Source organism: Spermophilus citellus (assembly GCF_964194105.1).
Source record: "Spermophilus citellus genome assembly, chromosome: 4".
Taxonomy (NCBI): Eukaryota; Metazoa; Chordata; class Mammalia; order Rodentia; family Sciuridae; genus Spermophilus; species Spermophilus citellus.
In genome coordinates this window covers 45,085,976-45,544,433 of record NC_138185.1, presented here as the reverse complement: position 1 = coordinate 45,544,433, position 458,458 = coordinate 45,085,976, and the positions used below count along the sequence as shown (strand labels likewise).

General features: G+C 39.0%; 5 protein-coding genes and 1 long non-coding RNA gene across 7 annotated transcripts in view; 3 read left to right on the top strand and 3 right to left on the bottom strand.

Moving 5' to 3' along the window:
* The window catches only part of RALGAPA2 (Ral GTPase activating protein catalytic subunit alpha 2), a 322,071-nt gene extending 192,982 nt beyond the window's left edge, over positions 1 to 129,089 (top strand). Inside the window, exons 30-38 of the mRNA XM_081292835.1 lie at positions 4 to 33; positions 4,708 to 5,464; positions 6,250 to 6,321; positions 13,004 to 13,127; positions 15,605 to 15,760; positions 21,516 to 21,674; positions 41,607 to 41,734; positions 104,232 to 104,353; positions 125,258 to 129,089. Of these exons, the coding sequence (XP_081148961.1) occupies positions 4 to 33; positions 4,708 to 5,464; positions 6,250 to 6,321; positions 13,004 to 13,127; positions 15,605 to 15,760; positions 21,516 to 21,674; positions 41,607 to 41,734; positions 104,232 to 104,353; positions 125,258 to 125,445 (1,736 nt within the window). The 3' untranslated portion in view covers positions 125,446 to 129,089. The remainder of the gene's footprint in view (positions 1 to 3; positions 34 to 4,707; positions 5,465 to 6,249; positions 6,322 to 13,003; positions 13,128 to 15,604; positions 15,761 to 21,515; positions 21,675 to 41,606; positions 41,735 to 104,231; positions 104,354 to 125,257) is intronic.
* Positions 129,090 to 148,892: 19,803 nt separating this feature from the next.
* On the bottom strand, positions 148,893 to 150,434 carry INSM1 (INSM transcriptional repressor 1; the record flags this gene model as incomplete). The annotated part of the gene is made up of 1 exon (XM_081292746.1): positions 148,893 to 150,434. The coding sequence occupies one exon, from the start codon at positions 150,432 to 150,434 to the stop codon at positions 148,893 to 148,895; it is 1,542 nt and encodes a 513-aa protein (XP_081148872.1).
* Positions 150,435 to 158,019: 7,585 nt separating this feature from the next.
* On the bottom strand, positions 158,020 to 415,090 carry CFAP61 (cilia and flagella associated protein 61; the record flags this gene model as incomplete). The annotated part of the gene is made up of 27 exons (XM_081290916.1): positions 415,040 to 415,090; positions 409,124 to 409,275; positions 397,111 to 397,261; positions 392,581 to 392,657; positions 391,577 to 391,644; positions 390,803 to 390,929; positions 379,999 to 380,131; positions 371,797 to 371,956; positions 357,403 to 357,494; positions 349,418 to 349,489; positions 345,049 to 345,227; positions 343,258 to 343,297; positions 340,052 to 340,191; positions 329,408 to 329,534; positions 324,788 to 324,865; positions 318,594 to 318,800; positions 315,724 to 315,858; positions 277,445 to 277,572; positions 258,136 to 258,234; positions 252,773 to 252,941; positions 245,859 to 246,033; positions 226,629 to 226,921; positions 219,714 to 220,041; positions 218,285 to 218,376; positions 210,238 to 210,443; positions 169,381 to 169,471; positions 158,020 to 158,220 (listed from the first exon to the last, which is right to left on the bottom strand). The coding sequence occupies exons 2-27, from the start codon at positions 409,264 to 409,266 to the stop codon at positions 158,020 to 158,022; spliced, it is 3,711 nt and encodes a 1,236-aa protein (XP_081147042.1). The 5' UTR covers positions 409,267 to 409,275; positions 415,040 to 415,090.
* Positions 415,091 to 415,150: 60 nt separating this feature from the next.
* Positions 415,151 to 435,890, top strand: CRNKL1 (crooked neck pre-mRNA splicing factor 1). The gene is made up of 14 exons (XM_081290917.1): positions 415,151 to 415,335; positions 417,455 to 417,607; positions 418,515 to 418,606; positions 419,489 to 419,647; positions 420,095 to 420,261; positions 424,483 to 424,661; positions 425,789 to 425,959; positions 428,284 to 428,475; positions 429,672 to 429,731; positions 430,418 to 430,498; positions 431,175 to 431,414; positions 432,578 to 432,679; positions 433,312 to 433,560; positions 434,477 to 435,890. The coding sequence occupies exons 1-14, from the start codon at positions 415,285 to 415,287 to the stop codon at positions 434,642 to 434,644; spliced, it is 2,064 nt and encodes a 687-aa protein (XP_081147043.1). The 5' UTR covers positions 415,151 to 415,284; the 3' UTR covers positions 434,645 to 435,890.
* An 880-nt stretch (positions 435,891 to 436,770) lies between these two features.
* On the bottom strand, positions 436,771 to 450,850 carry NAA20 (N-alpha-acetyltransferase 20, NatB catalytic subunit). Of its 2 annotated transcripts, XM_081290918.1 has the most exons (6): positions 450,708 to 450,850; positions 446,279 to 446,303; positions 443,148 to 443,238; positions 442,386 to 442,521; positions 437,750 to 437,895; positions 436,771 to 437,298 (listed from the first exon to the last, which is right to left on the bottom strand). In XM_081290918.1, exons 1-6 carry the CDS (start codon positions 450,758 to 450,760, stop codon positions 437,213 to 437,215), a joined length of 537 nt encoding a protein of 178 aa, XP_081147044.1. In that variant the 5' UTR covers positions 450,761 to 450,850; the 3' UTR covers positions 436,771 to 437,212. The 2 variants fall into 2 exon arrangements, with proteins under 2 accessions (XP_081147044.1, XP_081147045.1); XM_081290919.1 differs by lacking the exon at positions 437,750 to 437,895 and having other exon boundaries at positions 450,708 to 450,848.
* LOC308647089 lies at positions 450,751 to 458,106 on the top strand. Its single transcript, XR_014021585.1, has 3 exons — positions 450,751 to 450,861; positions 457,087 to 457,348; positions 457,568 to 458,106. It is a non-coding gene; the product is annotated as an uncharacterized lncRNA (long non-coding RNA).
* Positions 458,107 to 458,458: the final 352 nt, after the last annotated feature.

Sequence of the window (458,458 nt, the reverse complement as noted above, 5' to 3'; positions counted from 1 at the left end):
CAGAACTGGGGAACCTGCTGACTGTTGAAGAGGGTGAGTATCGTTCCAAATATATCTTGTGAATAAGAGAAGGAAAGATTGAAGCCTTTTGTCCAGTGCTTGCTGTGTTATTATTACTATTTTTAACCTGGTTGTTGAAGTTAAAATCCTAGTTTTTAGAGACCTCTATGGATGGCAAATTCTGCTTTCCCTTTTTGTTTCTCTGGGGTTTTTTTTGCTGTTTGGGGGGGGGGGTTGTTGTTGCTGTTGTTGTTTATTTGTTTTTTCTCTCTGCTCCTTCCCCTTCTTAGTTATTCAAACAGCTTTGTGTTATTAAAGATCCATATGTCTCAGACCCATGGAATCCTCAAAAAAGTTTCATTTTGTGTCCTCAAAGAGTTTTGCATCTGATTGGAGAGACAAGAAAAATCCAGAAAGAATAATTTCAATTTTGGACTAGTGGCACCATGGGAGCTTCCCATTGAGAGGGACCTAAGCTAACCTTGGCAGGATGGGCAGGCTTTGAAAAGAGCTTATAGACTCTTCTAGAGTAGGAGACCCTCATGGAAGGAGATGGGAATTTACTTATCCCTGTTTGAGGATGTCTCTGCTTGTAGCAAAGTCCATTTTAGAGTCTATGAGGATTGTCAGGACTTTCCTCCTTAACCATCCCCCATCCCAAATGATAAGCACCCAGCTCTAGAATTTGGATTATTGAGTTGATTGTTGAGGTAAGTGTGGCATCTGTATGAGTGATCAAATTACATAGAATCAAACATACAAATGGGTGTATGTAAAACTGGCAAACATTGAATAATATGAGTGGATTAATATCAGTGTCAGTTTCCTGATTGTGATATTATGCTGTGATTATGTAAGATGTTGCCACTGAGATGAAGACTATTTGAGATCTCTCTGTATTATTTCTTATAATCATATGGATCATTAGTTGTTACAAAATTAAAAGTTAAAAAATGTGGGTGTGGAGTGCTAGATCATCCATGGAAGGACCAAGAAAGAAACATGTCTAGGAAGTCATGGGAAGAAAGCAGGTGTCACTGAGGAAAGTCAGCAGTGCAGATGCCTCAGAAACTCTTGGAGAAGGTAAGAGCAAAAAAAGGAGCTGATTTATTTCCCAGTGGTGTTTGGCCATGGGTTTTGCCAGAACACTTGGCAGAGTGGTTGGTCTAGCCAGATAGATCACTCAGAGACTTGAGACAGATCCCTCTTGTGGGGCCGGTGAGAGATGGAGTGCTGTAGGCCATACTTGAGGGCCCATGGTACAGGGATATGATTGTAGGACCATGGAGTCTGAAGTATGAGTCAGGTGAAGATAAAGGGAAAGGTGAGATGAGGATGAAAAAGAGCAGGGCCTTGAAATCTGACAGTTCTGATTTTAACTTCATTTGATAGACAAGCAAATGAAAGTTAAGGGATTTTTCTCAAGACTGTACAAGTCAGAAATAATGGAGGTGGGATTTGAGTCTAAGATTTAATGATCATTTTCCTGAAATAAATTTTTTACTGAGATTTTTGCCATAGGCTAAAGACTCTTGTTTTGAGTTGTTTTGAGTTGTTCTGGTTGTGGTAAACTTCTGTTATCCATCTTTTTTTTTTTTTTTTCTGTACTAGGGATTGAACCCAGGGCCTTTTACCACTAAGTCACATCCCTAGCCCTGTTTATGTTTTATTTAGACACAGGGTCTTGCTAAGTTGCTTAGGGCCTCACTAAGTTGCTGAGACTGGCTTTGAACTTGAAATCCTCCTGAGCTGCTGGAATTTACTGATGTGTGCCACTGTACTCAACTCACCTTCCATTTTCTTAATCATTTAATTGTCTTTTCCTGGAATTCCACTATCTGTTAACTGTAATATCTTCTTGAAATTTTCCCCACAATTATAAATACAAACCATATTTATATTAAGTAATCAGAATAACTCTTGATCCATTTCTTTTGCTGTTTCCTCTTTTGTAATCCATGTCTTACAAGAAATTAACTTACTTTTTCCTAAAGTTATTGACATTTATCCCACATGGCTGTCTCTAAAACAGGTTCACTACTCAATATGACTTGTTTCTTGAAAATAGCAAAAGATTAATAGGTTAGTGAAAAAGGAAAAACCTAAAAATGCACTCTGATTTTGATACCATTTTCCTTTCTATGCACAACACTCCTTGACTTGAATATTCATTCTCCAGAAGACTTCAGAATCTTATGCACCTGTTCCCAACATAGTTCTATGGTACTAAAACTAATTGCTCAAACTTCTATGACAAAAGAATTTTTAAAATTTACTAGCAATTTAACTAAGTAAAAAACAAGATGCTTAAAAACAATATTGGCATGCACAAGCACTCTTGCTAAGTGGGTACATCTTGTTAAGAGTGAAGAGGATAAATAAAGGTAATAGATTTTAGGTTAAATAAAATGTGCTTATTTATTTCACTCATTGTCACAATTTGTCATTCATTACAAAACTATTCGAATTAGATAATGTCTCTGATAAGCAATATTATATTTTTATCTGTTATTTTTTATGATTCTTTCTTAGACTATTATCTAATACTAGGTATATTTACTACTTTAAAAGAAAGATACAAGGAGACTTGGTAAAGCTATCAATAGTAGACTTGTTTGCTCAGATTGCTCATCACTTATACCTAATTACTTAGAAGGGATTGGAGGGGTTTCAAAAATGAAATTTAAAGGATAACTTAAAATACTACTCTTATATTTCATCCAAAGTTTAGGAAAATAAAATAAAGATATTTGAACTCTATTTTTTAATAATTTGTGAAAGTCATGAACTTGTTTTTTCATTAACTGTCCAACTTTTTTCTTTGTTTTTCAAAGGCAGTGCAGTTAGTCATTGTTATTTCATAAAATATTCCCTTTCTTCAGTTTTCAGTATCAGAGCTATTTTAGATTTTTATTGGATGTGTCATTGTGTCATGGTTTATAACCTGATCAGTGTGACTCCAGGTTAATTTCCCATTACAGAATTCAAATACATTCATAGAATACACATTTATATTTACCTTAAATTGAAAGCATAACCTATGTAAGTAAAGGTAGAAGAAAGGTGACTTTCTAATTGTTATTTTCTACCTTGGGCCTTCATCAAATTAGACCTTTATTGGTGAGAGTTTTATGCCCATTCTGCCATGCAAATATGTATGAAGTAATTTGCATTATGAACTCACCAACTCTTGGCTAGCTTTATGTTTGCTCTTTGGGGCATTAACATTTCGTAGCTTGAGTGTTAAATCTGGGCCTTAAATTTCTTAGTTGTGTGGAAATCATATTCACTTCTCCCGGGGTTTGGGAGAGAGAATTTAGTTTCAGAGAGAAATGTAGATGACTTCCTTTGCTTCTAAAAAAATGAGTGTTTTGATATGAAAATTTATTTTCCATTATTGAATACGTATTTCTTACTCATTATTAAAAAAAACAAACAAGAAAACTCAAGATGATCTTATTCTCCTCAGTCGTTACCCAGAATTTCTTAAATTTGGGGATTTGATTTTTTTACCTCCCTTATGTTTCATACATCATAAAACTGATGTATCATAAATAAGTCAATTAGATTTTTAATTTCTAAGGGGGATGGTATGCAGCATTAAAATATTTACATTTACTTAGGTTTGATTAATATTTGTTTTTTCATATTTCCTAAAACTTCAAGCTCAAGTTATAAACCTTATTTAAATATCTAGATTTTTTTTCTGTTAAAATTAGCAGTTTCATTTTCACTTGTTCTTAGATTAAAGCATAATGCTTTCATAAATTTGACAGATTGAAATTTCCATAATTACTTTTAAGTTTAAATCATCATTTCAATTCATGTAGATTTAGTTTATCTGCTTCTTCCTCCTTATGCTTTATTTTACAAGACCCCCTTACACTATTGTTGTCAAAGTCTTTGTATACTTTGTAAGTATTAAAAAATTTATAAATCAGTTGCTTTTGAGCATTTAATCATCAACTAAAAATTTAGTTAAAGTCTTCTAAGTTTCTCCATGATTCATTAGTATGTCAGATTCTCTTAAATATTTAAAATGCCCTAACAACTAAACATAAATTGTCACAATAATTATTAAGCCAACTGTTTTGAATATATTTAATTAGTCACAAATTTGATTAATTTCCTTACCAGGTCTACATCTACCCCATCAAGGGAAGCAAGGTACCTCCCTAAGCTACTCTCCAGCCCCTAGCTGCCCCTGACTGTGAATTTTGTCCTTACCAGAGCTCTTTGAACTATGAGCTCCTTGGGTTTTGTTTTGTTATTGTGGTGTTGAGAATCAAACCATGGGCCTCAGGTATGCTAGGCAAGTGTTCAACTACTGAACTATACCCCCAAAACTGATAACTTTTTAAGGAAAAAGACATTTTCCTTTTTCTAGTCCTATGTTTACAGAATTTTTAACATCCCTTTCAGAATGAGTTTCTCCTGTAAATTGTTTTTTTAGTAGTCCATTTGAATTATGCTTTTAAATTAAAATAGAATTATTTAAAATAAATAGTTGAGGGCTGGGGATGTGACTCGGTATCATATCAGTGCCTAGTATGCCCAAGACTCTGGGTTCAATGCCCATACCAAAAAATAATAAATAAAATAAAATTAAAAAGTTGAAGCAAAGTCCTAGGCTAAACCAACAAACGCCAAAACCTGGTGGCATTCAGTCCTAATCTTCACTGTCTGTTCATTCTTGGCTGTTCACAGAGAAAAGGCGAAGAAGTGTGGAACTGATCCCTCTGACTGCCCGAATGGTGATGGCCCACCTGGTGAACCACCTGGGTCACTACCCTCTGAGCGGAGGCCCAGCTGTGCTGCACAGCCTTGTCAGTGAGAACCACGACAATGCCCACGTGGAAGGCACTGAGCTGTCTTCTGAGGTGTTCAGGAGCCCCAACCTGCAGCTGTTTGTATTTAATGACAGTACCCTCATTTCCTACCTTCAGACACCTGCAGAAGGACCTGGGGGTGCCCTCTCAGATGTGAGAGTTATTGTGAGGGATATATCAGGGAAGTACTCTTGGGATGGAAAAGTTTTATATGGACCTCTGGAGGGATGCTTAGCACCCAATGGAAGAAATCCCTTATTTCTAATTTCGGGCCACCATCATCACACATTTGGACCTCAGAAAGATCATTCCCAAATCGAAGAAGGAGATGATGTCCTTGACAAACTACTTGAAAACATTGGCCATACTAGTCCCGAATGCCTTTTACCATCACAGCTAAATCTAAATGATCCCTCCCCACCCCCATATGGCATGAACCGTGAGCAAGAAAAGGAAATCATTGAGGTCATTTTGCGCCAGAGTGCACAGGAAGACGAATATGTTCAGAGGTGTAACTCTGATTCTTCAATGAAAGTTACCAGCCAAGGGCAACCCTCGCCAGTGGAGCCCCGAGGGCCTTTTTATTTCTGCAGGTTGTTACTCGATGATTTGGGAATGAATTCTTGGGATAGAAGGTAACGATACATGCTAGTCCTTAAGTTATCTTTTTCAAATGATTTTTCTTTTTTTAATCAATTTAGGGTCAGGGAAGAAGAAAATAAAAATGGAGATTTTTTCACTATTTCAACATTATTTTGATAATGATAATAATTAAAAGTTATTTTGGCTGCTAAATTAAAGCCAGAAATGGAACTAATTATGCTGTACTAATGCACACATTGAATTCTAAATACCTACTGAATGTTTTAGAGTTTGAAGTATTTCCTTTGTGTATATGTTTTATTTACTTACTTCTCTGGCCATTATCATTTCTACTTTAATGAAGATGTAAATGGCAAATACGCCTTAGATCTGATGAGGGAGGTGGGTGTGATGAAACTTTGATAAAGCATAGAGTGGCCCAGGAGTTCAAGAGGAATGATTTAGTCCAGTGGGAAGTATGGGACAGTGAAGAAGACCTCATGGAAGAGGATAGATTTGACTGGATCCCGATAGTGGAGTTCAGTTTTTAAAGAAATAAGTGTTATGCAGAAATTTGTAGCAGAGCTGACTGAAAATACAGAACAAGGCCACACTCAATTTATCAGAGTCATCCAGTGTCACTGGACAGTAATGGGATGCAGTGGGATTTTTATGCCTTGCACATATGAAGGCGAATGGACTTGATTCTATCACAGATATTTAGTGAAATGAGGAAGCAGATGAATGGATGATAGATAGGTTTGTTAACTAACTCAAATGCAGCAAAATTGACCATTGATCACATGATTTTTTTCTTCCATCGTTTTTTTCTTTATAGGAAGAATTTTCATCTTTTGAAGAAAAATTCAAAATTATTGAGAGAATTGAAAAACCTGGACTCTCGCCAGTGGTATGTGAAAGTATATCAGACCACCTTTTCCAGTTCACCTGTGTATGTGCTTAGAACCCATGGGTAGTTCTGTAACCTGGAATCTGCTGACATTTGCCCCTGTCAAACCTTTGATATTTATACCCTTTAGGAATAACTCACATTTGTTACTCTAAGAAGAGGTCGGGGCTCCCACTTAACCTCTGCTTTTGATTGAATACCTTTCTATGTGGCAGTCAGTGGACATCCATTCTCATTTATTCTCTGCAACTGTCTCTTTTTCTGATAAGGAAGTAGATATTTACCTAGATTAAACAAGTCATAATCACCTATACTATATTATTTGAAACCATATGAGACTGACTTCATAGTCCTTGCTGTGCAACCTGCACTGGCATTCTGTAGTCTTGGCTTTAAAACGTTGGAAAGGTTAGAACAAGCATGTTGAAATTAATAACTCTCTATTAATGTCTCATTTTCAAAGCTGGTTACATTCTCAGATCTACCTTTTTTTCTGTACAATATCAAAATCATTTCTAGAAAGGAGTTCATAATCATAAACAGTTTTTGATTTGGGGAAATATGTGCTTCCAAAACCACCTAAGTTAAGAATATAATCCTCAGCATTTGACAGATACTTGTAAGTCTTGAATAAATGGATTCCTTAATGTTTAGTTAAAAAAAAAAAAAAGCTCTTCAAAAATAACAACAACAACAACAAAACCCTTTGCTTATTCCCCTTTAGAAATATCTTAATGTTTCATCGGCACTCAAATTTAGGTTGTTTTCCCCGGGCTTGTTTTTCAACTCTTCCCACTATATTTTATTTTCCTACATTTTTCTTACTCCTTCTTAACTCATAGATTTGTAAATATATTTGAGCTTAATGTTTTCAAAGGATGCTTAAGAAGCAAGAAGGAAAATAAATGACAAAGGCCGGCTTTATCATTATGGGTTCTATCCTGGCATTTGGAAAAATAAGCAAAGCTTTTATTTTATTCACTTAATCATTCATTCACTCTCTATGGTGCTTCCACTTTAAGGCACTTGATTCTCTTGCCTGGTACTTACAGGGAGGAGTTATGACCTGCTAAACAAATATTTTCACCACCCTGTGTTTAGATGGCATTCTTATGATTTTTATAGTTTATTTTAGAGTTCTGTTCGAACTCAAAGTGACACATAATTTTCATACAAGTTCTTGGTTCGTGTCACTATGATTGGCCTGTTAGGTTCACAATTGTGATTCTTGTGGTTTGAATTTCTTTTTTCTTTTTTTTGGTATCAGGGATTAAATTCAGGGGCACTTGACCACTGAGCCATATCCCCAGACCTATTTTGTATTTTATTTAGAGACAGGGTCTCACTAAGTTATTTAGCATTTGCTTTTGCTGAAGCTGGTGATCCTCCTGCCTCAGCATCTTGAGCTGCTGGAATTACAGGCATGCACCACTGTGCCCTGCTTGAATTCTTAAACTAGGTATAAATGTAAGAAGTAGTGAATTCCAGTTTTAACTTTCTCTTAAATACTTGAATTAAAGTATTTTAATTGAATTAATTTTAAAAGGTCCATTTTTATGTCACTGAGGACCAAGAAGATCAAATCATATTAAGCTTACTTATAGCTATATGTCCTTTCTCTCCTTCAGAAACATCTAGAATTAAGATTCGCGTCTATATGGGAATTAGAGGGTATTGGTTTTCTTTTTCTTTTCTCCATTATTCTACCTTCCCACATTGCCTTCATTACTCAGGACTTCTTATAACCTACACATTGAGGAATGAACTGTTTCATGTATGTTTTCTGAGTCTCGGACATGCCAGGATAGCTGATCTGAGGCAATATGAGAGCCTTTTCTTCTAGGTGGCTTTACCACTCTCTGGAGAGTGATAAATATTTTAGTATTATGGAATATACAGAATTAAAAAGAAAAGAAATATATAGGATTAAATGATTCATTTATAGTTGTACCTGGGGAAAGGAACCTTACTCAGGCCTGAAGGCATTAGCTCATTGTCATTGTAAATGTCTTTATTTCCTGATTTATTAAGTGAAATCTATAGTGAAAAATTTGAGCTTAAAGAATTTTTAAAAACTCATTAGAGATGAAGAATCTGAAGCATTATTCTTCAGATGGCTCTTTATTGGATTCATTTTCCTGCTTCTTGTTGTTGTTTTCTCTCTAGAGGAACACAGATCAAGTTCTCTGGAAATTCCTTGAGAGGTTTCTTCTGAAGGACTCAGGGATTTACTTCCTTCTTCCTCTTGTGCTTCAGTATTAAATAATTAAATATTAAATACTGAAGTATCCCAATCTCAGCTTTTTAAGTATATGCTGAATTACTCCCTGCTCCTTAGTATTAAGTGAATACATTGGTATCTTGTAATTGTGGCCAATTTGTGGAGTGTTAATGCACTTTAGTTGCATGAGGTACAATTGAATTAGCTCCCTGGGGTGCTGTTGCAGTAAAATATGGCTTTGGATAGCTGATTGGCAATTCTCTGCCCCTTGATTAACCTTCACTTAAAACCCCAACTCCTGGATTTAGTGTCTTCTTGACATCTAAATGTGTATCAACTTATTTTAAGGTAAAGTGTATTTTCAAAGTTCTTTTTTAAAAAACTGGAACTAATTCTGAGATTCTGTAGCTATAAGAAATCTAGACTGTCCTGTAAGTTGGTCAGGTTGTAGGCAAGAACATACTCTGTCCCTCAACTTTCAGGAAATTTCTATTTCTGATATTAATGATTTCTATTTTCAAGGCTTAGATTCTTCTTAACATGTTTTTAGGAAAGGGAGAATCTGTCGTGCTACTGTGGTCTATAATACTATGAAGTTAACAATAAAGATAGTTACATCTAATAGTATGATGAACATACATACAAATCACAGTGGGCCTTCTTTTTAACTACGAATGTCTTCTTGCCACCATCTGGTGAGGTGGATGTTAAAATCATGTTTTTCTTTGTTTGGCTGTTTAACGTGACAGCACAAGGAAATAGCTATTCTGGTCTCTTCCTAATAAGAAAGAAAAATGCATTCTAATGAGGAAGGGGAAATTGTTGATTTTATGTTTGTGTGTTCCTGAATTACCTGTTCCTTCATGCATTGGTTGTGCAGCTTATGGATATGAAGTGCTGTTGATGTTGTAATTACCATTTCAAAAGCCTGGCTCTAATAAGGCCAGACACAGTGTCTGCATCCTAGCAGGCTCTCTGCGGTGCTAACATTTTGGAGGATGTGAAATTTGATGAATGTTTACAACTAAAGGTCACCTTTCCTCACACCCACATCAGTCAGACCATCATCCCAGCTTAGTTCTCTGTGCTCTACCGTTGAGTTAATTAGGACTCAAGGACCCAGAAGCAGCTATAATGGAAAAAGCCTGGACTTTAAGGAGAATAAGCAGAAACATTTCAGATAAACCTGAGGCTGTTTTATGTATGTAGCGTCTATAGAACAGGGAAAAACTAAATGTCAAAGACTTTTAAATATATAGAGAGAGCTATAGAAATAAATTGAGTAACTGTATTTTTTTATCCTTTTGTTGAGACAGTCCTTTAGGGTCAAAGGTTAGGATATCTATTATCATCGCCATCTGAGATAAGCCAGTAATATTCTAGGTGCTTTTTATTGGTGTCCCCTGTCACTCAGGGCAACAAATAGTATGGCAATTTCAGGGGCTCCTTACTCCATGAGGACAGGCTTCCTGTTTGGGAGCAGAAGGTCTGTACTAGAGCCTCAACCACTCTCCACCATAAAAATCCTCCCTTCTTGTAGCTACCTGTTTCCATCATAAGTCACACCCCACAGGGTGTGCTCATGCAATTTTTTGCTTTCCTGGTAGCAGCAGGACAGCATGTATCAAAAGCTTTAACAATGGATAGGCCCCAAGAAATTCTATTTCTATGAATTTATTTTAAGGACATAACAAAAATCTTGTGAAACTATCATCAAGATTAAAGAATAATTTCAAGAACATATTAAAAATAATGCAGAAATATCTTTTAAAATATAAATACCTTAGGGGCTGGGACTGCAGCTCACTGGCAGAGCACTTGCCTTGCACATGTGAGGGATTGGGCTCAATCCTCAGCACCACATATTTATATAAGTTAAAAAAAAAAAGGTTCATTGACAACTACAAAAATATTAAATAAAAAAATATAAATAAAAATAAAATATAAATAAAAAAATATAAATACCCTATATGAGGATTTGCGTTATGGTTTATTAATAGAATGTTGTATAGTCGTGAATAACTTTATTGTAGAATCCTATGATCTAAAATTGGCACACTTACAAATAACTAAAACAGTAAATTTTGTTATATATCTCTTACCACAATTTTTTAAGTGTCCATAAGTATTTTTTTTAAATTTTTTTTAGTTGTAAATGGATAGAATATCTTTATTTAATTTAATGTGGTACTCAATTCTGAACCCAGTGCCTCAGGCATACAAGGCAAGTGAGCTACCACTGAGCTACAACCCCAGTCCTGAAAGTGTCCATAAATATTTTAAGTGTAAAAATTAGTTACAAGACAGAATGTAGTAGTTTCTCGCATTTTATATTTTTGTGCAGAAATGCATTCTAAAATGGTAATAGCTATATTCCTTGCTTATATGTTCAAATTATAAGTCTTTTTTCCTTTTCTAGTTTTTTTCTAATTTTTCCTCTAAATGTTTATTACATGAAAACTATGGGACAAAATGAATAGTTATCTAAATGACTAGAAAGAAAAAACTCTCCTTGTCTAATTATTTATATAGCTTTTCAGTTGAGCTTCATTACTCATGCTTATGAAGTGGAAAAATAACCCATACAGAAGGAAATATTAGAAAATTTATTTTAAAATGGAGCACAATTCTAGCAATATGAATGTTTAATCAGATTAGATTTTTGAGATATTAAACAATTAGACAATAGAAACATTTCTGTATTGTTTAGGCACTTGATAGTTTTTCTTATAAGATTTTTCAGACTATTAGCAAAAGTGAGGAGAAGGGTAGAACTGCTCTGGAAGTGGTATTCTAATACTAAAAAAAAAAAGAAAAGAAACTATAGTAAAAGTCATGGATGGTACTGTTACCACTGTTGACCGGTGACGAGTCCTTGCTTCCCCAATGTTGAAGAATAACGCCAGAAAAGCACACAAAAGCACACTGAGGCAATTTTAGAGTGGAAAATATAAGTTTATTAAAGGACAGCAGAAAAGACTTGAAGGGGACCCAAGAGATGGAATCTGTGGAAGTGCGGTTGTTTCCCCTTTTTATAGTTTTCGGTGATGGAATGTAGGTGGGAAGGCCCAGGGGTGGGACACAGGTGGGCCAAAGAAGTAATCTGGGCAGGAAGGACTCCTGAGGCAGCATCTTCAAGTTTGCTGTTCATTAACATTTCTTTGGGATGGGCTATCTTCAAATCTGTTGGGGGCTGTTTCCTGGACTTCATTAACATTTCAAGAGTTGCTCAACTTTTCCGGGAATTCATTCTCATGGCCTCTATTTTAGATTTCACTGGATATTAGACCCGATTTACCTAACTACATTAACTACCTAACTTTAAATCTGGCTTCAGTACCTCTGTTTGAATATAAAGTGTTTCCATTTCTTCTTTATCACCAGATTCCTTGACAGTGGTCTACTTATTCTGGCACTTTATTCCACAGTATTCATAGAAAGTGGTTATTAAGACATCCAAATATACCATCATTTATCTGGTCAGTTTAGCAGAGATTTAGCTGAGCTCCTACTATGTTCAAATCCTAGGCTACACGTACAAAAGATGAAAAAGCAGGGATTGTTTCTTCAAAATGCATATCGTGTTCACTTGCTTTAATAGTAAACTTTCCAAAATCTATCATGGAGCAAAATGATAAAGGATTTATGTGACCAAAAAAGGTTTCCTTGGACAGCTCTTCCCCTTACCAGATACCCTCAGAATTCAGCAGACAGGGGTGGTACATTCTTTCACAAAGAAAATACCTAAGTATGTGCTGCTTGGAAGAAGTTTCTCCTTCTCCTAAAGTCATATCTTGGCATATCTTATAGAATCAAGGACCTACCAAGTGTAGAAAGTGACTCAAGGTGTAGAAAGTGACTACCTGTGGGTGTGCTGTGGGTATGCACATATATCTACTCATAATTGATATCTATTTGAAATGCTTTAAAAGATGACATTATTTAACAAAAATGAAAATAATTTACCAAATGGTATGTTCTAACATGCTGTGGTTCAGTATATTTAATGTCTGAGTGTATAGTCTAGGAACGACACTGCCTTGATCTAGTTCCCAATCCCATTGCCCTGCATGCTTTTTATTTAAATTCCTTTGTCTCCTTCCAACCACTTCTGCAAGGCAGGTGATATGATAATACACACACACACACACACACACACACACACACACCTCCCCTGGAAACATAAATCTAAAGGAAAATATTTCTCCAGAATATGAAGAGTTCAAGATAGATAAAATGGATGCTTTATTTACCAGTGAGCTATATCCCCAGCCCTTTTTGCAAAGAGTATCCCCAGTTGCAAAGAGTAAATGAGATCATGTGTCAAGCTATCTTAGTGACTGACCTCTAGGAAGTTCTCAATAGATGTGAGCTCAATAATGGGAGTTATGCTGATTTGGGCAACAAAATAAAACTTTACACAAGAGAAGTCTAACTCCTTTTAATTTAAAAATTTAACAGCCGTGAGACACACAAAATTGCAGTGTTTTACATTGCCGAAGGTCAAGAAGACAAGTGTTCAATCCTCTCCAATGAAAGAGGAAGCCAAGCATATGAAGATTTTGTGGCTGGTCTTGGATGGGAGGTAATTACTTTCATTCAATAGGTATTATTGACTAACTATATTTAAGAATGTATATAAGCTAGATATTAATTACATATGGTTTTGCATGTGTTTTTATAGTCAAATATAGCCTAACTACACTGACTATAAATCTGGCTTCAGTACCTCTATTTGAATAAAAAGTGTTCTCTAGTTCAGGAACTAGAGAACATTGAATTTGACATCTTCTATTAGTTGCTTTATACGTGAACTTTTAGTACTTTATACATGAACTTTTGTTTCCCCTTAACTTTCCACTTTGTATTTTTTCATTTGCTTTGTATCAGAACAGAATAGTCAGAGGGACTCACCCAGTTATAGGTGGTTTATAGTAAGAGAAAACAAATATGGGCAAGGAACCAATGGTTTGGGCCATGAAATGGAGCTTTTATTGAAATCAATAACTTGGCAAGTAAAAAGATGAAGGAAGAGTTGGATGAAGTCAAAAGTTGAAATGAAAATAAAATATAATAGCTATGGTGGCTTACCTATCAACTTTTTTCCCTAACATAGTTCCCCAGGATGATTGATAACTGAAAATTTTGTAGGCTTTTTTATTTTTCTTCTTAAAAAATTGGGGGGTGGGCGCCACTGGGGATTGAACGCAGGGATGCTTTATTTACCAGTGAGCTATATCCCCAGCCCTTTTTATTTTTTTAATTTTGAGACAGAGTCTTGCTAAGTTGCTTAGAGCTTCACTAAGTTGCTGCTGCTTTTCTCAAACTTGTGATCCTCCTGCTCAGGGATTACAGGCATGCACTACAGCATCCAGCTAAAAAAATATATTCTCTCTCTCTCTCTCTCTCTCTCTCTCTCTCTCTCTCACACACACACACACACACACACACATACACATATCTCTCTCCCCTAGAAACATAAGTCTAAAGGAAAATATTTCCCCAGAATATGAAGAGTTCAAGGTAGATAAAATGGAAATCAAAATATCTAAAATAATTTTCTTCCTTTTGTTTTGGTTTCCTAGTTATCTGTGGTAAGGAGAAACTCTGGGTACATAAGCACAGCTTATCTCTGAGAGTTCAGCGTTAGCAAGGGGACTCCTATAGAACTAGGGTCAGGGCAAGAGTGCACCAAGGTTAGGATCATATGCTTTCTGAAGAGCCAAGTAGGTTTTAGTCTAAAAGCTATTGCACTTCCAATAAATCTTTGTTGTTCTTGCTGATAAGGTTACTTCTTATTTATCATAGAATATATTTGTTGTTTAATTAATATAGTTTTTAAATCATACATTCTCAACTAAGAAAATAAAACATTAATCCACAATGTATGTAGATTTGGCACAGAAGAGATTTCTCTATTTCTTTCTTGTGTGTGTTTAGAAAAATTACTGAAAGAATGATAAAGAAGAATGATAAAGAAAGAATCATTGGTGACCCTGAGCCCCCGGGGCCCTCCACACAGGGTAAACGGCTGTGTGTTGAAAGAAAAATGGGACAAGATAAAAGATGGTGTGTTGTAAAACCACACACAAGACTATACCTCCTAGCTAAAAAACCATATCTTTCCCCCAGAGGTTTCCTCTTCCCCCAACAAGTTAAAAAATTAGATTTAGGTACAAAGTGAGCATTCACACCATAACTTTAAAATGAATTATGACTCATAAACTTTTGGCAATGGTATAAATTGTGATAACCCTTTGGAGAAACAGTTTAGTGATAGCTACTAAATTGTGTAATATCTGTACCCCTTGATACAACATCTTAGAAAAACACTCCTTTGAGTGTTCCATCTGGTTTGAAAAAACAAAAAGCCCCACAAATCCATCAGTGGAGAAACTGTGTGTGTTTGTGTGTATTTGTGTATTGGCCCCAGAGTGCAAGGTTCTTGGTGCTGGCATTCTGATATCCCAGAGAGAAGCCATAAAATGCTTCTTTAAGTGAAAAGGTGAAGGTGTAATAAGATATTTTGAAAAAGAGAAAGAGACACCAAAATCACATACCTTTAGTTATAATATATTGCTATGGTTATTCTGGTTTATTAGTTATTGTTAATCTCTACTGTGCCTAATTTACAAATGAAACTTTATCAAAGATATATAGGGGAAAATACTAGTGTATTGTAGGGTTTGGTACTGTTTGTACTTTTAGGTATCCACTAGGGGTCTTGGGACATAGCTCCCAAAGGTAAGTGGGGACTCCTGTGTATATTTGTATGCCTATATGGAAAAATTTAGAGAAATATATACCAAAAATAGGTACCCGAAAGTTAGAGAAATATATACCAGAACTTTGATAGTAGTTTTCTTTGGATAGTAGGAATATGGAGCAATTTTAATTTTAATGTTCTTTGTTTCTTTAATATTTTAGCATTGGCTAATTTTGTTTTATATTGTAAGTTTGTATTCAAAAATATATGAAGTGAAAATCATTTGTTTTTTAAAAATTCACATTCACAATTCATTTTTGACCCTCAGTCTTTTCTTTCTATGTTATCTTTATTAGGTGGATCTCTCCACCCACTGTGGGTTCATGGGTGGCCTCCAGCGCAATGGCAGCACTGGTCAGACGGCCCCTTATTATGCTACCTCTACTGTGGAAGTGATTTTCCATGTTTCCACTCGGATGCCATCAGACTCAGATGATTCACTTACCAAAAAGGTAAGGGCCCTCATTGGGGACCATCCTTAGCTGCTCTGGTATATAGGGGAGACCCTCTTAGGACGGGACAAAGACCAGGTCCTGAAGCTCTGAGACTGCTTTCCTTGGGACTCAACTTCAGTGTTGCTCTTCCCCAGGCTACACTTGTGGTGAATCTAAAATCCAATTTGGCACAAACTTAAGACCCAATATTAAGGATTGGGAAAAGGAAGGGTCTAAAATATTGCTATTTGGGGATCTTCTCTCATATTCATATCACCTGACAGAAAATAATATAGTTTACCTCAAAGATTGCAATGTGTAATGGCCTTTGTGACAAAAGTATTAATGGTGCTCTGGGAAAGAAGCCCGCCACCACCACAGGCTTGCTGGGAGTAAGTTGGTAGCATCTGCCAAAATGAGGAATACAGATGTGCTGCTACCTAGCCATCCATTTTTGCTGTTGGGTACCTTTCATTCTCCTTGAGCTTTGGCCCTATGGTCAGTTTTCCCTGTAATTCAGAGGAAACCTGGTGTCCCAAGTGAACTTACCCAGGGAAACATGGTCCTTTACCTTCCAACCACCAGGCTGTTCACCTCAGGTGACCCTGTGTTAGGAGTGAAGAGCACCTTAATAGAAAAAATACTTTAGTCTGATAAGGAAGCCACTCCTGTAAGTTTCCAGATGAGAGAAACATCCCAGAACAGCTGTGATTTGTACTCATCTGTTCTGATGCAAGGAACTGAGTATAGCACCTTAGGTGCTAAGACTGACAAATGGGGAGTCTAAGGATGGGGTTAGAGCCAGACTCTGCAGACAGGTGGACCTGAGCTCAAGTATGTGTTGAGTTATTTTATCCACCTGTGCCTGTTTTTCATCTATTAAATAAGATTAAAAGCAAAGCCTATGTTCCAGGGTAGTTGAGCAAAGTGAATGAGAGGATGCTCTGTAAAATTCGCATGGTATGTGGTAAGATCTCTATGACCATCAGCCCTTGGCTTTGCCCATTGGTTTAACTGATTGTTTTCCCCTCCCCCATTAGTCAGATGAGCAATAGCTGATAGGTCCTACTGTACCTTTTATATTTTATTTCTCATATATTTTTGAATACAAACTTACAATATAGACATCTGGACTATGTACCTGGTATGAAGCAGTGCATGTGGGGTATCAAAACTCAAGTCACGGCTCAATCACAGAAAACTTTCATAGTGATCAAGTATCTCAGATGTGTGTAAAGCCTGATTTGCATTGAGAAACTTATCAGTCTTTCATCCCTCAGTCCCACATGGTATAGTGTCTTTCAGAAAATGAGAGCCCTACAGCAAAAGGTGTGGGCCACATGCTGTTTCCCACAGGCATTGGAGGAACTACCTCCAAGTCTTAGGTTCTGATGGCTTCCCCTAGTGGAAGGGACTTCATCCCCTGGGACCTCTCTGGTATCTCAAAGTCTAGTGCAGCTTACTGAGTCCTGAAGGCATGACCATGTTTGTTTGTTTTTAAGTTGAGGTATTTTGTAAATTTATGCTACTCTGCAAATAAAAATGTCACCATATTCTATTAATTTTCTTATGGTAGAAAGCTATTTTGTTAAAAGATAACAAAATATTTTAAAGGTATTTCTTTAAGTAAAGAGGCATGGTTTTGTTTTGTTTTTATGAGAAAAGACATACTGTTTTCTTGACCAAAATGTCATGCTATAAATAATGTTCCAAGTCTTGGCCTGGTTGAAAGATTCCCTACTATAATAATCAAAATTCAGCTGATACCTTTTGCAGCTCTAAGGTTTAGCATCATTAGCAATAAACTCTCTATAACAGGATGTCTCACAGCTAGACTAAAAATCATAGTAACAAAGGCCCACAGTTCCTTGTCTTATTCTAACTAAATTGTTCCTAACAGCTTAAAAATGAGCTGCAAAATTCTAAAGTGATTCATGCTCTCTTCTGCCCCTGTCATGGGGGGACTTTTTCAATTCTGCAATCTGGTTGCAACCCCATACTGAACTCTTGATCCTTCACTGCAGATATTTGTTAGCTCTAGCTAGATTAGATTTTTCACAGCTAATCTAACTGCTGTAGGGGTTTGCAGAGTGGGGACAGAGCTGTGCTATTGGATTTGTCCAATTCATTTGACTCCAGGACTATAATTGCACTTATGTCTTACAAGGCTTTTATAGCCTCAGGCTGGCCAGCCGCATAAAAAACAAATTGGCAGTGATACAGTACGAGTGAAAAGGGATGAAAGGCCCACATTATCAGTCTCCAGGCAGTGCTGTTCTGGCAGGAAGTTTCTTGGTTAATTTACAAATAAAACTTAGATTTTAGGATGGGCACACTGTCAGCTGAACAATGGGGATGTCAGGCCTGACTGTTACTTAGTAAAAGTAGCAGCCAGGCCCACTGAGGAGCAGGAATTCTTCAATCAAACAGACGACTCCTTCTGGAGCCAGCTGGCGATGTAATGCAATTAGTAGGGAAAGGAGGTCAGCCTATTAGGTGTGGACCATGACCAGTGTCACCAGTGGCGTGCAGCCTGGCAGCAGCAGGCACAATGGCTCTGGTGGAGGGACTTTAGAACTCTATCAAGACAAGAAGTGGCAGCACATGGGCTTGATTTCTTGAGACTGAAGAAGTGGGCATTTGTTGTAAGCCCAATGAACATCAGGGCCTTCTGCAGTCTGTTGTGCAGTGGAAGCAAGGGCCAGTGTGAATGCCAGCTCCATGCCAGTGGGACACTCATCAGTCTCCCCCTGAATCACACACACATCAGATCAACTTGACTTGTGTGCCCTGAGCCGAATGGCAGGTGGGTTTCTAATTGGAGGGCCCCTAATCAAAACTCTGCAAAACTCACAAAGTAACTTACTAAAATCTCCTTTAAATAGAGTAAGACTTTAAGGTTTCTAGGGTTTTTGTTATGTTATGACATGGTGAACACTTTGTCCAGATTAATTTTATTTGTTTTACCTACTTGTGTTCTTGTCATAGGCAGAAGAGGGTATAATTTTGCTTTATGCTCTAGATTTATCAGCCAATTGGTCCCATGGCCTTAGCTTTTAGTTTTGTGATTTAGTTAATTAAATTGTAATGCTTCCAGAAGTCTGAGGTGCATGACATTGAAAGCAGCACTGAAATGATGAGTACAGCATTATTATCGCACAAAAACAGCTCCTCCTAAATTATAGAATCACCACACTAGAAGGAAGGGTCTATTAGTGGGATACTAATCCCCTGTGTTGTGGCTCTAGAATACAGTTGCAAATAAAATTAGGAGAGGCTTACTTGGGTTATGTGATTGAGTAACCAATTTATAAAGGAGAGAGTAACAGCAAAATTTCAGCAATCACTGTTATCACTTCAGTTACAGTGGATCAAAGAGCTACACAGGTATTAGATGCTGGCATCCAGAGTAACATCCCAAGTTTTTGGTAGGTGAGCTGTTCCCATTCAGATGTTTGTGCCATTGTTATACCAATGGGTCCCAATGTCACCGTCTTTTCAGGATGAGGGCTGCAGTTCTGAGCTCCAGAACAACCCCGTTTCTCAAGATTAACTTCTAATGCTCCAAATTCTTGTCAGAGTTTCAGTTAGATACTATGCACATTTCTCTTGAAATGTGGAAACCTGCCTATCTTGCTTGTGTTGTTGACAGTGTTGGCTGCTGTGTTTTTACTCTAAAAAGAATTAGTTGTAGGAGTCTGTTGTAAGGTCCTCACATAGTTTATTAAGAAGGAGAAAGAAGGCGAAGGTATAGTATCTAAGATGGAAGTAGAGCTTGGGTGTAGCTGAGGGGAACAGCACTTGCCTAGCAAATGTGAGGACCTGGGTTTGATCTCCATTCACTATAAAACAATGAAATGAAATAATGATGGGAATGAAGTGAGATGTCCAGGGTTACCAGGGCTATTATGAGAATCCAGTGTTGTCTTTTTGTTTGTTTGTTTTTTGTTTTTTAAACTATTTGTGTAATGGGCTGGATATGCCTTTTGCCTGCTCTTATTTTAGCTATAATATTTGTGAGGGGGCTGTGGGAGAGTGGGGAAAGAAGAAAAAGATGTACTGTAATTTTGAATTTAAAAAGTCATCAACTACATCAAGTGTTCAACTCCTGCAATTGCACTTGTCCTAGAGCCCATCCTCAGACACAATTGAATCGTGCACCCTCAGTGTAGGTATGAAGGGACAGATGCAGATATTTTTTAAGTAACTGACTTGTACAGTCATTCCCAGAAGTATGAGAGAGTGAAGAATAAGCAGACATTACAGCAAACAACTTCCCTTTGTAACATTATAAATAGAAGAGAAGCCATGTTAGAGTCACCTTGGATTTTCCCTTTGTGGTCAAATAGTCTGTAAAGAAAATAGTATTTATTCTAACATGTTTTAAATACATAGTATTCCAGAGTGTCCTTTTTTTTTTTTTTTTTTTTTTTTTGTCTGAGACAAGACTGAAACACAATATCTCTATTTGGTCACTTTTGATGTTCCACTATTAGATAAGAAAACAAACAAAAAAAATGCTTGTTCGTGTTGATAGGTAATGTCCTTCTGCTGCTGCAAGTCAGAAACAGAAACCTCACCGTCACAGTGGGTGTTAAAAGGACTTTCACCAGTCAGCCTTCGATTTTAGAATTCAGTTTGGTCCAACATTTTTATCTTTATAACCTAGGTTTTGTTTTTTTTTTTTTTTTAAGTCATGCTTTCAGGCTTCGCAAGTGATGTCATATGCAGTGTTCTCCAGCTTGGTAGAGTGTGATTATCACTCAGGAGATTTACCAAGAGTATTCTTGGATTTAACAAGAGTTGGACCCTGGAAAAACTCTCAGAGGGTCCTTTCCTGGACCTATCTGCTAAGGCCTCTTCAAAGTGACTAGGAGTCTGTGATTTGTTTGGGGACTTTACAGACCCTTTATGTATGAGATGATAAAACAAGAGGGCAAAACTGCTTGAGTGATGGCAACAAAGCAGCTTTTGGTGTAGACTTAGATATCCAGGGAACAGAACAAATACTCTGAACCAGAAGCTCCAGCCAACATTCCCAGGCCCATTCCACATGTATTGTTCACGAAACCTTGAGTAGGCACAACCTTTGACTTCTTGAGCATATGGTTCCTCCTGGTAAGAGGAGATAAAGATGGTGTAGTATACCTGAGAGAGTTAGTGGGAAGATTAAACACACTGTCTGTATGGTAAGGAGCTTTTTCAATGCTAGGTTCTAGTGTTCCTATGAAATTTAATTAACATTTATTAGTTTCCTAAACAAAGATAATTTTATATGTTCTTTTTCTTAAAGATTTGTCACAAGACTAGTTTCTTTTATGTTTTTTTAACAATTGTGTTATAATGCCTTATATTCTCTTATGTTTATATTCTTATTTTGTTAATAACCATTAAGAGGCTAATGTAATATGGATTAAAAAACTCGTATTAATTAATTGTTTTTGAAACATACTCAGCCATATAAAGCATATGGCTTCAATGCAGAGGTACAATTCCATTTAAAAAATCCTTGAAAAGGTCTTGGGCCCATCCAGTTCACAACACATCCTCAGTGCTTGGATGTGATTCTTAGTACCATATGTGTTTCATAGAAGGTAAGTGGTATTTTCACAGAATTGTGCTTTTTAAAATCCTCATAGAAGACTTCAGTGTTGTAGCCTTTTAGGTAGTAAAAGTTTTTGCCTCTGTGTTTTATAATTCAATTTGTAAACCATGACCCCTCATAAACTGCTGTTATCACCTTGATTAATAAAGAGCCAATTTGCTGTTGCAGCTCCGTCACTTGGGGAATGACGAGGTCCACATTGTCTGGTCTGAACACTCCAGGGACTACCGCAGGGGTATTATCCCAACCGCCTTTGGAGATGTTTCAATCATTATTTACCCAATGAAGAATCACATGTTCTTTATAGCCATAAGGAAGAAACCCGAGGTATGTTTTCTCCACGTTGTTGCCTAGACCATTTACCATATAATTCACTGTCTCAAAACATATGATAATGTTAAAGGGGACTTTTTTCCCAACTGCTAGATTTTTTACATATCTCCAAATTATATGTGCCATATAAGAATTTAATATGAATTGGGAGAGGTATCTTTCATTATAAGCACAAAATTCCATATTGTATTACTAGGCCTCGGAAAAATCAAAGAAATTTATGATTTTTTAAAAAAATGTTTTGAAAATTTTGTAATTTAAAAGATTATAATTTTAAATTTTGGACACATTGATTAATAATAAAAGTTGAAGAAAGCCCATTTTCACAACTAGCATTTTAGGGATAATTTGGGTATAGAATCCAACTTTGTCTGACCAACCTAGACTGTACTAAGAGAGGTCAGTCCTGAAGGATAGCAGCCATGTCTGCAAAGAGACTGAGCCTCTACAGCACAGCCCATGTGATGGGTATTAACAATCGAAGCACCTTATCACAGAATCAGTTCAGCCATGTCTGTTAGTATTGATCACCAGAATGGCTGGAACAATCCAATGGTCTGGATCCCATGTACTAAATTGGCTGCAGTTTTCATCCTTATCATGCCTTTAGTGGTATTTTAACAGTGCTTTATACAGTGATTTATTTTGGTTTTGTAATTATTAAGATGTTTTTAAAATTTTTTAGACTAAACATTTAGCATATTAAACCCACTCCTTAAGAAAAATGACCTCTATTTTTCAGTTTGATATTAAATATAATTTTTATTTTCATTCTAAATTGTTCTCCTAAAGGAGATCAAACTTACCATTCTAAAAGCTCTCTATTTTTAATATTCAAAATAATAAATCACTGAAATTTATTGTTCAAATTGATTTCAAATCTAAATTGTTACATTTGTAAGGGTTAAATAAGCTAATAAGGAAAAAGTGCTTCAAACTGTACCTGGTCCAGAGAAAAAGCTACTTTGTTAGCTGTTGTTGTAATTGTTATATCATTATCATTTCTATTGGTATTTTTTGTTACTCTCACAGGAATAAAATCAATAATGAATTCCAAGTTTAACACGTAGATTAATTCTCAAACTAGGTAAATGTGGGTCAGTTCCCACCAGGAAAGTCCCACTGTGGCTGATTCACCGCCTAATATAAGGAGAACTCTTTTTTTTTTTTTATTGGTTGTTCAAAACATTACATAGTTCTTGATATTTCACACTTTGATTCAAGTGGGTTATGAACTCCCATTTTTACCCCGTATACAGATTGCAGAGTCACATCAGTTACACTTACATTGATTTACCTATTGACGTACTCATGTCTGTTGTATTCAGCTGCCTTTCCTATCCTCTATCCCCCCTCCCCTCTTCTCTCTCTACCCCCTCTACTGTAATTCATTCATTTCTCCCCCTTGTATTATTTTTCCCTTTCCCCTCACTTCCTCTTGTATGTAATTTTGTATAACCCTAAGGGTCTCCTTCCACTTCCAAGTGAGAACTCTTTTTTATTCATGGAATAAAGATGCCAAAAATTTTACATTGAATATTTGTATTATCTTTACTTGAGAGATATGAAGTTTGTGTATGTTTTCAGTCATACTATAAGGAAATGGCATGGTACTCACATTTTTATTTGTTCACAAAGAGCACTACTTTAAGAATTAAAGTGAAAATTTTAATATTACAGAACCAATAAATTTAGTATTTTGTAGCTTTCCAAACTAGAAAATATGTTTCTTTAATATTTAGTTTGGATTAACTGGCTTTATTAATTCATTTTTCAATATGCCATCTAGAAATGTCATTTAATGTCCTTAAAATGTTGTCTTTATTTTTGAAATAAATAACACAAAAGGCATTTCAATTTTCTTAATAGTGTCAAGGGGATTTTTTAAAAAGTAGTATAAATGCATAAAAGCAATCTTTAACATACCTTTTAAAATTTCCTACAAAATGTGTGTAAATTTTATAAATTTGGTCATAAATTCTGACAAGGATGAATTGAGCAAATTGCTTTCTTAGTATTTTAATTCAAAAAGCCTAAAGGGAAGAAGAGAATAATGGGCAACTGGAAATTTAGTGTTATCCCTACATTTAAAGTACAAACCATTACAATGTAATAAAATTAATCCAGACATTTCCAGGGCAAGTGTGGCTGACCTTTTGTTCACCAACCACTGACCCCAGGGTGAATGCAAGAGGCTTTCGGAGGGAAAGTCTGTTTGTTTGGCTTCAGTCCCTGGTATTTAAATTGCATTCCCTAATCAAATGAAAAGGCTGTCCTCTCTATCAGGTTACAGAATCCATGGCAACATTTGGCCTTTTATATCCATAATGTTAGCCTTTTTGTTTGCATCTAAGTAGAGACACCTGGAGCAATGTTAACATTAACCGATTTAGCATTAATAGCTTCATTATATAAGAATTTCTGATCAGATAGCTGTTACTTTTGTTATATTGCTTCAGCTTGTATTGTTGTCATTTTTTATCTCCCTGCTTGGCAACCAGGCAATGATTTGCAAATTTTTTTTGTCTTGATTAATTAAGCAATATAATTATCAGTAACCGTGATGCAGTCTTTGCTCAACAAAGCTTCTAAGAGAAAACAATGGTAAGTCTGTTAGTATGAATGCATTCCACTCGTCCCAGATGCATGAGGATATTATGGACAATGAGGGGAAAGGCCGCCTGTGAGCGAGGACAAAGGGTGCCACGCAGACTCTACACACTGCACATACCGCCAGGGACATGCTGCGGGCTCCCTGGGACACAGCCGCCTCGTTAGATTACAGCTAGTCAGCAGAGATTAATTCTCAGCCATTTGGTGCAATAATTTACCCATTCCCCAGTCTTTTAACTAGTGCTCTGTACTATAGAAGTGAAGGCTTTGTACTCAAAAGGTTTATTTAACCTCGCCTACTTTTACATGTCTCCACCAAAATCATTATTTTTGTCTAGAGATTGTAATGATGCAGCTGGTTGAAGTTGAGGAATATTCCTTTTAGGAATACAGCCTATATGTAAGTTTCAGAAATAGTAGGCGGAGTCAAAGGCTTTCTCATAACACCTGTGTATTTCATCTGAAGACAGTATGATCCGGTGGTCTAAATATATTTATTTTACTGATCTCTGGTCAACCATACTTCTCTCAGAATGATTTTAATCCTTTTTTAGGAGAGGGGGGGAACCTCATCAGTACACAAAAGTCCTGCTTATTGGATAGAGTCATGCATATTCAAATTGTACTTTCATTCAGTCTCATTAATAGCGTATATAATAATGTAGGGCTATTTGTAATACAAGCTCACAGGCAGCATTGCTTCCAAGTCCTTTGAAATTCAACATATTTTGCTTTTTTCATTCCATACACCTCCCTTAAATATACAAATTATGTGCCTGGCAGAATTGGCCTCTTAATAATATACAGCATTTGTGAAATGTTATGTTGAATTGTGAGTGTGCTTGTGGGAGTACATAAACCCCTCACAGCTGAAGGGGCCTGCTTACTTTTTGAGCATTGTATTGAACTCCTTTTTTTAAATTTTTTTTTTTAAAGCAGCATGCTTTGAAGCATCATTTCATTGTTAAATCATTTTCAAAGTAAATCTGTCTCTATAAATATTGACACAGTTGTCCTTTGGTCAAAATCCATTATTGTCAGACTTAGGGTTTTTTTTCCCTACTTGTGTTACCAAGTCAGCTATCCAGGGAAGGCTGGCATGTGTGGCAGAAAGTAAGTGACTTTAAGGGGTTTGCGAAAATGTCCCATTCATTTTTTAGGAAAATAATTCACAAAGCCCCCTCACTACAGTGAGTACCCATATTGCTTTCCCTAGCGTTCAATGTCTAGAAGGCGATATTGGTGTTTATATAGTGTTTGCCTTTATGAATTTGTGAGAGTTGTGGTATTTGGGGTCATGTTCATCTCTGCGCACATTAGTGACTGACTGGTAACCATCTGACCAAAGGAAAGATATTCTCAAGTAGCCTTGGCTAGGAATAAGACAAAAGGAAATTTTGGAAAAGAGTCCTCCTTATCACCTCAACCAGAGTGTCACTTTTATAAATGAAAAATGAATTGATGTCCTCCACACTCTACTTACTCACCTTGGTAGATGTGGCATGGGAGAAAAAAATAATGATGATTCAATCATTTCTGAGAATATAAGAAGGAAAGGATAATAGGAGATGAGACCTCAACAATCCAATTCCAAGGCAGCTTCTAGGGGGTGGGTGTCTTGGGCAGGTCTCTGAATTTCTCTGGACCTTTGTTTTATCAACTGTAAAATTCAGGATGGGGATTAAGGCCTCTCTACAGTCCCTTCAGGGATTAAAAAGTTGATTGGGTTCTCTTGTCCAAGATGCCCAGAACTTTTCTTAAACTGCTGTGACTGTTAATAGGGTTCAATCCAAATGATATCTGACCCTCTTGCAGCTTTGGCAATATTTGTGTGTATACGCACATGTACAGATACATAGTGGCCCTGGACATGTATCGCTCTTTAGGATGACACAGTCCAGGACCTTTTTCTGGAGCACACACCCAGAGATGCTGGCAGAAGGCTAATGTGCCAGAAGTCTCAAGACTACTTGCATGTATGAGGTCAAGAGGAGCCTAGTGTTGGTACTTGTGTTTGAAAGGAACTATTTTTAGGTTACTCGTGTAGCCTCATTATATAGGGAGAGTATGTGACTTTGCAACACATGTAAGTTTCTTTTTTTTTTTTTTAATTTCAAATGTGTCATTTTCTTAAATATCTATCCCAATCCCAACCAAATAACTTTTTTAATTAAAAAGTGAACTTTAAAATACTCTGGGGAATTCTAAGGGAAGTCAGTCAGCTTTTGAGTATACAAAGAAACATGTATTTAGAAAAGATAATTGAAAATACTAGACAACTAGAATTTACTGAACAACTAAAATGAATTTTTGTGGTATGTTCTATTTTCATAATTTATTATTATTGTTATTTGCATTATTTTTAGTAAAGGAATGGCACTGGAAACTATGTGAAAATGCATCTGTCATTTGCAGATGTTATATTAAAATCAAATATCTCTATAATTTATCACCACTTCTAGTTAGAGGAATTCTCTGGTTGCCAGGGATTTTTATAATCCCTTTTGTCGAGTTTTTAAATGACTGAATCACCCAAAAGCAGTTGCCAAAGAGTAATAAGGAACACTTATTTATATGATAAGCCTCAATATAGATGGAAGAAAATCTATTGCTTGTTAGTAATTACCTCCTAGCTCCTGTTTTATCTTTCACAATAATTCAGCTTTTGAGAATTCCTTCTCAATTGGTTTTCCTCAAAAGTTGGTATCATTCTCCTGTTTCTTACGTGGATTTTGGCATCTACAAGTTCTTCAGACCCCTTCTCATGCAGTTCCCACCCACAGATGCACAGGCAGCAGGCTGTTCAACTGGAGTGTTAGGAGCATATAGAATTCCATTGTGAAAAGGAAGCTAGACCTGCTGCCCTGGAATTAGAGAATTCGTCCTCAAGGATGTACTTTCTGAAATTTACTGATTTGTTGTTGTTAAGTTTTTTACTGTTTTTTGTTCTTCGTGAACACTTTGATCAAAGCTCTCCCTCACCAATTACTGGACTGCTTTTATTGAAGCCATAGCAAAGGAGCACTTATTTAAGAACATAATTTAAATAAACTTTGTAAAGCATGATGTTACTACAGGTAGAAGGAGGAAAGTGTTCTCCTTTCTTATATTATTTATTTGTTTGTTTTTAGTTATCATTGTTAACTGGATTTGACAATACCAAGCAATTTTAGACCACACGTGGCTCCTTGACTTTCCTCTTTGGAATTAAGATGGCCCCTTTTCCCCCAGATTTGTTACAAGATGAGAGAACTCATTATTAGTCTTCCTTAGTAGAATGAACAGTATCATCCTTCTGTGCTCCCATTTGAGTTTCTTCTGGTCTGATTGCTTCCTCTGTGCTATAGGCAGTGATATCAAAATGGCCTTGCCCAGTCTTTGTAAAACTATTCTTATTGGACAGTTTCTGTTTCAACTACTTACTTAAGGGCCATTTCCCTTATTAAAGTTTGGATTCTTGTCCTTGACACAGAGTCTAGCATGAAGCAGCCACAATTGCTCTAGCTTGCCTGCTTCCCAAGAGTTTGACTACTGGATATTAACAAATCTGTTGTCTCTTCTCATGTTTATAGAATAAGATCTTTTGTGACTGTCTTTTGCTTCATGGAGATGACTGAAAGGCAGAGGTGAAAAGGTGATATAGGTACTGAGCAGGCTTCTGCTTCCATGGCTCTTCTTTTTGCTGGGTGTGAGGAAATAATTCCACATAAAACACAAAGATTTTTAAAAACTACAAAGACTGGGCAAAGCCATTTTGATGTCCACTTTTCCCCCAGATTTGTTACAAGATAAGGATGGGAAGGAAGAGGCTACTTTAGTTCAGATAGGGGCTTTCCAATTTCCAGTCCCACCTGAAAGTACCTTAGCAGGCATCACTCCCATCCTCAAAACAAGAAAACAACAAAATGAAAGTCAACAACTCTTGTTGGATTCACCCTAGAATTGAAGTTTAGGGAAAACCCTTGATCCCAAATTGGAATGACAGACATGTAGATACAGAGAATCACAGCTTTCTAGAACAGAAGTCTAGGAGCAGAAACCCCTGGGGAATCAATAGCAGGATAGGAAAAGTTCAACTATAATTGACCAATCGCTATAGGTTTTTGGTATGGACAAGTCAAGTGAGTGAGGGACACTCCCTCTAGGAGCCCTATAGATTGTCACAATAAAGGCTAGAGGGAGAAAAAAAAATTCCTCATGCTTTGACAGAGGAGGGGAGAAGAATAGCTGTTTTCCAAAGCATTTTTTTTTCTTCTTAATGAAGCCTGCTCTCAAGAGAAACTGTTTTCACAGAGCCTGTCTGACCTGGAGGAAGGGAAACACTCAACTCTAGCTCACACTAGACTTCCTATCTCACCTAAGTGAGGGCCACCAAAAAAAAAAAAAAAAATCAACTGAGAAGTACTTGTGATGGTCATGGCCAAGGGATACAGACTCACTAAAAGACCAAGATCTAATCCTAGATTCTAGAATGCACCTCTTCTTCCACGTCTTTCAGATGTGTATTATGCAAAAGTCCTGTTGATGTAGGGGTAAGACGGAAAAAAAAAAAGCAAGGATATTCAAAGAAATTTTAGCTTCTGACACCTATATCAACAACTATGGAAAACAGTAAGGACAGCCTAAGTGCTAGCCAGAGAAATGTAAAATCTATTAAAGCCCAGTTTACTTCAGGTCCTCTTACCTGATATATCATATCTAGCTTTCACCAAAAAACTACAAGGCATACTAAAAGACAAAAACCACAATTTGAAGAGAGAACAAGCATGAGAGCCAGACTCAGACATAGCAAAGATTTTAGAATTATCAGACCAAGAATTTAAAATAGTCATGATTAATATGCCGAGAACACTAATGAAAAAGTGACTAATGTAAGCATATGTGGAAACTAAGAAATAATTAAAAGGAATGCTTCAAAAGACTGTATGACAGGAATAAAGAAGGCATTTATCAGGCTTAGCTAATGTGGCTGAGGGAAGGAACTGTGAGTTTGAAGATGTATCGATAGAAACCTTGCAACTGAAATGCAGAGGAAAAATTTTGGGGAAAAAAGCATTGGAGACCTGTGAGATGTGGGACAATTGGGGGAAAAAAAGTATAATCTATACATATTGGGAATACAAGAAGGAGAAATAAGAAAACTTGAAGAAATGTTTGACATTATAATGTCAGAGAAATATTCAAAATTAATAGCAGAAACCAAAACGTAGATCCAAGAAAAACCTGGAGCAACAAGGAGGATAAATACCAAAATATCTACACCTGGGCATATCATTTACTAAGTAGCAGGGGGGACAAAGAAAAATCTTGAAAGAAGCCAAAGTAAAGAAAACTACTACAGAGGAGCAATGATAAGAATCACATAGGATTTCTCCTCAGAAGCCATGTAAACAAGGAGAAAAGTAGAATGATGTATATATAAAGTATCAGAAGAAAAGAAACCACTACTCTAGAATTCTGCATCTAGTGCAATTATCATTCAAAACTAAAAGAGACTTTTTCAAATAATCAAAATTTGAGGGAGTTTGTGTTCAATTGACCTTGCAATTAATGTTAAATTTATCAAAAAGAAGAAACACATTTGCATAAAAAAGGATGAGATTCAGAGAAGAAATAAATGAAGTTTATTATTTTTCTTATTCTTAATTAGTCTGATAGATAATAGTGTGTTCCAAGGGCAAAATCTCACTCAAGTGGATATGAGCCTTAAAAGTCTGAAGAAAGATATTACTGTGGCCAGTCATAGGAAACATGTCAAGTCAGCAAGTGTTCAATGATTAGAGTTAGGTAACGAATGACAGCAATATTACAAGGATGATAATGAGGAATTGGGAATGGTAATTCCACTGCCTTTGAGTAGTGTAGTAGTTTTTGAAAGTGGACTTGGGTTAGTTATAACAATATTTTCAAACTTACAACAGCCTTCAAAAATAGTTTTAAAATATGAATTATAATTGATATGCTATGAGAGAATTAAAAATGGAATTGTATAAAAATACTCAGTTAATACCAGAGAACACAGAAAAGGAGTAAAAGACAAAAAAAAAGAAACAAAAATTAAAATACCAAAACATACTATAGATTAATCTAACTACATCAATAATTTCTTTACCCATCAATGATTAAATACATTAATTAAAAGACAGAGGGCTGAAGATGTAGCTCAGTGTTAGAGCACATGTATAGCATGAGCATACCCTGAGTTCAATCTCTAGCACCTAAAAATACCAGAAAAAAAAAAATCAGGGTAGATTACCAATTACCTAAAACATAAAAAAGCCCAACTATATTGTCTACCAGAAACCCTCTTTAACTATATAGTTTAAAACAGTAAAGGGATAAAGAAAGATTTATCATGCTAACACTAATCAAAGAAAGCTGGAGTAACTATTTTGATATAAGACAGAGATGACTTCAGGCAAGGAAAATTATTAGAGATAGAATATTACATAATGTTTCTGGTGGATGGAGAGGCTCCCTAGGAAGGTGACAACCAAGATGATGCCTAATGGCAGACCAGCCCTCCCAGTAAGCATTAAGCAGAGAAGACAGAGAGGGCAACATCTCTAAGGTAGACATGAGCTTCAAGAGTCTGAAGAAAGACATCTGCTATGGCCAAAGTCTAAGGAGCAAAGAAAAAAGCTGGAGTAATCAAGGGTAGCAGGTTAGGTCATGTAGAGCCTCCTGAACCACAGTGGAGTTTCAATACTAGTTTTGACCTTGGTGAGCTTGAGAAAAGCAGTAAGACTTCATCAGTTTTTCTGTAAAACTAGGATAAAGTGTGACCTCATAAAATCATTACAAGAATTACATGCTATACATTGAGCACTGAGCTCAGCCACAGCCATTGAATTTATCCCCCCAAATCAAATGTTTCTGGGCTTTTAAACCCCTTCTCTACAATTCATTTGTTATTTTTCTTAATCTCATAACTAACTCAGAAACAGATCAGTTGTATATGTGGGCCTTTTTAAGTGATCACCCTACTTTATAGATGTTGTATTGTTCCCCATGGGGACTTTCTCACCCCTTGGAAATTATTTTCTATATCTAGCTCAGGCTCTTAAAAAATAGAGAGTAAATCTATTTTCTCCTACCTTTCAGGAAACTAACCCAGATTCATTGAGCCATTTCCAGAGTGGACCCCTCCTTAGCACCACCCTACTAGTGCCCATGTAGAGCTATGTGCTCCTAGAGGACAGTACCCTGCCTCCTGCTTCCCATATTCTCTTCTGAGCCATAGAGCACATGAGAAGTGCTTATGTTAGTTCATGGATCCCTCAATGTTTCTGGCAAATGATACAGGTAGTATTGTTTCCCCCAACAGGAAAATTATTGTCTTTCAAAACAATTTTTTAACAGCTTTATCTGTCACCCACTTTGATATCTCAGGCATAAATATACAAGTTCAAACACACTATCTCAATTCATAATTCCTATGGGATTGTGAACTTCCCAAAGGGGAAACCATGTCTAGCTCTCAAATCATAGCTCTCAGAGGTGGAGGGTCCCATACAGATGCTGTGTTCCCACCTTACCCAAGAAGCTCCTAACAGAGTCCCAACCTGGGCCTGTGTACTCACATCCCTGGAGCATAGGAGCAGCTCAAGGTCTGTGCAGGACTCTTGATTACCCGGAATCATTCCTTTCCCTTTTGACCTCTCATTTTGCTGCTTTATTCTTTCCAATCTACTCTTCGATTCTTTCATTGTTCATTGTTTGTTTTAACTCTGTGATTGTTTTAGGTTTCCTTAGGTAAGATATGAAGGAAGCCTTGTTGTCCATGGTTCTAATGAAGTACACACCAAGAAGTTCCATTTTCCTAATGATGAACACAAGACTCAGGAGTTGGTTATGGTTTCCCTGGTGTGTGGCGCTGCTTTCCAATCTTTCCGCAGTGTGTTGTTAGCAACCACAAAGATGTGTCCTTCAGTATGATGTTCCAGGACCTGATACTAATGGAGTCTTGATCTTTTATAGATGAGACAGTTCTCATTTGGAGCAACTGGAGTTGAGCTAGCCTGAGGTAATATCTTTGAGCAGGAATTTACATGGAAAGCAGCCTTGACCCGCTCAACCCACTCGCCACTCTTTGCATGCTCATTCTTCAGTGTGTGTAAAAGCTCCTCACAGTTTCTTTCCTTATTGACCTCTTAATCTATAATTATTTTCCAATTCACTGTTGCAATATTTCTTACCATTTACATTGATCATTTCTTAGAGATCATGGTCATTATTACAATTACTGTTGACCTCACAGACTCTTTCTGTACATCCATTATTCTGTGATATGCACCCAAATTTTCCTCCTAGCTTAAAAACATGTAGTCTTCCCTGCCTGGCTTGGCCATTTTGGTCTCTGGCCACCTAATTTGTAAGGAACACCTAAAAGTTAAATCTGCAGCCTCTATAGCTCTCAACACCCACCTATGCTTACAAGTGTACCTTCAGCTCAGTCTTTCCTTTAAATAAAGATTGGGAACTTACAGGTTCTTAGTATTGCTTTCATTTGTATTACCAGAGCATGAAGTGGAACAGCCAGGGGTGGACGCACAGCAGCACAGTCATGAAAGTGGAATGATGATTGCTGCTAACATTTGTCAGATCCCATGTTGGCTGTCTTCAGCCTTATTCATCTCTCAGTGGCACTTATGCTTCATGCATTTCCAAGATATCCATTGCAGAGGTTCCCATTCCTCTCAAATCCACAATCTAGGCCTATTCACTTTCCTCCCTTCTGTTAGTGGCCTACTTCTGACCTCCCACTTTGCTTTAGGGAGTTCCTCATGAGCTTTGTGCATACCTTTGTCCAGCTCTTTCCACAGTCTTCTCTTTATCTGTCATGCTGTAGTTGGTAACTCTAGGCAGAGCTTTCATATAATACCAGCTGGTATTCAGCTAAATGGCATGTGTTTTGGGGAACACTACCTTAGCAAAAATACCGTTTCATTTCTGTTATGCACCCTTTGCCAGGAGTGCACACCTCTTAACATAAATCTTGGCCAACACCTACTGATCATGACCACCTGTGACATGAAGCCTTCCCACTGCTTCCCTCAACTAGAACTCTCTGTGGCTTCGGAGTATTTTATTTGCACCCACCCTAAAACTTCTTTTTTCTTTTTTCTTCCTTCTTGACTAAATAGTTTTATCTTCCCTATGAGCTACTGATAGATAAGAACCTCAACTTATTCATCTCTATGTTCTTCCCCCATATCTCCTAACAGAATTTTGACTAAAAGAAGCAAATAAAAAACTAAAAAGATGACATGAAATTTTTGCCATTTTTGACCCAGAAAGATTCAATTTAGTCTTCAGAATTTTCAGGCAAAATGTTATAGTCCTCTGACAAACCATTTTTTCACCAAAATTATCTTCTGATAGTTTAGAAAATATATTTATACAATATAGATAAATATATATCAAAATAAATACTCTTTTTCTCAGAAACTTGCCTTACATTTCTCTTAAAGTTTTCACTTTATTTCAAAAATTGTATGATTTTCCACCTAGCCTCTCATTAGGACAGTACTGTTTGCAGTACATTTTGGGGATTAATATGGCATTTTAACTTCTCAGCTACACTGTATGGTGAGTAGAGAAGACCACACTATTCCTGTGCTTCAGATAAAACATGACTATAATTTATCTAAACACACTTTGTTCTGAGTGACCAAACTAAATCTAGAAGCTGAATTCCAGTGAACTGTATCCTGTTAAGAATAGAGAAATGTTCATTTCCATACCTGTATGTAGAGGCTTATTAATTAAGGGCTGTTCATATATGTATGGTCTGTGTGCCCATCCTGTGCTCACATTACAGGCATGTGTGTGAGATCAGGGAGAAAAACCTTTTTTATTATGTCATTCACCTTTTACATGATAATCAGTGCCAGTAAGCTGGGCATAAAAATCATGTATACAATACCTGTACTTTTTTAAATGGGATGAGTAACTGATAAAGCTGGTTAAATCAAGCCACTCATCCTTTGCATTTATAGCTTTCAATACAGACTGTATCTTCTTGGGCCAGTACATGGCAATATTCTGATTCTGGAAGCTGGAGTTCATGTGGGAGGGATTTGAACTGAGCTCAATTTGTTCATTGCTCTGCTTTGAAATATCAAGTTGTCTCAATTGAGTTCTTGAACAATTAATTCCTGTATATCAAATGGATGTGTCCAAAGACTCTCCTTTTCCCCTGCTCCAACATCTGGACATATCCTTGTGCTGGCATGCTGGACAATCTTGCAACATGAATGTCAGGGTCATCACTTCTCTGGGGTGGCAGGGGTTGGGTGCTTAGGAAATAACCATGAATTCCTCTTCTAAAAGAAATTTTTCTCTGTAAAGAGAGGTCTAAAAGGAAAGTAGACTAACTACCCTTGACATCAACTGAACTGAACTGAATCTGTGCTGTAATAAATCCCTAGGTCACCTGTTTGCACATTAAAATCTGAGAGGTTCAAGTCAGGAGCAGAGTGAAAAACCTCATCATTACAATTGAGAGTCATGTGGAAATGTATCTGAAATGAATTAATTTTGCAAAGACCATGGTAAATCACTTATAGAAAAATTCTGGACAATTGCCAGGAAAGAGTTTCCCCTGGAGCCTTTTCTAAAATCTTAGTCATTCTAAAATGACTAAGCTGACATTTTAGGATAGATGGAATGAACAGGTTTCATCTGGGGAGAACCACACATTGGCAAGAGATAGGTACATATCTGTGAAGCAGTGATTCTCAGTGTAGGAACCAGCATTAGCATCACTGCAAATTGTTGAAAATGCTGATTCTTGGGTTCACTCCAGATGTATGGAATTGGAAATTCTGGGAGTGGAACCTCTCAATCTGTGTTGTAAAAAGGATACATACTCAAGTTTGAATCTTGCATCTCAAAATATGATCCGTGAGCTAGCAGTATCAGCATCTCCTGAAAGCTTGTTAGAAATATACAATTTTATAACCTATGCCAAATCTATTGAATCTAAACATGTCCTGGAACAAGATGCCCAGGTGATCTGAATGCACAATAAAAATTGAGAAGTTTTACTGGTGGGGGGCGATTTCTTTGTAAGTACAATATATGACTAAGAGGAGAACCTGGGTATGAAAGTGTCATAGTTGGGACCCAAGTCTGATAAGGAGAAATTAATTTGGACTACACTTTTTAGACCTGTGCTTCTCCTCAGAAATGTGCTTTCTTTAGTCCAATAATACATGATAGGGGCTCCACACACATCCCCTAACTAGAAGCTGGTAAGGAAATCCAGTTTGGCAGCAGTCATGGAAGTCTTATGAATCCCTGGGCTTTGGTCATCACTTTTGAGTCTTTCAAAAACTTTAGGTGATTGTAAATATACTCGTTCAACAGGAATTCAAAGCTGAGTTCAGGTTCTGATTAGGACTATTTCATGTAGTCTTTCACTAAATTTACCATTGAATCGGGAAGTGGTATAAAGATTTGCTCACATGTTTTCTTCTAGCAGCTTTCATATTTCAGTCTCTAATCTATCTCAATTTTTGCATGTGCTATGAGGTAGAGGTCAAGATTCAGTTTTCCATATGGCTATCCAGTCGTTCCAGTGTCTTTATTGAAACAAACTTTTCTTTTCCCATCAAATTGAGTGGCTTTCTTTATTGCCACTCAGTTACCATGTATATGTGGTTCTATTCTTGGACTCTGTATTCTGTTCCCACTATGGGTACATCTATCCTCATGCCACTATTTTGATATCTTAATTATTGTAGTTTGACAGCATGCCTTGCAGTCAGGTAATATAAGTCATCTTATCATTGTCTTGGCTAATTTATGTCTTTTTATTTTATATTGAATTTAGAATCAACTGGTCCCTGATCTCTATCTATAAAAAGTTTGCCAGAAATTTGATTGTGTTTGTGTTGAATCTATAGATCCAACACAAAATTGTGTTTGGAAGAATTTACATCTTAACAGTGTTGAAATTTATAATCCATGAAGACTGTATATTTTTGAATTTATTTTGGTTATCTTAAATTTACATCAGCACAGTTTGGTCATTTTCTGTATCATGTCTTGCACATCTTTTATCAAATTTATCTTAAATTTTTGTGTTATTATAAATAGCATTTTTTTATTTTTTAGTTGTAGATGGACACAATACCTTTATTTTACTTATTTATTTTTATGTGGTGCAGAGGATTGGACCCAGGGCCTCACTTCGCATGCGCTAGGTGAGCACTCTACCGCTGAGCCACAATCCCAGCCTATAAGCAGCATTTTTAAATGGTATTTTTGAGTTGTTAGTTACTAATATTCAGAAATATAACAACATGATATAAATATGATAATGATGATACATAAAAATATAACTTTGGGGGGCTGGGTTTGTGACTCAGTAGTAGAGTGCTTGACTAGCACATGCAAGGCCATAGGTTTGATCCTCAGTACCACATAAAAATAAATAAATAAAAGTACTGTGTCCAATTACAACTAAAAAATAAATCTTTTAAAATTAATTTTTAAATTTATATATGACAGTGGAATGCATTATAATTCTTATTACACATATAGAGCACAATTTTTCATATCTCTGGTTTTATACAAAGTATATTCATACCAATTCATGTCTTCATACATGTCTATCACATTCCACCATCATTTCTAACCCCATGCCCCCTCCCTTTCCTTCCCACCCCTCTACCCTTTATAGAGTTCATCTATTCCTCCCATGCTCCCCCTTCTTACCCCACTATGAATCAGCCTCCTTATATCAGAGAAAACATTTGGCATTTGGTTTTTTGGAACTGGCTTACTTCACTTAGCATTATGTTCTCTAACTCCATCCATTTACCTGCAAATGCCATGATTTTATTCTCTTTTATTGCTGAGTAATATTCCATTGTGTGTGTGGGGGGGGGGGTAAAACATACCATATTTTTTTTTATCCATTCATCCACTGAAGGGCATCTAGGTTGGCTCCACAGTTTAGCTACTGTGAATTGTGCTGCTATAAACATTGATGTGGCTGTGTCCCTGTAGTATGCTGTTTTTAAGTCCTTTAGATTTAGACCCAGTAGTGAGATAGCTGGGTCAAATGGTGATTCCATTCCCAAATTTCCAAGAAATCTGTATACTGCTTTCCATATTAGCTGCACCAATTTGCAGTCCCATCAGCAATGTATGAGTGTACCTTTTTCCCCACATCCTCGCCAACACTTATTATTGTTTGTCTTCATAACAGCTGCCATTCTGACTGGAGTGACTTAGAGTAGTTTTGATTTGCATTTCTCTAATAGCTAGAGTTGATGAACATTTTTTCATATATTTGTTGATTGATTGTATATCATCCTCTGAGAAGTGTCTGTTCAGGTCCTTGGCCCACTTATTGACTGGGTTATTTGATTTTTTTGGTGCTTGGATTTTTGAGTTCTTTATATACCCTAGAGATTAATGCTGTATCTGATGTGTGAGGGGTAAAGATTTGCTCCCAAGATGTAGGTTGTCTGTTCTCCTCACAGATTGTTTCTTTTGCTGAGAAGAAACATTTTAGTTTGAGTCCATCCCACTTATTGATTCTTGATTTCAATTCTTGCGCCAAAGGAGTCTTATTAAGGAAGTTGGGGCCTAATCCCACATGATGAAGATTAGGGGGCCTACATTTTCTTCTATTAGATGCAGTGTCTCTAGTTTTATTCCTAGGTCCTTGATCCATTTTGAGTTAAGTTTTGTGCATGTAGAGGTTTAACTTCATTTTGTTGCATATGGATTTCCAGTTTTCCCAGCACCATTTGTTGACGAGGCTATCTTTTCTCCAATGTAAGTTTTTGGTGCCTTTGTGTAATATAAGATAATTGTAATTATGTGGGTTAGTCTGTGTGTCCTCTATTCTATACCATTAGTCTACCAGTCTGTTTTGGTGCCAATTCCATGCTGGTTTTGTTACTATTGCTCTGTAGTATAGTTTAAAGTCTGGTACAGTTATGAGATCTGCTTCACTCTTCCTGCTAAGGATTGCTTTAGCTATTCTGGGTCTCTTGTTTTTTCCAGATGAATTTCATAATTGCTTTTTCTATTTCTATGAGGAATGTCATTGGAATTTTGAACAGAATTGCATTAAATCTGTATAGTGCTTTTGGTAGTATGGTCATTTTGATAATATTAATTCTGCCTATCCAAGAGCAAGGGAGATCTTTCCATCTTCTAAGGTCATCTTTGACTTCTTTCTTTAGGGTTCTGTTTTGGGGAGTTCACTGTATCTTGTGACTTATGCTAATTCACTAATTAGTTCTAGTTAAATTCCTTTGGATTTTTCATTTATATAATCATGTTTTTCTGTGAATAAAAATAATTTTACTTCTTTCTCATGTATTTTTTTCTTTTTTCCTTCTTTTCTTTTTTCTACTTGTAATGATCAGAACATTAAAATTGTTGAATAGAAGAGGTAAGCATAAATATTCTTGACTTTTTAGATACTGTGTAGAAAGCATTCAATATTTTATCATTAATTATGATGCCATTTTTTTCCTCTTTCAGATCTTTTAAGCTGAAATAGTTCCCATATATATCCAGTTTTCTGAGAGTTGTTGTTCTGTTGTGCTTTTCTAAAATCACGAACAAGATTGAATTTTATCCAGTGTTTTATTCAGCATTCATTAAGAAAGTCTTCTAGTTTTCCTTCTTTATTCTGTTAATGAGGTAAATTGAATTAATGAATTAATTTATGAATGTTCAACCAAGTTTGAGTTCCTATGGACAATTCCACTTGATCAAGATGTATTATTTTTATATTATTGGATTTAATTTGCTAAAAATTAGTAAAGAACTTCTACATTTTTTTTAAAGAGAGAGAGAATTTTAATATTTATTTTTTAGTTTTTGCTGGACACAACATCTTTTGTTTGTATGTGGTGCTGAGGATTGAACTCAGGCCGCACGCATGCCAGGCGAACACGCTGCCGCTTGAGCCACATCCCCAGCCCCAGAACTTCTACATTTTTGTTGATATCAGTCCATAGTGTTTTACAATTGTGTTAGCTCCTTATAGGTGAAAATAGTCTTGTATTTCCTGTTGTGTATCCCAGGCCTCTCCTCCAATGCCAACCACAGAAAAGGTATTTTACTAATAAGCAGTTACTGGAAGATGTTAAAAAATCTAGGCTGAAGACTTGCATTCATTAAATTATTTAAAATATTAGTAAACTTCACTCATTCAGGAGGTACTGTATTGTAGCCACATGCCAGGTACAGAGCTACTGCAAAAATTGAGACAGATTAGAGACTGAAATATGAAAGTTTCTAGAAGAAAACATGTGAGCAAATCTTCATACCACTTCCTGATCCTATATTCAATGGTAAATTTAATGAAAGACTACATGTGATAGTCCTAATCAAAACCTGAACTCAGCTTTTCGTCCCTGTTGAGCAAGTATATTTACAACCACCTAAAGTTTCTGAATGACTCAAAGGAATTTGTCTCCTCCATCCCAAAGCCACTCCTTCTTAGTCTTCTTTTCTTGTTTCTCATGACTTCAACCTCTAACATCAGGGCCACAGGACATAGTCCTTCAAGCTCTTCCTATGCTCTTGTGCTTAGAAACACCATCCGCAGGTGAACAACTCTTAGGTTTATATCTCCAATTTAAGCCTGTCCTCTGCCTTCCTGCCTGGGACATCCACTGCCTCCTCAACATATTACCACCAGATATCCATTAGGCATCTCTAATTGAGAACATCTTAAAATGAACTTATGACCCTTTCTACAGCAGAAATCATGGCGTCATCCTTGACACCTCTCTTTCCCTTCCACTTCATCAGCCATCCTCCACAGATCCTATCAACTCTACCTTCAGAGCATATATCCAGAAAGCCACCTTCTTCTCCTGCCACCGCTTTGATCCATACTATCATTATCTCTTGTTGGATTATTCAGTAGTTTCCCAACTGGTCTCCATAATTTCCCTTTGCAGTTTTCCCATCACAGTGCCCAGAACAGTACTTTAAAAATGTAGGTTAGATCATATACCCCATTTCCCTAAAGCCTTCCACAAAACTTCTATTTTATTTAGACTAGAAATCGAAAATCCTTATAATTTCCCACAAGGTCCTTTTACTACCTGACTTTCATCTCTTTTAGGTCTTTCTTTCACTTACTTGGCTGTAGTCACTGTGACATCCTTGCTGTTGCTTAAACATTCAATTCCACACCCATCACCTTAGGCCTGTGCATTTGCTCTTCCTTTGCCTGGTCTGTTTTTCCATCAGATGGAATCTGAAGGACTCCTACCTGTGATTCCTTCTGCCACTTCCTTTAGACTTTTACTAAAATATCATCTTCTATTAAAACCCTTCCTGCCCATTTGACCTAATTGGAGATACCATACCTCAAAAAAAGTTTAATTGTTCTCTTCTGTTTTATTTTCATCTTAACACGTCTACTACCTCACACATGAGGCATTATATGTGTTTTTAATGTTTGTTATCTGAAATCTACAATAACCTATAAACTCAGTTGAATAAGAGAATTTTGTATTATTTACTGCTGTGTCCTCAGTGAATAAAACAGTGTCCATCACATAATAAATATTTTGTGAATAGATGACTAAGCAAGTGAAATAGTAAATTAATATGAGTTACAAGGCAGAGTCAGTCCCTAATCTCGTGGTGCTAACCATATCACTATTAGTGAATGAAATTCTAATGAAGCAAGTTGAAGAAATAAAAGAAACCCAAAAAAGTCAGGCATGAAAACTTTGTGGGTTACCTACCTGGTAGAAATTGGTCCAGCAAAGAAAAGCCATGTATGTATTCAAGAAGTAGAAAGAAATGAGGTCCTGCAGTATCTTGAAAGCAAAGAGAAAAGCTCAAGAAGAAGAAGAACTCTTAAGTAGGACCATGTAATTGTTGACTGCAATGGTGATCATCTCCTTTAAGAGCCAACATGTATCGAATCCATAACAGGAACATTACCAGTTCCAAAGTTGGGATCTGTGTACCACACATAATCTACATGATATAAGTCCTTAGAAAGAATAGTGGCATTTCTATAAATGACAGCGCGCGCGCACACACACACACACACACACACACACACATTAAAAAAAAAACTGGTGATAATTACCTATTAACAAGAAGTTTTGCTCAAGAGTTCCTAGAGCAGTCCTGCTTTCCTTGAGTTGAAAGCCCTCTCTACCCATGTCCTCCTGAGAAGGTAAGCACTTTCTCTGAAGATGACTGTCTATGTGTTCATTTCAGGTTTTAGACATTTGTTATCTGTTCTCGTACAGCTTTTATTGGTTTTTGAAAAGTAAGCATTTTTCTATTTCTGATCAACAGGTTCCATTTTTTGGTCCTCTGTTCGATGGAGCCATAGTGAGTGGGAAGCTGCTGCCAAGCCTTATATGTGCCACCTGCATCAATGCCAGCAGGGCTGTGAAGTGCCTCATCCCACTCTACCAGAGTTTGTATCTTTTTGCTTTGAAAATGTAACTTACTAATGCTCCCAGAATCAAGATTCCCAGCAGTTTTTCTTTAGGGGTAAGTATTAAAAAACTGAACTGAAAATTGAAGTGAGAATTTTTTCAGTCTATGTTGAAAATAAAATAGTATGATTTTTATAGTATTTGTTAATTTATATTAAATATAATTTATGCTACCTTGAACCTAGGAAGATTTTATTTTCATGATTTACTCACATCAGTTTGTGTCTGAGAAACTATGGCTATCATGAGATGCTCATGGCTCTGTCGGTATTTTTCTCCAAGTTCAATCTCTTCCTTTATCCTCCCTGGGTGTTGCAGTTTGTTGTGTATAAAGAGTAATGCTGAACAAAATATAATGGTCTCATTCAGAGCGCCTCCAAATAGCAAGTGAAATGCCTCTAATAAGTCAAAGAATGTGGCATTGGCCACCTGAGAAGTGCAAATAAAGTTCTGGAAGGTCAAAGAAAGAGAAATTGCATCTGGTTGAAAGGACAGGCCAAGTGAAGTTGCATTTGGACTCACCAGTAAGAATGGACAGAAATTCTTTTGTAATTTTCTCAAATCACTAATATTTCCTCCTCTAATTCCTGATCTTGTCTCTAAAAACTGGAAGAGCTTTTACTTTTCTAATTTTTCTCTCAAACATTATCTGGCATGCCATAATCCTTAGATCCAAGCATGATCTTTAATTATTTTAAAAAAAGAGCTTGATATGAATGACTTCATAAAATTGTTGCAAAAAGCATCTGACCTCCTAGAATATATTTGTTTCTAATTAGTATTGATAATGATTAAAAATGCATTGTGCTTGACTTGTCTCCATAAAGTTCTCCCAACATAACTGTATATGATGTGTTACAAATGGATGGAGGGAGGTAAGAAATAAAGTCTGAATAGATACAGTTCATGAAAAATACCTTTCATTAAAATCCTGGTCACTTCATTGCCTGATATTCTGCCTTAGATTAAAAAAAAATACGTATGCCATGTGGCAATTTAGAATTATCATAGAAATTAGTAGTAGAAAAGAGCTATAAGGTCCCATCTGGTCCCTCCCCTGGGGCCAGGGCAGCATTATTCCCTCCAGCACACTCTCTGGTGCTTTATCCAGGCTGGTGGTGGTGGTTTGGAGACGGCATTCTCTTCAATGATTTCCACGGCATTCTAGACACAATCTTATGGCTGGTGGTGTGGATTCAGCCGTCTGCATGGAGTATTTCTTTCACATTCTGTTAAAAAGAGCTTCTTGGCAGAAACAAGACATTGTTCAGCAATTGGCTTTTTAGCTTGCATATACTAGGATGAGCTGGACACCCATCAGTCAGTTATGTTGGGCCAAGGCAACAAAAAATAATTTGCAACTAGAAAATACCATTTTATATAAGTCCATTGTGATTTTTGTCACATCACTTTCTTTACTTCCAAACTTCTTATTATAAAATACATGATTTGTTATTTTGTCAAAAACTGCTTTTTCTCGAGTAAGAATTAATTTTGCACCATTGAATTAATCAGGTTTAGAGAAAACAATATTTTAAGTTTAAAGGAGCCTCGGGTGGTGGTGCACACCTGTGATCCTGGAGAATCAGAGACTGAGGCAGGAGTATCACAAGTTTGAGGCCAGCTTCAGCAATTTAGTGAGGCCCTAAGCAACTTAATAAGATTCTAGCTCAAAATAAAAATAAGAAGAGCTGGGGATGTACTTAGTGACAAAGCATACCTGGGTTTAGTCCAGAGTCCCAAAAAATATATGGGTATTTTTTTTCCAAAGGATATTATTTAGTATCACTTCAAAAACTTTTCAAATGATCATATCAAGAGTAATGATTCCATGCCAGGCACGGTGACACACACCATGATCCCAGTGGCTCCGGAAGCTGAGGCAGGAGTATAGTGAGGTCAAAGCCAGCCTCAGCAAAAGCAAGGTACTAAGCAACTCAGTGAGACCCTAATTCTAAATAAAATACAAAATAGGGCTAGATATGTGGCTCAGTGGTTGAGTACCCCTGAGTTCAATCCCCGGTACTCAAAAAGAAAAAGAATAATGATGCTACCTAGGGCTACTTAATGCCAGTGTGAGTTAGGAAATTTCTGTACTCTAAAATAATTCATAAAGAAGTAAATGACATATCAGAGGACAACATTGTATAGAAATGAGGAAAGAAAAAGTTTAAAAATGATCATTATATAAATATTTATCAATATAACTATAAATAATATAAATATATTTATAAATAAAAATGGTGCACATTTTTTGCCTTATACTTTGAGAAAGTTTAAAACAATAAATTAACTGTTACACATAATTTTCGTATGGAGATGTAGTCATGTGGGGAAAACTTTTCAATCATTTATTCTTTATTCTTTCTGCAGGGCTAATATTTAGGTAAGAAATGAGAAATATAATAAGAGAGGAAAATATTTTTAAAAAAGAAGAAAGGGAGTTTTTTGTTTTTTTTTTTTCTTGTTGTTTTGTTTTCTATTTTGTTTCTTTAAAAAAATATATTGACTTTTAAAACTATATGTGTCAGCCTATGCTGTCAATAATTAACTATTCCCTTAATGTTTCATTAAAACACACAGGTCTGCACATGCTTTAGCAAAAATCTAAACCTGTTTGATTATGTCATAGCTGATATCTGTATTTTGCTGCTTCATTGATACAAGTCTTAGATTTGAATTTTGAAAAACACTGAATAATCTAACAAATCCTAATTATGGGTGTCTAATTACATTTATTCATTTACCAAACAAACATTTCCTATGGTCTCTATGCCAAGTCCAGAGATGGGAGCCAGGCTACAGTGTGGAGCAAGGGAGACCAGGTTCTTGCCCGTGTACTTCACAGAGAAGACAAAATAAGAAATGTATAAGCTAATTGGGAAAAGTTCTGAAAAGAATTGTAAGAGAGCATTGTGGTAAATGAGGTCCTCTGAGGAGAAAGCATTTGGGCAAACATTGGAAGATGAGAGAGAAGCTGTCCTACAAGAGCAGGGGTAACATTCTAGGCAGAAGGCACAAGAACTCCGTGCTTTGGAGTGGTAAACTTGTGTTTTGTAGGGATTCTCTACATGCTCAAGTCCATCAGGATGCCTGTGACAAACCCAAGAGCCAGCTGTGGTACAGATGGTGTTCTGAGTGATCCCAGAGGAAACCTCCCTGGCTGTCTCCCCATAGGCACTCAAGAAGTTCTCATCTTAGTGCAGCATCCTGGGGTGAACAGCCAGGACTACTTGATGTAGGGGCAAAGGTGGGAAAGGAGTGTAGGGTCACTCCCCTGATCCCCAAGCCCATGCAGGTCCCATAATGACTGAGATCAGGTCACACTTAGATCCAGAACCAGCTACATAACCTGAAGGCCCTTGTGCAGAATGAGAATGTGGTGCTCTGTTTCAAAAAGCAGGAAGAAATGCCTTTAGAGATGTTAAAATATAAAGCTTTTTCCATTCTTTTGCAATCCCCCAACTTCTCATGGTAGTTTTATATTTGGTATTTAATGTCACTCTGTGTAAAGGACTTAACATTTTTAATTGTAAGCATTTTTTCATTTTTCTTTATATTGTGCAATGTCTGCTTAATGTGCAACTCTAAAAACTTTTAATATGAAATCGATGAAATTATGCAATTCATATTGAATAGCTCATCTATGCATATATATTTTGTTTTTACTGGAAGAATGCAAACACTGTATAAAACTAACTTATCTGTATATGTTTCACTTTTGATAAGCACATACTCTTTCTACCTAATTAGTTTATTGCTCGGTAAGGAAGAATTGACAGAGAGAGACTATTACGGTTTAGATATTAGGTGCTCCCCAAGAGCCTCCTGTATGAGATAGTTCAAGAATATTCAGAGAGGGATGGGGATGTGGCTCAAGCAGTAGCGCGCTCGCCTGGCATGCGTGCGGCCCGGGTTCGATTCTCAGCACCACATACCAACAAAGATGTTGTGTCCGCCGAGAACTAAAAAATAAATATTAAAAAATTCTCTCTCTCTATTAAAAAAAAAAGAATATTCAGAGGTGAAATGATTGGGTTATAAGAGCTTTAATCCAATCAGTGAATTAATCCCCTTGTAGGGAATAATTGAATGGTAACTGAAGGCAGGTAGGATATGGCTGGAGGAGGTTGGTCACTGAGCATCTGCCTTTGGAGTATACATTTTGTATCTGATGAGTAGAGTCTTCCCTTTCTGCTTCCTGATATGATTCCCCAGCTGTTTTCCTCCACCACTCTCTGCCACCATGATATTCAGCCTCACTTCAAGCCCCAAGGAATGGAGCCAGCTGTGTTATGGGGAGACACCTCAGAAAGCACTCTAAGTCCGAATTTCAAATCAAAAGAGAGCTTTATTTACCTGGCCAGGGACTGTCACCCACTGCAGAGACTCAAGCTCTGTGGGAGGACAGCAGCTTCCTGGTCCATCCAAAGAGAATATAAGCACAAAAAGCACAACTCAGTGACTTGCTTATCATCATGTAAGCTAGCCAATCATAGAAATTAAAAAATTAATAAGTGGGACCTGTGGGCTCTAGGCAGGACTGGAATTTTCCAGTCAGCAAGCAAGTGATAAACAGAAGCAAAAAAAAAGCATTAGCTTTGCAGTTCAGTGGACCACAGTCCTGGGTTCAAGCAGGTGCTAGACAGTTGAATCCTGAATTTGGGCGGGGGTCAGCAGGGTGAGAATCTACTTCAAGGTCATGTAGACCCACGAGGGCATTCAAACCCAGGAGGTAGCTCACCATGACCACCGCTGCATCCTGAGTAAGGTACAATTTGTGGGGTACAAAGTACAGAAAAACAATTTTTATAAGAAGATAAACAGCTTTCATTTCACTTTCTCAGAAACAGCTCTTGTAACAGTGTTTTAATAGAAGGCAGCTAGGGCTGGGGATGTGGCTCAAGCGGTAGCGTGCTCGTCTGGCATGCGTGCGGCCTGAGTTCGATCCTCAGCACCACATACAAACAACGATGTTGTGTCCGCCGAAAACTAAAAAATAAATATTAAAAAAAATTCTCTCTCTCCATCCATCACTTTCTCTTTAAAAAAAAAAAAAAAAAAAAAAAAGAAGGCAGCCAAATGGAGTCTTAGGCCTATCTATGACAGTTTTTGCTTTATAATTGTCTTATCTCACTTATCAAAATCTTCTATCTATGTTTTTTACTAATCTATAATTTACACTCTTATTGGTTGTATTTATCAGTTCACACCACAACAGCTGTTTTTGAAATAAGACCTCTAAAGGTCTTAGTGAGCCCCAAAATAAACATTTCCACCTCTAATTGTTCTTGTCCAGGTCTTTTAGTCACAGCAACAAAAAAAAAAAGCTGATTAAAACAGAGAACTTGGGTCTCCTGAAGTCCTCATTCCTTATGTGTCATCATTTTCAAAGTAAATAATTGGCTACTACAGGGAAGTAGCACAACTAAGAAAGAATTCCATGGAATCCTTTGGTTGTTCATGTTTCTCAGGACACTATTGCTTGCCTTCTGCATTCAAAGCCAGATTTGGCTTGGCAGGAGAATGTGACCTCTCAGGCAGTCAGCTTCTAAGAAAACACAATCAGAGGAAATACACTTTCCACGTGCAACCACTCAGGTCACAAACCCACAAAACCTGCCTATAACCTGTTTCAATACCACCAGCAGTAGTCGAGGAACTCTATTCCCAGGTGTGTAGAACTGACCCCCTTCCAAAAGCCTGGCAGTATATCCCTTAACACCATATTGACATTATGAACTAAGACCCATTAAGATAGGAAGCCCCAGGGTTGCAAGTTTAGCTTAGTGGCAGAGCACTTGCCTAGCACAAACAAGGCTCTGAGCTTGGTCCTTGACCCTGAAAAAAGAAAAAGATAGGAAGCAGTGTGCTCCTCCATATAAGAAAAATTCATTTAAGAGACCAGAAATCTGAGGAAGACTTGCCATTACCTGTTCCCTTGAGATACAAGATACTAGGTACATTGGTGATTGCTGACAAAGAGAGGAAAATTTCATTAGCAACACACGCCATTTTATATGAGCAGCCCTGTATCCCCATTTAATACCTAATATTTAGATTACAACTGTTAAGTAGAACATGGCCATACTGCTCATTTTATCGCAATGTCACTCGTTTCCCCGGTATGAGAATGACTGTTCAGTGAACAAAAGACATGTTCAGACCTTCTGTAAATCTCTTAGAGAGAGGGAACATTTGCTTTTTTAGTATTGAGCATGCATATCCAGACAAATGAAGAAAAGAGCCAATAGAGTTTTTTTGGAGCAGTCATTCTTATATCCCTTCCCTTCCCAGTGAATGATTGCTATTTAACTGCTTTAAAATAGGGTCAATTGGATTCATTTTTGTGTGAGATTTCACTAGAAGTAGAAACGCATTGTGCATTGATTTTTTTTCCAGTAAGGTTCAAGGAAATGCAACATTTCTGATTAAACTGAAGATTGGGTGCATTTCTGGAACAAATTTGCCTTTTGGGGGAATTTTCATGCAGTAAATTCAGTTTATAATCAATATCAAAGAAGTTCTTGTTTGGGGTTCTCTTGGCCAACTGATCAAACAGTTGGAACAGTGTAGCTAAAGCACATAGAAAAACTGAAAAATATCATTGTCTTAAATGAGAAAAAAAAATGTGAACACAGTAGGGCTGCCTGTATTTGGAAAGCACCCTCTGTAACATTTCAGCCTAGCCCCTTTGTCCTTCCTGGCTTTCCTGTAACTTTCTCAGTGGGCTAAATCAAATCTGTCAAGTAGAGCCTTCATCCTGTGACCACTGCCCTTCTGAGTGATGAGGGCCAACTCACCTACCATCTGCTTTTTCTATTCCTCATGGGCAATCAGAGGGCCTGTTCCTATGCCTAGAGTGTTGTAAATGGGAAGCTTGCCACATGTTATGTTTACAGTTCCCAAGCCAACTAAAGATTCCAAATGAAACCATGGTCAGCTGATAGAAGTTTCCAAAACTATTTGAGCCAGGGTTTTCTTTCTCCTTGTCAGATAACTTGTTTCGGGGAAAAGGTTGCCACACAATATGCAGTATGCCCATTAGGAGGAGTTCACCCTGAATCAAACAGATGGTGGCTTTTAAAAATAAACGTCCACTTCAATAGAACAATAGTGTCAATGGCATTCACCATCTCTGCTTTCTGGAACTATCAGCATTTGATGGAGAAAGCTGCACTGCCTAAGAAAAAGTAATTTTATTCTTCATTCTGACACAAGTGAGATTTATTTTCATTTTTAAAGTTAACTCATATACTTCATAATACCAGAGCTGTTCTCTCACACCATGACTTCATAGTTTCTTTGCTAAATTCTGCTCCTCGTTTATACATCTTCAAAATTACCCTGTTTCTTTTTCTCCAATGGGATTTTCCTGGGAAGACTTTCTTCCATTCATTTCCATACACTTCAGAAAGGAAGTCAAACTGTACCATGTATTGTATTTTGCCATACATAACCATTTATGCATTTTTCAGCATTTAAAAATGTCTCTGCTAAATACCAGGCACTGTCCTGACTACCAAAAAAAAAATAGAAATATGAATAACATATCCCAAGTAAGGGGATAATATTTGCTCATAAACAAACTTTGAAAGAGCATTACATTTGAGAATGTCAGAAACTTCTGTATGGCAGAGTATAGGATGTATACAAGTGCACAAGGCCTCACATACATGGAAGAAGGAGTGATAAAAGCATTTCAAGGGACCAGGGAAGGAGTTCTAAGAGAGAGCAGAGGCCTGACCTATGCCAGTGTTAGGGAGATGGATTGGATACATATGCAGAAGTTGGATTGATGCATTGTAATAACTGCTAGATTTACAGGGGTATAGGGAATAATAAGGGAAAAGAAGAATAAAGCTCTTTGGAACATTTAAAGACCATATTTGGAAGGATGGAGATGGAGGCCAAGAAAAGGGACAGAATGGTTTCACAGAAAAACAAGGAGAGAGATGAAGGGTTACCTTCAGCAGACTGGCCAAGCAAGACATATACTCTATTGGCTAATCTTATACATGACTGGGTCAAGCAGTCTTGAGTCTTCATTTGGAAAATTGGGTGTAAGAGGACCCAGAACTGAATTTCTGCAAGGGAATAGCACGAAAAAGAAAGAAATCACTCCAGGATGGGATTGAAGTACCTACAAATAGAAAATGTTCAGGAGAGGGACTGGATTTTAGAGTAGCAACCAGAATGGAGTCAGACCCTGAATGGGGGAGATGGACAGTGATTTTCTAATCCAAATTTCTAAAGAGGCCCAAAGCAAGATATAGTTGTAATAACTATTTCTACTACTTGATATTAACTCCACGGCACATTCTACTAAAAGCAATAAGCATTTAATGAGCTCTCAGCTGGCAAACAGTTTCATCTTGCCGAAGACAGGAAGCAAACAAGGAAAGCTGCTATTTTGGGTCTATTTCTTAGCTATTTGAAATAAGGATTTTGTAACTTCTGAGTGTTACAGAAAGTAATGAGTTCATTTGAGTACTAAAGTTTATATAAAAATGGAAGAAAAATGCAAGTAGTAACAGTTACTTGGGAAGTACAATGCAAAAAACAGTTCAGAGGAAGAAATGGCATATTCCCATGGGTAAGTTGAGACTGTGAGAGGTAATGAGAAATGAGAAATTTTTAACAATGGAATTTTTAAATTATAAAATTAAAAATATTTACCTGAGATAGAAAATGGGCAAATATGAAAAAAACAACCAACAAACTGCCATAAGAAGGTGGCACCTGATTAATTCACATTTAAAAATCTATGCACTAAGATTAAAAAAGAGCAGTCATTGCCCTGCTCTTAGCCAGTCAGCCCTGTTAATCAGTAGCCTATGATTCTCCCATCTTCTAGAACTGACATATCCTCTTCAAATGGAAAACAACAGGAAATTGTCTTAGTGAATGAAGTAAAATACAAACCACTGAGAAAACATTAAAGGGGAAAAGAACTCATGTAATTCATATATTCAGTGCAGGGGATCAAACCTGGGGTCTTGTGTACACTAAGCAAGTTCTATACCACAGCAACTACCCCAACCCAATAATGGAGGGGAGGGGGGAAAAAGAGGAAGTGGGGGGGAGGGAGAAAAAAAACTGGAATTTCAGAAAAGGTCCTGATTAAGGATCACACATATCTGAGAAGGAAAAGAAGAAAAGAAAGAAAACTGGACTTGCAAAATGGTCCTGATTCAGGATTACCCATATCTGATCATAGAACAGATAAATAGCAGTCATCTCAATACCATGAAGATTTATTTTCCTCTAGAAGTCATGTCAGATAATAGATACACCCAAAACCAGAAACAGAAATGTATTTTTTTCATTTTTAAGTGTGGTGAAAAGGATGACTTTTGGAATGTTACATGGATTTCTTATAAAATGGACTACATTATTTATTAGCTCATGAGCCTTTAGAAAAGAATGTGCTCACAAAGACTAAGGTATCCCAAACAAACTTTAGAGAGCTTAGGGGAAGCATATAAATGCAAATTTTAATTTAGATAAAGTGTAAGATAGTATTGGGACCATCTGGCAGATATGAGAGAAAACTGGGGGCTCCTGAGAGCTGGGTTGACTTCATTGTAGCCAAACTGGAAAAGTATTAATTTATGAACCACTAGAATGACTTGAGGGCCTGGTGTCTGGTATGGTTTCTGTGCCATGGCTTGTCCAACTTCTCTTATATTCTACAGTTTTATCAGTAACTTTCACAAGGGTCTAGAACATATTTATAAGACTATCTATCACTTGTAGTGTAGATGAGAGGGTTAACTAAGTTGGCCCTAGAGAAAATCAGAAATTAGGAATATCTTCACAGATGAGATTTCCAGGCCCACCCAACAAGAAGAGATTGAAATGGATAGACTATAATGTCATGTACTTGGGTTTTGATAACCAGCTGTAAAAGTGGAGAAGTGGTTTGATAGCAGTCATTGCAAACAACATCTGGGGTTTTGGAATGACCACAGATTGGGGATGAGGCAAGAATTCTGGTGACATACGCAGCCGGCACCAGCATCCTCTGGGATGCAGTGCACAAAACATGTGGTCCCCTCACAGGAAATAGGGCATCATCTCTGTGCTTCTGTAACCTTAAGAATCATCCAGAAGTCATGTGCTGCTCTAGGGGTCCCATTTGAAAGGGACTTTGACCAACCTGGATTCAGTCCAGAGAAACCCTAACAGTTGTGCCTTAGGTATCTGGGAACCATTAAAACCAAGAAAGAATTATTTCCAGAGCCTGGGAGGTTTTTAAATAGGAGAATAGTCTGCAGAACTGGGACCAGTAAGCAGCTTTAGTTCAATGTCAAGAGTTCATGAAAACCAGAATCAATCACTTATGAAGTGAGGTTTCAGAAAATATTAACTTTTTACCTATGTAGATGTTAAGATAAAGGCTAGGAGATTGTTCTTCCTTCAGCAATTAGTAGAAGGTCCTCCATGTGAAAGGTTGGCTCCCTGGGGTCAGAAATGCCCACAAAATGAGTCCTTTAAATAAACAATATGGTGGGGGGGGTCAGGTTCATGGAAAGGAGTAAATGATTTATCACTGTTAGATGATTCTAGTGATCTGTTGAGAAAGCAGATGATGCTGCACAGCCCCACCCTTCCTATTTTGCCGAAGTTTCAGCTCCATCCTTAGTGGGTCACCATATCTCGCTGCAGGCCTTCATGGAAGGCAGGGAGGATATAGCTTCCCACTGTGCTGGCCCTAAACTAACAGTCTCCTATGGATCACTCTCCTGCACTCCACTCTACATGTTGCCCTTCAGTCTCATGTAATAATGGGCTCCCATCCTTTCTAGTGGTTTCACCCTCAGATGTGAAGCACCTACTGCAACACCAGCTCCCAATTATGTTGTGAAGTTCCTAGTGCAGACATTGTTTCCACTCTGTTGATATTCTCTCACACAGACCTCCTAGCACATTATAAACAGTAAGTGAGGGCAGAGATGGAGGGAGGGAAGGAGCTTGAGAGATATTAATTTGGTAAAATCATTTTAGAAAACAAAAGCTAGTCATGTTTTATAAAACTGCATGTTTTCTTTTTGTTTCTTTTTTTAGATATTTTATTAGTTATTGATGGACCTTTATTTATTTGTGTACACATGGTGCTGAGAATCGAACCCAGTGCCTCACACATGCAAGGCAAGCGCTATACCACTGAGCCACAACCCCAACCCCTAAAAACTGCATTTTTTCAAAATTAAAAACCTTAATTGTCCAACGTGAAATATAGCTCTATATGTAGACTATTTATGCATGTATGTATGTATGTACACATTTTAAGCCATTTTTTGAAAGTTTAGTTTACAGCTATAATCCTGAACAATTAGAACAAGACCTGGCACATAGTAAGTGTTCAATAAAAATTCTTGGGTTGGTAAAAATACATAGATATAGTACTTAAAAGTAAAAAAAAAAAAAAAAAAAAAAAGTTAGAATTTTTACCGAAAAAAATAGGTTTTATATGAATTTTTCTTTTAACTGAGAGGAAACTTCACACATATTTCTTTTGATTGTGTTCTGAATAATTCTGGGACTGAGGATGTAAATCAGTAGTAGAGCCCTAGTCTAGCATGTAAAGGCCCTGAATTCAATCCCCAACATTGCAAAAGTTAAATAAAATTTTTTCCATCATCACCCCTCATTGAAGGGCATTAATGTGAGAATTTTGACAATTAGAATGTTGGCTTTATGTTTGATTTTGAAATTAATGGAAAGGAGAACAGAGAAAACAGGTCTACTCAGTAATCCCATTTATTTTAGAGCTGTAAGCATATACAATTTTGGGGAGAAATATTAGATTCAAACATTGTTAAAGTCCGAAGACTTAGAGATGAGATGTGGAAGGGGAATTGTCTTGTTGCCATCAAAGCCATGGATGGCCTCCAAGGAAAAGAGTGACCCAGGGTCAGAAAGAAGTGCCAGAAAAGGCCTAAATTTTAGTGTTCTAAATCCTAAGGACTAGTCAAAGGTTGTTGAGGGGAGGATTAATTTTTTTTTATCTTTTGACTCTTAATTGTATGTAAATTTTATACATATAAATAAAACGTCTGCAACGCCCAAAGGAAGCTCTCCACAGCTCTGAGAACTGGAGCCGGTTGGGCCTTGGTTGCACATGCAAATACTGACAGCTGAAGTCACTTGTTGGAAAGTCCACAAACTCTGGTTACAGCTGCATTTGTCAGTAGCTTTAAGGGAAGTGTAATCAGCCAGAGAGATTAATTTGCATCTCAATTAGAAAGGAGTCAGGAGGAAGCACTAGGGTCTGTTGCAGGAAGGTTGTGGAAGAAATCTCACGGAGCACAAAAGCCTCCCAGCGCTCGTCCTCCAGCTGAGTGGAGGACAATATCTGAGGTTTCGTTTCCATAGGGACCTGAAGCCTGCTGGGCCCCAGAAGAATCTTGGGTTTGCACCGTAATCATTTGGTCATGATGACACAAATTCCACTGTTGTTCCCAAATACATTTTGCTATTAGAAAGCTGTTAGAAAAGTGGAAACGGCCGTCATGTCAAAGGCATGCAAGAGGGAATTTGCTGACCCTACTTACCTTTTCCATAGAGCTGCTAGGATTTCTAGGTATTTAACATTTATTAATGTCTGAATATTCAAAGAACAAAAGGTCATTTCATACATGACAATATTTCCTTAGCATTTAGATGGTTATTTTAGGAATGACACAGCCTCAAAGGGAGCCATTATTCTTGATTCTTCCACACTCTTCAGCAGTAGGCAAACAAGATTATGAATTTTAAAACATCAGCAAGGAAGAAACACATAATCATCTGGCCCCAGAGCAGAACATGGAAGATAGTCTGGTTGTTACAGACCTTCTTAAAACTCTAAAGAAACTAAAAGCGGCATCCCTAGGGTTAACTTTTAAAAAGCACAGAATAGTATAAATTTTAAATCTTTCCTTCAAATATCTAGTGGTCATTTTCATAGACTTTAGTATTTGTATCAAGACAGATTCTTTTTTTTTCAGAGTAGTACTCTCAAAATTCTGTGCTAGAGAGCCTAATGAGAATAGAGACTGTCAGAACCCTTGATCCACACTAAACTTACAACAAAACATAGAAGATCTCACCCTTGGCATTTCTGGAGGAAGACTTGTATTTCTATATTATTCTGTTCTTTTATAAATAGTTAATTCATTTGATCCAGCCTCAGAGTGAGAAAACAAATTTTTTAAAAAGTGAGAAAAGACAAAAACCTGAATCCTACATTATAAACTTTGGATACAGACTGAATTCTTTTAAAAGTCAAGGTTTTAAACTCATCTTCCCATTCTGGGAAAGGAAAGGAACAAGTTTCCTAAAGAGATCCTTTTCCAGTACCCACAGACTGAAATAACACATTGCAGTGAGACATCAGAACCTCTTAATCCAACATTAATCAAATTTCAGTTGACTAATTATTGGTCCCATTTAAAAAGGAACAGAATGCCATAAATGGCATCCACAGAACATGGAGTAGACTCTGAGATTATAAGCAGTATTTTGAAAGTGAGATTTCTGTTATTCAAATCTCTAAAAAGGATAATACATGCCTTATTATAATAAGAGATTGTGCAAAGCCAAAGAAGGACAAAGCAAGCAAGTCCAACTGGTGATCCCTTCTGTGCAGTGTCTGCCTTCCCATTTGCAGCCGCTCCCAGCAGGTTTCCACACAGAGTAATTTGCAACACACTCCAGTAAATTTTGTAATCAAAGCAGAATACTTTTTTGGTAATGGTAATCTGTGAGTGAGTACAACCCAGATGCCATCATGTTAGCCTTGAAAGGGTGCCCTTTCTAGTTTACTTCTGAGGAATTTTGCCAAATTCTAAACCAGGTATGTTCAGTGTTGTGCTTCAGATGCATTTCTGCAGCCCTGTGCTTTAAAAGCTTTTGATAGAGACCACTGGGACCAGGGTGGGAGGAAGAGAATCAGAACTAGTGCCTGCTTCCTTTTCTCTTTCCCCACAAGACCAGGGGGCCTGTGAACCACTCACCAGGGAGTCAATATGCACTTTAATAAGTACATTGTATTTTGCATTTGCTTTGAAGACAGAAAACTTAAGGCTCCAGTTTCCAACAGAGTAGCATGCCACAGTATTTTAGGTAGATCACTCTCTGGACATTTCTCATTATTACAAATTATTATTACAAATGCACATCAGATATTCTATGTAGCTGAATGATCTTTTGGATAACTGTTTTATCAGAGTTACAAAAATGAAATGATACAGCGTTCAGTGCTTTATGATCTTGTTTCCATCTTCCTGTTTGTCCTAGGATATAAAAGAGTACAGAATTGTGTCCCTTTGCCACGTTCACGCCTTTAAACTCTTCAGTACAAAGCCTTGGTCTTTTATCACCCATGATCAATGAAGGCTGCCTCCTAAAAACCCTGAGCTTCTCTGGGGCGGGGGGTGCCGCAGCCAGCCCTTTAAGATGCCAGGTCCCTGTGGTTCTGCCTTCATTTGCCTATGAAGTGGGATGTAAGTATATCAGTGCATCCCAGCCTTGAGGCAGATGTATGCCTGGAAGTGCAAGTCTCATACCTCCACAAAGGGTAGGGCAGGCTTGCTGGCTGATGGGATTCTGAATTTATAAGCAGAGTTCCAGAATTCCCCCAGGGCCTACTTTTCAAAGGCAAATTAGTATGTTTGCAACTTGATCCCTGGGCAACTTTTGACAGTTGTTCTAAGAATAATAAAACAGATGGACAGAATAGATTTTGGGGTCTCCATCCAAACTGCCATCCTCAGTGGAATTTAAAGAAGGTGGAGAGCCGATGGGGAGAGCTGCTACTTACCATTATGTTCTGCCTTTCACACCCAAGAACCCTAACTTTCTCCCTGAAGAAGATGGAAACTGTCATCACATTATTTTTTCCTGCTGAGAATTTAGCTTGGCTTTGAGAAATTAAATACGATGTGTGTTTTATTTATACATTTAAAATGAATTGAACTTAGTTCAATTAAATTTGTACTCCAAAGAAACCCCTGTTAATATGAATATTGGAAAAATGTTCAATTAGTTTTAAATTTAAGGAGTATTTTCCTAGGATTTTAACCCTTTAAAGAAGAACCTCTTACAAATGTCTTAGAAATACTATCTACTCATTAATTTGGTAAAATAGAATTTATGCCTCTAACAAACATTTTTTCATTTATAATGACATGTACACACATCAGAAGACTTCATCAGAAAAGTGCATACAAATTATCTGAATAAAAGAAGCAGATTATTTCTGTACTTTTGCTCTGTAGTTTTATCAAATGCATATAATTTGTGCTAAGTCTTGATTTTAGCTTAGGTCAGGATGAGATGTGCTTTCCTTTTACTTGTTTTGATTTCCTCTTACATAAATTTCTGTATTCTTTAATTACTGAACAATAAATAAACAACATGAAAATCTATAATCCTTTCTCTGGATTAATTGCCCCAGTGGTCATACTTTAGGCCATAAATATGGTAGGTCAGCTGTGCTTTAGAGTTCCAGAGCCATTCTGTGACTGTCTAGGATGCCTTTACGTGGACATGAGCTGAACCCCCATGCTGACTGCTTAACTAAAAATGTCACTGACAATGACTCAGCAGGATAAGAAACTTTTATTTGGATATAAATAATGTAAAATCTTCTGCTACATCTTATGTTATACAGTATCATTGATGTCCTAACATTGGACCCTTGTGGGCAAGTCTTCACCTACCCCCAGTAGTGGGACTCAAACCCAAGCCTAAACCACAGTAGGCAAGCGTTCTACCATTGAGCTACTCCTCCCGGACCCTCTTGTGATCGGGTCTTGATTTCACTTATCAAGGGTTCTCAGAGAGTTTAAGGATATTATCTTCCCTCCATGGTAGCAATTTTCTTACAAGTACCAGATAAGTTTTAAGATGTGTCTTTTTGTTGCAATACCCAAATTAGCAGTCAGTGTGTGTTAGCTGGCCTCAGACAGACCTTGAGTTTCCATCTTATTTTAAATAATAACTAGTTCTTTGGCTTTGAATGAATATCTTTACATCTGTTAGTTTCCTTATCTGTAAAATGAGGAAGATAATTCTTCACAGATTATTGTAAGGATTTATAGAATGGATTATATATAATTAATTTATCTGTAAAATATAACTGGAATTCAGCTTTCTCTCATCCCCCCACCCCATTTGTCAACCCTGATTTCAACATCCTTGTCATGCCTAGACTGGTGTGTAGTCCCCTCCCTATGCCTCTGCTTCTCCCTGTTCTCCCTGCAAAACTGTCCAACAGACAGAGTTCTAAATAGAAACCAGAGCAGATCATAGCTCAAAACCCTCCAATTGTTCTTATTCTGACCCACAGAAAAATCCACAATCGTTATAATCACCATAAACATGTGCCAGTATCAGAAACTTCATGTTCTGCCTAGAATTCTGCATTTCTTCTCTTTTCCCCCTGTGTCTTCATAGCTCCTTCCCTTCTGTTAGATCTTTGTTTAAAGGTTGCTGTAGAAAGTTTTTCCAAAGTAAACAAGACTTCCCTCTGAGCAGTGTCACTCCATTTTTCCCTAAGCCTTTACTAGTTAGTCAGTGTTTCTTTGTCCCATGAATATGTACACTGCTGAGAGGGCAAAATTTGTTTTTGTCTACTGCTGTATACCTACCACCTAGAGGCCAGAATAAGACTTGATAAGACTTGGCAGAGGATGCACACCCTAAAAGTAGATTAAGGGTGTTAGGCACTATGGTGCACACCTGTAATCCCAGTGACTCAGGAGACTGAAGCAGGAGAATCACAAGTTTGAAGCCAACCTCAACAATTTAGTGAAAGCCGTCTCAAACAAAAAGGGATGGGGATGTAGATCAGTAGTGAAATAAATGCCTCTGGGATTAATCCCTAATATTAATATACAGTGGTATACTCTTGAGGCTCTGGATACTGAGGCAGGAGGATCACAAGTTCAAGGCCAATCTCAGAAACTTAGTGTGGCCCTAAAAAACTTAGCAAGATCCTGTCTCAAAATTAAAAAAAAAAAAAAGAAAAGAAAAAGAAAGAAAAAAGAAAAGGAGGGGAAGGTGTAGCTCAGTGATAAAGACCCCCTGGGTTCAATCTCCAGTACCAAAAATAAATAAAACTTGTACAGGTTCTACTATGCTAATTCATTTTTTTAATATATTTTTATTGGTTGTTCAAAACATTACAAAGTTCATGATATATCATCTTTCATACATTTGACTCAATTGGGTTATGAACTCCCATTTTTACCCCAAATACAAATTGCAGAATCACATCGGTTACACACTCACATTTTTACATAATGGCATACTAGTGACTGTTGTATTCTGCTACCTTTCCTATCCCCTACTATCCCCCCCCCTCTCCCCTCCCATCATCCCTCTCTACCTCATCTGCTGTTGTTCAATTCTCTCCCTTGTTCCCCCCCCCATTTCCATATGCTTTCCCTTCTCTCTCCCTTTCTCTCCCCCCCCACTCGTCTTTGTTTAATGTTAATCTTTTCTTCATGCTCTTCCTCCCTGTTCTGTTCTTAGTTGCTCTCTTTATATCAAAGAAGACATTTGGCATTTGTTTTTTAAGGATTGGCTAGCTTCACTTAGCATAATCTGCTCTAATGCCATCCATTTCCCTGCAAATTCTATGATTTTGTCATTTTTTATTGCTGCGTAGTACTCCATTGTGTATAGATGCCACATTTTTTTTATCCATTCATCTATTGAAGGGCATCTAGGTTGGTTCCACAGTCTAGCTATTGTGAATTGTGCCGCTATGATCATTGATGTGGCAGTATCCCTATAGTATGCTCTTTTAAGATCCTCAGGGAATAGTCCAAGGAGGGCGATAGCTGGGTCAAATGGTGGATCCATTCCCAGCTTTCCCAGGTATCTCCATACTGCTTTCCAAATTGGCCTTATCAATTTGCAGTCCCACCAGCAGTGTACAAGTGTACTCTTTTCCCCACATCCTCGCCAACACTTATTGTTGTTTGACTTCATAATGGCTGCCAATCTTACTGGAGTGAGATGGTATCTTAGGGTTATGCTAATTCATTTTGACAATATAAAATGTACTCAATAATAAGTATTTCAAAAGGATGAGATAATGAGGAAATGAATAATAATTGAAGTATTTTTATAATAGCATAAAATTGCTTTGCTTTTACTAAGATATTAACAGTATTTTAATGGTATTACATGTGCTGTATTATTTTTATAACTTTGGTTTAACAGTTCTGTGATTTAGTGATTCCAAAGGATCCTCTTAAGCTGGGCTTATTTTGATACTTGGTTTCACAGCTGTAAATAAAAGTTTCCAAAGCTGGGATGGGGCAGATAGTGTTCTTGGCCTACTAAAACATGACAGTGTTCATTCTTGGCCACCAATTCCACAAAGGTTCTTGTTGATATCTGGCTGGAAATTTCCAACTTCCTTGATGTTGGATCAGTTGTGTATATACACACAATCACACAGGCATGTGGGGAGGGGGCCTTGCACACATGAGGCAAGCGCTTTACCACTGAGCTACACCCTCAGCCCAATGTTGTTATATTTTTTAACAAACAGATCCAAAGTGCACTAAAATCTTTATTTAGGAAGTTAGAAATAGCTTTCATAGTTTTGGGATGATATAACTAGAACTTTCTGAAAGCGCACTCCACCTTCAATAGAAACTTGTATGCTAGGTGTGGAGGCACATACCTGTAACCCCAGCAGCTCCAGAGTTGAGGCAGGAGTATAACTCAGTGGGTAAGCGTCCCTGGATTCAATCCCCAGTACAAAAAGAAATAGCTTTCATAGTTTTGAGGTGATACATATAGGAGAACTTTCTGAACGCATCCATCTTCAACATTAAATTGCTATTGTGATGGCAACATTTTTCTGCATTTTCTACTCAAGGTCTTCTCACCATGGCATGTTTCTTTCTTATGGCAGTTACTCTCTCACTTAGAGTGAAAATGTCCCCTTTCCTTTAGGGAACAGTATGATAGTTTTTTCCTAGGGTCAAAGGCCTGTTGAAATGTGCATCAGCTATGACACTCCCCTGCTCTTGCTACCAGGGTCAAGGCCAGAGTCTTCCAGGGGAGCCCTGTGCATTCTGTGCCCTCTGTGTCCTCTACTCAAACCATTGTGCCTTAGATGTCCACATGGCTTATTCCCCAAACCTTGTAGGCTCTTTCTGACCTCCCCATGTAAACTGCATGCACACACACACACAGGCGCGTGCACACACACCCCTCTGGACACCTCCTATGGCTCACTCTGTGGTCTTTCAGTATAAACCCTACACCTTCTAGTTACTGTATCATTCACTTACTCAACTTTATTCATGTTGTGTCTGGTATGTGCCTTCTGTTCTCACTAATGCCTCTAAGGCTGAGAGGAGAAATGTTTAGCAAATGAATATGATGAAGGCACCAATTGGACACTGCTCAGGATGCCAGCCATGCTGGTGTTTTCCAGGTGACTGTAGTCCCCAGATGCAGCCTCAGCACCTGCCACAAAGTAAATATTTGTTCAATAAGTACTTGTTGAATAAGTGAATGAATTCAGCCCCTTGCCTTCACAGAAGAGGTCTCCAAATTCACAACACTGGTCTTTTCATAAGGAAAAAGAAAAAAGAGTAATTCATCTCTATGTTCGACCTCTTTTATAAGAACTCTCCTATGAGATAAGGGGTATAACAGATTTTCATGTCCATGCCTGGCCTCAAGATAATGGATTGTAAAGATGTTTCTATTTATAAGATAATCGAATTCAAAATTTCAATATGGAGAATTATGTAAACCTCAGCACATCACAGTATTAAGTAAGTGAATAAGGACTCTGCTGACAGTCCCTCCCTTCCTTCTTGTCCCTTCCTCAGGTCAGTTACATTGAACCTGATCCAGGACAGGCTAAGAGATGACAGCAAAAAGGTCACACTATTCATACCCTGAACCCTCCCTCAGTGTTCATACACTCAACCTGACCCAGGACAACAAGAAGGATACCAGTGTCAGGCCTCTTGTTAAATCTCAGTAAAGCTTAATTTATTTCCTGATATTAGATAAAAAGATAATTGTAAATAGAAGTCCTAGAATTCTCATTGTAGAGACTACAGACCTTCAGGATAGAGTCTAAAAATTCCGGCAGAGATTCTTGAAGGAAAGGAGAGAGGATCTTCCACTGTTCTGTGAGTTGCCTGGGCTAAGCAGGGTGGTTCTTCCCCAGGCAGCTCAAATGACTGGCACCTCTACTGGCACAGCTAGAGCAGCCAGACCTGGTCAGGCATCCCTCACCCAGCAGCCTCTCCACATGGTCAGCTTCAGTATGACTTGTTACCTGGCTATTTGGGGTAAGGCAGAAGACCCAAGTGGAAGGCATAAGAATTTTCAGTCTCAGTTTGGATGACCCAGAACTATTAACCAAGGCAAATCCAAGGCCACCCTAGATCCAAGGCAGGAGGGAACCCTGTTGAGAGCAGCAGCCTGCCTGTGAAGGGAGAGTGGAGACTAGTGATACCTTTGCTAGTCACCCACAGATGATATCATGGGACCACAATGGGTCAAGGCTTATTCCACTGGACAGTCTTACTTGTCTCCATTACTCAACATATTAAAACTTAGTATGTATTCATTGAATGAAAAATTAAAAATGCAAACATTTAAAGCATTTAAGCATCTAACTAGAGGAAAATAGACTCTAGAACCATTTATTTTATTTTATTTTTAAAGAGAGAGTGAGAGAGAAAAAGAATTTTTTAATATTTATTTTTTAGTTTTTGGAGGACACAACATCTTTGTTTGTATGTGGTGCTGAGGATCGAACCTGGACTATACGCATGCCAGGCGAGCGCGCTACCGCTTGAGCCACATCCCCAGCCCCTCTAGTACCATTTAATTACACAGAATGTCTTCATGAAATTCATAGGAGAAAATGATTTAAATTAGAAATCAAAAGAGATAAGTGATTTTATATAATGACTTCTTAAACCAAAGAATTTAATCCTAAAAGCAGTAGAGTTCAGTGTGCCTCAATGTTCACAGAAACACACATTTAAAAAGCACATGCTTTTTTTTATTCAGTTGATTTTTGGGGGGTTCCTTATTTTCTACTTTCATTACATTAAATCTGTTTAATTTTATATAGTATTCAAGAATCATAAGCTTTGACTTTTTAGATGAATTTATATTTTCATGCCCATGCAAGTTCTTTTAAAATTTCTTTTCCCATTTTTTTAATACCTTTATTTTATTTATTTATTTTTATGTGGTGCCAAGGATCTAACCCAGTGCTTCATACTCGTTTAGGCAAACGCTCTAACTCTGAGCCACAACCCCAGCGCATGCCCGTGCAAGCTGACACAAAAATCTTAAGCCGTGAAAGTTATATCATTGCAATTTCCTTAAAAAGAATATGGTTTGGGTTGGTTTTTTAAATGTTCAGCTTTAAGTGGAGAAACTGTCACCTGTTAGTGGGGAAAGGATTTTTGTCTTTTCTAATGAGAGCTAATTTTCTGGTTTTGGCAAACCTCTCAGACACTAGAGGGATATTCTTGAAGATGTATTCACATTGCTTTGACAGTTTTTAAAACACGGCCTCAGGCAGTTCTTTGTGGCCAAGGTCTGTTATTCCTACCTTGTAAGAATATAGAATGCCCATCCTAGGCTACTGTTGCCATGTGTTTAAAAAAAAAAAAAAAAAAACAGAGATTTCACAGTGCACCTTGGCTCCTCTGAGAGGTCTGTGGCCAGCTGACGGGAAAGGAGGTGGTGGCAAGACTCCAGCATTTGTCCTGATTCACCCATCTCTGCAGTGTCCTGATGCATGTTTCAGTGACCCTCGTAGGTGATGTGAAGGAGTGCTGACCCTCATTTGGAAGCACACTCCCCCAACCCCCCCCCCACCAACCCCCCTCCTCTGCTAGAGCAGATCAATACTTGAGCTGTCTGTCTCCTTCGTTTACCTTCCTTTTGCACAGCAAGACCCTTTTGCAGGGAGCAATCGATAGCTCTAATCTGCAGCAGCCTGCAGCAAGTCATGCGAGGCGGAGCACTTAGGTGGCATTACATGGACTGTGGAGGTGGCAGCTTTGTGGCTCAGATTCATAGTACCCTTCCCAGGGACACATTCCATTTGTAATGTGTAGTTTTGATCATCTGTGCCATAAATCACCATTCTTCTGAAACTTGATTCAAGGAGAGGGACTCTGCCTGAACTGTCTTGTATGCTCCAACTTATGTGTTTATCCAGGCATGCATGCATGTGTGTATGTATATAGGGGAATTCCAGATATACCAGCTCTCTCTGGTGCTACTCCTGATCATCACTGCATCCTGGGCAGTTATATGTACTCTTGGGCCTTGTGCTATAATTATTTCTATTTTTTTAATCTTTGAAAACTCAATAACTGAAGAGCTTTCTTGCTATTGCATCTATTCCATCAATCATTGGAATGAACATTGTTTGTCATTTCTGTCTTTGAATGGCTATGATCACTTGGGAGACTCAAGGATGCAGACCTGGCTCTCCCAGGTCCACAGATGGCTCAGGAGCCTCCACCTGAAAATGAGCTTTGGAACAACCCTATGGCATCCACTGGAAGTGTGGTGGGGAGTCATAAAAGGCCCTGTCTGGTTCTTTAGTAGGCTTCCTGTCCCCGTTTTCTTATCTGGTTTCCCTGAGTTTGTGGAATTCGGGAGACAAGAAGTTAAGGGCAGATCTGAAGAAGGCAAATATGAAGGACACAACAAATGTGAGCCAGGGTCAGCACTAGCTAATGTTATATGTCCATCCTCCAAGGAATAGTCAGCAGGGGCAAATGGAGCCCTAGTCTTATGCCTACTGCAGGTGAGATCCCAGCACTGCCTATCAGCCAGAAAGGACTATGACTTCTTCTGCAAAACTCTGTCTTCCAAATTAAAACATGCTTGATTCATCTAGAAATTACTCACTGTATTTTACATAGAGGTCCTTAGGATATTTATGATCATACTTTGTTATTTTCCTGAGACAGGGATCTTGCTATGTTGACCAGACTGGCCTCCAAGTCCTGGGCTCAAGCAAACCTCCTGCCTTAACCTCCTGAGTAGATGGGATTACAGACTCATTCAACCATACTAGGCTTTATCATACTTTTAAAATCTAAGTTTATTCCTCTGAAATGTTATCTTTATTTCAGTTTCCATGGCCTTTTAAAGCTCTGTGGAAAGATATCTCACCTTTAAGGCCACTTTTGCTGATTTGCACTCCCTGGGCATCTGTATCCTTTTTGGTTTTCAAAAAGTACAGATGTCACCTTCAGAGACCTCCTGAGTTGAGCTTAACTCACACAAAAACTCCCAAGGAGAAAAATTTACCCTCAAGAACCAGGCCATCTTCTCTCCTACCTGCACACACCCAGCGCTAGGAAGTATGGCCGCAAGGTGAATTTGTTGCTGGGGATGATGATCATTCAACAGAGTCAATGAGCTTTAAAAAAAAAAAATCTTGGCAAGGAAGTGATCAACCATTTCTGATCATGTCATGTCACACTCCCAGACAACAATTCTGAAAATGACAAATCCAAAAGCAGTTTTTCCTTAGTTTGCTCATTTATTTAACAAAATATCCATTGGCCATTTTCCTGTCTGCGAGGTACTTGCTGTTACTGAAGGTGCACAGATGAAAGGCAAGGTACTCATCCTTGAGGGGCCTTTTGTTGAAGACAGCATATTAAAGCAAAGAGCACTGCACACAGTTTCATACTGGCTGTGATGGGGATTTCAGCCTTCAGCCTCAAGGAAAGCATCCCAAAGAAGAACCATTTTCCTGGCATTTGGAAAGTGAGCAGAAGTTACAGGGACTTAATTTAAGGAAGGAGCGTTCAGGAAAAGTAAACACCTTTCAGCTGGTCAGAGCCTTCAGTAAACCTGGAAGCATCAAGGAACTGAGGGATCTGAGAGCCCCAAACCCACTCTTCACTAATGATCTCGCCTGGGGTCCCCAAGGCCCACCCCCCTTCCCTCATCCCTGCAATGCAGTCTCATTGTGTTTGTGAGACACCTTCCCCCACCCAACATTTAAACCCTTCATTCATGAGATGTGCAGCTGTCTTATGTTGTGGGAGAAAAACAAGTCCAGGGGTTAGGCTGCTTAGAGTTCTATGCTCCAGTCCTCTGGAGAGACATCAGTTTACTTAGTCTGCCTGCTCTGTCCCAGGCACTAAGAATTTCACCTGAATATTCAATCATTCAATTCAATACTGGTCCTTTCAGCAATCCTAGGAGGAAGGTACAGTTATTCTGAGTATATTGTGCAAATGCAATACAATGTCATATAATGCAATCTACTGTTATATATTTTATTACATTTGAATAAGAGAGTGGAGGGAACAGAAGCTCAGAGAGGTAAAATAACTTGCCTGAGGCCACACAGTTATGTAAGTGGTAGCCAGGACCTGAACCCAGCAACAGCTGCTCCGCCTGTGCTGTTAACCCAATACACCCCACTACCCTGCTGCCCATTAAATCCCTCCCCTGCAGGATGGAAAGATGCCTGTGAAGTTGAACATACAGTTCAGTGGAACTTTTTAAAGCATGTTGGATCTGCTGGGGAGATTTATAACTTGTGATTTACAACAGATTTTGATAAAGTGCAAATACCAGTATGGTGTTTTAATGAGACTGAAGGCATGAACGAGCAGATTCTACTCTCGGCTGTTGTGAGAACATGCAAACATCGCGCTGGCCCCTCTGAAGACTGGCATTGTCGCCAGGCTCATTAGCATCCGCACTCCTCGCTGGCCGTTGCTGCTCGCTAGCTTACCAGCTGTTCCTGCTGCTCCGTACAATGTCGGATGTGTTCAGCTCACTGGGTTCCTGTCCTTGCCGCCGGGAGGAGACAGCCCTTCCGCTGGGGATACCCACGTGGCTGCCTGTCAGCGGTGGCACCGAATAAAGTAATAGACCTTCGCATGGCATATGGTGTCTGGATTCGTACAAGATGCAAAACTCTTCTGCAGCTAATGCACGATGACTCATAGCATTGCTAATTTTTCAAACAAAAGCTGACTTCCACACCCACACTTTTAACCCCTCTGGCTAAAAAGTCTTCCGTTGCAAGGCCCCAGAAAGATGGTTTCTGGGATGATATATAAAATGTGTTACACTTATTGAAAGTATATAAAATGTCTTACTTGGCTTTGAGTTGAAGTTACTTTAATTTCCATTAATTTTTTTTTCTTCCAGCAAAGAGGAATTTTTAAGCTTTAACTTAATTCCTTTCTCACACTGGAAGAATCTATCAGTTTGGTAGATGGATTTTTTTTCTTCACACCTCTAGAAAATCAGCCTGAAGGCATTATGTTAGTAGAACAATTGAAAATATTAAGAAAAAGTTAACTTTCTCTTTTAAAAGTTCCAGAGAAACTACTGCCTAATAATATATCAATTCAATTGTGGAGCATTTCAAGCTCCTCACATTATAATGTTTTAAAGTTATAAGAGAATATTGATTGTTTTGTGGAATATGATATTGTATAGTCTCTCCTAGTTTGCTGATTGCATAGCCCATTAAAGTAACCAAATCATACCAAAACAAATATAGGTTATGAATTTACACTCAACCAACCAATTTTTAGACTATAAAATTAATACATAGGCTGTTCTAAAACAATTCCTACTAAATTTTGGATCACTTATGAAAGTAGATATGGAAATTTAATCTGAAATTGTATGCACTAAAATAAGCAATTATTTACATTTATGTGATCAGTCCTCCCTTTGGATTAGTGATAAAAATATTGGTTTGTTTTTTAAAAATAATCCATTTTGAATATTTTATTGAAACATTTAGGAGTCAGGAATTGCCAACATAAAATGATTAAACATTTTCTAATTATGGACCTAATTGCTAAGTGTTTCATAGACAGTCTGGCATATGAAAGCTTTTACAATCAGAATTTGGCAAATTAATTTTGAAAAGAACTTCAACCTGGAATAATACAGAATTTTAAAAAATAGATTACATTTCCCAACTCCAGAAAATTTCCGAGGGGGATAGCAACTCATATTCTCAATGATATTTCATTTTCAAGTATGATGATGTTGCTTTCTCATCTACAGATTCTAATTCAAATGTACATCTCATGGTAATCCACTTTCTGAAAATGTAATAAGAATATATAAAATTCCTAAATACATGGCATGCCTATATCCTAGTGTTAGATGCTGTTTTTTCCAGTGTGTGTTCGTTAATATCCTTGCCCACTGCCATAATAAACTGGTGTACATTTGGTGAACCTAAAAATTCACTAAGTCCTTAAAATCAACCTATTATAGGATACATGGGGATTTCCAGCTTGAGAGCTTTGTTTGTTGTTACTATGCTAGTATTTGCATTTTATCCTATTTCTACTTATTTTTATGAAGTGAGACAAAATGCAATGGTATAAGCAAATTATTATGGGAGGATAGAAGTGGAGACACTGCTAAGCCAGAACTATTGGTCACTAGTTAGTGGGGCTAATAAAATGCTCTCTCATCAGCTGATGGGCCAGTGGGCAAGCTTAGCTCCAAAAAGCAATTTGGAATATCAGTGGATAATGTGCAACAATGTAGTCTGACCAAAGGCACACAAGATGAGGGTCATTGGACCATTATGCCCTCTCTCAGAGACAACTTTGTAGAATGGGACATAACATATAATGATATGTTACACCTGCTCTACAGAGGAAGATAATGAATATCTAGAAAACAAGGCTTGATCTGGGGCCCATAGCCTGGGTGAGGCTGAGTAGGGTACCCAGGCCAACTTAGCTCTAAGGTCTTCTGCTGTTCTATACTTGTCCCCAGTTCTGACTAAAGTACAGGAAGTCATCAAGATGACATAGCTCTGAGAAAATGAAGCAATTCCACTTGATTTTAGCATGTTCTATCATTACTGTTACCAAAGGATCCTAGCCTTTAAACCCTTGTTGTATGGCCTAAAGACAAAAACAAAACTATGGTAAATTCTAATGGAAAATATTCCCTTTTTGGTACCTTTTCTGCATCCCTTATACCTAAAAACATGTAGTTTCCAAATTAAAAAGCAGTGAAAACATTAAACTTGCACATTCTCAGTGACATATCTATCACAGAATGTAGCCCAAAATAAGCACCTAATTGATATTACTCATTGTGTTTTGCCTTGATAATCAGTTGAGAACATAATTTCATCATAGTAACATTTCTGGGGTTTTGCAAGCAAGATGTTTATTTGTGTATGTTGAATCTTTTTATACTCTACCTCTTTCTAAAATAGATTTTTTGAAAGAGCTTACAGTAAAGGCCATGTGCAATGACAAGGAGAAAATCAAAGCCAAGGAAATGAGAATCAAAACAAGAATATCTTAGGACGTAACAGGGCATAGCAGGGGTTAATAGCCAAAGTGACAGAGGAGACTGCTGACTTCTAAAACTGCACTATGTGTGTAGCTACTATGTGTCCCTTAGCTATTCTTGTTCCAAAGTTTTCAATTACTATTAATGAAATTATATAATGTCTTAGTTGGAAAACATAGTAGATCATTTAAAAATGTATTATTAGTTTCAAAATGTTGTGCTCTAGGCAACAGCAGATATTTTTAGGAAATTTTTAATATCAAATTAATTTTGTTTTATCCCCTGTGAGTTTAAAATATATCTTAACACATAAGTTCATGCACAGCATAAACTAATTAGGACTGAAACATTTTAAAAGGTTAAGGGTTTGACATAGCAAAGAAAGTAAAGAATTAATTAATGATAGAGAAAATATAAATTAAAAATACTCTTTATGCTACATCTTCTGGTTGGCTGCTTTTGCTAAGCCTTTTACTTTAAAAGGCCCAAGTACCTGACATTTTGCATATCTTCTGTGAAGATAAAAGGAAACTTGAGTGTGTTATTCTCAAAATACACTTTCTGTGTGACAAAAGAGGTTTCCATAGCCAGGCATTTTCATACTAGTGTCCCACTGACTTTCATTTCATTTCTTAAACCTTTGTAGACTGGTACAGTTTTTCCCAGCCCTGAGGATGGTCTGGGATCTGTGGCCCAAGGCAGGTATCCTGCATATTAGATACTTCCACTTGCATTGGCTTTCTTGTTACCATGTTGCAGGACTTGTTGCCCTATAATCCAGCTCTTCTCCCAGGTTTGTTTACTTGTGATCACTATGTAATCATTCATTTTATGGAGCCTCATTAAGGACTGCAAACCTCTGTCCCAATTTAGCGTCATTCGAGGGTAGGTAGCATCCATCTGCTCCACCCTCACTGTTTAATTAATGAACTTCGTAATGTGCTCTTTGCCTGTAAAAAGCCCTGTATCTCCTCATGTTGTTGAATGAGACTTGCATTCCAGGTTTTTCATGTTGAGATTCTAGAAAGCCCTCCATGGTAGGTGCTAATTGTGAATTCACTGAACTTCTGTTAAGTCTTCACTTCAAGGCAGCTTTACTTTTTATTTTAATACATGTTTATAAATGTAAAGTCAGATTAATTTTTAAGGAAGTAAATCTTTTATTTATTTTCATGATCTTTCCCTTCTCTAACATTAAAGATATATTTTAAAAGCTGAATTTCTCACTGGGTTCCTTTTTCAGCACCACATATAAATAAACAAAGTAAAGGCCTATGGACAACTAAAATATATATAACTAGTCTATTTTTTAAAAGCTGCATTCCCTTTCAGTGCACTACAAATATACTTGTTGTTTTTAAATTTTTCCCTTTTAAGTTTCAATATTTATTTAATTTCTAGCATGTTATAAAATTCAGTCTGCAATTAGAGGTGTTTTGTTAGGATCTATTGGATAGAAGACCTGATAACATTTGATGTTATGACAAGGATAGCTATCAAACTAGCCATGTTCCTGTACTTAAAGCATCTAACGCAAACTTAGATCTTGATGCTTAATCTTTATTTTTATTTTTTGCATTTTCATTAGTGCATTGTACTTACATAATACTGAGCTTCATTTAATCTTAATTCTTGAAAATCCATACTTATGGGTTGTGTGCCTTTTTTTTGGGCGGGGGGGGCGGGCGGGATTGAACTCAGGGGCATTCAGTACTGAGCCACATCCTCAGCCCTATTTTGAATTTTATTTAGAGACAGGGTCTCACTAAGTTGCTTAGTGCCTTGCCATTGCTGAGGCTGGCTTTGAACTCTTGATCCTCCTGCCTCAGCCTCCCAAGCTGCTGGGATTACAGGCATGAGCCACTGCGCCCAGCTCATGTGCCTTTTTTTAAGGACTGTTTAATGTTGAGATTTAACTCTATTCTGCACTGTCAAGTACTCTTAAGTTCTAGAATTTTTTCTGTTCTAAAATATGATAGAGTCCCACATTCATATTGTATTCAGCTTTCTTTATCACATTGTCTTATTCCTATAATGAGAAAAAAAATATGTCTGAATATTCATTGTTCAAAACGTATGTTTTACCTAACTCCATCAGAACTGGTGGGGAAGAACTATTTGGTCTTTACATTTAACCATTATAAAGTTAATAAATTTGAAAATCAGTGTAAAAGTTGTTTTGAGCTAAGTACATTGTGTACAGTAAGCATAAAAGCAAAAGGAATGAAGAATTGCAAGAATAATTGGAGCCTGAGACAGGGAGAATGATGCTCTTTGTTCTCTTCTCTGAAAATTGTAGAACAGAATACAGTCAGGAATGAGACCAATCCTTGGAGATGTTATTGACATGGAGCAGGGATCATCAGGCATCTTGATGTGGCCCATTGTGGTAGTCAAAAGGCTGAAGGTGCTCAGAAAAATAAATTTATGATGACAACAGATTAGAGACAGATTGTAGGATGCACTCCACACCCTGTTTCATGTTGGGCTGAAGTACACAAAATTGCTGTTATTTGACTATTTTTGACTTAGGGAAAAAATGCTCACCCTAATATTCTGGATTGCAAAAGTGAGTGGTAAATATCAACATGGCTCCATTCTCTGCCCAGAGGAATCTGTGTGCATGGGGTGCTGCAAAGAAGTTTGACTGCTTTTACATAAGACATCTGCCAGAACCCTGGGGTTGTGTTTTATAGGCTTCTCTGGAATCCTTTGCTTTTGAGGTTACCACATCTTGAACATTTTGGTTCTTCTTTGGGACCATTAGCCTTCAGGCTTGTGTTTGAGCTGGTTTCTCTGGGCATTGTGCCCAATGAATGTTATTTTTGTTCATTATATGCACTGTCTCCAATCCTGTTTTTGTGATGAGGGCTTTAAAAGTCAATTAACAAATGAAATACATCTTTACCTGGGAAACTTTTGAATCTCCTGCCAGGTTAGCCAATTCTCAGACTGCCATCAATGCAGACAGCTAATCACATTCTGGTGCTGGGCAATGTATAGCTCGTCTGTTTACCAAAGCATGAAAAAGGGACTCAAAACTGCTTTTGTTTTATTGCAATGAAAAATACAAATGGGGAAAAATTATCTTTGTTTTATAAATGTAATTTTTGTTTAAAAAATTAATGTCTATGAGAGAGGTCATTAATATGCTGTCCCAGCCAGTAACCAAAGAGATGAATTTAAGTAGGTTATGAATCATAACAAGTAGGTGATCAAACTAAAACTTAGCTGAACTATGGTGGCCTGCTATTTCCAGAACAGAATTAGACCTTAAAGTGTTTTCCAAATGTGAATTTGGGCACAACCAACTAGAGCAGATTGGTCACTCATCACTCCAGAGAAGTTATCTGATGTTCCCATCCTGTCAGGGCCCCAGACACATTTTGAAGTTGCAGGAGCTAATTAAATTCAATAAGTCATTTTATCATCTAAATAGCACCATTGGAACAATGGAATGTTTGGCCCACATATTAAACCTGCAGCAGCCCAAGTCAGCTTTGTATCACCCATGGTTGGTGCTGAGCAGTGCAGTGTCATCTCTACAAAGGTGAACATACTAGTTTTACCCAGTATTTGTGCTATTTTCCTCTCCTCCCTTTCCCTCTATCTTTCTTTTTAATTAACATATAATAGTGCATATTTATAGGATACAGTATGATATTTCAATTCATGTATGTAATGTGTAGTGATCAAATCAGGGTAATTACTATATTCATCTCCTTTTCATTTTGTATGTTTCCTTCTTCTTCCTCACCCTCTTTCTTTCCTCTTCCCTTTCTCCTCCTCTTCCTCCATCCTTTTTCTTTTTTCTTTTCCTTCTTCCCCCATCACCTTCTTGTTTTTCCTCCTCATTTCTTCTCATTAATCCCAAAGCCTAGTTTGAAAATTTACTCTCTTACTAAAAGATGTGATGCTTTCCAAAAAAAAAAAAAAAAAAAAAAAAAGCCTACCACCTGTGTTCAACTAATTTATAATTTGTTTAGAATGGCTTTTCAGATAATTATCTTTCTTTAAGTGAAACCATCAAAATGAAGAAATGAAGGGGGGAAAAGCCATTCTCAATTTTTTTCTGTTGTATAACTGTCACTTTTTAACAGTACACACATCATAACTAGAAATATAGACATCTATTCAAAAAATTCAAAGTGTCATGGTTTTGATTTATGTAAAGAACATGTTGTCAAGGAAGAATGTAAAATTTTACTGACAAGTCCTGTTAAAGGGAATTTTTTGGGAAAAAAAAAAGCTGCTCAAATAGAATAGAGATTTTGGGCTCGAACAAGAAAATGGACTACATAAATTTGGTCATTTAGGAATATTGTTTTCAAAACAGATGTGCATTGTTTAATACTAGCAGAATGCAATACCTTTTTTTGGTACTGGGTATTTAACCCAGGGGCGCTTAACCATTGAGCCACATCCCCTACCCTTTTTATTTATTTTTAATTTTTGAGACAGTACCCTGCTAAGTTGCTGAGGCTTGCTTTGAATTTGTGATACTCTTGCCTTGGCCTCCTGAGCCACTGGGATTATAGGCATGAGCCACTGCACTAGGCCAGAATACATTATTTTTAGCTCTCTCACAAGTGTAGCTTTTTAGAAAATACAAGTTCAAATCTTGTTAAAGTTTCTTCCAAGGCATTTCAATTGCCAGATTATCATCAGTTTTCTTTTTTCTTTTTTTTTGTAAGAGGGTACTTCTTTACTTGCTGGTTCTTAGAATAGAAAAGGCATTAGACCAATTAAATATGTTCATAATTAAAAGCACACTGAAAAGTAAATCTTGAAAACCTATTTGACGGTTTAAGATCATCCTAAGTGTTCTGGTACTATGTGGAAGGAGGTGCTCTTTGGTGGCCACAATGTCAAGTTTCTTTTACCCATCCCTGACAAGTGGCCACAGTGATGATTGCCTAGTTTGGTGTGTGGCTCAATTGGTCTTTTTGCTTTTAAAACAAGAGTTTGAAAAAAAGCAGCCCTTTCTAGGTTATATGGAATAGTCAAGGCCACAAGTTGAGTTGGAAGTCAGGCTCAGGTTCCAGGGGAGATCTCCTGTGCTTCCAATTTCCAAAAACAGAGTAAATATCATTTTGTGTCCCTCATATTCAGAACCAGTGTGTGATTAATACCTTTGTCCTATTATCTACCCTTCTGCCATCCTAACTATAGCCCTTTGGATGTCATAGGTTCTTCTGTCTTCATGAATTTCCTTATAAAGTACAGGCATTTCTGGGATAGTCAGACATCAAATTAGAGCTTCTCAAATTGGGAAGCCAGGTGATAGGTGGGGTCTAGACAGGTCCCAGGAGAATCATAACATCTTTTCAGATCATTATCTGTACTCAGTATTTTTTATTAAAATCAGCCCAAGCCATGAATTTGCATCCCTTTTTGAGATAAAGAAGTCTGACATATTTGTTGCTTGCAGGCTTCTAGAAGCCCTGCTCTCCCATTTTGCACCCCTGTGCAGCAGAGAGGGCTTTAGGGGAAGTGTTTGTGTGTCATTGCCTGAACCACAGTTGTTAACCCTGCTGCACAGTAGCATTACATCCGGAAGTACCACAGTGACCTATACCTAGGATGCACTGCACAGACCCTGGTTCACCTAGCATAGAGTGGGGACCAGCGTCAATATTGATTTATCACTAGCTAACTCTCCTGTGCAGCCAGTTGTGCCCACAGCATTAAACAACGCCCTTAGCAAGGATTCATAGATGCTAAAGGAACATGAAGAAAAGATTGCTGCTGCTCTTTGGAAGATGGACAAGAACTCTCATGATTTCTTCCAGAGCTGGAAGTGATCTATAGTAACTGGTACCTAAGACTTAGCCTCTGCCAGGCATTATGCTAAGTACTTAGTGTATATATCACTGTTATTACTATCCAGCCTTGAAGAAACTCAGCAGAGAGGTGGCCTGACTTCCTCAGAAGCACTGTTAGACAAGTGGTATTGGGAGTCTTGGAGCATGGGCAGTCTGACCACAGAGCTTGACTCACCTTATAAAAATACCATAGTTAGACTAGTAGCCTGGCAGACAGAAGGAAATTGGTGGAACTGGGAGGTTGAGGTGGCTGAAACTATAACAAAGAGCAGTAGCTTCACAATAGTACACCCAATGCTCACAAGGGACCCAGAGATACAAGCGGAGGCAGGTGGAGCCCACAAACTATCTGGAGATACCATTTCATAGTTCCCACCCCCAAAAAAAATATAGTAAAAGTCACCACCAGGGTTATCTCATTTCTGAGGCACCCATTCCTACCCTGAAATATACCATATTTGTTCTTTATCGAAGGAACAAATATAGTCCCCTTCAAATGCCACCATCATTTTATAAACCCTTGAGGTATTGCAGCCTTACCTTTTTAAACCTTTGTTAACTGATCAAAGGGTTAAAGGTATAAAAACTATGCAGCTTTAAGGAAAATGTGGATATTAATGCATTTCTTTAATCTATAATAATGACTGGTTTTAGTGAGAATGCTTTAAATGCAGCTATTGTGAAATCTCTGCCCTTGTATCAGTGGTTAAGTATCACAGTCCATTGATACAGCTTTAAAAAGTTCAAAGGCTATGCTAGCATATCTTCGTCTCCTTGTCTTTTAACTGCAAAGAAAAAGATGTCCTTGTATCAAGCCTTAGCATTTATGTGAAAAATTAAATTGGGTTCAGTTCATGCATAGATTTTCGGAGAGATTAAAGTGGGCATCACACAATTTTTCTCTATAAAAGGCTGCCTTTGATGTGCCTTCTGCCTATTCATACAGAAGTGTCAGCCATTGTTTTTGATCCATAGAAGTGTGTCCGCTTGTCATAGGCACATTCTAATACCTTTGTGTGGGAGCCTTGTACAAGGTGGATCTTATAATTCAGAGATAATGTTTCTAGAACCGTACATTGTGACCAGACACCAGCCTGCTTGGGAAGATAAATGCCAAGGCAAAGCCAAAGCATTTATCAAAAATGATCAGGAAGCAAAACTAAAACATTTATTTCCAAACGTCCAGTTGTAATCCACTCTTACTATTTCATCAGCAATGTAGCAAACAGTTATTCTGTAATTCTTGCTTTGCTCTGGCACTAGGTTCTAATTTACTTTTACTATTTCACTGCAGAGGAAATCAATGAAGTGGTTATATTAAAGGACCAAGAGTAGCTGAATATGTGCTCCCAACTGGAATCAGGCTAAATGATACAGAGCAGAGTGAAGATGCCTTAAGGAAGAAGGTGGAGAATGTTCTAACAAAGTACCTCTTGGTCATCTTAAAAATCAGGATTTAATGAGCTCTTATAATGTGTGCCATGTACTTAAGTGTTTTACATGTACTTCCTCATCGCTAAAAAGCAGGGTTGTTTTCCCATCTTACAAGAGAGGAAACAGATACACAGAGAAGTTAAGTGACTTGCCCAGGATCTCTTGGCCAGCAGGCAGAAGTAGCACCTTCACATGGAGACTTTTCTCTTTCAGCCCCAGCTGTCTGATATCTTACACCTGCCCAGCTGCATTGCTCCTAAGTTGGAAAACTGCTGTCAAGGACTGCTTTGAATTTGCACATCAACTAAAGTTTACACCTTTCTCCCTAAATTTATTCACAAACTATTCTTTATTTCTGAAAAAAGGCAAGATTTTTCTTCATAAATGAAAGCAAATGCAATAGACTTCTTTTTTTCTTTGCTTGTCTTGTGCTCTTAACATGTACTTTAGGATAATTTAATTTTGCAGTGAGATTTTTGTTAGTGCTATCTCAAATTAAAAAAAAAAAAATCTCTTCTAAAATTCTCACCTCGCTGAGGGTGTAATTTGGTGGTAGAGCACTTTCCTAGATGTACAAGGGCCTGGATTTGATCCTCAGCAACATGAGAAAAATTAGTTAAGTAAGTAAATAAATGTAGATCATCTTCCAAACAGCAAAGGCTAAATACCTAAGACAACAGTATATAAATGACTTTATTATATCTCTAAACCTATGTTTTTCATAGATTTTCACTTGCAGCTTTTCTAGGACATTCAAATAGGCAGCCATGTATCTGAGGCTGGGGGGATCTGTGCTTCTAAACACAAGAAATCTAAAACCTTCAGCAGGAGGAGGGAGGGAGGGTTTCTCTAATAACTCTCTTCTCTGATACCTGAGAGAGAGAAGCAGAGGATGACTGAAGGAAGGCAGGTGATATTGAGCTTGCTGTCCTGTCTTGAGCTATCTCTGCCGTCATTATGGTTTATGCGGCAGAGGGCCACAGAAAGCAGCAGCTCTCTGGGGAAAGAGGTTATTGTGGGCAAGGAGACACTTCTAGCTCTCCATTAAATTCAACTACCAGGTCTCCACAGGTCTGTGCAAACTCACCTCTTCAGGGCCACCTTGTACCTAAGTAATGGCAACAGTTCCCCCACGTAATGACTATCACACTTGCTCCAGTTTCCTTCTCTTTTGTTTTCTGTTACGAAAAATAAAGGTGCTCATATGAAATAGCCCCCCAAAAGCATCTATATAAATTCACAGGAATATATCTGAAAGTTCTTTTGCAAAGAAAATTGGAAGGTGAAGTCTGAATCAAAATACAATTTCCTTTCCTCACCACTCCACTAAATTCTGCTTTTGTTTGTTTTTTATTTGCAAGTGAGTGTTAGCCCATATTAAAATGAAGGCAAAGCTACACTCCTCCATTCCGAAGAAGCATTTGGCCACTAAATGAAAAAAAGAGCCAGGATCCATGTATAAATTATTCAGAAATTTGGTAAATAAACATGCAAACTTCTAGCTGGGGCTATCGCTATTGCATTATTCAGTCCAATAAAGAGAATTTAATTTAATGGATATTCAGCAACATTGTTCAGCGATCAACAAAAGGCATACTGTCTTTTATGAATAACTGATTTTCCTGGGGCATTCTGAAGAAAGTGGGTCCTCGTTAACCCTAGAATGGCTAGCTAATGTAATTGAAGCGCGACCACCTGGCAGGGAGGTTGCCCGTCAGCTGCCAAGGAAGGCCCAGGCCGGGAGTACCAGGTGCTCAGCTCTCGCTGTCTGATTGTTACAGTGGAATAAACAGTGTGATTGCACAGTATGGCCAGGGGCGAGAATCCAAGACTGCTGCCAACCAGAGAGCGTGCTTTCTTCCCTGGTCTTTTACAAGGGGGGCCAAAAGTGCCTCTATTCAGAGCAGGTAGAGTTGACAAAGCTCCGATGCTGTCTGCTGCAATTAAGATGGAAAAAAATGAGACTGGCCCAAGAAGGAAACAGCAGTGAGCTTCAAGTACCTGTTTCTGTTATGCTATAAAACCTAGGCCTTTTTGATACAGGCTGGGAAGTTTAAGCATAAAAATTTTAAAGAAATTCAAGAAAAGAAACCTAAATGCTGAATGACCAATGTTTCTTAAACCACCTTGATTTTATTATGCTCCCTGTTTTGTAGCATAATGCCTAGTTGGCACCATATGATAAACTTTATTTAGGCCTGACTTCCATGGCAACCCAAATTCCCTGGTTCTTTGATTATACTTAAAATGCTAGGCCAGGTCATTTCTCTTTCTCTATCTCCCTTTATAAAGCCCTTACAAGCATCTATATTTAACTAACTGAAATAGTCCTTGATCCGTGGTGGTGTTTTTCTCAGTAATATTTTTAAAGCACTGCTACTCATGTGGAGATATAAAAGAAAATTAGCATTATTTGACTTTGAAAAACTTAATTAAGAAATAGGCATTATGACCTTTCTAAGGGGTTTTGAATATGAAATGGTTCATTAAATTCCTGTTAATAGAAAAGTAAAGAGCACTTCCCCCAAACAGCAAGAAAAAATGGCTCTCTCTTCACACATTGATTTATTTCATTTGCTAAGCACAGGAACCATGAAATGTTTCATCCCTGGCAGCACATTAAATATGTGCAGAAGTAAAATTACAGCTCAAGAGCGCCTTGTACTTTGTCCTTGTGGTGTGTACATTTCAATAGGCTGGGAGGAAAAAAACAAACTGTAGAAAGATCCTTTTATAAAATTAAATTACGTGTTTTGTGTTGCTTTGAAGCCGTGCATGTAGCTGTTGATTCAGAGGGACTTTAACTGCTGCCTGTAGCTTTTCCATTGGTTCATCCCATTACCCTCCCCACCCCAAGCCCAGGTCAGAATCTATCATTGGAATATAGAAATGAGAAAAATGTTTCTAATTGTGTATTTAGTCTCTCAGGTGGCACCTAATTGTAAAAAGTTACTAGAATTGCTTGGAAGGACCAATGTCAGGTCTTCGGCATTTCTCAGCATATTGTTAAATGGCAGCCAGGGCACATAATAATAAACTAGGAGAATGGCATGAGCCACTTATGTCTCCTAGGTCACATCTCCAAGCCTCAGTTTCCATGTCTGAGAAAAGGAATAGTAAATACAGTGCACAAAGAGCAGTAAGTACAGCGTCCTCTGCAGACAGTGACTTCATAAAATGCAACCTCTTCCCCTCCTACAACTCAGGCTTTCCCCAATGGAAAGTGACCATCAGCCTCTTAGGAGGGACAACAAGTCTGAAGACAAAGACAGTCTTATGCCTTTCTTTCCCAAAAGGATTTATGTCTCAGCTTTTATTCTACATGAACACTCTGCAAGCAAGGACAAAGTTATAAATTTGGTTGTTGAAAAAGGTGTGTGTGTGTGTGTGTGTGTGTGTGTGTGTGTTTATTCCACACTTCTACCCTTTAATCTCCTAGTTTGAAATTCCTTTTATTTTTTTCTTTTTATTCAAACTCAAGAGACTTATTGGCAACAACCACTTTGACACTGTCTCAGGATTCAGGATCTGTCTCAGGTTCTGTAGCTACATACCTGGATCAGAATCTTACTCACCAGTGTGGACCTCAGGCAATGCCCAGTCTCTCCATAGCAAAATGGGGCTGAGGTATAAGGAAGGTGGACAGATTCTACAGCTGGTGCCTGTGCAGCCCCATGACCAGTGCTCCAGTCCAGTGGGCAGACACTGGTGGCTGTATCACTCCTATCACCACTTCTGAGTGTCAACCTGGGGCATACCCTGGAAGCCAGGTGGGACACTTAGAGGAATAAAAGGAGGAGCCTGTTTTGTTCTATGGACCTCCTGCCCATCTCAGAATGTTTATAAATGCAGAAAATAAAGGATTACAAAGTCTTTCAGTAACAGTAACTTTAAAATCAAACATATGTGTAGTAATATATGAACATTCATGTATTAAATACCCAGCTCTAGTTGTGGATGCTATAAATGGGAAAATTAAGTAGAATACTGCGATTTTAAAGTGGTGTTGAGTAGAATCAATCTTTTGAGACATTGGCAACAACATCATGTGCTATGAAAGTATGTCTGATTTCTGAGGGAGATAGTCACAGTTAGTACCATTGTTGTCTATGCTTATAATGGAAAGAAATGCTTCATTTCAGTTAGTGGGTAATGAAATTTAAAATGTCCTTCTTATGGGGCTGAGGTTGTGGCTTAGAGGTAGAGCACTAGCCTACCATGCGTGAGGCACTGGGTTCAATCCTCAGCACCACATAAAAAATAAAACAAAGATATTGCATCCACCTATAACTAAAAAATAAATATTTTTTAAAAATGTCCTTCTTACCATTTGAGTTCAAGGACCTCTAGAATTCTGATTGTCAGCCATCCAAAAGAGATTGCTGGGCTCCAGTGACCTAAATTAAGAACCACTATGAAGGATTCACATGAACCACAGAGGCAGAGCTTGGAAGAGTATCTCAGTAGAGGGCCTAGGAGGGCAATGAGAATGTGTGGCATGTGGGAGGCACAGCTGAGGTCAGAGATGACAGCGAGCTGGCTTTCTTACCCACCACTCTAAGACTTTGGCTCCCACTGTGATGCAGAAGTTATTGAAGAGTTAAGGGGAGGAAGGGCATCTTGTCTCAAAGGTTCCTGCTGCTGAGTACAAAGGCTAACCGACCAGTAGGAAGGACAAGATAATGGTGTCTTGGCAGTGCTGACAGTGATTGGGTTCTGGATTGGTCTGGATTTTCCTCCAGACCAATGGGATGTGGCATGCAAAAAAGGAGGGGAGTCCTGTGTGTCCTAAGTTACCAGAGGCCTTCAGGACCTCCAGGATAGTTTGTGGTCACTAGTCTACTTAATTTCCCTATTTACAGAAGTAAAGCTTTTATTTAAATTAATAAAAGCCAGAATTCATTCAGCTAGCATTTATTAAGTTATGTTATACAAATATGAACAAATGGGTTGTGTTACTGTGCCCATTTTACAGAGGCAGCCACAGAATCAGGGAAGGAAGAGAAAAAACTGAGTCCCACCAGCAGCAATCTGAATGCTAAGTCTCCCATCAACAAGCCCAGGAGCACTAGCTATGCAGTGTGGAAGCCTCAGATGGAGGCTGCACACTGACCATCGGTTTGTTCCATGATCAGGCCAGGCATGGCCCTTGAGTGTGTCCAGCAGGACATGTTGAACAGTCAGAGTTGTAATTCACCTCTCTCCCTCCTAGGGCCTGACCCTTCTCCTTCCCTAGAATAGGCTAGGGCTCTATTCCTATTTCTGTTTAGATTACTCTCCTGCCTCCCACTCAAAGGTAGAAGAATCAAGAGTGTCAACAAATTGAAGCCTCTGAGAGCCACCCAGTGTTTACCTCCCTGGGGGAAGTTAGACAGCTGCTCTCGACTCTTCCTGTGCCTTAATATCCCTGCCATGGATGGGGCAGCAGTTTATTGCTAGAGCACTTAAATATACTTTCTCAGCCACTCTTAGTTTTTCCTTCATTTGAAGGACAGCATTGGAACAAGGAATAGATAAATAACACCTTCAAGCAAGGAAAGAGTTATGTTATTAAATTATTTTGCTTGGTATTGGTAGTATTTACAAAGACTGAGGTCCTTTCAGAAAACTCATAGAAACCCATCTGTAAATGTCACAAGCTATTTAGTTGGGACATGGAAGTGCCAAGGACTTCAGCTTTCGAGATCCTAGGTAGGATTTGTTTTGTTTGTTTTGTTTTGCAATGTGGACCTCCATATGGTAGAACTTCGTTTCATGACTCCAAAGGACTCATCTGTCCTTCCCATTGTCTCACATGCTGATTCCACTCATCCAGGGCTGAGTCAAGGGCCAGGAGACTCCCAATAGCTTTCAAGGGATCTATCACCAACACACAATATAAAGGTGGCTTTGTAGGGCCTTCTGTGAGAAAACTGGACTGTGGTGTTCACCACTTATGAAAAAGTCTGGAACTGTAGGGGAAGATTCCACATCAGAGCCATCTCTCAGATTTCATGTGTCTGCTTCAGGGCATAGAGTACAACAACTAGGTATAACTTAGTTGGTTCTCCTAAGTTCAATCTGTATGCCTCTCTGTAAAAAGAAATTCAATACAACCCTCTAGCCCCAAATAGATAAAAGATGATGGCAAACAGCTTTGAAACTACCACTTTCCATCAAGGACATGATCCTCTCTGCCTTTGGTCTTCACTTCTGGGCATTTAGCTACATGAGTGGCCTGTCCCTGCTTTAGTGTCAGTATGTTGGTGACTTATCCTTAGCCATTCATTAGGGTGCAACTGAAACAGTTCACTGAAGAACTCAGAAGAGGATGAGAGCATTTCCACTTAGATGTTTTTAAAACCTCTTCCATCTACTCCAGCTTTGAACTTAATACAAGTTGACTGTCCTTCATCTGAAATGCTTGGGACTAGAAGTGTTTCTGATTTCAGATTTGTTTTAGATTTTGGAATATTTACATATACATAATGAAATATCTTGGGAATGGGCCCCAAGTCCAAACACAAAATTTATTTCTGTTTCATATATATCAGTTTTGTTTGTTTATTTATTTACTTATATAGTGATGCTGGAGATCAAATCCAAAGCCATCCACACCTGGCAAACACTCTTAATACTGAGCTACATCCCCAGCTCTCTACAATATTTTTAATAATTTTGTGAATAAAACAAAGCATCAAAATGTGTAATTTTCTACTTGTGGCATTGTATTGACACTCAATTTCAAATTCTAGAGCATTTCAGATTTTAGGTTTTCAGATTAGGGATGCTTAACCTGTAATCTTAAAATCTCAGGCTTAGTTGCTAACTGTGGGTTTTAGCTCTGTATCTTCCCCAGGACCCTCACTGAGAGAAGCTGCTGGCACTTCTCATGGATCCCCCTGAGAGACCAGTGTGTGTGTGGCTGAGTCATTTGTTTGGTAGATGCTGTGTTTCTTAAAATTTGCCTTATTTTTGTTTTCATTTTTCTTGTGCATACTGTATTCTTAACAAACTGACCTGGCTCAATTAATTTGCTAGAGTTTGTGTTCTTCAATAGTTTTGTTCAGACCCCAAATGGACACCAAGTCATGGACATATGTAGACCATCACCATTCCTCTTCTTTCTTCCCTCTCCTCCTACTGTAGATACTTTGCAACTCTGTGTTATACCTAAAAAGCTATGATTAAAACCAAGTATGTTTTGGTACAAAAAAGCCAAAACAAAAATTTATCTCAACTTTTACTAAGTGTACTTTGTTTTACTATTTAAAATGTACATTATGGAATTTTTCTTCTTTATTTTATCTACCTTCTGTTGTGATAAATTCCAGAGTTTCATGGATACATAATGCATTTGAAAAATATTTTAGCATTTGCCTATTGTGTGGTAAAGCAGAAGTTCCAGTCCAAGGACTTCATGAATATTGTCTTAATTCTCAAAAACTACATTCAAAACATTTATCAGGTGACTTTGTCCCAGAAGTCCTCTAGGTTCGTGTTGCTGATTAGATGTAATAGAGAATGCATTAATTACAAAATTAAAGAACCTGCTTTAAGTGAGGGTTGTTCATGAATCTTTGCAGTTGTTATACTTCATATGAAAGTATTTGAACTTTGTGAGATAAGTCAAACTGTTAGTGCAGCTTTACAGAAAAGTACTGCATTTTAAAAATTGAGTTTGTATTTATTGCTTACATTGGAAGGCTTAGTTCTCATTTCTCAGAGACTCACAGCCTCTGGAGAGTCTCTCCTGTGCGTGACTCTAGTTTCTTCTCCAAGTCCTCCACCTTCCCCCATCTAGATTTAGATGTCCTTCCTCTCTAAGTATACAGGTTGAGCATCCCTATTCCAAAAGTACAAAATCCTAAATGCTCTGAAATTTGAAATGTCTTGAGTGATGCTCAAAATCTTATGCCTTTTAGATTTGGATTTTTGGATTAGGGATTAGGGATGTTTAACCAGTAAAAGGCTATGCACATATTACAAAATTTTGAAACCTCCAAACCCTGGGACATTTCTTGTCCTGGCATCTTGTGGAAATTAGATACCCCTTTCCAGTCCCTTTTTGGGACTCCAGAACCATATGAAATTGCCATTGTTGGTTTGCTTTTGAGGTAATCTTTAACTTCTCAGAGCCTCAGTTTTTTCAGTTGTAATGTAAGAAGTTTAATGCCTTCTTTGTCAGGTTTTCTGAAAATTATAAACGAAACTCTTTGTGCCCAATTGATTAGCATGTAGTAGGATTGGTAAATATGTCTATGGACAGATGGCTAGAAATGTTATAGATGTTTGTTTTCATGGCATGAAATGAAATGGCAGAATGGATTATCTCTCAGTTTGCATGATTTCTTAAAATTGAGACTTTTTAGAGTGGTCAAAATTCACTTAGGAGGTTCTGGGACACATCAACAAACCAGAGAAGTACCTCCAGTCAGCTGGAGCAGAGGTTGTACCTTTGGCCTAGGGGAGACAAGCTGCACAGAGCAGATCTGCTCTCACATGGTCAGTTCAAAGATGGACAATTGTAGGAACTCAGGCATTAACATTCTCTGTGACTCCCTAGCAAAAAGAAGAGGCCAGCAAGTTAAAAATAAAAGTAACATAAAAATTCAGAGAAAAGGCTTTTTGGAGAGAGAATAGAATTTGTTCTTTCAAAATAAATAATTTCAAATATATATATTTTTTAATTCTTGGCTTTCCCATGTATGTGTTATTTGGCAGAATCTGCTTTTCCAGTGTTGAACTAGTTGATGCCTTCTCTTTTTTAAATGGTCAGTGTTACCTAACTGTTTTGTAAGGAAAATGCTGTGGCTTTGTTTGTTTGTTTGTTTTTAAATCTCTCCTACTCAGGGGAATTAGATGGTATTAAGTGATTTTTTTTAATCCAGGTAGAAATCTTTTATTTATCCTCCAAAACATTTAAGTTAAATCTCATTGGGTGACTACTGAAATGACCATGTATGTGCTCACCTTTAGTAAGGTTAGCATTGTCACCAAGCTGAGGTGCTAGTGCCTGGTAACTTGACCTTTCTCCCAGTTACTTAACCCATTGGTGCTCACCTGGCTTGTAACAGCCAGCTAATTATAATCACTAAATGAGAGTCCTAGCAGTTGCTCATCGACAGACTCAATAAGACAATCACATCCTAGGACCCATCTCTGTAGAAAATTGACCTAGGTATTATATTCTGTAGTGGTTCGATCATCACAGAAAAAGTGGCTTGCTCTCCTGCTGAATTCTCACAGTGAAAGCAGTCACTAACCCTCCAGCTCAGTAGTTCCTTTTTCACAGCCCCTAGGATTTCTCTCACCAACTGCTTTAAAAATAAAAAAGATTGGGACTGGGGTTGTGGCACAGTGGTAGAGCGCTTGCCTGGCATGTGTGAGACCCTGGGTTCTATCCTTAGCACCACATATAAATAAAGAAATAAAATAAATAATGCACTGGCAACTAAAAAATATTTTTTAAAAAAAGATTTATGATTTCCCTATAATTCACAAGGACCTTAGTTTGATCCCCAGCACCAAAAAAAAAAAAAAAAAAAAAACCAGATTTAGTATTTCAATGATTTAAATACAATTTATCATTAGCTACAAGTTGACGGATGTGAACCTCACTTATTATTGCTCTTATTAAATCTATGCAAGTCATATTAGCAGATACTTCTCATTAAACATGTAACCTTTACTTGAACTTCATGTAGATGTAACACATAGGACACAGGTCTATTCTAGAAAGCACTGCTGCGTCCAGAGGTGCACACATTCTCTCTCCATGACGTTCGTGATATGGCAACATGTGCTCACTTTGAGAATCAGAATAAAACAATACTTACTTCATTTTTAATTTTTCTTTTACTTGGCAAATAACAATTGCATATATTTATGGGGTATAATGTGATGTTATACATGTATACATCAGAATGAGTAAATCAGGCTAATTAGCATATCCACCAACTTATATACCTGTTGTTTCTTTGTGGCAAGAAAGTTTAGAATCTACTGTTTCAGCAGTTTTGCATTATATGGTATATTAGTATTATCTGTATTCATAATGCTTAAATTTGTTTTGCATGTTTCCATCCCTCAGTCTCAAGGATAATTTTATAGTAACTTACAACCAGTTTACAAATTATACCTAAAATTTTAGAAATTATAAAGTATGATGCATGATTAAATTTTCATTTTCTCTGCACTGTCTGATCTTTGAAATGTCCTCTGCCTATCTGGACTCCTCCTCCTCCCAGAGGTATCACCCAAGATGGTTTCTGGGGCTTTCTATGAAGACACCTGAACCAAGTCACACCTCCCTTTTTTTCTTGCCTGTCAGTCAAGTGTTTTTTCTCAGGGTCCTCAATGCTAACTCCCAGTACCAGTGTTGGTCCTGACTCTTGTGCCTCTCACTCCTACTTATGAGGGTATCTTATGTTCCCCTATTTCTTGGGGCATGGCTTCTTGGGAAATGCCTCATTATTCCTGTGTAGATTTCACTCAGTCTGATTTATTTATTTATTTATTTACTTACTTCACAAAACCCTCCAACTACACCAAATGTTAGAGCCAGCTCCCTTCCCTCAATGCCTAGTTTATTTATAAGCACAACCCAGAAGCCTACTTCAGATAGGGGCCATGACTTATATGTCTTTTATGTCCTTCATGAACTCAAAAAATAATTACCACTGATTAAGAATATGTAAAAATATTTTTTTTTAATTTATAAATGGACACAATACTTAAGTTGTGCCAGGGATCAAACCCAGCACCTCATGCATATTAGGCAAGCACTCTACCACTGAGCCACATCCCCAGCCCCTCTAAAAGTATTTTTAAAAATGTTCTCTCATAGCCAGGTCAGTGGTGAACGCCTGTAATCCCAGTGTATTGGGAGGCTGAGATAGAAGGATCACAAGTTCAAAGCCAGCCTCAGCAATGGCAAGGCACTAAGCAACACGCTGAGACCCTGTCTTGAAATAAAACACAAAATAGTACTGGGCATGTGGCTCAGTGACCAAGTGACCCTGAGTTCAATCCCCAGGACCAAAAAAAAAAAAAAAGTTCTCTAATTCATGTAGTCTTTTTGACCATTGGGGTCTACGGAAAATGTGTACTGGTGGCCCCAGAGACATACATGCAAGATGTTTCAGAAAAGAGTGAGACTCCATCTGTGCTGTCTCACATGGATGTGGGAAGTCAGGAAGGTAAAAGCAGTATAGGAATAGAAAGAGGTTTCCAAAATGATAGTTCTACACAGTCATTGGGGGTGGGTGAAAGCAGTCAGAAACATCAATTACAATGTAAATCACCAATATACTTGATCAGTTTTAGAATATACTCTAGGGGGGACTCACATTTTTTGAACTCAGATGACATTGTCCTAGTGCCTAGTCCCCATATTTCAGTTTTTAATCAAGAAAAACACATCCCCTGAAATATTTCTCAAATGTTAGATGAAGCATTCAGGCCTTGGGACAAGGAGGTGATAAAACCTTTTACCCATAAAGGGGAAGATCATCCTGCCTTACTCTTGCTGGCAAGGCCCATAACTCTAAGCCAGATGCCTGACCACAGAGTCAGAATGCATGAGTGCACAGGCCGAAGCCCGTCTTCATGTGCTTTTGCTCTGTGATGCCAGGGCTCCAAACACTTTGTTTCTCTTTTTCCAGCTGCTTCATGAAACCTAGAGTACTACAAGTACCAATAGCTGCTGCTATGATAAAACAGGTATATATATGTCATCATTTGCCTCACTGCAACATGGTCCTGTAGGTCACCTCAGAACCCCCTTGCACAGATGAGGAGATGGGAGTTCTCAGGGCAAATGACTTGCCTACAGCCATATAGCAATCCATGTAGCCATCCCATTAGCCCACTCATTTATCCATCCATTCATCACATCAATCCACATATCCCATCCATTCATCCATCCATCCATCCATCCATCCACCCATTCATTCATCCCATCCTATAATTTTTACCAAATGCCTCCTACATCACTATTCTTCAGTCTTAAGTCTTGACTCCTGTGATACTCAACCATTTACTGAATGTTATAGTACTGGGGGAAGTCTAAAACATATCAGGGCAAGGTTGCATTATCATTAGCCTGAGTTCTGCTGGGATGATATCTTGGTTAGAGTAAGGTAAACACTTGCATCTATAATCAGTGTTTTATTTTAACCAGGCTTTCTGCGATGGCATATGAAACATCAGGCCTGAATTTCTAGTCCCTCTTTCATGCAGAGTCATTGCACAAATGATTTTACCCTCTTCAGTGTTTTTTTTTTTAATGACACCAAGTGGTACATAATTAAAAGTAAGGATTTTCCAGAAGCTTTATTACTCTTGGAAGATGGCAGCTGAAGAAATCTTGCTGCTTCTCAGTGTTTGATTGTGGAGCAAAAGCCACATGGATCTTTATTGAAAAGCTCTGTTGTTCTCTTTAACATAGCATGTTAAAGCATGTTATGATTTAATAATCCATATCTGATGGTGCTAAATCGTTCTCTCATTGAAAATGTTCATTCAAAATAGTCAATTAATAAGACTTTGAAATTCTGCATTAGTTTTCTTCAAAATGTGGTCAGAAATAAGCCCAGTAAGTTTTACTTAAATGAGCTCATTTAAATTTCCCAAACCTTGATGCATAAAGGAAAGGATTGAATTAATATAGCTTATTACTTCAAATTCTGGATTCTTCCATCAGTAATACAGATAATAATTTAGCTAGGAAGTCACCATTTATGCCAGATTTAGCTATAAAAATTGCCAATTTATTTTGTGCTTCTTTGCTTCTGGAAGGAAACAGAAGGATCTGTTTGTCTATTCTCATTCTTCTGTCAGAACGAAGCAATAGTATTTGTAAATTAACTTAACATTGAACATTTCAAACTTCCTAACTTAAAAAGAAATTTGAAATATGAAGCTGAATGTGTAAGGGAGGAGAAAGAGGGCCAGCATTTGAAGGTATATACATTTTTTGGAATAAGTTTTTTGCCTGTGGCCTCAGGGAAATTCACCTATCCATGCATCACAACTCAGTCTGGACTCAGGGTTGAGCCCTTCTTATTATTAGCTGGGTGAGCTCCAGATCATCTCTACCTCTGCTTTCTTATCTGTGGTTTGAGGTTTCCCAAAGGGTCTGATGAGTTCATGGCTATAAAAGGGCTTTATAAGGGGAGAGCATCATGCCAACACTGGATAAATTGGTTTTATTTCATAACGATTGCATATTTTTTATTCTGAGATATAGTTCAAACAGAACTCAGGCTAATTATAAAGTAACCTTACCATGATGTGTTTGAGAATCCTCCAAAATACTCTTAGAAACAAGGATTTAGAAGAGGGTCTAATAGCAAGGAAGTGCTTTTCTTTTATTTGAAGGAAAAATTATGTCTATCTGGGATATTTACTAAGAGTAAATATCCAAAGGATGGATGATGGATGGGTGGGTGACAGACACAATTATGGAAAGAAATAAGGAATAAGGAGGGAAGATGAAGCTGGGCTTTCTGGTGTGGTGGACTGCCACAATGGGATCAGACCTGATCTTCTGGCCTAGGGACGTGCAATACAACTCTGCTTCCTTTATAAACTGAGAAACATCTCCATCTCTCTTTAAATAAAATACAGAATGGCTCCCAAAGACATTTTCCTCATCTGGACCATGTCTCATGCCATTAATATAAAAACTGCTGACTTAATGGAGCTGCTTTTGATCTATCAAGAAAAGACACACCTAATTCAATTTGGCTATTTTTCCAAGAGTTAGTGTCTTAATTTGCAAGAGATTTATTTGATTATAATTTTAAGTAATACTGCAGTTATATTTTTAGTCATGAAGATAATATCAAGTGACTCTATAAAGCTTAAATGTGGAAAGTCCCAGACAATTGTATGAGTTGGGAATTTTATGTTTAACAGCATTCAGCGTTGTTTCTGTTTTTTGTACATTCTAAGGGTATATTTTAGTCAGATTGCAAAGTAGTACAATCCCACAATATGACATAGAAAATCAAAATATAAACATTCATCCTTTTTTATTTGACATTTTCTTTTGAAAGCATGCATTATCATGAGAGATTTCTAATTCTGATCTTTGTTCCCAGTGGGACAGTCTTGTTTCCTTATTTCCTTCTGTATTAACTCTTTTCTTTTAATTTTCAAATTTATTTTAATTAGTTTTACATGACAGTAGTATGCATTTATGCACTTTGATATATCATACATAGATGAGATATAATTTCTCATTTTTCTGAGTACACATTTTGCAGAATCATGTTGGTCATGCAGTCACATATATACATACAGTAATAATGTCTGTTTCATTCTATCATTATTTCTATCCCCACATCCCCTCCCCTCTCCTCCCATCACTTCCCTCTACCTAATCTAAGGTAACCTATCCTTCCCTAGTGCCCCTCGCCTTATTGTGTCCTTCTGTATTACTCTTTATTATTATTATTTTTTTTAGTATTACTCTTAAAAGTTGAAAATGTTTAGGTATCAGAAGGACCTACTAAAATGTTGAGGAAATATTGAATGTGTGGTCCAAATGTCAGAAGAAACTTAATGTCTGCTCCGCACCTGATGACATGTCCTCCAAGTACAAAAGAAGATGGAACACAATCCCTTTTCTTACTTCCCACTTTCCATCCTGAGCCAGATCTAGTCACAGCTCACATAGAAAATTGCTTCCCTATAACCAACCACTTGAGGGTCACTAGTGCTATCCATGTGAAGTGAAAGCCAAGGGGCTACTATAGCACATGCATAATGATGACACCCAGAGGTACTGGAGGACAAGACGCCCACACATAGCATCCCCCACTAGCCCTCACCAGATACAGGGTGCAGGAGGACACCAGCACACAGACCAGTCAGTCATGGAGAATTCTAAGAAAGAAATGAGTACAGGGACAGAAGCCTCTGCATTAATATGTGCAGGATAAAAGGGCCTGGTGTGCCACCATACTGCAAAGAGCCTCACCTTACAGCCACAATGATGTAATTTAGTGAAACTGTCACTCTTGTCCTTACTCTGACCCACAGAGGTTTCTCTCACTGGCGTGGTAAGATCAAAGACACTTACTTGAGATGCAAGCATTGAGGTTTGTTTAATTTTTAGGCAGAGAAAATCTTTCTAAACATCATAAACTTTCTTTCCTCTGAATTTGTTGAATGATAGTATCTTGATTAGAGTTGGTGGGAAAGGCTTTCATTTCCTCCTTCAATTTCCACTAAAACCTGAGTGGGTAGAACTTGGCTTCTGTTAGTGGTGCTGTCACTGGTCTCTTCTTTTGCAGGAAACTCTTGATGTCAAGAGGGAGAGCTGTCAATGGGAGCCAGGACTTACAAGTCAGGTTACTGGTACCATCTGAGGGGCCTAGAATAAAACACCCCACTTCAGTTTTGTCACATTTAATGTGCCCTTCAATTTCATCCTCTATAAAAAGACCATGAGAGACCTCAACATGTATTTTTCTTTGTCTTCCTCCGGTATCATGATAGACAATTTACCTTATTCACCACCAATTAGGAGTATCACAGGAATGCATGGTCACCTTATGAGATATTCAACCCAGTGTGCTTCTGCTGGGGACTCCTCAGGAGGTAGATGGTTTCTCTACTCTTTTCATTGGAAAGCACTTCAGTGATATCCCCAATCACACAGCTAGTCTTTCATCAAAGCAAATTAATGTACTATATGTGTATATATTTTTTCTTTTCATAGAATAGAATCAAAATGAGCAGAAGGTATAGAATAGCACAGTTGAACGTGCTAGGAAATCAAAGTCATTTCAGCAGCCCCTGGGAATTTTTGTGACCACCCTTGATAGCAAAACATCAAGGGGGTGAGGATACCGCTCAATGGTAGAGCAGTTGCCCAGCATGTGCATGCCCTGGGTTCCATCTGCAGCATTGAAAAAGAATTCCCACTACAATATTTAAGTAATTAATGTATACTTCCTGGTTGTTGCTTTTGCTTTGTTTCTTTTTTCCCAAATGTTGAAGCAAATGTTGAGACAGATGTAAAGAAGTAAAAGAGGTATTTTTGCCCTCCAGCTGCTCAAAATCACTTTCCCAATCATGATGCTAATGAGACCAATGTCCCCATTCTCATCTGACCCTTTGGAGTTTGCACAGAGCTAATGTGTGTTGACAGGCTGACTGTGCCTATAGTCCAAGCAGCCCTGAAGATATCTCTCAGTGCCATCCCAAGTGGTGGCTCAACCTCCGTGTCCACACTGTGTGGCTTCTGCCTAAGCAAGTAAATGCATCAGGTACTATTTTTTTAAACTGTTTATTTATTTATTTATTTTAATATTTATTTTTTAGTTTTCGGTGGACACAACACCTTTATTTTATTTTTATGTGGTGCCAAGGATCGAACCCAGCGCCCCGCACATGCCAGGTGAGCACGCTACCACTTGAGCCACATCCCCAGCCCAAGGTACTATTTCTAATAGTCAAAAATCAGTGGCTTTAATATGAAGTGGCAAGCATAGTTTTGCTACTTTGGATCATGGAAGAGCTTTGTGTTATTATAATTCCCCCAAATTTCCAGTTAAGTTTCCATATTTGTGGCATTACTTTTTAGCTCTGATAAGTCTATGGTGTGTATTGAGTTTCAGGTGCAGGTCAGCAGTGATATTTATCCTTCAGGTATACAGGAACACCCAGTACATCCACTCCAACAGTCTGAATAGGCCGGGAAGTTCATTTAGCAAGCTTCACATGAGCCTTTTTCCTCATTTTGTAGGTCACTGTCATTCGGTAAACCCCTAACTTTTCTTTCAGTTTTTCTTGTCATCTGATAATTTGGTATTAAGTGAATATCTTCCTGGAAAACTCAGATGCCTTTAAGCCATTTATAATTATTTTATGGATATATAATTTTCTCCTTCTAAATATATGTATTTTATTATTTTTAAAGCACAGAAGAAAAAACTTAAAATGGCTCAAAGTTTATAAACATCATGAAAATGAACTATTTCTTCAAAAATTACTTTCAGATATGAAAAATCAAGAAAATCTGTTCAGATCCTGGGGCAAATTCTTTGGACCACAAAATTTACTTCTGCCAAGCCTGGGCCTAGTCAGGTTGTCCATGGGCAGCAGTTGAGAATATTGTGATGCCACCATAAGCAGAATACCTGCCATAGATGATTTTTTTTTTTTGGTTTTTGTCAGTTTTCTGATGATCTAACATATATCATCATGACTATATTTTATTCTTAGAATCAACCTAGATACAAACTGATCTGTAGACCAAAGGGAAGTGGCTTTTTCCTTCAAGAACAGAGTAGTTAAAGAGTAAATATTAGGTAACTCCGTTCAAATTATATTGCATTAATAATACCTGTAATGTGATTTATTTAATAATTTTTTTCCACTTATAGCCAGTGATGATAAAGTTAGTTTAAAATCCACATATATTGCTATTTAATTGTATGCTTTTTTAATGCTTTGCCACAAACAGGATTCAAGGCATTTCGAGATGGTTCTGCATTTCTAATTGTTTTCCAATTTAGTTGTTACTGTGTGGATATTAAATGCCAACAAAATGTCAGCAATGGTCATCTCTATAATTAAGATCAAGATCATATCTTTAGGACAAGTGAAAAACCTTTGAAAGAGAAACAGTTCAAGTGACATTGACTCCCTTCCTCCCAGAAATCAAGTTATTGGCATAAACGTGGCAGAACTCTCAGGTTTTCTATTGTTCATATTGATTCCTCACTTCTTCAGTCGTTTTCATCAGCGAAGTAGACTGTTGAATCTTTTCTCACCCAATTTGACAGCACTTTCACTAGTCTTGAAATAGGCCGAATGACTAATTTTCTTGTCACTTATATTTTTACTGATGTGAGATTTTGAGCGACAGTATCACAGGGCATTTTCTCGCTTGGTGATTTACAGAAGGTGAGGTGCACTGGGAGAATTGGACAGGATGGAAATGGAAAATGCTATAATTAAGGATGTGCTCCTTCACAAATCAATCCCCTGGGAAGAACTGGTTTGAACATTTCCAGTAAAAATATAGACCAAGTCTACTGCACCCTTGGAGTATCTCAGATTCGAAGAAGGAGAGTGTTAGTTCTCCATTCTGGAACGACATGATGACACAAGAGTAGACCTCCAAAAGCCTGTAATTTAATAGCCTAAAGAAAATCTATTTTTTCCCATTTCCATTTGCTCTTATCATTTCCTCAGAATTATTCTTAAACTTAGTTACATGGGTATTTTCTTCTTTTTGAGCAGTGGTGAACTCTTCCTCTCTAGTAGGGAGGGTATCATTAGGGCTTGAAACCTAATATCTTATACCTTTCCATGTTTAATTTTCTTTACCAAAACATCAATTTTATGTGGTTACATTGTTCAGTAAAGTCATTCTCTAAATCTGTCACCATTTATTTGGGCCTAAACAGTCTTTACATTTAAATTTGCATTACACTGAAAAACAAACAAAACTTTTATGGAAATAATGTATGGCTTTAGGATATAACTGGTCTCTCTCTGTTCCTGTCTTGTTCATATGGAATTTCATCCATTTATCTCTAGCAAGAAAATGCAAACCAAACCCACCTGTGGAGCATCTCACCAGGTGGCAGGTGCCAGGGGAAGTGTTAAGGATACAAAAGGGCATCAAAGAAGAGGCTCAGCTACTTTTCCCAGAAATGTTTCTCCTGTGGCTTCTTGCCAAGCTGCTCTCTTTCCATCCCTCCCTCTCCCTTTCCTGTTGTTTTACCTCTGCCCACCCTCTAGCTTGGGAGCAGGGCTTCCCAGCATTGCAGTCTCCCCGCCACCATCCTCCAAGATCATCTCCTAACCCCTAATAACCCTGCCTTCCCTCCCCAGGCCCTTTTCATCAGCATCTACACCATTCTCATACTCACCTGAGTAATGATTCCTGAGTTGTACCCTGACTTTTTTTGCCTCCCATTCACCAATGGCGGGCACCCCATGCCCAGAGGGGTCTGCCCCACACAGCACCTCTGCCCCATGCAGCTTCTCTTCCTTCTCTCCACCATTGCCTTTCTGAAGCCCCCACCACCTCTTCCTCCTCACTGACTTCTTTTCCACCTATCTATCTCCCTTCTAGGCCTTTCTGTGCATACACACAAACCACCTTCCTCTAACTCTTTCTCTACTCCACAGTGAGCACAGTATGTGTGTATATGTGTGTGTGTGTGTATATATAATATATATATTATATCACCCTACATGACCCTCTCTGTGCCAATTCTTCCTAATTATGCTGAAGCCCATTTTCAGATGTCCTGGTCATTTCAAATCTGTAAGTAACCTTTATCTTTCTAGAGCCCAAGTGTGTGTGTGTGTGTGTGTGTGTGTGTGTGTGTGTGTGTATTATATGCCTAAAACATATATATTATATATCTATTTTCTGAAATGCAAAGGGTAAGTGTGGAATATGGAGGTGCTTATACAATTAGTGGAACATAGTGGTACCAGTCAGCATTGACCCCTTCAGACCTTCAAGCTACTCTAGATTCTCCTTCATGGTGCACATCTTCCAAGTGCCATCTAAATACTAAAGTGAGATCACATATCACATTGCTTTCTGGACTGAAACCATTCAGACCCAGACCCAGACCCTGCCCATGGTTGACCTGCGCCTCCTGCCACCTCTCTCCACTCCACAGCTCCAGTCTTCCTTCTCCTCCTTACAACACTCCAGCCCCTTCCAACTCATGTCATTCTCTGTGCCTACAGTGCTTTTGCCACCTTACCCAACCTCACTCTTGGGTAACTGCTCCTCTGCCACCTCTTCAGAGAGGTCTCTGACCTGCTGTGTCCCTCTTCCTTCCTGGCACCAGTATAAGGACAATTTGCCTTGTTCTTCAACCTTGTCTTTTAAATAGTGTCATAGGAGTATGCTGAACGTGGGGTGGCCTCCTCTTATCTTAAATTACATGCCTACTACCAACCAGCACAGAGGGACAGACTGGACATTCAGCACACTTTCCTTTTTTTTTTTTTTTTTAATTCACTGAATGGCAGGGTATTGAACCCAGAACCTTGTGCATGATAGGATAAGCACTCTACCACTGAGCCACACTCCCACCCCAGTACATATTTCTTTAATGAATGAACATTTGAGTGAAGATAGTTTTGTTTTTTAAAAATGACAAAGTTACTTTAGATCAAGTTTTCTGAGCAGACTAGGACCATGTAGAGAAATCATACATGTAGGCCTATTATAGTTTGGGCATGGAATGTCCCCTACAACTTATATATTATAAGCATGGCCCCCAATGTGTCAAGATACAGAGATGGGGCTTTTTAGTCAATTATTGGATCTTGAAAGCTGTAACCTCATCAGTGTATTAATCCATTTGATAGATCAATAATATAAATGGACTACTGAGTGGTAACTGTAGATAGGTGGGGCATGGCTGGAGGAAGTAGGTCACGGGAGCATTACCTTGGGAACTTTATCTTGTCCCTAACCTTCTCCCTGTTCCCACCTTTCTTTCTCTCTCCCCCTCCCAATTTCCACTCTTTCCTCCCTCCTTTCTGACTATCATGAGCTGAGAAGCTTCTCCCTGCCATGCCCTTCTACCATGATGTTTCTGCCTTGGAGCCAGCCAACCATAGACTGAGACCTCTGACACCATGGAGCAAATATTTTAGTCACAGCAATGAAAATCTGACCAACACAAGATATATAGATAGATAGATATAGATAGGTAGATAGATATAGATAGATATATATGTAATATTTCTGCCATTCCCAGATTCTTCCCAGCCCATTTTGTTGGTGTTAGTGCCTGGCAGCTCTATCTTGAAAAAGAATTTATATAGAAAAGTGTATTTTTCTGGTATAGTACCTCCACCCCCATGGGTGGCATTTGTGTCTGTGTTTGACTTGAGCTCTTTGAATTCCATCTGACAGAGTTCCTCTGACTTTTTGAAAATGTTGAGCTCTGCCATTCTGGTCTATTTCTGAAACAAAGGCCCTAAAAATAGCACATCTTATATACTTGTATACTTTCTCTAAATCTAATGGACTTTTTAAATCATTGTTCTCCCTAACAAACATAAGGAAGTTCATTTCATCTTTCTAATGGATGAGAAAAGATCCATTTGATTAGTTCTATATCCCATTCCCACCATATCACTTATTTTTATTATGAAATATGCATACATGCTAGAAAACATAACATTTACATAAGTACTAAAGAATGCTAAAACATGTCTCTGAATTAATTCCCCATTTGTACCAATGTATTTGAAACCTCTTGCGTACTGCCTCCTTCGCATCCCAGAGATGGTTATCATTTCCTTGCTCTTCTTTGTTGTTGTTCTACATATGGAGGTAGCCCTGGGCAATATTCTTCACTATCACTTGCTTTTAACATTTATATGAATAGAATTGCATTAAATGTGTTCTTGAGTGACTTGCTTTTTTTTTTTCTCAAGAAAGTTAAAAACAGCTTATTTCCCCTTGTTCTTTTGCTGGTATCTGCAGCAAAAACTTTCTATCTATAGTTATAAACTTTTTTAAACAAGCACACATGTGCAAGAGTTCACAACCAAAGAGTGGTTTATTGACCCCTAGAACTTTAATCTCTTCCCTTGCCTGAATAATGCCAAATTGCCTCCCAGAGAAGTTGAGACAGTTGCTTCCCACTGGTAGGTTCTGTGAGTTCCTGTACTCCATATCCTCTTTGACATTACATGTTTTATGTTTTGCCAATCTGGTATATATAAAATTGCATATCATTATTGTTCTAATAGCCCCGTTTACTAATCATATGGTGTATCTTTTTGACCATTCATAGTTTAGCTCTGAGAATGCCTAGGTCTTTTGCCAGTTTTTCCAGTGGATTGTCTTTTTCTTCAGGATTTGTAAGAGTTCTTTACATATTCTAGCTACTAACCCTTTGTCAGCTGTTTTCAAGATGCTTTCTTCCTCCTTAGTACCTTGAGACTCTATGTCTTTACTTCTTCTCCCTTATGGTTCAAGTTTTTGTTTTATTTCATACATTTTCTACACCTCAAGGTCATAAAGGATTTGCCCATACATTCTTATAAAAGTTTTATATCACTTATTTTGTCATCTACACATAATTTTACTTCAAATTATAACTTATCCTTCCAATTTGCTTTACCTGAACTATAATATAATACCACTATACTAGTAATATTGTAACCTGAAACAGTAGACACAAATTCTAGGCATTCCTTTATCCACTTAAGGAGAGTGTTTATAAGCTCAGAAGTATGAGTGATATAGGGATGAACCTGCCTGAACTTGCCTCATTCAGTGCCCTCAAGAAGTAGAGTGGGCTAAATGGTAACCTCCCCCCAAATATGTCCAAATATTAGTCCCTAGAACTTGTGCATAGATTAAGAATCTTGATAAAAATCATTCTGGGTTGTCCAGATGGGTGCTAAACTGAATGACAAGTGTCCTTATAAAAGATATACAGAACACAGGTGCAGTGGCACATGCCTGTAATCCCAGCATCTTGGGAGGCTGAAACAGGAGGATTGCAAGTTCAAAGCTAGCCTCAGTAATGACAAGGCACTAAGCAACTCAATGAGACCCTATCTTGAAATCAAATACAAAATAGGGCTGGGGATGTGGCTTGGTGGTCAAATGCTCCTGAGTTTGATCCTCAGTACAAAAAAAAAAAAAAAAGAACAGGAAAAGCAAGAACAGAATCTCCCCTGGAGCTTCTGATATAAAGTGAGCATGGCTCTGCAGATTTGTAGCTTCTGGTTTTCCAGAACTAGTGAAAGAATTCATTTCTAAGCCACTCAGTTTATGGTCATTTACAGAAACTAACATGGAATAACTGACTCTAGAAAATCACTTGAACTCAGCTTCCATGTCCATGTCCTTCACATACTTGGGGGACTAGGACAATGGCAGAAAAGGCTAAGTTGCAGAACATTTCAGACGGGTATGTGGTTGTCTGATATCTCCCAGTTGATTCCAAAACATGGCTTCCCCTCCTTTGCAGAAGACTGCTGTAGAGTTAGAGGTTAGGCAATGTTATAAAGGTGGCCAGCTCTGGACTTGGCTTGTGTTGGTATTAAAGAACTACAAGAGTTAGGAATAAAAATTAAGGATAAGTACAAAACATAACACATTGATGTCATAAAGCAAACTTCCCTTGAGGCCATTTTACCAAACTGAGTTATCATGTCTACTCTTGGAAAATTAAGAGAAGGTCCAGGCAGGAGGAATTAGAACTGTTAAAAAGAAAATGCAGTTTGCAGCACAGCATCTTATAAACCATTCTCTTTTTTCTTTGCCATAAGACAGTTATTCCAAAATATGGAAGGTTAAAATGCTAAGTAGCAGTCAACCAACACAGAGTTTGAATAAGCAAAGAGAAAATAAAATGCAGTAATAGTTGATTTTTCTGTATTTTATGAAATCAGCATGGTCTGTGGGTAGAGATGCCCCTTAAATGTTATGTAGTTATGTACTGAAGTATAAATTGCAAGTTGACTTTTATAGCCCACATTGTCCTATTTAAAAGTTTAGCTCCCAACTTTGCAACCTTGAACTTAACCCTGTGTGTGCTAGGATTCACAACTTTGCAGAGAGCAGTGGAAGTTAGGAGACCTGGGTTCTGGACTTGATTCCACCGTAGAGTAACTGTGACTCTAAAAATCACTTTAACTCTTTGACCTTCCACTTCCTGCTGTCAAATTGATGCCATAGGACTTTTGCAGTTCATGAGGATCTAACATGAGGAGGTTTGCTTGCAACAAAACCCTACTGGAAATTTCCCCTATTTTATCCACTACATTCTTTCTGGAATGTCATCCATAAATCCATATTCAGTGGGTCAGGGAGCAGACAATCAAGATTCACCATACTTCTTTCTTCTTCAGGAACCTGGGAAGAAGCTTTAAGGATTCTCTTTAGTTCTCCAGGCAGCCTGGATTGCACATCAGTATTCCCATTTTGCACGTAAGACCACCAAGGCTAAGAGTTGGAACAGTTTACCCCAGGCACTCCGTCTTAAGGAGAAAAGGACCAGAATTCAAACCTAATCTCTTCTTCCATCAAAATGCAAGCTCCTTCCTTATAGTCATGCTGTTGCTATCATTTCTAAAAAATTAAAACAAATAATTAAAATAAAATTGGAGGGATGGGTTTGGATTCTCAGGCTCTTGCAACACAGATTTAGCAGTGTGTGTCTGTTTCTCTTGGAAATTTTTTATAAAGTACAACCAGTGAAGACATGTAAGTAGAGGACTATTACTAATTGAGAAGATCCCTACATGGGAATATGGATAGAGTGGGTCACTAAAGAAATTCAAAACTACCCAGAAACCAAGAAGAATTTCTGCTTAGTAATTTGAATGTTTTCTAAGTTGAGTAGTCAAGGAGACAAATTTCTCTTTAAAAAAGTACTTACTATATGTGACCTTTAATGAAATTCAGTACAGAACTACTAAGTTTCATGTGTTACTGGACTTTTTACAGAACAAAAGGGCAGTGACTAGCATTGAAACACATACCAGATTTGTGACTAGGTGCTTCTTAAGCCACCCGCTTTCAGTCCCAGTTCTCTGACTTTCGATCAGTGGGCATTATTTCAATGTTCAGTATACATTTTAACATATCTTCCACATGAGGAGGACTTTAAAAGTATTTTGAGATTTAAGTTACGATGCTATTTCTTATAGAAAGCAACTAACACTGAAGCCCTAGAGTTGTTAGATAAGAAAATATCAGATAGTATGGCTCCAAATCACCCTTACTGTTAGTTCTATTAATAAATTCAGTTAAGATCCAAGGGTGACATTATTTTAAGGCTACTAAAAGAAGTGATTTTTGGCATCAGTGAGTCTCTTGGCTGTTTCTAAATGCTGCCAGAGCTATGATGATATTTGTTTTCTCTTTGTCATGGTGTTTTCATGCCCTGGCTTAGGCCACGAGTGAAATGCATTTCATGATGTCTTGGTCTCACCCAAGCCCTAATGGATGTTTGTCTAAATGACAACACCCAGTTTAGCACTGTTAACACTGCAGTTAGGAGGTTGGGGAAGCATGTGCTGCATGTGACAGTCCAGGACATAAATGGTAAGATTGGGGATCTTCTACTAAATGAACACTTCTTCCTCTAATATCCAGTTCTGGAAGGACCTTTTTGTTCTGTCTTCCATAGTGCCTTAGTTTAAGAGTCAGACCAGGGCTGGGGATGTGGCTCAAGCGGTAGCGTGCTCGCCTGGCATGCGTGCGGCCCGGGTTCGATCCTCAGCACCACATACCAACAAAGATGTTGTGTCCGCCGAGAACTAAAAATGAATATTAAAAATTCTCTCTCTCTCTCTCTTCTCTCACTCTCTCTTTAAAAAAAAAAAGAGTCAGACCATAAATATTCACTGAGTCAGAAAATCTCAAAACTTGATTATTGCCCCCTATAAATGTAGTTCTGGACTTTCTCTTGGAAGCCCAGATTTCTCAGCCTTGACAAGGACAAGCTTATGACAGTTGAATAGTGTCATCCAGGATGAGAATGATGGGCTGCTGTCTGGGGTCAATTTCTGTGGCATCATGCACAGCATCCCTTTTGTAGGTTTGATTGTGAGTTTGATTAACATAGCAAGCCACTTTCCAGATATGCCTTCCATGGAGTATTTAGCAAAATGCACACGCATTTCTATTTTGTTCACCATTGTCCTGAGCACTGTATGTGGATGTGTTGGACTCAGTGGGACCTTTCAGGAAACAGCAGGAAGATACTAGGCAGAGCATGACAGGTCTTTAGAGGGATGTGCCTGCTCTAACCCAGGCCCACAAGCAGACTGTGGATTGAAAGGGGGAGCCATGAATTGAGCGTTGACAGCGGGCCACAGCGGTCCGAAGGCTCAGGTGGTTGTCAGCCATAAGTTTAGCTCAGCTCTTTGAGTAATTTGTCACGCCTCGCTCAGCCCCTGCTGGGCCAGCACGTGCCAGCTTAGTGTCAGAGTGCCTGTTCGCCAGACGGCCACTCAGGCCTAACGCCCTGCTGTTCCTCAGACCAGCGGCTTGCTGGGGCCATACACGGAGGGCCGAGCCTTGGCGACAGCCAAGTGCTGTGCAGAATAAGCGTGTTCATAATGAGACGTGAATGGCATTAGTAGGTCCCTCTAGAATTGGGTCTGAGCAGGCGCCTCTTGCTGAGGAAGTTTGGCAGTCTGTTCATTAAGGCAAGTCACCAGGAGTTCAGCCCACAGCCGTGGAGCTAGTTCTGGCTCATGCTGCCCAGGCCTGGGGCTGTTGTGACCATCTATAGGACAGATTATAAATCATCAGAGGGTCTACTTTTGAACTCTTCAAACTCATTTCTTCTTCTTTTTTTTATTTTAAAGTTGCATAAAACAAGCTTAAAGAGAAATTCTAGTATTGCTTTTCATGAAGAGCATGCCCTATCTCTGGGAAACCCCAAACAGTAACCCCTAGTCTCATATGTCTTTTGAATACTTGAAATAGAATGGACAGAGGAACTGTTGTTATTTTTTAATTAATTAAAATTTAAATCTAGATAGCCACATGTGATACATGGCTACCATATCAGACAGCACAGATCTAGATTGTCTCTGGTCACCTCTTGGTGTGAAATCATCCTTGAATATAACAGAGTAGGAAGAGGAAGAATCTGCATTTAGAAATCAATGTGCATACTTTACCAAAAGAAAATAGAAAAGTGCATGCCTATTTTAAAACACAGACTCTACTGGAAGCTAATTGGAAAGGCATAATTATTACCAACTTACATTTTTCAAGAGGCCATCTTGAAAAGGTAGTCTTAAAATAAAGTGAGAAATGCTAAAATTACTTTTTCCTCTCTTGGAGCTACAAATTACAAACTGATGTTGATCCACATTCCCTATTTCCTGAAGAATTAGCACAATTTTCAAAATGACCAAAACACATCTTTTAACTTTTGCATTGATAATAAAGAAGGGGAAAATGAGACATCATGCTGACTTCCCCAAGTGTTAATTCATAAAGTCCTACGTGTGGTGCCTTCATCCATTGTCAGATTGTTCTGACGTTATCCTGTTATTGGAAGTGCATGATTCACCTTCTGAGGAAACAGAAGCCACACACAAAAGGGGAAGATTTGCTTTCTGCCCTGTGAAAGACTGCCACACGCAGGGGTCCTATTAAGACAGCTGGAAAGTTGCTTCAGCGTGTTACGCCTATAAGTTTTATTGGTGACTGGTTTTTGATTACACATTTGAATGCTGTGTGTTCCAGACTGCAATTTTAATTAAAAGGCAATAGTCTTTTTTTTCTCTCAATTGCATTGTGCACTGTTTGCTAGATTCTCCTACATATTAATTCTGATTTTCTAATATTTAGAGTTTATTTTGGTTAGTGGCTCTGATGTCCCTTCAGACTATACCTTCTGGCCTTTTCTCTTCCCAGTAACTTGCATTTTCTTATTTTTTTAAAAATGTGTTCACCCTCATATTGCCAGTTCTTGCTTGAAGTATCTGTTCATTATGTCCGTAATCTCACAAGAATGTTTTATCCACCCAAATAGAAAATGAAGATTCAGGGTTGTCTCACAATGGTCAACAGAAGGAAATGCCATTGCAATCAATGTTTCTTGTTTTTGTTTGCTTAAGTGGATCTTACTGATGCCTTGATGTTATTCTGTAACCATTAGTTTTTGTATTTTTTAGTGGAGCTAGTTTTGAATGTATTTAAAATTTAAGAGAAACTTAAGTGTTAAAATCCATATCTTACTAATTATGATGAATATTTAATTTTCTGACAAAATGCTAAAGAGATTGCAAAATACTGTTCTTTACACACAAACAGCAAAGTTGCATAAGTGTATTTAAAACAAAGTAGACTGTCACTGCTATGCATGCTGTTTTGCAAATGCATTTGTCTCCTTAACCGATTACTTCAGCTATGAAGAGAGAGCGCTGTATCTCGAAGCAATAATTCAGAACCACCGAGAAGTCATGACATTTGAGGATTTCGCAGCTCAAGTCTTTTCTCCCTCTCCCAGCTACTCCCTCAGTGGAACGGGTGAGTGTCTACATTATTCTCCTCTCACACGCTTAAGATGCATTCGAGTAGCAGATGTACACCTGTTTTTCACAGATAAATGCTTGCAAATTTAAGAAGAGCATTCTCCCTCTGAATCAACTAATGAATATCAAAAGGAATGATGACATTCATTTTAATTTGTTTTGTATCCGAGCTGTTCACTCCATTCCTTTTTTCAGCTATCCTGTTAACCCCCGAATCTAGCAAGGTTAATGAACTTTTTCTCAGTAATGTGCTCTGGTTCATTCAGGAGTGTGGGTTTCTTGCTGAGCTGGGAACATGTTGTTTAAAAGCGATGCCCGAATCAGTGCTTACTTATCAAAAAAGAGTTCCTCACAGTCGAAGCCGTTGCTACTAATGCTAAATGGGGATTATGCTGCCGAGATACTAGGGTCAGGGATTAATGCAGGAGACATGGAAGGACAGTGTCCCCAGGCCCATCATTACAGAGTGCGGCAAGCACACTTCTCTCTGGAGTGGTCGGTGTCATGTGGACAAGCCGCTGACTAGAGCAGCACCTGGTGTGGAAACCATTTAGAAACTGGCTTACAATCATTTTCATGTATTAGGCCACTGGCAAATTGCAAACATTGCCATAGATTTCCTTATTTCTAGGCACTTAACTCTTTTTACATTTCCAATTTGAAAAAAATATTTACACTGCCACTTAACAAGATGATATGATTACTATAAGTTCTTTTTTCAAAGACTAGTATTATTACTTGTAAATTTTTGCATGTAGTTATAGATTAATTGCCTTTCAGACAGTAAATAGGATATGTAGTGATCACATGTTGAAACCCTCAATGCAGGGCTTCCAGTCATCTTCCGCGGATTTCAACACAACCCGTGAGAGTGCTTAATAGATTTCTAACCTGTGTCAATTGTCTCTGAACACTGCCTCACTTCTCCTATTCTGACTTGTTAACAAATATCTTACACACAAAGTGAAAAAAATTAAATTCGGTGAAATAAATCACTTACAAATAAAATCAGCCATGCATCATTGTTTAACATCGCTGGCTTCAATCCTTGCCTCTCGGAGCTTTGTTGGGAGATAAGAGGGAGAGGCATGCGCTTGCACGGGGAGCCAGGAGCAGCAGGCAGAAGGCTTGGGAAGATAAGCAAGCTGGCAGAGGTGCGGGAGCAGCGATTTACATAATCACGCCTCTGCTTCCTGGTGAGGCGTCAAGAAACACTGGGATGGCCTCTATTGATCTTTGTTGAACTGGAATACTAAACAACATGAGAAAAGCTTATAACTTAAAGCTTTGATTAATGTTTCTTACATTTAAAAAGTAGAACAGCTGTGAATTGAATTCTTTTATACACTCTGCCAACATTCTATGACCAAAAAAAAAAAAAAAATCTGTTTCAATGGAAATGAAGATTTCATACCCAGACTGGCTAGAGGTTTAAAATTTTTTTCTGATTTTTTTTTTTTTTTTTTTTTTGCTTAAAGAACATGAAGGATCTGTAGCAAGCTGATTTTTTAAGATCTCCTTCAGCTTTTTCCCATCCTCATGAGATATTGGGACTTGATTTTTCAGTGCAGGATTTTTTTTCAAAAAAAAAAAAACAACTCTTGAAAAAGCATTTCATTTCTAAAAATTAAAGGAAAAATTTAAATAATTACATTTTTTACATTCCTTGACTGTTATATTCTTAAGGTTGCAGATTAAGATGTTATCAAAACAAATACTGATGGGCTTTATTTTCTATGAATATTTTAGCCTCTATATAAATTAATTTGATCTTTTCCCCAAATTTCATAATTATTTAAACCAATTCAAATGAGTCAGTGTGTAGGTAACACCTTAAGTGAGACCCTAGGAATAATTTAATATTTTATGACGTCTACTTAGAGAGGATTGTTAATGGGCTTGAAAAGGTCATATTCTTTATAGAGTTACCTACCAGAATAGATTCCAACAGAATGCTAGTATGGGGATTGGAACTTTTACAAAAGGAACGTGAAATCCAATGCCGGATATCAAAAACAGATGCTACTTCTTCATCTTGTCAGATTAACATCAGTATTATGTTTCATAATGTTCATGGTTTAGGGAATTCAGTGTTAAGTGATAAAATCTTTTATACTTATATCACATCTATCCTTCAGTATGATTTTAAGTCTGTGCATAATGTTCTCTTTTAACGCTTTGTGTATCTAACCTTAAATGATTAAGAAGAAAGGGAAAATGATTTGAACTGGAATTGTGGGGGTGGTATAATGAGGATGTAACATGTCAGCACCACATACAGTCAGGTTCTCAGAACCCCATCCTCTTCTTATTTACACATCAGCTTTGCTTTTGAGGAATCCTTATCCCCATCTCTTAGTACTTTTACAGATGAAAATGTTTTTTATTTATTCATAGCATTTGTTTTTGTTTTTTGTTTTCCATGGGACAAGTACAGTCAAACCCAGATGAGCCAGGCAGCTTAAAGTAAGAAATTGAGGTGAAGCCTGCCCTTCCAAGCAATAAGGCAACTGGAAAAATCGACCCTGAGCAGCTTAAGCTCCCACAGTGCACTTAGGACCCAATCAGACCATCTCTGGCCATCATTGTCATCAAAGCAGGCCTTGGGCTTCTGCTCACATGCATATGCACAATCTGAGGAATTAGGCGCTCCTAGGTTTTGTTTTGTTTTGTTTTTTGGTATATGCATAACAAAAAGCTTTATCCTTAAGAAAGAGGGAGAGTCACCTGAGTAGTGTATTTATTCCACACTATATTTGTTATACATGGCATGCAGCCCCCACTGCTAAAAGAAAGGCCTCCCTATCAGCCTTTGAAAAGAGATGTGTTGTGCCCAGAGATGCCACTGTTGGGAAATGCCCTGTTCCCAGAGCTTCCCTGCCCAGGTGCTATCACTCATCTACCCAAGGAGCCCTGGGGAGTGGGTGGCCAAAGGAAGTGCTTCTATCCATGATGTCCTGTCAACTGCAGCTAGGGTGGAAAGCTGATACATAAGTGCTTAGCTTTTGTCAAAGGGCTTTAAGAAAAAAATATATATATATTCATTTTCCAAATAAGAAAATGTTGTTTTAAAACTACCTTGCTTCTTTCTGTCAATAACCCATTTCACAGTTGTTATTTGAACAACTTTTTACCTAACTTGTGGTTTGCCTTCCCTATTGACCAGTAATAAACCAATGTTACAATATTAACTGTTTTATTACTATAGTTAATATAATATAATTAATAAAATGGTTAATATTTTAACCATTATTTAAATATTTGTTGCAATTAACACGTATATGTTCTATGCATACATGTTTATATGCATGTAACCCACATGCCTATGTGGTATCATGTTTTCAAGCATGTTACCAAGGAAGGGGGCCAGCAGAAAGGCCTATAAAGGGTTAACTGAAATGGGCACCCTTGAGTGCTGGGGAGGGACTGATGTAATCACTGCAGCTCACAGCCAAGTGCATCTGTTCACCATGAGGTCATTCTTCTGCATGCTAATGAGTTGGAGAATCTAGTCTAATGTTTGACATTATCAAAAAGGACATAAATAGTGTAAATCTTTAGTTTTTGGAAGCTCCTCCTAAAAATCAAAAGAGAAAAGAAACTTTTGCTTGGACTTGAGATATTTTTTCCTGAACCACTCTAGAGATTGTACCTGAACTTTAAAATCTGGGAGGAATCCACTTGTCTCTGTTGATAATCCCCAAATCGCTATTATAGTCATAGCTAGCAATTTTGTAGTCAAAGACTATAGGTATGTCTAATTTTAATGTCTAGTTTTAAGCAGTTCCAAGTACCTTGATCAGAAGTTTATAAAGATGGATTTTTACCAAAGAATGTCCAAAACTAAATTAAATGAGAGTTGTTCCCATTGTACCCCGATTGACTTGCATTTGTTGAAGATGCCAATGCTGGTTATGGTTCCTTTCTACTTCAATATTGCTATAGAGGGCCAGCAGAGGGAGCACAGGTCTTTGTTTATTTGTTAGCCCTCATAAACACAGCATTTGATTTTGCTAAGACATGGTCAGTAATACTTTCTCCTTCATGATAAGCTGAATTGGAAAGGATCCAGGACTTAAACAAGTGGGAAGAATTGCTTCACTCTGCTCCATCCAGTTCTGCCACTTTCATGAAGGTCCTATTTGGAGTTTAAAACAGATAAATCACTGTCAGTATTAGGATGCTACTGCCACGCCTACCATATCCCCAAACTGCAAACTTTCATCTTTCTCACAAGGGTATGGAAAGCCCCCTTGAAAGAAATTATTATGTTCATATACCTCATAGAACATAATTTTATAATACTTTTCCACAACAAAATCATTACAGGAAGTTAACAGAAACTTTACTAGAAAACAGCTGGTGCCATTGTGTCTTGCTTGGTAGCCAATAAAATTTACTCACAAAGCTGGAGACAGAGCACTCCTGTCACACATTGGCACCAGAGTGAATCTGGGATGGAGATGATGCATGAACTAGTTGTGTGACTCACTGGCCTCTGCCCCTAAGGGTAAAGCTATACCATCTTTCTCTTGCTGAGTCCTTCATACCATACCCTGTGGTTACATGTGCAAGGTGTTGCAGGCTTGTCAATCTGAGTGCAGATCCTAATAGGAAGATTTTGTTGACTCTTTCACTGGTAAGTTAATAATCAAAGTAGCTTCCAGGAGCTGGGGGTGTGGTAGAGTGCTTGCTTAGCACCTGTAAGGCACTGGGTTTGATCCTCAGCACCACATAAAAATAAATATATTGTATCTACCTAAAACTAAAAAATAAATATTTAAAAATATTAAAAAATGTAGCTTCCAGAAACAGACAAAGTAAATCCTAACCCTAATCCCAAAAAATATTTTCTCCATTCCTTGAAAGGTGGTCCTATTACAGATTCTTTCAGTATTCTCCTCCTCTCCATCTCCCTCATGCCTCCTACTAAAATGGTCCTAATAAAGTTTTGATTGATAGCACATATCATGCCTCTTATGTGTTTAGCTCTATCGTAACTTTGCTGACTCCTTCAAAGAACATCATAGAATATGGAGTTAGAAGGACTTCAAGAAACTTCAGGTTTAACCCCTGCATGTTAATTTTGTACTAAGCTGGATAACAAGCCATGAAGGAACAACCAAAGGTCTTGGGCATGTTGGAAGCAGGGACAACCTCACCCTCACCTCCCTATTCTATGCATGAGAATGCTAGTCCAGTACCCACCCTGTGGTGACAGTCCCATAATCAGATCCATGTCTGCTAGCTTTTTATTAATAATAAAGGGCAGGATTAATTTTAAAATTCACTCAGATGACCCAGACATTTTTTTTAAATGCAAGTTGTCTTACTTCACTTCTATTCAAGAACTCACACCTGTCTCCACACCTCAGTAAGCTAGCCAGTGTTGCCACCCATCCTACAGACAACTAATTGCTCCCCCCAGACATTTCCTCTACCCTAACAATCCCTTCTGACCCCATCCCAAATCTTCCTTTCTGCGTAGAAAGTTCAATTCTTACCCATTTTTTTCTGACCCATCTACTCTTTTCTTAATTTTTTCTTTATTTTAATATTTTTTATATCTTTATTTTGTTTTATTTCTTTTTATGTGGTGCTGAGGATCAATCCTAGTGCCTTACATGTGCAAGACAAGCGCTCTCCCACTGAGCCACGACCCCAGCCCTTAATTTTTTCTTTTCAATTTATAGACGTATTCTTGAAAAAAATGACAAAGCACTGATAGAAAATTTAACCACCCTTAATGCCATTATCCAAACCCAGTGCTGCTCAGCTCTAGCTATACATTGAAATTATTGTCCTTTCAAATTTAATATTTTCAATGACAGGTATATGTAACCCCATCATAAGAAGTATCTGTACCTCTGTCTTGTTTTTTCTGAGCATATGTAAGTGTTTATCCCATGTATGTGTCTTCTATCCTTCTGTACTATGAATTCTTTAGAGAATGATACATGGAATTTATTTTATCATCCAACGGGAATTAAATAGAAAGGAGGCAGGCTGTTGCTTTAAGTGGCACAGGTGTGTCTCTAGACCACAGATGTGTTGGGCCTGATGCAAGATGCAGAACAAACACCTGTAATTATGTTTCATCTGTCCCCTCCCTTCCCAGTCTCCTAGAGAGAGTGGGCCAGTGATAAGCAATATGGTCAAAACTGGGTGTGGAGAAATCAGAAGAAACCAGGAGCCTAGTTAATCCACAGACTAGATAATGCAGTTTTGAATAACTGAAACTTGATTAGAGATGGTGTTGAAGTTGTTTTAAAAAGAATTCTTGATGACCCTGCTTAGTACCACATTTTGCTTCATGCTTATTCATTCCTTTGTCTTTTTAAAACTCTTTTACTGTCTTCAGTGTCATTTCTGGGAGACAGAGATGAAGCAAACATATCTTTCCATTTTATCTGCTAGAAAATGGTGCTGCTGCCTGTCATATTACTATCTGTGAATTGGCCTTCCCTTCCCTTGGCTGCTGCCACAGAGCAGGACTGTGTAGGGTACTTGAGGGGACACAGAAGGCTCTAGAGACCTTAGGCAGGCCTGCACCTTCCCTTCCCTTATGGAGAAAAAAAGTCTTATTATAGAAAAGCTGATACTTTTGATAATAGCAGATAGCTATTTATTAATAAACAAAGTTAGTTAGCTACAGACTATAACTGCAAGTAAAAAAGATATCATCAGCCAATGGCCTGAGTCGTTTGGATTGAGAGTCCTCTGAAATGGGCCATGCCACCTACCTTGTGACCCTGGAAGAGAATGAAAACTTGCTCCTGTATAGTATATTATCTACTAAGCATCCTCCCAGTGAGTTTTTAACTTGTCAATGTGAGTTTTCACATTGGCTGTGAACCAAGGTGACTAAGAATGAGAAGACCCATGTAAAAGAAGATTAAGACAGAGGATAGCAAGTGTGGGAAGAGCAGAGAGAAAGATCTGGAGGGTGTGCTCAGATTTGGAGTGCTCATAGATTCCCAGAATCAGAAGGGAGTAGACATTATCATTCTGAAGTACTGACATTGCACTTACTCTGTCCTTCTGGAAGAACCTTGAAGGTGCTGCTTTTCTGTGAAATATCACCGTGGGTTAGTTCCGGTTTCCCAGGCCTTACAGGGTTTTAAGGGCAGGCAACTTCTCCCTCCCGCTTGACAGCTAATTACGGCTCAGGGGATGCTGCAGCAGTTGCCAGGAGATGGCCAGCAGGTACCAAGAATTTTTCTAAGAGACAGTTTTTGGAAATGAGTCTTAATTAAAGCTTACTGGAAATAACCTTGAGAATTTGAGAAGCACCCAGAGTTTCTGACACCCTAGGTTCACATTCTTTGTGAACCCCAGCAGCAGCCCTTGAGTCAATTTGGCCTTGCAGGTGCTACTTGTGCAACCTCAGCACTGGAGGTTCCTGGAAGACTCAATGATTTTGCTTTGAATTTCTATTTAGCAGTGAACAAACGAAAGCACAGGCCAAATGGTAGCACTCTTACTGGCATTTAAGTGTGCTGGCAGAAAGAAAAAAGAATATTTTATACTAGACTCTTCCAGAGAGATAAAGGATGATAATCACAAAATAAACCTGTAAAGAGCATGAGAGAAAAGCTGGTTCTTTTTTACTCATTAGCCTTTGAAGTACCACAAAAACCTATAGGAAAAAAAATCTCTTAAAATGAGAAATATGATAGTTTTACGAGAGAGAGAGAGAGAGAGAGAGAGAGAGAGAGAGAGAGAGAGAGAAGAAGAAGAAGGAGGAGGAGGAGGAGGAGGAGGAGGAAGTAAGAGAATATATAGCCTTGACAAGGCCAAAATTTACTTCTTGGCTGATAAGAAGCTTAGTAACATTAGCTAGTACCAAGAATAAATAGACAAAACCTTATTTTCCAACCAGTTCAAGAATATGAGATGATAAAATCCTAGATGCAGAAAGCACACATTCCACCTAACTATGTTCCCCACACCAAGGCTGCCCTTGCCCTTACCAGAGCTCAGCTGTTACCTGTAATAGGAAACAGTGAGACCACATTGTTTCCAGCATCTGTCTTCTGATGATCAAAGTAGTGTGATCCCTGAGGTTGCCTGAGGGTCTTCAAGAGCTCACTCAGGAAAGTTCCACTCCCCCAGAGCCCTAATCTCAGGGAAAACACGATGTTGAGTGCCTGGCGTTGCAGCTAGAGAGTGTTTAGACAAACCCTGCTGCGCATGCTCATATGGAATCCTGCTCCCTAGCTGTGTCCCTAGGGCATGGAAAAATGGCAAGAGAAACAGCCTGCCTCCAGTTAGCACCACAGCCTTCCAGTCAACATCTGATCATGCAGCTGTCTGAGACCAGGCACTTCTGGCCAGGTTAATGTTAACTGATCCAATAGCATCAGAAGCAGGTGTCCCAGAAGAAAGGGATCACCACAGGAAAGAAGCCAGAAGAAGAAATCTGCAGACACCAGACTGACTGTGGACTTTGTCCCACTTACCCAAATCTGGTGGCCTACTGGAGGCTATAGTTAGATATTAAAATCCAGGGTCAGCTGGGGTACTAGGGACACATGTACCTCCGCTACAGTTAAAGTAGATGAGAACGGCAGCTTCAGTACTCAGAGAATTTACAAATCCCATAAGTGTAACGCCTTCACGTGCTCACTCCGTAAATGTTCCTGAATACTTCATATGAAGGGCACAGAAGTGGCCAAAGGAGGTGGTAGCCCCACCTTCCTTGAGGGTGCCTTCCACACAGGGAAGAAAGGTGATGAAGTGAGCCATCAGGAGCTGATGAGTGCCAAGAAGGAAAAGACATCAAGAAAGAAGGCTCAGGAAGATACTGAGAAAAACCACCCCAGAGTTGGGACAGCTTCAGAACAAGGAGTCAAGGAAGACCTCACTGAGTAGGTGAGATTTGAGGAAAGACTGAAGGAGGTAGCCAAATATGGAAGGAGGCAGGGAAGAGCACATGCAAAGACCCTGAGTTAGGAGCTTTCCTGGCATGTTTGGAGATCAGTGAGGATCCTGTTATGGCTAGAGCACAACAAGCAAGAAATGAGGAGGAGGGGGGAAAAGGAAGGTTGGAGCCACCCTGCAGCTGGAGGGAAAATTGGGGGATGGTATTCTAGTGAGATGGCGAGCTTTTGGAGAAGTGGGGCAATGTGATGTCTCTCATTTAAAAGGATCTTTCTGCTCCTTGATCCATTTTGAGTTAACTTTTGTGCATGGCGAGAGAAAGGGATTCAGTTTCATTTTGTTGCATATGGATTTCCAGTTTTCCCAGCACCATTTGTTGAAGATGCTATCCTTCCTCCATTGCATGCTTTTAGCCCCTTTATCAAATATAAGATAGTTGTAGTTTTGCGGATTGGTTACTGTGTCTTCTATTCTGTACCATTGGTCCACTCGCCTGTTTTGGTACCAGTACCATGCTGTTTTTGTTACTATTGCTCTGTAGTATAGTTTGAAGTCTGGTATCGCTATACCGCCTGATTCACACTTCCTGCTTAGCATTGTTTTTGCTATTCTGGGTCTTTTATTATTCCATATGAATTTCCTGATTGTTTTATCTATTTCTACAAGAAATGCTATTGGGATTTTGATTGGGATAGCATTGAACTTATAGAGAACTTTTGGTAATATCACCATTTTGATGATGTTAGTTCTGCCTATCCATGAGCAGGGTATATTTTTCCATCTTCTGAGGTCTTCTTCTATGTCTCTTTTTAGGGTTCTGTAGTTTTCATTGTATAGGTCTTTCACCTCTTTTGTTAGGTTGATTCCCAGGTATTTTATTTTTTGGGGGGGATATTGTGAATGGAGTAGTTGTCCTCATCGATATTAAATCAGAGACACGGCGTCTGATAGAAGAAAAAGTCGGCTATGATCTACATACTGTGGGGTCAGGCCCCAAATTCCTCAATAGGACACCCATAGCGCAAGAGTTAACAACCAGAATCAACAAATGGGACTTACTCAAACTAAAAAGTTTTCTCTCAACAAAAGAAACAATAAGAGAGATAAACAGGGAGCCTACATCCTGGGAACAAATCTTTACCCCACACACTTCAGATAGAGCCCTAATATCCAGAGTATACAAAGAACTCAAAAAATTAGATAATAAGATAACAAATAACCCAATCAACAAATGGGCCAAGGACCTGAACAGACACTTCTCAGAGGAGGACATACAATCAATCAACAAGTACATGAAAAAATGCTCAACATCGCTAGCAGTCAGAGAAATGCAAATCAAAACCACCCTAAGATACCATCTCACTCCAGTAAGATTGGCAGCCATTAAGAAGTCCAACAACAACAAGTGCTGGCGAGGATGCGGGGAAATGGGTACACTTGTTCATTGTTGGTGGGACTGCAAAATGGTGCAGCCAATTTGGAAAGCAGTATGGAGATTTCTTGGAAAGCTGGGAATGGAACCACCATTTGACCCAGCTATTCCCCTTCTCTGTCTATTCCCTAAAGACCTAACAAGAGCTTGCTACAGGGACACTGCTATATCGATGTTCATAGCAGCACAATTCACAATAGCAAGATTGTGGAACCAACCTAGAAGCCCTTCAATAGATGAATGGATTAAAAAAATGTGGCATTTATACACAATGGAGTATTACTCTGCAATAAGAAATGACAAAATCATAGAATTTGGAGGGAAATGGATGGCATTAGAGCAGATTATGCTAAGTGAAGCTAGCCAATCCTTAAAAAACAAATGTCAAATGTCTTCTTTGATATAAGGGGAGTAACCAAGGACAGGGTAGAGACGAAGAGCTGGAGAAGAAGAATAACATTAAACAGGGATGATAGGCGGGAGGGAAAGTGAGAGTTAAGGGAAATTGCATGGAATTGGAAGGTGAGCCTCAGGGTTATACACAATTACATATAAGAGGAAAGGAGGAGTAGGAGAAAAATTATATAAGTGGAAGAAACGATTTATAGTAGAGGGGATGGAGAGAGAGAAGGGGAGGGGAGGGGAGGGGAGGGGTGAGGGGACAGTGGAGAACGGGATAGACAGCAGAATACATCAGTCACTAGAAAGGCAATTTGTAAATCAATGGAAATGTAACTGATGTGACATAGCAATCTGTATACGGGGTAAAAATGGGAGTTCATAACCCACTTGAATCAATCTGTGAAATATGGTATATTAAGAACTATGTAATGTTTTGAACAACCAACAATAAAATAAAAATAAATAAATAAATAAATAAATAAAAATAAAAGGATCTTTCTGGCTTCCGTGGGGAGAATATAGTATGGAGGCAGGGACCAGTTAGATGATATTTCATTCGTGGTATCTTCCCACCATATGCACACAGAAGGCATATGATACATATTTGAGTAATGAACGAATGTTATGGCAATAGAAGAGGTATTCTCCTTGGACACTATCTGAGGGGACACTAGGAGAGCACTCAGAAATATCCCCTTAATCCCAGTACCACAAAATGCAGTCCCTGACCTGGGCTATCAGGTGAAAGGAACTTGGTGATACCTTCTCTTTGTAGGGGAAAGTTTGCATGGTGGAGGAAGTGTGAAGGAAACAGGAAAAATTTTACCTGCAGTCGCATGCCCTGCCCTGGCCTTCCAATCCATAGCTCACATGGGACCCAATGGTTGTAATACATTGTGCCAACCCGAAGAACTGTGTAGACAACTATGCCTGGCACACAATTATTTCAAGTGACTTCAAATGGCCTAGTGACCCAGAAGAGTGAGAATGTCGGGGTGAGATTCCACAGAATTGTTTCAGTCTTTAAAAAAAAATGGTTTCCAGAATAATCTGTGAGTTATAGTGGCTTTTTATGTATGTGTAAATATTTTCCATTTCTACACAATTCCCCCTCCCTCTCCTCAGTCAGACAAGGTTTATCTCTTTGGCAAGTAAGCAGTGGAGGACAATGGAGGATCATTGGGGTTTTTTGTTGTTTTTTATCATCAGTTAATGATTGCCGCAGTCCGGCTGTGGCAAAATAACCCCGGGGGTGACGAGCAACTTGTGTAGATTGATACAGCAGGAGAGGGAGCCGTTTATTGTAGGACAGGAGCGGTATTTATACATTCCACACAGCTTATCTTAATTAGCATAAACCCTATACAGCAGTCAACCAATAAGGAATCTCCACACTTAATGGCTTGCTGGCGTTACTTCACAAAACCACTCCCTCTGGCATTTTGCCAGGCGCCATCCAGACTGTTTACGGACTCTAATATTTCTCTGGCAAAATGCCAGGCGCCATCCTGACTTGTTTACAGACTCTAACACATGATAACACCAGGGCTCGGTGTTTAGGTCTTTCTGTGCCTTACTGAACCCATTGCCTCCACCCTGCAGGCCCCCCTGCCTTCTGATGCCTACTATGGGAACAAACCCATAGAAGCAAACAGAAGAGTGACAGGGAGGAATTCTTTTGTAGAGAAAGAAAAATGTTCTCACCAAAGGAGAGAAAAGACTATTTTATAGGCCTGGACAGTTTGTACAGCACAGATAACTAAGAAATGTAATGAACAGTTGGCTGAAGTACTGACTACTCTAGAATTCAAATGGAGCCATGCAGAAAGAACTCATAGAAAATATCTTAATTATGGTCCCAAACAGGATGAGTTTGGTGTTCACGATTGAATCCAGGGCCTCCTACATACTAAGTGCACTTTCTATCACTGAGCCACAACCCCAGTGCCAAGAGGACTGTTTTGGGGGTTTTTTGGTTTATTTTTTTTTTCCTGCATCTTTTTTTTAAATTTATGTATGACAGCAGAATTCATAAGAGGACTGTTTTTAATCAGTAAAATTCCAAGACAACGTACTAGAACTCACTGTCCTCCAAGTCTCCATAGACTTGCTGCTATATTTTCTCCAGCTGCTGATTTAAAAAGTAATTCTGAGCAGGATACATAATCTAGTCACTTCCTGGGGCAAGACGTACTATCTCTCCACCCCACAACCCCAGCCTCCTCTGAGTGCTTTTAAGATAGATGAATTCAAATTAGAGGCCACCTTAGGGACAGCCTGATAGGGGCAATAAGTCACCAAAGAAGAGTGTGGCACCTGCAGAGAGGCCCCTTTGCTTTGTGGGTGGGGGAAGTTTGCAGAGGGCCTAGCCAGAGAGGTAGTGGTGGCATGTATTAAGCTGCATCACAACCCTTGTTCCCCTGCTTCCCAGAATCTCACTGGACATTTTTCCCCCTAAATCTTACAGCCACTTCTGATTTACTTTTGTAAATGGAGGAGCAGTAATACTGATCAGACCTCCTTATCTTATTTTTGCCATTTTTTAATATAGTTGTTGGTTGGAGATGTAGCTCAGTAGTACTGTGTTTGCATACGCAAGGCTCTGAATTCTACCCCCAGCACAGGAAATAAGGAAAAGTCTTATTGAGATATAATTCACATACCATGAAATTCATCCATTTAATTATATACTTCAATATTTTTAGTATTCACAAGGTATATTTTAGTGTACTCACAACTATTACTACCATATAATTCTAGAACATTTTTACCTCCCATAAAAATTAGTAAAATCCACTTATAGGCAATTCCTTTTACTCTCGCCTGCTCTCCAGCCATATGCAATCCACTTTCTGTTTCCATGGATCTGCATATTCTAGGCATTTCACATGTATGGAATCATATAATATCCTGTCTTCAGTGACTAGCTTCTTTTACCTAGCATATTTTCTTTTCTTTTCTTTTTTTTCAGAGAGAGAGAGAGAGAATTTTTTTTTAATATTTATTTTTTAGTTTTCGGCGGGCACAACATCTTTGTTTGTATGTGGTGCTGAGAATCGAACCCGGGCCGCACGCTTGCCAGGCGAGCGCGCTACCGCTTGAGCCACATCCCCAGCCCAACCTAGCATATTTTCAAAGTTCATCCATGTTTCAGCATGTATCAGTTCTTTGTTTTTCTTGCCTAAGGGTATTCCATTGTCCATTCATCGGTTGACGGACATATGGGCAGTTTTCACTTTGGGACTGTTAGGAATATTGCTGCCCTTGGATACACGTGTACTGTTTTTCAGCTCTCTGATGTGGCTTCAGTCTGGTAAGATGAACAGTCTCCCCATGGCGAAGATGCAACTGAAATCTGAGTACTCATGTTCTGTGAAATATCAAGAGCACCCTGAAACTTTTCTCCATAATGGCCTAACAAGAAAGATGACACCAAAATATTAATTTTAAATGTATAATTTAACTTAGCCATGGCTCCTAAAAGTACACTATGGTTGGAGAAAGGAAAGAGAAAAATGCAAGGAAACTCTTTTCATGAAATCTCACCTGCTTGTTGAGTCCCTGCACAGGTGCTTATATACAAGCAGGTGCACAATATGTGTGCTCTCTTCCTCCCTCCCTTCCTGTTGGTCCAGCTGTCCTAGCTTTCTGCTTCAGAATCAAAGTTGATGGGCAAGACCAACGACCAAACAGAGGAAGCCAAGCCCAGAGCCAGGTTCAGGGCCAGGACACAGCCACTGCTGTTGGATTGAAAATACTGGAAGCCATCCTTGGGCCATTTGGAGATGTTAATTAGGCTGGCTAATTCCCACTGGTCTTGGGTTGCCAGTGTTGAGTTGCGTGTGTAGGCTTACCCCATCCACTGGCTGCACCTGTTCCCTTCCTCAGAGCCATTCCAGGGGCTCTGTCTGAATAACCCAGACAGCTCTCTGATCTCCCGCTCTGTCTGCCTTCCCGCTGGTAGGATATTTAGCACTTGCTGAAAGCTGGAACCCTAGTCCACTATTTCTCTCCTCATTCATGCCAGCTCTCAAAATTGTTCTCTTTCCTAATTATCTTTAGCCAGTTAATCATTTTCCACACTGACTGCTCAGTAACAAGGATCCGGGAGAGGCAGCCACTTTTCTTGTCTGACCCTGCCCAGTGTTATCCCAGGTGGCAGTTCTGGATGGCAGGCTTTCCTCAGAGATAAGAAGCTTGCTTCAAACCCTTCTCTTTTGCTATCCCAGTGAGTCCAGCTGGAGCAAACATGCCATGAAAAGACCCAATGATACTCTAAAAGCCTCTGCTAGGCTGAGCTGTCGAAAACACAACAAATCTCCAACCAGGCCTGTCCTGTCCTGTATTTTTTAAATTCTTGCTGATATCCAGAGCATCAAAGTCACTAGAGGCCAAAGAACACAGCTTTCTTTGAAACTGACTTCTAGTTATCCAGGCTCAAACTCTATGTCTAAGCCATTGATTGGCCACAACAGGGCCAATCTGAGTTAAGGGTTCTCCCCCAGAGTCTTACTCAACTGCTCCTACATATGAGTGGGACTGACTTCTGATTCTCAGTTCCACGAATTTCTAAGAATAACCTCATATTCAAGATGTAAATTAACCCTATAATCCAAAGTCTCTCAATTTTTTTTCCTTTATGACCCACTACAGAGCCTTCTGATAAGTTTTTATCTCCAAATTTGTCTCCACTCCTAGAATACAACAGCAACACTGTATCTATTAAGGTGCTTACATTTGTGCTTTGTGTAGAGTAAGGTTTTTTTTTACCCACAAGGGGCGCTGTTGCCCAGTTAGAATGATGTACCTTCTTCACCATCTTTGTCTACTTTGTTAACTGCTATATTCCTAAAACCTAGAATGATAGGTGACACATGCATGGTACCCAGTTGATGAAAGGATTAAATGATTTTGCTGTGTGTCTCTGTCCCATCTTCCCAGGCATCACATGCCTCCCAGTCTCTTCCTTACCAAGCTCAGTGTCTCTCCTGGTGCTATTCAGTCATGTGCAGGGTAGCTGATGCCATATATTGACTTCCAAGGATATACCAGGAATCTGACAGCTTACTCCCCTATGCTAGCGACTAGTACCTCACCTTGAGGAGTACTGCCTGCATGTCAAGCCCAGGTGACAGTTGAGCCCCATGGAATAATCAAGACAGCCCACAACTGCTTCTGTCTTTGCATCTCCTTAACTCAACCATGGATTGGCAGTTACTGAGACATTCTTTGTGGTCAGGCACACCACACCAGGCTGCGTCTGGGGACACTCAGGAGAGGAGCAAACCAGTCCTCATCAGCAATTACAAACAAGTCCTCCATTGTTAGCATGCCATCTGCTTTCTTGGTTTCCACCAATCAGGGATCCATATGCATGGCATAACCAGGGCCAAGGGGGCTGCAGGGGAGTTAGATCAAGGAGCCCCTTCATAAAGACAGCCTTTGCTCGCATGGGAGAGAGTCAGTAGCATGGTGCTCTGAAAAGCTGAACCTCCTTAACTCAAGGAAGAGCCATGCAGAGACGCTCTGTGCTCTGCCATTCTCTGTGAGAGAAAATGGGAGTCCATGCACAGTAAACTGGAGGAAATGGGAAATCCAGATAATTACATTATCCAGAGGATAGTAGTCTGTTATGAACAATCAACACAAGCCCAGAACGTCTCATGCCCACATGTCAAGAAAGAGCAGCATTAAGGGCGATCGGAATCAAATGGGTAGAACAGAAAATGCTACTAGGTCATTCAGGATCAGACATTAATCTAAAAATTGATAATCACATATAATTGACTTTTTGTAGGTGACTGTGAATATTCATAAATAGATTGGAAAATGTGTCTTTGTTGACATGCACATTTTCTTTAGAAAGACTCAGCTAAGACAGTGTCAGTGGTCCTTCTTCCAATGTTGCTCTGAACTCCCTTAGAACTGGCCCTAGTCACTGTGCTAACCTTTGCAGATGGGGCAGCAAAAAAAAAAAATCCCTGTTTTTCATCTGTGGCCATGCAGACAGTGGTCCATGTTACTGATAAATGTCCTTTGTCCAGATTCCATGGTGGTCTAGTGACACCAAATTCAGGAGACTTGTGAGGGATTGGGGTGAGAAGTTACTGTCTGATGCAGAAAGAAAGAGGGTGTATTTGCTAGGGAAAGCCCACATTGGAATTGGGCTGGTATACAATGAGTGGGTGATGGGGAATGTGTCACAGGTATGGAAAGGCTAAGATCCTCCCTCCTTTCATCATGGCTGCTGAGAACATGCTTCTCTTTGGGTGAGAGTGACCTTTGGTCCAGTTTCACTATTGCAGGGTCTCCTTCCAGTGCCTTCCTCTGCACAGCATGCTGCATGTTTACTCCCTGGGGACTGTCACTTTACAGGTGACATCAGGACTGAGTTAATACACTGTACAGCTCAGAAACCTGTAAAATGAAACTTGGAGTCATGGAAACTTGCACACCTGGGGGGTTTCAATTTTTTTTTTTCAGGGCATCCATTGAATTCAGTGCTTGTCTTAAAAACTTGATCGAATTTCAAACCCAATCAGTCAGGAAAGGTTGTGCATCAGGAAAAGGAAAGAGCTCCTACCAAGGTCTGCTTCATACATTGTAGGAGTTCTAATGTCTCTTTCATTTCCTACTTGTAAGTGTAATAACAGCTAGTATTTTGTCCCATCAAGTAGAATTTTCAGGTCTTAATGATCTGCAAGTCTTCGAGAATACTCAGGCAGCTCGGGAGTATGTGTATTATTAGCACTGTGTTAATTATCAAGTTAGAACCATGGGGGTGCCATGCTTGTATTCATTTGACTTTATGCTCTTTCCCTTCAGATTAAAATATCTAAAGGTCTCATTACAATATTTGAGCAAGGTAAGACTGACACTTCAGTGGGTTTTCCCATTTACCCTGCTTTTGGGGGGGGGTGTAAATTTACTAACATGCTCCCCTCCATCCCTAACACTGCTGCATGCCCACTTACTTTCCTGAGCCTTGGCTTTGGTGCCTCCTGCCATCCTCCCAAGGGACCCTGCCTGCTCTCCTGCCCCTGCATGTTTGTGCTGCCCGGGGAAGCCCAGCCTTGCCTGCCTTTCTTCTGCCTGTGCACTCTGGGTGGAATCTGACACCAACACCTGCCATCCTGGAAAATGTCTTTGTCACCCACCCTTTTGTGTGTGTGTGGGGGGGGGGGGCTGCAGGAAACCAATGGGTGCAGGGGCCTCCCCCTTGCCTGATCCTAGAGGAGCAGGATCTTGAGATGGGCAGATAAGATGTGGCTCATGCTGGGTGGCCTTTGACTGCTTGCCTTAATGGAGGCCTCCAGGCAGGGAGGGCTGGTTGTGGAAGAGGCTACTGAATGGAACAGCTGTGGGAGGTGAAACAGACAAAAGCTGTTGGAGCACAGAGGGTAGAGAACCCCATCTACAGTCTAGGATCTAGAGGGCAAGTCTGCTGAAGCAGGTGTGACCTCTCAGCCTTTCTGTTCTGGGTCTGGGGTCCAGGCCCTTCTTAGGACATTCTAATGGACTGAACAGAAGCTGCTTGACAGAGCCAGCTAAAAACCCTCTGTGGTGTGGCCTGGGCTGTAATGGCTCACAGGCAGAAGAGGAGCTGATAGTGACCATGGCAATGCCACTCAAAGGAGAAAGCATATGAGTGAACTTCCCTTGATTAGCAACATCACCCATGTGGAATGCATGGCACAGAAGCCAGCCAGTTTGTCTCAATACCTATGGAAGTGCAAAGTTAGAGCCTGGATTCTTTGGTTTATCCAAAATTCAAATCCCATCTACTAGGCAGGACCTTTATACCTGCAGGCCAGATGTACAGCAGCACCACAGAGAGCTGACCTCCAGCCCAGCTGCCTTTTCTCTTCTTCTCAGTCATGGGTTTGGCCTACTTCCAATATTGTCCCAAATCAGGCTCACTTATGTCAGCTCCCAGAAGCATTAGGAGCCTCAGAGCCCAGGTATTAAGTAGGGAGGGGACATAGGAGGTCATACAATCTCCTCCCAACAGGGGGATTTGTGCAAAGGTTTCTACTCTTGAGGCCCTTCATTTCCTTGGGTGTCTTTCCACATCTGCCACAATAGAGGTAAGTGGGGTTCGAATGGTCTTTGTATAGGCCCCCAGCCTCCATCACCAGGAAGAGGCCAAGTCAGGGCAGCCTCTGCCAGCAGCTTGCAAGTAGAATTATCCTATCAGGAAAGAAGCCTTCTCTTTTGTGGCCTACCTGCTTATCTGCAGCTGCCACCTCCCCATCCATCAGGGAGTGCAGCTGGCACATAGGTGCCATGGCAGACTGAGGATGCACCATCAAAAAGTTGAGGACTGGAAGAATGCATGGGGCACAGTGGCACTGGGTCTGGCCCAACTCCAGATGTGGCTTTGCCCTCCCCCCTGGATGATAGGGTCTCTTCTATTAGATGCATGGGGCCCTTGCTGCGGAGCCTCATGCTGCTCACTCAGGCTCACTCAGTGGGACAGATGATTGGTATGTTGGTTACTCTGTTCATCTTCATAGCAGCAGGAATTCCAGGGACACCCTTCTTACTCCTCTCCTTTTCCCTGGATGGGGGAGTGGGAAGGAGGGGCTACAATGTTTGCCTTCTAATCCAGAATTAGCCAAAATGCACTCCTTTGCTTAATGTCTTTGAACATCACTTTGTATCTTTCATTTATTCGGTTGGTTTTTCATTTTAATTTTGCCTTTTGCTTCCTTATCCCAACTGAATATAGTAGTAGGTGGGGTAGTCTTTCAAGATGGTAGATTATCTGGGATTAAATCAGGTTTGTTTCCCTCTGCTTCCCCCTCACCCCTGAATTAAATGTTCCTGCCCACCACCAGCAACAAGAGGTAGAGAGATGCCTTTGTCAATCCTGTCTCTGTCATGGATGAATGTCTAGTTGTGCTGATTTTGTCCAAAGCAACCTATTTTGCATTGTTTTAGCAGTGCTGGAGATGGGCCCAGGACCTCATGCATGCTAGGCAAGTGCTCTACCACTGGACTATACTCCCAGCTCCAGCCCCAGCCCAGCCTATTTTTAAAGAAGAAAATAGTAGGCAGGAGACCCAGGCCTCCTCTGTCTGCCTGACCTCACTAGGCTTAAAAGGAAGGTGACAGTAAAGCACCCTGCCATTGGAGAGTCTGAAAGTCCAGAATTTCAGAATGCTTGGGGGCAGATTGCCTCCACAGGTCTGAGCATGTTTATAAGTATTGATTCGAGAAGCTCTTCCCTAGAAACAATAAGGCAAGGTCAGAAGATGAAAAAAGATCCTGTCTGTGAATAAAATAAACTACTTAAATGAATTTCAAATGCCAATAATAATAATAATAATTTTAAAGGCCAGAGGAAGTGAAGCATGTAGGGAAGATGTAAGAAGCCCTGCTTTTTGAAGCTTGTTCCAAACAGAGGTCACTCAGGGAAACTTGGGGTGTAGTACAACAGGGTTTAAAAATACATTACAAGGGTAAGGGTGATGAAATGATCTTCTCATTCGCAGAACAGTCCTAGGGGAGACCAAACTCCACTGGCAACAGTGGCTGGGTATTGCAGCAAGCATTCTTGAATTCCTCTGAGTTCACCTAGAGCGACCCCAGGGAGTGGAGGGATGCATTCACAAATTTTAATTTTATTCTTTTTCCCTCCAGTGCTAAATAGCTGTATGCTCATCTGGGCTCATTCAGATAAGCAATTTAGTCCTGACCTCTAGACTTATACCCTTTGGGGGAATAATTGGGTAGTAACCCATTGTGTAAAATATTAATATGTAAGAGATTCCAACAGCATCAATGGGATCCACAAGGCACTCCACAAAGTTTCACTGGTTTTTCTCAATGGCTCTGGGTAATGTTCTTCATGGCTCTTTCTCTCTTTTTCTATAATCAGATGCCATTTCTCTTCATTCTTTATTTCTGGGTTGGCCAGAAAGGCTGTGAGTTATTTTCAAAAAGATTCATAGCTTCTTTCATGCTGTAGAAAATGCCAGGCAAAGACTAGGAAGAAAGACATTCATTTGTTGATTTGTTCAACAAACATCTTTGCAAGCATACCACCAGGTTGGGGAGGACATCCAACCCTCTTCCTGAGACCAAGTTTCCTTTCTTTTGAGTGCCACCAATGCCCTCTTAAATTCTGTGGCCCTTGGGTCAACTCCATGACTTGACCATTCTCTGCTTCCTTTGCAGGGGCCTTGGCCTCCATCCTGAGTGCTGACCTCAAAGAGTCCCTTGGTGTGGAGGAGACAGACCAGACTCCCCTGCCCTTTTCCCTTGGCTCCAAACCCAGAGACTTCAGGAAACTCCATGACTGTGCCAGCGCTCTCAGCAAGCTTTCGTATCACTGGATCCTCGAAGTCAAAGGTGGATCCCACTGAACTATTTCATGTGGATCTTTCAAGTGGGGCTATGTCATCTCATCCTAAAACTTCTCAAACCTCCAGCTTCCAAAAAAGAGAAAGTCACCAACAACCAGAAACAAACCTGCTGTCTCTGATTTACTCTGGTGTCTGCTCACTTTCAGGGAGGGGGCAGAGGGAAGTTGGCTTCTGAACCCCAAGCTGGTTACCCTCATTTATAAACCCAAGCAGGATTCCCAGAGGGCAGAAAAACAATCGTGGAATTGTGGAATTTTCTCTATCAATTTTGTTAGTTCACCTTATGTTATGATTTATGGTTTACTCAAAAATTTCATCATCATTGAAATTGGCTTTCCCAGGGGTCTTTAGCCCAGGAGTTTTCTCTCAGTTGTGAAGTCTTTTGCCATCTTATACCTAAGGTCCACTCACTGAGGTGATTTTTCTGACCAATCAGAGGACTCCCAAGTCATAATTCTGATCCTATCCCAGAACACTCAGAAGTCTCTAGAAATTCAAGGTCCTATCCTGTGAGATGGACGTCCTATCTTGTAAGACAAGAAGAAACCCCAGGGTTAGTCCCACATCCTTACAAAAGGCAAGTGCCAGTGTCTGGTGCCACAGTGAGGTAGATGGACACTCTAGAAAGTCCAGATGCCTCCAAAGCTTCACCTTCATTTTCCCTCCTGGCTATTACTCAAAGAGGGCCAAGACAGGCCTTGGAAATGCTTCTTGTCATGCAGATTGCAAGCAAGAGATTTATTTGATCCATATATTTTTACCCATTTGGACCTGTTAAAAAAGATAATAAAGGGAAGAGAAAGAAAATAAGGAAGGAGAGAAGGAAAGGAAGAAAATAAAAAATCCTGCCTTCTGTCTGGGCTTGCCCTGCTCCCTTGCTGGGCATCTCTGGGTGAATCCTGCCATGTAGCAACAGGGAAATCAATCCATAGGGAAGACAGTCTTCTTCCTGTGTCCTGCCCCTGGGAGCAGTCTCAGAGCTAGAAGTTTGCCCCTCTACCTCCAAGAAATCTAAGAAACTCATCAGAGACCATCACACACTGCACAGTTCTTGATCTTGTGAGACCATTTCATAGTGCACAATGCCCCTTGGTTTGGAGTGGGAAAGCAGTAGGCAATATGCAGCCATGATTGGCTCTGGATATGAAAAGGTGTGTACACACCTTCCCACCTTCCTGCATGCTGCCTTCTGCTCTTCACACACACTCGTATGTTATACTTTCCCTGAGGAACCAATTTTTTTCATGAGCCATTGAGTTGATTTGGCTGATACCTAACAGGGGCAGACCCAGGTGTCAGACTCACTCTTGGACAAGTGAGAAAGACTAAGAACATCATTCCCATCAGAAAAGTGGAACTTCCAGTGTTAGGAAGAGTCTGTCTACTTTATGTAGGATTTCAGGCAGAGATTGAATCCCAGGACCATTGGACAGAGCTGTTTGAATGTAAGAGAATGGGGGACATTCCTAAGTAGAAGTAAGCTTTAATCACTTTGGGATGTTTTCTTTTGGGGTGTGAGCAGTGCTGGGGACTAAACCCCAATGCCTTGAACCTCCTAGACAAGAGCTCTACCACTGAACTACATCTCCAGCACTTTGGGGCTATTTTCTAATGGCCCAGTGCATTCACTTCTTTGGGGATTAGTGACAAAAGAAAGGGTGACTAGAAATCATGGTGTTTCCTATCCTGTTAGCAAATGCCTTGCTTCTTATTCTCACCCACTCCCCCTCCCATCCTTTCCTTTTCTTTAAGTGATTTGGGCTTCCTGGTCAGCAGAGTTTGGCCAGTGTTGCTCAGGCTTTTGACTGTGATTGATACACTTGGTTTCATGTTTACAAAGTACCCAGACTTTTTTCCTATAGAGAAGCACATCACCTGTTCCTGGGGTCCTGAGTCCCCCATAGCACTCTGGCAGCAAATAACTTCCCACAGAACATTTTATCTCCAGGCTCTAGAAATTTGTGTTGCAGAATTCCTGGCTGAAGTAGAAGAATTTGGAAGTCTTTTTTTTTTTTTTTTTTTTTTAATGGTGTTGGGGACAGAACCAAGGACCTTGTGCATGCTAGGCAAGCATCTGCCACTAGGGAACATCCTGGAAGTCATATTTAACTCCCCTGGACCTCTGCTCCATGATTCATTTTGCCTCCATGAACCAGAGCTTCTGACCTTGGTGTGGGAAATTCAATTGTAGGTAGCAAATAACTTGACTTTCATATAATCCCTAATGATTTTAATAACCCCGTGACCCCAGATGACAGCCAGCAGTTTTGTGACTAGAGTTTTTTTGTTTTTGTTTTTGTTTTTTCTTTTAGTCCACTGTTCTCAGTAACAGCTTTGGTTTGGAGATGGAGTGGGGAAGCAGGGACTCTGGCAACCATGTTTGCTTGCAATCACATGAACTTGGTCGTTTTTGTTATTTGGGGTGGAAAATTGAAATGAGGAATTTTTTTTCAGTTAGAAAAGTAAATATTGTGTTTTTGTAATAAATGCCTCTTAGCAAAATTGCTGAGGGTCACTCATCCAGTAGAGACCCTCCTGAGTCACAGCGCTGACTCATCACATTAGTATTAGTAGTTCAGCCATCTGTAAACACAAGTGTTCCTAATTGGCCCAGAATGTGATAAGATTTGCTGGCCTCACACTGGGCCTGGGCAATTCCCTCATTTCTTTGCATGACGATTTCTGGATTTCCATCTAGAGTTAACTTATTTTTATCATATCATTGATCACGATTTTATACTTAAAAATAGTAGTTCCACAAAATAACTTTTTAAAAGTAGTTAATCCTTGAGCAGACACAAGGAAAGAAACTTAGCCTGGGTAAGTGACTGTCACAGTGTCTTCAACTGCCACACTTGCAGCTTTTAAGAGCCATGGGGTGGAGGGGACCCTTGACTTTGTGATGTGGGTTGATTAATCAGGACCCTTAGCCTTACAAACAAGAGATCATGGAAGATTCAGAGAGCCATGCAAATCCAGTCTTCCTGAGCTTTCTCAGGTGTCACCACCTGGGTGCAACTGACCTGTTATCCTTGCATCAAGTGGAGATTTGGTGAATCCTTTAAAATTTACTGTGATATCTTACATGTAGCTGTGTTAGTTTTTATCTACAGAAGGCAGATGTCCACATCCGAAGGGAAATTCAACGAGAAACAACCATCGTTGTAGTTGCACTCAATATCTCTGTATGACATACACATTAAGTGAATGTTTTCTTATATTTTTAGGTCTACAATGTGTAAATAGGGAGAAAATTTGATAAATATGGTAAATTAAGTTATAGCTGTCATTTGATCCTTATTTTGCTGTCTCTTTTTATTTAATTTTCCTGATGCTGCACATCTAGGTTCATTCTTAGGTGATAGAAACCTTCACATCTAGCCTACTTTCCCAGGTGTGTGTGTGTGTGTGTGTGCGCGCGCGCGCGCGCACACGTGCACATGCATGTATGCACATGCGAGGACACACTTTACAGAGGCAGTCATGCCCAGGAAAGCACACAGCTCCACTGATGATGTCTCTTGACTCTCTACCCTCTTCCCCTTGAATTCTGATTTACTGTGATGATTTAATAAAGTGGAGAAACAGCACTGAGGTGCTATATGTTTAGGTCATTCTATGGTTTGTAGGAAAATAAAGTTTATCCTGGCATCTAATAAAAAGGTGGTTTGCATTTTTATTGGACAAGGTTGTTCAAAAACATTTTTTTAAACCAGCCCAGGCAAGTTTATTCATGTGTAGTAAAACTGACCTTGTGGTTTATAATGTAGAATGCTAAGATCCAGTCACCAGAGGATCTATGTCCAAGTATCATTCCCGTCTATACAGCCTGTCCCTCTCTTTGTGGTGAAATGACTGGGTCAGTATTGCCTGCTATTGCAATTGGTATCAAGGCCCACAGTAAGCTTCATCCTTGCTGACTCTCTAGAGCAGAACTTGCACTAGCCCCACCCTTCTGGTCCTACCAGGTGGGTTGTCTTTGTAAGTGATAGACAAAATGTAATATGGCCTTCTGCTGGTGTGGCAAAGGTTGATAGCCCTGCCTCAGGACTCCAACTGCCTCCTTGCCTACATCTGCGACCACTCTGGGCTCTGAAAAGCAGTGAATTCTCAGGATGTTAAGACAACCAAGTTTGTAAGATACCCCCATTTTACTTGTCCATTTTTCAAATCCTTATTGAGGACTTATTATTTGCGAAACATGTCAGTGATCTTTAAAAGGGTCATCCAGGTAAGTTCCCAGGAGTTAAGTGGGTTCTGAATCAATTTGGCTTCCTTTTAGCTCTTGTCTGATACCAAGAGCTTGCTTACTGATATGTCCTGCTTTTAATCCTTGGTTCCTCATAGAATGAAGCTTGATATGAAGCTTTAGAGTGCTCTGTCCTAAAAATAGTGGTTCCCAGCCTCATGAATTAGCTTCATTTAGGAAGCTTCCTAAGATTCAGATTCCTGCTTCATCATTCCCCACCTAGATTCTTACCTTCAATATCTGTGGTAGAACCTCGGCTTCTATGTTTGTTTGTTTTTTTTTTTTTTTTTTTTTAAAGAGAGAGAGGAGGAGAGGGAGAGGGAGGGATGGAGGGAGAGAGAGAGAGAGAGAGAATTTTTAATATTTATTTTTTAGTTCTCGGCGGACACAACATCTTTGTATGTGGTGCTGAGGATCGAACCCGGGCCGCACGCATGCCAGGCAAGCGCACTACCGCTTGAGCCACATCCCCAGCCCCGGCTTCTATGTTTCTTAAAGCTTCTCAGAGGATGCTGGCTGCAGATACAGTTGAGTTCAGGAGCTTGAGTCAGTTCCATTGATTGGTGTTCTGGGAAGCAAGTACCCCTGTAGCTCTATAACCACTTCATGGAGCTATGTTTCTGCTCCTCGCTCACAATTCAGTTTAAAATGATTGTCCAGGATTCCCTGCAAGTTTCATCCTCGGATAATTTTGGCATACTTTTCAGATCTAAAAATGGTCATTTGAAATTCAAAGGATATTTTATCAAAGTCTCATTCAAAAGGTTACTTTATTATTTATAGTGAAAAAATGGGGCAGGGAACATTCCAGTCCATCATGCTTCCTGTAAGTGACCAGGCCATCCTAAAAAACACTTGTCAAGGGCTGGGGATGTTGTTCAGTGGTTAAGCACCCTGGGTTAAATCCCCAGTACCAAAAAAGAAAAAAGAAACTTGCCAAGTCTCAGGCTACATCATTTAACACCATCATCAAAATTCCAAAGCAAATCCCACTTTCAGTGGTCTCAAAAGGGACCATTGCTGACATAAATTTTATTTGGTTTTTGTCAGGTTCCAGAATTTAAAGAAAGAATATTCCTAAGGTATATCCTGGTCTTAATATAATTTTCTAGGGATCCCAGGAAAAATTTTGGAGTTATTTGTATTGCTCGAAGAAAAATCTCCCATCAAAAAGATGCAGACATTTATATTTGTTCACTTCTATACACACTTGTGCTAGTGTTATGATGTTATATAGGTGTATAAACTAAATTGAGGCCACTTTGATTTATTAAACCATTCATGTCAAGGAGCACTATTATAATTTACTTTCCCTTCTATAAATGGGCATGGTTTTAATTGCATTTCATTTTTTAAACCAAAAAATGAAAGTTGTAGAAATGAAACATAAAGTAAACTTCATCCCTTTGTATTTAATTTATTCAAGGCACAGGTTTACAGCTGGAAAGGGCATCCTCCATAACTCACCCACTTCCTTCCATAGCTATAAGAACTGAGGCCTGAAGATATTGGCTCACTGGGTTTCACACAGCTAAAAAAGTGGGACTTGAGACAGGAGCTGAGTCTCCTGGTTTCTGCTTCATGATGACACCTTCATTTAGCAGCTTAAACAGAGTTCTTAACCAGTGCATGGACTATTTGTTGAAAATGTAATTTCTGCCAGGCACGATGGCACACCTGGAATCCTGGTGGCTCAGGAGGCTAAAGCAGGAGGATCACAAATTCAAGGCCAGTTTCAGTAACTTAATGAGACCCTATCTCAGAATTAAAAAGGGGGCTGGAGATATGGCTCAGAGGTAGAGCACCCCTGAATTCCATCCTGAGTACCAATAAAGAAAACAGAAAAGAAAATGTAATTTCCATGTGCCTTTTGGCCACTGTGAAGGTATCTCTATAGTCAAATCCAAGGCCACTTTGACCCTACTGTTATATGGACCAAGCACAAAACAGACTAGGTTGATCACCAGTGCAAGGAACTGGCTCTACCAGGAGACTGTCACCCACTCTCCTTCTAGTCCAAAATGAAAACACTTGGAATTAATCTCACTCTGGAACTCCAAGAAACCACTAGATAGAACATTTTTCAAAAACAAATTGCTGATATCTTTACTGAAAAATACTTTTGAAGCGAAGAACCTGCCACATAGGCAGACTTCCCACACCTCCTTGTGTGAGGCCTGGGCAGGTCAGCCATATTCTGGAAAGTCATTCTCACTCTCTGCATTCAGAGAGTCACATGCTTTTTGAGCACTCATTACAGACAGCTTGATTAAAATTGTATATTGCCTCTTGAAAAAAATTTTATGGGTCTGGAGTTTCAGAGAAAGAAGGTGAAGACAGATTGGTTCTCTTAAATACCACAAGAAGCATCTTTGAGTGAATACAGAAACACTTGCTTCCAAAACCAATGTCTTCATGGTCCACCCTCAACCTCAGAGAGCATGAGGAGACCAGCTGACTGCCCAGGAGTCAGGGGCCTTTCAAACCTTAGGCACCTTCTCTCTGCCCCAAAGTTGCTCTCAAATGTGACACACTGGCATCAAAACCAGAAGAACTCTCTGAAATCCTTCTGAAGAGGAAAAGAAGAATTTGCTTGGAGATTGCTTCTTTGTTATTGTTATTTTTAGAATTTTAAATTAAAGACATTTTTAATACCTAAGTGTCTCCTAACCTGAGTTGCCTATCACATTAAGAAATATTTGTCTTAGAACTTGTCCAGCATGTGCAAAGCCCTGGGCTGATCCTTAGCACTGTAAGCAGAAACAAAAATCAGATGTCTGGGAAAATTCTGCCTTTTATAGAATCAAAGTCAGAGAAACTGGGAAGTCCAAGTTAGTGTCTTCCCTTCTGCACCATTTCAGACATGAAAATCACTGATCAGATAGACTTTTTTATATTCACATCAAGAAATGCTGCCTTAGACATCAGAATACATTATGTATGTGATTGGAGACTCTATTTAAAGCATTATTTTAAGAAAGAATAAATGTATAAATCCTCTCAAGAACAAAAGCACACCATCCTATGTATCCAAGTGTAATTTTTAGCCTTACATTTATGTGATACCCCTTTCCAAAAATGCTTGCTGAGTCTGACATAGAATATTTTATATGAATAGGTCCAACTCCTCAGCTTTCTCCTTGGTGTGGGGTTCCAGGGGTCTGAAAATTGGAGTGTGCTTTTCACTGAGGGTGTGAAGTGGGAAGGGCTTGCTATTATAGATCCTGAAAGGATCTTTTTGACTTCAGAAAATAGCCCAGCCAAGAAAAGCTTTTTTCCATGAATACTCACAGACTGCATTATGCTCCTCGGATGATAGAGGTGAGTACTTTTGATCAATATTCCCTAAGAAACAGCCACTGGGCTAAGTGCAAGCGGGGGCCTCAATAACACATCTCCCTTGCTCAGAATCTGCAGAGAATCTGCAGCAAACCTCTCACCAGTAGTTAGAACCGATGAAAGCTGCACATTCATGACATCCTCATCACCCCATTTTGTCCTCCATGCAGATGGCTGATAATGGGCCCTCCTTGGGGGAAATTTTGGCATCTTCATTTCAGGCACTGGAAGAACAAACCTCTGGAACTGTTGACCCAACGAGGAGAACAGAATGCCAGTAAGAAAACTCGAATACAAGAGTTTCTTTTAATCAAGGAAGATTTATTAACTAATCATTGAGAGTTTAATGAAATACACAAAGTATAGATTTGTATGATAGGTCAGAAGTCTATACTTTTTTCCTCCAAATATATAATGATTTGCCCCCATTCCAAATCCCCTCTTCCTGAGATCGACAAGCACATCATTCAAGAGAATATTCTCTCCAGGAGAAAGCCTTTTCTCCAGATTCATACACACACCCATAGATATAGGGATTGCTTTTGCACAGAAACAGTATCATACAATACACATTATTTTACAATGTGCTTTTTAAATATATCAAGGGCACCAGTTTCTCTAATTATCATGTTTAGTAGTTGCATATTTTATTCCTTATTGTTATAATTTAGAGATGAGGTGTCCCCCAAAAGCTCATGTGAGAGACAATGCAAGAAAGTTTAGAGGTAAAATGATCAGTTCATTAGAGCCTTAACCTAATCAGTGCATTAATTCACTTGCCTGGATTACCTGGGTGAGAACTATAGACTGGTAGGGTGTGGCCAAAGGAGCCAGAGTCACTGGGGACATGCCTTTGGGTTAGATATTCTGCCTCTAGTGAGCTGAGCTTAGTCTTTCTCTGCTTTCTGATTGTCATGTTCTGAGCTACTTTCCTCTATCACGCCCTCCACCATGATGTTCTGACTCACCTCCAGCACAGAGCAACAGAGTTCGCTATCTACAGACTGAGACCTCTGAAACCATGAGCACCGAATAAACTTTTCTTCCTCTAAAATTGTTCTTGACAGGTTTTTTGGTCTCAGCGAAGAAAAAGCTAACTAAAACACTATATAATTGATGTACCTTACTTAAGATGGTTTCCAATATCTGTTATAACAACACCTGTAGTGAATGCCATCCACTATGTTCTAACCTACTGCTACTTTTGTTAAACTAAATTTCCCATAATGAAATTACTGAGTACTACAGTTTAGATCTGAAATGTCCCTCAGAGGCTTATTTCCCAGCTTGGCACTATTGAGAGATGGTGGGAACTTGGGGCTTAGGGAGGTTTGAGGTAATGGGGCAGAGGCAGGGGTTGACCCTCATAGGAGACTGTGGGACCCTGATCTCTTTCATACCCGCTTCTTTCACTTCCCTACCATAAGATGAGAGGCTTTTTGCTTCACCATGCATACTCCCCACCATGGTAAGCTGCCTTATCACAGACCCCAAAGTAATACAACCAACTAAAACCTCTTTTATAAATTTATTTTCTCAGGTATTTTGTTACAGTAATAAAAAACTGACTAACACATTGAATCAGAGAGTATATGTAATTAATGTGGACTTAAAATTTGTGTGACCCCAAATTCATATGTCAAAGCTCTAACCCCCAATGTTATAGAGGTGGGACCTTTGGAAGGTAGTTATGTTTGGATGAAGTCATGAGGGTGGGTCCCCCATGATGGGATTTCTGCACTCACAAGAAGTGCTGTGTTGAGACACAGTGAGAAGTTGCTGCCGCAACTAGGAAGCAGGCTTTTACTGGAGATTAAATCCATCTGCCCCTTGCTCTTAGACTTTCCCAACCTTGAAAACTGAAAAATAAATTCTTGTTGGTTAAGCCACCCAATCTATTACATTTTGCTATGGCAGCTCAAGCTAAGACTAGTTTTAGCCCTAAATTGATTGACTATATCAACATTTTAGAATTTTATAAACTCAAGTTGAGGAGTTATATTTTTAAAACATAAAATTAAGACTCATGTCTTCTGACACTGGTATAAGAGAACTGATTAAATTCCTCATCAGCTTAAGGAAAAAAAAATTAAAGGGGTAGGGGGCAATCAGGCAAGAGGCATAATTTCAGCCATGATAAAATGAAGTATTTATTGACCAAAGAAAGTCAGGATTCCAATTCAGTTTGTCCACTTCTGTGACCCATGTTTTTTTTCTATGATAATATCCAAAGAACTTTTTGGTTTTCAAGAAATTTCTGAAAATGTTAACATAAATGCATCAAAATATACCATAAAGTCATCTTTTTCTGTAGCTCAAATCTACAGAATCAGATATACTGACCTCAAATGCCAGCTGCACACTCAATGTTGCCTTGATACTTGAGTCTCAAATATTCTGACTTTTGTTTCCTCACCGGTAAGTTAAGACAATAATAATGACTACATTAGCCTCAAAGATAGCTCCCAGTGATCATCACCACTTTTGGAGCCAGTAAAACAGACAGCAAAACTGATGTGTCTTCCAAGATTAGGTCATAAATGTATTATAGTTTCCACCTTGGTATCTTTGGATGGCTTGCTATGAGGACAGATGCCATGCTGTGAGACACTCTACCTGTCCTGTGCAGACCAGTGGCTATATGAGGGAGTGGTCTTGGAAGTGTATCCTCTAGCCCCATCAGCCCCTCCAGAGCCTCATTTGATTGCAACCCTTGCTGACAACTAACTGTAACTTCCTGAGGGATCCCAAAGTACAGCCACTCAGCCAAGCTGCTGCTGAATTCCTGACCCACATGAATAATGAAATACAATATATGTCTATTGTTGTTACTAAGTTTTGGAGTGATTTGTTGTTAATGTTTAGTAATGAGGACATTGACCTTATGATTATTTTGAAAATGAGCTGAAGACAATATGCAGGAAGTACTTACAAAGATACATTCCGATGGTAGTTTAAATTTTATGATGGGTGAAATAATTACAAACCCTATTCCTCTGGATCCAGATCACATGACTTCAGGAAAGAATGCTATAACAGGGGTGCAGAGACCTGAGTTACAGACTATGTCTCAAAGAAGAGCCTTGTGTTATAGAGTAAGGCACTCAACATTTATAGAAATTATTTTTATAGACAAATTGATGAATCATAATTTCCATACAGGGTTGATGTAAAAACCAAGTAGAAAAATTCATCTTAAAGCACTCTGAAAGCCAGAGAGTACTCTAAAATTATCAACTGATCAGCTGATTCTGGTTATCTATTGCTACATAATAAATCATCCCCCAAACTTAGTGACGACAACAATCATGTTATTACTATCTTATGTGGTTCTCGGAGCAAACAATCCCAGCAGGGCTGTTCTCACGTGGGCTAGGAGATGGTAGAGGGGGCTGCTGTCATTTCAGGGGCTCATCTGCTCCCCAACATGAGGGCCCTTCTGACCATTGACTGAGAGCTCAGCTCAACCATCAAGGGATCACCTACATGTGGCCTCTGTGTGTAGCTAGGATTTTCCCACAGTATGGACACTGAGATCCCCAAGACAGGCCCAGGCAGAAAGCACATGACCTTTTCTAAACTATTCTCGGAAGTCACATAGTGTCATTTCTGCTGCATTTTAATCAAGGAAACAATCACAAAGTCTCACACAATTTTGGAGAGGAGGACCCAGGGGGTACAGACTTCACAATGGGAGGCATGTCAAAGAATTTGCACAAATGTTTTAAAACTGGCAACAGGTGTTATTAATATTATATAAAATTTAAAATAAAAAATCTCTCACTTCTGGGCCTGAATCTGATTAGTATTTTTTAAAACTCAAAACAACAATAATAATGAATGAGTTCTTACTAGCACTTGACGTGAATAACTCAATCTCAACAACAACCCTGGGAGGTACTTAGTTATAGATAGTCAATCCTCTTTAGCTAGCTGAAGTAAATGTCATTTATTAAAGGCTCTTCACTACCTCACTTTGGGTCTAGGAAGGCCACAGTCAGACTTTGGGGCTAAAAGATTTAGGAAAAATACTCCAATTGTCTTGCCAGACAAGTCCAAATGCAGCTAATATCATGATATCAGGCCTTCACCACGGCCTCCTCTGAGAGACAAATTCTTTTCCGTCCCCATCGCCAGCATTGACTGCATTTGACACATTCTTCATGTTTCTCTTCTGAGTCCACACCTCATGGGCACATTTGATTAGAATTCAGGCATCTCTAATCTGAGATGGGAGGGTCACTTGTCTCCTTATAGTTGAATATTGATCTTAAGGTTCAACCCATTTTCCATTCCCTTGAGGCAGCCAAAAGGGAGGCTGGAAAAGCAAGTTTGTGGATTCTACCTTGGGAAGGCAGGACTCACTGGATGGAAGATTATGTGAGCACAGGAAGCTATTCAAAACTGTGGGGAAAGCAGAAAATATAATTAATGTTTGCTATAGGTGAGTAGTCCCATGCCCCCATTTTATAAAAAAAAAAAAAAAAAAAAAAAAAAACAGGCAGAGAGAAAAAGCCATACAACTTTTAAATGGTAGCAATCTGCATTTGGGGTAAAACTGGGGGTTCATAACCCACTTCAATCTAATGTATGAAATATGATATGTCAAGAGCTTTGTAATGTTGTGAACAACCAATAAAAAAAATGATGAAAGAAGTTTTTGTGCTCCAGTCCCCCTGGCACCTAAAAACTACAACATGCTGGGGAAGGAACTTCACATATGAGCTTGCAAAGTCCACATAGTGGAAGGGAAACGGAGTGACCTGCTAGTAGCACCAAAATCCATTCCTTTGAAACCACAGTGTTCTCATGCTCTTTGAGACATAAAATTGATTACTTTATTAAAATGTTTTCTTAAAAGTTAGTAGGCTCTGAATCTCAAAAGTTTGGATTTGCATTTGGTAAATTTGGCAAAGGAATACTTTTGCATCCCTCTGCTGGCCTTTGACCTTATTGTGCTAAGGGATTTTTCAATTCTCTTCACTCATGCTGGTTGCTATGGTTCTGGGATGCCCTGTTAACATGTTTGCAGGTGCATAATGGTAAGTGCTTTCCAAAACCCTTCTTAATTTCATCTAATATGCCCAATTACAGCCACTTCCCCATCCTCATCTTTACACTTCCTCATCTGTTACACAGGAATAATGATCAAAACAACTGTGTAGAGTAATTGTGAGAATGCAGCACATAATTCATTTGAAGGCCTTAGACTAGGCAAATAAACTAATATTAGCTGTTCATATTGTTACAAATCCACCATTAGTTAAGATTAATGCCGCCCCCAGCCCCTAGTTAAGACTCCCAAGTCATCAACCATCCCAGGCCAAATTTATTGTTGGTGGCAACAACTGAAATAACTCAAGCTTTGACCAAGATCTCACACTCTAGACCTAGTGCTTATTAAACATCAGTGTGCACACAGACTCCCTGGGGATCTTGTTCAAATGCACATTCTGATTTAGCAGGTCCAAGGTGGGGCCTGCAATTCTGCATTTCTAACCAGCTCCTACATAAATGCCAATGATGCAGGTCTATGGTCTGTACTTTGCATATCAGAGCTCTGAAAAAAATAGATGCTGAGAAAGTACAACACAGGTTGCCTATCTGTTTTTTTGTGGCTATCAAAGAATACTTCAGACTGGGTAATTTATAATGAACAGAAATGTGTTGGCTCATAATTCTGGAGGATGGGAAATCCAAGATTTAGGGGCTGGTCTCTGGTGATGATCTTGTTGCACCATTCCATGACAGAAGGCATGTTAGAGGGCAAGTTAGAGAGCAAGAGGGGTCAAGTTCCTTTTTTATAATACACCCACTGCCTAAAATAACAATACTAATGCATTCAAGAGGGCTCTGCTCATGAATGACCCAAACACCTCCCATTAGGCCCATCCTCCCAACACTCACATTGGGTATTACATTTCTGACACATTAATTTTTTTTGGGGGGGGTGCATTTAAAACACAGCCCTGCCATCACTGATGCACTGATGTATCAGAAACCTGTTGTAGAAAAAAGTTTCAAGTAATGATAGGAACTTCTAATCAGAGCTGATATCTCACTGTTGGACATTGCTCTAAGTGCCCAAATGCTCAAATATTTGCACAATTAACAGAGGTCAGCAATTGCCAGGAAATGTATTTGTTGCTATTGAATTAACACTATTTTGAAATGAGTCAATGCTGAATTAAAGTCATCTTCTGTCTTTAACTCAATTTTTAAACTAATGGTTACCAAAATTCCTTGAAATGTTAGACTGAACCATATAAACTGTTGACATGAAACTTATTTTTAACTTCTAAAAACAGCAATCTCCTATGGTTCCATCTGGAAGTTGTGATTTCCCTTGATAAGTTAACCATTATGTTGGGAAGAAATCTTTCTAACCAAGGACAAATTTCCTCTAGATTTCTTTCTTTCTTTCCCCCGCACCCCCAAACACCAGTGGTACTAGGGACTGAACCCATGGCCTTGTACTTGTGAGTCAAGCACTCTACCAACTGAGCTATATCCCCACTCTCTTCCTCTAGATTTCTATGGCCAACTTAACAGGTCAGGATTTGTATGTACTGCCTGAAAGTCACCATGATGGACGTGACAAACATGAGCAATATTAAACTAATTTGGAAACAGTGTTCTGCTTTCAGAAAAAACTGATCAACTCTTTAAGTGATCTGATTTAAAAAAAAAAAAACACCATCTGATGCTCTGACACCTGTAAAAGTAGTCAAACTCAATTTTGCCATTTTCAAGAATTAAGTATAGTAGATGGTGGAGTTTAATCAAGACACCACTGAGCATAACACAGTTTTCATAAGGACCAAGTTTCCATTAACCAAAGGCAGAAATGTAGGAGATCTATAATAATGATTTTTTATTGCCTCCTGCATGATGCTGTTGTCAGCAAACATATTCTATAAAGTTTAGCCAAATAGTAAGTTCTTTAGGTTTTGTGGGCTACTCGGTCTCTATCACAGTTATGAACTTTGCAGTTGTTTTAAGAACATTGCTGTAGAAACTAAGGCTACTTTCCAATTAAACTTTATTTGCAAAAACAGACTCATGGCCAGGTTTTTTCCAGAGGCCCAAGTTTGTCGACCTCTGGCCTGGCTTTCCTGTTATAATGATAGCAATGGTGAAACAGTGCAAAGAAGCAATAATTCTTGAATCCCAGGATGATCTTTGAATGTATGAAAGCACAGTTATAAATAAGTCAAGGAAGGAATCATGAGCATATAAGTTTTTTGAGTCGTCTCCAATCTGAATTATCATATTTTTTAAAATACAAAGAGAAAACCAGTCAGAATGGTAGTTATCAAGAATACAAGCAACAATAAGTTTGGCGAGGATGTGGGAGAAAAGGTACACTTGTACATTGCTGGTGAAACTGCAAAGTGGTGCAACCAATCTGTAAAACAGTATAGAGATTCCTTAGAAAACTTGGAATTGAACCACTATTTGACCCAGCTACCTCTCTTCTCGGTCTATACCAAAAGACTTAAAAGAGCATACTACAGGGACACAGCCACTTCAATGTTTATAGCAGCATAATTCATAATTGCTAAACTGTGGAGCCAACCTAGATGCCCTTCAGTAGATGAATGGATAAAGAAAATGTGGTATATATACACAATGGAATATTACTTAGCAATAAAAGAGAATAAAATCATGGCATTTGCAAGTAAATGGATGGAGTTAGAGAAGGTAATGCCAAGTGAAGTTAGCCAATCCCAAAAAACCAAATGCCGAATATAAGGAGGTTGATTCATAGTGGGATAGGGAGAGGGAGCATGGGAGGAATAGATGAACTCTAGATAGGGCAGAGGGGTGGGGGAGGAAGGGAGGAGGCATGGGGTAATTAAGGATAGTTGAATGTGATGATCATTATTATCTAAAGTACACGAATGAAGACACAAATTGGTGTGAATGTACTATGTATACAACCAGAGGTATGAAAAATTGTGCTCCATTATGTAATAAGAATTGTAATTCATTCCGCTGTTACATATAAATAAAAAAAATTAAAAATAGCTATCCATTACCCACCCCTCCAAAAAAAAGAAAGAAAGAAAGAAAAGAAAATTATGGCATTTTCAGGTAAATGGTGGAGTTGGAGAATATTATGCTAAATGGAATAAGCCAATTCCCCCAAAAAACAGGGGTAAAATGTTTTCTCTGATAAGTGGATGTTAATCCATAATGGGGAAGGGAGTGAGGGATGAATGGAGGAACTTTGGATGGGGCAAAGCCGGGGGATGGTTAAGGGGGTAGGAAAGATAGTGGAATGCGACAGACATCCTTACCCTAGGTATATGTTATGATTGCAAGAATGGTGTGACTCTATTTCATGTACAACCACAGAAGTGAAAAATTCAGCTCCATTTGTGTACAATGAATTGAAAACGTTTCTACTGTCGTGTATGACTGATTAGAACTACTAAAATTTTAAAAAATGTATAAAAAGATGAGATAGAAATAAGAACCTATTTTACTTGTCATGAGAATGAAATGAGATTATATTTGGTTCTCACACATAACTGACAATCAATAAACATAAATTTCCTATTCCTTTGTCATTTCCATAAGGACCTTAAAGCTACTGGCTGCAGAAAAAAAATATAGATATAATTTGAGAAGTTTTAGAACCATATTCATATTTTGGCTTTTGTTTTACTCCATGAAAGTTGATGCAGAAAGAAATATTCTAGTTATGGCTTCACTCAAAGCATTAATTAATAGAGAGAGAGAGAGAGAGAAAGAGAGAGAGAGAGAGAGAGAGAGAGAGAGAGAGAGAGAGAGAGAGAGAGAGAGATGGTTTTCTGTGATTAACAGAGCAAAAATTTTCTGGTACAAATCCAAAATATTAATTGTTTAACTGTTTCATTAAAATGATTTAAAATTATAAATTCTGCTTGGTAATTTATCAAGACAGTTATGTGAAAACCCTCATGAACATATCAAGGATGATAATAATTCTGTTTCAAAAGAAGCAATAAATATTTCTATTCAAAGACACAAGGGGTGGGGAGAATGCATTCATTTGTGGGATAAAATATTTGAATGGATCTAACACAATTCTGTTTGAATTTAGACACCCATAGATTGTGACTTGGCTCATCTCCCTTTGTCCCTGATAGTTAGGAATTTGATCATTTTCATGTATACTATGCTTATCAGTTTCTGCCCATCTCTGAATAACAACCTCTTTGTAGCTGTATTCTAGAATAGCAAAGGCCCATTTTACATAATACAGTAGATAGACAGCAGTAGAAAAGAGCTACAATCAATTGATGAGATAAGCTTTTAAATGGCAATACTAGACACGTGCATTTTAGCCTAAGTCTCCTATTCTTTTCTGTTGTTTGTGCTGGAAGGAAATTGTAGCCTAATTTTTTTTCTCTCACTGATAGAAAGAGCCCTTCTCTGAAATCCGCCCTTCCATGTACTAACACCTTCTAGGTGTCCTATCAGATTCAACACACAATGGCCTCTTGGCTCACTCTGTCCTTCCTATCCCTGTCAGGTGTGACTGTCACCTGGCAGTAGAGTTTGAGAAGGAGGCATTGCATCCGGGCTCTGGTTCTGCACAACAGAGATGAAGCAGATGTTGCATTCAAATAAAGAGCCTTCTTTGATGAGTGAAAGAAGAGAATACTGAATTAAGGTTGAAGTTTCCCACGTAATTGTTTGGCTTCTAGGCTATGCTCAGTCTACCAGTTCAAACCAAATGGAAGCAGCAGTGAATGCCGGGGTTCCTAGGAAGGGGTCACATACTGGGAAACTAAATGCAAATAGTGTCAACAAGCTTCAAGGTTTGAATATGACATTCTTGAAACACAGGCTCTCAACAATCATGCCTTTGAGTGACTCCTACTGACAGTAAATTTTCTATAGGTTTTATTTCAATTTGATGAATGTTCCAGGAATGGTCTGCCCCAGTAGTGTGGGCTTATTTCAATGAACTAAAGAAGAAAAAATCAGTACCATGGAAATGCCACCAGGAAGAAGACCACACTGTACTGAAATCTTCAAAAGAGACAAATACGAATGTATTCAGCCTATAACCCATCTGCTCACCATATAGAAGCAGGTGGGCATATCTGGAATATTTCCACTTCCCAGATGCAGCACAACAAGCCACTAGAAAAATAGATGGTAGATAAATTACGACAGTTGAGGCTTAAGACATGAAGGGCTGTGTGTTTGGGTAAGTGAAAAATACATTAACTGACTTAAAATCATATGCTCAAATATGTTCTAGGATTCTGAGAAGCATATCAGACCTTAATAAAGAAAAAAAAAGCTGTGAATTATAAATCTGTAAGCTAATTTTTTTCTTTCATCCAGCTATAAGAAATCAATTTCCTTCATTCCAAAAGTTCATCACAGGTTCCTTACTGGTGACACCTTTCACCAGGCTCTGTTGCTTTCAAGACCTAATCTGACCTGTAGTAATTTTCTTCCGCATTTCTTCATAGGGAATGTGTCCAAAGAAACAAGCCTCATTTGTCTTCAGAAAATCCTCTTGCCTAGAAGATTCCCTGGATGACACCAAAAGTTGTAGGTAGTTGTTTACACAAGATTGGGGGGAGTGGTGAAAAATTATTAATCAGTTTCCTGAGTAACCTCAGAAGGAGGGAGGAGTTCTCAAGCTCTCTGATGAGAAACAGAGACTCTCCTATTTATGGAAATCATTGGGCAGGTAAGATCTTCTCTAACCCCTTCTTCCTTGGGATTTGATGTACCTGGTCTTGCTGGGAGACTTTGGCTGATGAAGTGCCAGGGTGACAGAATAAACTCTAGGATGCAGGAGTCTCAGGAATTAAAAGCAGCCCTTTAGAGCATGGTATTCCCACTCTGTGTGCTCAGGAATAGTTTCTTATCCTAGGATCAGTAGGTGGGGACACCCTTGTTGACTCTATGACCAAGTCACTTTATGTTACAGAACCAGCTCCCACTCTTGGCCTTTTCTTTGTGTGACTCATGTTAGAGACAACAGTGACATCACAACTCCAGAGAAAAGAGCATTCCTGTTTCCCTGGGAGTATTGTCATTAAATGCTGCAGTTTGGTAATAAAGAAACAACTTTCCCCCAAACATAAGATGTTATGTGACTTGAAGATGCATTTGGCTGCTGCCTTTGTCTTTCACCTGTGTAGGACTTGCAGACTATTGCTTTTGGGTTATGTTGCCTATCCGATGTTTCCAAAATTTAAGATTAGAATTCTGAGTGTCTCCTTGTGTTCCATGCTTTGGCATCACCTTGTCAATCAAATGGAATCAAGATCCTTACATGTTACCAATTCAGGAGTTCTCTCACTGGTGCTTTTGGCCACTAGAAGCAATTGGGCATGTCCATAATATTCTTAATAACTCTTAATGACTCAGTTTCCTTCTTATTGCTCTTTAAATTTCATAGCTTTTACCTTTACCCAACATCAGGGGTTTCTTTAGTCTGGTCATTCAAAAAATTGTAACTTATTTTGACCCAGTAGCAACTTAACTGGGTGATACATCACACCATGTACAGGGTCTATTTGCCAGAAAACTTCTCTACAAAACCCAATGTCCCTTTTGCAAAATGATAGTAAGTTTTGCTCAAAGTAAGACTTCCTCTGGCCAGTGGATTTATAATAATCAATTCTAAGTGCCACATGGAATATTCCTGACAAAGGGTACTTCCCTGTCTATGTAAAGAACAACAGATCAGAGGATCTGATCTTTCCACCTTTCACTTCAGTCTGGGGAATCTTCCTCAGATGTCTCTCAACAGCTCACAGATCCCCTCAGGGCATCTACCAGGGGATTAACTCTGATTTACAGATGAAAAGCTTTGAACCCCTATAGGAAGCCAAGTGACTTGACTCAATAATGCCATCCAACCATTATTTGAGACACTTTTCTATTTTGCAAGACAGTTGATACAAAAAGAATTCCTATAAGGTATCTATTCACTAGGATTATTAAGACACTTCTGCTTTGGAACATGAATGGCTGTGGAACTAAGTCCAAGGAGATGGAATAGGTCAACTGGTGGTTTGAGAAGGATACTTGGCTCCCACACTGGCAGCAGAGCTGTGCCCACATCAGCAGCATCCACCTGTGGCTAGTGTTGCCCTGCCCAAATGTGTGTACCCAGGTCTCTGCAGGGCACCCTGACAGCCCACATGTGCCACCCCATGTGCACTGCTGGAGTCCAGACATTTTCCTCCCATATTGAGCCCAGGAGGAGCCCAATCATCTGAAAGGCATAATAACCCTGTCCATGGTGCTACACAGAAGGGCATGCCTGCTTGTTCTGGGCAAGCTCACCCAGGTCAAACATTTCCAGTTCAGCGTTCCTGCTCCTGAAGGAGCTCCAACTTCTCCAGACCTCCAGGGAAGAAAAAGCCAGTAATAGGCAGGAAAAATGCCTCAAGAGGACATTATCAACCCTGAAGAAAGAGACGAGATGTTCAGTGTGTCTCACAGCTGCTTCAGTCACAGGCTCACTTCAGAACCAAAGGAGTGCAGAACATTCTTTTGCTTTTTATCGTACATCTGCATGGAAATAGAGAAGTGGAATGGCATTGGCAAAAATCAACTCCCTTCCTTTATTTGTTCCTTTTTTTGGCTCCGCCTTAACTGTGTTGCTTTTCCTGATCCTAACCCAGACACCACCAAGCCCATACTGTGGTATGGGGTGGGAGTCTTGGACCGGATTCCATGGATGACCTTCCAATCTTGGAGCAACCCCACATACACATGTCCTCCCAGTTTTTGCATATTTATAAAGAAGGTGCACGTCTTTTGACTTGGTGTTCTGTAATAGAAATTAGGAATTTATTATCCTGAAAGGCATTTAAAAAAAGAGATAATCTGATTTTCTTCCTGTGGATATTATAACACATATCAGATTACTTTGAAATAAATTGAGCACATTCTTCTTCTACGCTGTTTTGTCAACCTCAATGTACTCCATGGAATATGTACTGTTTCACTTGATATCTCACAAAACTGAAATTTTGGCTTTTATTTTAGAAAAGATTTAATTTGTTCAACTGAAAAAAATTTTCCACAAGGATTAAAGGAGCACGTTTGTGGACATCTTAATCATATTTAACTTCATAAAGATGGATCCAGGATGGAGTTGTGGCTCAGTGGTAGAGCGCTTGCCTAGCACGTGTGAAGCACTGGTTCGATTCTCAGCACTGCATATAAATAAATGAATAAAATAAAGGTCCATCAACAACTTAAAAAAGAAAGATGGATCCTAGGTGAATTCATGCTTTTTGACTATGGGCAAGAAAAACACTGAGTCTCGTATATATGAGAAGACACCATTCCTGCTCACGGGTCTGGTTCCTTGTTGTGTAACCAAACCTCATGTTTTTAGGAACACTATTTATTGCCATAGCACATATACGCTGACCCCAAGTTTGGGGGATATTTTAAAATATACTATATTTCAGGGAGAATATTTTCAAAACTTCCATATTTTTATTGCTGGGGGAGAAGAAATGGCTATCAGCCCAGAGATTTGAGATTGTTTCATTCCAAGTTTTCAGGATACTGTAAATGTTGTGCTTTTATATTGTGCCTGCTCTAAGTCTTTGTCTTTCCTATTTTCCAAACTGGTAAAACATGTAGTATTCATCGATGAAAGGTGAATGAATGGCAGTTTCTTTTGAAGGTAGCTTACCTGTAGGCTTCTCCTTCATTTGTTGTTATTCAAGTCTGTATGCAGATCTTCACAAAGGGAGGAATATTCAGTGTTCCCCAAAGCCAAACCTCTTACTACACCCTCTCCCCTACAAAACTTTAGGCTCAGAATCTGAAAAAAAAAAAAATCCCTTTCCTCACTTTTCCTTTTAACTTCCTCACGGACTTCCCACTCTCCTCCCAGCTACTCTTGGGAATCCCTTTACCAGACAGATTTCTAAAAATCTTAAGATTTAGTGGGAAAAAGTAGTAAAAACACACAAAAGGGAAAGTACAGTTGTGATGCTTAGCATAAGTTCTTAATCAAATGTTTCAAAGAGAGGAAAACTCAAAATACTGGTGAGCATCAAAATTGTTCTTCTGAGAGCTGAGTAACACATAACGGAGAACACTATAATTACCTGTTATTAAATTTAATACCCCAAACAGATGGTGTTCCACTTTTCCCTCAAAATAGACTGCTTACCTGATTGGAAAATTATTTCAGTGCCTTACTCCAAACCCCGTTGCTTAACTTCTGTTACACCCACATATGAAATTGGTTTGCTTCTCTTACTTTGGGAATCTAACCATAAAATTGTTTCTTCTTTCTTTTAATTGATCTTTAAAGAACAAAAACTTTTATTTGAGGAATTGCTACTACCTTGAGCCCCCAATTACAGGGGAGTGAAAGATTTGCTAAATGAAAGTGGTGCTCCTTGGTAAAAAGGGTAGATTTTTATGGTGATTTACCTAGATTTCTCTGGAAGGACGCTGATGACCTTCATTCTAACTCAGTTTCCAGCACATATCTAAGCACACCCTACCAGCCTTCAGTTCCATGGTGTTTCTGAGACTATCCTCCCCTTCCCCAGCCGCCAGAAAGACAGAATCCAGAAGTTTAGGCTTGACTCTAAAACCACAACTCTGGTGATAGTGGTTTTATTCTTCTGAATAATAAATGAAGACAGCTTTTAAGAAATCATCTCTTTTAAATCCTCGTTGAAACTATGCGATTCAGAAATAAGTCCACCATACTTTGACTTTGAAAATATTTTATTTGAATAGTAAATATTTATACAGTTGAAACAGTTCTATTGAAGCTTTCTATAAATAGCTAACAATTAAGAAAATAATGTATGTAGAAAAGAGATTGCATTTAAAAGTAAGAGCTGTCAGTTGTACAAGGGCCTCAGGGGCCCTCCAAGCAGAATAAAGTGGTAGGTTGTCTGTAACTCCCTCAGATAGGTATAAAAGTTAAAACTTTTAGCAGATCCCTTTAGAAAAGAGGCTCTCTTCTAAAATGCACAGTGAAATGTCAAGAGTGGCAGGGGGGAGCACACCCCCCAAAAAGAATCTGCAAATAATATCATAATCTTCATAATATAAATAAATAAAGAATAAATAACAATTACTCATAAATCAACATACACATTTAGAGGGAACTCATAGCCCTACCTCAACAAAGATGATCAAACCAAAAAGTCTCACATGAAATATTGAGGCAGTTACTACAGCGTCTTGTGAAAATTCCCTTCCCTCCCCCCCAAAACAATCCCAAACAGACAACGAACGGTTCAAGGCATTTGTGGCTATACTAAAGAAAACTCTTTTTTAAGCAATTTGATTTGTTCACATACAAAAAGGTAAAGCCAGACTCCAGCAGTTCACAAGCCATAATAAAGCTAATCGTGTGGGAAATTCAATTTACAGCCTGTGAAATATAAAGGCATTTTATTCCTCAAGATTCACCCAAAACAACCCGTACGCTACATACATAGAGAGCAGAGATTGGTAAGCGAGAGCAAACCGCATTTCTAGACCATGAACACAGAGAATACTAGCAAGAAGAACAGCTTCGCCCCCTCCAAGGGGAGGCTTCCAACCACAAGACAAACGTGTACAGCTTTTCTCCCTTGTACAGAAAGAGATTGACTCCTGTTGCGCCATGGGGGTTAGGGGTGGGACACAACGCAAAGTCGGGGGTGGGGGTCCAAAAGGAGTCACAACGAGAGGACCGGGGTTACCGTCACGCCACATTGAGAAGCGAAGACGACACTTTCACCCGGGGGTGAGGGCGCCCCAGTGCAGACACTGGGTCTGGGTGTGCAGGGCGCGCTCTCTTTTGTGGGTCTCCAAGCGAAGGCACAGTCCTGGGGGCCAGGATGGAGGACGCGCTCTAGCAGGCTGGACGCACCGGCACCTGCAGGAGGATCACCTGTCTGTTCTCGGAAGGGTGACACTTGTTGATGTGCCGCGTAAGGCCCGGCGAACTGTAGAAGGTGGCCGGGCAGTACTTGCAGGGGAACACCTGGGCGGCGTGCAGCAGGCGCAGGTGGCGCTCCTGGGCGCCTTTGCTGGGGAACGTCTCCCCGCACACTGGGCACAGGTGGCACTCGGCGGACGCACTCAGGCCCAGCACGCCGGCCGCCTCGCCGTCGCCTGCTGCCTCCTGGGGAGCCTTCTCGTCGGGCCCCGGGTACAAGGCCAGAAGGTCCTCAGCCGGGGGCGCTGGCGGCGCGCTCTTGGCCTGCAGCGCCTGGTGGTGAGCCAGCAGGTGCTTGCGTAGATAGGCCTGCCGGCGGAACTTCTTGGAACAGTGGTGGCACTCGTAGAGCCCGTCCTCGGAGCCTGATTCGGAAACGCCGCCCGGGCTAGGCGTGTCCCGATCGCTGCCGCCGCCGTTAGCTTCCCGCGCTTCAGCCCTGGTGGTTGCTTCGGGTTCTGGCGCTCGGGTCGTGGCGGGCGCTGGCCGCGGTTTGTGCCAGCGGCGGTGCGAGGCCAGGTTGGCCGGGCAGCTGAAGACCTTGGCACACTCGGGGCAGCGGTACTCCACGCGCACGATGCGCGAGCACTTGTGTTGCGCCAGGGCGAACGGGTCGGCGTACTCCTCTTTGCAGAGCTGGCAGATGAACTCGCCCAGGGGTCGTGCCGAGCCCCCCGCACGACCCCGCGGCGCCTCCACTGGACCCTCCTTGATCTTGAGCCCCAGCACCGGCGACGTGGTCACCTCGTCCTCGAAGTGCAGCTTGCGAATGGCCTTGGGCTTCTTGGCGCCTGGGGCCTTGGCTGCCTTGGCTGGCGGTTCAGTGGCGACGGCGGCGGGGGGCGCTGGTCGTTTGCCCGGAGGTCGTAAGGCAGCGGCGGGGGGCAACGGAGGACCCGGGCCCGGGCCCCTAGCCGCCTCAGCACCCGCCGAGAAAGCTGTGCCCATCTTGAGCTCGGCAGGCGCGAAGAGGAGTGCATCGCCGCCGCAGGTGCCGCCACCGCCCGCGCCATTCGCGCCGCCACCGCCTCCCCCTCCGAGCAGCGCGGCGGGCGTGGGGAATGATTCCGCCGAGACCGGCGAGCCAAGGTTGAAGCTCCGCTCGAAGTACTTGTGCTTCTCGTGCTCGCGGCTCACTGGCCGCGTGGGGCTGTAGAGTGGCGCGGGGTGCGCGGCCTCGGGGTTTCCGAAGTGCGCGGCCCGCGGGCCCTGCGGGGGTGGCGGCGGGCCCGGCGCGCAGGCGAGCGCGGCGGCGAGCGCCGCATGGGCGCGCTCGGTGGGCGGCGGTGGCGGCGGTAGCGGGCCGGGTCCGGGGCTTGGCACCGGGGGCTCCGCACGGGCGCCCCCACAGCTTGGCGAGAGCAGCAACGCGCGATCGCCGTCCTCGCCGCCGCGGACCCGGTAGGACACGGGCGTGGACTTCTTGCTGCGCTTCACCAGGAAGCCGCGGGGCATGTTGGCGCGGTATGAGGGCAAGGCACTGACTGGGTCCCACCTCTACGCTCGGCCCCAGCGGCCCTCAGTGTCCCCGGCCCATTGCCCAGGAGCAGTGGCTGCAGGACTTGCGTGGCGTCAGCGGCGGCTCAGCCCGGCTCTGCGCCTTGCACGCGCGTCCCTGTCCCCGGGTCCGGGAGCCGCTCCCTTTTAACGGGGGGAGGGGGCCATTGTTCTCGCCTCCCGCTTCTCCCAGAGCCAATCAGCGCGTTCGCAGTTCCTCCGCCTGCTAGGGTGGGAGGGCGACGGAGCGGCAAAAAGGGGGCCGGGACTCGGGGGTCGCCCGGTAGGTGCGGCAGATGTACCTGAGGGCGCGGGGCCCCAGTGTGCGCCCCTCTGCCGCCCCGCCCGGCGCCGCAGCCCCGCCCGGCCCAGGCACACGCCCGGCCCCGCCTCCCTTCACGGTCTGCTGCTCCTCTATGGGGAGGCGCACGTGCCTGGGCTTTGTGTCTCTCCTCTGGGGGGCGCGGAGCCGCCAAATGGGCCCGTCCATCAGCACGACAATGCATGCCCCCCTCCCGCGCGGGGATTACCCGCGGGTCGCGAGCAAAATAGCAACAAAGGAGAAGAATAGCCCCAAATATGTCAGGAGGGTTCAATCAGCGAGCCGGAGCCGAGGGGGAAGTTGTGCGCGCTGATTGGGTGGGGGCGGGGGTGAGCAAAAGCTGGAGCAGGGAGATCTAAGTAAGGGCTGCGGGGGCGGGAGAGGGGCCAGGATCCCCGCGTGGTAGTTGGGAAATTATCGAGAAGGGAAGATAGCTGTAAAGTCCCCCGGGCCCCAGCACCCACCCTTGCCTTGGACTGATGGGCCGCGGGACCGGGGTTCGGATTGAGGGTAGAAGATTTGACCTCCTGGCTGCAGCTGAGGGTGATATTTATGCTTGCAGCTTCCACGCGGCTTCGGGCCTTGGAAAGATTTCTTTTTTGAGTTTGAGAAACTGTTGGCACAGTGCTTCTTCAATCGTCAGCATACCCGGGACTGGAGCGGGGGACGAGCTGGGTTGGGTTAAAAAAAAAAACCCACTTGAATTTCTTAACTTTTTTTTTGTAAGTTCTTGGAGGCTCTGGGATTTACAACCTTGCAGGTGCCGGGCTCGGGCTGCTCTCAGCCTCCGCGCCTTCCAGGGCTGGGTTAATCCATGTTGAGATGGCCAAAGCCTGAAACGGGCGGTCCACGTCGTGTACCCCAGTGAAGTTGGTTTCTGCCCTCCCCGCGCGTTCTCATGCATTTTCATTCTGAGCGGGCATTTTGTCTGCGGGTTGACATCAGATGCTAAATCAAGGGCTCTAATCAAGGCGCTGCGGAATAAAGGGGCCGCCTGTCTGGGCGCGGGCCCCCCCGGAGCCGTGCCCCCTTCACCTTTGTGAAGGAAATTAACCTCCCGCTATTGAGCGCCGGTCGCGGCCAATCTGGACGCAAAAGAGACGCGTGCTGCCGGCCTGGGGGAGGGGGGCAATCTGTCCTCTGAGGCAGGCTGTGGCCTCAGAGAGGACAAGCCGCTTCTTCGGTGCCACCAGGAAAAGACAACAGCAAGGAACCCCCCCGCCTCACAGCGCCGCCCCGTTTGGACCCAGACCGAGCCCCCTGTCCCCCCTTCCTCTTCCCAGCCTGGCGCCGAGGAAACAAAAGATAAAATCTACGGGGGACTAGGGCAGAACCCCACGAGTGTGTAGTAGCCCCGATCGTCCATCGAGGGGGAACAAATAGCAAAGCCACATAAATGTCTAGTTGTAAAGAAAATGTCACTTTCTTAAAAGAAAAGGAAACAAAAATTTCAGCAAAGCTCTGTACACCCAGATTTTGCTGAGTTTTGCTTATGCTTCATTCCACTGAAGGTATTTAATTGCTTTGGGTTTTCCCTCTGAAAATACCCTGGCATGGAAATTAAACTTATTTTTTCAATAAAAGTCATGTGAGTAATAAGTTGTGATGGGGATAGATTCTTAGGGTCAGTTAATTAGGATCTTGCCAAGGGGAGAAAGATGCTTGATGATTTTATGTTTATGATTTCTTTTAACCTACACGCTGAAAACAGAAAACATAAAATGGATATGTTTTGAAAGGTCATACCCTCGTTTTAAAAAATGCTGTGATGAGTCCTAGTCCTAAAAAAAAGTTAGAAATCATAAAATGAACTTAAAATTTATGAATGTTTCGGTCTAAAAGTAACTGATGTTATTTCCTTGCTCTTTTGAACGCTGATTAATACCGCTGATGAAATTAGAAGTGGGAAAGGGATTCCGAGACAGCTTTGGCCAATTTTATTTTCTAATCACGAATCCCATCTGGGTTGTGGAATAATAGGGCGGGGCGGTGGGGGCCATCTCCACCGGCCATCTCCAACTTAACTGCGGGATATTTGGTTTTGCATATGTAACACTCCTTTTATTCAACAGATAACAGGGAGAGTTAGTCACCTAGTGAATCCTTAAAAAATAACAACACCCATAATTGTAAAGAGGGCGTGAGGGAGGGGGCACTACCACCACAAAAGAAAATCAAAACAAAATCCCTGCCTGAGGGAATCCAAACTGGGCTCTGAATTTAGTCGAGAAAATCTATTGAATGCTATTGAGATACTGAGATTCAATGGATTCGTTTCTTTCTCTTTATTCGTGGCTTCTAGTCATGCCAGCGGAAATGAAATCTGCTTTCAGACGGTACAGCCAAAATAAATGGAAACTTGAAAGGTACAACCGTACAAAACTAATTTCATACAGCAGGGCTGAGAAAGAATTAGGCTGTGCGCGCGCACGCACACACCAGCAACCTTCAAGCAGGTGCAGCAGTGCACCGAGTCGTGAATCTCCGCCGCCTTCTGCGTGATTTTCTTAGAATCTTCGTGCCCGCAGGGATGGGGACAACGGGTCAAGATATTTGTCTTCCTCTAGGAAGAGCAAAGCGCCAACACACTGCGCCCCTGCGGCCTGCCTTTGCGCACTGCGAATAGGGTCGCACCGAGTTCAGTTGGGGAAAACCCTGAGCGTTGATTTGCCCGCCTCCAGGGGGATTCCTGGGAGTCGGTGAGTAGAAGGTTCCAACGCAGGGCACCTAAGTGTTCTTTCAAGGTGACTCCTCTTTTTTGCGGGGTCCTGATCAGGGCTTGGGAAGAATCCTGGGGCCTCTTGGCTTATTCCTGGCAGACCCCAATGTGGGTTCTTCCTCCGACCGCTGAGGAACTAGAGGCCGCTGGCCCTCCAAGTTCTCCTGTCCAGAGGTTCAGATTGCCGTCGGGGCGCACGCCAGGGTTCACTGTGATCCACAGCTCTGCTCCGAATCAAAGTTGAGGCTCCAGGGAGTTTTTAGAAAGCGCTCATCTTGGAAATGAGCGCGGATACCGGAAATTTCGCCGGAGGAATTGTTTCCTTGGGATGTCGAGGAGTTTAGGCAGCCCTTGAACTCCTAGGAGAAGACCGCCCCCACAGCAGGGAGCGCGTTTGAAGCCGCTGGGGCGCGGGGGAGTTGTTAGGGTGTCTCCCGCCATTCTCTGATGACCCATCTCCTGGCTTCACAGAAACCCGGCCCCCGCCCCATGCACAGCCTTCCCTCTCCACGAGCCAGGACCCTGCTGGAACAGTGCGTTACCGCCCCCAGTGCCCGCCGCCCGGACCCAGAGGGTCTGGCGCCCCTGTGCTCTGGGGAGCGCCGGACCGGAGACCTGGAAAGGCTTTGTGTTTGCAGGAATGAGGAGTTGTTGTGTCAGTCCCGGGGGCACGCGAGAGACACGCGCAGCCCGCCCGCCGGCCGCCCCACCCGGCCGGGTCCGGCCTCCAGGCACCTTCCGGGGGCCCCCGCCCGCAGGCCGTTGCCTTTGTTTGGTACATTAGCATAAAGCTGCCGTGGAACCTCCCGTTCAAATAATTCCACACAAAAGGAGAGTGCATGAAAGAGAGCGAACAAGGGAGAATCCGTGAGGCTGCGCCGTCGGCCTGGCGCGGGGAGGGACCGCGCTCAAGTATTTCCCTCCCCTCGAGTTTCAAGTGCCCCCTGGCAATCTGCTGCGCGCCCATTATTCCACCCGGGCCCGACGGGGTGGCTGGCCGCCTCTTTTATCCTCCTGAGTGTGCCGTCGGGGCCACTGCACGCTCCCTGAAGTGCCCTTAGGGCTGTTTGTTTTTGCCTGGGTTGGGACAGTCCGGGACGCAGAGGGAGGAGGTCCGGATAGTAGGGGCGCCGGCTCGGCGACGGAAGGGTAGTGCAAAAGCAGGCAAAGGCAAAGTCAGAGAACGTAGGACAGTCACAACCGGAGAGTCTTGTCAAGAGCAGCCCAAGACAGCACTGACCCCATCGGGATGACATTGAACGTGGGACTCAAAAGTGGTCTGAGTCCACCTGTAAGGCCACTCACTAACTTTGCGCGTCTCCGATGGTGAGCCTAGAGGTGTGAAAGGCCGCGACGGGCCCAATCACACGTCCACCTTCTGGAGGGTCAGTCAGGGGCAATTTTTGACTCAGTCTGGGGTCCTGTCCTTGAGTTTAGGGTGTATTCCTTCCTCCTCCATCACCGTTTCATTTATCTTCTCTTCTCGTCCCTCTTTCCTTTTCTCATTTCTGTCCTATCCCATCCTGTTTCTTTTTTCACTTCCTCTTGTCCGTCATCCCCCCACTTCCCTTCTCTTCCCTTCTTTCTTTCCGCACCTGTTTCTCTCCATCCTGTTCCACCCCTCCCACCTTCCTTCTCTTTCTTCCATCTTTCCCACTCTTGACTGTTTGTTTTCTCCCTCACTTCCAGTCTTTCCTACTCTGACTGTCCCCCTTTCTACCAAGTCTCTCCCTCTTTCCCAGTGTTTCTTCTCAGCCCCTCTGTTTCTGTCTTCTCTTTCTCTCCCCCTCCATCCTCTCTCTCCTCCCCAGTCTTCTCCTCCCCCCCTTAACCCCCTCACTTTCTCCCTTTTACTCTCCCCACCTCTTCCCTCCTCCCCACAGGCCAATGTGTGTTATTTTATTTGTCTAGAGAGAGCCTATTTGTTCAGTGATGTGTGGCCTCCTGGTCGCCTGCTTTAATGGGGGACGCGGAGGCTTGGTTTCTGGAAGCATTAGCATACAGCTGCCGGGCTCCATGCCCCATTCCAGGCTTGTACTTTATCCCAGCCTTATCATCACTTCTTCTCTCAACCAGAAAACAATCAACAGCTCCTCTCCCTGTTTCTTGGCTAAGACTCACTCACTCCAGTGCGTTCTAACACACACACACACACACACACACACACACACACACACACACTCTTCTAAGGGTAAATATTGATTAGAGAGGTTTTTAATCCCCCAGGCAATGTTTCCTTTTCCCTCTCACTTCATCTTTTATTTTTCTTTGCCTCCTTGTGTTATTTTAATCCAATAAAACCACAAGGACCCATTTTTGCAAAGGAGGTAGCTATACTATTAAAAACTGATAGGGCATCAGATAGGGTGTTGTATGTGATGTGAGAGGATATCACTTTGGAAAATTAACTTTGGTATTTACTTGCCAATATTCTTTGCTTAAAATGCAAAATTCCAAGCTCAGGTGGAAAGCCCAAGATATTCCCAGCTCAACAGCACTGAAATACACAGGGACTTCAAGTGTTTACCGGCCTCTACAAAATTTATGTCCTATGCACACCCAGAGAAATCCAAATATTGGTCTTTTGGAAGCCCTTTCTTTTGCCAGGCTTTATCGTCTCTTTATTCTGCCCTTAAAATAGCCAATTTCAAGCTTTGGCCAATGGCTCTTGAATTCTTCTCTTAGGAAATTTTTCTTCATTGGTAAAGTTCTTAGGTCTACACATCAGATTCAGGAAATTATTTCACAAATATGCTAAATTTCCTACATTCAGGAAATTACTTTCTAAGAAAGGGGCAAGGATTCAAATAACGTCCTTTGGAATACTTAGTAAGCTTAAGTGTGTTTTAGATATTTTCAAATGTGTCCTGATGCTTATGAAGATCCTTACCAAAAGGCAGCAGAGGAAAACTATTATCAAATTTATGCATGATTTGGTACTAAGGTTGACATTGTCATTTGGGGTCATTTATATGTAACTAGAGGAGGCTTTATCATGGTAATAGTTGGTCACAGAAGTTATAACTGTTGATCCTCTAACTGAAGTTGTTCTGTTAATCTTCATTTCAACATCCTAGGGCTTGTCACAGAAACTTGCTCCATTTGCTGATGAGTTTGACCCAAGTCCTCTCAGGGGAAAGAAACTAGGGAGAGAGTTGCCTGAGCTGACTCATTCTCCAGTCCCTGAAATATGGTTCCACGTGTGTTGGTTCTCAATTCTGAAGAGTGAACCAGGAGCAATTGTTTCCCATTCAAGTTACACAGTTTGTACCATATGGCCAGTGCTGGGCCCTCCCCCAAAATGACCCAGGCGTTTGTGTAAAATTTACATGTGAAGGAATTAATGGCATTTATGGCTTGATTTTGCCTGCCTTGAAAAAATCAGAGTCCAGTGTTCAATTTTGAAGCAATTTTGTTTTTGAGAAGTATCAATTTGGTAGTTCAAAATAATTAAGTGGTTTTCAGTAGAGAGTTGCATAATGTGTGCATAATTCTGTAATGCCAATTCTAACTTTTCCTAATAAAAATGGATAATCATTGTAAATGTGCCAACTTTTGCTAAATGTTAACAGAAATACAAAAGATGAACAAAAACTGGAATTGTGTTCCTGGAAACCAATTTTAAGCCCTGATGTTGGTCAAAAAATCATGTCACATTATACTAAAATAGTTTCAAATAAATGAAAACAATCATATGTGTTGCTTCCCAGTTCCAGAATCCATGTGTTTTCTGGTAGGCAATTCATTTGCTTTATTTTATAAGAGAGAGGTTTTCTGATCCACCTTCTAGGTGACAGGTAACAGGGGAGCCCCTGCCTGTACTCCCAGCAAAGCAGCAGTGCTTAAGGTGAAAGAAAATACACTAGATTAATTTCCCACTTCCATTTTACAATCTAAAACCTGTGTGTGAATCCCTGAATCTTCCAGTTTTCCTGTGTCTTTATGCTCATAATCTGCAACATGAATTTAAAAACATAGGGAATATGATAGTAACCTCCTTGTTTCAAAGGTCATGGAAGCTTTTCTACCCAATCAGTCTTTCTGATGTTGGGCTATAGATTTAATTTCTCATCATCTGGTCACTAATTTTTCATTTGGGGCACATGCTTTTCTTTTGTAATCACCTGTAAGTATTACTGGATAAATATAACTAAGAACTAAATTGACCCTAGAACATTATAGGAAATAAAACAGAATCACACCCAAGGTAAGAACCAGTTTTACACAGTATGATCTCATTTCATTGCTAAAATGGATTACTCTCACAGGAACATGTCTGGTATTTATTGGTAAAGCGTCCCTGCCCCAGAATAGAGACGCACAGCCGTGCGCCACCTTCTGGAAGAAAATAAAACTACAGGCATAAGTGAGGCGGAAAACAATCCAGGAAACCATGATGGCGTTTAGCTGTCAAGCCAGGCTTCTGGGAGCTTTTCTATTTCTACAGAGCACTTGCGATAACTAAATGTATGGATATAATACGATGGAGACCCTGGCCACAATTAAATGATGCCGGGCCACGCGTACATGGGCAGGTGGTAATGGTTATAGTGTAGATAGTCGAGGATGCTCCTTTCCACCAGGTTTTTGTAGATGGTTTCCTGGAAAACTCTCTTGAGGTATTTCCTGGGGCTCTCCTTCAGGTTTATTTCCTCGTCTTCTATCTGATGGGCTAACTGTTCTATCGAAGGAAGGTTTTCCTCCTGTGAAATGCAGTACAAGGTTAGATAAAGAAGTTTGACTCTGCACCTCAATAATCAGGCAATTTTATAAAAGCAAAACAAGATATAGTCAATTCCTAATAACTTTTTCTTGCTTTTCAGAAATTGTTTATAATCATGGCAAATATACATAACATAAACTTTATTATTTTAATCATTTTTAAGTGTACAGTTCAGTGGTATTCGGTACATTCACATTGTTGTACAATTATTGCTACCAGAACTTGTTCATCATCCCAAACTGAAACTCTCTATCCATTAAATAATAACTCTGTTCTACTCTCCTCTCAGCCTCTGGCAACCATAGTTGTACTTTCTTTCTCTGTGACTACTCTAGGGACCTCAGGTGAGTGGAGACATTCAGTGTCTTTTTGTGACTGGTTTTTATCATTTAGCATAATGTCTTCAGGGTTCACCAAGGATGGTCATTTTATCCTCTTCCTTTTCAGATAAGAATTATCTGTAGGTCATACTTGCTTTAAGGTTAAGAAAGGAGCAACTGAACATTTGTGCTTGAAAACTCCTAGATAATTTTGTTGTTTAAGAGAATCTAACAACCTTAGAATAAAGTAAAGTCAACTTTCATTGATATTTCTAAATATAGGGTTCAAAAGGAATACATTTATTTGAAGTTGAGGATCAGATGCTATGTAATCTACAAAATCAATATAAAAAGGATACACATAAAGACAATTGATAGACTTGTACAGTGAACACCTGCACACATGTACACTACCTGAATTCTACAGGTAACATTTTACTGTGTTTGCTTCATTTCCATTATCTGCCTTTCTATAGAAGGATTTTTATAAAAATCATTTCACTCAGGTTTGAGGTGTGTGTGTGTTTTTTTAACACTGTGATTTTAAACATTACCCTAAATATAAAGTCATATGGACTTTGATGATATATTTATCCCCACTTCCAAGAATTCTTTTTTTTCCCCCTAACAAAAATGGATTACTTGCAGGTTTCTACTGGATCAGTAATTGATTTTATTTATTTATTTATTTATTTATTTATTTTAGTTGTATATGGGCTCAGTGCCTTTATTTGTTTTTATGTGGTGCTAGGATCAAACTCAGTGCCCTCACACTGATGAGGCAAGTGCTCTACCACTGAGCTGCACTCTAGTCCATGGACCACTAATTTATTAATGGTAAAGAATGAATAGAAAAGAAGATTCACGCTTTATGGAAGCATGTCATCACTGGGTTATTTAAGCAAATGTGGAAAATTATACACAACATCTGGAAGAACAGTCTGGGAAGATCACAGGAATTCAGGTTTAAACCAGCTCCACAAGGCAGGGAGAGGGGAAGAAGAAAACTGATACCATTATCTTAAAATTGGAGGTGCTTGAAACACTGAGCACCACCAATACATATCCCTGGAAAATATTCCACAAATACATATGGGGTTGATTCTTACTTAAATTCACTGAAGAGTTGTGTCAAACCAACACAAAAACAATGAGCTTATTTACAGTTCCATGTTCAATATGTGGCTTTTTGTGTGTGTGTCTGTCTTATTTCACTTAGCATAGTATTATCTTCTTAAAAATCTTCTGAAAGTGTCTTTTCAAATTGTATTTTTAATCAACAAGTAATCATATGTTTATGTGGTACAATGTGCTGTTATGACACCTGTCTACATCTTGGAATAAGTAAATCAGTCTAATTAGCATATGCATCACCTCATATGCTTATCATTTCTTTTTTTATTTATTATATTTTATTTATTTATTTTTATTGTTGGTCGTTCAAAACATTACATAGTTCTTAATATATCATATTTCACAGTTTGATTCAAGTGAGTTATGAACTCCCATTTTTACCCCGTATACCGATTGCTGTATTGCTTATCATTTCTTCATGGTGAGAATACTTATTCGCTTGTTTTTGTGTTTCTGGGGATTGAACCCAGTATGAGAACATTTAAAATCTACTCTCAGCAACTTCAAGATATACTATGTATTATTTTTATTATTATATTATTATTAACTATGGTCAACACATTGTACAATAAATTGCTAAAACATTTTCTTCTGTCTGAAACTTTGCACCCTGTACTTTGAAACCAGGTAATATAATGCCTCTAACTTTGTTCTTCTTTCTCAAGATTGTGTTGACTATTCCTTGTCTTTTGTGGTTCCATATACATTTTAGGATTTTTTTTATTTCTATGAAAAATGCCAATGGGATTTTGATAGATTTACATTCAATTTGAGGATTGCTTTGGATAATATGGACATTTTAACAATATTTATTCTTCCAATCCATGAACATAGGATGTCTTTCTCTTTACTTGCATTATCTTCAATTTCTTTCATCAACTTTTTGTATGTTTTATTTTTTTCTGCAAAACTGTATTTTCACTGGGTTCAAGTATTGGAGAGGGCTACAGAGTAGTTTAAAAAGCCAGAAGGAGAGGCTTAGGTGGAAGCCCTGATACTAGAAGATGCAGAAGGGGCCCTCAAAGGTCACTGGGCTCTGGAGCTCCTCGTTGTGCTTGAGGATGAACTTTCAAGGAGATACCTCACCAGGTCTGGGAGCCACAGGCTGAGGATATCAGTCAGGTGGCTGTCCATCTTCTTGATGAGTTTCATATCTTCATTTGGGAATCCATTCTCCAGCAAGTCACAAAAATAGGGATCCATGTGAGCAGAATCCAGGGCTTGCAGATCCACTTGGCTTAGGCTCTTCTCCAGGGCCATGGCAGCTTCCATGGTGTCCAGGGTTTTGCTCCATCCACCTTGAGAAGGCTTTTTGCACATCTTAGAAGAGGGCATGGTCACTGCATTGGTTTTGTGCCTTTCAAGAGATGATCAGAGCTCTCACGCTTCTCCTCAGCCAACTTGTCAAAGAAGTGGCCCATACTCTCCAGAATCACATAGTCACAGTTGAAATAGTAGCCTAGAGGGACTGGGTTGTAACTCAATGGTGAAGCGCTTGCCTCAAGCGTGTGAGACCCTGGGTTTGATCCTTAGCACCATATAAAAATAAATAAGTGAAATAAAAGTATTGTGTCCAACTACAACTAAAAAAAAAAAAAAAAAAGGAGGAGGAGGAGGAGGAGGAAGGAAGGAAGGAAATAGTAGCCTAGAGAGAAATAGGTGTAGGAGGCCCAAATATGTAAATTGAATAGTTGATGGTGGTCTCCACCTCTGAATCTGGGAGGCCATGGTTGGTTGGTGATAAGGAACTAACAACAAAAAAATGTTGGCCTGTTTTGCAGGCAAGATGTGAGTGAGAAGATGGTCCTAAAGCTTGCAACTGGAGAGGAGATTAGAAGGTGACTGGAAGCTGGAAGAGAGGGACCCCCCCCCCCCCCGGGGTCTGTTCCATCCAAACATCACTAAAGCAAGAGACAGACCTGTGGGACTTCTGGGCAGGCTACTCTCATCATTGTCTCATAGTTTTCAGTATACAGATCATTCACCTCCTTGGTTAAATTTACTCCTAAGTATTTTTTATTCTGTTGTAAATGGGATTGTTTTCTTAATTTGTTTTTCATGTAGATATTGTCAGTATATAGAAATGCTATTGATTTTTGTATATGCTGATTTTGTGTCTGTAATTTTACTGAATCTGTCAGCAAAGTTTAGAGTTCTTTTTGTGTGTATCGTGTGTGGATTCTTTTCTCCTCCTTGTCATTCCCTTCATCCTCCTTCTTTTTGGTGGATTTTTTTAGAGCTTTCTGTGTATAAAATCACGTCATCAGCACACAGAGACAAATTTACATCTTCTGATCTTATTTGTGTGGCTTTTGTTTCTTTTTCTTGCCTAATTGCTCTGGATATGATTTCCAGTACTATATTAAGTGGAAGTAGCAAGAGTGGGCATACTGATCTTGGTCCTGATGTTAGAGTAAAAGACTTTTCATCATTGAGTTTGATATTAATTTTGGGCTTGTCCTATATGGAGAAATGTTCCTTAAATATCTTTATTTTTTGAGAGTTTTATTTTTTAATCATTGATTAAGGCATTTATCAAATGCTTTTTCAGTATCTATTTAGATAATTATATGATTCTGTCCTTCTGGAATAAGGTTTTGAGGTTCATCCACTTTGTAAAATGTATCAACACTTCATTTATTTTCATGGCTAAATGCTTTTCCATGGTATGGATAGAGCATATTTGTTTATCCATCGACCTGTTGTTGGACATTTGTGTTGTTTCTTCTTTCTAGCTATTATGAATAGTGCTTTGAATATTTATTTATTTATTTTTGGTACTAGGGATTGAACCCAAGGGTGCTTGACCACTGAGCCACACCCCAGCCCTTTAAAAATGCATCTATCTATCTATCTATCTATCTATCTATCTATCTATCTATATTTTGAGACAGGGTCTCATTAAGTTGCTGAGGCTGGGTTTTGAACTTGGGATTCTCCTGCTTCAGCTTCCTGAGTTCTGGGATTACAGGCATATGCCACTGTACCTGGCTTCTTTGAACATTTATATACAAGTATTTGTTCAGATATCTTTTTCAGTTCTTTTGGATATGCTTATAGTAATGTAATTGCTGGGTCATGTGGTAATTTTGTGTGTATTTTTTGATGAACTATCAAATAATTTTCCATAGCAGCTGTATAATTTTGTATTACCACCAGCAATGTCTCCATTTTTTCACATTCTCACCAACACTTATTTTCTCTTTCTTTCTCTCTCTCTCTCTTTCCTACAGCCATTCTAGTGGGTGTGCAGTGGTATCTCATTGTGGTTCTGATCTTTATTTCCCCAATGATTAATGATATTGAGTATGTTTTCATGTAAATGAGCTTACATATTCCATCTGGAATCTTAATTTTGTTCCATTGATCTATATATCTATCTTTATGCAAGTACCACAATGTCGTGTTACTAAATTGTTGTTGTTGTTCTGGAGATTGAACCCAGGGATGCTTTACCATTTATTTTGAAACAAGTTCACCCTAAGTTGCTGAGGCTGTCTTCAAATTTGTAATCCTCCTGACTTAACTTCCAGTGTCACTGAGCATGTACCACCATGCCCTGGCCTTGTTTCTAAATCTTGAAATTGGAAGTATGAGTCCATCAACTTTGCTCTGTTTTTTCCCCCAAAATAATTTTTGGCTATTTGGAGTCCTTTGTGTTTCCATATGAACTTTTCTATTTCTGTTAAAAAAGTCACCTTTGAATTTGATAGGATTATGTTGAATATGTAAGTAGGGGCTGGGGATGTGGCTCAAGCGGTAGCGCGCTCGCCTGGCATGCGTGCAGCCCGGGTTCGATCCTCAGCACCACATACCAACAAAGATGCTGTGTCCGCCGAGAACTAAAAAATAAATATTAAAAATTCTCTCTCTCTCTCTCTCCCTTCTCTTACTCTCTCTTTAAAAAAATAAAAGACAAAAAAAAAAGAAAGTACTTTCTCTAAAAAAAAAAAAGAATATGTAAGTAGTTTTAGGTATATTACCATTTTAATAATACAAAGTCTTTAGATCCACGAATACAGATGTTTTTCTATTTATTTAGGTCTTCTTTAATTTTTTTTCAGAAATATTTTGTAGTTTTCAATGAGAATTCTGTGTTACTTTGATAAATTTACTCCCCATTATTTTGTTCTGTTTGATGCTATTTATATGTGGAATTTTTTTCTTAATTTCATTTTCAGATTATTTACTGCTAATGTAAGTGTTGTGTGTTGATCTTGTATCCTGCAATTTTGCTGAATGCATGTATTAGCTTAATTGTTATTTTGTGGAATATTTAGGATAATATCATCCTATGATAGTGATAGTTTTATTGCTTCCTTTCCAATATGGATAACATTCCTTTCTTTCTTTTCTCTCTCCCTCTCTCTCTCTCTCTCTTTGCATAATTGCTCTGGCTAAAATTTCTAGTATCATGTTGCATCCTTATTCTAGGTCTCAAGATAAGATTTTAGCTTTCAAACTGAGTGTAATATATTTTTTTAAATATTTATTTTTAGTTGTAGTTGGACACAATACCTTTCTATTTATTTATTTATTTATTTATTTATTTATTTATTTATTTATATGTGATGCTGAGGATGGAACCCAGGGCCTCATATGAGCGAGGCGAGCACTCTACCACTGAGCCACAATAAGATAATTTTTCAGAATTATCTTATCAGATAGGGGAAGTTACCTTATATTGCTGTGGGTTTGTATGTGTGTGTTTTTTTTTTTTTTAGAGAGAGAGAGAGAGAATTTTTTTAATATTTATTTTTTAGTTATTGGCAGACACAACGTCTTTGTTTTGTATGTGGTGCTGAGGATCGAACCCAGGCCACACGCATGCCAGGCGAGCGGGCAACCACTTGAGCCACATCCCCAGCCCTGTATGTGTGTTTTAATTATGAAAATGTGTTTGATTTTTTTCAAATGCTTTTTCTGCATCAACTGAGAACATACTATTCCCCCCTTCATTTTATTAAAGTAGTATATCACTTTGATTCATTTTCTTCTTCTTTTTTTTTTTTTTTTTTTTTTGTGGTGCTGGGGGTTGAACCCAGGGCCTTGTGCATGCAAGGCAAGCACTCTACCAACTGAGCTATATCCCCAGTCCCCACTGTGATTCATTTTCATATGTTGAGCTACTTTTACAGTCCTGGGGCAAATCTCATATGGTCATGGTGTATAGTCCTTTTAACATACTGTTGGATTTGATTTGCTAATATTCTGTTGAAGATTTTTATATATAAATCATAAGGGATATTGGCCTGTAATTTCCTTTTTTGTGTGATGTCTTTTTCTGACTTTGGGTAATGGTCTCAGAGTATGGTTCCTTCCTTCTGTATTATTTGGAAGAGTTCAAGAAGGATTGACGTTAATTCTTCTTTAGATGTTTGGTAGAATTCACTAATGAAGACATCTAGTCGTGGGTTATTCTTTGTTGGGGGGTTTTTGATTATTGATTCAATTTCTTGACTTTTTATAGGTCTTGTGATTTCCTATTTCTTTTTCAGTCAGTTTCTAGGAATTTTTCAGTTTCATCTAGGTATTTACTAATTAGTTGGCATGATTATAATATTTTCTTATAATCTTTTTTATGTTTTTTAAAGGTTTTATTTTTTTAAAGTAATGTCATCACTTTCATTTCTGATTTGGTAATTTAAGTCTTTTTTTCTAAGTCTAGCCAAATGTTTATCAATTTTCTTGATTTTTTTTCAAAGTACCAAATTTGGTTTTAATTTATTTTCACTATTATTTTTTATTCTTTGTTTCATTTGTCTGTGCTCCAATCTTTAAAAAATTTTTTAGTTGTAGATAGACACAATACATCTATTTTATTTTTTATGTGGTGCTGAGGATCGAACCCAGTGCCTCCTGAATGCAAGGCAAGCACTCTACCACTGAACTACAACCCAGCCCTCTGCTGTAATCTTTATTATACTTACATTAAGTTTAATTCTTATTCTTGTTTTATAAGCTTTAAAATTAGGTTATTGATCTGTAATCTTTCTTTTTAAAAAAATGTAAACATTTATAACTATAAATTTCCTTCTGCAAATTGCTTTTGCTGAACTTCATACATTTTTATACACATTGTATTTTTTCATTCATATCTATTACTAATATTTCTTTTGGTTTGCTTAAAAGTGCATTACTTAATTTCCACAAATTGGTGAATTTTCCAGTTTTCCTTCTGTCGTTCCAGTTTCTAGTTTCATTCCACTGTGGTTGGAGAATACACTTTGTATAATTTATGTATTTTAAAATTTATTGACAGACGTTTTGTGGCCACACATATGGCCTGTTCTGGAAAACGTCCTGCATGCACTTGAGAAGAATGTGCATTCTGCTCTTTCTGCATGGGATATTCTGTACACATCTGCTATGTCCAGTTGGTTTATAGTCCTCTTTTCCTTACTGATCTAGCTGGTCATTCTGTCCATTGTTAAATGGGATATTGAAATCTCCAGTTCTCATTTCTAACAGCCTCTTTCTTCCTTCAAGTCTGTTGACTTTTGCTTCTATGTTTTGGGGTTCTATCATTTAGTGTGTGTATGTTTATAATTATTATAACTTTCTTAAAGGACTTTCAAGGATGATTTTGACTATGCAAAAATTTCACCTTGGTCAGTGACAACAGGGTTCATGTGCAGCAAAAATGTAGTGTCACTGAATTTATAATCTGTTTCTCTCTCTTGACCTTCACAGCAGGATTTTGGATATCATAATAAATTTTAAAAATATGTAGATTTGAGATGATTTCTTATAGTCATAGATAACCATCTTTCTTTTATCCTTTTTCTACATGTGGAGGGAGAGGAAAATTGAAATGCCAACCTCTGGGATGTTATTGCTGAGTGTCCATACTTCTCTGAAATTGTTATCATCTTGATATTTGAGAAAAGGGATTCTTCTTCTTCTTTAGGGCATAGATGATAGATGCCATTAGATTTTAATTTTCCATCAGCAGAATCTTAAATGAAATTTCTGCAGCTGTCTCCACTGTCACCATCACTACCACTGGTGCTGGTGACAGCTAGGATTTGCTGAGTGAGTCTCTGTGCCACGTGCTTGTGCACATCCCTTCTGTAACTCCTTCCTTAGCTCTTGGGGAGGTGGGAACAGCCAGCCTTTATTCCACAGGAATCTGACAGAGCCACCCTACTTGGTCCAACCAGGCAAGCAGCAGACACTACACCATGTGCCACCTCTTCACGTGGGCCTTCCCACTGGACAAATGGAAATGCTGAAAGCAAAATAGTCCCCCAGTGGAGGTTTTTCTTCCAAAGGTTTCACTTTCTAGGAATCTAGAAAATCCACAAAAATGGTTGTGGGGTCCTCAGTGTGTCTTTGGCAGATGTCTGTAGCCATTCCTCTACTGACTGGGCCTGCAGTCCACACTGAGTTCATTCATAGCAAACTGGCCCACACCCAATGGTAGCTCATGGATAAAAGTTTCAGGGTGGCTCAGGAAGACCCATAAAAAATGATAGATGCCACTGGATTTGATAGTTTACTTGGGATGGTGAAAAGAAATCTTTTTTTGAAAAAAAAAATTGATGACCCCATACTGATGCATGATTATTAACTAAAGTCCATAGTTTACATTAGGGTGCATTCTTTGTGTTGTACATCCTATGGGTTTTGAGAAAAGTCTAATTGGCACATGTCCATCCTATGATATCATAGAGTTTCACTGCCCTAAGAAGTCCTCAGTGTTCCTAATTTCACCCCATGCCCTTCCTCTTTTCTCTAAATCCATGGCAAATTAACATTTTAGGAAATTGAATTTTATTTAGAAAGAGAGGGCTGTGTAACAATTCTGATAAGATATTTTAAGAATCCTGTGGTTTTCAGTAATTACTTAGGAAATTAGTGTTCTCCTAACAATAAAACACTCTGCTTATTCTAAAACCCCTTGCCTCTGTGCAAAATATTAATTGAGGAACTCGGATCTAGAGGTCATAAAGATTTAGGCACAGAGTTTTGATGCAATCACTAGCAAATGAATGCGTCTTTATGATAGAGGCCGGAGCAAACTGCATATCACATTTTGAGAGGAAGGGAGGTGTCTGAGGAGTTGAGCAAAGTTCAGTAAGCACTAGGCTTACATTTGGGATTAAGATTTCAACCTGAGCTGACCTCCTTGCAGCCCCAGGGTGACATGCAGGGGATTGTCCTGTAGCATCTTTAACTTCTACAGTTGGCCCGTCATATCTACAGGTTCCACACCTGTGGATTCAACCAACCATAGTAAAAAATATTTGGGAAAAACATTTTGCCTCTACTAAATGTATGGGCTTTTTTTCTTGTCATAATTCCCTAAATAGTACAGGAACTATTTACATTGTATTAGGCACTAAAAGTAATCTAGAGATGATTTAGAGCATGTGGGAGGATGTGTGTAGGTTCTAGGCAATTGTCACACAATTTTATATATGGAATTTGAGCAGGAAGGATTTTCATAATTGCTGGGGACCTGGAACCAGTCCCCAAGGATCTGAGGGATGTCTGTTTATACATTTCAATCTGAATAACTTATGCAGCATCTGACTTTTGCATTTAGCCACAGTATCCTCCACTTCCCTCATTTCCATTTACCTACTGGGTTTTTACCTGTGTGGACCCTAAAGCATGTCAGTGTGGTTGAAACTTCAGAATTAATATGAATCTACTTCAGATTAGTAAATTGTTTACGCTTCCCAGTTTGGGTCCAAGGAGTCACACTGAAAAGGGGGCTGTTGAAGAGAAGGCGGTAAGACACACAGTTTGGCCCTGTATGGCTCAGTGCCCATGTTCCCAGAGAATTTCGAATTTGATAATTGTTGTGACTAGCTGTGGAACCCGCAGTGGGTCATTTAAAATCTCTAAACTCTTGGTTAACAGTTTGGTTCTGTTGTGTTATGAGAGGCAGTGCATGCTTGGCTGGAATGCAGTAGGGACCCTCGGTCCATGATATCTCTCTGTGTTGTCCACTGTGGTAACCTCCATGGGAAACTTCAAGGCTATGGATGCTCCCAAGTGGACGTGACAATAGAGCCATAGAAGGTGCCCACTTAGATGTTAAATCAAGGTGGAAATTAACCAGAGCCCCAGCCCTTGTCTGTGTGAATTAAGATAGAGTCTAGGATAGATATTCGACAGCTCTCTGTATTAACATTTTACAGCAATGCCAAGGACTCTCGTATTGAAAGAAACAATCCAAAGTTTCACAGATACCTTCTTTTTTTCTTTGGAGAGTCACATTTCTTACTAAGCCTGGAAACTTTGTGGTATGTGGCCTAACTTCCAGTTAATTCTGTATCACTTTGGGAAAGATGTCTCGGTTTATACCTGATGACTTCTCTTTATATCTTTAAAACAGCACAGAGACAAATGTTCAGCCAAGGGCAGACAGAAACTGAAGGAATTTCATTCTCACTCTTGAGGACAGATAAATTACAACTCATATCCAATTTTCAGCCAACACGATAGTTAAGCATGAAAATACAGCTACTTGTAAAACGGAAAAAGAACTCACTCTCCCGAGAACACACCACTGTCTACATTTCCATGCTCCATAGTATGTTCACATGAACTGCAGTTTGACTTAAAAAGTAAAGCCATACAATGGGAATGTAGGGGAAAATCCAAATGATCAACAACTATCAACTGCTTGTAATTTGTAAAGAATAATCCACATGTCCATTAATCACTCCTACCTCCTTGGAGGCTAAGATTTGGCGTAACTCTTTCCTGAGATCAATAAAACGATCGTGGAAGAGGGCCATGCACCACGGCTCCGTGAAGTAGCTGGTGAGGGAAGAAGAGATTCAGTTAGCTGGCAACTCTCTCATTACCACTAATAAAGTATTTACCTGCTTTTTTGCCTTGATAAATTACAGCTCTGGCCCCATTGCAATCGTTTGCTCATAAAATGCCTCGTGGAAAAGTCTGGCCAATCAATTTTTTAAATGGATGTTCCTGATGTAAGGCCAGGTTTTATAATTACATTTAAAGTGGTTTAATTCAGAGCTGGGGCAAGACCCAGTGAAGAATCCTGATTTTATCAGAATTTAAAAGCCTGAAGACTTGTAAAGAACGGTGTCTCCATTATCTGCCCTCGTTTGAGAAAAACAGATTGCAGGATTAACTGAACTGCTGCATAAACAAATTAAATTTGGGTAGACAATAACACAAATGTTGTTCATCATTAAGGTTTCTGGATTAATAATGACCAGAAAAACAGGCCACCTCGGTGTTGCGACATGGCCTTTGCAGTTGTTCTGATGCTTAATTGAATCTCTTTTGGTGTTTGGATCTGCTACCTTTTCACTGAAAACTGAATAAATGCTGTCTTACCTGGAGAACAATATCCATAGTAACAATCGCCCAAAACTTGATGCAGTCTTCCAATAACCAAGAACATTGGTATTTTCACTCTTACTTTATTTGCATGCTAATTGTCTTGGAACAGGAAACTTCTTTGGGGTCTGAGCCACTTTGATTATACAGGCTTCAGTCTCCTCTGGATGTGAGTTTGCTGTTTTTTGTATTACTAATGGATGTCATTTGTGTACACAGGGGAGGAAAAAGGGGTGTTCCCTGCAGGTGTGCACCTTCCATGACTTGTAGATAAAGACAGAGGTAAAGCCCTAAGGGCCACTGAAGTATTGGAAGATGAATATAATGGTGAGAGACTATGTTAGGATCAACATGGCACTCAGCTGTATCATTACTGTCTATCACCTGAACAGAATGTGGCCTAATTTCTTGCTTAACTGCTTACCTTGTTCTTCATTCAACTATTAATTCCACTGATATTTGTTCTGTACCCACTATGGCCCCAGCACTCTCCTGGGTCCTGGGAAAATAGCAGTGATTGAAATAAACAAACATCCCTACTACCGTGGAGTTGCGTTCTTGAGATGATTAGGGAATACAGCACATGATGATTGCTTAGCCAAAAATGTAAATGAAGCAGGGATAGTGGGAAGAGTGTTGGGGAAAGAGTGGACAATGAAGGGCTCAGTCCTGAGGCAGTGACTTAGTGAGCCTTCAAGGGAAGGGAGGGAGAGAGCCATGTGGATATTTTGGGGGAGAGGGGAAGCATTCCAGAGAGAGAATAGCAAGTGCAAGAAATGCAACAGAGTATGCCTGGACCACTTAGGGAGGTGGGATGAAGATCCCCAAAAGAAGGATAGTTGGGATGAGTTCAGGAAGGTGATGGATGAATGGATTCCTCTTACTCGATCTGTTCACATCTGTTGTGGGATCGCTCCATGGGCAGCCAGCTTAACAACTGCATACAGCGGGCATCTTGCAAACATTCACTGAATGAGTGCTTATTGCAATGGATACATTCTATACTATCTGGCTCTGAATGGTCTTTTATAAATATAAGAATGTAATTCTGCTAAACAAATAGGTGGCAAAACTCTGCAAAAAAATGTCCCAAATGTCCTAAGAAAGGGAGGATGCCATTATGAATAATAAGAAAGGCTTGCATGATAGTAGAGTTTCAAGAGTCTTGCTGAGCTCCTGCAGCATGGACTCAGTGCTGGAAGGCATATCATGGCAGTCTGTCCAAGTACTGCTGGCCTCTGTAGTTACTCAAGGACATGGAATCCTGAATGGATGCAGTGGCATTGATGGAATCCTAGAGTTCTGGGAGGGTCGAACTCAGGATGTTGACATCTGGACAACTCCTCAGGTGTCACCCTACTGAGATGTTCCTGAACAGAAACATCAACAACAGCCTCAGTCCAGATGAGTCCAAACACAGCTGGGCCTGGATGGTCTCTTCTTCTCAGATCTAAAAGTTTCAGGGAATTATGGACTTACATATCTTGAGACATTCGTTTAGTTAGAAACCAGTGGGCCCTCTTTAATCTGTCACCACCTTTCCTCCATTGTTGAAACGCCCCATGTTTCTATGGCACCTTCAGAAGTTCCCACCTTCTTGGTTTGGGGCATCTACAGCCACATCCTCCCCCCACTTTCTCTCTGCTTTCCTCACAGGATAGTACGATTGTATTTCTACTACCCAGGTGCTATTCCCACGTTCTTTCCTGCTCAGTGCCTATATGCCTCTGCCTTGTGTTGCCCATTGGATACTCTTTATTGTCTGTATCCAAGAAGGAGGTCTAGGGAAATACACTTCCCTCAAGAATATGAGCTCCTTGCCCTGGGCTACAGCCCACCATCTAAATGCCCATTTACCCAGAGCCCTTGCCCATTAAGCCCAACACAAGTCATTAGAGAATCAAGTGGCCCTTAATTTTCTGAAATACTTCTAGGGATGCACAGTGTCTGGGGGAAGTCAAAGACTAAGTTTGATGCTTTTGAAAATTATTTCTTTCGCTGGCTTTGGAACTCTCCACGGCTTTCACCCCAGTACCTAGCAAAAATGACACCTTAATATTTGATGACCCCTTTTCTCATCACATTAAACAGTTTGCAAGGCAGTGACCTACGAGACCTGCAGTTTTATTTCTTTTACGCTCCCCACTACTGCCACTGGAAATGGAAAAACATGTGGGGCTCCTTGTCCAGAAGGGGACAGTCTCTGTAGCAAACTGTTGTTGCCAATATTCCCAGAATTTGTTGGGGGCAGCCATTTTTATGTACAAAAGAAAGAGGCTTCTGGATCTGTATTTGGCCTACCCAAGCCCCGCCCCTCAAGAAAGAACTCTTGGGCTCTGTCATCATAAGAAAGCTAGCCTTCACGAATTGGTGTGAATATACAACCAGAGATATGAAAAATTGTGCTCTGTATGTGTAATATGAATTGTAATGCATTCCGCTATCATATATAAATAAAAAAATTAATTAAAAAAAAAGAAAGCTAGCCTTGAAACCAAATCAAAGTGTTGACCACTAAGGACTCCTTCTCAATCTTAATTGCTGCTTCAGTGGTAGTTCATAGTGACAACTTGAAAAGGGCGCTAATTGCCAGGTGCAGTGGTGTGTGCCTGTGATTCCAGTGACTGGGGAGGCTGAGGCAGGAGGATCACAAGTTCAAAGTCAGTCTCAGCAACCTAGTAAGACACTCTGAAATTCAGTGAGACTCTGTCTCTAAAAAAAAAAAAAAAAAATACATAAAAGGGCTGGGGATGTGGCTCAGTGGTTAAGTGCCCCTGAGTTCAATCCCCAGAACCAAAAAATAAACAGGCAGGGGGAGGGGAAGGCTCATTAAATGATGCTCCCCCTACCTGGGATTGCTGGGACAGTACCATGAGGAGCAGCAGAGTCCTCCCCATTTTAAGAACAGCTTCTCTTGTGTCTGTCTGCAACAGCAGACTGCTCTCAGCTTGCCAAATAAATGAATATACATAAAGCTGCACGCTTAGCCAGGGGTTAAACAGGGTTCCCAGACTCAGAAGCAGGAGGTCTCCTATTCCAACTCTGACTCTGATCAGAGGGCAGTTAAACCAAACAAAAGTTAGAAAGAAGTTGACCAGCAGTTTCCAAAATGTCCTTGGTCTGCTCTGTTGATAGACCTTCAGCTCAGCCTCTGAAGCAGGTATGGGTAATTAATAGGAAGTGGCTGCTATTTGGTAAAGCTGGTGTTAGATACCCTGCATTTTAGAGGGCTGTGAGAAGGAATATTTTCCTCTAAGAAAAAAAAAATTGACTCACAAAATCTACCCAGTGAAAAATCTTACTTGCAAGGTTCTTCCTCAATCCTTGCTTATTTTGGTAGTGATTTTTTTAAAGCACTCACTGGACGCCCCTGGGGTAACCACTGGAATGCTGACACCCATTTCCTTTGTGTTCTGCTTCATGCTGGGTGCTCAGCCATTTACCACTCACAGCCCCCAAGTAGTTCAGCTTCTGTTCACACTTTACTCAATGGTCCCTGAGATCTTGTTTGTTTCTGGCAAATTAACATTTTGACTTTTTAAGTTCAAAGGCTTTCTTTTTAATTTTATTTTAGTGCACTGTAATTATACATAATGGTGGAGGTCACTGTGACATATTCATATATGCACATAATTTGCTCCAATTCATTTCCTGGTACACTCCTTTTTCTTCACCTCTTCTCTTCCCCAGTTCCCCTTCCTTTTCTCTTCTGGTTTTCCTTCTATTTATTTACATGTATATTTTTTTCACTGGTGCATCACATAAAAGTGGGATTCATCGGGGTATATTCACACATGCATCCAGCATAATTTTGTTGATTTTATTCCCCGGCTCTTCCCTGTTTCCTCACTTCCTCTATCCTCCTTGACACCTTACCTGTCCTCCACTGGTCTCCCTTCTATTTTCATGAGATCTCCCTACTTTTTTCTCTCTAGCTATTGCAAATGAGGGAAAACATTTGATCCTTGGCTTTCTGAGTTTGGCTTATTTCACTCAGCATGATGTTCTCGGTTCCATCTATTTTCATGCAAATGACATAACTTCATTCTCCATTATGGCTGTTGTTGATAGACACATAGGCTGGTTCTGTAGCCTGGCTATTGTGAATTATGTTGTTAAAAACATTGGAAGGCAATAAAAAATAAGATACCTGGGAATAAATATAATCAAGGAGGTGAAAGACCTCTGCAATGAACATTACAGAACACTGAAGAAATGGAAGATGATATTAGAAGATGAAAATACCTACCATGTACCAAGCAGAATTAATATTGCCAAAATGGTCATGTTACCAAAAGTGATCTGTAGAGTTGATGTAATCTCCATAAAAATTTTAGTGAAATTCTTCATAAAACAAGAAGGAATAATCTGAAAATTCATGTGGGAAAATGAAAGACCCAGAATAGACAAAGCAATTCTGAGCGATAAGAACAAAGCTGGAAGTATCACTATACCCAACTTCAAATTATACTACAGAGCTACAGCAATAAAACAGCATGGTGCAGGCATAACAACACACATTTAGATCAGTGGGACAGAAGAGAAGACATCCAGACAAACCCACACAGATGTAGTCATCTCATCTTTGACAAAGGTGCCAAAAACACAAAGTGAAGAAAACATATCCTTTTTAACACATGGTGCTGGGGAAACTGGATAGCCATTTGTATAAGAATGAAACTAAATCCCTATCTATCACCCTGCACAAAAGCCAACTCAAAGTGGATGAAAGACCTAGGAATCAGGCCAGAAATTGCAACTATAGAAAAAAATAGAGTCAACATTCCAGCATATAGGTATAGGCACAGAATTTCTTCATAAAACCCCTCAAGCATAAGAAATAAAACCAAGAATCAGTAACAGGAATGTTATTAAATTAAAAATCTTCTGCACAGCAAAGAAAATGCGTAAGAGATGAAGAGTGAGCCTACAGAATGGGAGAAAATCGTTGCTAGTTACTTGTCTGAGGAGTAACATCCAAAACATATAAAGAACTAAAACACACACACACACACACACACACACACACACACACACACACAGCAGTCGGGGGTGGAGCCCAAACCAAATAATGTAACTGACAATTGGGCAAATGAACCGAACAAACATTTCTCAAAAGAAAAAAAAATTGCAAATGGCTTATAAACATAGGAAAAAAGTGTTTAACATCACCAGCAACCAGGGAAATCAAACCCATCAAGAACATAAATAGTAATAAGTGTTAGCAAGGATGTGGGAAGAAAGGAACACTTACAATTTCTGTTTAGAACAGTTTTAATTTCTTTTCTGATTCACATTCAAAAAAAGGAAGCTATGGAGTCACTAGGTACCTACATAGCTGGGTTACCTAGACATTTTCAGGAAAGCTGGTCAGATAAAGAACATAGTAACAATGGATAGCCTCAGTTTAACTAGTTATTGCTCTCATGATTTGCAGGGTATATCAAGAACTAACTAACTTGATAAAAAGACTATAATAACTCATAAAATCCAAAATGAGCAAAAGCAAAAGACTAGCTTCCCCTTAAGAAAATCTTCAGACCTATGGACAGTACAATACTAATTTTAAAAATATCATATTTACTTAGAAGCACTCAGAGTGCTTGCAAAACAGCTGCAGACTTGTTTTTGTTTTTTGTTGTTGCAATTATAGAGTGGTATTCCGTGAACAGAACAATTTTTTCATATGTTCCACCAGAGACGGGCAAAGATGAAAAAATGAAACACAACCATCCTCATATATAAACAATTTGTCTTGTACAACAGCAAAAACCTGCTGTAGATTTCCCTGCCGGCAAGGTCAGTGCCTGTTGGAAATCCCTTCAGGTCAAGATGCACATTTGGTAGTGGGTTAAGTTTACAAAAAAAGAAAAAAAAAGATACTGCCCAGTTGAAAATTAAATCTTAAACAATCTTACATTTCAGTATTTTTCTTTACAAGGAGTGAAATATGTGCAGGAGGCTGAATGCTTTATAGACAGAAAAACACAAACAACACAAATCAACTTATGTGTCACCGTCATTTTCATCTTCCCTTCCTTCTCATCTTCCTGAGATTCCTCCTTTTCCTTTTTCTTGCTTTTTTCCAGCCTTGCAGATTCCCTTTTATGCGGCATCAGGCTTTCCTCTAGCTCTGTAGGCAGCAATATCCCTGTTGGAGATTTCTGGCAGCTCAGCAGCCTTCTTTCCAGTCAGCAGAAGTGCTATTCTTCGTCTCTGAGAGAGACATCACCAGTGGACAGGCTGGGATGTCCTCCTTTGGTTTTGGGGCAACACTCAGGACAGAACAAGAGAAAGGCCCGAGGAGGCCTCTTGGGTACACTGGGATTCTTGAATTTACTTTTGTTGCTTCCTTCCAGGAGGGACTCAGGTTTTCATTTGTGTTTCACAGTGGGTCTTGTCCACTTTTGCCAAGTCTTCTGGTCTTTCTCCCTCCTCAGCAGTCATGCTTCCACCTCTCTGAGCACTTAGAAAATTCCAGAAAGTCAACCAAAGTATCTGGATGCTTCTTGTGCTTCTTCTTGGTGAGTTTACACAAAGAATGCATGTGAGGCCATTTTGCCTCTTGGCTTCTTAGGAGCTCCTGTGTCAATGTTTATTTTTTCCTCAGTGAGGTACAGAGTCACCTACTGCCCTTCTGGCTCTCAATTGCCCCAATATTCTGCAAGGCTGTGAATCCGGGAGTCAGACACAGCCTCCTTCCCTCTGTTCTGTGACTGAAGATGTGAATTGTAAGTGACTTTGTGGATTTGGGTGTTAGCACACAATCATCTCTACACAGTTAGGAGAAAAAAAGTTTACATAAAATCTCCAGTACCTCAGCAGAAGACATTATGGTCCCTGTTCATTATGACAATGACAGACAGACCTGGTTTATTTGGGTTTACACTCTCCATCACTTTTGTCGAACATCAAACATTTTTCTAAGAAGCTCTGGGAAATATCAACTTGTGGAACTGAATTAACAATTTCTGGTCGATACGGCCCAATCATTAAACAATTGATTGGACGACTCCAGAGCTCATCCTCATCTGGCTGTTCAGGCTGTTTTATCGACAGATGCGTATAAACTGGGATGGGGATCTGATAACTAGCCCGGCCATTGGCCATGCTGGAGGCTGAGACAAGCAATCGACACAGTACACGGGAAGAAGTTCCACTCACTGGCCTCAGGAAAAAGTACAACATGTCTCTGGGGAAAGAGAAGAGAGTCAAGGGTGTTCTTTAAAGGCCTGGGTTTCACTCCAAGGCCAAGACCTTTCTGCAGTTACATAGGGAGGGAGAGCTGCAGAGGAGCAAAGCTGCATTTCATGGCATCTAAACAGCTCACCTGGAAATAGCTAAGTACACAAAGGTGAGTGGAAAGAGGAAAAAAAAAAAACATTTCTTTTTCCAAAAAATTGGTTTTTTTTTAATGAAAATCATTCAAATATTTTTCTCTTGGTGTGATAATAGCTTTTGCTTTTAGAGCCCTTGAGAGGATCCCAACTGCACTAACATCTGTGGCCTTTTTTCCCGGTGGGGACCTGCAGCTAGGATGGCCTACAGGTCTCTACAGAGGAGGATGCTCTTGCTTGAACATGTCTTTCTGGAACACGCACCATCTTAGATCCCTGGGGGAGGACCTACAGTTCTCCTCCTACAATGCATACCCATTGGTCGTGCTCAATGATGAGCCTGCACATTAGAGTAGCCTGGGATAGAGCATGGCTGGTAGGACCTGTCTCTCCTCTAAGCAACCTGCCATTTGTCTGTGCTGCCCTTACATTGCTACACAGAAGGCAGAAATGATAAACATCATGGTAGCCCACAGACTCCTGAGGCTCAGGGATGTGCTACAAAAGTCTTTGTTTGGGCCTGCATAACTTTGGAATTCTGATTTAAGGCCTTTCTTTAAGAAATCAGATTTGGGAATGTTGGTCCTCATCTTTATGTGGCAGTGAGCAGCTCAGCTACTTGGGATGCCTCGGTGGCTCATCCTTGTTATTCCACCAACGTGACTGACATGGCTCATCCACATGAGCCACAGTAGGCATCTGCATGTGCCAAGACTAAGGTTTGGGTGGGATGGAAGCAGGTTTGTAAACACGTTTTTCTGAAACCACTTTGCCCCATGTCCTCTTTCCCATACTGGTATATGTGCTATGAACACCAAAATGATGTCATGTCTTCCTTTCTTCATTCATCCATCTGCCCATCAATCCACCCACCCACTCATCTTAACAGGTCCAACAAGGTCTTCTCTAATCCTGTTTCCTTATTTCCAACACCTGTTTTCCTCCCGTCCTAATCTCTCCACTCGGTCCGAAGTGTTCTCCACAGCTTCTCACTTCAATGGCTGCCAAGTGACAAGGAAGGGGAGGACCTAGAGAGCCATTCATTGTCAATCAATCAATTATGGCCATTTATGTAGTGTCATACACCATGCCAGGCATTGAAGGTATCCCCACCCCCAAAAGTCCACACAGGGAGGGTGGAGGGGAGGTGTGAGGAGCAGCTGATGACAGCAGTGTGTGAGGGGCTGCCTGGGAAGCCAAAGGCTAGAGTATCGCTCAGCTAGGAACAACATTGCCGCCGTCTTGACCTCAGTTCTCTGTCCTTTGTGCAGCTGTATTTCTAAGTCTCGCTTTTCTTAGGCTAGTGTTTGCCAAACTTCAGTCATTCGGAAACCCATGGGCTTTTGTGATTATATTCCAGATTGCTTCTTCCAACATTTTCCTTAGATTGATTTGCCTTTTTTTAAAAATCAAAATAATTACTTACGCCTTGACTGAAGCAATAAATTATATGAAATCACAGGTTTGATGTGCTTGTTTTATTTTAAAAATTCCTATTAAAATGAATCCATAGTTAGTAAGAAATGTGGCTGTGCTAAGTTATTTTGTAACACCCAATGAATGCAATTAAGGTTTATTGTAAATGCGAAAATATTCAAAGTAACCACGGCTTTAAAAAAAGACAGTGGGGCCAGGAGGGGGCCTGTGTATTTCAGTGGTACAGCACTTGCTTAGCAAGGGTGAGGCACTGGGTTCCAACAGCAATACTGCAAAAATGTAATTAATTAATTTAAAGGAAGAGGTATACATTTTTCATGTAAAAAAAAAAAAAGTCTAGATAGGATGTTCAGGGCTTGCATTTTGGTTCTATGCGTCAGATCCCAGTGCTACCCACAGGGGGCCTTGGCCTCATGATGCAAAATGACTGCTAAGCTTCAGTCATCATAGAAATGTTCTAGGAAGGGAGAAAGGGAAAATAAGACCCTTTCTCTCTCTTCTAGGGAGAATTCCTAGAAACCTCACTAAGGTTTTGTTTTGTTTACTTGTGAGCAGTTAGCCATATGATTTTCTTGGTTGGGAATCACTATAATTTAGGGTGGACCATCCCCAAATCCAAATTTTGTTTCTGAAGAAAAAAAAAGAATGGTTGTTGTTCTGCTCTGATACCTGATAGACTCCATAGCATCTCCTTTTAACAAAAATCTTTTCTTGAAGTGAAGCTTGTGAAAATTGGGAGAATGTTTTTAGTTGGAATTCCCACAGTTAGAACACTTGATTTAAATCCAGAGAACAGGAAGCAATTTGTATTCACACTATAGGGTTGTGTTATGGTCATTTCATTCGGCCTATGAAAGGAAATGAATTGTGCATTTAAACGTAGTTTTCAAAATGGGAATGGAAACCAATAAGTATTCCCAGTTCACCCTATATTTGATTGGATGCTAAAGCCTGTATTTTGGAGGCAGCACATTTTCCCCAGGGATGCCACATATTACACAAACAGATATAGCCCTGATGCTCTGTGACAGAAAAAAAAAATTCCTAAAGACTGAAATAGAAGTTTGACTATTTCCTCGAGTCCAACTTCAGTTTGCCAGAATCTGCATCTAGTTCACCTTTTTATTGCTTTGAGGTAGAACTAGAAAAGTAAGATTAACACTTCTGAAAACAAAACCAACTAATTGTTCAAAAACCAGTTGTAGTTGTCCCCTGCTGTGATCTAGATAATAGAAAATAAGTATCCTCTGTATTTCATATGGCTGTGGTTTCAAGCCACAATCTAGAACTGACCTCAACAAACGAATATTTACTTCTCTATGGAAAAATGGCTTATGATGTATTGGCACTAAGACCTAAATTCTGATCTCTGGCAGGAATCAGTTGCTGTGGTTTATTCCCACCAAGACTCATACTGAGGCTTGGTCTCCAATGTAACAGCACCTGGAGGTGTTGGGGTCGTTAAGAGTAATTAGTGTTTTCCTTGCAGAGGCTGAGTCCTTGCTCGTTGGAGGTTATATTGGTTACTGCAAGAGAAGGTTGTAATAAAATGAGTACAGCCCTGTCCTGGGTCTCTCCTGCACATGTGCTGTTCTGCTTGCCACTCAGACATGCCTGTGCCATTTGATACTATCTACTTTACTATTCGATGCTATCTACTTTGTAATGCTACTTTCCTCTCCTGATTTGAAAAGCCCAAGGCAAAGGCTGACTTGATAATCCAGTCTCATGAAGTGCATTTGATACATAAGGACTGGTGTTTGGGCACTGGTCTCTCCCCCTCACCTCAATTCCTGGTGGCTGTTCCACCCTTAGTTTCCCACTTTTTTTTTTTTTTTTTTTTTTTAGTGGTCTGGGGATTGAACCCAGGACCTTGCACTCTACCAACTGAGCTATATCCCCAGCCCACTTTCCCACTTCTTGACAGCTCTTTTCTTTTTCTCCTTGCCATGCCATTTGCCAGCTATGTAACCTTGAGCTAGTTAGCTTTAAACTCTTCCAGCTGCCAAATGGGGAATAGTGATTGTCCTTACTCCAGAGCTACTGTCAGAATTCCAGGTAAGAGTTGGATTTATGCCAAGCACAGGGGAGGGGCACTAGATAAACCTTTATTATTGTTTTAAATTATGCTATATTTGTGTAAGATGTTTTTGAATCCTTTCTGGTATGAGTTAAAAAACTACATAAATTATCAAAATACTTTGCTGCTTAAATGACAGTATTTCTTTGGCATACTTGTGGTTTTTCTCCTTACTGCCTGCTTTTCCTCCATTGAGGGTTATCTGAATAAATCAATTTACCTGCAGTCTTATAGAACAGTAAAAGCAAGAGGAACATCAGGAAAAGGCTTCATGAAATTTTGCCCATGTTTTTAAATCCTTTATGTGGAATAAATAAAAATTACGTGGAAATCTTTAAATTGAGGCCTAGTTGTTTTTTTTTTGTTTTTTTGTTTTTTTTTTTGTTTTTTTTTTTTTTTTTTGGTCTGGGTTGCTGAACATATAATACAAATTGTTGAAATGGAGTTCTTTCTGTGACATTTGCCTGCTTACCTTGCTGGGTGAGCCAGTTAAATAAAAATGGCTGAACCAATTTTTCACAGCATGTACTAGGCTGTCCGGGAAGATGGGCCGGGGTTAATGTCCAGGAATGCCAAAGCTCAGATGGTCTAGATTTCGTCCTGACCTGCCTGACTTCTTTGCTTGACTTGCTAGAACAACCCATTTTTCTCCTAGAATTGGCCTAATGTGTACATACTTGAGGATTTTGCTTCTGTTGGAGTTCTCCACCTGCCCATATATTTCACCATGGTGGGGAACTGGGTTTGGCAGTGTGTTGCTGATGGTGGCATCTGTGGTCGGGGAATGAGACTGAGATTTAGCTCTAAGTATCTCCCCTTTTATTCCATCTGTGGTATTTCTTTGCACATCTCTGGTTTATTAGGGGCTGCATTAATAGAATTTGTACAATAAATCGAGGGCCCTGGAAGTTGTCCAGCTATTTACATTGATTTGCCGTATGAGTTCATAACTAATAGTCTGAAGACAGCTTGGCATTTAGTTCCATAGGAAAAGGGAAGCTCTTAATGCTCCGGCTTCCCTCCCTGTGTTTCTCTCCTCTTATTCTGCTTCTTTCTTCATAGAAAGCAGAACCATTTTACTTTAATTAGGCTACCGAGAGCCCAGGCTAGCATTAGGCCATGCAGCCACTCAGCCTTGCTCACAGTCGTGCCCATTTGCTATCTATTTTCTGTAGGGAAAGAAAAAAATGTGTATATATGTACAGATAACCCCCCACAGGTACTGCGGGGACAAAAGAGTCAGGTGAATCACCTTTTTTGTGAGACTGAGGCTGCATGAGCTAGCAATTCTGTCAAGCAAGATATTTGCTGCCCTGTTATTCCTTTGGTTAAATCAATTGCTCTTTAAAAAAATTTAAAAAGTGCATAATAGCAATATCATTTACCAAGGCAGAATCTGCATACCATATTTAAGACATACTTAAAAAAATTAAAAAAATAGTGAATACATGTTTAAAATAATTCCCCTTCATAGTAAGCTTTTAAAATCAATGTGTTTGTATTTTTCACTCAAGTTTTGTAGATATAATGAAAAAACAACAAACAAGTTCCTTCACCTTCTCAGTTACCCTTATGATTTCAAGTTGGTAGTTTCTAAAATTCAGAAGCAGGAAAATTTAACTGGTTTTTACGTTCCCCCAAACAATAACAAGGGTAATGGGTCATAACCCATGGAGTAGGACACATCCACCCTGATATAAATAAATAAATAAAGAGAGAAGAAGAGACAACTCTTGTTAAATTACAGTAGGATGCTAGGTAATAGATATAGAATCAATAATAGAATTGGGAAAAAAAAATCACCATTTGGCAAATAGCATAGTCATAATTGAATTGGGTAAGAATTGTCAAGAATTGCCATTAGTGGGAAAACATGATGATGAGAAAGGGTATTTTTTACAGTCTCAGGGGTATCACTAATTAATTACAAGGGTGAAAATAGCCCGTTTCCAGGGGATCAGTCTGCAGCCTGACTCCAACGGAGTCCTCACAGTCATTTCTCCTTTCACAGTAGAGGTGAAAGGACGGCTCAGTGTCGGGGGCCTCCTGATGCGATGCACCGAGGAGGGCACAATGTCCTTCCTGTGGCCCCAGCCCAAATGTACAACCTGAAAAGCCTGAGGAAACGGCAGACAAACGCAAATCGGCAGAGGTTCCACAAAGTTACAGGCTTATACTTTTCAAAGGTGGTGGCCTGAAAAGAAAAGGTTGAGGAACTGTCCCAGATTGGAGAGGTTTGAGGAGATCGACAACTAGTTGCAAGGTGGGCACCTGGATTGAATCTTGGACCAGACCTAGGACGCTGGTGTGACAGTGTGCAGAATTTGGATGATGGGAGAGTCAAATCTATATTGCAGTAATGTTATTTGAAAATTCTGACGATTCTATGAGGGTTATGTAAGAATGTCATTAATCTTAGACAACAGTGAAGTATTTAGAGACAAGGGGGTAGTGTGTATCGCAACTCACTTTCAAACCTCAGGAGGAAAAAAAAAATCACATCTTTTTGTCCTTAAAGTAAGTGGTGCATGTGAATGTGTGTTGGGGTGGGGGAAGGGAGGAGTGGCAGGGACATAAAATAAAATGAGTATGATAAAATGCTTAATCTAGGTGAAGGGCAGACAGCTATTCCTTGTTCTATTTTTTGTAACCTCTTGGAAGTCTGAAATTATTTTGACATAAAAAGTTAAAAGAAATAACTAAGTGTTTAGTTTCTTCATTATTCTTAGTAAGGAAGTGGCTACTGAGTCTTCAAGTCTGCCTACAGGATTTTTGTGGCTGGATCATGTGTATGAGGGCTTCATACCTGTGTGCACATGGGGCAGGCAAATGGAAGGAATTGGCTGGGGTGGCTGGCCAGCTGCTGGAGGGACACTCTTCCCTCATTAGCAAATTCTCAGATTCATGTCGAAATACCAGAGCCCTTGCTTTAGAACTGGAGGGGATATGAGATTACAGATTTTGGAGACCTTTTTGTTTTATAAAGTAAGAAAATGGGGCTCCTAAGCAACTGCTGCCAAGACCCACATGGTCTAATCTGAAAGCCACAAGCCACTTGCAGCTACTTGAAATGGGGATGCTCTCAGTTGAGATGTTCTGTGAGTACAAAACACTCTCCAAACTCTGAAGACTTGTATTAAGTAAAATAGAAATAAATGGGTTTTTTTTGTACCATTGAAAAGACAATAGTTTGAGATATACTGGGTTAAATAAAATATTCTATTAAACTAATTTCATGTTTCTTTTAATGCTTTTAATATGCCCACTAACATTTTAATGTTAAAATTTTATGTGCCTCATGTTATATTTCCTCTGGTTAGCAGTGATCTAGATAAAAACTTGGGGGTTAAGTATTTGTTGAAAACCTATGGAGAGCAGCATTTCAAATTCAAGTATGAACATGCAGTGGGTCCATACATCCAGCGGTTCTTCATCAAGGAGAGACAAATGACACACAACAAACCACAATACTGTGTGACGAGAGCCATACTAGAGCATGCATAAGTGCCACTGATAACCCACAGGAAGCTGACGACAGAGGCACCGAGGCAGCACTGTTGAAGCATGGGAGAAGGAGTCAGGGTCTTCCAAGGGTCTTCCAGTCAAAAAGAGAAGCAATGGGGAAAGTGTGGAGGTGCAAGGTGGCATGGAGTATGCTGGGAGGGCAAATGGCTTGGCTGCTCTTGCATCCAGCTGGATGCAGGATGGGGGGCGTTAGATGGGGCTAGACCCTAGGTGCCTGTTGATGGGGCTTGGGATTTATCTTCTAAGTGATGGGAGAGTCATGGAAGGGTTTTCAACAAGCAAGTGCTGTGAATTTTCTCCTTATGTTCTAGAAGAGATGCTCTGGAAGCAGTGTGGAGTTTAAGCTGCAATGGGATAAAGCAAAGGGACCTGCTAAGTGGGAAGAAGGTTGAGGAGGTGGAGTAGAACACCCTCAGTGAGTTGCTGGAGGGAGAGGATCAGGGAAGGAAGTGTGTAGATGATATGCTCAGACCTGGTTTAGGAGATGAGAGGGCAGCAGGAATACAGGATGGAGAGATGGACAGGGGAAAAAGGAAAGAGAATGAGTCCACTGATTTTTTAAAGATGAGGTAGAGACAGGGGACCTGCAGAAGACTAAAGTGGGAATGTCCAGTTGGCCAGATAATGGTAGTACAGTTGGAGCTGGATGAGGGCCCCAAGAGAGGATGCAGTCCAAAAAAAAAAAAAAAAAAGATGACAAGAAGACTGAAGACAAAACCAAGGGAACATAAATACTTTATGGAAGCTGAACAGAGAAAAATGTTGATTTCCTCTTAACATCAAAAAAAAAAATAACCCAATCATAAATGGGCCAAGGAACTGAACAGACACTTCTCAGGAGAAGATATACAATCAATCAACAAATATAAGAAAAAAATGCTCAACATCTCTAGCAATTAGAGAAATGCAAATCAAAACTATAATATTTCATCTCACTCTACTAAGAAGACAAACAACAATAAATGTTGGTGAGGATGTGGGGGAAAGGCACACTCATACACTGATGGTGGGACTGAAAATTGGTGCAACCAATATGAAAAGCAGTATGGAGAATCCTTGAAAACTTGGAATGGAACCACCATTTGACCCACCTATCCCACTCCTTGGTTTATACAGCATACTACAGGGACACAGCCACATCAATGTCTATAGCAGCACAATTCACAATAGCTAAATTGTGAAACCAACCTACATGCCCTTCAGTAGATGAATGGATAAAAAAACTGTGGTATATATACACAATGGAATATTACCCAGCCATAAAAGAAAATAAATGGATGGAATTGGAGAATATTATGCTAAGTGAAGTACGCCAATCCCAAAAAACCAAATGCAGAATGTTTTCTCTGATATAAGGATGCTGATCCATAATGGGGATGGAGGGGGAGCATGGGAGGAATGGAGGAACTTTAGATAGGTAAAGGGGAAGGAGGTGAAGGGAGGGGGCAGAGGGGTAGGAAAGACGGAGAAATGAGACGGACATCATTACCCCGAGTACATGTATGAAGACATGAATGGTGTGACTCTACTTTGTGCATAACCAGAGACATGAAAAATTTTGCTCTATATGTGTACTATGAATTGAAATGCATTTTCTGTCATATATAACAAATTAGAATAAATAAATAGAAAATTAAAAAATGTTGATTTCCGAAATAAAAGGCTGCTGGAATTTAGTGTGATTTTAAAAAGACATTTATTTAGTTTACTCCCAACAGGGAGAGAAAGGAACCAAGAGGCGTCTTGATAAGAGAGTATGGGAAAGGTTTATGCTTGTTCCCAACCTCCACACCCTCAATATCTTCTTAGTTTTTGTCTTTTCGATGACAGTCATTCTAGTAGGTATGAGTTGATAGTTTATTGTGGTTTTGATTTCCATTTCCCTGATGATTAGTGATTCTGAGCATTTTATTTTAAAAAAATTTATTAATTTTTAAATTGATATTTTAAAAAATAAATGACAGCAGGATGCATTACAACTCTCATTACACATATAAGCACATTTTTTCATATCTCTGGTTGTATATAAAGTATGTTGACACCAATTCGTGTCTCTGATTCTGAGCATTCTAAATATATCTGCTGGCCATTTATATGACTTTTTTGTTGTTGTTAAAATTGCCTGTTCGGGTCCTTGGCTTACTTGCTTATTTATTTATTTATTGTTGGTGATTCGTGTGAGTTCCTTATACAGTATATTAACCCTTTATCAGGTGTATTTTGCAAATATTTTTCTCCCATTCTGTAGGTTGCTATGGTTAACATGGGCTATTTAGTAAGAATCATTAGGAAATCACTTGGAAAAAGAAAACTTAGATTCTTAGATTCTAATCTTACACTACACACACACAAATACACACAATTCCAGACAACTTATAGATGTCAACGTAAAACAAAGATACAAAATGACAGAAGAAAATATGAGAATATTTTCAGGAGGAGGAGATTTTTTTCTAAGTCGGAGACAAAACTCAGAGCAGCTCTGAGAGAAGGTTTGATCAGGTAAAAATTAAAGAACTTATGTGAAAAAAAATTCTTAAAAATAGTAAAAGAGAATGGAGAGATGTGCCATACACCCAGAAAAAAAATTCGTAAAATTCATAACTGATATAAGACTGGTATCAAGATACACAAAGAACTCTTAAAAATCAACAATAAAAGCAACTAAAAAATGAACTTCACTAGAAAAGATCTGCAGATGCCAGGTAAGCATTTGAAATTTGCAGATACCCAAATCCTCATGTCGTATGTCACTTTGGAATTACAAATTACGAACAACAATGAGGTATCGGTTAGAATGGCCAAAGTTCAAAACACTGACAACACCAAATGCTGGTGAGGATGTGGAGCAACAGGAACTCTCATTCATTGCTGATGGGAGTGTAAAATGGGACAGTCCCTTTGGAAGATGTTTTGGCAGTTTCTTGCAAAACTAAACACACTCTTGCCATCCATACAATCCAAAATTGTAGTCCTAGGTATGTACCCAAATGAGTTGAAAACTTCTGACCACACAAAAACTTGCACATAAATGATTACAGCAGCTTTTATTCATAATTGTCCTAACTTGGGAGCAACCACCATAGCCTTCAGTCGGTGAATGGATAAACAAAATGTGGAATATCCAGGTAATGAAATATTATTAGGTTCAATGGATTGGTCCTAGATGCTAAAAAGAAACAAGCTATCAAACTGTGAAAAAACATGGAGGAATCTTAAAAGTATATTGCTAAGTGAAAGAAGCTAGTCTGAAAGGATTACATACTGCATGATTCAGACTATATGACATTCTGAAAAAAAATCAAAATTATGGGGACAGTCACAATATTAGTGGTTGTCGGGGTTTTTTTGGGGGGAAGGGAAGAGAGAAGAATGAATAGTCAGAACATAGAGAATATTTAGGCCAGTGAAAGTATTCTGTTTGCTATTGTAATGGTGGATATGGGTCATCATACATTTGTCAAGACTCATAGAATAGACACCAGCAAGATTTAACCACAGACTTTAATAATAATAATATATTAATATTGGATCATCAATTATATAAAATATACCACATTAATTCATGATGTAATTAATAGGAAAAAACTGTAAGAGGGGAGTGGAGTGGGTTAGGGAGAGTAAATAGGAGTTCCCTGTGTTTTGGGATTAATTCTTCCGTAAACCTAGTAATGCCCTTGAAACACTGATTAATTAGGAAAAAAAGATGGAATGGAAAATATTTGCAATGTATGTAAGGATTACTAATCTTCCTTATTTCATCATAAACTCTCACAAATCTGAAAGAAACAGGCAACCCAGTTAAAAAATGGGCAAAATAAGGGCAAGTAACTCACAAAAGAATAAATATAAAAGAACCTATGAAAAGATTCATTCAATACTGAAGAAATGCAAGTTGAAAGTACAACAAAATGGGGATGTGGCTCAAGCGGTAGCGCGCTCGCTTCGCATGCGTGCGGCCCGGGTTCGATCCTCAGCACCACATACCAACAAAGATGTTGTGTCCGCCGAGAACTAAAAAATAAATATTAAAAATTCTCTCTCTCTCCCCTCTCTCTCCTCTCTCACTCTCTCTTTAAAAAAAAAATACTCTTTTTACTCTTTCTTGTTCCTTTAGGTTAATAATAACTAAATAAATAAATGCAACATGAAATGAATCCAGTACTGATGAAGCTGGTGTAAAAGCAAGTCCTCTTATGTACTGATGGTGGGAATGTAAAGTGGAGTAATCTTTTTTTGATGATAACTGAAGCTAATATCTTGATTGAAATTTAAATGTGCATATTCATTGATCCAGAAATTCCACTCATGCATACAAAGCTACATGTTCAATGGAAATGTTACTTACAATAACAGAAAAAAAATGACCTAAATGTTCATTAATAGGAAAATAATCTGGTAAACTAGGATTTTGTAATTCTATAACATATAAAGAAGCCATTAAAAAGAGTGAGATCTATGTGTACTGACTTGGACAGATTTCCGGTATTGGTTATCAAGGGGAAGGAGAACATATATATGGTATGGTCCTACTAATTTAAGAAACCCATTCACATACTGAAAATGGTGCTCAGTGCTAGGCAGAAGTGGGGGCAAAGCTCATGTAGATGTGATAAGACTTTTTTTAAAGCTATAATGTGAGATTTTTCTCTCTTTCCTATTTAATTTTAAGCTCTATGAAGGAAAGGAAGTATGTTCCAAGTATCCATCACACTGGTATTCAACAAACATACACTGAATGAGTAAGAATTAGCCACATTAAAAAAATTGCAATGGTAATAACCACAAATAGGTCAAAAAGATGTATTATTAAAGACTGTTCATTTTAGGGCTAATTATCAAAATAAAAAGTTAGAAGCAAACTGGTTAGTTAAGAAAGGAACACTGGTAGAATTCTGTTGTCATTAAAAAATCATGCCATGAGGCTGGGGATGTGGCTCAAGTGGTAGCGCGCTTGCCTGGCATGCGTGTGGCCCGGGTTTGATCCTCAGTACCACATACAAACAAAGATGTTGTGTGTTTGCTGAAAACTAAAATAAATAAATAAATAAATATTTAAAAAAAATTCTCCCTCTCTCTCTTTAAAATATTAAAAAAAAAATTAAAAAATCATGCCATTAATATAACAGCTGCAGAAAAGGGAATACATTTAGAATACTCTGATATGTCACAATAGAAAACTATAAATAATTATGTAAAATATTGTTTTTATATAATATTTCATATTTAGATAAATAGCATCAGAAGGGCACATACCAAGAAATTAACAATGATCCTCTATGGGTGATTGCTTAACAGTAACTTTTGGTTTCTTCTTTAGGATTCCCTGTTTTATACCCCATATCTTTGGGTTCTGCAATGATTATGTATTCATTTTGCAAAGAGAAAACAAAAATTTAAAAAAAATCTCTAGAAATACAGCTCTGCTGTTTAGATTTCTGTAATGTTTCTTTCTGGATGGCTTTAGAAATAGCCCTTGACTTTTTGACAATGGCTCTACTTGATTCTAATATAATTTGTCTGTTATATCTTAGCCATTGATACTCCTAAATTCCTTTCTTTATACTGGATTTAGACTTTCATGTGCTAAAGATACTAGAGAACATTTCGAGCAATCACATTTTACCTCTGGGAAGGGGATGTCCCCTTTTAGATATTGGTCTGTTATTTGGCTTTTGCTCTGTTGAATTGCACACTTGTTTTCAGGAACAAATCATGTTTGAGAGTAGGGACTGTTAGTTTCTCTTACTCCCTTTTGGTGCTTGATGCATTTAAGGTCATTTGTTGCCCTATTTTGAGGAAGAAGAGGAACGGTGAATAACTTTTGGTAGTTCCTTTCATGCGTATGATGATTTGAGACCCCTTTATTCATTGGATCTTTCTTTAGGCTAGGGGTGTTTCTTTGGATTTCTGTTCTGGAGCTCTGAAGACAGATTGAGCTACTCTGGAAACTAATGAGACTCCAACCAGAATCTTCTCTTAGCTGAGATTTGACAGTGAGAAGTTGAGTGGCAGGTGTTGTCAACGGGTATGGGGTGAGTCCTTGGAAGAGCGGCACCTTGTCGAAGGATAAAGATCACAGAGTTATAGCTTCATAATCACATCATTAAGGGCCATCTGATATTATTGAAAACAAAGTCATTATTCTGATACTTTAACAGTCTTGAGCCTGCAAACCACTCACGGTCTAATTCAATAAATAAGCTACTTAAGTATAGAAAGTCACAGGAAGAACAGATTTTGTGTCATATTAGCAAATTTGATTTTCATTAATGCAAGATGAATGTCTTCTATGAAACACTTTCATATCATATTAATGACATGACAGCAAACAGCATTCACAGGTTGCTAGGCAACATGAGGACCCTCTAATGATCTCCTCTGTACTCAAGAGGCCACCGAGGGAAGATACCGGAGCTCTGAGGATGGTTTCCATTTCTTGGTAACTGTTTCTGCTGGAAGACCACCAGAGAGCTGGTGGGGAAGGGAATTAATGATACCATTTACCACGGCAAATAAATACCTCCTCACTCTTCCCTCCTTTTCATTGCCTTCATGTGTCAGAGTACGAGAATTGAGAAGTGGGCTTAAATATGAGAGGTGAAGAATTCTGCATCCTTATGTCCTTTCTTCTGCTGAGCTGGGCAATGGGCTACTGTGAACCCAGGATAGGAAATGGGGTGGACTCCTTGAGGGTTGTATATCAGGTCTTGGTTTGTTGGGCTGTGCTTCACTCCCTGTTGTCCCTGCTTTCTTGGAGGTTAGGTCCCCAACAGTCACAAAGGGATTTCATGATTCCATGATGTGGGGATAGCTACTTGATCCAAACATTGTATTAATGTGTAAAACCCCACCGTAATTTAGCAGCATAGAGCAACAGCCACTGTGCAGTGCTCATGGTGGCTTGGCTCTGCCCCATGATGATTGGGGTTTCAGATGAAAAGACGAATGGCTGGGACCCCTCAGATGACTGAGCTTTAATCACCTGGAAGTTTCTTCATTCATATGTCTGGTCCCTGAGCTGGGTAACTTGAAAGCTTAGCTCAGTTGGGTCACTTCTACAGTGCCTATGTGCTCATTCCACGTAACTTGGGCTTCCTCACAGCATGGCAGACCTGGTATGGTTGGACTTCTTAGTTGATAGACCAAAAAAAAAAAAAAAAATTAAGAGCAAATGTTCTAACAAACAAGATGAAAACTGCATGGTCTTCTATGAGCCAGCCACAGACCTTTCATGGCTTCACTTATGCCAAACTATATTGGTAAAAGTTGTCACAGGCTTGCCCATATTTAAGGACAAAAGAAATGGATCCCACCCTTTCTCTGGGAGGAATGCCAAATAATTTCCAGATTTAGTTTAAAACTGCCCGCCCCCCTGTGACTGCAAATTGGTGCAACCACTCTAGAAAGCAGTATGGAGATTCCTCAAAAAAAAAAAAAATAGGAATGGAACCAACATTTGACCCAGTTATACCATTCCTTGGTATATATCCAAAGAAGTTAAAAATTAGCATACTACAGTGATGCAGCCACATCAATGTTTATAGCAGCTCAATTCACAATAGATAAGCTATGGAAACAACCTAGGTGCCCTTCAACAGATGATGGTATATATAAATAATGGAATATTACTGAGCCATAAAGAATGACTTTATGACATCTACCAGTAAATGGAAAGGTATGGAGCCTATCCTGCTAAGTGAAATAAACCAATTCCATAAAAACCAAGGATTGAATGTTCTCTCTGACATGTGGATGGAAACCCACAACAAGGGACAGGGAGAAGTTCAGTGGATTAGAAAAAGGGGAATGAGGGAAGGAGGGGATGGGAATTGGAAAGACAGTGGAATGAATCTGACATAACTTTCATATGTTTATATATGAATACACCACAGTGAATCTCAACTTTGTGTACATACACAAGACTGGGATCCTAATTAGAATAAGATTTACTCCATGTTGGTATAAGTATGTCAAAATAGACTCTACTGCCATGTATAACTAGAAAGAACAAATTAGAAAAAACTGCCCCACTAAACCATGCCAGTCATTCATTCTCTGGTCAAACTAAGATACATCTCGATAATTCTGTGGGTTTGGGATTTGCTTTACTCTTTGTTTACCATTTTGGTTGGTTCTTAATAATTATTATGAAGAATATATTTAAACTAGAGGTACATTGTAATTAACTCCATCAGATCTTCTCCCTCCCAGGTTATTTTGAAACAAATTCCCAGACACTTCAGTAGTATCTCTGAAAGATTGTGTGAGTGCATATGTGTGTCTGTGTGTGTGATATTTATGTATAGGTTATATATAAATATATTTGAAATATCATATTTACAGCTAAAATATGAATTACCTAATATCAGTCAACTGTCTGGTGTTCAAGTTTCTGATAACCTCATAAATGGTATGACTTTTTAAAGCTTATTTGAACCTGGGTCAAAATAAGTTGCTATGTTTTTAAAATCCATTTGAATTCATTGGCTCCCCTTCCATGTCTGTTTTATTTCTTGCACTCTTTTTTGAAGAAGGAATCAAGCCGTTTGGCTTGGATGGTTTCCAACCCTCATAATTCAGCGTACTGCAACTCCATGGTATTGTTGGACATGCTCTGTCCTTTCCATATCCTGGAAATTGGTGGTAGATCAATAGTCCTGTTAGATTTAGGTTCGACTTGGCTTGTTTTGTTGTTGTTGTTTGTTTGTTGGAGGTGATGTGTTTTCCTACCAGAACACTGTCTGTCCCTTTTTCTGTATCAGCAGCCACTGATGCTAATAGCTATGTCCATGAAGTCCCTAGGGGGTTGCAATAAAGGCATTCTGGTTCTCAACAGATGGATATTCATAGAGTTATTGTTTGGACTCATTTCTTTTCAGAATTTTGAAGACAGTTGAACCCTTATCTCATAGGTTCTGGGGATGCTATTGAAACATCCAATGTTCTTTGATTCTGGTTCCTTTTTAAATGACCTACATTACTCACTGGAAGCTTTTAGGAGCTCTTCATTATCGTCGGTGGTCTGGAATATCATGATAGAAAGCCTTGGGCTGCTGTCTTTTATCATATGGGGCCTTGATGGATTTTTCTCATCTAGAAATTGATGTTTTCAGTTCTGGGAATTTTTTTTTTCTTTTATCGTGCTTTTAGTAGACCCCCTCCAGTCCATTTTTATTCCTGAAATTCCTATTAGTCAGATAGCCTTGTACTCTTTGTTTTATATGTATATATGTATACATATATGTATATATATAAAAATATATTTTATTAAAAAATTAAAAATATATATTATATGTATATATACATATATTAATATATATGTACTCAGTATATTAAAATATATTATATATTTATTTTAAATTTTTATTAATGTATATGTATATATTTTATTTTTTAATTTTTTAAACTTTATCTTCTCATACTTCTACTCTCAGTTGCTGCCATTTTGGAGACAGGACAGGGGAGGGGACTAAGAGAACTACCAGTCAATATTTGGACTTTCACCTGATTCCGTTTCTTTTCTCCTCCACACCTTACACTATTCCTCTGCTGCATCCGGTGTCCTCCCATCTCAATTCTCCCAGTTCAAAATTTCCAGAGAACAAGACTCCAGTCTCCTATGGGGAGGTGAGGAGGAGCAGCACTGGTTTGGGAGTGACAGAACAGAAGAGGAAATCAGTCCCCTGACTTCCACCGGGTGCCTCATTCCAGCCTTCCATGATGATTTATGTTTCCCAGTGTCCCCTCTACAGACACTCACATGACAGCTCTCTGCTAAGCCAGCAACCTAAATACATCCCTCCGTTTTGCTTATTACTCTCCCCTCTCCAGTGACCTGCCTCCTTATGGGAAAGTTTATTCATGTTTTTTTGTTCATTGAATATAATTTTATGACACACCCAGGAGGGAGAGGAGGTAAACTTGTATGTTTAATCTGCCATATTTAATCAAAAGCCTGTAAGTTATTTTTAGTACTACCTAATAAGTAATAAATCTTTCATAAAACTTTGATTCTAAATTTAGTCGTGTGGATTCCTAAAGATGGGGCAGAAATTTATTAGAAAACTCCCTGTGGGTCAGCCGGAGATCTTTGTTCCCAAGGATGAGAGGATCTATGATAAAATTAAAAAGCTGTATTTGTGATCTTCATCATCATCACTCCTCCTCCTCCTCCTTCTCATCATCATCATTTTGATTGTCTTTGTAGTGGGTTTCCCCTGCTCATCTCAGGAAACAGCCTGAGGCAAAGAGTAAGTATTAGTGTTTTATTTGGGATGCCCAATTACAGGGCAGCTAGAGTGAAAGGAAAAGGAACTGATGTGGTAAAAAACTAGGAATAATGCAAAATTGTGCATTACATGCTGGCCACTGTTTCACACTAAGCAGAGCTCCTCAGCCATGCAAGCTGTCTCTAGGCAGGGTATATGGAGGAAACGGGACTTGAGACAGGTCTGGAAGGCAGAAAAACAGGTGTATCTTTTTGGCTCCTTTCTCATATAGAGAATTAGGCCCCTACATTTCTTTTTTTTTTTAAATATTTTTTAGTTGTAGAGGGACATGCTATCTTTGATTATTAATTTATTTTTTACGTGGTGCAGAGGATCGAACCAGGGCCTCACACATGTTAGGCAAGCCGTCTGCCACTGAGCCCCAGCCCCAGCCCCAGCCCCAGCCCCTAGGCCCCTACATTTCTGCATTGCATCATGCATCCTCTTTGGCAGCTGCTTGGGATCCAGATTCTCTAACCTGTGGCATAGGGTTTTATTCTGTCCAGAGTGGGAGGAGCAGCCACAAACCCTCAGGGAAACCCGCAAGGCCGAGACAGCCTGTGGACACGCACAGTGTTTCTGGTGGACAGGGAAAGGCTTTTGCCTTCCAGGTATCTTTACCACACCTCAAGAAATCCTGTCCCCAGTCTCAGGCCTGGGACATGGCCAGCCTGATGGTCTAAATAGGTGGGTAAACGATGGAAGCCAGATAGCTAATACAACAAATAGAGAGAATACCCTGCATTCTGTCAGATCAGAATAGATGCAGTTAGAAATCAACGATAAGATAAAAAATAGAAGCTACTCTAACATCTGTAGTTACATAATACGTTATTGAGTGATTAATGGATAGCAGAAGAAATCAGGGATGAAATAAAAAGACATTTAGAGGTAAATGAGAATAGCCATACAACATCCTGATTTCTTCCCCAGGATTTTTTTTTTTTCAAAGTGACAGTAGGGAAAAGAGGTCTCTTTTTTTTTTTTCTCTTAAACTGAGTTATGAGATGCATGAGTTTGGGGCTTCTCATGACTTCCACCTTGGGGTCAATTCCAGAGAAGGAAGCCCATACAGGGAAGAAGGGCCAATAGGCTTTCAAACGAATCCTGGCTCCGGAAGCCTGGCTTCCGTGCCACCCTGCTTCTCCCTTGATTGACTTCTGTATGACAAGTCTCCTCTGGCGTGTCCATTAGTTTGAGCTGGGCTTCTGTCACTTGCAGACAGAGGTTCCTGACTAATACTATGACCAGGAAGATTATCAACAAAGTATTATTTTTAAACCTTTTATCAAATAACATCTTAAAATGAATGAATTCTTTTAAAAAACCTAAACTTAGTGGGGCACAGTGGTGCACACCTATAATCCCAGCAGCTTGGGAGGCTGAGGCAGGAGGATCACAAGTTCAAGGCCAGATTCAGCAACTCAGTGAGACCCTGTCTCAAAATAAAAATCAAGAAGTGCTGGGGATGTGGCTCAGCAGAGAAGTGCCCCTGGGTTTAGTCCCTGGTATAAACCACACCCACCTAGAAAAAAAAAACCCTCAACCAACCAAACAAAACCACCCCAAACTTAAAAATGCATCTCCACTTCAGAGTTCTTCCTCTTAAAATGTTATAGGCTGAGCTGTTGTAATAAAGGCTGAAGTGAACACTTCAGTCCAGCACATGATAGGAAAATTCATATTAGTTCAGATATTAAATCCCTGCCAGGACTCCAGCTGCTTTGGACCCCCACAAAAGATCCACTTGCAGATCTGTCCTGAGGACAGTGGCTTTGATCAAAAGACATCCTTCAGAGTGCACTGGAGATGGACTGAGTCAGGAGCCTGAAAACCCCAGCAGATCCCTGGTAGTGAGTCCGTGTTAATATCTTGAACAAGTTCTAGCATTGCTCAGTTATCACATGCAGAAAGCCTCCAGCTTGCAGGCGCTGCCGTTTGTCAGCTGGGGCTGCTAGTGGCTGAGAACTAATCATTAAGCCTGCCAAGGAGCAGAGGAGCCTCACGGCATCCAGCGTGGTGTATCTTTTCCTATTTTACTTGGATTTGCTCCTAATGATTGAACTATAGATTATTAATGCTGTGAACCTCCGGGATACCAGCATGACTGTGCTGGGCTCTATTCTGCCCTTGGAGCCTTCAGCACGTATCCTGGTCTGGCAGACAGAGCTCCGGCAGCTGTCAGAGCTGCTGGGGCCAAGAGGGTACCGTGGGCTCCAAACAGTGGCTCCTATTAGCAGCTGCAGGGGCATTGTTGGTGGCTTTTGGTGTTCTCTTCTCCCCAAATTATCAGATAGAGTGAATAATAAGTCACAAAACACAGCTTAGGGTTTTCTGGGAGAGTGACAAAAAAGTGTATTTTAAGAGAGAAGGAAAAGTAGTTGGGATCATGCTGGGGTTTTGCCATCTGTCACTTTGCAAAGTTATCTTGGGCGTGTGCAGGGAATAAAGCTGAGCAGCATGCACATGGCTAGGATCTGGGATGCACAGGACCCACAGCAGTGTGATCCCAGGGCTGTGGAGAAGGTGGAAAGCACAGTGATCATGAGTGGAATAGTTCTCCAGGCCTGGCTCTAAGCTGAAATTTTCCTGCACATTCACTCATGTAGTCTTCACAGAAATCCCAGGAAGTAGCCCTAAGTCCTCTTTTATACATAAGGGAAACAAGGCTTAAAGGAATTGAGGGACTTGCTAAGACAGCACCACTAGAGAAGCCTGAAGGAGTCCCACATCTGCTCTCTCCTTGACACATGTTAACACCATCAGATGAGAACCAGAGATAGCCAGATAAGAAACTCTGGTAAAATGTCAGAACTAGGACTAGCTGACATGGATGGAGGCCCCATTATTGCATGTGCCTTGGCTAGCATGGCCATCAGAAGTTGGAAGCAGCAAAACACTCAGTGTCTGCCTCCCTGGCAGTGAAATGCCTAGTGAACTGAGAGGGACAAAGTAGCATCAGACTTGGGTGTGAATCTTTCTGAGCCAGTTCAAACTCAAATAACAAAATCTGTAGCCTGGGTGGCTTATATCACAGAAATCTATTTATCACAATTCTGGAGGCTGGAAGTCCAAGATCAATGTGTGAGTGGGTCAGTTTCTGGTGAGGATTTTCTTTTTGGTTTGCGGAAGGTCGTCTTCTGCCTTCTTGCTTTGTCCTCACATGGCGGAGAGAAAGAGAGATGCATTCCTCTTCTTATAATGTTATAAACCTTAAAGGCCTCATTTATCCTTAATTGTGACCAAGGGACCCTCTCTCCAGATATAGTAATTTTGGGGATTAGGGCTTCAACAGAGTCTTCAAACAAGAATTTGGTGGGACACAATTCAGTCCACAGCACTGGGGATTTCCAGATGGAAGAGAGTAAACCAACAGAGAAATTAATGGGCTAATGGGACAGAGAATGACTTAAGAGATGCTGGTTGAGGACAGATAGGATGATCTATATAGTATGGGAGGGGTTATGCCATGTATTAGCCTGGGGATATTTTATAATATGTGATAAATGTTCTTAAATTTGGAAAAAAAAATGTTACTTTAAAAACATCGCTCCATTGTCTACTTGCTTACATTATTTCTGATAGGGAATCTGTTGTCATTCTTATATTTATTCTGCTATAAATAATGTACCCATTTTCTATTATTACTTTTAAGGTTTTCTCTTTATCACAGGTTTTGAGCAGTGTAATTGTGATATACCTTGGTGTCGATATTTTTAAAATTTTTATTGCTTGATATTCATTGAGCATCTCAGATTTCTGGGTTTATAGTTGACATCAAATTTGGAAGAACTTTTGGTTACATTTTTCATGCCACTTGTAGTCATTCCACAGCTTACTGATCACCCACCAGTGTTGTTTTAAGTTCTTTTCTTTTCTGTGTGTTTCACTTTGGGCTGTTTCAATGGTTATGTCTTCAAGTTCACTAATCTTTTCTTTAGTGAGGTTTAATCAGCTGATAATTCCATCTACTGTGTTTTTCACCTCAGACATCACCATTTTCATCTCGAGAAGTTTGATTTGGGTCTTATATACCTTCTATATCTTAACTTTTTGATCAATGAAATATAGTTATAATTGTTTTAACATGTTTGACTTTAAATTCTAACATCTGTATCAGTTCTGAGTTAATTTTGATGTTCTGACTCTTATCCCATACTGATGGGTTGCATTTTTCCTATTTCTTTGTGTGTTTAGTAAGTTTTTTGATTGGATATCAGAAATCATGAGTTTTACTTTGTTAGGTGCTAGAATTTTCAGTATTCTTACAAACATTCTTTAGGGTATTTGGGGGATGTGGTTAAGTGATATCCAGTAACATTAAAAATCATTTGGTATTCTAAAAACTATTCCTTATATTTTGTGAAGACTTTTATGTGTTTTAGGTGAAACAGTACATATGGTTCACCGAAATTTGGGAAAAAAAATACTGAATTCCATAAATTTGTTCCCAGGATTTTAGATAATGTTTTGTTGATTTGTATATAATAGAGACAAAGTTTATCCTAATTGATAGTGAATATAAATCCAAATTTCAAATGGCTTTCTTCATAGTTTTGCATTTGGGAGGAGCTAACTTCTAATTTGACAAGGTAATTATGGGGAACATTATAGAATGGCTTGGCCAGCTGCATTTTAGACTCTTTGCAGCATGCTTTGGCTAAAATTCTCATGCTCGTATGCAGTGTGGTATCTATATAGGACTGAGTTTCCTCCAAAGAGACACTCCCATCTAGGACTTGAATGACGGACATGAACACCATGAGGTAGAGCCTCTGCTTGATTTTGTATTGCTTTTGTATTTAAGTGAAACCATAAATATGGAAAGACTGGTCATGGTCAGTTTTCTGGTATGAATCATGGTAGAAGGGAGTGGTTGTGGAACTGGTGTGTGTTGTAGCAGTTCTTTAGTTCCACAAATTCCTTACTGTAGCAGAGATTAGCCAGATGTGAAGAGTCATTTTCTGAATTTTTCCTGGAAGCCAAACTAAAGCCTGTTGTTCTTTTGGTCCATACAAGGAATATTACAAACCACTCAAAGCTGTTTAAACTAGCCACAGTAGATTCTGTTGTCTGAAACTGGAGCCTAGTTGGTAGATTAATCATTGTATTTACTCATAATGTGGCTGACAAAGAGCTTATTTGAGGAATAGGAGACAGTTTGGCTCTGTAATTTCTGGTTCACTTGTGCATGTACTTAACAAGGATTTTCAATCTTTAGTTCCTTTGGGAGAGTCCTTTACCTGCTCTTATTAATTTTGTAGAGGTTAAAAACGGAGAGTACCTATAAATCCACACACAAATTGCAGGAGGATCCCAACTGAACAAAGATGACTTTAAACTATAACATCCCCAAGTCCTCTGGATGTGGTGAATCCATATAGACACACATCTATATTTCATCTGGCCCAAGAGGAAACCAATATGATTGTGCTTCTACTGACAATAAAGCTTGATTCCCTTCTATTTTTAAAGATAAAATACAAATTGAATTTTAATATCTTCTTCCTCTACACATAAATTAACCTAGCATCCCCTTGTAGAGAAGCAAAATTATCCTTATGTCACAAGCATAGGTTTTGTTTTTTGTTGATCTTCTTGTAACAGGTAATTGAAAAGTCAAACATCAGCACTTTTTTCCCCTAAAGGAAGCTCATTATATCATGACCACTTATTCCTCTTATCCTATATAGAGGGAGTTAGACAAAGAGTTGGGGAAGTCTGGTTCTAGTCCTCTTGATGCCACTGTCTTGGTTGTGACCCATTGCAAGCCCTGCCATTCTGTTTTTCTCATGTATAAAATTAATATGCTGGACCAAAATTAAGGTCATCCTAGCACCTAGAATCCAAGACAGGTAAGTTGTACTGTCCAGGAGCTTGCTTCAGGTCCTAGGACCAAACAGCAGGTACCCTCCAACTCTTCTCATCCCATATAGCACAATCATCTAAAAATAGGTTTTGGGTATTAGGATTGGGTATGGGTTTTATATTCAAATTAGCTCTTAAAATATTTTTCTATAAAAACACACATTGCAGGCTGTGGTTGTGGCTCAGTGGTTCAGAACTTGCTTAGCATGTGTGAGGCACTGGGTTTGATACTCAGCACCACATAAAAGTAAATAAGTAAAGATATTATGTCCATTTATAACTAAAAAAATAAAAAAAAACCCAAACACACATTGCTTTTGTAATGGGAAATAATGAACATTAAGCAAATATTTATAAAATAATCCTCAAATAGAAACCTAAAAAGATCCAGGCTTAGAAGGAAAGGAATGAGAAGTAGCATGTGATGATACCATACTGCACAGTTGGCTTCAAAGCGTCTTTTGCCAACAATTGTTCATTTTCCATAAAACATATAGGCAGGTAGATCAGTTCCTTCTCATGATTCAGAAGACTAAGACTGTGATTTCTGAAATGAACTGATTTTAGCAACTCCAATCACAATAGAAAAACTCAGTCGTTTCTTTGAGTTTGGAAAAGAGATATTTATATTAAAGCACTTTATTAGCCTTGGAGGTAACCATCAGCTATTATTTTAAGCTCTTAAATAATAACCTTCAACCACGTGCTGCCAGATGGGCATGCAATGAGGAAGAAAATCTATAAAGGACTTTAACTCCCACTGAACATGTTTGGAAAGAAATGTGACATCACAAAGATGCTCAGAGGGACAAAAATCAGCTTAGAACGTACCAGTTGGCTCTCTTGAATCCCAAATCAAGACTTGAGATCTTCTAACAAGAGGATCATATAATCACCATCAAGACTTTCTTGGATAACTCTTGTTGTCAGAAAGGAGCAGGGTGCATGGGGTTTGACCAGTTGGGTAGTAAACAAGCATGGAAAGATGAGGTCAGATAGAATCTTTATTTCATTCATCAAGGCCAAGTGCTCCCTGTATCAACTGTAGAATGACCGAATGCTCCCACACCATCCACTTCATCTTCTAATTTGGGCATGTGATCTAGAGAGAAATTTCTTCCTAGTGCGTATATAATGTGATTTTAAAACATTTGTCATTTTAATTATTAAAGGAAGCACTACATTTTCCTAAAATTCTATCAGTTTGGGAGGGATGCTGTATAAAGGAATACTGTATAAAGGGCCAGAGTGTTTTTATTTCTCTTCAAAGGCTAATATGGGTCTGGAGGAACATGAACAGTAACACAAAATTTTGCACTTATGTAGTACTTTATATGCTTTAAAAAGAAATGCATCTGCACAATACTTTAACCCTTTGACATCATCATTTATTTTTATCTTTGATGTGGAAAGGTTTATTATAGACTATCTTCATTATATAGATGAGATGATGCTCAGTGAGGTTAGATGACTTGTCCATGAACAATGCAGAATTTGAACCCTCTGTCTGACAGTCTCATTCATTTCTACTCTAAGGAAAGGGAGCAATGATTTGCTTCTACATATTACAGGGGTTTCAAGCCCAATTCTCTCAGAATGTACAGTTGTCTCTTGGTATCTATGGAGAGCTGTTTCCAGGACACCCCCCATACACACCCAGGATGTTCATCTTATATGAAATGAAACAGTATTTTCATATAACATACACCATTGTCCTGAATACTTTAGATCATCTCTAGATTACTTACAGTATACAATACAATACAAATGCTATGTAAATAGTCATTATACTGCATGGTTTAGGGGGAAAAATGTGGATGTTCAGTGCAGATGCAATTTTTTTTCCCCTGAATGTTAGATCCACAGTGGGTTGAATCTGCAGATGCAGAGCCCACAGATAGAGGGTCAACTGCACACCAAGAAGCTGCAGAACCACAAAGGTGGGCATGATGGCAGCAATGGCAAGGGAGTCACGGATAACTTAAAGGTGGCAGTGGTAGTCTATCATAAGGCATTTCTTTGTTTTTATAAAGCTTGGTGAAAAGTTTGAACTTGTTTTTATAATGTGGCAGATGTGATCCAACAACCTTGTGTGTGAATCATGTCTCACACTTGGTGATGCGTATAGCTCACACTCCAACCCTTTCCCTCCCATCTCATGTCTCTGTTTAATGTTAATCTTTTCTTCCTGCTCTTCCTCCCTGCTCTGTTCATAGTTGCTCTCATTATATCAAAGAAGACATTTGGTATTTGTTTTTTAGGGATTGGCTAGCTTCACTAAGCATAATCTGCTCTAGTGCCATCCATTTCCCTGCAAATTCTATGATTTTGTCATTTTTTATTGCTGCATAGTACTCCATTGTGTATAGATGCCACATTTTTTTTTATCCATTCATCTATTGAAGGGCATCTGGGTTGGTTCCACAGTCTAGCTATTGTGAATTGTGCTGCTATGAACATCGATGTGGCAGTATCCCTGTAGCATGCTCTTTTAAGGTCTTCAGGGAATAGTCCGAGAAGGGCAATAGCTGGGTCAAATGGTGGTTCCATTCCCAGCTTTCCCAGGAATCTCCAAACTGCTTTCCAAATTGGCCGCACCAATTTGCAGTCCCACCAGCAATGTACAAGTGTACCCTTTTCTCCACATCCTCGCCAGCACTTGTTGTTGTTTGACTTCATAGTGGCTGCCAATCTTACTGGAGTGAGATGGTATCTTAGGGTGGTTTTGATTTGCATTTCTCTGACTGCTAGAGATGGTGAGCATTTTTTCATGTACTTGTTGATTGATTGTATGTCCTCCTCTGAGAAGTGTCTGTTTAGGTCCTTGGCCCATTTGTTGATTGGGTTATTTGTTATCTTATTGTCTAATTTTTTGAGTTCTTTGTATACTCTGGATATTAGGGCTCTATCTGAAGTGTGAGGAGTAAAAATTTGTTCCCAGGATGTAGGCTCCCTATTTACCTCTCTTATTGTTTCTCTTGCTGAGAAAAAACTTTTTAGTTTAAGTAAGTCCCATTTGTTGATTCTTGTTATTAACTCTTGTGCTATGGGTGTCCTATTAAGGAATTTGGAGCCCGACCCCACAATATGTAGATCGGAGCCAACTTTTTCTTCTATCAGACGCAGAGTCTCTGATTTGATATCAAGCTCCTTGATCCATTTTGAGTTAACTTTTGTGCATGGCGAGAGAAAGGGATTCAGTTTCATTTTGTTGCATATGGATTTCCAGCAGACCCACTTTTTTAAAGGTTCCACTACCTCCCAGACTGGGGACCAAGCCTTTAACACCTAGGCCTTTGGGGGACATTCAAGATTCAAACTATAGCAGAGGCATAGGAGTATATTAGGGTGTATTATCACCCAATATCTTTTATATGCATACAAAGAAATCGGGATGGTAGGGTGGGCAGTCACATTTCAAGATCTGGCAAAGTCTGGGAAAAGGGGCACCTGGAACTTTGTGTGCAGTTTGCTGCTGGACACAGCACGAGGCTAATGAGTCCAGCCGAACAGAAAGCCTTTTTCAAGTCATGATTAAATGATTCCAACTGCAGTGTAATAAATAATTAGGGGACCATGTAGGTCACAGTATCCTGCTTTGTAGCTTGGAAGACAGAGGCAGCACAAGGTGGCTTTCCTAAGGGAACAGCTTCTGGAGCCTCACAGTTCAAAAAGGTAATGGCAGCCTTTTAAAGGACTTGCTCGGATCCCATTTAGAATATTGTGCACAGCAGCACTTACCCACTAAAAATAGGCTGTTGAGTGTTTGGGAGTGTGGAGGAGGTGGCCTGCTGGCAGGAGGAGAGGGCCGTCAGAGGGCAGGCTTTGAGAGCTGAGCATGTTAAGATGTGAAAAGAGGTGATTTAATCAAGGTATATGAGTATCTGATGGGTTCATACAATGAAGCTAGGGCAAGACCTATTCATGCTGTGAGGACAAAGGATGCTACCGACTGTTAATTAAGGCTAAGGGGGGGCACAGTCAGAAGGGAAGACCTTTTTTATGCAGGGTCATCGATAAGTAGGGGGTAAAAGAAGATGAAGCCAGAGTTAAGAAAGCAGAGAAAATGTGGAACATGCCTAGTTAAAATCTCTGACAGACAGTAGCTCAGGAAGCCACCTCAGCCCCCCCTCCCTCCACCCAGCGCTCCCAGTCTCTGACTACTTGCACCTCCTTAAAAGCTCCTTTCACTTCCAGTGCCCTAAAGTGGGAAGCAGTGTTAGCAGGTCACTGCTGAACATGTCAAATGACTTAGCAGACAGGAGGTCTGCCAGGGTTGGATGGGGAGGGGTGTGTGTGCATAAGTAAGCATGTGTGTGCACGCATGCATACCTCTGTGAAAGTACATGTGCACATGCAGGACCTGTGAGACACAAAGGCTTTAAGGGGGAGACCACGAAAAGATGAATTTTAGTAGCATATTTGTTGTGTGATTTTAAGTGCTGGTTGGCTCAGAAAAGAATAAATTATTTTTTTTTAAAAGCTCTATTCTTTTTCCCAAGTGGTAAATCAATCAATCTACCAATTCTCCCCATCCCCTGCCACATGTACACAAACAACAGTGATGAATTAGCTCTCTTCCTCTGCAGTGCCAATGGTTTGTACTGGCACTCCAAGGTGAAAACAAAGAATAAAATATAGGCGGACTCTGAGCCAGCCTGGGCTGCGGCCCTCAGCTGCACTGCAGTCCTGTGGCAGCTGTCTGCCCTGTGCATCTTGGTGGCTGACTGCTCGCCTGTCACCCTGCATCCCCATATGGCTCCAAGTGAGTCATTGCTCCTGAGGCTTCTACTGCCACAGCAACATCTGACCCAAGTGGCTGCCACCATTCCCATTGGCACAGCGAGAGCCTGCACTGCGCTGGTCCTTGAGGGGGTGAGAATAGATTGAGGGAAACAGAGATGAAAGATCCAGAGGGTTTCTTTGAATCAGTAGAGAACAGATACTGCACTAGTGCCTGACTTGTGGAACAACAGAGTGGTTGGTTAACCATCAGCCCTTCCAGCATCGGGGAAGGTGCCCCCAGACATGGTGGATGAAAGTGCACAAAGAAAATGTGCCCAGATTTGAATGAGAGCTGTTGTTTGCACTGCCAAGGTCAGGAAAAAAAAATGGTGATTACTGTGGCCAAAATCAGCTAAGCCATTCACCCTGCTTGGAAAGAGCCTTGCCAGTCTGTCTGACAACAGACAGGGTGGGCGGTGCTGGGCCAAGAATCAGCGCTGGGACCTGGCAGTATTTTGTGGCACTTGAGAATGTGGCCACAGCTGTGTGTGCACATGAACACACGTAATGGAAGTGCCTGCCAACACATGGCAGGGTCTGCAGCACCTCCCTTACAAATGATCAGTGACCATCTTCCTGCCCCCTGCTTCTTTCCGACAGATGTCAATCAGCATATCCAGTGCCATCCTATCTTGTTTTGCCATCCTAAATATTCAATCTTAACAAATCAAATTAACCTTTAAAATTATTACTATCATCAGTTAACAGCTGCACCCCGACTAGTGATCTCAGTCTTACTAACGCTTGACCCCGAGCAGTAGTCTCAAAATCACCTTTTCAGGGAGAAATAAACCAATCATGACTTTTAATTTGTTCAAATGTGAAAACATTTCTTTTTGTCCAAAGGAGAGTATTAGCATATCATTCACCACTAAGTAGAATTTCTCTTTAACAGACAACGGATTCCCTTGAACTCAAACGTTTCCAGTAAGGTTGAAAGCAATAATAAAATCCCTTGCACTAGCTTAGCAGAATACTTGTTCTTTTCTTTATTTAAGGTTTATATTAAAGTCTACAAGGATTTGAAAAGGGAAAGCCTGTGATTAAAGAATTTGATACTTTTTCAAAATATGGTTTATGTATAAAAGCATTATGAAAATATCTTTATGCTTTAAAAGGTTCAGAAATACTCTTTCCTGGTGGGGTGGGGGGAACCCACAAAACTCATTCATAATAAACATGCTGGGCTGGGAATGTAGCTAAATGATAGAGCACATGGTATGCATTCACAAGGCCCTGGGTTTAATACTCAGCACAGGTGAATGTATGGATGTACTGCACATACATGCACACAGAGCTTAGCAAACCAGTAACCAAAAGGAATTTTCTTAGCCTAATGAAGGGCATCTATAACAATATAAGTTGCAAATGTTACATATTTGATACTGAGCACATTCCCTTTAAGATTAAGAATGAGGACAAGGTTGCCATCCCTCGCTATTAAATATTGGCCAGTGTAGTAGGAGAAGAAAAAGAAATGAAAAACACAAAGATTGAAAAAGAGAAAGGAGAACTATCATTATTTGCAGATGATATAATTTCTCTATGTGGAAAAATCTGAAAGAATCTATAGGTAAATTATTTGAATGACTGAAGAAGTTAAGCAAATTTGCAAGATTAGAGCCACACAAAAATTAGGGCTTTTCTAATATAGCTGCATCAATCAATAAAAAGGATATTCATAATAATAATAAAATATAAAGCACCTTGGATCATATCAAACAAAAATCATACAAAGTTTTTATGGATAAAGTGATAAACCTTTATTGAAAGACATGAAAGAAGACCTAAGTAAATTAGACTTATGCTATGTTATGATATTGGAATCAATATAAAAGAGGTCAGTTCTCAGCTAGCTGAGCTAGCATCTAATGCAGGTCCCACGAAATTCAATGGAGCTTTTCATGGAACTTGACAAGTTTATTATAAAACTTTTGGAAGAGCAAAGGGACAAAATTTTTTGAGAACTGGGTACAGAGGTACACACCTGTAATCTCAGTGTCTCAAGAGACTGAGGCAAGAGGATTATAAATTCGAGGCCAGCTATTCCTATTCTACTTTATACTATAAATATAAATATACTACTTTATACTAGTGAGACCCTCAGCATCTTAGTGAAACCCTGCTTCAAAAATTAAAAGGCAAAAACAAAGACTGGGGATGTAGCTCAGTAGTAAAGTACTTTTGGGTTCAATCCTCAGTACCAAAAAAATTCCAAGCCACCCTTAAAGAAGACAGATTACATTAAGAATATCTGTTAATTGACACCATATAGAAAGATAAATGACAAATCTCAAAATGTGAGAAGAATGTTTAAAATATATGAACAACACAAGTTTGTATATAAACAACTCCTGCTAATTAAGAAGATGACAACCAAACGAAAAATGGACAAATGTTATAAATAGGCATTTCATAAAAACTGTCACAAATGGCCCATGAAAAAGCAAAAAAATATTATTAATCTTCTTTGATATAAGGAGAGTAACTAAGAACAGAGTAGGGAAGAAGAGCATGAGAAGATGACTAACATTAAACAGGGATGAGAGGTGGGAGGGAAAGGGAGAGAGAAGGGAAATTGCTTGGAAATGGAAGGAGACCCTCAGGGTTATACAAAATTACATACAAGAGGAAGTGAGGGGAAAGGGAAAAATAATACAAGGGGGAGAAATGAATTACAGTAGAGGGGGTAGAGAGAGAAGAGGGGAGGGGAGGGGAGGGGAGAGGGGATAGTAGAGGATAGGAAAGGCAGCAGAATACAACAGACATGAGTATGTCAATATGTAAATCAATGGAAGTGTAACTGATGTGATTCTACAATCTGTATATGGGGTAAAAATGGGAGTTCATAACCCACTTGAATCAAAGTGTGAAATATGATATATCAAGAACTATGTAATGTTTTGAACAACCAATAAAAAAAAGAAATGGGCACATACTTGATAACCAAAAAATAAAAAATAAATACCTGACATATATTTTAAGAAAAAAAATTAGTGAAGGACAAATTAAGGTCATGGTAAGATACTTTTGCATACCACCAGACTGGCCAGTTTTTAGTCTGAATAGTACCAAATTGATAGCACTACATAGCAAAAGGAACTTTCACTCACTATAGCGGGTGGGAGAGTTTAGATAGGTCTGACTATTTGTGGGGAAACATTTGAGCATCAATTATTAAAGCCAAAGATGTGTATGTCCCAGGACCCAGCAGTTACAGAGCTGGGACGCCCTTAGAGAAATTCTGCACATGAAATAGATCCACAATGGCCACAACATTATTTGTAATAGCACCAAACTGGAGACAACTGACATCCATCAACAGGAAAATCCATGAGTGAACTATGACAGTCACACAATGGAAGAATACACAAAAGGAGAACAAATGAGCTAAGCTAACATGGATGGTTTCCCCCAAACAGTGCTAAGCAGAATGTTGACCTTATTTAGCAAGTTATAGATTTTATTCAAAATAAACAAGTTAATGTATTATTTAGGAAATCATATATGTGCACATTGTTAAAACAGAGGTTGGTGAACTATGACCCTTGGATCAAATACAGCCAGTAGCTATTTTAATAAATGAATTTATTGGGACAGGTCATGTCCATTTGTTTATGTGCTATTGATAGCTGCTTTCTTACTACAAGGGCAGAATTAAGTTCTTGTGACAGAGTTTGCTGATCCTGTTTTTAAAAGAAATAGAATGACCAATTCAAACTTCAGGATAGTGATTGCCTCTCAAGAAATAGGAATATCAGCACAGAGGGCCTTCTAATATCTCAAGGTAAGGAATTTTTTCTTAACATTGATAGTAGGCACATAGATTTACAGTACTATTTTCCCTTAAGGGGTACATGCACAATTCACATATGTGAACATGCTTTTTGCAATATGTGGATATGTTTTATATATTCTACAATTTAAAAAAAATAAGAAGGAAGAAAGATTGATTTTGATACTGGAAGTTACTCCTATGAGTACTAAGGACACCGGAAACTTATGACTTATATCCTTCCTCTATATCTGGCACTGACTTTGTCATCTTGTTTTGTAGACAGATGAAAACTTTCCTAGCCTTGCTAAGTGGCAGGTTGCATCCAGAAGTAGCTTTCCGTTCTAGAATGCCATGCTTTCCATGAGGTATAGCATGAAAGCGTGTCTTAGACTTTGAAAAGACAAAGGTTTAGATCGCCTACTGTGGGAATTTTCTTACCAGCATCTTGGACAAATAGCCACCCATCTCTGCTTGAGCATGTGCTGGGAGGAAGAAGGCTGGGATCACAAATGGTTTGGTGACTGTGGAGTTCCCACCAGGACCAGATTCTTCCACATCCTACTCCAAGTCTTAGGTTTTTGACCACTGCTCTTAGAAGTCCCTTATGGAAAGGGACTCGAATGTCATCTCATCTGAGCCTTCTGTAGTGTGAAGGCTGTGCATGGTTGCATCTGGGATCTGGGCCCAGGTGCAAACACATCCAAATCCATGCACTTCCTTATGTGACCTTTGATCTCCAGCCAATGCTAATTGTCACATAGTCTTTTTTTTTTTTTTTTTTTTTAAAGAGAGTGAGACAGGGAGAGAGAGAGAGAGAGAGAGAGAGAGAGAGAGAGAGAGAGAGAGAATTTTAATATTTATTTATTTATTTTTTAGTTCTCGGCGGACACAACATCTTTGTTGGTATGTGGTGCTGAGGATCGAACCCTGGCCGCACGCATGCCAGGCGAGCGCGCTACCGCTTGAGCCACATCCCCAGCCCGTCACATAGTCTTTATTAGAACAAAATCTCCACTACTTTTGCTTCTCCACTATTTCCTGTTTTGTTCTCTGGCACATCACAATACTCATCTCTCATTTATGAACCATCATATATATTATATTCCTACCATCAGAGGCAATGTCCAACCTACCTGTAGAGATCTGTGATCAGCTTGTCTTCATAACGAGCACAGAGGTTGTTGAGGACTTGCTCATGCTGGCCAAGCAAGCGGATATAGTTGGAAGCAGGGAAAGGCTCCTTAGAAAGGCACGTGATGGTCTCCACTATCTTATACTTGTTAACATGAATTCGGAAGTATGTCCCATTTTTCACATTACCTGTTATTATTTCTGACCCCTGGTAGGGAGGGGATGGATCAGAAAAACATTAGAAACACTTCTGGACCTTGGGAACTTTACCACAGCAAATTAATTTTTTTATATATAACAGGTTATATCTTGTCATTTGTTGCAAATAATAGAAATAGCTATTGACCAAACTCAGCAGAAGATAATGGTACTCCATATGCGTAGGAGTAAAAAGTTCCATCAAATTATGTTATGTGCATATACAAATATGCCATCATGAAATTCACTATTCTCTATAATTAATATGCATCAATAAAAATATTCTAAAACATTAAAAATAAACATAGGATCCTGCCTATATTTCCTGTGACTAACATTTTATATTGGTCTGGTATATTTATTATGATTAATAAACTCACACTGATACATTAGTATAAAAAAAGAAACCACAAACTTGGACTTTGTGACTAAATGTTCTTCAGGATATTTATAAACTGTGATTGCATTGTCCGGTGTTTATAAATTAGTTGCTAGGTTACAACCAATTCTCTGTTACTCAATACCTCATGTAGCTAGTAAGTGGAACTGGCTTTATTCTTTTCTATGAGGTGTTTCTTCTTCATTTTCATTTAAAATTTTAGTGCTCAATCATTTATTTTTAGGAAACCCTCCAGTAGCAGTATAAATCCATTGGTGCACAAAAATGCCAACATCCAGCACAGGAGCTACAGGAGCCGTGTACCTGAACCAGTCATTTTATTAGGAAAGACTTCCTGGGAGAGATGAGCTTTCAGGAAGTTGAGAAACAAAAGTGGGAGGATCAGAGCTGGCAAAATTGTAAAAGGCTGCTGTGGAAATCCATTTACCCTGCCTGAAAGAAAGGTGTTCATGCAGAAGAAATGGAGACCTTGATGATAGGGTGCACCCTGGGGTGTGAGGGGTGGCACACAGGCTCTGGGTTTGCTTTATTAGGTAACTCTACATCTTACTTTATTCTCTGGCACCACAGGGTACCAAGTAGAATAGCGTTATTACTTACTTCCTCCTCCCTCCCTCTCTCCTTTTTTTTCTCTTTTCATCAGTGCATTTTAATTGAATGGAACCATGGGTTTCATCGCGGGGAACTCATATATACATGTAACATACTTTGATCATGTCCTCCCCCCCATCCCTTTCCTCTTCTCTTCTTCGAGGTATTTAACATTGCCAAATTTCTTAGTTTTTCACAGCACCATTTTGAGAAAAACGTCCTAGTCAAAGTGATCACAAGGAATTTCAGTCCTTTTAAAAGATGAATCCCTAATAGCTGTGTTGGGGGGAGTTTGATAAAGTTCCTTCCCAGTAAGAAGTTTAGAGATTCTGGCAAATATAGGCTTACATGACCTTTTAGATTGTAAATTGTTCAGGGTATGGATTTGTGGCATTTTGCCCTTAAGAAACCAACTAAAACTGCCTTATGACAAGAAAAGATGCCACTCGCTAATTCCACGTTGTCATGACTTCTTTTTCTATCTCGGCTCCTGAGAGCTACTGACCTACCAACTGGACACACACACTCCCCAAAGGCCCAGGGAGCGGAAAGCCTCAGTAGGCAAACATGAGTTTTATTTGGCTGGACTCCACTTTACCTTCTGACTCCAGGTTTAGCACACAGTAACACTAAATAAATCAGATTTTCGGAGTGCATATAGATTTAAGCTTTCACTCTGAGCTTGAAGGTGGCATTTAGAAACCCAAGGCAAGTTGAACTGCTCTGATTCCAAACATTTACTTAGTCCTGGACACCACCTAGGGATTTTATCAAAACAAGAACACATTTAGATAAACTGAGGCAACTGGTGGGTGTCTGGGTATCCCATGGCAAAGCCCTGAGGTTAGACTTCAGCCAACTGTGAAAGCATGAAGTGAGAAACTTAAGGAGGCACATCAGGTAAAGAAATTATGGACCAACCCCAAGCATGGATGAGAAACTGAGTATTTGGGAGAAGGGGAGGGAACAAATACAACTTAGAAAAGAGGTTGGGGGATGATGCTTCAAGGGAGATGCAAAATGGTCCAATACAAATATATTTCATAACAGGGACATAGGTTCACAGTAAATTTTATTTTACAAAAAGAGTTCACTACAATGAACAGTATCATTCCATTTGGGGGGGCATCAACATTTTTTAAAATGCTAATGCTCATTTCCTATGGTGGGGAGTCTGGGTAACTTTGGTTGTGTCTCTTTCTGTTCAGTGGACTATGTGTAGTTTCTAATTTTAAGCAATAACTACCACTTGTAAAATGATATTTAAAAAGGCATTTTAAAGTCTTCTGGATATGCTATGGCAAGGAACGAGACTTTTGAGGAACAAATTAAAAGAGAAGTGAAACAGAAAGCAGAGGGAGTAAGGAAGGAGAGAGGACCGGAAGGAGGGAGGAGAGGGATCCATGAGGAGTTAGTGTGGAAGAGTGGGACTTTTCCAAAGAAAAGCAAAAGCCCAGGTCCCAGGTTTCTGGTCTTCCCTGACCACCTGCCACTTTCTGCACTTGCCCATGTATTTCTGTGGTTCTGGATGCTCTTAGACTTTTTAATTCAGGTATATTTCCTCAAGTCTTGACTTGTCAGATTGAGCAAAGAATCCCACCACCACCCAGATTGGGGGCACAGGACATGACAGAATAATTGCCGGTGGTGCCGTGTTTACTTGGGTGGCCCAGGATAACAGACATTATTTCAGAATTAGAAGGCACATAGTGAAGAATGTGACACCTGTGTGCATTTCTAGGGTGAAATACAAGGTTTAAGAGAATACTGGAGTTTGGTACCAACTGTGGGTGACTATCCAAGGAGGGGGCCACTCCCTCACCATGGTAGCAAGCCTGCTGGGAGTCCAGGAGAGCAAGCCCCCACAACCACTCTGGCATCGTTTTAGCTGCCAGGTTTCCCCAAGGATCAGTGGAGAGCAGAGAAACCAATTTCACAAGGTCTTGGTCTCCTCCTCTTGCTCTTCCCCTTCCTCAATGTTTATTTATGCTGAGCAATTAAGAAAAGGGAACTCAGACATCAAAAAGGCCCTCCTTGAGATCCACCCATGTAGGCAACAAAAAATTTGACTTTTCAAGGAATTTCATTAAATACCTGCCCTGCAACTTGCAGGGCTTTGTCTATAATGAGGAGAGCTGATTTGGACTTGAAACAACCTTAGTTGAGGCTCAGCACCTCAAGACAGGGGCCACAGTTTCTTAGTGGTAGTAATGTGACAAATTTCTGAAGGTCCTTGGTGGGCCACTGCCTGGGATCTGGGAGAGTCTGAGCATGAAATGTCCTCCATGTCAGCCTATTCCAGGACAGTGGAATTCTCAACATTGTCTTCAACAATTTGTTATTATGGATAGATTGCCCTTTTTACTTTTGGTATGTTTTCTGTATGTTTTGTCAGTATAATCCTAACTATAACTACAGGGGTTTAAACAAGTCTATCCAGTCTATTCAGTCTATAATGAAAGTAATGAGGAGATTTTGCAGAATACTGATCTTAACTACAAAAGGCAAATTGTGTCCATTTTAATAAGATTTGGCACTATGTTGGCATAGTGGAGGGGGGGAGGTCATCCTGGCAACTTAAAATGCATCAAAAATATTTTGCAGTGGTATTAAAGACAATTCATGCATAGATGGACTTCTCAGACACAAATTATTCTTGTAGTGTGGGTCATTCCTAATGACAGTTGTTGACAGATCAGGAAAACCCAGTGAAGTCCAGAACTCTCTGTCCCTTCTCACAAAAAGTACCTCCTCTAAATGATGACTTAAAAAAAAAACTCCCAGCCCTGTCATCCCATGAAGGATTCTGGGGTAATTATGATTATTTTGCAAACTTTCCAATTTGCTGGGGTGTGTCTAGCTTCTTCCTTTAAGTATATAAGTAAATTGCTAGAAGATTTGGATCTTAAATTTAAGGTGTTGGTGGAGGGACTGGTTCTGGTTTGGTTCTTTTCTTTCTCTTCTTCTTTTTCCCTGAGTACAATTATCCTTTCAAGTTCCTTTATGATTTTGACAAAGGTTGGAAAATGGCTCTGAAGTTCACGCCAAATGGAAGACACAGGATTAATCAGACTTGGTGTTCATGAAATCCGGTTCCCAGATCTCATGACAAACATACAATTTAAAATTTAATAGTATCCAAGGCAGAATTTGTTGTGACAAATTTCTTTATTTTTGTGGTGGATAAGCCAACAAAGCATGTGGACTGGAATCTGCAAATTAGTTTATTATGTAGACGATTTGGGGGTATCCTTTCTTCCATTTGTCAAGTTACTGCTCAAAGAGCTCATGAATTACTGAACAATCTCCTTACTTAAATATTCCAGTTATTGAGAACTATAAAAGTCTGATAAGATTAATCTTTACTGCCCTTATTGTCAGAACAGTAATTTCTCTAGTGAAATACTGTTGAATGGGCTCTATTCTTGATCAATTGGATCTATTTAGGTGACTGCCTGACCATTTTGGCAACAATTTTACTTAATCAAATTACTTCCTACCCCAAAAGATTGCCATGTAGCCATCCTACATTTTTTTTCTTGGATAATAAAATGGGGGGAAAAATCTGTTTAGATCTTCTGTACTAATTAAAAAGGAGGCCCACCTGGCAAAATGGTTAATTAAAGTCAGGGGTCCTGTTCAAATACTGTCATTGCACCAGCCAAAGAAATCTATTTAAGTTGCACTGTTATTAAAACTCTCATTATCTAAAAACCCCTTTTGGCTTTTCCTCTGACTTTATTCAGAGAGAGAGAGAGAGCAAGTGGTTCATAAATAAATGGCACTATATGTAGGAAATCAAGAATCTAATTCTGTCTGAAACCAAGTCCAGTATTTTCTAGCTCTTGTACATGTCAGGCTCAAGTTATTTACCTATGATGACCAAAGTGCTCAGCCTCTGACACACTGGTATTTACCTTGTCTATCTGAATGCCCCTGTCTGTGGCTGATTGCACTTTCCAAAGATGGCCAATTACTTTTTGCAATATGACCTTAAAAATCTTTCCATTGATAGATGGATTCTGTCCCATATACCTTAAATACCCACAGGCTGTGACTGCTCCAGCAGAGCATGAGGTGTGGGGGAATTGATGCTGTGTGGCTTGCTCATTTGGGCCATACAGGCAGTGCAGTTGCCAACTTGCTAGAGAGAATGCTTGCCCTTGGAGCCCTGACCAGTCTGATTACTCAGAGGCCTCCATGCTGTGAGGAAGCCCAGGCTGCATGGATAGGCCAGGCAGGAAGGCTCTGCTCAGCACTCCCTATCTTCCAGTCATCCCAGCTCAGGAAAGCAATGAGCTTTTAGCTATGAGTAGATAAGACCTCATATAACCCTAATCATTGATCTAGGCTTCTAGTCTTCCCACCCAAGGCATGTTGTATTTTATTGTGCCCTTTTGGAATTCCTGAAAGCACAGACTTTGAGCAGAATCAAATGGCTGTTTTATACCCTAAGTGTTCATACAGTAATAGAAACTGGAACAGCATTTGCTATGATTCTGTGGTTTTCTTTGTTGTAAGGAAATTTTTGCATCAGATCACGTCTCCAGGACACCTAAGCAGATCTGGGAAAAGCCTAAATAAAGCAAAGAAGTTTTAAAGATAACCATCTGTCCTCTCCCTGGAAGAATCAGGCTCATTACTGATGTGGAGCCACGATCAACAACATCCACTATTGATTGGTTACCATTTTTGCTCCAGGCAGTACTATTTTATATATGATCTCTAACAAACCCAGAAATTCAAAGAAGTTGAATAACTTGTTCAAGACACATGGGAAGCAAATGGAAGAGATGGGATTCAGGTTTCCTGAAGGGATAAGGTAGGGGACCAACAGCCTGTGACATTTTGAGTCTTCCTCTTTTCCAATAGCTTCCAAATATATTCCATTTGCCAGAACATGCCACATGGTCATTCCTATCCTAAAGGAAATCTAGGAAATGGATTTATGTTATGCTGGTCATATAATCAACTCTCAAAAATATTCAGGAGAAGACAATGGAAACAGTTAAGTAGGCAACTTCAGTGTCTGCCTCATTGACTAAAAGCAAATGTGACTCTTCATAAAGGAAGTTCCCAGTTGACAAAATAATCCTAGACTTGGTCCTTCTATTAGATTTGTGCAGCTGTCCAACTGTGTCCTTTATGATCTCCTTTAACACAGGAGGTCCTGTGCCACAGCTTCTCCTTTTCCTGGATATCCTTTTGCTATAATTCAGAAAAGGGAGGATAAAAGTGTGTTCTAAATGTCCATTTCAGATTCTAAGCAATTTCCTTGCTTCATTGTCACGAGGGTAAATATTCTAATAATCTATTTACGATCTGATCAAAACCTAATGACTTGCTGGGCCCAGTGGCACATGCCTGTAGCCTGGTGGTTCGGGAGGTGGAGACAGGAGGATTGTGAGTTCAAAGGCAGCCTCAGCAATTTAGTGAGGCACTAAGCAATTCAGTGAGACCCTGTCTGGGGACGTGGCTCAGTGGTTTATTGCCTCTCAGTTCAATCCTCGGTACCCACCACCATCCAAAAAAACAACAACAAAAAAACAAAGCAAAAAAAAAAAACCCTCTAATGACTTAATGTCTTTCTGGAGGTGAATGGATAAGTAAATGGTGATACTTCTAGATAATGGAAAATTATTCAGTGATTAAAAGAAACCAGCTATCAAGTTATGAAACACAAGAAACAGGGTTCTGTGACATGCACCCATAACCTAAGCTACTTGGGATGCTAAGGTGAGAGAAACACTAGTTAGAACTCAGCCTAGATAATATAATGAGATCTCTGCTTCAGAAAAAAAAGAGACATGGAGGAGACTTAAATGCATCTTACTAAGTGAAAGAAGCCAATCTGAAAAAGCTACATGCTATGTAATTCAAAGTATATGACATTCTGGAAAAGGAAAATCTATGGTGATATTAAAAAGACTAGCAATTTCCAGAACTTAGTATGGAGGGATGGATGAAGAGCAGAGCACAGAGGATTTTTAGGGCAGTGAAATTACCCTGTGGGATGCTACTGGTAGACACATTTGGCCAGATTTGTGCAGCTGTCCAACTGACCAACACCTAGAGTGAACCCTAATGTGAACTTTGGTTAATAATGATGGCTTTGATTGTTAAGGATGTGTCAATGTATAGTCATTAGTATGAACAGATATATCACTCTGATGGGAAGTGCTGATAGTGAGGGAGGCCATAAGTGTGTTGAGGGAGGGTGAGGAAGGTGTATATGAGAAATCTTTGTACATTCTGCTCAATTTTACTGTAAACCTAAAGCTGCTCTAAAAATAAAGTAGTAAAGAAACTTATTGGCTTAAAACAACAGAATGCTTTAATTATCTCACAGTCTCTGGGAGTTAGAAATTGGGAGTAGCTTAGTTAGGAGGTTCTAGTTCATGGTCTCTCATAAGTTTTCAGTCAAGAAAAGTTGGCTAGGACTGCAGTCATGTGAAGATACATGTCCAAGGTATGTGGATGGCAAATTAACAAGCGCTGGTGCAGGCATACTTAGGTCCTTACCACATAGACCTCAAAGGGCTGCCTGTGTGATCTTGTAACATGGCATCAGGTGATCCAGAAGGAGGCAATTAGGAAGCTATAGTATTTTCTATGACTTAGCACACTGTCACCACCATACTATCCTGCTGAATACACAGTTCACCCTACTCAGTGTGCGAGGGAACCACAAAAGTGTATGAGGACCAAAGATTCTTGGGGGCATTTGGGGGCTGACAATCATAGTGGGTTTTTGATGTGTGAACCCATATATTACATCAAAGACCGAGTAAAGAATTTCACTCTCCCATAAACAAAGTGTTATATTTGAATGTAAAATGAAATCCAGGAATAATACTTACAAAATTTGTCTGTGACATTTGTACCGCCAAGGGAGTTGGAATATTAGGCTTGGAAACATGCAGATAATGGTAAGACCCAGGAAGAATTCCTCCTAGAGGAAACGGCAGGTTTTCCATATTTGAAATGAATTGTTAATGAGGTGGGGAACAAAGTTTACATTTTTAACCACTGAACAGAGTTGCCCACCATGTATATGCTCCTCAAACTCTTCTACTAAGGTACTGCTAATAGTTAGGAACACCCTGGGTGGTTGAGCTTTATTTAATCAAATCAACGTGAAGGTTACATTATATCTCGTCTTGGCACCACCAGTGCTCCAAGCATTGTCAAGCTGACCCCATGTACATTGTGTTTCCCCACAGCTCCCAACACCCTAACCCATACCTACCCAAACCAGATTTGACTTTTAGAAGCCTATAATGTTGGAATGGCATTCTCACTCCATATCACTCCTCCAATATATAGCAAAAATATTCAAAACTTACACTGTATAAAGAAAATCAATGAAGTTCTTTGCTCAATGCTTTAGAAACCTATCAGTAGAAAATCCTTCATATTTCGGGTTTGTTCCTAAAGTCTGAGCCCGATCCAACTCTGGTCTCTGATACTGTTCCTTTTTCTTGCTCACCTATGGCTACTACCTTCCCCAAGGTCTCATCCAGTGTGAGAAGCAGAGCAGGAGCTCTCTGAATCTGTCTTATTAGGTAGAAAAAGACAAGGATTGGAATGTGGGACTTTTGCTCTTAAGCGTGATGTTTTGTATACTGGATTAGAGTCCTTGGATGTCCTAGGAGTCTACGAACAGCTTTGGGATTTGGTTCATGAATGTTCTGAATATGAAAATACAATTTGGTAAATATGTGGGTCTTTCTGACCAGAATGCCCACAACATTCAAAGACACCATTTTTAACGGTATCTTTCACCCCCCAAACATATAGGAACCATATGGTTCCCCATGAAATCATTACCTTAGTGGTCAACAAGGCTTAGGGGGTGAAAGTGGACCGTTTTATAGCTGCAAGTAGTTGAGCTTATTCATCCGGATAGCAAGCTAGGAATAAGCTGTCTGAAAGGATGGGTCTCCTTATCTCAATTTAAGAATGGAAGTTTAGGGCAAACCACCATTCACCAGCTATGAGATCTCTATGCAAGTTACTGATCATTACCTATTTTCTTATCTATAAAATGGGTACCAGTAAGATGTGGCCCACAATTAATGCTCAAAATGCAAAGGATGATGATGATGATGATGCCAAGTTCAGAATAAATGCTTAAGAAATGAAATAGATCCTTCCTCTACCTCTGTGGCAACCCATTCCAGGACCCTCCTCACCAGGCCCAAGAGAAGCACAGAGGCCTAGTCTGAATGCGGGCTCACATTCAATTTGTGGCTTCATCAAGGGAAATAAAGTGGCCCACTGACGTACCTTGGATCTTAGCTCCCTTATACATGGGGATGAGTCGGTCAAGATCGGCAGGTGGCTCAGTCACAGGCTCAAGAGTTGGATCAAAGAGATTGAGCATAGCTGCTGCCAGCTGAAAGCCAATTTCTTTGGAACTGAAGTTGCTGTGAGTCCACTCATTTGAGTAATATCTATTAGAGAACTTGGTGAGGGAGCCAGCAGCCCGGATGGCTACGTCATTTGTGTGGAAGTTGGTATCAATCACAAGTCGGCCATCATAGACAAGACATGCATCATTGAGTGCTTTAAATGTTTCATAATCCACTTTCTTCTCACAGAAGCTGAAGAACATCTACAAAGTGAACAATTATACCCTTACTCAGTTATCACTCTTCATTACACCTTCCCAAGAGTAGGAATAGCCTCCTGGGCATTTTATTATTTGGGGCACAAAAATATTTACTAAAAGTTTGTCATAATGTTTTGTGTTTATGGGTGTGTGTGTGTGTGTGTGTGTTTGTGTGTGTGTGAGGGAGGGAGGAAGAGGGAGGGAGAGAGAGATTATCTTTGGTATGAAGAACAAATTAAAATTACCCAGTGACTTTTTTTTTTTTTAACAATCCAGACATCCTATGGAGATAAGAAGCCAAGTAATGAATAGCTACCACAAAGTATTTTTTCTCCTGTAAGAAAATTTACACTTGTAGAGATCCTATTTTCCCCTTTCTTCTTCTAAATTTCAAATAGCTCTAGCTCAGCACTTTCCCCCATCTTCCTTTTCTTGTGTCTGACACTTAGGTCTTTCTAGATTCCTTCTTCTGAGTTACTTCAGTCAGTTTTGAGTCTTCAAAGTACTCCTTTCCTAGATTTTTAAACCCAGCAAGCTGGTCCCTTCAGGATAATTCAGAGAGAATAAACTACCAGCCTCCACCTCCACCAGGTCTGAGCTCCTCCTTCTTACTCCTTCTTGCTCTGGTATAGAAGGCAGTGGCTTACCCAGTAATCATAGGAAAATAGATTTCTTTGACTAAATCTTATCATCTCCCTATAGACTTTTCTACTCTCTTTTTTTCTTTCCCATGTATATAAAAATAGACTTTCCACTTAACATGAAACATAGAAATTCACTTGACTTGAATTCAAATTATACATAAAAAAGTGTCATCAATCTCTCGATTCCGTGAAATTGTTCAGAAGTTCCCTTTAGCCTCCTCACAAAGTTCTTCTACCTTACATTTTTCTTTTTCTAATTAAATCTATTTTTTTGTTCAATAACATACAAATATGCTAGTTTTGTTTCCTCAAGCTTAGTAGTATTACAGTAGTATTTATTTACACTGTTTTGATGTCAGCATTCACAATTTTTGCTACATTTGGAGTTTCATAGGAGCTTGTGTACTAGACTGAGAACTGAATAAGCAAATCTAACGGTGATTTGACAAACCTCATTCCTGGCGCATTCAGACAAATACTTCTTTGCCAAGCAAAATGAGAAGCCCCAAGAAAGAATATCTTGGTATAAATAATAAACATGGAACTTACTATGCAATTGGAGAAATGGATGCTAACAAAAAGGGAGAAACTGTTTCCAGACCAGTTTAACTGGGATTCTAAACTGGCTGGAGGCTGGTCCATCTGTGGGGAGCCCAAAAGGCATGATTACCAGGCAGGGGAGGCAAGGCCTTGAAATAAGTTCAAAACAACAATTGCAGGAGAGCTCTTCTTCTGGTATGGTAGTACAAACCCCTGAGACTAAACCTCTCACCAATATTAGATATAAACTCTGGTCAAAATAGGAGAACTGCCTCCTGAAGATTCTGGTATTTAAAAATCAAGTAGCTTGTGTAGGAGCAAAAACAAACATGGATGTAACTTCCCTTATTTCGGAAGCTTTTAAAAGAGGGTGGCTTATAGGCACTATGTCCAGGATGTAGGGAAAACGACCTGTATGGTTGTAAAAATATTTTAAAAATATATTTCATGTGGGATGGTGCAATATTAACTCTATTGATGTGAAAGGTTACTGATGTATATTATAATTCATAAAAACCACTAAAAATAAAGATATAGCTAAAAAGCTATTTGAAATAGAATACTAAAAAGTACTCTAATAATCCAAAATAAAATAGGCAAGATAGAGCAGAAGAACAGAAATCAGAAGGGATAAGCAGAAAACAAATAATTAAATGGTAGGCCTAAATCCATCATTAATTGCATTAAATATTAATGGTCTAATTAACTAGAATGCAGAGATAGTTAGAAAGGATACAAAAGTATATAGTAAGTATAATTCTAATATAATTCCCAAGATTGCCACTCTTCCTTTGAGTACTGGTGTGAACTGTGAATATGATTGATGGATGTTGTATAGCTCAATTGACTTTAAGAAGGGGAGACCATGCTTGGTAAGTCTGAACTAGTCAAATAAGCCCTTGAAAAGGATCAGGCTTTTCCTGAAAAGGGGGATTCTAAGTGTGGGGAATTTGACACAAGGGAGAGTCTAGTTTGCTGGCTTGAAAATGGGAGGAGTCATAGGGGAAGGAAATGGATGGTCTCCAGGAGCTGAGAGTGGATTAGGAGCTAACAAATGGATGTTGTTTCAGGATGCTAAATTTGCTATGCAAATACGATCTACTTTATGATACCTACAAAAGACACAGTTTAGACATAAAAGCCATAGACAAGTAGAAAGTGCACACATAAAAATATATTATGCAAATTGAATGGCTATGTTAATATCAGACAAAAGGGACCTAAAGATAAGGGGTATTATCAGAGCTATAGAGGGACGTTCATGTGATAAATGCAAAACCGGACAGAATAAAAGGGAAAATTAGAAACTCCCACAACAATAAAAAAATTGTAATACCTCTTCTCAGAAATTGATAGAATTAGGTGAAAAGAATCAGTAAAGACACAGAAGAGTAAGACATCACTATCAACTACATTGAACTAATTGTTATTTAGAAAAACACTATACCCAACAACCACAAAGTACATATTCTTTACAGGTTCATGAAAATAGTTCATATGCTTGGACACAAAAATGGTAGGCCTAAGATTTGTCTCAACAAATCTTAAATAAATAAATAATAATAATATTGAATAATAGTAAAGAATATGTTCTCTGACCAAAATATCATTAAATTAGAAATCAACAAAAATATGGTTACTAGGAAACCATCAAATATTTGGAAATTGAATGCACAATCTCAGGATAAAAAAAGAATCACAAGGGAGATTAGAATTTTTTTGACCTAAATGATAAAGAAAATTCTGTTTGTTAAAACTTGTGGGGGCAGCCAAAATATAGAAGAAAACTTATAGATTAAATGCTTGTAAAAATCTATGATCTAAAACTCTACCTTTAGAAACTAGAAAAGGGCAAAGTAAATCCAAAGCAAACAGAAGGGAAATAAAAAACACACTGTTAGTGCAGAAATTGATAGAAGAGAAAACTAAACAGATAATACAGCAAAGGAGCCAAGTTTACTGGAAAGTGAAGTTGGTTCTTTGAAAACAAAATTAATAAAATTGACAAATCTCTATTTAAACTGAGAGAGCGGGGCTGGGGCTGTAGCTCAGTGGCAAAGTGCTTGCCTCCCATGTGTGAGGCATTAGGTTCGATCCTCAGCACTACATAAAAATAAATAAAGATACTGTGTGTTCATCTACAACTAAATAAATATTAAAAAATAAACTGAGAGAATGAAGAGACAGAGACAGAAAGAGAGACATTGAGAGACTAATAGAATTTACCAACATCAGAAATAAATGGTAGGTTATTATTATAGATCCAAAATATTAAAGAGATAATAAAATAATACATGAATAACTTAAAGCCAACAATTCTGACCAACTTCAAAGAGATTGATACATTTGTTGCAAAATACAATTTACCAAAATTGACACAAGAAGTAGAAAATCCAAATAGTCTTATGTCTGATAAAGAAAGTAAATTTGTTATTAAATATCTTCCCATAAATAAACTCCAGGCCCAGAATGTTTCACTGGTTAACTCTATGAAACATTCAAGAAGAAGTAATACCAATCTTACACAAACTTTTTCAGAAAATAAAGAAGGAGGCAACATTGCCTAAATTATTTTAAAAGACCAACATAGCCCAGATACCCAAACCTTACAAGGGTATTATTACAAAAACATAAAATTATAGATCAATATCCCTCATAAATATAGTTGAAAAAAATTCTTAAAACATATTAGTAAATAAAATTGAACAGTACTTAGAAGGACACCATGACTAATAAGTGTTTATTCAAGGAATGTAGATTTGCTGAATGTTTTGAAAAATTGATCAGCCTAATTCACTGTATTAATAGAGTTGAGGAGAAAAGAATACAACTTTTTTAAAAAAAGCTATGAAAAATTCATTTGACAAAATTCAACAATCATTCATGATAAAACTTCTAAGTAGCTAGGAAATGAAAGGTTACTCCTTAGTCCATAAAAGATATAAAAGAAGAACCCACAGCCAACCTCACATTTAATGGTTTCCACAATGAGATCTGGAACAAGGCAGGGATGTCTATTTTTCACACTTTTATTCAAAATTACATTGGAAGTCTTACTGAAGTAAAACAAGTAACTGAAATGAAATACCTAAATATCAGAAAAGATATAAAACTACCCATACTTGCATAATAAGCATGTGTATCTAGGAAGCAACTATCAGAACTGAGAAGTGAATTTAGCGGTTTCAGGTTAAAATGTTTATATACTAAATCAATACTATAGATTGGAAAACAAAACAATTATTTTATAATAGTTCTGACACTTCACAAAGGAAGACAAACCAATGACCAATAAGTACATGAGAAGATGCCTGACATCATTAATTATAAGGAAGGCAAGATTCAAAACACAATGATACACTGTGTAACACTCATGAGAATGGCTAAAATGAGAAAGACTGACAATACTAAGTGTTGACAAGAATGAGGAGTATCCAGAACACTCATACACTGCTGGTGAAAATGTAAGAGATAGTACAGATACTTTGGAGAGCAGTAAGGTAGCAACTTAAAAAGGTACATTCTTTAGGTATTTAACTAAAAGAAATAAAATTATATGTCTACCTAAAGATGTATACAAGAATATGCATAGCAGACAAATGAATAAGCAAAATGTGCATATTTATACAATGGAATTCTATTCAGCAAAGAAAGGAATGAATGATTGATACATGGGACTATATGGAATTTCAAAATCACTATGCTGAGTGAAAGAAGCCAAATGGGAAAATTGTACATAAAAACTGTAATTTCAACTGCACATAAATCATTTGTTGTGGTTTCCTAAGGCCACTGTACCAAAATACCACAAACTGGGTAGCTCAAAACAACAGAAATTTATTCCTCTACTGTTCTGGAGACCACAATCTGAAATAAAGGTGTCCTCAGGATCATGCCTCTTCCAAAGGCTCTAGGGAAGAATCTTTCCTTTCTTCTTACTAGCGTTGGCAGACACTGGCAATCCTTGCCATTCGGTGACTGGCACCTATCACAACACTAACCTCTGCCTTTGGTTCTTTGTGTCTCTCTACAGTGTCATCAAATCTCTCTCTCTATGTAAGGACACTAACCATTGAGTTCAGGGCCCACCCTGACCCAGGATGACCTTTTCTTTAGTTGATTACGTAGGCAAAGACCTTACTTCCAAAAGTTACATTCACTGGTATTGAGGATTGGCACTCTAATATATGTATATTTCTGGGGGACATAATCTCGGGAACTCACAACAAGGCAGCGGCAGACAAGGCAAAAGGATCTGAGAGCAGACACACCAACATCCGACACATACTGCTTTGGGGGGAAGTGTTAGCAGGGAGGTGTATAGGACCAAGGCAATTAAGAATATCCATGATTCTGATTTTTATCTGAATAGCAAGTAAAGGTCAGAGGGGGTCCTAGAGAACCAACAGTCATTGGGATATCTGGGGAAGTTTTCTTAGGCCTTTGCTTCCTATAAAGGGTACATGCTCACCTTCAGAGATTCCCCAGGATAAACTTAGCCATCTTCCAGGATCACAGTATTTTGGGAAAATTTTGAGTAAACACATCTTGATTGTTCCTATCTTAAATAGGTATCATGACAAACATGTGCAGACAGTGTCACTTTTAAAGTAAAATGGTCCTTTTCATTGGCTTGTCCTAAACACTTAGGACAGAGCAGGGGACCGTCTTGGTGTTCAACCAATGTCATGGGATGAATGGATAAATGGATTTTCTAAGAACAGAATACAGAGTGTCCATGCATTTTAGGCAGCATCATGCCTGGGACATGCGGAGTTTTCGTGCATGGCAGCACTCTAGTTTGACACCCCTTCATGAAGAAGCAGGTTCTCATTCCCTCTCCTTGGCTATGGGATGGATGTGAATGACTTGTCTCTAGCAAAAGAGAATGTGGCATAGATGCTGCTGTTTGACTTCTGAGGCTGGGACGTAGGAGGGGCCACAGTCTTCCCCCCTCTCTCTAATTGCCCTTAGAACCAAGCCACCATGGCTTGAGGAAGCCCAGCTCCACAAAGGGGCCGTTTATGAGTGTTTTGGCTAAAATATCAATTGCAGTTGATCTAGCACTAGCAGACAGACATAAGTGAGTGCACATGCCTTCTAGATGAATCTAGCCCCATCATCCGGAATTTAACTGCATAAAAGACCTGCAGTGAAAACTGCCTGGTTGGGCCCAAACCCCCAGGACAAGGAAAAATGATGATAATAAGTGATTGTTGTTGCTTTGAGCCACTAAATGTGCAGTGGCTTCTTGTTATGCAGGAAGAGATAACCTGAGCAGTCAGAAAAACAACACTCCAAATCTATGACTTTAAAGTCACTGCTCACAATCTTCCAGACTCCTGAGCCCCTGACAGGTGACTACTCTCCCTAGCTGGTGAGTGAAGTTCGCAGGGATCTACTTACAGAGCACGTAAGTCTGAAGGGCTTGGTGGGTGTGGTGAAGCTGGCACTGTGAATGGGATCTGGGTACTGGCCGTCATTCCACTGAGCTAAGACCGCATCCTGGTAAATGGTCACTCCGGCGGTATTGAGCGCATCCTCCACTGCGCTTTCCACTGTGTAGTTGTTGATGCAGGTGATGATAGACTCAGGAGGGGGATGTACCAGGTAGATGCAGGTGCCCTTCACACCGATGTGTAAGAGCGTTTCCACAGTGGTGTAAGCATCAATTGTATTCCCATAGACAATGACATTCCCTAGAAAAGGAGGGAAAATGCTAAGATATACAGTTAACGACACGACTTATTAATCAAATGCTAATAATGCCGAATTGTTCTCTGTAACCCTCTCCTTTTTCAGCTGCAGGAAGCCAGCGGTGTTACCTAGCAACGGCACCAAGATAATTTAGTAAAGAATTGGCACAAAACATCCCACAAAGTAGTCAAGTACTTGTAACGCAGAAGTAGGACATTCATTTATGTCCCTATAATTTGAAAGTTGAAATTATGCTGAATGAAATGGTCTAGAATAAAACCTTTTATCTTGTTTTTGTTCCCTATTTGCTACACTTATTAAGGAAACAAAATTACTAAAGTTTGCAATTCATACTGTGTTCTTCCCTAGAAACTTGAAAGGCCAATGGTAAAAAATATTCATTACATAATGTTACTGATATTTTAATATTTAAATGTTGAACTAGGTTGATTTCAAGGAAAATTTTTTTTCCTTTTTTTAAAAAGAACTAAAGACTAGAAGATTCTGCTTTACAAAAGATAACTTTATGAAGATTCAAATTCTGAATCTTAAAATGTAATGTGTCAAGACTTAGCCAGAGGGACTGAAGGGTATTATTTTGGTCAGCAAACATAAAATCATAAAATAATCTTAAAGGATTTCATTTATGCAAGAGAATTTTAGTAGTAACAGTCTATTATTTATTTACCTTTCTCAAAAATATTACTGTAGTAATTGCAAATGCTATTCTAATATTATTTCACCAGTTTTAAGATCAATGACACTACAGGGTGAAACACAGTATGACACTGAATTAACGTTTTTTTACCTTTGCACAAAGAAAGAAAGAGGTGTAGACTCACTTTTCAGGTATGTTGTTAACAATCTTACCACGAAATGCATGCTCCCTGGATCTTTCTATTTTGCACTGGTCGTTTAAAGGGTATGAAGAGGAATTTTACAAGTCAAAATAAATGGCAAGAATCTTTATTCAATTTGGTTGAATAAATTATGTAAAACTCAATTTTCATCCAAAATTAATAGGAGGAGTGATGGCTTGTCTCATCTGCTTAGGGAAAATGAGCTAGACTAGCTTTCAGAGGGCGTCTCTGAGGGTGATCACATCTAGAGCTGTCTCCCATTCTCCAGGTCCTTCCCTGTGGAACGTCAGGTGAGCACTGAAGTGAGGGAGTCGAGGTCTTCCTTTCTGTCTTCATGGGTCGGCTCTGATTTTGTGGCTGTGATTTCCTCCCTCTTCAGATGCTGTACGTCAACATTTCCCAGGGAGATTCATTTTTCTTGGCTGAAAGAGCCAACATTTTGCTTAAATTACTGAGGCTCCCACCTGCTACAAAACATGAATCTTGGCTGTCTGGCACAACAAAGTGTCAGCCTGCCAGGAGAGCCAAAATTTGAACCTAAAACTGTCAAAGGTTTGAGGTCTTCTGCCCTGTTAAAATATGCATGCCAAGACAGTATTCATTTTCAGTTGAACACATTTGAGTGTGTAGGTCTCACACAATTCCGAGTTTGGTATTTTTCCAGTGTCTTCCATATTAGCTGCTAGCAACTGTACTGTGAATAGGGCATATCCACTACAGACTTATGGAAGACTGGAGAGTGCAATGTTGCTGGGGTCTGGTAAACTAACACATAGCAGGGGTTCCCCACAGATTGTAGGCAGCCCAAGAGGATGATGTTTTTTCCAATTTTAAAAGTAATATTTTTTTTAAAGAGAGAGAGAGACAGAGAGAGAATTTTTTAATATTTATTTTTTTAGTTGTTGGTGGACACAACATCTTTATTTTTATGTGGTACTGAGGATCAAACCCAGAGCCCCGCGCATGCCAGGCAAGCACGCTACTGCTTGAGCCACATCCCCAGCCCCCAAAGTAATATATTTTATAAAACCTTTAATTTTAAGATGAAAGATTTTTGATGCATAGACTAACTTCTAAACAATTTGGGTTATTGTTGAGTAGTCAACTTTCTGTAGCTGTGACAAAATGCTAGAGAAAATCAACTTAAAAGGAGTTAAGTTTTATTTTGGCTTGCAGTTTCAGGGTTTCACTTGGCCCCATGGTCATTTGGTCCCTTCCATGGTCACTTGGCTCCATTGCTTTTGGTCCTGTGGTGAGGCAGCACACAAAGGTGGGGTGTGTGGTGGTGGAGCAAAGTTGCTTGCTTCGTGGTGGCCAGGAAACAAAGACAGAGATTGGAAGGGGCCAGGGTTCCAATGTCCCCTTCAAAGGCATACCCCACAGTGACCTAACTTTCTTCCACTAGACACTACTCTAAAGGTTCCACCACCTCCAATAGCATCATAGGCTGGTGACCAAGCATTTAGCATATGGACCTTTGGGTGGACATTTAATTTCCAATCCACAGCAACTCTTTTCAATTTGAAATAAGATTCCCTAACAAAAAATATGAGACGTTGGTTATCATAACAATCAGCTATTGCCATAATAATTCTGTGTAACAAATCACCCCCCCCCCAATTCAATGTCCAACAACAATAAGCATGTCATTTGTTGGCACACGTATCTGAGACAGGCTGATGTCAGCCACTCTGGCTCCAAGGTGTGGTTGGTTGGACTCTACAACAATGCGGGTTTCATCCTCCTTGGACTGACAGCTATTCAAGGCATATTCTATTTATGGCAATGTGCAACTGTAAGCACAATTATTCTGGCATATTTTGAGCCTCTGCTTACACCACCTCTACCAGCATTCCATGGACCATGGCTGCACCCATGGCCAAGGGAGCCAGAAAGTACACTCTATCCCCACAGTGGGGGAGGGGGATGAATATTTGTTGAACAAAAGTCCAAACCATCATATTCTTATATTAAATAACTGCCTATATGATTTCACCAACACTCTTCATTTAAACATGCTTCATGAGATTATTTATATTTATCTCGTTACTCATGTAGTAGAATCTCACTACGATAACAAACTCAAGTAATAAAATTGGCCCATTCCTCTTTACCTGCTCAATATTCTGCTTTTTAAATGTCTCCTCTTTATGGGAGATTATTCTTTCCATTATTTTCCTGCAATTGTGAGTGCTTTTTACATCATTTCTCACTTTTACTGCCGTAGTCCAGCTGGGCAAAATAACCGAGAGGTGACAAGCAACTTGAAAGTTGAAGCGGGAACTGATTTATTGCAGAGAAACTCAGTGGGAACTGAGCGGGCACTCAAGGTAGCGAGAGCCGCTTCTCTGCGGGATAGCAGAGGTACATATACCCAACTAATTACACACAGCTTAACTTAATTAACATCATCTAGATACAGCAGTCAGCCAATAAGGAATCCTCATCATCTTAATGGCTCACTGGCGTTACTTCACAAACCACTCCTCCTGGCAAACTACCAGGCGCCATCTTGACTTGATTTGCATCCCCAACATTTTACTTTGCAAAGAATTTCTAGACTCAATTCAAATTTAGTTTGTAACTGTAATATGCCAGGCACAAAGATAGCACTTTTATATATAATTCTTCTTCATCATCATCATCATTCAATAACATTTGAGAACCATGAACCATAACATTAGCTTTACTCAAATATCTATTAATAGGGCTGGGGCTGGGGCTCAGTGGTAGAGCCAGAGTGGTAGTGACACACATGAGGCACTGGGTTTGGTCCTCAGCACCACCTAAAATTGAAATAAAGGTATTGTATCCACCTACAAAAAATACATTAAAAAATTTTAAAAAATCCATTAATAACTTTTTCTTGTAAAAATGAAGCACCCACTTAAAAATAATGACTTTTCTTCCCATAAACTGATAGTAAAATACAAGCATGGCAATAATTCATGGACTAACCATAGCTTTATTTTTATGTGCCCAACCCCTTACAAAAATTAGTAGGCAAAGGTTTTTTTTGTTTTTTTTTTTTTTTTGCACTGGGGATTGAGCCCAAGGATGCTTTGCCACTGAGCTATATCCCTAGTTCTTTTTTATATTTCTTTTGAGACAGGGTCTTGCTAAGTTGCTAAGCCTGGACGTGAACTAGTGATCCTCCTGCCTCAGTCTCCCGAGTCACTGGGATTATAGGCATGTGCCTTGGTGCCTGGCTTAGACATTGACTTTGATGACTCACTTGGGGGAAAAAAATCAACCTAGGCATAACAGTATGGTTACTTATATTCATCAGAGTAACTTTCCTAGCTTGGATGAGTTGTGTTTTCAAATCCCCATATCAAGACCCCACCACAGCCTGCTCATAGGCACAATTGGGCCCCCAGCAAATAGTCCGGCCTCCAGCCAGATTAGGCTCTAGTAGGTGCCTGGGTGGTGTCTATCTTTCCTTCTGCTGTGGTTTAATTATGGTTTGTCCCCACAGAACTCATGGCTAGGTTTGATCAATGTGGCAACAATGGGAGATGGGCCCAGTGGGAGGTGCTTGGATCACAGGGGCAGACAATGCCTTTCTTGGGAATGAGTTAACCATGTGGAAGTCCATCTCCTTTGTCTTTCACACTTGCCCACTTGTGCTTTCACTTTCTGTCATGAGTTGAAGGAACACAAGGCCTTCACCAGATGTAGTCATCCAATTTTGGTTTTAGAACTATGAGTCCAAATAAACCTCTCTATTCTTTATAGATTACCCAGTTTCAGGTGTTCTGTTATAGCAACAGAAAATGGACAAAGATATCTTTCTAGTACACACCATGGTCTATGTACATATATAGGCTTCTCTGTGAGATGACTTCTTTGGACTATAAGGTCCACATTCAACTTTCCAGTTATCCCTGGAGCCTTTCACGGGGCGTGGTCTACAGAAGATACGGCAGAATGCTTCCTGATTGGATATATGGATGAATGTCTGAGATTTTTCAGGCTGCTGACCCAAGACTTTCCCCTTGCTAACTGGACCATGTTTGTGCCCTCAGAATGACCTCAGAGTGGCTAGATGATTCCACTACATATTTTTACTTCACATGATACATAAAGGACATATTCACCATTAAGTCAGCATTATCAGAAATATCTAATCACCAGATTGGTCATATACTTTGGTTGTAAGATAGAAATATGTACCACTTAGCCTTAGGTTTGGTTTTTAGGTTTGCAGTATAGCTCATAATCCTACATGATCCCAAATGTAACAAAAGTCATGTGTGTGCCTACAACAGATTGTAGGTATAAAATAGGACTCCTGCCATATTGGTGGCATTTAAACTCAGGGAAGTAATAAATCATATCTTTAATGTGCTATTTAAGGAAAGGCAGATTTGAATAGTTACAAGGACAGTTTTGTAAAAGCTCAAAAGGGAACTTCCGGGAGTTTTTAGAATGTTGAGAGGTTCATGGCTCTGGCTTCCTTTTAGATGAACATTTGATTTCAGATGATAGGGCATTCTTACGTTTCATATGGAGGTTAGCAGTCATGCAACTATTATTCACAGTGATCGATTTTGAGCTGTTGGAAGGAAATGGAGAGAGAAAGAAAGGGGGGTACACACAGAGAGAGGAACAGTGAGAGCCTCAGAGAAAGAGACTTTCCTCAATTCCTGAGTAAAAATTAAAAGGAAGAATTTAAAGTCAGGTGAAGTAAAGTGGCTGCTGAAAGTGGAGGTGGGATGTCCTCAGGGTTTTGGTGGACAAAGACAGGAAGAGGGGCCAGCACCTAGGCTTTGCCTAAGAGAGATGTGGGTGCTGACTCTTGTGTGCTAGCCAGTGTGTGCAGGGGGCAGATGGGGTTCCACTGCCACAAGGCACCCTGGAGGCCATATAGAGGGGGTGAAAAAGCTGGGGGGGAGGTGTGGCCCAAGACAGGTCCTCTTTGATAGCAGGCTTTTAACAAGCCAGAGAAGTTCCATTAGTTAAAGATGAATGAATCAGTGTATTTGCACCACTCCAGTGCTTCATGGAGTCCTTACAAATGGTTAGGAGGAGGGGACACACGGCAGGGGGTTCCTTTACATAATCAGGGTATCATACACGCTGTTCTGAAGTCTGTATGTGAACGTGGTAGAAAGAGAGTAGGACTTGCCCTGAATATCACTTTTATGCTAAAAGATCTGGGCACTGTCTCCTTCCTGGCACAGCTGATTCGACAGATAAGCAACGACTGGTTTTTTGCACTTGATCCAATAGGTGACAGAGATAAAGGGTGAGCTGCCCTACTTTCAAATGGCAAATGATAACAGATGATTAGAGCGCTCTGGGTGAATTCATAATAAAGGATAATGGAGTACAACCATAGCAGTTTTCATGGAAGGCCAACTTTTGTTGCTTCTTTTAGGGAATAAATTATGCATTACTGGGATTACAGATCTGAAAGGGGACACAGGGTCCAAGGAGGGCGCTGGTAAAGACATTGCCATAAAAGCTCCCACAATGAACTGGCAGGAGGGAACAGCCAAGTCCTTCTCTCATTGCTGAGCTGCAGCCGCCTTTCAAAAGAAACCTGGAAGGGCACCTCCAACAGGAGGGAGGGGCTTCAGGGTCCACCGCCCAGCTGGGGAGAAAGCAGGAAGAGATGGTGCAATCCTGTCAATTCCCCACCTCAGAAGACGGGGCCATCTTAAAATGCCTGTATCCGTGGAAAGGTGATCTTTTTGCTTTCTGATAACGTTTGAAGGTGGAAATGAACATGCTAGCGACTTTGATAGTCACCAGCTAAACCAGGTGATCACACTTTAAAATTTCAGCTGTGGCCAGGTTCAGAGTCCTCTTGCATTTATGTTCCTGGGGGTGGGAGGTGTCAGATTCATCATCCTGGTTCCTGAATACAGCCAATCACTGTTTCAGGTGGAGTTTCAGTTTAAAGGTAAAATGACGGTAGAACTGGAAAGCTGAGTAGATCACTATTACATTCGAAAAACAAAATACAGTGTTTTTTTTTTTTTTTTTTTTTTTTTTTTTTTTTTTTTTGTGTCTGTGTGTGTGTGTAGGAGTGCTGGGGATTGAACTTCAGGGCGCTGTACTCCTGAGCTACATCCCCTGTCCCTTTTACTTTTTTCAGACCGGCTTGCCAAGTTGCCCAGGCGGGCCTCCAACATGGGATCCTCCTGCCTCAGCCTGCTGAGTTGCTGGAATAATAGACGTGCTCCACAGCGACTGGTTAATGTTTTTAAAGTAATAGATTTATCCTAAAAGTAATAGCACAGCCTTCTTAAAACATTATATATTAGATGCCAGAAAGGCACTTTATTTTTTTGAGCTCAGTGCTTTCACTTTTAACCACTAGGAAAATGTGCTTTGCTGCCATTTCATGATGATGTGCAGGACTTTAAAGATGAAGGATTCTTCAAGAAGAAAACCGCAACTTAGAAAAAAGGGAGGAACTTTCTGATCTGGTGATTTGGCCATGAAATTAGATCCCAAGGATATAAGAAGTAAAGTTAAGGATTTAATGCACACAGATATTAATATGAACTTTTTACTTCAGAGTTATTATATTTTAAGACCAGAGAAAACAGGAATTATATGCTACATCTTATAGTTGTATTTTTTATTGTGTCTGTGAATATTTACCTAGTTCATTGTATTTTAACAATTACTTAAGAGTTCCCTTTTCTATTTCAAAAGAAATATACAGTGGTTATGTATGACCTCATTCATCCTCAGATCAGACCCATAAAATAGATTTTATTATTTTCTCCAGAAAATTGGGCACAGAGAGGTTAAGTGATGAGCTAAAGTTCACACAGCAAATGTACGTCAGCAGCATTAGAAACCAGTGAGCCTGGTTTCAGAACCAGCACTCACCCACTGCCTACACTTGCAGATGGATACATAATATGAGACTAAAAAGTACTCCAATTTTATCTGGATAAGTATCTTTAGTAAATTACCAGATAATGAAAATACATCCTAGGATATTAATAAATCATAAGATGGACACTCACTTTAAAAGCAGATCATGCTCACAAATAGTTTTATAAGTCAAAGCATTAGATTTCTGTGACCCAGTCCTGACCTAAACCATTTCACTCCACCAAATAAAAAAGGGAAGAATAGTTACAACCTAACAAAGGCTTTGTTGGTGACTCATGCACTGGAATTTTAATGTTATACTTTTCCTACAAACATGCTTTTAATAAGGCAGTAAACTGTATTTAGCTAAAGATGAAAATAATTGATCCATTTTGAGCCATTAAAGCGGCTTTATTTATTTATTTTTTTACTTCACTTTCACCCTACTCTTCATTTTCATGGAAAGTACAGAGGTAATAGCAGATGAATTTCAATTAGTTTCAATTAATGCCATAAACTGTGCTAATGTATCAGGTTGCTGGGTTATATCAGAATCTGCCCCCCTCCCACACTCCCCCAGAAGAACACTCCAGGTTTTGTTTGTAGTTGAAAGCAGCATTTGAGCCTGTGACGTCAACCATTCTCCAGGACACTGGAGCAGTTCTAATAGTTTAGGGTAATTACATCCATAAACCCATTGGTCTCCAGAGCCCAGAAAACAGTATCCTTTAGCCTGGACTAATTCCATCACAGTGCAACTGCGGTCTCCTTCGGAAGCAGAGGGCTATGAGATAAAATAGTAATCAGGGGGAAAGGTCCCACTTTGGGTAGTGTCTGCGTATTTACAATGGGTAGAAATTCAGAAGAGAGTCAGCTCTCTCATAGGAGCATTCAACGCGCCTGCTACCTGGTATCCACCATCCTTCTAGAACAATCTCTCTGTGGTTGTCAGGGAACCTCATCTTGTCCCTGTACTTCAGTGAAATCAAGACTGGCATCTCCCAGGATTCAGGGCGTGGTTCCCAGATGGGAAGGACACCCAGTCACAGCCAGTTCTTTCAAAAAGGGTACTGTCTTTGGTTACCTCTTCCTCTCCCTCAAGAAACTGTGTAGAAAGCGGGGAAATAGCAGTGACTGAGTAAAGGTAAAAATATTATGAAAAATACTCACATTCCTTCTGGCATTTTTAGGGTGACACGGAGAGAAAACAAGGACTGATGGGCTGGGGATGTGGCTCAAGCGGTAGCGCGCTCGCCTGGCATGCGTGCGGCCCGGGTTCGATCCTCAGCACCACATACCAACAAAGATGTTGTGTCCGCCGAGAACTAAAAACTAAATATTAAAAATTCTCTCTCTCTTTCTCTCTCTCTCTCTCTTCTGTCACTCTCTCTTTAAAAAAAAAAAAGAAAGAAAAGAAAACAAGGACTGAAATGTCCAACAGCAGTAATAGCTTCTCCAGTCTTTCAAATGAGCAGGATTGCGCCCCATTTGTTATTTTGCATGACATGCCAGACTTCCAGTTTCTGGTTTCTAATACCACTGTCCCCTAACTGACTTGGAAATAAGCTAGAAGCAGCTGTGCCGTCAGGACCACCAAATGGAGCAAAGGTGGCCACGTCCAACCATCAAGGTGTCCACAGCTGCCCACGCCCAATGGGCAGTAGCCTGGAACTCACTCTTTTCAGATCCCCTTCTCTCTGCTGGCATGGGTGCTACAGAGGGAAGGTCGCCTTCTTGAAGGCTGTTTCATGCCCAGGGTCAGCCCCCTGGCTTTCTCCCTTCACTGGGTCCTCATTTTCTAAAAAGGAACCAGATCAACTTAGACTTGGCCGGCCACTTGAGGGCCTCCAGAGTCTGTCTCTCGTCGGCTCCTCTGCCTCTCTCCCCCACTGCTGCCCTACACAGATGTGTTGTCCAGTCCAACTGCTGGCCCACTGTCTTTTGGAAACAGATCAAACTCCTCCAGTCTCCTTCTCGGTTTGCTTCTCTTGCCCTCCTTTAAAGCTAAGCTCAAATCCTTCTGGGGGAGCCTTCTTCAACCTTCCCAGCCTCTAGGGCTCTCATGAAGGCCATGAGATATCCTCAACTTCTCTTCCACCATGTTGATGGGGAGTTGAGACTGACACTCTGGGGAAGCTTCAGTGTGTAGCAGGAATTTCATCACATGTAGTAGTGATGGTAGTGTAGGCCCCCCTTATCCACTGGATCATGTTCTAGGACCCCCAGTGGATGCCTGAAACCACAGAGTACCATATACTGTTTTTTTTTTTACAAAGCACACATACCTATGGCATCCTTTTACCATTAAAGAATTCACTTTGTGGCTTTCTTTTTTTAAAGTCAGTTTACTTTTTTTTTAGTTGTTGTTGGACACACATGCCTTTGTTTTATTTATTTTTATGTGGTGCTGAGGATGGAACCCAGTGCCTCACACGTGCTAGGGCAAGTGCTCTACCACTGAGCCACAACCCCAGCCCCACTTTGTGGCTTTTCTTTGGAAAAACTTAGTTATAAACATCACTACTCTTGCACTTTAGGGTCATTATTAAGTAAAACAAGGGTTACTTAAATGGAAATACTGTGATACTACAATAGGGGACCTAATAACTGAGAAAGCTAAGTAGCTAACAGGTGGGTAGTCTATATAGTGTGGATACACTGGACAAAAGGATGATTCACATCCCAGGTGGGATAGCTCAAGATTTCATTAGGCTACTCAGAACAGCATATAGGTTATAACTTATAGATTTGATTTTTTTTCTGGAATTTTTCATTCAATATTCTCAGACCATTTAACTATTTGCATATAATAATTCTACTTGGTTATGAGTAACTGCAATCTTGGAAAGTGAAATGGTGGAAAAGGGGAGAGGGGAGGGACTATTGTAATGCTAATAACAACTTCTATATCTGAGACACTGTCCTGAATATAGTATACATGTCATATCTCATTGATCTCATTTGATCCTCCCAGCAAACTACTTGAGGAAGATATTGTCCAGAATCTGGAACCTGAACTACAAAGCCTTATGTCATTCATAACGAAGATCTTAGTTCATTCTTCTCAGTCAGTATGTTAAAAGAAAGCCATCAGGGCTGGGGCTGGGGCTCAGTGGTGGCACACTTGCCTGCCATGTGTGAGGCACTGGGTTCGATTCTCAGAACCATATATAAATAAATAAATAAAATACAAGTCTACCAATAACTAAGAAAATATTAAAGAAAGAAAGAAAGAAAGAAAGAAAGAAAGAAAGAAAGAAAGAAAGAAAGAAAGAAAGAAAGATATCAACCTCACTCCAGGGCTCTCCTGTCTTCATCTTGATGGGTTATCAATTTCCAGGTCAGGTTGAGGGTAAGAAGTTTTTATAGGACAAAACTTGGGGGGGGGGAAGGAAAAGAGTTGCATTCTAAGTTATTTCCACTCACATTCAACAAAATAGTTATTGAGCATCACCTACTAACAGGCACAGTGCTAGACACAGTTGAGATAAATTAGAACTGTAATTGTCAAAGAAATGGCTTGGAGTTTCAGCAAAGTATGGCACTCTAGACATCTTAGAAATAACGCTGCTGTGACAATTATTTTCCTTAGAAAATGTGGTTCTGGAAAGACCACTAGGTCTTCCACAGTGTTAGAGGGATCTGAAAGTCCACTGTGAAACTTGAGTATTACACTCAGAAGTCTCAGTTAGCACTTGAGATCGTCCCAGTGATGTGGCATGGATGTGGATTTCCATGTTCATCTCCCCCAGATGTTAACCAGATTTTTTCCACTTGCCAGGAAAGCCCAGGTGTGTTTAGGAGGCTCCACTTGGCGACCTGCTCTCTAGCGGGGTTCTGCTCAGTGCCGTATTTCCTGGAAACCCTCATGGGTACAGTTCTGTTGTTCGTTCTTGGCTCTCAAGTGTGGATGGGCTTTCTGTAGTATTTGAGTGACTCACCCAGGCTCACTTTTTTCTGGGATTTGTACTGGGCTCCAATGATGCTGTATTGTAGGGTCTGGGGAGGGAAGTGATGGAGGGGGGATGTAGGGCATGTGGGGGCACAAGAAAACAACAGGAAAATAACTACAAGAGTAAGATCTGATGGGACTAATTAAAGTCATGTCTGAATATGACTCAAATTATAGAAAAGCTACAAAGAGAGTTTCCTTAAGTCTGGAGGTAATATTTTTCTTCCTAACTTTTCTCACATAAGAAGTCATTTGAAAAGGCTTTTACACAGAGTTAACTTAACTTGACTGGATCAGGTTTCTCAGATGGCTCCCAGAGTCTGGTCTCAGTGTCTAAGTGTTAAGTACACCTACTTGGGAGGCACTCTGGGGAATCATCAAGCACCAGACATGGGGAAAACTGCCTACACTTAAGACAAGAAACTAATTTTCACATACTTCTTTTATTCTCTCTGTTCAGTGGTCAAAACCAGGCACTCAGATGGTGGCTGATGAGAGACATTCTTAAGTCTTGAAAAAGCACCACAGCACCACCATCTTTAACAACTAGTCCAATCCACAAAATCGCACTGATGCTCTTTCCCCACCCAAGAACCAAGAAAACAAATGAGAAAACACCTCAAGGGGACCATAGTGTGTCTAGTTTTGGGATTTCTAAGTTCTCTGCTATCAACATCCAACCTTAAGAGCTTGCATTGCCACTTTTGAAGGCTCTTCTCTCGATCAAAATGCTCCTCAGTCCTAACACCCTAAAACATTCAAAGTTCAGGGATTCAAAGTGCACTGGATTGGGCACTGTCCTAAGACGTATTGTGCATTTTGTACTGAACTTTCGTGCTTTTAGGAAGTTCAAACTGCATTTTGAGTCTGGACTTGATGCAAGGGTAATGCCTTGCTCCAAATTCTATGGATAAAAGCAGGGTTCTGCAAACATGGCTTGTCACCTATTCTTGCAAATTTTGTAAAGTTTTATTGGCACACGGCCATGCCCACTCATTTCTGTGGTTGCTTTCCTACTGTGATGGCATAGATAAATGGCTATGGCAGGGATTGTACGGCCTTCAAAGTCTAAAATATTTGCTGTCTGGCACTTTATAATGAAAGTTTTCTGACCTCCTGGATTTGGTAATCTCCTGGATTACAGAATTTTTAAAGTGTGTATAGGCCATGGACAGTTGCCAAAGAAAGAAGTTAAAGAATGAATAAAATGTTGAAACAGATTTGAACATATATAGATAGAAAACTGAAAATAATATCAAGACCTGATACAAATACAAAAATATTTCACTACAAAGTTTAAATCTGGGTTGCTGGTATATATATTCCCATATATCCCACCTCTACCCGAAGGTTCCAAATCCTATTGGTTTTATGTCTGATTCCTGTTCAACCTTTAAGTTATTTTGCATTTCAGACATCCTTCTGTCCTCACAAATATGGGAAGCTTCCAAAAAATGTGTTGTGAACTAGTATACTCTTGAATTTAAAAATATAACAAGGAAAGCATTAAAGAAAAAATTACAGATCAACCTTATTTATAAATTAAGAGGGAAACAGCCTATATAGTATTAGCAAATGGAATCCAGCAATGTATTAAATGCTATTTAATGCCCTTTAAAAATTTTTAAATGTAGTCAACTAGAAACTTTTTTGGGGGTAGTGGGTACAGGGGGTTGAACTCAGGGGCACTCAACCACTGAGCCACATCTCCAGTCGTATTTTATATTTTATTTAAAGACAGGTTCTCATTGAGTTGCTTAGCATGTCACTATTGCCAAGGCTGGCTTTGAACTCGTGGTCCTCCTGTCTCAGCCTTCTGAGGCATTGGGATTACAGGCATGTGCCACCATGTGCCTGGAAACTAGTAACTTTTTAAAAATTTTAATTTAATTTTTAAAATTTTAATTTGTTATATATGAAAACAGAATGCATTACAATTCATATTACACAGAGAGCACAATTTTTCAGTCTCTGGTTGTACACAAAGTAGAGTCACATCCTTTGTGTCTTCATACATGTACTTAGGGTAATGATGACCATTGCATTCCACCATCTTTCTTACCCTTATATCACTCCCTGTCACTCCCTCCCCTTTTCCACTTTGTCCTATCTAGAGTTCATCTAATCCTCCCATCCCTGCCTGCCACAGCATATTATGAATCAGCATCCTTACATCAGGGAAATCATTCGGCATTTGTTTTTTTTTTTGGGGGGGGGGAATGGCTAATTTCACTTAGCATTATATTTTCCAGCTCCATCCATTTACTTGCAAATGCCATGATTTTATTCTCTTTTACTGCTGAATAATATTGTGTATATACACCACAGTTTCTTTATCCATTCATCTACTGAAGGGCATCTAGGTTGGTTCCAAAGTTTACCTATTGTGAATTGTGCTGCTATAAACATTGATGTGGCTGTGTCCCTGTAGTATGCTGTTTTTAAGTCCTTTGGGTATAGACTGAGGAGAGGGATAGCTGGGTCAAATGGTGGTTCCATTCCCAGTTTTCCAAGAAATCTTCATACCGCTTTCCAGATTGGCTGCACCAATTTGCAGTGCCACCAGCAATGTATGAGTGTGCCTTTTCCCCACATCCTCACCAGCACTTATTGTTGTTTGTATTCTTAATTGCTGCCATTCTGACTGGAGTTAGATGAAATCTTAGAGTAGTTTTGATTTGCATTTCTCTAATTGCTAGAGATGTTGAACATTTTTTCATATATTTGTTGATTTCATATATTTGTTGATCTTCTTCTGAGAAGTGTCTGTTCAGTTCCTTGGCTCATTTATTGATTGGGTTATTTGTTTCTTTGGTGTTATGATTTTGAGTTCTTTATATGTCCTAGAGATTAGTGCTCTATCTGACGTGCGTGTGGTAAGAATTTGTGATAAGAGCTGCATAGTAGGCTCTCTATTTACCTTACTGATTATTTCTTTTGCTGAGAAGAAGCTTTATAGTTTGAATCCATCCCATTTACTGATTCTTGATATTAATTCTTGTGCTACAGGAATCTTATTAAGGAAGTTGGGGCCTAATCTGACATGATGGAAATTTGGGCCTGCTTTTTCTTCTAATTGACTCAGCATTTCTGGTTTAATTCCTAGGTCCTTGATCCACTTTGAGTTGAGTTTTGTGTATGGTGAGAGATAGGGGTTTCATTTCATTTTGTTGCATATGGATTTCCAATTTTCCCAGCACCATTTATTGAAGAGGTCATTTTTTTCTCCAATGTACATTTTTGGCACCTTTGTCAAATATAGGATAACCGTAATTATGAGGGTTAGTCTCTGTGTCCTTTATTCTGTACCATTGGTCTACCAGTCTGTTTTGGTGCCAATACCATGCTGTTTTTCTTACTATTGTTCTGTAGTATAGTTTAAGATCTGGTATAGTGATACCACCTGCTTCACTCCTTCTTGCTAAAGATTGCTTTAGCTATTCTGGGTCTCTTATTTTTTCCAGATGAATTTCATGATTGCTTTTTCTATTTCTGTGAGGAATGCCAGTGGGATTTTTGATTGGAATTGCATAAAATCTGTATAGTGCTTTTGGTAGTATGATCATTTTGACAATATTAATTCTGCTTATCTAACAACAAGGGAGATCTTTCCATCTTCTAAGTTCTTTAATTTCTTACTTTAGCATTAAAGTAGAGGTATTTCACTTCTTTCCTTGATTTCCAAGTATTTAATTTTTTTATGTTATTTTAAAGGGCGTAGTTTTCCTCATTTCCTTTTCAGAGGATTTGTCACTGATGTACAGAAATGCTTTTGATTTATGGGTGTTGAATTTGTATGCTGCTACTTTGCTGAATTCATTCATTAGTTCTAGAAGTTTTCTGGTGGAATTTTTTGGGTCTTCTAGGTATAGAATCATATCGTCAGCAAATAGTGCTAATTTGAGTTCTTCTTCACCTATCCATATCCCTTTAATTTCTTTCATCTGTATAATTGCTCTGGCCAGTGTTTCAAGAACTCTGTTAAATAGAAGTGGTGAAAGAGGGCATCCCTGTCTTGTTCCAGTTTTTAAAGGAAATGCTTTCAATTTTTCTCCATTTTGAATGATGTTGCCCTGGGGCTTAGCATAGATAGCTTTTATGATGTTGAGATACGTTCCTGTTATCCATAGTTTTTCTAGTGTTTTGAACATGAAGGGGTGCTGTCAGGTGCATTTTGTCAGATGCTTTTTCTGCATCTATTGAAATGATCATATGGTTCTCATCTTTAAGTCTATTGATGTGATGAATTACATTTATTGATTTCCATATGTTGACCCATCCCTGGAATGAACCCCACTTGATTGTGGTGTACTGTCTTTTTGATATGTTTTTGTATTGAATTTGCCCGAATTTTATTGAGAATTTTTGCATCTATGTTCATTAGAGATATTGGTTTGAAGTTTTCTTTCTTTGATTTTCATTATTGTTTTTCATTTCATCTTTGTGGAATATTTTGCTGAAGATGTTCTGTAGTGCAGGTTTTCTAGTTGTAAATTCTTTTAACTTTTGTTTATCATGGAAGGTTTTTATTTCATCATCAAATCTAAAGCTTCATTTTGCCAACCAAGACTAATGGTTGGCATCCATTTTCTTTCAGAGCTTGGTATATTTGTTCCATGATCTCCAGGCTTTGAGGGTCTGGGTTAAAAATTCTTCTGAGATATGAATTGGTCTCCCCCTATATGTGATATGATTCCACTCTCCTGCTACTTTTTAGATTCTATCCTTATTCTGTATTCTAGGCTTTTTCATTTTAATGTGCCTTGCTGTAGATCTATTGTAACTTTGTACATTTGGTGTCCTGTAAGCCTCTTGGATTTGGTTTTCCAATTCATCCTTCATGCTTGGGAAATTTTTTTTTATATATTATCTCATTGAAGAGATTGTACATTCCTTTGATTTGAAATTCTGTGCCTTCCTCTATCCCAATAACTCTTAGATTTGGTCTTTTGATGCTGTCCCATAATTCTTGGATGTTCTGTTCATAGTTTCTTACTATCTTCATTGTGTAATCAACTTTATTTTCCAGATTGTATATTTTGTCTTTATTATCTAATTGTTCTTTCTTCCAAGTGACCTAGTCTGATAGTTATGCTTTCTATGAGTTTTTTATTTATTTTATTGTTTCCTTCATTTCAAGGATTTCTGACTGATTTTTTTCTGAGTCTCTATCTCTTTCTTGAAGTAATCTTTGCTACCTTTATTTGCTGTCTTATCTCTTTGTTGAAGTGGTCAATTTTTGTCCATATTTGCTCATTTAGGTCATTCTTTATTTCACAGATCATTTTAATTATGAACCTTCTGAACTCCTTCTCTGACATTTCACCAACTTCTCTGTCCATGGGTTCTGTTATTATAGCGTCCTGGTTTGTTTGGGGCACTTTCCTCCCTTGTTTTTTCATGTTGTCTATGTGTCTTCCTTTCTTGCTGTGTGTATCTGAGATATTACAGTTTCTATCCTGCTGGCTCAGATTCCCCCTGGCCCCCGGGGCTTGGGCCCAGCCCTGGTTTCTTGTGTGCACGCCAAAGAGGCCAGCTCCCAAGGCCTTGAAAGATTTGTGGTGTCTGTTTCCATATTATTCAGCCTATAACGGTTATGTGGGAACGTCCTGACCTGCTTGGGTCTGATAAGGTTCCTGGTTGAAGGCTTAGTATGAGTCGACAAGGACCACCTGCCCCCCTCCGTCCTTGCTTCCACCTACCAGTAACTTTCCATTCTGTCTGAAAGAAATATATAAGTATGAGCTGAGGAAAAAAAAAAAAAGACAGACTCTCCCTGGATGAAGGACCTTGGTGTCCTGTGAATTCTTTTAACCCCGACGTCTCCCGCCGGACTCGGTCCATTTCTGCCGGACGCGGCACTATCCTATATTCTTGTAGTACCTGTGCAGATTGTCTGCACCTCACCTTGATGTTGGGCTTCCAAACCCTGCTGGTGTCCCTCAATGTATGCTACTGCGGCTCAAGGTGGTGGCGGCAATACCCAAGGTAACCTGTGATAATAGTGGAGATGCCCCAAGATGGATGTAATGTCTTACAGAGATGGGGCTGAAAGGGTGGGCCTTACACTATATTTGGGATGCCTGCTCTGACATGCAGCTTCTTCTAGGCCCTGTCTGTTAAAAAGGTAGGGGTTACTGCATGGGGAAGGCTCTGACGATGTTTGCAGTGTCCTAAGATGGAAGTGGGTTAGGCTTGGGCTCCCAGGTTGGGGGTGGGTGGCAAATTCGGACCTACCCTAGGCCTGGATCCTGCGCAAATTGGTGTGGGCCTAGTAACTTTTTTTAATGTGGTCAATATTCTAATTTGGCAAAAAGTTTTGGTGGATTTAAACCATCCACAAAAATCAGGAGAAACTATATTGTAATGTATTAATTATAATAATGAAGGTAATTAAATTTTATTTACATAAATGTATTTTAAAGGTGCACATTTAATCTTACACATTGATGCCCACTTCCAGGGCAATTACTGGTCCTTATATCCTGGCCTGAACTGAAGGTCAGGATTAGAATTTCAGCTATCACCATAGGAGGTTGCCACATTCTACGAGATCATTAATTCTCCCTGGCCTTAGGTAAAACAAAGGGGCTGAATGCACAAAATCATCTCCAAACTTGGACTTCCAGGTTTCAACTAGAGACACATGGGTAGCTGAGCCCTGTTCTGGTGGTTTTATGAGTCAAACAATTTCAATGAAATTCAAGCAATGGAGAGAAGGATGCTTGAGAAAATGCTTTTGAGTGGCGAAGGCATTTGTACAAATGTTTTACTTTCTCACTTCGATTCAAAAAGTGGTATGCAACTCGAATATGTGGATTTGTGGCAAGAACAGCACGGGCAACAGCAAGAAAGAGAACAATGGCTTGTGAAAAGAAGAAAAGAGCCCTTCCAATGTGAGTCTTTCTTTTTCTTCTTTGGTCTTTTCAGCTTCACAAAAGGAGACATATTTTCCATATAATTGCTAAACATGTTTGCTTATTAAATTATTCTTTAATTAGTTAATGATTTTAGCCATGCTTTGCTCTTCGGATATTCATTTTGTGTAATAAAATAATTATAGATAATTAAACTATCTCAAGCCTTTTTCTTTCCCCCAGCAAACAGGCTGGGTCTCCAAAAATGACAACAAGTTGTAAATTAATCTGGAAAACAAAGCATGACAGATGAATGATTTGCTTGGAATTAATTAGGCACTAATTATATACTGGAACTAGATGAAGAATGAGACTCATTATAAAAATAAAACGCTGTTCTGAAAAGATGCATGGCTACTGATATCTTTACCTTCGGTAGGGAAGTATTGCTTCCTTATCCAGACCAGGGCACTTAAGCAGTCTTCCTCCTCGTTGAGAATGAAATGGTTGCTGGGAACTTTCCCAGCGTATTGCAGTTGACTGCTGTCTGGAACCTCTCTGTTTGTCAGGTGTTGCCCAGGGTCGGCCCCGGTAGGGCATGGGACCTGAGGTAGAAGGAGAAATGCTTATTTTAGTGGTACGACGTGAAGATCTGACACAGTTTTACAATAATAATGATAAAGTGCACTTGGCAATGTCTGATATAGATATGTCCTTTTATGTTCCCAGATATAATTAATTAGCTTTTAATTGAAAGTGGAGAAAACAAATAAATAATAGACAAATGACCATTTAGAGACAATGCTCAGAAGGAATCACTCTGGCTATCTGTTTTATTTGGGTGTTTTGCTGCTGCGACTGAAAGACAAGGCAAGAACAATTGTAGAGGAGGAAAATTTATTTGGGGGCTCACAGTTTCAGAGGTCTCAGTCCACGGGCAGCAAGCTCCATTCCTCAGGGCTTGAGGTGAAGCAGAATATGACGGCAGAAGAGTGTGGTAGAGGGAAGCAGCTCACATAATGATGAGACAGCAGAGAGAGGGACTCTACTTACCAGATACAAAATATATAACTTAAAGGCATATTCTCAATGACCCACCTCCTCCAGCCACACCTAACCCACATTTAGCTACCACTCTGTTAATCCCATCAGGGAATCAATCCACCGATTGGGTTAAGGCCTCATAATCCAACCATTTCTCCTCTAAACCTTCTTGTGATGTCTCACATTTGAGCTTTTGGAGAACACTTCACATCCAAACCATAACACTGTCTAATGTAAAATAAATTATTCCAAAACTTATTGGTAGAAACAATTGTTTATTAGGCTCAAGGATTCTTAGGCTAATAATTAAGATAGGGCAAGTTAGGGGACAGTTTAACTGTTCCACAACATTTAGAACCTCAGATGGGCAGACTCAAGGGCTGAGGGTGACTTGATGGCTAGAAGGTGGAGTCATTTGAAGGTATAATATCTCAGTTCTTTTTCTTTTCCCACAAAATATATGAGGACTCAAAACTACCTATAAGTGGTCATTATCCACTCAGAAGTTGATGGTGTCTAAGACCTGGAACACTCACATGTGGAGAGATCCTGTAGCTTGAGCTTCCTCCTAATATGGTGGAAGTGTCCTGAGAGAGAAAAGCCATACAGAGAGCCCCTTATTCTTCTCTAACCAGTCCTGGAAGTTGGCTACCGTCATATGCATGGAAGTAGTCAGAGGTAGAGCTTTTGGGAAGTGCTTGGATCATGACCAGAGGTAGGACTCAGTGGATTAATCCATTGATGCTGAATGGATTAGAGTGAAGAGGTAGAACTATAGGCAGGTAAGGCATGGTTGGAAGGAATAGGTCACTGGGGGTGTACCCTTGAGGGACTACATCTTGATCGGGGCCCCTTCTTTCTCTCCCTCTGCTTCCTGGCTGCTATGGGCTGAGCAGTTTTCCTCTACCACCTTCTTCTACCATGTTGTTCAGACCCACAGCAATGGAATTAGTCCACCATGGACAGAATGAGACCTCCGAAACTGTGAGCCCAAATTAAACTTTTCTTCCCTTAAATTGTTCTACAGGTATTTTGTTCACTGTGACGAAAAGCTAACACATCAGGATCAAGACGATAAAACCAAGGCTCCACTTCTTCAAGCAGGAGTGGCAAGGCTCTAGAAGACAACGTCGAACTGAATTTGACTTGGTCTATCTGCCACAGAAGCAATTTTAATAGGTACTAAGATTCAAGTGTACAGAGGGGCTAGGCAGAAAAATACAAAAAGGGAAGTGGATTTTTATTTACTCATGAAAAAAATTACAGGATTTTTTCCCAGGAAAATTGTCTCTCTTACTCTCTCCATCTTTCTTCTCTCTATTTATACAGAATCATCCCTGCATAACTTCTGTTCTCTCGCTTTTGACACTGACATGAGTGGAAACAGAAACTTTCCTCTACTGTAAAAAAAGCAATAGTGAGACCCCAATAAAGGATGGTGGCTGACACATGTCCCCCATGTCAGGGATACAAACTAGAGAGCCTGTGTCCTGGCCAGAGTTCAGCTATAACTCAGCTCCATCCAGTTGTTGCCAGGGAAGAGCATGGATCCAGTAGGGCCAGATCTGATTGTTCAAGAAATGTCAAATACTGAGGTTTTTACATGGACTCTTGACTTTTTATTACTTTAGTTCAAATTAAAATCAAACAGTATCCTGAAAGCCCAATGAATCAGCACAATGGCCTGAATTTGCCCGATGGGCCACTATTTTGCCCCTTCAATTTGGCTGCCAGGTGCAAATTATACAGAGGAGTAAAAGAGAAGGCACAGGATGCAAAACTTAACCGCAACTTGAGGTCTTTGTTGGAGGATCTATACCAGCTGTCTTGCATATTCATGTGGCGAGGTCTCAGGATTGTTAGGCAGGAATACTACTGCACCTATGATGGGCAGAAAGTTCACCTGCAGTGGAGAGGCCCCAGGCAAATTGCTAAATTACAGGTGGTCCCCTAATCTGAAGTGTGAGAATGAAGATGACACTCACTCCAAGGTGATTTTTCTTGGAATCATCTTAGAGTCACCATGAAGGTTACATCAGCTAACATATGATCATTTCATAGAAAACACTCGACTGCCATCCGGGACTCTCATTGCTCTGATGAAGGCTCTCAGCACAGCATGCTCCTGTCTCCTGGGGCTGGCCACTCCCTTGTGGAAGAGACTTCCAGACCATTAGAAGGCTGTTTCTTTGCGTGAATAAGCATCATATTCCCATTGCTTTCCTGGACCTGTCCTAAATCAGCTTCCTGGGGTTATGATGTACAAGACTAGTTCTGACTAGCTGGTCATCCTAGCCACCCCAATTTTCATCTGTGTGACTCAACGTCTGGGGTGAATTTGAGTTTCTGGATATGCCTTAGCTTGTCCTTTTCTTAAATGAGTAAGCCAGGTGTACACCCTTGTTTTTGTGGCCTGTCCTTTGACACAATCATGTTCAGCCCATAATAGGTTTGTGACCTCTATATTGTCACCATGAATTTTGACCTTTGTCAGTGTTAATTGCTTTTGTGTCTCCAATTTTACTTTGTTGTGTATTAATATCGCTGCTCTAAGAGCTGAGTGGATTTGCCTGACATAGTCTTTTATGGTTCTTTTTTTTTTTTTTCGGGGGCTAGGTACTGGGGATTGAGCTCAGGGGCACTCGACCACTGAGTCACATCCTCAGCCCTATTTTGTATTTTATTTAGAGATAGGGTCTCACTGAGTTGCTTAGTGCCTCACAATTGCTGAGGCTGGCTTTGAACTTGCAAACATCCTGTCTCAGCCTCCGGAGAGCCTCTGGGATTACAGGCGTGTGTCACCGAATTCCTCTAAATAATAATGGATCAACCCTGAAATATTACCTTTGGACTGCCTACTTAAGATGACTCATATTACTCCCTTTACACTTTTTTTCCATATTTTCAGGAAGTTCTTGGTCTCTATTAGACTAACTTAGGTTGAGAGTCATAATTTCCTATTTCATAGTTATTTTCAGATTTACAAAAATTATTTAAATTACATTTGTGGTGCTTGCTACCTATCCTTATACTATTATAAAGTTCTAAACTTTCTTTTTTAATCTCAGTTTTTTGGAGTATTTTGTATTTTATTTAGAGACAGGGTCTAATTGAGTTGCTTAGTGCCTCACTATTGCTGAGGCTGGCTTTGAACTCATGATCCTCCTGCCTCAGCCTCCCAAGCTGCTGGGATTACAGGCATGTGCCACCATGCCTGGCTCACAATTTCTTAATCCATTCATCTATTGATGGGCACGTGGGTTGATTCCATAATTTAGCTATCATGAATTGTGCTGCTATAAACATTGAGGTGGCCATATTGCTATAGTATATCGATATTACTTGTTTTTGGAAAACACCAAGGAGAGGAATAGCTAGGTCATATGGTGGTTTCATCCCTACTTGTTTTAGGAATCTCCATACTGCTTGCCAGAGTGGTTGTAATAGTCTGTGGTCTCACAGTGTACACGTACACATTTCCCCCCACATCTTCGTCAGCATTCATATTGTCTGTATTCTTAATCATTGTCACTGTGACTGGAGTAAGGGGAAATCCTAGTATAGTTTTGATGTGCATTTCCCTGATTGCTAGAGATTTGAAGCATTTTTTTTTCATATATTTGTTGGTCATTTGTGTTTCTTCTCTTGAGAAGTTTCTGTTCAGTTATTTTGCCCATTTATTGATTGGGTTATTCGTTGTTGTTTGGTTGGTTTTTGGTGTTAAGTTTGAGTTAAATTTGTGTTCTTCTTCCTTATGAGATTACCCAAGTCCAGGCACAGAGCAGGTATTATCCATCTCTCAGTAACCATTTGCGAGTCATGTGATCTCATTTGGAAGTGATCTCAAAGAGTGGTTTTCAAAGGTGGCATGTATTCATTCGAAAACCAGTGAAAACTGATGAAGTGGGTGGGTAAGGAAGTTAGAGGGTACTGAAAATGAGATAGCTAAATGCCCAATCATCTTTCAAAACAGAGAGGCCTTGAATAATGGCAACTTTGCAGTTGGCAGATCAAGGACAAAACTTCTATAAACATGGTACCTGGAAATATGGTAGTAAACACTTTATTCTAAAGCACTTCTAAAGCACTTTATTCTAGCAGAAATGCTTCAGACTGTATAGCTCAAAAAAGAGGACTTGGAAGTAAGAGAACAGCCCTCCTTACTCTCAGCCATGCCATACAATTAAAGATTTTATCTTGAGCACAGATTTTCTGATAAAAAGATTATGTGATATGCATTTGCATATCAAAAATATTGCAGAATATTTTACAGTGAAGCATGCAATTTCAAAGGTCTAATTAGAGGTGAAAGATCATAATTATATTTTATAACAGATTGTCTTCTTGCTTTGGGTTTAGGTTTTATTTTCATCATTTTGTTTGACAAAATTGGGACAAAAACCATGTGAGAATCAAAGAGAAGGAGATAGAAAAAGAAATAAAACTAGAAGGTCCCCAGTGAATTCAGCTGCCCTTTCTGTATTGCTCTATGTACCTTTGATTTTTATGTCCTTCTGGAAAAATTAAATTGGAACTCCCTTTATCACTTCTTCATTTCATTTTTCCCACTGTAAAAAGGGCAAGAGCTTAATGTGCTGCAAACTAAAGCTGTAGGGGCAGCTGGACACACATGGGCAGATGCCCGAGTCACTGGACAGCTGGCCCAGTCCTCTGCTCAGTTTCCAAAGTACGCAGTCGCCAGCAGCAGCTGGAACCCGTGGGGCAGGTGAGGGGGGACAGGCGAAAGGGGTGCCTGGTGTTTTCTTTTGGTTTATTATTTTTTTAAGTATGAGGAATTCTTAAATATCAAAATGAGGTATCTCTCCAGTTCATTTTTATCCTTCAACCAAAAAAAAAAAAAAAAGCATTCTTTTTTATCCTTTGAGAAAGAGACTTCTTAAAAAGAAAGAAAAAAGAAAAGTAAATTATTTAGAGATTCACCCAAGCTCCTCAAAGTGCAGTCCATTCACTAGCAGCAACAGCCTCACCAGGGAGCTTGTTAGAAACTACTATCTCAGGTTCTGCCACCCCACCACAGGGCTCAGCATCTTGGTTTTAACAGGATGCTCTGAGGCTTTGTGTGTGCACCATGCAGTTTGACAAGTGCTGTTCTAAGATAAAGATGAAGGAATTCAACCTTGAGAAAATTCCAGCTGGTGATTCTCTGCCTTAGTTTATGATCATCTGGGAAGCTTAAAAAAATACTGAAGGAGATGGGCACAGTGACACACACATGTATTCACAGTGATTTGGGAGGCTGAAGCAGGAGGATCACAAGTTCAAGACCAACCTTGGCAATTTAGCAAAATGGGATCTCAAACAAAACTCAAAAAGTCCTAGGGATGTATCTCCATGGTAAAGCACCCCTGGGTATTACAACAACAACAAAAACAGGCCCACCAAAATAACTAAAACAATTTCCAGAGGCAGCACCTAGGGATAGGTGTTTTCAAAGCACCCCAGGGGATCTCAATGTGCAGACAAAGGAGGGAACATTGCTAAAGTGACTGCTCACTACATGCAGTAACAGCGCAAGTACTGAGACCCTGCCTGCTTCTTCTCCTGGCTTGGGAAAAGTAAAGAAAGCATACACACATTGAATCCACCACCATGCATGAAATGGTTTAACTGAGACCCCATCCTTGAGTTATAAAACAATGTATTTTCATGGGAGAGAGACTGTATTGTGGGCCACAGAAAATGCTAATGTGTACCAGGAAGTGGGAATATTAAAATCTGCTGCCTGAGACATGAACAGCTTCGGATGAATCCAGCAATGCCGTATTCAAATGTGGCTTGAGAGATTAATCAAACGGGAAGCATGGTCACTGGGAAAGCAGTCAATCTGATTTCCTAGTTTTATAACTGAGAGACAAAATAAAATAAGGGTTGACAGAAGGTGCGCATGTTTGAAATACTTTTGCGTGAGTGCATTGCCACAGCCAAATGTTAGCCTCTTGAGGCATAAATTAATTTACCACAAATGCGTGCCTGGTTGTGTCTGGATTCTGCTATGGTGAGCCGTTAAGTGTTAGACTTTGGGACAACAGCTTAAGAATGACATTTCTCCAACTTGCTGTGATTTTTATCCTAGAGCAGAATGTTTTTCTTGGAATGGGTTTCTGGGAGGGTTTGCGGACACAATTCTGGTCATGTGCACAGGCCTTGAAGAGCGCTTTTATGAATATAGAGTGGCAGCTGTCCGGGCAAGAAAGGATGCTCTTTACCCAGAGAGCATGTGCCCCAGTAAACACATTAACCGTGGAGATCTCCAAACACATCCCATGTGCACAGCCTCACCTGGTACTGCTGCCCGGTACAGAGGATGAGGTGGTCGTACAGCACGATTTGGTCCTTGGAAACTATTACGTGCTTGGCTGCTCGGTCTATGCCAGTCATTCTACCAACCACAACATTAACCCAGGAGCACAGTGACATCAATGCATAATCTTTATCATTAAAACAGTGGCTGCAAAGAGAGAAGCTCCATAAGTGACATTTGAGCAGCTGACAGCGGGCATTAATTAGACATCTGGTGAGCTGGTTCGAGTCCCCTAGTGAGCCAAGTCTGTGCTCTTGCTGTGAGTTTACCAGGATGGATGCTAGGAAATTTTTCGTTTTGAAACACTTAGGCACAAATTGACATCTTCCCATTAAAACTAAATTGTTCCACCTGGCTTAGGCCAGTCCACAAGGAAAGAGGTGTGTGTGTGTGTGTGTGTGTGTGTGTGTGTGTGTGTGAGAGAGAGAGAGAGAGAGAGAGAGAGAGAGAGAGATCACTTGTACACTTTCTTCTGCAAAGGGAATGAGGAAGAAGAAAGGAACATCATTGAGTGTTATTTTTGCTATTTTCCTATTTTGCTAATATTTTTCAGTCAGTGACTTGTTCTTAGAATTAATGTTTGGTTTCATGTCAAAAAACAAAGCGCATTTTATTTAAAGAAATTTTCAATGAGGGAATGAATTACATTCACAGCAAGAACAATCACTGGAGACTTTTGGGATTCACTCTTCAGGGCAGTGGTGGTTTATATTGGGCGCACTTGTCAGTACACCAGGTCCAGGGTGACTGTTAATGCTGGGGCAGCGTACTGGTGGCACTGTGGACTTTCATTTTCTGGGCACTCTCCTCTAATGTGACAAGAGTGGGTTTCTTACAGCTTTGGGTTTATTTAAAGACTTTTATGAGGGGTGTTTCTGGAACTTTCTGAAAGGTTTCACCTTGTGTAAATGACCTTTGTAATAATCCTGTTCTGAAGATGGACAGTCTCAGGTGACAGGATAGTGTTTCATTTAAAATTAGGCTAGATGATCTTTTCCAGAAAGAACTATGCCAGGTCTGAGTCCCTGCTCTTCAGCCAACGAGCCTGGACTTTGGGAACCCTGTGTCCCCAGTTTCTTCACCTCTCAACATGGGGCACTTAGCCCACCCTCCATGCACAGTAAGGAATGAACATGAGCATGTAGGAGATGATATTTTGTCAAGTGGGATGCATATGTGAAGGGTACTATTTGAAATAATATTAATGGCACATAATCCTGTTTACTCTATTTGGAAGAAAACAGGGTTCTGAAGTGCTAATGGGAGAACATTTTTTCTTTTTGATCCATACATGAGTCTGGTTTCACCACACAAAGAGAATTCTAGTAATGGATGCACATTAGACCCTGTTACACAGCCCTAGAAAGAGATGGGAGCTCTGGGCTTTGTATCTGTCTGTGAAACAACACTTAAAAACAAGAAAATTTCTCCTTAATAAAAAAAAATCATAATAATAATAATAAAAAGAAAATCAGGGGCTGGCCTGTCACAGGAAAATAATGGATAGGGAGTTGAAATTCTTTTAAAAAGCCATTTTGATAGCTTTACAGAAATACAGGAAACTTCACTGGTTTTGTACATTCATGAGAGACCCACAAAGGATTGTTCTAGTTATACAATCTCTACTGTAAGCTGTCCAAGATGAGGAAAAATTAAACATAGTTAGTGTCCAGGGATTAGTCTTATGAGGATTTACTCAAAGATAAAAGCTCTCAGGGGAAATTTGTGAAAGGCTAAGACAATACTATTTTTAATGATGGTAGGAGAGCAGTGTTGATAATGTCAGAATGCATATTTCAGACTTAAAATTCGAAGCTCTGTCCAGTGGGAACTGGTACTCGAACACTGATTTTCAGGAACCTTTACTCAGATGCAAAAAGAAGCATTGAAGGTTGTGGGCTGCTTGCTTTTGCAGTCTGTTACTACTTGAATGACATTTCTTATGTTAAAATCTCACAGTGTAAGGGATTGCTGTCTATTGTGGATATTACTATCCATCTGGACCTTCTTTAATTTCCCCACAAGGGAAACTATAAGCAAAAAAATTTTCCAAAATTATTTCCTATGCAAAGTAAATAAGCCTTAGGATTCTAACACAGGAGGGTTATGATTGGTGATGAGAGACATACTCCTGCCAGCGTTCTCTGGAAAAGAAAGAACCAAAAAAGGCGCATCAGTGAAACTTCATGTTGTCTCAAGTGAGCTTGACCCTGACTTGAAAGTAATATGAAAGGGGGTTGAGAATGTAGCTCAGTGGTAGAGCACTTGCCTAGCATGTACAAGGCCCTGGGTTCAGTCTCCAGCACCACAGGGGCAGAAATGTGAAAGGTTGTCTTTATAGAAAACTCTGGAGCCAGATAATGAGAAGGGGGAGCAGGAAGCAGAAATGCAGGAAGGGGAAATTTCTGGAAGAAGGCATAAATGAGGAGTGGCCTGCTTGTTCAATGTTGCAGTGCCCCCAGACCTGGTGGGCAGGAGACTTAGCCAAAGCTCCAGGTGCACAATTAGAAGCCAACTCCAGGGGAGCCAATAGAAGTCAGTGGAGACCTGCACCTCATGGAATCAGAACATTCAGCAATGGAAAAAACCTTAGAGGTTTTCAGAGAGTATTAATTGTGACATTCTTAGAAGAAGGACTGTTACAATTAACTTTCAATTATGCGCGGTTGATTGTCCAATTAGTGGCTTCTCCTCCTTCCTGTTTCTCCTGCTTTCCTGCTGCTTCCCTTCAGCTGTGCTCTGGGCATGTCATTTGCACCTCCATCAGTGGTGGACAGAGTGGGGCAGGGGGCTTGGGGTGGACAAAAATGCTATGCAAAAAAATAATAACCATTATAATGGAGCAAAACACTGGCTAAGAACAAGTTCAAAAGTAGTATTCGGAATGAGGAATTTAAATGATTAAATTTATGGATGTTGTTTGTCCTTGTTGTTTTTAAACTCCATAATCAGAAGATAATTTCCTTTATTCTGGTATGAGGACCATTTGAAGGGAACATCCTGTTAACTGGCTTCCAAGAGTTAGGATATTATGTAGTGGCTCATATGGAGGGATGGAGCTCTTTGGTGCCTGTCTTATTATGATTGAGGGAATGCCTGCAGTTCTTTGGAGGCAACATTGGTGTATTCCACATCATGTATTGAGCACCTGCTATATGTGAGGCACTGTCCCAGATACAGGGGATATATTAGTGAACAAAAAGGCAAAAATTCCTGCCCTTGTGGAATTTACATTATAGTTGAACGATTTGGAATATAAAGAAAAAAAACATAGTTTTAAAATGCAAATTATATAACATTCAGAAGGATTTCAGTAGCACTAAAAATAAAACAAAATAAAATAGTGCAGAGTAAGGGGAACTAGAGTAAGTTGAAGTGTTGGTTGCAAACGAATGGGGTTGTCAGGGTAGACCTCATGGAAGAGGTAAAATTTCAGAGAAAAAAAGCAAAGACCCCAAGGTGGACTAGCTTCTTGTGTTTGAGGGACATTAAAGTTGTTGATAGGGCTAGTGTGGAGAGAAAAGAGTAAAAAGTAAAAGATGATGTCAGAGAAGTAGATAGGAACAACAGACTTTAGTTTCAGAACATTCTAGAACTTTCTGAGATAAAGAAAATGTTCTGTAGCTAAGCTAGTATGGTAGCCACTGCCATATGTGGCTATTTTGAGCTCTTGAAACGTGGTTAATGTGATTGAGGAGCTGAATTTTTTCATCTCATTTAATTTTAACTAATTTAAATTTAAATAGCCCCATGTGGCTAATAGCTGCTCTCTTGGACAGTGCAGTTCTGGGCCGTAAGGACTTGACATGATCTGAGTCACATTTTTGAAGTGTTGCTGTGGTGACTGTGTTGAGAATGCAAAGAGGCAAGGACAGAAGCTAGGACATCTGGGGTATGGGTCTTAGACCCATCCTGCAGGGATCAGACAGGGATCTTCAAAATGAGCAACTTCTACCTAGGTACTCAGGTGTGCCTATGCAGACTGCACCAAACCTTCCCTTGCACTCTGTGGGTAGCAGTGATGGAGAGGGTCTTTCAAAGAGACTTTGAACTCGAGCTCTGTGTAAAAGCCTGAGTTAGGAAGTGTAGTGCTGAAGCTAGTTCATAATGGTGCCTAAGACCCAATTGCTCAGTTTTCAGGGATTTTGTTAAATATTTGTTAAATGTAGACATTATTGAAACTTAAATTATGTAATCATACAATTAATTATATTTTGTTAAAAATAAAACAAATAAGCCAGGTGAAAAAAAAAAGAAAATATCAGGAAAAAAAACCTCTTCTTAAGACATCAATAACACTAGCATTTTCTGGGAGTCATGTAGTTTAGAAAGAGGGAAGGTGTGATGGAGGAAAAGAGGATGTCCATTGTATCGATTCTCTATTCTTGGCCAGAATTTTTTAACAAAAATCCCAGGCAGCACATCTTAATCATATACTTTTCACAATTAAAAGAACCTAAGCTCAAAGAAGTGAAATCCTTCACTCAGACCCTTAGTAGTAAGGGCAGGATCTGAATCCACATCCTCCTGGCTCAAATCCTGTGTCCTTTACTGCTCTGTAATGGCAATCATCCAAGAAAGAAAAAAAAATATCAAAGTTTAGAGTCCGGTAAAGGTATTAGTTCAAAATGAGCCTTATTCTTCTGGCCAAGAATCTATGGTTTTTCTTCACTGTTTGAAGGCAAAGCAAGTTTTGAGGAAAGAGGAAAGAGGGTCCTTTCATCATAGATTCTGAAATGAACTGGTCCCCTGAGAGGAACAATTTCCTTAACTCTTCACTAAAAAAAATTGGGAGATTGTTTCTAGAGGCAGGAATCCTAATATTTTTGTACTAATGTTTTGCTATAGAAAATTAAAATTAGTGGAAGCTGTGTGATAATGGAACAGTATTTTCTAGAACAGATGTTGTCAAATAATGATCCTATTGGGATGAAAACAATAGAGCTTGCCTAGACCAGCATTGAAGGTGCCCAGTCAGCACCTAATTACAAATGGTGGAGTAGGCATGAGACCCAAGCCCTACTGAGGTGCCCTGTCAGATGCAAGCATAGTCATCAAGCTCCGTTGACCCTGTAGGGGTGGCTGGGTCCATGGACTCCACCCCTATTGTTGGAATAGGGCAACTGGCTTCTCACAGATACAAAATGGTGGCCCAAAACTGCCACTCTGGACCATTCTCTCGGTAATAGGTTTGAATTTGTATTTCTTAAGTAATGCTGAACACTAGGAGAAAAGTCTTTCACTTTTCCCTTTCCAATCTGAAATCTATTAGATACCATAGAAAAGACTAAGCACGGATTACAGTTAGGCCTTAGAATGAAAAATCAAATAGGATTCATACTTGGTTGCCAGAAACTTTCTTTGTTCATTGCCCAGAAGTTTTTTCCCTGGGAGTCCATGAGTTGAAATCAGGGTGAGATTATTAAACTTCAGGTGAGAACTAAGGAGGAAAAAAAAAAAAAGGAAAAGAACAAAGAGAGGTTAAGCAATATTCAGTGGATGTTTATTATAATTCAATTTAACTTTATTTCATGTGTCATTCAACTGTTGGATTTTCCTTTGAGGATAGCAACTCTTTTTTTTTTTTTTTTTACACAAACCTTAAAATAGAACGATTTCAATGAAAAAAGGAAGATGGCATTGGAGCTAATTGCACAAATTCCAAGAGCTACAAATGGTATAATGGCAGACACTGTTTAATTTTTTTTTTTTAAGTTTGCTTCCCAAAGTGAAACAGAATAAAATCCACAAATTGAGAGGAGGGAGATCAATTTGTATAAATTGATGCAAAGCTTGATTTCAAACTACCACTAAGAAACTGCTTAAAATCCTGCTGAGTACTTAAAATCATTCATGTTGCATGTATTATTTCCTCCATTTAATCCTCACAGCAATACTATGAGGTCAATAATATTTTATTCCTATTTTATCAAGTGCAACTGAGGCACAATGACTTGACAAAGCCATACTGGGCACTGTCTGGCTCGATGTCCTTTCACTTAACTTTTGTCCATACAGTGGCCCCTTCAGAATACAAAAGAGATTAGTTCCAGGAGTCCCCAGCAGATAGCAAAATCTGCAGATGCTCAAGTCCCTTATATAAAATGGTGTAATGTTTGCCTACAAAATAACCTGAATTTCTTCCTGTGTACTTTAAATCATCTCTGGATTACTTATAATACTCAGTACGATGTAAATGCTCTGAAAATAGTTTTTATACTGTACTTTCAGGAAACAATGACAAGGTAAAAATCTGTGCATGCTCAGGATAGTAAAAAAAAATTTCTCGGGGCTGGGGATGTGGCTCAAGTGGTAGCGCGCTCGCCTGGCATGCGTGAGGCCCGGGTTCGATCCTCAGCACCACATACAAACAAAGATGTTGTGCCCGCCGAAAACTAAAAAATAAAGATTAAAAAAAAAATCCTCTCTCTCTCTCTCTCTCTCTCTCTCTCTCTCTCTCTCTCTGTCTCTCACTCTCTCTTTAAAAAAAAAAAAAAAAAAAAAATTTCTCCCTAAGTGTTTTCTGCCTGAGGTTATTTGAATGTGTGGATGCAGAACCAGAGGATGCTGGCTCATCCAGAGGATGTACTGCCCTGGAGACCCTCAAATTGTTGAGAGGAATCCATAGATCATCTCATTCCCACAGGTCAATGTTAGATTTATTACTTCAAGATGCATATAGTTATTCAAATAAAAATACCAAAGTATCATCTAGGAGAAAATTCTAGGGGCCTCCTTCTAAGAGTGAAACTGCCTTAAATACATCAAGCTTTCTAGAGTCCAAGGCGCATTCCTAGACATTATCATAGAAATTAATCTTCAAGACCATTTATGCTGGAGGAGTGGGGGCGTGGCGGGTAGTTCATGTGTAAGAAAATCAAGGTTGGAAATGGTTATGTAATTTGCTGAAGGTCAGAAACTCATAAGCAGCAAGGGCCAGTAATGAAATTCATGCCTTCCAACTCGAAGCAGCACCCTCTCCACGCACCCAAACCACCCTCTCTAACCAGTCCTACAGGTTACAGGTAGTTTTAAGCAGTGTGTCCAACACATGTAAGTGGTAGCTTCTAAAAATTCACATGCGTAAATCTGGTGCTGTGGTGCACACCTTGTAATCTCAGCAACCCAAAAGGCTAAGACCAGCTAAGTTTGAGACTAGCCTCAGGAACTTCATGAGGCTCTGTCTCAAAATAAAATATAAAAAGGGCTGAGGATGTAGCTCAGTGGCATATAGCTCCTGGGTTCAATCCCTAGTACCAAAACAAAACAAAAAAACAACAACAAAAGCAACATCAAAACTCACATGCTTAAGACTTAAGACTTATTCCATATATACCCTTCAATGTCTAAAATATTCCTACTGGGAGATGCGGTTGTGGCTCAGCAGTGGAGTGCTTGCCTCACATGTGTGGGGGCACTGGGTTCAATCCACAGCACCACATAAAAATAAATAAACAAAATAAAAGTATTGTGTTCATCTACAACTAAAAAGAAACTATTAAAAAATATTCCTGCTGTAGATTTGCCCTCTGCTAAGACTCAGCAAGATTTTATGGGTGAGCTGATCTTTTCATAGGATCCTAGTTGATGAGAAAAAAAAAAAAAATATATATATATATATATTCCCGCCCTCCCCAATATCTCTTCTTAGTTCACCCATCTCCTTTCAATCAACCAAATGCTGAAAAAGAAACCTTCACCAAGTCAGAGGAAAACACCTGCCCTCCTTTGCCATGAGGAAATTGGAAATTTTCCAAATGTGGAAATGCTATCAATTTACTGACAATCTGTTAAGTAGCACTAAAAACCGGAGACTTTTGCTGATGGCCCAGGCTGGCAATGCAATAAACTCAACTGCACCTGACATTTAAAAATAGCTAAATATTATGAAAGGTTTTGCTCTAAAGTCTCTAAGGATGGGTGTCATTTAAGAATGAATATTCTTATTTGATATGAGGTAAACCAAGCACATCTTATCCTCTAATAATAAGAATAAAAATTTTGAATATCTTCAAATAACATAAAGGTCACAATTAACCCCAGCTACTTATAGCTGCCAGTCTGAAAGTGCACAACAATGACAAGCCTTGGACTTACTACCTTCTAATGGAAAACACAAATAAGAAGAAGAATGTGTCTACACTCAAAGGCAGTTAAAATTTATCCTGGTTTTGGATTCCATGTGACCAAAATGGGGTTTGTGTTATAGTAATAGTAGTTGTTTACAGACCCCTTTTATAGCTCTATGTGAATAAAAGGCTTAGTGATTATGTAGCTACATCTTTTACTACAAAAACAATCCCTTTGGTACTGAATAATTTGAATTATCTAACAACATGGATCAAATTACTTATAGATTGCCACATTACCACATTGTATCATCCTGAATTATGCTACTGTACAATTAGAAAATTTCCCAAAAAAGTAGGGCTTTTGAAACAATCATATGTAGTGATATAATAAAAAGATTTTTTTTTAGGGGAGAGGAGTATTTTCTGACGTTTTCTATATAAAAGAACCAGCTCGGCACTTCTTTTCTTTAGCCCTAGTCAAATTCCTTTTGTGTTTTTCATTGTCTATCTTCAAGTTCCTCATTACAATCTTTCTTGTTTCTGCAGCTAGTTCTCCTTCCTCCTTCTCAACTGAGCACATCTCCTACACAAACCAGTCCTCAGTTCCCCTACACTTCCTTTCTTGCACTTACAAGAACATTCTTCCTTTCCCAGCTTCAGAAGGGAGGTGTCTCCCCATTAACTCTGTCTCCTCTTCAAATTTCTCACCTCTCTCTCTCCAAATCCCTATACCAGCCCATTTCTGTTGCAGAGAGACTTAATAAACCAGTCTAGTGCTGATACAGTGGATCTGTGAAGCCAACAGTGATGATGGCCCCGTTTCTCTACATCTCCATGTGTGGTTTCCATTCCCAAGGCCACCCCAGGTGACTGGAGCTCCCCTCCTGAAAGTTCCACATGTCCAATTTGTTTATATTACAAGAACTCAGTGACATGGCCACATGCCGAAGCAAAGGAGGCTGAAAAATGCAGTTTCTTAAACACCGTTGTTTTTTTTCCCACAAAACCACATGGCCCACAGTTCTGTCACTGAGGACAAAGATCAGAATGAATACTGAGAGGCAACTGGAAGAATGAGGTGGGGATGAGAGAAGATCCTCATTAATCAGGATCCAGGCCAAAAAAAAAAAAAAAATAGATGGTAAACTCCACAAAGTCAGACTGAATGAAAGCAGGAGGCATTGACAGGGTTACAGGAACCAAAAGGACAGAGAGTTATCCATGGAATAGTAACAATGGGATGCCATTACTGATCCTAAATCTAAAGGAGGATTGGACAGAGAAATGGTGAAGGCTGGGGTCATGCAGGCTTCCCACCAAGGAACTGTGTCCAACAGAATATGTTATCTGAGACAACACTGTCCTAAGGGTCTCTGATGAGTTTTTTTTTTCTTTTGATAGAGTGTTATGGTTTGGGTTATGAGGTGTCTCCCCAAAGCTCATGTGTGAGACAAAGCAAAAATATTCAGAGGAGAAAGGATTAGATTATGAAAGCTGTAATCCAATCAGTGGAGTGTTCCACTTGAATGGATTAACTGGGTAGTAACTGGGCAAGTAGGATGTGGCTAGAGGAAGTAGGTCACTTGGGGTTTATACGTTGCTGCTGATGAGTGGAGCTCTCTCTCTGCTTCCATCACCAAGCCTTTCTGCCATGATGTTCTGCCTTACCTTGGACCTAGAGCCATAGAGTTGACCAACCATAGACTGAATCTTTGGGACTATGAGCCAAAATAACTTTTTACTTTTGTAAATTGTTCTTGTTGGGTCACAGTGATGCAAAAGCTATCTAGACCCAGCTCCTCCTCATTGTCCTATCCCTAACCAAGCTCCCTATAGGTTTTGTGCACATTTCCCAGGGTGATGCCATCTACCACCATTCCTTCATCTTGCACATTTTCTATAATGTACTCTTGGATACTATAATAATGTTTATTCTGAGATACAAACCTGATTTCCAAATACTCCAATGTCATCCCAAATTTAATGTGTTCAAAATTAGGGTGCTCCAGGGACATCATAAATACAAAGCTCTTTGCAGCCCCAATCCAACTCTTTTTAAAGCTTTATCAAAGCCATAGCTAACTAACCACTTCTCAAGCTATGAATCTGGAGGCCTGCACTCAGATTCCTATAATCCTTCCACCTTTCCATATTGGTCATCATGCCCAATCACTTTTACCTTGTCCATATCTCTTAAATGCCGCCCCACCCCCGCAATCATTCCTGTGACACATTGCTGTAGCTCACCATCTGGCTTAGAGAAATAGTATCTGGGTTAGTTTCTCTGGCACAAGTCTCTCTATTCTTCCCCTCTCCCACACAGCTACAGCTACTGGAAACCTCTTTTTCAGTTAAATCAAATCTCAACGGTTTTGGCTTTGAAATTCCCGTCTTTGCTTACTATCTTGGTAGCAGCAGAGCCTAGCGATTAAGATCATGGATTTGAGAGTCAGACTTCCTCAGCTGGGCTCCCAGCTCTAGTACTTTCTAGCTTTTCTTTTGTTTGTTTGTTTACCTTGGGCAAGTTATTTAACCTTACTATAGCTCATTTTCTTCACCTATAAAAGGAGAAAAAAATACAACCCAATGCTTCATAGGGGTGCTGAGAAAATTAAATGAAATCATATCTGGAAAACATTTAGAATATTGCCTGCTTCATAGTAATTTTTGATGGATGTTAACTATTTTTATCACCAAAATATGAAGTTCAAGTTCATTAGCATGGTGCATGAGGTTCTTACAGTCAGGACCTCATTGACCTCCCCAACCTTATTTGTAACCTTCTTGTCACTCATTGAAGGTTCCTACTTTTCATATAAAAGGCCATTCTTTTATATGAAAATGACATCAGTATTTTCTTTTTTCCTCCAACCTTGTATATGTGTGTGTGTGTGTGTGTGTGTGTGTGTGAGAGAGAGAGAGAGAGAGAGAGAGAGAGAGAGAGAGAGAGGCAGACAGAAGATAGACAATCGGGATTGAATCCAGAGGTACTCTCTCACTGAGCTCCATTTTCAGTCCTTTTTCATTTTGACACAGCATCTTTCTAAATTGCCCAGACAGGCCTTAAACTTGCTATCTTCCTGTCTTAGTCTCCAAAGAAGATGGGATTACAGGTGTATGCCATGTGCCCAACTTTCCAATCTCATATTTTGGCTAAGACAGTACTTACTGTAATCTGATTTAGCAATATCCAAAGATTTAATTTCCTAAATCTATCACTATTGGTCCCAAATCATGAAGCTTATAATCTATAATACTAATAGATTCTAGCTCTTCTGAGGAGGAAATGTTTAAGATTTTACATTTGATTACCTACAAATATTCAAAAAGTTCACACAGAACAGTGATCACAGGGTACAGCATGGCTTTGAGCAAGCATTATATAAAATGGCCAAACAGCACAATCACAGAAAAAGCATAACTCTCAGATGTGATGGCGTTGGCTTAATGTATATAAACAATATTTAACATCATTGTGAGCACTGTGCTCCAAAATCAAAGGTCACCATATTATGGGGGAAAAGAAGTTCAAGTTAAGAGCTCAAGCCAATGAAACATTAAGCAAGTGCACCTGCATTTTTGCAGTAAATAATTCCAGTGGGGATTTCATGTTGCTGTGGATACAAAGGGAGGAACAGCTCAAAGATACTTGTAAAGCAGGGAGGGATTAGGGTATCCAGGGAAATAAGTAAAAGGTATTACATTTCATTCCACGTTTCAGGAGGGCAGCTACAAAATCAGGTCTAAACATCCTTATCCTTCAAATAAAGAGGGTCACTTTGCCAATTTATTGGGAACATGAAGAAAGAAACATAGAACTTTTCATGTTGTTTGTCCTTCTGGGCAGTAGAGACCCATCAATCTGCTAGGCAATCTTCTCAGCATTTTTTATTTTTTTGCCGATACATATACATACATATATCTTACTATCTACATCTATATGTAATGAATCTATATTTTATGGTGTAGCAAAGGCAGCCAAAGCTACTGATTTAATTAACTTGTTTAATTAATGTTTCCATTTGAACAAGTAGATGGTGTAGAGAAAAAATAATTACTATGCATTAATCTCAACACCTTAATTTGATTTATTAAAACTTCTGCTTTCTGAACTGACCAAAAGAGTGACAAAATATTTGCTAAATGATGATAAGTCCTAGCTCAAGATTTGACTGGATATTTTACTAGTCAAAGAATAGCTCAGATTTAGTTCACCCTTCAAGAGGTAAGATAATGGGACACAATTAATAATAAAATGCTATGGATGGGGGTGAAAAGTTGGGAGTTATAAGAACTTGTACTGTTAGAAGAAAAACTACAGCAAAACAAATCAGAAGAAAATATTTAATAGAGCAGATTAAGAGAATAGAAAATAAAGCAGATTAAAAGAATCTCATTTTTTCCCTTAAAAAAAAATAACTTTTTTTTCAGTATTTTTTTTCTGTCCAGATCACAAAAGAGACTTTTTGACATGTCTTAGGGCACTTAGTTCATTTTGTTTTGCTAGCTAAAATGACCTAGTGGCTGCATTTATGGTCACAAAGCTGTCAGTAATGGCCCACTCTGAATTTTGGGAGACATCAAAGAGAGAGATCCAAAGAGAAGGAGAGGATTCCGAGAACATCTAGAAGAAGGTGGAGGGTTTGCAGGGTGAGACACAGGTTAGCCACTCTCTCCCTGACCCTACTTCTCTCTTCTCTTGGGTGCCATCTTGTATGGTGGGTCAGAGCTCCCTGTTCTCATCAGTCCCTGTACGAACCAAATGGGACCTGGAGAAAGGGGACAAGAAAAAGATCTCCTAGGCCTTCCTTGAGCCAAAGCTTGTGACGTAGGTCAAGGGAACTGGAATCAACACTGGACCAACATAATGAATAAGTGTCTTCTTGGAGTGACCTAGGTGCTCTGAAGAGTCCCCATGTACCAGGTAGGGGAGGGGCATGGCAGCCAGGGCAAGTGTCTGTGGCAAATATTTGGGGATTCAGAATATCAGACGAAAAGCTTATGTGTCTTTGCACAAAAGCAACGCATAAATCCTTACTGAAAAAAAAAATAGGTAAGTGCTATGTTTGAAATGTCAATTGAAAAATGGGAATGAGATTTGAGAGTTTTGGCAAACGAGAATCAAATGAATTTGAGCATTTATAATTTAGGGGAATTGATTAATGATGTTTTTATATATATTTGCAGGAGAACATTGGACATTTATATATACTAAGCATATACAAGATAGAAATACCAGCACGGCAGCTGTAAAAGACAAGTCAGAAGAAATGGCAAAACACAAGCTACTAATCAATCGGTTTCAAAAGACCAAATAACAACGCATCGTGGGAATTAAAAAATGAGTGACATTAGTTCTGGTGGGGAAGGATGAGGAAGGGCTTTATGTTTTGTGTAAATGATGGGCTATTTATAAGGCTTTATTAGCACCATATGGGAAGGCTTCCCCATGCCTTGCAGATATTCCTTCTTGGGCCTCCATTCTTACCAGTGATAGTTTAAGCTAGGGCTTTGTGAAATGCTCTCTACTAGGTCCAATTGAGTATGTAATGACTTCAGCTATATAAAACTAATGATAACTTAATAATTAGGCCTGGTAAACCCTAAAGTAATGATGTGACAGAACTTATATGATTTGTAGATAATTAGAAAATGTGGTTTGGAAAACAAGCCCATAAAAACAATTTAGCCTCAATGAACAATTATAGAAGGAAATAATTTCCTTCTAGATAAGACTGCCAATTTTGAGAAAATGTTTACAGAAATGGTTTCCTCAACCCAGGTGCATTTCAGAATTATCTGGGGAGTAGTCAAACATATATATTTCTTGATCCCACCCTAGTCCCACTGAATTGCAACCCCAAGAATAGGAGTCCTGGAAATTGTACTGCTGCAACCCTCTCCAACCCCACCTGAGTGGGGAACAAGAGGAACTTGCATATAATCTATTGCTTATGGAAAGATTACTCATTAGCCCTAATATCTAGGAAGTTGGTTTCACAGCATCTTTCTCCACTACACATTCTTTTAAAAAAGGGAAAATTTCAAAGCATTTTTTTTCATTTTTGAAACCCAAATGCTTTATTATGTTAGTAGTATTGTATTATTTCTTTGCAATCTTAAAGGAATATAGTTAGAAACAAGCACATGGTCAGTAAATGGCCTGGCCTGGTCTAGATCACACAGTGGTTCACAGAACTCTTGCTCTACAGAGAGGATGGCCACATGTTATGGTTGGATCTTTAATGTCCCCCAAAAGTCCTTATGCTAAAGGCTGCATTGTGTGGTGCTACTGGGATGAGGTGGAACCTTTAGGAGGTGGGTAAGGACGGGAGGAAGTTACTGAGGATAACCTTGAAGGGGATATTGGGATTCCATCACCATTCTCTCTCTTTCTTTTTGCTTCCTGGCAGCCATGAGGTGAGCAGCTTTGCTTTATTTTGGGATCCTCATGATGATGTTTTACCTCCCCACAGGCCCAAAGCAATGGGGCCAAAAGATCATGCACTGAAATCTCTGAAAACCATGAGCTAAAACAAACCCTCATCCTCCTTTTAAGTTGATTTACTTGGGTGTTTTGTCATAGCAACAGAAATCTGACCAATACACAAAAATAGACATGTAGACAAATAGTACAGAATAGAAGACACAGTTATCTTGTACTAGACAAAGACACCAAAAACATACATGGGTGAAAAAGTGGCTTTCAACAAATGATGCTGGGAAAACTGGAAATCCATATGTGGCAAAATGAAATTAAACTACTATCTCTTATCATGCACAAAACTCAACTCAAAGTGGATCAAGGACCTAGGAATTAGATCAGAGACCCTGTACCTATTAAAAGAAAAAGTAGGCACAGATCTTCATCATGTCAGATTAGGTCCTGACTTCCTTAACCAGACTCCTAAAGTGCAAGAAATAAAATCAAGAACTAATAAATGTGATAGATTCAAACTAAAAACCTTCTTTTCAGAAAATGAAACAATCAATAATATGAAGAGAGAGCCCACAGAGTGGGAGAACAAATTTACTACATGCACATTAGATAGAGCACTAATTTCCAGGGTATATAAAGAACTTAAAAAACTTAACACCAAAAAAAAAAAATTCAATCAATAAATGGGCTAAGGAAATGAATAGAACAAGATATACAATCAATCAACAAATATATGAAAATATGTTCAGCTTCTCTAGAACTTACAGAAATGCACATTAAAACTACACCGAGATTCCTTATCAATCCAGTCAGAATGGCAATTATAAAGAATACAAGTAACAATAAATGTTTGCAAGGATGTGGGGAGAAAGTTACACTCATACATTGCTGGTGGCACTGCAAATTGGTGCAACCACTATGGCAAGCAGGATGGAGATTCCTTAGAAAACTTGGGATGGAACCACCATTTGACCCAGCTATCCCACTCCTTGGTCTTTACCCAAAGGACTTAAATCAGCATACAATAGTGATGCAGCCACAACAATGTTTATAGCAGCACAATTCACAATAACTAAACTGTGGAAGCATCCTAGATGCCCTTCAATAGATGGATGGATAAAGAAACTGTGGTATTTATACACAATGGAATATTACTCAGCCTTAAAAGAGAATAAAATGATGGCATTTGCAGGTAAATGGATGGAGTTGGAGAATATCATGCTAAGTGAAGTAAGCCAATCCCTAAAAAGCAAAGTCCGAATGTCCTCTCTGATAAGTGGATGCTGATCCAAAATGGGAGGCGGGGACATAGGAAGAATGGAGGAACTTTGGGCAAAGGGAAGGGAGAAGAGGGTAGGAGGAATGGGGGCAGGAAAGATGGTAGAATGTGATGGACATCATTATCCTAGGTACATGTATGACTGCACATATGGTGCAACTCTACATTGTGTACATCCAGAGAAATGAAAAAGTATGCTTCATTTGTGTACAATGAATTGAAATGCATTCTGCTGTCATATATACCTAACTAGAACAAACAAATAAATGAATAAATTTTTAAAAAAGAAATCTGACCAATAGACCACCTGTCACCTCTATTGAAGGTCCCCCATTCCTGCATATTCAGGACAGGCTCTTTCTGCATTTTCTCTCCAAATTGCCACTCAACATCAAATGGTATGTGTGGAGGGGGGCAGTTTGACATCTCCTAATTGCCTCAGAAGGTAATGTGCCGCAGTCTGGCTGGGCACAATCATCAGCCGGCAGCTGGAAGTTTGCTGGCAGCTGGAACTTTGCTGGGGCCCCTTTGGCTGTGGCTCTCAACATCAATGGATGAGTGTTATATGCTTAATCCCTCCTCTGCAGGTAAGAGAGAAAATGGTTGGTGGGTTCAGAGCTGAGGAGGGGAAGTGAGGGTGCACAGTCGAGGGTTTATGATCTCCTTTGTCTTTTGGGGAGTGAGACTGCACATGAGAAAGGTGGGGATGATGGGATGGAGCTGGCACAGCCAAGATCACATCGGCATGACACATTGAAGATGGAGGGGATCCTTGGAAGGATTATGAAAACACAGATAACTGGGCCCATTCCCAGTTCCTGATGCAGCAGGTCTGGGGCGGAACCTGAGAATTCGTATTTCTAACAGGTTCTGAAATGATGTTGATGTCAGTGGTCCAGAGATGGCACTTTGAGAACCACTAATGTAGAGGTAGAAGTCTGAGAGGCTCCAGGGGTTTGAGGAGCTCAAGAAAGAAGAGCAGAGTTTAATATGTTTCTATGAAGGATGGAATATGATCTAATTAAATATTTGAGAGACACAAATGAAGATGTAAATTTTTGTTGTCTTGATCTTTTATTTTTCTTTTATGGCAGCAGAACTTTTGGTCTTGGGATAGGAGGTATAGTCACAGCCTCCTAAAACTTACATGATAAACTTGAAATCACTGGCAGAACAGTGAAGCCCAAGCATGTCAAGATCAAAGTTTGCAATGTCTTCAGATATCAGGAAAAGGCCTGAGAAACATGCATGGGTGGCCTGTTAGGCAACAATGATCAGCTGGAACCTCTGAAAAGACCAGGATATGGTCTCTATAAATGTTAACAAGCATGGTTCACAGGGCTCTGGGCATTCCTTAGTTTGGGTCAACAGTTAACAGGGAAGTGGTCCATCTAATTTTCTCTAAAGTCAAGAAGTTTTGCAAAACAGAACTACCACAGAATGTTGGGTTATTTGCTTGGTCCTCTAGATGTTAAAACAGAAATGGTAGCTATTTTAATAAAACTTCAGGGAAATGTCTCACAAAGGGTCAGATGCAATCCTTGTCTGGAAACACCTCTGACTCACCTCCAATCTTTAGAGGAAAGCATCTTCCACACTGAGAAAACTCTATCACCTCAGTCATTTCCCTTCTTTTGAAAGTCAATGCTCAGCTACCACCAGGGATCTATTCATGCAAATCAGTGGTTGGTGCCAAGTATTAAGTGGTAGGCATTTTGATAGATACTTTGCATCTGTTACTTAATTTAACCTTCATACTAGTGTAGAAGAGGAATTCTGGGGTGTTTTCCCCATTGCACGGGCTCATAGGTATTGAATAATTCTCCAGGGCTCCATTAGCCATGGAGAGTACTGATTGTCTCCCCTACACCCCAGCACAATGATTCTCAGACTTAAGTGACCTTTAAGGTGTGAAAGCACAGACCCCTGGGCTCCATCCTCAGGTTTCTGATTCAGTCTTTACTAGGGTAAGACTTGTTGAGTATATGTACTTCAAATAGGTCCCAGATAATGCTGAAGGTGCTGGTCTGAAGATTATATTTTGAAAACTACTCATCTAACCATACCTCTTCTCTCCCAAAGTAGAAAGAGTACTGTTGTTTGCCAAGACAAAGTCCCCAAATGCCATCTTTTACTAGCAAAGGTTTCTGGTAGTGTAGTATACCTGGGGTTCTCTTTACAAATGTAAGAATGCCACAAAATGCCGCAGTCTTGGCTGGGCACAGAATCACGAGCCACCACACAGCTTTGTAGATTCAAACAGCAATTCTTTATTCCCGAACTCACACCGGCCTCCACACACGTTCTGGGGCAATCCCAGTTCTGCTGCCACCCAATTCACCTACTCCACGAGGCTTATTTCCCAAAATGCTCTCTGAATCTCACGAGAGTTCAACAGGAGCTTAGGCAGCAGGAACGCCCTAATTCCAGCAGCAATAATCCTCAACATCGAACTTCCCTAAAATCCAAGGTCTTAAACTGGGAACGCCTTAAACTTGTCTTAAACCGGGAACGCCCTAAACCCAAGGATTGGGATACTTCCTCAAACTGCAGGATACACCCTAATCCTGGATCCACCCTCGTCCTTGGGCAGGGTCACCTAACATGCAATGTCAACAGCGAAATTAACACAACCTTTTTCTATAACCTTCATTTTCTTTTAACCACTTCTGTCTATGCCCACATGCTTTGGTAAAGGCTAACTGTGAGACTATTGATGAGAGAGAAGAAATAAACCAGGGAAACTAAGGGATAGTAAAGGTGTTCAAGCAGATGCTGTTGGGTCCACCTGCATTACCTTGGTTCATCTGCTCACCTGCAAATGATACCACCAATGCTTTCCTGCCTCTCTCTGCACAGGACATTTTCTGACCATGGAAGCTGGAAGAACATGCCAGAAGAATATCCCAGGCTGACTATTTAACCACCAGGGCAAGAACTGGTGGCTAAAGAACACCCCAGCTTCCTTACCCCTCAGATGGACCATTCTCAGGATGGAGCCTCTGCCCATATTGGTGACCCACTGATAAATGCTTTATTATTATTATTATTATTACTACTACTACTACTACTACTACTACTACTACTACTTACTTTTTGGCTATCCTTCCTTCCTTGTCTCACTATCCTGTTCTCTCAGTTCCTTAGGAGTACTCCCAACTGAACTACTTGCACCCAAATTCTTTGTTTTCAGCTTGGTTTGAAGGAATGCAGACCAAGACAGGTAGTAATGTTATCATTGAATATTATCCAATAGCAAATGATGAACACTAAGTAGGAGATTATGCTGCTTAATTTTGGGCACCTGGTTTGCAAATTGTGCCCACAAAGATTATTACCTAACATTCTTAATTATAAAGAATCACTGCTTATGCTTATGCTGCTTAATTTGGGGCACCTGGTTTGCATCTTGTGCCCACAAAGATGCCTACCTAACATTCTTAATTCTAAAGAATCACGAAAAACCACCCCCCCACACATGTGCAAAAAAAAAAAAATAAAGACAATAAGCCAACCCCCTCTTTGCAAAGAAGGCTTAACATCGTCCCCAAAGAATTGCTTTTCTTTTGTTCTGGGAGTTCTAATTTAGATATTATGAGTGAAGTTACTCTGAAAGAAATAGAAGCAGATAATTTCATTAAGTGAATATACTTTTATTTAACACTAATTACATTTAAATATTGAAATCAGATTAGGAAATCCAGTTGTGATTAGCAACACTGGGGAATATTCCTGGTCATTATTTTCTGATGGCAGAATGTCAAGTCATTCTATTGGGGGTGTGGGAGTTGTAGGGTGAGGCTGAGCCTCAGTGCTTGACATACTCCTCCCACCTCTGGTCCCCCTCCTCAACCACCTGACAGGCCTCTGCATCAGTCCCCGAGGATCTCACAACACCGTGGCAAGATGCAGCCTGCCCCTAGATCTCTGCCTCAGGTTGCTGCCTGCTCCCCGGGCTCCATGGAAAGTGGGCATGTGTGTGCCACCATCCTTGCCACCAAGCTGCTTTTACCCTGGTGTAAACAGGGCAGTCAATGGGAACACGAGCCCTTCAATTCATGTGGCAGAGACCCACAGGACAGGACAGTCACATTCACCAACCTGTTCTGGGGGTTTAGTTCTGAGATCAGCAAGGAAGCTCTGACTATTTAATTAGTCACCTAATTAGCGACAGGCCGCGCTGAAGGTTTCAAATGTCCTCAGACAAATGTAAAGATAAAAAGCTTAATTAAGCCGCCAGCACTAGGCTGGCTGCTGCCAGTGCCCACAGCTGTGCCGGATATTGTGCAGAACCGTGCAGCCAGATAACAGGAGTTTCGGTCTTTGGGCTACAATCCGGGCTTTGAAAACATGCCTGGCCAGTTAGGAGCTATTCTTATGCACCTCAGTACACTCAACCAGATGAGGGACCACAGTTTAGGTTGGGAAAATTCGTGATTTCAACCTTTGGTGAGATTATCTGGTCATTTTTTTGAGCAAAATTTCCTCAGTATGGAAGTGGAAAGCAATGTGGGCTTGGGTTTACAACGCCCACCGGCACTTCCTGTGAATCAAATTATATATTTCTCTAGTCACACAAAGGGTCGTGGGGGCACCACCCAGGGCTGCTTTCAGACACGGTCTTCCCATGATTCATTTGTGCATTTTTCTAGTGCCATTTCAGGCTCTGCAAGAGATTCTTTACATAAGAATTGAATTAGGAAGGATTTTTAAATAAAGGATTAAAAGGAATTGCTCTAGAGTTAGAAGTAAATGCTGTAAGAACCATAGAGACACATGTGTTAGAAGAGAATAGAATAAAAGCTGCTTCAGCCCAGTGAGTTTGTGCCTAAGAGATGATAAAGAAGCTATTCTTTTGTATAGTTATGGGGGGAAAATACATGTTTGGGACTAAGGTTCTGAATGTCTAATGAGCTTCCAGGTGATGCCAATGCACCTGGTCCACATACCACAGAGTGAGGAAGGAGAGTGTAGAAACAAAAGAGAAGTTCACAGACCTGGATCCTGTAGTTTGGTTTTTTCTTTCTTTCTTTATTATTATTATTATTATTATTATTGTTATTATTATTATTATTATTATTTTGTTGTTGTTGTTGTTTTGCTTTGGTACCAGGGATTGAACCTAGGGGCGCTTCACCACTGAGCCACATCCCCAGCCCTTATTTATATTGTATTTAGAGACAGGGTCTTGCTAAGTTGCTGAGGCTGGATTTGAACTCATGATCCTCCTGCCTCAGTCTCCCAAGGCACTGTGATTTCAGGCATGTGCCACTTTGCCCAGCCTGGAAAAAGACCTCTTATTGCCTCGGAAAGGCTTTAAAAAGCTCTCCTTCCAGAACCAGTGCTGCCTCTGCAGATGACAAAGCTCACTTGGGGATGTGGCTGTTGATCAAAGAATAGGGAGTTCACTCTTGACCTCTGCTAGGTTTGGTCAAGTTCCTAAGGTGGCAGCACCTTTAGGTTGGCACGACCTAAGGATCCCATGATGCAAACCTTCCTCAGCACAGATGGGGACAAGGCCACCCTTAGAGCCATATGCTTTCACACTGGTTGATGGCAGAGCTGGGCTTATAGCCAAGGCTAAGTTCTGTTTTATTTATTTTAAAATTTTTTTTCCCAGTGGTGTGGTTTTTAAAGAAGTCTTAGTAAAAGAAGTGCTGAGAAGAATAATGTATATGTAACACCCAGACTGCCTAAGCAAAAACTTTCTGTCTCTGAGATCCAGGACAGCCAATGGGTACCATTCATCAATCACAAGAACTGCAATTTTAAATAAGTCAGGTCCATCACTTGAATGTCTCAGGCATCATGAAGTACACCCATAATTCACAGTAAAGATCTGTCTTTTCCTGTCCGATTCACTGGCTTCTACACGACAGGGGGAGGTAGTGTTTTCTTCCTCTGTGTTCCCCACTTCAAGAGAACTGTCCTTCCCCAACTCAGCTCCTGACTCATTGAAAGGCCCATGACCTGGTAGGGCAAGTGATGGGAAAGAAGGCTGGGACACCTGGGCAGGTGGAGCCCACAGCAGCCCCTCCTTAGCTCTCTGCCAAGTTGCTTCTGCACAGCGCCCTCAGAAGACAGATGTGTGAGACAAAGGGGAGGGAACAAACCAGCTGAGCCTCACCCACACCATGAATGACTCTCTATCCACTTTCTTTCTTCAAGCACCAGAAGTCAGGGGCCTCCCTGGGGGTGATGGAGATTGCATAATGATCTGAGAGCAAGACCCCTGGCCACTGGGCCCAGTGTTAGAGGAGTCGGCAGAGCCAGGGCTAGGCCCCGAGAGGAAACAGAAGATAGGGACTCTGGTATGTGTCTCTGGACAAATAAGTGCCATACATGTCACCTGGCCAGAAAGGCCCAGTTCTAGTAGGGACAAGATGCAGGGTGACTCGGAGGCGTGACAAAGACAAGAAGGTGTATCTAAGCAGATGTAACTGTGGATGAGTGACACCTGAGGACTAGATAGAATGTTGTACTTTAAAATTAAAGTCCTAATCCTCATCCTTCATATTCCCCTGCCATCCTCCCAGCATGGAGTTTGCTTCCTTGTGTATTGGGTGCTGAGACTTGGAGCAAATCATTTCCACTCTCTCAGAAGCACCTTAACACTGAGGATGGATGGATTTATGCAAGGACTACTACATTTGGTGTTCTTTGAAAAGAAGACCAAATGTACTTCATAATTTCTTGCATGAAAATAATATAAGAAAAATGAATGTGCCTGTTGTGTCACCAGATGACAGAAATGCCAGTTTCTGGAAAAAGAGGTCACTGCACTGTGTCTCAAATGGATTTTCCAGAAACTACGATCTACTTGCTGAGTCTAATAATGCAGCTCAAAAGTACAAGGAGAGTGATTTTTTAAAATCTTGCTTCCAAAATGTGGATTTAGTCCTCACTGGGATTCATTTCACCTAACGTTTGATGAAAACTATTTCTTCAATTTCATTCCAATTAAAATCACGTATAAAATTTAGCTTAAGTGGCAACTAAACTGGTGAAGTAAAATATGCAGTAGGTTACTATGGTGATTGCTAATTTAAAATAATTAGAGAAAATAATGAGAAACTATTTCCTCTCTTAAGGATTACAGATCCGTAAACTGATACCAGTCTATTTTTAGTGTACATAATCTCTGTAATGATGATAAAGAATTATGAGTACTTTAGAATGCTTTAAAAAAGTCTTTCTGATTGGGGAATTCAATCAACCCGGTACTTATATCAAAATTTATATCTGTCTTTATTAAATTTAAGTCAATTCCATGAAAAGAGAATTGCATGTATATCTTAATGTAATCATTTAAAATAAAATTTTATGACTGAATATAAAGCCAAATTAAGATTTAAGACCTGTTTATAATCATTTCTTGACTCTCATAATTTCACAACTCCACCCTGATAATTCATCATTCAACAGTGGTTGCATAAGACTTGCTGTTCAGAAATCTTAGATGAAGGTACCCAACAGAACAAGCAAGCCTTGGTACAATATGGTACACACAGGAAAATAAATATGCCACATTACTTCTCATTATTTCATTCTTATAATGAAATATTGCTACAAACTGGCCACAATATTTAAGCATATGAACTCTACTGCTAACTTCAATAACAATATGTACTTTATTTCTGTTTAACAAAGGATATGTTCCAGAGAATTGAACAAATTGGCTAGAAACTGGGGAAAAAAAAAAAAACCAAAAAAACAACCAACTCAGTTCTTTGTTTATCTGGTTAATATGATGTCAAATGAGGAAAATCACCTGAAGAAAATCATCATTTGGGGTTAGCTCATCTCCAGGTTATCCAGACATAGGGCTACTGAGAGGTCATTTTCTCATTCCTTTTCTTATCCAACCTCCCATAGGCCCCACCCATCATTCTTGGACTCCTAACTTTGTTGACTTGGTGGGCTGCATCTCTCAATTAACTCTGAGCTCCTGTAGTTTTGAATAGTAGATAAAGTTTCTCATGTGATTTTGAGTAAATGATTTGGGGGAAAATTGGCTTTGTGTGGGTGTATGTGCATGTGCAGTGATGGGGATTGAAACCAGGGCCTGGTACATGCTTGGTCAGGGTTCCTACCCCTGAGGTACTCTGCCAGCCCCCAAACTGGGCTTTTTACATTCAGAGTTCTGTGGTCTCTCAAAGTCTGAGTCTTTTAAAGCATCTATGAGAATCTGAAAGAGTAAATGAGGAATAGTTAATATGTACAGGGGTGCAGCTGAATAGAAGGAACAACTTCTAATGTTCTATAGCAGGGTTCAGTAACTATGGTTGACAACAATTAATTGTGTATGTCCAAATAGTAGAGAGGATATTGAATACTCTCATTAGATATGCCAATTACCCAGATCTGATTATTATATAAGTGTATAATATACCACATAAATATGTACAACTACTGTGTCAATTATAACTAAATTATACTTTAAAATAGAGTAAAAGAGGAAATTGAGTCTGAGAGAGGTTAGGCCACACACCAGGTTTCCATGTCAGGTCCTAGCAATGTCAGGGCATGATCCCAAGTTCTTGGAATTGAACCCAGGGTTCTTCCTTATAAAGAGGTGCTGAAATCCAATGAGCAGATGGAGAGAGTGGCAGTACCTATTTTAGGCATTGTAAGATATATGGTCTTGTTGTAGCTACTCAAATCTACCAGTCAGATTTGGCCTGGGGGCTATAGTTTGCTACCCACCCACCCCCAAGTTAGGATATTCCCCTGATTCATTAATCCACCTTGGCAAAGTTGTGTGGTGACAGACAGACTCAAGTCTGTCCTGTCAAGGGACTCTCTTAAGGTGTAGGAAGAGAATTGTTATAAATAAGTAAATACAACAAAAACAACTCACCAAAATATCAATGTCTCTAGGAAGGAAATTCCCACAGTGGATGCACCAACCACAACAATCCTGGCATTGACAGTTATTTTAGGTTCCAACGTTAGTTTTCTGTTTGTGTGGTTCAAGGCATAACTCAACTAGAAGAAAAGAGTACAGAGACATTGAGAAAAATGTAGCTGAGTCAGCACCCCCAGATTGTAATTATGTGGAATCATTTAATGAGAATATCACTGATAAATCAAACCTAAAAATGCCCATGTGGCAGCCAAGGCAAAATATAGGGAAAGTATTTTTAAGAAATTAATGGGAGAATATATTAATGCCTAACACACACACACACACACACACACACACACACAATATTGTGCTTGATTTGGATATTGTTTCATTTCGGAGACGTTTCCTGCAGAACTGAAATGCTTAATGATTAGAGATAACAAGGCAAATAATCCTACAATTACACAACCAAGCCACTTTCTAATATTCTGCAGTTCCTTGAAATGTCTCACCGTTTTCCTGACCAAGGTTTCCTGATCAAGGTTTTCTGACACTGTTGAGTGATAATTATTTTAGTTGGGTACTTTAAGACAAGTATTAACTTTTATTCATTTTTGTATCCCTCACACTACTTAACATGGTACCTTGTAGACAGTTGGCCCTCAATACTACTTCTTGAATGACAAACATTTGTTGAATGAGAAGGATTGTTCAGTGTTTTAGGGTATCTGAAATTACAGAAGACTCTCAGAAGTACAGAAAGTAACTAGTGATCCCTTTAACATCCATGTTTGCAAAAATTACCTGGATTAGTTGTTCAATTTTCTTTCCTAAAGAGGCTGCATTAAAATGTACAAAGAAAGATTTTACAGAAGCCAGAAGCCTCTAAATTCTGGTATGTCAAACCAACTTTTTTTGTTTTCTTAAAATCCTGAGATTCCAAAAGTTAGGATGCCCATAAGTTGATTTTGCAAAGTACTATTTTAAGTGGGGCTCCCACCTACCTTCAGGTAGCATGGGTGTGGGCTAATGCTTTGCCACTTACCAAGTAGCATTTAAGTTTGAGAGGATAAATCCCCTCTCTCTAGCCACATGGAGATAGGAAAATATCTTGAGCCAAATTACTTTTTTTTTAAGAGAGAGAGAGAGAGGAGGAGAGAGAGAGAGAGAGAGAGAGAGAGAGAGAGAGAGAGAGAGAGAGAGAGAGAGAGAGAGGGAATTTTTTTAATATTTGTTTTTCAGTTTTTGGTGGACATCTTTATAAATTAATTTTATGTGGTGCTGAGGATGGAACCCAGTGCCCCGCACATGCCAGGCGAGCATGTTACCGCTTGAGCCACATCCCCAGCCCCAAATTACTTTTTAATAGGAATATAAAACAAGGTTCCTGGTGCCTCTCAGAATCTGACTCAATCCCTACTCCCACCTTTGAAACACCATGAATCTGGGAAGAGATTGGATTCACTCCCATCTTCAAGAAGGGGCCCAAGTCGAGAATCCCACCTCTTTGCTCAATAATTGGTCTAGGATGGACATGTGATTTAGGTTGGCCTAAGCAGAGTGAAGCCCAGGATTTTTGTATGATGATTGCAGAAAACTCTCTTGCTCACTAGATGGTATGGGGTTGCAGATGTGAAGCCTGAAATGGCTACAGTCATCATGCCACAAAGATAAAAACCATCTGGGCTCAAGAGAATCAGAGAAATAGAGCAAGAATTCCTTTCAAACCCTACCCGAAGTCCATGCACTCTTCAGTTATATGAACAATACATTATCAGCAGACATTGCCACCATAGTGCTGCACAGCAAACCCTCCAGAATGCAAATAAGTGTCACTTATTCTCATTCATAAAACTCTGGGTCAGCTGGAAGTAGTAGGCTGGGCCTGGTGGCCATGAAACTTCCAGATCCACCTCACCTTTCTCTTTTTGGATGAGAGAGAACCATGGCAAAGGGAGAAATTTAAGAGGGTAATTGAAAATAAGCAATGCTTCTAATGCCTGTTGAAGAAGTCGTGTGGTAGAGTGAAGTGGGTAATATTCTCACTTCTAGCAAAAGGCACAGCTGAGGGAGGGATGGAAGGTGAGAATGAGGAAGCCTAGATTTCCTCTAGTGTTTAGGCCAGTTTATTTCTTTTAACATGCAACAGAAAACTTCCTAGATTGAGATACTTTCTAAATGAAAATAATGAATATCCTTTGGGATGACAAATGGCAGGTTTTTCAAATAACCGTCAGCTCTGATCAGCTCTAAGAGGATTTCCCAGGTCAGTGAGGAATTGTGCAAAGATTCTAGCTTATACTGGTTTATGTGGGTGTCCCAGTGTTTCCAAGACAAGAAGTCTGACAGAAAATTCACCCTAGCTAGCCTTGGGCTTGGTGGTTTAGAGTGAGGAAGGTAGGAAGTGTGTGAGCTGTTAGGATGGCATCTAATCGCACGTCTAATTCACAGATTTTAAATGCAAGCATCTTAACAGAGGTCAGAAATCAAGATTCTTTCCATAAGGAGGTGCGTTCAGACATTCTCCTCTGCTGTCAAAGCTAACGTTGAAACATGGGCAGTAATGAAATTCCCTGGTAAAGAATTATACCTCATTTGTGAAACAGCTCCAGTATCAAGGATACAAAGGCGGCTGGGGAACAGAACAGAATGGCTTTTGTTTCCTACACAATAGCTTTAACACCAACAGCTGCCAGGCCTCAGAAATCACCTTTCTAACTGCTAAATACACAAAGTGGCCCTGGGTGTCAAGAGTTAGAGATCTGTACCAATGATGGTGGGTGTCTCAGGAGAGTGATCGGGCATCACAACGATGCACAGTACACCCAATTTTACAACGGATTTTAATTAAAAACATATCTATCATCAGGTATGATAAAATAGTCTGACCTAAAATGATAACATTTTTTGGTCCTAGATATCATTTCTATATGCCTTAAAAAAAAAGAATAAAGAAAGAAAAAAAGAAATCTTCCCACCTCAGAAACCTTTTAATGACAAATGGTAAATGAAGATGGCTTTTGCTGCTGGTTAATTTTGTCCATAAGCAGGAAATACACATTATTTTTAATAAAAGCAAAATGTTTCCTTCCTTTATATTTCTTCAAACTACAGGTTTTCATGGCAAAGAAAAACATTTACCAAAAAAAAAAAAAAAGTTCCATGCATGGGGAGATCTTGTTTGGGATCTGAGTTTCTTAGTGGTGAAAAAAAAAGAAAAATCCTGTCTATTGACTTATATTTTGTAGACAGAAATTGAATGTGCCTTGTAATAGTGGATTGTTTCAAAGATTGAAGAGAGGGGACTATAAGCTATTTATCTACATACCATAGCAATGATAACATGGATGAGCAATCAGCCTCTTCCATATTCTTTTCAGACATTTCTGATTCTATTTTCTAATGACATCAAGTTAGCATTTTAGACAAAGGGATGATCTTCAATGCAGAGATCAACATGTACCCCAGTAAGAAGGAATAAGCCGTGCATTGCGATGTATAAGCTAACCTTTTAAGGTTAAAAGAAAAATGTTCCTTAAAATTGATGTGGATGCTTATAATGAGTTTAAAATACCTGCAAACCTTACATTCTATCCCTCAGATAGGAAAGGAAAGTGATAATATGGGACACTCTCTATTCCTGGATTTCCCAGGAATAGAGACAGTAAAGGTCGGTTGGGAGAGGAGAGGGGTTGAGATGAGAAAATTGGGAACAGAAGTGAACAGGCATTTAAGGTTTTTTAAAATATTCTTTTAGTTGTTGATGGACTTTATTTTATTTATTTGTATGTGGTGCCGAGAATCCAACCCAGTGTCTCACACATGCTAGGTAAGTGCTCTACCACTCAGCCACAACCCCAGCCCAAGTTTTAACCTCTTTATTTGTAATTTCCATTGGGTTTTTGAGAACAGAAGACTGTACATGTGCATGATGAGCCATCTGTGGTAGTGTTTGGTCGCTTATATCTATTTATTTTGTCAGCCACACTTCAGTGGACTTGCTTGTTCCTGGAGGTCAGGAGTTACATCTTTGTTTTGTTTTTTTTTTTTTTGGTGTTTGTTTTATTGTATCTGAACACAGCCTGGCATACATTTGGGGCATTCAATAAATGGTAAAAGATTAGATATGTTAGCTTTGCATTTCTTGAGTCCGTTTTAAAGGGTGTGATGTAATTTATAATATCCATGATTATTTTAGTTGATTCTTTTTCAGAAGTATTTGAGGTTAAGTTTGGCATTATTAGCAAAAATGATGCTGATATGCATACTTGGTTGAGTTGATGCTATAACTCACCTACATTTATTAAGAGACCTCAAGGTACATAATTTTGAATTGTATACATGTTTGTTACCTGTTCTATGTCTATAGAAATTGACCATATATAACTTTACCTGACATATATAGACCTGAATTCCACATCTCCACATCTGATTTGGTTTCTTCACTGTACTTAGAATAAGTTACAATGATCACAATAGCATTATTGAAAGTCAATTTCAATAATATGTCCCAATCAGAAGCTACTAAAATACAAAGAGGCCAGTAAACTATAAATGTGTCAAAATAAATACAAATGATCCCACATAATAAATGCAAGGTTCATATGAAAATGGAACATGACAATATCTGTGGTGCATTTCTTCTAATGACAGTATTTCTTCTGGAGGTACCAATCAAACGGTGGGATCATCAGACTGGGTGTCATTAGTCTGGTGGTAAGGTTTGGGCTTGTTTCCTTAACTCTGCTACTGGTTGAGATTCGGAGCCTCTTTTCCTTAAACATCGGTTTCCTCGGTTGTAAAATGGAAGTAAATTATACCAACCTCTGCCTTCCTCAGCAGGCAAACATGGGAACTATTCATTTAAAAATGTCTACAAATACTTTGAGCTTTTCAGGCAAAGATGTTACACAAGGTAAAATTGCACATCCTCTCTCCCATCTGCAATATGAAAGGCAAATCTTTGAAAAATACGTTTTAAAAGGGCAAAACAATGAGCTCAATTTTCAGCTCACACCCATGTGTATACATATTTTTTTCTTACAGAAAGCTTCCAAAGACTTCAAAGGGAGCTCTGTCCATGCAAGAAAATGGAAGATGGAGAGATTCAAACCCATTAGGAATAAAATTTCTGAAATCCTTAATAAGCCTACTTTTGCTTTATAAATGTAATGTTTTTTTCCCCTATGCTTCTCCATTCTCTTTTCTCTTTGGAGAAGCCCTTTGTTTTCCCAATTTGAGCAAAACAAATGATGACAGATTCACAGTGCTACAAATGTCAGAGAAGATTCCAAAGTTCATAGTTCAGAAATGGACCTCATTTATTGAAATATTTGCCAGATAAATAAAGGGTAGCATGGTATACATGCTTAAATTGAACCAATCAATTGGAAATCTCTTCCACAGATAGGAGATGCAATTTCAAAAAGACTTTCTAGTAAAAATATTATAAAGGATCAAAGGTAGATATGAACACCACACCTTTGTCTGGTAGAGCATGGGAAGTCTATTGAGATGTTATGGGTTTGAACCTTGTGCTATAGAGAATTCTTACTTTTTTTGCGGCGAGGGGTGGTTGGGAAGGTGGAAGCTCCCAACAATTTTCTAGCTCCATCACTTCAGAAACTGCAAATTGTTCTGTCTGTGGCATTTGCTGAAAGTAATGATGACTCAAAGACACTGTTTGACTTCTTTCTTAATATCCAGAAAGAACATATACAAAATCATGCAATATGGCAGCCAAGAATGGGCCATGGTAATTGCAAGACCTCATGACTGTATCTCCACCACTGTACTGTGCACACTCAAGGCACTCATTAAATGTTCGTGAAGTGAACAGAACATTCATTTTGCCTTTGAGAAATTATTCGTAACATTACACATGGACAATTAAAAGAAATTTTAAGGAACTATCATGCCTTTAATTCCTTTTAATTACCTCATTATGTATCGAGTGGGGACTTAACAGATTCTTGTGGCATTCTTGCATATAGATGGAATCCTAACTGAAGCAAGAAGTTTCCTGTTTATCGTTGGGCTATGCTGCATATAATGGGAAGCCCCAAATACTAGTAGCTTATTAAAAATGATGGAAGATAATTTCTTATGCAAAAGCTGGCAATATGATGCCCAGGGATGTTGAGGCAGTGCCATGAGCTGATCAGAGACCCAGGGTCCTTCTACCTGCACAATTCACCATCCTACTGCATGGCTTCTATCTGCAAAGATGATCTTGGTGGCTGCTTGAGATCCAGACATCATATCCTCATTCCAGGCAACAGGTAGAAGGAGGAAGGAAAGAAAACAAGGGCTTTCCAAAGGGAATGAATTCCTTTGAGCAGCTTTCCCAGAGTTCCTAGTCCAACAACTTCGATCTCAGTGGCCAACACTTAGTACCATGGTCATGCCAGATGTGAGGAAAGCTAGAAAATGTATTCTCTTAGTTAGGCACTTTGCTGCCTTAAAAAAACTGAGGTCCTGTAACTAAGGTTAAAGGAAGGAATGGATATTGGGGGCAAAGAGTGGTCTCTACCATAGTTCTTAAGCCAATATAACGAGTTAATTACCTTATCTTGCATTTTTCTTAACAATTCCATTGTTCTGATCCTTCCTATACCTATATTACCCACCTGGCCATTATCATTATTTTGCACACATTGTAGAAAATTAAAATTGTCAACAAAACTATTGGTCAATCTATTCTATTTAACATTTATAGTAGAAAAAAGTGTTCTGGAAATTGAATTGAGTGACTTTAGTGGATTTCATCAATTCTAGCTTGCATGCTTTTTCCACATTAGCATTCCTGAGATCAGACTTACAGTCAGTGGCATCCTAACAATTGCATTCAGCCAGGCAGCAGAAGAAACACAGTTGTCTCTACTTGTGCATGGGTGACTTGGCTGTGGCTGTTCACTGTCATCACTTCAAGAGAGTCATGTGTGCTATATGTACATTATGCATTGACTTTATCTGCTCTTGACAATGTCTTCAAAAAGATTACAACGTGATTTGGCATTGAAATACACACTTATTGTGTTCCCAGACAGGCTCAGAAACTGAGTAGCAGGGTACAAGTTTGATATTAGTGAAACAAATACTAGTCACTGGAGGAATGACGGTAATTCTGTATTTTCTTCCAATGCAAGTATTGAGTGCTTTTCCGGAGCAAATAAAGGATGATACATGCCCACAAGTAGATGAAGCCATGTTATAGTTTGTTACTGAGGAACATGCAAAACATTTTCTCTATCACCCAGCAAAAATTGCAATGGGAGAGAACACAAATTGCCTCTTCTCTCTGAATAGATGAAAGAAACTTCAAAGCAATGATTTATATGACTGATTCATATGTTGTTCAGAACTTTTATTAAGATATTGTATCACAGTGTAATTGGCCACATTATTTTCTTAATGGCACATAAAATAAAGATGCATCTTACATTTGATAATGTCTTAGATTTGATATAGTTAAGTGGTTAACTCACTTGCTTTTAATTAAATAATGGCTCTGAAAAAGTAGTGCATAGAATCATTTAAATATGATTGATGATGCATACACAAACACTGGCAAGGGACATCCACTGTTGGCTTTTCAAAGACACTGAAGTTAATAATTAATTCCCAATATCAGGCCCAAGGTGACTTTAAATGGCTCTGTTTCTCTCACAACTTGAGTAGCATCAAGTGAAATGTTCTCTGAGCTTCTAGAACATTCTGATGGGATCCTGTCTGTTGTGTGTCAGCTTCTGTAATGATTTTCAAAACACCTACTAAAGAAATGACTTCTTCAGGGTGAACAACAGGGAAAGTAGGAATGAGAAATCTATGGCAAGAAAATGGTTAACAGAACCAGTTACCTGACTTGCATCACTATTTTTTTTAACTTTGTAGTTGTAATTGGACACAATACTTTTATTTTATTTATTTATTTTATGTGGTGTTGAGGCTTGAACCCAGCGCCTCACATGTGCTAGGTGAACCGTCTGCCGCTGAGCTACAACCACAGCCCCCGACTTGCACCATTGAAAAAGCAGAAAATACTACCATATTACATAGGTATCTCTTTAAAAAAAAATCTCATTGACTTTACATCTATTACTTAATCATTCTCAATTCTATTTTCCCATTAAATAACCACTACTACAGGAATCAAATGAAGGGGTAGCCTTAAAGATTTTGGAAAAAGGTGGAAGATGGCGGCGAAGGGAGTGCATCACCCCAGTGCGCCGCGTCACTGTGCGGGAGAAAGACGAGGTGAAACAGCTGAAGGCTATCTTGTTGGGAATTTCCAGTGAAATTGAGGTGCTCCAGAATCTAGTGGACGGATTTCCATCGCGCGAGGTTCAGCTGCGGGGGCTCGGACGCGGGCGATTTCTCCGCACGGAGGGTCGCGCCCCACAGCTGGAGTCTGCGGCGCGCGCTGGGAAGCGGTGAGGTGCCGGAGCGGGGGTGCAGCGATGCGGATTCTGGGGGCTCCTGCCAGTGGTGCAATGGCCGTACTTAGTGCTGAGTTCCGGCTTTGAGACAGAGGAGAGAAGCGGTCCAGTTCGGTTCTCGACACCGGTCGGACCACGGAGGAGGACAGCAGCCGCCATCTTGGAGAGCTGATGTAATCATCCCTGTTTTCTACTGATCTCAGCTCATTCAGCTACGGAACAGGTGATTTCAGGCTGGTATTTGCCTGCGTCTCACAGACAGATCGCTCAGGCTCGGGGCTGGAGAACCTGAGGAGAATACTCCTTGGGGCTCGCTCCTGGCAAGGCGTGCGCCGGGCTCTGAGCAGCCGGAATCTGGTTCCCGGGGCTGCTTTGGCCCAGGGCTGGGGAACCTGCGGAGACTGCGTGTTGAGGCCAGCTCCAAGTGGAGCGTGCACTGAGCTCGGGGCGGCTGGGTCTGACTCCCGGAACAGTTTTGGCCCGGGGCTGGGGAGCCTGCGGGGACTGCGTCTTTGAGCCTGCTCCCAGCGGAGCATGCACCGAGCTCGGAGAGCTTGGAGCGGCCGGGCTCTGGCTCCCGGAGTTGCTTTGGCCTGGGGCAGGGGAACCCGCGGGGGGTCGCTCCTTGGAGCCTGCTCCTAGAGGAGCGTGAGCCGGGATCAGAGAGGCCAGGTTCTGGCTCCCGAAGCTGCTTTGGCCCAGGGTTGGGGAACCTGCGGTGACTGCTTCTTGGTCCGGGTCCTGCTGGATGCTGTGGGGGCCAGGGGGGCAGAGTGGAGCTGCCGCCTGCGCCCAGAACAGGCCAAGTGACCCGCTGGCGTGGTATCACAACACCCCAACTGCAGCTGGGGCCGAAGAGAGTAGCCGCCCACGCCTAGAACAGGACCTGTGACCCGATGGCGTGGTAGCCAAGTCACCCCATTTGGAGTAGGGGCTGTGCAGAGCCGCCGTCTGAGCCTGCAAGGTAGGCAGACCTGCGTCCCACTGGCAGGACAGGCCCGGTAGCCTGCCAGCATGGTGGACACGTAGCACCGAGGCAGTCACGTCACACTGGTTGGAGCAGGGGTGGAGCAGAGCCACCGCCCGTGTCCGGAAAAGGCCCAGCGCCCAGCGACCCATTGGAGAGGCAGTCAGGTACCCCCATTGGGAGTGGGGGCTGAGCAGAACTGCCGCCTGAGCCCGCAAGGTAGGCAGACCTGCGACCCACCGGCGGAACAGGCCTAGAGGCCTGCCAGCGTGGTAGACACGTCACACCAATTGGAGTAGGGGCCGAGCAGAGCCGCCGCCCACATCTGGATCAGGACCAATGACCCGAGGGTGTGGTAGTTACGTCACCACAATTGGAGTGCGGGCAGAGCAGAGCTGCCACCCGCGCCCGCAGGGTGGGCAGACCTGCGACCCACCAGAGTGGTAGACAGATCACCCTAATTAGAGGAGGAGCACAGCCACTACCCGCCCTGCAAGGGAGATTTTCCAACTATACAAGAGCAATATAAATAAATAGGGGGAAAATTTCAAAAACACAACAGTTTCACCAAGCAGAAAGAAACGCGAGCAGTATGAAAAGACAAGGAAAGAAAGGACCACAAGCAATGCAGGTCAACTCAACTCTAGAAGAGGTAATAGCTGCAACAGATGGAATGTCAGAAAAAGAGTTCAGGATATACATGCTTCAGATGATCTGGAGTCTCAAGGAAGACATGAGACAGCAAAATCAGACAATGAAAGATCACTTTGACAAGGAACTACATAAACAAATCCAGGAAGTAAAAGATCAATTACACAGGGAGATAGAGGTAATAAAAAACAAACAAAGAGAAATCCTAGGAATGCAGGAAGCAATAAACCAACTTAAAAACTCAATTGAGAATACTACCAGCAGAGTAGATCACTTAGAAGATAGAACATCAGACAATGAAGACAAAGTATTTCAACTTGAAAAGAACATAGACAGCTCAGCAAGACTGCTAAGAAACCATGAGCAGAACATCCAAGAGATATGGGATAACATTAAAAGACCAAACTTAAGAGTCATTGGGATACAGGAAGGCACAGAGCTCCAAACCAAAGGAATAAACAATCTATTCAATGAAATAATACGAGAAAACTTCCCAGACTTGAAGAATGAGACAGAATCCCAAATCCTAGAAGCCTACAGGACGCCGAATGTGCAAAATCATAAGAGATCCACACCTAGACACATTACAATGAAGATGCCCGACATACAGAATAAGGAGAGAATTTTAAAAGCTACAAGAGAAAGGAAGCAGATTACATTTAGGGGTAAACCAATCAGGATAACAGCTGATCTCTCAACACAGACTCTGAAAGCTAGAAGATCCTGGAATAACATATTTCAAACACTGAAAGAAAATGGGTTCCAACCAAGAATCGTGTATCCGGCGAAATTAAGCTTCAGGATGGAAGATGAAATTAAAACCTTCCACAATAAACAAAAGTTAAAAGAATTCACAGCTAGAAAACCATCTCTTCAAAAAATCCTTGGCAAAACATTACAGGAAGAGGAAATGGAAAATAACAGTGAAAACCAACAGTGGGAGGTAGGACAGTAAAGGGGGGAAAGTAATCAAAGAGGAAAACAAATCAGGTTTAGTAACATTAATAAACAAATATGGCTGGAAGAACAAACCATATCTCAATAATAACCCTAAATGTTAATGGCTTAAACTCACCAATTAAGAGACACAGGCTAGTTGAATGGATCACAAAACAAGACCCAACAATATGCTGCCTACAGGAGACGCATTTGATAGGAAAAGATATACATAGACTGAAGGTGAAAGGTTGGGAAAAATCATACCACTCATATGGACTGCGGAAACAAGCAGGAGTGTCCATACTCATATCTACTAAAATAGATTTCAAGCCAAAGTTAATCAAAAGGGATAAAGAGGGACACTGCATACTGCTCAAGGGAACCATACACCAACAAGACATAACAATCATAAATATATATGCCCCAAACAATGGTGCAGCTATGTTCATCAAGTAAACTCTTCTCAAGTTCAAGAGTCTAATAGACCACCATACAATAATCATGGGAGATTTCAACACACCTCTCTCACCACTGGACAGATCTTCCAAACAAAAGTTAAATAAGGAAACTATAGAACTCAATAACACAATTAACAACCTAGACTTAATTGACATATATAGAATATACCACCCAACATCAAGCAGTTACACTTTTTTCTCAGCAGCACATGGATCCTTCTCAAAAATAGATCATATATTATGTCACAGGGCAACTCTTAGACAATATAAAGGAGTAGAGATAATACCATGCATCCTATCTGATCATAATGGAATGAAACTGAAAATCAACGATAAAAGAAGTAAGGAAAAATCATGCATCACTTGGAGAATGAACAATAGGTTACTGAATGATCAATGGGTTTTAGAAGACATCAAGGAGGAAATTAAAAACTTCTTAGAGTTAAATGAAAACACAGACACAACATATCGGAATCTATGGGACACATTGAAAGCAGTTCTAAGAGGAAAATTCATTGCTTGGAGTTCATTCCTTAAAAAAAGAAAAAACCAACAAATAAATGATCTCATACTTCATCTCAAAATCCTAGAAAAGGAAGAGCAAAACAACAGCAAAAGAAGTAGAAGGCAAGAAATAATTAAAATCAGAGCTGAAATTAATGAAATCGAAACAAAAGAAACAATTGAAAAAATTGACAAAACTAAAAGTTGGTTCTTTGAAAAAGTAAATAAAATCGACAGACCCTTAGCCATGCTAACGAAGAGAAGAAGAGAGAGAACTCAAATTACTAGCATATGGGATGAAAAAGGCAATATCACAACAGACACTTCAGAAATACAGAAGATAATCAGAAATTATTTTGAATCCTTATACTCCAATAAAAAAGAAGATAGTGAAGGCATAGATAAATTTCTTAAGTCATATGATCTGCCCAGATTGAGTCAGGAGGATATAGACAACCTAAACAGACCAATAACAATAGAGGAAATAGAAGAAACCATCAAAAGACTACCAACTAAGAAAAGCCCAGGACCGGATGGGTATACAGCAGAGTTTTACAAAACCTTTAAAGAGGAACTAACACCAATACTTTTCAAGCTATTTCAGGAAATAGAAAAAGAGGGAGAACTTCCAAATACATTCTACGAGGCCAACATCACCCTGATGCCTAAACCAGACAAAGACACTTCAAAGAAAGAAAACTACAGACCAATATCTCTAATGAACCTAGATGCAAAAATCCTCAATAAAATTCTGGTGAATCGGATTCAAAAACATATCAAAAAAATTATACACCATGATCAAGTAGGATTCATCCCTGGGATGCAAGGCTGGTTCAATATACGGAAATCAATAAATGTTATTCACCACATCAATAGACTTAAAAATAAGAACCATATGATCATCTCGATAGATGCAGAAAAAGCATTCGACAAAGTACAGCATCCCTTTATGTTCAAAACTCTAGAAAAATTAGGGATAACAGGATCATACCTCAACATTGTAAAAGCAATCTATGATAAGCCACAGGCCAGCATCATTCTGAATGGAGAAAAATTGAAGGCATTCCCTCTAAGATCTGGTACAAGACAGGGATGCCCTCTCTCACCACTTCTGTTCAACATAGTCCTCGAAACACTGGCCAGAGCAATTAGACAGACGAAAGAAATTAAAGGCATAAAAATAGGAAAAGAAGAACTTAAATTATCACTATTTGCAGATGACATGATTCTATACCTAGCAGACCCAAAAGGGTCTACAAAGAAACTATTAGAGCTAATAAATGAATTCAGCAAAGTGGCAGGATATAAAATCAACATGCATAAATCAAATGCATTCCTGTATATCAGCAACAAATCCTCTGAAACGGAAATGAGGACAACTACTCCATTCACAATATCCCCCCAAAAAATAAAATACTTGGGAATCAACCTAACAAATGAGGTGAAAGACTTATACAATGAAAACTACAGAACCCTAAAGAGAGATATAGAAGAAGACCTTAGAAGATGGAAAAATATACCCTGTTCATGGATAGGCAGAACTAACATCATCAAAATGGCAATATTACCAAAAGTTCTCTATAAGTTCAATGCAATGCCAATCAAAAGCCCAACAGCATTTCTTGTAGAAATAGATAAAACAATCATGAAATTCATATGGAATAATAAAAGACCCAGAATAGCAAGAACAATGCTAAGCAGGAAGTGTGAATCAGGCGGTATAGCGATACCAGACTTCAAACTATACTACAGATCAATAGTAACAAAAACAGCATGGTACTGGTATCAAAACAGGTGGGTAGACCAATGGTACAGAATAGAGGACACAGTAACCAATCCACAAAACTACAACTATCTTATATTTGATAAAGGGGCTAAAAGCATGCAATGGAGGAAGGATAGCATCTTCAACAAATGGTGCTGGGAAAACTGGAAATCCATTTGCATCAAAATGAAACTGAATCCCTTTCTCTTGCCATGCACAAAAGTTAACTCAAAATGGATCAAGGAGCTGAAATCAGAGACACGGCGTCTGATAGAAGAAAAAGTTGGCTATGATCTACATACTGTGGGGTCAGGCTCCAAATTCCTCAATAGGACACCCATAGCACAAGAGTTAACAACTAGAATCAACAAATGGGACTTACTCAAACTAAAAAGTTTTTTCTCAGCAAAAGAAACAATAAGAGAGGTAAACAGGGAGCCTACATCCTGGGAACAAATCTTTACTCCACACACTTCAGATAGAGCCCTAATATCCAGAGTATACAAAGAACTCAAAAAATTAGACAATAAGATAACAAATAACCCAATCAACAAATGGGCCAAGGACCTGAACAGACACTTCTCAGAGGAGGACATACAATCAATTGATAAGTACATGAGAAAATGCTCACCATCGCTAGCAGTCAGAGAAGTGCAAATCAAAACCACCCTAAGATACCATCTCACTCCAGTAAGATTGGCAGCCATTATGAAGTCCAACAACAACAAGTGCTGGAGAGGATGCGGGGAAAAGGGTACTTGTTCATTGTTGGTGGGACTGCAAATTGGTGCAGCCAATTTGGAAAGCAGTATGGAGATTTCTTGGAAAGCTGGGAATGGAACCACCATTTGACCCAGCTATTCCCCTTCTTGGTCTATTCCCTAAAGACGTAATAAGAGCATGCTACAGGGACACTGCTACATCGATGTTCATAGCAGCACAATTCACGATAGCAAGATTGTGGAACCAACCTAGATGCCCTTCAATAGATGAATGGATAAAAAAAATGTGGCATTTATACACAATGGAGTATTACTCTGCATTAAAAAATGACAAAATCATAGAATTTGGAGGGAAATGGATGGCATTAGAGCAGATTATGCTAAGTGAAGCTAGCCAATCCTTAAAAAACAAATGCCAAATGACTGCTTTGATATAAGGGGAGTAACCAAGGACAGGGTAGGGACGAAGAGCTTGAGAAGAAGATTAACCTTAAACAGGGATGAGAGGTGGGAGGGAAAGGGAGTGAGAAGGGAAATCGCATGGAAATGGAAGGTGATCCTCAGGGTTTTACAAAATTACATATAAGAGGAAATGAGGGGTAAGAGAAGAATAATACAAGTGGAAGAAATGATTTACAGTAGAGGGGGTAGAGAGAGAAATGGGGAGGGGAGGGGGGAGGGGGGATAGTAGAGAATAGGATAGACAGAAGAATACATCAGACACTAGAATGGCAATATGTAAATCAATGGAAGTGTAACTGATGTGATACAGCAATCTGTATACGGGGTAAAAATGGGAGTTCATAACCCACTTGAATCAAACTGTGGAATATGATATATTAAGAACTATGTAATGTTTTGAACGACCAACAATAAAAAAAAGATTTTGGAAACACTTTTAAAAGTGACGGAAGGCATTCTTCCATCCTATTAAACAGTACCCTTCTGAAATGATGGCATTTTCTTATAGGTATCCAATAACAAAAATTGTCTTCCAATATAAAGTACATTGAAGGGAAACAAAGCTAAAACAAACACTGTTGTTTGTTTCTCCATTCTCTCACACAAAATATTCTGACACCAGATGTGTGGGGTTTCTTCCCAGTCAATCAATTCTCCATCATCAGATATGTGTCCCACAGTTAATTCTGATACTATGTCCTTGGGGTCAACCCCACAACTCTGCTCCCCACCCACCTCCATTTCAGATACTAATTGCAAGTCCAGGTTGTCACCTGTACTTCTGACCAACTGGCTATCAATGGAGGTTCCCACAGGCCCTCCTACTGTTGGATAATTTGCTAGAAATGCTGGCTTGCAGAACTCATTAAATTTACTTGCTAGATTACCAGTTTATTAAACAAGGCTAGAATGTAGAAATAGCTAGATGTATAGGACATGGTATGGAGAAGGGAGACGGAGCTTCCAGTGCTTTCCAGGTTAGCCACCCTCCCAGCACCTGCCACCAACATGGAATTTCCCTAAACCCTTTGCATTAGGCATTTTACAAATTTCTCACCACATTGGCATGATGGATTAAATCATTGGCTGTCAGTAATGAGGTCAATTTCTAGCCCTTATCCCCTCTCCAGGGCTTGAGGGATGGACTGAAATGTTCCAACTCCTCTAATCACATGGTTGGTTCCCCTAGCAAGCAGCCCCCATTCTTAGGGGATTTCAGAAAATATAAACTCAAGTGTGGTGAAAATGGCTTGTTATTAATAATTAAAGATACTCCTTTCAGCTTTATTACACCAGAGCTGCTTCAGGAACAAAGGACAAAAAACAAATATTATATAAAAAATGTCCCAGTTGCTTTTATAATTTAGGAAGTTACAAATGTTTCAGGGGCTTTGGCCAGGAGCTGTGAGGAAGGACCAGCTATATATTTCTTACATCATATTATCACATCATATCTACATATGAATGTCTTAGTGATAAGGTAAGAAATCAGAGACTATACAAGGTAGTCTATGCGAAATGTATTCTAAGGTTTTTGTTAAGTTAAGAAAAAGTTGTATTGCTAGTTGTTTGCCCTTCTAAAAATAAAAGGGTGGTTTATGGAGAGATGCACAGATAGGGGCTGAGGTTGTAGCTCATTGGCAGAGCAATTGCCTAGCATTCATGAAGTCCTGTGTTCAATCCTCAGTACTGCCAAAGAGAGAAAGGGAGACAGAGAGAGAGAGGTCCACAAAATTCTTATAAGTATCCAAGTTGCTGCTTTAAAATATTTTGCACTTAATACCCTGAAAGTAGGCTGGAATCTGTCAACCCTTAGGGCACCAGAAGTGGCACACAAATAAATAGCCAAAAGTTATTATGCCACAGAGTGAGTTCCCCAACTAGAGTTGCAACTCTGAAAAAAAAAAAAAGTTTGGATGAAATCAATATTCTAGTGTCAACAAAATTTCAATAAATTGAGTTTCAAAGATATGATTGGTTTTTATTAGCAGTTCTTGAAATGCTGGCATCCAATCTACAAAATGGTAAGGAGCTCCAACAGAGTTGGTAAATTTTATAGGCAGAAAAAAAAAGGAGGAAAGTAAGAATGATGAACAAATAACCCACTGGTGATTTCAAGGTTACTTTTCTTACAGGGGTGTAAGGAAAATATTGTTCAAATAATTGGGATTTGCCTACCATCTCATTTCTCAGAAGATCAGATCTTGTAAATAAACAACATAGATTTCACTTTGGTAAGGCGGGATTTGAGCATGAGTGATTCCATTTTGAGCCTGCTATCTTTTCTTTAATACTAGCAACAAGACCCGTCTAACTAGTTGGTGAAAAGGGTAAGTGCATGTGAAAAGTCATTCTGGGGCTTTGGGATAACCTCCCACTATCCCCAAGTTTTACCATCAAAATTTGAACAGAGAGTTCAAGTCAACAAATGCATATAGAGCACATACTATGCTTCCTGTCTTTAAGGAGTTCTCATTAGATGGGGAGACAGACAAGTCAACAAACAAAATGGAAACTACTGCTGCGTAACAAATCAGTCTAGAAGGCAGAGAATTTAAAGAGTAAGCATTCATTTCCTTCATGGTTCTTTGAGTCGGTGGGGTGGGCTATGCTCAGCTAGGGGCTTCCTCTGGACCTAGCTGGGAAGACATGGGTCTACTGAAGTTGGCCTAGGATGGCAAGGAAAGTTAGGGAAGGCCTCCAGGAGAACGGGACAGCTGAGTTGGATCTGGAAGGATCAATGGGATATTTCTAGGTGGACAAGGCAGAGAACAACTTTCTGGAAGAGAGGGAAGAGCCAGGGCAAGGGTTTGGAAGAACAACACATATCCTGAAGTACCCAATTAACCTTTATGAATGAGTTTGCAGATGATGTCCTGGGTAGGAGGCCTTGGAAAGGTGAAATGGGCATTTGTGGATACAGGAAGCAGCCAAAGAAAGGACCTAAGGGGTCAGGACAGAAGGCAGGGAGGGAAGACTGATGACCCAATTGTGTCCATGCTGCCACCTCCCATTTGCCAATATTACTTAGTAAATCTCTAAACGGAGAATAACATGAGAACTTCTATTCCCCCAGGGGACAAGCTGTGGCTCAGGTCAGGGTAAGTGGTTATATTTGCACTGTTGGTTTAGGCCTCTGGTTTTTTTTTTTTTCCTGGGAAAATGACAGCAGTACAAGAAAATTCATTTTTCTGAGAACTTCTGTCCAAGCATGTGCTGTTACACAGGTACAACTTTCCCATCTTGCTCTCTTCCCACCGTTTCTTTATTTTTGCCCCTGGATATTTTCAATACACCCTTACATGTCCAGTGAGCAAGCTAACGTGTGTGACTCTAATGTCTAATGTGTGCCTCCCTGCACACTATTCATCTTTCAAGTAGCCTCACTACTTCTGTTTACATCCAATTGTATCTCCGATTTAGTCTGAAGAAATTAAGCATACCTCTTTCATCTCAATGCAAACAATGGTTTGTATTCTCTTTCACATGACTTTCAAATTCTGCACACCAAAAGGCTCACCCAGCTTTTGTAAAAGCAATGCACAATGAATGTTTTGAAAGAATAAGCCTTTCTGAAAATTCCTACAGAGTATGCTAAGGCTACAAACAAAGTTCAAAGGAATGTGGTCAGCATCAATGGGATCGCCTCTTGGTTCCAGTGAAGGACTTGGAGGGAGGAATAAAATAAATCCACCTCCTTTTAAAATTAAAATGAAGAGAGAACTTGGCAGACAGCTAAGCAGAAACCTCAACAGGAAGAAGGCTGAAATACAATAAATGGGAGTGGCCCCTCCCAACAAAAGTTAGAGATACATTTTAATAGAAAATTCAGAGGCTGATTTCAGTCATTCAGATATTTCACATTAGGGCAGGGAAAAATAAAGGTCTTAGTCCTGCTGCTAATTCTTGTGAAATGAGCCGCTCACAGAAGAAGAAAAATGGGTCCAGAAAATTTTCACCGTTTCCTTCTCATTCTCTGAATCGGTTCCTGGTGGTTTTTTATAGCACTTTAAAAGAAAACAAAAAACAAATAAACCAAAACCCCAACAATCCTATGTTTTTCAATGGATACTCATCCAAAATAGTATTTAAAATATTTGAAGTTACAAAAACAAAAACAAATATAAATGAACAAAACAAACTGCTATAACAATAGTGCTTTAATTAATTAACACAAAAGGCTTCACCTTGCCTAGAAGTCTTGGCGGGATCTGGGGTTGCTGCCCGTGAGTGCAACCCTCATGTGATGCTGGCAGCTGTGACTTTCAGGGAACATGAGACTACAAATGCAAAATCAAACAAGAGTCCTAAGGAAAATTTCCCCTTTTGCTCACTCCGTTTACATTCAAACACAAACCATTTCCCCCAAAATCCCCTAAAACCCCTCTGAGTGGGTTTGGGAGTCAGCAAGCATATTGCTCCATAATTAACACCCGTTCACCACTGACATCACGCTTCAGTGTAAAGATAGGTCACGTACTTTTAATTTCTCACATGCACGTCAGTGGTAAACAGTCCCAGCGTTCTTGTTAATGACACCATCTGGCGCTTCCCATAACTGTGTAGTGTTCAGCTTCCAAACAAGATGTAATGGCAGCAACACATGAAACCCACTGACATTTACAGTAAGGAAATTTATTATCAGTCATCGGTTTGGTATAAATGTGTTTGCATGACTGCTGGGGCTATAAAATCATCACCTTTGCCAGGCAAGCAAAGGTGCAATAAATAATGGATTTTAAGCCATGCATGTACTACCAAATCATTAAACATTTATCACACAGACACAATAGCATCTTAAGCAACAGTTACTACTTGAAAAATTAATGCCACTTTTGAGGGTTAAATGAAAACTGTTTAGTCTAAGCTTTAATGATTTTTAATATGGTTCAGTATAGAACACAAGGATTTTTTTCCATTTCTTTTTTTTCAGTTGAATATGACTATATATATGTAAATACTCTTTTATAATAATTTTCTCTTGAGAAACAATCACTTTAAGCTCTTTTGTTAAAGAAATGCTAAAAAGTATAACTGAAATGTTTCTTGAAAAAAATCATTATTAAAACCTTTTCAGAACTAGAAATGGCAAAAGAAAGGTTCTTAGGAATCAAATGCTACTCTTCCCTTTAAGATCCTTAATGGATTAGTCTGTTGTGGCTACAATTAAATAATTTTAATTTTGGATTCAGGAAACAAATATAAAGTTAAAACCAACAAAATCCCTCGAGTAATCTTGCCACAATTGTCCCCAATCCTATTCCTTTAAAATACTCTGCCATAGCCAGTAATTTTCTTCTGTATGCTTGTTCTATGGGTATCCATTGCTTTAAGAAATTCAAGGAAGTAATTAAAAGCACAGATAGACTGGAAGATGGTTACTGGCTTCATGGAGGACTTAGCAAAGAATACTGCTTGGTTCAAATGAACAAAGAGAAACTTTGGTGGGAACTCCTCATATACTTGTTTGCTGAACATGGAACAATGAGGGTGGAGATTCCAGTGGCTGCCCTTATATAGAGTTTTTCGCTTGGGAAGATACTCAGAAGCAAAGCTGAGACAGATTCTGTGCCATCAAGAGGCTGTCCCAAGATACCATGATGATCTATAAAACAATACAGTCTCAATATGTAAAATTGTCACCTCACAAGATGACCCAGACTAAGCCTTAGCAAAAAAGAGCGGCACTGTTTGGGGTGGGGGGTTATATTTATAGTTCTGGGTAGAATTTAAGAAGTGACTGAACAACATCCATCCCAGTCTGTAAGTGAGTTTTAATTTCTTGGTGAGAGTTATGGCTTAAAAAGCCTTTGGAGTTTTATGAATCTGCAGCTCTACCTGCCATGAACATGCCTGAAAGAGGAAGCAGGTGCGAGCACTCTAGAAGGCAGGATTCCTGTTGGAGGAGAGGGCAAGATGTTTAGCAATATATAGTGGGAGGTTAGGATGTGGTGTCTGCTCCTAAATTTTGAATCAGTGGAAGGAAGTGCCAAGATTTTCTACCTTCATAGTGACTAGCATCTAAATGGGTCCAGAGCCTGGCCCCCTCTTCTTTGCTTATCTTGGGACTAAAATCCAAGATTTGGTTAAGACCTTGCATTTGCAATGATGGCTTCCTCTGTTGCTGAACAGAGGCTTTATGGGAACATCCATCCTTCGGAGAACTGAGTTTAGGGATTAAAAACAGGGCATGAGGCAGGGGTGGGGTGGCCAAGGAGTGGAAAGATCACTGTGATGCCCTTCCACAAATACAGACCCATTACTGGTTCCAAGTTACGATGGAGAACTTCAGAGTAGGGCCTGGTCAAATGAGTGCCCACTGTCCCTTCATTGCTGTTCCTCCAATGCTGTCCCTAAACACCAGGAGAAGCTCCATGGGAGCAAGTAACCTGAGTTTCATCTGCTTGCCCATAAGCCTCCATCACACAAAGGAACTACTTCAAGGACTAACTTTAATGGGATTATGTGGAAGTGAACCCACTGGGATTTGCATCTTATTTTGAAATAACATATATGGCTTGAGCCTTGATGTTAAAAACAAAAGCATTAAGTATGGGAATTTTCCTAAAGCAGTACAAATGCTGTATGGAAGGGCCACACACTTACCCTATCCTTCCATCTGTCACTAATTAATTTAACATTTTCCTTGAGTTCTAGCTGTTTATGTTATATCCTCTGGAAATGACTATGAGGGCTCTCCCAGAGGGAGAGAATCAATGCATAATGCTAAAAAGGCTTTGCTCATTTCTTTCAAAGTTCTGTTGGCTCCCATAATACTTTTAAAATCCTGTTTCTGCACGAGAGATACAGAGTGTGCATGTGTGCTCGTGTGTGTGTGTGTGTGTGTGTGTGTGTGTGTGTGTGTGTGAAGGAGAGAGAGTCAGAGAGTATGTCAGAGATAGAAAGAGACAGAGGGAAGGATCACATACTGTGGCAAAAGCAGCTCTCCAGAAAGAGTGTGAAAATAACAATTAACAATGAAGGGTGAGAAACAAAAAGCCATTCAACGGATGCATGTCATTTTTACTCTTCAGTGTGGATCAGTTGATTTTTTTTGTTGTTGTTGTTAATTATATCACCTATTCTTTCCTTATATTGATAATTACATAATTACATGAAACAGATGGGTGACAGAATGTACCCAGATGGTGAGAATGTAAACAGGCTTACAAATTGCTTGTTCTTGAGCATATTAAAAAGAATTATTCAATAATACATAGATTTCTATACTCTAAACATCTGTCAAGTAGAGCCATCAAAATGGCAGTTACTTTGTCATTTTTTTTCCCTTCAACAGATACAATGTGCTCATTAGGAATTTTCAGGAAGCCAACTGCCATGAAAGTAAAATATTTAACCTTTTCCAAACATCTGGACACCTGAAATTCTAAACTCTTGTCTGAGTCCACTGGCTTGATCCACACATCCTTTTTATTAAAATAGAAATGAGCCAAGCATGGTGGTTCATGCCTATAATCCCAGAGGCTCAAGAGGCTGAGGCAGGAGGATCACAAGTTCAAAGCCAGCCTCAGCAATTTAGCGAGGCCCTAAGCAACTCAGTGAGACCCTGTCTCTAAATAAAATATTAAAAAGGCTGGGGATGCGGCTCAGTGGTTAAGTGTTCCTGGGTTCAATCCCTGGTACAAAAAAAAAAAAAAAGAAAAGAAAACAAAACAAAAGAAAAGAAAGAAAAAAAAGCATCTAGTTTCAAGGACAGTTACAATCATACAGCTCTAATTATACTTTGTGAAGCTGTGGAGGGTTAAAAAGAATGGGAGGATTTGTTTGAAGAACATAATTGAATTGCATCTGATGGGCTTCTTGCATTAAATTCTTTAAAAATAACTATGAAATAAAAACCAGAAGCATCAAAGCTGTGTTTGTTGGTTGTGTGTGGAACCGTGCCCACGTGAGTCAGACTCACAGGCGGTGCAGATTCTGAGGGGTCTGCTAGAAGAAGTGGCATCTGCTCCTTCTCCCGGCCCCACACACCCTTCCCCAGGGAGACAGACTCTCCTTCAATGACACACAGCAGAGGGGTTTTGCCTGCCCACACTTATCTTGCTTCTCTAGGCTTTTCTTGATGACACCTACTGCCCCCTGACACCATGGAGCCCTGTCTGTTGACTGCCTGCCTTTCCCCTACCCCAGAATATGAACACTTAGGTGACAGGGATTTATGCACCTTCATAGGACTGTGCACCAGTGCCCACAGTGCCCACGGTGTCCACCACCAGGTGATTAGCACACAATGAATACAGACTGAACAAGTGACATCAAAGTCTCCACCTCCAACCTTCTTGATCAGCGATGCAGAACAAACCCTGGGACAGAGTTTAGGCAAAAGAGCATGTCCAGGCAGGAACAGGGGGGTGACCAGTATGTGAGACGTCCCATGGCAGTGGGGATGGAGGATGCCTGAGGTTCCCCTCTTAATTAGAAGGCAGATATAAACCAGGGTGTGTATCAGAGTTGTGGGCAAAAAGCATAGTACCTAGAAGATGTGCCTGGTGGGACAGAGAAGAAGGACTAGGGAGAGACAGTCCAGCCTGGCTTCTGATGGAGCAACCTGGCTCTTGGGGAGAACCAACATCACTGGGGCAGAGGTAGATCACAGAACCAGGTTGTTGTCCCACACCCCACTCTGGGAAGAGATGATTTGTAGATGTGCTTGAAATGAGGTATGTGATCACTTCTCTAGAGACATATTTGTGTGGCACATTGTGGCAATGGTGTGTACTTTTGAAAGAGAGAGACAAAGACATAAAGAGAGGCAGGGTCAGGGGAGAGAAAGAGAGATGAAGAGAGGTCATAAGAAGCATCTGACTACCCAAGGGGCCTGGAGATCCTTTTGCGCTCCGTGTATCCCCAAACTGCTCTCTAATAGGATGGGTCCCAAGAGGGTAGGCCAACTGGGAAAAAGAAACCAGGCCACTTTTCATGCATTTGAATATGTCTCTCTTCATGATCTAGGGAATGGGGGTCTCAGCAGGTTGCTCTGAGTAGGACCCAGGGTTCCTGGGCACCAGGCAGCAACCTTCTGAGAAGGCTCTGCCACAGAACAGAACTCAGTAGGGAGAGAGAATCTGAGATGTTGGTAAGAGCCCCCAAGGAGAGTCAAACCAGGTGCCTTCACTGGAGAAGACAATGGGACAAAGAGCCAGGGCCATGAACAGGGCACTGATGTGGAGTTGAGCCCAGCCACCCAAACTCTTTCAGCCTCCGACATTTGCTCTTTCTTTTGGGACGAACTGGATGACCCTGGCATGTCTCCACCTGTGTCTGTCTTCCTTATGTAATAATGGAAGTGCTGAACTCTTAGAAGTCACACAGTGGGGCAGGGAGCACAAACTTTGGTTCTACCAACACAGGGTGACCAAAGACCCTGTGTGTGTGGATTGATCCTATCTAGTAAACAGACTGAAATACTTCCCTATGGGATATAATTCTGTGGGATACTTTCAGATCATGTTTGAGAACCTCCTTAATGGTGTTTTTGTGGAAGATAATACCCAGTTATATTTTTTAAATTTTTTTATTTTTGTAGTTGTAGATGGAAAGAATGCCTTTATTTTATTTATTTATTTTTATGTGGCACTGAGAATCAAACCAAGTGCTTCATGCATGCTAGGCAAGTGCTCTGCTGCTGAGCTACAGCTCCAGCCCTACCCAGTTCCATTTTAAAATTAACCATTAACTCTGGTTTCATGGAAGCACCATCCTGAGGATTCATGGATAGTGAGGGGAAATGAGGTGGTTTTGGAGAGTGGAGCTTCACTATGGTGACCAGAAGGATCTGCCTGAGACTTGCTCCCTGGAAACACAGCTTCTTTTGGTTAAATCCATAAACTATCATAAAAACCTCGATTACAATGACTACCATGGTGATAATTTCAATTCACTAAAAAAAAAAAAAACACCCTACACAAACCAAACAAATCCAGGGACACAAGGACATGATTAAACAGCAAAAGTAGGAGGAGCAGTGGTATAGTTTGTAATTTAGGTTTTTACTACCTTGGGTTTCAACCAACTGGATGGTTCGTGCTTGCCTACACTAAGTCATGTTGAGTCATGTTTGATATTAAAAAAGCCTTTATGGCTCCCATGCTATTTCCATCCCTTATTTATTCTATTCCCCACTTAAGTCATCCGTTTTTATTTTCTCCTTGCTTACTAAGCTGGTTACTATGGAGATCATAACATCAGGAAGCTTAATGGTCTTGAGGCAATACTGAGGGTAAAGGTCTTGATTCTTAAGTGGTTCAGTCCTGGAGAACGTAGCAGCCTGAGGACTGAGGACTGAGGGCTTCAAGCTGTGTCTCTAATGAGGATGACACCCAGGTGGAAGGCCTTTGCCAAGTCCCCGTGGGCAACCCTGAGTGGGAATGCCATGTCCCCAGATAAGTGGGCACTTTACTTTCCAAGACCCATTTAATTCTTTGCCTCCAATGAACTCAGATGCCATTTTTTGCTCAAGATTTGATGAGTGTGTAAATAACGATGGTATGTAAACTCAGACTGCATCATGAAAATTACAAAATTGTCGAAGTCTTTTAGTCCACCTGAGTTCAATTTGATTATAAAACCTGTCTGGGTACTGAATCTTTTCTAATTTTTAAAAACCAGAATGAAAAATTTTTAATGGAAATATCTAAAAATAAAAATTCTGATGCTTTACAATATGTATCTCTATGGATGCAAAATCACTTCATAATGAGAGGATTCATCTTTTGATAATTCTTCCACAGTCAAGCAAGTGTTAGTCCGCCTTATAGGGCCTTCTCATTCTGTAGTTCTTGTGCATACTGCTGCTACCATTGTAGTTGAGTATTATTTTTGTATTAATAGATGTGTTTCATGTCTGCAAAGTCCCTGTTGACATATGACATTGCCTGACTCTTCTGGCAGAAACCAGGGGACACTGGGCCTTTGGACAGACATATGGTAGCAGAGAAATTGGGTCAGTTATGTACTCTTTTATTCCAAGGCAGACAGTAGGTTGAGAAGAGGTTTTTGAGTCTCAAAAAATGTGACTGTGTGTATTAGAAGTCAGTCTCAAAGGACAGGTTTTATAACAAACAGTGATAGTAGACACCATTGTCTAAAGATTGGGAAAAGGAAGAAGTTCAGAGGGAAAGAGAGAAATCCAGTAAAGACCTCTCCTTCCCTTTGGTTAATGCCATAAAAGTGGAAGAAATGAGGCAGGGTTCCCTCAAGGTTTGGGAGAACATGGGAATAGAGGAGGCTGTACCTTGTGGAGACTTCCTGCTTTTATCCTTGTTTTGAGGAAAGTAGTGGGGAGATGGCTAAAAGAGGTGGAGGGTCAGAAAGTCCACGAGGCAGGTCATGAGCTTCCCTAAGTCCAGAGCAGCGGGGAGTGAAGGAGAGAGAGCACGTCTGCACCCAAGCTCCAGAAAGAGCATCTGAGCTCTGCCAACACACCTGCAGGTTTCAAGCCTGTGAAGAGGGATTCCCACTGTTGAAGGCAGTGAGGGCTGGCTGGAGGATGAGGCCAGGATGAGAGCCAACAGTGCTGGAGGACAAAAGTTCAAAACTTTATACTCAACGTGTGCCTGTGAGAATCGGCAGTGCCCAAGAACAGGCAACTCCATCCCAACACTCTCTGCCTTCCACAAGGCCACAATATTCCAGGATCTCCTGAGAACCAAGATGTAATGTTTTCCCTGTTCCCCTGTGTACGTGTGTGTGTGTGTGTGTGTGTGTGTGTGTGTGTGTGTGTGTGAGAGAGAGAGAGAGAGAGAGAGAGAGACAGACAGACAGACAGACGGGGGGGGGGGAGATAAATTTCTAGAATGGACTCAATGTAAACATTAAACAGTTAAATTAAAAAAAAATAAAGCTTAAATCCACAAAAATAAAAAAATAAACAGTTAAATTTAGCTAGAATTACCTAGAATTCATGGAGGCTTCTTTTTTCCTATCAGCCAGAATGAAGGCTTAATGCAGTGACACAATCTAGTTAGTGGAAGATAGAACACTTAAACCATTTTGCACATCTGATTACCTATCCTAAAAGTCTTTTTCTGACAATAAAAGAGGGTTCTCTGTGTGTTGATGGTTTCCTTAGATAAAGCACCATATTGCCAACATAAATCATCTTTTTTAAAGTCAGGAATCACAAGTTTTCATTTTCAAATTGTAAAACTTGGTACAAGTTACAATTTGGAAAGAGATGGTAGCTTTACCTTTGACCCTTTCTAGGTATTTATTTCAAAGGAAATGGTCACAAATGTGCCCCAAAGTAATAAGCTTGGACATGGTAGCACCAGTTATAAAAATCTGAATAAGAACTTAGGTGACCAGTGTGAGGTAATTGGATATAAACCATGGCAAACCTTGGGCTCTGGAGTCAAACTATTCATTTCAGAGCCATGATTTAGTAACTGCATAGCCACAGGCAAGTTAATGTCAATGGGACCTCTGAGGCATGAAGACAATAGGCACTACATTCCATAGGAGCCCCTCTTAGGAAAATGTTGAAGTTGGTGGGCAAGCCCTGTTAGCTGACTTCTAAACCCTAAGGGATAATGAAGGCATAAAGGATTAGAATACTGATATAAAACAATATTTTCTGGAAATTTATTCACTAACAACTATTGATGTTCTCTTGAGTCCCGAGCCTCTCCCCCATCCAACTTTGAAGAGAGGTGGAATTTGCCTTGTTCTTAGGCTCAAATCACAAAAAGATTTTTGTGGCCCTCTGAGAGTTTCACCTGAATTCCCTACTTACTGGGCACAGTGGGGTGAGTGTGTGATTCCTCCTGAGAAATCTAATGGCCATGGAGAATAGGCTATTGGCTGCTGAAGGACCCAAAAGGAAGGTGGCCTGCATTGTCTGATCTGTTGAACCCCCGGCACATAAACTTCTATCTAGGTCCTTCCTGTAAGGCCATGTTATCGTTTAGATATGTGATATCCTCCAAAATGTGAGCAGGTTCAGACAAAATTAGTTTTTGAGAGGTGTAACCTAATCAATGGCTGAATCTACTGGAATAGATGAACTGGGCGGTAACTGTAGGCAGTAGGGCATGCCTTTGGGATATATATTCTGTCCCTGGTGAGAAGATGCTCTGTCTGCTTCCTCGTTGCCAGGTCCTGAGCTGCTTTACTCCACCATGCCTTTCTGTCCTGATGTTCACTTTGGGCCCAGAGCTATGAAGTTGGTCTGTGCTCCCTGATGAGCAGAAGCACAGCCCCTGAGACAGGAGTCCCTGATGCTTCCCCTTTGCTGGTAAAACAATAAACCTTCTTATTCATTTTTTCTCAAAACCTATGCCCTCATTATTGAATTGGGGACAAGGACAGAGCTTACAGTTGCCATTCCTTTCCTCCTTGAAGGCAGATTCTGGAGCAGCCACTGAGCTTTAAAGGCCAGTTCCTGCCCAAACTGGCCAGGAGCTCAGGTCCATCCTGGAGGGGAGCCCTGCTCTGCTACGGGCCTTTCGGAGCTCCTCAGTAGGCAGTTGATGTGTTCCCAGGCATGGACCAAGACCTCTAAATCACATGCCCCAAATAAACTTCCTCTCTTCTACGTTGTTCTTGTCCAGTCCTTTGGTGACCTGGGAGTCAATGGTCTCAGGTGTCGAAGCTGGAGGACTGCATTGCCTGGACGACAGAAAAGCTGGAGAGTGACTGGGAATCTCTAAAGACATTTCCCACTCATGCTATGATGAGAAGAGTCTGCTGACCTACCAAGCAGGGTTTGTCCTAGGACAGGAGAGGCCGAGAATAGACTTTCCTAGCCCTGTTTCTCCCTGCCCTGACCTCAACTTCAGAAGGCCCAAAATACAACAAAACAAGAGGAAGAAACTAATGGGTATAAAAAATAAAATAAGACCACTAACTAAATGGAAGAGGCATGGTGAGAAAGAGAGGAGAACCTCCTAGTTCCCCTCAAGCTGTTCCTATACACCCTTAGTTGTCTTCTACCACAGGATGGAGAATTTTGACCTTTGGATGAAAACTGAGTTTCCATCATTACAGAAAATGGACATTTGATGAAATTAAGATCATATGTTGTGATTTGAAGTGACCCACACAACTTTAATTACCTAAAATTGACCAGAAAAATCACAGGACTTGCCCACTTCCCATCTAGGTGCAGAAGAAATCCCGGCCCCACTGCATGTATTCATAGGACAGAAATCAAGTGACTTTGTGATTATTTCAACAAGTCCTGATGGCTTACTATTCACTTGCAGTCCCAAACCTCCCCTTATCTCAATTTTCCCCCACTGCAAACTGGAAAAACTGATACACAAACTTATACGAGATTGAAACAAGATGGTCCGTGAATGTATATAATGCAGACTTCTCAAAATAACAAATGTTCTTTCAATGAATATTGGCATTGCTATTCAATGGAAAACTGCTGTCACTTTAGAATCCTTAGTAATATGTATATTCATATTGTAATTCAGGGAAAAGGCATCTTTCAAAGAACATTATAACCCCATATTTAATTATATACACATGGGTGGTTTTTTTTTCAGTGAAGATGATCTATAGGTAAAACTACCAAAATATTAACAAAAGTAGTCCACACATAGAAGGACTACAGGTTTTACTGATTTCCTTTATTGTTTTTTCCCTAAAATTTCTACCTCAAATAAACACTTTTTTGGTCATGACATATTTATTTTTAATCAAAGGGCAAAAGATGTGACTCCCTAGTAAGCATCTGCAGCTCTAATTGGCTCCTTTGTTATTTTACATCCTCAGCTACTTTAAAATACACAAAGCAAAGCCTTACACTGGCGCTGCTGTTCCTTTCCTCCCTGAAGGCAGATTCTGGAGCAGCCACTAAGCTTTGAAGGCCAATTCCTGCCCAAACTGGCCAGGAGCTCAGGTCCAACCTGGAGGGGAGCCTTGCTCTGCTGCAGGCCTTTCAGAGCTCTTCAGTAGGCAGTTGATGTGTCCCCGGGCATTTCTGGACCTCCATGGCATTCATCATCCTGACTCTGCAGGAAACAGAATGCATTTTTCCCCCTCCTACTGGGTTGTGGCAAGAACCCTATCAGCATCCAGGAAAGCCTTAGGATTTTTTTCTTTTTCTGTTGGGAGACTTGGCACCTCTTTTAAGAACAATCACATCACTAAAGGTGAACTGAAACAAAGGCTTAAAAAAAGAAAGTCCTTCAATTTACTCCTGTGTTTGATGAACATTTTCTTTGTTGCCTGGTCTCTCCTAAATAAATGTCCGCACAGGACCACAAGAGGCTGATGGGGAAGGAGAAAGCAGGAAAGAGTGAGTAGGGGACAGTTATTGTAGAAAATCCTCTGCATTCAAAAACTGAAGCTATTATTGGTGGTGTGGTCTCAAATGTGTGTATGAGGTTCTCTTGGAGTGGTGGAAAATCCTACTGTTGAAACTAAAGAGTCAAGGACCTTGTTTTAAGTTGACTAGGTGGCCTTAAGTTGACTAGCATTTTATCATTTACTAGCCAGAACGCTAGAATTGATCTAAGAATGACAGAATGTAAAATGGTGCATCCCCCTTGGAAAATAGTTTGGCAGTTTCTCAAAATATTAAACAGAGAGTTACCATTTGGTGCAGCAATTCCACTCTAAGGTATATACACTCAAGAGAAATGAGGCCATACTTTCACACAAAAACATGAATATGAATTTTCATAACAACATTATTCATAACAACCAAACACTGGAAACAATTCAAATGTCCATCAACTGGTAAATGGATAAATAAAATGTGGTATCATCCACACAATAGAATATTTAACAATAAAAAGGATACATACTACAACATGGATGAACTTGGAGAACATGCTAAGTGAAAGAAGCCAGTCACAAACTACCTCAGAATTGTATGAAGTGTCAGAATAGGTAAATGCAGAGACGGAAAGTAGATGAGTGGTTGCCTAAGGCTGAGGATAGGAAGCTGGGGACATAGTATGACTGCTAATGGGCACAGGTTTCTTTTTTGGGTGATTAAAATGTTCTGAAATTAGATAGTGGTGATGCTTGTGAAATTCTGAGAGTATACTAAAACCCATTAAATTGTGCAACTTAAGGCTGTGGATATAGCTCAGTTGGTAGAGTGCCTGCCTCTCATGCACAAGGCCCTGGGTTCAGTCCCCAGCACCATACACACACACACACACACACACACAAACACACACACACACACATACACACACACACAATTATACAACTTAAATGGGTAAATATGACTTTCAGCTTAATAAAGTCATTTTTTATCTTAATAAATAAAGTTTATTTATATCTTAATAAAGGGGATTGCTGCAATAACCTATAGAAAATGAGGATAAAGATGTAGGATTGATTTGTGATAACACTGAGATCAAAGCTCCTTTTTACAATTTCGTCTCTTATCACACCCTGAAGGCCTCATTTTTCACCATTCTGTCATGGTCCAACATCCAGGGCTTGGTGATTATGACCTAGCTCTTATTCTGTTACTCATGTGACAGACATTGCTTTGACACTTTATAAGAATACTGGAAAGCCACATACAAAATGGAACTGAATCTTGGAAAGTTTTTAATGTAACCTCCACATGGGATCATAACTTCTTTCCTTCTTTTTGAGCAGCTACCACCATAACTTTGAAAGGTTTGTAACAACTGGCTGATAACAGCAAAGAAAGAATTATAAACAGCCTGAATCACTAGTGACCGAAAAGCTGATCCTAGCACACCCACCTGGACCCAGATGTCTTCTCCTTCCCAGCCCAGCCCAGCCAGGGTCAGGCTGGTCCCAGATCAAACCCTAGTGGATGACTCTGCCAGAAGGAGGATCCAAACTGCACTGGGTGTAAACCCCGGGCCACCTTTTGATTAAGTAGCTGGTGCCAAAGATCTGGGAGATTCAAAAAGGTCAATGCCAAGCCATCACCCTTTTTTGTGGTTTGCTTTTCCTATAATAGTTGTGATATCAGTACCGCAGCTTTTTAGATAAGAAATATGTAGTGGTTAATGGTTTGAGTTTGGTCAACCAAGTGCTGGGTCTGAATATCTGTCAACATATTAACCTTTGAACTAGTCATTTACTTGCCCTCCCTGTAAGCCTGTTTTCTTTCTTTTTTTTTTTTTTAAATTTAAGCAATTTTAGTTTTTGTACAAGAAGTTGAGCACAGTATTTTTCCAGTTTTTTTATTGGTTGTTCACAACATTACAAAGCTCTTGACATATCATATTTCATAAGCCTGTTTTCTTTAGGTGTGCTGAGGATGATAGTCAGCAGTAACTATTTACAAGTGCTGATACGAGAATTATACAAGACAACATGGGAACTTTTGGCAAGAGCTCAATACACAGTAATAACAGTATTAGCTGTTGTTGTTGTTATTGCTAGATAAGCTTTCTAAGAGGGAGGAATTAAGACACCAATAAGAAGAAACCACTGGCTTACAAAAGTCATTTTGATATACACATATATGCTACATTTTATATTAAACTAGATAGTGTTCAGAGAATAGGAAGAAATGCCTATACAATCTGTATTGCTTGGAGGAAAAGAAGGAGCTCATGAAGGAATTTACGCAAATTGTAATAAGAATCTCAGAGAAAAAGGTTCACTATAAATAGAAAAAAATGCATTTCCCACAGTAGCATATACATGTAGGAAATGACTGAGACGTGGCTTTAAAAAACAAACTGGACTCATGGTGGTGACTTAAAGTGGGTTAATTTCATTTCAAAAAACATTGCCATGGTCACATTAATAATGATCAGTGCATATTTGATATGAAAAATATGAGTTTGCATGTTTAGAAACCTCTCCTAAGGAGATGCTGAAGAGCTGAATTTTAAAAACACACCACACACACACACACACACACACACACACAAATCATGTACACAAACCAAGGGAAATCTAACCACAGCAGTGAAAGTTACCAAGTTTAAGGAAGGGGTTGGGAAACAAGCTGAGGAAAATTTAGCAGGTGCTGGAAGAATAATGCAATTTCCTAGGGCAGCAGATGCACAAGTGAAACAGTATCCAGTAATAGTCCATCAGATGGTAATTATAGCTGGACTAGGGAAGAACAGCCCAGATGAAAAGGGGCAATTCAAAGGGTAACTGAATGCCAGTGAGTGACATCTTTCTGAGAGATCACATACCAGGAAAGGGAGGGCCAGTATTTAGCTCTGAAAGGGGGTGGGGTTAAATAAACTGTCATTTTTCTTTATAGAAGGACAAAGGAGAAATGTGGAAAAACCAAATGGAGACCGCCAAAGAATTCACGAGTGGGGATCACAACAGACCACCACTAATAACTGACCAGAAAGAAATAACAGTGTTGATCGCTCTAAAAACTTTGGAAGTATGATTTTTCTTAGGAGAGTGAGTGAGAACGAGAGAAAGAGAGAACAGTTCAAATCGTAGTTCTATGAGCACTTTTATAAGCCCATATGGAAAACTAAAGTGATTACAGTGGATGATGAGGAACTTCTGTTGATAATGAAGCACGGGTAGCCTCTGTTTAAGTTCAAAGCAAAATTTTTTGGAGTTTAATATAACAAATCAGAGCTATTAAATAACCACTAGAAGGGAAGTAGACCCAGGGACAAAAGTCACAAAGGCATTCCCTTCTGGGTAACTCTACTTACTCGAATTTAATCACAATGCGATTATTTCTCCTGACTCCAGGATCTTGTTCCCCGGAGGTCAGTGCAAACCCTCTTCCCTCCCCCATTAATTCTGACAGTCGACTGGAAGCTTCTCAAGGGCAGGGATGGTGTCTCAGTCAGCTCTGAATCCCTGCAGGAGGCAAGCAGGAAATAATATGCTTACACCCAGTTGCCCGCCAAAGTAAGAATGGGGCAACTTGCTCTGCAGTCTTTAATCAGTAATGGCACACAATTAATATAGCCATATTTTGAGTTGTTCTCTGATAGTACTTATTCAGGTGAGCCACAATTAATTTCATAAAAAAATGTTCATGATAACAGTGGAATTTTACTCAGCCATAAAGAAGAAAGAAATTATGGCATTTGCTGATAAATGGATGGAAATGGAGAAGATCATGCTAAGTGAAATAAGCCTGACTCAGAAAAGTCAAGGGCCGAATGTTTTCTCTCATATGCAGAAGCTAGCCCAAAAAAAGGAGAAATAGAAGGGATATCAGTGGAATAGAAGAAAGGGATAGAAGAGGAGGTAGAAGAGATGTGGCAAAGGAGGAACTGCAGAATGAAATTGACCAAATTATGCTATGTGCATGTATGAATATACCACCTTTAAGTATATCTATAAATTAACATTATTAATTATTAATAAAACAATAAACATAAGGAAGACCCGTAGAGTAGAGGAAGGGCAATAGGGAAAGTGAGGAGAGCTAGAGAAACTGCTGGGGGCTGAAGTGCAGCAAATTATATTCCATCCATGTATAATTATGTTAAAAGGAACCCCACTATTATCTAAACTAAAATGTACTACCAATAAAAATAGTCAAAATAGGAAATTCAACTACAATTTTTTTTCATGATAATAACTTTCAGAATGTAAATACACAAACCAAGATAGCTCATTCAAGATAAGAGGAGGATCTTTTTCAGGGCCATAATGTGAACGATGATCTTAATTAGAAAAAAGTCCTCTCTCCTAGCCATGAATCCATACTCGTGGACCATGAAGATATTACTATGAATCCTAGGGGCCGACTTCCTCAATGCATGTTGAGTAGCATTTGCATTTTTGGGGTTCTTACTTATGACCTGCTAGAGGGTCATAAAAATAGGTCATAAAAATAGAAACAATAGGGAAGGTGGTGCGGCAGGGACACCTATCATCCAAACAAGGCAGAAACTATGAGGGCCTCGGGGTGGGGAGGAAGGGCATGCTGCCCTGCCATGCAGTGATGAATTTCAATCACCGCTGCCTTATGCCAGATTCAAATTGGCAACCCACTGAGATGAAACACTTTCTATCCCATTACTCATGCCTGGAGTGATCTGTTCCCTTGAAGATTGGCTTCCTAGGTGAAAGCAAGGGAATGGATGGTCACTCTGGGATGCCTTAAATAGGATAAAAGGTATGAAAGGCGAGTGGCCAGAGAGAAATGATAGGGATATGGAAAAGGAGCTGATGGTCCCATATAAATCTCAATGCATGGGATGGGAAAGGGTGGGACACTTAAAGGAAAAGGGAACTCAGTTAGTAATGGCAACCTCACCCACTTCAACTCCTACAATACTTTTGCTCTGCTAACAAAACAACATATTTAGGACTATATAGTAATCCTTCCTAAAAATTTGTATTTGGTTCAACTTATCTCATGAAATCACTCCAAATCATTAAAGTCATTTAAAATGTTAAAAAGAAACAAATCAAACAAGACAACTCAATTTAACTTTTGAACATTCAGATCCATCCCACATGGATTCTGGTACTAATAATCCTCTGAATAGAGCTTTTAAGATTTCTAAAGGGGCTGGGGATGTGGCTCAAGTGGTAGCGCGCTCGCCTGGCATGCGTGCGGCCCGGGTTCGATCCTCAGCACCACATACAAACAAAGATGTTGTGTCCACCAAAAACAAAAAAATAAATATTAAAAAAATTCTCTCTCTCTCTCTCTCTCTCTCTCTCTCTCTCTCTCTCTCCCCCCCCTCTCTCTAAAAAAAAAAGATTTCTAAAATTATTACTAAATCCTTTTTTTGAGTTTTGGGTTTTTTTTAGGGTCTTGTGCATCTGGGAGATAAGTGGTCTAACTCTAAGCTACATGCTAGCCCTAATACTATCATTTTATTTTGTAAGGCTTTTTGTTTGTTTTGTTTTTGCAGAGTAGGGCATCATACCCAAGGTCTCATGCATGCTAAGCATGCACTCTACCACCAAGCAAAAACTCCCTTGCTAAATCTTAATCTTTACTAAAACCTTATCTCAAGATTGAATATAACAAGTAACAGCAAAAAGTTAGAATTTACCAATAAATAAAATCAACAGCACAATTCAGTAAGTAATTCAGTAAGTGTTCTCATTTTCCTACCCATCCCTTAGATAGCTGTCTTCCTGGATCCCAGGTTCAATAATGCATCTCTTAAGATAAGCCAGGGCTCTGAGAAGAACAGCATACTGAGATGACCAAGGAAAAGGTTATTCAAGATAAGCAATCCTTTCAAATCTTAACAATATGAGAAGCAATGACAGGATCATTTTTAATAAAACAAATGTTTTCTCTGCTCTTGTCCTTACCTGGAGCTCCAGCTCCACTCAAAGTGGCCCAACTCTGGAAATTCCTAGGGGCAGTGGGAAGGAGCAGGAAGGAGCTCCGGCATGTTCAGAAAAGCATACTCTTGCTCCATGCCACCACTCTGTACATCTCTCCTCCAGCTCCAGGACCAACCCCCCCATGCTTCCAGAGGGCTGGCTTGATGGCACAGGGGCTGTGGCCACTACTAATGCACGGCCCATTCCTCTGGTCTTCCATGCTTGAAGGTATCTCAGCAATGGCTGCAAAAGGACAGCATCTCTCATCTTTACCTTGATATGATACCGAAGTTGCAAAGCAGTGTGCTTGGTGAATCTATGTACTTTTTATTCCCAGCCCCTTCTCCTGGGATTGGCATGACTCCATAGAAGCTGTATTTTAGTGAGAGATACAGCATGTGGATACCCTCTCTGATCCCAAGGCATAGTCTGTGCATTAAACTTGTGGGTGGTTTCCCAAGGAGTCCATTCCCAGGATGTTCACATGTAACCAGATCACCTGGTCCTCCAGGTGGACTGGTGCATATCTCATCTCTATAGTGCAGTGGACCTTACTACAAAGAATATGTATGACCTATGGATGAAATGATAGATATCTATCTAGGGTTTGCTCCAAAATGATATAGGAGGAAGGGCTAGTGGGTGAGGAGAAAGAAGATCCAAAATTGACCAAGAATGTAAAATCATTGCTGCTGGGTGTTGAGTTTTGTGCTACTCAAGGTGTGGTCTGGGACATATGTGCCTATGTGCTGTGACTGGTCTCTGAAGATATATGTATAGAGATTGAAAGGAGCATTCAGAAGCCTTTATAGCCAGTTGAAAGAATAATTCTGCGTCTGTAAAATCTAATATAAAATAATTGGACTTGAATTTTTGTCTGTCTTTGCTTTTTAAACTCATTTTTCCAAGAATTTACTTTTTACAAAACTGTCAATCTATGAGGATTGTACACTTAAAGAGAAAGAAAGAAAGAAAAGTAAGGAAAGAAAGAAGATGCCTTATTATGAAAAGATTGAGAAGCCTTGCTTTATATGATTCTCTTTCTCTCTGTGTCTGCTTGTCTTTTTCCATAATAAAATGTTAGAAAAAAAAAAAGACTTGCTATTTGTTTTCAGTCTCAAATTAAAATTTTACAATTCATCAGAATATAAATGAACTGATTTTATTTTACAAATACAAAGATAAATACAGACTTGACAACCTCAGTTACCCAAAAGGGCCTCCTCCTGGCGGCCCCCTCCCTCAGGGTAGTCACACAGGGTGGGGTGGGGGGTAGGAAAGATAGTGGAACCATGAGCTTACTGCAGCACGGGGCACCACAGCCCTGATGAGCAACTTGTGGCTTAACATTTGGAATATTTAAACTTTCACTTTTACTTTTTCCTCTCTGACAAAAGACACATCTTAGCCCACAAAGGGCTGTGTGTGTGTGTGTGTGTGTGTGTGTGTGTGTGTAGATATGTATGAAAATTACAAGCCCACGTGTCTGTCAACTTGATACAATTATGCTTTCTAGTGAAGTAACTGAAAATGGCTGTATGTAGGTGTACATGTACATTTCCATTTAAAAATGGCATCCACTCTCTTTTTCTATTCTGGTCATAACACCATCATCCCAGGGCCATTCATTTTAAGGTCAAAAACTCCTGTGACCCCAGGGCAGCTAATATGTTCCTGTTAATCATCCTGACTCCCCACAGAGGAGTTTAGGGGGAAAAAAATAATAGCTTAAGACTCAAACGTCTTGAATGCAGCCAGCTCTGTTTCCTCCATCAGATTTGTTCTAACAGTAAAAGACCCACTTAATGCCTTGAAAGCAAAACATCGATTGGAAAGAGGAATCCGCTTTTGAGGAAGGGGAAAGAAAATGGAAATATGCTGGGAGGGTGACGGGAGGCCATTTGTCCTGGGACATGGCAGCACGTGGGGTGTCCCTGCTGTGTCCCCCCTGTGGGATCGTGTGGCTACTGTTTCAGGCTTACCATGAAATAACCACTTGAGGGGAAAGGCTGCAGGGAGCCTTTGCAGGGCGCAGCCTGTAAGGGTATGAGCGCCAGGTTCCCTGTAATTAAGAAGCAGCCTGCTCCCGCGAAGACAGTGCTGCCACCCCATCTGCCAAGCCCGCGGGAGCTGGCACCGAGCCTCCCTGCCTGCCGCCCTGCTACCCACCGGATCCTTGGAGACCGCCTTTGATGGAGCGTTTATGCCAAGCTTTTCCAGAGGATAGACAATCTGTCGTCGTGGTCGCACGGGAACCAAGTAATGAAGGGCAGATGTCAGGGAGTGGGCGTAGGGGTTCTGGAACTGAAAGACAGCAATCTATATTTTAGGGGAGAGAATGTCAGAGAGGCGCAGCACAGATGTCTGCGTGCAGCTTTACAAATACAAAACTCTTAACTCGGCCAAGTCAGAGAGGGGGAAAAAAATCAGCAAATAAACAAACATACTCTTCGAGCAGAGGAATGAATTGTAGATAATGCCTGACACTAATGAAGATAATTACGAGAGTAATTACATTACTATCTCTGTGGGAATGACAGATAAACAAGTGGTTTGGTTTATGGGATTTTTCAGTACAAGTATTTTCCCCAGGAGGATGCTCTTCTCCATAGTGATCATGAATCAGCTTGATTTGACCCCATTAAGTTGTGTTATCTGCGTCCTGTTAACCTTTGTGTGTTTGGCACAAGCTGCTTTAAGAAGACACATAGATAAAAATGCCATTGCAGAGTGACTGAACAAAAAAAATGTGAAAATCCTCCTGTTATGGAACTGAGAGACAGTCCCAGACACTTTAGCTAGACCCTTGTGGATAAAACGAGTGTTAGAACAAAAAGATAAAACCGCAAAGTGGGGTAGAGTGGGGGAGGTAGATCATATTATGCTTAAGATTTATGTTTGTTGGAATGGACTATGATAAATCATGTTTTAGGACAATGCTTTAAATATTAATTTTCTCTAGTTTTTAAAAAATTGGCAGAGAAAGCTGAATATGGTGATTTCTATTTTTCTTACATGTATAAATTCTCAGAAATTTGGTAAAACTAACACAGGATATAGTAACCATTTAAACCTCAAGAGTCAAACTATGAAGCCAAAACTTTAAATGTTACACGTACTGAATTTAAATGAGAAAGACAAAAAAAAAAGTAAAACTGAACTGTTGCTAGATCTTAATAAATAAGATGATTTATGAATCACTTATTTACAATTCTAACATAACCCTGGTATTTTTAAGAGCTTCCACAGGGAATTCTAAAATCCTCCACCAACGAACCTCATACCTTGACTTTACAAACTGAAAAACAGAACCCAGGAATCTCTAGCCAGAACTCTACTTTTTATGCCAATGAATGTCTCTCAATGCATGCCCACGCAGGGAGTACAAAGAAATATAATTCAAGCCAAAAAAATTCATATTTGCTACAGTCAACCAGAGATTTACAGCAAATTTCCAAATTTGTTTGGAATTGCTGCTTACACTTGTTTCAAATGTATATGCATAACTGGAAATGCAAACTGAGAGGAAATCTGTTTCCAAATGTGTTTCCATAGCCTATATGATAGTGCCTAACATATCCCCAACTCTACACCATTGTGGTAAATAAACATTCAATGAAATGCCCAAGACATTATTTTTATTATGGATGCAAATGGGCTTTCTCCAACCCAGCATATCTGGGCAATATTATGAACAAAAACCAAGAATTTAATATCACATCCTGAAGGTCACACAATTGGCTTTTGGCCAAGTGTAAAGTGAAAGGAAATTGTGCGGGACTAGAATTTTCCAGTAAAACTGTTACCTTCCCATTTCATTAAGTTCAAATCTAGGGTGATCATATTGCTATCTGCTGCACTTTGATAGAAAAAAAAAAATCTCTGGAGCAGGGTCTACATCTCCCTAAAAATATTTTCCATGTTTCTTCTTCTTTCTTTCCCATTCTCTTTACACTTCTCCAACAAGCTTTTGTTCAGTAAGGTACACTGGCATAATTACTGTGTGCATGCCCCAATACACCCTAGATTGTTTAATAAAATGTTTGATAAATAAGATCAATCTTAAAAACCATTGAGTCTTCTGTGGGACAATGTCAAGGATTCCAGGCAGAACACAAGAAAGGTTGAGGTCATGAATGGAATCTGATGGAATGGCTTCTAACCAGTCTAGTATTGAAGCCTATCGCATCTCGAGTTCTCATCGAGGAGACAAATGCTGCCAGTGATTGAGGGACTGGCTTTCAGGGCAACAACCCCTTGGGAATCCAGATTGAATGGGCACTTGCCTGTGGAACAATCAGGACACCTAACATGAGGGAGGGAAGGAGGGAGGAGAGAAGAAGTGTGTGTGTGTGTGTATGTGTGTGTGTGTGTGTGTGTGTGTGTGGCTTTAAGGCACTGGAGATACAACTTTGAAGAAAGCAAACACTCCTACCTTTATGGTAAGATGTACTGAAATGTGCAGGATTCGGAAATAGAATAGGTTTATTTTTAGTGCACACACATCCATTATTATTCTACATAATTTTACATGGAGTTATACGGGTGTTTACTACATAATGTTTACGATAGGATCATACATCTCCACTTTTTATCCATTACTTTTATGGAGTGGATATAGAATCTACTTGGAATGCTGGTATAAGCACACCAATCTTATAGAATAGAATTAATTTATTCTATTTATTTACTTGAAGAAACACAATAGGATTATTTTGGCATTGCACTAATGCGCCATAAGACATAATTTGATTTTCACGTTTCAGATATTTTTGCATAGTTTTTAGTCTCTGCTTTGTCAATATAGAAAAGCTAACAAATTGCTCTACTAATAACATTGGTTGCTGTTGTCTCAGAACTTGAAAGCTTTCTGGATATTCACTGTAGTGTAAGAAAAGGGCCAAACTCAATGTGGTCACTGGAAATTCATATCCATGTCAAAACCCATCAAGAGAGGAATGAATGAGATAAGGGCACACAATAGGAATGACACTGTGAATGCTGATCTGCTGGTATAGGGAATAACAAAAACTCCTTACCTTGCCTTTCCTGGGTTGTGGGTAAATAGGATAGTAGAGACAGGACTTATAGCTTAAGCGAAGGATCTCCTTCAGAAAAAACTTGGTGTAGTGCCGGAAAATAGGGTTCAGTGCAAAGTGATACAAGTGACCATGTTCTTCCCGCTGATGGTGGCTGAAGTAGATGAAATCTTCAATATTGTAATGGGACCGTATGTACTCTACATCCTAAAGAAGAGGCAGAGAAAGTGTGTTTTAAACAAATAGCATACATGTTATGATAAATATCCATTAAAAATTATTCTAGGGTGGCAGGGGTGAGGTTCAGCGGTAAAGTGCTTGCCTCCCATGTGTGAGGCACTGGGTTCGATCCTCAGCACCACATAAAAGTAAATAAACAAAATAAAAATACTGAGTCCATGTAAAACTAAAAAATATTTTTTTAAAAAAAATTACTGTAGTGTCTTTTTCTCCCATTTTTTAAACCACCTTGTCTTCATGAAGTATTTTTTTTTTTTTTTACATTAAAAGCATATGAAGGGCTGGGGCTGGGGCTGGGACTCAGTGGTAGAGTGCTTGCCTAGCACATGCGAGGCGCTGGGTTGGATCCTCAGCACCACATAAAAATAAAGATATTGTAAAAGTAAAGATATTGTGTCCAACTACAACTAAAAAATATTTTTAAAAAAGCATTATGCTATTGTGCATGTATCACAATGCATTCCAGTTTTATAAATAACTATAATTCACCAATCATAAATAAATAAATAGATAGACAACAGAGTAGAGGAAGGTAATTAGAGAAGCAAGAAGGGAAGAGAGAGAGAGGAAGTAGGGATTGAAATGGAGAAAACTACATTATATGTGTTTATGGATATGTTAAAACAAACCCCACTATTATGTATAACTATAATGCACTAAAAAGTTTTTTAAAAATATAAAGTAATGATTCCTGAAAGTTGCTTGTTTTGATGACTTGTTTGGGGGGTACACAGCTTTGGAGTTCGTTCATTATACCCACGGTTGACATTAACTGGAGAGCGCTGAGCCTGCGTCTGGCAGGACAGCAGCCCTTAACCCTGCTGAACACCACGAGTGCAAGCTGGTCAGCACAAGAGACTGAGCATGTGAGTAATTCTGGACTTAGACAAACAGACCCACTGGCATTCCTGGATGTCACTATTCACCTGTTATGGTGGAAACATGCCATCTCAAAGTCACATACTTTAACTGGCACAAGTAGCTGGGCTGAGTGTGTGGGCTTTCCTAACTTTCTATGTCTCATGTATAATAGTTTTATATAACAGAAGGTAATTTAAAGGATTCATGAGTGTTCATATGGAAAATGAAATATTGGGCATGTTGCTTCTGTTTCTAGGAGATGGGTTCTGGGGCACACACTGCATCTCCCTATATTGCATTGGGAACTAGGGGCTTATCTGTGCTAGTTGTGTACTGGGTCAACCCATTTTGCTTTACCTCCCAGATGTGTACTGTTGGGAGCATGGAGTGAAGGGGAGCAATCCAAAGCAAATATGACTCTCTCTGATGACAGGAGACTTAATTCTTGACAAATAAGTCCTACAAAACCTACTGAATGCAAAATCAAACATATTCAATACACCTGAAATGTAGGAAAGAAACAAATTAAATGCAGGTTGAAAAACTTCGAGTTAGATTTTCTCATTTTCCCTAGGAAAATTGTTTTAAGAAGCATATTTTCAAGAAGAGAAATTGGAGAATGCAACAAACTCGATTTATTCTGTGATCATCAAGGTTGGTATTAGCAATTTCATGAAAACTGTTAATACTGTAGCAAAAGCTTCTTCAAGGTCCCTTGCCTTTCAGCTCCTGCCACAAAGCACAGAAGAAACGGGGCTTGGGGTAACCAGACCAGTGGTGGACCTGAGGGCAATTCTGGCAACCTTTCAATCTGCATTGACTCTGTATCAGCCTTTATACCATAATAACTTTCTTTAATTACCAAAGAGACATCCCTCATTATAAAATAAAAAAGAGTAATAAGTGTAAGGCTGAGAACTCATTGAAAAGTAAAAAAGCAAAGAGCCAACAAAAAAAGTTATTAGCTCAAAACAGCAGATGGGCAATGTGTAATTTTACTTCCATCCCAAATCCCTTAAAAATAACAAGATTTATTTTTAAAATAATTGGAGTTTAGTGGAGGGGGGCAAAAATGTAAAAATGGGAGGAAACTCTACTACTAGGTTAAACCTTCCTCTCTTGGGCACTTTGGGGTCCCTGCCTGCCTGCTGGTATTATCTTCAAGCACACAAGAGGAGGCTAGACAATGGTCATCTCCCTCCCAGTTAGACAAAGGGGGAGAGGAGACAAGCAATAGAGAAACACATAAACACAACTGCCAACCATGCACATGCCAGCCAACCACCCATACTGACAATTTAATTTGTCATTCATGACACAGACTGACTTTTGAGGAAAAATGACTGAAACAAAACCAGAATGGAGAAGCATATGACCTGCTACAGAGGAAACAGATTGATCAGAGAACAGAGGAGGTTTTTTTTTTTTTTAATTCTACATAATGTCTTCAGAGATACCCAAAAGGATCTTGCATGTAACAAAACAAACAAGTTGATACCAAAAAGAAACCATTAGAAAACAAGGAAGAGACATGAAAGTTAAATATATGAATTCTGGAATACAAATTCCATCAGAAGACCTGGATAACAGAATAAACATGACTGAAGACTCAATTAGGAATTAAGAAGACAAAAATCAAAGAAAATTCTTAATGAGTAAGAAATACAAGATTATCTGTCATATGTATTATCTATATAACATGTATGTTAAAAGACATTGAAGAATCAATTCAAAAGATATCTACCTAAAGAGCAACTTAAGAAGAGGAGAATAGAGACAATGGAGGAGTAGGAATAACTAATGAAATAACAACAAAAAATTTTCCTGAAAGAGGCATAGACACTTCTTGATAAAATTTCAGAATTTCTGGTATAAGAAGAAAATCTAATTCTCAAAGAGAGAGATTAAACACATTATTTACAAAGGATCAAGAATTCAGTCACCATTAGGCTATATTTTATCAATGATCCTGGATACTGAAAAATAATGAGAGTATAATGATGACCAATAACTTGAATAATAACTTTATATAGCCAAATGAGTATTTCAGCATGAAGAAAAAAATGAAAACTTCTTGCATATGTATAGAGTAGGAGACCTTACTACCTTTTTAAGAGAATAACTCAAAGATACATTTAATCAAAAAGAGAAATGAATGCAAGAAAAGGGATACTATATAGTACATATTACAGTTTGGATCTGGACAGTTCCCCAAAGGCTCATGTGTTAAAGGCTTGGTTCCTAGCTGGTGGCACAATTGGGGCGGGGGATTTTAGGAGGTGGGATCTAATTAAAGGAAGAGGTCACTTGGGGTGTCCCTTAAGGTTATATTATGTCCCCAGCCACTCCCTTGTGTCTTCTCTTTCTCTTTCTCTCATTCTTTCTCTCCTCCACCCATCTTCTTCTTGACTGCCATTAGGTGAGAAGCTCTGCTCCACTACACGTTCCCCTCCGTGATGTTCTGTCTTACCACAGGCCCAGAAATGATGGAGCCAAGTGACCATGAACTGAAATCTCCTTTAAACTGACTTGCTCAGGTATTTTGTCACAGCAATGGGAAACTGACCAAGCCACATATATATCTAGGGATGGGGATGTAGTCTGGTAGTAGAGTTCTTGCCTAGCACATGCTAGGTCCTGGGTTTGATTCCCAGAACCACAGGGGGCGGGGGAGTCAAAGCCATAAGAATATCTCAAAAAATACCAAACACCCATTTGATAAAATTCAATATATGTTTATAATAAAAACCTTTAACACACTGAAGATATAAGAAAGCTTATTTAATTTGATATCTCCAAGACATCTATAGCAAATGTTCTAAATGGAGGAAAATATGAAATAATCCCATTACAATAAAAAACAACACAAAAATAGCTACTATTTTTAAGGTTGGCTGAGTCATATGCTAAAATTGCAAAAAGAAATATGATACACATTAGAAGGAAAGTCAAAGATGGCCAATGTGATAGTATCTCCTATCCTATATGTGTTTTCTACAAAGTGCCATTGCCACACCCCCATCAAGGGGTGGAATCCACTCCAGCCTTGAATCTGAGCATGCTCTCTAACTCCTTGAACCAATGAAATAATTTGAAGGTGATGCTATGCCTGGAAAGAGAATCAATTGCAAAACTTTGAGAACTAGAAAGAGATTCAGAAAGGTGGTTAGGTATGAGACGAAAATTAAAAAAATTAGTAGTTTTACCGTATATTAAAATAAGTAATTGGAAAATGCAAGAAAAAGTGCTTATTTATAATACCAAGAAAAAAATCATGAAATACATATAAGTAAATCATAAATGTCCAAGACTGTACGAGGGCAGGGTCTCAGCTGGAAACAGATGGCACATTCAAATTAGGATAATTAAAGTGGTTTTAACAAAGGAAATATTTATGAGGATGGGGCTGGGTGTAGGGAAATTAGTAGGAATGGTGCCGCAGCAACCGCAAGCTTTTAATAGCCTAAGTGAGTGGCAGAGTAGGAGGACATGTTACAGGAATCCACAAAGAGAACATCCTGGAGAAGAGGCCATCTTGATAAGGCCAGGAGATTAAGTGGACATATCAACCAGTTGTCAGCATCCCAAGCTCACTGTCCTTACCTCCTCTGGTCAAGGCCTCCCACTGGCCAAATGCATATGGAAGCCAAAGAGCATAGGCATTATGATGCTGCCCATTCAGTTTGGCCTCCAGGGAAGGAACAGGGTGGGAAAAGGTGGGGAGGTGGCCTGCACAGTAAACAAAATATCTGGATGTATTGGTTCATTTTCCATTGTTATAACAAAACACCTGACTATGGGTGCTTTATTCATTCATTCATTCATTTATTGGTACTGGGGATTGAACTGGGGCCACTTTAGAGCTGAACTACATCAAATTGGGATACTTCACAGTACTGTTTATTTAGCTCACAGTTTTGGAGACTTAAAGTCCAAGACCAGATGGCTCCATTGGTTCAGATGATAGTAAGGGCTTCAGGGCTAATGATATAGTGGCATGAGTGTGTGCAAGAAGAAGGGAGGCATTCACATTAAATAAGCAAAAATAAAACAAGAACTGAAAGAAAACAAGGGGAGAGAAAAGGCCAGTCTCAGTGCTTTTTTTTTTTTTTTTTTAATCAACTCTCTCTTAAGAAAACTGATGTCACCTCAAAACTACTTAATCCCTTCTGAGGGCAGCTTCCTCAATGACCTATCAATTTCCCACTAGCCCCGCCTCTTAGAGGTCTTAACCACATCTTAACATTGTCATGCTGGGACAAGCTTCCAATACATGAACCATATCAAAACCATAACACTGGCACAAAACCATGCACACAGAAAGTAATAAAACTTTTATGAAGAACCCAGAGTCAAACAGAAAGACATGTTCTCAGGTAAGTCTAGTATTTTAACAATGTTGATTCTTCCTAAATTGTTCTATAAAATCCAAATAGGCACAGAAAAAAATAATAATAGGTACTAGAAGGTTTATCTGGGAGAGTATGAAATATCCAAGAAAAATCAAGAACATTTAGAGAAAGAAGGCAAATAAAAGAAGACTCTTCTACCAGAACTCAAAGTGCATGATAATGTAATTAGGCACCAACTAACAAATCCATCGTTAGAATGGAGCTTAAAAATTGACACAAGTACATAGAAATTTAATAAATGTAAAGGTAGCATTTAAAATCAGTATGGAAAGAATGAAATACTTATTAATGATATTTTGGAGTAACTGTCCATTGGGGAAAATATAAAGTACATGTAATTAAATATAAAGAAGAATGCTGGAAAGGACAAATGAATAACTAGTACACTAGCAATCTTTTGGAGATTTTTTTGGATTTTTTCATGTGTGTGGGAGGTTATTTGAGTTTTTAGAATTAGAATGTTTTCATGTATTTTTTGTAATACTCAAAAAATCTTGAATTAAAAAAAGGAGAATTAAAAAACTACCAAGTAGAATATAAATTGATGATGATTAGATACTTTAGGAAAGAGAAGCAGTCACATTAAATAAGTAAAGATAAAACTTAAACTGTAGCATTGTGTGCTAATTCATGAAATAAAGAATCATGATTAAGGAAATCAATAGCCATCTCACAGGTTACCATTTCATTTCTGATCACTGCAATACCAACTATTTGTTCAGCAACTTCAGCAACAAATGCCTGCATTGGTGTTCCATCCTGAAAAGATAAATATGCATTTGAAGACCATTAAAAGTATTAGTGTCAAAGTTTCTGTGAGCATTAAATTGTGAGTCCATGATCATGAACCCACAAGCCATGAGTACATAATAATGATAGACAGATCCAATACCTAACAACATTTACTTTGGGATGGTATGAAGGTAAATGCCCTCCCTGTGTTCATTTCATCCTCACCTCAATTCTTTGTATTATTATTAATCTATTTATTTATGAGAAAATGGGCTTGTCAGGCTGTTACAAGATCTCCATCTCACAAGGAATAAATCTATGATTCAAACTCCATTCCTTTCTACTCACAATTTACTCTACATCAATGGATCCCAAGTGTTATGATCCTAGAACCCCTACAAACCAAGGACTCTTGAAGAGCTTTGGTTTAAATGTATAATATATATCACCATTTTATGTATTAGAATACTGAGAAAATCCAGGTGTGGTGGCACACATCTGTAATCTCAGTGGCTCAAGAGGCTGAGACAGGAGGATCGAGAGTTCAAAGCCAGCTTCAGCAAAAGCAAGGTGCTAAGCAACTCAGTGAGACAAGGTCTCTAAATAAAATACAAAGTAGGGCTGGAAATGTGGTTGCATGCCCCTAAGTTCAATCCCTGCTATCCCCCCAAAAAAGAACAATTTGAATTTATTAATTTTTTTTCAATTTAATGATAAAACAAAATTTAAACTTTATTTTTAATTGAAAATTGACAGCATATTGCATATTTAATTGAATGTATTTTTAATTTAAAAAATTATACATTCCAAAACAAAAATACTCAAAAGAATTGAACCATTTTCTATTTTTGCAAATTTCTTTAATGTTTGGCTTAATAAAAGACAGCTAGATTGTCATGTTTGCTCCTGCAGTCAATCAGTTGCAATATGTTGTTTTAGTTGAAATATAGAACATAACTTTGCCTTCACCAAGATATGTAGTTGGAAAAGAAAGAAGTATTTAGATAATTTTTCAGATAATTATGGATATTCTTTGATACTCCACCAAAACTCAACAAGTGTAGTGTTTTAGAGATTAGTTCCAATGTAGTATCTGAAACCATATCAATGAACATTGTATACACTTCTATGTTAAAATTCATTGGTCTTTTGCACTTTGAATAACTCTTACTCATGCATGCTTCTGCAACATCATTCATTGTTTATCTGGAAACTATTGGTTCACCAAGCTATGAAGATTTTCCAAATCTTGAGTCATTGAATTAAAAACAAATATCAAAACATCAATTCATTAACATCATCATTAGTTTCATCAGAAAAAGTGTTATAAGTATTGTTAAACTGTCAAACTCATAAATGACAGATACTGGTTTCCCTAAATTGTATAGTCTTTTTTCTTAATTGTATTCTATCACAGGGTTCAAATGCTGTCAGTTGTTGTCTTGGTGTAACAATCTTATCTCATTCATTTTTAAGAAAATGTCTGACAACTACTTGCATCCCAAATCCTGTATTTTGTCTGCCAGTTTTCCTTTCATGTAAAAATGGTGTTCCATGAAAATGGCAATTGGCAGGGGGGGGGTGCGGCTAGGGTTGTGGCTCAGCAGTAGAGTGCTGGCTTAGCACCTGTGAGGCACTGGGTTTGATCCTCAGCACCACATTAAATAAATAAATAAATAAATAAATAAATAAATAAATAAATAAATAAATGAAATATAGGTATTGTATCCAACTGAAACTAAAAAAGAAATTTAAAAAATGGCAGTTGGTTCAACATGCAGTTCAAACAACTGCAGAAGTGCTTTTTCTTGAAACAACCTACATGCTTCAGGATACAATAGACACACTTCATGCATATTTCTCATTTTGTCACAAAGAATACCAAAAACACATGGACTCAAAGGCTGAGATTCTATACAATTAGTAATGTTACTGCCTAATCAAGAATATTCTTTAGTGAAACTGGATCCTTCTTTTTTTAAATTGAAATTGCAATTGAGATAATTATAGATTTACATACAGTTTTAAGACATAATATAGAAATTCCTTGTATACATTGTCCTGTATCCCCTAATGATAACATTTTGCAAAACTACAATAAGACAAGCAGGAGATGACATTGATTCAAGTGTGTATTCGTATGTGTATTGAGTTCCACATAATTTCATTACCTACATAGGTTTGTGTATTTATCACAACCATGGTATTGAATAGTCCCAATACCACAAAAATCCCTTAGGTTTCCCTTTCATAGCTATACTTAACTCCCCCTACCTTTCCCCTGCCCTTAATTCTGGCAACAAATAATCTGTCCTCCATTTCTAAAATTTTATCATTTCAAATGTCACACAAATGGAATCATACAGTACATAACCTTTAGGCATTGGTGCTTTATTTCTCCACTCAGAAAAATACTCTGGAGATATACCAAAGCTATAACATGGATTAGCAGTTCATTCCTTTTGTTACTGTGTAGTGTCCCATGGTGTGAATGTGATATAGTTTTTTTTAACCATGCATCTGTTGAAGAACATCTGGGGTAATTCCAGCTGCTGTGGACATTTATGTACAAGTCCTCATTCCTCTGGAACAAATGCCCAGGAGTGCAATTGCTAGGTCATATAATAATTGCATTTGTTTGTTTTTAAGAAAACACAACATGTTTCACAAAGTGGCTCCACCACTTAGCAATTCCACATGAGTGGTCCAATTTCTCTACATCCTCATCAACGTTTAATGGTGTCACTATATTTTGCTTTAGCCATTTTGACAGGCATGCAGTAATATTCCTTAGTGGGTTTCCTTTTCTGTTGAAAGCAGGTCAGGGACATGAAGAGTTCCATGACTAATAGGACATTTGGTGTCACTGCCTTGATTCCTGGTAAGGTGCCAACTGTTTTATCCACTATCACTTTTGAATAGTCAGTGCAAATGTCAATAAAGTGGAAAAGGAACATAATTTTATTCGATTTATCTCATAGAACCACTGAACTTTTATGACTTGGAAATCACCACTCCTCCCAAAACAAGGTTCCCTGGACCATATTTTGGGAACAAGGACACAAAATCATACTCTTGACAGGGGCTAAGAAGGAAGGAGCAACAAATGAAACAAAAAGACCAAGGCAAACCAAAGCAAAAAAAAAAAAATGCTGGTGGGAAGTTTTATTTCATTTTGATGCCTTTATAAATATTAAACATTTGTGTATTTGTCATTATATTTAGATGCTTGATGTCTCCCTCCTGGTGACTTAATAATTAACTAAAAAGATTTTTCCCCTCAAAAAGAACAAATAACTGTGAACTCCACAGATGGCCTCAGCAGTAGAATTAAGAAATAAATTGTGATGTATCCATGCAATGGGATTCTTCATGATATAATATGGGGGCATCTCAGAAACATGTTGCTGAGTAGAAGAAACCCAATGTCAGAAAATAAACTGCATGATTCCATTTACATAAAGCTCAAAATAGGCACAATTAATCTCTGATCTTAGAAGACAAGGAGTTAACCTTAGGAAAGTGCCTGAATGGAAGTAGGAGGGGGTCTTCTGGCTGGCTGGGGACAGTCTGTTTTTAGAAACAGGTGCTGGTTATGTGTGGTATTCAAATTGTGAAATACATCAAACTGCTTAGTGGTTATACTTCAATAAAATTATTTCAAAACTAGGGCTGGGTTTTGGCTCAGAAGTAGAGTGCTTGCCTACCATGCATGAGGCACTGGGTTCGATCCTCATAAAAATAAAATATTGTGTCCACCTATAACTAAAAAATAAATATTTAAAAAAATATTTCAAAATTAAATGTAAGTAACTGGATGCTTCTCCCAATCCAAGCCTAGTTCCATGGCCCTTAGCTGGCATGGCCCTTAAGATAATGGTGTTAACATGAGGACCACTGCCAGCCTGCCTTTGCCTTGGCATACACATGCCTTCCTGTACTCGAAAGAGGACCCAACATTTTCCACACAGGATCCTTCCTAGCCTATCCAGTCTTGAGAACTCAGCCAGCTCAACAAAAGGGTCTGTCCAGGCTCATCATCCAGTAGGGTCAAAATGAGGACCCACTAAGTCTGATAGGCACAATTAATCTCTGATCTTAGAAGACAAGGAGTTAACCTTGGGAAAGTGCCTGAATGGATGTAGGAGGGGGTCTTCTGTTTTATCCACTACCAGTTGGGTGCCATATCTTCATGAAGTCCCTGACCACAAGGAGATCCATCTTAGTCTAGGGACCATGATTTATTTATATAGTTTTGTGATGTAATTGTGCCTCAAGTTCAAATTTTTTAATTCTTGTGATAAAGATTTGGGGTATATTATCAGCCGCCTTGAGCAATACCAGTGAGGAAAATAGCTTCTCCTCCTTAAACTTCAATCTCCTTGTTTTGTTTTGTTTTGGTTTGGTTTTGGTTTTCTTGTCCCCGTCTTTGAATCCCACCTGGGCTGCTCTCCACCATATGATTCTCCAAATGAAGTTCAAGGAAACTTCAGAGATGAATGTACATGGGTCACAATGGTCTTATATCATGAGGAGAAGGAGGCTACTCTGGTCACTGCAGGTACTTACAGGGTCTCTGCGAGCTTCATTGTATTGGCTTAAATCTGTCAATATGCTTTCACTGAGCATGAGGCTTCTCACAAGCTTTTCAATGCCAGGAGTGTCCATTAAAGTGGCTAATCTTATCTTAATGGACCTGGATAAGGAGAGAAATATTATTTTTTTAGGTTAAAGTACCAAAATATGTATTTCTCCCAGAAGTGGAGAAAGAATTGCAATATATCATATAAAATAATATTTGGAGGAGTATATACGTATTCACATTGGAATTTGATTAATTAAAAGTAATTCATTTCCTTCTGGAAAACCTGGAAAGTACACAAAAGAGTACAAAGAATAAGATAATGCCATTAGCCAAAATAACAAGATTATACTTTAAAGGGATACAATTTAAAATGCTCAGCACTCTATTTCTCAGGTAGACCTAGGCTCAACCATTTTTTCATGATATGAAGAAGTTAAGAAATTGCACTGTACCAGGACTGCCTTCACAAGCATGTTCCCCAGAGAGCAGCCCAGGGCAGCATGCTCTGAAGGACCTACCTCACACTTTGAGTTTAATGCTTCACCATCTTAGAAATTCTTAAAAATTGTATCTTTGATTTTGTGTTTTAAGTGAAATGAGACAGTGCAGCACGTCCAGGGGATAGGGGTCTCTACTCATGCACGCCCCCCCCCCCACCCATCACTTCTCCATAGTGGGTTATCTCCTACCTGTTCCCTGTCCCTGGCACCTTGGTACTCTCCACCCCTGCCTCACAACTGCTGCCTCCCTCTGCCATGGGTAACAGCTGGGCTGTGTTGGTTTGGGGAGGTCCACATCTACCATCACCCTCAATTCCCAGTGAGAGCCTGGACACGGATTGAAGAGGGTCAAGGTCAGATACATAACCTGTGGAGTCTCTGGCCACACAAGGGAGCTACTGTCCACACTCTGGTGGCAGGCAGAGCCATGAAGTGTTGACTGGTGACTCCAGTGTAAAATTCTTGCCCATTCATATTATGTAGCTGGCCTTTCATTGAATTCTCTATAGTCATCAGGGTATTATGATTAAATAAGACCAGGCTATTCCTCCTAATGTTAATAGACTATGCTAGTCTATTTTAACTCTTAGGTAGTAAATATCTGTGCGTATTGGCAAAGGAAATCTACACCTATAATTAACTGGTTAAAAATGATCGATTAATATTACCATGATAATTTTTATGTGAAAGAACTTGATTCTGATATGACCACCTCACATCAAAATTTAGCTCTGATGGGTTAAATATGTGATTGTAAAACAGAGAACACAAAACTACTGGAAAAATACTTAAGAGTATTAACAACATACGTGTTATGGTTTATAAGTGAGGTGTCCTGCAAAAGCTCACATATGAGACAATGCAAGAAGGTTCAGAGAAGAAATGATTGGGTTACAAAAGCCTCAACTCAATAAGTGAATTAATCACCTGATGGGATTGAAGAAGTGGGGCATTGGGGGTGTGCTTTGGGGTATATATTTGTATCTGGTGAATAGAGTCACTCTCTGTGCTTTCTAATCATCATGTGAGCTGCTTCCCTCCACCACTCTCTTCCACTATGAGCCCAAGAAAGGGAGTCTGCTGTCTGTGGATTGAGACCTCTGAAACTGTGAGCCCCCAAATAAACTTTTCCTTTTCCACAGTTGTTCTTGTCAGGTGCTTTCATCACAGCAGCAAAAAAAAAAAAAAAAAGGTGAATAAAACAATATGATCTCACAAACCCTTGCACACTAATGCTGATAGCAGCATTAATCATAAGAGCTCACTAGTCATAACAAGCCAAGTGTCCATAAACTGATGGATGCACAAAATGTGATACACACACACACACACACACACACACACACACAATGGAATATTATTCAGCCATACAAAGAAATGAAGTACCAACACATATTCCAACATAGCTGAACCTTAAAAACATTATGCTAAGTGAAATAAGCCTTATTCAAAAGGTCACATATTATATAATTTCATTTATATGGAATGTCCTGCAGAAGCCAATTTAGATTCAGAAAGTAGATTAGAAGTTATCAGGGGCTGGGAAAGAAAGTAATGGATGTGACTGTTTAATAGCCATGGGGTAGCCTTTGGGGTGATGAAAATGTCAGATAGAGGAATAACATAAATGTACTGAAAACCATTGACTTGTACATCTTGTACACTTTTAAATGGATAAATTATATGCTATGTGAATTATATCTCTATAAATCTGAAAAGGCAATGGAAATACAACTCACAGCCAAAAAATAAGTGGGTACAGCTATAAATATTAGATAAACTAGACCTTAGGGCAAAAATCAGTATGTGAACAAAAGTCTTTACTTGATAAGAAAAGTAGAAATTCACTAGGAAGATGCAACAGGCTCAAAACTGCAACTTAATAGCATAGCTTAGAACACTGAAGGAAAAACTGACAGTCACAAGAAGAATTTGACTAGACCAATCATCCTACTGGTAGGATTTAGAAACTGGTATCAGACAAAAAAGCTTCACACACTGTGGAAGATTTGGATAAGCTTACCCTAAAGGACACTGCATCCGCAAAATGAAACAAACCCGGTCGTCGAATAGTCTATTTAGTGTTGTCCTTCTAAAGCCCTCCACTGTCTTTCCCGTCTGACTTAATGGTAAATCTGTCCTTCCAGGGGTTCAAGCCCCAACCTTCGGCTACCTCTTGGCTATCTCAAATGCCTCTCTTTGGCTGGGCTGCACTTCAGATTGTCTCTTCCTTCAAAATGCATCTAAATCCACCCACTTCTCCCAAGCTTCAATATTCGCCCCGACCACCCTCACCTCCTGCCTGGGGTGGTACAATGGTATCCTCACGTGTCTCCACGTTTTTCACCTTTGCCCCACAAATCCACCCTCAGCCAAGCCACCAGAGTGACATTTGTAAAGCGTTAATTTTGATATATTATGATCCATCTATTCAAATCCCAGGAAGAGAGGTATTTCCAGCCTCTTTTATGCCTCCTCTCAGAATAAATAGTGTTTTCAAATGCACAAGATGAGACACAGGATTACAATACATGAAAGAAACATGACTCAGCAGTGGTCTCATAACTAGCATTTTTTTGCTGCACTGATGGTTATAAGTAATAACTGGCAGATGTAGATGTCAACAAATCTGTGACGTGATGGGATACCTGTGGTTGCAATGTGAGAGAAAGGGGCAGCTACTGCTGACACTGTGGTGGTTTGTTGTCTACTTTTACAACGGAAGGAAATGCCAAATTCCAGTGAAATCTTTGTGAAAAAAAATAGAGATATCTTTTTTTTTTTTTTTTTTTGCCTGAATTTTACCCATGGACCCAAGTTAAGAATCCCAGCTCTTTCCCATTGTATTCTCCCAGTGAGAACCAAAGTCATCCAGTGACTGAAAGCTCCCTGACCACAGCCGCCTCCCTTATTTCTTTGCTCTGGGGTCTCTCTGAGACCTTTTCTCTCTCTGATTCATCCCTGAATCCTTGGCTTCTTGCTTTCTCTGCTCTGCATCACACATCACCAAAGTTTTCCTTAAACACAACTGTCATGCTCCCTCCTCGGTTATCACCTGACTTCCCGCTCCTCACCCCAACAAATCTACTAGCCTTGTGTCCACTTCAACATCAAGTGTTTTGCTTTCAATGATATCATCCCTGACCTTGATCCCCTGATTTAAAATCTGGAAACCCTAACTCTCCCATCACCATTATTCATTCTATTTTTTTTTTTCTGTGAACTTCCTTTTTTCCCCACCCACTAGAATAAACCTTCATGAAGATAGGAATATTGATCCATTTGCCCCCTGCTGCAACCCTGTGGCTAGAACAATGCCTGGCATATAGTAAGTGCTCAATAAATCACTGCTAAGTGAATGAATTATGCAGCTTATATAGAGATAGTCAGAGAGCTTATTACTTGTTTGAGCTTAGTGCTGCAACTGAGTTACAATGTGTACTGAGAGCCAGGTAATTGAATGAGCACGTGAATGTCTTCCCCCAGCAAGGCTCAAAGCTCAGACCACATCATGGTCCATTTGGAAAGCCAGGCTTTTCCTTAGCATACTGTAGTGATGAATAGATGTTGAGTAGGACACGGGGCTGTTTCCCTGTCAAGCGCCAGAAAAACACAAACATCATTTCCCTTATCTGTCCATAAAAATCTACTATTGATTAGGGGATGCACCCATTTTGCATTACATTGTGCAGCTCTCATGTTTGTTATTTCTATTTGCCAAGGAGGAACACTTGAGAATTTTCACTGGTTCCTGGAATGTCAGGAGGAAGAATGGGCTTGGTAATAGGTTTGTGCCCTATTGTAAAGCTACACTGTCTGGTACAGAGCCCCTAACCACAGGTGGCTACTGAGCCCTTGAAATGTGGCTGCTCAGAATTCAGATTGCTGTAAGTACAAACTAACAACTGAGTTTTGATAACTTGGTACAAGAAAAGAATGTAAAAAAACATCATTAATCCTATCACATATTGATTACATGTTGAAACAATATATTAGATATAGTAGGTTAAATAATAAATACTATAATTGATTTCACCTTTTTTAAAAATTAATGTGGCTATGAGAAAATTTTAAATTGTATGTGTGATCACAAGGCATTTTTTACTGGACAGGGTTCTTTAAATGCCTGCATTTGCTCATGAGAGCTATTTTTCACATTTTTAAATCAGTTCAGAAGGCAGAATGCAGGTTTAGTCCATGGGTGACCTTTTTTCTACAGCTCTGAGGGAAGGTAACTGGTTCTGCATCTTGTGCTAGGAACAGCAGCTGGAATGAGAACTGGAATGAGAAGGACCTGTAGCTAGAGAGAAGGAAATGGAAATGTGTCAACAGGTATGTGCCCTAATTGCTCACGTACAGCAACTGACAGGAGCATCTAGAAAAAGGGAAAAATGAATGTGCATCAGTGATAAATTCTCTATAAAAATGTACTCCTTTAAAAATCAGTTATTAAAATCAGTTATTAACCATTGTTAAGAATGGTTCATTCATTCAGTCAGTTGCAACTGATTATTACATATCTGCAGTACACTCTGTGTGCTACAGATTTATCAGGAAACAGGACCTGCCACAATTCCTACCCTGTGGGGCTGGCCTTCTGTTGATTCTAGAGGCGTATTCTGAGAAACAATTCTTAAATCCCCTAAAATTTACAGTAATATATATGAGTTAAAAATGGGCCAGGAGTTATAGAGACCTTTATCCATGCTTTAGCTATAGAAAGCCCCTTGGAAAATAACTTTGCTGAGTGCAGTGGCACATGCCTGTAATCCCAGCAACCTGGGAGGCCAAGGCAGGAGGATTGCAAGTTTGAGGTCACCCTCAGAAACTTAGCGAGACTCTGTATCAAAATAAAAAATAAAAAGGGCTGGGGATATTGCTTAGTTGTTAAGCACCCCTGGGTTCAATCCCCAGTACCCCTCAAATTAAATAAATAGAATAAAATAAAATGACTTCAAAACAAATCTATAAGGATGCTTAATATTTTATTATCACCCTCTGCAATTCTTAGAATGCAAGTGATTTTAAAATATAGATGATGTCATGTACACACCAAAAGGACACAATTTATTGTTAAATCAAGTAGCTATCTTTATTTCTTACCATTCTCAGATAAATCCTAACGATTCAGAATATTCATTGAAGGTCCATAAAATGGTACTAATACTTTCTAAAAGATGAACTTTGAATCTGATAAATAAAAATCCAAAAACACAAGTCCACTTTGCTGTCTACACTTTGACTTAGGCCTGGAAAGACTGACAAAGATGGTGTCTCATTGGATATATTTAAATGTGACCCTAATTTCATCTCTTTACAGGCTTCAGATAAATTTTTTTTTTTAAATCTCCCTTCTTCTGCTATACCCATGATGGTGGGCCCTTTTTTTCTGTCTCACTGCATGAGACCTGGAAGGAGAACACTCTCACTTCCCTCTGCTCTGTGTATCACCTTACCTGACCCTTCCAGAAGCAAGTGTGCATTCAGTAAGCAGGATGGTTTAGCCATTCTTTCCTCAAGGGTTCAGGCATTGTTCTAAATCATCTTGTTTCAGCAAGGGACATTAGCTGTGGTTTTCTTTGTCTACCTATCTGACTTTCTCCCACCACCAGATGCAGCAAGGAGTCTTGTTTTCTAACCTGTCACCTCCCCTGGTCACTTTCATCTCTCCAGATCAACTTCATTTCCCAGGTTACTTCATCTCCCAGGTCACCTTGCCCTACCCTGATCACCTTCACCTCCTAGGTCACTCTCACCTTCCCTAATCACTTTCACCTCCAAGTCACTTTCACTTTCCCCAATCAACTTAACCTCCCCAGGTCGCCTTCACCTCCCCTGATCAACTTCACCTACTAGGTCACTTTCACCTTTCCAGGTCATCTTCACCTCCTATGTCACTTTCACTTTCCCTGATCACCTTCACCTCCCCAGGTCACCTTCATCTCCCCTAATCACCTTCAATTCCATTAATCACCTTCACCTCCCCAGGTCACCTCTTTCTTTCTCTGATGTACTCAAATACCCAAAGTTGTCAGAAGTGTCCCCTCTCCATGAAGAAATGATGACACCTTTGACCGCTGGTTTCTTAGATTTTAATAGTTTTGCAGCCTTCATCACCTGCTTCACAGCAAGATGTTTTCATCTTTTCCTGTTTTATGCCCTAGCCTGGCCTCAAAAGTCAGAATTTATGGTAATTACTCAGACTGCATACTGAATGAAATAGAAAATCATATGTGAAAGTAGAAGGAAAAAAAAATCGCCACTTAACTTTTAACCCCAAATTGAATGAGTAAAATTTTTTATACAACTACAAGTTGCTTATGTGTGTGTGTAGTCACACATATTGCAGAAAAATGGGCCAATTTTTTGATGCTGGTAAATGAATACATAATAATGGAAATGTGATCTGATTCTTTTTGAACTCCAACAGCGTGAACTATGTAATAGAATCATTAAATGATTCTACAGTTATTAGCATTTCATTTTAAATCAAAACCAAAATTCCCAGAAATACTCCTCACAAAAACAAAAACCAAACAACAACCACCACAAAACAAAAAGTAAAGTTTCTACTGGGTGCTGTTCAAAAAGACTCCTCAGGAACAGAAGGAGCAGAAGATTAATATCACTAAAACATGCCCCATGATAATCGGAACCAGGTATGATGGTGGCTTTGTAGAAAGAACAGCAACCAAGCATGAGTGAGCTACTCACAGAGGAGTAAATAAAACAAACCCATTAAAGGGAGGAATCATTTAAACAAAGGCCTACCACATAAGGGCATTTTTATTTACTGAGCAGAGTTGACAATTGGTTCCATGATCTAACTCAGTGTATTTATGTATTAGAAAATGATTTCTAGCACAATAAATATTGGTTAGATAAATAAGTCTGAAACATATTCTCCCAAATAAAAAATTTCAAATTTCAGAAAAGCATATTTTGGAAGGGCAGCAAGATGAGATGAGCAGCCAATTTATCCAAATGCATCCTCCACTAAGGACAGAAGAAGGAAAAGCAAGTGGGAAGGTGGAGACTGGGCAAACAGCAAAAATGGAATAATCAATCTTTGAAGCCATACACAAACCCTATATTAAGTCTGGAAACATTCTAGAGATTACTATATAAAGTAAAAGTGCTAAAAAAGAAAACATTTAATTTATCCATATTTAATTTCAAAGTTAGCATAACATTAGGAAGTATTCTCATATTAAAGACCAAGAGTCACTACATAAAACGAGAGGAAACCTGGGTGCAGGATTTGTTGACAGAAGAGGTAGCCATCACTAGCAATTGAATGAATTATTTGTCCCGGTGTTCACCAGCATGGCCAGAGGGCAGGTGACAGACACAAATATAATTTCCCAAGGGATGGAGGAGGAAATTAGGTAGGAGACCAGAACATGAGGTCATGAAATTTAAAGTAACCAAACTTAAGAGCAGGAACAATTCATCCCAAATGTCAAGAGAAGTGAAGCAAAAAATGGAATAACACGATATATTTTTTAAACTATGGCATAAAAAGAGTGGGGGCATAAAAAGAGGACCTGTGCCCTCACCCTGACCTTGTGGCTCCTTCTGTATCTCCCCCAGGCCTTTGCTCAAGTGCACCACTTCCTGTGCTCATCACTTACATATTATTTCATGTCTTTATTCATGTCTTTCTCCTCTTGCTAGATAGAATACAGACCCCATGAGGACAAGGATTTCTGTCCGTTTTGGGGTCACTTCTCTTTCATCAGAACCTGGAATACAGCTGGAACACATAAGCAGTCAATGTTGGCTGTTTTACTGGACAAATAAGGAGGTTTTCTGGGGGCTTCTGGGAAAGAAAGCACATAGCATCAGCCAGCATCTCTTCCCTACCATGCCGCAGGGATGTCAGCCCAGAATACAGCAGCCATTTTGCCAATGTGATAAGAGCCAATTCCAGAACGGAGCTGACAAAGGAGAGGGCAGAGTGGAAGAAAGGAAAGAATCAAGGCTCTTGCGATACAAACTGTAAACCTTGCCTATCTCCAGACCTCTCACCTATGTGAGCTGATAAATGCCCTGGGCTGGGAGCCATTTTGAGTTGGATTTTCTTAATGCCAGCTGAAAGCATTCTCCCCGTTAGTCTGAATTTTGAAATTTCAAAAGATGGTTTTAGAAAAATATGAGAAAAGGGAAAAACAGAGAACAAGAAGCAGGTAAGGGAAATGAGAAGCATTACTTGATAGGCACAAAACTATATAATATATAATTAATATATGATATATAATATAATTATATATAACATAATAAAACTATTATAGCCCACATATTCTTATAAAATTTAGCTCAAGGATTATTTATATAGTATGCAAGTGACCAAGTAACTTGACAGTGCCAAAAAATTACCAGATAATAAGTTTAAAGTAAGTGTGGCTTACATGGTTCTAGAACATCTGCATCTGGAAGAGAGGCAGAATCATAATTCTTTACTACTGAATAAGACATTCATAAAAGCAAAAGCATCTGCAGTGCTTCTCAATCTGTAATGTGCATAAAAGTCAAGCTGAATGCTTATTAGCAATACAGATTCCTGGGCAAACCAAGAGGGAACTGAAATGCATATTACTACTCGAAAGAAGCCAATACGACAAGGCTACATACTTACTGCATGATTCCAACTACAAGACATTCTGGAAAAGGCAAAGCTATGGAGACAGTAAAAAGATCAGTGGTTTCCGGAGGGAAAGAATGGATGATCAGCAAAGAACAGATTTTTTAGGGAAGTAAAACTATTCTGTATGATATTATAATGCAGTCATTATACATGTCATTATACATTTGTCCAAATCCATAGAATGGTCAATACCAAGAGGGAACTCTACATGGACATGAGTTGATAATGACCTGCAAGGTTGGTTCTCCAATTATAACAAGTATACCATTCTGGTGCTGGATGTTAATGGTATCAAAAAGTCCATGTGTGGAGTTGGGAGAGGGTTATGTGGAAATTGAATTTTATGCTCAATTTCGCTGTGACCCTAAAAAATTCTCTAAAAAAATTAAGGTTTATTAATTGAAGTAAAAAACCCAAACAGAACAGATATACATACAGCAAATAAGTCATCATCTTCACCACATCCCCCTAGTCCTGCTTCCCAGAGGCACAGAAGGTAAATGGAATCCTGGGAACCTTTCTAGAACTTTGGTACTTATGCAAGATAGAAAGGAGATGTAATGGCCCCATATAATCCTTTACTCTTTCTCCTTTTAGTAACAAATCAAAGAATTTTTTATTGTATACACCCAACTGACTAGCAACATATCTCCCAGCCAGAAGGTAGAGCCATTTGACCAAGTTCCTGACCTCAGAATATGAACAGAAGGCTTGGGCTTTCCATCCATTTCTTTACATACCCTTTTCCATGGGCTGAAATGTGGCCAGAGTTCTCTTTGCCAGCTTAAAAATATATCTTTGTTAGTCAACTGCATTTTAGTTAAATTAGGATGATTCACAAAACTTGATATAGTAAACAAACAAACAAACTTCATTGAGTTATGCCCCTCACAGCTGTAGCTTATATAAGTCTTGAAAAGGCAGGAACCACATCTAGGTATTTTTCACCATTATATTTCAAGATCCTGGCATAGATCTTAGCCCTGAGGAAAAATTTTCTAATTTTTTAATGTTTTCATTATTTGCTTAACTCTTCAGTTACTGAAGAAATCTATTTTACCTTAGAATATTAAAAAAAATATTTCCATCTTAATTTTGTCCAAACATCTGCAGACTAATCTTTCATTTTCCCACTGTTGGTACAGATACTTTATCACACATTTATACACTAAATTCTTACTGTGTGTTGGGTCCATGGTTGGATTTGTTCTTGTGCATTTTGTCCCAACTATAGAATCCATCTATGTGGCATTGTTTTTATTATTGTAGACCTATACTATGTTTTAACATCTGACAGGACAAGTCTCTTCTCAGTAATTACTCTTTCCTTAAAAGTATTAATTACCATCATTTTATTAGTCCTCTGATAATAAAAGATAATCTTTAAAATAAGTCATTAAATTTACACAGCAGGGAGTTCCTGCTTCCTTTCTCATTTTAATTTTTTGGATTGTCCTTTGGCCAAATATGTGTCCACTTACTTCAGCAATCCAGCCCGATGGAAGACATAGAGATCATGTTCAAGGGTGCAGTTGTTGTAGGGGACGATCTTCACAAAGTTCTGGATGAGGACAAACTCAGGGGTGAGATGGGGCAGAGAAATGAGGCAGAAGTTCTTGTCCTAACATGATCAAAAACCAGGACACATGGAAAGAGTCAAATGTCATCATTAAACAGATTCCTACTCTACACTAAGGAAAATAGAAGCAAAATGCATTTAGGAGAAGATAGTCATTTTCCTATAATTTGGAAAGTAATCATGGAGATAAGCAACTACAAGAATATGAAGAAAATATTCACAAGTCTAAATGAAACCTGAATAAATGGATATTATGAACAATGACATGTGTTGGCAAAGCTCTTTTATAGAAGTAGACTTTTAAACCAAGACCATTTGCTCTTGAGGATTCACTTGCATCACTGAGTAAATAAGACAGCTTGATGTCCTAGCAAAGTCTTGGCCCTTACTAAGTGACCTCACAGCAGTCTTATCCACTCCTCTGAGATAACAGGGTGATATAGTGTGCCTTTTCAGGCTCTGAAATCCTATGATTACCCATAAACAGATGTGTGTGTGTCTTAATCATGAAATGATCCCTTTAGTGAAGATCCAAGGTCAGGGGTTTAGTAAGCTGTCACAGAAGGATCTACATGTCCTAACAGATGCCACAGACTTTCTACACCTATGCTGTCCTGTGTGGTAGCCAATGACCACATCCAGCCAATGGGCATCTGCAATGTGGCCAGTGTGACTGAGAAACAGAATCTTTAAAATTTAATTTTATTTAACTTTATTTAAGTTTTAAAATGGGTGCTCAGTTTTGATTATTAAAATAGTTTTGTGTGTGTTTGGGTTATGTGAATCTAGTCATCCTAACTTGAGGATGTGAATCTCCTCATCTATTTTGGTTGGGATTTGAGGTGGCCCCTAAAGGCTTCTGTTAGTGCAGGAATATTCAGCTATTAAATGATTGGATTTTGACAACTGTAACCCAATCAGCCCATGTTAGTTTGAATGGACTGGGTGGTGACTGTACGAAGATGGGGTATAGGTAGAGAAGGTGGGTCACCAGGGTTGTACCCTAGAATTGTTCTTCCTGAAGTGCCCTCTTCTCTTCCTCCCTCCTCCTCCCTAATTTCTTTTTGTCATGTGCACTGAATAGCTTTCCTCTGCTGGGCCCTTCTCCCAGAATATTACGCCTTATCTTGGGCCCAGAGCCAAAGAATCTGCCATCTATGGACTGAACCTCTGAAACTGTGAGCCAAAATAAACCTCTCCTCCTCTAAGTTGTTCTTGTCAGGAATTTTGGTCACAGTGACACAAAGCTGACTAAAACATCATCCATCTATAAGCCTTATGAGATCTAAATACAGATCAAGTATTTCTGATGAAATATATTACCTGTATTGAGATGTGCTGTAATATAAAATACACAGTGGATTTCAAAGACTTATTATGAGAAAAGGAATGTAAAATAGCTTACTAATAAACTTTCATATTGATTACATGCTGAAATGATTAAGTATGGATCATACTGAATTAGATGAAAAGTGTTATTAACATGGGTTTCGTCTATTCCTTTTCACTTTTTGTTCAAGTGGCCACTGGAACATTCAGAATCACTGATATGATTCACACTCAGTGTCTATGAATGGTGCTGCTTGAGGCTGCCTGTGTTTCTGGCAGCCACTTGATCCTCTGCCAGGTCCCTGCAGAAGCAACCTGCTCTTCCCAGAGCTAATTTGTCCCTTTGGGATCTCGCCTCCCCTTGAACCCTGTGAAGGCATTACTTGTGCTAATCCAAAACCCTCTGGACATTTGTTGCAACCCAAAGGACTGAATCATTATTTGACCTTATCTTTCTTCTTTCTAGCAAAATAACACAACTCCTTTTGGGAAACTTCAGAGTTGAGTTGCTGAAATACTCAGTTTGAAAATAGGGACTGGGTGCCAAGCCTCAGTGGATTTACTAGGAGTGGGAGACTGATTCTAATGAGTTGCTTTGACTTGGATTTGTAAGATTATGGATGAAGTAATGGTCCTGTTCCTCATAATCCATAATTTGTAAGATTATGGATGAAGTAATGGTCCTGTTCCTCATATTCCAAAATCAAATAGCATTTAAAAATAAACAGATATCCCTACCTTTTTAAAACGCAGCATTACTTGTCTAATGCTGAAGATTTGCCTTCATGTAAACTTTAAAATGGGGATTAAACTTAGTGAGATTTCCTTGAGGCATCTTTGAAGGAAACTGGTTTTGTAAATTTTATTTTTGGAATAATCTACATGTTTTTATGAGCTTTAAAAATGCCTTAAAAATAATTCAAAGAAATTACAGTGGAAGATATATTGCCTTATTATAAAGTTTCATCATATTTAAGAAATGAGAAAATAAAACCTAAGATCATATGGTGTGTAGGCAACATAAATAAACCATGTTTATTTTTGCTTCCGTATAAAGAATAGCAAGGAAAAATAAAACAATAGATATTTTGCTTGAAATTAGCCAATTGAAGAATATACTCGTTGACTTTCCGGTTGGGCCAGCTATGGGAAAAGTCTGTATAAAAACCCATCTTTTCCCTCAATTGTCTTCCTTCTTCACTTTCTTCCCTTCAATAAAATGTTGCTTGAACAACAATGAAACAAGAATGGAGGAAGCGGCTCCCGAATGTTGGCCATGAGATACATTCACCAATGTGGGTTGAGCCCCTTCTACATGTCAGGCTCTGGCTCAGGACAAGGAACCCGTAGGGAAAGGAATGCCAATCTGAAAATCAATCACAAGTTTCCACTTTCCTATCCACTGAAAAGGAATATGATGATTTTAGAATACTTTATGCCAATGTCAGCTATAAAGTGATACAACAGTGAAATTTTTGACATTTTCATGTGCTACTATGAATGATTTGACTCTAATAAAGCACTGGTAAAGCTATCTTTTAAAGAAATTATACATTGGAAGAAGACTGTTAAAATGGCATGACCAAAGAACAAATTGAAAAGGACAATATTTTCTATTCTTAGGAGTGCCGTTGACCTTATTCTCAGGATACAGATGCAGTTTATACCTCAACATTCATAGCATTTTAGATGCCTGCACAATAAATATAAGTTTTATTTTTCTATAACTGCTTAAACTACAAAACCAATTATATTACTCAAAATTCATCATGTACTTACAGGAAAAAGACTGAAAACAAAATTCATAAAATCCAACGACCTGTAAACAAGAAAATATGCATTGTCACTGGACTGCAAGCAAATGTAAAATCACAGGCTGTTTAAAGAGATTTATGGCTCTTTCCTCCTCAGATAGCAATTAGTTGGCTGAACATTAGTCAGTCACCAAAGTCATGAGCTTCATATGTCAGTAACCAAGTATTTTTTTAAATCTGAAGACCTGAAGATTAATAGCAATTAATAATCTCTGCTCATCTGAAAAACCAGTATGAAGATAATTATTCTATGAACATGATCCTTCACTTTCTTTTTGGAAGAGCTGGGGAGAGAGATTAGTATGTTATAGATTATTCTGATTTTTTTATCTTATATATAAAATATTTTCTGACCAGCTGAATATGTATATTCACAGGCAACCCATAATGAGTTTAAAATCCATTAAAAATGGATTTACAATGTTTAAAAATCCAAAAATTACAACTAGGCATAATCATAACTAATTGCACAGGGGAAAAACAAACATAAAACAACAAATCTCAAAGGACTTTATAGGCTTTTTAGAGTATCTACAACATAATTAGAATAAAAAGATTTCCTTTTGCACATTATTCGACCTCCATGAAAGCTGAAAATTTAAGTGGAAAAAAAAAAGTAAAATATGGTTCTGGAGGAAGCCGGAAAATTGGGAAAACATTTAAATACACCCTTTAAAAAGAAATGGCTAGCATTGTTCTTGGTCATCCAAAAGATACTCCAGAACCCTCTGCTCTATCAAAGTGGGCCTCTTCAAGATTGTTCTGTGGATACATGGTAAAATAGGCAATGTGCTAAAGGAGATGTGGAATTTGGGCATTGAGGGCAATGGTTCATATCCAAATGACCGGGTATAGCAAGCACTGAGGATGTAGGGCTCCGAAGGGGCAAGAATTGAGGGGACCACATGGGGGATGACACCTGGGCTCCATCTGCCTGGTACCATGCTCTCCTTTCAGTACCTTCCTTGAATTACTGGCTGCTCTGCTTATCCCACTCCCAGATCTCAGGTTTGGGTGAGTCTCTAACCCCAGATTGAGCATGAGGCAAGCCCAATTTGAGGCATGGTCTGGTCACAGTTATAGGTTCAGGAATTAGCACACAGTGCAATTGGTTCCCATGGAACTTTGGCTAGAGAACTGAGCCCAAGCCAGAATGCCTCCAGCTCACTGGATATTTATGTAGACCCAAGACTATCAGCTCTCTTGACCCTAGATTGGAAATACTCTTCTGGAGCCAACAACAGGCAACCAGGGAAAAGAGGTAGAGAGAGAAAGTTAGCCCAAGCCCTAGTTAAAAATGGTTCTACCTACCATTTATCCTTAGTTATGTGAGGCAATTCTTCCATTATTTTCCCCCAAACCCAGTTTGAATTGGATTTTCTGTTACTTGCAACCAAAAGACTCCAGACAAGCAGCAGTTAAAATCCATAATCTCCCAGAAATGCAAACTTTAAAGAATGGGAGGAGCATGTGGTTACAAGGTGGTGATAACTTTCCTGGTCCCCTACTATAATATAGGGAGGCCAGACCTGACCAATTTTCTTGCCCAGATCTGTCAGCCTTAACACAAATTTTATGAACAACAGTCTTTGGAAGGGGTCCAGGAATCAGTTTTTTGTTTTGTTTTGTTTTTGTTTTTTGCTTTTAATTCCCCAGGAGATCGGGATGTGGGGCCAGCTTTGGAAATCACTAGCTCCAAAAGATGAAAATGTCATAAGTTCTTACTGTAACAAACAACCGGAAGTTCAGTACTTACCTTGCTTCATATTTCTCATCAATACAAAATAGCTGAATACAAAAAGCATCTGACTCTCCCTTGTAGACAGGGCGGAAGTAACTGGGCTCCTCGTGCAGTGAGATGGATGTGGAGCTCTCACTGCTGATATATTGCTCCTCTTCATCAACAATGGAACTCCTGCTGAGTTTTTCTACCTCCTAGACCAAGGAGAAAGGAAGAACCAATAATAATCCTGTTTACTTCCTGCAACTTATTCTCTATCTTATCTACTGTTCCTAAGGCAGACAGGAAGGTCCAGCACTATAGCCACCTAGAAAGTTAGCACTTAGTATGTCCAGTCTGATTTTAGAAGCAGCTGAGGTGTTGCAACCCAGAGGAAACAATTCATTCTGAGGTCCTTCTGAAGTTCTTTTAAATCAAAGAAATCCATGCATGTAGTCAAAATTAAAATCAAATTAACACTAAAATTTTGTAATTAAAAATCATTAGTCTTTTATCCCCATAATTCACCTTCCCCATTAACTAGCACTTTCAACGTTTTCATATTTATTTATTTATTTCTAAATAAAATGCTTATATACTATTTCTTAATTCATCAGATTTTGAAATTTTCTATTGGATATTAATGTAGTAAATTGATCTAACCTTTCTGTGTAACCCTCTACCCTAAACTCTATCTTCCCAGTATAATTACATCACAATTCACAGTTAACCCAATAAGTCTTTGCATTATTACGAATATGCAAGCTTTGTTGCTAACCCTGAACAGAGAAGTATAATTCGACTACATTCTCATTTGTGTCCTTTGTTTTTAGTTGCTTGGTTTTCTGATTTTTTTTTCATATGCATTACCAGATTTGTCAAGTATTGGTAAATATGAGTTTCCAAGCAATCAGGAAGTTGAAGTTGAAATATTCTATGAACTTTTTTTTTTCTTCCCCTCCTCTAATCTGGACCTGTTGCTCTACTGGCCTACAATGCCACTTGCATCTTTTCTTTCCTTTTTGCTTTGTTTTTGTTTTTGTTCGTGTTTTACAGTTGCTGTTTTCTTTTTGCCTCCATGTAGAGCTGCCTTTTATTAATTGAAACTTTATAATTTATTTCTTAGTGATCATACCTATACTATATCATATTTACTAAATTTCTTTCTTTCAACCCTTCCAAAAAATGCTCTCATTGGAGGAGCCACTAAATCATCTTTTTATTTATTATTTATTTATTTGTTCTAAGGCAGTTGCTGTTTTTTAAGCTCCATCTCTTTTCCTCATCTTCTTTGTTCATGGTTTAGCCCCTTTATCACTGAAGCACCATTCTAGCTTTATAAAAACAACAATGCTTGGGAGGCAAATATTTGGCAGGTCTGTGGGGAGGCACCTCCGTGACATTATCTGGAAGCCTTTTATTTTCTTTGGGCCTGTCCGTTTTTGCAGGGAATTAAGTTCTCTAATCTCCTGCCTAAGGGACTGTGGAAGGGAGAACAGTGGCCCTCAAAGGTGTGTATGTCCTAATCTCCAGAACCCATGAGTATGTTATCTTACAGGGCAAAGGGACTGCAGATGCCATTTAACTAAGGATTTAAAATGAGGAGATCATCCTGGATTACCCTTATAATAGGGAGGTAGGAGAGTCAGAGTCAGAGAAAGGACAAGAGATTCTCTGCTGATAGCTCTGGAGATGGGGGAAGAGGTCACAGGAATGCAAGTTCCTTTTAGAAATTATCAAAGGCCAGAGGACAGATTCTTTCCTGGATCTTCCAGAACGAATATGCCCCATATGCACTTAGATTTTAGTACAGTAGATCCATTTTGGACCTCTGACTTCCTGTACTATAAGATAATAGATTGGTGTTATTTTATGCTACTGAGGTTATGATAATTTGTTACAGCAGCAACAGAAAACTCATACCAACAATTGGCTTCTTGCATTCAAAGAATTTGCCTGGAGGAGGGACTGGGGGTTCCTGTATTTGAAATGGAGAATTTCACTTATTCCTCTATTTTCTGTCCTCCACCATTACCCAGCCTCATACAGTATAGGCTGGACCTGAATATAGAGCTGTGTCTATTCAGTTTTTCCAGAGAATTCTCACTTTGTTTCCCTTGGGGTCTTGTTGATGAGCTAAGTGGAGGATGCAGAGAACCTGGGGTTTAAGTTACTCCTTATCAGTCTGCCAAACAGAACCCTCATATTCAGCCTCATTCTTCACTCCACCTGCAGCAGAACCTCCAAGTCCTTAGCCCCACTTTTCACCAAATTCTCCTCTCAGAAGGACTAAAGTTTTACCTTCCTCAGAAGGGCTAAGCCAAGATCAGCTCCGTCAATTTTATTAATTCTAAGTATTTTAAAGTGCCTATTTTTCAATAACTCCTCTCTGACTTGTTGCTTTGTGGATATATGCTTTCTATCCTTTTTCTGGTTGGTTTAGGTGAGAGTTTTTTCCCCACAGAAGAGGCAGTAGCTAAATATGGGAGGTCAATCCACCTGGTTACAGATGCCCTCTGTGTTTGATGCAGAGAGAGGGGACCAGCCCAACCCTCCCTCTCTATCCTTGTTTGGGTCCACAAAATAATGGCCTCCCTCTTAGGAATCTTGGAGATAAAACTGCCATTCTCCACTGCACCTCCTCTCTTTCCTCTCCAGGGTATAAGGAGTGACTTACTGGTCCATGAGTCTCTCACTGTGGGTTCCTCCAAAGAGAAACTCTGAACTAAGAGTCTTCTCTTCTTGCCTCATTTCCCCATTCTCCTTGTATAATTTCATGGCATGGCTTCCTAAGCAAGCTGCTGAACCTTGGCTCTTAGCTCAAGGTTCACCACTGGAGGAACCTACTTGAGGAGACCCACTGGCGAGTAGGTCATTCCTTGTGCCCTCGGGAGGGGAAAATGGGGATGCAGCAGAGATGGCAATTTTCTCTCCAAGATCCCAGGGATTTAAGGAATGGTTTCCATTGTTAACTCGGTCTCACAGAGATCTCTGGGAGACTATGGAGAACACAATTGACAACTGTTGCATCTCAGAGACAAAGGAGTTGGGGTGTTGATTCTCCAACTCCTTTGATTATTGACTGATGGCTAACCCCCAAAGTAATTGAACTGCTGCAAGCACAGTACCAACAAAGCACCAGGTATTTTCAGTTTTCCTCAGAGTGCTGAGGAGTGATTAGTACCGAGGGCTATGGGTGGGGCCAGGTGGTATACATTATACTGAGCTGCAGAAAACAGGCCCCTGCACAGCCCAATCTCTTTCTGGCAGCATATCCTGCTCTCAGACTTCATGTGCTCTCCTCTCCTCCCTCAGATATCCTGGGAGGGGACAGACACCTGTCCTAAGAAGAAATGGGAATCCCATTTGTGTTCCAGATCCAAGCTTTGTTCTCCAGTTTGGTGGTAGCCAAAAGATATGGTACTTCTACCCCTAGATGACTTGTGTGTGGACTCCTTAATTGATCAGAATCTGGAGAGGAGACTGTATGTGCCAGGCCCTCTGACAGAGTACTGATGTGTGGGATCAATGTTCAGTGCATGATCAATGTCCCAGTGCTACCATGGATCTGATGAACCCCCCTACCCAGCTTTCTTCTTCTCTGGCTGACCCATGCAGAGTTCGTCCGCCTATCAATGGGGTGTCCTGAGAAACTGTTGAAAATTGCACTGTGCTCAACACTGGAAAGTGAAATGTTCAGGCATGTCGAGCTCCTACTCAAAAACCTACAACACCCTCCTCAGCTCCCTAGGAGAAGGTCAAAATCCTGAGCTGGGTCCACAGAACCCTGCCAATCTCCTGAATCCTCAGTTTCCTGGCAGAAAACAGACAGCACATGGAATAGCTAGAGGACCACGTGCAAAAATGTGTATAGGGTGAAGGGAAGTTAAGGAAGGATGGTGAAATACCCCAGGGATAGCCACTGGAGGAAGATGCTACCACCCTTTGGCCTAAACCTGTAATAGGAAGGGGCAGTTACTGGAACCTGGGATTCTTGTGAATGATACATAAAACATTACAAGTATGTTCTAAAGTGTGTGCATGCTCAGATCATATATATAGTCTTAGAAAACTTTTACAATTCTTTTGTTCTTCAAAATGTTTTCTCTTTTGGCAATGAGAGGGAGAAAGTTATCTGCATTGACTGAAATGGTTGCAAATGATGAATAAAAATGTTACTTATGGTCTGAATTATGCAGGGGATACAAGACAAGGGATTAATCACTGCAGGGTCAGAGTTAACCAGGGGAGGCTTTGTAGAACAGGAGCAAGACCATGGTAGATATGAACTAGGAGACAGAGGTGGGAGGTCTGGGAGAGTAACCAGCACATAAAGACTGGTGGGAGAGGTGGTGCTTCATGCAAGTCAGTTATTATGCACACAAAGGCCCTGCTCAAAGCCCACCTGAGTTTCACTAATTCCACTTTGGATTGATAATACAGGTTCCCCAGATGCAGCTTCTTCAAGGACTTTTTCCTGCAAATGACAATGATAAAACACAAGGGTTAATTACATCCTATAGTGGTTCAGAGCTGCAGCTCTTGAGCAAGCTGCCAATGTTCAGACCCTGGCTTCATTGCTTATTGGCTAGGAGGCACTGGGAAAGTTATGGACCCTCAGTTTCCTCATATGTAAAAGGGGGGCAAAACAGCATTTTTATAAGGTTATTAGGAGGATAAAATAAAAAGAGAGCGAGAGGGAAAGAGGGACTTATAGAGATAAAAATATTGAATGCTTGATAGAAAAATGATAGATGGTAGATGGATGGACAGACAATGAGAGTACCTCCTAATTCTCTGTACATGTTAATTATAACTCCATTATTCTTATTTTTACGTATAACTTGAAAACTGCACTAAGTTCTTTTCTTTTAAAACCAATTTTATGTATAAATGTATAAATGACATAAAATAAACTGCACATATTTAAAGTGATAAGTTTTGCATTTTGTATGCACCTGTAAAAATATCACCCCAATCAAAATACCAAATGCATAATACAACACTGTCCAGTCTTTGATGTTTCTTTTTCTTTCTTTCTTTTTTTTTCTTTTTTAGTACTGGGAATTAAATCCAAGGGCACTTTACCACTGAGCTATATCCCCAATCCTTTTTATTTTAAGACAGGGTCTCACTAAGTTGCTTAGGCCTTTCTAAGTTGCTGAAGCTAGCTTTGAACTTACAATCCTCCTGTCTCAGCGTCCCAAGTCACTGGAATAGGCTACAATATTTCTCTGTGCCTCTTGCTACCATCTCTTGTGACCTTGATGACAACAGGCCAACATGGATCTCCTTTGTCCTATAGATTAGTTTGTATTTCCTGAAATTTTATGGTATCTTTTAATTTTTTTTTTGACAGGAGGTCTGACTACTACTTCTTTCAGAATATTTATTTTGAAATTTGTCAATATTTTTAAGTATCCATAGTGTGTTCCTTCTTGTTGCTGAGTACTATTTCATGGATGCAGATGTACTACACTTCCTCCACTTCCCACCACTCTTGGAATGCTTAATCTTTTTTATTTTGGTCATTCGAACAGATGTCCAGTTATGTCTGATTGTGGTGTTCACTTGTATTTCCTAATGACTAATGTCATTTCACATCATATGTCTTCGTCTGGAAAGTGTTTGTTCCAATTTCTTGCCCATTTTTAAATAAAAAGGGCGTTTATTTTATATTATTGTGTTTTGAGAGCTTAAAAAAATAACTTATAGAAACATACCTTGGTGAAATACATGATTTGTAAATATTTCCTCCCAGTCTGAGGCTTGTATTTTTCATTCTCTTAAAATCTCTTTCAATAAGTTTTACATTTTGATGACATCTAATTTATTGATTTGTTCTTATATGCATTGTGCTTCTGATATTGTATCTAAGGTAACTTTACCTAACCCAAGGTCACAAAGGTTTTCTCCCATGTTATATTTTCTTCTGTAGGTTTGGGTTTTATATTAAGATCCATGGTCCATTTGTAGTTACTTTTGGTATATGGTGTGAAACATGAATTAAATTTTTAAATTGTTGTATATAGATATTGAATTGTTTCAGCTCCATTTATTGAAAAGACTCTCTTTACTATACTGCCATGTACCTTTATCAAAAAATTAGTTGTACCTAAATGTTACATATATTTATATATATTTATGAGTGTTTTTTTCCTATTCTATTAATCTGTTTGTTGACTTTGACACCAGTATTAAACTATTTTCATTACTAGAAGTTCATAGTAAGTCTTGAAATCAGTTAGTATTAGTCCTACAATTCTGTTAATCTTCTAAGTTGTTTGGTTATTACGGATCTTTTCTATTTACATATGAATTCTGCAGTTAAATTTTTAATTTAAAAAAGAAATTCCTGCTGAAATTTTGTTGGGCTTTTACTGAGTCTATAAATCAAATTTAGGAACTGACATCTTTACAATATTAAGTCTTTCAACCCATGTGCATAGGATATATCCTTGCTTATTTTATTTCTTCTTTAATTTCTCTCAGAAATATTTTGTAGTTTTCAGTGTGCAGGTCTTGAACATCTTTCAACAAATTTATACCTAAGTATATTCCATATTTGTACTATTGCAAATGGTATTTATTTCTATTTCTATTTGTTCATTGCTATGATATAGAGACACGATTGAATCTTGCGTATTGATTTTACATATATTTAGTAAACTTGCTAAATACATGTTAGTGCTAGTAGCTGTTTTGTAGATTTTCTAGATGTTTATGTTATCTGTGAAATAAAAGTTTTAATTCTCTCTGTCCAAGCTGAATGCCTTTTATTTCTTCTCACGTCTTTTTGCAATGGCTCAAATCACCATACAATTGCAAGTAGTGAGAGTAGATATTCTTGTCTTGTTCTGGATGTTAGGATAAAAGTCATACCATCAAGTATGAAGTTAGCACTAGGCTTTTATAAAAACAAATTTCATCAAATTAAGTTCTCTTCTATTCCTAATTTTCTAAGAGTTTTTTTTAAGGAATGGATGTAGAACTTTCAAATGCTTTTTCTGAGAAAAAAATGTGTGTTTCTTTTTTAGCTTTATTAATATGTTTAATTTCATTGATTTTCTTATGTGTAGCCAACCTTCCATTCCTTTTTATATATTGATTAAGTTGGCTAATATTTTTACTAGAATTTTTCGATCAATGTTCATGAGAAATACTGATCTGTAGTTTTATTTTTTGTAATGTCTTTCTTGCAAGGTAATATACTTTAGATGACTCGAATCCTTTCGAATTTGAGACTTGTTTTATAGACCAGAATACTGTCTACCTTAAAAGTTATATATGCACTTGAGAAGAATAAAATGTATTCTGCCACTGCTGAGGGAAATATACAATTAAATGTCAATTTGGTCAAGTTTGGTCAACAGTGTTCTTAAAATAAAATCTTCTATATCCTAAATGATTGTCTTAGTTGTTCTATCAATCATTAAGAGAAGAATACTACAATCTCTGTCTATTATTATTTATGCGTTTGTCTTTGCAGTCCTACCACTTTTTCCTTCAGGGGCTTTGAAGTTCTCTTGTTAGAAGTATTCATACACAGGAGTGTTTTGTCCTCTTGGCTTTGTCATTTCTCTGGCAATTAGTCTCTATTCTGAAAAACACTCTATTTGAGATTAATAAAACCACTCCAGCTTTCTTTTGGTGAGTTGTTAGCTTGGTACATCATTTTATCCTTTTAATTATAACCTATTATGTCTTTATGCTTAAAGACATTTTGGTAGTCAACAACATATAAAGGAGTCTTACCTTTTATCTGATCTATATCTGCTTTCTGTGTTCTTTGTGGGGATATTTAGACCACGTACATGTAATGTGATTGTTGATATGGTGGGGGAGTTAAGTCTGTCATCTTGCCTTTTGTTTTCTATATGTCCCATCTGTTCTTTTTTTTCCCCTTTACTTTGTGCTTTATTTTGGATTAATTTTACATCTTTATGATACCATTTTATCTTTTCTAGGCTTATTAAGTATGACTCTCTGAATTTGATAGATAACATCAGTGAGTTTTTGTTATGGTTTACAGTATACATTTTTAACCTATCCCAGACTATCTAAGGTAACATTATACCACTTGAGATATAGTATAAAAACCTTAAAACTTACATTTCTCCCCTCTTGATTTTTGTGTTATTATTAATGTCATACTTTTTCTTTATATATGTGATAAACCACACACTATATTGCTCACTATATTTTGTTTAAAAAGTCAATGATCCTTTAAAGATATATAAATATTAAAAATAAAATCTTGTGTATTTATTCATTCTATCATTTTCAATGCTCTTCATCTCTGTTCAGATGCAGATTTCCATTTGGGTATCATTTTCCTTCTGCCTGAAGGATTTCCTTTAATATATTTTATAATGTGGGTCTGTTGGTGATGAATCCTTCCACATTTTGTGCGTAGGCACAAATCTTTATTTCAGCTTTATTTTGGGGAGAGCTCAGCCAGTTTTTATGCAGCTCTCATGAGTGGAGTGAGTTTGCCAGTGGCCCTGAATGTGGCACACATGAGAGGGGATGTGGGATGCCTATCACCTTTCACAGGTTGTGTGAGGATGGGGCTGCTCTTGCAGGCTGTGTAGGTTAGATGTGGCTGGTATAACACTGGAGGCAGGGTGCCTTTCCGTTTCCATCAGCTTTAAGGGGCCAGGCTGCACTAGTGGGCCTGAAAAAGACCTTCACCACTGTTTAAGGGTTGTGCAAGTGAATTTGTGGCACCTTGCTGGACAAACTAACTCAGGGAAAACTGCCCAGCTGCTTCTCATGGCTGGGCAGGGTTGCCTATTTGCTTCCTGAGAGGCCCAGTATGCTGAGGCTTTCAGATTGGCTGCTTGGATGCTGCTCAGGCCACAGGGAGGATAGGAAAGGTTGCCTGGCTGCTTTCTGGGGCACTCGGTGGACCTAGTCATTCAGGGAAGGCTGTCCAGCTGCTTTCTAAAGCCATGGGAAGGTGAGTAGAGCCACCATCTACTTTCTGGGTGCCTCAGTGGGCTGAGCCATTTAGGGTAGCTGCCCGGCTGCTTCCTCAGGTCATGGGAAGCAGGAAGGTTCATCAGGAGGTGGGCTAGTTCACAGGGATAGGTCAGATAAGCCAAATGAAGTGGGTGCTCAGCTGCTTTGAAGGACCCCAATGGGTAGGTTCTCAAAATGGCACTTTGTAGCAGTAATCTGGGTGGAGGAGGGCACAACAAGGGCTGGGATGTTTTTCTATGACAATGCAATGTCGGGTAACTCAGTAACTCCCCAGGGGTCAGGCCCTATGAGGGCTGCATAGAACTATCAGGAATACTTCCACTGCCCACGGCATTGTACTTACTTTCTCAGACACAAGAAGTCCCTCTTGGTTCAATGTTGATCACAAGAGAAGAGAATGACAGTTGCTGTGGTGTATTACCTTTCTTTAGAAGGTCATGTTCTGTGGCATGTCTTATTGCTTTTGTCCACTAATTCTAACATCCATTTCCACTGCCTTCAGAAGCTCTGTCTCAAACATTCCAGTGAAATAGCTATTATTTTTTTCTTTGTTTTGGCCTTTTTTGTAGCAAGAAGTGCATCAGGCACCTCTAGTTAACCATCTTGCTGACATCACTCCCCCTTCACCTTGATTTTCAAATGAAGGGTATTTACTGGGTATAAAATTCTAGATGACAGTTTATTTTAAGATGTGACTTCAGGGCTAGGAGCGTAACTCAGTGGTAGAGCATGTGCCCAGCATGTGCAATGCCCTGGGTTTGATCCCGAGCATTGATATATGGAGGAGAAGGAAGACTCCACTGCCTCCTTGCATTGTTTTCAACAAGAACTCTGTTGTCATTCTTACCTTTGTCCCTGTTCCAAACTTGTTCCTTCATGCCCAACCCCTGATGCTTTTAAGATTTTCTCTTTATCACTGGTATTTCATTATTTGATCAAGGTTGGCTCTGGTACAATTTTGTGTTTCTGGTGCTTGTTGTTTCTGGAACTTCTTGTATCTATGAGTTGTTTTGTTTTCCATCAAATTTAGGGATTTTTGGTTCATTATTTTTTCAAATATTTTTCCTACCTCAACTTCTCTCTTCTATAAGATTGCAATTTCACAAATTTTAAGTCCTCGAAGTTGTACCAAATCTCAGATACACTGATCTTTAAAAACAAAACAAAAAACAAACAAACAACAACAAAAAAAACCTTCTCTCTCAAGTTCACTAACCTTTTCCTCTACAATGTCTAATTTTATTTCTTCGGGTGTATTTTTCAGATTATACTTTGTGGTTTTATTTCTAGAAGTTTGATCTGGAGAATTTTTATCTTTTATATGTCTGTCTTTAACCTCTGGCAGTATGAAATAAAGTTATAATTACTGTCTTTTTGGTTTTGTCCACTAATTCTAACATCTGTTTCAGATCTGGGCAGTTTCAATTGATGAATTTATCTCCACTTTATGCACCATATATTCCCAGTTTCTTTTTCCTTTTTTTTTTTTTTTTTTGAGTGCATGGTATTTTTTTATTGGATTCTGAACACTGTGAATTTCACTTAGTTAGGTGCAGGATAATGTTCTTGAATTTTGTCTGGGATCAGTTAAGTTACATGAAGAGTCTCATCCTTTTAGTTCTTGCTCTAAAGATATATTGCACAGGTCTGGATCAGTGCTTTATTCCCCATTACTGAGGCAATATGCTTCTGTGCCATTTTCCCAGTGCCTTATGAATCATAAGGTTTTCCAGTCTGGCTGGTAAAGACAGGAACTATATTCCCAGTCTTATAGTAGTGCTGAGTACTATTAACTCTAATCCTTTGGGAAGTTTCTTTCCTCAAACTGACTTAGTAGTTTCTTCCCTAGTAGTACTCCTCTGATTGTTACCCAGCTGAATATTCAAAAATGATGCTTGCTGATAGATGGTATGCTCTCTCTGTATCTCTCTCCTCTCTGCTACTCTTTCACTCTTCAGTGAATTTAGTCTCCATGAACTTATAGTTCTGTCTCTTCATTTCAGGAAGTTTGATTGTTTCTCCTATCCTGTGAGATGGCCTGGAAATTCTCTCAAGGCAGTAAGCTGGGGCGATCATGGGATTCATTTGACTTATTTTTCACCACACTCAGGCATCACTGTTCTTTGTTACAGTGAGAGCAGTATTTTGAAAACTGTTGTTTCATAAACTATCCATTTTTGGTTGTTTCAGGCAGGATAATAAATCCAGCCTCTGTTTCTCCATCTTGGCTAGAAGTACAAGTTCTATGTACCCCCCTCCCTTCCTTGCTTTAAATTCCATTAGTAGATTCATTTCCTTCAATCATCCATGCAAATTAAAAAAAACCTGAAAAATAAAATCACCCATGCCATATAATCTTTAAAGGGTTCTGGTCCCCTCTTAGCCCCCTCTTTTGGGATGTCTCCCCTCTTCTATTCCCATCATGCTACAACTAGTTTCAGGCTGGTTTTGTAGTACCCTCAGCACTTGTGTGGGCCTCTGATCTCCATGCAGAAAATAAATCAGTATTTGAAATACGACACCCAACCAACTACAGGTTGAGTTTGTTTGTAGTTTGGGAGATCAGCATGTATTTTTTCCATAAGGTCAACATGAAAATCAGAGAGGACAATCCAGGTGATGTAGTGCTAAGACTCAGGAAGAGACCTGAGTGGCCTTGTTCCTAAGAATATAAGGGACATACACTGAACCCATACAGGACCCAGAACCCAGAAAATGTGATCATTTTTAATTACATGAAGTCATTAGCTATCAGAGGTTAGCAGAGATGGAAAGATGGATGAATTCCGGAGTCCTCCCACCAAATCGTGGGGCCTCCTGTGTACCACACTCAGGCCCTAGGTATGGGTTATCTCCCTTATTAGGTCATGATAGGTGGCAGCAGCACACACAGAGCTCTATTAAAGTCATGCTGATATAACAGGAGGGGAGGGAACAAGAAGGGTTACTCCTGAGACCAGGCTAGAGCAGTAAACCTGGCATCTATCCAGGGAGCTGTGGCAGATGTTTCTGTAGTTTATAAGGCCCAATCAGAACAGGAAGAAACATGCTGCCATATTTGAATATGCAGAAAGTGTGTGAGTCTCTTTAGAAAGTCCAGATTTCCTAATGAGCTTCCAATAACAACTTTATTTGCCTCCTCCTCCTAAAGACAGGGAATAGGTAGGAATGAAGGTGGGGAATGATTAAAATCTTGTTCTGACATGTGTTCTGCACTATATCAGTGAAGCTTTGATTTGCCCACTATAAATGTGTGTGGTCTCTTCAGCCTTAGCTAGTAGGGCCTTTCTGTACCATGTGCTACAACTTTTGGGTAATGACCCCAGCACCAGAGATTCTCCCAATGCCACAAGTAGCCCCAGGCCCATCTCCAGGCCCCAGAAATGGGAAAATGGTCTCCCTTACCTGGATGTTCTCCATGGACTCTATATATAGAGTTTCCTCTGGCTCCTCAGAAATTCTCTGGACTCCTAGCCTGTTACTCATGAACTCAGCATCTTTGAGAGAAAGAATAGAATAAGAAAATAGATGATAAATATCTATGAAACCACAGGAAATTGGGCAGCATGATCATGTATTTTAAACTATGATTATCTGAAAACTTAAATTTCAGACGGCAGCAACTGGAGGTGAAAATAACAGGTTCTTTCCAGCCCACTTCAATCCTGACTCTGACACAGAGGTCCAGGAAAAGTTCCTCCTCAACTTCTCTGATCCTTCCCCAGGAGAGCTATGAAGATGAACTGTTATGCATGATGGTCTTGGGCCTGAGCATGGTGCACAGAAGGCCCTAATATTTGCCAGTCCCTGGACAATGAGATCCTTTGCTGGTATCCCCCTTGAAGTTTACAAACAACTGATTATGACAGAATTTAAAAGGATCTTAAGACAGAAGGTGGAAAAGACCACAATCAGCAACATCAGTGCTAATAGACTGCCAAGGATTAACACAAGAGCTGCTTTGTCTTTGTTTGGAAATACTGTGAAATTGGGGTCTACCAATAGCCATGAAATTCACTTTTCTATCTTGCAAGAGTTGAGTTGAATGTCATTTTAATATGTCTAAAACATCAATAATCAGAATATTTAATCTTCATTAAAAATTACAATGAGCAAAAAATTCCCATTTTCTATAGAAAGTGCCCCCTTTCCATTTTCTGTGACTGAAAGGGAACAATTCGGGAGACACCATCATCATAGGAATGCCTGCACTCCTTTTGTCTCACGCAGGGCCTACTCTGCTAGGGGATTCTTAACTATGACATCTGCTCTCAGCCTTTGGGCCTTATCTAAGAGCAGTCCCAGGATGCTCTAGCCAGATGCACCAGAGGACCTGAACCCTCTAGAGGCCTCCAGAGACACTGTGGCTACTCTTTGTGTTTTTAACCACCCATCAGACACTGCAAGGCCAGAGGCAGCTCAGTGTCCATTCTGCTTCCTCTTCTTCCTTGGTTTTCTTGCAATGCCCACCAAGGCAACAGCCCCTACAGACACTTCTCAACCCAAATTACTGTATCACAAATGTTTCTTACCTATTTCTTACAAAGATATAGGGAATTGAAATAGATTTACTTTATTGTTGTGAGCAAATGCATACAGAAATATGAGTTCATATTTTTCCTATGTATATCACTCTTATGTAACAACTACACAAGTGAATGAAGGATTTACAGCATGCAGAAGCTTCCTTTCTCCCTGACAAATCAATACAACTATTCAAACTTTTACCATCAATTAGTTTTGCTTAGTTGCAAATTTTGTAATGAAAAAAAACCCCACTCATATCAATAACTCTTTATTTTAAAGTGGTACCTTTGCAAAAAAAAAAAAAAAAAAAAAAAAAAAAAAAAAAGAGATACTTCTCTGTAATCCCAGCTGCTCTGGAGGCTGAGACAGGAGGATTGCAAGTTCAAAGTCAGCCTTAGCAACAGTGAGGTGCTAAACAACTCACTGAGACCCTGTCTCTAAATAAAATACAAAATAGGGCTGGGGATGTGTTTCAGTGGTCAAGTGCCCTGAATCCAATCCCCGGGATTCCCCCCCACACACACACACACACAAAAGAGAGAGAGAGATACTTTCTTCCTCCTTTAAGTTTTAAATATGAAGAACTACAAAAAGCACAAGTAAAAGAAATGTAGACCCATACTGTACACACATTTCTTTTCTAATTAGGATAAAATCACTAGAAAGTAAAAACATCTTAAAGAATGGATTCCATTGGCAGTGAACTGATGATCCTGATGATTTAACTATTTGACAGACTAGTGCTCAAGAGACAATTACCAACTACAATGACTAATTGTCTTGACTAAACTGTCGTGAAGTGTTGCAGTTTATTATTAGACAGCTGCCACCCTTGTCCCCAGAGGTGCCTGCATTTCAGAACTGGGCGAGGTGATGCTAAATCTCTCTCTGCAACCTCTCTTGGGTTTTGTGAAGTTTAATTAGTTGATGTTCATAATGCACCCTGAGGTCTTCAAATGTGACATGCTATCCCAGGGAAAAGTCAAGGCAGTGGTATTATATAACACACAACAGAAAACACCACTGAGCTGCAAGTTTAATTGTTATTTGAGTAGCTTAGAAGTTATGAACCAGTGATTTCTAGTAGGAGTGGAGGCACAGTTTTCTGGGGCTTTCTCTCTAAGTGAGACTACTTATCTGAAGTGCATTTACCACAAAGTTAGTTAAGCTAGAAATTCAAATACCTAGCTCAGGTACCTCCTGACTGGTTATTAAAACAGTGACCTATTGCAGTAGAAATAGAACAAAATGGAATTAAAAATAGAGCCAGATAGTTATGAAATGTTGATAAATGTTAACAATGGCAGTTAAATTTCATGAAGAAAAGAATAAACTATACAATTAATAGTGTTGGGTAAGAACATGAGAAAAAAATTTCCACCTCTATTTCATATTAGACACAAAAATCATTTGCAGATAGATTACAACTTGAAGGATTAAAAAAAACCACTTTGAAATTACTAGGAGAAAATATAGGAGAATATTTCATAACCTTGTGGGTGGAAAAGCTTTCCTTAGAAATGTGGAAGGCAGAAGTCAAAAAAGAATAATAATGACATATTTAGTACACTAAAGTTCTGTTGGAAGAAACCCTTTAATTTTTTTTTTAAATAAGTAGATATGTGGAGAAAATATTTGCAACACCTATAATATGCCAATGATCAAATTCTAGGAAACAGAAAAAACAGACAAAGGAAGAAAACAGATTGAAAATACAAGTGGCCAATAAGCATATGAAAAGTGTTCATCCTCAAAAGGATTTGCAGAAATAAAGTTAAAACAATGCTATCTTCTTTCAGACCTATCAAACTGGCCAGTTTAAAACTGACAATAATAAGTATTGGTACTGCCATGTTTGGTGACATGTATCTCTAAGTCCAGCAAGAATAAATCTAGGAATATAGCCTCACAGAAACTTGGAAAGGGGTCCAGAGAGATATGTAGAAATGTTCAGAAGCGGGGCTTTTATCTCATTAACCTGTTGATGGGTTTATAATTGAATGGCCTACTGAGAGGTGGTGCAAGGCCTAAATCTCCTGGCCTCCCTCTCCTGTCCTGCTTTGCCTCCCGCCACTGTCTCTCTTGATGCTCCAGCAACTCTGAATTTGTACTTTTCTCTAATAAGCATGGTCTCAAACACCCCCTTATTCTGCATGCTTTTTTTTTTCAATAAACTGAAAGAAAATGTTTCAATTTCCTCACTCAGACAGCTTGTTTTAGTCAGCTTTTGCATCACTGTGACCAAAAGAATGGACAATAACAATTTTAGAACAGGAAAAGTTTATTTGGGGCTCACAGTTTCAGAGATCTTGGTCCATAGATGGCTGACATCATTGCTTTGGGTGAGGTAGAGCATCATGGTAGAGGGTGTAGAGGAGGAAAGCTGCTCAGTACGTGGCAATCAGGAATCAGAGAGAACTCTGCTCACCTGGGACAAAATATGAATCCCAAGGGCACATCCCCAGTGACCTACTGCTCCAGCTACACCCTCCCTGCTTATAGTTACCACCCAGTTAATCCTTCAGTGGATTAATCCACTGATTAGGTTACAAGTCTCATAATCTATCATTTCACCCCTGAAAATCCTTGCACTGTCTCACACATGAGCTTGTGGGGATAGCTCATATCCAAAACATAAGACAGCTCCAAGTTGTTCCTGAGTTTTAACTCAAAAAAGTTTTTCTTCTCTATGAAGTCTGTGCTGATTAATGTTCCCAAGATGACCTAGTTGTAATTCTACTATGGTTTCTATCACAATTTTTTCTCCTTAGGAGGAATTATCCTCCTGTAGATTTGTTTATCCTGCATGTTTATTTGGCCAGTGGATGGTACTACATTTACCATATAGACCAGGCTCCTAAAGTCTGGAATATGGAATGAACTCAAAATTTTCCTAATGACTGAAAAAAAAACTGCAAGAGTCTAGTAATAAAGTTCATAATAATACCAAGAAAAATTTTAGGCAGCCTCATAAAAGAGGACAAGGGCTTGTTTTATATTTTTCAATTAAATTCCTCCCATCTAAGATGTAGCACAGACTTTAGGTTTTACAGTATGATAAACTTGAGCTCAAAGCATTAGTAATTCTTAGATTATTAACTTGAGATGAGACCATAGTTTGAGCCTCCTCCAGGAAAACAGATAACCATTTTCCCATTGTTATTTTACCAACAACAAGATAACTAATGCTAAATTTGAGTTGTCTCCTAAGGTTAGGAGGAAGATCAAGACAAAAATCATCAGCAACATTTTTTTGTGTATGTGAACATGGGTTGTAATGATTACGTGAATTCTTTACATTCTTTGTATTCAGATCCTTTACCATGTAGCATCCTCTACTCTGATTCTGGGCTCAGCCATATACCCTGCTCAGGACACATGACATATATTGATACAAAGCCTCTATCTGAAGAAGTCTTTCATGTTTCTAATTTTCTTTTGCACTTCTACCATCACCATGAAACATGCCCAATATAGCTTGCTAAGGGATTAGAGGAATATGGAGCAGAGAAGAGGATAGCTGACATCAGCTGATACCCAACCAACCCAAGACATGTGAGAAAACTCAGCCAAAATCAGCAGAGCTGCCTAACTGACCCCAGACAAAAAGAACCATACAAGTTCATTGTGATATTACACTTTAGTTTGTAGTTTGGTTGTTGGAAACATTATTATGGCAATGAATTATTTATGTAGTTACAAAATATAATGGAAAGAAAATACCAATTAAATTTATATACCACTGGTGAGATTAATAAAGAATGACAGTTAAAGATTAAACCACACAGAGTAGATTCTCTGTCTTCAATGCAATTAAACTAAAACCTAAAAATAAAAAAGATAACTAGGATATCTTTAATGGATAAATAAAATATACTACATACATACAAAGGAATGTTATTCAGCCTTAAAAAAGAAGGAAATCCTGTAATATATGAGAACATTAAGGAAACTGGGGATATTGTGCTAAGTGAAATAAGGTGGTCACAGACAAGTAATGCATGATCCATTTATGAAGGTGTCTAAAACAGTCAAATTCATAGAAGCAGAGACAATGTAGAGATCAGGAATAAAGACACTGGGCTGGGATAGAGTAGAGTACTTGCCTACCATGTACAAGACCCTTGGTTTGATTACCAGAACCACAGGAAATAAAAAAAATTATTATAGATCTCTGCACAGATAAGAATAGCAGAAATAATTTTAAGTTTTTACCTAAAAGCATCACTTTAATCAAGTGATCAAAGTGACACACATCATCAGTAATGGAACAGACTAAAAATGTGTCATCCCAGATAAGACGAACTGAGAACTCAAAGTGCCCTCTATACAACATGGAAATCATCATGAACATAAAGTACGCTCTCCAAAATTTATGGGCCTACAATCCTCAAAAGTATCCAGATCTTAAAAGTCAAGGAAATACTAAAGAACCATTCCAAACTTAAAGATAGTAAGACTGTTATGGTTTAGACATGAGGTATCCCCCAAAAGCTCATGTGGGAGACAATGCAAAAATTTTCAGAGGTAAAATTAGATGAGTTATAGTCTAATCAGTGGATTAATCTATTGACATTGATTAATTTATTCATGTTAATGCCCTGATTTTGGTGGAGGTTGTAAAGGATTATGTCCCCCTGTGTAGGAAATATACACTGAAGTATTCAAAGGTGACCTAGCTAGCTTACTTACTCTCATAAAAAAGTACATTCATTTTGTTTGCAAATTTAAGGCTGTTTCCATTTAACTAAACAATATATAATTAAATTAAATTAACATTCCATTTAATTAAGGGTCTATACACTTTTTAAAATGTATAGAACTGGGCCCAGCATCTTAGAGAGACCCTGTCTCAAAATGAAAAATAGAAAGGACTAGAGTGTCACTCAGTGCTAGAGAAGCTCTGGATTCAATCCTCAGTATCAAGAAAATAAATAAATAAATAAATAAGAGCACTACTTCCATCACTCACTCTCTCTCTCTCTCTCTCTCTCTCTCTCTCTCTCTCACACACACACACACACACACATATTCTCTCTCTCTCTCTCTCTCTGTGTATGTGTGTGTGTGTGTGTGTGATTTGCTTATTTTTCTCTTTACTCCAAGCTATTTTGTATAGATTTAAATCAGCATTCAATAAAAAAGTTTGGAGTCTTTTTCCACACAGAATTGGATATATATATTCTCTCTCACACACACACAAATACACACCCATTTCTACAACTGTATGCTAATAATTTCTTTCTTTTCTTTTTCTTTTTCTTTTTTTTTGGTGCTGCGGATTGAAACCAGCGCCTCACAAATGTTAAACCACACTCTTCCATTGACTTATACTCAGAACCAGGCTAATAATTTTTAATCTTCATTATACTAAATGAGGCTTTTCAAGAAAAATCAAATTTACTGTCACTGATTCATAAAGACCTGAGTCTATTAATAACCTTGAGGGAAAATGGGAAAGTTGTCAAAAATGCTTCCATGTGCCTCTCCCAAGTTTTGTGTGAGCAAGCCCATGTGGCCTTGGAGGTCTGGAAACACCAAAAATTCAAGCAAAATGCAGTGGGGAGAAGGCTTGTAACCCAGTAAAAAAATAACTGGCTTCATGTTGTACATCAGAATTAATAAATTTTCCTTTGTTTGTTGCTATGTGCAAAGAATGTGGTTTTTAGTAATTGCTTCCTTAGTTGCTTTGCTCAGATTAAATTTGGCCCATGATATTTTAAGAGTCATCAAAAACCCTTTGTAAACAGACAGAACTCACAGTGACCCCTGTGCAATGGGTGCAGCCCACCAACAGCCAATTTAATCAAGGGGAAATTCAGAGTATTCGTGGCAAGCAATTGATTTTCAAGAGAAAAGTCAGCGGGATCAAACAGCCAGTTGGGATGAAAATCCCTTGAATCACCCCTATCACCGTGTTTTCTAGCAACCAACTCCTGCTTCCATATAGTGTAATAGCCAAATTACTATAATTATCCTACAACACAAGTGGCATATCAACATTATTTTAAACATGGATTTTTTTGCATAATCTTTCATTATTATCATTCAGCCTCCCATTTGGAAATGGAAAACAACAACAAACTGTGATCTACCCCCAAAAGAAAAAAGGTCACCAGAGAGAATAAATAAAAGGGTTATTTACATGTGAATATGCTGAGATGTGTTTTACAGTCAAATACACTCTTGAAATTCATTAAATGCCTTCTCCCCTGCTTCATAAATATGGGCAAAAGAGACATCGCCTACTGAGAAAATAATCCCAGCACATAATGATCATAACGAATAAAAATAAAGCCACTTTTCTTTCAAAGACCTCCAGGCCCTATATCAAAATGCGTTTGTAGTTCCACCATTGTGAAATGCATCTGACTGCTGGAGAGCAAGGCTGAGTCATATCACAGGTTGCTCCCAGGGCTGAAGAGGAGAATAGGAATGTGGATCAGAGAGGCTTCCTCTCTGCAAAATAATAGGTTCTTAAGTGGTTGCCATCATTTGTTGCTGCTGTTGTTTTCGAAGATACTGGAAAGGGTTTGGAAACCAGCATTGGAATGAAGAAGGAAAATCGGCAACAGGTTTTGCTAAATAACCATTAGGCTCACTCAGAGGGCTTTTAGGGCTGTGTCCCTAGCAGCAAGCTCTGGGTTTCAGGTCTGGCTCATATTCTTCCTGGGATAATACAAGCTCAAGGGCTCAGCCCTATAGAACCTCTAGACAGATTGTCAACCTTGAAGATAACCAATTCAGCCTAGGCATAGGACTGGTATTATTTATTTTAAGTTATTATTTATCAACATCTCTAGCAAAGCACTAAATTCACATGGTTAGTTCTAGAAAACTGAAGTTGGCTAAGAGTAGCTAAAACTTTGGAAGAAGGCAATCTGGTTACCTTCAGATGCTAAAGATATTGAGTGGCTTAAAAATAAAACACAAATTGTGAATTGGAACAAATGTAAGTTGATTCATTAGGCTTTGCATCATTAAGTATATCAGACGTTGCTGCCACTATCCACATTATTATCATAGCTTTGCAGCTAGAAGGCACAGAAGATCCATACTGCCAAACCATAAGGAAAGAAAAGGCAGAGGTAGGAGGGAGAACTGAGATGCTAAAACCCAAATCATAGTGGGGGATAAAATGGCATATTGGGTGCCAATAACATGGTGTGCCCTCTAAGTGAGAGATGGGAAAGGGCCCTAGAACTTGTCCTGTCCCCTGGGAAGTGAGGTGGCTAGGGGACAGCAGGCTGAGTAGAGCTCCTTTCCGAGGGACATCTAAAACCCACACCAGAGCAGAGAAACCCATTCAGTGAGAAATGGAGTGGTGGGGGAAGGGAGTCATTCCAAGGATAGAGGGCTAAGTGACTGCAGCTTGAATCCAGCCAGGGGAAGAAAGTCGGTTTATGAAAGAACACAAATATTACTGAAATGGCCCCCACCCTGAACATATAGCACACAGGAACCAGGGAAGGGAGGGAGATACTATGGAGCTGCTTCTTCAACTGTGTTCTGTCTCCTCCCACCCCACCATCCCAGAACTCTATATGTTGAAGTCTGAACCCCTGGTACTTCAGAACAGGAAGACTATTTGGAGGTAGGATCTTTAAAGAGATAATTAAGTTAAAATGAGTTCACTGAAGTGAGCCTTAATCCAATATTACTAGAGTTCTCTTAAGAAGAAAAAATCTGGACACAGGTGGGTACAGAGAGAAGCCCGTGTGAAGACAGGGACAAATTGGCCAATGGCAACCCTAGGAAAAAGGCTTCAGAAGAAAACAATCCTGCTGAAACACATTGATCTCAGACTTGCGGCCTCAGAATGATGAGACAATAAATTTCTGTTTTTTAAACCATCCCATCCATAGTACTTTGTTATGACAGTCATAGAAAATTAATATAAAGTCCTAGTGGTTCACTAGTTAAATGACTAGAGAACATGACTAGTATTCAAAAAATGTCCTGAGATATGTAACGCAAATACATTGGCCGGAATATTGCCATGCTCCACAATGGGTGTTTTTTCATTCATATTTGGATTCTGTGTTAAGAGAAAAATAAAGTAAAATAGAAGGGGACTGGGAATAAAAAATGGAACTTAGGATGAGAGGATAAAAGACCTGGGAGTATTTAATACACAATAAATAAGAATTTAGTCATTGTTTTTTAGCTCTGGCACGTTGAGAGTGATTCCAGATGTTTCCCAGCTGAACAGAAGAGGGACAAACTATGGTCAGCTGAGGGACAAACTATGGTAAGAAGCAAATGTTAAGTTCAATGAAAATAAATTAAATAACACATAAAGAAATATTTCCTGACAGTAAGAGGTGATTTTTAAAATAATATTAAAGGTGACATTGGGGATGTTATGAAAATTATTATTTTGAAGAGCCTTTTAATATATAATAAGCAACACCTCCTAGATAGCTTGGTTACAAGGGGTTACTCTAATTATCCTTTTGAAAGCCCACAATTCTGTTATATAAAATTAAATTTCTCCCTGCCAAAGAGCACTTCAAATTCTACAGAGATTTTGTAAGGTGGGCCCCGGGTGTGTAATGAGATTTACAAGTCTGAACCTTGCAGGGGTCTTTTAAAAGAGATTTGTGCTGCCCAGAACACACAGGCCTACATGAGGAACAAAAGTTTTGTTTTGTTTGCTTGTTTTTATTTTTTTATTAACTATTAAACGTGGTGATGCCAATACAGCTGTGGAAACACAGGCTGTGTCCTATTTTGCTGTATGCATCATCAAGAAAATTGCCAGCTCAATTCTGATTCCAAAATCATTATTGTGATGATGTAGGTAACAAAAGACACAGCTTGATTTGCAAATGCCACACAGGGCCACAACAACCATCATTTGGGACCCTTTTATTGTTACCAAAGGAGAATATTCATTAACTGCATATGGAACATCTTGATGTGGTTCCATACTTTTTGCAGAGACTCTTATTTTAAAAGGGGGTTCTTATTATATTAACATTTAAATAATTAGTACAAAACATTTAAGGGGTTCTCTTAGTACAATCTCCTACACAAGCAGAAAGCCTTTTTTTTCTAATATGTATTACTGTTTGTGAATTTTTCCAACATTCCAGGAACCTGTTACTTCTCAACTAAGTTCTCCAATAATTAAAAAATAAACTTTTACAAGTTTTTCCCTATATTGGGACAAAAAATCTGCATCCTTGGAACTTGTTCTCATTGGTCCCAGTGAAGTCCCAGTACATAAAACTCAAAATTTACAAATGTGAAGATATGCAAAATGGGGAGCATTTTAACTCAGGTAAAATGCAAACTAAATGTGCATAGTTAAACTTTTTAGATTCAATGGAAACATAAGGCTGAAATGATGAAGAACAGTAGGCTAATCATAATGTACGTAAAGAACTAGAAAAGGAAAGCTGCCATGTTAGCTAAAGAATGTTCCGTCTTGACATCTTTCTGCTTGGAAGGGTTGAGGTTGGTGTGCAATTGCAAGTTCTCACAGCTGGTGGACCCTAACTCTACTCCATTGTGGTTAATATACATAAATGATTTCATAGCTGGTAGGAAAAGACCTGACCAGCAGTATTGCTTATCTGGGTTCTCTTCAAAATAGACCTTGATCCAAAAATTCAAGTACAACCATTTATTTGGGAGTATTCGGAGAAAGCTTCCATGAGGGAATAAGGATTCGACTTAGGAAGCAAAGTCTGCTTCTGGAGTGTTAATTTCCTGGCACTTCCCACTGGTTTCTACCATAGGTCAAAGTGGCCTTCCATAGTTCTGGAAAAGTTCACACATACAGAGGCGAAGATTCCAGCAGAAGGAAGCTGTGCACACGCGTGTGTACATACACACTAAAATCTGAGGGATATGGTTGGGTCCACTGATAACTCATTAAAGTAACTATTCATTAAATAACTCACTGACCTGGAAAAAACTGATCATGTATCTAGTGAAGCAGACCTGTTCACTGGCATTTTCTGATATAGCCATCCAAGATAAAAACTCACCTTGGGCCGGGGATGTACTCAGGGGTAGAATGCCTGCTTACTTAATCATACTTAAATAAAAGAGGATAGTAAGACACCATGCCCTGGAAAGCACCTTTCCATTCCCCTAAACCTAGCCAAGTTAAGGGAACAATGAGAGCAAGTTTAGGCTACATACTCTCTATCGGATACATACTATCTTGAAGGACAATGGCTTTCTCTCATGTATGCTGGAAATTAAGTCAATGTTATCTATAAAAAGCTACTATTTTACATGTTTGCCAGGACAGCTGTTCTTTGGGATGTTGGTCATATAAAGAGCAAAACAAGTTAATGCTGGTGACACCATTGTTTTTGCAGCTTAACTTATAAAACCCCTCCCCCTGTGGTAACTGGTGTGGATCAGAGAACCAGGGAGAAGTAAATGTTGTCCAGATCAGCCTCTAGTGCACTTCATGCAGCAAAGAAGCACCTGTCCAGCCTGTCACCACTGGACTTTCTGGTAAAGCAACTGTCCAGCATGTTGCCACTAGAACTTCCCCCTGAGCATTTCTCAATCAACTCTGTCTCATATTCCATGTCTCTGGCAACCTATTCTACTGCTTTAGCACAAGCTGAGCAGTAGATGGTACCAATGTATGAGGCAGAGGGTTCTATCCCAAGCAACAAAAAATAAAAACATAAAAAGTCACCTTACCAAGACTGTCACCTTGAACAGAAGCAGAAAGAGACTGGATCTGAGTTCTGGGTCAGCCTATAAAGAGCTTTAAAACCTTGGATGAGCTTGGACCAGAGGTGAAATGAACAGAACTTCACCTGTCCTAGCTCTTCTACAGCAAGTTTTGAGGATAAAATGAGAAAATATACATATGAAAAACCTTTGAAATGGAAAAAGTACTAAACAAGATACAAGATATAAGGCACAACAATGTGTGTTCATTTGAAACAAGAATTTTGGTTCATATTTTAGGGAAATTATGTTTCCTTTAACTTGGGACTTTCATCAGAAAAAAAATGTCACAGTAGATCACAGTACATTTAGAATTTTCTCTGGAGCCTCATTCTTTGTTGTTGTTGATATGAAGATGGCAGCAAAATGTGTTGATGACTCTTTTCTTAGATATAATGAGCTGTTGATGATTTGTAAATCCATCCCTGAGTTATTTGGAAGTCTACAATAGTAGTTCCCTGGTGAAAATTTCATGAAGAATCATCTTTGTATCTGTGAACATAAAGCTGATTTTCAAAAATAAACAAGGTCCAGAAGATAACAAGAAAAGTTTTCCTATTTCTTTCACTTACCAAGCTGTCCTAGAGCTTCTGATTTTAAGCAAAAATCCTGAGGGAAGTAAAGAGAAGTAAGACTTGGGGGCTTTTGTTAGACAAAGACATATGTATGATTTTAAGTCAAGGATTCTGTTTAAATTTGAGTCCTCCCTCATTAAGTTTCTAAGACAGGAATTTTCCATTGATTCTATGTAGGGAATAGCAGTAGCATCAGAGCCACTTGGGAGGAACTTGATGGGAGAGATTATATCTTTTCAGCTTGTTTGTAATAACAGCAGCCTGGAGAAGACAACTTAAAAATTTGTAGGACTTACTGTGGACTTGGCACGGAGCTAAGCATATCACAAAACTTCTAATATTTACCCCCCCCCAATACTTATTTGGGTTAGATACTATTTTTATCTCCATTTTATATAGAGAACATTGAGCCATAACAAGGCTCCTATTTGGTTTCGCATTGGATAGTGGCAAATTAGAGTTTAGGACTGTCTCATGGAGAAAAGCTCCTTCAGACCACTCCTATGATGTCTCTTGGCTGAGAAGCCTGGGCAAGCTGGCCTTCACTATAAAACAGTAATGACCTCAAATCTTTTTTACGAAGGCTGTTGTCATCAGTACAACAAGCAAGCACTTCTCCACCCATGGCCTCACAAGTTCTCTGTGATGAGTGTGTAGAGCATGCACACTCATGCACTTGGTTTTCCCATCCAGGGGATATGACCAGCCAAATCATCACCTTCTTTTGTCTAGATTTCCAAGTCTTATGCCACCAACCAAAGTATTCCTTTTCCTGTATTTGAGCAATCTTGGTATATTCTTTCACACAGGAGAAAGCAGAGCAATTCAAAATACCCTGATTCTGCCCTGGAGAGATTCAAATAGGTGAAAGGCCAATCACAAAGAGTTAACTCTGCTAACAATGAGGATCAACATTTACTGAGCACTGAATTTATTTGAGAAGCACTTTAAATGGCTTATCTGGGTGAAACTTCAAGGCTTCCCTGCGTGGGAAACATTACTATTATCTCTACTTTGCAAATGAAGAAACCCAGGTTTAGAGAAGTGAATTAACATACCCAAAGTCACTTGCCTGCCTGCATGTGTCTGCCATAAGAACACACTTCACTGCAAAGATACCCGTGGATATGGTGAGCCCTTGTTAAATTAAAACGCAGATGTTTGAGATTACCTCATTCTACTTGGTGAAAATCCTGACACAGACAATATTTCAAAGTTGATTTTATTATTTCATGTAACTAGAAACAAGTTAAGCAAGTTAAAAATGACTACTTGCAGTAGACCTATTCTAGGTAAGATTTTGTCAAAGACATGAACACAGAAGCATTAATTGCTGGGATTAATATTTTAAAAATCTTTTGAGTTCCTTTTATTTATTTTTAGTTTTAGTTTTTGGTAATGCTGAGAATAAAACCCAAGGCTTTGAACATGTCAGGAAAGTACGCTACCACTGAACAATATACCCAGTTTCTTGAGTTCTTAATTTGAAAAAATAATTTTTTCTATTTTAGCTAAGCATGTGTGCCAATGTGCACATGTGTGTAAAATCTTGAAATGCCAGCAATTATTTTACCAAAATTTATTTTTAACAGTGAACATTCTGAATTTGGGAGCTCTTAGCTGCAAGGCCAACATATCTAAATATACCAATGCACTTTTGACCTTCTCTGCCCATAGATATTTGTATAAGGATGTGATAACCACAGAAACTACTCCTAAAGGGGAGTGGAGAAGGAAAAGCAAAATGCCCTCTATAGTTTTATCACTTAGCAAAGAAAACAAATAGGGGGTCTGGGGTTGTAGCTCAGTGGTAGAGCACTTACCTAGCATGTGTGAGGCACTGGATTCAATCCTTAGCATCACATAAAAACAAATAAAATAAAGATATTGTGTCCATCTACAACTAAAAAATAATTAAAAGAAAAAGAACACAAATATGTCCAAGGCATGGATTTTATTTCTTGAGATGCCCCTGAGATAGCCACAATACCTTGATCTTCTTGAACATCTATTTCTTGTGGTGTTTCCAGAATGTCATCAGGATGTGGGACACAGAGTCCATGGAAAGGCCCCAAGTCGAAGCACTCGTGCAGCAGGGGCAAGTTCACTCTTGAGCACACACTCATGAACCCGACAGCTATACCTTCCACCTGGAACATCCAAAACACCTGGTTACTCCATCAGACCTCAAGTGATTATCATCATGAAACTTCCATGAGCCCTGGGCACGTGGTCTGATGATGACTTCACAGGCACTTTGAGTTGTTTAAGAGAGAAAGGAGTATCTTCCTTAAGTAGCTCTAGTGTCCAGCACAATGTAAAGTACATATAACATGTTCAAAGAAATGTCCAACAAGAGACCACTACAGACAATCCTAGAGGTGGATAAGTAACTTAGGGAAGTTGCCAGAGAGTTCTGGAGAGGGAACTATTGGAACTTACTTTCTTAGCCAATCTCCCTGCCTTCCCCATATCCTCTGCCATCTGGTGTCTTTATCATTTTATCCTCCTACAAATCCTATGTCTCCTATGCACTTTCCTCCCTTCATGGTAAGATGAATCATTGTTCCAGTGCCCAAATGATTGGTCCTCAATTCAGAGAACACTCATGATTATTAGCTCCTTATCATGTAGGAACTCTTCAATTTCTCTTGAATTTGTTTATTTGTTGATTGGATGGTCTGACGGGAGGAAAGTTGAGGAAAGGTTTGGTGGGAAATAGTTGTGTGAACCTGAGTAAGGCCAGGTGGGTTCACTAGATGGCTCTGATCTCCAAATATATCACTGCTCAGCATCTAACAGACATAGGGTTTTGATCTTCTTGCAGTGGTCCTATGACTCTGGGTCCTTGACGAGAGATGCATAGGTAGGAAATTGAGTAACTAACTGATCTTGACCCATTATTGGTACCAAAAAATTATGAATTAACAAACTATTTTAATTCTATCATATTCCATATTGAGAAATGATTGTGACTGGAATTCCTTATTATGGGCTGGGGTTGTGGCTCAGCAGTAGAGCGCTCACTTAGCATGCGCAAGGCCCTGGGTTCGATCCTCAGCACTACATAAAAATAAAATAAAGGTATTGTGTCCAACTACAACTAAAATTAAATATTTTTTAAAAAGAAGAAGTTTCTTATTATGTCCCTTTACTAATTCTGTATTTCATTCCTCTCTGTATTTAAAATTTAAGGAGAGAGAGAATGTATAGTCCTTTAAATTTCACACAAATAATTCCTATGGATTAGTAAGTGGGTTTTAAGCAAATTCCCAGTTGAACGCTTAGACTCTGACTGCTCTTATTAGAAACCTGAACTTACTAGATCCTATCCCTCAAGTATTCAGACTTAATTTTTGGAGATATTCCATTCAGAAAGTAGAGCTCAATAACCACAGCATTCCCTATTCCCAGAAATGCTGCGTTTATTCATAAGTGCCCAGTCAGAGAAAATGGTCAATGCTTTAACATCCTAAAACAGAGAATCAATTAATCATAACGTTTAATCTTTTAGATGACACAGAAAAAAAAATTAAACTATTTGTTTCCCAATCTATCTTTAATTAAAAACCATTTGTATTCAAGGGTTTTTTGAAAAATAAATGTGAGATGCTCTTTGTTTTCTTCTCAATCATGAAATTCCAGAAGAATTTTTTTAAAAATCAATTTTTCCATGTATATTCTTTTCTTTACAGGATCCCCCAAATGCTACTTGATGTAAAAGACTGGATTTACACAGCTGTTTTACAAAGCCATTGACACTTTAATAAAAGTCCAAAATAAACATTTTAATTTTTTTCCCAAATAACAAGTGATTGTTTGTCTTGTTTGCACTCGTGAACAAAGGCTGCGTAGCTGCAGTTGTCTGGCTTCTCTGTAATTTTAGGCCCAAGACTCAGCAGACGCTGATTAACCAATCCATCTACCATATGTGCAGAAAGAGGCGGCCAGCCTCACTCCCGGCAGGGAAAATTGGCATCCATCTTGGTTCACATGGAGATGTCCTTCTAATCTACAGCCGCATTGGCGCAACGGAACTTCGATGGCCTGAAATACCTTTTGCTGGCTTCACGGCGAGCTGCATGTGCATGATAAGAATGTATTATTTATAAGACCGCTGTTAGTAATGAGCTATTACACTAATGGCTCATTGTGTTTGGAATTTGATTTCAAATGGCATGGATCACACATTCTGATGAAAATGAGAAAAACATGTTTTGCCATTAGGAACAAAGATTTAGCATTCTCCAATTCTACAACCTGTTATATTCCCATCATTCATCCAGGGTTGTAACAATTTACAAAAAGTTCATGATTAAGAGACAGCAACAGAGCAATGACATTTCCTGGAAGTTTCTGTTCCTTGCTCTGGATCTCTTTCAGATAACTCATTTGAAAAATACTATTCTTAAACATGAATTTGTGGGAGGATCCAAATGCATCTTTGTGTGTATTTGTGCTTTCCAGAAAAAAATAAATGGATTTATGAACTTCCTTACCACAAAAGTCTCTTCAATTACCTTATATTGGAGAACAAAATTGCAAGTTTTGTTGTTGTTCCTGTTTGTCCTGGGAGGATCTACGTGATACATGCGAAAGGTTTAGTGTCCACCGGCCTTGTCTTCATAAACACATAGACACACATATACTTTGTCGTTTATACTTCATCCAAAAACGCCTGCTGGTCACCCATCCCTTTTGGGTGACAATATTCCACAATGAGGGTTTTGTCCTCATTGTGACCACTGCTGGCTTTGATCCCCTTCTCCTGATGCCAAGTGCATGGCTAACCTGGCAGGCTCTCTCCTGCCCGCAGGTCAGTGGTGCTTACACCGACCACTGCTGCCCATGCCCTGGATGATGCCAAAGCAGACGCTCTGCCCATCTGTCTCTAGGAGCCGCCCTTGGCCTCCAACTGCCCTTCCTTGAAATTTCAGCTTGGAGTAAACACCAGATGTCAAGGTAAGCCAGGACAGAGTTGTGACAAGGAACTTGCAGTGAAGTCCTGACCCAAAACTCTTCCGAAGTAGCTACTGAGCCACAAAAAAAATCCTTGTAGCTAAAAACCCTTTAACTAGTCATTGGTTTTCCATTTAGCTCAGGCATAGCTCTTCGGCATTCAAAATGCATGACTTGAAACTGCCATGGGCCAGTTTGGAAAGAGACAGACTTGATATACTTTGTTGTTATCTCTGGTCAATGGTGGTTGCCTAAAAACATGGTGTGCTGATGAATGCCTTATCAGCATTCAGGGGGAAAAAGAACAGATTTGTAGCACTTGCCAATTTTTGTGGTATGAATACTCTCCTTATGGCCAATTTTAGCTACTAGCATGATATAAGTGAACACAGAACTGAGAAGAAGCATGTCATTAAATATATATCCACTATACAAAGACCACAGGCAAAAAATCTCAAGAGCGTAGACAGCAATAAAATAATTAGAATTGATTAATTGAAACTATTTAATGCTTTCTTTTAATATAATTTATTATGCTAGAAGTTTATATAAGTTTTTAATAATGGCTGTGTTTAACAAGCAGCTTGCAAATTTCCCAAAGATTTAAAAATCAGCTCTCTAGAGCCAGAGCAAGCTGGATGCAGAACATCACCACTCAAGGGCCTCTGAGGACTAGGGTCCCGGGAAGCCAGTGGGAGGGTTAGACCAGCACTCATCTTGAGCCCAAAAAGTCTTCAAGACACCAGATACGGCTCTGTTCAGACTGGAGATCACCTCCCAGGACCAGGTTCACAGGGCCTGCCTCTGCGCTTCTATTTTATGATCAAGGTCCTTGGTCTCATCTCCTCTGATGCCCAAGGCAGCATGGCTCCTCGGAAGAGATCAGGCTGGGCTCCCTTGGCCTCTATAGAGACAACAAAAGATCTTCACAAGGTAGAGACCGCAGTTTTCAGTATGGGGCTTTGCTCTGATGTTTACACATACTGAAAGTGTGATGTATAACAAGAGAGAAAGAGCAAAGGGGAAGAGGTACATAAAGCTTCTGCAAAAAGCACTAACTCAAGTGATTGGGGGTAAAATTAGCAACTTGAAACCAGGGAATTAAAAATTTTCTAAAAATAAAAATCTGATTAAATTGGGTGGGTAGATTAAAAATCCCTACTAGGGTTTGCAGGAATCATTTCAAGTCTCTCTCTTTTCCCCCTAATTGTATATAAACATGATTTTCCAAAGTGGTACTGCTGGTCCCAAATTTTTTTTGACCTTTCCTTTTCTCAGTAGCCTGGAGCCAATAGCTGAATAGGAATATATGAAAAAAATGCTTTAAAGGTTAAGGCAAAAATCCCAGTATGCAAGAATTTTTAAAAATTAAATTTAAATTAAAATCCTTTTGATGTAGGACCTCAGAAACTAATTCGGAGGGCCAGTTTTCACCTTCAGGAAGTTATGCTCATATCTATCTAAACATCTAATTCCCAGCTACTTGGGAGATTGAGGCAGGAGGAGCATTGGAGCCCATGAGTTGGAGGCCAGCCTGGGCAGGCAAAATAGCAAAACCTTGTCTCAAAAGGAAGTCGAAGGTTGGGGTGGGGGTAAAGGTGGGGGGTGTGGAACCGAAAGAAAGAAACTTACTTAAAAAATTCTGACTGTGTCCCACACCAAAAGATTGATTTAATTGAAGTGGATAATCCTTTGGAAAGTATACAACTCAGTAATTTTTAGTATATTCATAACTGTTTGTAACCACTATCCAATTCTAGAATATTTTCATCCACAATACCCACCATAAAAACAACAACAACAACAAAAACCAGTACTCATTATTGGTCACTTTCCATTCCCCTCTACCTTTAGCCACTAATTGCTTTCTGTTTCTATGGCCTGTCTATTCTGGGCTTTCATATAAATGCAATCATACAATATATGGTCCTTATGTCTATTTTTTTCTTTAGCATAATGATTTCAAGGTTCAAATATGTTGTAGCAAGTGTCAGTACTGCATTCCATCTCCTAATAACATTCCATTGAATGGATGTACCAAATTTGGTTTAGCCATTCATCAGTAGATGGACATTTGGATTGCTTTTCCTTTTTGGATATTATAAATAATGCTGCTATGGACATTTTTGGATGAGTCTTTGGGTGAAAATGTGTTTTCAATTCTAGATGCAGGATCGTTGAGTGGAATGGGTAAGTATATATTTAACTTTGGAAGAAAATGACAGATTGTTTTCCAAAATGGCTGTGACATTTTATAATCCCACCAGCAATAGGACACAGGCTCCCACTTCTCTACATCCTTTCCAACACTTGTTATTATCCTTTTTTAAAAAAATTTATAACTATCCTAGTAGAGGTAAAGTAAGTAGTAGCTCACTGTGGTTTTAATTTACATTTTCCTATTGACACAGTAAGATGTTGAATGACATGTTTCATATGCTTATTGCTAGTTTGTCTTTTTTATTTCTTTAGGAGAAATGTCTATTTGAGTCATTTGCCATATTTTGTTCATTGTTTTATTTTATTTGTCTCTTTTGGTGTAAGAATTCTTCATGTATTCTGGGTCCAAAGTTTTTTATCATGGGGAAATCTAGAAACCTTCCAGGTGATTCTCCTATGTGCCAAGTTTGAGAACCCCTGATGCAGGAGGAAGCCACAGACTGCTCATGGCATACATATTAGAGAACTTCTGATTTCAAGTTTCTAGAAAAGTAATATTCTTTTTTGGGCATCATGGTGCAGGCCTGTAATCCCACTGACTTGGGAGGCTTGAGACAGGTGGATCACAAGTTTGAGGCCAGTCTCAGCAATTTAGGGAGGCCCGAAGCAGCCTAGTAAGATCCTATCTCAAACAAACAAACAAACAAAAGGGCCGGGGATGTAGTTTAGTGGTTAAGTACTCCTGGGTTCAATTCCCAATACTAAAAAAAAAAAAAAGAAAAATGATAGTATTTAAATAGTTCTTAACAGTCTTAGTAAATGAAATGAGTGTATGGAGAATGATGAATCTCTTTTAAAAATCATCCTAGAAATAAAACTGCTATACTCTCATCTTTTAACTGGTACAAAGTCTCTCTTTTTGAAATGAAAGCCAAACATCCATTTGAAAACAAAAACATAATATGTGGTCATCTATCTGAACCTTGGGATTTTATGAATGAACAGAATGTGTGAGCAAACAAAGGACTCTATTCCTGTTTGTTAATTATTGTATGCAAAAGACAAGCACAAAAATTCATTCAAAGTAAGATTATCTTATTGAAAAAAAAAGTTTCAGTCCAACTTATATAAAACTTTTTAAAAAATATTTATTTTTTTAGTTGTAGTTGGACAAAGTTTATGTTATTTATTTATTTTTATGTGGTGCTGAGGATTGAACTCAAGCGCTCCACCACTGAGCCACAACCCCAGCCCCCAACTTATATAAAACTTTTTGAAAGGGCTTTCCAAAGAATGACCTCTATATTTCCCATAGATGCAAGGAGAACATCTTAGCTCACCTGTGAATTGCTTTCTTTTTTCCCAGTTGACCCTAAAATTATCAACAAAAGGTTGACCTTGTGAGGTCCCGCACACAAGTCAATGGCAAACCATTCACAGGAGACTTCATTCCTTCTAACAGAGTTCTCATATGTGGTCCCTGGAGTGTCAGCATCAGACTGGAACTTGTGAGAAATACAGCTTCTCAAACCTTCCTTTGCCAGAGCTAATGAGTCAGAAATGCTGATGTGGAGCCCAGTCATCTTTGGGCTCATTAGCCCAAGAAAGAATTTCTAGGCAGACTCAACTTTGAGTACCACTGCTCTCATATACTTCATGTGACCCATGGCATGAGAAGAAGATCCATTCAAGGCCCTACTCTTCCCAACACTGAATAGCCAACATGCACTCCCTGATGACTAAGATGCCAAAAGTCCCAAGTTTTTTCAGACAATTTCTCCCTGCCATTGAGCACCCCACAATTTTCCCTGTTTCAGCATTTTCAACTCTTAAGAGTGCTAAAGCCTCAAATGGAATAGCTTGGGGTAGCTGAAATTCCATAAGGAAAGCATCCCCCCACTTGGTAGATGCTTCCAGGGGTGGGTCAAGGATAAGAGAAAATCTTGGGGCCTCTGGTCATACTAAGACTGGCTAGCTTGTCAGTTTTTCTTCTCTGTCTTTTCAGAAAATGTGGCCCTTTGTGTCTGCAGCTGCCAAACTGAAGGGTCCAAACACTAGGTCTTATTTTTTCAGAAAAGCTAGAAATTCCATTTTTGACACACACGCACACATATATACATATATAATGTGTGTAAGTTCCTAATTTTTGTGTGAGCCACTAATTCAACAAAATTTAATCATATCTAACCTGGATCAAATCATAAGGAAACACTGAACAAATCCAAATGAAAGACATTCTACAAAATAACTGACCTGTATTCTTCAAAACTGTCATTGTCATGAAAAATAATGACAGACCAGGGAGTTATTCAGATTAAAAGAGATTGGAGAGACTCAGCACCTGAATGCAATGAATGACCTGGACTTACTTTTTCATAAAGGACATTGTTGGAACTGTCAATAAAATCTGAATAAGGTCTGTGGATTAGATAAAAGGATTGTAGGAATCATAATTGCTTGACTTTCATCACTGTACTGTGGTTACGAGTTATGTAAGAGAAAGTTCTTGTATTTTAGGGAATACACACTAAAGTTTTTAGAAGTAGAGAGGCATCATGTCTGCAACTTACGCTCAAATGGTTCTGAAAAAGTAGATGGACAGACTAGAGAAAGCAAACAAGAGAATGACAAAGCAAATGGGGGAAATGTTAATGTCTAGGGAACCTAGGTACATGTAAATTCTCTTGCGAAATTATATAAAAAACAAAAAGTTAAAAACTAATCTCTTCCTAAGTTTAATAAAATCTACCTGTCAGCAGAATGCTGGTTTGTGACCTCTGATCTCTGACATCTTGGGGTTCTCAGAAATCCCTTCTAAATACCCTTGGAGGATCTTTCTTTTCGTACTCTTCCCTCTAGAGTTAGAACAAAGAATTCACATCTGTGGGCATCTGGAATAACCTGTGGAGAGGGTGATAGCCCAGCTCAGAAGCTGTCCTGGCAAACCACCTAGAAGGTCATGGGGACGGGGAGGGCACGTCAGTTCTCAGGGTCCTCTTCAAGTCCAGGAGCAACATAACTCATGCCTCTTGTTTCTCTCACTAAGCATTGCCCAGATTGATGAGTCACTAACCTCACACACAACGGCATGATTCTCTTCATCTTGGGCCTCTATCAGTTCAGCAAGGAAGTATTCACCATAAGTTTCCTTCAGAACAGTGTCATAGTGCATAAATATTGGCATGAGATCGTCATGGTCTTCCACCCTGTTTAAAAGAAAGGCTGTAGTTCAGTGTTTGTTTGGTTTTTTTCCTTCATCTTTTCCATCAATGGAGCATCTAATGTGTGCCAGCCCATGTTCTAAGAACCAAGGACACAGAAATGATCTCATGAAATTAACCAACATTCTCATGAGAGAAACAGATAAACTTAAAGCATTTCGATAATTTCAAACATTTCAAATCATGCTATGTGCCTTGGAATGAAGAGTGACAGAGTCGAATGGTCAGGGAAGATCTGTGAGGAGGGACATGTGAGCTGAGTCCTGAATGAAGAGAGGGGGAAGAAGCTATGTCAAGACCTGGAGTGGGGTGGGTCATTAAGGCAGAGAAAGCACAGTGAGTGTGTTGGAGTGTGTACAGTAGAACAGTATTTGTCATGAGCCAAATGACAGCAGGAGACAGCATTTCCAAAGTGTGTTCAAGGATCACTACTTTATGATACTGTCCCAGAATCCCATTCTCCTCCCCTATAAAGAATTACAATGCCTAAAACCAATAACCTACTACAGGGCCCTTCCTGGAGTGTCACCCTTATATATTATACCTTATTTATGCATTCTCCAACATTGGCCCATGGTTCCTTTTATTCCTACACTTCTTGGTGAGGGGGAAATGGTGAAGGTGATAAATCTCCTGCACATCATCCTGGGGACCCCCACCGTGAATTCCATGGTCAGTGATAACTAGTGGTGGTCATGGGAATAAGAACCAGGTTCATTGCTGGCTTTTAGACTCCATTTTGTTGTTTTACTTAACATTCCTTTCTACTTTTTATTACATTCTTGTTGGTATTACATTTTGCTTGTCTAGGATATGCTTATACTTTTCCCTGTAAAAATGTTTCAGATGTGTATTATTTTTTTCCTTGTATATCTGATTGGGCTACTGACCTTTATTTCCTCACCCCCTTATTTCATTATTTTGCCATTTCATTGTCCCATTTTATCTTCTAGTATGTTCTCTTTGATGCTAACCATAGCTCCAGCTACTGAGTGATCAATATATACATAAAGGGGTTTATCCAGATTATCTCTGTTGCTATTCTTCTCATAGCAACCCCAGGAGGTAGGCAATGTCATCTTCACATTTCAGATGTAGGCAAGCAATGCTCAGGAGAATGATAAAATGTTTTGCCCCAGATGACAGAAATAGTTGGCAGCAGAACCATGACATGAGCTCAGGTTTACTGACTTAAGTCCTGCCTTCACACACAATATACTAAACTGACAATGCACTTCAAAACTCTTCCTTTATTTTGACACTCCTTTGGAAAATTGGCAGCAGGAAGCAAAACAGTTGAGAGGGGAGTGGTTGGCTCAGGGGCCACAGGTCATCATCCAGACAATCCTGTCACAACTCCTCCAGCCCCTGCTGGAACAAATCCCCTACTCTTCCACAACTCCACTCCCCAAATATAAATACTTTAAACTAAATGATCTGAGTGAAAATCTTCACCTGGCTCCCAATATGAAATCTTTATGTCTGATGACACTGGCTCAGCTATTGAAATGATGTTGATTTTTATCAAAAGCAGTATCTTTATGGAATAAATACATATTTTAAAACCAGGTCTCTGGTTTTAAACTCTCACAGTTCACAGTGGAGCAAGCAAACAGACCACTATACAAAAAAACATGAACACAAGATGACTACAAGGAGGACCATCAGCATGACTTCCAAGTCCGCATAAAGAATCTCAATGCTCAGGATGTAGCTCAGTGAAAGAGCACTTACCTAGCATGTGCAAGGTCCTGGGTTCAATCCTCAGTGTTGGGGGAAAAAAAAACAATGTCTAAAAACAATAACCTCCTACAGGTCACCTCTTGGAATGTCATAGTTACCTATGGAAAGACTCTGAGAAGCACTATGAAAAAGAGCATTTAACCTTGTTTATCTGTTTCTCAAACATTGGCCCACGGTACCATTTGTTACTGCATCTCCTATGAAGGGGAAAATGATGGTGAAGGTAATGAAGCTCTGCTCACTCTCCTGGGGACACCCACCTTGCTGCTATTCATCTTGTTAATCTCTTGTTAACTCTCTGGAAAGAGATACAGCAGAGGATCTCTATCCAGGCAACCAGAGTCTTTTTTTTTTTTTTAATCAACTTAGCTGTGATGTCATCACCACCAACAGTCTCATTCCATCATGCCAGGGCATCAGTGGATTTTCAGGTGTGAGGCCTGGACAGGGAGCCAGAAACAAGCACCAACTATACATTTAGAGTATGAGTACCTCAGCTGCTGTCCCTGACCACTTGCCCATATATTTATGTGGGTATGTGCTTACTCTGTAAATTACCAGGGTCATCTGTAGCTGGGTATATCAAGGCCCTGTTATAAATTCAGCAAAGGCTTGTTGGTTGCTCTTTTAAAAAGATTAGAGAAAAAATACAATGTACTGATCACAGCTTGAGTTGGAGAGCCAGACTGACTTGGGTCTGGATCCTGCCTTTCCACATTGTGACTCTGGGCACAGTACCTAACCTCTCTTTGCCACAGATACTTCTCATCTTTTATAAAAGAAGTAACTACAAAGAACACATATGAGCATTATTTGTACTACCACAATTATTACTTGGATAGAAACAACCAATAAGAACAAATACAGAACATCTACAGTCAGTGGGTGGGGCAAGAAAGTCTCTTATTATGGAAGGCTGAGTCACTGTGCTAGCTTCCTACTGGCAGGTATGAACAATGGCATTCCATCCACTATTGCTAATCTTAAAACTCTGCTTTCTTCACCTCACCTTCTTACTTAGAAATATTTGCAAGCTCCCCACTATTTCTGAGAGGGGCACAAAGTCCTTTGCCTCCATCTTCCCACCCTTATGGCCAACAATGACATGACCTACTTATTGTCCCCAGAAGGGGACCTTACCACCTTCCCTTTTTCTTGCCTCTATTTCTATTCAGTGCTCTGACTCCCTTGACTGCCCCAAATTCCAGCACTCTTCAAGGCTCAACTCCATACCTCCCTCCAGTGACTATTCTTCCTATGCTCCCATCCCAAGAACCCAATGCTGGGATCATCACTGGATATACATTGTCTGGTTCTGGTGTTAATTTCTTATGGCCAAGGCGTGGCACCTTCCCAACCAGGGAATGTGCTTTTTAGACTGCTCTGTAGCAGTCCTGTGGTATATAGTATAGCAGCAACAGTCAACAAGAAGAAGACCCTTACCTTGGCCAAGACCTTGCTGAGGGTCCCATGTACACTAATTTCACCAAGGAGGTATGATCATGAAGCTTCAGGGGATACATATGCAAATTCTGAACCCACAGTCCCATACTGGTAGTTCAACTTGCCCATGTATTTATGACCACTTGCCCATTTGCTTTTTCAATTGAGGAACCAGCAAAGTTACTTCAACACTAAGCCTTAGTTGTCTCATCTATGAAATGGTTGGGGGCACAAATAGCTGCAAGGATGCAATGCAGTGATACAAATGACAGGCTTGAGCCTGCTCTCTACTCACAGTCAGCCCTTAGCAGGCATTTGTCCTCCGTGTGAGCCCTAGAAACTCAGCTGGGAAAACCTAGAACACCATGCTCCCTTCCAGGAACAACTCACTTCTCACTTAACCTGCCAAAAAGCTACTCCTAACAGGAGATGGCTTATCTCTGTAAAAAGAGTCCTTAATGATATAGTGCAAAATAAGATTCTGGAAGAGAATAGCCAAGTCTATTCTCAAACACTGCCAAAATTAAAAGGTTGCATCAATGCTTAATTATTTTGCATAATGGGAAAACAATTCAAAATCTTATTCATAAGGATGATGTGATGCCAAAATTAACTGTACCACTGGATTTTATTTATATGATGGACACACACATATTACTCTACAAATATAAAAATCAGTTCAGAGACTCAGGGCTCTAAACCTAGTCATGCGCCTTCCACAGCCCATTAACACAGCTATATTCTAATCAGACCTCAATACTAAATCTTCTGGGAAAAATAAGAAGAAAACATCCAAATCTTGGAGTTCTGAAGTCTCTCCCTTAAGCCCTTGCCCAAAATGGTTAGAAAGGAACTTGGTCTGTTAAATGCATTCCTTGGGGTAATCGATAATTTATGATATTGCATCAGCCCAAGTGCTAATGATAAAGTATGACATCAGCCTCAAAGTCTCAAATGGCATATGACAAAGTCCAGCCCTACAGAAACAAAACACCCCAGCTATGGAAAATCATTCATGCAATAAAATGTGTAAATGTGAGTGCTCTCAGGCGATAAGCACTGCCTGTCGGAGTCAAACATGAGGAGAATCAGGTCTCACCGTGAATTTGGCACCACAATGCTATACAGGTACCCACCATTTAAGTGCCACAAAACATTCCAATAATGAGAACTGCCTAAAATACAATAAAAATAATGCAATTATTTGAGTAAAAAGCAATGCTCCCTTCTTTCTTCCATTCAGAATGGCTTTGATGGAGTAGTGATGCAGTTGTAAAAAAAAAATCAATTTAGAATATTTTAGAATAATAAATTTAGAATATTTTATTTTAACTTGTTTGGAAGAGACTGAAGGTCATAAAGGCATATTGCTCTCTCAGGCACCCAAATATCCATGAGACTCTGAATATCATGCATATGAAAATGGAGTTGAATCCAAACCCTAAAATCAATAGGCTCTTAAGGACACTTGGGGAATGGGTGTTTTCTAAATCCAGGATACAGCAATACTAAAGATAATTTGATTGGTGCCTCTCACTGACTTCCTGTAAGGCTAGGAGAAGGAAGGACAAACTCATCATTTCATCTAAGTCAGTTATCCAGGATGTACAGGGGCATCATGATGTCGCAGACACCATGGAACTCTTCCCAGTAGCCTGGCAGGGTCTCTTGGTGACAAATGGATTCTAAGATTGCTTCATCACCACAGCATCCTGACTGCTCTACAACATAATTGCCATCTTAGAGGAAAAATACGCAGGCCAGGTTCTCTTGAGTCAGAGAGGTACACACTGCTTTCTTGCCAGCAAAGAAACCACTACAAATTCACAGATGGAAAGTTCACATTTCAGTTCACATTACTGGACAGCAGCAACAGGCCACCTTCACATTCTGAATATTGGCACAGCCTCCACTTTCCTGTCTGACATCATTTTACATATCCAGAGAGGATTTTCACTTAATTACCTAGGCTTAAAAATGTACTGTTATAAGAGTAATTCTGTTGCCATTTTAATTTCCAGAAATACATTTCAAGTGTGTGTGTATTTTAAGAAATCAATGAAAATTTCATAGAGAATCCAGTTCAGAGATAATGATAAAGAATGCAGTATGTTCTTGTTAAGCCATTCTTTTACGTGAACACTGTCTCAACATGGGGTAAGAGAACTTACAGGCTATGTCAACTAGATTTTATTTTTTATTCAGATGTATAAAACAAAGCACCTGTTTCTTTCCAAGATCTCTTATGACCTCTAGTGGTCTTCCTTAAGAAAATCAAATCTATCATTTTTCAACTACATTTTTCATTTTAGAACTACAAAATGGTTTTAGAGTCACTTAGCTTCTGGGCTTAGAAAATGTCATTGTTTTAAAAGCTATGGAGGATTTTAAAACCACATCTTCCATGTGCTTTGAATGACTTCAAAGCATGTGCAAAGCCAATTAGAGGCCCATGCCATCTATACTACCAGAATCTGATCCAAAAGTTGATCTTGGCATCCCACTGCTGCAGTTGGATTGCTCATCAAACTATTTGCTGGGTCAGTTCCCAGGATGTAAGAAGATCATTGCTGAAATTCTGCAATTTATTTATCTCTTATTTTTGAACATATTAGGATATTTGTAATTTAAACAATGAAACGTTCATTCCTGTGAAACTCCTCAGAAGTCAAATTTAAGTGGATTTCTAAAAAGCATGAGACTCTTAAATATTTCAAAAATAATTACCTTAAGAAATTAAAAATTATTATTTATAAAAACATCAACCTTATTTTTTAAATAACTAATTTTTCTTTCATTTATTATTTTCTAAAATTTATTTTTCCCTAAGCAACTTAGTGAGACCCTGTCTCAAAAATAAAAAACGAAAAAAGAGGCCTGGGGATGTGGCTCAGTGGTTAAAATAAAATAAAATTTATTTCTAAAGGTCTTTTATTTGTAATTGATACATAATAATTGTATATATTTAGAGGATACAGTGTGATAATTAGATACATGTATAAAATGTATAATGATCAAATCAGGGTAATTAGTATTTCTATCTCCTTAAATACTTATTACTTATTACTTCTTTATGCTGGGGGCCTCTTATCAAAAAGAATAAGTTTTTCCTTTCATCTATTTTTATTTATTTTTTAGAGCAATATTGTTGAGCCAATATGGTTAAGCATTGTTATCAGCAAAAAAGCACTGATTGTATAAAAGAAATTCTAGTTATTTTGAAACACTGACATAATCCTTTCCTTGGCTGGATCTCTCCCCACCCTGCACAAGAGGATTTGAAAAAGGTTTCCCCCAGAAAGACCATGCCAATGGTTTATAAACCTTCAAACACCTCAGATCCACCACTGATGATTAATTAAGCCTGCTGTAGGTTTGTAAAGGTGTGTCCAGAAGCAGCTAGGCTTTATTTCAGATATAATGAAAAACACAGAAGAGTAACTTCATTAATTAGAGCCTAAGTAGAGGGGCAGATTACAGCATAATTTTCCACATGGGTAAATCAAAGAAACAGGATGGGATTATGGCGTTAATTCATTGGTTCTGAATATGTTGCTAGTTAAAAGACTGAAGGATAATTACATCCCAAACCGTTCACTGGTTTAGTATCTTAAGAATTGTGTTCTTTACCACTAATTAACAGTGCAAGTAACTATTGATGAAACAGATGTCAAAAATAAACATGTGGGAAATAAAAGAAATGACCTAAGAGGCACACGGCCACACCCATCTCATGTTCAGAAATGTCTTTTGTTTTTTCACTGCTGGAGTGAGACTGTCTACATAAAAGTAGTTTTCAGATAGATGACATTCTATACTCACAAATATAGAACTCTATTTTAAACATTTTGAATAAAGAGCTTTTAAAATGTATCACACCTTTCCGTTTTCTGCAGGCAAAGGAACCGACATGATGTCACAATTTCCACCTGAATTCACTACAATGCACTTATCTTTTTATAAAGTTCACTACCTTGTTACAGAGTACCCCGTCACCTCTTTGCATTAAGACTATATCCCATTTGCGATTTGTTTCTTTCAGATTTTCTGTGGCCTAGGCAAGCAAAACATTTACTATCAGAAGTTGTCTGAGCAAGACCTCAGGCTGAAGCATACAGGTTAATTTTCAGGCTTCATGGGCTCTGTCCATTATAAGGTCAGAGTCCATCCCACTAAGTTTTCAAGAGAAAGAAAGGCAGAAAAGAAGGGATGTGGAAAGAATCAAGGGAGAGAAGGAGGTAAACCAAAGCAGAACCATTGGTTAACAAATGCTTCCTATAGGAGTCAGGCACTGGGCTGAGTATACCTTGTGCCTTTTCTCCTGTCACTTATATCCTGAATGGCAAGTGGGCAATCAGTGAACAAACTAACAAAGATGTCAAAGAAAAAGATTATTTTTAGATGAGCTGCTTCTGTACTTGTCACTTTCAGTTGTGGATTTATATAAAAGTTTTCTATTATAAAACTTATATGTATGTGTATAAATATATATATATATATATATATATATATATATATATATATATATATATATGTATGTATGTGTATATACATGTTCTTTCTCTGTATATATGTGTGTTTATATCTGCCTATCTATAGATATAGTATTATAACCATATGTTCAATTGTATTTCCTTTATGCATACTTGCTGCATGTCTATATTGAAATTATTTAAGCCTTAGTGTTTCTCAAGAAAATAATTAGCCAAATCCTAATGCATAAATAATAAGATTCTTTCAGAAATGTGACGCCCACACCTATAACTAATTCATTATCCCCAACCTCCCCTAAAGAATTTTCTATATTGCAGACACATTTAAATCATCTTTCAGGATAATTTCTAAGCTGGAAACTTCTTTAAATTCTAATATTTTGTTCATTTTAAATAAAATCTGTAAAATGGCACATATATTTGAATGAATGCCATTTATAACAAAATATTGTTTTGGTCTAACAGATTAGAGACAATTTTAATAACTAAAAATATCCCGCATTGATGAGGCTGAAAGGACACAGAATTCTATAGGCTGGAATGTATATTGACATTAAATTCTGATTTAATAATTTGATAGTATTTATTTTAAAAATATTAGTATTTATGCAAATATCTGAGTATGTCTTACCTATAAATTCCATTTCTAGGTACCTATGCTATAGAAAAAAAATAGTCTGACTACTTGATGATATGTGTACAAGGTCATTTGACATGATATTATTTGTTTTAAGATGAAATAATTTAAATTTCCATAAATAAGGAATAACAAAATGAAGTATATTGCAGCCATAGAATGCCCAATCCATCATGGGCCAGACAGTCATTAAAAGAATAAAATTCAGCCAGGTGCAGTGGCACACACCTGTAATCCCAGCACTTTGGGACACTGAGGCAGAAGGATCATGATTTCAAAGCCAGCCTTAGCAAAAGTGAGGCCCTAAGCAACTCAGTGATACCCTGTCTCTAAACAAAATACAAAAATAGGGCTGTGGATGTGACTCAGTGGTCGAGTGCCCCAGTACCCCTCCAAAAAATAACAATAATAAAATTAATCTATGAAGATGATGAGATGCTTTATTAGGTGAAAAATACCATTAACAGAATTATATGATCACATTACTGTGTGTGTATCTATCCGTAGAGAGGAAGATACACACACACACATACATACACACACACTATATATATATATATATATATATATATATATATATATATATATATATATATATATACATACATACACACACACACACACACACTGAGAGAGAATATGCAGTATATATGTGTGTGTGTGTGTGTGTGTATACACACACACACACGCATACATATACAGTCATCCTTTGGCATTCATGTCAGATCGATTCTAGAACCTCCACACTCTGCCCCATAAAATATCAAAATCTGAAGATACTTAAGTCTTTTAAATAAAATGGCCTAGTGTTTGCATATAACCTATGTACATCCTTCTGTATACTTTGAATCATCTCATAGCATGTAAACAGTTGTTATACTGTATTGTTTAAGAAATGAGACGGAAAAAAGTTTGCGCACGTTCATACACAGAGGTTGAAGCTGCAGGTATGGAGAGCTGACAATGCTTGCATATGTGTGACTACTTATGTACTCACATAGAAAAATGAATGTCTTTATTGTCACAAGTTTTGTGATTTGAGAATATAGTTCATTTACTAATTCATCTTCCAGAATAAGTAGTACATGGCATGGGGGAAAAGTGAGATTTTAAAACAATTAAGATAAAACTATAGCAACTACTAGACTACTTACAAGATCCTAAGTAATTAATTTACAGAACTTGCTCACAATAAGAAACTGTGTACTTGTGAATACTTTTAAAATAAAATTTCCTTAAAGAATGTAATTTCCTAAAGGGCAGAGGGCCTATTTGTCTCTGCTGGCACTAATGAGAAACTTCATAATTGAGGAACAAGGATTTGAAAGGAGTCAGGGAATCAATTAAAATGTTATTTCACTCTTCTTTAGAATGCCTTTGGTTGCATTAGTATTTGTATCATGATCAAAGGGGTTTTATAAGGAGAGGATTATAATGTACTTAGCTATTAATAATAAGAAAGTAAAGAAAAGGTTTTCTAGGAGGAACTGTCTTCCCTATTGTCCGGAAGCAGGTGGATAATTTTTATCTGAAGTTACTCTCCTCCATGGTGAGCTTTTTTTTTTTTTTTTTTTTTTTTTTTTTAACATACATTGCCCTTAGGCTCTCCAAATGCAAATTAAATGCTCTCTATACAGATAGTAAAAACATAATAGTGTTAGACTCTCTTCTCTGCAGGTAAGTCTCTGGCCTCCTCCTCTGCTTTCCCTTTCCAGCAAATTTGTCTAAAAAGTAGCTGGTTGTTCCTGTCTTCATTTCCTTACCCTCATTTATTCAGCCCACTGCAATTTGATCTCCACTGTCCAATTCTTCACTTTGAGGGATCAGACCAGACCCTGGGGCAGGAGATGGTGTGGGTCCGTCTTTGAAAAATGCAATTTGCCACAGCTATCCCCTTAAGACTGCTGCACTTGAGGCATGGCCTGGGGAGCATTGATGGCAAAGACCTTCAACTTGGAAAAACTCTTCTTTGGGATCAATAGCATCCTCATTCACTGAATGTCAGAATATAGGTAGATTTTATTGGGAAAACTAAATAGGCAACTTCAATTTTAAGTTTGTTTTATTTGAAAGTTATTTTACATCTCTGTATGAACAACAACTGTAAAATTTTCAGAATCCCCTGGCAGTAAATGTATGACCTTATGGCCACACATAACCAAATGAATAACACCAGATAGTACTGCAAATTATTTCATCCAAGGGATATTACACTTATGAGTATCAAACAAACAAAAACTTAATCCAAGTGATTTATGATCACTTAGAGTAAAAATTGTTAATTTATAAAGGTGACTACCCCATGAAGCTTAGTTACTTGAGACACTAGTCCAACTGTACCTGGCTTTGCGAACATGCAGCTGAGGGTAATGGTTGTGCCTAAGGCATATTTGCACTGCGAAGTCCTCATCATACGTCAAATTTGGGATAGTCCCCACTTGGTGAAACACAGTTATGAGAGTTGAGCCTAAGTCACAGAAAGAAAGAAATGTGTCTTCATTTCAGCATTTCAGAACAAAATGCAGTTTCCATCCTAACAGAAGAATGGATTAAAAATGTGGTATATATACATAATGGACTATTACTCAGCCTTAAAAAAGAATGAAATTATGGCATTTAACAGTAAATAGATGGAGCTGGAGACTATCATGCTAAGTGAAATAAGCCAGTTCCCCAAAACCAAAAGCTGAATGTTTTTTTTTTCTGATATGTGGATGCTAATTCACAATGGGGTAGAGAAGTGTCTAGGGCAGAATAGAGTTACTTTGCATTAGGCAAAGAGGAGTGAAGGGAGGAGACAAGTATGAGAATAGGAAGGATAGAATGAATCTGACATTATTACCCTATGTACATATATGACTAAATTACTGGTGTAATTCTACATCATGTACAACCAAAAGAATGAGAAATTATATTTCATTTATATATGATATGTCAGGTATAATTAGGACAAATAAAAAAATTAAATTGTATCTGAATGGTTATAATCAAGTATGTGCTTGATAAGCTTAGGCCCTAGAGACCAGTCTTCTTTCCAATTCCCAAGAGCACCATTCCAAGCATGAGTTTCCTATGTTAGCTGCTGGAAGTAGGGGGTGGTTGGGGGGACCTTACCTAGGCTCATGTAGGATGGCACTGTGAGAAATATGAAGTGTAGTTCTGGCACTGCTGTAAACACGTTCCTGGAGAGGAAGGAGAGGTTGGGACAGGTGTTAATAGCAAAGCAATCCCATTAGCTGGCACCTTATGGAGACAAATGCCACTACTGAAAAACATGAGGTGTCCAGAAATCCACAGGGGATCCTTTGCTCCCTGCTGCAAAGGCAATTTCTTTTTCTTCTCTGTATTTCCATGGATTCCAAAGGGCCCCTTTTCTGTTTGTCTCATGGAGGTAGAGAGAATAAAGGGCACCATGTCCATGAGGCACACCAGATTTCTGCTGATATTAACCTTTGACCTGGCATCTGGATGGTCTGGTGTGACATTACAAAGTGACTTGAAAGCTGAGAACCTCTCTGAAGGTCTGTGCAGGCTGTCAGAGATGCATCACCATGGCTCAATGGCCCTGCTGATCATCTTCCCATGCACCCTATTATTCAGGTTGCTTCTGAAATCTGTCATGTTAATAAACATTTCCAAAGATAAGATTGAGAAATCTGTTTTTGAAAACACCCAAACTTGTGACTTTCTACTCTTCCCTTACCACTTCAAATTCATTTCTTTTTTTAAAATATTTTTTTAGTTGCAGATGGACACAATACCTTTATTTTATTTGTTTATTTTTATGTGGGGCCAGGGATCGAACCCAGTGCCTCATGCATGCTAGGCAAGTGCTCTACCACTAAGCCACAATCCAGCCCTCAAATTCATTTCTTTAAATGACTGTGCTACCTGTTTGTCTCAAATGATAGCAGTAAAAGATGGGGGCTGAATGAAGAATATAGAGAATTAAGATTATTTTCCTTTCAGAAATATCACTACTATAAAAGTAAAAGCTTTAATATATCCCCAATCCCTAAAGAATAAGCAATTTAAATACCCCAAAGAATTTCACATCCTTTAAAAAATATTTGAAACTACCACATGGCCTCTTTAACTGGAAGGCCACATGCACTCACCGAATAATCTCTTTGCAACAACCAGTGGAAAACTCATCCACAGCCACAAACAGGTGCATGAACAATGTATTCAGAGGCTGCAGATGGAAAAAGAATATGGATTAAAGGCTGAGTCAGCATTCAGGCTGGGTCATGGCAGAGTGGGAGGAGGACTCAGGGCAGACACAGATGCAGAGCTGCCCAGCATTTATAGATGACATTTTTATTAAGTGATGAGATACCCAGGCAGCATTTGAGACCTTTCACCAACATAATTTGCTGCCTTCTGTCCTCCAAGCTCAGAATTATTCAAGGAAAAAGGGATCATAAAAAGAATCCAGAGTGCCCAACCCTTCCTTCTGCCCTCAGGGATGAGCTGTAAGCAGGGGAGAGCCTGCAGGGCAGTGAAATTGATTATTAACTCTGTAGTCTTGTCTTTAGGGGTGTCTATGCCAAGGGAAAGACAATCACTCCGGGGCTCCCAAGTCAGCAGCTGCTGCTCTATTCATGAGATACTGAGGGAAAGATTCTCCTATGAAATTGAAGGATGGAAGGCAGATGCCACGTTAGGAATCCAAAGGCTTGTTTTGTTCAACATTCTTGGAGTCCGAATCAAATATTACTCTTGAGATCCAGATGACCCAGAAACTGAAAGCTCAAAGTAGCAAGATTCCAACATGATTTTCAGGCTAAATTTCCCTAGTTTTTAATCCTGTAACTTTTGAAAATTGTTTGACTGTCCTAAGAAATAAATAGTAGTTCCCTGTGTTTACAAGCAAATTTTCCAATTCTAGAAAGAGTGCAAATGTGAGGCACAGTATATGTGTGTCTGTGCTTCTTGTTTCCTCAGTACAGTCGCCCCCTGGTATCAGTGAAGATTGGTTCCAGAACCTCCCAGATACTAAAATCCACGAATGTTCAAGTCCCTTATACAAAATGGCATAGTATTTGCATATAACCTACAGATATCCTCCCCTATTCTTTACATACTTGTTATACTGTATTGTTCAGGGAATAACGGCAAGAAAAAAGTCTCTATGTGTTCAGTACAAATATAATTTTTTCCCAAATATTTTGCATATGAAGTTGGTAGAATCACAGATGTCGAACCTGTAGATACAGAGGGATGACTTTAGTTTTCTAAATGGCCTTGAGTTACCAACTGCACATTTATGTGCTTCAGTTTTACTCCTGCTAGATGGTGTGTGACTTCAGAATGCTTAGAAATGATTGTACTTTTCATAATATGGCAAGAGAAGAATCATGAGTTTGATTTACAAGCTTGAAAACTCCCAAAAGGCAAACAACACAAACCTAAAAGTTCAGATAATAACAACAAAGACAGCAACAACATGATTTTAAGCATTTTCTATAAATTAACCCAATAATCCCTCAACAGTCTTCTTCAAATATCTGCTTTCCATTCTGATAAGACTGACCTTGGCAGTGCGTGGTTAATTACCTGCTTGATTTTTCTCCCAAACTCTCTGCTATCAGAAATATTACAATTCAAGATTTATTCTCTAAATAACTTTAAGATAAAAATAATTACTTCAGTTGCTAATGCTCCTAGGACAGAAAATATAATAAGGCTTAAAGCACTGCTTGATAGAAAAAGAATATGCCGTAAATAGGAGCCAAATGCAATTTAAAATTTTCTAGAAGACCATTAAAAAAGAAAAAGAAGTACAATGGCTTTTTAATATATTTTATTTAATCTGGTACATTTAAATTATCATTTAAATAAGAAATCAATAAAAATGTCAATGAGATACTTCATACTTTTATCTTACTAAATACTTGAAATTCAGTATATATTTCATATTATAGCATATCTCAATTCAGATTAGCTAATTGCAAATACTCAATGGCTATCTGTTACCACTGGCTACTACAATGGGACAGTCTAGCTCTATATGGTGTGGGACAGTCCTAAAAGAACAAGAAACAAAAGGGAAAAGAATTTGTGAATAATGGAATTAATTAATTTATAATTTTCAAATGGTACAATCATGATCCTAATTCAAATATAAAATAAACACAAACTGGACATAGTGGCACATGCCTATAATCCCAGATAACAAATATATGAAAAAATGTTCAACATCTCTAGCAATTAGAGAAATGTAAATCAAAACTGCTCTAAGATCTCATCTCACTCCAGTCAGAATGGCAGTTATAAAGAATACAAGTAACAATAAATGTTGGCAAGGATGTGGGGAGAAAAGTACATTCATACATTGCTGGTGGCACTGCCAATTGGTGCAACCACTATGGAAAGCAGTATGGAGATTCGTTAGAAAACTTGGAATGGAACCACCATTTGACCCAGTTATCCCACTCCTGGGACTTAAAATCAGCATACAGTGATGCAGCCACATCAATGTTTATAGCAGCTCAACTCACAATAGCCAAGCTAAGAAAACAATGTAGGTGGGGCTGGGGATGTGGCTCAAGCGGTAGCGCGCTCGCGTGGCATGCGTGCGGCCCAGGTTCAATCCTCAGCACCACATACAAACAAAGATGTTGTGTCCACCAAAAACTGAAAAATAAATATTAAAAAAATTCTCTCTCTCTCTCTCTCTAAAAAAAAATTGTCTCTCTCTCTCTCTCAAAAAAAAAAACCAATGTAGGTATCCTTTAACAGATGAATGTATAAAGAAAATGTGGTATATATACACACTCAGCCATAAAGAAGAATGAAATTATGACAGTTGCTGGTAAATGGATGGAACTGGAGACTACCATGCTAAGTGAAATAAACCAATCCCCCAAAACCAAAGGCCAAATGTTCTCTCTGATATGTGGATGCTAACCCACAACAAGGGAGGGTAAGGAAGAGAAGAATAGAAGTCCATTGGGGTAGATAAAGGGGAACAAAGGGAAAGGAGCAGGGAAGGTAATAGGAAGGACAGTAGAATTAATTGGACATAACTTTCCTAGCCTTGTATTTGATGCACTACCAGTGTAACTGTGCATCAGGTACAACCACAAGAATAGGATCCTAATTAGAATAAGTTATACTCTATGTGTGTATAATTTGCCATACATTCTACTATCATGAATACTTAAGAACAATAACAACAAAAAGAGGCTGAGGCACGAGATCACAAGTTTGAGGCTATCCTGGACAATTTAGCAAGACCCTTTCTTAAAAATAAAATGGAATAACAACAACAAAAAAAAAGGTCTGTGGATATAGCTCAGTGGCAGAGCACTTGCCTAGCATATGCAAAGCCCTGGGTTCAATCCCCAATACTGCAAGCAAAAACAAAACCCATACGTACACACACAAGTCAGAAATTTATTCAACTTCAACTCACCAATTAATGAGGCAACTAGTGAGACGATAAAAAAAAAATTCCTTGCACTTGTGAAGCAGGATAGTTCAGGAGATTTAATAAGGAAATGCAAGGATAAGATAACTACCTTAGATATAAAGTGGTTGATGTCCTACAGGGCCCTAAGCTAGAACCTTTGTAGTTAGCATTTTCACCTAACAGGAATTCATTATTTACATCTCAAATGACAAAAATCTCCAAGTTAATCACCTTCCAACAAAACTATAAGACAGCTTAGTCAATAGAAAGTCAAACGAAGGTATAAGCATTGAGGAGAAAGAATCCTTTTAGACTATTTCTGAATTTGGGATAATTTTTCTAAGAATGATCCCTGAGGATACAGGGAGTCAGGGATGGAAAAGAACATAAAGGACAAAGTATATTCTAGCTGAATAAATGCTGAATACTATGCTTAGAGGTATGTATATGTGTGTATGTGTATGTACATGTGTGTACAACATGTGGGACGGATGAGTCAATCACACACCAATTAGTAATTTTCTTTTTTCTGACATCAGGGCTTCAGAGACATACTGTTGAACTCCACTGAAAGGCAGAGATGTCGCTCAGAGTTGCAGCCTCTGGCTCTCTCTACAGAAATTAGGACCAGCCCCTGGCCTGGTTCTGTCAGGTCAGGTACAAGGAAAGCTCAGACTTGACACCAAGTACCCAGGGCAGGCTTCTGAGAACCATTGACCTAAGTCCTTTGAGCTGACAAGTGTCATGTGCCCTTAGGTAAAAGACATCAAATGAATCAGAGTTCATGAGGGCACTTTAAAAATTATAGTGTGACATAAGTCTCAGGCTCTCTTGTGATCATTACAAGGGCAACTGTAGGTGACATGGGCATGGGCCCTTGTAGCATGTCAAAGAGCGCAGACAATGATGCAGAGAAAAACATGAGACCTGGATGCACACATCCCACACTTTCACTAATTCCTTGCTTCCAGTCCTCTTTGTGGAACATGAGCTGGTCTATGTCAGCAGCTTGCTGACTGGCTATCACTTACCATTTCCTATGACTCTGGCCTCTTGAGCTCCATCCTTTTTTCCCTCTACCAGTTTACTTCATTTTTAACTGACATGATGTCATATACTTTCTATGTAAGTTTTGAGCCTTTAAGTCCAAAATCCAAAATAATAACATTGCAAACAGGCCCTCCCTTCCAAGTTAAGGCTGTTCAAATAAGCATAGTGCATGATTTCTTACTGTGCATGGGATTCCGCTGTCGAGCTCCCGGAACACTGACACCCAGTCATCCTGCTTGGAAACATTCCAGTTGGGATAGTCCAAGAAGGTGGCCTGGGCCATGATCTCTTCCTTGTCATTGCAGAGGGTGACAGCAAGGTTTGCCTTTTCTCTGTAGAAATGATTTAAATTACACATGTGAAAAAAGATGGTAAGTGTAATGAGAACAGGTTTTCCCCCCCTCCTTAACCTACAGTAGCTAACATATGAGGACTGATAGTCTTTGGAACAGGTGGGAAAGATATTGCAGCAACTTTGGGGGTAGTTGTTTCAGAACATCTGGTGCTAACAATTTTCATTTATTTCTTTTTTATTTTTGTGGGGCTAGGGATCAAACCCAGGGCCTTGGGCATGCCAGGAAAGCCTTCTACCACTGTGCTATAACCCCAGTGCCTACATTTTTACTTAATATTACATTTTACTAGAAAGATGTCATGTTTATGATATTAAATATCTAATAACCTTCCCTAGAAGTTGGTGAGGAAAATTATTTGCACAGTTTTTCTATCCCCTTTATGTTGCCAATACCACTGTGTTGGCATAAAGTTTTATAAGAAGGGGGGCCAACTGCCCCTCTTTGTTCAGGACTGAGGGGATGCCCAGGATGATATAGGGCTTTCAATGTTAAACCAGAAATATCCTGGGAAAACTGGGAGGATTGGCCACCTACGCACAGAAGCAAAACTGAGAGTTTAGTTGCATCTCTAATAAACTTCTTTAGGCAGTTTCTCCAAATCCCGAATCCCTGAGCTAATTAAATCATCTATAATCTGAATATCTGAGGTATCACCTTGTCCAGCCGCAGAAAACAGAGACCCTGAGAGGCATTGCTTAAGCTAAGGCAACCCAGAGCCTTAATCAAGCCAAGGGAAGAGAAGCAGGACTACCAACTCTTATTTTTGTAGCTGTCCTAAAGGGACTGATTCAATGATCCTAGCCAACTACTTTCCTGTCTTGTGGTACTTCAGTATAGTAAGACCTAGGACTTAAGAGCCAGCATAGAGTTTATGACATGAAGAACCATTTGATAATAATTTGAAAACAGTTTTTACTTTCTCAGCTGAACAAAATCTACTGGTCTCTTAACTTGGAAAAAAAAAGATTTAAACTTTCGTTCAAAAAACAAAGATGTCAGGAGTTACCCAATTTCCTTATTGAAGAAAACAGGAAAGAAGATAGCATCTAGCTGAGGAGTTGGGGAAGGAAGACAGGGGAAAATGGAAGGTTACATATGCCTTTTAGTTACATTGTTTTATTGCAGAAAGAATACATTGCCAGTGCAGAGAAAATACAAACAAGAAGAGAAAAAAAATTTGAAAAACATCTTAAATACTGTGTCCTATATGTTGAAATATACTTTGTGTGTTTTTAAAAATGGAATTGCAGTCTGTACTGTTTATAACCTGCTTTTTCCTACTTGACACAAATCAGCAGTCTTGTACACTAAACAGCAGTCTCTCACACACGTGTACTTCCCCTGCCCTAATTTAGTTTTCTTCTTTAAATCAATTCACTTTTGGCTTAAGTAAGAATATTTTAACAGGAAATTTGCATTGGTATCTTAATTTACATCAGTATTATAAATGGAAAATCAGCATTTTTTACTATTAATAGGAAGTAACTATAAAAACTAAGATATAGTGTTTACTTATTTATTTTAAGGGAAGAGACAGAGGCTTATTCAGAAAGTAGATACACATTCAAGAAGAATAGCAGCAATCTCAAAAGAGAGACATTTTGGGGATAAAGCAAGGAATACACGTTCAAGGGAGAACACAGGCTATCTCCATAGGGACAGACAGCAACCCATTGGTGTGGGATGTTCATATTTATATAGGGTGGTGACTAAAGGTGGAGCCAGAGTGGAGCCATATAATTTCATATGTTTTCTTAGCTCTTGTGCATTGCCCTCATGTTACAAAGGCCATGTGGCTCAGGAGTTGGAATTTTTCCTAAGCACTTTTTGCATCTCAATGGTTTATGGATATTTTCTTTGAGACTCAGTAAAAAATTACTCATGCTTATATCACCTTGGGTTCTAGCAGATATGCTGGCATCTATGGCAAACACTGTGCTCATGATGTCAATTTCAGCACCTACAACCACAGTCCTCTCTCATAGGAAGACACACAGAGCCACATATGATCATACTGCTTGGACACAGGGTGATATTTAAGAGTGCCAATGGTTCAAGGATCCGACTCAGTCCTTAGTTTTCAGTGAAAGGAATGGATGGTTCCTTGGGTGTCTAGAATATAGATCCACACAGGGAACCCAATAGCAAAAGGATACAGGCTCCCGACTTCTCCCCACCTGATTCACTGAAGCCACTGCCCCTCTTCTATCGCTTCAGCTCTTGGTCTTCTGGACTTTTCTGTCCCCGACCCCCTGAGCTATGATCTCAGGCTGAAAGTCCTCCCTCTAGTTCAGATGAGAAAACACCAATGGTACAAGACCCTGTGCACGTCAGCTGTGACGACCATGGTGGTGGTGGGAAGGAAGAAGTGGGCAAAATTGGGGACAGGCAGCCACCATCGCCTCAGGGAAGCAAGGAACAATGTGTTTCCTGGAATCCCAATTTTAACTTGAAATGCATTTATCCATGGGAAACTTAGGATGGTGGCTGGATTCTATAGTACAATTAGCACAGTACCATACTACACAGACATTATAGATTAAATAAGCTTTTGTGGGTTGGCCTGGGAAGTGAGCCAGGGATAACTTTGTTTCAATGGGAAAATGCACTACAATTTCCAAATAGCTAACTGTAATAAAAAGTAACTTTGGCGGCATTATCCTTTTGTGTATATAATTTCCATTTCTTATTACCTCCTAGCCATTACATCCTCTACGGGACAGATAAAATCATCCTGAGAGAAAAAAAGGGAAAGATGAGGAGAAAAAAAGAGAGAAGGTATATTTTTTAAGAGCTGGATTTTAAATTGTTCTTTGCAATCATCCAAACACAAACTAAAATAGCACTATTAATATATAGGCAATACATATGTCATTCACACATGTATATTTCACACAAATTATGTTTTATCCAGCAATGGAAATCAGAGCTCTTTTCATGAATGTCTCATTTATTCAACTGGTTTAGGGAATTTTCCAAGTACTGACAAAACTTATTTAAGTGAACTTAATAAAATCTTAGTGAAATGGCAGATGCCTTTCTGTTTTGTTAAACTGAGTGAATAAAAGAGAGCTCAGTATTCCCAGTGTTCATCATGTGTGGACCAGCAGCCTGGGAAGGTGACCCATGCCTCCTGTCACCACTGTGACATCTGCAACAGGGAGGATTCTTTCTGCTCTCCCCATCTCTTCCTATGCTTTGCCCAATCTGCTTATCTTCACCCCTAAAATTTAGCCATAATTTTAGCTAAAATATCATTTTAGTTTTATTATTTCTGTATCTCTGTGACTAAGCAGGCAGTCAATAAAATAAAATTGAACCAATAGATGAGAAAAGGAAACACTGTTTTGTTTTGTTTTTTACTTTTTACACCATGATTTCATTTGTGATTAAAATAACACCCTACAAAAGATACTATATACATCTACACAGTGTGATTTCAGAAGGACAGATCCATGAGAAAATGTTCATGGTCTATCTACCAGCCTTTGGGGTGGTGAATTGGCTTGGAGAAGGAGGCAAAGGATGTCTCCCACTTTCTTTGTTGGGAAACACTGTTTTTATAAATGCCTACAAAATAAGTTGTTAAGCCTTGAGGTTGGCCTGGCAAGGGGACAGGAGTTAACTGATATGAAAAATGATGGATGGGGGTGTACTCGCCTAACGTGTGAGGCCTTAGTTTCAACCCCCAATATCACTGAGAAAAAAAAAAAAAGAAAAATGAAATACACCCATGGACTTGGTAGCAGCTGTATTGGAAGCTCTTAGAAATTCGTGAAAATGTAAATTTACTTTACTTTTGACAGTATGCTGGTTTCTGGGGTAGGTCACAATCTTTCCAGTTACAAGGATTTCATTTTAACATACATTTTTTCACTGCTCCCCTCCTATGACAGAAATCATACTTCTTGATCTGTGAATTTGGAAAATATAAACACACATGGATTCAAGGTACCCTCACATCACTCCAGCTGGAATACATGATGGTCAAAAGTAAAGCTTTCAGGTAATTAGTATGTGACCATGTACAGGCTTGGGGCAAATGGGTTTGTGGAAGGTTTTAGGAAACAGAAAACAATCTGTAAAAAATGACTCACTTGTAATATACACATATATACATGCAGTATTCCATCTTCTGAATATACCATAAAAGAACTGGCCCTCGAAGGCTGATGAAAATGGGTGATCACATGGACAGTTAAGTCCTCAGCCCTTCCTGCTCAAGCCAAAGGGAGCGGACAAATTTTGCTGAAGCAAGATGTGAGGGAAGGAACAAAAATGGCACTGAGCATTGGGTCTGAACAAGTGGAAAGATGGAGTTGCTGGAGATACTGGGGTGGAAAATAATGGGAAGGGGAGACTGAAAGCAAGTGGAGGTCATGCTAGGTTTGAAGTACCTAGTAAGTATCCAAGGGTTCATGCCCATCAGGGAGTTGGATAAATGAATTTGGAATCCAGGAGGTTCTGTCATTGATGTTAGATATTTTTTAACATTTAAGTCTTAAATTCAGCCAGAACTGATTTTTTTGAAAGTTTGTATGACACACAAAGTTTACACCCTTTTTCTTTTTCACAGGGGTAACAAATGATCACAGCATCATTTGTTGGATGTCACATCCTTTTCCCTGATGTCCTTTTGCTGGCTCTATCTTTATCAAGTTTTCATATGCATGTGGGTCTGTTTCTGGCATCTCTATTCTGGCTCATTGGTCTCTGTCAATTTTTTGGTTGTTACTATGCTGTTCTGAGTAATATACCTTTGAGTCTTTTCATGAGCAAGTCTCCCCATCTCATTTTTCTTCTTTCAGATTGTCTCTGTACTTTGCTTTCCCAAATTAATTTATACTTATACTATCAAGTTCAATAACTAATCCTCCTAGGACTTTGATTAGGGGCAGAATTGACTTAATGATATTGAATCTTCCTATGCAAGCAAGATGTGGCATACCTCTGGATTTACTTAGTTCTTCCTCAAGTGCCTTTCAGTAATTGACAATTTACCCCAGAATGAGCTTGGAATTATTTTATCAGTTGTACTACTAGGTACAACTCTTAGGCATGAGTGTAAATGGCAAAATGTTTTCTATCCATTTGGTGCTACTACTGTACATAACAATGAAGTTGGATTTTATTTCATAGCTAGCAACTTAGTATGGCTGACTCAGCATTCAGCCACTTTAAAGTTTTGGTATTGATGTTAATGATTTGTTCATATATCCTTTCCAATTTTCTAAGTAAAGAATATATCATCTTCAGTGGTTGTTTTATTTCTTCCTTTCATGTCCCAATGCATCTTAATTTCTTGTTTTTTTCTTAATGGAACATGAAGGATCTCTAGTCAATGATGAACTGAAACCATGAAAACCAATATCCTCGTGCTGCTCTAATAAAAAATTATAATATTTTAGCATTATGTGTAGTTTTCAAAAACAATTTTTAGATACTATTAGCATGTCATAGGAACTCTCTTATAGTTTTATTTTATTAAGTTATTACTAAAATAAGTGTTGACTTTTATCAAATGTCTTTCTTCATTTTTTGAAGGATTTTATAGTTTTTCCTCCTTCAGTCTGTTAAAGTGATGAATAATCAATGTTCTGATAGTAAACCAACCTTTAATTCCAGAATCAGTTCACTTTGATCATGATGCAGTTATCTTTTCAGTTCTCACAAGATTGTTTTCCTAATGTTTTGTTTAGAATTTTGCATCTGTGTTAATCAGCAAGGTTGAATATAACTTTCATTTCTCCTTTTGCATAAGATTGGCAAACCCTCCTTTCTTGTATTGTCCTTCTCTGATTTTGGTATTAACATTACCTTAGCCTCACAAAGTTGAGTTAAACAAAATTATCTCTTTTTGTTTTAGGAAGTTCAATTTAGTTCTTCCTGCCACCTCCCCCCAACCCTTGAATTAATCTGGTCAGAAGTTCTTTCTTCTATTAACATTTTTAAAGAACTGTTGGTTTTACCCTCTACCAGACATCGCTTTCTATTTCATTATTAAATGCTTGCATCCTTTACTTCCTTCATTCTGTTTTTTTTGGATTGGTTCTACTACTTTTCTTCTAACTTAGAGGTGTACTTGGAGTCTGTATTTTAGGACTTTCTCATCTCCTACTATAAGCATTTAAGGCTATAAGTTCCCTCTAAGATTTGCTATTTTGTTCATTTATTTCTGCATAACTAACTACTCCAAATTTAGTAGTTGCCCCATTTAATTTTCTCATGTTTCTGTAGACTAGAAACTCAGAAAGGGAATAGCAGGAATATCTGCAGGAATGAGAACCTCCAAGATGGCTTCTTCACTCATGTGTCTTGTGCCTACAGGAGAGTGGTTTAACTGGGTAGAGGTCAGTTAGGACCTACGGACCTGGGTTCATTGATTCTCCTCTATCCTTTCTCTCTTGTGATATGTCCTCCCTCATGGTTTCTCCATGTGGTCTCTCCAGCAGACCCATAAGGCTAGTTACATGGAGGTATGAGGTTTCTAAGAGCACAAACTCAAAAGCTTCCAAGCAGAGCTGAGACTAAGTGAAGCAAGAGAGGCACTCAGGATTCAAAATGAAGGGAAATATTCACTCTCAGGTTTGTGCAAGTGAGAACCTGAGAATGTGAATGCCCTAAATGGTTTGTTTGTCTCCCCCCAGTGCCAGCCCTGGTGCCAGGCCGTCTTAATGCTTGGGCTGTTCAACAGCACAGCACCACTGCCAACACATTTTATTGGGTAAGTCCCAGGCACAGACCAGATTTAAAAGATGTGGCCAAAAGCAGCAGGGAGGATACAAAGAGGTGTGAGGAGTACTAGGAGTGGAAGCTTCCAAAGAATGAATCTCCACATTGGCTTAGCTGCATTAGATTATACTTAATATATATTTCTTTATTTTCATTCAACTCTTGGTGTATTCTAATTTTCTTTCTATTGCTTTTGACCCATGTTATAACTGCATTTAAAATTTTTCAAATGAAGCTGGGCATGATGGTGCACACCTTTAATACCAGCAGCCCAGGAGGATCCCAGTTTCAAAACCAGCATCAGCAAAAGTGTGCTAAGAAACTCAGTGAGAGTCTCTAAATAAAATGTCTCTAAATAAAATGCAAAATAGGGCTGGGGATGTGGCTCAGTGTTTGAGTTCCCCTGAGTTCAATCCTCCATACCAGAAAACAAAAAATTTCAAATTATCCTTTTGTTACTGATTTTTAACTCCACTGTATTGTGGTCAAAGAATGTGTCATATATGATATTAAGTAGGGAAATTTGTTGAGCCTTTTTTATAGCTCAAGAGATGATCAGTTTTTATACATGTTTCCATGTATAAACAACACCTAACAAGATTTTGTATTCTTCATTTTTCAGTACAATATTCTATATAAGCCTATTAGATCAAGTTCTTTTAATTTTGGTGCTCTGAAAATCTTTTCTATTGCTACTTATTTTTAGTACCTTGATATTCTATTTATTAAGAGGTATATATTAAAATCTCCCATTATGGTGGTGAATATGTAAAGTTCATGTTTTGGTTTTATTATTTTTGTATTGTAAATTTTGGGACTGTGTCATTAAGAAACATAAATTTAAAGTTGTCATGACTCCTCCAGGAATAAAATGTTTTATCATCATATAGAAACTTTCCTTATCTGTAGTGATGCTTTTTTCCCTAAAGTATATTTTTCTCAGTTATTAGAATAGCAGTTCTAAACTGGGCATGGTGTAATCCCAGCAGCTTAGAAGGCTGAGGCAGGAGGATCATGAGTTCAAAGCCAACCTCAGCAACTTATGGAGGCCCTAAGCAACTTATTGAGACTTGTCTCAAAATAAAAAAAAAAATCAAGAGCTGGGGATGTGGCTCGGTGGTTAAGTGCCAATGGGTTCAATCTCTAGTACTAAAAAAAAAAAAAAACAAAAAACCCAGTTCTAGTCCTACTTTTATGAGATCATGGGTTTATGAGTGGCGTATCTTTTTTTCCAAAATTTTTACTTCAAATATGTCTGTGCCTTTATATCATAGGTATTTCTTATAAACAAATTATAAACTTTTTGTTTTGTTTTCAACCAATCTGCCCACCTTATTCTTTTTTTTTTCCTCCCCCAGTACCAGGGATTGAACTCAGGGGCATTCAACCACTGAGCCATATCCCCTGCCCTGTTTTGTATTTTATTTAGAAACAGGTCTCACTGAGTTGCTTAGGACCTTGCTTTTGATGAGGCTGGCTTGTACTTGGAAATTCTCCTGCCTCAGCCTCCTGAGATGCTGAGATTACAGGTCTGTACCACCCTGCCTGGCACCGCCCACCTTAATCTTTAAACTAATGTATTCTGCCCAAATACACTTATTATGATTACTGACTTGACTTTTTTCTATCTTCTTCTTAAGTAATTTTAACATGTCCTACATTTTGTGTCTTTGTTCTTCTTCCTTTTTTGCCTTCTTTTAGATTCAGGGCATATATTAAGTTTCTCATTCCATTTTCCCCTCTATAAATCAGAAATTATAATCCCTGTGCCTATTCTTTTAATGATTATCCTAACCACATTAACATACTATGCATTCCCCAAAATCTTTACCTTTTATTTCAGTTACCAATTGATGTATAATAAACAATTTATTATTATCTTTTGTGGTTCTGTGGGTCAATTGAGTTCAACTGAGCTGTTTTTGCCTGGAGTCTCTCATGTGATTGCAATCAAATGGTGGCTGTGGCTGAGAACGTTATAAAGATTCCATGTCTAAAAAGACCTGCTCACATGGTCACATGGTGGACAGCTGATGGTGGCTGTTGGCTGGAAGCTCAGCTGAGGTTGTCCAATGACCACCTGCTTGTAGTCATGTGATTCAAACTTTTATCAGTTATGGCAATTGGGTCCTGGAAGACAGTGTTCTAGGCAACCAAATGGAAGTTGCAAGACTTGGTGTGACTTAATGTCAAAGAGTCACTATTTCTATTGGCTACATAGGGCCATCCCTGAGTAAGAATCCAAGTGTGAGAGGGAATAAAATAAGGCCATAAATGCCAGGATACATGGTTTGGAAGGGAAAGGGAGCATCTCTGCATCCTATCTACCATACCCTCCTCTTGAATACAAATTTAAGAATGCTTTCATTCTAGTTATGTTCCTCCCAAGCTACATGCAGTCTTTGTCTTGCATTTTAGTTTTATTGTATTATTTGTATCTCATAAACTCGTCAATATTATATTATTGTTTTATGTCATGTTTCTTATATTTACCCACGTATTTGCTCATATTTTTGCTTACATTCCTTCTCTGTCTTGGCTTTCCAGCTAAGATATTCTTTCTTTTCTGTAAAGCATATTCTTTATCAGGGTCTACTGGTAAACTGTCTCAGTTTTTGTTTGTCTGAAAAATACATTAATTTACCCGTAGGTCTTGAAAATTTGTTTCATGGTATACAATTCTAAGTTTGTTATTTCTCTCCAATACTTAAGATATTCTACTATTTTCTGGCAACCATTGCTGCTTGTGACAGTCTGTTATGGTTTAAATAGAAAGTTTCCCTGAAAAACTCAGGTGTGAGATAATGCAGAAATGTTCAGAGGTAAAATGATTGGATTGTGAGAGTTATAATCTAATCAGTGGATTAGCACATTGATATGGATTAACTGGTGGGTAACTGGGCAGGTAGGGTGTGACTTTGGGGTTAATATTTTGTCCCTAATGAGCAAAACTTCTCTGCTTCCTGGCAGCCCATCCTAAGCTGCTTTCTCTGCTTCACCTCAGGCCCACAGCAATGGAGTCAGCTAACCATGGACTGAACCTTTGAAGCCATAAGCCAAAATAAACTTTTCCTTGTCTAAATTGTGCTTGTCAGGTCTTTTGGTCACAGTGACATAAAGCTAACTAAAATATAGGCTAATCTTTATTTCCTTACAGATAATTTGTCTTTTCTCTTTAATTATTTTTCAGATTGTTTTTAGCTTTGGTGTTCTGCTGTTTTATTCTAAGTGTTTAATTGTGGATTTCTCTGTGATTAGGATTTGTTGAGTTTTCTGGATCTAAGAATTAGTACTTTTCAACAATTCTAGAAAATTCCCAAATACTGAATGTTTAGCTTCCTATTAGCTCCTTCTAATATGTTCAGTGTTTTGCTCATACTTTATTCTTTATCATTTTGTGTTAGATTATGGATGATTTGTTGGTACTGATCCTCTAACTCATCACTTCTATATTTAACAGCATCTACGATGATGCTTCAATTTATCTACTATGATTTTCATTTCACCTATATTTTCATTTCTAATTGGCCTCTTTGACTTTTGTGCAAACCTAATTATTCATTTCTATGGTCTTTTTATTCCTTAAACATTATTAAAATTACATTTCATTTAAGACAAAGTAAATACAATTATTTTATATTTTTCTCTCTTAATATCTGAAATCTTTGAGAATCTGATTCTCCTGTGTAATTTTGTTGTTGTTTCTCACTAATAGTGCATGCTTCTTTATGATTTGTAATTTTTGATTATGAATCTGTACTTCTTGGAACTTTATCTGTGGGTATCATTTGAAGACTGAGCCGAAGCTTTAACCCTTCAGATCTGATCTGCATTTATTTCAAACAATCTCCTGGACACACTAGTATCATTTGGCCATTTTTTATTAAATTCCCTACTTGAAGTTTTTTTTTGGGGGGGGGCTACAAAGATAATTAACATGGATCTCAAATCAACATCTGCTTATAAATTCTCAGGGGAGACTTTATCTTCCCTCCATTCCATGTTGCAATTGAAACTGTCTAGCTTTTTTCCTGTAGTGCATTTATATCTTGTCCATCTTTACATCAAATATCCTGGTTTTATTCAAAAGAATCTCATACTTCCTTCCTTAGGTGGAGGGACTAATTATCTTCTGTTCTTTGCAAAGGTATGAGAAGAAAATTCTATAATTTCTAGAACGTGGCAAAAAGTCTCAAGGAGAAAGCTAGTACTGATTCCTGCTTATTATGTTAAGTATCTGATTCTAATTTGAAAATGTTCTCTGCACAGTCCTTAACTTTTGTGTTTGTATATGTACATATCAATATTTCAGTTGTTTCCAAAGAGTGGATATCATGAAGGTATTTAGTTAACCATAATGCCAACAAATGAAATTACTTCATTGGTATAGGTATGTATGTGTATATGTGTGTGGGAATCATAAACCATAAATTTTAATGTCCTAGGCTGGCTTTATTTTACACATTTCAATTGTATTTGATATAAAGCCTTATGAAATCCAAAATATTAGGCTATCCTATATTTTCAATAAAAATAATGATGTACAAAGGATTTTTATATTCTAGCAAAAACACAAAGTCTATGAACAAAACAGGGATAAAAAAATGACCTTTTAAGAAAAACATGTTCATATTTCAAAATTTAGGAGCAAATGCAGGCATGGCCTCTAATGTATAGTTTGGTGTCGGGCAGGCCTCTCATTCTCATCTATAAATTGAACACCACAGTAGGTACCTCAAAGAAATATCAGAAAGATCCAGTAAGATAATGTTGACAAAGCACAGAGCCCAGAATAAAATGAAATCTCAAAAGCTGGCAGCTGATATTATCAACTTGCCCCAACTGACTGTACTAGTGAGCAGGACTATAGGATTTGAACTCAAGTGTGCTTGAACCCAAAGACCTCGAGCCTTTTTGCTAGAGAACACACAGACCGGCTGTTCCCAGAGATTTCTTGCTACACATTTTTTACTGTGCAGTGAGCTGCCCATTTCCTTACTGTAAGTTCCATCAAGACAAAGGAGTGGGAGAGATCCCTTTCTGGCATAAAATTCCTAAGATAAAATTGATAAACATTCTTAACTTACTTATTAGTCATGTACTTACAGAAGATAGATGATATTAAGCTTCCCAAACAGCCTCTGGGTAAATTTTCTAATGAGTTTTTTGATACAATAAATATCCTGCGATTCTGTTCTTCGGCAATGAACCACTTCCACCTTTCCTCGGGGAGAAGTGAGTATGGACATTTTTTTATCCTGTCCCCGATAGAGAGAGAAAACAATCCACTGTTAGTCTGAAATGACAAACTCGTTTGGTTACAGTACTCACATAATCAGACAATTTGATTTCTATATGGCCAGAGCAAACGTAGTATGGAAATACAGGTGTGCCACATTTTGTCCTGAGCATTGTCTGTGGTGACTGTCACCACAAACAAGCTAAAATGTTTTGACACTAAGAATGAAGTTTTTAAGGATTGGCCTGTCTAGAAATCTCTGTAACTGTGTTCTTTGATTCCAATGGTTTTAAGATATTCTAACCCTAGGAAGAAAAACATTGAAAGGACTTATATATTGATCAGTACCCTCTTATATTTAATAAGCCATCATAGCAATGTGGTCAAGAGATATATGGGGTAGGAAAGACGGTGGAATGAGATGGACATCATTACCCTAGGTACACGTATGACTGCACATACAACCCTACATCATGTACAACCAGAGAAACGAAAAGTTGTGCTGCAACTGTGTACAATGAATCAAAATGCATTCTTCTGTCACATATACCTAATTAAAATAAAATTTTAAAAAGAGTTATATGGGAAATATTGACATCTGTTGACCAAGTTCCAAATAGCGTTCCCCAACATGGAGCCTTTAAGGACAGTAATCTTAAGAGATACACAGAGACAAAAAAGATCTGTGGTCAAATGAGTGTGGGAAATGCTGCTTGCAATAGTATTCTTGAGAGGTCATCATGCTCATGGCTAGTCCATGTGTTAAAGGATTGGTTTCTAGCCTGTAGTGCCATTGGGAAGTGCTTGAAATCTTCAGGAGGTGAGACATAGTTTTAGGAAGTGAACTCAATGGGCGCATGCCCTTGAAAGGAATATTGGGATCCTGTCCCCTTCCTGTGTTTCTCTGCTTCCTAGCCACCATGAGGTGAATAAACCTCCTCCATCATATGGTCCTACCATACGTACTGTGCTGCCACAGGCCCAAAGCAATGGGGTCAAGTTATTGTAGACTTAAATCTCTGAAAACATGAGTCAAAATAAACCTTTCCTCCTTAAAGTTGATTATCTCAGGTATTTTGTCAGTGATGGAAAGTCAACTAACACACCCATTAAAGGCTTTGATATGTTCCTGAATAATGTAATCTGTTTACTTTTTATAAGCCAGCATTTCCCACATAGTCTCTGAGCAGACTCTCTTATATAGAGAGTCTAAGTTCCAGTTAGACACTTTGAGAAATGCTGCTAACAGGAACAAAAGGTCATAAAATGGTTTCAATTTCTCAATCTGTCTGTCTCTCTTTAACATTCCTCTTACCTCCTTCCCTAACTAAGGAAAACTGATTTATTACACACTAACCATTGGACTTAAAATAGAACAATATGGAACACTCCCTACTCCCTGGAAGGCTGCTTCAGGGCAACTCCCAGTCAATACCCGCTCCAAAGATAACTACCAATCTGACTTCGATCACAAAGATGATCTTTTGCTAAATTTTGAACATCATATAAATGGAATTATATATGTGTATATATTATATATATATGTTACATGTTATATATTATATATGATTTTTCTCATAAAACATACTGCGTCATTTGACCTTTTTTTTGTTGTTACTATACACCAAAGAACTTGAGTGCTACAGAGGCTTGAAAGAGTACTGGACTGAGCTCCTCCTTCATCAGATAAGAAAACTAAGGCCCAGGAACTGAAGTGACTTGCCCCAGGATATATGTGCTTGTTCACAACCCTGGGCATTTCTTCCCAGCACAGCCTACGCCACTCCCCTCTGTGTGCTTTGTGGGTAAATGGTCCCTTTGTTTTCACTGTCCTCTTATATTCAGATTAAACTGCTGCTTGACCACTCACAAACCTTTAGACATCAAACATGCTGGATGTGAGGGGCTATAGAGGGGAACCTGGGAAGACAGCAGGGTGGCAGCAGGAATTGTTGTCCAGTAGCCTTTACCACCCTCAACTTCACAGGCTTATGAAGGGGGTTTGTCAGTACCCATAAAGAAAACCCAGCTCTTGGGGACAGCCCCCATTCCCCCAGAGCTCACAAAAACTGAGAAAGGGTCCAAATTACCAATTTATTCATTTCTTAGTAATTTCCCATTTTATAATGATAAAATTAACAGCTGCACAGTCTAGATGTCTCTGTAGCCCAGGCAGAGTTATACGAACTAAATACAAACCTGATTTCTTTGACTTTGATAAAACAGGGCACACAAGATTTATTCTGTGTGCTTTGTGGCCACTGTCATGTAGTCTTGATGTCAGGCGACTGCACCAAATTAGGGAACTCATGCCATCCTCAACACCAGCCAGGCATTGTCTTACATAAGCATGGGTTGATAATGACAGATCATCATTTTGCAAAGGAAGACAATCTTGGTATTTATGTAACATCTCCAAAACTTGAAATATTAGCTCAGTCTTTTTCATACTCAGCAGATAAAAAAATAAAGATTTCTTTATGCTGTGGCAAGGCCACTCAAGAACTCTCTTTTTTTTTAGATCAAATACAGGGAAAGCCCAGCTACTGAAGGTGGCTTTCAGAGGAGTGGCTTGGGGCTGTAGTGAAGAGCTTAGGCTGCAGAACCAGAGTATCAGGGATGATAGTGTCTATCACTTCTTAGCTGTGTGACTTTGGGCAAGTTACTTAAACTCTATGTGCTTCAGCTTACCATCTATAAATCACAGATAATATACATACCTCAAAGAGATTTATGAATTACTTATGATATGCAAAACAGTGAACTCAGTGTGTGGCCTGTAAACACTCAAGTACTTACTAGCTATCATGACTAACATCACTATCTAGTATGGACTTTCTCAGGATCTGAAATAGTGGACATCAAGAAGCTGCTCACAGTTCCTGAAGCCTGAGAGGGTCATCATCCACTATGAAGATGTCAAGTCAAGAAAATCAAAGGTGAGACAATTTACTTGGGTGGACATTGTTAACCATAGGACCCTTTGTGATTAATACATTCTTTCCTAGAAAAAGTAACATACCAGGTTGTAGTCAAGTTTTGATGACCTGATAGTATTTCCTTTCTAAGATGGCTTTACATAAGCCAGTGGCAATATAAACTGATTTTATACTCTGAAGATTGTTCTTAACATTTAATTTCAAAATGAATTTTTAATTACATGAGCAATTCATTAGTATCTCATCATTTTGGAAAGCATAAACTTTATATAAGGAGCTCAATTCTGCTTTTTTTTTTTAGTTGTAGTTGGACACAATACCTTTATTTTATTTTATTTATTTTTTTATGTGGTGCTGAGGATCGAATCCAGGGCATGTGCAAGCGCTCTACCACTGAGCCACAACCCCAGCCCCTCAATTCTGCTTTTTACTGTGACAAAAACATGCACAACATAAATTTACTATTTTAACCATTTTAAAATGTATATTTTAGTGGCTTTAGGTACATTTGCATAGTTGAACAACCACCACTACTATTCACATCCAGAAATTTTTAATATGAAACTTATTTTGAGACTCTTTTCCCACTACCCTCTTTTTTGATGAGATATGTGTAATTTCAGAATTTTCTGTTTTTTTCTAATTTGTTCTAATTAGTTATACATGACAGTAGACTGCATTTAGGTTCATTGTACACAAATGGAGCATAGCTTTTCTTTTCGCGGCTAGTGTATGATGTAGAGTTGCACCATATGTGCAGTCATACATGTACCTAGAGTAATGATGTCCATCTCATTCCACCATTTTTCCTACCCCCATGTCCCCTCTCTTCCCCTTCCTCCCCTTTGCCCAGTCAAAGTTCCTCCATTCTTCCCATGCCCCCCCCCCCAATTTTCAGTTTTATGAGCTCAAACATTGACTTCATGCTAGGGTGGGCATGATAGCTCATCTGAGAGAGATAATCTCTGAAGGGTGTCTTACCTCAAGGTGTTTCTCACTCCAAATTTGATAGAAGCATTAGAAGTACTAGAATAATAGTCTTGTTTCAAAGGAGGTGATCACAACCTTACTAACTACTATATGAATGATTAAATACTCAATTATATTTTCCATAATCCTTGTGATTGTGAAATTTGGTGATTGCTATGAAGAATAAAGTCTAGAAACCTGTTAAAATTATCCATAAATATTAGCACTTTTGGTTTTGGTCTTAACTTAAAAGCAAAACAGAAATGAATCAACTTGTTTGTGAAATATGATATCATAAGCTAATTCTACAAGAATGTAAAAACTCTGAATATAATAAAATAAAGTATAGAGAGATGAATTAAAGCGACAACTAGAAAAGGAAGAGAGAGTTCAAGGGAAGTTCTCCACCTACAAGTCAATGACAATAGATATTTGTTTATTTTCATTAGGTGATTTCTTCTTATGATAGTGACATAAATTTTTTTCATTCAATTTATTTAATTATTGAAAGCTGAGATAAAATATTTAAATAAAATGAATGGCACAAAGCTAGAGAAAATATTTTGGTTTTGATTATAATTGAGTTTTGCAAATCTGCATAAATTTTTTGAAGCAATATCTGTGCATAATTTTTTGAAGCAATATCTGTGTAAGTATGTGTGATATCACTACATACATAAATATACAAATATATTTTTTTCCAAATATGCAAAGAGCCTTGCAATGGTGGAAATCCTTTTAACTAGTGAGCTATCAAGCCATTAAAAAACATGGAGGAAACTTAAATGCATGTCTTCAAGTGAAAGAAGCCAATCTGAAAAATCTACTTATTATAAGACTCCAACCATATGACATTCTATAAAAGGCAAAACTATGTAGACAGTAAAAATGTTCAGTAGTCCACAGAGGTTTGGGGGAGGGAGGGATGAACAGGTGAAACACAGAGGATTTTTAGGAAAGTGAAACTACTCAGTATTTTACTATAGCAGTGGACACACATTATCATACATTTGTCCAAATCCAAAGAATGTACAACATCAGTAGTGAACCCTAACGTGAACCATGGACTCTAACTGATATGTGTCACTGTGTGCTCTTTGTAGGAGTATGTTGCTAGTGGAGAGGCTTTGTGGCAGGGGAGGGACTCGGTAGGTGGAGGAGGTAGGTGGGAAATCTCTATACCTTTCACTCAATTTTACTGTTAACTTCTTTTAAAAAAGAATTTTCTGTTAACTTCTTTTATAATTTTTTTTTGCTGTTAACTTCTTTTACAAAAAAAATTAATTTTTTTTCTTAATAATGGCTTGATTACTCTGATATTGAAAACAGGTCAAGTGTTATACCAGCTAGCACTTACTAAGCATTTTATATAGATTATCTCCTTAATCCTAGGGAAATAAGTTTTACTAAATTCATTTTATACTTGAATACATTGAGGCTAAAAATTTTAAATCATGTATTTAAACATCAGTTTCTAAAACAAGGCTAGGTGGTTTGTTAGTCTACTGAGGTATTTTCACTTTTTCCTACTGTCTGACTTCAACACGCCTCCTGTTTTCTTAAATTCCAAATCTTCCGAATTCATTATTTCCATACAACTTTTGGGAAATCAAAAACGAGGGGAAAGACCTCGGAGACTACAAAACCCAGAATGCCCCGCGGCGGCGATCAGCCAAGCAACGCGGCAGCTGTCCATGAGCACGCTGGGAATGGTAGTTTCCTCACCTGCCCCCTCTGACCTCACCCTCGAGCATCCAGATCCGGGCTTGGTTCCTGCTTTTTTGCAGGGTACCACGGCTGGATAAATCCACCGAGTCCCGGAGATGGACCCAGACCCTGCGTGCCTGGGGGGCAAGCCAGCGTTACCCACCTTACCGGCAACTCCAAGAAGCCGCACTCCACCCACAGCTCCAAAGAGGACGCGCAGCCTGGTTACCACGGAAACGGCGCCGCATTCGTCACGGCGCGTGAGGAAGGCCAAAGGTCAGCCCAGCGAGTTCCGCTTCCGGTTCCGGCACCCGGTTTGTTGTCGGAAAGCTTTGTGGTCTTGGCGAGCTTTCTGGGGTGATCTCTGGGGTGTGGTGAGGGCAGGGAATCTCCCGAAGCCAGCTGCTGCAGACATGGCGGCCTCCACCGCAGCCGGGAAACAGCGCATTCCCAAAGTGGCCAAGGTAGGCGATAGAGGGGCTTTGTGGGAGGGGGTCCGGGAAAGAGCCCCCCCCCCCGCAGCCCCGGTGGTGCCCGGGTCAAGAGGGTATTGTCTGGGGGACAGGCCCTCTCTGGGAGAGTCCGTAGGGGAAACTAGGGGAAGGGGCTATCGGTGTTGAGACTAGGGGTCTTGCTCCCTAGAGCACGACTTGCACTGATTGGCATAGCCCTCGTTCTGGAAGTAATTCTTGCAGGGCAAGGTGGGGTCGTTCAGCAAATATTTGTCGAGCCAAGCACAGTGTTAGGTGCTGGAATTCACCCTAAACGGGCAGTTGGCACTACTCAAAACACGAGTAAATGTGAGGTGGCAGTCTTGCTAAATGTTACTCAAGCAAAAGGGTTGTGTAGGCCGGTCTGCAGAGTAAACTTGGCTGAGGACTTGAAGGCTGCGTGAGAGTTAGCCCAATTGATATTGGAGGGAATGAGAGTAGATAATAGGAGTTGCTTAGTGACACAATTTAAATAAGTTAATTGTAGATTTATTATCTGTTATTTTCAAGGATGGCTGATACTGGTTATTAATATATGGCAGTCTTTGTCCTAAACCAGTACAGATACTCTTTCTCCTATTTGTTTTTCCAACCCATAGGGCTTTCTTAAGCTTGACCTTCAGATATCAGTCTAGATGGATTTCAGAGATACTGCATATAAAGCACTTGTATTCATTAAATACAAATTATCATCAACATCATCATCATCATTGCTCCATGCATCACATTAAATATTAATTTTTATTGAATATTTCTTATTCAATTTTTTTTGAGGTACTAGGAATTGAATTTAGGGCTTTGCACATGCTAGGCAAGTGCTTTGCCACTGAGCCACATCATCAACCATTTTTATTTTGAGACAGAATCTTGCTTACTTGCCCAGGCTGGTGGTGAATTTGAGATCTCCTGCCCAGTGTGCCTGGCTAATTCTGCAAACTTTTATTGTCATCACTGGTTCAGTAGAAATAGAATGCCAGCTATATTAAAATTTATAGCCATATTTAAATATAATTTAAACATTTTTCATACCCACATTTAAAAATGCAAAATGACTTTAATAATATATTTTATTTAATCCAGTGAATTCAAAGTGTTCATCATGTAATTAGTATAAAAATGTGTAGTAAGGGCTGGGGTTGTGGCTCAGCGGTAGAGTGCTCACCTAGCACATGCAAGGCCCTGGGTTCGATTCTCAGCACCACATAAAAATAAGTAAACAAAATAAAGATATTGTGTCCAACTACAACTAAAAAATAAATTTAAAAAATGTTTAGTAAGGTCGTTCATTCTTTTTTTAATACTAAGCCTTAAAAACTAGTGTTTTACACTTATAGGCCAACTCAACATAGACTCACTATATGTAACTCATAGCCACTGTGTTCGACAACACAGTTCTAAGACCTCAAGAAGCTTGGAGTCTAATGATGTTCAGGAAGTTTAAGTTGACTTAAAATGCTATGAAAAACCAAACCAAATAATCAACAAGAGCATTAAAATAAATTTAAGAATTCTGTAAATGGGCTGGGCATGGTGGTGCACATGTTTAATCCCAGTGGCTTGGGAGGCCGAGGCAGGAGGATGGCGAGTTTAAAGCCAGCCTCAGGAAAAATAAGGTGCTAAACAACTCAGTGAGATCCTGTCTCTAAATAAAATATAAAATAGGGCTAGGGATGTGGCTCAGTGGTTGGATGTCCCTGAGTTCAATACCTAGTACCAAAAGAAAAAAAAAAGAATTCTGTAAATGGAAGTCATAATGCTAGGTAAGAAACTATACAACTCTTGATAAAGCAATACCTCTGATGAGAATTTTACCTAGTCTCACAGTTTATTATAGTCATCTAAAAGGGAAAACTTGCAATTATTTTTGCCACCTTTTTCTCTTGAGACTTTTACCTATTTGTTTGTAGTAGGTGTAATTCCAGATCAAAAATTTTTTCCTATTCAGTCTCATGGAGAAATGTGAACATGGCATACCAAGAGGGCATCTTGTAGTCATACTTAGGAAGTTCACATCCTAAAAACTTTGTGCTTGTTTCTTATACCCTGTGTAAAGAATATCTACCAAAAATAGACATGTCTTCTTTCTTAAAAGGTAAAAAATAAAGCCCCAGCTGAAGTACAAATAACTGCTGAACAACTTTTACGAGAGGCTAAAGAAAGAGAACTTGAGCTTCTTCCACCTCCACCTCAACAGAAGATCACAGATGAAGAAGAATTAAATGATTACAAACTAAGGAAAAGGAAGGTCAGTTCATCCACTAAATGTTAAGAGTTTATAGGTTGGTTTGGAAAGCTCCTTATTGCTTTGAATGTATAAAAATGTAATGAAGTGTTTCTGTTTCTAGCCACATGAATATATATTTTTGGGTTATCAGATAACTGTGTTCTATAGAAACATATATATATATATATATATACACACACACACACACACACACAAAAAAAAAAAAAAATGTGCCATGAATTGTCTGTTTAAAAGAAATTAAATTCACTAGAGACATAATTTTTAGTGCTGAACCAAAGATGGGTGGAAGTTTAACAGGCAGAACAACTGGCACGTGGAAGAGAAGTCTGCTTGGCAAGGCTCATTGTGTACTTCTGTCTGTATCACCTTTTGTGGTTAAGAGTTAGGACCTGGGGAAGAACCACAAGAAGGCTTTGGCATCTGGTTTGACCTCCTCACTCTAGAATGTTGGGTTACTTTAACCCACTAATCCTGCTGTGTCCACTTATTTGTTATTCTCAATGAGTTGCATAGGAAATTCTGAGAATTACTGAGAGAACTTAAAGGTAATAATTGAAAACATTTTTCTGATGAGGAGCAACAATAGAGAACTTAAAGGTAATATTTGAAAACATTTTCTTATGAGGAGCAACAATAGCAATAATATTTAACAATATTAAAGTATCAGTTGTCATGGATTAGAGACAATATCAACAATTCTGCTAATAACTTTTTATATCTACAGTTTTCTCAAAGAAATATGTGATTATAAACTTCTTTAGTTTCTTATTTCTCAAAGGCTCCAGCATGTAACTTCTCTTAAATAAGAATAAAATGAACAACAGTTTCAGAAGAAAGCTTAAAATAGGCAAAAGTAATCCTATTTTAAGTCAGTTTCCCTTTATTGACCCTCTTTGCCTTCTTCCAGACTTTTGAAGATAACATAAGAAAAAACAGGACGGTGATTAGTAACTGGATAAAATACGCACAATGGGAAGAAAGTCTAAAGGAGATTCAAAGGTAAAATTGCTAAGATTATAATTGTGAATATAAAGATGCCATAAATTAAAAATATAAAAATATAGAAAATATTGTTGTTGAGAGTATAATTTTGTAGGTAAAGATGTCATAATTTGACAGGTAAAAAAGAACAGAAAAATTTAAAGCACAAATAAAATAGTATGCCTCTGGTATTTGTTCCATGGAACCCAAGGGTTCCCGTGAAGGGCCTCAGGGTTGCTTCATGGATAATCCTGAGGGTCGTGGCAAGAGGAGGTTCCACAGGTATGTCTTGCCACCAGCACACACTGCAGATACGGAAACCTAGAGTCTGCCTATAGATTCACCTGATTTATATGTTATTGAGATTTTTTTAAGATAAAAGTGGTCTGCCAAAAAACAGTGACCAACAAGATAAAAATTGTATCCTGATCCTTGGTGTTATGTAGCCTTTCTGCATTCTCCCCTCGCTCCCTTTTCTCTAGTGTGCCTGTGTACTTGCCACTCCCTCAGTACATTATTTCTCCTTGTCAAGTCACTTGGCTGTTATCTCTACCTGTAAGGAGTACTCTTCCTCACAACCTTAGGCCCCAGATACATTGGAACTCTCTTCAAGTTCAGAATTCTAGGCTAGATGATGTCCACCACACATCATCATTTCTTTCTCCCTATTTCCTGTGCAGATCTTGATGATAATGTTTATCATATTGTACTGTAGTTACATGCTAGCCTATCCTTCTGTAAGACTTTATAAGATACTTGAGAATTTGCTATTTCTTCATCATTTTATGACCAGAACCTGGCTCATGGTAGACACTCAATGAAATTCATACAGTTTGAAATAATTACTACATATGTTACATGCACTTTTTTTTTGATACCCTTTAAATCTTACTTCTTAAGGGCACGATCCATATACGAGCGTGCTTTAGATGTAGACTATCGAAATATTACACTGTGGCTGAAATATGCAGAAATGGAAATGAAGAATCGCCAAGTTAATCATGCCCGAAATATCTGGGACCGTGCCATCACAACTCTGCCACGAGTCAACCAGTTCTGGTAAGTTTCTGATCTAATAGAACACCCTTTTGTAGACGAGAAAAGTTCCCCAATTTTGTGTATTTCCTTTATTTATATAGTTATAACATTGTACATAATTAAATTTGCATCCTGTTTTTAAGATCTTATGAGTGCTTTTTAATGATCTATTGTCATAAGCCTAATGTTAAGTAGTTTTGTAATCAAAACTAAAACTTTGATTACGATAATATTTCATGCATTAGAAACTTCTTGTTGGAGTAGGCACTCTTTTAAAAAAAATACTTTTCCCTCTAAGGTTCATCCTTTTTCAACTTTATATTTCAGTGGAAAACATGTTTGATTTAACCATGAGGAAAGATAAAATTTGAATCTTTCCATTAATAAAAGAATAGCTAAAAATTGTCCAGGCTCATTTTTTCCCTAAGTCATTCTCATGACAGATATTTTTGGGTGATCTTATTAAAGGTACAAGTACACATACATGGAGGAGATGTTGGGGAACATTGCTGGTGCCCGCCAGGTGTTTGAGCGCTGGATGGAGTGGCAGCCTGAGGAGCAAGCTTGGCACTCCTATATCAACTTTGAGCTAAGATACAAAGAGGTGGAACGGGCCCGCACAATTTATGAACGATATATCCTTTGAATGAGATATGAGTGGTACTGTTATTGTCCTGGGAGCTACTCCTCCCATAGAGCTGTTATGGGCAGGACATGGAACCATTAGTATTACACCAGAAGTCAGAAATGAATTTTCATCAGCTTCACATTTATTTTGTAGGGGTAGATTGATCATACTGAAAATTTGTGATCTGGGTAGTTGAGTCCTTTCCAGTGAGGCTTTAGGTTTATTTCTATTTTAGTAATAATGTTTTGATTCCTTGTAGAAAATGATAACACTAAGGTCCTTGCTGCTATAGCCAGTCCTGTTTTTGTTTTTTTGAGGTTTGTGTTGGACATTAGCACCGTTACTGCAGTTCACCCAGAAGTTTACTGTTTACCAGCTGTGTGATGCTGTCACTTCTTGTTGAGCTAGGCAGTTTTCTGCAAAATTTAACTCCTTTGAACCCTGATGCCCTCTTCTTTAAAACCAGAATAAAAATATCTGTGGTGTGTGCTGGGGTGTAGCTTAGTGGTAGAGCACTTGCCTAATAGTTGCAAGGTCCTAAGTGATTCCCATCACAACAACAACAAAAAAACTCTGTTGGTTTGAAGATTAGTCAATAACTTGAAAGCACTCTTAGAAACAGAAGCAGAATGATCCTCACTACTCACAGATCCCATAGTTGGAAGTTTACATTCTTGATGAAATTTATTTGCAATTGCTGAATCAGCAATTACAGTACTTTACAATCATTTTTGGACATGTGCACAGCAGTGAAAAATTTGATTTGCTTGCTGTGCATATTTCCACCCTGGGTCCAACAAAGCAGTACTCTGCCTCCATGTTTCAGCTGCAAATAGTGATGCCCAGATGGTGAAGAGAGGAGAGGTCAGTGCTGTGCCTCTCAAGGAGCTCTAGCTCTGGGGACATTAGGATGGGACTTGATACTCAATTCTGACCCCTTTAGTGGGCAATCTCAGGTCAGTCACTTAACACTTTGGGACGATATCTTCTCTTGTACAATAAAGAAAACAACCTTCTAAGATGAGTTATTTTTAGAATTTCAGGTTATAATGTATACAAGATGTGTATGTATACACAGTTTCCCTAGGAGTAATGGCTTGGCATTCAGTGTTTGCAGTGACTTTATAGAACGTTACCTACTGTAAATAAAAAGAATCAGCTTTATCATGCAATGTTAAGGTCTTCTGTCTCTATTTGTTTTAACATTAGTTTCATAAAAGCTTTCATATCACTTGCTGTGTGCCATACATTATTCTAAACACTTTAAAAATAATATCAATCCCTCTTCAAAGCTCTGCAATGCAGGAACTACTCCCATTCTGCACTTGAGGAAACAGGCATGACTGAGTAAGTGGCATGACTGAGATCTTACAGGTATTGATGGAAGTGGGATTTGAACCTAGCAGAGCAGCTTCAGAACTGACATTCTTAAAGTCTTTACCATATTTGAATGTATTACTACTTTGGAAATTAATTCTCTGTTCAGGGAAGATAGATTAAAAATAGGTTCTGGTAGGAAATAAAATGGTAATTCAAAACTTTCTCTTTTGGCAATTTTCTTCATGTGGTGTGGTTATTCCCCCCTCCCCTTAATCACATGTTCAAGTATTAAAGTTATTGAGCTTATAATAACATAGATACTATTTATTGACTATATTATTTATTTTTGTTAATAATACATTGCAGTTTTTAAATTTTTAATTGATTTTATTTTTTAAATACATGAGAGTGGAATGCATTATAATCTTATCACACATATACAGCACAATTTTTCATATCTCTGTATATAAAGTGTGTTCACACTAATTCATGTCTTCATACATGTACTTTGGATAATGATGAATATCACATTCCACCATCATTGCTTACCCCCTACCCTCTCCTTTCCCCTCCCACCCTTCTGCCCTAACTAGAGTTCGTCTATTCTCATCTAGAAGAGGTGCTCCCCTTCCCTATCCCATTATGGGTCAGTCAGTCACCTTATGTCAGAGAAAACATTTGGCATTTGTTTTTTTTGGGGGGGATTGGCTAACTTCACTTAGCATTATTTTCCCCAGTGCCATCCATTCACCTGCAAATGCCATGATTTTATTCTCTTTTATTGCTGAGTAAAATTCCATTGTGTATATATGCCACATTTTTGTAATCTATTCATCTACTGAGGGGCATCTAGGTTGGTTCTACAGTTTAACTATTGTGAAATGTGCTGCTATAAGCATTGATATGGCTGTGTCCCTGTAGTATGCTGTTTTTAAGTCCTTTGGGTATAGACTGAGGAGTGGGATAGCTGGGTCAAATGATGGTCCCATTCCCAATTTTCCAAGGAATCTCCATACTGCTTTCCATATTGGCTGCACCAATTTGGAGTCTCACCAGCAGTGTATGAGTGTTCCTTTTTTTCGCACATCCTCGCCAACACTTATTGTTGTTTGTCTTCATAACAGCTGCCATTTCTGACTGGAGTGAGATGATATCTTATAGTTTGATTTGCATTTCTCTAATTGCTAGAGATGATGAACATTTTTTCAAATGTTGTTAATCATTGTATATCCTCTTCTGAGAAGTGTCTGTTCATGTCCTTGGCCCATTTATTGATTATTTGTTTTTTTGGTGCTTAGCTTTTTGAGTTCTTTATATATACCCTAGAGATTAGTGCTCTATCTGATGTGTGAAGGGTTAAAAATTTGCTTCTAAGATGTAGGCTCTCTATTCACCTCACAGATTGTTTCTTTTGCTGAGAAGAAACTTTTTAGTTTGAGGCCATCCCATTTATTGATTCTTGGTTTTGATTCTTATGCTATAGGAGTCTTATTAAGGAAGTTGGGGCCAAATCTGATATGATGGGGATTAGGGCCTACTTTTTCTTCTATTAGATGCAGAGTCTCTGGTTTAATTCCTAGGTCCTTGATCCACCTTGAGTTGAGTTTTGTGCATGGTGAGAGATAGGGGTTTAATTTCATTTTGTTGCATATGGGTCTCTTTTTGGGACCACTCGTATGACTTGAGCACCTGGTGCTATCTCCCTATCTTGCCTGGAGATTTCCTAGTTCCTGGTTTCTCCATTAGGCTCCAAACTTTAGCCCCTTCTCCCTCTCCCCTAGCAGTTCCCAATTGAGGAACCTCCCACACCGTGGCTCCCATGGATAGCTCCGTGGTCACACTGCACACCTGTGTTTGGCAGCTACTATGTTGGATTACCGCTGCTGGGGAGGGGGGGGGTTGGAAAGCTGTTATCTGGCCACTGGAGATCTGATCTGGGAGCTGCCCCCACCTAACGTGGCGAGAATGTTGAAATAAGATGGAGGCAGTCTCCTTTCAGCGCCGGGGTGTCTGGTGAGGTAGGGGGGAGTCAGATGATGGCGTTGTGCTATGGGTAGGTAGCAGCTTAGTGACTTGCGTGGGAGCTGAGCGAAGTCTTGGCGATCTGCAGATGTGTTGATAGGTGATTCTGCTAAGGCACTCCGGAGCCTTGTGTGGGCCAGAACTTTGGTCTTGAACTTCAGGTTTTGGGTCCTGCTCGAATGCCAGGCGTCCTATTCCAACGCTGAGGTCTGGAGCCCTTCGCGGGGTCACAGCGTTGTTGATTTCTATGGAGAGCAGCTGTATTGGGGTCCTCTAACACTCTCAGAGATGCAGTATTCCGAATAGGTGAGATCTGGATTACAGAGCAACACAGAATGCTGCCTTCTCTGGCCCACCATCTTGAAAACCCTTATTTTTTAAATTTATTATTGCAATACTAAAGATAGAACCCAGAACCCCATGCATGCTAGGCAAGTACTCTACCACTAAGTTATACCCTCAGCCCTTGACTCTGTTCTTTTAGCCAGAAACTGGTAAGGGATTTATATATTTTTTTGTCATTTAAAACTGACAGTAACCTATTGTGGTTGGTATTAGTTTTCCATATATACAGAAGAAAAGCTGAAACAAATGAAATTACTTATCTGCAATTACATGATTAGTAACCAGCATTGAGATTTCTCTTTGGCTTCAAACTTCTATTTATACCCACTACTACAATATTGAATAAACACTGAGGGCACATAGAGGCAAATACCCTTGTGAAGGCCAGGGAGGAGTTTTATTGCACCTTTGTATGTTTGTTATCAACCCTAGAGGGTAGTTTGAATTATTGGGGTGTTAGGGTTTATTATGGTTTTGGTATTTATGTGATTTTTTTTAAAGCCATGTTATCTTTCCTGGTATTTCCTTAATTTCCCTGTACTTGTCCTTGTACACCCTGATGTGAAGAACTGGATCAAGTATGCCCGCTTTGAAGAAAAACATGCTTATTTTGCCCATGCACGGAAAGTGTATGAGAGAGCTGTTGAATTCTTTGGAGATGAACATATGGATGAACACCTTTATGTTGCCTTTGCCAAATTTGAGGAAAATCAGAAAGAAGTAAGTATACTTCAGTAACTTGATTGCATTGTGAAACATCTTAGAAAAGGTTACATCTTGTGCCCAATGAGGTCATTTCCATTTTTTTCTTACTCATCTTTGGAGAAAATGTTTTGCAAAGACAAAAATAATTTCATAAAGAAAATAACATACATATATGGCTGAGGTGCAGATTGGGAATTGAGTGATTATAGATTTCACTATAATTGTCTTAATTTTGTTTTATTTGTTTGAAAGTTAAGCTTTTAAATCTTAATGTCTATAAACTGTAGAGTTCTTTGGCAGCTTCATTAAAGGAAGGTAAAAAACCTGGACAGCAAAAAGCCAAAAGGTCACAGAACAGAGAACAGAATTCAGAATGAAACAGATATTTCCCCACAAAATAAGTTCTTCTCTTTCTTAGTTATACAAAAGAATTTCTGACAGTACCTCAAATAATGTAGATTTGACAGAGTTAGGCTGAGACTTTGCACAAATGCTGGAGAGTCCAGGTTCTGTTGTAAAAGGGAAGGATAGAAGGGCTTAAAGTGGGTGATCGAATATGAAAACTTAAAATATTTAAGGAAAACTTCTGGCTAATTTATAGAGAATATATTGCAGAGGAGGGGGGATTAGCAAAAGTAGAATGAGGTGAGACTTATGGGGAGACTTTTGAAATAATCCAGGTTAGAAATGGAGATAGGTCAGCAACAGGGAGAGAAGAAAAGGACTGTGTTGAAGAGGTAGAAATGGCAGGGCCTGTTGAAGAAATGAATGTGGAAAATGAGAAAAGAAAAGGAACAAAGAGATTTTGATGTGAGCTAGCATGTGACTATAGTGTTGCCTACTAAGATTGGGAAGACTGGGAAAGAACCAGCTTGGGAGTGGGAGAAAGAAGTTCAGTTTGGGTCCTGGTTAGTTTGAGATTTGTAATAATCCTCCAACTTAAAGTATTAGCTAGCCAGCATTAAATGTGAAGCTCAAAGAAGAGCTTCTGACACAAATACTTTCAACCAAAGAGAGAAGAAAAGGTTTATTTTGGACATTTTGATAACTTAAAATCTTATAGTTTATACCACAATTACTCTCTTTTTTCATGACTAGAATGAGAATGTGTAATGGAAGGTAGTCATCCTATCTGCTTTTAGTTTGAAAGGGTACGAGTCATCTATAAGTATGCCCTGGATAGAATTCCAAAACACGAGGCCCAAGAACTCTTTAAAAATTATACCATCTTTGAGAAGAAGTTTGGCGACAGGAGGGGTATTGAAGATATCATCGTGAGCAAACGGAGATTCCAGTATGAAGAAGAAGTGAAGGTGGGTGCTGGTGTGGGTGGTTAATTCTGAAGTGCTCATTAGTACTAGCTGCTCTGGCATAAAAAATGGCTAGTTAGGACTATCAGTGGTAACTCTTTTTAATAAGATCTGTGATCAGCTGGTACATTTCAGACAAGTTAGAATATAGAGGCTGATAGAAAAGGCAGGCAAACCATATTGGATTTGCTCTACCATTCACAAGTGGAAAGTCATCTATTGGTTGCTGATTGTGTATGTGGAACTTGAAAAGAAATGTAGAAACCAGTTGAGTTCATTTTTGGAAGAAGATGGAAGAGTTGTAGGTATCTAAAATCCTGTTTTGCACATTATTGCCCTTTAGCTTTAACTGCCTGGAAAAAAGATGTATCATAGATATGATTCTATTCTCATCTCTTTATGTACTGTGTTGATTTCAATTTAAAATAATAGCATTTTCCTTCACTGGTATGCTGTGTATTTAAAATTATTTTTGCTTAGATTAAAATTTCTCCAAGCAGGGCTGGGGATGTGGCTCAAGCGGTGGCGCGCTTGCCTGGCATGCGTGCAGCCCGGGTTCGATCCTCAGCACCACGTACAAACAAGGATGTTGTGTCCGCCAAAAACTAGAAAATAAATATTGAAAAATTCTCTCTCTCTCTCTCTCTCTCACTCTATCTTTAAAAAAAAAAAAAAATTTCTCCAAGCAAAGGAGTAATTCTGGTGTTAAGTGCTATGGTAGGTCAGCAAGGTATTTTCAAGAAAAATTACTATTCTCTGAAAATGTAGGGTTTCATAATTGTATGATAAAAATCCATTGTAATTTTATTATAAATCCAGTGATATGTAGTCATATGTATGTGCACCTTAATAAGGATGATATCTCATTATTGAGTAGTGATCTGGGAGTGATGACTCTGGAGGAAAGGGCCACACCTAGCCAGTAACCTCTCCTTTGGTTTCCCGCGGGGGGCCAGCCCCGGCGGGGTCCAGGGTGTCCCGAAGGAGGAGTGGCGTCGGCGAAATGATGAGACAGGAGTCGTTCCCTTTGAGCAATCTTCAGAGAGAGAGCTAAAGCAGCTTTTCTCTGGGTCCCCCTTTTATTACAATTTTTCTCATCATTATAGATTCACAATACGTCATTGATTATATAACTTAAAACTTTGCCAAGACATGACATTTCCTTAACCATGATTGAGAGCACACCGATCTACATTCTTCCAGGATATGACCCCCAGCCATACAATCATCAAAGTACAGATTCATCAATAAAACATGTCACCAATTTACATCCTTCAGATTTTCCCAAGATTTACTATTTTTCCCAAGATGTTATTTCCTTATTAACTAATGTCAAACTACGTAACCAGACTCTAAGTCTCCTAATTAATCATTAACCTAAAGTAACACCTGCACTTTATTTTTAATCTAAAATTCCCATCTAAAAAAGTCCCTTTAAATCTTATATTTAAAATGTCCTAAAGTTTATGAATCATCCTTAAAGCATATCAGAAACCTATATAACTAAAGACTTAATAATTTCTAAACTTAAGAATCTAAATAATATTTTTAACATTATTCTAAAACTGTGTCTTATAAAGCTATTTTAATTAATTCCTAAATTTATTCTCATAAAACTGGTTGAGCTGCTTTCTCAGAGAGTTTCTTTTGTTTCTCAGTCAAGGTACACTAGTTCTCAAAGAATTTGTTTCTCAGTCAAGGTACGCTAGTTCTCAAAGAGTTTGTTTCTCAGTCAAGGTGTACTAGTTCTCAAAGAGTTTGTTTTTCAGAGGATGATTGTTGTCTGTTATTAGGTTTGTCCACAATGTACTAAGATAGAAGAATAGCCTTTTATTTTGTCCTTGATATGCTGAGGGGTGGGTAGCAGAACAGCTTCCAAGGCATGAACTACCTGTTCTGTTCTAGCCATCTGAAATTTAATTGTTTGGCATTTAACATACTCATGCCTCCTGTGAGAAACATAAGCATGAAAATGCAAAGTCACAATTACATAAAAAAGGGTCTCATGGTTTCGGTTACCCACCAACCAGTGTGGCTTTGCCAGCATTCATCCTCACTGTGACCCTGTCAAGACAGTGGGAGAGCGGCTTTGCCAACACTTTTTCTCACTGTGACCCTGTCAAGACAGCGAGTGGGGGATCGCCTTCACCAGTTTCCTTTTATTTTTTTATTTATACATATTCAGAAACAGTGTTTTTTAAATTAGATAACAGGTAAAATCTAACAGAAAAGGTGCTAATCTATAAAGAGTCATTCTGTGCCTCCTTTCAGCTCACATAGTATAGCTTTGGTTTTGTCTTTATTGATAAAGCAGCTTATCTTTCTAGGCTAATCCACACAATTATGATGCATGGTTTGATTACTTGCGCTTGGTGGAAAGTGACGCAGAAGCTGAAACTGTGCGTGAGGTCTATGAGAGAGCCATTGCCAATGTCCCACCAATTCAGGAGAAGAGGCACTGGAAGCGCTACATATATCTTTGGATCAACTATGCACTCTATGAAGAATTAGAGGCAAAGGTAAAAATATTGAATTTTATGTCAGCTGTTAATGATTTCCTTGTGTTGAGTGTGTACTCATAGCTTGTCTGTTATGGGTAGTGGATGATAGTTATAATCCTTGAAACAGAGAAGTTTAATTTTAAATTCTTACAGGCTTCTGTTCAGCCATAAAATTATACATTCTCTCTGCAAAATTTTAAATTCTCTATACCTGTTGTGGGAAAAGTTTAGGTAGTGTGTGTCTCTGTGTGTGTGTTGTCTTTCTTTGAAGCATTAGGAATTGAACTCAGGACCTTACACATGCTAGGCAAATGCTAAACCACTGTTTGTTTTTTTTTTTTTTAAGAGAGAGTGAGAGAGGAGAGAGAGAGAGAGAGAGAGAGAGAGAATTTTTAATATTTATTTTTTAGTTCTCGGCGGACACAACATCTTTGTTTGTATGTGGTGCTGAGGATCGAACCCGGGCCGCACGCATACCAGGCGAGCGCGCTACCGCTTGAGCCACATCCCCAGCCCCCACTGTTTGTTTTTAAAACCTGAAAATAAGATAATGTTTGGAACTTGAAAGGGAATAAAGAACCAGCCCTCAGGTTAATTATATATATTAATTTTATATAGTTTCCTATAATTTATGGTTTTTTTTTCCACAAATATAGCTCACATAAGATTATACGATTTTTTTTTTAAGAGAGAGAGAGAGAGAGGGAGGAAGGGAGGGAGGGAGGAGAGAATTTCAATATTTATTTTTCAGTTTTCGGCGGACACAACATCTTTGTTTGTATGTGGTGCTGAGGATCGAACCCGGGCCGCACGCATGCCAGGCGAGCGCGCTACCGCTTGAGCCATATCCCCAGCCCCAAGATTATATGATTTTATTTGAGGTTAAAATTAAATGACATTTATAGAAATTGGTCATGTATGTGAGTTAACAGGTAAAGATTAACCTGTTATTGATCTGAGAACATAAAACATCTTTCTTTCTCCTGTCAGGCAGAGTCTTTCTACAAAGAACACTCATGGAGTTTGATGTCTGTATTGTTGGTGATTTCTTAAAGTTTGGCCATTTTTAATCATAAATGAAATCAGGGTTTGAAAATAGTCACTGGAGAAAACATATTCAGTGTTGAGTGTGTACATTTTTACTGGTAAAATTAGTAACTAGTGAAGTTAATGTTAGCAATAAACTTAAAATTTTGTGAAAAATTTTTATACAGGATCCTGAAAGGACAAGACAGGTGTATCAAGCCTCTTTGGAACTAATTCCTCACAAAAAGGTATGCTTGCTCTAAAGTGTTCAACTCCAACCAGGACAAAATTCTCATGTATTACTTGTGAAATGATAGGATGAAATAACATTTAGTGATTATTTCCCTGGACTAGACACCATGGAAAACATAAATAAGAATGAGATTACACAGAGGATAACCTGTATTGAGAAACAAATTAATAATATAGATAATGTAAAAATTCAGAGGCTGGGTAATTTGAATAGGCTGAGTAGAAAGGAAGACATTGACAAGAATTCACACAACATATGTGAGAGACACAGAACTGTGTTTGTTGATAATTGAGTGCATCCCTTGCTTCTCTAGAGATGGTTGAGATGTTACCTCTGCCATGTTTCCTAGCACAAGAAACAAAGTCTTTCCTGCTGTTGAAGTATTGGCCAAATTATCTTCTCAGAATAGACATAGGATGTTCTGTCTACATACAAGCGGCCCACAAAACAAGGCCTATTCAAGGAGAGGCTGCAGTGTCATGAAGTACAGTAAAGTATCTGAATCATGATGTTTGTAACTGTTGTGAAATCTTTACTTGTAAGTAAGCAAAATACATCCTGCCTCAGAAGTTTCAGGAAAATCTAACTGCCAATAGCCTTTTGTTAATTTAAATTTTCTTTAATTCAACTTACTTTAAATGAATTTCTTCAGTTAAATATTTTTATGCTTTTGTTTCCTAGTTCACGTTTGCCAAAATGTGGTTATATTATGCACAATTTGAAATAAGACAGAAAAATTTACCATTTGCCAGAAGAGCTTTGGTAAGTAAAAAAGGATCAGATGCCTCATGAAGTTTCTTGAGAAAGAATTTAAAATCTTAATGCTTACAAGTTGTACAGTTCCTGCTCTACTAAAAACAACAACAGAAATTCCTATCACCATAAACTGGGACATGTTAAGAAAAACTCGTCAGATGATGATGCTTAAATTATTCTTATTACCTAGGGCAAGTGAACATTCTCTTTCAATATTGGAAATATCTATAGCTACCAATTGCTAGATCTGCCCTCAGACTAGATGCAGTAGTCTGGTCCTGTGCAAACTTCTGGTGTATTAAATGCATCTTCCTCCTAAAAATTGTTCTGAAATTTTAATAGGATCAAATACTATATTTAATTGTGATTTCTCTTCAGATAAGCTACTATTACCTTGGCTGTGGACAGCAAGTCTAGTTTCACTCTTTGATTAGCTTATTATTTGAAGGAGGTTTTAATATCCATTTTTTCTGAGAAAGTTCAAAGTCCAAAATAGTGGATTAGGTACCAGTGAGCACAGGCCATCTTGTCAGCTGGTTGAGCTAGAGAAGAGTCTTCTGGTCTTTTGTCAAGAGCCACTGTGAACAGTGTTATACCACAGAGCAATATTATGGACTGCCATGTTGAAATGATTGTGCAACCCACTGAGGTATTGCAGTCATCTGATCATTTTATTTTTCAGGGAACTTCTATAGGCAAATGTCCAAAGAACAAGTTATTTAAAGGCTACATAGAATTGGAGCTGCAGCTTCGAGAATTTGACAGATGCCGGAAGCTTTATGAAAAGTTCCTGGAATTTGGGCCTGAAAATTGTACCTCCTGGATTAAATTTGCAGAACTAGAGACAATCCTTGGTGATATTGAAAGAGCCCGGGCCATTTATGAGTTAGCCATCAGCCAACCACGCTTAGACATGCCAGAGGTGAGGATCTCAAGTTGCATATATTTTGTTCTAGAGACTTCTCTAGTATTCCTTTAGATAATCATCTAAGAGAGAGAGAGAGAGAGTGTGTGTTTTAGAATATAAACATGATCTGACTAGCCACAATCTTTTCTACTCAGATTAGGATTTTTCTGTTTGTAGGATAGGAAGATGGGTGGGGGTGAGGGTAGTTGGAAAATGAAGGCCTCTAGCTAGCTACCAGAGCACAGTAGACACCCAGAATGAATTAGGATATAATGGCATGGATGATGAGCTCTCTTCCTCCCTTCCTCAAGCCTGGAAAGGAAGAGAAGAGAAGGCCAGGCAAGCAAACAGCCAGCAGGTAGCCTATGTGGAGAACAGGAGAAATAGAGGTGGGGACTGCACATTCCTGTTCTAGTACAGTTTTGCCTGGATCGGACCAATAAAAGAGGCTCCAACCAAACCATAACGTGTCTAGAATTATAACTGCTGCTGTCCTGGCCAGCTTTCAGTAGTTAAGCTTTAGCCACATGGTGGCGCCAGACTATAGGACTGATTTGAGTGACACTAGAGTCACAACTCACTTGGCCATTTTGTCAGTATTGACCTAACATGACCCTACATTTAATGGTTCAGGCCCCACTGACCACATCAGGACAGTGCTTTGTATCTCTGGTTCCATCTCTTAGCCTCAATTCTTCCACTAGACTGCTGCTCCCACATGTCCAGGCCAGTTAATTTATCCTTGTGCTTGACTGGTAGGCACCTATTCAATAAATGCTTGTTGAGTTTAACTCAAATAACAAGGAATTTACAGTAAAGGTTAAGACATACTGGCTAATTTGGGCCAGTTTTCTCCCTCATGATTAATTGCATGTGGCAGAATCATAAAAGTACCTGGGAGACACTTGCTATTTCTCAGTTCTTGATTAAATTGAACATTCTGGAAAAACTCCAAAGGAGAATCTAAAACTGAATCCATGGTCTTTTGGCCTGTAGTCTAGAATTCTAGCCGAGTTTTAGCAAGCTTATAAATGCAGATATTATTTCATTCATTTGCTGTCAATTAACTTCTTAGCATAAGTTCTGTTCTTGAATGTAAATTAAAGTATAGGTAATTTGTGCTTTGGATGGGTGCATCTGCTTTGTAAATGTTAAGACTGACCTATTGTTTTTCTTAGGTGCTTTGGAAATCATATATTGATTTTGAAATTGAACAGGAAGAAACAGAAAGAACAAGAAATCTTTATCGACAATTGCTTCAGCGAACACAACATGTCAAGGTATCCTGTGATTTGTTGTTGATCTTTGATTTTGCTTGAATCAGCAGTCCTAAAAAAAATACTTTGTGTATTTTTTTATTAGAGAATTTAATTTAACTATACATAGTGATAAACATCTGTAATCTCATGTACTTGGGAGGCTGAGGCAGGAGGGTCAGAACTTGAAGGCTAGCTTGGGCACCTTATTGATACCCTATCCCAAGTAAAAATTTTAGAAAGGCTTGGGATGTAACTCAGTGGTAGAGCACTTGCCCAGCATGCATGAGGTTCAATCTCCAGTACCATAGGAAAAAAAGAAAATTTATTTTAAATTATTTCTTTGCTTTTAATGAGAACCCAAGTCTCAAGAGGACTTGTGAATGTTAAACTTATACAATGTATATGTTTATACTGCATGTGAATATCTTGGATATCATGAGATTGGAAAAAGTTCTTCTTTTCATGGTTATTATCAGATATAGAAACAAATTACTTCCATGCTTACATTGACTCATATAGTCAATGTATTCTGTGAAACACTAGAAATGACTATATCATATTCAGATATCATGAACTAGAAATTTGCTTTATTATTATTATGACTGCCATCTAGATGACATTGCTAATTTGATTCCTTAATAATTTTCTTTAAGGTATGGATCAGTTTTGCTCAGTTTGAGTTGTCTTCAGGGAAAGAAGGAAGTGTGGCTAAATGTAGACAGATTTATGAAGAGGCTAACAAAACCATGCGAAACTGTGAAGAAAAGGAAGAGAGACTTATGCTGCTAGAATCCTGGCGAAGCTTTGAAGATGAATTTGGAACAGCATCAGATAAGGAGAGAGTAGACAAACTCATGCCAGAAAAAGTCAAGAAGAGAAGAAAGGTCCAGGCTGATGATGGGGTAAGAGCTGAGCCTTGAAGCTATGTGTTACATGAGTAGAAATGTATAAGTTTAAAGTTTGTGCAATTGGCATATATACAACATGAGAATGGGAGCACACAGCCTAGAATAAGAGTCACTTGCAGTCCGGTTACTAAGGAAGGACAGCCAGGGTAGAGGATTGGGATGGGGATTGGCAAAAGCTTTTGGGGTACAGTTGAGTCCAGGAACTATATAAAATGTGATATTTCTAAAGTAGGAAGTCAATGTGGAGGGAAATAAACTCACCAAGTGGAGCTAATCCAGACAAAGTTTTGTAGGCATAGGAAAGAGTTTGGTGGGAATTTATTAAAAGCTTTTTATAGAAAATGACATAACAAGATTGCTGTTATTTCATACAGGAAAGCTTAAGAGTCTTAGATTGCATAAAGAAAACCTGTGAGAAAGCTGTTTTTGTAAGCTAAGTAAGTGCAGGTAGAAGTGGGGCCTAGAAGAGCAAATTTTGGCAAGTGAAATCAGTAGTCAGTTGGAGGTAAGGATGTAAGGGGCAGGAATTATAATAATAATGCACAGGTATATAGCTTTTGCTGTTAGATACATGTGAAGTAAAAAATCTTTAAAAGTGTAAATCTTAAACATAAGACTGCAAAATGTAGTTAGAGACACTATCTTCTTGGTTGACTGTGGAGCAGAATTTTCTTCCACCAGATTTTCCCATTTTGGTGAGCTACAACTCCAGCAACACCAACCTAGCAGCTGCTTATTCATGTCCTTTCTTTCAGGCTTGGCTTTTGAGTTTTTTGTAGTAGATTTTGATATTGTTTTGTAAATGAAGACAAGTTGAGTTAGAACTCTGGGTTTCCAGTAAAAACTCTCTGCTTTAACTAAAATTTAAGCCAAATGTTTTCTTGCCTTTTAATTTGCTTTATTTCTATAGTCTGATGCAGGATGGGAAGAATACTATGATTACATCTTTCCAGAAGATGCTGCCAACCAACCTAACCTCAAGCTCTTGGCCATGGCCAAACTTTGGAAGAAACAGCAACAGGAAAAGGAGGCTGCTCAGCAAGATCCAGATAAGGATGTGGATGAGAGTGAATCCTGATGTTTTCTTCGTATTGAAAAGTGTTTTTGGAACTCTTGAGACTCCTGGAAGTTTTTATATTCACCAGCAAGGAATTATTTGGGATTTTTGATGGCTACTTTTTTGAATCATTTTTAAAATGCTCTTGATTAGGTAGGGGTGAGGAATTGCAAGTAAATGCATTTTTTAAATGCCGGATTTCTTCACTTGACTCCAAACTTTCCTAATGTTTGTCTATATCATGCATTAGGAAATGTAATTGAGGTTATGCTTAGCATCTATTTTAGATGGACCTGCAGACTTTTTTGACTTATTTTTCAGGTTACAGTCTGCAGTAATTTTTCAGATATAGTTTTCTGATGTTATGCATTCATGAAACCTATAACTTTTTACTGTTTTCAAAGTCAGTCTTGAATTCAGTTTCCAGCACTGCCACTTAGTGATTGTGTATTTTAACCTTTTTTTTTTTTTTTTTCAGTTTCCTTGCTCGTAAAATAGGCCAATTCTTTGACAGCACATTTCAAAATTATATTAGAAAAATACCTGGTGCACAGTAAGTGGATAAAACGTTTGTTCTTTTCCAGTCTTAAATATGTTCATTCCTTGTAAATCAGGATATGCTTGAATTAACATCAAAACATCTTTACCTTCTCAATAGTGGCCAGTTATACCAAAAGCTATTAAAAACATTGCAAAGTTAACTTACAGTGACTATTTTTCTGAAGTCATTTTTACCAATAACATTTAGTTTCAATTATACCATTATTAGTTCCTTAAACTGGTTTGAGTGTTGTAGTTGAGTTTTGACTTGTTTTATAAGGTGTGCTGTGAAAAATGATGCCCCCTTTCAAAGTTTTGTAAATGAAGACAAGTTAAGCTTAAACTATTAATGGAGTCTCTAAAATCAGTCTTCTTGGAGCCTTTGGTATACTGCTATATATCATGAATCTTCATAATGATGCTGTCCTATTGTTTCCCAAATTTAATGAACAATGGAATTATAAATTTTATCTAGAATATTATCTCTGTGCTAAGTACAAAAAAAGTTTACTCATAACACCCAACATGTTAAACTTAGCCTAGGGGTTTAGAGCATACGTAAAAACACTGAAGGTACCATATACTAAATAATGAAAGCTTAAAGTAGCACAAGAATGAAAACATTATTAATATTATGATGTATTACTTACATTCTCAAGCAGAAAAACTGATCTGTTTCATTTAACTTAACTGGTATTTCAAGCATACTTTTTTGTTTTGCTTTGTTTACTACACAAACATACAGCTGTATTTTCAAGACTCTCACCTGTAGGACCATTAATAAGTAAATTTAATATTAAATGTATAAATTCATCCAAGGGAGTAAGAGACTTGGTTATTAATTTCTATCTTGAAAATTAGGGCATTTGAGGGCACAAGAAAACAGAACTAATAATAAGCCTTTTTGTCTTCTGCTTTTGTTACTGGACCTCACACTTTGGGGTGTCAGATTGGTTATACTGACTGAGGTCTTAGGAGAATCTGATTGTCCTTTACTAAATATGCAGTCAAGGGGAAAGACAAAAATAGGTCTGAACGTTAATGACCAGCCAGTCTTCCTAGAATTATCTGTTCTGTTTAGGTTGCATGTAGACATAAGAAAAAGTTAGGGATCATGTTCTCAAAGTCATAACAAACGTGCCAGTGTGAAATGCTGGAAGGAAAGTTATTCTCCTATGGGAGAACATAAAAGATGCATTTATCTTTTTCCTGAACTTCACCAAAATCCTTTCTACAGTAAAAGCTTTTTAATCATTTCATGTGGATTTTTCTTTAGTTTTTTCTTTTACTTATTGGATATTTTCAAATGCTAGAAGTAATGAAACTACGTATGAAAACATGGTCAGCCTATGGTCTGGTTTCTTTAGGAATTAAGTTCCTTTTCTTCTTTAAAAAAAAAAAAATCAGCTTCTTTTTGTATTTAGGAAGGCAGGATTTAAACAGTACTGAAAGAAAGAAAAAAATCCAGGAAACAACTAGGAAGAATCTGTACAGACAAGCAGCTTATTTTTATGTAGTTAAAAAAAAAAAAGTAAGAAAAATATATCTGATGCCCTTTCATAATCTTGATTTAGTTGTATAAATGACCAGCAGACACCCAGAAAACATTCATAGAATCAACAATGTATTTTATTATACATCTTAGATTTATACATTTCATATATGCTTTTAAAGCTTCAATTAACAGTTCAATACAAAATAAAAAATATATATATATATATATGCAGCAGTGGTTCTCAGGCACAGAATTTAAGAGGCTGGAGCAAGTCTTTTCCCGGCATATAGTGGACATTATGAATCATGATAGTGGAAAGCTTCCTTCTGACCTAGCTGCCTTCTTGATTGAATTTTATTAGAGCAAACAGCTTTAAGACATGTGATATTGCTAAATGGAAACAATGAGATTGAAAATGTTTATATCCTGTATTTTCTTAAAGTCTTTAAGACCTAAATGATTACTTTTCTCCTAATAGTGCTCCAAGATCATCCAATGAAATAATATTGTCCATAAACTATTTGGAACAACTGCCTAAGAACCACTGCCTATGGTTATTCAATGTCTTCAGGCCTCACAGGATGAGGTAATGGTATGATGGATTTCTTCTCAGTGTCCCTGGAAAGTGCCTTCCTCATATCTGTTAGGAAGCAAAGTTTAATGTGAAGTATCCAAGTATCAAAACACTTCATATCAAATTTTAAATGTATGTAGGTAAAGTTCCCATAAAAGATTTTGTCCTATACTCCCACTTCCAGACTCTACGAGAAATATATTTATACGTAAGACTTCCAATTCTAAGTGTATCAGATGCTAACCAAACCCCACCCAGGATTTAATTCATCATACACATTCGATCTTAAATACCATACTCATAATATTATGAAATAATAATTTATAAAAACTGACCACTGGTTAGTTAATGTAAGTTAATCACTAATAAGGTTCATAAACATGTTAAAGGTGATTTAAATATCCAAGTCCAATATGGTTCTCTTTGAAATATTCAATTATTTTAATATATTAACCTGGAGAAAAAATTTAACTGTTCTGGCTTCTTCTTGGAGTTACTGCTTTGGAAGGGAGCTTACCATAAGCATCCTCATCGGGCTCCCCGTTGCTGGCTGAATAGTACTCTATGACCGTCCTATACACACTGTAGCCCAATTGCTTGTACATGTTGACTGCAACTTGGTTAGATACTCTTACAAAGAGATCAACAAAAAATCCACCCTTTCTTTAAAAAAAAAAAAACAAAAAAAAAAAAAAGAAAGATGTTGGAATGTGAGAAACCCTAGGAAGTAATAAATACAGATTTTTAAAAACAATACTTGTTTTTACTTTGCTTTGACTACTACTCAGTAACAAGACTTTGCAGCTTGACAATTCTGCGGTACAAAAAGATGACTGTTTTTGCTAAGAGTCAAAAGCTGTAATACGTTTTCTTAAAATATAATTTTTTTCCTACAATTTTGCTACTGGTTTTTAAAAATTACTGTGTATTTCATATCACAGTAATTGATATGCTTATTTTATAAAACAGTCATAGCACATGATGTTTTCTCTCATGTGCACAAACGGCAAATAGCCATATAGCAGGATGCTGGTTGCAGCCCTGAAGCCCACAGGTCTTTGTGGTAATATACGTTCATTTACTCAGAGGTCTCCACATCTGACCCTTGTGACCAGACTATTTTCTGTTTGCTTTCTGTTGTCAATTTACCATCTATTATAGTTTAGTTCCTCCTGTTTGTTGTCTATATGTAATGGAATCAGACTTTATGCATTCCTTTGTGATTCGCCTCAGTCAGCACTGTGAGCTGGAGCTTGTTCATCTTCACTTTGTTAAGCATTCCACTGTATGAATACACCACAAGCTATCCATGGTCCTACTGAAAAGCATTTCCAGTTTGTACTAGTACAGTTTATGCTGTGGAGGCTGATGTAGCTCAGTGGGAGAGCTCTTGCCTAGCACATGTGCAAGGCACTGGGTTCAATCTCCTGTACCGCCAAACACACAGGCACACATACAAAACAACCACTACCACTAACTATGCTGCTATGAAAACTTTTTTATTGAGCATCTTGTGGAATAGTATCATCTAAGATCTATAACTAGGATATATATTGTTGTGTCATAACCGTTTTCAACTTTATTAGATAATGCCAACCTGTTTTCCAAACTGCTTGTAAAACTTATTACCCTTCTATAGAAGTGGATGAGACTCCAATCCCACAGTAACAAGCTTTAATGCAACTGACATTTTTATTTTTGCCACACTAATGGTATAATGATATATCAGTGTGATTTTAATTTGCATTTGATTACTAACAAGGCTGAATATATTTCTGGTTATTGATCATTTAGATTTCTCCTATTTAATACTTAGTAGTCTTTCACACAATTTTCCCCCAAGCTGCAGCTGTCTGTGTATTTTGGATATTCAGCATTATATAATATTTTTAGAAATATCTTTTCCCTGTTTGTGGTTTGTCTTATCATTATCTCCAATGTATCTTTTTTTTTTTTTTTTTTGAGAGAGAGAGAGAGAGAGAAAAAATATCTTTTTTGTATATGGACACAACACAATGCCTTTATTTTTATGTAGTGCTGAGAATTGAAAACAGGTCCCGCCCGTGCTAGGCGGTCGATCTACCGCTGAGCCACAATCCCAGCCCTCCAATGTGTCTTTTGATGATCAAATTTATTCCAGTTGTTAGTAAGGTTGAACATAAAACCTTCTTCTTACAGTTAAGCACGTTTCGGCCTGTTCCAAGTTATTCTTTTGTACCCTGAGGTCACATAAACACTCTTCTATCTTATATCCAAAGAGCTTTTTAGTTTTGCCTTTTACATCTAAGTTTTTAATAAATCTGGAATTGATTTGTGAATGTTCATCCAGTGACCATAAAGTATATTTACTAGAGGTTTATTATTGATAATAATTTTTCTTTTAGGTTAAGGATACTCTCTTCCTTTTTCCTAGTTGGCTAACAGTTTGTTGTTTTTGGTTTTTAATCAAGAATGAATATTGGATTGTATCAAGTTTACTGCACTTAATGAAAAAACAGTTGTTCTCATTTAGTGTGAAGTTAAAACAACCTTGTTCCTGATGTTATCCACTGAACCCATTTTGCCCCATGATCTTTCTGGGATTATTTTTTTGCACTTAAGGAATGAGATTTCCTCAGTTCTTCCATTTTCATGTTTTTTGTCAGGTATTGTTATCAAGGTTATCCTAGCCTTAAAAAATAAGTTGAAGAATGTTCCAAGATTTATTTTTTGCTTGTGTAAAAGTGACCTTACTATAGTCATTTCTTAAATGTTTGCTAAAATTTGCCAGAAAAGCCAAAGCTCTCTTTGCAGAAAGTTATAGTACCTAATTGAAATCCTTTAAGGTAGGAATTGGCTCTCAAGGTAAGTAATGACTTTTACAATTCTGAAGAGTTAAAAATAAATTAATATAAGACAATGCAACAGATCTCAGGTGACCTGAAAACTCTATTTACTCTCTGGTTCAGAAAAAGTTCACTGACCTTCATTCTATACCCTTAACCAATTTCTGTCTATTGTTCTATCAGGAATAAGCATGTTCAAATTTCCCACTGTAATAATCATCTATTTATCATTGTTGTTTTGTCAAGTTTTGGATTTTTATTTTGAATTTATATCACTGGGTACATAAAATTTCTAACACATCTTTTTGATGGATTAAATCTTTTATCTGTATACAATGACCCTTCTTTACTCTGGTAATAATGTAACTTAATGGAAGTACACCAACTTTCTTTCCATTAGACTTTGCATGACATGATACCTTAAATTTTTCTTTCAATCTTTGTGTATTTGATAGTGTTTGAATTCATAGCTACTGCTTTATTTCATACTTTTTGTATTGCCAGTTTAAATTTCCTTTCTCTTCTTTTGGACTGATTCTTATCAAATTTTTTGTCTCCTCTTTTGGTAATTATCTACTGTTTCTACTTTCAATGTATACATTTAAATACATGCATTTATACATACACTCATACAAATAACTTAAGTCTTAACAGCTACCCTAAAATAATGAAGCTTCTAAAACTAGAAGGGAAGAAGCTTAGTGGTTTTCTACTCAGAGATAGAGAATCTATCCTATAATTAATTACACATGTGCAAGGTTACAGTTGGAACTTATTTCCTATCATTCTATCTGCTATACAAGAATGCTAAATAACTTTTTTCCAACAAGGATGTCATTAATAAATGTATAAACTATGTATTAAAAATTTTCTTCCCTTCCTTATTCAGTCTAGGCATAACTTTAAAAAAAAACTGTAAAGTCTAGAGTCAACTTCTTTTTCAGCTAACACCATTTCCTTTATTCTCTAACGGAATTGGCATCCTACTTGACTCAGAATGTTTGTGGCCACAGTTACTTCTTTAAAATTTGCCTTTATTAAATCCAAGAATTATGTGAAAATTAAGCCTCCAGACCTTTTTTTCATAACAATCTACTTTCCTACTACTCTTTCAGACATTTACCTTGAGAAATAAATGGCATCTGAATAATTGGTCAGACTTACATTATCTTGACTTTTCTAGAATGAGAAATGGGATAAGCCTTCCTTTTAATTACTCTACTACTTTTTTATCTCACATAGTGAGAGTGTTTAATATATGACTCTCCCTTTTTAAAATGTCATAATGTTGGCAGTTCCCAAACTGTGCACTCGGGTATCCCAAATTCATAGAAGGGTTATAGGATTTTCAAGATGCTTAGGGAAAACACAGTAAAACTTTATGTCAGATACTGGCAAAATTCTAGTTCAAAGTAGTTAACAAATTCAACATTATGCTACATTCCTTTTAATTACATAATATTTTTATGAAGCTGGGTTTTTGGCAGTTGCTGTAATTTTAAAAAGCACTAGTGCCACATGAATAGCAATGGAAACAGGATGGTGAATCTATTTCCAAGGTTTAAAAAGTCATTCAGTCACTGGAACACACCTGTTAATCCCAGCTACTTGGGAGGCTGAGGCAGAAGGATCACAAGTTCACAAGTTCAAGGCCAGCCTCAGCAACTTAGCAAGACCCTGTCTCAAAATAAAAATAAAAAGAGCTGGGGATGTATGTAGCTCACGGAGAGTGCCCCTAGCACTCTAGAACAAAAAAAAAAAAAAATGTTTAAAAACCATTCAATGCCCTTGGTGAACATATCATTAATAGATAATAACCACACAGTTAAAAATGAAATGAATATGCATGTTATTTCAGTTTATCTTTTCAAAGTGGCTATTTTACAAGCTGTTAGGCTTGTAAGTATTTATTAAACATAAGATGGAACTATTTTCTTTTGGTACAGGAACACTGAAAATTCTACTAAGATACTCAGAACAATGATAACAAAATTTAGGAACTTATGCCATAGTAGCAAGAACACAAAAATAAACCTTCCTTGAAGGCTAATCTTTGATTTCACCAGTTATCCAGTGTATAGGCCTATGACAGGTCACTGCAACACTCTGCCTTAATTTTCCTCAATAACAAAACAGGAACAATGACATCACTTAGAATAGGTGACAGACAGTTCTAAGAACTACTAGAAGTTGAAAATAAAACCCTGCAAAGTATAAAGACACAGCAGCTACTCAGCCAGAAGTGGGGGAAAATCTTACAGATGTTCTACAGTCAAAAATGGTGAGGGTTCATAAATCACTAAGTATTTTTGAAAAACTGGATCTCACCTTTCTGAAATCTCCTCTAATAACTCCATAAGTTTAGCAGCCAAACCAAGACGTCGAAATTCAGGGGCAACAGACAGAGCTGTGACGTGCCCATGCCATTCTTCCCTGGCTACTGAGCCTTCTGCTTTACCCATAACTGCCGACAACAACAACAAAAGCATTCAGTAATTAGACACACTGATTAACATAAAATCAAAGTTTTCATTTTTAAAAAAATTTATTTATGTGCGGTACTGAAAATCAAACCCAGTGCCTCCTACACGCTAGGCAAGTGCTCTACCAATGAGTTACAACCCCAGCCCCCAAAGTTTTCATTTTTAAGTATCCAGTTAATGGTATTTATTTGAAAATTCCCTTGCAAATGAAATGCCACATCTGTTTATAGAATCAGGAAAAGTTTTCATGGAGGTATGTATATATGTGGGTATGTGCATACAATAAGAGACAATTCACAACTCAAATTTTTGTTAGTAATGCTACTAATTCAATGAAGATGATACAATCCACATATTATATATGCCAAATAAACCATGATATAAATATAGAATGAAAGTCCAAGAAAAATGAGATCATGTCTGCCTGGTTCACTGTTACCTAGAACATTCGCTAAAAGAGAAGTGATCAGTAAGCTGTTGAGTAGTTGAAGAGAAAATAAAACACAGGCATCATGATTCCAATTCTACAGTCTAAAGCAATCATGTTGAAATCTACATTAAAATCTTAACTTTCTACCCAAAAAAGTGCTAGTGGTTTTATACTTACTATAACCCATTAATTCTCCACCAGGTGCCTCTGCAACGATGAAATACTCTGGCCAGTGGGCGAGGTACTGTAAGTAAAAAGGAATCCCATACTAGATCCTGTTAAGGAGTATGAAAAGTAATGGACGGTAAAAAGTTCCCTTAAAACAAAACAAAAAAACATAATTGTTACTTTATCTTCAGCTCTGTAAAATTCCTAATTATGCCCAATACATGAAATATTTAGGTTAGCACTGAATTTTTACAAAATTGCCTAGACATATTACCTCAGTTGTGAAATGGAGACTGCTAGAAAGCAAAGAATCAGGACTCCAAAGTTCTTGGACAGTTTGCTTCCCTTCTTACTGACCATCCTGTATCTAAGTCTCTGTGTAGCATTTATCATCACCTGAGATTGTTATTTGTTCACTGTCTGTTTACTGATGGACTATGAATGTCAGATTTACTCTGTGGTGCTTAGCACATAGATGTTCAATATATTTATCCTTCCATAATTGCACTGGAAAATTAATGGCTAGTTCCTACTTTGGTTTCAGCCATGAAACTGAAAATAAGTACAACCTAAGTCCTTTCAGAGGCAATAATTACCTATTTTTCCCCTCCACTGATTCAAATTTTAATAATGCAGATAAAATGTGATTAAAGGAATCAAGTATGTCTGCTCATTACTTAACTCTTTGATCCTAGGGTGTCCTTACTGATAGGTACTCTCCTATATGTATTCTCAGTATAAACACTCTGATACAATTTAATGAGAGGACACCATCAATCATACAAAGCTCAGTGGTAAAGTGTTTGCCTGGCCTGCACAAAGCCCTGGGTTTAATACCAGTGCTGTTACAAAAAAAAAGTTTTTGGAAAATTTCCTCAAGTGTTAAATTCTTCAAATCCTCCAACTCTCCTCGAGGAACAGTCATTATTTTGAGAACTAAAACAACCCTAACATTGCAGGCCATCCAGTCTTGCTGCCATGAAGCCACTCACTCCTTAATCATCTTGCCTACTCCTCAAATCAACCAGTAGGACCTAACAGATTAGTTTCAAATATGAACTCACTTTGATTATGGGATTTAACTGTAAAATTTAGATGCCACTCAAAAGCACATTGTATAAGTTGATTTGCATTCTAATATTTTCCCTTATTATACAGTAAGAATTTTCCTTTGGCATTCAAAATTCTTCAAAAACTTTTGACTTTTCTTTTAAAGACAGGGAGATACTTTTAGTTAGTCACAATTTTAAAAATTCAAATGAAAGCTTTGTGGATTTTTCTTGTTCTACTCAATTTTGTTTCTAATCTATAGTCCTCTTATAGCCTGTACCTGTGGTTATTTTTTACTACTATGTAGGATTCCCTGATATGAAGACAAATCTAAATACTCTGTCTCCTGTCAGGAGTTTCTAGTTTCCAAAAAAACTTTGTAAGTCCTTCTTGGATACATCTTAATTTATTTAACCATATCCTTGTTATGTGTGAATTCCAAAATTTCAATATAATTCTCCTGAAATAATTTTTATCATGATGTAACTCAGGGGTAGCAAACTTTTTCTGTAAAGGCCTAGACAGTAAATTTCCTATGCTTGTGGACCATATGGTCTCTGGCCAGTGGGTGAGGTACTATAAGTTAAAAAGAATCCTACACTAGATCCTGTTAAGGAGTATGAAAAGTAACGGATGGTAAAAAGTTTCCTTTAAACAAAACAAAAAAACATAATTGTGTTTGCATATCTTTTTTTAATTTAAGTTTGCATGTCAGTTTCATGGCTGAAGCCAAAATAGGAACTAGCCATTAATTTTCCAATGTAATTATAGAAAAATTAATGTATTGAACATCTATGTGCCAAGCATCACAGAGTAAATCTGACATTCATAGTCCATGAGTAAACAGACAGTGAACAAGTAAGAATCTTAGATGATAAATGCTACACAGAGACTTAGATACAGGAGGATCATTAAGTAGGGAAGCAGACAACAAATTAGTCAGCATGGGCACATCTCAATATAATCTTATTTACATAAAAAAAAAGTGGGCCAAATTTGGCCCATGGACCTGAATTTGCTTACCTATGATAAAAACTGCCTCTATTTTTAAAAATTATTTTTGCTTTCAGGTAATGGAATCTCTAAGTATTATATTTCAAAATCACCTTCTAGTGAGACTATACCAGTTGATACTGTCACCAGCAATTTATGAGAATGCTTTTTTTACCCCATCATCATTAATATTGAGTTTTATCTTTTTTTTAAAATTTCTGGATCATCTGCTCTGTTATATATGGTTTCTCATTTTGATTTAAGTTTGCATGTCTTCTGACTGGTAAGATGGAAGTCTTTACAAGTTTACAAGCTTCTACTATGCCCTCTTGGGGCATAAATTAAATTATCAATTAACAGAACATCCTATCGATCTGCAATGGACATAAAGCATAATCCAGAAATCTAATGTTTCATTTTAAACCACTGAAGATATGTAGTTATCTGTTATAGCAACATAACCAAGAATGTCCTAACTTTCCATATTCTGCCCATTTTATGTTGGGATGATGATAGAGACTATCAATTATTATCCCAAATCCTCTATTCACTTTAGTTACAAGTCCCAATTTCAAATTGGGCTTAATTCTGGACTACGAATAGACTAGACAGGTGGGGCAGGAGGCAGGTACTTTATGGTGCTTTGCAAAATTACTCTTAAAACGGAAGGACACACTCACCTCCCCTCTGTAGATTCTGCTGCCATACTGATCATTTGCTCTGGAGCCACCTGGAACAGGAAGACCAAAGCTACTCTGGGAATGATTCGATAATTAAAATTGCAAAGAGGGTGGTTACTGGAGACTTCATTCAGAGGGAAACAGCCATCTTACTGAAGTCACTGTGCTTTCTGGTATATACATACAGCCATGCTACTGCTATGGGGCAAGGGAGCTATAATGTTACAGATTTATGTAAAGTATATATATGAGTAGTTTGCCAGGCAGATTTAAGGCAACTATTGTTTTTCGTTGTTTTTTAAAATGATTTACAGGTTTTTAAAGTTTTCAGCCCTTTTGTGTAATTTTTCCTTTTATTTCTCCATTTTGCTTACTGGTAAATCTTCATTTATTTTTTTATTTTTTTAAAAAGGATACAGTTTCTGTAAGTGGGTCCAAGTTACTGAAAGAAACAAAAGAAATGTCAAAATAAATCTTATAGAAGATAATAAATTGTTAGTGAAGCTGGGGACCAACTAGGTATATACCTAGTATCATGAATATAGACAGCAGGTCAAACTTGCCTGCTACCCCATTTCACACAAGGATTCTACCTGCCTGTGGGACCTTCCCTTACAGTTTTTTCTTTCTCTTTTCCACCTTATAAATATGAACATTCAGTTTTTACTTACCTACTCCTACATTTCCACCGACCCCATTCCTATATTTTCCATTGTGCATTTTTGAAGGAGGCTTTCCCCCAACCTGGCCCTGGTGCCAGCATGTACTACCACACCATCATCACACCATTCTTAAAACCTATATCCTCCATCCCCAACCAGCTCTGGCCTCTCACTTTCCTGTTCATTTAATGGAACTGTTATTTTTTCAGACACAAACCAGCAACTTTCAACCTTCTTCCCATTTATAGTCAAGTTTTTTGGTACCCTTAACAATGCCATATTACATCTCTCTATTCCAGTAAGTTCTCAATCTTTTTGGTCTCAAAAACCCCCTTTACACTAAAAAAGTATTCAACTTTTAGTTTAGATAGGTTATATATATTGATGTTTTAAAATTAAAAATATTCATTGAAAATCTATATAAGTCAATTATATGTTAACATTAATAACTTTACCAAGAAATCACTATATTTTGGAAAATAAACAAAAACTTAGCGACAACAATGACACTTTTAACAGTTTTGCAATGACTGGCTTTAGAAGAAACCAGCTGAATTTTCAAGGATTTGTTATGCTTGCTGTTGAAAGATAACACATCAGGAAAACCCCAATGTATGCTTTTAAGACAATGAGAGTGAAAAAGGCATTTAAAAAAAATCTTAGTATTATGAAAATAGTTTTGTTCTTGCAGAACTCCAAAACAATCCTGGGGACCCCGCAGAGCCCTGACCCTCACCTGGAGAATCACTGCTCTAACACAGTGTGGGGATTCACTCTCCTACACTTCTTGACTACTTCATATCCTTTCGTCTCACCTTGACTCTCCAACAGGTTGCCCCTTCTCTATCTCAGCTGCTTCCTATTTCATCACAAAGAAAATACAACAGTAAGAAGAGAAGAAAGTGTCACCAAAGTCCCACCAGTGAATCCACCCACCTAATGACCACCAGATGCTTGCTTGCACTTCTGTCACTAGGCATGGAGTGTCAGCCAGCAGATCCCACCCCTCTCACTACTCAGGACCCTCCCTGCTCTTGCGATTCTGTATCCTGTATCTGCATCTCAAATTTCTGTCTCTTCCCTAGAAGAAATGTACAAATAGGATTTACACTTAGTCATCAGCAGCTCTTCACATAGTTCCTCATTCCTTCTTCCTGAAACACTCTCTTCACTTGGCTTCCAAGACTCCATCAGTTTTTTTCTCCCACCTCAGTGACCGGTCTCCTTGACACCTTTGGGCGTATTCTAGACTTTTCTTTCTACAGTTATTCCATCACTAGTGTCATATAGTCTCCTGATAACCTGCCATCATCCACACAGTAAGGATCTTCAAACTCCTATCTTTAGTCCAGACCTAAACTTGAGACCCCCATGCCCAGATGCCTACCTGATTTTTCTACTGGGGTGTCTTAATGAGAAGACAGAGAAGCCCAAGTCCCAGGAAGGAGTTTCCAAGAACTAGGCCTTTGACTCTCTGACTTCATCTCTTACACGCCTGTACTCACGATATACCAGCCACACTGGTTGCTGCCTCCTATTTGAAATATCTTTTGCACAGATATCTTTACTGTCCCCTCGATCTGGAAGCTCCTGGTATCCAAATGACTCACTCCCTCATTTCACCTAGGTCTTTCTTCAATGGCATCTTCCCTGAACACCCTACGTAAAGTTGAATTCCTAAGCACTTCCAATTTTCCTTCCCTGCTTCTGTTTCTTCCTTCATACTGAACACTAAGTTGTATTTACCACTTTTATCTCTAAAAATGTAAATTCCATAAAGACACCAATATTTTTGTTCTTTTCATTGCTGCTCTAGTACTGGCACTTATTAGGCACTCAAATATTGTTCCAAGAATAAAATTTCAGTTAAAATAATTGCAAAAGTCTATACCTAATGCTTCTTTCAATTCCTTCTGCAATCCTACCCTGCATGATTTTGTTTCCAACCAAAATGACAATAAAAGGAGTATAAAAGTGGAGACAAAGTGAGCTCCTATATACCTTATTGGTATATGCTGAAAAGGCTAAGCAAGCAAAGTGACCTGGAATCTAAAGTTTGATTATAGTGTTCATGATTATACCCTTCAATTTTATTCATTTTCATATAAAACAGTGTTGTCCCTTTCTAGATCTTTGATTCTACAAGCTTTGACTTGTCTATTCCTCAAACTTCGGCCACCATGTCACCTCCCACCTGCACCTCCCAAACCTGCGCCTTTGTCAAGTCATCATCTCTGGGTCATTGCCAAGGACTCCTAAGTGGCTTACCTGCCTGGTTCATTTCCTCTAATTACTTCACACCCCACAGAGCACACTGGTTAAGAGTTCAGTCTGCCTTCCATGTCTGTGGGTTCTGCATCCTTGGATTCAACCAACTTTGGATTGAAAATATATGACAAAAATTGCATTCGTGCCTTTGAGTATTGACTTTTTTGGTCATCGGTCCCCAAATAACCCAGTAAAGCAACTATTTATAAGGCATTCACATTATATGAAGCATTATAAGTAAATCTCAGACAATCTACAGTGTGTCAGAGGCACATAGGTTATATGCAAATATTATGCCATTGTAAATAAGCAACTTGATCATCATTGGACTCTGGGATCCATGTTGGATCCTAAAACAAATCCCCCACAGATATCAAGGGACTTCTTTAGAGCAATGGTCTCAAACATCAGAGAATTTGCATTTTTAAAACAGTCCCTATAGTCAGGGACCAACTTTCCAAGAACCACCAGGGCCAATCTCCTTGGAGAAAATGCCTGGCTCAACCCATTCCCACCTCTGGGCTCCATCACTTGGGACAATTCATATAAGCTTGCAATACCTTACTCAAAATAAAATAAAGTAAAATGATGTCAGCACCACATAATTGAGTGGATTAAGTGATTACATGAGCATTCAGAACAGGTGTGTATGGGACAGGGAGAAATCAACACAAGTCAGACCCAACAGAAAATTCTTCCCACAGAATCACATTTAAACCCCTCTACGATGGATCCAAAGACCAGCTTCACCTGTTTTTCCCTGACTGCTGTTACAGAAGTCAACTACTATAATTTACACTGATACCAGCTATCTGACTAAACTTCTTGTTTTCTCACTTAAACACCTTCTCCAGAATGAACTTCCTCCTCCCCAACATTTTCCTCATCCTTCAAGCCTTACTCAATGTTCCTATCCACCTCATCCTAAAGTTTTTTCCACACTCCTGACATTTGAATCTGAATCACTGGCCCACAGTTTTCACTTATTGCACTATTGTTTTTAAAAGTGATTAGGAGACTGACAGATGGACAGACAAACGTGAGATAAGACCAGTGTAGTAAAAATAAAATTTCAACTGTAAAATCCACGTGGTACCTATAGGAGCTCAAGGCAAAATTCTTTCAACTCTTCTAAATGTTTAGGAATTTTGATAATAAACTGTTTTTGTTTTTTAAAGTACTTGCAAGTCACGGATCTTGCCTTAACTCAGACTGAACCCAGGACTCTGCATACGATGGATCTCTACAATCATCTGCCCTCTTCCTGGACTTCTCACGACAGAAAAAAAAAAAAAAAAAGTTGACTACTCCGGGGATGTGCAGATACAGTAACTAAACGTTCAAACACTACGACTGCGACATCACCTGCTGCGGTGGGACACAATGATGACAATGTTACTTCATTAGGATACAATTTAACCAATGGATTTGTTCCCAGCAAACACTTAGCTATTGACCTCAGTCGGAACCTTGCAACAGCCTCCGCCGCGGGTACTTTAGTGTGTCCACAGTACCCAAAAGTCACTAACCGGTAAGCCCCAGAACTAAGCGTGGAGCCCAGACCCGCGGCTCGGGACCGCTCGCCCACCTCGCTCCGCCACCCCTGCGCACCCTGACAACGACCTGGAGTCGGCCCCAGCGTTGCCCAGTACTCAATGGGCACGCAGGGTTAAAGGATGAAGTTATTTAAGTGCCTTGGCTGAGGTCACCAATGCCAGTGCGCAATCAGTCCCGGACCCACCGGGCCTCGGACCCCCGCAGCCCCGAAGGAGACGCAAGAGTCGGCCGGCGGGGTAACTTCCCAGGCCCCGGCCTGGGTGAGGGGGTCTGGCCGGGGTCGCAGCTAGGGACAGAGCTGGCAGTCCAGGAAGCGGGGCCCGGGCAGGAGCTGCCGGCTCAGGACGTGTCTTACTCACATGTTGTTGAAGCGAAACAGGTCGTCGCACGTGAAGGCCCGGAGCGTGGTCATCTCGCCACCGCCGCCACACTAGAAAGCCGGCACGTCGCGACCCAGTGCTCACTCCGCCGGAAGTCGCCCCGCGCGCGAGAAGAACTGCTTCCGGGCCTCAGGTTGGTAGACAGCAACGGCAGCAACTGCGCTCCCTCTGGCGGGCAGAGTCAGAAATTGCAAGACCACTCCTCTAAGGTCTTGGGGCTCCAGGAGCATACAGGTGGGGAGTGGAAGAGACTGTTGTTGGGTGCCCACAACTTTAAAACCGACTGTAGAGCAGTGTGATCACCCAGGAAGGAGAAAAAAGCTGCTAGGGATTAGAAAACCAAAGCATAAAAGATCCAGAACCACAAGGGAGCCCCATAGCAAACCAGATAAAGAGAAATGAGAGGATTCTTCCTCCTGGGTGTCCCGATCCAAAGATGCTAACCGCAAAGTGATCTTATCTTTTCTAATACCATGTTAAAAAAAAATACTTCATTTTTTATTTTTTTTGCGGTGCAGGGGGTTAAGCACCAGGGCCTCACGACTTGCTAAACAAGCACTTTACCCTGAGCTACATACATCCTGGGTCCTTCAAAATATTATTTTAAGACAGGGTCTCACTAAGTTATTGATCAACCTTGCAATCCTACTACCTCAGCCTCCCGAGTAGCTGGGTTTGCAGGTTTATATCGCCACACTTGGCTAATATTAAGAATATATTTTATTTTACCCAGTATACCTGAAATATTATCATTTCAACGTGTTAATACAAAAGGTATTAATGGAATATTTTACCCTTTTTTAGTGGTGAGACTTCGAAACCTGGTGTGTATTTTCCGTTTCAGCATATTTCAACTCGAAAGAGCGATTATCATGCTCCAGATTTTGATTTCATAAAATGTATGATTAAAAAGGAGATTCACACATTCAAATGGTCCCAAACATAGTATTTTCAAATAACTGGATTGAATTGCAGTTTTTAAATTTAGTTTAAATTAAAAGTTTAAAATTCTATTCTTCAGTCATATCAGCCAAATTTTAAGCACCCAATAGCCCCATGGGTAGTGGCTACCATAGTAGATAGCAGAGGTTAGTTTGATTTGGGAGATTCTTTCCCTTCCACCCCCTTTCTGAGCACCTGTTAAGATGGTCTTGCGGGACAGATTGCAGAGGTTAAACCAAGTCAAATAACGAATCAAAAAGAAGTATCAATTCCAAAGTCCTCTCATCCCTAATTACTCTGGAGCCCAAGTTATTCCACAGAAGCCCCCTGCCGCGCTTGTGGCCCAGGCATGCCAGAAGTAAAGAAATCAAATGGTTGAAGAAGTAGATAGCCCCAATAACAAGAATCTCCAAGGCCCAAGCTCATCTCCAGACATTGTTTCCAAAAGCTCAACTATATATATATAAATGCAAATGTAATAACCCCTAGGAGTTTCAAATTCATGACCACAGGTACTTTAAATACCAAAGGATGGCAGAATATAAAACCAGGAGTTTGGTTATTGCCTGCTAAGCATTTTAACAGGGAGAAATTATAGAGGCCATTTCCTATCAGTAAAATGTGTCACATTAAATAAATGTTACAGAAAAAAATTTAGAAAAGGTAAAATTGTGATTCTTATACAAATGTAAAGTGAACATATGTCAAAGATGTTGACTCATTTGTTAAAGAACCAGAAAGATGTAACAGTCAGTTCCAAGGAGAATTTTAAATGCACAAGGCACTCAGGAATACTAAAATGTATACACGGATAGGTGTAAAACTGGTCAATGTTGACTGCTCAGTCATCCAGTGCGTCTGGACACAATATGATGCATTTATATTTTTTGTGGAGAATAATAATTTTCATCAATACCAATGTCCTACAGCTTCTACAGCTTACAGATTTGTAAAATAGGTAAAAGACAATAAAAGAGAAAATCTAGAAGGGTCTACTGAACAAGATACCCAGTTATCCTTTATTGTTTTTTTTTTTTTTTTTTTTGGTCATGTCAAAGTGTTTCACAATTTTTTCTGACAGGAACTAAATTTTAATTGATTTAAATTTTATTAGTTGTGAAGTTTTGATGGTTATCATAATTTTTCTCTGGTTCTGATTTATTAACTATACACATAACACTATAAACATCAGAGATTTATAGCTATCTTTGTAACTATTTAACTAATGATATAACACATAGGATTTTGATTTTTAAAAAAATTCTGTGGATTTAACACAAAGGCAGACCATTAGATTACAACCACTGATAGAAATTGTAATTCAGAATTATCATTTTGAGCCATAGATCAACACTATCCCATAACCATAGCAGTGACAAGAGAGAACGTGCATGAGAGCTCAGAGTATATCCTGGAGACAAGCTGGAACTTGCTTCTCTCCCTTTGTGTCTACCTATTTTAAAGCTGTTATGAACATCTTAGCTGAGCATCTTCTACGAATTAGCACCTCAGAGGGTGACCAGTAGGTGTCCAGCAAGTATCAGTTGAATGGCTGAATGAAAAAGGTGGCATACTGACTGTACTGAAGACACTGTTTACAAATGGTATTCACATTATTTCGAATCTGTACCTATCTCATGGGACCATTGTGCAGATTCAATGAGTTAATATCTGTAAAATACTTAGAACAGTTCTTGCCAGCCTTACGTGTCATCTAAGTGCTTGTTAAGGAAAATCAATGACATGAAGTATTTGGCATATTTAAGAATTGAAATCTTGGAATGTAGACTGTAGAAGAGGGAAAATCCTCAGCCATAGACACTTTAACAAGTTCAGCTCAGGAATGATTGCATGTTGCTCACATCACCCAATGAGTAGCTTATATCAGATGCATGTGGCTTTTGAAGCCACCTCCCTTTTCGCTTTCTGTGCACTAGCCAGAAGGGTGTACATGTGGCATACTTTTATGGAGTTTTACAAATACAAATATATATATGAGGACTGTTTATATTTTTGAAGCCTGTGCTGACTTAATAAAAGGAATATATGCACATATTAAGAAATTGAAGACATATGGAAATGTTCAAAGACAGAAGTAACAAGTCACTCAACATTTTACCACCCAAGAACAAGCCAGCTTTAATCTTTGAAGAATTTCAGACATCTCTCTATGTAATTTAAGGGGGCCAAGAAAGACTTTTACAAAAAAGGGGTTCAGATTGTATAGGTTAATATAAATAAGAGCTATTTCTTTAAAAAGAACAAAAAATAAAAATAAAATTTTCCTTAAATTTAGCAGCAGAAGAAAAAGAATGAAAACCAAAGGGATTGCTGAACACAGAAATATTGATACCTAAAAGTTTCCTCTAAGTTTAAGAATGTAATATGTATATGCATGAAATATGATTTCAACCCTTTAATGAAAATCATTGAGATTGAAATCAAATTTGAACTGAGTTTCACGAAAGAAAAATAAGTTGATATGTTTCTTTATCACTTCCTCTATCCTTCTGATTAGGTATGTTGTATTATTGTCACTTTTCAGGATTTATATATCTGTGTTAAAACTCTTGTGTCTCTCACTGGTTTGGTTTTAAATTGATAACTGAGTGGGTGTCACACTCATCACCATTTGTTATTAGAATTTTCCCATTCCATTCTTCACTTTGGTTTATGAATGGGTGACTGGGTTTCTTTACAGAGGTTTTTTTGTTGTTTTTTTGTTTTTGTTTTGTCTTGTTCCCCTGTGTTTTCTTGACTTTGTTCTTCCTCATGTCTCCTGGATGCTGGGATCCTCTAGCTCCCCTGACTGTTCAGAAGGCCTGAATGGGATACTGGCTGAATATTCATGAATTCCATGTTCTCTCTTCCAGAACTTTGTAAACACATTGCTCCATTGTTGTTTTGTGTTTAAAGTTTCTGGGGGAAAAGAATAAGGCCAACATGAGGTGTTTTTTTTTCTTTTGTGAGTGAATATACTGGAGCGTCATTAATTACAACACTCCCAGAAATAAACTTTTTTATAATATATACATTTTAAACCTAATTAATCTCTGAAAATTTCAGCAGTTTATCACTGAAACTTACCCCCAAATTAAAATCCGAATCACTCATATATATAACTGGAAGGAATGTAAGGTGGTATAGTCTTTTTGGTAGTTTCTTTACAAACTGAACATATAACTACCATCTAATCCAGCAATTGAACTCCTGGGCATTTGGCCCAGAAATATAAAAACTTATGTTCATGTAAAAACTAGACCTGACTATTTAAGCCAGTCAAAAGTCTATGTGCTGGATGATTCCATTTATATGGCATTTTGGAAAAGGCAGAATTTAAGAACAGAAAATAAATCAGTGCCTGCCTGGGACTGGGTTGGAGAGAGCACTAGGAATTGAGGAGCGAAAATGGGTCTGGTCATCATGGTGGGTGGCAATATGACTGAATGTGTCTGTCAAAACTCATGGAATGTATACCACAAAAGTGAATTTGACTGAGTGTAAGTTAGATCTTAATAAACCTCACTTTAAAAATGGCCTTTACATTATTGTTGCCACTATTTCAATATTTTTATTTGAAAAGTACAAGTACCTTAAAGTCCCTGTGAGTCCCACAGTTATTTGGGACATGCTGTTATCAATTTCCATTTCAGAGCATTCAATTTTATTTTTAACATGCAGGAAAACATAGTTTCTGTCCCAGCTGCACATTTTCCCTACATTAAAGATGACTCATAGAACTTTTTATTTATCATTTTACATTGAGTAATTCTTTTTTACTGCTTAGTTGGAAAAAACTACAAGCTTTTACCACTTTTAATCACAAAACATTTTCCTGCTCATTGAAACAAAACACCATGTGCTCTCTGTAAATAGTGCTGACCCAGATTCACATCCATCATTGCAAAATTCCACATTTAAAACAAGCAAACAGCTTAGTGCTTCATCTGTTATTGCTCTGTTTCTTTTCTTTCAGATTACGGGGGAAGCACAAAGTGCACTGTAAATAGATATTTCGATATGTGCTAGGCAACATTCTTGACAATAAAACAGCTTAAATGGGTGGGTGCCTTCACTTAAAAGTTTTTTTTTTATTATAAAACAATTACTGGACAGGATGAAAGCATTGGCCCTGACCATAAATATGATAATCTATTTTTCAGTTTTGCTAATTTGGATGTACAAATGCATTCACTATGGAAATTAAAAACTGATGACAGGTTTCAATTAAGCAAGGCAGGCTGTATACATCTCTTTTGTACCACACCTCACTAAGAATAAAAGAGAATTTAAATTTTTTTTTTTTTTAAAAAAGGCCTAAATCCATAAGACAAAGAGATTGGAAGAGGAGACAAGAGCCAATGAAACGGGGCAACAACAGTTTGGATGCTAAAAATGCATTTAGTAGAAAGTTTTTTTAAAAAAGATTTAAGTTACTGCTGGCAGAAAGGCAATTGAAAATTGATTTCTGGTACAGAATCTGGTGAGGCTGAGGGATGAGACAGCAGGTATGACTGAGGGGAGAAGATGGGGACCCTTTTTCCTGAGGAGACCAAGACACTGTGCCCTGTGCTCAGGGCACAGACAGCAAAGGGCAAAGGGGAGACAGATGACATTCCAAGTTTGTCTCACTCTTCTTTTCCAATAGAATATAAAATGGAGAGTGAGGCAAAGTAGGAATATGGAGAGAAGAGGAGAGGGAAAGGCAAGGGTCTGGGAAATGAAACTGGCCAAATTATGTGCCTGCATGAATATGTCACAACAAATCCCACTAGTATGTATAATTAGAATGCACCAATAAAAACTATTTTATATAAACAAATTGGAGTACTGAAAGGCAAAAGCCCAGTGGGGGCTTGCTTAGGTCTAATAATGCTGGCAGCTAGATTTAACCTTCTCTGCAACCCCAGGTGAATATGAGAGAATTTTGACGTTGAGGACAACCACCTGACCCTGACCCAAGAGAAAAGCCCCACAAATATTCACATTTTGTGCATCACTCCAATAAAATGATCAGGTAGCCCCGGGGGGAAGACACTGTTTAAGAAAGATAAATCTTGGCACAAACTATGCTATATGCATTTAGGAATATGTCAAAATGAACCCCACTGTTATGTATAACTATAATGCACTCATAAAAATCTTAAAAACAAAGCTTAAATCTTCACCTATGTAGTATGGCACTTGAAAGTAATAGGAACAAATCAACAAGCAACAATGTAAGCATAGTTTTTTAAAAATAAGGAAATTAATAATGGAAGACATTGATGGAGATGTGATTAGGGAAGGAGGCACCAGAAATGGGATTGGATTCAGGAACAGGACCTATTGATCTCCATTAAATCCCTTTAATATTTGACTTCATAAATCATGTATTGTTTTTATTTTTCAAAAATACCTCCCTCCCCTACAAAAGGGAAGGTGAAATCATGAGAATTAACCAACATCATCTGAGGATGATGAGGACTCTGGATTTTCTGGAATGGTGATGACCCAGACAAATGGAGGCCTTCTGCAGATGCACCACTCTCTTCCTGTGTATCTCCTACTGGTTGTGATTCCAGAGGGGCTTGCTTGGGAATACACGACCGTGTCCCTGGACATGCACACACATACACGTGTGTGAGCTGGTCTAGACAGAAAGGCCTTCCTGACTCACAATGCCTGGCAAAATCACAGTAAGTTTGTCTTCAGTGACCCCTCCTCATTTTTAGAGTCTTTTCCCCATGCCCTTTCCCCTATCAAAGCAAGAAGAATATGATGTATAACTATGAGATAAAAATTTGTTTACTGACATTTGCATCTTAAGCCTCTTGTAGGTAAAGTAGGTGATTTTAAGCAAGGTATGCCTGATTTTTAATAAGCATCACAACCTCTTTTCTTCTCCTTTCTTCCAGGTTGTAACAGCAAGACAGCTACTACAACTACTACTACTACTACTACTACTACTACTACTATTACTACTACTCAGCTGTACAAGTGCCAGTACCCCACGTATATCTCAAAAGAGTATTTCTCAAACCATACTGCAAATATAAATCAGATGGGAATTTGTTAAAATGCAGATTCTAGTGTTTTGTTTCATTGTGGTGCTGCAGATTGCACCCAGGGCCTCACACGTGGTAGGCAAGGGCTTTACTACTGAGCTGCATCCCCAGCCCAAATTTTGCATGCATTCTGACTCAGCAAGTCTGAGAGTGGCCTGAAATTCTAACACACTCCTGGCAGATGGGAGGCTTGGTCAATGGACTTTATCTTCAGCTGTGAAACTTTAAAACTATCTGTTAACCCTTTGCAATTCACCAAGTGTTTACTTTCATGTGCTAGTGATAAATAGAAACTTTCTTACTGTTCTATGCTACTTTCATATTTACTTCTGATCTGTTAAAGAGCCTTTATCAATTTATCACTCTTTCTTGTTTTTCTTTCTTTTAGTTCATAATGGATGCATTTTTTTTTTTTTGCATGCAATTATACACCAGTAGATTACAGAGAAAAGAAGCTTAGAAAGATAAAATTGACTGAAATGATGACCTGGCTCATTCTCTCATAATTTGTAGTACTGGCAGGAAATAAGAAGTATGGACAAAAGAAATAATGAGAAGTAATTCCATCAAATGTCTTATTGTTTTTGGTAAGGCATGATTTATACTTTTTAACAGTCACTTTGTTAAAATGTTATAAATGCATACATTAATAGCTAAATACAAAATAAATAAAATATGGGAAAAGTCTAAACAATAATTGCTTTCTGGTAGGCATTATTTTAGATGCCTATTGGGGGCAGA

Coding starts and splice junctions, on each gene's coding strand:
- CRNKL1 (XM_081290917.1), top strand. CDS start 415,285: ATGGCGGCCTCCACCGCAGCCGGGAAACAGCGCATTCCCAAAGTGGCC. Junction 417,608..418,514: donor ACAAACTAAGGAAAAGGAAG/GTCAGTTCATCC, acceptor GCCTTCTTCCAG/ACTTTTGAAGATAACATAAG. Junction 429,732..430,417: donor AACTAATTCCTCACAAAAAG/GTATGCTTGCTC, acceptor TTTGTTTCCTAG/TTCACGTTTGCCAAAATGTG.
- NAA20 (XM_081290918.1), bottom strand. CDS start 450,760: ATGACCACGCTCCGGGCCTTCACGTGCGACGACCTGTTTCGCTTCAAC. Junction 446,304..450,707: donor CTGTTTCGCTTCAACAACAT/GTGAGTAAGACA, acceptor TGTTTCTTTCAG/TAACTTGGACCCACTTACAG. Junction 442,522..443,147: donor TGGAGAATTAATGGGTTATA/GTAAGTATAAAA, acceptor TGTTGTCGGCAG/TTATGGGTAAAGCAGAAGGC.